Source organism: Manacus candei, unplaced genomic scaffold, assembly GCF_025592945.1.
Source record: "Manacus candei isolate 608988 ecotype Guabito, Panama unplaced genomic scaffold, ASM2559294v1 h1tg000028l, whole genome shotgun sequence".
In the NCBI taxonomy this organism is placed as follows: Eukaryota; Metazoa; Chordata; class Aves; order Passeriformes; family Pipridae; genus Manacus; species Manacus candei.
Window position 1 is genome coordinate 21,611,937 of NW_026138076.1, and position 468,064 is coordinate 22,080,000.

A 468,064-nucleotide genomic window follows, 5' to 3' on the forward strand; every position below is an offset into this window, starting at 1 on the left:
CCCTGAAGAAGTTTGCTGTGCACAGCAGTCAGGCAGTAACTGGCTAACTAGAGGATCTTCCTGATTTGCATGTGGCTACATGTCTGCTATGTACAAATAGCTGCTGGGAAAATCGTGGAAAGTTAATCCTAAAAGTGTTTGCAAATGTGTTAAGATTTCGTAAATGTTTTGGCTAGTGTGATAAACTCAGTTAAGACTCCTAAATTCTGCTAGCAGTGAATGATGCAGCATTAAGTGGTCTGTGAAAGAATGAGCATCAAGTCTAACTTTCCTTAATTAAGGGGGAATGGGAATGGTAAGAAGGTAACATGATTTGTAGAAATGCAGAATGGAGATTATATAAAAGCAAATTTATTTATTTCTTTTCAGAATTGTGGTCTAATATCAGTGCATCCATAGGAGAAAAATACACACAAACATCATGACTATGCAGTAGAAGTAAGACTATTTCTTTGGGTTGGTTTTGGGTTGGGTTTTTTTGTAACGTAATTATTGAGTAATTCTAATAAGTGTTTAACATTTGGCTTGCCAAAGGTACCTGAAATCCTGTTCATCTTCATTTCGTTACCTCTGCCTTATAGCAGTAATGACAATTATGATAGTTTTGCATGGGCTTAAAAATATGACTTCTGTACATTCTGGATTTTTTCAGAGGGCTGGCAAAATATTTTAACTGGCTTGTTCCTTCCAGTAGATTCAAATGTGTTTAAAGGTGTATATTGACTTCAATGAAATACAAGAATCCACTTGCCTAGTTAAAAAGTGTTTGGCATTACTAAAACTCCTACAAGTATAGTCTTTCATGTGTATGCACAATAATGATGCCACAGGTTTCTGTAGGACAAGCCAATACACCTGTCTTCTTTGGATTCCTATCATGCATCTGCCATAAGTATACTTCTCAAATCATGCTTAGGTGCTCGTTCCCTACATTTGGTTAATAATGGTAAATCTTAAGCAGATTTGAAGTTTGACTTGAACAAAACCAGTGTCATAATTCTTTAGAGTGACTTAATGGCATACTTGCAATATTTATATATAGAAACAAAAGAGTCGAGAATGGTGATGATAAATGGTGAGAACATGGACATTAGATGGGGGGAAAATTGGAAAGTGAAAAGGATTTGGAAGACCTGTATATGGGACCTGAATCTTAGCTAACTTATTTCTGATCCTACCTCAGTTACTAGAGTCAAGCTCTGTGAAAGGATCTAGGAAGAACTTTGATGTCTAAGACTGAAGAAGATGCAGCCCTCGTCTTTACCCATTTGTTTTCTGCTTGTGTCTAGAACAACTGCTGTTGTGGTAGGCCTGAGCTGCACCTCTAGTCTCATGTCAAAATGCATTTGAAATCCTAAACTAGGCATCTGTAGTTCTGAACTACCTGAAAGGCTTGAGATGATGGCTGTGCTTTGAGAATATATCTGTATCTATATCTATCACACTGAATACTGTGTGATACACATAAATAAAAGACCACAACAGGAGCTGCAGGTTTGCATTAATGAACAGGGGTAGTAGCATTCACTTTCTACATAGTTTATGCAGTAACTAACATTAGGGGACTGAATACCATTTCCCAAGATGCAATGTATTCTTCTTCCACAGTGTCATCCAAAAAGCTCTTACCTTCTAGGAGACAAACTTGTTGAGAATCTTAAAGTTAGCACCTGCTCTTGAAAACTTGAGGTCTCACCTTTTTGAATCTCAGTTTCCTCATTTGCCAAACTGACGATTCATGTGCTTTTGAGGTATGTGATGAAAGACTTGCTTTGAAAGTATATCTGACTGGTTTTTGTGAATTTGAAGATAGATTCTGATGGATTAGACTTGCCTCAAAATGAGAGCATCGACATCTAAACCCCTCCTGCAGAGAAGTCTCCTAGAGTCTGATTTCTGTGGATGAGAGACTTAGCTGATGCATTTTAATAGGTGAAGAGCACTTTGTTCACAATCAGCCTGATGCAAGGAACAAACCAAAATGAATTTGCTAGATCCAATCTGCAAGGTGAAAAAGCCATTCAAAATGTTACACAATGAGCATTTCATGCATGCCTATCAAATCATAGTGGTTACACTCAACATAATATTAGCAGATGTCAGAAAGTACTATTTATGTGTTCCTTTTACTATACTCATTCCTGTCAGCTGTATTATTTTGCTGAAAAGTGGTAAAATCAGTTCTTAACTTCTCTACTGCTCCTATTCAGTGGAGTAAAGGCTATTTAGACACAGCAACATTAGCCCCAGATTTCAATTAATCATAGTTATAACTAGCTTTTAAAAATTCCTCTTAGCACATGTAAATGAATAGCACTCGACTGCACTGTGCAGCAAACTCTACTGCCCACATTATGGTTCAGGTTACATGGCCCTAATGCCTTCTGATGTTTGCAGCTAGTAGTCATTTAGAATAAAACCAACTCACAGGATGTGTCTAAACTCTAGCTGCATTCTCAATTTAGAGTGGTGAGAAAAGCCTGTATAGGAGTGTAAAGAGTGGAAATTTGGCTGGCGCATCAAGAAAAAGTGCATTTTAATTACAAAGGCAGAAAGAAAAATGTCAGGATTTTTAAATATCTGTATAGGTGTTTTTTTGCGTCTGCTACCTTAGATGGAACCCCATTCCACAAAGCAAGTGTATTTTGATTCCCGATCCCCCCAACCCCTCCTTTCCCATCCCCTCCTTCCCAGAAAGGAAAGCAATATAAGCCCTTAGAAATATCCAGATTCTTTGGCATTAGAACACATGGTCGGACTCTCAATTACTGCAAATCAGTGCTACTTCATTGATTTCATTAAACTTTGCTGGCATACACTGAATATGCCCCCTACTGTTAAATAGTGAAAGAAAATATCTCATCTGCCCTAGAGGAATGAATATATCTGAAAGAAACTGAGCTGGATGATTTTCATACTTGGAAAATACAGAGCTATTCAGGCTGTGTCATCCTTCTCTCAGAAAATGTTTGTCCCAGTGGTACAGCTGAGGCACTAGATCAAAGATGCTGCTGCTTTAGCAGCACTGTAAAGCACAGAAGACTTGTTCACTTTTCAATCAAACCTATAAATTTCCAGATCCACAATTGCACAGTAGGCTTTGGGTTGCTAACAGCTGCTAGCCCCAAAATCTTTTGTGGTTAGTTGCTGCCGTATTTTCTCATGGTGTATCTGCGGATGCTTGGGATAGAAGATGAGTCAGCAGCAGAATTAACTTTAAAGTGGTCATCGACTTTGTTCTCCACAACAAGGGACGTGCCCTAGGTCAAATTTCTTATTTCAGCTGGTTGAACTTCTGAATAAGCTGAAGAATGCTAGTTCTAAAAAGTTTACAGTTCAAAGAATTTTTCTCCACTCCTCTTAGTGTGTCTTTTGAATACACACAGATCAGGGAAATCTGCTTATTTTCTTGCTCCTTATCAAAGCTTTATTGTATGCCTCTATCCAACTTCTAAGTTTATAGTACACAAGTAACTATTTTCCCCTGCATATCACTGAAATTCTTTGCATTCAATAATTTAAGATCTCTGATACACAATGTAACTTTTTACAAGGATGAAGTTTAGTAGTATTTAAAAATAAATACTGGGCTTTGTAAAGATCAGTGTTTTCATGGAGGATAAGAACACATGCAAAGAGATAAATGTTTTAAAACTTTAAAAAAGGGTATCTCATCCTGCCTAGGGATTCGGTATTCTTGATTATTTGCACTTAATGCATATTCCTTAATACTGATATAGTTCTCAGAAAGGTGGAGAGTTTCTGTTGAGAATGTCTCCAGTAAATAGGAAAAAGAGAGCAAGAATGAGATGGCCTTTGAATTCTGTTTGAAGGCCCAGAGACTGGTTCATGACCAAATTTTACGTGGTCCAGTTGTACGTGCCACCACCATATTGCTATTTGGAGGTCTGCTATAGCTGCGCTCAAGAGAATGGCAGACAGTATTTCTCACTTGTTCTTTATCATTCCTAGAATGCTGTGATAATCCACGTTAACCAATGACGTGTTAAATGTAGATAAACTTTGGCCATAATGGCAAAACACAACAGCGCTCTTGTAATTTGGTTTCTCTGACTTGGCAGTGTTAGTGAACACTTAGATGATTCAAGAAAAATTAACTACTAAAATATAAAATTCTGTGGGTGATGTTTCTCAACTGTTCCGCACAGCACAGGATCAGGAGGCTTAGGCATCAGTTTCTGAGTCTGGGAAAGTTATGCAGTTCTCTTTGTAAAGATTGACATGTCAGCAGTGAATGTGCCAGTGGGGAACAGGTGGGAGGAGAAACAGCCCTGTAATTACAGAGAACATTGTCTGGTCCAACCACGGCTATTTCAGGGGTTTTTTTTACACTATGCTATCTCTTAGTAAATGATGCTAACACTCCTCCCCCTCAGTAGGTTGGTGAGGCTTGTTACTGGATGTGACCAAGTGTTTGGATTTCCGAGAGATGAGGACCACAACAGAATTTAGCTGGTTACATGTCTGTGGGGGCTCTGTGGTGACAGCTGTGTTGCCAGAGCCCCCAAGTGAAGTCCCCCAAGTGAGGTGGGCTGATGGCAGGAACTGCTGTCAGAGCTGCAGATCAGCCTCAGACAGCAAAACCAAGCTGCTCCCAGAGCAGTCATGTCTCTTCAGAGGTCATGCTGATGGAAGGTGGCCAATCAGTAGGATGTGTCTTGTGCTCTGATGTATCTACGTTGGCAAACATTTGTTCTGTGGACTTCGTGTAAGCATGTTACTGATGAACAAGATGATGCTGGAATTTTATCCATTTGCTTTTGGAAATCAATGTAACAGGTTTGGTTTTGACTATGAAGTATCACACTCTCATAGCAATAGAGCACACTTGTGCAGCTGTGATTTAATTAGCTGACAGCCCTGTTTTTATTGAGTAATGGCTAAATCCACCAGTACAAGAAGTATCTTCTGTCAAGAACTGGAGCTAGTTTGGAGACAAATTAGCAAACATATTTTTGGATTTCATCATCAGATAATGCTATCAGAGGCTGGAACTCCTTCTAGTTGTTTGTGTGTGTCTGAAAATCTGTTGTGTATCTGTTTGGATGTTTTCTCTATTACAATCCTGTCAAAAGCAACATTTTTAAGAAAATATTGGTTTTTTTCAAAGGCAAATACTAGATTCTGGTCAACATGTGGTTAATGTTTGTTACTAAAAGCTTATTTGTGTCTGGCATTGGAAAAGACATGAATAGAAAGTCCATGTTTTTGTAACTAAAAGTACTATGGACAACTTCACAAAAGCTTATAGCTGGATTATGTTGTCTTTCTGCTATATTTAGTAACAGAGTAGAATGCTTTTGGAAGAGATATTAGATGCTGAAATAGTGATTCCAAATATAAACGAGGTCCCTAAGGCATGAATATAATGTCTTGCTTATAACTCTAAATTACTTTTTTATAGCTAGAACTAGCATGTCTAGTAGCTAATTATAATGTAGTCTGATGTTATGCCCAACCACCTCCTTCTCTGTCTTTTTCATATGCACCACTTAACCTCCTAGGTCTTCATTTCATAAAGGATTGAGTGCATTGGAATCTTAGTAAACAAAAATGGCAAACAAAAACTTTTAATAAAGGAATGGATTTAAACATGATCTGAAACGTGTGATGAGGCATTTTGCTGAATGCTAGTGCTTTTTTCTCTCTGCAGCATCCTGGAATTAAGATGTGGTGTGGTTCTAGGACAAAAAAAACAAACCCCAATGTAGTTACAAAGATAAGTTATTTATACTTTTTCAAATTCAACAAAAATAAATAAAACTTACATTTCAAGCCTGAAATTGATTTCTTGAATGCTGTAACACTTACATATAGGAGGGGAAAGTACAGCACTTTGGCGATCTCAAGAGTGCTTTCTATTTTCTAGTTTGAGATACTGTTCCATTGGATTAAAAAAAATTTTTAAAAAATTAAAAAAAAAAACAAATAAAGCAAATAGAAGCAATTTTTACCTGATCAAACTAAACGGGAATTGCAGTACTTACTCTTCTACTCTAACTTTGTGAAGAACAGTGTTTACCAAGTGTTGGAGTGTTACTGAAGATGTCCATGCTGCAAAGATCAATAACTGGATGGTTCTTGAGACAAGCCAGTGGTGTTATCTGCACTTTGGTGAAGGAAAGATTACCAGCCAGTGAGAATCAAAGGTGAGGACATACTGATCTATAAAAATCTTGGAGATTCAGGATTATTCTATGCTCACAAACCTATCGGTGGGGAAAATAGAAAGAGATCATTTGTTTCTTCAAAAGAAGCAGGGATCTGGAAATATCCATGAGAGATCTTTCTTTTATATTTGGGATAAAAATACACAGCTTCATGTAGAATACAGAAAGAACATAAATTAGTTTGACAAAAACTCTGTAAACACTTCAAAGGTGAGGCTGGGATGGGGTGGTTTAGGTGTCACTGTCTTCCTAGCTGTTATGAAACACAGGAGCTAGGAAAACTCTGGCGATGGTAAAAGAGTAACTTTCATTCTCAGAGAGGTTTGAAAGGAAACTGAGCTAAAAAAACGAAGATTTTTTCAGCTCGGAGTGAGAATCTTTTGTCCCCATTAGAAACATTCTCAATCAGTGCTACTCATGCAGGCACTCTCCTGATGTGCAGATAAGGTGTAGGATGTCTTGTTCAGGTTTTGAGGGACTTTATTTGGGTAATGGGAGAACATATGACTGGACATTTATAATCTAACTGGCAGAAAAACTGTATGAAGAAGCAACCAATTAGTGTAACAAATGGTCTTGTTATTTTAAACAACGAAGAGGAACACCTGCTTGGTAGGTTTGTGAGTCATAGAATCATAGAAGAGTTTGGTTTGGAAAAGACCTTAAAGACCATCTAGTTCCAACCCCCTGCCACAGGCATGAATACCTTCTGTTAGACCAGGTTTCTCAAAGCCCCATCCAGTCAGGCCTGAATCTCTAAGATGATTTTGATTATATCCTAGAAAAGTATGAAAAAGAAAACAAGACTAATTTCCTCATAGTTTCACAGAATTTATGCCTGTAGGATGCAAATTAAAAATATCCTGAAAATATTAGCTTTTACTGCTCTAAAAGCTTGATCCCTAACTCGGGAATCCATGGCTGACAAAATCCCTCAGCTCAGAGATCAGTTCTGTGAATTCAAAGAAACAGTTAAAGCTACAAAGGACTTTGCAACTTGATGCAGCTTTACAGCCAAAATGAGTTATAAAACATTTTGCAGAGTACTTCTACTAAAAATAGCTATGCATTGAGTTGAGAAAATGAAGAGAGACTGGATAAGGTCAGTCAGCACAACGTTGCCCAGTTCTTACAATGGAGAAAATTTACCCGCCGTTAGTCCACGTGTTATTCAGTAGATGGTGTCCTGCTGTCTTCTGGATGAGGCCTTACTAGTTTTTTCTTTCTTATCCCATTTGATTATCTGTTGTGCTCCTTCCCTTCACTCCCTGGGCTATTTTCTGCTGGATTGCAGCTTGTTCTTTTCTCTTTCATAATTGTCATTGGGCAATGGACCAACGTGTCACAAGTAGAATTGCTTAACATGTATTTATCAGATTGTTTATTTACATATATTTAACAGCTTTTGGACATAAATGTACAGTGTCACAAAAAAACCCTGTTTTTGCAAAGCACTCGCATATTCCAGCAAATGAAAGTCTAGCTGTTTTTAGTAAATTTTTAGTTAATTTATGTGAAAAATTACAGGAAATACAGAGTTAATGTCAAACCTGGTTTTATTTTGTTTTTTTTTTAATTAAATGCTTGTGTCTTTTTGGAAACTCTCTTAACCTTCCCTAATCTATGTAGTTTTAAGTTTTCCATAAAAAAATTAATTGATTGAGCTTCTCTCTCCTAATACAAGACAATCCTTTCCAAATGGGATTTAAATCCTGTATCTGTCTGGTCATTCAGTTTTTGTAGATGCAGTCCTCTTTCTACATTAGGGTCTAAAAGTGTTCCCACAGAAGATGACAGCAACTATGAAGTAGGAGAGTTTTTCCCTAGGGCTGTGTCAATTTGGGAAGCTGATAGTCATTAGCCTCAATTAAAGATGGGAGAAATGACATTTGGAGGGGAAAAACTAAGTGGTTTGGCAAGTCTTAAAAGAAATTTGGAGCATACCCTCTGAATCTCAGTTCATGGGGGCATCTTTCCCCTGAGAAACCTAAATATTCTATGGCTTTAACATTCCATTCCCCTGCTAGATTTTTTCCCTTCTACATTTCACTCAGAAAATAATCTTTGACCATAAACTCCTGGGAACAGGAGCTGTCATCTGTCTTTATTCTCTGAAATGGCTGGGCTGCTCTTAGTTGTAGGAAATTAAATTATAAACAAAATGTAACCACTTCCTTTTTTTCTTGTTTGTATCCTTCCTTCCTTCCCTCCTCTCTTCCTTCCTCTCTTTCTCTGTTTCTTTTATGAAGTGGTGGGCACCATGTGATGTTAGCTTCCTTAAAAATTCATATTCCAGTGGATTTAATGAGCGTTTGGGAGCCAGATGGCATACCATATTTTTTTCCAAACATTTTAAAACACATAACAGACAATTCATGTTGACAGGAGTGCTTTGCTGAGGTGTCTGTAAAGCAAATGTGTTACTTGTTACTATTAGAGCAGAATAATTGTTTATGAAAGGCATCCTCAAATTCAACAATGATTCAATGAAGTAAACAGAAATGAACTGTGCTATGTAAACACTGCACACTCTGCAGAGATGTTACCCACTTGTATAGGTTGCCTAAAATAATTATGATCTGAGTGGAAATGCATGATGAAGTATAGTATTATGCAGTGATAGTCACTGAAGCCCAGATTCAGGCAATTTTGTAGGAAAATCTCCCGTCTGTGGGCAGTATTATGGAGAAGGCTATGGCTGGAGACAATAAAGATGACTCTATTTCCTGTTAGATAGAACAAGAGAAGAATTCTTCCTTCTTTTGTCTACTAGGAAGAGAAAAAACTGTGAAACTAATATCCAGGCAGAACTCTACTATTCTAGTTAAGACTGGTTGGAGCTATAGGTACAGCTTAAAAAGTCACATCTAATGATCCTTGTGCTGCAGTCAATTTGGAGTAGAAACCAGCTATCTGGTTTGGGGAAAATAGCAGGATCTTTGATAAATGCATGGTCTGCACATATCCATGTTCTCTGTTTCAGTAGCTAAACTGTGAAAATTAGGAGGTAAGTACTAGCTTGAACCTTATCAGAATATTCAGTGTTTAACTCTCTGAAACTCTTTTTTTCTTTTAAAAAACTTTCAAACATGGACAAATGTACTTCATTCTTGATTTTTTTCAGTGCTCTTCAGAACTGACATTTTTGGCAAATTTATAGTTCCCTAACGAACAAAACAAACAATCAAACAATGGTATATGAATTTTACATCCATTGAAACAGCTGGTATGGAGAGTGTTTCTTTTGTCAAGAAAAAAGAACAGGATGTGTAGAAACAAGATAAAGAGAGGCTGAACTGTGACAGAAAGGAGAGCTTGTCTACAGCAGGCTGGTGATAATCTACCACTGCAATGTGCAGAATACAGTATATTCTGTATATTCAGTGTAGAAAAGGTATATAACCTTATAGAGAAGATTTAGGCAAGTGAGGATAAAACCAAAAAAAAGTGTATTTAAAATATAAATAGGAATTTTTACTGTTCTGGAAAAAAAGAAATCGAAACAGGCTCCTGTAGCACCTGTATCAGCTGTATCAGCCTGTTTTGCTTAGCTTCGTATCAGAATTGTTTTTCATCACTTTTGAATTTTAATAGCATAGCAGTGTAGTCATAGGATGGTAAAATATACACCTTCTAGACTGATCTAAATTCCTATTTTTTTCTCCCTTTGCAATAAATATTTAATTGTATTTTCTATAAAGTTCATGTATAGGATTCATAACAAAATACCCTTCTGGAGTTTAGAGATAGTAGCTTGTGCAATCCTGGGTTTCTGCAAGCCACACTGTTATCCTTATGTGGTCAGGCAGGAGTGGGTACCAGACATCTTAAGAGGAGCTCAAAAAATGTTTGACTTCTGGCAGAATCTTGCCATAAACTATGATTTAAAAACCCCAACTGTTGAAATAAGGTAGGCATTTTATAGAATCAAACATTACACACACTCTGGTGTGAACAATAGCTATTTTTTTCCAAGGATGCTAACCTCTTCTGGTAATTATTGAAAGAAATTATTCACTGTGATAGATAAATTTAAAAAATGTTGTAAGAAATCATCTGAAAATACCTCTTTTCATCTTTATTAACCTAATTGTTACCTCATTAAGCCATCTGATTGGGTATTATTATGATTGACTACTTTATTGGAAGGTAAGAATTTCTGTATGTCACAAGAAGATGAAGTCTTCAGCTGCTCAGTTAAGTACGTGAGTGAGATTAAATGACAGAAAGTATCTCCACAAGGAGATGTGATATGAAACTAGATTTATTTAGGACAATCTGATAGAGAAAATTGAAATGTTGAGAGTTCCTTGAAAACTCTCCAAGTATTACTGTATGTGATTCAGGCTGCAAAATGGTAACAACTGTAAAGAATATTAGGTTTGACAATTCCTATAATACTGGTGAAGATAAAAGAGGTGAAGAGTCTATGAAATCTGAGAGATTGTCACTATCCCTATTTATTATGGACTGTGTGCTACACTCGTTGGCAAATATCAGTTAAAGTTTTGCCAGTGTAAGTCCTTATGTTTAGGATCACAGATATTTGCAATTATGGAGGGATGAGTACACGGTCCCTTGACTTGCTGCTTTGTGTCAGCAAGTAGATGTGCTACATTAAGTTGGTATTGCTGTACTCAGTAAATTTGTGCCTCATTAGGGCTAACCTTGAAAACATACTCATAGTCACATAATGAATGTATGCTAAAATAGGTTGGGCTATAAAAATGGTTAATGCTTGTGGATATGCCTTCAGTTTCCTGCTTTAAACAGCTCTTGGGCTTCTCATAAATCTTATGAATGTCAAGGTAGATATTTGGAAGAATTCCTTAAATATTTCACTTCCATGTATCTCAGGTGTGCTATTTCCTGGGGGCTAATTAATATGTTTATGAAACAAAGACTTTACTTGTATAAGTCCTTAGAGCTTCTCAAGAGAAGGGAAATGAAGGACCAACTCTTGTTGCTTACTAAGTATGTTCTTCTATTCCTGCATTAATGTCCTTTAGATGAATTTTGTTACCCTAACGAATTCAGTCCAAATCACTAGGTCAAATGATTCCATCTTTATTTGCCTCCCTCCCCCCCGATTTACATCTTTGCCCCTTTGTCCTTGTCATCTTCTCCCAACATCCCATCTCCTTCCATTCCTCGGCAAAGCAAACTTTAAGATACAGTACATACAGTATACTGAATGTAAATATGAGTAGATGCAGTAAATTTTCAGAAGACTGCTTCACAGGACCAAAGTGGGCAACACGTTGAATTTGCCCACACCATTTGTTGAGATTCAAAGCCTGAGATTATGATCAGGGATGTATTAAGGCAGGAAAACCTCAATCCTTGCTCCATTGTAACAGGAAGGAAATTTTAGCTTGTTAGACAAACCTTTTTTCTTAGTCTTAATGTTACAAGCAGTTTTCTGTATGTTTCGGAGCTAGAACCCAGTTACCTTTGCTGATGAATACTTCTCAAAAATACTCTTTTTTCACCAGCAATTGCACTATTAGCTAAACAGACTTTTACAGGACAAATTAATTCTTGAAATGATTGGCCATGGATCTTGCTTTGCAGTTTATATAAATACCTAGTGAATGGGAATATGGATGAGACTACAAAGGGCAGAATGGGGAATTTAAGACTTTGTTCATACATGAAATAAAAACAAATTATGCAAGGCCTTGAATAGACTTTTATAAATGGCTTTTAGCTACTTTTAAGTGCTGTTCCTGAGACTACTTCTTTTCACAATTGAGTATATTAGATATAATTAAACATAAATTGCCTCTAAGAGAACTGTCTAAGAGGAGAGTTATTTACTCAGCAGTATTCAAATACTTCTGCAAACTCCTGAATGTTATTGTACTAGACATCCAGTGGATATTCTTAATGCTTACAAAATATGCAATACACAAATGTTATCCTTTCTGTACAAAACTGTCAGTGGAGACTGCTGGGAGTGACATGTCCTTCTGTGGTGGTGTCAGCTTTGACTGCTTTCCAGATTGCCTTGCTGGGAGATACTGACTGCTCTGTGTGATGTCCTTTGCAGATTTGAAAAACTGTCTGTCTAAGAGGTGCTTAGACAGAAAGCGATGAATTTACTCCCTGGATGGCTGAGCTGTTTATTTCTTCTTTATTCCCAGTCCTCACTGTTTTGGAACGTATGAGCTAAACATTGATACATTCTGTGGCAGTGCAGCCTTTACATGAGGAGTCAGATGCATGGAGGATTTAAGAGATTTCAAGACATGCTGATATCCTAGTTTCCATCTCTTTAGTCCAAAGTCTGCTGATACATAGCAGGAGTGGCTAGTGTCTGTGATCAGACCGGAGTTGTGAGCAGAGGCTGAATGTGTGACAGATGTTTCTTGAAGATACTTTTACAGGGGTGGGTGATGTTGGGGTTGTTTTCTTTTAATGTATCAGGTGCTGCAGGGCAGCACTGGAAGTGAAACGTTCCATTTTAGCAACAGATGAAGCAGCAATAATACAAGCTTCTCTCTGCTCCCTTCATGATGTGCCTGACTTCTCACTAGGAGCAGCAGCAGTTCAGTGACTGTGCTAACTTAAACATGGGCCTCACGCTGACATGTGAAATACTACTAGTCATAGTGGGGAAACCTGTTTAGACAGGAGGATATGAAAAAACAGGTAATTTGATGAAATTCCAATGGCTTTGTTTTGTTCTGGTTTTTTTGGTGTGGGTTTTTGGTTTGGGGTTTTTTTGTTTGTTTTGGGGTTCTTTTGGGGTTCTTTTTTAGAGTTTTCATAGAGTTTTTATACTTTTCACAGAGGTACCAGGAATAAGATTCTTAAGAGGAAAAACTTTTCCCCAAATTTTTTGAAAAGGTACACCTAAATTGTACAAAATTGTACACTTCATGATGGCATGATAAAAGTTTACTGTTACCACACAAGAACAAATATTGCAGTTTATCATAGCTTTGTATCACTTACTTAGAAGGCCAAGGCCATATCAAAGACTTCTGGAAATTGTAACATAAAACTTATTAGTTATTTCACTTATATATTGTATATGTGTGTATATAGAAGATGTATATACAAATAATATTAGGAACTAGACCTGTTTTTTCCCTAGTGCAAATCACAAGAGCACATCTGAAGAAAGGGGCAATTCAGGCTTGATAGAAACAAAAAAAGTCAGCAACCTCAGCGCTGAGCTGCCCAGGCAAAGTGGAAAATAATGAGGAGCCTTGATGATGTATGGAATATTATCATGGAGGAGAGCCTAAAGGAGAGTTTACCTAGAATGACACACCCAGTCCAGTTACACCCCCTTTTTACAGAAAGAAATGCACAGCAGTGTGTTGACTGTGTTATCAGTCAGCCCACTGATCATTGATAACCCACCCAGTTATCATTCGGCCTGGAAAGAAGGAAACCTCTTAAGCTCTCCCTGGCTTAATTCTGTTCTAAGCCCATGATTCCTGCATCCCAGATACATGTCCCCATCACGAGATTTGCTTAAGCTAGGGAGGTCATCTTTAATACATCAATTGAAAAGCAAAATAGTTTCTTGAATGTTGATTTCAACTGATGCTTAATCCCCAAGGTCTTAAATTTCTGGATAGTAATCATCTGGCTAGTGTCAGATCTCTGTGGCTCACTTTAATTTTTTGTTCTTGTTCCCATAAACTGAAACCAGATTGATGGTTATGACAAGCTTGTTCAATGATGAAAAACTGAAGTTAGTGACCATGTTCCCAGCAAGACAGAAGGCTTCAAAGCAGTTTTTTCTTTTAGCTGAGTGCTCCAACCAACAGGTTTTTGTTTAAAATGGGACTGACGATAACTGCAGCCAGTTCTCCAGTTGCTTTGTCCCAGGCCTTGCACAAAAACCATGTAATGTGGTATGCTTTCACAAGCAGTATAGGCAACAATATGAAATGCTGCTGGACATTTGAGCAGCATTGTTCTTTCATGTGTGACTCTTGGCAGAAATGTAAGAGGCCACAGACTCAGGCACCAATGTGGTTAATGGTTAGCACTCGAGTTCCTCTGTAAATCTTGCCTCAAATCCAAATCCAAGAGGAATTTGAAATAGATGGTAGAGAGGACCTCAGTTACAGTGGCCCCTGTTTTGTGACATTATGCTCTGATTTGTTTTGTGCTTTTAGAGGTCCAGGTCAGTGTGCAGCAGCTACTTCGTGCCCATCATAAATTCTGGCAACGAGTACAGGGGCTTGGTGCAAAGCGTACTAGTGCCTAAGACGGACGTTGTTTGGATATCCACATGTAAAATGGAGTTTAAAACCGGCAAGTGTAAGATGAAAGCAGAAGGGCTTCTCCGTGTGTGAGCGCAGGGGAGAAAGGAGGTGCGTGCAGGGCTGACACCAACCCTGCAGCTGCGGGAGCGGGTGTCCCTCCCTGCCGGGGCGGGTGTCCCTCCCGCCGCAGAGCCAGGCGAGCTGCGGCGTTCCCGAGGGCACTGTCCCGGCCCCCTCAGCCCCGGCCTCTGCTCCCGCCGGGACCGGCGGCGGCGGCCAAAGTCAGCTCTGGGTGACGTCAGGCCGCCATCCCGTGACGCCTGCGCTCGGCTCGGAGCTGGACCGGCCTCCTTGGAGAGGAAAGGACCCTCCCTCCCTAAGGGAAGCGAGCCACCAGCTGCCCAGCAGCCGGGAGGTAACTGAAGCACACACGGAACACGCTCCCGTCCCTCTCCTGTGGCCGGTCGGGGCGGGCGACACGGAGCGGCCCCGCTGCCAGCGTGGCACCGCCGCCGCGCGTCCCGACCGCCCCCGCGGGCTCCCAGCGCCGCTTCCCGCTGCCCGTGCCGCGGGCTCCACCTGCAGCCCGACGGCCGGGCCGGGAGCAGGAGCCGAGCTCGAACGCGCCGCCAGCAGGGAGGGAGGGAGGGAAGGAGGGAGGAAGAGAGGGAGGGCGACGCCGGGGCGAGGGCTGGGCTGGGCTTAGCTGAACTGAGCTGGGCTGTCTGCGGGAACCTCACTCGCCGTCTTTTAAAGGTGCCTCCCGTGGGCTTGGCAGCCGTGCGCCGTGGGGCGGTGGCGCCATCGGAGCTCTGGGTCACGCGATAAAGAGTTGGTTGTGAAAGAAGGGCAGGGCCGGAGAGGGCAAAGGCGATGCAGGCGCCCGTGTGTGCCTGTTGCTCCAAAGATACCTGGTTTTCCCTTCTGTTACCTGTCCGGGTAACAGTGGGTAATTACTCCCGCAGCAGCTTTTTTTTCCCAAGTCACAACTCCAAGGAAACTGTATGGCTTTAGTGTGCTAAAACACAAGTTGTACATTAGTGGGTTGGAGGTAGGCCTTATGCCCCCCATATGAATGCCTGCTAATGCACAAGGTGCTTTCCCTGTTCTGAGAACAGTAGAGTTGTTGATGGAATCAGTAACAATTTTTCAGTTCTCAAAGAGGCCGAGAAGGGTAGAGCGATACATTTTTTAAAAATTCTCTTCCCACAGGCAGATCTTTTGGGTCCTGCGTAGCTAAGCATGTTCAGAATTATTTGGAAAATACATGTAGGTCTGAAAGCATTTATTAACAGTGTAAAATGATTCACCTCCACCTTAGAGGTGGAGGAGTTTCACGGGATGACTTCCTCACATCTCATCCATATTGTTCCACTTTCAAATAAAAATAGGAGAGTAGATATGCTCAGTACAAGTAAGAACAAAATGTAAAGGAGGAAATCCTAGCACAACGTTGCTGCAACAAGTAGGCAAGAACTTCCAAGAGTCATTCCGGTGATTCTGTAAAAGAAGAGATCAGTCATGCTGGAAAAGGCAGACGGAGTCTTTGTTTCTAACCAGCAAAATCTGTCAACAGAATATGGGGTGGTTGGTTGTGCCCTTAGTCTGCTAAGAGAGTGAGAGCTGTAGTTACTGGGGTGTAAGACCTCTTGATTTGTATCTTGCTGTGTAGCTACCTAATGAAGACTGCCCAAAACAATAGTCATTCTGGCAAGGCAGTGGTGCCCATTTTTGTCAGGAAGGAATTGTCTTCATGGAGGGCACTGTTTTGTAGGTGTTCTGTCAAACAGGCCACTACCTGAGATGCAAGTATTTAAGCCTCTTCCTGCTCCATGTAACTGATTTCAACTTGCCATTGAAAAGTGGCACATGGGTTGGTTTCAAGCACTTGTGCATACTTTGTACCTGTGCATACTTTGTACCTGTGCATCCTTTGAAAAGGATGGACCATCTGCTCTTTCAGGTGCTGTCACAGAAGACCAAAATCATCATGCCATTGTCTGAGTTGATGGTAGCCTTGTGTGCTTAGTATTGTGTGCTGTTCTGGTTATCACACATCCAAAAGAGTTCAACAGACCTCAGTAAACCAAGGTCTAGGAGCTTGAATAGTCTTTAGTAAGCTACCAAATGGCTTCCATATGTTTAAGAGAAACCAAACAGACCTGAAGGAGGATACAGGTGGAGGGTGAAACAGTAAAGGGAAGATATGAGGAGAAGTGCATGGTATTATCTAATCAGAAAGCAAATTAAGAACAAAAGGAAGTACTTTCCCATAAATAATGAAACTCATTGCCTCAGGATGTTATGGAGACAAAGTATAATTGGGTTCAAAAAGGGTTTATTCAAATGTATGGAAAAAAAGATTCATTACTTGGATTTTGCCTCTGGCTCCTTAGGAAATCCCAAAACAGCTGATTGGTTTCTAGAGCTTGCAGAATAAAAGATAATTCTACAGAAGAAGTTTCTTCTTATACTCCTTCCTAAATATCAAAGCTAGCTACTTCAGAATCACTTCACATTTTAAAACCTTTTTTTCCTCTCAAAAGCAGAAACAAAAAACCCCAAGGATATTGGTAAATTGTAGTGTTATGTAGTGTGACAGTATTAAACCAGTGTAAATACAATAGTTTCAAATGGTGCTCAGTAATGTTTGCACTGGTGCTGTCCAACACAGATGCTTTGGATGGAGTGAGACCGTGAGGCTAAATGACTTTAGCACAAAACTAGTGATTACAAGAACAATATAATTACAACTGGTACATCAGCTTCAAATAAGCAGGCAAACAATACTTATCATCTTTAGGTACATAAATCACATATTTCACCAGTGGAATAGAAGTTATCATAACTCTAGTATTGGAGTGCTAGATTACATGCATAAATTTTTTACTAGTTCAGAAATCATTAAGAATTAACTGTCATTTTTAGAAGTGGTGCCTAATTTAGTTCAAATGTTTATTTTTTGGTGAATAAAAAATAACAAATCACTAATTCTATAACCGACTATTACAAAATGCTACAAAGTGGTAAAGGCTGTGATGTTGACAAGAACAGCGGATATTCTCTTGCCATACTGGACATGAAGTTCATGGTTTATTTGCAATTTGTGAATTATGTTTGAAGATGGGCAAGGTTTGCGCCATTTTTGGAGGATCCCGAGGAATAGGCAAAGCTGTTGCAGAACTCCTGGCACAGAAGGGCTGCCGCCTGGCGATCATTGCTAGAAATCTGGAAGTAGCCCGAACCACTGCACGTGATCTTGGTGGTATGTATGCTGGTTGCAGTTATCTCTTCACTGTCCCATGCTTAGGTAACTCACAGAAGTAGTAAGTCCATAAAGAAACCTCACTGTTTAACCAGACGAAAATGAAAATAAAGGCTGAGAAATTTAAAAGAAATGCTATGTCGGTACAATTTTGGTTTTACAATATTTGTTGAGAAAGTAAGTATATTACCTATTCTGTCCACAAAATGCAAATTTTAAGATGAAAGGAATTGTTTGGGCCACAACAGAGAGGTAGTATGAATTGAGTCATCTTGGCTCCTGAACAAGCCAGAACTGAGATGTGTCTGCTCATACCGAGCTTCTGATTTTAAAAGGCAAAAAATATAAAACAAGGAATTGTCACATAACTAATCAATACAATACTTGAAAATTGTCTTTATTTAATTCTCTGGAGATTAAATGGGTTTCTTAAATTATAACTAGTTCAACATCTGTTTTGAGATTGAGTTGATAAATTCTGAAGAAGGTTTATGAATGATATACCAGCTTTTACTGTTATTATAGTGTGCCTTTATTTCAATACAGCAGGACATCTGGCACTTAGCTGTGATGTATCCAGTGAACAAGAAGTCCAAAAGACTTTTGAGGAGATGCAGAGGAATTTAGGTCCTATTAACTACTTGGTTAATGCAGCTGGAATCAACAGGTTAGTTATTCATTATGAGATTATATGTAATTCTAGATGAAGGCATCTCACTGTAAGGTGCTGTGAGCCCTTGCATTCAATAAGAGTATTGTTAATGAGTACATCTGAAAATAATATTAAGTGCTCAGCAGTATTTTGTTCCTGATGGCACTAAAATGCTAACAGATCACAGAATCACAGAATCTTCTGAGTTGGAAGGGACATGACACAGCTTTCACTGTAGTTTCTACATTCTGAGTTTGAGTTCCCCCTCTTCTTTCTTCCACTTCCCCCAAAATGCTCCAAAACCACGCTGCAAAAGAGGCCTTGTTGCCAGAAGCGTGGCCAAATTTTTTTCTTGCGATGTGTTGTGCTCACAGTCTTCCTTTTGAATGCTAGAATGTAGAGAACCATGTACAGCCCCATTAACGTTCTGTTCACCAGTCATGTTTTAATATGAATAAGCGTGACCAATGGGGTTGTTCAGTGAGTTCTTTTGGGTTTGTTTGTCAGGGATGGTTTGTTACTGAGAACCAAGACTGAAGATATGATAGCCCAGATTCACACTAACCTTTTGGGAACAATGTTGACGTGCAAAGCTGCTGTAAAAGTCATGATTCAACAACAGGGAGGTGCTATTGTCAATATAGGTAAGTTGTTTGTATAAGCCAATGGAATTCTGTTTACTAGTCTTCTGGAAAGGTTTAGCAGGAGTAACATGTTACATTACTTGTTACAATTGACTTATTTTCATTTTCTTTGTGTTTAGACATTCAATATTTAGCATTTCTTTATGAAAACTCATTCTTTTTTGTAGTCTCAGCAAGCTCTAAATATAAAACCAGCTTGTTTCAGTAATAAACACCTCAGAGTTTAGATTTTGTTGAAAAAAGAATTTTGCTGTTCTTTATCAGTTCTTTCAGTATCTAGATCTACCAGATGCTAGTTATTAACTAAGGATTGATAGATACAGTCAGTTTCTTTTCTTTATCTCTCCCCTCTCCTCCCCTCCCCTCTTCCCTCACCTTCCCCTTACTCTTCTATTTCTCTTCTCTTCCCTCACCTTCCCCTTACTCTTCTCTTCTCTTCTCTTCTCTTCTCTTCTCTTCTCTTCTCTTCTCTTCTCTTCTCTTCTCTTCTCTTCTCTTCTCTTCTCTTCTCTTCTCTTCTCTTCTCTTCTCTTCTCTTCTCTTCTCTTCTCTTCTCTTCTCTTCTCTTCTCTTCTCTTCTCTTCTCTTCTCTTCTCTTCTCTTCTCTTCTCTTCTCTTCTCTTCTTCTTCTCTTTCTCATTAATCAATGAATTAAATCTGTGTAAGGATAGTTTTTTTACAAAACCCTTTATTTTACTCTCCTGGTACCAGTTGGTCAACATAGATATATGAATTGCACAAAAATCACAGATAATTTGGGGATTTGCTTATGCCAGCAGTAGGCTATAAAGTGCATACAGTAATATGTATTTGACTCCTTTTCTTGTAATCTCATTTTTCATTCCAAATTTAAAACTAAAATGGTAAAGCTAGTACAAGGTTTCAAGTTATCTATTTAAACTTCTCTTTGATGTTTCTTTATTTTAGGAAGTATTGTAGGACTTAAAGGCAACTCTGGTCAAAGTGTGTATAGTGCTACCAAAGCAGGATTAGTTGGATTTTCACGCTCTCTTGCTAAAGAAGTAGCAAAAAAGCAAATTCGAGTCAACGTTGTTGCTCCAGGTGAGTTTTTGAGAAATTCCTACCTTCTTGACTGCCACAATTCATCAAGACTGTGGGTACTGTGAAAGTAACTTAAGACAAATTGTTATTATTTTCTTCAATTTTGTAAGTTAAGTGTTTTTAATATCTTCTTTTTTTTCTTTGGTTTAAAGTGTAATACGTTCTTTTAGAAAACCTTCAGTCTTTTTAATGGAACACTGAGAAATTTGGAGGAGTGAATCTACCTGTTCATCTCTCCGTTGTTATATAATAAATGTCTTTTCTTTGTTCCTCCTTCAAAACTTGCTGTCCTTGCAGATGTAAGGATTAGAGTTAATTATAGACAGACAGCTGCCCCTGTCTCCTGCTAGAGAATGCTTATTTGTAATTAGAGAAACATGACAGACCAAGAGAAGCTGTCATAAAAGCATCCCTGTCTCCCTGTAGTAAAAGGAGGGAGTCTGAGAAGTTCGTTCTGTGAGGACAAGGCTGTGATTTCCTAAGATGATCCAGCTCAAGCAAACCACCACCCTTAAGGAAAAATCCCTTCTGTATTTTCTGGCTTCTTCCACTCATAACTATCTACATTGTTGCTCACTTTGTGGTGCCTCTGATGCTTTTCAGACTTCTACATGAACCATTTCAGATTGTGAACTAGGCAGGAAAAATTCTTCAGTGAGTTGAGCAGCTCATTGAAGGGTCCGAAGCCATCATAAGGGGCAGAGTAGAAAGCAAAAGGGAGACTTTCCCTGCTTGATGGCAGCTAGAAAGCAGGTAAGATCAGCTCTTTATGAAGCTGCAGCTTATATGAAGAGTTGTGCAGCGGTGGGAAAACCGAATCTCAGATAACGGAAAATTGAAACAAAAGGTCCTTCGAAGATGTCAAGAAACAGTCTTCAAATGAGTGGTATGATAGAAATTATGCAAGTGCTGTCATAAGTTCTAAAATATAATGAAAACACTTGCAAGCTGAGAGGGTTTCTTGCCAGAGATTTCATGCTTGTTTTAATGGAGAACATTTTGGTGAAAAGAGTGTGGTTTGTCTTTCAGAAAAGTGATGCTAAATATGGTTTTAGGACCCAAATTTAGTTACCTTTTTTTTTTAATGGATTTCTGTAGATCTCTGCATTTGGATTATTGTATCAGTGCTTCCAAAACTGGAAGATATTTTATTGGTTAGATAAAAAATTGGTCTTGGCCATAACATGGTGTGGACTGCTTTTGGAGACTCTGAAGAATGCTAGCTGGTGACGAATCCTGGTAATAGATTTCACTTTGTAGGATTCAATGGAAAATATACTAGATAAATATAGTCAAAAGTGAGGTAACTCTTCAAATATCTTCTCTCTTAGGCTTTATTCACACAGAGATGACTGCTCATTTGGAAGAAGATCAGTTGAAGAAATCAATTCTCCTTGGAAGATTTGGAGAGCCTCATGAAGTTGCACAAGCTGTTGTCTTTCTTCTAGAATCCCCATATGTTACAGGGAGTGTTCTAGTTGTAGATGGAGGCTTGCAGCTTATGATTTAAGTACTACTTCAAATAAATGCCTACTTTAATGTCTTGATGGTAATATATAAATATATACCAATTAAAGGGAGAGGGTTGGAAATTGTTTGAAGATTGATGTATGTAATTGACTTGGTCTTATCTAGTCAGAGGAGAAATTCAACAGCAGAGAAGTGCAATGTATACATTTAGCTACCTGGAAGAGTCCATTTGGTATTATGAAGTCTGTGTATGAAACAATTTGAAAAAGATCTGCTTTTGATATGGTGATAACTTTAATAACATACTGATATGTTTTTAAAACAGTTTTTTTATAAAGTCTTGTTATCTAATTTGGGATAGAGTGGAGCTTTTATTGGAATTATCATGTTACACAGAGGTTAATAAAGTGCAGAAGTATGTTTATTGGGTGGCAGGTATGATTGCATCAAGTTTTTCATGTAGGGCAACGATTGCAAACTGCATAGTTTTGCATTCTTATCAGTTAGTCCCTACAAAGTAGTGAGGGGTTTCCTTCAGGCTTTGTTTGTTTGTAGCTAACACTACAAAGCTAGGAGCCTCTAGATCTTCAGCATACCTGAATTGCCTTTAGGAGGTTTAATTATATGCAGTGTGTTTTTGTGAGGACGAAACCTACTCGGTTCCATTCTTGGATGTATGTGCAGCATTCATTTAATACAGTAGTGCTTGTGTGTACACATTGAAGGACTGTTGATTGGTCATTGGAGTTGCTAATCCTGTGATATTCTGAGTTTGAGCTGCACAGACCTTTTTGCATAAAAGACTTTTCAATGACTCAGTAGGTGTTTAGGAAACACGATCACTTCCAGAGCATGAAGTCAGTACTTTGCTCTGTATCTTGAACACTTGGTTCAGCTGTTAAGTCGATGCTCCTTAATATGTATATATAGTCAATAAAATCACCATTTATTTTATTCAAAACAACTTCTGAAGCAGAGTAATTATTCAGCTTTAAATGATCCTGAGTGTTCCTGTCTTGCTGAAAACTTACCAGATGTTTGACCTTGGGCTTTTCTGTTGAGATCAAGTAATTTTTGATAATGGATGTTTTTATTATCTCTGAAGAAAACTATGACTGTGGTTTAGGACCTTTACTCTTAGCTCCAGTGTTCATTGCATCATGATCCAGATGTAGATTCAACTTTTGAAATTACTTCCCTTCTTGGCAAAAACTAAAGTACAGAAAAAAGAGATCTCGATGATAACTTTGAGTCTTTAAAGTTGGAGATTTTCTTCATTTGTGCAGCTGAGAAATTTTGTCTTTGTGCCAGAAAACAATGCATGTTCAAGCTTCTTGCAGGTATGTATTGAGAAATAAGACAAGGGATGGTTGTGTGTTCAGGAAATTTTACAGTTAGTTGTAGTGAGGATAGAATACCCTTTCTACCCCAAATATTTTGTTACAAGGAGACAGTTTTCACTTAAGAAGGCTTTCTGCCTAAAAGGTAACTCTCAAAGGCAGCTTCAATGCTTTCTCCCCTGCCACCCCTCATTGTGAGTGAGAGAAGTTCTCAGCCTCTCTCTCTGATATGTGAGAGGAGAGAGAGAGCCCTAACAGACATGCATAGAGGCCTTTGGAAGGCAGGGGAGAGACAGAGAGGATAAAGAGGTCCTGAGAGGGCCTTTGTTAAATAGTGGTCCTTGCATCTGAAATAAACCTTTTTTTAATCCTTCCACTGCCTTGGCATTTTTGGAAAGAATACCTGCTTATGCTTTACCTTACAGTTGTGTACTCACTCTGGAATATATAATCCTTTCAGGAGTCCTTCCTGTTATCCCTTTGTAGAGGTGGTATTTGCTGTGAAAAGTTATGTGTTGTATGTGTCTTTGCCCCAACAATATAATTGCTAATTAGGTTTCTCTTTGATAGAAGGAATTGGCCAGAGAATTTTTTCCAAGGGCACTGAAGGTGAGGAAGGACAGCTGGTCCTTTTTTACTAGTCAAGTAGTAATATGCCAGTGACTTGGCTACTGCCCATACATGTTCTTGGTATTTTATAGATGAAGCCTCTGTGACATATCTTGACCAAAAGCCAAACTTAAGAGACTAGAAATAATTCCCTATTAGTGAGTTCTGACTCCAATTATTATTATCCCTTTTTTCTGCTGGGTAAGATAGCTGTTAAATAAGTTATTAGCAATGACATTTTTAGTTTACATTAGTGATTAAAACCTGGAATAACACTGTCAGAAGAATCTCAGCATGTCACTAAGTAATTTTTTTTAAATGTTGCAGTGCATACTGTGTTTTTATTATTGCGGTTGCCATAGGACCAGACTGAAGTGTTGGTAGCCTTAGATCATATTTTGAAAGATTTTTTTTCCCTTTTCTTCAAACTGATAAATTAGAACTGAAAACAGTAATCCTGGTTCTGTTTAGCCTGATGTGATGTCACAGATGGTGGAAGTAGGGAATGTGTAGGGTAGGTAGTAGGTCGGGTGTATGTCTCCTTCGAAGACTCCTGTACCACCAGCAATTTGTGATTGATATGTTTGAACTGACCATTTGGTAGCTCTGGTTGAGGCCTGCAGACATTAAAACAACCCTCTTGTGCACTCTCCATGTTGCTTTTGAATTTGTGGACTTCTGTCTTATCCTGCCTGCCTCAGTTGTTTCTATTTCATACTGGAGAGTCATATTTCTTTTAATTGCTTGTTGCTGGTAAGCTCTTTTGTACCTTACATTGTTTTTTTTGAGCTTTACTTTACTTTTTCAGTTTCTCAGGGAGGGAGCCACAGGTAGAACTGCCCGCAGTATTCACTGTGGATTTTTTCTTAAAAAAAAGTGTTTCATGTTTTGTTTTATCTTGCTTCCAAAAATAACGCTGAATTTGTTTTGCTTTTTCCTAAGCTTTGCACTTATGTTTTCAGAACAATAACTCAATCCTGAATAATTAATGAACAACTCGGGAGTCCATTTCCATATGTGTGTGTATATATATATATATATATATATATGTCTGATTTTTTGTATTTTTCCCAGCATGAATTGTTCTCAGATATCTACGAGTTTAGTCTGCTGGTTTTAACACCTATTTCCTCAGTGAAATGGTTCTGCAGTTTTTTAATTCCTTAATCCCTTTGTTACTTTGAGTAATTTAGTGTTAGTGGAATACACTGTGGGCTTCAGAAACAGCTGTCTCAGAACCCTTAGGAATAGGTTGTACTTTGCCTGCCCCAACTGTGTACTTGTGGTGTTCTTTTGGCAGTCTGTGTCCTTAGGAAAGAACAACTGCTGATTCATACCCTTTCTTTTCTATCTGTAAACAATGTACTGATATGACAACTTCTTTAATAGTTTTTGGCAAGGGCATGTGTCAGATGCCTTTTAGAATTTCAAGCATGCAGTATTATTAGATCTCCATACTCTTATCTAAGTCTTTAGGAGAACTCTAAAATGTTTATCAAACATGACTTTCCTTTGCAAATGCAACTATGACTTTCCTCAGTATGTTGATCCTGTTGTCTGTGGCTTTAGAATGATTTCTGGTAGTTTGCTATGCACAGAAAAATATAATTAATCTGTACTTCCTTGATCCCTCTGGAATCTCTTCTTAAAAAGCAAATGGCCCTTCTACCCACTAAACTCCCAAAAACTTGCTGTCACTTTTTCCAGCTTCCAGTCACTTGTTAATGAGGCAGTTTTAACCCAGAAGTTCCACAGTGCAGTTACTTGATTTCTATTAGAACTGGGGAGTGATAGCCCCCAGCTTCCCCTGTTTGTCACTCTTTCCTCTGTAACCTCTTCTGATGTTTTGCTCTTTCTGATGTTTTTCAACTGCTTGCCTTGTTGCAACAAGTTGCCTAGAAGTTCTGCTCAAGTTCCTGCATGGTACCAAAAACTGATTTAGGGTTTTGTTCAGAGTTTGGGGATTTTTTTCCTCTGTGGCCTTCTCTTTTCTGAACACTTTGCTTTTTATTTTGATCATCTGCTTACCTTATTCAGGTATGGTTCCTGTTCCTAAGGTGCTTGTCGGTGTGAATGCACTTTTGCACATTATTCCTCTACACTCTGATCTGCCTGTAAATTTTACATTCCATGACAGATTGATTGACTGCTTAAGCTAGACTGCTGGTTTTACAAAGGTTGATGTTCAAATTCTAGTAGCTTTTAGCACATGCTAGCTTCCTCCTCCCCACTAAAATAAGTTTAATTTGATGTGTGTATTTAAAGTCATCATACTGAAGTTCAGTACATACAATCTTAGTGTTGTCATCAAGCATTTAATCTTAATTTTGTTGACTTTTCTTTTTGGTTTCATTTTAGCATATTTTCTTATTATATGTTACTTCTTTTTTTATGGAAGTCTTTTTATGGAAGTGGTAGTGGACTGCTGTCATTATTAAAAAACTTAGTCAACAGACTTGCAGAAATAAAAGTGACCATTACAAAGCCAGTCTTTGAAAATAGCATTTTGGCTCAGACCTTGTATGGTCCTGGAGACCACAGCCAGAGTTGGGTGGTCCCAATCAGCTGCATGGAAAAGAGTGTATTAAAAAATTGATCTTGACCTCTTCAGTGTGACATTTATCCAAGCTACTCATTGCTGCTGTATGTCATTACAGTTTCATTGCTGGCCTTATACTCCTTAAACGTCATAGGTACTGCCACCATCTTGGTTGTGTGGGTAATGATATTGTCTAACAACAGAGTCTGGATATTCAATGCATGTTTGATTTGGTGAGTTAATATACTGGTATTTAGTTTTATGACTCTCCTATATATTTAGTATCAATATCTTGCCTTTTTGTCTTACTTCCATCGTATTTCTGGTATGCCTGCTATGACCTTGATTAAAACTAGACATTCAGGCTTTACGTCTTGTGCCAAGCTATATATAAATGTTTTGGTGTTTTTTATGTATGGATGTTCTCAAGTCAGACTGTGCTAGACAGTGATTTCTCAAGTGAATTTTGAAAACTTCAGACCACTGTCTTATTAGGTATACAGACGATTCCATTCCTAGTGGAAGGGAGAGAATGTGCTCTTATTCATCTGATATTTCGTCCCTTGCTACATTGCTTAAAACTCTCCAATAATATATTAAATAACAGCACCTTCCTGAGTTTTTTTTTTTTTGGTTTTTTTTGTTTGTTTGTTTTTGTTTTTTTTTCATTTAAGATTAAAGTAATTTACAGATTCCCACTACTCCACATTTCTGCAGATCCTAAAGAATCTGTACTCCTCTTCCTACAACTGTTTTTTCAGGCATGCATTGAAGCTTTACCATCTAACTTTGAGAGCATTTTAAAGAAGGCTGTAGTCCAGGTTTGGTCTTTAACTTTCAGACTATGTTTTATTTCCAGACCTTTTCTCCTGTCCCATCCCATATCACTGGTCCCTACGTGGCCTTTCACCCCCTCCATGAATTTCTAGAGAGATCATCAAGGCAAGTTTTGAGGGTGGCTACATTTACAGCTCTCATTTACTTCATTATGTGGTCCTGTTATACAGCAAACCCCTTTCTGACTCACCCATAATTGTTGCTTTGGGTTTTTAACTTAGATGGGTTCCTACTTCAGAGAGGATATCCTTGCTAAAAGAAGGTTGTGTATTGCATTATTTACTAATTTACGTGACCTGCCTTGTCACTGCCAAGTTAGGAAATCAAACCTGTTCTGTTGCCTTGGTGTTTGATTCAGTTTAAATATTACAGGTAGTGTGATTTGCATGTTCTAGTATTTAGTTGAAGCGCATTGTAGACCTAGAAAGTTAATTGTTTTGTATGTCTTTTCTGCATTTTTCCAATGTTTGGGAAGATGATGGACTACTTTTGTCCATCTTTTCTCCTAGGTAAGTCACTGGAGCCTTACTTTTGTTTATCTCTAAAGAGATATGTTTGTCCCAACTTATAACTTGTTGTAGGGAACTTACTGTCTAACACAGTCTTTTCTTGCCCTTGAGGCATGTGTCACAATTGATGGGCTGGATGGGCTCTGAGCAACCTGGTCTGGTGGGAGGTGTCCCTGCCCATGGCAGGGGGATTGGAACTAGGCGATCTTTAGGATTCCTTCCAACCCAAAATATCTGTGATTCTATATGATTGTCCTCAGTAAAAGTTTCTAGCAGGACACAATAAATGTTCAGGAGTGGGTTGGGATTTTGTTTGGTTGGTTTTTTTGTTGTTGTTTTTTTTTGTTTGTTTTGTTTTTGGTTGGTTGGTTGGTTTTGGTTTTTTAATATTGCAGCTGTAAGGAAGATCTGTTGGGGGGAACAGCTTTTTCAGACTTTATGATAACAGAAGTATGTTGGCTGAGTTAGTGTGTGCTGAGTAAATTAGTGTTGTGTCCCACGAAGAGGTTTCATCGCGGCCTCCTGAGGGCACTCTATCCTAAGGCATTACTGTATTGGTAATGCCTTGGTAGGTAAATCTGTATGAATATAGGGAAGTATGGTTGCCTGTGTAAATGCAAACTGGATGGCTGGCATTGCTGTTACTAGTTTTGTAAAATCCAATTCCCCATGTCCTGAGCTGTTTGGGGATTTAAGGCATGATTTTTAAAGATGGAAATGATTTCAATACTGAGATCAGAGAAATCTGGATAGAAAGTGGATACCTAAATACCAGCATTCAAAATCTCTTTGTTACATTATTATCCATGGTTAAAACATACATTGCAATTATTATTTATTGCTGTAAGACAAATTTTCCTACTTTGATGTGTTGCATAGTATGAGAGGTTGCACTGCATGTGATGTATGTTTTCTGTTGCAATTATGTAACCTTTTTTTTCCTGGAAGCATAATGTAGTTCATTTAAATAAAGCAAATGAAAACTACTCTTCAAGACCAGGTGCACCCACCTAATTCAGTTAATCAGTGTTTGAAAAGACGGGACAAATGTAGTGGTGGAGAGAAGTCATCGCATGTGCTTAATGCCTGAAGAAGTAAGAACTCTGCTGAAGCCCCAAATTGGATTTGATTTTCATGCACATGTTCAATTGCAGATCATGTGCTGAAGGCTCTTTTACTGTCGATATGTCTGTTAAGTTAGTAACAAATAGTACCTGTACCTTGACAGACATCTTTAGATCAGCATGACTAGTATCTTATGTTTTCATTTTTCATATTAACAGCTCATCTCTGTTAAGATCTGGGATTTTTTTTTTTGTTATATTGTATATAACAAAATTGCCAGTTTGGTTATAATGATGTCAAACACCTTGAGACACTGTCAAAGCAAAAGCCACCAATGGTATCATTACACACACATTGGGGCAGTGTCAGTGGGAATGTGGGGGCAGATGTCACTGAGCAAATGGAGTTGTGTGGATGTTACCATTCCCCAGGCTGTTGGCTGATGGTACTGAAGTGCCCTTGCATGTGTAGCGTGCTGATAGGTTTGAAATTGCTGCATGATTTTGAACAGTTTGTTTAGGAATAACTGCAAGCTGATTATATGGTATTGCTGAAATGTGTTACTGAAGCAGTTTGATGTTTTGTGAATTCTAATTTGCAGATCTTCCATCTCTGTATTTCTAGTGCTAAATGCATTGGAAGTACATGTTGCAGCTATATGTTGGAGGCTGCACTTTAAACAGATTTTTCACCTGTATGTTGATGACTTTTTAAAAGCTCTAAGTTGCAATGTTTTGATTCTGCTGCTCTCAATCTGCTCTTTTATCTTATTTTTTCAGATGGCTGGTAGATTTCTAGTGAAAACTTCCTGCAACTTCAGAGAAAAGAAGCAATATAGTAGTGTTATGTGTTTTGTATAGATGCCATTTAGTGTGCATGTATGATTTTTGATGGTGAGATGTGTCTGCCAGCAGTCGACTGGAACTGCATCCATTCTCTGCAGGCTCTTATATCTCTGTTGTTGGAAGTCATATATAGAACTGACAGCACCTGTAATTTTATAGTTCACCATAATTTTCAGGGCTTCAGCCTGAGCTTTCTGCTGTGCATTGAAGCCGTATTCAATCAATCTGTCAATATGAGATGAGGGAGGTTAATTTACTATGTTTTACTAAGTTTTCTGTGCAGTCTTTATTTCTATAAACACCATGGTGTCTTTCTTCCTAATGCTGTATTATCTGGCTTCTAGTAAAGCTTACCATGTGCCTGTATCTTTCATTGATTTATTAAGGTGGTTTCTTTCCACTTTGGGGAGAACCAAATATACTAATTAATATGCAAGGTGAGTTTGGTTTATAGGAAATTATTTATTCTGATGTGTTCAGCTGAAGCTGTCCATGAAGAGCTGCTTGCTTTGCCAAAGTAGTAAACTGAGTTTTGCCTCTAAAAAAGGACAGCTTATTTTAGCTGCCCTTACTGTGTTATCCTTTGTAATTAGGAACTGTATTTCTGCTGTAGTAAGTGCTGATTAATGCTCTGCTATGTCAGCTTCCTGACTTCCACATTCAGCTCAGCCCTGCTTCCTGGGGGTTCAGTCCCGAATTCTGGCTTGACTCTGCCAAAAGCAGTCAGGACAAATCTGAACATGGAAGTGAGGACAGTGCAGACACACTCATCATCAACTTTCCCCCTCCCCCAGCTTCAGGTGTTGTGTTCTTTTTGCTTCACCTTAGGCTTTGATGCCACTTGTCCTCGGCAGAGACAGAACATTAATGTCTTAATCTTCGAAACTGGTGATTGTAAACACTGTGATGCTCCATCTCCTCTTTTAGGTTATATAGAGTGACCTGAAATGAATTTTTTTTAAAAATTAAAGTTACTAGCAGTAACTGTTCCTTTTTATGTAACCCTTTTTTACATGTTGCAAGAAAGCACTAATAATTACAAATGAAAACTTGTTCTGCTTTTATTAAGTTGGCTGTTTAATGGATTTGCTGCTCAGAAAAAGCTTTAAATTAATTTAAAAATTTGTTCATTCTTCTGTTGAGATTTTAAACTGTATTATGCTTTTCCTATACAGGACTGTGAGGGAAACACCTAACAGCCTATTTTAGGTTTTGAAATCTACGTTGTGTGATTGCACTTTGTGTCCTAGTGGAAAGTGGATTGGAACTTTACAAACTCAAATTGTTGCGAGTTGCTGCTGTTCCATACTTGAAATGGCATCATTTACGTATAGTTCAAGATCTTTGGATTTACTAATAGTTGTGATGATAGAAGAATTATGTTTGATTTTGGTTTTCATTTACTGTACATTACTAAACAAATTAGTAAATTACCTGAGACTGTACAGACTGTACAGTTGAAGTTAATACACAATTTAAAAAAACTAAGACTTTTATTGGAGATTAACAGTATAAAATGTTCAGTAAATCTGATTCCAACATATTGTTCTTTGAGACAGGCCCTTTCCTACAAGTGGCTCAGGCAGTTTGTAAGACAAGTGCTGCAGGTAAAAGCCATCTCCAAAATCCACTAGTCTTTAATATGCAATAGACTACAGGAATGTTGCCTATTGTATGGGAAATCTTATGAGGTATTTTCAGTACCTTTTGTGGTAGCTCAGAAAGGTCCTGTGCTTGGCCGTGTGGTTTTGTACAGATAGCCAAGAGTTGTCCAAAACAAAAAAGCTTGACAATACGATTCCCTGAAAGTGTGTTGTTAAACACATAGGGAAAAGTCCTACCATAGTGCATTCAGCATGATGAGATTTGTAGAACTCCTTCTGTAAATGATGTCACCATTCTGTGTAGTGGCCATGTGTTGTTATTTTTTTCTGCTTTCTTGTTCTTCAGCTCTTTCTGGACCATTTATGCTGCTACACAACTAGAAAGTGAGTGGTTACATAACTTGGCCCTTTCCCAAGGCTACCTGTTGCACTTCAATTGTTTTATAAAGCAAAAAATTTCTCCTTCCTGGTGCTGTTGAACTGAAGTTCATTCATCTCCATTCCCTGTACAGCTGCTGAAATCACTGCTGTACAGGTACTGCTGCTTCTAGCCTGGTTTTTTTGCTCTAAGCCTGAGTTGATTATGTTCCAAACACATTTTTATTAGAGATGCAACGCAGTACAAGATTATTTTATGTCTTATTCACACTTCTGTAAAAGGATGCAAACTGTGGCTTAATTCTGAATTAGAGTTGCAAGCTTTAAGGCAAGTCAAAGAATTCTGTTTGCTGTCTGGAATACATTGTAAATTCCTTGGGGCAGGAGCTTTGTTTCTGTCTGCCTGATGTGTCTTAAGTGCTCATAGTTCTGTTCAAACAGAATATCTGTGTAGAGGGAAGGTTGTTTCTTTTAGTCAGTTCAGGAGAATGAGTTAAATGTCAGCAAATTCTAGCCCTTGCATGTACATCTGCATTGTGAGGCAGAGAATTAGCCAATGTGCATAATCCAAGCAGGCATTTGTAGTCCATGTATTATTTAATCTATACTACACAGTGTGGGTTTGGCAGCTGGGTCATCCAGGCAGAGCATGCAGCTGATCCCCTCAGTATCATGGCATGTGAGCTCATGAAGTACTTACATATGAAATCTGTTTGGGCTACTTGCAGAGATAAGGATGTAGTTGACCATATGTGGGGAATCAAGGCATTTATTACCACACAACCTAAGTGAATTAAAATAGACTTTGAAAGTGGTGATATAGAAAGAAACAATTATTTATAAGCTGGGGTTTCAAGTTGGACTGGTTTTGATCCCCAACTGCCAGTTGGCTGTGGTGAAGAAAAACTGTGTACGTTAACTAATTGTTGCTGTAGCCCTAAAGCTGCAGCATAAAGGCACTGTGTGCTAAGGTACAGCACCCAGCTGGAAAAACCTTCACGCATGTGGAATTTTGCAATTTTGCATCTCACTGTTGCTACTCTTGATAGAGGTTTCTGTCATCATCCTGAAGGTTGTGGCATTGAGTCTTTGACTGCTATGAATATACTTGAACTGATCAGCTTCCTAAGTAATGTGAAGTCTGCCCATAGCTAAACTGGAAGTCTTGCAAAAAGTCAAGGCTCTTTTTTTTTAGTCCTATAAAATGACAAAAGAACACTCTCAGGTCATACTATCTATCTTTGGAATATGTGGAAGAAGATTAAACTTCTGAAAGTCACTTTGATGCTTCCAAGAATTTTAGCTTTTTGGCCTGAAAAGTATTTCATTTGCTTGTGCCACACTTCTATCTCTGAATTTGTAAAGCCAAACAGTCCCAGTAACTAAGTAACAGCACAGCTGAATGTTTTCATAAAAACAACGTTGCTGCTTAGAGATGTGATTTACTACTTAAGTGTCTGTCTGTACATATATACAGAGGCAAAAAGTGATGATGACCTCATCTTAAACAAGCTCAGAAAAGCAGCCTTAGTTTTATAGTCTCCCAGCCAAAGACAATGGGGAGACAGAACTCCATTGACTTCAGTTGCAGCATCATCATTGTCAGTACTCACTTAATTGCTGACATAATCCTGTTTGTAATGATCAATGTTTGAAATGTAAATCTAAAAAAAAAAAATAGATTATTTTGCATCTTTTCTGATATCTTAACAGAGAGGAAAGGAGAAACTAGTTAATAGCAGGATTTTACAAGTAAATAGGATTTTTTTTTTAAATTTTGATATTGCCTTGTTAGCAGGCTGTTCTTAAATGGATTTAACAGCATTCAGACCATGCCCTTTACTTAAATCAGTTGCAAGTGATGATATATTGCAATTACTACACATACAAAACAGACCTGCATATTTTCTAACCTATTAAAAAAAAAGCATCTTCCAGTACTTCTCTGGCAAAAGTTTCTAGAAGTCATGTTCCTCTGTTCTGTTCAAACAAGATTTCAGGTCACAAGCATAATAATCTGATAAATTCTAGTAATTTTTAGATGCTGCATGGAGCTCTCATTTCACCTCATACATTTCATGTATTCATAATATTTAAAATCTACCAATCTTACACTTGCATGCTCATACTGAAACAGTTATTAGTCTTTACCAGAAGGAAAGAATTCTATTTGTGTAATATTTATTGATGTTAAACCCACATTATATCAGCACAACAATCCAAAGTAATGATTATACATTTTTATAAATACAAATAAAAGGTGGCAAAATAATGCTAGTGAAGCTAAACAAAAAAGTAAATTAGCATGTCACAGTTGAGGAAAATTTGGCAAAAGATATGACATACTTCTAGAATAGAATCAAATTATTCTTAGCTGACAAACTATGACGTTAATCTAGATTAACGATCCCCATTACTGGTCATATCCTGCACCAAAATAGTACTACCTTGTGTTTATTAGTCACTAAAAACAAAACAAACTTTGTGTGCTTACAAAGCAATACACGTATAGCAGTAATGCAATATATGGTGTACACAATTACAAAATTAAAAAAAAAAAAAACAAAACAACAAACCAAACAAATCCCTAAGGACTTCTGAATAAATGAACTGAGATAGAAGATTTCAATACTTTTATTATAAATAATGAAAGATACCATATATGTGCTTCATATAAGGAATACAGTGTTTTCCTTTCCTAGCAAAGTATTGTAGCTCGTACCATCAAAACACTCATTTTTCTTGTCAGGCCTAGTAATTCTTCCATCCCTCCCTCTCCTTCAACTGAGATTCATTTTGTTCTAATTTAAAACTACCTAGTCAGGTGTGACTTAAATGGGGCTCCACACTGATGTGGATTTGCCTTGCATTCTGAAAGTAGCCTTCAGGCTTTTCACCTATGGTGTACAGACTCTACCCCTTAAAAGAGCTGTCATTTGCCTGCAGTCAAGAGAAGGAAAAAATAAAATCTACCAGAGATACATGCTATGTTCAGAAGAAAAAACAAAAAGGAGCACATTTCATGTAGTTTTTGTCTATCTTCATTTTCTACTTCCTCAGATCTGCAAGCCTATCACCTCTGATGTATACATGTCACTTAAATTTGTATTGCAGTTTCAACCCATTTTTCACTTACTGTACATTTCTAAAATCCTCATACATAGTACACAAGATTTAAACAGTTGAACATCCCATACATACACTCCCTAGTTTTCAGCTCACCTTAGAATTTCAGATTCTTGAATGGGAGTATTACGAGGTTACAGACTACCTTCAGGAAATCCACAGTTTCAACCTCTTGCCCAGTGCCCCTCCCACCCCTTGCAGTAACCCACTGCAGTGGTTCCTACGGTCAGCATTTTTTTCCCATCTAGTTACCAATATGTGTAATCTGAAGTAGACTGTTAGTACATGTCAGCTCTTCTTTGTTATTGTGCAGAAGTTAAATTACTTCTGCTTAGACTGCCTTTGCTGTACGTTTGTAAGTAAGCCTCCTCCTAGATAGCAAAAAGGAAAAACACAAATGAATTTTAAGTTAGGATGTTGATGTCCGTACTAACAGCATTGAAGGCAAGATATTTTTTTTCACTGTTGAATAGAAAGCAGTTTGCAGAGATACAGCATTTGCTTACATTTCTCTTCCTTGTCCCTTCCTGTTTTATTCTTGTAATATTGCACTTGTTCATTATAGCTGTCAGAACATGTTGCCATTTTAGAACTGTCGATAATCAGACATTCTGATTTTCTTTGTGATCTAACGGCCTTGAAGAAAACATCTTTCACCATTAAGATTGTGGTAGCATCTACTTACTGCTTATGAAGCATGTAACGAAAAATAGTGTTCTCTTCTGAAAAATCTGTCTCTCTGATGTATTTTGGCATCTATGAAAAGGGTTATGAAGCAATGTAGGTTAAGGAACCGGTGAATGTGATTTGTTGTGCAATGTGTACATTCCTATTAATAATCTATCTATTCTTCTAATTTGGTATAATGAATAAGGAATATATGGTTATTGTGTTTGTTGTTTATCTTTTGTACTTGAAGGTGTCTGCCCTTGCATAAAGTGACATAGGAGTATCATTGGTCATGGCAATGGCTTTCAGTGTTTCTGCTTTGAAAGAAAACGATGGAAGCGGCAGTTGAATCTACAGATCATCACTCTCTACCAGGCCAGGTTGCATTGTCAGGTGGACTGGATTTGCTTCCGGCTGGAAAGCTGCTTTGATGTCTAGTCCTTGGTCACAAAGTGCAGCGTATCGGCTGGCTGAGGGCCGCACCTTCTTTGGCTTGGTTGTCTGAGGTGGTTGTTGCCACTGAGCTGTAGAGTAAAAAGGAAAGACAAAATGTTAGCTCTCTTGAGCTGTGCATCAAAGCATGCCAGCTGCTCAATTAACCCTTTGTAAGGGGTTACTAACTTTGTAAAGAAGTTACTAACTTCTGAGCAGCAGAAAACCATTATATCAAAGGTAAGTTTGTTTAATTTCTTGGCATTGTTTTTTTTTTTTCTCCCAGCATCTAGTTTCACCTTCAAATGTGGTAAGCCAAAAACAACACAGTCTGTGTTTGTTACTTTTTGGCATTGTTTTGTACCTTTCCTAGTGCCACTGAGAAGGGTGACAGCAAGGAGGTTGTTTCCGGGCACTCATATTACAGTAACAGGCTTGTTCTAAGGTTATTTGTTGTATTTAAAAGGAAATGATCTGGCTGCCCTTGCCAACCCTTGTATGCTGAAGAACACTGAGCCAAGTCTGTATTTCACCACCCCAGAAATCATCCTTTATCATTCCAGTGTCCCCCCTTCCATCTTCCCTACCCCGCCTTAATTCTTGTTACGAGAAGACTGGTAAGAGATACTGCTTTAAGAAAACATTCACTATGTAAGGGAACAAACTGAGTAATTAAGCAGAAAGCTGTAAAAACATCTACTACACTTCTGGTAGCTGTCACAGGTGTATTACAGACTAATGTACAAAAGAATACAAAAGGTTAGGGAGGTGCTAGCAGAGCAGTAGTAATAATGATCCACAGAAATAATGTAATCATGCCGTTATCTGTTGTTAATTAGCTATATTTAATGTACTAAGCAAAAACAGAAAGCATGCACTTGTTTAGGTATCTGAAAGGTGGTGAAATGTACTTTGACAGAGCATTTGTTGTCTTGAAGTGGATGTTTACTATTGAGGAGAAACTATAAACAAAAGAAAGAGAGACCAATGTAAACCATTCTGTGAACAAACTAAAACTTATAGAACTATTGCTTTTCGGGGGATTTATATGATCATGAAAATTGAAGTCACTTACTATAAACATCCAACCTGGCAGTGCAAGACACAATCCCAGCCTCATTCTTAGCTGAAACAGTGTACCAGCCAGCATCCTCCTTTGTAGCTCCCTGAATAAGCAGGCAAATGTAGCCGTAGTTATCTTGGTGCATGCTAATCAAAAGAAAAGTAGAAAATTACTATTTAAATTGCCAGACAGTGTAGACTATTTTAAAATGTCATTATAGACTGATCCAATCTTAGTTACAGATTAATTATAGTCCACTTTTAATTAATATGGAAATTAGCAAGTAGAAAATAAAACCTTGAGTGTGCTTAACAATTTAAAATTGAAATTGAAATTGAATTGAAAACTGAGAAGAAAAAAATGCATGAAGTAACTTCTCTTTTACAATTACAGATTGAGACATCTGGAGCAGCAGGGACACCAGATCTTACCCAATTTTTTTGAGGAAGTGATAAAGGAACTTGAGGAACATCTTAGAATTTAAAATACTGAATCTTAGTTTCTTAACTATACAGCAGAATTATGAATCAAAGTTTCTGCTGAAAAGCAGATAGCATTCCTTAAGAGCCTTGATTTTTCACTAGCAAATTTCTGTAAGTCTTGGTTCTGGAAGAGAAAAACTAGCTTGCCACTTGCTTGAAGTGCAAACGTAGTTGTATAAGTCTAATGATGGAAAACAAGTAACATTTTACTTCTGGCTCAGCTGCCATGTTGGCTGCAAGTTTGAGTAAATGTTATAAATTATTACAATCACTAGTTAATATTTATGAGATACTGTTCACACGAAGCATTCTTCTGACCTTTCCAGTTTTTATTTGTGTTACAGGATATATCATCATTGAAATTACACAGGGGGAGATTATTCTAAGACAGTCTAACCTCACTCGGTCAGTGTTGTATGTGAGTGACTCATTCTCTTTCTTCCAAAATATCTGAGGAGATGGTTCCCCCGAGATCCGACACTCCAGTCGCACCGGGAATCCCTCAGTCACACCTGTGTTTTGTAGCTTTTCTATAAACACAGGTGCTTTTTGTACTTCCTTAGCTGTGAAAATAAAGATTGCAGTTATGTTGACACTAGTCTGTGAAAACATAGCCCTTCTTTCAGCAGCATGCTAAAAACGATAATGAAAGACCTCAGTGGCAGGAAACATAAGTGTTGTCTTCATTAACTACAAAGTTCAGTTGTGGTTCCTCTGAAGAAAACAGTCACATCCATATTTTAGTAGGGGAAAAGTGCGTGCTAAAAGAGCTGATTCTTCCCCAGAAGAATTGAAATGTAGAGCATGAAGACTAGATAAACTGGCTGCACTGTGCTTAGTAAAATGTGCTCCTTGATATTCCATAAAAGTGTGGACTTTTAATTGTAGAAGGAACTGTTCTACCCGAAGTCTGGAGTGGCATTAGACTGATATGTTGTGAAATGCACAGGTCATATCCTGCTGGCTGCTCGGCAGTAAGCGCGCATCTAGATTGTCATTAAGAAAAATATTCATGGAAATCATCTGGTTTGTGCCTCAGCCATGCCTCAGGCCAGCAGCCCTTCTTTCTTAACTGTGTGCACAGATATTACATGCCAGTCAACTTATGCCACAACATAACAAATATCTCACCTACAAATATACCATAAGTTCTGTTACTGCCAGGTTTCCTTTTCTTACCCCCTACCCCTCAATCACATCCTTTGATGTCACTTATGTTTTCTTTATTGATGTTATCCTGGCAGTGCTCAGCCTGAAAGCTTAGCATGAAGATGTTACCTGCAACAGTGAGCTCCAGGCTGAATGTATTTTCACCAGCTCGATTGCTGGCAATGCATGTGTAGATTCCAGCATCTCTGGATGTGACTGGTTCTATGATCAAGGAGTGCACACCATTCTCACGCACTAACATTTTGTGAGAACTATCAGGGCGAATTGGTCGTCCATTAAGTTGCCAGCTTAAGTCTGGAGTCGGTAATCCACTAACCTTGAGTATAAGGAAAATAATGGGAAATTGTTTTAGCCACATGAGACACTGGAGGAGACCTGACTTGTTACTTCAGATAACTTTGGTGGTGTTTGCTACCACAGGTGTACCAAAAGTTTTAGAGATCTAGTTCTGTCCTGATTTACACGTTGAGTCAATTGTATTCATTTACTTACTTTCTGGCCAACTCTCTGAATTCCATGATGTCTTATGGGCATGACTGAAAAAAGATCAGCTAAATAAAAATACACAGCAAAACAAAAGGCAAGGTGACACCTTTTGTCTTTTTTTATTGTTTGCTCTTCAAGTGGAATGAGAAGATACTCCTTTCTAGATTAACTTCTTGTTGGAAAACTTGCAGACAAAAAGATGTTAGCTGACTAATTACTGAACTCTTAAGTTCCATTCCACTTAGGTGTAACCTAGTGACAGCACTGCCTGCAATAGTTAATACTAGTCTGTGTCAACAAGTCTTGTACTTTTGAAAGCTGTGCCACTTGCTGTGGGGACTGCTCAAGAACAAATAGCTTCTCCCAAATAGGTCAGCATAAAGTAAACGGAAGTCACCCAAGCCTGCATTATTTCTGTCCAGCAAAGTCATTAATCAGGATTATATTGTTTGAAACTTTAACAGGAGTTCAAAACTCAAGGAGTAAAAGGACTTAAAATGGAGAGGCACACTGTCTTTGTAGCGTGTGCTGCTTCCCTCCACACCCCAGCATAGCTGAATTCTATAAATCAGTTTACTGTGTGCCCGAAGCACTGTCATTGGAGGGGAGGAAAACTTTTATTGCGCCCTTACTCACTCAAAAGCAGGGAGATTAATTAACCTACTGACAGGCACTGAAACTGGCAATAGACAAAATAATTTTGAAAAGAAACCAGAGTGGTTTTTGAGTCAGCTAATGTTAGCAAAAGGTTGCTGCTACCCTTTGTGTGACACTTGCCTTGCAGTCCATCCTGCATAGTTTTCCTTCTTGAACAGTCAGGTCTCCAGGAGCCTGCAGAAAATGAGGCCGGAAGAATCGTTCCTGAATTGGTTCATTTTCATCACCACTGTCCCTTGATCGAGATCGTGGTCTTAAAATAACATGAAACAAAGTTAAATTATTTTTTTTTCTTTGCTAAATCAGAAAAACCATAATCACTTATAAGGCCGCTTTGAATTTTAAACTATTTCTTTGACCTATACCGTAATCACTCCGTATCTACACACAGGCACTGGTAGCATTTGCTCCAGACTGAATTAATTATAACACTGTACTTATTAATTACCTTCATTTAATTCACATGTTGTGGCAAAATATGACCTATAAAATAATCTTGCTACAGAATAATTTCTTGTAATATTAATTAATTTTATATACATGAGAGTATTTTTGTTTACAGTTAGTCTTTAAATCACTGACATACAAATAAAATAAGTTGACAGGTCTTGGTATGTAGCTTCAGTTCCGCATTTCTAATGTCCTGTGTATTTAGTCCCCTCACTGTTGCTGATGAGACCAGAAAGTACATGTACTGTTCATTCATTGTGGTTCCCTTTCAGAAAATAACAGCAGCTAAAAGCTAACTCATCTCAGTTGAGAAAAGACTTTTCACATCAGACTTATCTTCTCTTGTTCTGCACTAGAAAATTGTGTGTATTGAATTGCTGTGGATATTTATTCCTCATTTAACACTTTTTTTTGAGATACTCTTGAACATTTTCAAAGCCACCAAATATTGGTATCAAAACAATGAGGATTTCAGTTGTGAGCAATAGGAAGAAAAACTTTGGTTGTTAATTTTTTTCCACGATATCATTTAATCCATTTTCAGCATTGGCTATTCTTGTCTGTTAATTTAATCTACCAAATCTTTTTCTAATTGGTTCCTCACTTAACTGGATTTTTTTTCCATTGAAATTAGCATTATTGCATTTTGTGTGATTTTGTAATCAAAGAAACTTGAAACAAAATTTTAGATCCCTTTTTGTCCTTGCTGATCAGCTCCATTGGGTTCTGTTCTGCAAGACCAACTAGAAATGATGGTGTCTAGTCAAGTGAGTGCTGCACAGTGCAAGCAACCTGTGCAAAATCTGCTTCCACAGTAATCACATGCAGCCTGTTTAGAGACTGTTGATAAGATGCTAATGAAGTACAAGTAACTAGTGCTTTGTAAGTTCTTGTGAGGCTGAGCCAAACAGGTTAACTGGCATCTCTGGAGTGTGAGAGCCACCATCTCATTGCTGCAGCTGCATGAAAAGGCAGCAGTGGTCAAAACTGGGGGAGAAGAGGAGGGGCAGAAATTTATGCCAAATAAAATGGAAAACAAAAATGTTAATAATTTATGACCATAGATGTTGCATTTCTTTAAGTTTACCCCAAAATGGACTACTTTTTGAGCCTTTACCTTGAGAGGTGAAACCAATATTATTTTAATTCTAAAATATTTTGTAGTTTTAAAGAAATAATGAGTAGAGCCAAGTGCTTCAGGTGTCTAGGAATGACAAATGGCAATAGACTGGAATACCCTTGGATTCATTGTGGGCTCTTTAGAGTTGTGCTGAGGGCATCACATTGCATGGATTAGTTTCAGGAGAACTGACATCATGTACTGAGTGTGTGCAGGGGAGATTCCATGGGTTAGTATGGCACAATTCACTAGCAATTTCAGTGAGCAAGAAGCTGGAGAAGACTTCATGACTGACCGTACAGTAATGATCACTACTTTGGAAAAAAAGATTAAGTAACAATTAATCCCCTAATTGAGAGCAGGGAGATAGGAATGTTTAGTTTAAAATCTTCCTTAAATCTCATGCATTTTAAGATTTGCAATTTGCAATTCTGATTTATTTGCAATTCTGACTGCCATGCTTAGGTGACACAAAGTTGAGCACCATGTCATCTAAGGGATTGAGTCCAAGCTTTGTACAGGTCAGAAGATTTGTTTGTCAGCTAAGCAAATTTTGGAAAAACACATTAAGAGCGAAAAAACCCTCAGAGTTCTGCCAGAACACATTCTGTAAGAGATTAAATATACTCCAGGAAAAAGACTGTCAACAGTGTAACAGGTCATAAAGTTCATTAAGCTAATAATTACGCTTGTAATAAAAAAATTTTGTTGCTCTGAAGCAGAAAAGCAAATATAAATAATACTGTAATGCTACAGGAATGTTACTTATCAAAAGTCTATGGCAATAGATGTGACAAATATCACAGTGTATGGGGGAGCACAGTATTTTGGTATATCACATTAGAAAAGCCAGTGATGGGAGTCTGTCTTAGGAAGGTTTTACATGCTCCCATTTCATCAGTCTCTGATGAACTGGATGGTGGGAGTAGTGAGAACTGTCATTAAACAGAAATAGTGTTGTGCTGAATGCTTACAGAAACAGCTCTTCAGAGCAAAGATAAAGGGATGAGCCCTTCACATATGCTAATTTTACAGGAAATAAAAATCCTCGGTAATTGCCCTAATTTTAATTAAACTGCTGTATGGAAATCCCTTATTTATAATTTATTACTCTACTGGACACCCAAACACCCAACCCAAAGCAATAGTGGCTTGTTGAGTGCCTGTCTCCATTAGAAAATAAAATACCAACCTCGGACTTCGATTACATTTGAAGAGATTGAAAAGAAGCTCTTCCATTATTACCTGAGGTTTTTGTCCATCACAGAGAGAGACACACACATACACACATTTTGTCCTTCAGGAAGCTGCAGGAGCGGCAGCTGCTTGCTACTCTTGCACCTACCTAGATTCCTGTCACCCATTGCTGTTTTTAAAGATCTTTCCCCTTTCTCACCCTGTGTGTGCTAAGTTGAAACTTAGTTGAAACCTGATTCTTCACAGCAGGTTTTCCCTTCAGAGATTCACAGGGACTTTTCATTTTTACACATTATTTGCACGTGCCAAGTGCCTTAGTGACTATCTGGCTATGCCACATGGACCCAGCCTTTTCTGTACTCTTCTTACAATGCAGCGCTGCAGGGATATTCCCCTCCGGAGGGGATATCCCTCCGGGAGCACTCTGAACTTTGGACTTAATAGACCTAAAGGTGACACATTGGAGAGGGAGTTGGTAGGCTGGCTCAGCAAAATGCTGGGAAATGCTTCCAGGGCTGCAGGAAGGCCAGTTTGTTCCATGCAGGAATAAGATGGACCAGATCTTTTAAACAACCAACTTCACTTTCTAATACTTTCTAGTTGTCAGAGGGAGGAAGAGAGCCTGTTTTGCATACAGCAGTTCTACAGTACATACTAGTACCACTACTAACAGTTACAGAAATCCTTTCCTTGTTGACTGAGTAATTACATGTACTCTGTATATTACAGTTGGGCAATATTGAGATTCTATGGCTGTCATGACCATTAAGCAAAGCACATGCCTCATTACAGCAGAACAAGAACCAGAGCCCTTATACTCCCTTGAAAGCAGTTCTGTTTGGGTAACCAAAATGAATTTTTTTGTATCGTCTAAAGCTATCTAAGCTGTGCTAAAGAGCCTCATAAATACTTGGGAAATGAAAAAAAAATATTTGAAGGGAAAATTCCCTTATATGGTCCAAAAACATAAACCAAAGCTTCATATGAGAATAATTGTAAACTCACCAAAGATAAGTTTAATACTTTATTTCTGACTCATAATTCCTTATAAGAACCTGAACTGAAATATTAAAGAGGGAAATACTGAAATATTTCTAATGTAAATCTGATAAACCTCTTTGGCATGCAATTATTTCTGCTGTTCCTTTAAATGAGCACTTATTAGAAGCTGCAGAAGGATGCAGGTTCCTGGTAGAATACTAACCAGGTGAAATGTTTTTCAAAAGCCTGAGTGACAAGGTCCTTCCCTTACTGATAGTGTAATTTGGAATATGGAGTAACTAGTGAACACTACAAAGAAAGGAGGAGAAGACAGGTAAAATTAAAGATACTTAAAAGTCATGTCTTTTTAGAGGTTGCTTATACTTCTGAGTGTGCAAGCTCTGCAGCAATTTTCAGACAGCAGTGGTCACATTTCTTTCTGAATGTCCTACTTTTAACTTACCTGCTTACTTCACATTCTTTATCTTACCACAGTTATTTTGCAAACCCCATATTATTAAAAGAAAAAAAAATCAAATACCTTCTTATATGAGGCTGACCTGAAGGTGACCAAGGACTGCGGCCTCTTTGATTTACAGCTTGAACCATCAGCCTGCCCGTACAACTTACTCTGCCCTGTTATGATGATGGAGAGAAGAAACGTTAAAAGACTTGAAACATGTAATATAAATGTTCAACCTGATCCGTTCTTTTTTTTTGCCCACTTGTTTTATAGTTTCCAATCTAACACAGAGCAGACTGGAATGGCTGTGGCTGTAATACAGTCATAGTTAAAAAGTTCTACCTGGAACTTTTTCTTTAAAAAAAGATTGTTAGTGCCACTGGCAATTAAGTTTTTAAAACAGTATATTGACTAAGTTATTGATGTGGGTGAGAGGCAAGTGTATGGCAAGTGGATGGAATGACAAGACAACTAGTTCAAGGTCTTGAAAATGGCACATGGGGGGTGTTGGCAATTAACAACAGAGATGCTACCTCCAAAGTGGATTGATCTGGTGGGCCCACAGCTAAAAAAAACCCCATTAATGTAAAAGGCAAAAGAATTTGGCAAGTACTTAACAGGTCCTCTCTGCAGAGCCCTGGTTTGGGGAATCCAAGGAAGAAGCATACAGTTTTGCTGATGGACCTTGGCCATAGTTCAGTTGCCTAAGGGTATTTTCAGTGAATGATAAATAAAACATGGACTCTAGTGTATTTGGTCCTCTTTTTTCTTTTTATTTTACAAGACAGGTTGTCCACCACAAGCACTAGTCATAACAGATTTCGGATAGGCCTGCTTGAAGCCAGAACTGCCAACATTCAGGGCTCTCTGGAATTCACCCTGTAATGGATAAAAGCCTCTGGTTGTCCCAGTAAATAACAGCTCTGCCCCCTGGGCTGGTAGCAGTAAGGCAACATCCACATCAGCTTTGCAGTGTATTTCAGGTCTAAGCTGGGAGCTCCACACTCAAGTTTGTCAGCATAAAAGTGACAAATATTTTTATCACAGTAATTGAGGGGTTGCAAATAGCTGTTCTTTAACAACTGGCCAAAGCCTATAAAAAACCAATTTCATTGGGCTGGGCTCACAAGCAGCTTTCAGTTAGCAATGACTTTTGTGTTACTTCTGGACTGTTAGAAATTAAGTCTGTGTCCTGCTTCTATTCCCATGACCCACTTAGTCTGCAAGAAAAATCCTTGCATTAAAATAAACCATTGTGCATGACCCACAGCAATTCCTTAAATAAAAGCTTTCTTTTTCCCCCCTTGTGTTACAAGACCATTAAAGACATCTGGAACAAATGCATTTCTATTTTGGGCACCACTGCATATTAATATTTTTTCTGGCAGGTGATGAATACGCATATTTTGGGATAATTTCTGCATATCTCAATACATGATGGCATCACAAAAGGAAACACAAAGGGCAGTAAGGAATTTGAATGGGAAAGATTAAGCAGGAAGCCAAAGATTTGGAAAAGTCATGGGATGAAAGGGAGGGAAGCAATGAGTGGGAAGTAATCAATGAGATGTCCTAGAAACTACAGGAACTCCAGCCTGAGGACTGTGGATGCATAGTGCAAAGAAGAGGAGAGAGTGAGATAAAAAGAAGGAAGGTGAAAATAAGGACTTGACTTGAGCCCATACAGCTCACAGAAAGAGCTCAGTTAAGGGACGTGAGTAATAAATAAAGACCTAAACCAGGCAACGTTTTGTGTTTGTCTAGGCCCAGGGTCCATTTGCTCTGGATTAAGTTCTATGGCAAATTTTACACCAAACCCCAGTGGTGTGTCAGAACCTTAATTCCAGGTCCCTGTGTTTTACACTGTGGGCAGCAGGGCCTGCCTTGTTAACTACCACAGGCCACTGCCAGGGTCTGTCAGCAAGTCATTTTACATACGTAGATCCTGTTATATCAGTCCAGTCATGAGATGGCACAAACTGGCAGAGCTTTAATGAACTGAATCCTTTGCTTTAATAAAACCAATTTCTATAAGCTTTTTGCTCAGTAGTTTGGTGGTTCCAATAACAAGGACCAAAACACAGCAACAGCCTAGCAAATATCTACCAGTCCATCAGAGTCATGGTGTGGGTTTCCTTATATTTATGTATTTCACTTTCTCAAGGAAAAGTTGCCAAATTTGCCTAAGTTTGTGATAGCTTTGAGATGTGGACAACTTTCCATTATAATTGAGAACACTATGCCAAAATTATTTCCACTCATGATGACTTAAAAGAATTGGAATTCAGATCTTTGAGTGTGAAAGGCTAGTACATTAACTCACAGCCCTTCTTTGCCTCCATTGTACTGTTAAATGCATAGTAAAAGCAAGCAAATAGTAGGAGAGATAAGTATGTTTGCTTGGGAATTACACTGTAAAAAAAAAAAAAAAAAGAATAGAATGGGCTTGGTGAAACACAGATGTTTTGTTTAGGGGAGCCAGAGGAGGATGCTTCTGGTTCTTCTCCAAAGAGGAGAAAAAAGCACAAGCACAGAATTTTACTGTGTAACAAAACTGCTTTTTCAATCCCCAAGCTAGGACCCACACAAATCCACCTCATTTTAGTACATCTAAAAACCCACTAAGAAAGTGGTGCCATCAATGACCAGAACTGGAAACTTAAGTCAGTTGTGTCATTTAATGAGCATTATCCAGAATAACAAATGCTCAAAAGTAGGCTGTAAATATTCAGGGACAGAGTACAGTGCCCAAACGCAAAGGCAGTTTGTTCACCAAGTTCTCCAAGACTTTGGATCACACAGTAAACAGGGAAACTTTATGCCTGCAGTAACACAACACTTACAGGAAGATGAACAGGAATCACTTCTCACCTTGAGCATATATACATTTTTAAACCTGCTGTGAATTTCCACAATTTAAATGGTGCCAAGTATTGTAACAATGGTCATCTAGGTGTAAAAACTCCCAGCTTGAACAATTTCATGGCCTCATGCGATTTCATTATTTTTCCTTTACTTATATATGTAGAAATAATATTTGAACTACCTAAATTTAAGCACTGCAGTTTGTAGAAAGAATCTAGCCAAAAACTGCTATTTGTGTGTTGTCTCTATGTACAACCCCATACATTCATAAGCCCACTGCAGTATGAGCAGGACTGACAAGCTGAAGAGCGAGGCAAAAATGGCAACATCATGCTAAGTAACCTAGCAACACACATAACAGAGCACAACACTCCTGCTTAGATTAAACTCTGTCTCAGTGCTCCAGTTTGTTATTCTACAGTGTGATTCTGCTTGCAGGCCTAGTCTTGGCAAAATATTTGGCACTACAGAAGAAAATAATTCGTTACATCCCAAAAGTTTTGTTACTGCTTTGGTTTCTCACATGCAAATCTTTCCCCTCACTTTGCTGTGGTGCAGCAAAAGTGAATTGAAAATGTTATTTCAATAGGATGTGTGACCTGTAAGTTTAACTATATCCAATGCACTAGCGGGTTTTTGCTATATACATCCACTCTTGTACTGGGTCTAGAAAGAACAAATGACATTATAAAACCAGTAACAGTCTGTGTTTCAGAAAAACAATATTTAAGATCAACACAGCTACACAACAGTGCTAGATTTTTTTGCCTTACAGAATTGCAATCTGCTTAATGTAAACATGTTGAGATGTGATATACTTGCACTCATTTCAGAAAGTTGGCCTCAGTCAGTGAGTTGGGTCACAAAAGAAAAATTAAACTGCAGGATTGTGTTACATCTGCTAGTAAAGTGGATTTTTTTTTCCTCCTTTTTGTATATGTGCTATCCATGCTCAGTTAGGATACTGAGATGTTATCAGCTGAAACAACTAGTGGAAGAGTAATTAAAAAACAACACTCCTCCCCCCTGAAACCTCAAACCATAGGAAAAAAACTGCTGCTGAGTTGCTAATCTCTTGGAGATAGAAAGGTCCCACCCTACTGATGCAAGATGAAAACAGAAATCTAACTTGCATACTTACAGTGACTTCACCATTTAATTAAATCATGCATATGTAAGATGAGCTAGTTTTCTGAAGATTTATGTCCAGAAGGATATTTGCTCTGGAGCCAAACCTTCATTTACCTGTGGGTTAGCAGCCATAATAGTGTAATTCCCATCATCATCCAGGGTGGAGGCTGCAGTATGCAGTGAGCAAGTTCCATCAGGTTCTCTTTGAATTCGGTAGTGATCACTTCGTTTAGAAATTTGCTTCCCATCTTTAAACCAATAAATCTGTAGGAAAAAACAAGGCACAGCTGGTAAGAGGTGGGGTGCTCATTGTCATCATTTCTCAATTAATAGCACTAACGAACCTTAACTGCTGAAAAACTCTCTGGTAAGTATTAAAAGAAAACCATTTTGAGCAATTAGTAAAAGTGCAGAGCCACACTCCATGAGCCACTTTCACTAACAGTTACAGGTTAGCAATTTTTCAAAGCGAAAGAAGGCAGCGTGAACATTTACTGATGAAATTTACGGGTGCATAAGGGGTGTACCCATCCCAAGGGCAGAACAGCAGCTGAATACTTCAAGAACTGAAAATAAATGTCATTACAAAGAAAAGTTCTATTTCAGAGAAGATTGGTAATTTTAAACTTATTTCACTTAAATCTGAAGAAGTTGCAGAAAGAACTTAAGAATGCTATTTCTCTCTTTTCAGAAAATAAAAACATAGACCAAGGTAATTATAGGCTTAATTAATTCAATGGCAAATAAAATAGAAGCAATGATCTCACTGTTGAAGCACCCGTTTTGTCTCATACCCGTTAAGCTGACTGGACTGGACCAAAATGCCAGAGAGGATTCAGCCGCTCACACCGGCAGCGAGCAGCTCAGTGTGGGAATGGGCCAGCTCAGTATAATGACATGATTGAAACAGTGTCACCCCGACGTGACAGGCATCTACAGAGATGGACAGCTTTGCAAAGTAATAGGAAATACTTCAAAGCAAGTCAGCACATAAATAGCCTTTAATCACTGTACGCCAACACCAGCATAGTTCCAAGCTGTACAGAACAGTTACATTATCTATCAAACAGAGGTATTTTCCATTACTTTTGATACATAATTTTATTCTCTGGCTGACCCAAGATCTACTTTCAGTGAGCCAAAAAAATGATGTATGCAGAATAACACAGTAATCCATGAATTACACAAAAAAATATGTTTTAATGCCTCAAACTTGAAGCAAAAAATAAAATATTTTGACCTAGCTTTCAGAATTTTTCTTTTGCTGTATTATAAAAATTATGCAAAATTCCAAACTGAAATCTGCTGGAGTCCAAAGTAAAATGTTGTGTATGCATGAACACACACAGAGGAATATCTGAAAAATCTTATACCAGGCACGCTGTAGTCAGCTGCCCAAACCCATATTTAAGTAGAACATTATTCACTTGTCTTTCCTGAAATGTGTCCTATGCCATAACATCAGCTGGTGTTCAGCATTTCGGACACTTGTGCAGATACCTGCACCATTTTACAAGGTCAGCTCATATAAAGTACAACAACTGTCCTGGTCCTGTGACTGCCGGGACTATTTAGCAGTAGGAAAACACACACATTTCCTCAGTTGCATTCTTGAAGTGGGAATTTAGGTCTTTAGAGTGAGGAAAGGGTGCTGACTTTCTAGTAAAAACAAAGAGACAAAGCAAAGCACGATTCCATTCCTGATAGAGTTTAACATGCTGGGTTCTTTTTTTTTTTTATATGTGCCAGTATTTCAGAGCTTGAAATTCACTCACTTGGGGGGAAAGTTAAGGATATACTCTTAAATTTCACAAAGAGACAATGGAGGATTTTTTGGAGGGAATGAGTTGAAATTTCCCTTAAAATTTATTACTGTGTATGATTTTTATATTAACAAGCATTATGTGTAACTCAAAATGATTTCATTTCCTCAATAGCTGGTTATACTTGTTTCCCATTTTGTCTGTCAGCAGCCTTGCAGAGACTCTGTGGTACTAACAAAAGATTTAGTCATGTCTTCTCATCTGCTGACAGAGCACTTACTGGAGATGCAAAAGATATTTGATCACTTATATACACATGCTAATGGGTGCTAAAGCAATATAGCTGCAAAAAATGAGTTTTAACTTGCATGCTTTATGTGTGTCATAATGTTGCTTGGAAATGTACTGCATTAAGCAGTAATTATTTAATAACAATGCACTTAGCAGAAATATCAGGAGGCATGCCAGAAATTATTACATGGAAATACATGCAAATATTAGCTGAACCAGTTATCCAAACATCCAACATGTATATATTGCCCAATACCTCTTTCAACTAAGTTTAAAAGCATTGGCAGCCCTTATGAGCAGTAAATTCTTAATATTACCTTTATCTGACAGGAAGTTAATAAATAAAACACTACCACTGCAGGAGACAGTGGTCCTTGCAGTGAAGTATTTTCTTTCTAGGATACCTTTTCATAAATGTACCGTTAAACTATCGAAGCACTGAACACTGCATCTGGATTGCTTTTAGTTGCACCAGATTTTCAGAAACCCATGTGTAATGACTAGAAATACAATGGAATACACAGCACAAGAAGGGTTTTGATCCTAAGCAGCACAGGCATTTTTAATCACCAAGAATTATATTCAGCAATGTGAAGAGCGAGCAGTATGAGATTTATGTAACAGATTAGCTCAGTTGGTCAGAGCATGGTGTAAATAATGCCAAAGTTGTGGGTTCGATCCCCATACACTTAAGAGCTGTACTCAATGATCCTTGTGGGTCCCTTCCAACTCCACAGAATGTTCTGTGATATAACACATTCTGTGATAACCTCTTGTATGGCATTGTCCTAATTCTGAAGAGAAATATTCCTTAAAAAGAAGTATTCCACAGTCCCTCCTGTAGCACCACAGGTTTCTCATTTTAATGAAAAAATAGTTTTACATTACACCAAAGGTTATAAGCAAAAGTAGACTCAGATTTAAAAAGTCATATTTATGAAGACAGAATTTGCACATCAGTGTTCAATTTACATGGCATGTTCAGGGGAAAAAATAATCAAGCCAATAACCCTGCTTAGAAAAATCCCTTGTAATGAATGCCAGATTTTAGAAACACTACAGTTCTTCCCAAAGCCATTCCTTGGCAGACCTGACAGAATACTTAAAAGGGAGGAGCTTCAAGTTAGTAAATTATTTCCAGCTTTTCATTTGCCAAAGTAAAGAATTTATTCAGGGGCAACACTTCCAGCTTCAACAAATGACTGCAGAAGGGCAGCCCTCAGCCATCGAGCGTTTCAAAATTGCTGTCTTGGCATACTATGGCACATGAGGGGAAGGTACAGCTTTGACATTTGCAAAGCCCAGCTAACAAGTAGCCATACAACAGGACTGAAATTGGTTCCATCCCAAGCAACTTAACAAATTGCACAAAGCATCTGCAAGTGACTGGAATAAAGGGCCACAGTTCCAGGTGCAAGAGCAAATCACTTCTTAATGTGCATGCTTTGACGCTGAAGGAAAACAGAATGTCGTATCTGAATCACAGTGCATTCGCATCAGATGCTCCTCTATAATGCCACACTTTAGGGGAAGCACTAAGAATGTGGTTTCTTGGCTGTGCAATCCCTATTGCCCAAGTGAGGGAAAGGAGACATCCTCTTTCATCTGTCTTAAATCAGACAGAGAAACTACACCTTAATTGGAAACTGTGAAAATTAGGGAATGGCGAAGTTGACTAAGGATGACTCATAATAGGTCATCTAGCAACTTAGTCATAAGCCTCAGGCAAAAAGAGTACCTCTGCACACACTGCACCTCTATCATCAACAGACCCATTTGTCTTCCACCCTTGTTCAGCACAACAGATTCTCAGTTATGGTCAGCTCAGAAGTAATGCTGGACATCAAGAGTTTGGTTTCAGTCAGACTGGGCTAATCTTCCCAGTGTGTGTCTTCAGTTTGAAGTAGGAGTGCTTTTTTGCTATAAGTATAGTGATCAATCCCACTTACTTTGCAGTGGTTCACATCATGTTGTGGTCTTGGAGCACAGAACTGGATTCCTTTCAGATGACACTGAGCCAGAAAATGCGCTCCAAGAACACATCTAATGTGCTGCATCTGCTTCAGTCTGTGGGATGAGATTAGAGCCTGAAGTAAAACCTCCTGAAATGTGTTCAAGGATGAATATATCATTCTTTAGATTTGCTTCTTCTGGTCTGCAGTACTTGTTAATGTAGATGTAGCCCTAGTTCTCTGTTGTTCTTTCTCTGCTACCTGATAATGTCCTTTTTTGTTTTTTTTTTTAACACTTTGTACAGTATCATACATGGATATCATTGGGCATGTAAAGTCATTTGCATTTATTTCTGTTCAAAATCCTAAATACCCGTAAAACTTACACTAGATGAGAGATTTAGATGTGGCTTCTGCTGTGAGGATCTTGTGCAATAGATAAGAGATCTGTGATCTTGTCTAGGAAAGACAAGAGCTCCTATCCACACGAGGTCACTGTAAGAGCTGCAAGGACCTCACGGGGCAGGCACTGTCTTTGGCAAGGAAGTTGAAGAAGCTGCTGTTGTTTGCCTGTTGCATGAGTCAGTTGATTGCCAAGCAATTGTTAAAATGGTTATATGCAACCTACACAAGAAAGGCATTCTTCCAGACTACTGACATCATGGTACTTTTACATTTGCTACAAGGAACTGCTTCCCAAGCCCAACCCTCCCTCAGAAGCTGATCATTAAAACCTCACCATCATGTCTCATCTTGCTGTTGGGATATATGAGAACTTGTGGTATTTTATTACGCCTTCCTCTAAATTCCAATAAAATTTAGTCCTGTTGGTGTGTGTAGATGCAGAAGAATGCAGAGATACCATGCTGGCTCCTAACCAGAACCAACATATTTTCGCATTAACATGTTGCCGTGCCTGAGCTAATTACCCATGCGAGCGAGATGAATGCTTTTGGGACTACCATGACAGCTCACATGGGGCTTTCTATCATTGCACTGAATTTTGTGATACAGATGTATCCTGGAGGTAACTCTGAAAATGACAGGAGAATTGCTTCCAGGTAAAATAATTGAGAGGAAGCCTCAGGAGGGAGTAACTGAGAGCAGAAGCCTCACAGCAGGATTTTTGACTAGTATAAATGTAAATAACTCCAGTGATGCCAAAAGAGATGTGCCAGTTTATGCCAGATAGACTTTCTTGTCAAGTGTGAATGTCTCCTGTTCCTGTAAGATACAGCCCATAAGGTCCAGAGCCTGATGGTAAAGTACCAACAGAGAACTCTTCAGAGCATTTCTAGAAATGTTTACCCTCTTTTCTTACCTTTGGCTTTGGATTTCCTGCCACTTTGCATGTAAATGTTACTGGCATTCCCTCAAAAATTTTGTAGTGCTTCAGCTTTATCTCAAAATATGGTGATATACTGTTATCGATAGGTTCATCTCCATGTTGCACTTCATCATCTGATTCTTCCACAGGAGATCTCTCCAGCCTATATTCAATTTCACTGATCAATCTTTGCTCAAAGCTGGAGACTTTATACTCCTGTCAAACAAGAAAGGTAGATATTAGTGCCCAGCTTCAACACATTGCTCCGCAAGATGTGTTCCTAATGTTTGGGGGTTTTATTTTACTGGTCTTTAACAATCCATTAAGTTTTTACATATAAAAGGAAAATGTAACTTGTTGAAGAAAAACACTATAATCCATGCCTCCAATAACTTCCCTATGAAACAATCAAGACATCTGGTATGAGGCAAAAACTGTATTTCATGTTGTCTTAAGGTCTAATTTATAAGGGGAAGGAAAGTCATTGGTTGCTTTTTTTCCATTTTTAAAAAAATCCTATAAGAGTAAAAGTATTCTGAAGCAGTTCATAAAGACAAAAGAAACAAACTAATATTTCCTTGAGGGTACAGACAGATTTAGGGTGGGTTTTGTTTCCAGATGGTCAGAAGACCATATGGTTCACATCTGCTATTTGCATAGAACTGTACTGAAGTCTGAACCAGAAGGCTAAAATTACATTGTTTACAATTGCCTGTAAAAATGAGGAAAAAAATAAGAGAAAATGGCAAAACTGGCAGTCCATGACAGTTGCCTCCCTTTACTCCTGTTGCCATGGTCCTGTTGGCCAAAAATATCACTTCTTAAAACCAAAATCTCCCACAAGAGTATTGAAGATATAGAAAGAAGAGCAGAAAGTTTCATCCGGTGTAAAACACTACTACTGGTTTGAATTTGCTATTCAGATATCAGGGAAAGTTACTGTGATATACACTGTTATTTACTTTCTTGAACTGTCCACTTTGCAATTCTGAAGTTCTGCTCGGAATCTTAGTGATAACAGTGATAATGCCAGGATATAAAAGCTCAGAAGCAGGGAAAAAACCCAAATTACTAGCCAATGCTCCTCTCAGTCAGCAGAAATTCAGACACTTTCAAATCACCTTTGGCCTTATTGTATTTAAGACAGAATACACATCTCATGCAATGTTCTTTCACATACCCATCCTCTGTTGCTGCCTCTGGTCTGAGAATGAATGATGTGTAGTATTTCTACTGATCAGTTCCAAAACTAATCATAACCCTCAATAATGGTAAAAAACAGAAGAACAGAGAAATACCTTTGTAAACCATGGATATTTTAAAAATTTCTTTGTTCCCTGAAAGTGTACCATAAAAGTAAACCATGAAGTACATACCACAGTTAGTATCAGTGTATGTTAATGTAACAGCAGAAAGATACCAGAGCACACGATGATTGTTGTTAAACTGCCTGCACTCACACAGTTAGGCTTCTAGAACAACTTGAACATCCTGAAGGGAGTGCAGCCCAAATCACCACAATTATTAATGCTGGGTGACCTCTTGTTATTAACCAAGAAGAGTAAAAGGGAAAGGGCAAAGACAACAGAGAGAAATAAAATCAATAGACAAAAAGACAGAAAAAGGTGAAAATGTTAACCTTTTGAATATCCACAGGACTCACTACAGAAGCACCAACAGAGCGAGCTTCCTGCAAGGGTAGAAAAAAAGATCAAGAGGCAGAAAGAAGACCAAGAGATATCCATGAGAGTTTCTCAGAGTTTTTATCAGGAGAATGTACTTTATGTGGCACTGTAAGCAAATGAATGCTACACGTTTCTGAATAGCAACTCTGGCATCTGAACAATGGAGAACGTGTACCTGGCCTTTCAAGCAGACTTTCTGTTGTGGTTTTGGTCTGCATCCAAAAAGTGCATATTACACAAATAAAGAGAAGATGGTTTCAAGATAGTAGATGTATTTTTGCCTTGAGAGATTTAAAGGTCAGGACAGAATAGGATAAATGGAAGGGTTTAAAGCAGAAAGCAGACATTTGAGAAGTCTCAGCTTTATGGAAAAACTGAGCAACAGACATGTGATCCTCCAGTTTACTTCACTAATATATAACTTCTCTGTATATGACTTCTCTAATCAATAACCATCCTATCTGTCTTATTAAAGTTGGACTTTATTTTAGTGACAATCATAGCCTGTAAAAAAGAAAAATTGAAAGGAATTTTTTTCTATGAAATTGTAGAGTTGTGTGGCACCTGTATAGCAGGATCTTCTTCTGGTTCCTGTATATTGAAGACAGTTGCAGCACTGTCTGCTCCCAGCAATCGACGAGCCATTTTTTCCTCATATGTTAATCTCTGAACAAAAAATAAAAAGAGGATGAGGGGAAGGGAAAAGAAGAAAGAAAAGTTAAGAACTACAAAGCAGTACACAGTAATGTTACTTAAAGTAATGTTAATAAAAGAGAGCAGCAATGTTTCTAACAGAAATTTTCTACCGCAGTTTGCAATGCATTTTTTTTGCATTACAAGAGGCTCTTTTGGTTTAAATGATTCTTGCCCCAACTCTGCCATTTGTTTCCATCCTCGTGCCAGGAACTTGGGCAGGAATGAACAATAGGAGCTGCTTAAATCAGCAGGGCCATCAAAAGAAAGCATGTCAAATCATCCCAAATCTTACTCCTAGTTGTTCTGCTTGGTTTTTACATTAGAACCACAAGGCAGAAAACTCCGCCAAAAATGATAAGGAGATTCTACTCAAATATTTTGTAAAAAATATAACAGCTTTAGAGAAAAATGTATTCTTTAAGGTTTTTTGAATTTCTATTTCTTCTTATTCTTTTATAACTTATAAAGACAATTTACACTCAGAAGGTAAAGTGAGTTAAAAGAAAACCTTAATGTATAATTCAATTATTTCTTTATTAGCTTTCTTTCTACATTCAATACCACATTTCAGACACTTAGACACTTTCTACAAACAACATTGCAAAAAATGCCAGTTTATGAAAGACAAACTTATTTCATGGTGAAACACCTCATTTAAAGAGAAAAATGAATGAAGAATGGAAATTGTAAAACATTACATCTGCTTAATGCTTGCAATTTTTAAAAAGCTCATTTAATTTATTTTTTTTTAATATGTCATATTGTAGCTAAACCAGCAGGATGAAACTCATGAAAACTAGGTAGCAATGCTGGCTTGTTTACAAGTGTCTAAGAAAGTCATGAACTTTTCTTTACTTAAATTTCTTCTGCAATCACTCCGAGTGCCCACAGCCATGATTATGCCTACAGAATTCACCCAAGACAGGAATCTGCAAGGCAAAAGCCTCAAGGCCAGCACAAAACCAGTTTACTTAGTTCAAGATCCCACATCATCTGACCACAGTTGGTCTATTTTTTTTTACCTTGGGCCATGTGGGCATTCTCAGGACATTCCATTCATTTACCCAGGCCAAACATCTCTCTCACTTTCCAAAATAGGCGTTTGGCATTTGGCAGTCATACTCAGCCCACCTCCTTTGAAAAAACAGGAACTAATACACTATGACAGTGATTCTGCTTAACTGCTACAGAAAACTGCCAAACCCCATGCAGTCAATGGAGAAAGGTAAGTACAGAAGCGCAAGTCATCTCTGAACATTCCCCCTGCTTCACTCCATTGACCTTATTAAGAACTGGAATCCAGCAATTGTTGACTAGATAGTCTGACTAGATAGGCTGTCTTGAACTACACCACCACAGTTCACATCTCAGAGCTGGTAGCAAACTTAGCAAACTACTGTGCATGGTCCTAAGAAACTTAAAGCACACTTCCCTTTCAGTGGCACAAAGGCATCCCAAGGCATTCAGATGCTTTTGAAAATGTTTCATTGATAAAAGAGGGGTGATAGTCTACATTTTTAATATTACTTTCCTCTTAAAAGAAATTCCTGCTTCAAAGACCATGTCTTAATAGCTGTAAAAAATTCTTAGAAAAGTTACTTCTCATCAACTCTGAGAAGGAAGAATTTGGTATTTTATCTTTTAAGCATGTCTTAAAGTGCACAAAAATGAACAGAGATCTTTGCAGCTGTGCATTTCCATTGTTTGATATGCTCATTTTACCTCATTTCTTGACTCCTCAAGCAGGTCATCAACTCTTGATAAAGTCTGTAAGTTAGTACTATAAGTTATTTCTTATTCTATTGGTAAAAAGAAGCCCTGCAACTGGAGAATCTAATGATACCTGATTTCTACTGGGTTGTTTTTCATGATGAACTACTTTGTTCTCCTCTGATGTCCAGTTACCACCTATTCCTTCCACTCATTGTCTAATGGCTGGGCACAAGGTATAATGAGCCTGGACTGAACACAAGCTATGCATGTTCATCTACTCAGTGATGAACAGTCAAAAGTAAATGGCCTTTGAGGCTCAAAAAAGTCCTTGAGATACAGACTGTGCAGGTTTCTTATGCAAATTCACCATTTTTGAGATCTCTGTTGCTTTGTTAAGTCCAAACAAAGTTGTCAAACAGGAGAAGGAATGATAGACCAAAATGTACACTATCATTCCTTATGGAAATGCAGTTTTGGAAATTCAATTAAAAATAATAAATACATAAAAAGAAATCTACAGCTATTATATTATATGCAGCATATCTGAGAAATTACTCATGATGCCCACTCCCATTCCCCAGGGTATTTTTTGGGGGTTTTTTACCGGTTGTCCATTGTTCAAAAGGTCTTCTTTGAATCGAAGTTTTCTCTCCAAATCCTGAATGACAGCATCTTTTGACCCTTGAATCTCTTCATCTGATGCTATCCTAGCAGTTCTGCCTGTTTTCTTGGGAAATCCCCTGCAAAACAGTGCAAAAAAATTCATAAGCTTTCCTGAAATCATTGGTATTTCATAATTTATCTGGAAACACTGCTATTAGTGAAGAAGCAACATTGTGTTTTTGAAACTAGAGCTCTGACATCTTTCTTACTATGCTGTCCCTACTAAATCACATCACTGATCAAATGGTTAGTTTACAAAGTTAAAACTATACTTTATTTGTGCCTTGGTTAAAATATGGCTGAGGATTGCTTGGCTGTGGCTGTAAACACCATACACACAGATGAAACTCATGAGCAGTGGAGATAAAATGAAGTGAGAGGATACCTGAAAGCATGACTAGATAAGTAGGGCTGGAAGATAAGCTAGGTTCCTATAAAGTACCAGATGAATGAAGATCAGAAAGATATTAGACAAGGCATTTAATTATTAATTTCTTATATCATTTACTAATTCCTTGTTACAACTTTGCAATACACCATGCATGACTTCATGTTTATTCTCCATATCTCTGTGAACAAATACTTGTAAAGCAGCATGTAAACGTTGTTTCTGAAAGAAGAGCCTTTCACAGAGTGTAGGTTATGCTGGAAAAAGAAAAATCATCCCTGTTAAGCAGTTTGCAGCAGCAAGGTTTCCCAATGGAATAGCAACCACTTAGCAGTTTGCATACACAGGGCTAAGCACTCCCCTTACCAGCCTACAAGTTATGATTACACTTTAGGGAACTGTCACTCCCATTTTCTGAAATGGTACAGGAAATTTTATTTTTCAAGACTGCACTAATATTTAACACTTCTCAGTAATGTCATGAGGGTTTTATTGCTGGAAATGTCCAACAAGGGTGGTTTCTACTGAAGATCAGTTCTTAACACAGTTGTGAAGAAATCAACATTGCTATCGTATTTGAAACTTGTAGCACACCCCATTTCTCCAATGAAGTCACACATTATTGTTTAAAACACTGATCCTGGTTCAATATTAGTTTATGGGGGTTTTTTTACCTTCATTGAGTAAACAGGGCTCAGCCCATTACATGGGAATGCCTTATGTAAAATATGGAATGGTGTCAAATAAATTGACAAATGCACAAAAGCCAGAGATGGAAAAAATCAGACTAGCATGTAATTGGTAATAATTTAATTACTGGTATCAAAATGTTAAAGAATCATATAGAGATAAATTTTCTTCGGTATTGTTCAGTACTATATTTCTATAACAGAAACTTCATTCTTCAGCAAGTGCTTTCAATGGTAATTTTTATCATTAGCAAAAATGAAACAATACACATATGCTGTTAAAAGCCAAAAAGGAATTAAGTGGATAGATGAGAAGACAATAATTGGAAACGTTTCTGTCTAAATTCCTAAAACACTTCATATTCTGTTACTGTAAGTAAAATGTGAAAATGGTGAAGTTCTGTAAAAAGAACTGCATTTTCACATAAAATGACAGCAGAAAAGCAGACATTTGCCTAATGTCACAAAGAGAGAACAACATCGCTCACCCTAGAAATACTGATCTGCTAGCTGGAGATCACCAAGTAAAACAATTTGCTCAGCTTTTGGCTGGGGATCTTCTCAGTCACAAATAACAAAGTCTCCTCCACTCTGTTTTGGGGAAGAGATCAGGAAAACTATCCCATCTACAGGGAGACAAGAGAGTGCTAAGAGGAAGGCATAAAATCTCTTCAAGAAAGTGATGCTTCAGTAACTCAAGAAATTTGGAACAGTAAATGTAAAAGAAGATAAGGAAGAAAAATGGATAGGAGAAGGTGGGAAGAGGGGATCAGAAGCTAATAACCTTCAAGAAGACTGGACCATCTGCTAGAAGGCTAGTAGGCTAGTGGAAAGGTGGCATCTGTTTCTTCCCTTGCAGTCTTTCCCTTCACCTTCCAACCTTTAACCCACCTAGCCAGCACTGCCATGGAACCGAATTTCATTACTTTTCAGAAAAGGCACTCACCAAAACCCAAACACCAACCAGAACAACACAACCACGACCACCAAAAACAAACAAACAAATCAAAACAAAACAAAAAAATTCAGCCAACTTCAAGGCAGCAAATTTTAAATTTGGCTTCACTTTTGGCTTTACCCTGTGCCAGCTTTTAATGGAGGCATGCATCCTTCCTTGAAAATTCCAAGTGATATATTAAGAAATATCTTTCATTTCACATTCTCAAAAATTTCATACTTGAATGATAAAGAGTTTTAGCAGAAGAGGATCTGCTTGTGCTTGGGACTCAATACAGTGCAAAGGTGAAATGTAGATTTTACCCAAATAAGTCACAACAGTGTATAAAAAGAGGGATGAACTAAGTGCTCTGGAGTGGATTTTTAGTAACAAGTGAAAGCATTTTCTGAAGCATTATTGTTTATCTCTGAAAACAAAACCCCCTAAGCAAATACACCCATTTTTTAAAGGGGAAGGAGCACCAAGAGAATTGCAGAATAGTAAGTTCAGCATCCACACTAAATGCAAGAAAATAACATTACAGTCCATTCCTAAACAATGTAGGGTAATAAGGAAATGAAAATTTAATCATATCAAACCTCATGTTTATCTCTTTGTCAGGCCAAAGGGCATGCAGATAAGCAAAAAGAAGTAGCTTTGATACACCACAGTTTATGGCTAGTGAGTTAGCCTTCAGGAGCTGCAGTAAGTTCCCTAGTGAATCAAGGAAACAAAGTCCAGATGAAGTTTCTATTATATAGCTGCATAACAGTTTGAAAAAGCTATTTTGAGAGAACAATGATTTATTTTTCTATCAAACTGGAAGAATATAGTCCAATGAGGTCTTTCAAAGGTCTCTGTATACTAAGTTCATTACTTAGGGTTTCAACCTTAACAATGGAAAAGTGAAATAGAAAAACGTGTTTCTTAAATTGGCTGATGACACTGAACTTGCAGTGGTTGCAACTCATTTGTAGGTAACAACTGTCATTTACAATAATCTTCATAATTTGTCTAAAGGTGGTCTACTGATGAAGCTCAGGAAAATGCTCAAAGCATGATAGCAATGCAAATGGAAAATTAATACTAATATATTAAGCATCTCTTGAGAATCTATAAGATTAAAACTTGAAAATTATTTCAAAAGGGAAATAAATATAATTCCAGGACATGTCAGGATAAGACATGAAATTTATCTCTTTTCCTTTATTCCTTGCTATTAGGCACTGAATCCAGTATTACCACTGCACTTCGAGAAAAAATACAGCAAACTGGAAAACTTTAGAACAAAAAAAACTGTCTAAAAGCATAGCTTTTGTGACAAGCTATGTCACACACACACAAATATTCTTGTAGTTGGGAAATTAGGAAAATGAAGATAGGTAAATCAAACATAAAACATCAGAAATCAGACAATAGCTGACATCAGAAAATAGCTGGTATTTAATGATTCTCCATGTCCATTGAGGATATTAATTGACAATAACTTGAACAAGCTTAGACAAAACTATGTAGAACTCTCCTTTCTCTACCCTACAACAGTGACAGTTAAACCCTGAAACATATCATGTAGGGAAGCTAAGGAATTTTGTTTAAGAACAAGGTATGCAAATATGTCAGCAATGGCCTGTGTATCCCTGGTAACTTTGAACCGGAGAGGCAGACTCCCTAAGAACTTTCCAGTTCTCTAGTTAAGTGTCAGAACATCCTGAGATTTTCACAGTCAGCATGGAAGAGTCATCCAAAACCTGGTCAAGGTAACTTGCCTGAAAAATAGATTATCTCTTCTTTATTTACATTTACAAATAAGTATCTTAACAAGGAAGTAGCTGCTTTAAAAATTTAACTATAAAAATGAACACCAATCAAAATTTCTTCAAATGCCTTTAGAAAGCTTCTCTCTTTCCCTTTTGGGACTATTTTAAACTGGAACAAAAAAAAACCCAAGAGGTGCATAAGGAAATGTGGATTTTCCTGTAGACCCTTTATTTCAACCCCGTTTTCAGAATCTCTTTCTCTAAATATATACACTTCAAAAACTGTACATAAATATACACATATACACATACCCCCACAACAAGTTAGCTCTTAAGACATATGTTCTTGGGATGAATTCCAAAATGAATAGAAGGCAATGGCAACAAATAGAAGGACTTTAGTAAATCTATCCTCCAAAGCACAGATCCTTTTAGCCTGAGAGATGGTTTGCATGTCGAGACAGCCTGGCAGCAAACTTTCTTCAGCTGCTTTTGCAAATATTTTTCATCATCCTTACATGCCCTTATCTGGATGCATTTAGCTCCTAAGATTTGTGTCCTTAGTGACGCATGAGCTTTCTTTCTGTCTTCTCTAAGGGATAACATCAAGCAAGAAAATCTGCCAATTGATTTATGTTATCTGTATGTTCATTCTTTGCCCCATGCAATTTGCAGCTATATTGTGAATATTAAGCTAGCAGGAGATAGCTAGAGAAGGTATATTTCAGGATGTTGACAGCATTAGTCTGAAGCACACAACCACCACCACAAATGTGCACAGAAACTTACAGCCTTGAGAATTAGGCTGCAATTCACATGGATTTTAAGCACCTCTGAAATATGCGTCACTTAAGGCAGTGAGTGGGCCTGAATACAGGGTAGATAAAAGCACAAATGTCTGAACTCTTTTGGTTTGAAAGGGTGCAATGAAATTGCCAAAACTGTCATCTTAATTCACACAGAGATTTTTGACAGCAAGGTTTTTTGCAACCTCGGCTTGGCTCTCTTTAGTTTTGAATACTTGCCCTGACATTTGTTTAGAAGGAAGGCCAAACCAGCAGTACTTTTCATGTTTTAATTACACACAGCGCATGCTGGATGCGATTCCCTCTTTTCCTATGTACCTTTTACAGTGTAAACAAGGGCAACAGGCTGGCTGTTGTTATCCTTCCAAGAGCAAATTCCTGTTTGCAGCCAATATGGCTCAGTTTCACAGAAATCCAAATCAATTCTCTGGTACTGAGGTAATGAACACTAACTTGATTTTTCCTTTAAAAATAAAGTCTTCCAAAAATACAGCTAATTCCTGCCCATTTCACACATTTTTTTTACTTACTGTAAGAGTAAAGTTACTACAGGCACTGTAACAGGTCACAAACCTTGAAGCTGCAGCTTCACAGTAAAATCAGTTTAGTCTGATCTTGTCACAGCAAGACCATGAAGACCAGGAGCTTCAGCTCTGTCCAGTAAAGTGACGTTAAATATATCTGAATTAGGGGGAATGTCTGAGGCACAGACCTGACTAAGGATGACTTGCAGTAAATGGAACAAATGTACAAAAGTTCAATTATTTCTGCCAGCCAAGGTTCTGAAACTGTACTTGAAAAAAATAAACAAATCATGCTTCAGTATTGGATGGGGTCAAGGCTGACATGAATAATATATATATTTCTGAACAAGTTTGATCCTGCTTAATGATTAGATAACAAAGAGTACAACTCCTACAAACTGCATGACTACCACTAGGGGTTTTTTTCCTCTAAAGCTTACGTTTAAAAACACATTTTTACTCATTAAGATAAGAATTACTTCTTCATTCCCCATTTGGTTCCTTCCCCCAGGCAAGTTTTCCCTCTGCTGCATGCTGCACCAGTTACCATAGATATATAAACGCCATTTGCTTTTCAAAAGATGTACATGTACTTTTATATCAAGTTAAAGAAATAATATTTATTTTGTAACCCATAATCTTATCTGAAATTCTGGTTGTTACCAGCAGTATGCTAGAACTGATGGTTAAGAAGAAACTACTAAAGCACTGGCTGCTCCTGAGTGTAGAAAAGGCTGGCACAGTCCTCACAGTCCTGAAATCTAGAGAACTTCCAGAAACACGTGAAGAAAAAGCTACATATTGGGATCCAGTTTTTGCGAAAATGTGTTTTAGGATTTTTGTTATGTTATTATACTGTGTTATTGTATTATTCCCTTTCATTGTACCCCCATTTTCCCTTATTTTCCCTAAGCTTTCGAACCCTGCATTTCTATTGGCCAGTTAGTGCTGCATTGCAGTACCAATCTTATATTGTCATTTCTTCCTTATATAGATATACTCCTCCCCTTGTTCTCCCTGTATGGTCCTAGTTTGCATACTCTGCCCTTGCTCCTCCTCAGTTACTCCCCTTGTTCCAGCAAGTTCTGCTCCTGCCCTATAAAAGGCAGGAGCCATGTTAATAAAGTGTTCCATTTTGCACCTAACATCGAAGTGTCTGAACTCTCATTCCTATTGGGCTGTTGAGGACTCTGAGAGCCTGTTTCCTGCAGCTACACTGGATTGAGAAAAGATAATACATCCAAAGTATTAACCTTTTCTCCAGTTGATGTAATGCAACTGATTGAAGTCTCCACATCTATCAAGAACTGTACCTGGCTTTTATACTCATAGATGTTTTTGTGGCATTTAGGTCTGTTTAAAATAAAGAAGTCTTGAAATTGAGTCCTCTGAAAAGAGAAATCTGCAGACCAAAACAAAGCAGCAAAGCAATGCTGTGAACATCCTCTCTTTTCAACAGGGAAGTATGTGTACTAATTCTCTTATTAAAGTTCACTGTCATCTTACAATATTCTTAGTATCTGCAAATACAATTTAGAAAAAAGGAACTGGATAAAAACATCTTGAAAATTAAGACTTCCAGATGCAATGATTGTTAGGATACTGTTATTTTGGCTAATGTCTGTGTGTCTGCATGTTACATCCTTGATCTCTAGTTTTGCGCAACTTCAGCTGATTACGTCTGGGGCACAACCTGGATTTCAAAGTTCAAATGGAATAAACATGCATTCATCACATTTCAGAAAAGTTGACATGGGTATGTATTTTATGATAATCAGGTGCATACATCTAATAAAAAGGTGTTATACTGTACAAAAACAAAGTCCCCAATATGAGCTGTTTCTTAGCACAATCAACAAGAATTGGTCTAATATCACAGATAAACCCCTCAGGTGTTGGTGTAACAGCCCGTAGTATCCAAGCCATGGGAAAAGAAAGTTTTCAAGAAAATTTCAACAAAAATGGTTTAACGGACAGGAGCAATAGCTTAAGAAAATTGGGGGTTAAGAATGAATGCAAACCCTATTATTCTCTGGAATTTTTCCAGTTACAGCAATACTTGTCTTCAGATATGTTTTCCGGAGATCCAGGAATAACTCCAGATATGACTGAATAGATAGAAAGAGAGTTGAACTCCTCAGAAGCAAGGAAACACCATGACCTTTCGCCTCAGTTGGATGTCAGTATTCTTAATCAAGGTACTTCCTCCTACGTATCACTATTTTCACATCAATAATGCTGCAGATAACCTCAATTTTTACAGCCATTACAGGCAACAGGAAAAGTCCAGTCTACACAGGACAGCAATACAGTTTATTCTAAAATAAAATCTGACATTTGTGCTGGAAGAATGTTGAAAGCTGTAAGATAAAAAGATGGAAAGTGTATTTTTTCCTCAGAGTGGTCACCATCATTGCTACTTGATTAAAGGAACACAATGGTTACTAGTATTTTTTCAATTCCATTTGAGACAGAATGCAATGGACAAGTCACAGTACATAGCTGCAAGAACAGACCAGTAACTCTGATTCAAAGTGGGAAAAAGGGCAAATCTCTTTCTGATGTTGCTGTTCTCATGATTCCCACAGAATCCCCTTTAAGATTTGGATTTAAGGTTCTAAAGATCATTGAGACAGAAGTTAAATTTATTGTGTAGAATGATAAAAACATCTTATTTACTTACATTTTACAAGATACTTTAGAAATCTTGTGTTCAAACAATGCTTTATTTTCCATTTTCCATTCCTTTTCCAGAAAGTAGTAAATCTATATTCACGTTCTTTCACCAATTCTGCACAGTCAGATTTTTTTCCTGTTTGTAACTAAGGCAATATTACTAAAGATATCTACTTTAAGAAAAGGTCTGCTTTAAGGAAAAGTGTCTACTTTAAGGAACATCCTTAATTTTTAATGTTGTTTTCAAAAGGATATATGCATAGATGACAATACATGTTTTTTATACTTAGAAAGAGATTCCATTTCTCTAGATTGGATAATTCTACACATTTTTGTAGCAGGTTTTATACTTTTATTATTTAAATATTCACTAAATAGAATCATAGAATCAGCCGGGTTGGAAAGGACCTCTGAGATCATCAAATCCAACCCTTGATCCAATACTGCTGTGGTTACTAGACCATGGCACTAAGTACCACAGCCAGTCTCATCTTAAAAACCCGCAGGGATGGAGAATCTACCACCTCCCTGGGCAGCCCATTCCAGTGCCTGATTACCCTCTCTGTAAAGAATTTCTTCTTAATATCTAACCTAAAGCTCCCCTGGCACAGCTTAAGACCATGCCCTCTTGTCCTACTGCTGGTTGTCTGGGAGAAGAGACCAACCCTCACCTGGCTACAACCTCCTTTCAGGGAGTTGTAGAGAGTGATGAGGCCTCCTCTTTTCCAGGCTGAACAACCCCAGCTCCCCCAGCCTCTCCTTATAGGACTTGTGCTTGAGTCCCTTCCTTGTTGCTCTTCTCTGGAGCTGCTCCAGCACCTCAATATCCTTCCTGAACTGAGGGGCCCAGAACTAGACACAGTACTCCAGGTGTGGCCTCACCAGTGCTGAGTACAGGGGAATAGTCATCAATCCTTCTCATGGGATTATTTTTGCCCTCAAAAATGCTCACATAAACCTACAGTGTATGTACCTAGAATTTTTAAGTATGCTTATTTCTGTTCTTTCACATGTAATTTGTTGGGGTTTTTTTTCTATGAACAGTAAAGACCAGATTCTAGCTTCTACAGACTTTATTGTAAATGAACCCCCTCAATCCCATGTTTCTGTCACATTAACTCTGCTCCCTGAAAGTCTTTTTTATCCAAAAACTAACCTGAGTTAGTTTTCTTTAGTCAAAGGAAAGAACTGAGATTTTTAAGAACAGTATCCAACAAAGTTACTTCAGACAAGTTTTACCTCAGAAATAACTGACAAGTGCTTATAATTCCCTTAAGTTCTTAATTAGCTATGCAGTTCTACCAGTACTTTTGTTTAATAATACTATGCTCTGACTAGATACAGAATCTACCAACTTTACTCCATTAATGAAAAAAAGGTTATTCCCAAAGCAAGCTTGTTCAGCTAAGACCACCATAGTCACAGCTTGAAAATGCCGGTCACTACAAAGTGTCTAAAGCTTACTGGAAAATAAAGTTATAATTTATTCAATGGAAACATTCACTATAAAATTGTTGCAAATAAATGCTTAAAATATTTAAAGATGAATTAGTAGGTACTGATGACACAGAGCTGCTTTCTATTGTTTCAGATGTCCAATAAAATGTAGTAAATTCACAAGTAGTTATTCTAATAACACAAGCAAGGTTGTAAGACCATGTGCTTTTGAAAAAAACACATAAAACCCCCATCCCAAACAAATAAATAAGCCCCAGTGCAATGTTTCCAAATCTATCCAAATCTAACTGGAAAGAACATTTATTCATTGGGTCAAATTGTTTTAGCAAATGTTGTCACTTCCACAGAGTTTCAGGGTCCAAACTCAAGGAAAATGTCAACACTCAGCTGAACCATTAGCATGGTGTTTACTGTTCGTGTTCACAGACAGAGTACAGGTATTGAAGAGAGAGTTAGAAAAGTTTTCTTAGAATCATAGAATGTCCTGAGTTGGAAGGGAACGATTAGGATTGATGCCTACCAAGTACTCATTCTGAGGAGCAGATCTGTAGTTGTACCAAGATTTAGTAATGAAAAAAGCATTGAAGTTAAATGGCGTGACTAGGATTTCAAATGCTGAGAAAAACTTTGAATGCTCCGATATATTCCTTGCACCCAGTCTGTACAGCACACTGTCAGGAAACACTATCACCATCTCAATCAATAGATCTTGGAGATCATGGCATGCTTGTTGAGACGGTAGGCTGAGGTTGTAGAATACTGTGAGAGGCTCAGAAACTACGTCTGAGAAAGATAAATGTGCTAAAGAGGATTTGTGAGGATGGAGCAAAAGAAAAGTGACACTGGCCAAAAAAAGAACTGAGACTATAGCACAAAGCAGAAGAGACCTAAAGCTGCGGGGGAAATGGATTGCTCAGAAGTGGTATGAGAATTATGGGAAACAATGATTTACTCAACAAGACACACCAGACATTAGTAACCTACAGAGTAACATGAAAAAGTAGAAGCCAGGGAAAAATTGGCATCAAAGATACACAACAATAGATTATGGCTTCTTTTGCATCACACAGTACATCTTTTACCATGTTTTAGTGTTATAATTCAGATGTCAAATGCCCACTATGTGTATATATATACACATATGTATATATACATATACATGAATTATACACACATACGTTCAGTATAGTTAACACGATCCAGCTCCCATCTGGACTATATTTCCTGAGGGAATGCAAACCAAACAGCCAACTACCTCATCCTCAGCTCAGATCCTGAGGCTGCTGCCTTGTCGGGGTGGGGGAGGGGGGAATGTGGATAGATACACCATCATGTGCACACTCAGACTGGCTGCTGTGCTTCTGGAAGTGACAGGCATGAGAAAGGGGGAAGCATCCTTACAGGGTTGTCTCTCTGAACAAAAATATAGCTAATGTTTCAAGTGAGAACATGTATGCATAAGTGCAGCATAACAGGGAAAGAGGGACACAGCAGAGGCTCAAACTGCTACTGTCAACCTCACAGCACACAGAAGGGAACTCAAAAGAGAATCCAGTCCTTGTCAGAACTGTATAGCTAGACTAGAGCCTTTCCTGGAAAATCAGGCAGGCTTTTGTGGGCTGTGCTTACTGATCAAGCTGCCAGTAAATAAATCATGCAACTTTTAGTGGTCAGTATCAAAAGAGAAACTCAGCCAGAGCAAAGGACACAGAAAGACAGAAAATCGCAACTATTATGAGTGCAAGGGCAAACTGTACTATTTATTAATTTTTCTCCTAAATCTGTTTTATGGCCAGACTCCATAATGAGCTGTATGACAGAACTCAAGATAAAGAAATGCTTTTTAAAGTATATACATAATTTATTAATTTGATATCTCTCTGCTTTCTTCCTTCTCTTCCTTTTAATATCTTGGACTGAAATAACAGAAGTTCCCACTGCAACAGTATGTAGCTGAGCAGGTCACCTAGATACTGTAGATATGTTTAGACAAACTTGTAGACAAAGTTATAAATAAGCCTTGGATACAGCTATTCTCATTTTTGTTCTTCAGCATGTCTCTTTGTTCTCTAAGGATGGAATGAGAGTCTAGTGCCAGAGGAAAGACAAACTGATCTATGATGGGAGCTGACATGCTCCAAAATACTATTTTGGCCTTTAGAGAAGACAAAAGGGGAAAATAAGTATGCAGACTTGTTAGGGGAAGGGATTCTGTTTGTTTTTATGCACTGCTTTTCTAAATCCCCTCCTAAACATTTTCCCAAACTTCCTCAGAACAAAATCTCTAGCCAAAAGCTAAACAATGTTATGACCACTTTGTTAGCAGTTTTATACTTTAATACCTTATACTTTTAGTATCACAAAACTATTGGGACTTCTGAAAGATTCTGTCTTTACTTGATATTTCTCTACCTGTAGATGTAATAGGAACATAAACTGCAAATAGCATTGCATATGTGAAGAACTGGGTCATGAGAAGGGTTTCCTAGGATCTCCTTCCACCGCCCTGGACATGCAGAGCCTTTTGCTGTTGCTTTCATATTTTCTACAACTCCAATTTAAAGTTTTAGTTTCTCATCTTCTGTGTTCCTACCGTAGGGCTCTTTCAGAATCTCACTTCTGTAAGGGTTAAAAAACTACTTCAGATCTCTAGCACAGAGGCATTTGTAATTTGTTCGCTCATCTCTCCCTCTCAGATAGCAGCTAACAGCCAAGGACCCTAGAAAAATATAAATTAAGCAAGCACAATAATCTTCATTACAATCTTCAGTAAAGTCAAAGAGCTCATCGGCTGATACTTACGGAGGCGTCACTCCTTTTGGGAGGCCTAAAGCGTTGACAGAAATGGGTGGCGGCTGGGATGGCAGCATGGAGCTGAGAAAAGCTGCTGGAGACTGGCCGGAATTAGGAAATCTAGGAGTTGGAGACAGGCTGTGGGAAGGTGAAGAAAGTGAAGGAAGAGGAGGGGGTGGAGGAGGTGGAAGTGGAAAGGAATCACACACCGGATATGTTGCGGTTGGACTAAAGACAGGTGGAGGCGGGGGTGGGGGGGATGGAGAAGAAGGAGACCAGGGATATTCCCCTTCTGGAGCAAACTGCTGAGAGAAGGGAGGAACAGGCACTCTGCCAAACTGTTTCTGAGAAGCAGTTGGAGACATAGGAGAAGGAAGACTGGATGTAGACGATCCTGAAGATGGAGTCACATAACCTGAAGCAGGGCTGATGTTCTGAGCAGCAATAAACTGCTTAGGCCGAGCATAGTTAAAAGAGCCAGAAGACTGCATGGTAGGGGAAGTATGAGAGTTAAGAATACTCATTGGCACAGGAGAGGTGATAAACTGGCTGGGCTCAAGCTCCTGGAAGGAGGGGGGAGGAGGAAAGGAAGGAGAAGTGGGAGAGTGCTGCTGATGATCAGGTTGCTGTTGGTGACGATACCACTGGCCACTTTCTTGCTCCAGACGAATTTGGTTCTGTAGCTGCTGTATTTTTTTGGGCCCCCTGTGGGAAGGAAAAATAGACAAAAAGATTATCAGACACGCGTGCTGGTTGGGGAAGAGATAGAAGATCTGCTGATCCATGGTCCAGGAAAATCAAAAGAGTGAAAGTTCAAAGTGTTTACATATGTTGAACAGCCCTATTTCTTCAGAGTTAAAATATTGCTACAAAAGTCCATTTTTTGTCCTCAAGATGGAGGAAAAACTATGTGAATAATAGTATTTAACAGAACCTTCAATTCTTCAAAAAGGTAAATTATATGACAATTTGAAGACACTTACTATATTTTAAAGAATCCATCCAGATTACAGAATAAAAGGTAAAAATACTGAAATTCTTAACAAGGTTTCTTTTTGTTTCTTGAGTATTTCATTCAATGACCCTGTTTCAATAATAAGGCTGAAATATTTCCCCAGTGACAACTTCAGCCATGATTTCTGGTGTAGCCTCTGTGGGCCAATCAGACAGACCTAATTAGGGACATACTTTTAATGAAGTACTTGGAGACAAGGGGCCAATTTCTGTGTTAGAACCATCTGTGTATCTGTAAATGAGCAAAAACTTCTGAAAAACATCTGTGACCTAAGGAAGTGATAAACTGAGTGTCTCCATGTCTTTAGTCCCACTTTTTTCCCAGGCTTTATTTTCAACTGTAGGTCCTGAGATGTATCTTAGTAGATACTCAATACAGTTCTGATGAAATGCTAATTGCAGTACTATCAGCTCAAATGGAAATAAGAATTTCATTAAGAAATGCACATATTTACTAGAAGAAGAATAGAGACTAAAAAAACTAATATGCTGGAGTACTTAAAACTGTTAAGTAAAAATAAAAAAGAAAAAAGCAAAATGTTGAGCAGTGAAGCAAACCAGATCATGCACTGGTTTTTTGTTGTTTTGTTTTGTTTGGTTGGGTTTTTTTGTCCATGATATAGTTGTTTGAATGACATTAAGCTCAAAATTAACTGTGTGGTCTATCATCTGAAAATACATCAGACTGACTTGCTTAAAAATTGTCATCTTCCAGCTGGAAATCATGACTTTATCTCAATACTCCACGTCTACAAAATTTCAGCGTATGCACATATACCTTTTCTGTGTATTTAATATATAAATATTTTATTATATACAAGTGTGTCATTGTTTATGTATAATTTAGGTCATTTAAGCAGAAATTTTAGAAGCAGTCTTAATGCAAGGCGTATGAATGTATGACTGGCACAACAATATAGTTTTGTTGGTAGCAACAAAATTAGAAATGGTAATAACATCATATTTTCCACTTGAAGATTAATTTTGATATTCCAACCATCTACATTTCCCAGAAAATGTTTTCTGACAATAATTCTGCTTATGATCTCATACCAAGGGAGATTGTTTAGATAAGAAAAAGGGGAGAAAGATTGTTTAGGGCAGAAAACTGAAAGATCAGTTATTTACATTTAACAGTTGCCTTTTTTGTTGTTATAAAGATAGCTCAATTCTAGCAACACCTCACCAACAATATATATTTCAGCACTTAAAAGGAAATGACACTTTTATTTTAATTAGATCAGGAACAAGAACATCTACATATTGTGGTTCATTTGTAGATCTTATAGTTCATTTTTTAATGCTGATAATAGAGACTCTAAATCCTTATTAGTTCACCTTTTCACTCCACAGGACACAGGCTAAAACTTCTTCTTTTTTTTCTAAATTACATAAAAGTCTCCTTTCTCTAAATAGGTTAAAACAACAAAATTTTAGTTTCCATCATTATTCAAATTTCTTTGTTGATGACAGAAGCACTTCAGGTCAACTCTGCCTGGACAGAGAAAGTCCTGTGAGATTACTGCTTTTATCTTTTACTTAAGATATTTTCTGTATCTTTAGTCTAAATATCTGAAAACCTACTGTCTAATACCTCTAAAATTACTTACAAATAATACTTATCTTATTTTCCATCATAATCACTCTCAATTTTTTTCTTATTTATTACAGAGAGACTAAGGTAAAAAAAAAGAAAAAAGGGGGACTTTAGCATTGTAAATGGTGTGTTGAATATAGAAGAAACTTAGCTGTCTCCAACACTCCTGTGTTTATCCAACATGTGCTGAAAGCAAGTCAGAGTGTCATGTCTTGAGACCTTTTTACTTTCATTCGCCAAATCACATGGCGATGCACCCGGCCAGCAGCATAACACAAATGCCCATCTATGGCCCTGTCAATGGTACTACTACAGCCCTGCCACTGCACTGCTGCTGCACCCAGCCAGGCAGCAGGAGAGACCAGAGTCAGGGTGTGTCTCTGAAAGGTTGGCAGGCAAACGTGAGGTTGCTCTGCTCTCAAACTAAGCTTGACTTGAGACCACAGGAGTATACATGCCTGTATATCAGGGTTTATTAGCCCAGTACAGTAGTAATACCAGTTGAATAGCTTTTGATCAGCTTAGGGTGCACCTCTTCTTGAAAAATAACATGGAAGCATAATCATTATCACATCAGTTCATGTGGCAAAAAACTACAAAGACCTTCTTAGAGCAAAGTTTCATGCCAGTTGTAAAACTGCACGATCCTTGTCTGCAAAGGAATGTTCTCTACCTCAGAGCTATTCTTTTAACATCAGACACTGCCCTATACTTATCATTTTCTTGAGTAGATGTATCCTATGGATGTGCCATTATGAAGAAGAAAAAAGTAGGAAAGAATATCAATTCACAAGTGTTCCTTTGGAATGACAATGATGGCAGTGGAAGCTCTACACAAGTAGGTCCCTGAAAGATAACCTGCTGCAACAAAGATATTGAGAGCCCAGCAGTCAAAATTATGCAGGGGAATCAGCTCACTATGTTGCTCTCATCAGTAGAGAACAAAGAAAAGAATTAAAAAGAGTTCAGTTTTTTGATGAGATTACAAGAAAAACTAGTCTGATTGTAATTACATCCTCTTTCCAATTAGCTGAAATGTGTTTTGTAATCCCAGTATTTTAAAGAGCACACATGTTTCAGGGAAGACATTAAGATTTTTTAAACAATAGAGAATAAACTTTTTTCTCATGTGGAATTTTTTGTTTTGCCAAATAATTAATCATAACAATATAAGAATGAACATTTAAAAGTAATTTTTTAGAAAATTTAATTAATAAATGGTAAAGGTAATTTAAAAAAAAATCATAACTAGGGTAAAGTGAACATTGAGAAATTTCAGGAACCAAAAAACACGTCTAATAGTACATAAATATTTTCAAAAGTTCTGCTTCAGTATTTGATTTTTTTTCCAATACCAGATATTCTTAACCAAGGTATTTATATACATTTTCAGATGTTCTAATAGGTATGCTAAAGTAGTTAAAAAATGCAAACAGTAAAGCAGTAATATTTTAATGAAAGCAGACATTAGTTACTACAGAAGTGAGGTTTCTGGCACACATTGCCTGTGAGAACAGCTTCAGGCACAGGTTTGGTTCTGGGCACTCGGAACCTGCTCAGTAAGGTGGTGACTTTCAGAGCTAAATGCTAGCAAGAAACATTTGAAAACAGATGTTGAAAGGGAAGACTAGAGGCATGAGACATTCTGTTACATAGTGGGCAACTATGTGTGCCAATACATACAGCATAGTTTAATAGTTACTCAAGAATTCATATACTAAGGTATGCACTTGGTTTAAATTATAACAGGCTGTTTTATCTTTTTATCCCATTTTCATAATGCTTTTTCATCCTGATACCTTCTTTGTGTCACATTGTTTTGAAAATTGATAGAGCAGTCTGTGACTTCGAGGAGTAAATTGGTAACAACCACCATCAAGAACTGTGATTTCAAGTGCCTGGACACAGTGGAATGGAGGAGGGTACATAGGTAGATGGTTGTACATCTCGCAAAGTCTCAACAGGAAATGTCTCTGCCAGGAAACTGGCAGAGGACAGTACAGCAGATGGCGATTTGGGGGATGTAATTCATCTTTCATACTTAAGTTCTCTGCTAGGCTTATTCACATGGTCCCGGTCTTAGGATAGGTACCAGCTTTACTTCTATCTTACATGCCTGGGTTTGTGAAGAGCATAAAAAATTATTTAGAGAAACAATGTCCCTCTTCTGGGAAGCACCCTACTACCTGCAGTTTAATCATCAACTCTGTGTACCTTTTAAACACCAAAGTTCATATACAAGTCCTTCTATCCTGGCTAACTCTCTTGAGATGGAAAGTTCTCCAAAGGTAGGGAAATGCTATCCAAGCCTTGAAAGAATCTTGGTACACAGAATGAACCCTATTGAGGTAGTGTCCACCACAAAGTATGTAAGTACATTGAAATTTAGTTAGTGTTTTACAACACAATGTACAAAGTAAATTGAAATAAATGCCTGCAAGTAAAGAACCAAGATTAAGTGGTTTTTTCTGTGTTATAACTTTTGGAAATTCCTGATTTTGTCCCTCATGATCTTAAAAAAAGAAAAGGAGCAAATGGAAAACAGTCAAAGAAAAGCAATTTTTGTCTGAAAGACTCATATTTATCTCAGCTATGAAAGAATAATGAGCTCACTTCTGTCTCAAGTTATTCCTGGGCAAAAGCAGACTGGTCTCTTCACAATACCAGTGACCTGCCCTTTGAGAAACAGACGGTGCAGTTTTACAGCAGTATACAAAATATACCTCTGAAATGAAAATACGGGAATATTTTAAATAAAAATAATCAGAATTAAGCACAACTTTAAAAGCTTGAGCTAGTTTTCTAAATTGAGATTGTATTTTTATTTTGGGGTAACAACTACTCGTCTCCATGAAATCTACCTTCCAATAAAGTTCTAGCTTCTAACTCAGTGCTACTGCTTTGAGTAGCTACTGCAGAATCATACCAGAGCTCTACTAAAAAGGAAATAGTCACCATCACGCTGCATTAAAGGGCAAGGGCTGTTCTCACTGACTTCCATGTCAGCAAGTATCTATGTAGAGATGTATTCTTTTATATGTGTACATTTAGGTATATTCATACCCATACTTTGTCTTATAGTATACTTATATGATAAAACCAAGGATGAAATTTTTTCAAAATTTATTAATTTATTAAAATTTGAATGTATCACATACATCTCTTTAGCTGCTTGGCAGCCCAACTGGGTAGATGGTAGGCAGAGAAGGAATGGAGAACTAGAAGTGGTGGGAGCTTCGGAGCTGCTGAGCTTTCATCACTGGATAAGACTCACAGTGCTTCTGCATCTGTGGCTCCTAGGCAGCTGGCAGGGCAGACTTGCCAGGTAGCTGTTAAGGTAGCTCCTAAAGACACTATGTAATTTGCTTTCTACAACCACAAGATTTTTATTTTGCTGATGTACATGGTACTGTTGAAAATTAGTAATTTTCTAAAGTACTTCTGAAAGTTACTATTTATGAAATTAAATGTACATGCCAACTTATCCAAAATCTGACAGTAATCACCAATACCTGGAATTCTACTTTTGACAAAATTCCTAATATAATGTAAAGTTTTCCACCAGACTTAGCAATGACTGAGAGTTGGTAAAATGAAAAAAAACCCCAACCCTAACTTTATCTAACAGTTAATTGATTAGCAGCTGTACAGAAAATAAATACTCAGAATACAAAAGTAACTCCAACTAAACTGTTCACTGAAGGAACACTTACTTATTTTTAGAAATGCTGAAAATCTACAATTATGTCAAGGCAAGAAGGTGAAGTAGAGGGAGAACAGTTGCCTTTTTAACAAAAACTGCAATGTATTCAACACACAGACAGCCTTCAGGCTGTATCTATACAAATATGTTTACTTAAGCATTAGATTTCCTGTTGCTGAACAATCCCTTATATTGTGAGGAAAAAAAATGTGGACTGTTTTAAATGCTGTAAGGGTTCAGATTTATGCAAGATGAATTATCAGTTAAAATAAAAACGGGGGGAACGGGGGGAAGGGAGATATGGAGGGGACAGAATGGAGGGAATGACAACGACAACACACAAAACCCAGCATCAGTTTGGATTCTACCCCAAAAGTATTCATAGGTATGTTTTGTCTATACTAACAGATTACGGGGGGATGCAGATTGTCACTACAATTTAAACCTCATGCTGAATAAGTGGAGAGCTATAACTAGGAACAATCTCCACCAGCTGCAACATTTTAACATTTTTATTACTTTCCCTTCAAAGCGTAACAATTTGAAAATGCAGATTCACAAGAAATAACATTTCCCATATTTCAGGTTAACAAACAGGAGCATTTATAATCGGTTTCACTGTAACCTAACACACTCTCAGGAAAAGCAGTATGGTGCAAGAGCTAAGACAGGCACTGTGTTATGAGCACACTGTGAAACTGAGCTTAACTTTTCATCTGAGAAACTTCATACACACTGCATGCAAAACCATCTGCATTGTTTGTGAACTCTCTTGTAAGGAAGTCCTGCTGTAATTTGGCTGTTAAAAACTTTTCTGTCTATCCTAAAAAGTGGCAGTTGTAGCTGTGCCCATTTTCCACTATGGTTTGATTATCTGTCAGAGGCATCAAGGTAATTTCTGCACTAAGGAAACAAACAGTAGAGATAGTGCCAGTATTCAGCAAACACAAGCAGTTCTTTTGAAGACAGGAACCATTTTTCACCCCTCAATACCACTGCAGGGACATTTTTCAAAACATGCACCAGCGAGATAACACATTTAACACACATTTAGCTTGGGTACAGAAAGAGAGGAAATTGTGCTGTTATGCACATTCATTGTTCCCAAAAGTCATAAAGATACAACACAGCTTTAGTAAAAAAGCCAAACTTCATATCTCTGGTAGGGTTAGATCATAAGAATTAGTCTGGTAGTCAAAAATCTGTCTGGGTTGGTAATTCAATAGTGTTGCATAACTAGTGCACAGACTATCCAGTGATAGATATAACAGTTAAAAAATTACACAGGTAACAAGTTTTGCTGATACAGGAAGTAAAAAACACTATATTATTAAAAGGTAAACTGTAACAAGGCATTAATAACAACACAGCTTTCAATTTGCAGCTGAATTGGCCCGAAGTGTAGGAAACCGTTACTCAGAACGCAGGAATGAACTAGCCTGCAAATGGAAAAATAGGTCTTCTGCCTCTGCTCATGCTATACCATGTGGAAGATTATGTTCTGTGCTCATTGGTATATATTCAAAGAAAATATGGAAAGAAAAAAATATTTATCAAAGCATGAAAAACTGCACTAGCCTAAAACCAGAAGTGAAGAAAAAGATGTAGTATAATACAGTTTCTCAGACCTGCCACTGGAACAACACATGCACAGTTGTCTTTTTTATTTACATATGTGCTTTAAATTTAATGTATTTGATTAATACAATGCTCACATTTCATCTATCACCAACCAACAAAGTTAGGAGATTTGCTTACTTTTATGCCTACTCATCAACTACTACAGTGGACCTTCATGTTTTCAATATTAATATTCCAGTATCTGTCAGGTGTCTGTTCTTTGGGTCACACATAAAGATGACTGCTTTGTACTATTGAGATAGATACTTTTGTAAGGAAGAATGGACATCATATTAAAGAAAAATAGAGTAGCCACTGGATGCCCTGACATTAAAGGGAGCAGATAATTGCTCTCAATGTATTTTTAGAAAAATTAAAATTTTGACTATGTTTTAAAAATATTCTAAGAAATGAAGGTAGCTTTAGAGACTAAATTCCAGGTCCTTTCACCAGTTATTCTTATTCTCAAATACTTCTGACAGTTAAGCGGGTCACTGGCCTATGTAAATCTGAGATATTACCAGCTGACACATCAGTAGTCTGTTACTGAAACTCCCTGGAGGTATTCTATTCTTAAACTACCATATGAAAAGGAACCACAGAAAAGTAAATAAATACATAATATTCATAGGAAATACTTGTATACTTCTGAGATTCTCCTACTACAACAATATGACAGATTTACTTTAGTTGTCAGCCCCATCCGAATGCCATAAAGGTTTAGTGTTATACCATTCTTGCTGAAGTCCTTCTGTATATACAAAAATACCCCCCCCGACAACATATACTAACTTTTACGGAAGAAGGAGAAGCACCAGGAGGTAAGAGCAACTGTTAAAGACAGTAATAATATTTCAGCCAGGTTCTCAGGAGCTGAAAATAACATTACAGCATTGCTTACTACTTTTGTGACATTTATTCAACCAATACAATCCTAACACAATTACATCTTAGGCTTGATCTAGTGCAGGATGCTATATTCCTGTCATGCAGTCCAGGTTGGTAATCATAATGAAAGTTATGGCAGTGTGGCAGATGTACCTTATGTCAGCTATTGCATTTAGAAGACCTAAAAGAACTTTTTATAGACTTGGCTATAACAGGAGACATAACTTTATCTTTGCATGTAGACTGATAATATCTTTTCTTTAAATTGTATTTTTTTCTTATCAGCAACTCACATGAATTTCAAAGATAGCTGCCTAATGAATACTTTTGTGACATATTTTGTATCAAGATAGAGATCTCTATTCATCTTGCTGGGCGAATTTTGAAAATAAAATAATTTATAGGGCACTGTCACTGGTTATCTAGCCAGACATAGTTCAGAAGTGTGAGTTTGGGGGTTAGATTTTTTGTTTGTTTGTTTTTAAAGGGCTTCTTCCCCAAAATATAAAAGAGTCAAGAAAAATGATGACACTCAAAATGTTGCTAAAGCACCTTCAGATATGAAGAGCTACTGCTTATTACAAGGGCATAATAAACATAAATATAATGAAGATGACTTAGGCAAATCCTAACGACCAAGTAGACCTGCAGCCTTACTCCATGACTATATTCTGCACTGCACTGTAATTTCCCCATTGCTTGGTTAAGAAAAAATTAAAACCTATCAGCAGAATTACTAAGCAAACACAAAATCTATCTAACTACTCAGATGTCACTGCAGTCAAAACACCTTTTTAAATAGTCAGAGTATATTATGCTCCTAAACAGATTGAACAGACCTGACCAGAACAAATGACATTCCCTGTCATCACAAAGAGAAACACTATATACTGAAATTACACAAGTTTGGATGCAGACATAGAACCTGAATTAGCTTCTTGTGATGGCAACACATCATTTTAAATAGAATTTCCTTGGTAAATAGATGTAGTGATTTAACAAGAAGAATTTAATTCTTTTAAAAACTGTTAGCTAAATGTACAGTACATTTTTCTGGAAAGCTTAAATGGAACACCTTATGTATAAATGGCAGAGCAAATAATTTCTCTTCTACTTTTGAGTGAAAATACGTTCCATAAAGATGATTCACTTCAGGTAATATATGTTTTACTATATCAAGCAACCTTGAGTATGGAAGACATCCCTGATAAAAGATGAACCTTAAGTGATATATAATCACATAAAAAAGAAGGAATCATACAGTGTGACTGTAAACACTTATTATGAGCAAATGCTGTACCAGTGAGTCTGAATAGTTCATCCTTTCTGTAAAACTGTTTTGAATCTTGCTTAGCTCTCGATGAAAGCGGTAAGCCTTCTTTCCCAGAGAAAACAAGAGGAAGGGCCATATTTCATTTTTCCCAAATAAAATAGTGACCAACATAGTGACTGGACAAAAAAAAAGGAACCTCAGAGACTGGCACTTCTTCTAAGAGGACAGTAAGGACATAACTGTGTTTGGGCTTTAGCTTGGATCAGAAATGTACTTTTGAAGCAAATTTCCAACTGTTTCCCACTTGCTTGTTCTCCAGTTTGCATCCATGACCAGCCTCTCAAGAACATGAGCTGTCCGGTGAAATGAACTAACAAACTTGAGCGACCAAGGGCCTTCAACCCCTGGGAACAGACTAGAGCAAGTCCAAAGTGAAAAATCAAACATCAAGCCAGTGACCCTGAAATGTATAGTGTACATCATGTTTTTTCACTCTACCGAGCCGCCCTTGTTTTTCTGTACCACTTGCTAATGTAGGCAATACACACAGAGTAGATGTATAAACTGCCATGAGGAGTCTAGCTAAATCATACAATCAAGAGGCTTTTAAAAAGAAGTGTGCATACCACAGGACATTCTGGTTTTATATATTGTGGGTCAACTTCTGGTAAGTCAAACACCTCTCTTTCTAAACAAATATGCTGGAAATTAATTTTTTTGATTTATAGGATTTTCTTTATGGGATTTCTTCACACTTTCAAAGTAAAATATACAAATGTGTAATATATATTAAAAATAGGGTATGTTGCATATTATTCAACATTTACATATTAGGAGACAATGTATTGACCTATCCTTGTCAACAATTGTACTATTTCTATGTTGTAGTACAGTTTTTACTATTTGACTGCTTGAGCTGACCTCCAGAAATCAGTTAATTCCACTCCACCCATTTGCCCTGCAGTAAAAACCTCCCAGACAAAACAAAGGTGTCTTTTTTGCCTTCAGTTTGATCACGGAGTTGTTTGTAAAAAGCTAGTTACAAAAGAAAATGTATGTCTCAGAATTTAAACCCATTTTTTCTGACAATTGTGAAGGAAGATTCTCTTTTTATGGACTCATTATTTTGATGATTCATGCACCTTCTCAGCCCAGAGCTGACTCTTGGAGAAAGAATATTAGAGACAGCACTTGTCTGACTTAAGGGTCCCAAGTTATATTTTCCCATATTTATTAAGATTAGATTTATGTTAAAATGAACATTCCAGAATGGATGTCAAGAAGACCGGTTTACCTATTCCTAGAGTAAAGTCAGTTTTGTTTATCTTGGCCAACAGCAGTTTGTTTTGTTCTTATTGTTCCTATTGAAAAAGGTTTTTACATTGAATTGTTAGTAGTGTGCACTTTATCCCTGCCTGCGTTCCCTGCCCATGGCAGGATGATTGGAACTAGATGTTCTTAAGGGCCCTTCCAACCCAAACTGTTATATAATTCTATATATAATTTCTTTTCTTAACATAACTGGAGTACTTAGATTACATCTGGAAACTACTGGTAAATCACTGTCAGTAAATTGAAATTAAAAAAAAATAATCCATGCATTGTTTTCATTATTGGAAGTGCTACTAAGATGAAAAGTAGCAATATATATCTTTCACACTGAAATCAACATTAACTGTGTATAAAACCTTCTCTTCAAGCATCACAACAGCTTGGACTGCAAGGTATCCTTTACCTCACAAGCAGCTGGGATAGAAAAAAGAAAATTCAGGCTGTGCTTTAATAAACAACCAATAGTTCCATATCAAAAATGTAATTTTGGACTTGTAGATTACTTCAAAGACAGAGGGATATTGACAATACCAAAACTGGTAGCACTAGAGTCAGCATCAGTGCGGATCATACAGCTCTTCCTGCATGAACCATGAATTTCCACATGATCCTATGCACTGCTCCTCTCAGCAATACTATAATGCTAGTCTGTCTTTAATTTTTCTTCTTGCTGACCTCCCTCTCTCTAACTTCTTTCTCCTCATCTGTCTCCCTCTTCCCTTGGGCTATCGCCAGCTCTTCAGCACTCCTCGTGAGCTTCAGAAGACCTACCTAAGGTGTATGGATACCAAAATTCATTACTTTATTTTCTACCTCATTTCATTTGCTAGCTTCTCTAGAAAAGCTTACTTAGTTCTCTGGAAAACACTGGCCTAAAATACCCTTCTCTACTACAGTTTTCTACAGTGAACACAAGGATAATTATTCTAGGTGTTAGAACCTGCATGACCCTTGTGTCTCTGGATCAGGTTACTTAAACTACTCTGTAGTCACAGTTAAAATTTACACAGTACATTGATCCTTTTTCTTATCCGAAAGATCCTCCTATTCCTATTCTCCTTTAGGGAGAAACATCAAACACAGCACTGAGCAAAAGTTTGCACAATAACAAAAGCATTTGGATGATTTGAGGTCAGCTAATTTATTAGACTATTCATACAAAATATGATAATAATTTACTGCAGAAAAATGAATAATTAAATGAAAGTTAAAAAGTTAGAGACACCAGAGAGCTTTTAAAAAATTTTGTCAAAAAGGTACAAAATAAGGCAAAGACATTTAAGTTCTCCAACTGGTTGTGCCATACATCAGGGAAAGTGAGAACCCAGATTTGCAGAAAGACTTTGCTGCTTAGTATTTTTGTTTGGACGAAGATGAATTCATTTCCCTATAGTCATCCTCTTTCTCATGCCAAGACTAAAGAGCCCATGCACTTAGACTTACCACATTAATTACATTCTCATGCCCTAAAGGCAATGTTGTCTGAAGCTGTCCATTTTTCAGTCATTTCATAAACCTTCAGAGACTGCAGTTTTCCAAATGAATTTCAAGACTTCAATATTAAAGTTACTTAAATAATCAGTTTAAAAAATGGGGAAACAAATTTTGCTAAGCAAGAATTGATAGCACAGAATTCTTGCTGTACCCTGTCCAGGCAATACTTCACAGATTAGTTACGTCTGATCTTCTACACTAGGGAGAATATTTGCCCTCAAGAGCCTAATACTAGAAATGGCATTTCATGATCCAAGGCTCTTTGGGTTCTTTTTAAATTCGTCTAATGTTTAAAATCTGATATTTGAAATTATGAGGAATCTGTAAGGCAAAAGGCCCAGCTTCACATACTTCATAATTGCAGGAAATGTTTTTCGACCCTTAGTTAACTCAAAATTTTTTCTCATGATTTTTCTCAGCATGATCTACTTCCCTAATGAATCACTCAGAATGAATGAAAAAAGATCTGCAGACTTGGAAATAGCAACAGAATCTCGCAATCATTTTCTATAATACATAAACATAGCTTTATATTTCCAGAAGAAGCTCCAGATGTGTAAAACAGTAATACTTGATTTGTGATAGGACTAAAAGATCATTTGCCTTTTTCTTCTGGCCTTACAGCACTTCAGTTTGATGTCATGTTGCTCTAATTCTTCTAGCCAAAAGGAGATACATAGGAAAATGCTCTCATCATCTCCTCTTTGGCATCTCACTTACATTATTAGTAGTACAGCCCCCTAGAGAATCAGTGAAACCTCCAGAGTGCAGTTCAGAATGTGTAAATTAGATGCTAAATGTCAGAAAGTATGAAGACTCTCTTAAAGAAGTGTCTTCAGAAGTTATCCAAATAAACCATAGGCTTCAAAATGAAGACAGGCTACTCAGATTTGAGTAGAAAATACATAAAATGTTCAACGCATCCTCAGTAATGCAGATAAAAATGACACTACCCAAAAATTCTCTCCCCCACCCACGACTTGGTAGCTCATGAGACAACTGAAGAACTGATAATACATCACATGGTTTCACAGTTATGCTTGAGTTAACATTTAATTTAATAATTTTAAAATACCAGGTTTTTTTCTCATATGCATTATGCAGCTGGCTAGTATGACAGCTCTTATTTATCAGCAGTTAACAAATGTACTCAGCTACTCCTGATGGGGAATATTCTTTTAGGTGGAATTAGTATCAGGGAGGATCCATAGTTCCAACACTACCACACCCAGCTAGTGTCACTATGTAGGAGTAGAATTAATAGAAAAGGTCAAATTGTTTAACAGCATTATGAAGTAACATTGTTAGAGTCAGGAAGAAATCTTGTGATTATTTATCAACACCATCAGCTGTAGAACAAAGAGTTGAACATAAGCCAGGCAAAAAAATTCTACTCTTTGAAAAGGAGACTCATTTACTCATTTAAAAAGCAGTCCTAAAAAATTCAGAGAAGGCAATCAACAAAAGATATGCCAAGGTGATTTTAAACATCACCAAAAAAAGCACACAGTATCCCACTGTATTGTGTATGAAGATGAATGTAAATATTTCAGACAAGAAGATCAGACCAGAGCAGGTATGGCAAGATTGGCTTTAGTCACATCTGCACTGCTTAGACTGAAAAGACTCAGACTAATGTAATTAACTTCCTTGTACTTTATGTTCCTTACACAATCAGAAAAATACTTCAATTAAAATGTTAAACAATGCTTTTCAGCACAGAAATACATATCTTGCAAGTATAAATGTTAAAAGATACCCTAGAGTCTTTCTATGCATCAGAAACAAATCTAGCATTTATTTTTCCCAAGTTCAACCTGTTTTATTTCAATAAGATGCACCTAAATCTTTTTATAATTATTTCCATTGCATATAAACATAATATCCTGGTATTAGTAAATTAACCTGGCTAAATATAGCAAGGAGCACTCATGTTTTATGGGGCATTTTCTTTGGTATGCAGCTAATATAAATAAAATGAGTAGAGAGAAGTTGGCAGTGTTCCACTGACATTACATCACTTTTCCTTAATAGGAAACCTCTCTGCAACTTAACATCTTGCTTTAAACACTCAGAAGTGTCCACAAAGTCTTCAGTGAGGATCATCATATAAGGCCAGCAGTTAGCTGCAAAGAACTGGATCTCCCAGTACAACACTGAAAAGAGAACCTCTAGTGAAAACCACCTTTAAAATTGTCATCAACTACAGAACAAGGGAGTTGCATAGTCTCTGAGAAGATATGTGTAAAATGCACATGATTCTAGTAAAAAGGAAAGGATAAAGTTTTAATTCCTGTAACGTTAGTTCTGTAGACTTGGGAGTTCCTCTAGAAACCCTAGAAAGAAACAAATTAGAAGGAGAGGTCTAATCCAGCATATATAAACAGGAGAGAGACACAAGCATCTACCAGTTTCATTTACTGCTTACTCTTTGTATTCCTGAAAAAGACAAAGCCTCTGTTTTGTAGTACCATCATTATGGTCCCTTGTGTTGAGCATGACATTATTTTGAAGAAATTAGTTAATTATTGTAAAATATTATATGCTATTCATTTACTAAGAGACAGATGTTGCCACCATATCAGTTGAGCTTTTCACCAAAAACACTAGGACTCCTTGACTGCACACGATAAAAATAAATTATATGTGCAGCAAAACCCATTGGACCTACAAGGTTCGCCTGAGAAAAAAACAGTCCTTGCACTCAGTTTTTCACATCTATTACTGAGATTGCTAGTCTTTATTGTGTTGTATATTGAGAGACAAAAAGCAATCACATAGTACAGAGAAATTTATGCTCATGCTGTAATTAATGTAAACATAAATTCTAGTTATTGTATTTCTAGTGCAAAATTGCTAAGCAATAATCCAATTCCTGTTTCAAGTCTGCATGCCATATTTGCTGGCATGGAATTTTATTGAGAACATAATTTATTTAGGCACTGTCACACAGACACACACAAACACAAAAATGTATTTACCACAGTACAAAAAGTCAGGGTAGGTCATTTTGTCCTCTACTTTTTCCAGAAAAGTTTGAGAGGAGTTCACTGAATGGCTCCTACTGCTTTTAGTTGCAGCTGTGCAGCATACGCTCTTTAAAAATTTACAGTAAATGTTGCCATGTTTACATTAGTGACTCCCAGTAAAGAAAACGTTAATCAAGTAAAGGTATGCAGAAAATAAATGTAATCTAGAGTACACTGAATATCACTGTGAATGCTCTCATTTAGGAACCATGTGGTCTTATGATACCATGGATTCTCTGTCCCCCTTACTCACTAAGACAACCCTAAATACTTCTGTGTGCCCTATTCTGTTCTTTCACATCCAATTGTGATGACACAACAGTTTAGGACTCTTACAGCAGAAAGGGTAGGTGAATTAAAAGTTGAAAATAACACTAAAACTGGGTGGATTTGTGGTTTTGTTTGTTAGTTGGGGGTTTTGTGGCTTTGCTTTAGGGGTTGGGGTTCTTTGTTTGCTTGGCTTTTTTAAATCTTCAATCTGTTCACTGCTTCAGATTAAAGAGCAGCCAACCAAAGAGTTCTGCTGGTGCAACAGAAGGGTGGTGCTTGTCCAGAAACGAGCATCTGAAAGCTGGACCTCCTCTAGCTCACACTGATGGTGAGGAAATCCCTTCCAAGGTAGGATTTGTGAAGCCATGTCTTTAGTTGGTAACTGTGAAGCATAACAATGAACTTGTTGTATGTCCACTTTACTTTGGCAGTGACCAGATAAGATCTTCAAGTTTCAATTCACATACACATTTTCAATTCAACTACCTTAAAATTAATGAAGTCCTTATTGGAAATATTTGTTCTACCTCAACACAGTCTTATCAAGTATACAATACAGGCCTAAAAATGAAGACTTGTAGCTTAAGACTTGATTACCTGAATGACAAAAGTATAAATAACAATATTCACTTGACCAGTTTCAACCTTGTGTATTTTTGTTGATGCATGAATTGGCTACTTACTCCATAATTAGGTTTGCTTTTTTCTATAACAATATGAAGTTGTTAGCATCAGCCAGTGCTCATTTTCTAAATTATCACTTTAATAGTTGTTTCAATTAATGCCTAGTTTTCATAAAATGTCAGGGAAAGCAGGGAATGAAGTTAAACTCAAACCACAATCCAAAATAATATGGCAGCCATATTTATCTAACATTAATTGATTCTTATTACAATAAAACTTCACCAAAACCTGCTAATTGATTTTGGTGAAGTTTTATTGTAATAAGCACAGTTCCTGCTAAATAAGTTATTATAACTCTTTTAAGTTTCAACTACTGTATGCTGTTGCTCTGTCATTTTGGAATCAGAGAAAACATCTGCTGTAATGGAAAAAATTCAACCGCAGGTCTCTCACTCATCTATCCTACCACTCTTATTATGCAAGTTAGCCTACTATATATAGCAGCCACAAGCAGAACTGATATGCTAGCTGGGCATGTACATGCTGAATCTCTCATCTTTTTGTTTTATCATGGAAAAAAAGAAGCTGCAACAGCTTTCCCAACTTCCCAACTGTGTAAATGAAAACAGGAATTCAAACCAGCAGCTTGTGTGCTCAGGCACACAGACATACCATTGAAATCAATAGGAGCAACAGTAACTAGTAGCTCTGAAAATCAGGCAACTTTCATATGAATTTAACTTCATTCAAACAAATCTGAAAATTTTTACTGAAAAATTCATTCATGTGTTGAAATACTTAGTTTAAAAAATTTTAGTCTGTGCTTTGGGAGTAATTTTCTTTAAGGTGAATTAAGTATCTCAGCAATTTGCCACTTAAATGGAACAGAAATGCTTGGAGATGCAAAGGTTTCATACCCAGGTCCCTGGTTAAGTCTAATCAGTAGTAACAGAAATGGAAAGCACTGATCAGCATTTAGTAGTGTGATTGAAGTGAGTCAATCTTCCTGTTCTTCCCAGAAAACTTGTTACAAAGTCTAAATATGCTACCTTTCATGACAACCTTTAATAGAAGATTCAAGCAGTGAAAATGCAGAAATCTTTCCTTTGTGCGTGGAAGATGTCCCTATATATAAAGGACTATGGGAATTTTTTGTGGATATTAACTCAGTGTACCCTGGTGTCACACTGCAGTCTTTTCCAAGTTTTAATTAAATACTCAGATCACAGGGAAGGTTTATCATGGCATAAAAATCCAAGAATTTTAAACAACAGCGATGAATGACATCATCTGCTTCAAAAAATTGGAATAGAAAAACCTTCCTATTAAGTGTTATGACGGAGTTTCTCAGGAGTTCAGGATAAGCTTTTTGTTGAATGACCACGGTAAAGGCAATAATATGTAACTTCTACAGGTTGTAAATCATTGGAAGATGCTGCCTAAAGAAGTGGTGAAGTCATCATGCCTGAAAGTGTTCAAAAAATGTGTGAATATGGCACCTTATTCCATGGTTTAATGGTGATGCTGGGTTAATGGGTTGGACTCGATGATCTTAAACGTCTTTTCTAGCCTGAATGATTCTGTGGTTCTCTGAAATCTTGAGAAAGTTCATACAATGAAGTCTCAGAATAAACTCTGCCACCATCAGTTGAATAACAGTTTAAAATTCCTAAAAATATATAAATTAGAAGGTATCTCCTTCAATACCGGCTAAGTACCACTTAGTTAACTTTGGCTTAACAACCAGTTGTACTAATTTTCTGCAGTACAGTTTGGAAATGTTGCTTTTCCCTCTGTTTTGGTCTAGGAAACTGAAACTAGTGCTGAAGGAAACAGTTGAGCTGGTGGAATTATACCAGAAAAGATACTCCTACCGTAGTAGGTACTCCAGATTACTTAGATGCACATATTTATTATGGAACAGAAAGAATAAAGTTTAATGAAGTACAACTAATTAAACTTGACACTTCCTAAAAGCTTCTATAACTTTGTGTATTCCCAGCCATAGCCTGACTTGGCATAGCCTGAATATGATGCACAACAATATTATTTCTGATTGCTTACTTATCCTTCAGTTTTTAGGCCAGTGTATAAATTCATAAACAATAGTAAATGTAATCCTGACTTTACTGGGCAATAAAAAAATCTAAAAATGCCGCAGATAAATCTCAAGAATTAGCACCTCAATGAGAATTTAATTAAAAAGACAATTACTCAAAAGCACTGGACAGTATCTACTATTATAATGGCAGAACTATTAATATTTTCTGAAAAAAGGCACTGAAATGGTTCCATTAAACCAAAAGCATGATAGTTTAGTTAAAACATATGTCCCTGTCCACAAAACATGGCAATCTGCATTTCAGTGTATACTGCTTGTATAACAGGAGTCTGTGCAATGAAAGACCTGATAACGGATAGCAAGAAAATTAGGCACAGACAGCAGTTGTCACAGGACAAACAGTTAATTTAGACCTGAATGGATACACCCAAGAGCATCCAAGGAAAACTCTGAAATATTAAACTGCTTCTCAATTAGGGAAATACTTTTTTTGTATGCCTCCCATCTTCCAAAAAACTATTTCACCACCTCTTTTCTGTCCTTCATGCAACATGGTGCCACCACTTAAATTTTTCTACAGGCTTCAACGGTGGTCAGTCATTTTAGTGAACTCTAAAATTTCCAAAATGGAATTCAATTAATTGAGAAACTAATCATATTAGTAACTTCCTTCCTTTTTAAGTGACTCTTGACAAAGACATTTTCAATTTCATGAAAAACGGAACAATCTATAATAGAACTTTTGAGGAATCTGAGGTTATTAAGTAGATGAAGCATTTGAGAATAATCTCAATAACCAACCACAGAGATTAACATCAGTAACTTGGGAAGCTTGACAGCAAATTTCTGTTATTCTGTCTCTATCACAAAGACCATCAATGATGACAGAGACAATTTGTCTAACTCAGAAGCACATTACGTATTATTTAATTATGAATTTGTGAAGATTTTAAGCTCTCAGACAAGCAGCTTCTGTCTTCTATCAGAAGGCCCTGGCACTTCCATTAATTAAAAAGGTACTATTCACATGATTTAAAAATCTCCCCCAAACATCCCAGTTTCACTCTCATTAGTCAATCCTCTATTACTGTGCATAACCAACTTTGCTCTATCAGTACTGGAAATTCTGGCAGGCATAATAAACCTTTTTGGAAAAGAGAGAGATTATTTAGTAAAAATATTAGGCATCTCAGAGCTCTGTATATTCATACAAATTCACTCAACTCCCCCAACTTTCATCTACTACAGATCAGCTTCCTGCTTAAAAGCATTCCAATTCTATTCTGCTCCACTCTTTATCAATGAGCATGTTCCTTCAAATATTAGCATTGCAAACAGTTGCACTAATTCAGTACTCTTACAAGAATTCACTCGGTAAACAGGGTCTGTCTCTTGCATTTGTAGACAGTAATGCTTAAAGAACAAACATCTATCTTCTTAATCCAAAAAAGGACATAATGTGAGTGCTGTGTTTTAGCTGCAAACCGACAATGAGCCTCAATGGTCAGCGGAGAGCTTTTGTAATTCCTTATAATTAACTGTCCCTAGGTCACTCCTCTTTTCTGGTTACACTGTACCACAAAAAAAGTCCAAAGTGTATACCCAACCAGAATGTTAACTTTACAAAGTTACAAAACAGTTTCAAAGATTGTTCAAAGTGAGGATGCAATACCCTTGTCTGGCAGCTTGAAGGAGGAGCAAACTGCAGCCAGAAGAGGATAAAACCAAAAATAACATGCTAAATTTAGCATTAAAGATATCAATACATTTTCTGAAGCAAACATTTCACCACACAAAGAGCCTTGCCCATAGATAATAATCAGATCCTTGTAAGAAGTGCAGGAATGGCTTACTTAATCTCAAGACCTGTATGGCAAAAGAACCTGAAACTAATTTTTAACATTTGTGCTCACATGTTAATACCCTGATTTATTACTGTAGTCTGTAACAAATAGAACATCCACAACTTCTATGTGTGTTTCTGAGGTCTAAATTTCTCGATACTTCTTGCAGAACCCGCAGAATCCCTGTGATCATTTGCTGAAGAAAACTTCCAGTGAGAAATCACAGACCAGTTGGATACACTGAAGCTTAGACAGGCAATCACAAAATGCCTACTCCTTTTAAATGTCAACTTGTGATCCAGAAAGCGCTGCTTATTTCTTTAAGAGTTTCCTCAGAATTGAAACCAAGTCCTTGATCTTGGGCTAACTGTAATGTATGTGGTCAGTGCTGAGCTTCACCATCCTGGGAAGGGTTGCACCATGCACTGGCCCTACCACATGACGTGCATCTGACATCAAGACTAGATTGGTGCAAGGGCTGCAGAGAAGGCTGATGTGTTGCTTGCAGCTAGTTTATAATGGCAGCCATATAATTGGTAGGAGAACAAGGGAAACATGGCAGAGATCCTGATTTCTGAGCCTTCTGCTCCTTCTTCTGGGTATTTCATGTGATTCAGATAAATGTCATAATTTATATTAATTGTCTCTTTATACCTAACCATCAAAAACATCACTAAATTAAGGGATGGGGGACGTGGGAACCCAGAGTTTTAGAATCAGTGCATAATTTTTATTTCTAGAATCTCAGAAACACTTAAAGTTGCTGTGGTTTGTTGGCCAGAGAAAACCATAGACGAGCACAAATGTTCCTGAAATACAACTGATAGTAATTTTTTTTCTTTTCTTATAAAACAAACAAACAAACAAACAAAAACCCCCAACCAGACAAAAAGGCTTAGGTATTTTAATGCAAAGCAGAAAATTGAAGCAATAATTTTCCAGAAATTCCAGATGAACCACTTAAGAAAATGTTAAACATTTAATAACTACAAAATCTCTAGCAGAAACTCCAAAAGTCACTGAAGATAAAAGAATGGAAACCACATGTAACATCCTGGAGACTCATAAGACAATGTAATATACTTTGAATGTAGTTTGAACTTCCATAGTCTCACATTATAAATTGGATTTCATATGCTTGCAGGAACTGATAGAAGAGGTGTCTCTCTTTTTTAGTTACATAGAGTTCTCTAGATTTTTTTATAGATAGGAAAACTATGAAGACGTGTGGGAAACCAAGACTACCTCCTAGAGCATAGCCAAGCAATATGGTAATCTATTTACTGACTGAAAAAATAGCCTACGAATGTTATATGTAAAAAGATAAACATGCAATTCAGCAAGGACATTGAACCTGTGCACGTGAGAATTATCATGAATATATGAAAATTATCAGGTAGCTTTAGAAACAGAAAAAGAATAGAATTTGGCCATGTTAGACCAGGAAGCATGTCTGTTGTGGAAAAGTCTCTGGTCACTGACAATAATCTACAGTTTATAGAGAAAAAATACAAAGTCTGATGGCTTGTCATCTGAGCAATACTGATGAACACTTCTGAATAACCCCTTTAAATATTCTTTATGTAATTCTGGTTTAGGCACCTCAGATTTGCACAGAAATAAATGGCATCATCTAGCAACAGACTTAACATCAGTAATGCAATACCAAGTAACTCACGCCTTCATTTAATTCCCTAGAAGTTTTGACAGGAAACACAGATCACACACAAACACAGACTGCGTGAAAGTACCCCATCCATAAAATATTATGACCACCTCTGGGATTTTCATATCCTCACTTGTACTAAAAATTTCACTAGATCTTTGGTCAAAACAAAATACAATCATAAATCAAGTTGCCCTCTTGAAGCCTTCAAACACTGAAAAGAAAGGCTTTATATTTCAGAGCCAAAATAAGTATAGTGAGGTGGGCTGGAAGAAATGCAGCACCACTGGGTTTCTGCACAAGGAAACTCTCCTTTCATTTGTGCAAAACTTTTTATGTTGCCTTGGTGAATCTCCTTGCTAGCCAAAGTTGGCTATTAGAAGTGTTTTGCACTCGAATAGCTGCTTTAAACAAATGATCCTCATGTGTCAGATACAGATTTTTACTTTATGCTGTGTAAGGACACACACACACGTATATTCACACACCATTAGATTCATATGCACACAGAAACATACTTGCATTATCTCCTCTCGTAAAAAATTGTGATTCAGCCTATTCAGAAGAATTCAGATTCAGCCATAGAGTAAAAAAATTAAAAATACTTCAAAATCCAACTACAGAAAGAACATAATGATGCTTTGTTAAGGAGAAGTCTTCCAAGTTGTGATTAAGGTGCAAAAATGGGTAGGAGCAAGACCAGCGCAAAGATTGGCCTAAAATCAGCAGGTTGGCTCTCCTGAGAAAAGTTGTTGTAACATATGTGAGTCTTGATTTAAACCAGATTTCTGTATTCAGTGTGTCTGGAGAACTAGGATCATACTTTTTAAATGAACCTGTAGCAGAAAAAGTACAAAAAATCTAAATATTCCATACTCTTTTTCTATTGACTAGAATCCAGACAGAACTTCCTAATGAAGTTTCTCCAGCCCATTAGATACCACATGCATGCATTTCTTGCTCTCTGAGTGTATTTGTCACAGGAGAGAAATTAATTTTAAATTGCAATTTAAAAATTAAATCCAGCTGACTGAATCTTCGTCTAAATTCCATGCTTTTATAGAATCATAGAATCATCAAGATTGGAAGAAACCTCTAAGAACATCAAGTCCAACCATCAATGCAGCACTACCACTGTAACCCCTAAACCACTATCACTCAGCACCAGATCCAGATGCCTCCAGGGATGGGGACTCCATCACTTCCCTGGGCAACCTATTCCAATGCCTGACCACCCTAATGGTGAAAAATGTTTTCTAATGTCTAACCTGAATCTCTCCTGTCTCAGCTTATGGCCATTTCCTCTTGTCCTCTCACTGCAGGCACAGTAGAAGAGACCTGCTTCCACCTCACAACAACCTCCTTTCAGGTAGTTGTAGAGAGAGATGAGGTCCCCCTGAGCCTCCCCTTCTCGAGACTAAACAAACCCAGCTCTCTCAGCCGTTCCCCAGAAGACATGTTCTCTAGGCCTTTATGAGCCTCGTTGCCTTTGGTTGGACATGGTCCAGCACCTCCATGCCCTTTTTAAAGTCAGTGACCGAAAACTGAACGCAGTACTCAAGGTGCAACCTCACCAGTGCCGAGCACAGGGGGATGATCACTTCCCTGGTCCTGCTGTTACACCATTCTTAATAAGGCCAAGATGCCATTGGCCTTCTTGGCCACCCGTTTTAGAACAAAATTTAGTCATTTTCTTGTAAATGCAAAGATTGTAAAAAATCTCACTTGAGATCGTAAAAGGAAAGAGGTAAATACTAATGTGGTAAATGTAATACCCTCTGTTTTCCTGTTTTTTACACACACACACCTCAGGTACTGCGTTGTTTTAATGGATACAGCAGCACACAAGATGAGTATCAGTGAATTTGATTGTTATAAATGTTAACATCACTAAACCAGTTTTCTTGTGTGTTACTCTATTTTTACATTTTAGTCTGGAAAAAAATGTAACCATATTGCCAATGAAAACCAAAAAAATCTTTTCCTGTACATTTCTGCTGGTTGACACATTGTGTCTGCAAATAATAGTCTTTCTCTAAAGAGCCTTTACTTTACATAATACCTAAAGGACAAATAAGATGTGCCATCTTAGGAACATTTACCAAAACTTGGATACTTTGGCAATGCAGTATTGCAGCTCCTGATGCACAGACTCAACTCTTCAACTAAATAACTCTTCCACATTTTTAAGGCTGAGGTATAAACTCAACGCCATATTGCCACTTTCTGCTTGAAATATACTATAGTGAACTGTGATAAAAGATTTATTTCTCAAAGAGAATAATTAGAAGAATTGATTTTTTTCCTTATCCTACACTATAGACCAGCACATATAATGTACACCATCTTCTGAAATTGGTAACAAACAAAATCCTGAGTGCATTTCAAGGAGGAATTTCAAGGAGAACATATTTCGGTGATGTGAATGAATACAATTTCCCAGGCTCAGAAGAATGTCCTGGGAAGGACTTCCAGGAATTCTGAATGACTGTTACTAGAGGATGGTATAAAATAATCTAAGGTAATCCAAGATTTCTTATTCAAATTACCACTGGAGAGATTTGCACACTATGAAAACTAGTGCAAGCAGATTCAGTTTTTTCTTGGCTCACCTCATGCAAGTGTATAAGCCAGAAAAAGTCCATTGAGAAATTGAGCCCACTGTATTTATTTATTTATATAAAAATAAAATCTGTTTATCTTAAACTCCTTCCCTTTGTGGAAGGGGGAAGCACTGGGGAGTGCCATAGACAATACACTAACTACAATCACTTTCTGCTTCAATAAAGGAAATACAAACTTCCTGCCTTGGCAAAGGCTAGAATGTCTCAAGCAGGTGGGAAAAGGATCACATTAAGTGTCTAGACAACAGTGTGGAGGAAAAATATTTCTTAAATTTTCTATTTATGTGCTAATCCAGAAAGTAGACTTCATATGTAAAAAGAACTGCCTGAATTTATGATTCTTCTTCTATGATAATTATATTTTTAATTATATGAATACCCAAATGTTAAATGCTCTTTAATGCTCCAGGAAGTTCTGACACTTGTGGTCACAAGACTCTTCTTCAATTTCTGCAGAGTAAGAGGTTAAAATGTGTCTTCTGGGCATACTATAACTTGGTTAGTAATTGCTCTGTATGTGTTCTTCCTAATTCTTCCAAATTAATGTATTATCACTATGAAATCATTGCTCAGTATTGCTATTACTGAGTGGGAGCTTCACTCTAAAGGGAACTTTATTACTTAATCTAGCACTGAAATGCTATCTGTTAAGAAAGCGGGAATATTTACAAGATAGAAGATGATTCATGAATAAAAAAATTCTGTAGGCACATTTTGATTAAATAATATTCCCAGGATGAAAGATTTCTAGCCAGTTATTACGTTCTCAAGAATATATGGGACTATTATCAATTAATATATTCCATACAACCCAGACATTTTTATTGGGAAAACAAAATCTTAGGGCCACCAACTCTTCACAGGTCAGTAAAGGTCCCATGTGTCCCCAAATACTTGAAGTCTCCTTTCTTGGAGAGTAAACAGCAAATGAAATGACACATGACAACAGCAGAATATATTTCATATGGAAATCATGCAACTTAATGGTACATATGCTTATTTTCTTCTTTCAGACAGTTTCTTCGCACTGCACCCTATGCACTTCCCTTATCTACACATTTTTATCCTAGAAACTCAACTTGTTAAAACCAAAGGTCTTTATCTTCATATTTTTTCAGATTTAGTGTCTATAAATATTCATAATCTACAAGGAAATTATGCTATACAGACAGAGGAAATCTGCATACATGACATCTCACTGACTGACGGTCTACTCTGCTCCCAGGATCCACATTAATGCTGGCATGAGTAAAATTGCAAAGCAGCTAATTTAAGCAGAACTGGATGAGAAATTAAGTTGCTGTTTGAGGAATACAATAATTTCCCATCAAACACACAATTGTACAAGTAAGATCAGTTTACTCTGCCCAGTTGAGAACGAGGTAAGCTCAATAAGGTAAGTCTCTCATGGATCATTCTGAAACAGAGTAATAGAAAGAAATTCTGTAGAGGAGAGAAAGAAGAAATTCCTCGTGTAAGTGGGCTGATCAACATTCCCATAGATCAATTCCACCCAGACCACTCCCTTGGTCTTACAATGCCTAAAGCCCAACAGCTGAACATTACTCATCAGATTTACCACTGTGTCCTTACAAAAAAGGAGGCATGCTGTTCTAACACAGCTTACACAGCTATTAGAAATGGCTGCTGCAGTCACACAGACCACAAACTGGATGACAAACTGCAATCACGCTCTTGTTTGTGGAGCAGACTATTGTGCCCTTCACGCCATCATAGTGAGTTGCTTTCTGCTACCTGGAACCATAGTTCTCAATAGTTACTTTGCAATAATTGTAATTACACAAATAAGTAATTACTTTAGAATAATACTTTGCAAAGTTTTATATGCTGCAGTCATCACACATCACAAAGAGAAAACAGTTGACTCAGGCCAGTAAAAAATAATAGGCCCACAATAATAGGTGCATGAGTGTCCAGCAAGGTGAACTTGGCCAGGACAATATGTGAATAACTGTTCTGCTCTTACCAAAAAAAAAAAAAAAAAAGAAGAGAAATTTAAGAACATTTTAAAGATAATAGAGAATTTTCTAGGATTTCATTAAATATAAGAACATAATAACGTATTTTACAGCAGTGCTCTTTAATTGTTAGTTAAAACACACCTCAATTTTCAGAACAGTTTTTGACTGACAAAAAAATGTCTTGACTCTCATAAAGCTACAAGAAAAGTTATGTGTCATATATCTGCCAACTGCTAACAAACCTTTACCACATATACACCATTCCAATTTTAGGAAAACTTCTCTGTCAGATTGCAATGTATGATAACTTGGTAAATTCTGACTTTGTGATTATCAGGTTTCTACTATCTCAAAGATGAAAGAAATGTTTTTATTCAAATGAGACACTCCTAATTCCAATAAAATCCTATCTGCATATTCCTAAGTGTTTCAAAAGTTGCTAGAACATCTGTATACCTCCTACCCCATCTTTCTAGTTTTTTTATTCCAACTCTTATCTCTTTGCCCTTACCTTTTCCCACAGGTTTTCTCCTCCTGGTCAGGAAAATTAGTACCAGAATATTATTTCACAGGCAGTTCTTTCAGGTTTTGTTCCCCAACCCAAAGGATGAATCTCTCTCAGAATGCTGTTCTCACAAGTATTTGCACCCTTTTTCATAGTGAAGTGGTTTAGATACAATCAACCAACGTGTTGAGAGCCATTTAACATTTTCTGGTTTTTGTTTTGGGTTTTTTTTTCCATCCTCTTGTTATCGATTCTGTATCTTAATCCTTCTATGTCTGGTATGCATTGTGAATCACAGACTAGCTCTGGATGTCTGGAAACTGTTGGACTGCCTTAAAGAATATCATCATAACTTTTCCCACCCTAGACCTCCAATGAATTTCTGTGCACACAGACTTGTGAGCGAACATAAAAGTTTCTGCACAATATGTAATATATCTTATGAAGTTAATTTCAGAAATATAAGGTTTGTTCCCAGGACTCATGATTTCAGTTCAATACAGCCACAGAGTACCATGGAAAAACAGTCTCTTGACCTCAAAGCCTAATGAAACATTGACTGTGTCCACTCCTATTTTTAGATGTATGCTCTGCAGTGCCATATTCCTTAATATAAAGCTGACCCAAATGTTCCAACAGCAGACGTTGGTTTCTCTTTGATAGCCAATGCATATCTTGGCCTTCCAAGTTTCTGTAAACACATCATTATAAGGAAAGCCACTCTTACTTTTCCCAGCCTTCTTTCCAATTATGTGCCTGCTGCCAGGAAACTTTCCTTTTTTTTTTTTTTTTTTTGCCTTCACTACTAAAATTTAAACAAATATTTCCTGAAGACTTGGAAAAGAAAAAGAAAGAATCCAAAACTGTTACTGTTATAAGTTACAAAATTATTAACACCAAATTCCTTTCAACACTCAGTGATAAACTTTAGACAAAAAGAAGTGTATCTAGAGGAGTACATCAGTGCTAGATCACCAAATATGTCTTCCTTACAGACATGCAGAAAAAAAACCCCAAACCACAGTAAAACCTCCCAAAACTCCCAAACAAACAATATTTTGTTTGGTTTTGGTTTAATTTTGCTAAGTAGTTTTAGAAAAGTTCAAGTCTCCTGCCCAGTACCAACTGTCTTCATCCAGGACTATCATCGGGCTCCTACAGAAGTCTCCTACAAAGAAGGCTGCGAAAGCACTAATATTTAACTGCTCTATTGTATTTACTAAGGACTCATTTAGCAAGTCTTGAGCTACAGAGATGCACAGAGCCGCTGGCGCCACAACAGCATCCTTTCTGCATTTGGAAACGCCAAGGGGATGACCAGGGTCGGCAAATAAAGTGCATCAGTCAAACTCGAACGCGACTACAGACGATGTGGCAAACTAAAAGGGCAGGAAAGTCGTGCAAAAAAGAAATACTCGAAAGAAAGGCGGTCTGCCCGGTCCGATTACAGCATGATTTCATTTTTCCTGACTTCTTGCCTCCCATCACCGCTTTTGCTGTGCGTTCACCTCATCTGAAGAAGACGCGTCACGTACGAACTGGTGAAAGTCTCCTGCCATCTTACCTCGGCAAGGCTGAGCGGGCAGTTATCACATACCCGAGCGCAAGTTTCCAGGGAGCGGGCAGCGGCGGCGGGCGTGGGGCGGAGCGGAGCGGCGCCCGCAGGTACCCGGCGCTATATAGGGCGGGCCCGGCGGCGCGGCCACCGCGCCGTGACTCACTGAGGAGCCGCCGCCGGCGCGTCCCACTCGGCAGCTTCACGTTAAGAGTCCCGCGCCGCCCCGGGCTCCCCGATGTGTGCGGGAGGCGGTACCAGGCTGCCGGGAACGGCAGCGAGACGTGTGTTTCCCGCTGCGAGCCGCCATCGGGATCATTTCTCGCCGTTGCCGCAGCCTCAGACTTATTTACTCTCCCCTCGGAGTTGCAGGGACTTCGTGACACGTTTTTTGCCAAAAAAGTCTCGAGTCCCAGGCTGGAAGTTCACTTTTTTTCCCTCCAGGAACCCGACATCCGTAGCCCGCAGAAAAGCTTGAGAAATTTTTACTAGAGCAGAAGCAGGCACTGCAGCTCCCTAGAGCGTAGAGAAAACATCCCAGGCTCTTCCATATTGCCATACAGCTACACAAAAGTATTGCCACGAGAATTTACATCACCTTATCTGCGTAGGAAAAGTTTCCATGATTTCCACATGATTTTTGCCTGCACGACAGAGCGGGTGGGATTGCTACACGTTTAACGTAGAACTGCAGAAGTGATGTCTCAAGTTATCCTTTTAAGACTTTTAATGCTTTTCAGGTCTTTTAAAATAACACTTGTGTCACTACTCATCACTACCAAGTCCTCAGGTTTTCAGATTAAACTGAATTTAAAACTCTTTTCAGAACAAAGCATATTGTGCAATTGCACTGTAGTCATCTGTTTTACAAATAGTCTCCTGCATCTTCTTCACTTGCCAAAGAATAACATCAGAGATCAGAAAACATTTACTATATGATATAAAAATCTTGCTGCTTTGTGGTCTAATTATGCAAAACTTTCCAGAGTGTCAAACACTTACTCTAAATACATTAATTACTACTACATATTGCATTAAAGGCATCATTTCAAGGCAGATTTATTTTTTTTTTACCCCCCCAAGGAGAGAAAGAGTGCTCGATTTCTGTTGCTGGTTCATACCCTTCCTGCTATAATCTGCTTGATCTGGGTCCAGTGCTTTTTTACAGATTACACGCCAACATCAGTTTTATAAGTAACATCTACTTAAACATCTGCTCAAAACAAGATGGATAATCACAAAAGATACATCTATAACATACCTATTCACAATTCCATGCTTAGGCCCCAGAAGTGATCAGTGATATCATTTGTGTTTTCTACATCATGAACAGCAAATAAGTGTAAGAACATGCTGCCTTTTATCTCACCGTCCAACATCCTGGACAATGATTAAAAGATTTAGGGTAGCCCAAAGCAAGGGTGGTCCTCTTTCTTCTTTGACCTCCAGTTTCCAATCAGTGTGTATTGTAGTTCAGCTCTGGATGCCTGGAATCTGTTGGGTTTACACAGGAACATCACCATACCTATATTCTTCCAGCTGGTATGAACCTCCAAGATGAGCAAGACTTCTACCTGAGAAAATTCATTCTACAGTGGATGATGGAGAACAAGGTGTCACTGAAAATCTTTCTACTTACTCAATCCCCTTCACCCCTTTTCACCACAAAGTCCTCTTTAGTACTCAGAACTTGATCCACATCACTCAGTCACTCCAGAATGTAACAGGGAGAACAGAGGAATGCTGCCAACTAGGGAGGAGAAAATAAAGCATCTCCCCATTGCAAGAACAGAGAGTGACATGCCAGATCCTGGCAGCTAGAAGACTGGCACTACACCAGCACTCTGTTTCCAAATGGGGTATGTGACTATGGGGAAGAAGCATGGTAGCTCATACACAGTATTAAGACAGTATAAAGATAAAAAGAGTATCACTCATGGCTGATCAGGTCTCTCTATGATTTTGGGTAGGTATGCCTATGATTTTGGGCAGGTATGCTTGTCGAGAACAGTATTTTATCTAATAAGCAGAACACAGTTCAGCCAGTAGTAGCTGCAGATAATGTAACACACAAGAAAGAGCAGACTGATGTACAGTAGGAAAAGTCAATGATAGAAAAACAGTACCTGGACTTCACATCTCTTGGCTGTACCTTCTCCTTTGTATTTGATTACACCAGATTGAGATAATACCACATCAAAGACATGCATTGAGGAGTTCTCTGACATTTTCCTCTGTTACAGCTCTTACATATTTTGCACATAAGTATTTTATGTCTATGCACGTATGCATGTTCAGTTCATGGGGATGGAAGACGAAAGCACAGATAGCTTGTGCACATCATCTTAGTTCAAGACACTTGCTTCCCTGTGACTCTACAAGCATAATTGTGCATGGAAAGTAAAAATGAAGATGAGCTTACTGGGAACCAAACACTGAGATAAAGATCCAAAGAGAAAAGAAAACAACCCACATACTTAACTTAGAACCTAATATGATCTATAATTCTTCTTGTAAACAATTTTGCCTATCATTCCAGACCCAGGAACATTTGTTTCTGGTTTAAGAAGTTTCCAACTATGTGTACAGCATGACTGGCAAACAGAAATAAGAGAAACTAATTGACACATAAAAAGACAATTGTATACAACTCCAATTAAGTCCTAATATGTAAATGAAATATTTAAAATGTAATTATAATTATAACAAACAGCCAGCTTTTGGAAAAATGCAGTAAAAGATCCCAGCAAATCATTTCTGTGGACCAGTGGAGATAGTGGTAAATGTCATTAGCAGAGCAGACAACTACCAAAGTGCTGGAATTTTTTTTTTTGCTAGCATTCATTCTAACTTTGAGAATCTTCACAAATTAAGATTTACTTTCCATACCACCCCGCAAATAAAATGAAATTATTATTGTTTAAAGTACAAAACCAGATGCCTCCAGGAAAGAAAAGCTGAAAATGCAGAGAGAAAACCTTACACAAAGTAATTATTTGCTCAGCAATCTGAGTGAGAACAAATGAAGATAAAACAACCCAATGGACTTTATGAGAGAGCCTGTCCAGTTCTTAAACTACTACAGAATAATTTGTATCATTTAAATGCAACCTTTTTTCCTGCATTGTATCTTCAGTGAAGAAAGTATATTTTAATAACTTGTACATACATTGTCATTCACAACAACTAATTTCCAGGTGGTACTATACTACAAATAACTACATACTTCTATTTCCTTCCTTCTATTTGCCTCCTTGTGTTTTCTTCATTAAGATATTCAAAAATTTAATATCCTAGCTGGTGATTTAACAAGGACATTTAAAGCTACACTGGAGTGTGCAATTCTGATCATACTAGTTGAGATCTTTCAAATTTTTTTAAAATCAAATGAGGATGTTTTTAAAAAGAAAAAAAAACAACAACAACCCAAATCTAAAAAATTCTGAGGTCTAGAAAGAAGCTGTGATTGAGATCCAAATGGTGTTTTCTACATGGGGGAGACACATAACATGAGATTCTTTTCGTTTTAAAAACTGGACATTAATTCAAGGATACAGGCAGGTCTGTAAAGCAACCAAATAGTATTCAACTAGCCACAATGGAACTGTGCATAATATTACAGTAGAAGAATCATTAAGCTCAGATGGAAATGTCAGTAACATAGACCCTGAAGAACTGATTAGAAGAGGGAATTGAAAGAGCTTACAAACTTCCAAACTGATTCATACGCAGCTGACTGAATTCAGTGATTTATAGAGCTCAATTCAGCAATTTCCCTGTTTTTCTTAAATAAGAGAAATGCATCTTGTTTATACTAGCTGTGCAAAATAAGCTTTGACATGCCAACAATTGTGGATTTTCAAATTTTTATTTAAAATAAAAAGTATCTCCATAAAATTACATGCCCTCCCATACTGTACCTTACAACATTTAAAGCTTCAAATGGGGATTACTAAGCCAGAAACAGGACACTGATTTTCTTGGAATGCATGAGAGTTTAAGATTTCTTTAGAAGGCCAGTATGGATTTCCTAAAAGCAAAAGTGACTAACTACTCCTCTGAAATGGCAATTGCCAAATATGTACCAGTCCAATGCATCGAGCACTATTTCAAAAGTCTATTGAATCTGGTATTACAAGTAAGTTGCATAGAACACACATCTGCTGCTCAAGAACACAGGTCCCCACCATCCGCCACGCAGGCTGGATTGTGCAAACAGCCTGAAGCAATATGTTATGTCCTGCATCATCTAAGATACTCTCAACACAAGTATCCTGTTCTACCTGACTTGGCTGGTGTTGGCAGACACTGAGGTCCTAACTGTAAACTGCTTTGTTTGGTATTATTTTCTGCTGGTGAAATTCCCAATGTCTGAATTGGAAGTACCAAGCTATTTGTGGCTTTTGTTTTTCTTAGCAGTTCTGGAAAATAAAAGATCACGTTTGTTGCAAGAAAGACTATTTGAGCAAACATTTCCCATCACTTTCAATTCTGCCAGTACATACCATTAAAGTTATGTGTTTCACAAAAAGGAAAAAACAGCTAGAGCCTATACTTGACAGCAAATCATACTGCAAAGTTTCTGATCTATGAAAACGAGATTTAACAACAACAAAGGGTCTTTTTCCAAACTTCTAGTAATACCTAGATAAAAACAAAAATTAGAAGTTTCTATTGCTGAGAAAATTTTGATGACAGCAATTATTATTTTAATGGAAATACATGTATATGTGCATCTGTTTGTGTATGTACATGGTGATGAAGCAACTCATGCTTAAGTCTTCTTTGTTATACCACTATTTCACCTTTTGAACTAAAATAGCAAAGGTCTTCAGGGTAAAAAAAAATCTCTTAAATCATATTGATTAGACTTACTGTGTAACCCCTATGACAGCATGCAGAAAAACCATCAGTCTTCAATGCAGACACTTTCTAACAAGGAACTGGCACAGTGACAGTTGAACAACAAACATATAGAGAAGTCAGGTATCCCAATAACTTCCCAAAGTACCCAGACACTTCATACCCACATACTTGGTCTGTTCTGCCTCTAAGTAATCCGTGAGATTTCCTGGCCTGCACAACTACTGGTACAGCAATGTGTAAGAGCTCTGGAAATTAAATATAACAAAATATAACCTGGAAAACGATTCACTCCTTAGTAAAATTGACATAGCACTCTTCAGCTGGGATACTGAAAATGACATTTACAAGCATTACTATGGATTTATGACAGGTCTACGTACAAATTTGGATACTAAAATTGGTAGAAGGCTTATATAAAGTCACAGATGGTTACAGCAATTTGAATGTCACCTGTAAGTCCTTCCCAGTTCTGAACTCAAATCTCAACATTACATTCTCTTCTTTAATACTCCTGATATGGTAATAGTGAGTGTGTTGTATCTTTCAATTAGCTACACTTCAGTAACTTAGAGCTGCTATAATTGTGAGGCCTGTCAGGAGAGATAAAGAAGCTTTTCCTTCTGAGTCAGGCTTCCCTGCAATATTTTAAGTGTTTTTCAGTAGCAGTTTATGATCTGCTCTTGTCACAGTTTCAAGATCAAGGCATAACTTACTTCTTTTCATTAAGATGTCAAGCTCACAGTGCATGTAATTGTTTGCTATAAAGACTGTGAATTCAGGAGATGTTCTGTTGCTTAAGTTTTGAAACCAGAGCAAACCAGGCCAGTACGTTAAAAGTTACTGCTGAAATTTGTGCCCTCAACTATTTAGTTTTCTCTATTCTAGCTTTCACACAGTCAGTAGAGATCATAGCTGCTCCTTTATCTTCTGAATGTTTCTCTTGTGTTTACTCTTTCTGCTCCAAGTAAGTCTGAAGTGAAAAAGTGAACAATGTTCTCTGTCTTTTCCCACCAGGAATAAGACCTTTTAATTTCAGTCAGTATAAGTAAAAAATCAATGTCCCAAGACACTGTGGATTGGGATCACAGGATATGAATTCTACATCTATGTTTAAAACCGTATCTTATTTGTATTTCTAATATCCCATAATGTTTATCCATATTTCATATTGTTATGAAATGCTTTTTTATCTGAATTGTCAGCACACTTTGGGGTTTTTTTAGAACTTATTTTCTTTCTTTTCTCTCTTTCTCTACTACTGCTCTCAACTGCACACACACTTCTGCCACTCAGGGATGCATGTGTACCCTTTCTAGATGAATTTCTAAGTTTTCATTAGAACACTACAGTAGACAAAAACTCATAATGTCTTTTTGTAATGCCTGAAATTATCTGCAATGGGATTCTTTCCCCCTGGCAAAGGATGACTCATTTATCTTCAGTCTGCTAGCCAAGGGGCCTGCCAAAGACCCCTCCTTTATAAACAAAAATCTATAGAGAGCTTTCAGAAATATGAGAAAATATGACAAACACAGCTTGAGTTCTTCAGCTTTGCTGGCAGAAGATCACAGAAAGATATGGAGAAGTCTGCGAGCCTCTATCCCCTGCATTTGCCACTCCGCTGGTAACAACAGAGCAGCTCCCTGCACACACAGACCTCTTCCCCGGCTTCCCCGTCATCTACCCCCCTGCTCCTATTCTGAAATTCTCCAGCTCCAACTTCCTTATTTGGTTGCCGGGACTGTTCTTTGTCTGGCTGAGCCCCCCGGGCCGCGCCGCCCCCGGCTCGGCCCGGCCCGGCCCGGCTCCAGCGGCCACCCCGCCCGGGCCCCGGGCGAGCAGCGCCAGCCGCGGCCATGCCCATGTAAGGAGCAGCTTCCCCGGGCTCCGCCAGCCGGGCGGGGCAGGCAGGGCTCTCCGCCCTCGGGCAGCCGCGCTGTCTCCGGGGCAGCAGCGGGGTCCCGCCCGGGACCGCCGCCACAGCGCTCCGGCCGCTCCGCCGCAGCAGCAGCAGCAGCCTCGCCGCCGGGCCGGGCCGGGCAACCCGGGCAGCACCGCTGCTCGAGCTGCCGGGGCAGAGTGAGCGAACCACTGGCAACTAGACAAAGGAAAACGAAGCTATGAAGTTCCAGTGTAAAAACTCACAGATTCCTGTCATATTTTCTATTGTTCTTTAGAACATGTTACAGCGCGTCCTTTGGGAATTTCGCTGGTGCTTTCCGCAGAGAAAAAGGAATCCCTCAAGAGTGCTACCTGCTTTTTAAAAAGTGACTGTTCTTTTATGCTATATGATGAAAGCACGCGAGACTAGTTTTACGCTCAAAATATCCTGAAACTTTTTAAAGTAGCATTTATAAAGAGCAGCTTACCTGGCGGAAGTCAGTGAAAGTTGCTACTCTTGCTATGTTACTACTGTTGCTTGATACTTAGTTTTAGTAGCACATTAGGTACTTATTGAGAAAGAATTTGCACTCTTACTGTACATGTATAAGTAAGAATCACAGCAAGGGAAACCCCTTCGAAAGAAACCCAAAAAGCCAAACCAGCCCTGCTGGTCACTGTATTTTTTTGTTCACATCTTTTAGTCTTTTTGGAGTGGATTTACATAATAGACATTTTTTAAAACAAATATGAAGGAATCCTGCAGGAAGTGATTTTTTTGTTTAAATTTAAATGAGAAAATGTCAATTCGAGAGAATATACACTGAATATGTCCACAGTGACAGCTGAAACAAAATTATACACGGAGATGTCTCTATCTGACTAAGGAGTTTATTGATCTGTAACTCCTTGAAAGGAATACTGTTAATGAATTGATGATTTTAAATTAGTAAATGTATTGTGAGATAGTCCTTTTTTACACAACATGGCAAGGAACAGAATTTTGAAAAAATTAAAGAAGAAGGTATAGCAAAACTTCAATCTTTCTAATTCTGTTTGGGAGTCTGGAAGCATTCCTGTATTTCTCAATATAGTTCCTTACTATTACGTTATGAAAACAAGTCTTTAAGTAATGTTAAAAGTCCTTCCATTATTGCAAGCTCCCATGGATCTTTGGGTGAAACAGAAAACAAGAAGTAGATTAGAACAAAGAGAGCAATGCTTTAAGTCACTGATGTACAGGGCAATAGTGATGGCTCCTGGGCGCAGGTGCATGAAAAAAAATTAGGGAGAGTACAAAGATGCATTTATAACCACCTTCCTATAAGACTCCTTCAGCTGCACCCAAGCCAGTTGTATTTTCAGCTCAACAGAAAATGACTGGTATTTTTATATTACATTCTTATGCTCAACAGAGTTCTGAACAAGTTTGCTTACTTGTGAGAAACTCTCAAACTAGAAAAAATTAAGGAAACGGCTTAATAAAATAGCACGAGAATAAATATATTGACCACATCACATTTACATTACATATATATCCAGCATCCTAAAATTTACTTCAGAAAAAAACAAACAAACCAAACAACTTAAGCAAAATAAGAAGCATATAGGAACAATTTAGTAGCACTTACGTCCAGAAGGATCTCCTGGTTTCAAGTTATCTTTTTCAAGATTAATATAATCATAACTGACAAAGAAAATGCTAAAATTGAAATCCAAAAATACAGAAATGCATTGAGAATAAATTAAACGAAGATCACAAGGACATACAATTGTCAAATTGTCATTTAAAACAAAAAGTGCTATCTCACAGAGCTCATCCTCTCTACTGCTAAGGGCCACAGCAGTATCAGTTTATTTCAGAACTACTCCATCATCTCCAGCAGGTGTTCAGGCTACTGACAAATAACTCACTGCTGATTCTGCAAGCCATTTACTGTCCAGGCCCTGTCACCTGACATCAGTTCATCTGAATGGAACAAATGACACCATGAGAGATATGTTCAGAATAGGAGGACATATCCTTCGACCTTTGAGGTGTTGTTCTACATTTACTCTTCTGCTGTTGTGCCATATTACCCTTCGGCAAATAAAAGCATGTCTCTGCTGCATGAGGAACTGGTGATGCTCTCAAGAAAGCTACCTAAAAACTTAGATAAATGAATACAAAACCTTAGGTTTCTACCTTTGCCGAAAGGGCGATCTCCCAGAGATCTGGAAGTTACTACTCAACTGATTTTCAATGACGGTCCCAGTCCTCTCTCTGTCTGGTCAAACGGGTTTCAAAGTCCAGGTTTCCTCTCTCTAAATACTCCAGATAGCGAAATTGTTGCCATTGACCTCAGTGGCAACGTTTCAGCAGGAAGAGCATACCTGTTTCCCATGCCATCTTCTCATTTTGGTAGCTGCCAATTTGCGCTTCCTTTGCCTCCCCCAGTGAACACACTCGATCCAGCTCAACCTGATAAAACACATCTGTTGCACATAAAGACCCTGAATGCCTTTTTTACTTTTTCCTTGTTTAGAGGCAGGGGTTTTTAGTTTGGTTTGGTTTTTGAAACATAAGTGATCTGGAACTAAAAGAATGTAACATGAACAGTGCCAGACTCCGCACAGTTCTGTGTGGAATTCAACTCTATCTTCTACTCCTTTGAAAACTGGTAATTTACTTCTCTTTCTGGTTACTTTCTTTTAAACATTTACTTTTATTTGGGCAAGAAGACATATTTTGTCCAGCCTTTAAGCCTTGATTACTTAGTTTCTTCAGAAGCCCTTCAAAATGGACTTTGTTAGAAACCTTTGGAAATCCATTGGACTGTATCAACTGGACTTCCCTCATCCACATGGTTCTCGTCACTTCTTTTAAATAGTTCGAGTAGATTTGTGAGATGCTACTTTCATTTATGTTTGTCCCTTCAAAATGTCACATTTATGTTCATTATGTTATTATTCTAATTTCTTTATTCTAGATAATACTACAGTTTCTATATCATCTAGTAATTTTTCAGATAGCAGGCTCACCAGTCAAAAGTCCCCTGAAACTCCCTAAAAACTAATAAGTGCTATATTTGCTGCATTCAGTTTATTAGCTAAATATGCTATTTCAAAGTATTCTGACAAATTGATTTGGCCAATATATAATCATACAGTCATAGGAGCATAGAATGGTTTGGGTTGAAAGGGACCTTAAAGATCATCTAGTTCCAAATACTCTGCCAGGGGCATGGAAAATCAGTAGATTTAATATATTTTTATTTTTCTAAATATTTTAGATACTCTTGAAAGACACATATGTCCACACTGAAACCAAGACATTACTGCTTGTTGCAAATTTCTCCCAGAACTCTCATGGGAAGATATGGAATGTATACATCCAAATGTATAGGTATCCATAGGCAAAGACACAGACAAAGGGAAAGAATGTTATTTCCCAGGTTAAAATTAATCTGAGCAGTTAAAGTGGCCATTAAAATATATTTTACAAAATCACAGTATATGCTGAGTTGGAAGGGACCCACAAGGATCATCGAGTCCAACTCCTGGCCCTGCACAGGACTATCCCCAAGAGTCACACCATGTGCCTGAGAGTATCATCCAAATGCTTCCTGAACTCTGTCAGGCTTGGTGCTGTGACCACTTCCCTGGGAAGCCTGTTCCAGTGCCCAACAACCCTCTGACTGAAGAATCTCTCTAATATCCAGCCTAAACCTCCCCTGACAAAACTGCAGGCCATTCCCTTGGGTTCTGTCATTGGTCACCACAGAGAAGAGATCAGTACCTGCCCCTCCTTCCCCTCATGAGGAAGTTGTAGACTGTGATAAGGTCTTCTCTCAGTCTCCTCCAGGCTGAACAGACCAAGTCACCTCAGCCGCTCATTATATGGCTTCCCCTCAAGGCCCTTCACCATCTTCGTTGCCCTCCTATGGACACTCTCTAATGGCTTAATATCTTTCTTATACTGCAGTGCCCCAAACTGCACACAATATTTAAGGTGAGGCCACACCAGTGCAGAGCAGAGTGGAACAATTCCCTCCCTCATTCGGCTGGTGATGCTTTGCCTGATGCCCCCCAGGACACAGTTGGCCCTCCTGGCTGCCAGGAGGGTCTGACTGCTGACTCATATTCAATTTGCCATCAACCAGGACCCCCAGGTCCCTTTCTGTGGCACTGCTTTCCAGCTTCTCATTCCCCAATCTGTCTGTACATTTGGGGTTGCCCCATCCCAGGTGCAGAATCTGGCACTTTCCCCTGTTGAACTTCATATGGTGGGTCATTGCCCAGTCCTCTGATTTGTCGAGGTCTCTCTGCAGGGCCTCTCTGCCTTTGAGGGAGTCAACAGCTCCTCCCAGTTTTGTGTCATCTGCAAACTTGCTTTGTATCCCTTCCAGTCCTGTGTCCAAGTCATTTATGAAGATGTTGAAGAGCACAGGGCCCAAGATGGAGCCCCGTGGAACCCCACTAGTGACAGGTCACCAGTCTGATGTCACCCCATTCGCTATCACACTCTGTGCTTGACCCATGAGCCAATTGCTCACGCACCGCATGATGTGCTTATCCAGCTGTGTGCTGGACATTTTGTCCAGAAGGATCCTGTGAGAGACAGTATCAAAATCTTTACTGAAATCCAATCACAGGAAAGACAGAGACAAGAAATTCCTATATTGGCATTTTCACCATGATAAGAAAAACAGACCGCTGATACAAAAAAGAACTGTAGTGTATGCTACATACCTAAATTTGCAGTGTAGCATTTAATATTTAAACAGAAATAGAATAGCTTTTGATAACTCTGTAACTACCACATCTAAAAAAAAAAACATTTTTCCAAATATCAGAGATTTTTCATCTAAGGAAATGGGGGATTCTAAAAGAAATGTTATCTTTTATTGAAGCAAAACCAGTTTGCTTACTATCAAGAGTCTGTTCAACAATAATTAATTACTACACATGAATTTATAGTTCAAATTGAAATATCATATAATCTTAATGCATATTTTTCTGATTACAGAGTAATACGAACAACATTAATAGTATCTATAAATACAAATACATAAATAATATATATATATATATATATATATATATATAAGTGAAACTTGTGTGCATTCATATTAAAATAGTATTGCCAGAACTTTCAGTGCCAAAGTATTGAAAGTTATCCTGGGAGAAACCTGGATAAAAGCTGTATTGAAATGTAATGCAGTTATGATTGTTAAGAAGTCATACATTTACTTATATCTACAGCAACGGTCAAGGACAGTCCACATGTCTGAGAGAGTTGGGCACAAACTCATGGGAATAGGAAGCACTGTTCTCCATATGCATGGCTGGCATGCCATACTGCACCTAGATTTGGAAAATATTTGCCAACATGTTATCATCTAAATGGTGGACATACAGGGAGTGGTAGCAGAAATCACTATCAACTGCAAGTAGACTACTATTTTCCAGTCTGGTTTTAGAAAGAAATACATGATGCATTACTAGTGATACCTGCAAGTGGTAAATAAACAATAAATAAACACAGAGTACTATGAGGAGTGGTAGAATGAAATTAAGAAATGGCAAATTGAAGCTGACTGTAAATGGAAAACTTCACAGTATTATTCCACAGTTTGACTCATCTCAGTCTGCTGGGCAAATAGAAGATCCACAGATCAAACAGTCCTAAACAGAGAATAAAGTAGCATTATAACGAAATTACCTCATCAATACAAAATAATTTTTATATTAGCTCTCTTGGTGCACTGTACTAGTAAGATCTTCCTTTGTAGAGTCATGTTTGTTGGATGCTCAGGAGCTGAACAGAACTTTTGAGCAATCAAAATCCATAACAAAAAGACATGCATCTTGAAGACTGGGACTGTGAAAGCACAACAAGTTAGAGACCTCATTTTGTCCAGACTTAATTTTAGAAACCAGGTTCTGTTTCCTAGACAGTAAAATACATTATTAAAAAAAAAAAAAAAAAGAAAAAAGAAAAAAACCTTCAATAGTAATTTGCAATAACTGATTTTATGGGTAATGCACTCCTAGTAGGAGTTCAGAACTACTTTCTGTGAAGACTTGTAGACAAAATTTTTATGCTCTGTTTACATTTTCTGGGAGCTTAAGAGAAAACAGTCTGAAATAAGCTGTAGCTAACATGCTACAGGAAATGAAAGAAAAGAACCAGACTTCTCAAGAAAGATTTACATTTGTATAATGGTGATGGCAATGTTTTGGCTTAGAAAAAGGAATGTAATTGTTCTAAACACACAGAAACTGTTGACTAGTGTTTCTCCTTAGTGGATCACGAACTACTCTCCAACTCTATAAACTGCATCAAAATGCTTTTTAAGAGAGCTCTTCCACCACTGTATGATAATTTGTTTACAGACCAAAACTTCTTGCATCAGTGATTCTTCTGTGTATGGCAACCAGAGACACTAAAACCAGCACAACCCTCATCTATGCCCAGCGTGTTGGTGTGAAACCCATCACGCATGGGCATTTTCCATGGTTTTGTGGGGAAAGCATTCAGACAGTCTGTTGGTAAGTGGTAATATGTTCCTCAAAGTATAGCATAATCTTTTATGAAAGACGTCCACAGCACACTGCTAGAAGAGCCTACTTTCAGCTTCTCACCACTTTGCAAAATTACCTTTGAAATTAAAGTTTAGAAGTTGAAATTAATTAAAGTGGAATGTGCTTATTACATCTTAAGAACAATCTAGTATTTGAGCACTTCTGTAGAGAATTAATTTATTTGGCAGATGATCTTACTAGTGCCAGAAATAAGACTTTTTCTCTACATTAAACTATGTCTATATTTGGCTAGATCATGGTTCTTTTATTTAAAAATAAACAAGCAAAACCCCTTCCTACCAAAAACTCATCTTTGCACATGCTCAGTGTGACACCATAGTTTCAGCCAGATTTTTTTCCAGTGTGTCAGAAATCCATGGATCATGCACATAGAATGGCCTATGCTAGATTTCTGGACTGGTACTGGCTTAGCAGGACTGTCCTAGAGATCACATTCTGAATCACACATACAAGTCTTGAACACTGAAAGCGAGGCATTTATCTCACCTTCATTCCCAATGTTTCTTCAAGATGATGATAGGGCAACTTAATGAGATTCTGTATGGTGAGAGAGCAGGAATTAAAGGAAATCATAGGAGACTGTAAAAGTACCTGACTTTATAAACTCCTTTTCATGCAATTTTTTGGCATATGTATGGGTAGAAATAAATAAACAAACAAACTTGTCCAAATTAGTTTTAACTTTGGTTTTGGCCCAGTCTTATATGCTTGACTTCCACTGAAATCCTTTGAGAGAGTTTGCACCGTACATCTCTTTCTGGGCTTCTTACCAGTATATTTGGGAAGCATTAACTTTTGCATACATCAGCTATTCCGCTGAGATGAAAGTAAACTGCAAAGGGATATAGTATCATAAAGCTTCATTTTGAGAAAGAAAGTATGGTTCAGACAAATTTGTTTACCTTGCTGTAAGCCTGAATATTAAAATGCTACATTTGATTCAGCCAGGATTATTGAAACAGTTTTGTACAATCTGTGAAGTGTGATTTAAGCCTGCAGGTTTTGATGTCTCCCTAATATGTAAATGACCTCTTACTCTAAATTACTTCACAGTCATCACTGCTTTTTTTGCTATTTAATTTACACTCAATGCTGGCCTTTTTTAATTCTTTTTTTCATTACCCTGACCAGAACCGGTAAAAAGATTGTACCATACATTTAAAGAAGACCTCTGCTGTTTCATCTTGAATTTTGATTAAAATTTTAACTCTCTCCCTATGCAGTGCTATTAAAAAAAAGTGGGTTTCATTTTAAACTCAGTTAAAACATGCAATAAAATGTCCCCACTTCTGCTGTAAGATAGAAATATCAATCTGCAGATATCCAGAAGAGTCTGAAGCATTCTACATTTTTGTCTTCTCTAAAAGAGTATTTTTGATTGATAAAAGTGAAAATTAAATAAAAACCAAACTGGAAGTATCTTAAAAATGAATTTGAACAGCCATCATGGGGTGGTTTATGATAAAATATTCTGAAAACTCAATGAAGAAGTATATACATAGACTTCCTTAAAAGCATTGAAATTCTATTTATCTATATAGATTTTCATTAGGTACAACAACTTTGTAAGTATGTAGTTCCCATGGTTTAAAAAGATCGTTCTCTGCCAAAAAAAAAAAAAATCACAAGTTTGGTGGGGTTTTTTTTTGTCTTACATGAGTTCTTTTGAGTGACACTTTGCTTTCACATGGTTTTACTAGTTTTTAACATCCTACTTGAATTTGTAACTAGCCTTTAAAATTATAGTGGACTAAAATAATGTGGATGGAGTAGACAGATAACATCTGTTAACTGGTGACACATAGGTGCTAACAACCTTTGATATTTCCTTTTTTGCTGTTTTAGTTAGGCCATGGGAAAGGCCTCTCTTTGACAAAGCTAAACAAGACACAACAGCTGTATTTCAGAGGCATGACAAAGACTGTGATGTGAGGTTTGAACGAGGAGTGCTCCATGGTTAGGGATCCAAAACCAAAACTTTTAAAGGTAAAAGTTCCTTTGAGGAGATATGCCAAGGGAGCAGTATTGCAGGCCAAAGTCTGGGAATGCCAAAAGCTTCATGGATTTCTATAAGTACGCATTGTGAGAGCAAGTGCAACTGCAGCAAAGTTGTTCTTGGGCAGGAAGTTTAATTAATGGTATCACAGCTGCGCTGGTGAATAATCATTTACATATTCACATTCTACTGATATCAGAAGTATGGAAGTTGTCTGACTAGGAACAATAACTGGAAAATCTTTTTAATTTCTTGAAGCAAATTTATCTTCTAATTCAACGACCGCATTTATCCAGGGGAGTTATTTTAAAAGCAGTTCAACACCATTTATTACATATAGCATGATCAAAATATTAAAAAAACCCACAACAAATCACTATCAAACAAACAAAAAATAGCCCCCAAACCCATAGAAAATGGGAATTATTCCATATCACAAAAACTGTATATTCTGCATTGCAGACAGTTCCTATCAATAAACCGAGAGTTACTCACTGACTAAAACTAGACTTCTAAGAGCAAGGTTGGCTTACTTTTTCCCCAGCAATGGGTAGGTGCCAATAGAGAGTGACTGAAAATTATATATTTTTCCTCAAAATTCTACTATTTTAATTAAACTGAAAACATAATATACTTGCAGCAAGGCTTTTGTTACAACACTATATAACATGTATAGTTCATATTTGCAGATGCATAACACCTTTTGTTAAAACACAGCCTTATGATTAATGTACACTACACTAACATATGTGGCTTACAACATTTTATTATCATTATCTTGAACTTGCAGAACTAGCAGAATCTCTTTTGGAAAAAAAAAAACAAAACATAAAAATCCCCCCAAACACTAGGATTCAATGAGTGGTAGAGTGAGGGAGAATGAGGCAGTTCCCCAATGTACTCATTGCCAAACATATTCTTGGATTATTTCTTTGCCTTATCCAAAGCAAACACTTTTCTGGGTCTGGCATGATGAGAACTCCCAATAGGTATCTTGTATAATGGAACACTTTATTTTGCTGTAAGGTCTTCAGTTTATGAGGAGACTGTTCTGAAAGAACTACTGTGTTCCTTTTACAGCTTTATACTCTGCCATTCTGTAAAATCTATTCTTCCTTCACCTTCTTAGGAGAAAAGGAGAGGGTACTTAATTCTCTCCAAGATATTCCACTGTGTTAGTAGAAACTGGTTAGCATTTTGAATTTTGTCATAGGATATTTATGCTAGAAGACTTTGGGAAAAGTCTTAAATACTGAAATCAGCATTTACAGAAAATACTTTATAGCATGATTGATATACTGTCAGGACCACTATCAGAGTGTCTGGGCTGAGGAAAATACCACTGTCTCTAAACTGGATCAATCTTTCTTGTACAGAAATTTCTAAACTAAACTAAACCTGTTTGAAGTAGTAAACTTAACTATAAATATCTCTCACTGAATATTTTATAGACCTATAAAAAGGCATTCCAACTAATAGTTGTCTGTAGCTGCAATGAGTCTTTTTGTATGACCTCTCTCTCACTAGACTTACTGCAATTCCTACAAATAATAATAAATTAATGAATATAAATCTCAATTTTTATTGTAGAAATAGTTTACAAATGTTTTGTGCTTTAAAAAATAAAATAAACAAAATTCCTTACTCAATTATTCAGTGATTGTCAAATAGCCACTCTCTGCAGAATTCATTTACGTAAGTTACACTGCGGGGGGTGAGAATGGAAAGAGAGTGATCATGGAAAAAGGTTTAGCCATATTCATTTAGAATTAGCTGAGTAAATACTTTGAAGGACGTCTTTATCTCTTCATGACAGGCCCACAGCACTCTTCTAGCTTCCCAGGAGAAGAGCTCCAAGCTAATGTGTGGTTGCTATGCCTCCTTTCTGATACAATAAAATAGATGACCATGCCAGAAGATTCAAAAGAAAACCTGTGGTGACAGCAGGTTTTACTTCAGCAGTCCTTACCTAGCAAGGAACCACATGGAACTGCTGCTGTGAAGAAAAACAGGAAAAAGCTCATATTTCACTCCCAGGAATCGTACAAGACACCCTAGGGAGAAAGACTCAATGTTCAGGTTTGCCTCAAAAGGCTTCAAGATTTCAAGCAGCAACAACACCCAATTAAGAATCTAATCTATGTGTGAGGAGAAGGTGAGTGCATAAGAACTACAAAATCAGAAGGGAAAGGTTACCTGAGAAAGTACTGAAGATAAAAGTGGTATCAATCACGCAAACTATGTAGGAAATTTATTTTGATTGGGAAAATATTGTAGGATTAAACTACGGTATTAAAAGGGATGAGAATTTTTTTTTTTATATTTTTTTTATAAGTCAAGAACCATATTTTAGATCTTCATGGAGTATATGTAATGTTTGTTACTGGGTAATTTGCAGGGAGTGCTGATGTAAATTAACTGAACAGCAATCCAGATGTAACACAACTAAAAATTTGGGGACACATGAGGCTAAATTCCCTCAATTAATTTTTGCAGAACCAGTTTTAAGCAGCAGTTAAACACCCCCAAAAATGGGACAACTAGAATCAATTTAGGACAAGCCATGGATAAACATGAACAAATTTCTGTCAAAAGATATCCCAGTCATGGTCGCTTTACTGTCTATACCAATGTCTTTTCTCAGGATCCCATAAGGTGTATTGCAAAGGGAGGAACTCCTAAGGCTTTTAGCTCTTAGAAAGGTTGTAGAATTGGAAAGGGAAATTCCCCAGTTTGATTATTCTCATTCTGCTACTCAGGTTATAACAGGCGTGTCCTGTGACTAATTCAGAACTTTGTCGCAATATACATTTTTTTCTTCAAAACAAAGTGTGATTTAAGTCACAGTACTTAAAGACTATTGTACCTGAAAGCAACAACAACAAAAAAACATGTTTAAACAACTCCAGAAACAGAAACCACACCAAAGTAAGTCTTGTCTTTTCAATGACTAAAGGAGGAAAGCTGAGCATGGTTATGGGCCTCCGAACTCTTTGCTGCACACAACCATCCCTTATTGCTGACAGGCCTTTTTCACTGGCACACAAGGAAGTCAGAATCTCATTAATATCATACGTTACTTTCTCTTCCTTGAATCTTCTGTCTTATGCTTTCAGGATCTTTTGTCCCCCTCAGCCCACTCTACGAAAAATAGGCAATTTTTTTTTTGGATAGAGTCAGCTAGGTAACTACACTAGCTCATGCCTTATTAGGACCTTCAAGAAGCTGTGCCTTTTTGACTGATTTATTTGCATCACTATTTCCTGGCTTGTTCTTCTAAGAAATACGGTATAGCTTCCCTTACTTAAGTACACATTCCAAAGAATACAAGCCAGAGTGAAGTGAGGAAACAGTTCTTTGTGTATGTAAAATGTAATACAGTATTTTTATTTCTTATTTAATTTTCCTATAAGCTATGAGAAAAAAGTGTCCTAAATAATACTGCCAGCAGAATGATGGTATCAATAGTATGGTTTGATACATGCTCTGGGATGTGATTCTCAAAAAATGAAATAAGCCTGTTAAGTCTGATCACTAAATATATTTTCTTTTCATACTTTAATCATATATTGCCTGGACAGCATTCCATACATTCTGCAATAAACCAACATATAAGTGAAGGCTTTTGAAACAAGGAGCTGCAATTCTTGTCACTGGTCTAGGAAAATAAAAGCCACCAAAACCCAACATCACAATAGCCACTAAATAAAAGATGAATCATTTCAGAGAAAAAAAGAAAAAAAACCCAAACCCAAACAGAAGAACAAAAAGGAGCCTTCATTTCAACAAAGCCTGTGGGAATCAGTTGGCTTGAGACCAAAAAACGCTAATGAAACATATATTATTTGAGAAGAAGTGAAATAAGTTTCCAAAAATCATAGAGGTTGTTTAAGACAAATATTCATTATACAGGAAAAAAAAAAAAAAAGACAATTCTGCCAAACCATTTTCCAAATGCCAGATCTTGCATTCCTTGCACATCCTAATTCCCTTTGAAGCTATAAATTTAGGCTGTGTCCTGGGATTATATAATATGTCTGAAAAGACAAGTGCAAAATAGTACAAGGCAAAATCATACATAAACCCAGGGTTAGGAAAAAAAAATCCAAAGCTAGACAAAACCCTAGAAATTCAGAAAAAAAACTGCAACGAAAATAGCTAAAGGCCCCTTTCTCTAGAAATGGAAAATGTTGAGGAGAAGGAAATTCAGAGTAAAGTGGGTAAAACTGTGAAAGTTAAACAGGCTTGTCAAATAAGAGAAACATTTGAGTTACATTTCCTAAACTACTTTAAAAGGGAGTAAACTAACCAAATGCCATCTGAAATTGGCTGTATGCCCGCTGCTTTGGTTGACTTTAGGGTCAGTAAGGCAGAGGACAAATATAAGCTAGCATAGCTGAAAAATCAATACAAATATAGCTAAAACACAGATGGAATTTCTTACATAGCAGCTGGAAATGCAAAGAAAGAATTCTGTGGATCTATACTAATGGTGTAACTTTGAAAAATATTCTCCGAGTATGAAAGTGCTATACAAAACAAACAACTTTAAGAAGTGGCATTAGACATAGTCATACTACAGAAAACAGAGTGTTCTACTCTGAAGCTCTGGTGCAATATTTCTAATCAGTTTAATAATGTTACCTTTCAAATCAGTCCAAAAAGACTTGCTAATGAAAATCAATAAACCCTTCACATCATAATGTAATATGTGCATGACAAAATCCAAGAATTGGACAGAAAAAAACTGCACAGAATAACATGGGAAATTCTAAGCTGTTTCGTTACCCCTTACTTTTCTTCTAATGGATATTCTGGTTAAATTTTCAGGTATTGTGCAGTTTTAAAGAATTCCTGGAAAACATCCAAGACATTCATCAATGTCAAGATCTTTATTCTGCAGGGGGTCATGTCAGAATCAACACAATAAATGTTACCATGAAGTATTGCTAGTGAGCCATTCTTCAAGAAAGCTTCCTTATATACCACTGCACAGGACAGTCAGGTTTGTATTATAAACCTTATACAGGTTTATATTTCAACAACCCCTTTTCTAAAATACTCTGCACCAAGAGTGACATTTAAAAGATTCTTATTAAAGATGTATTGAAGCCATCTTCCCCGCTAAAGCTGCAGTTTCACTGTTAGCTTAAGTTGATATATTTTAGGCCAATACTGAAAGGGTAGTGATCTGGCTGAAAGAGTAAAATTTTTTTTTGCTTACTTTTCAACCACGTCAACTACTTAATTTGTCTAGTGATGTGGCTGCATGATTGCTGGTGCCTTTGCAGGGGAGAGAAGTCATAAGGTAGGGTTGGGAAATACAGGTTTACGTTTATTTGTGGTAAAGTATGGCCCTTGGTGCAGCATAAGTCAGACAACAAACTACATACTGAAAACAACATGAAGACAGTAAATTCTGCCATGTGTCTCCTTAAGGCATGTGTGATATCTGAGACTGCAGATGAAGAGAATAAAAAACCCATAAACCTTCATACTTAAAAAGATTGCACAAACAACGCATAATATATAAAATACTTAAAAGAAACTATGAAACTCAAAGGATAGAAAGTTGACTGAGTAGCACGTTACAGGTATTTCACTGGAAGGAACTCCACTACTTGAGAACACCAGCTCATTTCTGAATAAGAGTATGCTTTTATTACCCTTTTTTTCTCTGTATTGATACAAACTCCATCTGATTCTACTTTGCAAAGTTAAAAAAAGCTGACAGCTTAACTCTAGAGGTTACTAATCATACATTCAATTCACAAATCGAAACTGGAGAGATAGATAATATTTTTTCGATGCTTACATGAATGTTGATGCTGGTGAGAATTCAGAAGAACTTGTGGAAGCAGCGGAGCACACATCAAGATTACAACAGCACACATATAACATTTGAGTAAACTTTCCTCACTGGGAGTGCACTGCTGATTGTACTGTCAGAGATAAACCTCCCAGCGTACCTGCTTGCCGTTCTACCCACCCAGCATCACCAGCTCTGTCCTTCTACAGTCCTGTTGAAAGGTCAGGCATAACCTGTTGAAAGGTCACCTGCATAAGGCAACAGGAAGTTCCATCTAGAAAGAGTCACTAGCGAGCACCTGGTGTCTATAATTCATCTTTACTGAATACGCTAACAAATTAAAACACACAATTGTGTTTGAAAGTGTTCATCTCAACTCAAAAAATATTACTCAGTCACAAAACTAAACTTGTTTGTGTGCAATTGTCTTTAATCTAAACCACAGTTACCTCAGTTCAAGTCACTGCACCAAGAGATCTATCTGTGAGGCAGTCTGTCTGGCTGAATTTCCATGAGACAGGTTATGTCTCACTGCAAGGGAAGGGGGGAAGGGAAGCTCTCTTGAAAGGCTTTCAAGAGCTTCCCTAAGCCTTTCCAACTACTTGGCAACAAACCCTTCAGGATATACTGAGACTAAACTAAGATGCTAACCACAAATAAATTTCAGGGATAATGCTTCATACTTGGTCCAGAACATAGACTGATGTGATGTCAGTCTTGATATTCTGCAGGACATTGTCAAACATGTCTCATTAGGTTCTTCCTTTGGGAGCTTCAACTCTTAACTTTCATTTGTCTGTCTGATATAAGCTGAAGCTCTCCTCCCCTTCTACCTCATGGTTGAGGTACATAATTCAAAAATGTTTGTTGGCTTTTGTTTTTTAAACAATGAAAAAGAACTGAAGGAGATTTAGTAATCATTATATTTGGCTGAAAATGGACCTGGATTCATAATTTTCAGTCAGAACCTAGGATAGAGAACAAGTTTGGGGAACAAGTAAAAGGAAAGTACATGAAAATAAATCAAATGCTACACAGGTTATCTTAGTTAGACTGCTGTGGTCCCAAAAATGAACATCCAAAGCATAGAGCAGGAAATCATCATGGCATGTTATGGTTACAACTGCCATTTGTAATAAAAATCTACAGGTTCTGTGTAATGAAGATTGATTCATAAAGTGTTAATAAATCAAAATATGGAGGTTATTAAAAATGTGTTATTCCCTAGTTCCCTGTTTACCCAATTTCACCAGTCAGTAGTTTGGCATTGTTCCTTATTAAAAACTTCTACCAGATTTTATAATATACTAGATAGTGTGTGAAAGTGAATGATTCTTTTGTTCTATTACTGCTTTCACTGAAAAGAGATTGGTCAGATCCTCCCTAAGACTTTCAAACTCCTGCCAGCATAGTTTGATAGCCATAGAAAGCCATAGAAAACCATAGAAAGCCATAGAAAACCATAGAAAGCCATAGAAAACCATAGAAAGCAAACAGCCTTGCTTTCAATCTTTGTGCTTTGAAGATATAAACAGACACTCACAATAAATCAAGATAGGTACCAGCTTCACCTAGAATGTGTAAATTATACCAGATTAATTAGAAAGTAAGAATAAATAAACAAAAATAGTGAAACTATCATTCTAGTTGCGTAATACATTTTTCACATAATACAAAGAGAGTTTTAAATCAAGAGAGTATATTCCTAAATCCTGAGTATACTCTTGAAAGAGCATACAGTACAACATTTTCCTCATCATGGAAAATATGGATAACATATTCATTATTTTCAGCAATATTTTGGGCTTTTGACATGGAGGAGATGTGTAAGTTATGCTAAAGTTATCTGTATTAATATTTTGGTTTTCAATTCAGAGTTCTAATAGTGGGAGCTATAAGCAACCTAGCCTAGAAATTAGCAAATGACCAATAGCATTGACTTGCAAGGACATAAAAAGAAAACCAAGAAAATCAGTCTTCTCTGAAGTGAAAATAAAATCTGAGTAGAGGCAATAGTGAACACTGAGTCTTGCCATGAGATAAAATCACAATATGGTTTGATGGGGCACCTGGACACTGAAGTGCTCCTGGCTCTGCAGACCAATAATCTGAAATGATCACTGTAAGAGCTTTGCCCCCTTATATCTCCACATAGGAGACAATGTATGGCCAGACTCTCAATATAGCTTGCTTTGTGTGCATTATGCAGTGTGAAAAACCTGTACTTCTTCGCAAACATCTTACACAGTGACTAGTAAGCATTTGCTTTATGTCAACTGCTGGAACAGTTTTCGCTGGACAAAGGGCCTGTCACAAAGGAAAAGAATTCCAGCAGTTTGTCAATAGCTGTAATTGCTCTGTGTGCTTGCTAGCTAGACCTGTACTCTGTGAAGTACCAAAGTTAATATCAGACCTAGCCTGATTTTGAGGTCATGAGGTCATAACTTTAACAAGCCAGTGAGTTCTTTCATGAGAAGTTGGTTATTAAAATATTAAATGTAGTAAATTACCTATTATTTTGAAAACTTTTAATTCTGGAAGCATTTGAACTTGTTGCTAAAGTTCTAGCAATTGGATTAAGTCTTAAGTGCTTCAGGGGTGGCCATGAGCAAAAATAAAGAAATAAAATAGCCTGACAGTCAAGAAACTACAAGCAAGTATGGGCTTCCTGAATTACCTCCCTTAGGGAGCTTAAACTAGGAGACAGGGAATTACAGTATGCTTCACTGTTAAACCAGAGTTTGGAATCATCTAAAGGAAAGATGAACTAATAACTCGCACTGTGTGAAAATCAGTGGGAAGAAGTGCCTTTAGAGCTCTTCCTAGTTTACAGTAAGTGGGCACAATCTTCCCTAGGATGCCGTTTTTTCCTTAATACAGTAAAAAAAAGTTCCATTCAGATTCTTCTCTAAAAGGCAATGCATGATTATTTCTCATTCTGTTTCCAAGCAGACTGATAAATACATGCAAACAAATACATGCCCACAGGGGGAAGAGTCTGGTTCAGCAAGTTAGTGTAATTCATTCTGAAATGCTCAATTGTTCTGTCTGGAGCACCCACTGTTTTTAATCTGCCCAGAAAAATCCTTTTTTACACTGCCACTTCGGCAAAAGAAAGCCATTATAGAAGCATATTTAAAATTTTAATTTTTTTGCTTTGTGTAAAATAGCAGTTTTAGAATCATATCTTTAAGATGAGAAATGACAGCTGCAGTATGCGGTTTGTATCAGTGCACATGGGTCCGTACTGCAGCCACCTGTAAATATCCAAACACAGATACTCTACAACCATTTTTATGGATGTTTAGACTCAGTGCTAATATAAACACTACATGCAATTATACATAATTTTTTTTTAAATTTGGTACTTTGTTTTCAAAAACAGAGGTATGATCAGAAAAACACAGATACAGACCCATTTGCAATGCTGGCCTCAAAAGCTCAGAATATTGCATATTGGTGCCTGACCTTAAAACTGAAAAATCCCTTGGTGATGGAGTTTTGACAGCTAACAAAAAAAAAAAGATCCAAACTTTTGCACGTGCACCAGGCTTTAGATCAAGAACTGGCATGACTGTGTCCTTATTTTATCTGATCTAGTTTACTTTCCTCCAATTCTTAGAAAAACACTCTACTACATATATAAGTTGTAGAAAAAGAACTGTAACAGTAGGAATAAATTATAAATATAAAATACAAATTATCAACTTGTTGGGAGGGTAACATTTGACATATTTTTTGACTACTTCAACTCTTTTACCTCAGTTTGTACTGTTAGATGTAATTTTTGCCTTACAGTCTGATGCCTTATAATCAGATAATTTTATGAAGTGTCTCTATGGCTCCAAAATCATCACAATACTATAGAAATTATTATGATGGTTATAGAAGATAATGTTTTCATTACATTGTAAAGAGGTTTCTGTGTCTCAGAAACACACAGTTGGTCTTGGCACAACCTGGTGGAGATGAACACGTGGCTGAGGACAAAGAACGGAAACTTTAAATAAGTGGAACAGAAATATTTTCCATCAGTAATTTTAGGAATTTGACTTTTCCCCTCTTATTCAGTCACTTCATTGTCCCTCTAGGCATTATTGCTACAGTTTCTCACCTCTCTGCTAATACAATTGTTTGTGCAATTTGACCGTCATGTAACATGAATAATATTTCTATTAAATGACAATGATTTATTTCTCTCACCTCCGAGAGACAAAATTTATTTTTATTCTTCTCTCCTAGATCAGTTACTAGCTGACCTATGAAGGAAAATTCACAGTAAATTACAGAAATTTTGAAATCAATAACTGGTATTAAAAGTACATGATAAGACATTCCCAGTAGCTCTATCACTGTACGACAGAAGGAAAGATAAGCTTACTCAGAAGAGGACCTGCATTTGCTAATTTTCATAGTTAGGGAGCTTGTCTGGCTTTGAGTAAACAGTGGAAAAATGGAAGGAATGTGGGGAGAGGCTACTGTGTTCGAAGAGACAAGAATTGAGGGAGGTGGGACAGGACGGGATGGGCAGTAAAAGGAGCACAGGACAACAAAATGAGTGGAAAGGAACAGTGCTATTACACTACTCTGTCCTTATGGAAGTTTCTACAACTCTCCATCTTTCCAAATGAGCAAGCATTCCCTCAGACTTTTCTGAAGGTGAAATTCACTAACAGAGTAGAAATCAATTGCAGGTGTTTCTTTGGAGTCTAATTTTCTAGGATACTCCTTGCAGCAGCTTTGTCTTTTCAGTTACTAAACCCCAAGGGACTGTAAATCCACAATGAGAAATAAACCCCAGGAACATAAGGAGTAGATGAACTCATGGATAAAGATCTTGGACTAAAAGTCCTTACTGTTAAACTAAATTTATACTTATATATACTTTATACTGCACTGTTGTGAAATAAAAAATAAAAACAACAAATCAGAAAAACCCAAAAGCAATAAAAATATTTATTCCAGTAGAGTTATTGAGCAGGAGACCAGCATTACTGGAAGATCAGGAATTTTGAAGCCACAGTTTCACATAGATATGTTTTAAGTTGTCATTACTGCCATTCAGAACGCACTGCTCACTGCCCCCACCCCAGTGCCAGCACAAGCACTTATGCAGGCATCTGCTGCATTTACTGCTTTTCACCTGGTATGGTATCCTGGGCAGATTCTTTGTCTGCTCCAAGGGAAGAAGCTCCATGGAGCTCGCCTGGCTGAGGGGAAGCCAGAGCAGGGTGACAGCAGCTTTGACTTACGCTTGTTGAAAGTGCATACATGAGACTACAGCCTAAACTAAGTCTCATATCTTTCAGTACTGGCATGTTGAAAGTAGGCCAAAGCAGAAGAGGCCTCCTGGAGTGCATATCACTAATATTATCTATTACTCAAAATCCATAAAAAAAACCTATTAAAAAAAGGCAAGCTACAGAAGACTGGAAATATTTCAGACTCCCATCCATCTAAGAAAAGTAGGTTTGCTACAGCTAGTTTAAAAGCACCTTCTTCACTTGCTATGACTATGACTTGCTCTGAAATGATTCTTAGCATTAAAAATCCTATGAAAGAACAAAGCTATAGTGTACAGTAAAAACATTCTTCAAATGGAATACTTTTCTAAGGTTTCCATGGAATGCTTGTGGGTCACTGGGTTATTACAACCACCCACAAAAATAGTAACTGATAGTGTGTAATTAATTGGTCAAGAAATAACTAGTCTTTCCTCCTCCCCGGAGCATGTTTAAGTGATTTGGAATAACCTACCTTGTTTTGGCAGGTGGTCTCCGACTGAGCTGAACAAACCAGTTTTAAAGAGTCAGCTTTGCTCTACCTGAAACATCTCCTGGCAGTTTGTTAAAACAAGATTGTATCAAATGTAGTTTGCACTTAGAGCAACAGATTTTTTGTTTTGTTTAAGAATACTCACATAAAAACATGACCTTGCAACTATGCACTGCCAAGAAACTCAACTTAATGTAGGTTCACTGCAAAAATGGCTAATACACTATCACAGTTTTACATTTTCTGTGCTGCTTTGGCAGCCTTATTTTGTCATAAATAATGTTTGTTTATATATATATATATATTAAAAAAACTTGACTTCAGTCCCAGCAAGCTTAGATTAGATGCTTAAAACCTGACTTCTAACAGACTGTGTGAACTGAACTCTTTGTGAAGACTGACCTCTAAACAACTGTGTGAAACCAGCCTCATCAGTAAGACTCACACTCAAGACATACTGAAGATAAACAAATGACAACGCTTAATTGATCAAGTGAGCTGTGAAAACCTCTTGCAAAATGTCAAAAGAAGTGTCAAGCTTCTGAGTGATGCTCAAGTTTCCTCCCACATACAGGATGAAACTAACCCATGCAGTTAATCTGGCAACTGACAGCCTCTCAGTCTGGAATCAGTGTTTTCCTGTACTGGAGCAAAGGAGGAAAAATATAGCCATTTTTGATAGTTTAATGGAACAAGGCTGGCTGGTCGGTCTCTTGATCCATCATCTATATAGCCAATTTGACACTGTGTCTACTCCAGTGGAGACATAGTGGACTCTTCCAATTTGCTCCTCAAAGACAATGATGTTGAGAAAGTAGTTGTAGACATAGTTCTTGGCATTCAAAACCAAGAGAGAAAGGTCAAGTGTGAGTAAGTTTGAATCTGTGAAGAATTAGAAGCACATAACATCCTAATACATTTTAAGTAGCAATATACTATATCTATTCCATCAATAAACATGGAACCAGCTTGAGGGATGCATATTCAGCACCAACTGCCAAATAAGGAAAAAAACAAGAGCAACAACCAAAAACCCTTAACAAACCAATATGACAGCAAAAGTATTTTCCAGGTAAATACCACAAAATCAAAAGTGAACTCACATTTAGCATATCATATGCCTAGTGCAGAGACTATCATACACAGTTTCTAAACTAGCAAGATTGAGGATTCCTCTTGAGTATGAGAAAATATTTTTAAGTAAAGGAATTGTTAAAAAGAATTATCATAGGAATCCATACACACATACACGTACACTCCTACCCCCTATCATAACCATAGACCTAATCAAATTACATTTTAGATAATTTTTGTTCATAAAAGAAAGGAGCTGATAACCCTATTATTTCAACATTCTAGAAGGTGTGTGCAATATCATTGCTCTGATAGCTGGTAAGGAGTATAACTGGATTCTACTCCAACCAGTACAAGACTAAAGTATCTTTTGGGAACTTACAGGCAGATGATTACTATGGTTTGCAAACATTCAGAAGAGATGAAACTATTAGTATCTGAAAAACCCCTTCTCCTTACTTTCATGTTAATACATATAGCTCATTTCAACAGATTTATAAAAGTCCAACAAAAAAAAATTATTGGTATCAAACAGGAACAAAATCCATTTGAATTTCTGGCTAAAATAAGCTACAATATTAAATGAGTTTTAAAATATGTTTCCAAGAATCTATGCATAGGGTATTAAGTAGATATTCCAGTAAAGACAAAGAAAATCAGAGTCAAGTAATTGCAAATAAAAATAGGGGTCTGAAAATTTATGGTTTTGTAATTTGTAAAGTTTTACATTGATTACTAAAACAAGACTTACAAATATACCTTAGTGTTCTCAGAATTGTTTTGGCATTTATATCACAAGTAGAATACCCAATATTTTATGTTTCTCATTTTAGAGAGAATATTTTTCTCTCATTCACTCTTTCTTTAGTTTAAATGAATAACCTTCCTTTTAACCACAAATTAAAGCTGTAAAATACTAGGGCTGAAAACCAACTGTTTTCTGACAGCTTATGAGAAGTCCTTTGACCATATCTAAAAATAGATTCCAATTTTTGGAGGATACCGGATGGTATAAAAATCAATAACGGGAACTGGTTACAATGTTTAAAAGTATATGGATTCCCATACAAATAAGAACAAATGGGTACAAACAACTCACAGAATTTGTGCGTATTTTCAACAAGGTCAACAACAAACAGCTAACATCGAGGACTGATAAAGTTACTGTCTGAAAAAAATGTTATTCTGTCCTTAAATAACGCTGTACTGCATTTTCTGTTGGCAAAAAGCTGATATAGTTTCCCAATGTTTTTTTCTGAAACATTCCATGGATGAGTAAACATGAAATATACAAGTGGTATGCAACAATTTGAGTATAAACAGCTATTTCCTATTCTTAATATTTCCTCTAATAAGTTACATTTATGTTGTCCAAATCCCCAGTCATTGATTTCACAAGACACTAAAATCATACCAGTACTCATCTATTATTACATATTAACCTCTATCTGAAAGCTTTACAGAATATTTTTATCCACAATGCTGATTCAAAATGTTTCAGTCCAAGTATTGTCTGATCAGGTTTTGCAATCCAGAGTTTGCTCATTCTTTGTTTGAGTATAAAATGAGATTTAGATGTGACTTCAGCGGGGGTTCTTACCATGTGTATGCCTTTTTTAGACGAATTAGATTTTGTCTATCAAAGCTATTCTTTTGTCTTTTTGTTTGTCATAAAGGACATACTATACCAATATTTATTACAGAGAGGTAGATATTTTCTAAGTTTTATTTTTCATACCATTACTAATCCCAGTATTAATTGTATGGTTGTAGTAAAAGAATATAAAGAAACAGTTATCTACCTCACATTTTACCAGTGAATTTGGTTTTTCTTCAGCCATAAAATTTCATGACTTGCTGAATGATTATTTTCAATATTTATTCAAAAAAGCTAAAGGACATTTTGTGAAATTACCATTTGTTCGAGTGACTTGAAAGTTTGTTAGTTTGTTCTGAATTTTTCTTATCTTATTTTGGAAACAATGGCATCATTTATTTAATGGTCTAAATTCATGTCTGTTGTTAGAAGTGTCGTTCTAGTGAGCTACTATATCTTTCTTTCTCTGAAGTTACATAACATTATATTTTTCTTAAATAAGGGTTAACCTTGCCTTGTTTTAGTAAAGCTGGTTCTCTGGAAGAAATCAGAGAGGCTTATTTAGAAAAGGATTTGACATGCCTGCTCTGTCCCTCTCAGAACTGGCAGAACAAACCTCATATAAAAAACCAGCTACATCAAAGCCTAGGAAGTTCATCCACTCATACATTTAGCTTACTTTAAAAACCAAACCAAACCAAACCAAACCAAAACCCTTTCTTTTCTTTGTCCTTTGGCTACTTTTGATGAACTATACTTTATGTCCCATAACATTTCTTGCAGATTGTGGAGTCAGTTATCAAGCAAAACACCTATGTGTCTGTATTTTCGTTAAATTTCCACAATCATATTCAAAGACATCTTAAACCCAAAATTTCAAACCTTCTGAGTTTCCGTTTGACAAATTTATAGAAAGCAGCCAGAGACCCTAAACAAAGATGATTGAATTGTGTCTTTCACAATTTTGTGTCAGTTACTTGCTATTATTATTAGTTACTTGCTTTCCATTCTGGCACTAGAACAACACACAGCAAGGCTATTTAGAGACTCCTTCAATGTCTTCTTTCTAATACTAACAGAGTTGGATGGTATATTTTAAATATCTCTTTGCCAATCAGCACACAGTATTACCCTGTGTTGGGTAACTTCTATCCCTGACTCGGGTTAAACTGAAATGCTTTCCTGAAATTCACAGACTATTTTTTTCTCCTGAAATAATCCTGCCATTTATATGTTGATAACTTGTTAGAAATCAAAGTGCATGGAGGATAAAACGATTGTCCTGTAATGGTCCTACATTTCTTCACAACTGTCTTCTCTCCACACCTTACACCAGAGAGTCTTACATGAAGTGTTAATAGCCCCACTGTAAGAGGATTCTGACAAAAAATAGAATCTGCTGCCAAACACTACCTACAACAAATATGATAGTAAACAACATCTGAACTAGAAAAATGCTTGTTTATAAATGCCATGGGAGATAGACATGCAATATTCTGAGTCAAAGTAAAATCTAGACTATTCATTGCTTTATAGGTTTTTCCTTAATGAAACACAGAATCATTAGGATTTAAATATTTATCTTAGCCATGAAAATACTGTGGAATAACTGATGATAATTCAGCAGCATCTCTAATAAGCTGTTTTATCTGTTCCAACACTTATCAAGAATGGAGGATTTTTCCTCTCCAATTTTCCTTAGTCTGGGAATATTGTGAGAAGAGTATTTAGCACTTTATGATGAATATGAAATTTTAAAGTATGTTTGGATAGTATAAAGTTCAAAAACTCATATCTTAGCTTTCTTCAATAAAAAACACATTACTTCAACTACAGTCAATTATGAAGCCATGTGAATTAGTGACAGAAAAAGCCAAATTCTCTTGTGTCTCTTATCTTTCTGCTGCAAGGGACAAGAATTCACATAGGAAAAGTAAACTGGACAGAGTAAAAAGGACACACATCAGCATCAGGATTCCAGAGTCCATCTCAGTGACTTACACATCTGTCAAGCCTGCTGTCTTTAATTAAAGTTAGCAATTCTTATTCTCTCATTTACACAAACACATGGAAGGAAAAAAGAACACAATACTTGCCTGTATTACAGCAAAACTCAGGCTAGACATTTGTAATTCTGGATATTTATAAGGTTGGTGGTTTTTTTCCCCCACCCACCGAATATTTTGAGTCAGGTGTTTGCATGTAGAACATACAGAACCTCTGCCATGGCACATCATCAGATTCTTCTGTGACTTCGATAAAGTCAGGAGGAAGCTCATTACATGATCCCAATGGCTATGGATGCTGAAATTCATGTGCTTACGTACACTGAGCATTTTTGTATGTTTCTATGGTGTTTGCTGATAACCAGCATCATGTTGATGTGTTTTAGTGGAAGCCGAAGGCACACGGCTATGCCTTCAGGGGCTGACTTAGCAGCTTCAGACAAGAATTTACGAGATAAGAAAGTCTGGAAATATCACTACAGTCCATTTTAGACTGTGTTGAGAGTTAAGTAAACATGATGAGTAAGGGGGCCAAAAGGGTAGTTGTGAATATCTCTTTCGAGAGTTAAGTAAACATGATGAGTAAGGGGACCAAAAGGGTAGTTGTGAATTTCTGTTTCTGAGAGAAAACACTGTTTATCCTATATAACTTTACAGAAGAAGAGTTTAATTCCAAGTGAGCATTATAAAAGTAAACAAAAGTTGAAGTATATCCAAACCTCAAAATTCTAAGCAATTTCAGCAAGTGAATATCATCTAAGTCAATATGACAGCTATTTCCCCAAGTATTTAAAATACCACAGAAACAACAATAACAACAAAATAGATAAAATTAAGCATTTCAGAGGACTTCAAACTTCTGTATAATCTCCAATGGCAATGTTATCCTATAAGCAGTTACAAAAATTTATGAATTTCAAAGATGTAATTAATGTGCATGTTTGAAGTAATCAGCAGTCAGAAAATAAAATCATACTTTTCCAGTTATGTTTCCCATTTTATAGGTTTTGAATATTTAATAATAAAATAAAAAGCTTTTTTCTTAAAAGTGCCACGACAGAAAATGTTGCTAGTGAATTCAGAAAACTGGAAAACAGAGATACCTCCATCCTTTAAGTAAGACCAGAAGTGAACTACTGCAATAACGCTGTTTTCACTCAAGACTGGTTGAGCTTTCTCTCTGAGAGTATTAATAGGTCATTTTCTCAAAGGAAGTGTGCTACCTATTAGATGTTTAAACTTTCCCTAAACTACAATAGCAACAATCCATGCCATTCCTTTTGGAACTGCATGTGCTGTTGACGCTTTAATTTATTCAGCTATCAGGGAGAAACACACTGCTACTGAAACACAACATTGTTTTCTTCGACCGGATCACCACTTGCATACGTATTGCTATTCTGGAAATCTGAAAAGATTCTGCAGAGATACAGGATTTGCTTACCCAATTCGTATTATAGAAGCTGAACTAGAAAGAGGTGTTCAAGTACTCTTAATTCAGGTTCTCATTAGGATTCTATAGGCTTTAAGCTTAGTACAATTTGTTACTTCCCTCATTCTCTTCCAAATGAAAAAGAAATAATATCATTGCCCTGTATTTGCTGGCATAAATAAAAACCAAATAAATCCTTAGTATAAGAAATCAGCTACAGGTGGAAATTAAAACGGAAACAGGTACAGATAGGAAAGGTGAAAAAATACCAAAGGACTTTCACAATGCATTTACTGGCAAAGTACTTTATGAAAGTCCATGAGATAAACTCAGATAAATTGCCATAAGATCACTACCTGTTAGTGTCTGGCATGTATATTGCACACATGCAACACTATAGAAGAGTATTTATTTCTAGGTTCTATGTCAATCTTTAACACCAGCAGAATAAGCAGAAAATAATATAATGAGAAAGTATTTTTCTGCAATCAGTGAGAAATTTTAAATATTATCCCACATTCCATTTGCAGGTTCAGATATGTTTCTAGTATTTTTACACTTTATCTAGATGTATTTAAAACTATAACCAACATTTGGCATGTTAAACTCACACCTGCCACATTCACAAATTATTATCCGCTTACCATTTGCATGGCAGGTCCTTGGGTGAAAGAGCTGGTTTATCAACAAGAGAATATCTTGCTTAGTAATCAATGAAATAGGAACTGTGGATATACTTAGGTGTATGCACATTGAGATCATATCCATTTCTGCATGCAGAGGAAGTTCTGCATTTACCAAAATCTTAATCACTACATGTCAGTTCCAAGAAGGCAGTAGAGTTTATAGGTGCTATATGATGTTTTTTATATTAGGAAATTGTAACAGATTCTAAGCAATTCCAAAGCTGCAAGTACAGATTATTTTTAGATGGTAAATACATTAACTGTTTCACAGCCATATATTAAAAATGTAGTATTAAGATATAACAAAATTCTAAGCAATCGCACAGACTGAGAACGTCAGAACAACAAATCAGAATGTGATTGTGGAAGAACCTATAGGTGAAACATATTGGATTTTTCACTCAAATAGGCAAGAAAATAACAATTATTCGAACTCTAAGCATGCCGTTAACACAGTCGTTTCTAGAAAACTCGGAATGCAGGGCCTTGTAATATCAGTATCATTAAAGCAAACCAGTATAACCATTTAATATTACAAGGAAGAACTTATCCATTCTCTAGAAACATTTTCCATAGTGTACTTAATGAAACTTCTTTAATAAGAATTTTCACATTAAAAATTTAGACTTCTATCCTGCCTCCTTCACCCACTGAGAACTTAAGTAATTTGATCTGCATTTTATAGATCTGTCAGGATCATCCAAATATTTAATTCCTCCAAGCAGGAAATGAACGCAAAAGCTACATTATAAACTAGAACTCACAGGCAAGAAAAGGAATATTTACAGTAACTCTTATATTATTGTATTTCAAATGAAAAATATGCTGTGAGTTTTTCCTCTGACTCTGCTAAGAATCCTTTGAGACCTTGTGAAAACATAACAGTGCAATAAATGCAAAACAGTCCTTATCCTATATTGATGAACCTTATACTAATAGTGGTTCATCTGTCGGATTTTCGAAGACTTTCAATTGTGGAGACTTTCCATCATAATGGAGAAGCAGGGAGAGAGAGAGAGAGAGGGAGAGAGAGAGAGAAGAGGCAGAAGAGAGAACACAAGTGTGTATGAGTGAAAGAATGCAGGAGAACAAGTGAGAGAAAGGAAATGAAGGAAAAGCTACTTCAAGCTGTAGTTACTTCACTTTTTTCCCTATTACTATTATTTTAACAAAACTTTTGGGAAAAGAAAAGGAATTTTAAGAAACTCTTTCCTTTAATTGCACTTTTCAAAGTCTTGAGCTAAAGATTTTTAGTGCAAGCAAGAAAGAAAATTTTTTCCTCTGAATTTGTTATTACTGTGTCCCATCTCCATTTTTTCACAGCAGAAATATATCAACAACTGTAACAGGATTTGAGTAAACTACCACTGGTACTAAATTAACATTAATGAAATTAATGACAACTGTGAACATCATCATACAATTTTAACTGAGTAAGCTTCATCATTCAGTCTAAAATACTTCTGTTTTTTTTTAAAATATAGTTTACGTCCTTCAATTATCTTTTGGTTTTGGAAAAGCCTGTAATATAGGTATAAGACAGAAGTAACAAAAAATGCTAAACAGGTTTTAATGGCATTCCACCCATTTTCCTAAATACATGTTTCAGCTACCACCATAATTCTCTAGATGTCAAATCAACATACCTATAGTGTATTGATATTTATAAATTGTATAAAATAGGCAAAAAATAGAGATACCCAGAGAGAACTGGGGAGTAAAGAGTCAACACATCAAAAGTTGTTTTGATTGTACTTCAATCTGCAAACAATGGAAGTTCCTCATCTGACTTCTTTTATTTTCCTTATTGCATTTCATATTATTTCCTAGGTTGCAATCTTATAGGCAATCTTCAAATTTCTGACATGTAATTGCATTTGCCAGATGTTTTACAGAAAACTCATTTTGTCCAAAATTCACTGTTTAATTAAATTCACACACCACAGCACTTATCTGTCTCTAATTGCAATTAAAAAAAAAGGTTTTATAAAATAATCTAATTGAATAGTCCTACTTCTGTTACTTGCATGATTTACTGCAGAGAGGTGAGTTGAGACAGGGGGATGGTGAGCAAAATCTTGATTGACAAAATCTTGCAGTTAAGTAAAACATGAAAAAACACAGTCCATGTATGTTTCTTAAAAAGTTTACAGAAAGAAAAAGAAACTGTAAGCAGAAACACTACAGTAGTCAAAATAGTTAAGGAGAGGGAGAAGGAAAGGGACAAGGAGGGATAAAACTCAAAATTTTCAATCCTATCTTTCAAATACATGCAGAAGGACATGAAAAGTGTTTTCAAGCATAAGTCCATACAATACACATGGATTCCAGAATCAAGATAATGGAGACAAGAGAAACACATTTCAAAGAACATGCAAGAAATTAGTAATTTGCCTGTGTAAAGGTATGTGTAGTATGCCACACACTGAGGAGTACAGATAAATACGTAGATTTCCAGTTGTACTGAGTTGAAGCTATGCATTCTTGAAAATGAAAGGTATTTCATATGGTGCAAATTACCCAACATCATGCAGGTCCGCTTTAATAAGTCTGTAATGAGCAATAACAATTAGTCAAAAGAAGCAAAAATGCAGTGCCTTTTGAGAGGTTATAAGAGTGTTACCAAAATCTCATCCTGGAAGCACAATTTTCAGTGTTTACTACCTGTCCAATTCTATCAGCTTCATATACGCTAATTATTTTTCTGACTAAATACACTGCAGAGTTTGCCAAGGATAACTAAAGGACTGACATAAAGTAACAGGCAGGAATTTTAGAACATTCCAGATATCAACCGTGGTAGGTTCTCATGAGTATTTTTTCTTAGACAAACATTACATATATAGTATGTATTATCAAGTCTACCAAAAGGTAAGAAGGTGATTATATTTCTAGTAAACAACTGTTCTACTTGATACGAAAGCCAACCCTTCATTATCCCCTGGAAACATTTTCCGTATTAATCCTTGAACTGTTATGTGTAAACACTGCTATCATCCTGGTCTAAGCTTTAGGCTCTTTTCTGCCTTCACTACTACTAGTTTCAAACCAAATACCCTACTCGACTTCTCCTCTGTAGCCAATTTCTAGACTTCCAACTTGTTATTCTTTCTAGGACATCTCAAAGTGGTCCAGCTCCTGCCTCTTAATATATGCTTTTGTCATTATTCTAGAAAGTATCAAGGCGTTTCCTTGACAGACACCTGCTCAAGGAACATAGCTCCCTCCACTGGATGAGCGTTTTATATTCTTACCTCCATAAAATCTCTGTGAGAGCAATAAGGCTTCTTAGGATAAGAGGTATTCAACAGCACTAATACAAGGCTGACAGAGGAGGATCTGCAGCACTTGCTCAGTTCTTAGGTCTTTGATAGATTTTGTTACCTCTATTGATTCCATTTATGACAAATATTTAACACACGGATATTCTGTAACTGAAGTTTCATAGCATGCACATTGAACAAGACAGAAATGAATGCCACTGAGTTCCAACCTCTTGATTTTGTCACCAGAAAACCTTTCTTAACATGGGGCAAAAAATGAAAACACAGATAATATAAGTAAATGCAAAAGATAATGGCAGATATACTTGAGAACAAGGAGGAAAACCTGAAATTACCTACAAGAAAAACTTAGTAGTATAATCACAGTTGGAAGAAGCATGGAAATCATTAGACAATTTCATCACTTCAATACAAAAATGATTAAACTTCATGAGCTAGCACCTCATCCAGCAAGTCTCCTTTCACAAGTGTGAGTTCATATTTCTGCAGAGCACTTTTTAAAACATGGGCATGACCAACTGCAGGTAGATGGGTAGGACTAATTGCAGTGGTTTCTGTGATAAGTTAAGTTCTAGCAATAAGTTTATTAATGAGTAGGCACTGGGAATCTGAGGGTAGCCAGCACTTGAACTTGTAATCACTTTAGCTACTTTTTTGGCTATATATTACACATAAAATCACGAAGCTATTCAGAAGTTATCCTTGTTAAGTAAATCCTCAAATTACCTTCTTTTTTTTATTATTATTTCTTGAAGGAAAGAATGATAAAACAATTACTACTCAGTCCTCATAATGTTGCAGATTGCAAGCCAAAGACATGTAGCTTTGAAATCCTATTCAAACATAATAACTGTTTACCCCAACTACCATTCACATAATTATGCTTACGCTTGTTAAGAAGAACTGTAGTGTCCATAGTACTTGAAAGTTCATATTATCAAAAGGAACTTCATAACTTTATATTTATCTATCCAGACTTTACAAAACAGATTTTCCAAAGAAAAGGAGTATTGACAGAAGTACCTTTAGCCAGTACCTCTCTGTCTTGTACAATCATACTCATTGATCTTTTATTTCAATTTCTTGATTAATTTTTTTATTCAGCAGATAAGACAATAAAAAGTACTGTCAAAACCTGTACAAAAGGGACAAGCAGACTTTCTAAATATTTTAATTTTTTAAAATTTAAATTTTTATTTTTTTCTAATTTTTTTAATATTAATCAATTTCCATGCCATGTCTGAGTTGAGCAAGGATTTCCAGTCTCTCATTTTGGATTAGAACACTAAGTGCTGTATTCAGAAGGTTTTTTAAATTTCTCAACAGACCTGAGTGCCAAAGGAAGTGGCAGTGCAATCTTCTGTCCTATTAGTTAAAAGTTCTTAACCTGAATCAGATGGGACCTTTCCCTAGGAAGTCACTTAGAAGGCAAAGATGGTAGATACATTATTATTGGAACTTTAAAATTTAGTGTTCCTCTTTTCTTCTTTCCTGCAAACCAAACACAAAACTATGAACACCACCTGTCTCAGTTTTGCAGTGTCATCTTCATTCATAGATACAGTCAAAGTGAACAATCCTGACAAATGGATTTGTCTGCATTGAGACAGAGTAAACAAAGGTAGTTTAAAAAAAAACTATATCTCTTCTCACCTGCCTTCCTCCTTCCAACCAGCAAAAGATGATATTTTTACAGTTTCAAAATCATGTGTAGATTGGATATTTATGTGGTCAGGGATGAAACAATACCAAGACAAATATAGTTGCATGCCATATTCAAAGCCATGTAAATATGGAATAAGCACAAATGATGATTAAGATGCAAGGACTAGCATTCACGGAAGCATTTAATCCATTTGTTTGAGGACTCTATCCTGTTATATCAAGAGAATCCTTCAATATTTCTACAGGAACTTCCTGCCCAAAATCACACTGAGAACCTCTCAGAAAATTCTTGGAAGTACTGAACACTTGGATTTGCTTTGCTTGATCATTTTCAAGAATTAAATAAATAGTTATTTAAGCGGAACGAAAGGAACAGAAAAAATCAACAGAAATGTTTCAAAAATCAAAACATTTCATTCCAATACTTTTAGTTCATGATTACCAAAAAACTACCATAAACTGTTTACAGATGGATGATGCAACACTCCCTCTTATATTTTCTGGTTCAAAGGTATATCATACACTGTTGGCATAGTGTTCTACTCGATCTCATTACAGAAAAAAACCCCCTGCCTTAAATGCATGATCTGCCCCCCACCTTTACTGTCTTTTTCTTAGAAAAAAGCCTACTTTTGGTACCTTGAGGAACTGGAGGTGACAGCTGGTAACAAAGATATGAGAGAGGCAACAGAGCTATGAAGCAAGAGCCAGGCAGAAGAGAGTGGGACAGTACTTAAAAGTTTAAAGAATGTCTTTAACTAAAAACTTAAAATGCACAGACTCAAATAAGTGGCTGAACCTGTGCACTCATACTCCAGAAGGCCAACCATATCCTAGGCAGCATCTAAGGAAGCATGACCCCCTCCTACTTCACTCTTGTGAGACCCCACCTAGAGTACTGTGTCCAGCTCTGGGGTCCCCGACACAAGGACATGGACATGTTTGAACAAGTCCAAAGGAGGACCACTAAGATTCAGAGGGCTGGAGCACCTCTCCTACAGGGGCAGGCTGAGGAAGTTGAGGTTGTTCAGCCTAGAGACGAGAAGGCTCTGGAGAGACCTTAGAGCCACCTAACAGTACCTAAAGGGGGCTACAAGAGAACTGGACACATAGTGATAGGACAAAGGGGAATGGCTTTAAACTGAAAGAGTGTAGGTTTAGATTAGATGTTAGGAGGAAATTCTTTATCGTGAGGGCAGTTTGGCACTGGAACAATTTGCCCAGAAAAGTTGTGGATGCCCCACCCCTGAAGCATTCAAGGCCAGGCTGGATGGGGCTTGGGGCAACCTGGACTAGCGAAAGGTATTCCTGCCCACATCAAGGAGGTGGGAACTAGATGATCTTTAAGGGCTCTTTCAACCCAAATAATTCTATGATTCCAGTAATTTTCCCTCATGTCCCTGTTTGTCCTCTAACCCGGATTACTTTCAGTAATTTTAAAATAAAAATCTGAAAAAACACAGAAGTTCTGTGTGCGTATCATGATGGTGGTGCACACACAGTACACATATTTTATGGCTGTTTCAAGGATATTTGACTTTTCCTGTTAAAATACTGATTAGATTTTTATGTAGACAGGATGTACAGTTAGGTGTCTCCGCTTACTAAAGGTCAGAAAACATCAGTGCCAAAAGGAGAAAAAGCCTAAAAAAAATATATCACCTTTAACCTCTCTTGTTGTTGATATCTATTGTTACAAAGAGATTCAGACTTATACTGCTGCAGATTTTAAAAGGTTTAAAGTTCATTTGTGATTACCCTTTGATACTATGTTAACGAAGACATCGGTAAAGAGGAAATTTCTCAGCAATAACTGCTGCTGGTTTTGGATCATGCTACTCCTTGGTCTGAAATAAGCAATTTCAGGTCACTGAAAGCAGAATACGCATAGAAAACAATCAGTTATTTTTATTTAGAATTTCAATTTACTATCTGTTCTTAGGTTTTTATTAAAGTTACCTTAGGAACTGGAAAAAAAAAATTATATCCTGCTGCCTGAGCAAGCTGCCTTCTAACAGCAGACTGACTAGTACATAATTTCAATATTCAAGGTATTTGTGACTGTATTGAGGAATATGAAAAACATTGACATATTTTCATGTGACTCTAAGCATCTAAATGAGGAATGATGGAAGTCTCTAGGATTACAACTGTCTCATAAAACTGAATTTAGGATAATATAGACAAATAATTTGCAGTATCAGATCCAGTAGAATTTTGAGGGGGAACTGGAATAGTTCTATATCTCTTCAAGTTCATGCAATTTCATTTGAGCTGCTAAACTTGACACACTCAGTTATGAAATTTTCACTCAAGCATTATGTGTTTATATTTATGTTTTTTAACATACCAAGTACAGACAATCTAGTTTTCTCAGCAAAATTGGGTCTTCTTTCTCGTAAGAAAAACAGTGTTAAATTGTTTCCAGTTTTCTAGGAAAGAACCATGGTTTTACAAGTGTTCTTTTAGTCATAAGGATATAAAGATAGAACAGCATAGAGATTTGTAGGAAGATTTAGGATTTAGTATCATTATAAGTTGAAGAAAAGAGAACAATATTTTTTATTCTAGTCCTCTCACTGAGTGTCCTTGCATACGTCTTTTAACAAGTAGCTGTCTCTCAGAGGCATTTTTCATCTCTCCTACCTGTAGTCATCTCTCTAATATACCACAAAACATTCAGAAACTTTGTTACACTGATCTATACTTTTTTTGGCAAAAACAAACCCACACTTTCCTCATTCTTTAAAACAGATATAGAGCATGATAAATAAATGTGACTTTCAATCTATATTTAATAACACTTCCTATTTCCGCTCTTCCATCTTCCAGTGCTCTCAGAGTTTTACGCAGTGATCAAAGATCACTAAGGAAATCAACTAACATCCTGTTTTAAACCAACCAAATCTACTGCATTCAGTCCACAGGTGTGCCATGAGGCATTATAACTTTTTATTCCTTCTCAGAATTTGCAACTTTTGTGTACGAAAATAGTCTGAGAAAATGCAGAAAAACTTCTATTTTTATAGTATATTTTCTCATAGTTTCCTCTATTTTCATATGTTATTTGTTATCAGTAAATTATAAACCCTAGTCCAAGTGCCTGTTGATCACAGAACTGGCAATGCTTCACAAAAATTTAACCTTAGTTTAACTCCAATCCTATTAAAAAAATATTTGTATAAAATGAGAGAAACAAAAGCATTATGAATGAACCATTAATATAACAATTGTGAAAACTGTTGTAGAAAATACTCAGGACTTGTACTATAATCAACTTTATGTGCAGTTATTCTGCTTTATATTGTGATAAATTTAGTTAGCATTAGTTATTTCTACTACAGTAGAAAATATGGTTAGATCAAAGTTTTATTGTGGGTTGACTTTGTCAGAAAGATAAGGATCCAAAGGTCCTTATCGATCTTGAAAGAACACAGCAGATGAAACAAAAGAAATGGATCTGGATGGACATTTGCTCATGAATGCAAAGTTACATGTTTACTGTGAGCACTAACTCGTAGACAGAATAAGGTTGTCACAATTTTCTTACACAGATGGAGATTGTCTTGTTCATTTCCAAGTAAAACTACAATTTAAAAAAAAAATACAAATTTGAATTTTGCTCAGCCTTATGGAATATGGGAACCTCAATGATACATTATGCCTTTTTTCTATCATAAACTATTACAAGGGATGCTAAGTAATGTCTTATTCTCTATAAGAGTGCATCTTTGTAATGTGATTTTTCAGACTCCATTGTTTTTTGATTCAAATTCTTGTTTGCATAAGTTCACATTTTTGTAAGAGCTATGTTTTCTTTTACCTTTGCATTTCTGTAATAACAAAGCTTTCAATATCCACATTTTTTGCTGTAGCAAATAAATCTTGAGTACATATTGTACATATGTCTGATTGACAGTTCTAATTCAAAATTAATAATATCTGCTTTTATTTTTAAGTTAACTTTTGAAGAAGTATGGAAAACTCACTAGGACATAATTCATTGTTGAATCACATGTAAGTGGTGGGGACTATTTTTCTCTTAGTTGGGAAGGTCTGTTACTTTTTGTTTCATACAAATGATGGCAGTAGACCTTTGTTTTGTGCATCATTCAAACTATGAAAAAATGGTTTTCTCTTCAGGTTTTTATTAGAAGATGCAATAACTTTGAACAAAAACTGAAATAATTCAGTTGATTAATAGTCAAGCTAAGCATTTCTGTGCTCAGTCCTTCCTAATTTAAACTGTTACAACAAATCACATTCATATATACTTTTCTAGAATTGGATGGAAAACAGTTTTCCTACATGACATGTCTTCTCACCATTTCCAGAGTGTTGCTGCTCTGCATAAGAACAAATGTGAAGCGTTCAAAGCTCCCAGTGCAGGCATTAATCACTGAACTCTTGCCTATTCTCACATGTTCTTTTTCTATTCAGCTCTTCCCAATATAGTCTAAACATTGCCTTACTGCTTGCAGATATCAAACACAATTATTAAGGAAATAATAATTTCTTGCAGTATCTTTAATACACAAGGCCTGTCAGGACATAAGAACTTACAAGGAAGCTCAATATTAAGCAAAATGCTAGCAGAAAGATCAAGTTAATAATAATTTCAGTAGTGAGTGAAAATAGTAAAATAAACATTTTAATAAAGAGTGTAAGAGACATTCTAGAAATGACTGAACCAGCATCTTTGCAAAAACATCTGTGGCATTGATTACAAAACACAAGAAACCATGAAAGAAAACTCATTTGCTGAGGAATGGAGACTGAAGTGACAAATTAATCAGCTCAAGAAATACTGTCACTTCACAACCAGAATGAACACAAGTGCTTTTAGTTGAGGAAGTTCTATCATCTCACACAGCAGTGACTTTGATGTATATCAACCAGATTAACTCCTTATCTTCAGGAAATAATTTTAATTATAATCTCACCTTTTCCTTACTGATGTTACATATGAACTGCTTGATAATCCTTTAATTATGTTCATGGTTAATTCCTTCTGTATATAGTTACAAAACCAAAAACTTTTGAATACATTATACTCCCTCCCAAAAAAATTTCAGAACAAACAGGAAACAACATAGCCACATGCATAAAAGAAAATACTGATGATCAACAGATTCATAAAAGGTGAGAGATTATAACTTACTGCTTTTCACTTTTAAAAGATATTCCTTTTACAAAATCAATACCTGTCTTTTATTTTCACTGCAAAAAAGCATTGTGAAAGAGAACTGTGTGAGATGGAATTCAGGAATTCTGACAATTCAGCTTCACAGCATGTGTGATGCGCACCCATACGGAATACTACTTGTCACAATAATACAATGAATAAAATTTTGATCATTCTACAGGGGTAGGTATTGCTGTCCTAGTTTTAAAGTTGTCAAACATGACACTTCCTGCTGGCTCCCTTTGAGTTTATTTTAGTGAATTAACTACAGAAAGAAGGCTATCGCTACCTGCAGTTGATCTCTGCATCTGCAAGAAAGAAGCATGGAAAAGAATAACTCCCATTAAGTTTACACTCTTCTGGAATAACTCTCCAACACAAAGGGGGTAAAACAGGAGACATCTGAAGAGAAGCTCTGCTCTCAGGAGACTCTGGCACTACACTGCAGTTACACTGAGTCTATGAACCTTAAAATGACAGCTTGTTACAAAGCCAACAAACATCACACAGGTACAGCCAATAACCATAAGAACATCTTCTTTTCTGTTACTGCTTTAACAGGCACATGGAAAAACAATAGTAATATTAAGCCACTTGAAGTTCTTCACTTGAAACCATGAACAGGTTATATACAGCTCTACAGGACAGCGTTGTGTCTTTTTTGGAGACATTCACACTGAGGATTCTGAGGGGTTTAAGGCAGCACTTTCACACACACAGGCTACACACTGAAATCAATATTAACACCGTTTGCCTAATTTTGAGAGATGCAAAGTATATGAAGATAACATACATTAATGGGGATCTTTTGAAAGGTCATCCATGAATTACACCAATATTGACTGGAAAAGTCCAAGGCACAGTAATAGCTCAACCTTCTCAAATAGGCCACAGCAGCAGAGATTAGAATTGCAGAAAGCAGTTTTTTTTTTGGTCTCAGTTCAAAAGTTTTTCTCTATTCTCTACAGAAACTCATGTTGCAAACAAGGCAACATGAAATGTTGTGCCTTTTAACCATGTTTAGCATTATTGTGTTCTAAATTTCACTTTAGAAAAATATCTGGCATTGACTGCTTTCCCAGCTTATTCTATACATACTTTTCCCAGAAAATTCTTTATATTATCACATTAAACTCTTTCAAATATTCTCAGTACCAGAGTCAGGGGATAACTAATAATGGCTTAAGAGTTACTAAAGTGTCTTTAACCACAAACTGAACATTTTCTAGGACCTTACAAACACTTTCAAGCCTGAAAACAACTGCAGTAACTCTCTCTAGCATGTCAGCTCTTGCATTAGATTGAATTGTTGTAAATCATTATTTATAGGTGTTGGTTACCGCTGCATTTCCAAGATGCAAATATATTTCATACTTCAAGAAGGTACTCAGTCTCTCCTTCTTGTAAAACTAAAAATAACAACAACAACAACAATAATAACAATAAACCATCAAACCAAAACCAGCCCATTATTCCCAAACTCTTTGCAAGTACTTTCAGTGTTGGCTGAATAAACTGTTTTCAGAGAGTTCACAGCTAAACCTGCTAAGTAATTTATGATTTAAGATAAGTTTGAATACAAAAGATTCTTTGGGAAACTTAAAATCAATGTCAGTCTTCATGAAAAATAAAACTTGTTAATGGAATTCAGAAGCTTCAAGCTTTCAACATAGCTAAGACTAATTTAAAGGTCTAAATATTTTTTAAAAAGGCTGTAATTAATGTGTTTGCTATTATGTCATTGCTAGTATATGCTGGTTCTATCATCTAATACTCTATGGACAGATGCAATTCCATAGATGAGTTCTTTTCAAGAGGGGTCATTCTCATGGTTGAGATAGCTACTTTACTACTCAGCTAATTTTAATGTCATTATTTTGTTCACTTTGATTAGGGATGCAGTTTTCCAAATGTTGAAAGCTCATTTCCAGTCTCTACAGTCAGAAACTTCTTTTTCTTCTCTTATTGGCACTCTTTCCTTTCATTATGCTATCACTGTGCTTGGGAGCAAACAGTTGGCTGAGGGGAAGGCAAGATTTCAATTTCTGATGGTAGCACAGAGTCACACTTGTTTTCACCAAGAAAAACATGTATCTTAACTGCAATCAAGATCAGCCTCTTGTGCATCAAGTGTTGTTAATGGCAAAATATAGGACTCAGGTGCAATTACACTAGGGATTCCAAGGTCATTGGTTTGGACATCAGTGACTGAAAGGATTTTTGTAAGAGCATCCCTCCCACATCACTCTGTAAAACGTTCACTTCTATTTATACGTTGACTCTATGTTTAAAAACAAAACAAATTTTGCACACATACAGTGAACATTATACAATGGCAAGTCTTTTACACCACCTTCTTTCCTTTATCTCAGGCAACCTCATTTCTGGGAAAGAAAGCTCTGGGGTGAAATTTACTTTTTACTGCTCTGCTGGAGCTGCTATCTCCTTTCTTCACAAGTGGGTCTTGCAACAGATATGCTTATTCTGTATCATATATCATCTGCAAGTTGCCATTCTCAGCAACCTCCCTCACGTACATGCAACCACCACCAAATATACTGCTATTTCATCACTGTCTTTCTAGTTCTTCCACTCCTTTTCTTCTACAGTTGTCAGAGACTACTTAGAATGACAAAGAGAAATAGAAAGAAAAAGTGATGAGATTAGATAGGGAATACTGTTGTCTTGCTGCCTCAGGCATGTGTTTTTGTGTGTTTAAATTCAGCATGAGTACTAAAGGAACAGCATTTTTATATCTCCAAGTTATCTTGTGAAAGCATGTAATAAAGCAAATGACCTCACTAAGTTTGAAGCCCATGTTTCATGTTTCCTCTTAAACATAATTTTATAATTAATAATTCCTTCTGACTATTGATGCAAATGAAATAAAGTAACATTTTAGTTTCATCACATTCCAAAAATTAATGAGAGAGATGTAAAAGAGGACTCTGCACAATGCTAAAATCAAGCTATAAGTTAACATTCAGCATAAGATCGCTCATGCATAAGTGAGGTATCATCACTAACATAAGGTAAAAATGTTACTATAACTTTTTTCCGCTTCTTTCTTTCTCTTTTTCTAGAGCTGTGCCTTTTAAAATTTTCAGTTATAAGAGAGCTATTGTAATCTGGTTGACAGTATATTAAGATACAGGTTATATATAAATATAATATAATAAATAATAAAAACATTACACACCTGAATATCCACTGAATACACAAACCCAAGAACATTTAGAATAAGAATTGCTAGCCATTATTGAAACAGAAATAACATTCAAAAATCTCAGGCCACTATGATCTTTAGGTACAGTGACCAGGGATAAAAAGGCACAGAGCAACAGCCACTACCACTATTTCTCTTTGTGACTTTATCTTAAACCTCTCTAAAGACTTTGGTATAAATAATGTGCTTTCCTTTGATGTAGCACTATGTAAAGAACACAACTCTCTTGTATTCATCTCTTTGGAACATAAATCACAGCAACAAGGAGATTGTTCAAAGGACAGGCACAGTCATTGTCCATTGGTCTAACACTAGATTGCTTCAGAAAAAAATTTGCTGTCAACAAATATTAAGTTTATAGGAAACAAAAAAATGCAAACAAAAATACTTACAGCTTTGGTTTGGCAAGCACAGGTGGTGGTTCCTTTGTGGGTGAAAGCAATACAGCTGGAGGTGGGATGGATTTATCACCATTTGGCTTGCTGTTAATCATTCCATTTACTCCATGAACAGGATGGATCCCATTTGTTTTTTCCTCAGATGAATTGAGCTTATGTTGAAGATCTGTCACACTAGATTTTAACTCAGTGTTGTTTGCTTGGTGGGCCTCTGTATGTTTCTTAGGAGGAAGCTCAAGACAGCTAATTTCAACTGGAGGAAGTGATGGGAAATGATGGAAATCATCATCTCTTATCAGTGATTCATGAGTAGAGCTTTCCAAGTTGGCTAAAAGAAACCAAAAAGAAAGCCTTTTCAACAAATCACAGACAAAGTACATAGCACATATATGCTCTATTTTCAGTTTTTTAAAGGTGAAACATCTTTGGTTTTGTGTAGATATTTTTCTAGTCCTCCTATTGATAATTTATGCTGAATTAGATACATGACTGGCTATTCACTTTCTGAGTTTACCCCATGCAAAACACACAACTAGGAACCTTATGGATCTCTAAATCTATTCAGGAATCCAGCCACTAAATGAGATTGGCAAGTACAGACAGCAACAGCTGAAACAGCACTTCCTCTTCATAGAGTTTCAGGATCATTTCAGAACAAATAATTTAAAAAAGCTGACGAATGTATGTATGCATGGCAAGTTTGTAAAGGCAGCTGGATTAGTGCATCCCACAAAAATATATATGGGAACGTATAAAAAACTAAACATGCCACATCACAATGTTTTATTTTACAAAAGGCATATGCCACCTTTGGTAGCATAATTTCATCTGCTTTCATTTTACCTCTGCTGCCATCTAGTCTCAGAAGCATAATGCTTAAAAATATGCCAGGCTTGTAGCAAATACTTTAAAAATATATTTCATGTTAATAAAAATATTAAAAAGGAAATGAGCCAAATAAAAGATTCAGTTTGCTTTATACGAATGCTTAGAGGTTGACAAATTCCTCTTATAGCAGTCATTTTCCACATGCAGATTGATAATTTCATAAGTAAATTAATTATGTACAATTTATGATTAAAAACTCCTCTTTCCCTTCATCACATACCTGAGCAGACTACTAGTTGTGCACTGCTTGTTACTGAACCATGTTCATTTGTTGCTGTGCATGTGAAAATTCCTGAATCTTCAGGAAAAGTTTCTGCTATTACAAGGGTACATATCTCTTCTGGAAATAAAGAGAAGAATAAAGTGCATCATAAACTATTTAAAATTCCATGTAATATTTTCCATTGTATGTTAAAAGGACACCAGAAAGTGCTCCTTTTACAAAGAAATGCTGGGAGAACTGCAAGAGAGCTTCCAATATAAATGTCTTTAAGGAAAATCACTTTGAGTCTGAAACAAGTAAATTAATCAAGCTAAGTTTTTAAAACTGTTTCAAATAGTAATTTTGCAGTCTCAAGTCTGTGCAGTAATTTTACACACTTAATATCTCATTTTTGTGTATGATAGTACCAATTAATACAAATCAATTTAGTGGTTTCCATAAAGAATTAATCCTTGCAAGCTCTTTTTGTGTCTCTAAATAACATCTCCAGTACAAATGTCACACAATTTTTCTTTCTTTTAATTTTTTTCTGTTTAATGCAACTTTTCAGATGAAAGTCCAGTCTCAGTAAAACCAGAAAGTATTTTATCAACACTTCAATTAAATCTTCTGTATAGACCAATCAGAAATAAAACCTCCAGATACATAAATATTCCTCTTAATTCAGAGTTTGGGAAAATAATTTCTGTCTCTGTCTGCACAGAAGTGAGAACGGATAAATTGAAAACACAGTACAAAACAGCATCCCTAGAAACTCTTCAGAATGCTGTGACACAAACACGTTCTGTCTGAAATCTGTTATTTCTACTTTGATAAGCCATAGTATATGCTTTGATTATACCAGGGCCTCTGTCAGAAAAGTTGCATGAAGGATATTAGATTGTGTCTCACAGTAATTTTTTCTAAATCAAGTCCATCCATTTATAGTGGACATAATTAATTATTTGGGCATATTTTTTCCTGTGTTTTCAAAGAAGCCACTTTATTTTATCTCTACTTGTAATGGTAGTCTAATTTTTTAAAAATTTTACGATATAGCTAATCAACAATCCTACTATTAACACAACATACCAAGAGAATGTTATACCTGTACAATGCTATATTGTGTGTTTCCTTAATTAATTAGGAGTTTCTTTTGCTTATGCTGATTGTCTAGTCCCAAAACCAAAGCAGGGAAGTTTTATAGCATTCAGTTTAAAGAAAAAGGCATTTTGCAATTTGAATATTTGCACACACAATCCTACATATTATCACAAAATTAGTTAATAAAAGCAAACTGTAAAGTGAGAAAAAGTATTTTAGAATCTAATAACTTCCACATGAAAATTATTCTGCAGAAGAGGTTCAGTAAAGTCAACTTACTTCTTATAGTTCAAATAAGGAAAGCATTTTCAAATAGTGCCTTTTTGTGTGTGTGTGTGTGGGGGGGAATGATGAACTGTCTCATTCAGGCAGTTTAAAAAAATTATGAAATTTTTCCAATTATAAATGACAATATATCAAAAAACTTCCTGTACTAGAAGTGAGCTAAAAATGAATGACTGACTAAATATTTGGCACAGAGTTGTTTCTCAGAACATGCCTTTTTTTTTGGCAACACAGACCAGTATTTTCTGTGTAGCTGCAAGAGGCATGCCTGGTAATACTGTAGCACGTTGGATCTTATCTGACCCAGATGAAGATTAATGACTCATGAAAGGTCTTATCAGGAAAGTAATGGGTAACACAAGCTAGTTTTCGAACTACTGAGATCAGCTTTTTTTAGTCTTGGTGTGTCATAAGCAGTTGAAGCTGTATTGTTAACCACACGTGTTTGCTCCTGGACTGAACTGACTCTGGGGATGCAATCTGATACACACAGCATACTAGTTTCCTGTTCATTTAATAGCAGAATTCTGAAAGCATGGTACTTCAGGACTGCAGAAGAAGATCAGCCCACCAGGCTGAGAACTGCTCTTTGAATGAGGGCAAAGGCACTATAAAACATAGCAACCAGCAGAACTCCTATTTTCCAAACAGCAGAGCTAATTAATGCATAATACTCTTTCAGTTTTTTAAGTATGTAAAATGATCACATGAGAAGAGCTAATATTCCCTCTTCAGTGATAAAAGAATTCTAATGGGTTCTACAATGATGTGCTTTGTTTGAACAGGTATATTTTAAAATTATATATGGTAAATTGCAGCTATCTTTGTAAAAAAAATTGAAAGTAAATTAATGATGGAAATCATCAGATTTTAAAATCCAGTCTTTTCAGCCAGATGAGCAAACTGCAACAGATTCATTATCAATCATAAGAAGACTGTCTAAACTGAAAACATAAAAAACATAAGAACAAATCAAAAGGCAGCTTGGGCAAAAAGCATATTGCCATCTTCTTTATCAATTTTCCTCCTCCAAACCAAGAATCAAGGACTTCCAGGTCCTTGCTAGAAGGCTTACTACTATGGAAACCATAGAAATAAAATACCAATTTGGCAAAAGAAAAGTTCTTTAAAGATTTCCTTAACACACTCTGGATGCATAGTGCTCTGAGTATTTCTCTAGCTTTACATCCTGACTTACGTAATTACTTTTCTTTCTGTTAATATGCTAAGTAGAATCTGAAGATATGAAGTAAATAATGTCTGTTCTACTTCCTGGCAATCATCAGCTGAGAAATAATTTCATCACAGAAATGTGTTCCAGAAAGCAACTCTGAAATGCTGCTCTCAGGGCCTTAAAACATATTTAACACTTGACTAAATGAATACAAAAGCATTTTGTTCATTGAAACATGTAAAATGCTTAGGCATGCAAGTACTTGACTGCTTTGTCAGTTATTTAGAAAGAAAGGTTGCATTTTACAGAGCAATTCTTTCCCTTTGTGGTTCACGAGCCCATTAGGAAGAATAAACTTTGGTAAGAGAGAAAACTGTTGCATTTTAACAAATTTCCTCACTGGCAATGTGTTTACTTCAGAATGTTTCTTTGTATTACATTAAAGGTAAAGTAGTTCTTATTATCTGCAACTTCATTTCCAAATGTGACCATTAGCTTCCTCTACTGTAATGCACATTCTGTTTGGGAAAATATGTATGGTCTTTTGTCAGTAGTTGTTCATTACTACGCAATGAATAGAGCTATTTTCATAGATGTAGGTTAAAAGCCATAACTTTTCTGATATACAGAGACAGTGGGTAGTCACAGTGGTGGTTTCCTGGTAAAAAGCCAACAAAACACAGCTCTGCCAACTTGTTGACAACTTGTCTCTTATTCTCCGTTGTATTCCCCAAACCCTTAAGTCCAGTTTAATTGCAAACCAATATGCCCATCAGGTAACTCCTCATCTAGGTATCTGTTCATCTTTTATATAAAGAGAATGGGGAAATGAAAGTAGAGAAAAACTGAATATGCGAGTAGCATAATAAACAGTAGTATAGAGGATCTGTAGAAGCCTTAACGTGCAATAACATATTGAAAAAATGTATTCAATGTACCTGTTTCTGATGATCACTACTGCATATACCTTTACCCAATTAGGCAGCAGTTCTGGCTTATTTAATAGGCTTTATGTCACTCAAGGAATGAAGAATAAAGTTTTTAGAAGATGCACAAAACTGACTATGTTTGAAGATATCTTAAACAGCGTTTTAAAAATACGGAGAAGAAAACAGAGCAACAGCAAATGTGATTGTGAGCAATAAAAAGCAGTTTTAGGGTGTAGAGCCTAGGTTACAATATATGTAATGAATAACCAAGATGTCAGCTATCTAGCCAGTTTGGCTACAATAGATAGGAATACAGTTGTGGCAACACAGACTTTAGCCCCTAAAGCAGTGTTCAGGTTTGAGGAGAAATTCAGTAATTTTTCAGTGTCAAGGAAATGTTTATGTTAAAGCTTACACTAAGGCAGTTATGATGCTGTAGGTGCCTGAGCCAGTTAGTCAGGTGTACACATCAAAGCTGAAAACAAAGTATTCAGCAACGTAATTGTGATGATTAATGTACTCCAATAAGCTTTAAATGTTTACAATTGGAGAGAAATAACAATTTATTTTTTTAAATCACATAGTACGAAAAGATTAGATATTTGCTTTGAATTTGGAAGCATTAACAAGCAAGGACAGTCATAGCAGTCAGACTTAAGATGAGACCACTGACAGGACTAGAATTCTAGAGGTAACTTGGGAGTGCAGAGTACAATTAAAAATGTAACTGACAGGCAATAGCATAGAAGTTGACCAAAAACCACCTTTAGTGAAGGAGAATTTTAGCCTATTTTCAGTTTTTATCTTCATTTGGTATCTTGAGATATGGCTCCTTGGAGATCCTTCTCTCCAAGCCCTTTGCTGCTCAGCAGTGAAAGAAGGAGACAGACTCTTGGTCATAATTCTTTTGTTTTCACTAAAAAATGCAAGGATGCAAATGCACGTTAACCTACCAAAGTTGCCGTGTTTTGAATTTCATCAGCTACCAGAAAGATTATTTGGTGAACATACACAGTATTCTGCTTAAGGAAAAAAAGCATGTATATGTGGCAATTCCCTGGCAATTTAAGCAAAATTACTTCATATAGTTTTCTTCTTACATGCCATTAGACAATCGTTCTAATGTAATTCAATACGGTTTGTGGCTGTCTCCAGACAGCTGAGTAATGGTCAAAATATCAACAGCTGGCAAGTGATTCCATGGGATTTTTCATTCTCAGGCAGCCTGTTCTTTGAAGGATTCAATCAGTATAGTCAAAATGTCCAAGAAAGAAGTACAGAGCAGGTACTTTGACAAACTGTGATGTTGGCTTTGAGTAGTCTAACTATTAATTCACAAAGCAGTCTGGAGAGCTTTGTGATGCAAACTGATTTCTGTCTAGACAGAAGAAGGAGTGCAAAACACATTAGAGTAGATAGAATGTACCAAAAAAAAGGTAGTCAAAAAACCCTGCTTCTTAATTTCTTACCTGTATGAGTTCATGGAACATTTTTCTTTTAAATCATTAGTACTCACCTATCAAAGGATAACTGATGTTATTGAGTGCTATAAAGTGTTTATTGATGGTTGGACTTTGGTTAACAACCCACTATTAAAGTCACACTACAAGTTGTTACAATTTATGTAAAATTCTGTGGATGTTGTACATGGATATGTTGGAAAAATTTTTAGAAAAATGTCTGTCTTTCAAAATTTTGAATACTTATTTAGCATACACACTTTTCCCTAACAATCTTGCACATGTATTCATCATCTGCAGTTGTGTGTTTGCTTATGAACAATTTCCTCTGCATGCATTGTTTAGTCTGGCTTCTGAGAGTATGAATTACATCACAAACCAGTGCTGTACCTATTACGTTTTTGATACCCACACCCAGCTTCTTGTTGTCGAAATTTTAAGATTCTCCATGACTTCCTAAAAACCAGTGCTACTTCTTATCAGTATTACTACTTATATACAAAACATTGCTCATTATTTATGCCAAAAGGAAATATTTATATTTTGCCCAAACTTTATTTACATTTCCTTTTCATGCACAGTGTCAATTCCTGCAAAAATGATCCGGTAAGTGTACTGTCATTAATTTTGGTAGTGAGTAAGAGATTTCTTAAGGGATAGTACTTAGCTCAATGCATCCAGGGAGAACAAAATATCAAACTGAAACTCTTTCATACATTTTGGGTAGCAGGAAGGTGCTCGTAAATATATATCACAACATAATTATAAGCATGATAAAAAGAAAAAATCCAACAACAAATCAGTCAGACTGCTGTCAGGCATTCACTACTGTCATGTCTATTAAACTGCAACAACACAGACACAAAAATAGCGTTTTGAGGTGACTTCCTATTCTTACCTTGACACCTACTTTAATAATGGTTTGAGATACTTTGATATTAAATAACTTTTCTGTACTTGGGAAAACTCAAGAAATGTACCTTTCATGTAAGAATCCATTCCCTAGTACTCTCTAAAAGGCTTCAGGTACCTTCTCCCAGGGTCTGCAAGCTAACCAGAAATGGGAAGGAGAATATTCAGCACTATGAACTTGAATAGTGCAGGTATGTGAGAGGGCTGGCAAAGTGATGATGTTCTGGGATTCAGAATCTCACTCTCTATTTCCCATTGCAGGTAGTTATGAAAGGAAGTTGATAGCTTTGTGAACTAACATGAATATTCTTACTTCTTCCACAGCAGTATCTGTCATATAAGCTATGCAAACCTTGCAACTAACAATGTGAAAATTACTTAGTTGCCCATGAAAAAAAAAATCATCTAGCAAGAAGCATAATATATGTACTCAACTATTCACACAAAGGAATTTGAACCTTTTGTTTCCAGAAAAAAAGTGCTTCTCCTTTCTACTAGATAACACTGCATTCCGACTCTAAAATATTTAGTTCACCTAGCATTATACAACTTATATTGACTAAAGAGGGTGAAGAGGTAAAAAAAAAATTACCAAAACTAAGCAAACAGTATTGATGAGTTTTGACAGAACAGTTTTAAACTGGATATTAAAAAGAAAAACCCTAGGATATGCTAGTAAATTTATACTTAGAAATTTTTGTGTAAATTTTCAGTCCTTTCAGATATTATCTATCATGTTAAAGGATGAAGTGAATGCAGTTCAAGTGATTTTGTAGAAAAAAAACTCCTAGTAAGAGTGAGTTAGATATGCTAGTGTTTTCCAACACTCTTCTTTCCTTCACATGGCTCATATTTCAAACCTCCATAAATGAAATCATTCAGTCACATGAACTCAGGGCATCAGGTATTACTTGAGCTGATGATGTTACACACCATGACTACAGTATTAACAGTTAGGATAGAGCATGCATGTGTGTAATGTATATGTATTAATGGATATGAAGTAAAATAGGTATATAACAATTCTGTGAAGCAGGAAAATGAGTGAATAACTGACAAAGAAAAGAAACTTTTCCCCTCTTTCCCTCATCTTGTTTCCATGAAAACTAAAGGAAAGCTGCATTTTTCTTAGATTTAACCCTTCACTGCTTTTTCCTAGTCTATATACTCAGTCACAGTGCTACTTTACAAACATAATTCAGCTGCTAAGTCTGTCCTGCCTGCTGATATGACTCTTCAGAGTTTAGAACATCTCCCCATTGCTAAAATCCTTCTGTTCAGAGACACTCTTTGGAAATACCCAGATCCTAGATAGAAAACTATTCCGTTTTTTTCAGCTTCATAGTCAAAACTCTCTCCAAATTCAAGAGTATTCAAGCACAACTGGCCACCCTCTTAAAGCAAGGTTCAGATCATATCACTGTCTTCTCTTTTACATGTTGTTTGGCTTAGAAACATTAAATAAAAAGCATTGAAACATTGTCAGTCTTTTAGTATTCACTTACTAATCAAGAAATTACCACAGCATATAATGATATATAATGGGAAAATGAAGTAGAGAACAACTGTATCTGGAAGTATAATTTTTACTTGCTTTAGGACTTTTATCATGTGAAGAGGCTAGAAAAATTCAATGTTGAGTTTTTTTTTTTAGGATCAGATTTTACTTGCATTTAAGACACTTCACATCTGTCAATAAATTCTTATGAGTATAATTTGGGTAATGGAATTTTGTGGGACTCATTCTTTTTCCTCAGTACATGCAAAATGCTTATTTTCTGAGAAAGAAATTTGCTTCAAAATTTAAGCTGCGAGACTCTCCTTACTGGTCTAAATGGAATTTACTGTTTAACTAATAAAGGAATTGATGTAAAGGACAGAGTACAGTATGGAAGGTGTGATAAAGTAGCATTGTCTTCAAGGGGGTTTCATTTTACCAATGTTCAGCAAAAACACTTTTCTATTTATGGCTTCAGTACAAACTCCAAGAGTTAGTGAATAAAGACATTATTTTTTCATATGATTCTTACCAGGTTCAGTTGCAGATCGTGGCTCTGTGTATCCCATCATAGGGAGGGGAGACAAACAAGATTAGAGATTACATCAATAAACATCAGTATATTAGAGATTACATCAATAAACATCAGTATACTGAACATATTATACCAAAATACTGTAAATAAGTACATAACTGTGCAGACATGTTATGAAATCAAGAAGATTTAAATTGTCTGTCAATACAGTAGTTCAATTATTACCTGTAGCCATTAGCACTGAAACGGGAAGAAGAAAGGACTCTATCCAAAACCGAATACTGAAAGACTAATTATCTTTCTCCACCTTGTATCAAAGATAACCACTTCCAATTATTTCCTGTGCTGGTTTTGGCTGAGTTCAGTCATGTCAGATGTGCTAGAACTTCAGTATGAACTGGAGTCAAAGGCATACAAGTGGTATGCCAAAATTGGTATTACTAATGTGTTTTTCTCAATCCCTTTGGCAGCAGAGTGCAGGCCAAGTTGCTTTCACTTGGAGGGGTGTCCAGTACACCTGGAACTGACTGCCTAGGGGTGAAAACAGTCAGAACCTCTTGTTGCTAGCCAGGCTAGGAATAAGGGGAGGAGTTAATTGCAGTGTTAAGCCCAGTGGTCTGGTCCAATGGCACCAAGGGTGAAGACTGTAATGGAAATAGCTTTAAATTGTTGTAACCTGTGGTTTGAGATGCATGGTATAGGAATTACTGTACCAGGAACCACATGAACCAATGGAGTAGAATCCCTCACAAGAAGCAGTGGCAAGGGCAGCAGGGACCTGACCTGGGCTGGCTTTGGTGCCCGTTAACCCCATGCAAACACCACCTGTCCTGTTCTGAGGGATCACTACGACAGATGGAGCCCAAAGCCATGGACTAAATGAACTCGATGTACATTTTGTGAAATCTTATAGGGGTGATACACAGCCTATGGGAATGGTATCTGTGTATTACATCAAAGGATGGGAAGTGGGGTGGTGATTAGTGAGGATCTACTGGGTAGTGTGGGATCTGGCCATGATGCAAATGGTATGGAGTAAGCGGTGAAGAATGTGCTGGTTTCGACTGGGATAGAGTTAATTTTCTTCACAGTAGTTGTGTGGGGCCATATTTTGGATCTGTGCTTAAAATAGCATTGTTGATAGAGAGATGTTTTTGTTATAAAGGCCTTTTCTGCTACTTGTACCTCCCCAGTAGTGAGGAGGCTGGGGATGAACAAGAAGTTTGGAGGGGTCAGAACCAGGACAAAGACCTGCACCGATGAAAGGTATATTCCATACCATATGGCATCATGCTCATCATATAGAACTGGGTGAAGAAGTAGGAAGGGGGAACATTTGTAGTTAGGGCATTTGTCTTCCCAAGTAACTGTTACACATGATAGAACCTTTCTTTCCTGATGATGGCTGAACACCTGCCTGCCCGTGGGAAGGGGTGAACAGATTTCTTGTTTTGCTTTGCTTGTGCAGCTTTTGCTTTCCCCATTAAACTGTCTTTATCATAACCTCTGCATTTTCTCACTTTTACTTTTCCAACTCACTGGTGCTCAGATGCTCACTGAAGTTAAAAAATGACATTGCCTTACTTTTTTGGAGAATTCTGAAGTCTGGAGAATCTTGAATTTCAACACCCTGTCGAAACCACTTAACATGAATGGGAGGGAGTCCTCTGACTCTGCATTCCAATACTACAACTCGTCCCTCAGTTGCTGTGGAGTTTTGTAGCTCCTGAAATATAACAATCACAATTGAAATGAACAAGGAGCATTTTACATTATTAAAGCCAGTCTTCTATTACCTTTTTAATTCAGCTTTATTTTATTGTGTCATTACAGTTTTGCAATAAACATTTTCTTTCATTCTGATTAAATTTAATATATCATCTATATTGTTAAAATTATTGAATAGGTTATTTTGAAATGCATTTTTAATAAGACCAAAAATGGAACAGCTGTAGAAGTATTTAATTCCTCAATTTATCACAAGCAGATCATTGCAGTTTGAACTTTCAATTTTTATTCTTCTTCCAAAAAGTGAAATAAAATTTCTGGAACTAACTACACATTGACTGACTTGATCTTGAGAGAGTAGCTGTGCTGCTTTCAGGTCCCATTCTAGGAGGGGGAGTTGCTTTTCCTCTGAACCATAAATAACAAACCAAGAAAAATTAGATTATATGATTAGGATATATTAACTAGTGTATGGATAGTTCTGAGACAGTATTCTGGCTGTAATGAATTCTTACACACATCTGAAAAATTTCAGGAAAAATCTAAATCTTTAAAGAAGAACTGCAGTGAGAGAGGAGAAACACAGTATTTTAAGTAACAGAGTTGACAGGTGATAGCCACTGATTTTACCTTTGTACTTTATCTTAAGATTATAAATCAAAGGGTCTAGTGGGTGTCTCATTTTCTTTCCAATTAATTAACAAAGTTTTTGATACAGTAAAGCACTTGAAGTTAGGAGTGTATGCTCAGAGTTATCCATAATTACTATTCATAGATCTCTGGTTAATCAAATACATAAGAATTTTGTTATAGGGAAACCTAAAAATCTTTGGGCTGTTCCAAAAAGTTTGTATAGAAAGAAATTTATATCAGGAGGCTGGATTAAGTATACATTTTGTTGTTCATATATGATTAATTTCTTCTGGCAATAAAGTTGTTTTGGTTTGGTATGTCTCTGTTGGCTTAAGCCAGTTAATAATGGATTTCAGGGATAAGAGATATGAAGATTAGGAAGAAAGAGCAGAATTTTGATTGCTTTGGTAGTTTCTGGACGAGGGATAGTTTTCTCCTGTTTTCCTTACTTAGAGGTTGCCTCCTGACCTTGTAGTAATACATTCTCTGTCTTGCACCTCCACTATTCACTTTCCTGTGATACCTGCAGTATGGGTGGAGAATTATAAGGGACAGAATCAGGCCTTTCTTGACATGAGAAAGAAATATGATAGAGCCAAGCTAGACAGTTGTGGAGAGCTGGGCTTACTCTTGCTTGCTCTTACTCTTATCACTAGGAAAAACTATTTGCTATTCCATATTAGTTTTTTAAAAAATGTTTTCCTGAAGTAATAACCAGAAATAGTTTCTATTTTTCATTTTGACTTCAATAAATAGTGATTAAATAATAAGTACTACTATTGAAATGATGGTTTGAGGCACAATGAAATAATATTTTCAATTGAAGTTGTACTGGATAGATTAGGGAAAAATGTGCCATTCTTCTTTTTACTGGTACTTAATTCCCAGTTCCTAAGTTTTATGTGCGAAGATAAATATTGACTTAAATAATTATCTAAGAAATGCTGAATAAAAATTTTCATTCTAAAAAGTCCACATATCAGAAATAGTGGGACCAGCAGAACTAAGAAAATGATTGGCCCCTTTATTCAGCACCAGTGAGGCTGTACCTTGAATCCTGTGTTCAGTTTTGGGCCTCTCACTGCAAGAAAAACATTGATATGATGGATTGCATCCAAAGAAGAGCAATGAAGCTGGTGAAGGGTTCAGAGCACAAATCCTATGAGGAGCAGCTGAGGGAGCTGGGGTTGTTTAGCCAGGAGAAAAAGAGACTTGAGGGAATCTTATTGAGGTGGGGGTCGGCCTCTTCTCCTAAGTAACAAACAATAGAGAAAGAGGAAATGTCCTCAAACTGTGCCAGGGGAGGTTTAGACTGGATATTGGGAAAGAAAAAGCTGCCAAGCTCTGGATCAGGCTGCCCAGGGAAGTGGTTGAGTTTCCACCCCTGGAGGTATTTAAAAGACTGTAGATATGAGTGAGATGGTTTAGTGGTGGGATTGGCAGTGCTAGGTTAATGGTTGGACTTGGAGATCTTAAAGGTATTTTTCAACCTAAGCGATTCTATGATTCTTACCTCACATTTTACAAGTCATCCCAGTGAAGTACTGCTTTTTTATCTAACATACCTGCATGGATTTTTTTCCTAAAACAAAGTTAAAAAGCCTGCTTTATTTGTTCTTGTCTGTAGATAAATTATTGTGAATGAGGCTTTATCATGACTATGATATGTAATTTGTGCCTACCTTGCTATATTTTACAAAGATTTGTCAATGGAGAACAGTCATGGGCATAAGACAAACACACAGAGAATATTCATGTAATTCCGCCAGCGATTTTAACAGGGTAGAATGCATAAGAACTTCATTGTTGCAGTGGAGAAGCATTTTTTTAGGAAGTCATTAATACTGAAAAGGATAATGAAAACTGTAAAATTTTTAACATTATCAAATCTTCCTACATTAGGATATATAATGTTGATATTTCCTTCTGGCCTACAGCAATATGATTCAAAAATCATGATGGATAAAATGTACCTTTGTAAATATAGGTGCAGAATAGATAGGCTTGGGTCCCTCCAGATGGTGCAGGTATGATGTAGGGCTTTGAACCTGAAAAGCAATGCAACAATGCTATAAAATGGAAAGAATACTAGTTTCAGTGATATGGCCTGCATATATCTATGCAATAATGCAAACTCTCACATGTGCAGTCTTACTATGGTGCTCTCTTTCTACCACAATACTTGAGTGACATCACTATTTCACATCTGTTATATTTCTGAAATAAAAATGCAAGCTTTGAAGGTTTCTATACTTCTTTGCCTAGAAGTGTTTTGAGAATTTGACTTCTATCAATATCATGAAAGTATATCCTCTGCACTGACGCATTTTTACCTCTCCTGTTACTACACGCCTTGACTGATGTGATAAATAAATCCAGGTACCCAAAAGCTTATCAAGGTCAGTCTAAGGAAGGGAAAAGAATTTACCATATAAAGACTGATAGAGATTTTTATTTTATTTGTATTTTATGATTTATATAAAAACTCTTAAGTCAGCCAGAGTGGCATTAAAGACAGTATAAATGAATGAACACTGGTTTTCTACATTTAGCTTCTAGAGAGTAAAATTTATTTTCTCCAGAAGGCCCGGAGAAATGACAGCAATATCAAATGTAATAACAAAATTTAAAACTTTTGCTAAAAAGTGTTGCAGGCATTAGTTTGTATTACATTCTTTTGGGACTGGAACTATTAAGTGATAAATTCTGTAATTTTCATCATCACCAGATCTGTCTGATAGTCATATGCTGTGTTGATACACACTGTATAAGAATCCATACGTATATTTAGTTTCATGTCTCATTCTCTGGATATATACTTAATTTTTTAAAATCACCACTCTTAATATAGTAATGTATGTTTATATTTCAACAATATAATTCCTCAAAATGACGGTTTTTCAGGAGTTACAGATTTTGAAAGAAAATTTGAAATACTTTTATTAATTTAAAAATTTGTGTCGAAAAATACCTGCTGACTGGGCATAGAGATAGGTTGAATTACAGCTGTGGTCACTCCAGATTTTGGTGTAGAAGATCCTATTGTTAAGGAAACAGAGGTGGTTTTCTTTTGGGCCCTGAAAAATAGAGAACAGCAAACACTTTACAAGATATGAAATGAGAATGTGTTAGTTTGTGACCCATAAGCCACCTTATTTTTTCTACATATTTAAATATGTCAGTATCAACCGAAAGATTAACATTGGAGGAAGCTTGAGTAGAACACAATCTTTGGCTAATTTACACTTTCACACACAATAAAAAGTACTGATTTAAGATACTAACTAAAATGTATTTTATTTCTTTAATTGTAGTCCTCTACATATTTCTTTGGAGGCACTGGATTGAGTGATTACTAATGAAGACTTGGTTAACTTCAAGGTACTTCTGGATATGAAAAGTTGCTATCAACAAAATTGTTGTCAGGGTAAGGCCAGACTTCTCTGACAGGACAAGCACATTAACACAATCTACAATTAAAATGCTATACATTTAAATCACATGAGAAAAGTAGAAAAGACAATAAACAAATGTCCCCCAAATGTTTATTCAGATCTTGAACTACTAAAGATTTTCCAGTGTCCCTTATTGAGACCATTTGCACAATATTGGTACTACTTTGCACACTTACTGTGGCATAGCTCCAGATTTTGATTTGAAAATTAAACTTTCACCCTCTGAATCTGTAGAACTGGCGCCTGGAAAAGAAAGTGTTTTCAATAATCTCATATCCTTCTACTGATTTATTTAATTTTCAAATTCCAAAGAAAAAACTTTGACACCTTTGTATTTTCTTCAAGAATTGAGAACTCTCTGTAATAAATTATTGCAAGTTTTTTATCTGATAAAAATTGTAACTATGCACTTCAGACTGTTACAGAAATTATAACCATGCCAATTTAATTGCAAATTGCTTTCCCTAGACTCCTAGCCATCTTCCTTCACATTGAAGCAAATAAGCGCAAAGAAGAAAAGAAAATGCTGACTACTACTGCTCTACTGGAAATGTATAATTTTATTTACTTAAATTTTAAAACTTGAAGCTTAAGCAAACATATGGCTTTCACACAGATAACAAATCTTAAACCTTAAGTAAGAGCAACTCAGTATACCAAGACATTTTCAGACTAGACTTGCTGCCCATGATCTCCACATTCCAGACTATTTATATTAACCTACACATAGCATTTATGTACTGCTATTTCTTGCCAGTGGAAGTCTTGATATATGTGTTTGTCAGTGTCCCGAACTCACTTAAAGAAAAAAATATGAAAGCATTTATTCCCTTTGTCTTAATTTTTCCTAACAACAGATACTTCACACAGTTATTCTAGACATTTGTACATATCATTCCTCAAAGAATTTGTGCGTATTTGTGGATAGCTGTATTTGTAATACAAATCATAAGCAATTCATAATCAACATGCATAGTATAGCATAGACTGATTCCAATGAAAAAAAGCTTGGACTGAGATATTCAAATACCCTATTTATTTTCAAAATTTATACTACAAAAAAATCAAAGCAACAAGTTGCACAGAAAAGGTAAGAAGAGAGAACCAAATGTCAAATCATCAAAGTGGGTCTACATGAAGGTGTTTCTTAAGAACAGAGAATAACCAGGTCTTATGTGGCTGGGCCTGTTATACAAAAGAAAGTGTGATGCATCAGTGTCATTGAGACTATTAATGTACAAAGCAATACCTGTGTGGCAATCTATTTTCCTTAAAGATCATAGGGGAGGAGCCTAATGACTTGTACAATTCTCTCTAAGTAACATGTTGAAAACTTCAGCAAAGCACTTCCATATAGCAAGACTGTCAGATGTCAAAAATCTAATCATTTTATTCACAGTGTCTCTCTACCTAGCTGTTTTGGTTTTTACCGTTGCTTCTGTCATTATAACTTCACATAGCATTATATGTTTGTACTACCCTCAAGGATTTCTGAAATCATGCTTACTTCTGTAAAGAAAACTCTTCCTAGAATCTGTAAGATTCAGAAAAGGCTTGGGGATTTTGCTATTATATCCCAATGTGCCATAGTAATGTTCTGAGAATAAAAAGCATGATGAAAGAAATCCTATAAAGGCATATATGTAATGATTTAGCTAATTTATGTGAAAATTTTATTGTTTTGTTAATCAAAAGCTTTTTAGTAATTTGGCATGGCATTATTCAGATTTGTTATATTTTTGATGTTAGCTTGTTTTACGCTTTCAATTAACCATTTAAATTAATTTTAATGAACCACAAAACTGGTAAAAGAATACATAATGCCAAAACGTTTGAAAGATGTATGAATTAAAATAAAAATTGATATTCAATTGATATAATCTTGCCTAAAATACAGTTCTTCACTAAAAAAAAATTTAATAAATTTACTCATGGTCATAATTAATTTTTCTCAGAAAAAATAATATTTGAATTATGAATAATTTTGCAGTCAAGAAATATTTTGATGATAACTAGCAGTTGTTTCAGGACAAAACCAGTCTGACTGACTTTAACCTGACTTAAAATCGGTATACCAAAGATAAAGCATCACTACATTTATACATGAACTGAAGAAGACTCATTTGAAGCAGTCACATTTATTTGCACTGTGAGGCAGTTCAGAACTGACATAGGGATTACTGCTATCATGAAAATCATTATGGAATCACTAGTCAAATCTTTGACTAGTGATTTACAGAGAGTACTGCTTAACCATATGCCAAAGACCCTGTTAGTTCCTTCCTTTCCATTCTTTATTTCATTTCTACCCTAAATAAATAACAATCTATCCATTGATTACTGAGACATTCCTTGAAATACCTGAATTAATATGAAGTGACATTCAAAACGTGTTGTGTTAAAGGAAAGCAGAGGAATACCATAAAACTACCACCATAGCAAATGTCATCTTAACATATAGAACCAAAAGTAAACTTCAGCTTAGTTATCTTTTTCTGTATGCATCAAGTATCTTATTATTTTACCTCTTACCTTCAATGAATATTTCAGCTGATGTACTATCTGAACCAATGGAATTTGAAGCCAGACAAGTATAGCGACCAGTGTCGTCTTCAAAGGCTTCTGCTATAATTAGGGAATGGAGTCCTCCACTTTCGGAACGGATCTGAATGTCAGGGGAATTCTGCAGTTCCTTTCCTTCACAGAACCATCTGCAGCCCACACACATTTAGAAAGACAAAGAAAAAAGAATATAAAGGATTGGTTCAGGCTCATCGCACACAAGCAGACATTACACTCTGCTGCAAAAATCTAAATTGCTACTGAAATCAGCACGTGGTGCTCTGAAGTGTTTAAAGGCATTCACAAAGAAACAACTTGTTGGAATAAACTTTATTTAAAAGGTAGTGAACCATTTCTGGATGCTAAGAAAATTGTACACATCTACATTTAAAAATTATTCTCTGTCCTGGTTTTGGTAGAATTAAGGTTTACTGCGTATCTCATGTATTGGCTTGCTTTGACCACAATCTTATCCATTTCAGTATAACTTGTCACTTCCACCTAAGTAATACTCACTGATTCTCTACACAGAATATTTGAATTTGTAATCAGTGACACAGGGTCTAGTTGGAGGTCTGTCACTAGGGGTGTCCCCCAAGGATTGATATTGGGCCCAGTATTGTTTAATTTATTAATCAATGACTTGGATGAAGGGGAAGATGCTTCCTCAGCACTATTGACAGAAAGCTGGGAGTAGCCGATACCCCAGAGGGCTATGCAGCCCCTCAGAGGGACTCTGTCACGTTGGAGAGATGGGCAGACAACTGTCTGAAATTCAACAAAGGCAAATGCAGGGCCCTGCACCTGGGAAGAAATAATCCCAGGCACCAGTACAGGCTTAGGGTTGATCTGGAGAGCAGCGCTGTGGAGAAGAACCTTGGGGTCCTAGTGGACAACAAGCTGCCCATGAGGCAGCAGTGTGCCCTTGTGGCCAAGAAGGGCAATGGTATCCTGAGATGCATTACCAAGAGCATTGCTAGCAGTAATTGGAGGTGATCCTGCCCCTCTACTTAGCCCTGATGAGGTCATATCTGGAGTGCTTTGTCCAGTTCTGGGCTCCTCAGTACAAGAGAGACATGGAGTTCATGGAGCAGGTACACAGGAGGGTGACAAAGATGATTAAGGGACCAGAGCACCTCTCTTATGAGGAAAACCTGTTCAGCCTTGAGAAAAGACAACTGAGAGTGGACCTCATCAATGTCCACCAGTATCTGAAGGGAGGATGCCAAGAGGACCAGGCTCTTCTTGGTGTGCCAAGCAATAGGACAAGAGGCAATGGGTAGAAACTGATATACAGGAAGTTCCACCTGAACATGAGGAAGAACTTCTTTACTGTGCAGTGACCGGGCACTGGAACAGATTGCCGAGAGAGGTTGTGGAATTTCGCTCACTGGAAATATTCAAGAACCATCTGAACACAATCCTGCTCAATGTGCTCTAGGATGACCCTGCTTGAAGGAGGTTGGACCAGATGACCCACTGTGGTCCCTTCCAACCTTATCCATTCTGTGATTCTGTGATTTTTGTCTATCATGTCCAGTCAACCTAATATAATCCCATGGTACAGATTCCATATCGGTAAACTTTCAATAAGTTTACTCTTGTGTTAGATCAGGAACATAAACTGGTTTTCTAGCTCTGGATTTTTATGTATGTAATACGTCTCCCACTACAAAAAAAGTATGCCCCCACAAAAGCACTGGGTTTAGGTACAGGCAAAACAGTCACTTATCTGAGGTGACTTATTACTAGGTCAAAGTATGGTATAAATTTGTTTACATCAGGTCAATCAAGCATTTTCCAGTGTAGGTTGTCTAAAGAGCTAGTCTATGCTCTCAGCCTACGTTGCTGCCATGAAAGTACCAATTCCCACCTTTTTTCTATTTGATTCCATCATATCAGTTAGTCCTATTCCCTCAAGCTACACCCTGATTAATCTGTATCTCTGGCAGCCCAGCAAGTGGGAGAAATGGATAATTCTTGGTTTACAGGGTCTGCCATACATTTTTGCAAGGGGAGGTACACTGGCAAATCTAAAGGAAAGTCATTAGTGAGCAACCTTCCTTCTGTTTTCAAGTTGTCCCTATGTCCTGAAAATAAATTTTGCCAAGTCTTGCCAAGCCTGTTATTCCTGTTCCAGTCCTGCAAAACCACTCTGATCTGTACCACTCTTTCTTCCCTTCTTCTTATCCCATAATCCTAATCTGTGCTTTTCCATGTCCTCCCTCTGCTCTCCTTTCTCTCTTCTTCCTCTGCCACCGCAGTATTCAAATCTTGTTCTGGTGAGGATAAAGACAAAATAATAATTCTTGACAGTAAGCTTCAAAAATGGTCTTTTATTCTCTTCCCCCTGTACACTTTTAGTTTTCTACTGTAGTGTGTGTTTTTTTAAAATTAATAAATATAACCTCAGAAATTTATGGGGAGTAGGTTCTAAGTAGAAGATGACAGAATTTTTAAAAGTAATTTTTAAAGACATAACATTTTCCACTAAATTCTGGTATTTTTCTTTTAATTTGTACTAGTTTATGAGAGAATTTTTGCAGTCACATCCCAGTAATATTTCAGAATTAAATTTTTTTTTCCTCCCTATCACACAGCTTTACCCCAAGAAAACAAAATAACTCCAAGGAGTTAGAGGACCCTCCCTGTATTTAGGGAAAGCATGAAACACTACAGGATGACAGATGCTACAAAACAACGATCAGTGAGGAGTCTTTAGAAAACTGCCTCACTTGTATTGCTCTTTTTTTAAATTACTAAACTTCATGTAATTAACGCAAATAAAAATATGTTTTAAAACCTTCTTCTGAAAATACTAGATTGTAAAACGTGAAATGTCATACTTATTTCAGAATGTAGAGTTAATAAATCTAACAGGTTTACACATAACACAATTCCCCTTAATGGCATAATTGCAGGCAAGCTCTCTGTGCTTATGAACAATAGATCTTTTGTTCCTGAAGGCAAAAAAAAAAGTTGATAGTGGCATTAAAACCATATGTAATTGTCTTCTGTAATTAAAAGACTAACAAGTTCTTTTTCTGTCTTCTGTTGCCTACACAGTGCACACAGATAGTATCATTTTTGGAAAGAATTAACAAACTTCCATTTGTTTACTCAGTAGACCCCTTTGGCCTACTTTTACAACTATTTGCCTTGGAGACAAATCTATTCTGTCAGCTCTACTGCCAAAATTAACATTTCTCTTTCCCCTCTTCCCCTCCTTTCCTCTCTTGTCACAAATCGTCCCTTCTCCCAGTGTGAGGACCTCTGCTACTATTTCTGATTATTAGACCTTCAGAGTCCTAACCTCTGTGCAGCCTTTCCTAAGTTACATTTTAAACAATATGCACAAGAGAGAGGTTAATTCAATTTCTAGACAATCACAGACAAGACCCTGTAATATGAGGCCCTACATAACCATTAGTTCTATTTTTCTTTCCTTTCCAGAAACATCCTGCAAAGGAAAACCTCTCCTCCAAGCCTAATTATTTTCTCAGACAGATCCCGTTATAGTTTCATGCAAATTGTATGGCTTTCTACTGTCTCCCAAATTCCACGTTCACAAAATATATAAGAAACTGTCATAAGTGTAAGAACCTAAAATAAAAAAATCCATTTATGTTTTTTTGTCAGATAACATTTAATAAGCAAACTGTTTTCTTAGGAGAACAATTTCTACATTGTTCCCTGGTTCATGCATATACACAGCTAGTCTCAAGTAGTGGGAGCTATTCCTCAGCACTGGTTGGGATGAAGACTTGTTGCATCACATCAATGACATACCACTGAAAACGAGTCCTGACCTGCTACATCAGACACTGTCTGCCACAGACAAAAGCACATAGGTAAGCAATTCAATACCAAATTACCTCAGCTATCATTAAGGTGATGTTTGATACATGGGAAACACACCTGGTGTGGGACTGCACTGTTTATTGTGGAAAGAAGAATTCATCTTCACAATTGGCAAGAACACAGTTATTTGAAATGACAAACACTAGAATAGACATATGTTCTTTTTCCGATTCTAACTCTATTTTTTTTCTATCTACATGTTGATAAAAGAGGAGGATTACTTCTCATGAATTTCTTTTGGTGATTACATGAAAATTAACTGAAAAAGAAAACACTCAGTTGAAATACTTATCTGGCAATAACTTGCCAGTTGCCAGTCAGTTCAAGAGAGTTGTGAATTTAAAAAAAGGGTCAGTGAATAAAAATAAGTGAAGTATTTTTTTCCCCAAACACAGACTGAATTTTAGTTTTTCATCTTTTTTATATATATACACATTTTTGCTCTCTATCATAAAGCACAAACCTCTATAGGATCTGATCAGCCTTACTGCCATTACACTTGGAATAATCATGGTAAGAGAATTTTCTGTTCTCAAGGACTGAAAAAGATTCAAAGATAAATCTTTGAAGTATTCCCCCTCTCTGTGGAGGGATTACTAAATCAGGAAACACATCACTATCAAAGGGAAACAGGGCCAAAGAAACCAGGAGAACTCATGACTAGACACAGAAAAATAGCCACAAAGCAAGTCTTGCAAGAAAATTCCAGTTTTATGCTGACTAGGGCAACATTAACTTATGTCCAGGCTATTCTAGCCTACTGATCCTCTTGGGAATAAGAAGATTACTTCCTAACTGTGAGATGGCAACAATGCTTCTGGAGAGTTAAAATACCCCAAATGAAACCAAACCCAACCCAAATCAATCCAAAAGACACTGAAAGTAACACAGAGGAACAGACACACTGCAGACAATTTGAGAAAAACAAAATTCCTTGAATAGAGAACATTGTTTTAAAAAGACACTTGTTTCACAAATTCTGGATACCAAGAACAAAAAATTACCAGTTCATTTCACTATCCCTTTGTTGTAGGTTCTCAATATTGCATAAGGTGTGCAAATAAAAGCAAAACAGGCTGAGACACCAACAATAGGGTTTGCATATGTGTGTTCATATGCAAAAAGACTTCCAGCTTGCACCTTAGGTCCATTCCTGCAGGCCATGCTAGCATTCATGCAAATTTGTAGAGAACTGTCCCCTTGAAAGAGAACAGAAACGGTAAGATGACAGATAATGACTGACCAAAAAATCCACCCCCAAAATCTAATAAAAGGAGCATAGATTTTATGTAACTGGAATTAATTTTATCAGTCATTATGTATTTTGCCAAATTTCAAATTACACTTAATTTTTCTGCTCTTTCCTACTGTCTTCTTCATTATCTTTCCACCATTTCTGCTCTTGCCTGCATTTCCACTGTACCACTATTTGCCTTGCTTTTTCTACACCTGTGCTTAGTTTTCACCTACATTGTATCTCCCATATGTTAAAATGATAGCAACTAAATATTTAATGCAGACACTGAAACACAATCACTAGACTGGAAAGTCAATAGTAAAGGGTCGAATCAGAGATATTTTGGTAGCAGGGGAACAATGATTAAGATACTAATTTTTCACTCTTCAAACCTTTGCTTTTCCACTGGCTACATGATGGCAAAACTAGAACAGATTTATTAACAGAAAAGGACAGTCAGATACCAGGTGAGTAGCAGTTCATGCACAGTGGCATCAAGTAGCAATTCACACAATATACCTTTCTTTTTCACTCTTCTTTTCTTTTTCATTCTTCTTTTCTTTATGCCCTCACAATCCTCCATGCATGGAAGTACATAGAAGCACATGTGTCTGGGATTTTAATGACTCTGAACAAAATATAAACAGAGTTGAACAGTACACTGACTAAGTAAGCACCAGGGTCTTAAGAAAAACAGTTCGAGGTTCTCTCTAACTCATAATCCTGCTGGAACTTCTGTTTTTTGAGAGTCACTAAGGAATAGAGAGGTTTTCCTCTCCGCACACTCTTAAAAGTTAATTTAAAATGGCAGCTGAAGTGAAACTTTAAGATATAGCCTTAGGGAGAAATTATAATAGGGAAGGAACTCTGACCACCACAAAAAGTGCAGAGAGATAAGCTGTAAATTAAAAAGTAATTTTATCCTTAGTGGTGTTAAGTATGTGCAGCAAGAAAAGTCAAAATGAAATACTCTGACATTCTTATACTGGTAGAGTCAGCATTTCCATCACAATACTGTGTAACTTCCATTTTGTTTTTTCTCCTAAGTAGTCCAACACTTCCAGACTGAAAAAAAAAATTACTACTTAAAGAACTTGATTTTTAAAAGGAATCAGCTTCGTCATATGAGTTTTAGAGTACACTGCAATAATCAGATGATTCAGATGCTTATGCTCTTTACACATTGCTCAGTTTTTGTGCAATATACAATTTCATTAGTTGTATAGGTAACTCATAATGAGGTTACCAATAACATACACACTTCAAATATTTATATTTTGTAATCTTAAAAAAAAGAAAAAGAATATCTGAATACAGATGCTGGTGTTTTGCCTACACTGTCAGTTAAGCAATTAATAAAAGGTTCTATACACTGAAAACCACAGAAGTCAATTTTATAACTAAAAGTGTGTTATATTATAAACAATGTATATTATATATTCAGAATTTAATTGATTCTTCAGATGTCACACAGTCTTCCTCTAGCTCTCACAAATTTCAATGAGGACCTCACAATCAGCTGACTAAATTGCATGATCATGTGCTTGGAAACCAAACTGCTCTCTTAAATTGCAAAAAAAAGGCAAGAGAATACCAAAATGGCTGTATTTTCAAGACATATATCAACACTTCAGCCTGCCATTTCCTACAATTTAACTCTGCTTCTTCTGAAGTGAAGGTTTCCATCATGTTTTGTGTAAGGATGCAAAGTACAGGGGGTACAGAAGTAACAGATGTAACCAGCTTCCACGAACAGTGAGCAAGAGCCTCTGTCACTGCAAGCTGCAGTAAGTCCAAAGATGGGGTTTTTTTAGCTTATTCCTATAATTTAGGAAAACGTCTTGCCTACATTCCTGAGTAGGTTTTCCAAGTCTCTTTCTGTTCACTTTACCTGCGGAGCAAGGATTCTACTCTTTTTCAGCATTTTAGCTGGGGAAATAAACTGCAAGTTAGCTTGACATTTTGATAGCTCCAGACAAGATGCTGAGTTACAGCCTGTACCTCATGTCATTCTCTCTGGGTATTCTCTCTGCAGTGCTCCACGGATTTACATAGATGTGTACAGCTAATTACAAAAGAAAAACAGCATTGTCAGATTTGATTAAAACTAATTGTTCTGTCTTAGAATCACAGGAGTAGCTTAGAAGGTCTTAATTTTTTTTTAAAGATTGTACCTTGTCCTTAACTTTGCAACTGTTGGCCTCACTTTATAACTTTTAGAGTAGAAGTTTTAAAAAATATTTTTGATGGAGGTTTTTAATTACCTGAATGATAAAGATATTAACACAAGAAAAAATGAAATCAGTGCTAGAAAGTATGAAAATTGAACACAACACTGAGCAAAGCAAAGATTCATAGTTGCATAACTTGAAATATACCAAACTTTTTAGAGAACATTTCTTTTACTTCTTTAGATTAAGAGAATTTTAAATAATTTTCTTGACAGTTATGATTATGGGGCAGTGGTATAACACATGCCACTGATTTCAACTCTGTTATTGCTAAATTGTTCTTAGGTACAATAAGAATTTTTGATACAAAATGTATTTTTATGAAAGTACTGAAATTTACTCCTACAAATTTACTACTGAGGCAACCACCTTTTTTTTCCTAAGGTCCTTCTGCTTTACCTCAGCTTCTTGTTATAAGTTATTTTTAAAGAAGCATCATTGTCAAAACTATTGTGAGCACTGTAATATGAACTAATAGTGACTATATCTCTTGGTAATTCTCCATGGAATTAAATGTTCTGAAATACAAATTCTTGGGTTTTTCTTAATTATTTTTTTAATTAGCTGACAGCTATGGTTAGATTTATACTTTTTTTTTGAGAGAGAGTCTATCTTGGTGTAAGAGAAACATAAACAGCTATTTAAATAATTAAACTGATCTTTTTATTACATTTATCATAATTTGAATATGTACTATGAAAAATTAAAGAAAATTAGTTTATAAAGTAAACACATTCAAATTTAGTAAAATTTTGTTGTTATAAATTTCATGTCTCTGTGATAATCTCATATTCTGATAAAAGTCTGGAAGATATGCATGATATGATGCAGTAATGAGATATCTGGATACAGAGAAAAAAATGGTGAGATTTAATGAAGAAAACTGAATTACATTCCATGCCTATAATGAAGAAGGATTAGCTTTATACGCTAATCTTTTCTGCATATAAACCAGAGAAAATATATCATATAGAAAAAAGATACCTGCTGTATGACTTATTTGGATATGCTATCCAAAGCTACTGATTTGCGATAAATAAACATTTCTGTTATAACAAGCTGTGTAGGATGCTGATGTTCACTATTGTCTATTCACTTCTTGCAGGTGTAACTTTTATAAAGCTGTTTTTTTAGAACACTGATTATAGGGAAAATACCTAAATATTTAACAGAAAAGCAATGAAAACCATCTAGCAGTTTTTTTGTTGATCTGCCCTCAAAGTCTCATAGGTACATTTATGCCATACAGCAAAGGAACCAGGGAAGTGACTCTTCTTGTTGACAATACTGTGACGTTGGTGCAAATGATATTTCACAAATGCATCCCGTGGTATCCAAATGAGACGCCACATTTCAGGTAATCCTGTTTCATCATGCAGATCAAAGACATCTGTAAAGCTGTATTTATTCAGAAAGAACAAGAAGGAGATCATATTTCATCAGCTGACCAAAAAGCGGTCAATCATGTAAATTCAGGTTTAAATGATTAATGGGTATAGCCAACAATTTCCCACACTTTCAGAGTTTTATACTTTCAAAGGATTGTCACAGAACTATGAAACACACTATAAAGAAGAATTCAGCTCTGAAACCAAGAGAAAAAAAACAGCATCTGAAACACTCACTTTTTTGCATTTAACTAGCTACTACACAGGAGCTACTATAGTTTTATGCATGAAATGCCAGACACTGAGCAATAATTTCTTTCATTCTGACAGGTAATTAAATCCACTGGTTTTGTACAACTTCCTTCTTGGGCCTGGAACATCTTACATGAATTCAAAGTGTGGTAGACATTGTCTGCATTTCAGATTGTTCCTCTAATTCGTATGTCAGTAAGTCAAACAGACTCCTTCTACTTATGTCTGTAATTGTGCCAGCAAAAAAATTGATTTATCTGCTGTTTTGTTTCATGCAAAGATTATCATCTCTACACCAAAAAAATCAAAATGTTACATTTCCAAAGTAGAGATGCTGCTCCCTGTTTTTCACCCTGCAGCTAAAGGTACGCATGGAAATAAATACATACAAATTTTCTCTCCAAAATGAACTTGCAAGTTAATCCAGGAAATTCTGCCTATGTTCTATAAACATTGAGGATGCTCCTCAAATATTTTTTCAAACAAAGCTTTAGAAAGATATCCCACACACATTAAATAGTAGTCTTCAATTGCAACCAGCCCTGTACTAAGAGTACACCAGTGGTACATAAAGCATATGAGAACAGAGTCACAGTTTAATGCTTCAGAAAAACCACACATACAGTATTAGAGATAACATTCCTGGTTTCATACATATTGTTCTCAGCTTCAAAGCATGCTGGAAGAGCCAACTAGAGCAGCATACTATGCCTCACTCAATTTATTCCACCATTCCCTCCCCCATACATTTTCCCTGTTCTGTTAGGTTAGGAATACTCTTACACATATTTTCAGTAAGAACATTCACCACAATTTTCCACAGTGTCTAGTACATGGCACATCTTACCGAATACAAGCATTGGACCACCTGGTAGCAATGGTCTAGGCAGGATCTAATGGTTTAGAGCAACAGTTCTACTTATCTACACAGAATGTCAGCAACTGCACAATGAACGTTCTTGTGTCTGAGGTAGCTGAATAAAAATGTTTCTCTAAAGAAAGGCTCAATAAATAGGACTTTGAGCACTGAAACAGTAATTGAACATGAGATAATTAGGTATGTTTTATTACTGAGAAACAGGGTAAGCACTTTGTCCACTGTTACCCAGGAAAGGTAAGAGCCAGTTCAAAACTCAGCTTCCACTGCCTTAACTCTAAGGCCACCTTCCATATGCTGGTCGGGTCTCTAGAATAAGAGCAGATTCTGACCCTGCATTGCCAGATGTACTCTTAGTCACAAAATTATTTCTCAATATTTTTGAAAGCTAGCAGATTGGCGTGAAGATACTGATGTAAGCTATTATACAGCACTGCACAGAAACAAAGAAGTGGAGTTTCATTCTTAGGAGTCTGTTTGCCTGTTGCAGAAGGATTTTATGTGGTCATCTTTCATTAAGTGTGAAGACAGTCATGCACCTAACACAATAAATAACTGTAAATTTGTTCACTTAAATTGAAGATACTATTGCTTGGTTTATGCAGACTTATGCTTACATCAAATTACCACTTCCGATATTTGATAGGAAATTAATAAGATCATGGAAGGGCAGGAAAAAAAAGAAAATTTAAAGGAGTGATGACGGCTACAGTAGGCTAAAAAAAATTAAGTATTTAATAATCACATGTGAAATGCTGAACATTTTTCAGACCCAAAGAACTGTTGAGGCTTGTAGGATTAACACGATTTCTTGTCTGGCTGAAGTGGAATGCATAGTGGCTATAAGTGAAATGCCGCTCTTAGCTACCCTTATACGTATACCCTCCTTTGACCAGAAATAGATTTTTTTCAAATAGCATTCTGCCGTTATTTTGCCTACATGAGGAGGGGAACCCATTACAGAATGGCCAGACATAATCTTCCAGTGAAATAATATCTTGAACTTAGAAGAAAGGAGAGTAAAGAATTAAAAGTAAAGCAAAAGATGCAAAGTTATAAGGATAAAATTGCATTTATGCAATTTGAATTTTACATATAAGTGAATTGAATTTAATGTGATTGTGGTGAGTTAGTGGCAAGCTCATGGCTGACAACACACCTTTCAGATGAATCTCTTATATTTCTCAAAACTGTAATACTTAAAAAAAGTAAGAAGATTAAAAGTATTTGAGACCAAGTACTCTAGTTTACAGAAAACAACATTCAATTATGAAACCCTAATAACTTGCAAATCAATAAAAAGTAAAAAGAAACCTCCATCCAGGATGTATAGTCTTGTTCATACTGAAAACACAGAAGTGACAACAGTGGAACTTGGAGGTTTACCTTCAAAACTGGCAGACATCTTGCTGGAGTTATGAAAGTTAGAAAGTTATTATTATCCACTGTGACATACGTTGCAATCAACGCACTTTTTATATGCCTGATTACATGATGGCTATAGATGACAGTTATCTATGTTATAGTAGCTGAATAGATAAACCTTTGCATCTGCAATGTGCGATAAACTAGACCAGATTAAATGCAAAATGAAACCCTATATAACCAATGCAAAACTATTTCATTCTTACATGGATACTATTCTCTTATCGTCTCTCCCTTCCTTTTCCTTACTTCCCGTTTACTTCCAAGCTAGAGTCAGTAAATATAAACTTGTTGACCAGAAGATAAAATGCCTGATTCATTCAGGTCATGTCAGCAACTTAGTAACTGACACCAAGCAAGAAAGCTGTCAGCAGTTTTGTCAGTGCCTTGCATTATGTGTGACAGCAGTGAAATTTATTTAGTGACGCTCAGCCTGCAGAGATCGGTATCATTCTGCAGAGTGCCATAGGATGCAGAGAACAAGCACCTCAGTAGGTTTTCAATACTAGTGGCAGGTCTTGAAAGCTATTTACAGATAGCAAAATCAACATTTATAACGTTATTTTCTCAGACTACTGGTCTGGACTGAAACTGGAAGCTTTCTGAATTAATTTCCCACATTAACTAGCAAAACAATACTGATTAGACCTTCTGATTCATAATGTAATATTATAAAGGACATTTTTCACAGTTACTGCTGAAACGGTTTGATCTCTATGTAACAGTTGTCATATTTACAAGTAACTGTACTTTTCTGCAGCATGCTATGCCCTTATATCCTACCTCAGAGGTAAGTACAATAACAGATATAGCAGAAAGCTACCCATTAAAAGACGAAAAATAAGATTTAATACTTTGGACTCCCACATAACATCTGTAGTATTGTAGGACAGATTTAGAGTGTACTGTGTGAAAGGGTCTAGTTGAAAAAGCAGATAAGAGGAAGGAAAGGGTGGGGAAGGAAAACTGCCTGTCTTTGGAGCCTCAGTTTTCCCAAAACTTAGGCCACCATTTCCTCAGCATCCTTTACACAGCACTCCTTTACTGAAATTTCATGCCATAGCAAAATCTGACTGATTTACTTGGTTCATGCAATTAGATACCTGTCATTAGAGTTAACTGGTGCATTACTGTGCATTTTATAACCTACAAGCAATCTTCCTTAGAGAAGGGTTACATTCACTTCCTAAGCCAAACCTGAGGACTAGTCATCACCTTTCCCTAAATAATAATGACTATTTTGTGCTATCTGTTCAGATACCAGTTAAAGTGCCTTTACACACCATCACTAGCTGCCAGACACAGCACCGCTCTCACTTCAGCCTTAGTTTCAGCCTTAGCAGCCAAGTTTATATCCATGTTTGACGGGTGCCAATATGGTACGATCCAAGAGCACGCATATACCTCCGCTCTGTGCTTTGGTGACTATCTGCATAGTTATGACTGGTGCCTGATCCATGATTTCAAGATTCTTTTCAAACTTCCAAGATTCTTCCCCCTACCAACACACACTGGCCTACCAGCTATGCCTCAAAGCATACCATGTGTATTTTTCACAACCATTATGTAAACTGAAATATGAAACAGTTCCAAGAACAGTTTTAAGTGGAAAATCAAAAATTCCATAGGAATCCAGCAGGTTAAGGATTAACACACAAGACTGCTACTCCTTTTTGCAATGTTCACATATGCTTGTTGTGGCCCCTGTAAGTCCTGTAATTCATTGAGCCTTATTTCCAGCCCTTTTCCATCATGACTCTTCCTGTTTGAAAAACTGGCTAAGGAGAGGTCATCTATTTTACATATGAGCAGTGTAATGCAGATTACACCAGCATTACAGTCAGAAAAAACAGGTAACCAGTCACTATGTTTGAGAAGAATGACAAATAACTGTATACTTTCAGAAACTCTATCAAAGCTGGCCTAAAGATATCTCAAAGAACAGAATATTCTGGTATTTATATGAAGACACAGGGATATTCCCACCTCTGCTTCACTTGATCTGTAAAGCACTGAGGGGCTCTGGAATTTATCAAAGACTTCAGGCATAAAATTAGTCTTTTAAGACTGGGCACCATAAAGGCCATGCTTTCTTTTATTTTTGTAGAAAAACTGTACTGCTTTATTCACAGTACAATTAGGATTGTCTAGTATAAAACAAATTCAGTTGGTTTCTAAATATTTCATAAGCATTAACACGGTAAAACTGAACATTGACACAACACATTAACATACCAGAGGCAGGAATGTCAAGGTGCCATAGCATACATTTTGACCTCTGATTAATTCTCACAGCAGTTATCCAGAAATAATAATAACTTTCCCACGTGCCTTGTGCACTTCAAAGTTACAAAAATCTGCAAAAAATTTTTAAACATTTACATTGTAGTTCATTTGAGGCAGAAATTAACTAACAGTAATTCATAAACTCTGGTTAATGTTTGGGCGTCTTTTTTTAGTGTTTAGCTTTTTTTTTTTTAAAGTTAAGAACAAAGTTCACGTGTGGTCTGTAAATAAGAGAGAGACGTAATGTTAAGCAAGAAACTAGTTCGAATGGGTGCACACAGCTACATAACTGGTTATTCTCTTTTTTTACAGTTTCCCTTAGCTAAATTTATTATCCTAATACTTAAAGATAGCAAAAAGCTCATAACTATTGTTTATAGGGTTATAGAACCCCACTTATGTATTGTTTCCAGATAAATTACAGTGTATGCAGAATTACTGTAGGAATTGTAGGAATTGCCTTTCATTATTGCTTCATCTTCCAACCAGGGGTAAGAATAAACAGTGTTTTTCACTGCTGTAACTTTTGATCTGTATTCTCTGTTTGAAACACCATGGACTTGTTTACACATTTCAAAAGTATCCATATAAAATAACATTCATCATCTAATACTTTCATTTGAGGGAGATTTGGATGGAAGTTATATATCACGTTATGCATCAGTTTATGGGAGAAATGTTATAATTGAGAAGAAATAACTGAGAGCATGAGGGAAAAAACAAGATTTTATTAAGAAGAGTATTTCAGAATAAAAAACATGCGTAAAAAGAAAAAGGATTATTACAATCTCATCTTTCAGATTAGGGATATACTGTATGGAGATAGTCACAATAGTTTAAGAAAGGGTTTAGTAATATAAATTTTTCAATCCCCTTAAGAGCAATTCAAAATGCTAATTGAGAGCAAGCAATTAAACTGTATTCAATAAAAAGAGGTCGTAGTCCTTCCTTTTTACTTTGGAAATTTTCCGTAAAGTTTTTGGAATGGAACATATTTATGGTGATTTATGACAGGGAGATCTTCCTTATCTTCTCACTCTCTCTCAAATCAGGTCACCAACTACCCTGTAATGTCCAAAAGAATTCCTGAGATGTATTTGCTCTCATTTAAGAGAGGCATGTTTGTATTCTATGAAAAATATTCAAAGAAGCCATTTCTCCTTTTATTCAAAGGAACACTAAAAACTATTTGCTTTAACCCTGACCTTATCATTAAATGCTATGACCCCAACTCTTAGCCTCTAGGCAATTAAAAAAATAAATTGTTTGAGTACATCCAGCCAATAATTTCCATGTTAAAAAAAAGTCTAAGTTGGAGCCATGTGGTCTCAATCAGGCAGTAAAAACTCTCAGTATTTTCTTAAATGCACAACTGCAGTATGCCCATAACCTCTCTTTTAAATCATCTTAACCAGATCTGAATCACTCTCACCACAAATGATTCGGTGGCCCTGGAATGTGCTGGGGTAGACAGAGTTGCTCTGCAATGAACATTGAGACATTCCCCACTTCCCTAGTGTTAAGAGAATAGTCTGCAGGAAAAAAAAAAAAGTTTTCTAAAAGGTTAAAGCCAAGACAAAAAGTGACATCATAGTTCAATCATTCAAGAAAAAGAGAACAAAAATGCATCTACTGCCTAATAAATCACTGTTGTGTGCCACAAACCACAGTGAATCAACACAGCCAAAGAACAGCTTTTCTTGCTGAAGCAGAGATACCACAAGCAGCTGGCAAATGCCTGTGTAATTGTACTCACAGAGAGCCACTAAATCCATTAAGCTAGCCAGAGCAGAAGTAGTCAATCAATTAAAAAAGCTGAATATACATGATTTCAGTAACAATCTGTGCATCCTCTTACATTGCATTACAGTATTTCTTACCACGGGCTATCACAATTTTTTGCACAGTTTAGTATGTATATGGTACTTTGTTAAAAGCTTATAGGCAGATCGCTTAGGATGAAAAATTTTTTTGAGGTCCCTGCATTACCTGAATATATGCTGCTGGCTACTCCCCTCATCCACTTGAGCAAGTGGAAACAACAGACGCAAAAACACCTTCGCTTTCTCAGCACATCTCAGAAGGAGTTCCAAAATATTACTTATATATAAAGTTATAACAGAGGAAAGGGAATGTAGGTCCTTGGGGGCTCCTAAAAGTCAAGTTTAAGCAGCAAATGAGCAAGCTTTCCTTAAATAACTGTAAGATTCTTAAATGCCACTTCCTCTTTAAAAGTCTGTCTGGAGCCTGAAAGATTTCTTTCAGTCTTAATCACCTCAAAAAACAATTTAAACATGTGGCCAAAGTGATGTGCATTTAAAACAGGAATAGACCAGAGCCAAGACATTTGGATCCAGTTATTAACCTTATACTTCGTGGATGTTGGAATCCAGGGATTTTGGTACAGGCCCATCTCTGAACTCAACACTCATTGCCAAACCTCACAGTCAATAGAAAATACGCTTTAACATATCAAAGTAGGAAAAACAGCATAAAGATGTCAGATTTTTCCACCACATCAATGAGAAAAAATGTCATTATAGCACCCATGTAAATTGTGAAACTGAAAGCAGCTGCTGAGGCAACCTGACATGGTGCCATTGGCAGAGGGGGGTCCAACTCAGAAAAACACGATTCCATTTTTAGCTCTGAAAAAGAATCTTTGCTACTTCTAGTGTGTGATTCCTGTTCAGTGAATAACTTGCCATAAATAGAGCGAGTATCTGCTATAGAAAGAAATGCCTTAGTGCATGGTAAGAAAAATGTGTACTAAACGTCCCCAACATCCTAACTTATTGCACACTATGCTGCTGAGTACTGTTTCTCAGTCATTCCATAGCAATGTAATTTAGCGGAACATTTTTAACAACTACCACACCAAGTAGAGTATTCTTCCAAATGAAGGGTGAAAGTCAGAATGAAAGAGCTTTGGTTTCGAGTTTCTGAGTTAGAAAAAACAAACATACAGATCTCAAACAAACAGTTAATTGACTGTGACTGCTATACTTTGCACAATCACCCATTTGCTCAGTCAGCATATTTTTCACGTGACTAGGTTCACCTTCACAAGTTCCTAATCACTAGCAGTTAGTAAGTGGGTAGGAGGAAGGGACCATTCACCTTGTCAAAAAAAAAATAAAAAATGAATAACTACTTGAAGTAAATGATGGAGGCAGAATTAAAGGAAGGGGAAAGGAAATTTTTTCCTTTTCAGATCTATTGTCCCAGTAAGGTTTGCTTGTGTGCTTGTTTTTGTTTTTAAAGTACATAAGTACGTTCAATCAGCTGGTCTTTCCCCCTTTATCAAATTTATTATGCAGTTGAACTTTTAGATTTCAAGGGTTTCTTATTTATTACTTTATTAAGATAACCCACCTAGCAAGACATAATAGCATGCTGATAGCAGGGCTTATCAGTAGCTTTGAAATAAATTGGTCCCTGTAGTGAACTTCCTTTGACAGCTAGATGGCATTTCTGAAAGCAAGTTGTTTGAATTAACCTACCTCCCTTCTGATCATTATAAAACTTTTCCTAAAGACAATACAGGGAGGTGAAAAAAAAGGTCTTTGTAACAGCAATACATTTTGTTAATAAACTTAAAAGGCAGCAGTCTTAACACTTTCAGAAAGCAAGAACAGCTAAATAATTTTGCTTATTGAAAGAAAACCAAGTTTCTTTTTGTAATTCCTGTTGTCTCTCAGAGTCATTTATCCAAGCCTACACTCTTTTACACTAGCTACATTAGCTTTCAATTGCATGCCCTAAAACAGTAAACTCTCAAAGTTTTTTCTTTTTAAAAAGAGATTCACTTTGCTCTCAACACCGGGGAGAGGAAGGGGGAGGGGGATGTGCTCTGAATGAATGCCAATCATTTAAAACAAGTTTATTTTGGGTGCCTATAAACTAACTGATCTTAAGAAGCATCTCATCCCTTTTCACTCCACCATCCTCTTGAACTTTAGTTCTACTCATATCCTTTGTGATGGAAAATCTTTACTTCCCAAGTTCAAAAATGAGTTACTCTGCTAGTTAAAGTTACTCTATACTATACATGGTTCAAAACAAAACAGGTTTGCAGAAAAAACAATAACAAAGCCATTTGGAAAGCTTTCCAAAATTGTACAGACACATAGGAATTTTGCTAAAATAGATACATTCTGATAGAGCTTTTTGGAAAGGGAGAAATGAGGAACATTTTACTGCTAGGCTCTGTTCCAAGACCACTGTAATAGCACACACTGTATGATTCACTCATGTACTTTTTTCCCCTCCTCTATTGTAGTAAGCTAAAGCACCTTATAGTTTCTTGCATCTTTATACATATTTAATGCTGGCACTTACCGTTGTGGAACAGAGGGACCCCCACCCCCCGCAAACAGGCTGATAGCTGATGGTCTCTGGGTCCTTTATTTCTTGACCAGCCCCAGCTGGTCTTAGCTTTGCTGCTCTAAATTCAGTCTAGTTCGCAGAGGAGCACAGAAAAATTTAATAGACAGCTGAACTGCCAAATTCCAACCACCACGATCGGCAATGAAGACGTTCTCCCTAGTTCTGACTGATTCCAAAGAACAAAGCCTGCTGGCAACGAGGAAGCGGAGTTTAAGTCCTCTGGCTTCAGTCCAACTGTTGCTCTTGCTTTTGCTGCAGAGTACGTGAGAGTGTTTGCATGAGCTTGTAATGCATGTAAGAGATGGGGGCTGGGGAAAAAGAGGGTGTGTGTAAGAGGAGGAATGCTAGTCATATCCAAAAATAACATGAAGGAAGTCATGTAGTAAGCCGTCTCCCCTCATTCTCTCTCCTCTTATCGCATGTACTGAGAGTGTCTCTGCCCTAAGATTTTGATCTCAAGAGTAGGTAGGGAAAAAATTCCATTGTGACTTGCAACTCATATGATTGCGCTATTAAATTGTAACTGGGGAGCTCTACACTTACAAGAACACGTCACGAAACACATGATTTAGTAGCGATCTACTTCATAATACTGCAGCCAGCATGCATTTCACAGTGTGTGCGTTTGTTTGCAAACTGGAGAGAAAAAACAGAAACTACTAATGAAGTTTACTACATGCCATAATAAAGTGTCACATTTGCCTGTCCAGAAGTTCCTAAATTTCAGTCCTAAGTATTTCCAGATACTGCTTAGTGTTGATTTTCAAAATAGCAAATGTTGCAAGTTTACAATATAATCCAGAAATGGGGATATAAAAATCTTTATATAGTTTAACTGTGCCGTGATTCTTCAGAAATTTTTAAAAACTGATTCCACATACTGAACAGTATTCTCTGTCAAAATGAAAATCAACACCTATAAACACAGCACAAAGAAGAAAACCCCACATAAAAAATAAAAGAAATTAAATTCCTTCCTGGATAATCAGAAAGCTATAATGTAAAAATTGTGAATTTTCTTTTTCTGTTAAAAGCCTTAGAATATTGATTTTAATCATTGTGAGCTTTTAAAAAAATCTTTAAAATTGTCATTAATAAATAAGCAACAAATTTAAGGAAAATAATAATTCACTAATGATACCCCAAATATTTTTTTTTAGTACTTGTATTTAATCAAGACTCCATCAAATCAATTTGAGGACCTCTAAAACCACTTATAAGCCCAGAAACAGTCTCTATGATCAGCTAATGTTACGGAGAATCTTTACTTTTTTAGTAGGGCTTCAGTCTCATGGAACTGCCTTCAAAACATTACAAGATAACATAATACAAGTTATGCTTTTATCATGCTACTCTCTGTGAAGAGTTTAATTAAGATTTAATTTAAACATAACAATATAAAGAAAGGTCAAAGCAATTTTGGATTCCATTTAATCTCATGCAGAATAGCTTAGCCCATGATTTTGAGGTATCTGATATGGTGCTGGGTATTTTAGAACAAAACTGGTCAAATTCCACTATGAATGGTTTTGAAATACAAATCTACACAATCGAAATAAAAGTGGGAAAGAAGGAAGAAACTAGTTAGAAAATAGACTCCAGTGTGCAGGTTTCAACAATGACACCATGAACCAGCCTCCTGTTTACACAAGACTTTGTTCCTCGAAGAGGGAGACAGTATAGTTCAGGCCTATGATTTCCATATCCAGCATCTGTACTTCTGGATCTACCTTTTTTTTATTCTTTAGTAAAAATAATGAAGCTTTGGATAGGAGCTTAAGTTTAATAGAACAGATATAATACATTTTCCTTCATTCCTATTACATTAAAGAAATTACAGCGTTTTTCCAAAACTAGTAGCAAAATAATTTAACGATAAATTTTAAAACTACAAATACACTCTATGTTGAAGGTAAATCTCAGAAGCCCATAGAAACCATCTGGAATGTAAGGAAGTTATGATGATTTAAGTTTGCCTTCCTGCATATTCACTAGAGACTGAATTTCAATATATTATAAGGCTATAAAAGTTACAGTAAATCCAAGTTCTTTATCAGGATGTTCACCGAGTCCTACTGCAATGTACTCTTCTGTGGGTACTTGGTAGCATTACAAAGTTTGGCTTCCTTTGCTGTGCTGAAGTTTGCCAGCCAAAATTTAACCTGAAAAATTTCACATGCAAGTAAAGTCCAAGAACAGATAAGATTACCTGAGAGCCTTTAGTCCACACCTTATCCTATCTTGCACATCAGGTGCATTAAATTTGCTGACTTGGCTAACTATAGTTCTAACCTGAAAAACAAACGCTTTGAATGGATAACAATAAGCCCACGTCTAGTTCCCTATGCAATTGAGTCTCCAGATGAGAGAGGTTAGTCCAAAACCCAATTTAGTCTAGACACTTGAATTTGTTTTGCTGTTATGGAAAAGTAGAGGCCTGACGGAATATGAATTCAGTAAAGTTATAAAACATAAAGACAAAAAAAGGAAGCAAACAAAAACGTTATGGGGAGCTGTCACCTCTTTTCCTGTCTGAGCATTGTTATCATAACCAGACCCAAAACTGCAATGCTGTTTTCAGGAGAATTTGAAATCCAGACAATTAAAAATTCCAACCTTATATGACAAATTAACATTGAGTGTTTCAGTAGCTGATGCTCCACAATATTAATCCATCAAATGAATCATTACTAGCCTAGACACTACATTCTCGTTATTCTCTGTTGTCTACATAGATGGAACACATGCAACACAAAGAAAAAAAATACACAAAACCCCTGGAATTACTTGTTATTGTGTAACTAGTGAACTAAAAGATTGAATTTTTCAGGGGCCTCAGTTGCATAAACAATTACTACACTAATAGTGTTGTCATTTACCTCAAATATAAAGAAACTCTACAGCATTTAGGAAACTCACAATTGTATATTTGCTAATTTGCAGCTGATCTGCTCCAAGTAATATGTCTTATTTTCTGCCTACGAACAGTTCAGTTGCAAGTTTCAAATGAACATCAATCAAAATTCAGCTTGTTTTCCAACGATTTTCATTTCTAAATAAGGAAGGAAGAAAAAGAAAATATATACATTACCCTATATACATAATTATAAAGAAAATATAATAAAGAAAATATATATATTACAAATTCTTTCATTGAAATATCATCCCTATTACATACAGAAATGACACAGTTTGTGTTCATAATGCTTTGACTGTTAAGATATAGCCATCATAAATTGATTGATGGATATAGTAATTTCTGAAGCATTAGATAATACATCAGAAATTAGAATGAGCAAAAAATAAAACAGATTTTAAAGAGTCCTTAAGGGTGATCACAGTGTTCTAAACAATGTCAGAGCTACTGCTAGTAGCTTCTAAAAGTCAAGATTTTCTCATATTACTATATTGTAAGGTCCATTCAGAGAGGTTATGGTGGACCCTCCTGGACTACTTGCATCAAAAAGCCATTATATTTCATTTTTTCAGTCTTCTAAGAATAATAGCATAATACAATAATAACAATGTATTAAGAGGAAAAAGCCAAATTTTACTCTCTTCTTTTGAGCCTTTACTGGACAAAAGCTCTGGTAAACTGGGCCATTTAACAATTTCAGTGTCTTGTATTTTGTACACAGTAATGTGTTTCCAATATAGCCAAAGTAAATTTGGCATTCAGCAATAAAGGTCACAGTGTTTGGATGTAGGGAATACTTGCAAGACAAGGGCTATAATCTAATAAAAGAAACAAAACTGGTGACAAATGCAAAAAGGTAGAAGACTGAGGTCAGACAGTCTGTATTTTCCTAATTTAAATATTTTCCTTTTGGTATCTACATACCTAAATTGTTTAAATGATGACTCATGCCAAATTTATCTTTGATTATGAAACATTTAAAGGTTTTGCTTTTTCTATCCATACAGCCTTTCCATGGTTTCTGCGACTACTGACCCAAAGCATGATTGTTCCCCATCTCCTTTGCTCTCTCCTAAAGATCTGTGTTCTTTTAAAAAGTGAAAGTATTTCTGTGGCATAGGGTTAGAGAGGAACTTTTACTCTGTAAAGATAATGCGCAAAGTATTTGCATGTTCTGAAGTTATTTAATATTGGAATTTCATTCTCTGAAGGGCCTAAAGAGCATTGAGACATTTTTGAAAGCGAGATTTACTGTATAGTTTCAAATCCTTTTTTTTTGTCACAGAGGTATAGTGTAAGTCAATATTTATTTAAGAGAAATAGAACTACCCTCCTTCCCCACATTTTTTGATTAAACTTTTACAGAAAATATTATCTAAATAAGAGGAAAATGAAGTTTTCATAATGCTTTCTTTACACAAAAGCTTTCTTATTTTAAAGACAAGAGAATATACATAATTCTGTCTTTGGGTTCTCCAGTGTTTCTATTTACAAACATTGTTAATTCACTTATATATATGCAGTAGAGATGCAGAACAAGGTATTAGAAACAACTGCATAAGCTGTGTATAAAAAGGGATGTATTCAGATATCTCAGAATAATTGATGATATTTCTTCCAGACAATTCAAGGTCAGAATCAATATCATGCCTAAACTGAAGTTTCAAAGAAATCAAAAGCTTTTTAAAGTCAATAACTGGTAAAATGAATGGTACCTACAAGCTACAGCCTCCAACAAAATGCTATCAAGATTAGTATCTATATCATACTGGCAGTGTACGTACAGACGAGTTTGGTTTTCCAAGTGTTTTATAGTTGAATCATAACAAACTGATAGAAATACATATTTGTTACAATTATACTAATAAAAATCCTACTCATCTCTACTTAGGCCTGAGAGTCAGTCAAACCACATGAATGATATTTCAGAGCAAGAGAAGAATGTAGAAACCTTGTAGAGTATACATCTGTCATTCAAATAGCAACAGGAATTCCCCAGAGACCAAAAAGCCCAAGAACAGTCTTATTAACCATTACTTGCCAAATCAGCTACATCTGATTTCAATGGAATTTTTTTTACATTGAGGGGAAACACATGCAGGCATCCCAAGCCCAAACAAGTCAAATGGCTGAAGTATTTATTCAGAAACTTAAAGAATCAGCTACTTCTTTTGTTTATTTATTGAATCCATTGTAATCTCAGGTTAAGTATATAATAATCAGTGCTGAAATAGATTCCATTTTAATTACTGAGTGATTAAATGTAAAAGCACCTTAAAAGGGTGCATGAACTGTGATAATTGCAGGGTGGAGATGAAGGAACCAAACATTTCTAAAACTCAACTCATCTACTTATTTAATACATGCATTGTCCATATGATTCATACACTGAGGATATTCTGCCTGAGGTTATAGCTCGTGGGAATTATTCTTCTAATTGCTATTGAATATGAGAATCTTATGCTTTCTCTGATGCATCTATTTATCTGCAGTTTTAGTTCACCTTCATTCTCATATTGAGAGAAAATACAAACCTAGAGTGTAGAAATGGGTAACAGTTCTCCATTATATTCTGTCAGAAAGTAAAAATCCAAGTACATCTTTCTTGATAAGGCATATATGCTCATTCAGAATCATAGATCTTCAGAAATAAATGAATACTTTAAAAGACATTAGAGAGAATTACACTCCTCCTCTCATAAAAAATTATAAATCCAATATAGAGTTAGAAAACGATACCAGCTTTGATTGCAAATAATGAGCTACACCTAAAAATTGTTTCAACTCTTGTGATGCCTGCTTGGCTGGTGCTAAAGAAAAAAACCTTAGGAGCAGTAAATTAGGGGTGAATAAGGAAAGGGTTTAATTGTGCCAAGGCAATAGATGCTACAAGACATGCGCGCAGCTGTGCCCGAGATGTTACATTTTATAATATTATCTGTCCAATCCCGTGTGTGTCCACCCCATAGCCTTTGCTCTGGACCACCCCGGGTCCACCCCGTGAGAATTGGGTCTGGGGGCTTTTTGGGACCACCTCTTCCCCATCTTCATAATCTTCAGAGCACAAAGGGTACATAGTCACCTAATTCCTGACTCCGTTTCGTTATTCAGGCCTTGATATGGCTGTTCTCTAAACAGCCTAGGCCTTGCCTTGACAAGAGACTAAACATTGCCACTGAATTCAGGGGTAGATTTGATATAGGGAGCATAGAATGGGGTAAGAGGGTTAAGGAATGTGTAAACCACTGGTATTACAGGGAAAGGGAGTGAGGATTGCTGCTTTTAGAGTCTACTTCTACTACTTATAAAACTCATAAAGCCTAAACAATTAGAAAAATAAATACTAATAGGGGCTTAAGGCATCACTTGTAATATAATTTTCAGTGTGAACGTTCACAAGTTCTGCTTCTATTCTGTCTCCTTTTTTCCCCATGATTTTATTTCCTGCCATTATCTCATACTATTTACTACAGAAAATCTATGAAGGACATCAGAAAAAAAATATTGCTTGAACACAATACAGAATATCCATGGTCACATTACTAAAGGAACTGGAACCACAGGCATTTAGCAGTCTGTCTTTCCAAGATGACAAGGCAAAAGGTTGGGACAACAGACCAGATTCCAATACCAACACAATTCTTGTGTTCTGTAAAAGCCGAGCAGCTGTTATTAGTTCTTAAAACAAGGCTTCCAGCATTACCAGTACATCCTTCTCTATGCCAACTGGTGTCAGCAGATGATGCTGCTGCCATCGGACCACCAAATCTATTTTATCAGAGAAACAAGAAGTCAAAGGCAGAAGATTATAAAATTTTTCTTTGAGTTTAAACTTAGAGGAGGTGGTTTCCTTGATTTAAAAAAAAGATCACTAAATCTTCTACAATATACTCCTTCTTTTTTTCCTTACTTCTGTTGCAGTTCTAAAAATCTTTTAAGAACAAAGACTGTGAAGGAGAATTATTTATATTAGTTCTTAGCTTAGTTCATGTTTGTTTCTTTTTCTTTTTTTTTTTTTTTTTTTAATATAAGCAATGCCAAAATTCTTGTGTTATGATCTAGTAACTATCAGGAGTTTAATAATAAAATGTAGCAATATAGCAAGAGGTCTGTGGGGTCCAAACCCTTCCACCCACCACATCTCATATTCCAAAGGTGGGGTGGTTTTTTTGTTGTTTTATTTTTAAAACCACGGTTCTTTCCAAAAGTATAGTAATCATTTTATCCCATTCTAGATGAGCCTTCAAAGAATACATTTCTGCACCCTCTATTAGTGAAAGGAGTATTAAATGAAGTAATCCAGAAACTGCTGCATTTCCATTTAAATAGAAGTATATTTAACATTGACACAAAGAGCATGTTGTAAAAAATAGAACTAAATAAAGTGTAGCTAAAGGAGGGAAGGAAACCCCCTATTTTTTCTCATGTCCTAAAGGTTCAGTTCTTGAACTGTGATGAACTGTTTTAACTGACAGCAAGGCAACCCTGAAATTCATATAACAGCTATTAAAAAGTAAGTTGCATTATTTACAGCAAACCCATGCAAAACTACAACCATTCTGCCCTTCTCACTATACAATAAATTCTTCTATTCTCAGCAAACAGCACATTGAGAATCAACAGCCACAAAGCTTTTAAATGGGAAGAACAACCTCCTTTTAATGAAACAGTGATTAGTTTAAGCCAAGTGAAAAATGCTTCATTTTTTTCAAGATGTGTTTACTAAGCAGTAGAAGTATGCAAAAGAGTTGATGGTCAGCCAGCATTTATAAATTCTCATAACAAAAGCAGATAAATTGAAGAAACAAACCCTTCTATTGGGTTCTGTTGTCAAATTAATCAGTACACAAGAAGTTCTTTCACTCATAATACCAAGACTTTGCTTTCAAAAGCCCCTTATGATTCTTTGGTTTACTATTAACAGGACATGTAAATTGTTTGTAAAAATGCTTTATGTTAAACAAGAGTAGAATCTAAATAAGTCAAAAAACCATGCCCAACTGCTAAGGGAAAAACAATACGTATGTCTATTTACGTAAAAAGAGAATTTCTACCACTATTGGTGTTTCCTTTTAAAAGCAAGTTACAAAGGTGGTTAAAATTTTTCCTTCTCAAACTTTTGTAACATCAAATTTTGAGAGATACTATATATTAAAAGGTTAAAATATTTTCCATATCAAAGAAACAAGACCCAGAAATGACATTTAGATTTAGTGAATAAGGACTAGAAATAACTTAGGAATTAATATTTGTCATAATGCCAGTATTGTTATCAGCAGAAAAAGAAATTAAAGCAAAATTAAATAATTGCCAGAAGTATACCTTATTCTTGAAAATTTTTAAAAATAAAATCTCATTCTTTGCATATTCACTTTAGAGTCAACACACACATTTTTTTAAAATAAACTATGCAATTTCTTGAAGGATGATTTCCAGAAAAGATATTTTGGCACAAACACTGAGGATTGAGTCAGGTGGGGGAAAACCTCCCAATAGATCACCTAGCAGAGACTGCTGACTGGACCTTAAGGAGATCCCAGTTTATGCATTGCCTGGAACAGGCCTCACTTGAACATCAATCAATTCTTTTTATATAGAATCAAGCTTGCTTGGGCTGTTTGGGTATCTATGGAGTGAAGGCTGAGTTTTACCAGGCTGCCTGCTTCACCTACTTCTAGTACAAATCCCCTTTCAAGATTTGAAAAAAATCTTAAAAGTGCTATTCAGATGGATTAAGCATGCAGCAGTAATTCTTCAAAAGTAACTTGAGGTAAACCACATATTTCTATTCTTGAGTTCAGAGGAAAATGAGTTCAGGAAATGAAATCACAGATAAATTAAACAATAAAAATAAATAAATAAAAAACCAAACCAAACCAAAAAACCCCAACCAAACCAGAAAAATACAATGCTACATGGATTTGATAGTAGCCAATAGTAACCAAAGCTGTACCCAAGATTTTTTTTTTTTGTGGTCTTTAATGTTATTTTTAAATTAAATTTCTTTCTATAGTCCCTCAGATGTTTTATGTTACCAATCAATACCCAGCAGGTTCTGTTTATTAAAACCTTATTTTTGAAATATTTAAAGTATTAATCTGTTTTAGAAAATCAGACTATTTATTAAATCATTCTGGTTAGAGATTTCTTTTTTTCAGACCCCTCAAAGATGAAGTTTATGCCCCTTTGCAATAGGCAACATTTCCAGTTAGTTTGGGCCAATTCAAGAAGTGATTTCTTACCTCTATCCAATCAACCTAATGCATACAACTTTTTAATTTTACAAGCAATAAAACCCCAGCTATTCTTCAGGGATGATTTCTTACAGATATACACAATTCATATTTTCACCATCATAATACGTTACAATGCTGTGTCACACAAATCACTTTCGCTTCCTCACAAGAGCATCAGTGTCAACCCTCAAACCTTGCAACACCTTCTATGTCCCTTTGTTACCAAAAATTCTGTGCTGTGTTGACATTGATACTTGTACGCCAGTACGTACAAGGTAACTCAACAGGCAGCTGAGCAAACAAAACAATAATTTTCCATAATGATTTGCACCAACAAGGAAGCCCTTCTGGTTTCTTATTTTAGAAAAAACCTTTGTTAAACGTTTCTTTCAACAATGTGTTCTTTTAACAAGAACAACAAACAAAATTAGTAAAAAAAGGAACACTGTTGCAAACAAAATCAAAGAGGAACAGTCTTTGTTACAGTTTTTATATTTTTGAGAGATAAGCTTTCCTAACTTCATGCCATGTAAAGTATTGCTATGAAAAAGCTGAATTTACAAAGTTTTGCAGAGAAGGAAGTTTCAGGATACCTGGCAAAGATTAGGTGAAATTGTAATGAACACGTGTTTGGGCAATTAATGTACACAGTCCATCAGAAGTGCTTTTTGAACAGAAGCATTTAAATGTGGACATCATCCACAGAAGGTGACTTCTTATAGATAAGTCATAGCTATAGAAATGGCTAAGCAAGAGATCATTAGACAGAAAAAGCTGAGATGCTTTTCCTCTAGTGCACTGTGCCTGAAGCACATATTTTACCTCCACTCTTCCCCCTGAGCCCTCTTCCTAAAAGAGGGTATAGCCCTTCAAAACAGAGCCCAGAGGCTCTCTCAACTCTCCAGCAAAGTTCTTTCTCACTTGAGTAAGCTTAAATGAATCATAGATAATGCTGTCGATTTAAAGATTGCTCTGCAGCCCTGGTAGATAGACGGAGCAAGTTACAGCACTACTGGCAGCCAGAGCAAGAAGCCTACCATACAGGAGGCCACAGTCTGCTTTTCAAGTGTCTGTCTTACAGACTTAACATCCCTTCAGCTTGCATTTGGAGATGAAATGCTATCAATATGTTGTTTTCCTTCAGACCAATATTATTTAACAAGGTAGTTGCACCCTGTTCATATACAAAAATATCTCAGTATGGTATGAGCACCAGCAACAAGTATACAGAAATAAAAGCAAAAAGACTGTGTATTTCGTGGTAGAACCTGATCACTTTCTACATCATTTTGCTATGCAAGCTCTGAGCTAATTGCATGACAAATAGGATTTATGGTGAAAAATGGATACTCCATGCATACACAATCACAAATTTCTTAACCAGATATCCTGCTGCTCTCCAGAGCAGTATTTGTGATCTTTGCATACCTTCAACAACAGCCTCACAAACTGGAGGGCAAACTGCCCAAGCAGATCTGGAAACACATTCTTAGAGTTTCAGTCTCGCAGCATGGCCAGCTGCTCTATAGCAGCTGATGAACAAATGCAGAAAGCATCCACAAAGCATTCAAACTCTCCTTGCTCTCTCACAGCTTCACTGTGCACAAAAGGGTTAAGCTAAGCTGAGAGAACTAATGAGTAATGCAGCTGGCAAGAAGTTCTCTTTCCCCTCTCACTGAAAAGCTGGCTTTTGTTTTTGCCTTCAGTGAATGAACTCATGCAATACCTGTTGGCAAATCAAGGCTTGTTGTATTGTTAAGATATAGATAATGCTGCCAAGTTCTTGATGTCTTCACAGATCTTTGCTACACAGACTGGTATGCCAGGGACTCAGCAGAGGATCAAGCCCACTCAATGCCAGAAGTAACATCCCATTGCCACATGCCAGTCAGAGCTCCCAGGACACAGGCAGAGCACCTCTGTTTGCCAAAGTTTATTCACAGCCTTCCCTTTGGATACCACTGAGAGTGACAATTTCTGATGTAAAGTGGAAGACATTTTACTCTATGTATGTTGTAAATTCATGCAAAACATGTCATTCTTTTTCCTTCTCTTTGCCCTTTACTACTCCTGTCATAGATATTAATGTTGATATCTCACTACTTGTTGCAGTGATCCATGAATGTGGGGAATAGAAATAAATTCACACTTACTTGCTTATATATTTATGCAATTACAAACATTGGGGCCCTTAACTTGGTAGAGGCAGAAAGACACTGCTATGCTCTAGCCTTACAAAGAAATCAAAGCTTGTTAGGTAATACTACTCCATTTTCTATAGGCAGTTTACCCACTTTGAAAGTAACCAAAAAACCACGTAAGTTGAGTTAAGTCTGTCTTTGCCACCAGCTTTACATGAACAGCTTTTCAGTTCCAAAAGGCAGCTGTCTGTAGAAGATCTTGCATAGTAACTTTCAACAGAAGTGTCTTTGGAAGGAAACCTGGGCATTTCTAAATCTAAGTTAAGCATGTATCTTGCTGATCTGCAATTACCCTTCTAGTCTGGGAAGAGGGGGTGAGCCCAGCCAGACCTAGGTGGTTCATAAACAACCACTTTGTATTCCCTCTTATTTTACTGCTCTTTGGAAGAGTAACAAGCTGTTGAATGAGAAGGAGACTCAACTCAATGGTGCTCCAAATACAAGTTACTGGGGATGTGAAATAATATTCTAATTTAAGGGGCAAGCAGGTCAATACACACAAGCATGAACAAGATTTTAATTAAAATTGCTAGTATGTATATAAAAACATATTTATATTAAAGTGTATGCATTTCAACATATGACATTGAATAAAAATTATGAGAGTCGCTACTTGTACAACTGAAGTACTGAACAAGACTATAAAGACTTTAAACTACTTAGAGCTCATAATATGATTTGTGTAAAGCACCTCAAATTGCACAGTCTCAATTTCACAAGTATTACATTATCTGTGTACTAAGATATTGCAGACCTTCCATGTAAATATGCATTCAAAACCAAGGATACTTTTCTGGGTTCCTTTCCATATTCATCAAATCAGAGAAGAATAGAAAAACAAGAACAGATGCCAACCAATGGGTAAGATAAATAGTTCACATCCATTATTAAACTCATATAACGAAGTCAGAGGTTCAAGACCTTCCTTCTCTATACTGCTTTTTGCTGCCTGAAAAAAATAATTAGTTAGAAAACAGAAATTTATGTTCTGAGGTGTTCACTAGAGAAAAAAATAGGTTTAATTTGGATTTAGTTTACTTTTTTAACAGCTATTTGTATTCTAGACAGACTTTGATTACATACAAAGGGGGCTGCATGATTGACACAGACTGGGCACACATAAAGCTATCTCCTTCAGAAGTTACTTTTCTTTAGATTTTGCACCCTTTTTGTAATATGGATTCTCATGCAAATGTTCTGCATATCTCAGCTCAATGTCACTGCAAAGCATATCATAGCATAGTTGGCTTCATTCCCTAGTCAAAGAAGTGCAAAAATAAGCTGCCCAAATGTCAGATCCTTTTAAGCACCTAAGTACAGGCAACATTAGCTCAAAGCTAGGCAGGTAAATATTGAACTCTTCTTCCAGGTGACTAATTTTGAATAACTTCATTAGATTCCTGAAAGCATCAGCACACAACTGAAAGCAAGCAGTTTGAATTTCCATTTATTGCCACGAGTAAAGTCACTAAAACCTCCTTTCAAGGTACAACAACCCTCAGAGGAGGAAGCAAAACACAGAATACTACATTTTGCTTTAATGTTTGCCATTCTGTATCAAAAACCAAGAGGGGAAGGAAAGACTATAGGCATACAGAAGTCATCAGAATTTTGGAAAGACTGTCTATTAGCGGGGAAATATCCAGATGATATACACTAGAGTGCAGTAGAGAGGCGTCTGAGGTAGTGCCTTGCCCTGCTGCTTGACAACGACAGTGTGGTATGAAGATGTTACACCTTCAAACTGGCAAAATGTTATCAGCAAGCCTCTGAAAGTCAAGTGAAATTTAAAAAAGGGATTAGGTATAAACAACAGTATGTCTACAGATATATTAAGCAGAACACAAAATCCAGGCTGTAAGGAGTTTAGAAAATTACAAAAGGGTTGAGAATCTTTCTACTGAAGACATTCTAAGTATCCTACAAGTGACTAGAAGAATAATTTGGCATTTTCAATTTTTTTTAAGTAAAAATTTTCTCACCAAGTTTAGTCATGAATGCAAACTAACACACACAGGAGGATGAAATTAAAAATTGAAGTACACTCAGTACGCCTGCTTGCAGCTTTTCTTCCTAAGAGATACCACCTAATATGTGTACTTTACACAACATTACCTAATGGCAAAGATAATTTTAGAGATTGGATTGTCAGTTTTCAGTCATCACCAGAGAGAAGGCAGGTTGATACCACATCAGCTAGAAGGATAATATCATTAAATGTGACATCACATAATTACTTTTTTTCCCAATACAAGGTGATGGAATCTATGTGTATTAATTAGTATATTGTAAAAGTTTCAGTTTAACAAGCAGACTAAACACCAACAGTTTCCTTGAGCATCCTTGAAGTACTTTTTAAAATGGGCGCGCTAATGTTTAAGGAGGAGTAGCAATCCAAGGCTTGCTGGTATTAATATATAGCGAACCAAAGATGGGACCACTGAAAAAGACTTGGATAACAAATTATTTAGCACTAAATCAGAATGCTACATGCATTATCTGCTGTTCTTACACCACAAATGTATCTCCACAGTGAGGTGATTTGTCCCTGACGTAAACTGTCTCTGTAAAATGAGACTCTTAGATACCATCTTCAAGTACAAAGAATACCTGAAAGAAAGAAAAAGACAAATCTAAACCCTGAGGAAATAGATAGAGGATGAAGGACTGGCACCTTCTCCAGCTGTAAGCTACTTCCATAAGAGAAAAGAGATCTTTGTCTTCAGCTCCCACAAAGGGACCACCTGTACAGATTCATTTTGCTTGAATGATGGGCACACATGGTTCTGGCTAGGAAGATGCTGAGAAGTGGTTACAGAATTGTAATCTCAATAGTTAGGCTTAACTCTATGATATTCACAATACACAGCTTCACAGTAATTAAGCAGTTATTACAGTCTAATCAAATTGCATTTCATTTCTGGTGGTGTCACTTTGGATAGATGTTATTGTTTATCCTAAGAACAAAACCAAATGTGCATGAAGATGCAATAAGCACACTATATTTTACCTTAATTATTTAACAGCAGTTGTTAAAACAAAAGGTTGGTTTTCCTCTGTAAGCAAACTGGAGAATTCAAAGGTTATTCACAAATGTGTATTTGCTTGATAAGCTTTAAATTATTTCAAAATTTAACTGCAAATATTCAAAACATATAATTCCCTTAATAAAGGAAGGAATAGAAAGAATATTCCTAAATTTACTAGAGTAGAATGTTACCTTAAATTATTAAACTTAAAACATTCCCATGTAAAAGAAAAATTATCTTAAAACAAAAGTTTGTGAGGGATTTAGAAATACCTTAAAATACTCCTGTAAGAAGTTTCAGAAGTGAAAATCAAGAAAACCAGTATTTCAAATGCATTTTGCCTGGCCTGGACAGGTCAGCTACATTAATGTAGCTTTTTCCAAGTCTGCCCAGTTGACATTGATTTTCCTTCCTATTCTTCACCAGTATTTACGTTTATCAGTAAGATATGTTCTTCACTAATTCACAGGATATGCAAATAAGTTTATTACTGCAGAGACTTGCTGTAGCCTGTGAGATACTTCAATGAAATACCAGATACATTGCCGTAACAGAAAAGTCGGGGAAAGGTAAAGTCATATACCCTGTTCTATGATTGCAAGATTTGCTTAGTTAAGATTTGCAGTATGAGTTGTATTTATTAACATATTCAATCTCAACAGTTTGGAAAAGTGACTATTCTAAAAACTGTATAGTATTTGCCCTCCCTGGCCACAGTGATTTGGGTATGCAATGTGGAGTTGGTGGTATGGTTAGGTGTTTGGTTTTATTTCTTAACTGTAAGAACATGCCTGCAGAAGGAAGTGAATCAAATTAACACTTTTTTAAGCTTTCTATTTTTCTTGAGATGAAATTTCAGTACGTTTTTCTCAGCTGTGTGTACCTAAAATTAAATGCTTCCCTCATAATTTTTAGGCAGATATGTAGAAAATTGGTATAACAAATCTCAGTACAAAACCTTATGGAACATTAAATAACATTTGTGGTGTCTCCAGGTAATTTGATTTTACCTACACAATCATTTCCTTGTTGATTTCATCCACTCGTGATTTTAACACAGACTCATCCACATATTTACAAGAAGCAAAACGTGTTTAGTGGTCTGACCAGGATCACACATGCAATGTGGAAAACAAGGGATGCTGGCTATCAAGTCTTTGTGTTTTCTTGAAGTTTCTTCTTGATTAGCAAAAGTTATTTTTTTTTTTTTGTTATAGTAAGTCTTTTGTTATAAGATTTCTTCCTTTTGGGCTAACAGAAAAAGCATACACTATAACCTTGTTCCCACCCTTCAGTTGTCAGAATGCAGAGTCTTTCACTAACAAAATGCTGTAGACCTACTGAAGTGCAGGCCTTTTGAGTCTGATAGAAGTAACAGTATTTCATTTGATCAGCTGGGAATTATGTTCTTTGCTATCATTTCAGGCCATTCTTTTAACATTTAATATGTTGTTTCTTTTTGTGCTTACATACACATTTCTATTCATGCTTTTTTCATAGCAATCTTAAAATTTGATATGAGGCTCTACAAAAGTTATTTCCATAGCTGGATAATGCCATGCTCCTACCACCTCTTACCCCTTGAGAAGATCCCAGTCCTATATTGCATAGACCTTTGCTTAGTAGGATTGGTAAAAAACGAAAACAAAACTTGCTTTCAAAATCCTATAGGTATGATTACTGTTGACTGATAAGTTTCCCAACCAGTCTGTGCAGTGTGTTTTGAAAACACTTCTAGCTTAACAAGGGCAGGACCAGGAATATAAGAGATATTCAGTCTGACAATTCATTGTACTATAAAAGTACTCTACTCACCAGACCAAGCTACACATATATCCATACAAAGACCATCCAGTTTACTATTAATACATAATGCCAAAGTAAGTAACTCCTGCCCAATACTTGCTTACCAAATCAACACTATGCCTGACTCCCTGTACTCCCACAGAACCTGATACAGTCTTTCCTCCTTGATGGCTTTCTGAGTGCAAAGCTTCAGGCAGTCCCTCAGGCCCAGAGACTTGCTGTGGAACTTCCAATACCCTCTGGAAAAAAAGAGGGATGTATTTATGGAGTGCACATTGCTACTTTGAAAAAGCTAAATAGGAAATAGATAATATTCAATAGAGGTAGTAGGTGTTGGTCTTAAAAATAGGGAAATCTTGGGTCATGGACTTCATCCTATAGAGTGGACACTAGAATCTCTGTTGCTGTCCCTTCAAAAGAAAAAAATATATTAAAAATTGGTTCCTAATTCCAATTGGGAATAAAAATGAATTTATAGTAAAAATTTTCCCAACATGCAGTCCTATTCCATATACTATCTAGTAGTCAGCTGGATTTCAGATTATTTTATAAGTTTACTTGTACTTCTCCTCACTGGAAGGCTTTTCATAGAGTCGTAGTTGGAAGGGACCTTTTAAAGACCACATAGTTCCAACCACCCTGCCATAGGCAAGGGAACCTTCTACTAGACCAGATTGCTAGATGCCCTGTCCAACCTGGACTTCAGCAGTTCCACATCTTTTCTGTGGCATCCACAACTTCTCTGGGCAACCTGCTCCTGTGCCTCACCATGCTTACAGTAAAGAATTTCTTCCTAATACCCAATCTAAACCTACTCTCAGTTTAAAACCATTATTGTTTGCTTGTTTCTAACCTTGAGGCAAGAAATACCTATACAATCACAATATTAAACATCAGTATTTGGCTGCTTCTGGCCAAAAAAATCACAGAGACTGTGTTTCATCTCTCCCAATGAATGTAGGCCCTTCTAGGAATCAGATCATTGGAGCTTACTAGCACCTGCTCCTACTCCTAGAGGGAATATCCAGGAATAATAACAGCTATCTGCCAACTTTCTTTCAAGCTCAAACACTGCTTGCCCTGCATTTTCAAATATGGCAGTGTGATATATGCTCAAATCATCAAAATGCCCGCAGTTCCAAAAGGCAAGTTTAATTCAAATATGCTGAGCTTATTCACTGCAATTAGTTTGGCTGCATAAATTTACAAAATTATAAACATTTAATCTGAGATGATATTGCATACAATACAAATAGTTGCAATCAGAAATTGAAAAACAACATTAAAAAGCCAAAGAACTAATTGTCCACTATGGACTTTTAATTTCATACATCTTTTCCAAGACTGAAGTTGTTAGTAGCTTCTACTGAGCCTAATTTATAATAGATAACTACCCATTTAAAAGCTGAATCAACTCTCAGTTTTAATAATGCAGTCCTTCAAGCCCTATTTATGGCTTTGGAGCTTATTTGAAAAAAAAAAGGAGAAGTCTTCAGCTGAAATATTTAAATATGTGATGACACTTGCCTTTTTTAGTTTCAATAGCACTGGAGATTTCTGTAGCTATGAAACTAAAACAATTCACAAGTCGTCAATAATCTAAGTTCTTAATACATCCAAATACAGAAGTAAACAGTTAAAAACTTAAAAGAAATACCGTGGAAGTTTGTTATTAAGATCCTTAATCTAGGAACATTCCATGATCAAATTCCTTTCTTCTTTTGTAACATCCACGCTTAATAAAAACAGAAGTTTGTCTACCTTTTAATCTCATTTTATCACTCTGTTGGTATGCTATTCTGTCATCAAGATGTGGAAATCAGAGACTATAAATGTTAATTAAAATAACACAATTCATTTTGGATCCAAAGGAAGCCATAAAGTTTAGGGCTTGAATTAATGTAAGTGTTCTATGGAAGGGTCAAGATCAAACATGTATAAATGCAATATATAATGATAACATTTTTGTGTAGCCATAGTAAAGAGGCGGAGAATTACTACTGTAAGATGACACATATTTCATATGAAAGGAAGCTCTTATTATCTTGCTACCACACAGACTAAATCTGTTTTGTCACTTAACATGAGATATTTCAAACATCTGTCTTACAGGGACCGTACTTTTGCAATTCTGGTACAAACAACCTTCAGCATAATGATCCTCACAGGGTTACTTCAGGCAAGAATATGAAAGAACAAAATGCCTTGTGACCAGTGCTTTTGCTCTACCTGCAAGGAAGCTCATTGACTCATTTTCTATATATTCTTAATTTTCCTGGTCTTTAAAGACTCATTTCATTAATTTGTATCCTCAAAGTCAATATCAACATGGGGAAACTTATGATAAAGAATTGATGTCTAATGACTGAATTGTCATAAATACTAAGCATAAATGTTAGAACTTAAACACCCTAAATTTTATGCCAGTTTTGTGTTTTCTAAAACCATCCAAAAATGCTTCAATCCATACAACTTCCGTTATGTAGAGCATATAATAATGCTGGTAAGGCCTGAAACAAAAGGACTTCTGGATAGGGAAACATAAATTCACCTTATATTCAAGAGTAGAACCAACAGAGGCAAAAAACCACAGAGCAAATAAAGGTAAAACTTAAGGGAAGTATTTATTTGATCCAAGCAAAATCTGCATGTATATTGCCATGCTTAAAAACATTTAAGTTTTACTGAAAAGTCTGTTTAATATTCTTTGCCAGCAGGACAACATAGACATTGGAGTTTTAGATCTCATCCAAATTTAAATTTAACTTTGCAGCTCACCTTTAAGGACCATGAACAGAAACCATTATATCACTGAGATTTCTGGTCTTCAAATGATATTGAGAGATCCTTTTACGTGACATACTGAAATCATTATGAAATCTGTATGATCAGCAGGAATCAGAACAAGAACATACTCTACATATAATGCATCAGTTTATGGAATAAGAAATTATTTTTTATCAACAATTGTTTGTATAAAAACTTGTATAAAGAATAATTTTTCTATGAACACTGCACATTCAAACAGTTCTTTCTGACTTCAAGATACAAGATCTGGTTAAATATATCTCCGCAGTATTGATTGAAAGTGATCTACAGCATACAACTTTTGAAAAAATGACCCAACTGGTTTGAACCTATGTATGAAAAGTGGCATCTTTTGTTTCATGAATTTAAAGTCAGACAGCTACACTGAATGCTAAAAAAAATTAAACTTTAGGTTACTCTTTAGATTCAAAATACCTCTGCTTAAAATTTGAGTTTAGATGTAGGAAGAAACACTACTTTCATACATTCGATATTTTTGGACATTTGGTACTACTATTGGCACATATACTCTCATCTCACCTCTCTCCTCAAGTCAGAAGCACTATCTTTAAAACATAAGATAATCCTATTCTTAAAAGCAAAATAAAAATAAAAACAAAGGTAGCATTTTCTCTATTAGCCTCAAAGCCCTCTCTCTTTTTTTTTAACATTACTGTAGAAGCATTTTCTGTTTAATCAATCTTTTATAATTAATGAGGAGTTAACACCTAGGTTCCTTAACATGTATGCAAAAATGATGAGATACTATTCTTTATCTTATTCACTGGTGGATAGTTTTTACAAGTTTTACTAAAAATACTGGGTTTAAAGTGAAATGAAAGGAAAATTTCTGTAGTAGAAATTATATTTACGTATTTTAACAACAAAATGAAGAATTAAAAGAGGTGGCAGATGTTAAAAGTTTATAAACAAAGGTAGTAAAGAGCTTTTTTTTCCCCAGTCACTGTTTATTTATGAACAATAAAAGGCTGCAGTTCCACCAAGAGGTCTTAAAGACAATTATTTTAAATAAAACACTAAATACTGCACACACAAATTCTTACTGAAATTAAAAATAAGTTAGCATAATTATGCTTTTTGTTAAATATTTTTAAGTCATTAATAACAGAAAGGTAAATCTGCTTCTTACATAAATTCTCCATGAAGAATCAGCACTTTGAAATACTTTCCTGTCATAAAAGTGCCAAGCACTTACAATTTTTAGATGAGATCATATTCTTAAAACATCCATGAAGTGGGGAGGGGGGTGTCAGGAGAAGGAATTGCAGTGCAGTGTTATAGGCATGAGTAAAGCTGCCCCAATGTGTCCTGCCTGTCACTGGCTACTCTGGACCGCTGGAACAATATTTGCTGGTTGCTATGTAGACAGAAGTCACTGCCAATTCATCCCATTAACAAGACTGAACCTAGTTCTGGTTGATAAGAATGGGCATTGTTTGAATAAAATGTGTTCATGAAATACTCCCCACAGGTAAAACTGGTCATTCTTGTGTGCTTGAAGAATGTCAAACTCCTGCCTTGCAACCACTCATTTAACAGAAACTTTTATTTGCATATCATCTTTATTGGTCTTTATTTTCAGCAGATTTGGAGGAATGATTCCTCATGTTTTTTCAAATGGTACAAAGAATTTTTTGAGTATTTTAATCTTTTCAATCCATAGGTTAAATAATCATTCTCAAGTAGTTTTACAACTTATGATTATTTTTTTTAAAGTCATCTGGAGCAGCTGTCAGACATACATACATGTCTGACAACCTGACTTGGTTAATCTCACAAATAATGACTGAGGGTTCTGAGTTTTCAATATCATATTTGGAAGGGAAAGACCTTGCATACAAGCTTAGTATATTAAGTGCTTACAAAGAAGTTAAGCACTCAGATGTTAGGAAATACCAAAAAGCGAACATACACTCTGGAGAGAATTTACTGAGCAGATAATGGTGTTTAGGAGAAGAAAGGATGGGACTGTTACCATGTTTCTCAAACATTTGCTAATGGTACAGGAAGGGCAAACATAAAGATCTGAGAGACTGAAGGAACCTATTCTCCCTCCATTTGTCCTTAACTTTATTTATCCATGCCCATTCCTGTTCCATCTCTTTCATAATCTTGGCTTTATCAAACAATATTTGGACTTCTTCACTATAAAATGCCTACCTACTTTTAAGACAATTATTTATTTTTGGTCTTTTTATTTCCCTCTACATGAATACTTCATAAGCAACAGTTCTTCAGAATTAACAATGAGATAAAAGGTGTTATCACTGCTTTGGAAATAGGATTGAAAAATACAATTTGAAATATTTATGAGTTGGGTTTTTTTCAGAGAATATATAATACTGTATGTAGTTAGAGCAGAATTTCTATTACTTTCAGTTGCAGTTGAAAATACTGACTTTGAATAACATGCTTAATTTTCAGTATTTATTCAATACCTATGTTTTCCAGCTCCAGAAAAAAAAGAAAGAGAAAGTAGAGAATCCTATAAAATTCTTTTCTTGATTGTAACCCTCTAATGTGTCTGATTAGTAATACTGGGGGGAAAGGGGGAAATGTGATTACATATTTACATACTGTAGTGTACTGTTTGAGTGAAGCTTTGTTTTCTACATTTTGAGTCCTTGACTTTATAACTTTAATAACTATTTATAATTGAAAGCATTTTTGTATTTCATAAAACAAGTCAACAAGGTAAGTTCTATTATACAGCATCACAAAAAGGCATGGAATCACATCAGAAAGTTTTAGTCTACCATGAGAAATTAGGATTTGCTAAATATCAAGTGAGACAGCTGAATGCTGTTGTCCACACTCATCCTGGTCCCATCTCTTCTATATCAATATTTTTTTGTCTAGGCAGCCCTAAACCACATACTTCACCTTTCTTATCACAGGCTCAATGTTATTGTGACCTCTCATTTAGTTTTCTTTGTTTTTCATCTCCTTCTGTCTATCCTTATTGGATCATAATTCCATCCTTCTTAACCACGCACTCTCTCCTTCCCTCTTTTCCTGGTTTTCAAGAGCTTTTGTCTGGTCAGCTCCCAGTTTGCTCGCAGCTCCTGATAATGGCCTCTTATGTCATTCAGTGCTGATCCCAAGCACACCCTACACTACTGGCCGAAGATTCTCTTCAAACTGTCCCAGTCTCTGTAGCCTAGTGAAGAGCATAGAAATTCACCATCCTATAAAGGCTTTAAGCTGCTTGGTTTGTGTTCTGAGATGAATGTAGCCAGTACAAAACATAATCTTTGCTTTAGGGCAAAATTCCTCAATCATGGAACCACATATAAATCCAGAAAGAACTGCAGGTTACAACTTGGCCAGCTCTGGATGGATTTTCATAGGAGTGGCAAAAGGCACATCTCTAGCACAAAGGTTGCCCTGTATCAAATTTCAAAATATGCCCTAAGGAACTGGCAGATAATGTATATATTACCAGGTAGCATTTTTTTTTTTAATTCAGTCAAACAAAACACCTAATTTTCTGCTCATTTCTCTCTTAAAAAAGAAAAAAACCTAAAAATCCCACACCCTTAGCTGCCACAAAATCCTTCCCAGAACCTTTTAATTGGTCGGGACTTTTGAAGTTAAGGGATAATGCAGCTGTAATCAGCAGGTCTTCAAAGGATAGAAACAATTAAGGGAGGTGTGGATGCCCCCAAAGAAATAATTTATGATGTGATGTCAGTACAGTATCTGGCATCATGAACCAGATGCATGCAGCATTAACATGACTGATGATGATTCTTCAATGCTATCCATGGTAGAATTCCTGCATGGGACTGACAAAAAAGAAGGAATCTCACATTTCCTCCAAGACACTTTCTGTTGCAACATCCATCCTACTCAAGCAAGAGATGGGATTAGGCTGCCTTGATAGAAGCAAATGTGTCTGAATCTGACTCCTCGCACCACACTGGATCCTACTCATGCCTTTTTAAGTTATTGTGAACCAACTCACTTGGTACAACAAACAGGGGAAGTATAATTGCAGGACCCATCACTACATTTTTCAGGATTTTTTGCTGACACTGACTGTGCTGAGGGTCACCTTTTTTATGTGAAATACTACAAATTTGCTATTTCAGTGTTTATGGTGACACATAAGGGCATCAGTACTATAGTCATGAATACTATATGCTGTTCTCTAGTATATTTCCCAGTGTACTGCTGTTTAATAGTAATAAAGGTCCTTACTAAAACAATGGTATTCTGTAGTTTTCCTCTCTCTTCCCATCCAATTAAAGCATATTTTAAATAAATACAGAAAAAGAGGCAGACTGCAGTCCACTTTTCAAACAAGAAGTCTGTTCTCTAAGGTGACAATCTGATCCTAGAAAGCAGTGTGAAATGAAGCTAGTGTCTCTAAAAATATATTACTTTTCAAGTTACTTGATACCTTCAGTCTCCCAGAGAAAATTTCCTGTCCTGGCTGATGGCCAAAGAGATTATATAGTAAGAGGCATATCCTTTTGCTTTTCATTATTTAGGCAATATTTCATACTATTACAATGTAATCAAAATACTTCCTTTCTAGCCAATATTTGGCTCTAACACAGATCAACATTTTTTCCATTGGTATTTTTAAGTAGCTGCTCTGAAGAATAACATCATTGAATCTCAGCATTTCTTTGTTTTGCCTTCCTGCTGTGATAAATATGAAAAATATTCCGATAGATCTATGATGACTACTCTCAAAGGGTTCTCAGGCTATAAGGTTTCATGAAACACAAAATTAGAAAAGTGAAAGGGATTCAAATATTAACTGAAAGGATAGGTTTATTCCTCTCAACCCAAAATAGACATACCAGAAGAGGCATTTATGGAAATAATATAACCACATGTTAAAACATTGAGATCCATTTAAAAAACTTGCAACAATTATTTGCCAATTGTTTTTCTCATGTCAAGTTCCTCTCCTGGTTTCTATGCAAAAGTAACCAAAAAAGAAGAGTTTTATTTTCAAAGTAAGGCAAGAGAATCTCTACAGAACTTGCTGCACTTACTGAAGTTACACAATGTGTCTCCAATTTGCCTCACTGAAAGAAAGGGGGATTTTCATCATCACGTAGCCAATAGAGAGGTTTGCATGAGAGACACAGTGTATTGTGAAAGCATAGTAAACTATCATCTTTGATTCTGAAATCAATGTCTGCTTGTATGTATGGAACAGATTCCAGCAGGTATATGCAGATTGGCTAACAAGGAGCAGAATAAAGGCACCAGGAGTTCTGAACTCTAATGGTAGCTCTGGAATGGGACATGATGCTCTGGTTACAACCACCACAGCAAAGTACAGCCTTGTCATACTCATTCCCTGCAACAGAGTAACTTCATGGAAGTCTGTACCACAGAGGTGGTTACAGTTGGGGTGCAGTAGAGCTACAAAAGTGCAGTAAAATTTAAATCCCATGAAAACTGCAACGACTCCACATTAGGGATTAGGGGGAAAGTAGTAATAATAATAATAATAGTAATCATATTTGTTGCACGCACTAAGCTTCATCCACTAAACTATGTCTTATGCTTACATCCCTGAATGATACTTGCCTTTCTTGCATCTTGGGATATCTTTGTGCTCTATGTGCAGAGTGAGTAGCCAAGGAATCTCATGAGGTCTGTTGTGCTACAAATTTCTTTAGTTTTGTAACCTGGTTATATCAGATAGAAGGCAAAGTTCTTTTCTGTTCACTAGCTTGTCCTGCCTTTCAGTTATCTCTCACTGATGCCCATGTTTAATTACAAGAGTTGAGGTCTTGAGAAATAAGTGCAAAGTACATTAATCTGTCAGACTCTTGAAATCAGTCTCCTACTATCCTGTTCAGTGCACTGCCTTTAGGATAAAGGATATTTTGAAATTGGAACTGATCTTGGAACATGATTGCTTTTTTCGAGCTTAGAAGTAAGAGCAGACTGCTAGAATACTGGAATAACAGTCAGAAGCCTTCCTGTGTCTGGCTTGCTCCCATTAAACACTGATGGGCTACAAAATCAACTTAACATGCAACTTCCTCTTGCTTTACTTAAGTAACAAATGAGAACTGGACACTTGCAAGCCATTTCAAAATAGGACTGCAGACTTATTGTCTAAACAAGTCCCTTTGCAACTGAGTCCTTTTCTACATATTGTACTTTTCTATTTATTCAAGACCTTGGGTTTAAGTGAACTCTTTAGTACAAGTGCTTGCATTACAGACAGTACTAAAATAGTGATCTTTCCTCTTCTCCCCGCAAACCTCTGAATAACTAGCAATCTCAAGAATAAAACATTCCTAGAGCTATTATGTAGAAGCACTGCATTTGTCAGAAAATTTATCTCCCTCCAGCCTAAGTGATCAATCTGAAAGATCTTGTCATTTCATTCTTCAGCAAGCTAAGAAAAGGTTTAGCTTTGTTCTATAGGATTCACTAAATAAACCTAACAGAACAACTAATGTAATTGATCTTATAGCTGAAGTTATCCTGCTTCAGCTTATGCAAGAAAGCTTAATTTTAGAACACCATCAGATGCCTGCAATATTTTAGAAGACTCAGATATTCTCCTCCTCCCTTTCCCTTTAGCCCACAACGCAAGGTTTTTTTGGGAGTCAAGATGAAATATGCCAGATTGAATATTTGATACTGTGTGTTAAACAGTTTTTTTAAAAAAACATGGTAGTTCTTTAAACTGCCTCACAGGACTTCAAAGATGACAATCTAGCTCGCAGTTAGTCATACATTTTGTTTTGCAGACATAATGCTTCAAATAATACTAGTGATATGCTAATCACAATATGAAACTACAGTCACTGCAATAAATGTGAAAAATGACTACTTAAAGACTACAGAAACATCTAGTCTTAAAACTGAATACATAGTATCTTCTCAAAATTTATCAGAAATGTGCCCAAGATTGTCAAACACTATTACTTTATCTTAATTTCCAGCATGTTTGTTTCAGCAATCTTCAATATGCCATGCAATTTTCTCCATTTTTTTTTTAAATTTTAATTAAAGTAAGGAAAAGCAAAGAACAGTTTTTTATGGTAAAATCAGTGAATTCCCCTCAGATTGACAGTCATGTGTCTTCCTCCTGAGAAGATTATGTTAGTCCTTGATACACTGCAAAACAAAGAAACCAACAAAGTAACTCCACATTTTAAATAGCTTGCTGTGCCTCTAAACAAAGCTGCAAATAATGATTTTATATCAAAGATTCTATCTTTGTGTTCAAAAGTTAACTCACCACTCACCCTTCTAGTTCAGATACCAGGTATTAAGAATTATCATTATGTTTTTCAAGACTTGAATGCTGTGTTTTCATCTTAGGGATGCACTTAATACACATGGAATGGGTGACGGAACGGTGTTTAAAAAACCCCACCAGCTCCCACACTCCAGTATTTTTGAGATTTGATTTGACATATTCAAAGTTTTTGATGCTTCCATTCTTAATGTCCACTTGAATCTTTTAATCTTTACTGATTTTTAATTTTGACATGGATTTAGTCACTGGGTTTTTTTAATGACCAATGTTCTGTTCAAAGAATCTATTATTAGATACCTCCTATATGATCAACTATTTTAAGGGAGATTACATAACTAGCTAGATGGCTTCATTTTTGAGTACAGGGAAAGGTACTAAGAAACAGTTTTTGTGCTGTTCACTAAATGTAGATGAGCAAACAAGAAAATAGGACAAATATAATATGGAAGGCAAAATTTAAATTGTATGGAATTATTCCCTGCACACTACTCACCAAACAGTAGTCCAGAAAGGATTCAAAGGTCGATAACTTACTTAGCAATTAAAAGAAACAGAGTTATTCTAAAGAAAAACTGAACTGCAATTTAATGAAGACTTAACCGATTTCACCTTTTAAGAACTTCAGATTGAGGACAGACCTGTTCTATTTGTGAGAAGAGAAGAAAAATCAGCATCACTCTGTGGAAGTGGAGGACATCCTAATTTAGATGCAACTAAATGTAGTAGCTCAGCTGCGGTGGTTAAAAAGGAAAAAAAAAGTCAGCAAGAGGCTAAAGGAGTGGTACAACTGGTCAAAACTCCTAATTATATTCTAGTGGGCATATATGTATATAGGTAAAATACCTTGCAACACACAGAGGAGCTTCCTTGTCCTAACTGACACAACTGCAGCTGAGTTTCCATGGCCTGCTTTGATTTCCAAATTATATTTGAAAACTAGACCTAATCTGGGGAAAAAAAAACCCTAGGTTTAGACTCTGGGTTGTATGCATGAGTGGAACCATCTTATGCTGTGAAAGAGAAAACTTTCTGAATAAATAAAGGAAAAATTAGGAAGAGGTGAAGACTCTTCACTGGTAGACAGATGTAAGGGGTTATGAAATCACTTTATTTCTCAGAGATACTTGTTCTGAGAAAAAGAAGTGTCACTAAAACCAACTTATAGAACAATGTTTTTTGCCTTCGGCTTGTTTCTCAAAACTCTTGCTGACTGGAAAAGCAATCTTAATAGAACACCATGTAAACTGGGTGTAAACTTTAACTTAAGTGAGGACTTCTGTTTCTAGACTAGTATGCTTTTTTTGCCCCATGCTTCTTGTAAGTGTATAAACACTATTACAACTTTTTTTGCCCCATGCTTCTTGTAGGTGTATAAACACTATTACAACTGTAGGTGTATAAACACTATTAAACACTATTATTTCATTGCTGGTGCAGGATAAGGGGAATTGACAAGGCACTGTACAAACCAGAGTAAAGAATTGATTTGCCCAGCAATGTGTTTCAGTTGGAAAGCAGACTCACTCAAGTTCATGAGAGATTCATAACATGTACTATGAAAATTAACTGAGCGTGGGCCTCTCCTGAAAAACAGACTTGAATTTTATTTTCACAAAAATTAGTATAAATTCTCTTACTCTCACTTGAAAATGGAGAACCAATAGTCTAGATTGAATAACTTGATATGGGAGAAAAATTCACATTTTAGATCAAAAAGAACTTCAGTTCTGCTACTAAGATATTCAAGGCAAAGAAGGGAATTAAGAATACAAAGAAGATTTTTGGCAAGCGTGCTTTTTGTAGATTTCCTATTTCTTAGGGTGTGATCCCCTGTCATTTTAGATATTCATTCTATAACTTAAATATTAATCCACTCCTGGGTAACGTTCATTTTACAATGACAATATAAAAATACATGACTAAAAATAACATCCCCCTTCAACCCAACTGTCACATCTCTTTTCCACAAAAATGTGAGGAACCGAGATTTTTCCAAAAGTTACCTGAAATACCAAATGAGAGCTTTTTTTTTTTGCTATTAAGTAAAGGCAGGAGGAACTAAAGGACTGAAAAATCAATATTTTCCTGGTTATTCTCTTTGCTCTATCATGTGTAGTGTTGTCTTAACAACGCATTTGTACAACAAAACCAGAGAGACAACTGGACCTGAGTAGTAAATTTTCATGCTCCTGAAGAACTTCATTAGCTGCAATAAAAATTTTCATTTGCACCCTAAACCCCATAGAATTGCTCTGAGTACTGAATTAAGCATGAAGAAATCCATCCAAATTCTTTCTGAGAGAATATTAGAACACACAGTGATGCACTTTCCAAATGGTCTAAAGTTTAAATTTGCATATAATACTTTACAATGCTCTTTCTGGAAGCAGAAAAATTACGGAAAGCATTACATGCATTCAATCTAGAGATGTTTTTTGGGGCAGCAATATTCACTTTCATGTCAACATTTAACTTCTTCCCTGTTCCCTATTTAGAAATCAGATTACAGGTGACCAAGTTAAATTTGGAGAGTGCCAGAACAAGAGGAAAAGTGAATAGCTGTCATATCACGAATAAATAATAGTACAGCAAATCAGACTCACCCTTGGGATCATCACTGCCACAGATGCACATGCTGTGTATTTGTTGCAGTTTGAAATATCTAGACACTACTTCATGTAGAAACCTTAAAATATATAATATCAAGCAAATTATCCACACTTGTAATAGGGGCTGCATACAGAAACTTGTAGTCAGTCAAACTGCACTACACAAAATCAGCAGAGCAGACTATATAGTTAATTCAGGCAATACTCAATTAATTCAATCTGTGCTTGAAATGCAATATATTAAAGTGCAGTCAAACTTTGTGCTGAAGGCTGATGCAGTAGAGACAGCTTTCAAATAGGCAGGAGGTAGAATTGCTTTGAATTGTGATGACTGCATTCAGCTAAAGACTATCTATCCAGAAATATTAATCTAGGAAAATTTTAATATTGCATCTTGCTTCTCAATTCAAAGCATCTAGTTTCTATCCCCTTGTAATACAACTAAAAAACAGTCCTTCTGAGGACAAAAGTTGTGAAGGAATATAATATATAAGGACTGCTATAACTATTAAACTAGGAAGGCCTTAATTGAACGCTGGTTTCTGCATCAGTTTACATAGGAATTTCCTGTGGGTTTTATGCCAGTCCTGGGCTCTGGTGTGACTTTGGCTGTAATATCACGCTACATAAGGTCACATGCACCTAATTTTCAGCTTGCCACTTTTCTGTATTACAGTAACAATGGTGTTTCCTCCATCCAACAAGATTAAGTTAATCTCATTTAGGTTGTGGTTTAAGTTAGGGGGAATCATTTGGTTGGTTGCTTGTTTCTAAGAGAGGGGAGCTGTGGTCAGTGGTGTAAAAATCCTCTGAGAACAGAGACTCTAGATTGAAATTCTGAATCACCAGCCCCTGAATTTGCAGTCAGTAGCATGTTCTAGAATTGTGATGCCTGGCATCTGTAACAATTCCCCAGTTAACTGAAGTCACCATCTCCACCTACTTTCTTTATAGGTAAAGTCCCCCAAAATTACCTTTCATGAGTTTTGTGGAAAACAGGTTTTTATAGATTCCTTCTGGCCATATGGCAAGCCTGAGGAAGCTTAGAGAGAATCAAGCCTTCCTTTGTCCAAACCTTCCCTAATTAAACTTGAAAGCTCTTACCAGCGGCAATGCTGTTTTGGAAAAAAGGCAAAAAATATAATGTCACATTTTCCTCTGTAAGGCTACAAGTGTTTTTCCTTATTCTTCACTGTACAAGAGACTCACTGTACCAACATCTCAAGAAAATCATAAAATGAGAATTAAGTTGTCCATCTCTATTGTCCTAAGGGACAAAGGATTGAAGACTTTAGATCTATTCAATATTGATATTAATTTACAATAAAGACTGCAACAAACAAATGCTGTCTGCACTGTATGGGAGATACACATTACAAAAATTAGGTTCAGAATTCTAGTTTGGATTATATTATACTGCTTCTTAACTACAATCCAAGCTCTCTTTAAATTAACATCTGAGGAAGAATTCCTTCTAGAAGCAGGGATTCATAAGCATTCTTGATGAAACCGTAATACAAAGAAAACAAGGATTTTCCCGTCTGAATTTTTTTCTTTCCAAATTTGCTTTACTGATGACTGGTTAAGTATAATCATAGTTTTGGAGACATAAAAATCCATATTTATTTAAGAAAGATATTAGAATACAGTAACAGAAACTGATATAATTTCCTATTTTTAAAAAAAATCAATTTGGAATATCATACCAATCTGTAATATAAGAACGGTTACATTACACATAGTATCAAAAATCAGATGTCTGTTTTGTGCATGAGTTGGTTAGGGCATGGTGCTAATAACAGCAAGGTCATAGGTTTGATCCCTGTACGGGGCATTCACTTAAGGGTTGGACTTGATGATCATTGTAGGTCCCTTTTAACTCAGAATATTCTGTGATTCTGTGAACATAAATCTTATTCATTGATTATCATGGAAGTCACTTTGTGTACTGTCCATGCAGCAAGTAGAAGAATTAAATTTTCTAGGAATTAGGCTTTTGGAATTAAGGCCTTAAAAAAAGTTACATTTCCCCACTTTTTATTAAATCTTCAATTCTGCATAAGACCATGGAGGAATTTTTTGCTTATTTACAAAAATTAATAAACTAAGTAATTTTTGTTTATCTGAGGCACTTATCAATTGGTCACTGCAGGTTTTTAAAGGATTTGGTTTACACTGCTTGTAAACAGGATATTTGATAAACAGCTGTGTCAGTTATCTTAATGTAAGTTTCTACAGTTTAAAAAGTAGAAAATTCTGAGTGAAGGGATTTAACTGGAACTAAGAATGCATCTGCCCTGATGCTTCAAGCTGTACCTGCTGCAGCATTTTGTCACAGATGCTTTGAGGTATAACTTCTCCAGCATAGGCTTAAGCTTGGGCCACAATCTCTTCAGAGCTATAGCTGGTGAGGCACAGACATAAGCTACAGATGTTCTGAGATGTACCTGCTCTGGCATGGGCTTATCCAGGAACACAGACACTTTGGGGTGTCCTGCTCCCACATTGGCTCATCCTATCAGTTCACAGTCCTTTCAACCCTTGTTCATACTAGAGTTCCAGTACAGCAGCACAGAAACAACAGTTAAACCCTGGCCACTTGCCAGCCCAGGCTGGCATGGCATCACCATGGCTATTAAAATGTTCCCAGCTATTTCATGGCTATTAAAATGCTACAGCAGAGTAAGCTGATCAGCAGTGTAGCACTACTACAGTAAGCAGTAAAAATAAAAAGTGGCCACTGATGAGCAAGAGACACTGATATATATCAGTGATATATATCAGGTAAGTAAGCCCCATGGCAAGCACAGAGGCCTGTTCAAAACAGCAGTTGGCATAAAACAAACACAAATCCAATCTAGTGCATTCTAATCCAATTGCACATCCTCTTGAACCCTTCAAGCCCCATACTGTGCACCAAAAGGGACTGTCATGGTTTAACACCAGCTGGCAACTAAGCACCATGCAGTTACTCCCTCACTTCTCCTACCACTGGGATGGGGGAGAGAATCGGAAGAGTAGAAGTGAGAAAACTCATGTGTTTAGATAAAGACAATTTAACAGAGAAAGCAAAAGCCACACACACAAGAGAAACAAAACAAGGAATTAATTCACTTCCTAGGGACAGGCAGGTGTTCAGCTATCCCCAGGAAAGCGGGGCTTGATTACTTGGGAAGACAAATGTCATCACTCCAAATGTCCTCCCTTCATTCTTACCCCAGATTCATATACTGGACATGATGCCATATGGGATGGAATATCTCTTTTGCCAGTGAGGATCAGCTGTTCCAACTGTGTCCCCTCCCAGCTTCTTGTGCAACCCCAGCTTCCTCACTGGAGGGATGGTGTGAAGAGCAGAAAAGGCCTTGACTCTGTGTAAGCACTGGTCAGCAATAACTAAAACATCCCTATGTTACCAACACTGTTTCCAACCCAAATCCCAAACATAGCCCCATACTAGAAAAATGCTTTAGCTGAAACAAGGCATGTCAATTCACTTACACATTACCTTTGTTTAAATAAATTGGGCTTTCTTTAAGGAATAAGGTGAAAACTAAGTCAGTTCACACTCAAGTTTTAACTATGGATAATTGTCATTAAGATTTCCATGTTTCTACTTGATCTCTGGGCTTAAGTATGATGTTATGAAGAATGTGTCCACTCATGGCCTTCACAGTCCAATGTAGGCATGTAGAATATCTAACTGTAGTAATGAGCTATTGCAAGCAATTCTACCTTAAAAAACCCAAACAAATAAAAAACAAACCCCCACCATTTTCTTCCTTCTATACATCACACGATTGCTTGCCTTAGACACTGAAGGCATTTACTGATAATTGATTGATGACACAGTATCTATTTTTGCAATATTCTCTGGCTTGACAATGAATAGGAATACATGGCTAAATGCAAAAGAATAAGGTTTTTGTTTATTGATTTTGCAGATATTTGAGAGAATGCCATTGCCTTGTAACTGGCCCTGTTTTGGTAAAATGAATATACCTGTTAAATTAATTAACAGAGAATTTATTGGTTTTTGAATTGTGTTGCAATTTTCTATCTTGTTTCCAGGATGAAACTGTATGACTATTGCACTCAGCAGCCTTGGAAAAGTTTATTTCAATACATCTTGTTTTCCTGTTTGAAGAACTGTGCTTTGACTCCTAGGTTTTTAGAGTGGTGTTTCGTGGTTTGGTTTTTTTTTTCCTCTTAAAAGCAAAGCTGTCATAACACGGAGGGACACATTTGATCAAAGAAAGCCACCTTCCCCTTCAGAACAGGCTATCTGAAAAGCATATACCAAGTAGAACAGATTCTGACAGCATCTGGTGCTGTACTTGGCCCCTAATTATCAGTGTATTAATATTTTATCCATTTTACCAATTGGTCACAGGATAAAAGGTAGTAGAAAAGCGAAATGCTGAGGGTGCCAGATTGTGGTCAAATGTTAAACAGCCTTCTATGAAGCTTGTTATCAATTTTCAATTGTCAAGATCAGTTTACAGGAGTAGAAAGCCCTCAGTTCATGTTTGTCCACTTAAATATGCATCTCAGAAACTAATAGGGCAAAAATTTAAGTGGGGTTTTCCCATAAGCAGTGATTTACTCTTGGGCAATGTGTTATCTCAGTGGTCACATTTTCTGTGATATTGAAAGAGTTCATAGTTAGCTATAGCTACCTGTCAGCTGCACCATAAATGAGAGATGGATTCTATTTTTCTAATCTTTTTCCTAGGCCACCTTAAAATTACAGCCTTAACAAAGAAGAGGAGATAGACAAAAGCTGTTCACATATTATATAAACTGTTTATAAGGCACTGAATTGCTCACATGAAAGGCACTACATAACTGCAAAGTGTTAACTATTTTTATAACATTAATGCAAGCATGCCCTGCAAGTACACAATATTAATATGATGAAAGTATGAACCCCACACACAGCTAAATCCTTAACTTTCCTGCTTTCTTTACATCTTTGTAAAGATTATAATTTTTACATCTCAGGTAAGGAAATACAGGTACTAGGAGAAGGACTTGGATGATCCTTATAGGTCCCTTCCACCTCAAGATAGTCTATGATTCTATGACTTATTCTTTTATTTTCCTAGGTTACAAGGAGTAGGTGGGCAAGGGAATTTCTTTAACTCCTTCCTTTACTTTGCGTGGGCTAGAAGGGCAAGCTGACAGCCTATTAAGTGAAGCACAGTCCACTTAACAGAGTCCTATCAAACTGTAGTGCTTGTTAGAAAGAACACACTTTCCAGATGAGTCTCAGAACCAACAAAACAAGCTCATTATTCACTGCTGTTTAATGATGTTTCTTCTATGTTTGGTCTGTTATAAGCTTTTAGTCTATAGCTTTCTCTACATCCCTCAAAGTCCTGTCAGCTCTGATAGTTTAGAGCTGATAGAACTGAAGTTTAACATTTTCAGTCATCAGCTATGAATGTTTGCAGAGAAGTTCTATTTGTTCAATTTCATCATCCATATCTTTAAAGGTAGATTTTATGTTGCCAAGAATGCATTTACAGAGTGTATTTCAGACATGACAAAGATTTTTATAAGGAAAGAATTTTTAAAACATCAAGTTTCAAATTGATAATTTTATTTATTTAATTTATATTTATAAAGCAATATATTATGTCTTAAAAAGATATGTGCTGCTTAAGTAGCATTATTAAACTGCTATAATTGCCCTTAGGAAACTTAAAGCAATCCAAAATATGGTATTGCCTCCAGGAAAATGAGCAAACGTCAAAGAGGATAAAGTATGATATTAAATGGGATTTGGAATAGCACTTTATACCTGTTGAACACTGATAAGTAATGATGCCAGAATTACTGACTCTAAAGGCTTCTTTCTATGAAAAACCTCACTACTCTTCTCTTTTTCAGTACAAATAAGAGAGTCCTAAATCATGTAGTTTCATTCCCACCTCTGTTCTACTTACCCTCTACATTTAGTTTTAATTTTCACAGATAAGTACTTTCAATTAGTCTGTGACAAGCATTTGTTGATGTATTTCCTCATTGTCAGACTTTTTGGCTTTTGATCCTTTGCACAATACTGGAAAATCCCAGAGACAGCATATAAGATCTATACAAATAAATTCTGAAACATGAAGTAAAAGCAGCCTCTTGGAATACTGCCTCTGGCACTGATTCAGCACCACTTTTGTGGGAAACCTGTATTTTAAAACTACTTCAATTAAACTTTGTTTTGAAACTGAAAGTGTTTAACATGGACAAAGCTAGTGTAGTGAAACAGCTTTCTGAAGACATATGGTTCCACATTATTTGAAAGTTCATCCAAGTCTCGTCCAATTCATATGTAAATATAAGGCAAAAGTTCTTTATGTTTATTTCATTTTGCAGATAGCAGCATAGTTTTTATTAATTTACTTTTAAGTTTTTCATGTTAGCCATCAAGAATAGAATCAGTTAAAAATGTATTTTGATAGCATTTTCATCTAATCTTAGAATCTTTTTAAAAACACTAGTCAATATGTTATTTATTTATAGAGCATTAGCAAGGAACTTTAGATCTGCATTCTTTTACTGAAAGGCAAAAAAAATGAAAGAATAAAAAAATTGAACTGAGATGCTTTTAAACTTTCAGTAATGAAATCAGAAAAACCAAACCAAAGACACTGGCATTCACAAATAGACAGAGAAAAATAAAGTAACTGAGCTGGAATTCCCTTCCTATTTCTAATTTGAAAAAGCAATTCTAGTTTCAACAACCATCCCTTTGTTTTTACAACTGCCTCTTACAGCATCCATCTTCATGCACCTAACAGGCTTTATTGTTCCTATTTTAAGGGTGGAAAAAAAACCCAACCAAAAACCAAAAAGAAAATATGAAACTTTTAAAAACAGAAATATACAAGAGCTATTTCCACAATCATGAAAAATGTTAAACTAACTGTTCTAAAGAATAGGACCCTGGTGATGCACAGAGTCTGTATAACAAAGATGAGGAAATGCATGTATCACGTAGTCAAAACTATTTTACAGAGAAAATAAACAAATGAAACGTAAGAAAAACCCTGGTGTCCAGAATCTATAGATCCTCCTTAGGGTTTTATAAAAAAACAGACAAGTTTGTGTCCCCACTGGCCACCCTCCTCCCAGCCACACCCACACATTCTTTATTTTAGATCCTTAGATATCCATTTTGTAACATCAGTGAATTGCTCCGCCTAAGTTTTATAGCAATCTGTTTATTTTATAAGACTTTCATAAATTATCCTGTTATCACAATCTCAACTTCGTGAAGATCATTTCACAGAGCCTGGCTCTCCAGATACCTGCTTTAAATACTGTACTCTATGGTTTTAGAGAGACAAGGAAGCAAAAAACCACCCATTCAAGCAGAGCACTTAGTCATCATATATTACAACAGTCTCTTAAACACTGTTCTTAAGTGGCATGACGACAAATCTTCTTTCCAAGTGGTTCTAAGGTAAACAAAGTTCCAAGTCAAGAAAACTGATGCACTACTAGCATTGCTCAGATATGCCACACTGCTTTTTAAAGCAGGTGGGCACATGATCTACACAGCCCTCCACTTCACTGAATGTTTTCCTTCAGATGCAGAAAATCCTGACAGTGTGGACTCTCATTGCCACAAAATGAATGGAGAATGGAAAAGGAAATATTCAACAGATGTATGTTATCTACCTGAAACCTGCAGGCCATAAATTACTACAGGCAGCCACTGCAATAGCCTAATCATTTGTGTTAAAATATAACCCCTCACTTCCCCACTAAAACCCACTAGTCCAGAGCACTGTTCTATGGGAAACAGAATTAAGGAAAAGTTTCACAAGCCACTGAGATGACTTTCATCATCACAGTTCCAGATCTGAAACTCCAGGGATGCCTGGAGGTGGGCAGGGCTTATCTCAAAATCAGCAAAAGTAAACAAACAAAAGACATAAGAATAGCATGGTCCAATAAACAGAGAGTATAAAAGGAAACGAATGAGAAGGGAAGAACTGTTAAAAGAATAATGACATCAACTGCAAAGAGCTATTATTTTGACTTGTAAATGAGGAAAAAACCCAACAAAAGTAAAGAAGACATTATTGATGAAGAAAAAAAAAATACTATTGTGACAGAAAAATATTGAGGATGCTGACGTATAACTTTCATATCTATAGATATTTCATCTTAATTTGAGAGTATATAAAATACCGACAGCATATTCAGTATTGAGTATCAATATTGAGTATCAGATGAGCAGATTTCTGAAATGAATCTGATACCAGGTTAAAAGGGCTAACAACATTTTTCTGTTTAATCTCAGCAATGTAACACATGCTGTTTATACTTTCAGGTGATCATCAGTGCTCCCTTCATACACAGAAAAGCATCCAGATCTGCAAGCAGAACATTTTTGACCTAAGGAACTCCTTAGGTATGAGAATATTCTTCCATTCTGAACAAGCACCGTCTCTTTGCAGAAGACTCATAAGAAGATAGATCAGTGGGACTCTACTCTAAAAAGATTAGTAGAGGACTAGTGCAGATTTCTATATAAAAGTATGTTTATTGGGAAAATATTTCAGTAGAGAAAACCAGTCAGACTATCGGGAGAATATAAGAAAAATGTTTATATTTGTGAGCAATGTAACAACTAACTCCATAAATCATCACCCTTAGGAAATAAACACAAGATATTCTGAAAACACTTACAGATTACATAATAAGAAAAAAACTACTATTTCCTGTTTTACTGTTCTAAACATTAATAAACAATCATAATAACACTGAAATAATGGAACAGAGACTATTGAATAAGTTGTGGAAGTATTTTAGATCAATTCTTACTGTAAAATATTACATTTGGTAATCAAGAATCACCTCAAAACTCAATACAAGATTTGATTTTTACTGTATAAGAATAATACCTGTGGCTGTGAATGATTGTCAAGTCACAAGAGCCCTCTCCTCCCACACAGAGAACATACTAATCTTTTTTATCTTTCATGAATAATTTCTACAATCACTGTAGCTAACATAATGCTTATAGTCTAGTAAAATCTGTTGTTAAGATAAAGTATCTCATTGTTTGGAAGCAAATTTTGATCTTGAGGTCTTATTCTTAAGCAAGCAAGCAAGACTGGAATTAACAAATACTTTAAACAACATCATAAAAGAGCTTCACTAAAGTTTCCATCTTGAATAACATAAATAGGAATATAAGCTTATGAAAATATTTGAAAACCAAGACCTGCACCACCTGGTCCTAAACTATAACTTAAATAGTTAAAACTTTACAAATAGAAAAGTAACACAACAATTTTGAAGATGACTATAAATGAAGATGATTTGTGTAAACTAAGAGTTTATATAAGAAAGCAAGGAACACACTTGAGATCAGGTTTTTTTTGAACTAAGGACACCTAGAATTGTCAAATATGTTCCATTACCACACATACATAAATAAATACTAATATTTTATAAAAATAAGTATTATTAAAGCCTTGCCACTATAGGGCTAGTAGAACATCTCTATCTCCCACCAAGGCACTGGTGTTTCACTACAACTACAAAATTTACTCCATAAAAGACTTCAAGAAACAACACTAAATGTTATCTCTAAACCAAAGATTTTTCCTACCTCAAATTATGCCTAGTAAAGAAGCAGAAACTACATCTATGACACCTCTTCCATTCCTAAGACATAAAAATCTACCAGCTGCTCTTTAGGTAGTTCGGTCACTGTTGTTCTGTACACCTGGAGTTTTACTCAGCTGTGTAGATTTGTGTTAAGCATTACTTAATCTGATGCTGAATTTTCTTTGCAACTGTGCCTTGTTGGGAGACTATGGTGGTGACATAATTTATTGCTTGTTTTTATACTTCAAAGCCCTTAAAGATTGTAAAATCGGATAAGTGTTTTGAAGCTGTAGAAGTCAAGGTAATCTGGTTCTGTTGTAAATTTAAGTACTGTAATTTGCATTTGTTTCTAGATTTTCTAAGAATAGTTCTGGATTACATGTTTCTAGATGGGGACTTTGGGTATCTGTTACAGTGAAATCTAGATAAACAACACTTATAATAAGAAAAGGGTTTTAATGAGAGCAAATAGATTCCTTAAAGCAAAGAAGCCCTGTTCTTGCCATGTAGTATGCGGAAAGTGCCTTATTTTTAATTTTTGGGAGGTCTTTTTGTGTCAATTTGCTGCTGATGAAGGAAGAGAATGTATTTTGCACAAAACATTTCAATACCTCCTGTACTACAGAATCTGGGTGGATATATGTAAATACTTTAATCATAGCTTACAGCTTAGGGTAGACCTCAGAAGCAATTAAATATTCAGGTGGGAAGGTAAATGCTGAAGAGGTCTAAGTCATTCCCAGCTGGATTTGCTTTAGCTAACTCAATGCCAATGTAGGTATTTTAAGTTCTGTACTGTTGATGCATTTTGAAGAATAGTTACTGACTGACAGAATGCTTTTGAGGGTAACAGAATATTTCTGTTTCAACTGATATTTTATATGTTTTAGACATTTAGAAGACAGATATCCTAGAACTTTTCAAACCACTCAGTACTTTTCTAGGTCTTACATTGTAATCTGGGCTGCTCAGAAATGTAAAAATCGTTCTGACTAGTGACAAAATATTCACTGTAAGATACCTAATTTTCTGCTAGTAGAACTAGTAAGTCAGACACTGAATTCTGAAAAAATGTAGTTGTTCTTGAAATTTAACTAATTATTTTCTTTTGGATTTAAACCCTAGGATTCTAATTGGAAGTTCTATCAAAGTTTACTTATTTTCCACTTGTAGTATAAAGCTGCTTTGGTCAAGTTTAGTCATTCAAACCATAACACTTTACTGTTTTACTTTCAGCTGTGTACAGCTATGAACATCCAAGGAACTTTACATTTAAGAGGCTTTCCTAGTCAAATAACCTTCAAATAGATGCTTTGCCCTTACAGAACTTCTTTGTTTATAATAAGGTTCTGCAATTTTGTTATCTTTAGCTTCCTAAGAAGGGTATCAGCATAAGGGAGGATTCTAGCTCAGTCTTGTATAGGCTGAGGACTTTGTAAAGTTTAGCTCCAAAAAAAGCTATGAAAAGGGAAGAAAGACAGTTATTAAAGATTATTCGGATCAAGGATAAAATGTGAGGCATAGAAAAACTATAACATGCTAAAAGGTCAGAAATACTTAAACAGTTTCTTTTGAAGGCCTTCTATTCTGGTGTAGACCAATTGGATGATCTCATGGCCACCAGTGTTTGATGCAGCCTAAATATCAGCTGTGCTTATTACTGGGCTGAACAATTTTTTGAGTGCTGGGCAAAATAAGAACTTAGTGCTTTTCTTGTCATCGTTAAACTACTGTTATTCCATCATGACTTTATGACTTCTGGTTATTTTCTTCCCAGCTGAGAAAAAAAAAAATCCCAATTGCTCTCTACTTTTATCACACTTACCACACAGAATTCCAAAAATAGTATTAGCAGTAGCTATGTTATTGAAACTGTCTTTTCTGGGAAAAATCAGAACAACCGAAGCCTGGTTTCTGCAGATTTTATTGCTATATGCAAATGTAAAGGCTATGGCAGCCCTAGCTCATGCTCTTTCCTTCATGTCTTGTTCAGCAAGTTTTGCAAGAGCCAAATGGCTCACTCTTACACCTCACAGACCAGGTAGCTGTTCAGCCTGTTCTATAGCCCTTCTTTTGGCAGTACAAATAATATCCATTTCTACTTTCTACCTATTCAGAAACCTCTACAAAAAGTTCAATATCTTTTACATATTTTTTCCTATGGCCAGTTTCTTCAGAAAAAAGTAAATATTCCAAATACGCTCCAAAGATTTTTTTCCCCTCAGGTATTACAAACCAGAAATCCAGCCTAAAGAAACAGTTGTCTAAGTAAAGTCCTTTAGAAAACTGGATTATTTTCATTATCAAAATACAAGACAATGGCCTACTAGTATTGTATAATTGGTGTTTTGCTTTTAACCATATAAAACTCCCATTTACAGAAAATGTTTCTCAAAGTGGCACAAACAGAAGGCATTCTTCATTTGCTATGCAATATGTCAGTGGCTTTAAACAGGCTTGTCTTTTTCCACTGCATCACATTAACTTTTTACTGGATATATTTAGGATATGCCACAAAACACCCTTTCAGCTCCAGAAAGAAGGAAAGTGATGTGCCCAGGTGATACTGTGAAACTGTTTAGAAGTTCCTAGTAGTGTTATCATACATAAAATCCACTATAGGTTTTTCTGCGTGCTTTCTTATCTTTCAAAGGAAAGAACCCCCTCCTTTCCCCAAGATTCAAAGACTTTGGAGTCTCACCCAAACAGCGCTCAAGTGTTTGCCGTCTCCTAAGCACTGAACGAGCCTTAGTTTTTGCCCCCTTGGCCCCGCAGCAGCGCTCACCGAAGGGCTCTGTGCCCGCCCCGCACGGCCCGGCCCGCAGAGGAATCGCCGCCCGTGCTGTGTGCGAGTGACCTCTTGAGCCAAGGCAGCGTCACTACAGACAGGACAAGCGGCAGGTTTGCATCGACTTCCACAATGAGGAGTTTTTGAGGTACAGATGCCATATTTTTCCCCTCTTGAAGATCCAAAATGAAATGGAGACTAAAGGGTAAATTTCTTTTCAGTGGAAACTTTGGGAAAATAATTTTTTATTATTCACTAATATGTCTTCTTTGAGTTGCCAGATGGAGAATAATTGTTAAGTAAAACTAGTTCAAGGGTGGACTGTGAAAGTGTGTTAAAAAATTGTCAGGGAGCTTTGCAACAGACTGAGAAGCTGGCACGAAGCCTATTTGCTGAAATTCAGCAGTTGTTGTATCCACAGCCATAGCACTGCATCCATAGACAAAGCAGTTATAGGTTTCAAAAGGGAAATAAGATAAAAGTTACAAATTAATTTATCCTGACGTGATTACTTAAAAATATACTTGATTTTAAGATAATCTACTATTTCGTCAGCAATGTTTCTCATGATTCACTTTGCTCAGTGATTAAGATTTGCATTCTTATTTTATGATTCTGCAAGAATTAAGATTCAGAAAAGCAGAATTTACATTAAAAATCTGAGATTTCTTGTAAACATAGCAGTCTCAGAAATGAATATAACAATGATGTAAAAGACCTAAGCAAAAAAAGCTCCACAGCTTGTACACAGTTTCCTAGTTCAGTTGGTATTTAGGTACATTTCTGGAGTCATATCACTGAAGTGAAGACTGATATTCTACCAGATAAAATAAGAGCAATAAGATACTGAACCATTACAACAGCGTATCTTTGCTATTTAAACACTGCAACCTCACTGATGCTGTCGAACTCACCTTAACTGTCTATGCTGTATTTCATAAATCAAATACACAACTTCTAATCCATTCTGGACAGAACTTTACTTGTACCAATACCAGGAAACACAGAGTACATGAGCCTGATAGCACCAATGAGGGTTTTTTGCTGTGTTATGAAAGTAAATTCCTGTTGACCCTAGGTTCTATGCAGTGTATGTTTAGCAATTTTTTCCAGGTTTTGAGTTCCTCTATGTTTATTGTTGCCTATTCTAGGACCATTTTAACCCTAAAAAATGCATTTTGTAACTCAGTAGGACTGAAATATATATTCAAGCATAATAGACTCATGGTGGTAAAAACATCCAAGCCAACAGAGCATTTCATTCTCGTAAAGTAGTATTGTTTACAGACTGACTCTTAGTACCTTAATAGCCTTATTAGTTACTTGATGAGTAGTACCCTATAAAAAATCCTGTATGTCTCTTGCTGTTCAAGTTGTGGAAGTATGGATATTAAAAATGTTTAAATACTAGGAAAACTAAGTTCTTTGAGGAAATATGTATCATGGTAAACTCTCACCTGTAAGAAAGACTGTTTAGGTTTCTTTCTTTCTAGTTACATTATCTGTGTATGTGAGTTGGCAGAGCAGTTCTTTCTCCCTGTGCCATCTATTGGCATAGAGATGGGGGAATGGGTGGGATTCACCTCACCTTTTATAACAAACTGATAATGAGGTTTTAATCTGAAGACTAAAAGTTCTTATCAATGTAACAAGCAGCTAAGTGACTTTTGGTAGATGTGCTTTTCTCTAGTGAGTGCTGATGGAGTCTAGGGTGACTTATGTTAAGTATCTAATCTACAGATGGGTAAGGTGAAAAGTTCTTTAGTATTAATTAATAGTAATTACTTTTTTTTCCTTAAGAGTGGTCCCTCTGACTGTTCCTAGTACTCTATTTTACAACTCAAAAGTATCAGTAACAGTATGTCAGCTGTCATATCATAGAGTTCATAAGGTTGGAAAAGACCTTTAATATCAGCAAGTCCAAGCATTCACCCAGCACCACTCTGTTTACCGCTAAACCATATCCCCAAGTGCCAAATCCACATGCCTTTTGAACACCTACAGGAACAGTGATTCCACCACTTCCCTGGGAAATTCGTTGCAATGCCTGACCACTATTTCAGTGAAGAAATGTTTCCTAATATCCAATCCAAATCCAATCCCTGATGATCTTGAGGCCATTTCCTCTCATCCTCTCATTTGTTACCTGGAAGAAGAGACTAACACCCACCTCACTAAGACATCCTTTCTGGTAGTCGTAGAGAGCAATAAGGTGCTCCCTGAGCCTCCTCCTTTTCTCCAGGCTAAACAACACCAGCTCCCTCAGCCACTCCTCATAAGATTTGTTCTCTAGTCCTTTCACCAGCTTTGTTGCCCTTCTCTGGACACAGTCCAGCATCTCATTGTCTTTCCAGTAGTGAGGGGACCAAAACTGAACATAGAATTCAAGGTGTGGCCTCACCAATGCTGAGTACAGGGGGATGATCACTACTGATCCTGGTCCTGCTGGTCACACTATTTCTGATACAATCCAGGATACCATTGGCCTTCTAGGTCACCTGGGCACACTGCTGGATCATGTTCAGCAGCTGTGGACCAGCACCCGCAGGTCATTTTCTGCCAGGCAGCTTTCCAGCTGCTCTACCCCAAGCCTGTAGCACTGCAGGGGGTTGTTGTGACCCAAGGGCAGGACCCAACATTTAGTCTTATTAAACCTCATACAATTGGCCTCAGGCCATCAATCCAGCCAGATCCCTTTTTAGAGCTTTCCTACCCACAAGCTGATCTACACTCCCACCCAACTTGATGTTTGCCAAGTTGCTGAGGTTACATATGATGCCTTGGTCCAGATCATTGACAAAGGTGTTCAACAGGACTGGTCCCAATACCGAGCCCTGGGGAGCATTTTTTGTGACCAGCTGTGAGAAAGATGTAACTCCATTCCCCACCACTCTCTGCACCCAACCGTCCAGCCCATTTTTACCCAGTGAAGTGCGCACCTGCTCAACCACTCCCATAGACTCGCTTGTGTCTAGGTGGCACAGCAGATTGCTGACCGTGTCCTCCTGGATTATGGGTGTTTCATTTTGCTCCCTGTCCTTGTTTTCCAGTTTAGGGAGCTGAGTACCCAGAGAAAAAATGATCTTGCTGTGAAAGACTGACGGCATTACATACATCAGCCTTTTCCTCATCCTTTGTCACTATGTTTCCCTCCGCATCTAATAAAGGTTGAAGATCAAAGGATGGTGCCTAACCCCAGAACAACAACCACCACAAAAGAAATACTAGAAGGTAAGAGCTTTTGCTGCCCTAATGTCCAAATCAGTTACACTGGTAGCTGCAACATCTTAGTGTGAAGGAAGGAAGACTCTAAGAGAAGAAACAGAGAGAGAGATGGAGGAGTCTGTCATAATTGTGTGACTTCTACAATTTCCCTTTCCTGCTTCATGAAAGTCTGAAGAAGAACAAACAACTGGAATTCTTTTGCACCCATGACTGTGATTCTTGTCTTTTTCTTTTCCCCAGCAAATATTAAAAAAACTCTAAAAAATAAACAACTATAATGACGTGACATGTCTCTCATATTGCTTGATTGGCATTAGAATTTAGGCATTACAATTATATTTTTTGGGTAAGCTTCCTGACCTGCTGGCAAGATTTGTGGTGTAAGTCCCTTGTTTAGCATACTTATATCTACAGCTTGTCTTGGTTTAGAAGATCAGTTGGCTTCATTTTGTAGGACAATCTACATAAGCTTGAGTACATAACCAATGTACTCAAGTGCTGAGGTACAACATTTTCCACTTTTTATACAAGAACAATTGAATAGACTTGATGCCTCTATAAATGATCTTTTGACCCAGTAAAAGTTTCAGTGTCTCAATATTCAGCTTCTCTTGAATACACTGAAGACTCAGATAAGGGTGAAGACAATGCTGTTGTCTTCAACAATCACAAACAAGAGTTTCTGGAGATATTTTCTAAAAAGTAACTTTCACCTTGAAATGAAAGCATATGTAAGCACATATAGGTATAACATGACATTTCAAAGCTGTACTTTTTTATTCTACTTGACTTCACAGCAAAAGATACAAAAAAAGCACACAAGTGTTACAAGAAAGTGCTTCCTACATTCTTTTAAGGAAATGTTGAGAACTTTTAAAGAGTTATGTTGTCTTCAGATGTAGCTAAAGAACCTTACAGCAAGTTGTGAATGTAGAACTACAAATTCTGTCCTGTCCAAATATGAATTTTTGGACAAAATATTCCTTAGAAAATATTAAGTATTACTTTAAACCAAAATAGCTTGTGAGGTACTATATAAACTAGAGGTATAATGTATCTCTGTGTGTGATAAGCCATAATATTAGCATTAAGGCTCAGACCTGTGAGGTGCCAAACACTATCTATGCACTGCTTAATTTTAGAAGGAAAGGAAGACAGTGGAAAGCATTGAGTTATTCATAACAAAACCAAAACAAATAAAACAGACAAACTTACGCAGCAGTTAGTTGTAGCTTTTGTCATTAAACAAAAGCAAATGCACATAAATCTCATGATAAAGTATTAGAAGAGGTTTTGAATAGCAGATCGTCTTAATGTCTTGGAAATGTCTTACACAATAGGATACTTGGCTAGATTCAGAAAATTTTAGATTATAGTATAGACCCCAAATCCCATTGCTATAGGTCTTGGAGACATTCTAATTAATTGGCAGTAAAAAGTGTATCAGCTGCCTGAGATATGCTCTTCAGAGGCAAGTTGTGAATTCTTTTACCTAGATTAATGAGGTAACAATCACACAGAATGCTGCTAGAGCCAACTCTTTCTAATTTTGCCATGTGGCTCTTGAATCAAGCAGAAATTAATTTCTCAAGCAGATAACAATGAAACACTCCTGAGAAGAAAAACCATCAGAATCTGTTATTCATGTGCTTTGTAAAACTGCATGATCGACTGTTCTTGCATGACTACCTCTAAGCAGGTTCACTGTGATACCTGACCTTAGGTATCTTCCACAATCAGATGATGATATCTGGTGACCTAGCACTTACCTGACATCAGGGACTGGGTTGCCTGCAACTCTGCACTCCAGCAATACTTTGTTTCCTTCAGCAACTTCCTGGCTCCGGAGCTTCTGAGTGAATTGAGGTGGTGAAAACTCATTCTCTTCCATGTTGATGAAGGGACGGCAAAGGGTCATTTTGCTCTGAGTGATGCTGCCCCTTTCGGAAAAGTGTTCTCCATTCAGATGAACTCCACATAATTTTGCCTCGGGGTCAACCTCTTCATGTGGTTTGTCAAACCCATGGTTCACCAACGTACTTAAAGCTGGTTGTTTCTTGTTAGGAGACAGGTATCCACTGTCTGGAGAAGAAGAGTCCCCATCAGGACTTCGGCCTCTCGTCTGTGCTGCCTGTCTAAATATAGATGACAATTCTTCTATAAATGTGGCAGCTTTGTCACACATTTTGTTCCTGAACGGAACTTCTTCCTGGGATGTTGATTCGGACTTTGGGCTTGTCTTAGGCATATATGGACCATCTTTCTCTGAATGTTTCAGTCTTCTGATGAAGCTGGGACTAGCAGTTAGAAAAGGTGTTTGCTTCCTAGAAACTGCGACAAAACTATCTGCTGTCTGAGATGCAGTAGATTGCTCTTTCTGATTACTTGGGGGAATGTGACTTGCAGCAGATGAAGTCAGACTACTTGCTTGAGGCCTCTGTAAAGCATCTTGCTCATGCAGTTTGCTGTCCCTGAAAGAAGGTATTTCTGAAGGGCTAGAAAGAGAAGTGTTGAGATAATGAGAAATGTCTGGTGCTGCATTCTGATCCTCTTTCATGGAACTGGCAATGGCTTCTCGAGCTATGTCAAGGCTCTTACATATCTCCTCCTGCGTAAGGAAGGCAGAAAGTTCATTTGAAAATTCACCATTCTGTATGTCTGACAGGGAATCATAGAAAAAGTCATGATAAGATGAAGCTTCTGACATATTTTCAGGATATTCCTTATTGGTGCCTCTCTCTGCACAGTAAACCTCATTCAGCATTTAAGAAAGAGGCAAGGCCTGGCCACAGCTTCTGTCTTGCATCCTGGAAGACACAAGTACAGTTCCTTAATGAAAAAACTTCTCAATTAAAAAAAGCCCAGTTATATCCTTGCTCCCATAAGCCGGACACAAAACTGAGAGATGAGCAGAACCCAATGGTGCATGAAATACTTACCATAAACCTTGGTTTCTGTTAGGATGGGTTGAGGCTGCAAGTTGTCTAGGTGGAAATGAGAACACTTAAGAGTCATTTTTCTCATGCATTTTCCCTCAGAAGTATGAAGACATTCTTTGTCTGTGCATTGCCTAGCACAAGCTCAATTCCACTGGACCGATATGTATATAGAATCATATAATAGAATCATAGAATCAAGCAGGTTGGAAAAGACCTCCGAGATCATCAAGTCCAACTTCTGATCCAACACTGCTGTGGTTACTAGGCCATGACACTAAGTGCCACATACAGTCTTATCTTAAAAATGTCCAGGGGAGGGAGAATCCACCACCTTCCTGGGCAGCCCATTCCAATGTCTGATTACTCTCTTGGTAAAAAATTTCTTCCCAATATCCTACCTAAACCTCCCCTGGCACAGTTTAAGACTGTGCCCTCTTGTGCTACTGCTGGTTGCCTGGGAGAAGAGGCCAATCTCCATGTGGCTACAACCTCCTTTCAGGTAACTAGACAGTGATGAGGTGTCCCCTGAGCCTCCTCTTCTCCAGGCTGAACAGCCCCAGCTCTCTCAGACTCTCTTCATAGGACTTGTGCTCAAGTCCCTTCACCAGCCTTGTTGCTCTTCTCTGGACCTGCTCCAGCACCTCGACATCCTTCTTGAACTGAGGAGCCCAGAACTGGACACAGTACTCAAGGTATGGCCCCGCCAGTGCTGAGTACGGAGGAAGAATCACTTCCCTGGTCCTGTTGGCCACACTATTCCTGGCACAGACCAGGATGCCATTGGCCTTCTTGGTCAGCTGGGCACACTGCTGGCTCATGTTCAGCTTCCTGTCAATCCAAACTCCCAGGTTCCTTTCTGCCTGGCTTCTCTCCAGCCATTCTGTCCCCAGCCTGTAGCGCTTTATGGGTTTGTTGTGGCCAAAGTGCAGGACCCGGCACTTGGCCTCGTTGAACCTCATCCTGCTGGAATCAGACCATCTCTCCAGCTTGTCCAGGTCCCTCTGAAGAGCCCTCCTGCCTTCCAGCAGATTGACACCCGCCCCCAACTTGGTGTCGTCTGCAAATTTGCTAATGGTACACTCGATCCCCTCATCCAGATCATCAATAAAGATATTAAACAGAGTTGGGCCCAACACTGATCCCTGGGGGACACCACTAGTGACCAGCCACCAACTGGATGCAGCCCCATTCACCACCACTCTCTGGGCCTGGCCCTTCAGCCAGTTCCTGATCCAGCACAGGGTGCCTCTGTCCAAGCCATGGGCTGCCAGCTTTTTCAGGAGTATGTTATGGGAGACGGTGTCAAAGGCTTTGCTGAAGTCCAGATAGACACATCCACAGCCTTCCCCTCACCCACCAGGCGGGTCACCAGATCATAAAAGGAGATCGGGTTGGTCAGAGAGGACCCGCCCTTCCTAAACCTGTGCTGTCTGGTTCTGATCCATTGTCCATCCTGTAGGTGTTGTGTGATTGCACTTAGGATGATCTGCTCCATAACCTTGCCAGGTAGTTTCCTGGGTCCTCCTTGCAGCCCTTTTTGTGGATTGGCGTGACATTCACCAACAGTTGTTATTATGTTGTTATCTCACATCAATGCTATTACACTTAATTTTTTTCTGGTTTTAGCCTTATGAAAATTTGGGGAATATATTTACTTTTCTCTTTTCCATAGCACTGCCTTACTGACACTAAACTCTCAAATTCTGAGAGAAAAAGTGTTCTAGTTGAAACCATTATGAGGATCTACACAAGGATATTTGGATTAGAAATTCTAAGTAATCCTTTCTGATTAATGTTGATAATGTGTTTAATATTTTACTTATTGTGCTTATGTTTTTAAGTTGTTACCAATTTAGTAGCACTTTCCTCAACTCTGACAAATGGAATATCAAGATACCTTATGCTAAAACACTGAAGAAATAGATTTCACAACCCATATATTGTCCTGCACAATGTAAATGTATAAAGTATATTTTGTACCATTTTCACAAACTACAGAAATATGTATACATCTCCAGTTTCCCAACATGATTTTAGAATCAGAATGGACATTCTCTGCCTCTTTAAAGTCAGTAAGAAACAAAACATCAGGAAAACCATTCTTTTCCCAAGGGAAGGCTCTGCCTGAAAATCTCCTTGTAGAAATTTGATTGTCTAGCTGGTCACTAAGTTGTGGCTGATCTCATCTTAAATGCAATCATTGTTTCTGCAAAGCATTTAATTAAGTTTAACATCAGTGGTTTCAATAACTCTTGAAAATTCTCTTATTTTTATGATAATTTCTATGAGGTCAATTTTGCATAAGATTTTTTTAAAAAGTATATTTTCTCTTAATTGTCCAAAATATTTCTCCACTGATAGATAGGTGGCTTGACAGTCATGCGATATATTTTACATCAGCTTGTGCAAGCTCCAATTACCTTTAGTCACTTCACCAGGGCTTACCCGGCATGTAGTCATTAACTGACTGATAGATTATTGCAATTCTTGGCCTGGCACATGCATCTCTTGATATGCATGTCTTTGTCTTGCCAACAGATTACAGCCTAACACATAAAAGAGAAGTATAAGAAAACCAAAGCATTTTAGGATTTGATATATATTTTTATAGAATACAGTGATAAGCTTATTATTTGTGGGATTGCATCTTTTTTTCCTTTTATCTGTGTTTACAGAGCAACAGATTTAGCAACCATACCAATCTCTTGTCAACAAAATCTAAAAAAGTATATACAGTATAACTGACTACCACATAGCAGCTTTAAAGAATGAATCTGAGAAGTGCAGCAAACAGTTGGTCAAGAGGCTCAGCTGTTAAGGCATAAACTAGATGAATGCCAGGGAACCAAGTGTTAAACATGGATAGTTTCTGTCTCCTTAATCTTAGTTGTTTTTTAAAACTTGAACAAAACTTTGTTCATTCAAATGAACAAAGGTGCTAGTTTACTATTTGGACAACTTGTAAATATCTGTGCTTCAAATTATATCTTTATTTAAATCTCATACATATCAGATTCTAGCTTGTTCACATACCAGTGTGACACATTACATACTCAGATAAACTTCTTCAACTTCCAACACCAGGCTGCTCTGCTGTTTCAATGGGCTATGGGTAGGAGGACAATTTTGCTTATTGTTAGTCACACGACACGATGATTAAAATGAATGTATTATAAATTAACATATCTCTTCCCAATACTCAATTTTATAATTAGAAAAATATAATGGCTACATATGTTATAATTTTCAAAGCCCACTGTCTAAATTTAGGTAAATCAGTCTGCACGTGGATATTTATATAAAGACAGTGAATTTAAACTTGTGCTGGTTATAGGCAATTTCTAATGCTGATCAGCCTTCTTAGGGAGAAACGTCTAGTGCCTAAAAATGTTTTAATATATCTAGCTTTAGACAGCTGAATGGAAGCTTCCAGTATAAAGACATTTTTCAGCCACACTGTAATACATGAAACCACTATTCTTTTAGTGCAACTTGTAAGCACAGTGAACTGGAGGTGAAGTATCACTAACCCTATCAAGTAGCATATAAGATCATAATTAGAAATTTCAGATGCTATTTCTAGCTTCTCCGAGTTAGACTACAATGTATTTATAACAGTTTTCATCATCATTACTCCTTAAGTAACCTGAAAAGCCATATACTGTATCATTTAAAGACACAAACATAAAATACAATGTTGCATGCAGATCAGTGTTTACCTCTACTTCCCACATTTTTACATACAGACTATTTATATAGTCCTATTTGTATATATTTAAAATTACTCCAAAGCAAACCCACATTTTTATATCATGAAGTTTAAATATTTTTTCAAAAACCAATATAGATGCTCTAAGGAATAATATGGAAAATAGTAAAATCAAAAGGTACTGAATTACAATTTTCAGGAAAAAATTGAATAATTAATCAAATCAAGGTTTTGAAGGGATGTATAATAAAATATGGAAAAACATAGAAAATCAAAGAACTCATTTCAAGAAAAGTATAAGAATCCTGAATTTGTAGAACCTGTCCCATGAGAAATTATTACTTAATATGACCCAAAGCCTATCTGTTCAAAAGAATCAAATGAAAGAAGAGATGTATTTAGTAATATTTTTTAAAACAAAAAAAAAGGCACATATTTTTTCTCTGAATTTTGAAATCTTGCAAAATTACTCCCCAAAGTACAATAATTACGTTTAGCAGAAAATATAAAACAGACCTTATAATGAACAGGCCAATATGCAGAGTCTTAGGTATATTTAATAGCAGGTAAAGTTGTTTTTCTCCTTTGCTATCTAAGTAGGCTTAAAGTTCCTCCAGCTATTCACTAAAGATTGCTTGGTCCTCAGTAAGCATCGAGAAGACTGTGGCCTGTGCGTTACATCTGTCCTCTGTGACTATGCATGTCATACCCCACTCATCTATATTTGGTAACTGAACTCATGTTTCAGCAGACTGCCTCTATCTGGAATTCCAGCAGAAGCAATGTTAAGCCTGGAAGTGGCACAAAGATCTGTGCACTTACTACTCATAATTTCAGAGAACTTAGCCATTTTCTTTCTATGTAATTTTATCCTAACTGGTTTTTAATTTTTAATTAAAAAAAATTAGGTATTTTAATGAAAATAAATAAAATAATTATCTTTTTCTACTAAAAATACTTTAAAATTAATAGCTTTCTCGTGTGCCTTAAAATCTTCTAGGAAAGAAAAAAAAAATCATAGAATCATTTAGGTTGAAAAGACTCTTGACATTTTTAGAGTTATCAGTAGAAATAGTACATCTTTTTGTGATGATTGATAGTTATTAATCTGTAACCATGTACTACTCTGTATAAATAAATTAACCTACTTAATTTTCACATCTCAAATTTAAATTCTATCATCAGAAAAGAAGTATCTCCCTCAGAAATGAAACACAAAATCCCTGGAAAACATGTATTCTTTGAAAAGGCCCCACAACTCTGACACATTTATTAACCTTGAAACAATGAAAATGCATTTTTGGTTTCTATATTACTGTGTTGTAATGAAATTACCTAAAAGGATTTTATTTCAGATCATTATGCAGTGATTTCAATGTGTCAAATAAGATCAGAATCGTCATTCTGAAAATTTCAGTCTAAAAACTGAAAAAAAATTAACTGATAAGCACAAAAGTTAATCTGTTTATCTAAGAGCTAATCGTTGTACACCTCATTTTCAAACCATCACCTCACAGAGTAATAAGGGTCCTTTGTCAGGTTTCTACTAAATGCACAAGACTTAGCCATTTCGGAACGGGAGTCAAAAATAGCCTGCATATAAACGGTAACAAGCTGCCTTGGGCTATCCTCAGCATTTTCTACAGGGAGTGGGTAGATGACATCCTGGTTCTTGGAATTATATGTTTAAATTGTCACTTCTGGGAAGAAAATATATCTGCCTGGAGACACCTGTAGAGATCATTTTTAAAGAAATTCAAAGCGATTTAGCTTTTATGGATACCATTACACTGTTGTTTTGTGTAAATCAGGTATGCCCATTACTTTTTGTACAGCATGATAGAAACACTTGCCCAGAAATTGAAAGACCTTGTTCAGTTTATTCCTATTGGCTTCAAGTGCTAATGAAATATTCTTTGTAACTTGAAAACTTATTAGGGCAAGGTTTTATACAGCTCTATTAAGTTGTGAACAAATTTTCCCAACATCATTCTACTAAGATTTGGGGAATGCTTATAACCTTTGACCTGTACTGAATCTTTTGGAAACTTAATTTTTGAACAAGACTTTCAATTTTTATTGCAAAAATAAACTGTATTCTCCTTTACAAAAATGGTAAAGGCAGTAAATCACTACAAACAAATGCCAAAGGGACTAAAACTTTGGAACAATTCACATTTTGAAAGATAAATGTGCAACAATATGCAATGATGTAATATTTTAGCAATTACATGTAAAATTTTAAATTAATAATAACATCAAACAGGATAAGGAATATTATGGCTAATATACCCACTCCATTTTCACTACCGATAGATTTGATGGAGCATAGCTAGACTATTCTCCTGAAATATTAATAATAGTTTCTAATACTAGTCATTCTGAGTCATTCAAAATCTCATGTCACGAATCATAAAGCTATTCTGGTTGTACAAGTTTTCTAATCCATCTGATGAAGATGTTACAGAATTCAAAAGATTTTTATTGTTAATTGGGCTAAACCCAAAATATAATAAGTATGGCTCCTTATCCTAGTAATTCATGTACTCACCTGAGAAAGCTGAACACCTTTGTTATGGTTCCTGTTATTCTATATCTTACTCTAGATAGCAGCAGGATAAAATACAAGGAGACAGGCAATCTTCTTTCCAAGACCTGAAATCAAACACCAGTATGCAAACTTCAAATAGGAATCTGTAAGAACTGCTTCTACTTTAAGCATCAGAGACAGATAAAACGCCCTTTACCAGTTGCCACAGAAACATCCAGCTATTTTGAGTTACTTACAGACATTTTTTTCCACCTCTGAAAGAGCAAAAAAAATAATCTGGTCGCTTGTGCTCAAACAGACTGGGTCAATGTCTTGCTGTATTTTAATGCCATACATAGCTTTGGGGTTTTTTTTGTTTTCCCTTGGTATGCAAAAATGTTTAATTTTGCTTGTAAATATATTGTAAATAGATTTTTTTCATAGCTAGAGCTAATTTATGTTTTTATACAGTGCTTTGGAAGTACCTACCTGTCATGTATGCATGAAAGTGTCAGAGTGAAATAGTCAAGCAGTATCAATGGTACTCAAACACCATTTTCCCAAGTTTCTAGAAGAGGCTCCCTGAGGATTTTCATAGGAGTGTAATGGCAAAACACATACACCTTCATTTTTTGCTAGCAGTTGTACCAGTACTTGGTCTAGAAGAAATACAGCAGTCTTTAAAATGAAACTCTTGAAAGAACAGTAATGATAACTCCCACCTTTCTTTTACAGAATGCATCATCAACAAAGAGATTGAGGGGCTGCAAGTAACAACAGTTCAATAAACTTGAAAATACCACAACTTTCCAGAATTACCACAGTGGAGAGTAGGAAAGGAAACCATAAAACAGGAAGGAAAGCTAATAAGCAACTCACAAAGAACTAAAACCATTTCTTAAACTGGGGAAGAGATAAAGACTTCTGAGAACAAGATCCATGATATCTAAGGTCTTGCTGAAGTCTACCTCAGACTGAGAAACTTGTAAATTCCCTTATCTCAAGACTACTAGAACACTCGTAATACTATTCTCTCTCAAATTGCCATCTTTAATTTTTACCAGCCAGACCGGTAAAAACTGAACACATGGACAAATAGCTTCTTGACTGCTGAGTGCCCTCAACATTCCTTAAAATCTCAAAGGAATTTTATTACGAATTTGTACCCCTGTGGACTGTGGTTAATACACTTTTACATCTGGGGCTGTGGAGTGTGGAGTATTTGCAGGACAATGGACACTTCGTGAACAATCTATACAACCAGCTCTGAGCAGCGGTAGGCCTCACTTGACACAACTTTGGAGGTTATTAAAAGAATAGTTTATAGTTGTAAGCTGTGTGAAACTGCATGTTTATAGTTGTAAGTTGTGTGAAACTGTGTTTATAGTTGTAAGTTATGGGAAAACTGTGTGTATGTGACTGATAAAAAGAAAGCTGGAAAGTCCCCTGGAAAGTCCCTAAGACGGATTGGTAGGAGGGACTTTGGGCAGTGCGAATGATGTCAGGACGCATGGACAAGGCATTGGGACCCATGAACTAAAGGCACGAAACACGTACATGGACTGAGCTATCCAATCACTTTGTTGCAATCATGTACCCGGAAGGAGCTGACTGTATAAAAGCTAAGCCATTTAAATAATAAATTGAACATCATTTGATCATATTGATCGTCTGTGCATTGTTTCTGAACTCCTGCCGCTGCAGTGGAGCACACTGTACTCTCACAAGATTCAGCACAAAGGTGAAGAAACATAGAGCAAAGCTATTTGATCCTTGTCAATAAACGTTGTGCCCAGAGCACAGATGTCCCTACCCAAGTTTCCTCAGTGTGGGCAGTGGCCTGGTCTGGGTGGTGCTGGCAGCCATCCATCTGAGCCTGCTTTTTGCCAGGCTTGGTATTCATCAGACTCCCTCCAGGGTCATGTCACCATTACACACACTAGTTTCTAGTGAGACTTTTCACTCATAGACCCACTCCTGCTTGGCAGCCCAACTTGAGGCACTGAGGGAGAACGACAGAGTGGGGTCAGTGGCTGGACAAGTGAGATGGGCACTGGCTGCCGGCTGAATGGCAACAGTGCTGGAGGTGAAAAGGTCCTGGTCAGGCCTGGTAGGAGCAGCTGCCACAGGAGGGAAAGGGAGCCCAACAACCCCTCTGGGTGAGGGGGAAGGCGCTACAGGGAGAGGGCAGGGAATGACCCCTGGAGCCTGAAGCCCTGTGTGGCCGCAGTGGCCAGGAGGGTGCTGTGGCACAGCAGATGCACAGGGGACAAGCTCAGCTGCAAAGACGCGTTGCTGTGGAGTGTGCTGTGGAACTGTGGTAGGGCTCCGCATGTACGTCAGCCCCTGAACTGTGGCACATTTCTCATTGAAACTCTTCCTCAGAACAGAGAATGTGCAGAGACAATCTCATTTACGGTACTGATATTTTTGTAATGAAAGTCCTTAAAAGCTCTCATAGGCTTGGCTCACATCTGTGGGATGGCCTAGAGAACGCCTTTTCACAGTCCGATTCCATTAAAATATTTAAGACCTCATATAATGGTTTTAAAGGACAAGAAATGAGGTGTCAACAAACTATGAATTGACAGTCTTCTGAGGTTTAAGTAGAAAGGCCACATTTTAGCGTTTGGAAATATACAAATAAGAATTTAAGCAAGCCTGTATTACAGCTGATGTTCTTGAAGTACAAAAACTAAAGAAATCAATTTCATGTTGCAGTAAGAAGCAAGGGGGAAAGGAGTGAAAGTTACAGAAGGCAGGACCAATGCAAACTCACAGGGGTAGAGAAAGCAAGGATAAAATTTGGCAGTTTAGTACATGGCAATATAATTAAGATTGTTTAGTCTAGCATGTAAAGATTCAGATTATATGATTAATTTTAGAAATCTAAGTACCCTTTTTAATGTATCAGCTCAGTGTAATCTTACATAATTTTCTAAGGAAAGAAGTGAAATAAATTATAAGTGAAACACTCTACTGGAAAATCTGTGTCAAGAAAGTAACATCGTAGCTTAACCAGACTGTTTGAAGAAAGAAAAGCAAACCATTAACGTTAAATAATTACTTTAAGTGTCCCAACTGTGCAAAGCAGAATTTAATCTAGTTTTTAAAATTATGAGTTTTCATTTAAGAAGTCCCTATTCAAGACCTTAGCTGCAATTTTCTCTAATTTCATTTAACTGAAGTATCTCAACTGTTACTCTTCTCTAAGTTGTTTTGTCCTGTATTCTGTACTTTAGTCATATTCATATGGCTTTACCATTTCTTTGATTTTGTAAAGTAATTACATTTGTTATCACTACTTGTACCATATATGAAAAGTTAGTAATCCCTCTATGCCCTGTGTAGTATGGAACTGCTTAATTTAAAGTATGTACTTCAATCCTATTCACATCAGCTATTACCTGTATACCTCTCTGAAAAATATATTTCAAAGATCTGATTTTTTCTTTTATATAAAGAATACTTGTACTTATGCCTATGATAAAACACCCATAGTTGTGTAGTGAGAAAAATACTTTATAGCATCATGTGCCATCTTTCTATTTTGTGTGTACTAAGATTTAGACTTTCCTCTTCATAACAAAAAGGATCTCTATTAGATCAATTTTAGCTGCAAGTCCATAGTGCATATTTTACATGTTTATGTTCACAGCCAGCCATGTACTCGGATTCCTTCTTAGCATGTGAAATGTGTTTGATCTGAGCAGGCACAGACAGTGTTGAAGTTCAATACTAGATAAAAGCCCTTTTCTTTACAAGGGGATTAACTTTGAAAAAAGGAATGTCTCTCTCAACAAATGGGGAGATGCTGATCTCTAGGAAAACAAATATTTACTTTTCTTTCTGCTTTTATCATAATACATTACTTTACCTTTTTAACAGCTACTGCACAGTGTCTTTTGATTATGCCAAATGTGTTCTTGTAGCCTGTAGAAAGACTCAGCCTGCCACCTAAAAACATGTCTGACGCAAGACAGGGGTAGACAGCTGTGTATTACTGCCAGAAGTCACAGTGCTAACAAAGACAAATGTCCAAGAAGGTGACATCCATACTTCTGGAAAGAGGAATGAATGCTGAAGGAGGAACACTGAACAGCTGATTACTTCCACTGTTAACTTCAGTAGAACTAAATTAAAAAAAAAAAAGTTAAAACACAGCTGGCTATTTAGAATGAACTGCTGAGAGATTTGTCAGTCACTAGCTCCTATTAAGGAGACACTTAGCTTGGGGGTATTTTTGGAAAGAGTTTCCATGGAGTTGGAGAGACTTCAGCCCTTTTGCTTTTTTCTGATTGGCCAACAGACAGGTGCTGAAAAAGGTGGTGGCAGAAATATTCCAGGCATGGTGAATATCACACGGGCAAGCAACAGCAACTTACTTTTTGTTTTATAATAGGCTGTATCATGTAAAAATATAATGGATTTTTCCCTTTCTCTGCTTCTGATGTGAAATGAAAAGATCTCAGACCAAGCACTGGTTAATGTCTGCTAAAATTACAACCTCTTGTGTTTACAGTTTGGGAGTGGTGTATTGTTCCATAGCATATGTTTAATGCCTTAAAACTGAACACATGTATTTTTTAGTCCAGGATATAATGTTCTACATACCTCTTATTTACAAATACATGGGTTATGTTTAAAGACTCTATGTCCTTCAAACATAAATGTACTATTCCATTATAAATGAACCATTTACTTTCAGAGGTATGCCAAATAGCAAACTGTTTTTCAAAATAGATACTTTCAGGAATGACAGAAAGTAGGTCTCAGAACTTGTAAAAGAGCAAGCCCTTTTAGCGGCCTTAGATGACAGCACTGAGAATGCTTGTATTTTTTAATTTTGGAGTCAATTTATAGAGCTTGGACTTCCAAAATAAATCCACTGGTCCTGTCAAAAGCAAAAGTTAGAATTTTGACAGAGTAGTGATTTTGTAATTAAAAGTACATCTCTCTCTTTAGACATTACAGCTTCAGAGCCAATGACTAAGCATTGTGTGGGTACAGTCCTGATACTTTAGCACTGATGGACTGGAAAAATTGACATCCAAAATTTTTTAAGTTAAACAATCTGTTAAACACGATCTCCATTTAGACAGGATCAAGCTTTTTTCCTTTTCCTAGAGTGATCATTTCTGGGGGAAAAAAATATTGCAGAGGTAAATTTAGTACATTTAGAAGGCAGAGATGAAAAACTGTCTAAAAATATATTCCAGACATAACACGATAGGTTCTACTCACCATCAAACATCAAAAATGCATGATAAGATGGGCTCACCTCCTTTCTGTACTGTTTGATACCTTGGTTAGAACCAAAATAGAGGCAAAGTGTGCAGTTTTTGGTGGTTATGTTGTTCCATGCTTTAAATTCTACAGCATCAGATGTGCACCTTGTATTGGATACTCCGTATCAAAGGAGGAACAATTAGTTCTAAATTAATGTATTTCATAGTTGTTCAATGAGATGTCCTTTGAGTTTCAGTGATACTTTATATAGCAATTTTCTAGTCCTTATACGAGCCTGGTGGTATTAGTCTAGAGAAGGCAGTCAGATTGATTGATCAGTGAACTAATAAATTCTCTTGAAAAGATGAAATGTCACAGATAATCATGCAAAATATTCAACCTCTCAGAGGAAGAATGCAGGCCTAGGAGGAAGCAGCCTTTAGAGACAAGACAATGATGATGTAAGTATGCATTTGAGAGTTAAAAGCGTGAGACAGCAGAGAGAGACAGTGAAATAATGATTCATCTAAGTGGATTACTGGAAACACCACTTTCAGACTATTTGGAATACAATTTCTGGCTTTGCCATGAAAACTCAACTAAATCCAAAGGACCCATCAGATGAAAGACAGGAAGTTTTAGTAACACTATCACAAAAGGTTCTAAGATGCCATATGAGCAATCTAATATATATTATTTGCTAATACATATTATAAGTTTGGGCAAGGGTAAAACCTGGCTATAACCCACAGAATTTAGGTAATAAATCTGTTACTGAAAAACTTTTTGCAACAGCATTAACTGTACTGTTGCATATGTGGTACAGACAGAAATTGAGGCATATCTGATGTGCAAGATTAGGATTCAACAGAACCAATCAATCTAGATTTTTCTTTACATAGCGAGTGAGAAGGAAGGTGGTCTAAACAAACCAAACCAAACAACAAGCTGCTTAATTCACTTTGCTGCCACTATCAGATTCTGAAGTAATCCAAACAGTCTGCAGAGTTAGAAAGCTTATGTTGATACAAACAATTTTAGAGGAGAAGTTAGGTATTTTTTTTATGGAATTGGGATAATAATTAATATATAATTAATGCATTACATGTATAATTATTATTATATATGTATAACATATTTTTTAAACACTACCTACACATATGCAATTAAAATATATAAATGCACAATACTGAGGAATTCTTAAACATAAAACTTTTATTATTTTTATATAATTATAATTACGTATATTTTTGTATTTCATACGTGTATGTATGAGAATATATTACACAGTTTCGTGATCAGTTGATCTATAATTTCTATGTACACAAGCTATTAGAGCATTGATTTCTGTATTTTTCATAACGTTATCTTGGAGTATGCATTTTAAATCCTAAATTTAAACATCTTGTGAGCGAAAATTTAAAACCTCGCCTTGGGACATGCTGTCTGCAAGTTTTTAGACACAGAGTCAATGACCTCAAAAGCCCATAGAAGTTACCACCTCTCCTTTGCAGACATTTAGGTCTGTTTGGCTAAGAACTCTCTTCTTACTTTTGTAGTGCAAATTGAGTGTATGATGTAATATTCCAGCAAGCAGTGAAGCCTAGAGGGTTTCCTGAATAGGCAATTTTAATGTTCTTCATTTTTCTGGACAGTTGTACTGGTATGAGCGGAAGTGAGCTTGCAGTTTTTGGAATTGCACATAAGGGATGTTAGAGATTACGCTTAGGTTGTTGGAGTCCATTGACTTCAAATCCTGATGAAGTAAATTAGTAAACATAATTGACCAAAATTTTAACAATAGTTAGCTTTCATCTTTCAAAGTTCCATTGACTTAATTTATACAGTTATTTAACTAATAAAGCTTATAAGAATTTTTTTCTTTAAAAATATCTAAAAGATGTAATATGTGGAGATAAAACACCCCTTCCAATAATCATATGTAAACTGAAAGGTGACAGTTGTTGCCTCTACAGTGTGTTTTCAAAATGGAAATGATAATGACAATCTCACAGCTAAAAGCTGTGAAGATAATTATGATCTTTTGTGGATCAAAGCAAAAATAAAAGTGTAGAAAATTTTCTAATACATTTTCTTGGAGAAAGAAAATAGATCGGTTATTGACAGTCAATGAGTTTTGAAAAAAAATTTCAGAAATCTAGGTAGGAAGCTAATTCTCTTTTGTTTTTATTAAACTATTATATGGTTTGAGGAAGGTGTTTTAATTTTTTTTAAATGTTTATTATAGGACTTTTATTCTAAATATTTCCCTATTATTAGAGCAGACATAATTGTTTTTATATTTCACCAGCATTCTGCATGGATAGGTAACTTTATGACTCAGGAACTGTTGTTTTTAACAAAATACTTTAAATTTTGGTCAGTTGTAAGTCAAGTATGAGCCGATGCTTTTCACATACACACTTCAGTCCTTTCAGAAATCTTTCAAGTTCCCAAACATAATAGCTCTGAAGGCAAACTGCTCACTTGTACAGACTGCACATCTGCCTCACTGCTAAGGTCTCATAGAGGCTGCTTATGGTTTACATGGCATAGTCTTTCATTTTGTCATTATCTGATTTCTGAATGTTTGATTTTGTAGCCTTAATATTATTCTTGTATCTTGCATCATGGAATACAGGGGTACTTGAACATGATTGCATAATCCCTCTGATAGTTTACTAAGACTTCCTGAAATTTCACTTCTAGAATTGCACTAGTGTTTCATCATACTGTATAGGTATGTAAGTTTACTTCGGTTCTTAGGTTCTGCCTAGTACACTGGCATCTGAGTGATTGTTATTTAATACAGGCAGACACACATTTCCTCAGAAATACGGTTCAAAATGTTAACAAGACTTCATGGTAAGTCTCTTCAATCTGCTGGTTGTTTAGTGGTGCATAGTGATAACCAGGGATCAGTATTAGTTCTTTATTGAGCTTGCAGCCCTCACATCTTTTCTGAGCATTTCTTATGGGAACAGAGGCCTAAAATCAGGGTCATTCACTCTACTTATATGGGTAGAACAATTATTTTGCTTCTTGGCTAATACACAGAAAATGAGACAGGGCAGAAGAATGGCAAATGCATATGAGGGAATCAGTGTTCTAGGTATTTTTATTATTCAGTTTAATTAGCAAATGAATGATGAATAATATTACTTTAAAATGGTTGTTTGTTCTAAATATCACTATATTTTTATAGTAGCTGATACAAAGTAAAAATTTGTTCAAAAAATTTTGAATCATACAATAGAAGAAAAAGGTTTTAGACTGAATATGTGAGTTAATCACTTGAATATCACTGCTGCTTTGTGTGGTTTCTTTATTAACCCATACCCATAGGTATGGTAGACTACATATGTGTCCTTTACTCAGAACAAATACCAAAGAATTCTCAAAGCCTTAATATCATTTTACCTTTGGACATGTATTCTTCACACTGGATGGATATGTTTCATTATCGATGGATTACTACTGGTGGTATATGCACTGATTATGATTTTATTTTGCAGATATTTTATATGAGAGAAATTGGAGAATGTAAATCAGATTTATAAAGCAATGAACATGGAATTTATGGAAGACACTTAGCATTTCTTAACTAAAATTTCAAAAATACTTTATATGTAATTTGATTGATCAAAAGCAAGAAAAATCTTTGAAAAACACAGAGAAGGACAAAAGATGAACAGGAAAAAAGCAAAAACAATGGAAAAACCTTTGCATAGACAACCAAATTAAATACAATTTTAGGTCTGGAATAAATAAGGTAAAAGTTTTCCTGGAAACATGTCAGAGTAATTCTTTGAAATGTAGTGTAGAAATGTCTGGTTTGAATGTCTGTTTTCAACTATGGAAAGAACAATCCCTAGCTAAAGTTAAGTGTATATTTTTGTGGTTTCTTTGGATGGGATGGCAGGAATTAACTCTATGATGACTGGGGAGGAACATGCTAATAAACTTTGCCTACTGTAATGGCATATTATTTTCATACTAAAAGAAGAGTTTTGTGTGCAGCTCAGATCACATAAAGGAAATTAGTTTGTAAGAGAGGCACATTCTGTATTTGAGGAGTTTTCTAGGCACTACAGCAATTCATCAGCTTGGCATCATCTGAGATTTGTAAGTAGTTGTTTTTCATAATAGGTATATTGCAGATTATGTTGGGCCAGATGAGTAACAGAAGAGGAAAAAATGCTTTAAACATGCTAAGATACACCATGGAGCCATATTGCACTTTTTGACAGTGTATTTATTATGTTAACCGTGCATATCTTAGTTCAGTTCTGTTTTCACTACATTCAGCTGGCTAAGCTGGACAAGGTGGAGAGATGGTCTGATTCCAACGGGATGAGGTTCAACAAGGCCAAGTGCCAGGTCCTGCACTTTGGCCACAACAACCCCCTGCAGTGCTACAGGCTGGGGACAGAGTGGCTGGAGAGAAGCCAGGCAGAAAGGAACCTGGGAGTTTGGATTGACAGGAAGCTGAACATGAGCCAGCAGTGTGCCCAGGTGGCCAAGAAGGCCAATGGCATCCTGGTCTGTGTCAGGAATAGTGTGTCCAGCAGGACCAAGGAAGTCATTCTTCCCCTGTACTCGACACAAGTTAGGCCACACCTTGAGTACTGTGTCCAGTTCTGGGCTCCTCAGTTCAGGAAGGACACTGAGATACTGGAAGATGTCCAAAGAAAGCCAACCAGGCTGGTGAAGGAACTGGAGCACAGGCCTATGAGGAATGATTGAGGGAGCTGAGGTTGTTTAGTCTGGAGAAGAGGAGGCTCAGGGGACACCTCATCACTCTCTACAACTCCCTGAAAGGAGGTTGTAGCCAGGTGGGGGTTGGTCTCTTCTCCCAGGCAATCAGCAGTAGGACAAGAGAGCAACGGTCTTAAACTGTGCCAGGGGAGGTTTAGGTTGGATATTAGGAAGAAATTCTTTACTGAGAGATGATCAGACACTGGAATGGGCTCCCCAGGGAGGTGGTGGATTCACCACCCCTGGACGTTTTTAAGATGAGGCTATGTGGCACTTAGTGCCATGGTCTAGTAATCACAGCAGTGTTGGATCAGAAGTTGGACTTGATGATCTTGGAGGTCTTTTTCAACCTGGTTGATTCTATGATTCCCTCCCCCCCTTCTCAAATTTATTTTAATAGGCAAATTCTGTTTAAAAGTTCCTTCTGGAAAAAGTCAGTGGAAACTACAAATAAGCCAATTAGAAAGTAAGCAAACCTATATTGCTGCCAATTATATGGGTTTATTATTTTTCTAATATGCATGTGTGTGTAGTCATTTGTTCATATGTGTATGTTTGGGTGCATAAGTGTATGGATGTAATACAGGAGGAAGGAAATTGCTTGCAGAAAGGCTCTTGATAATGAACTCCATATGAGACAGTGCCCCATAACTTATATCTCTAAATTCTGGGCTGGAATTCGCATGTTCCGGCTGGCACTTCAATAAAATAGTTCCAGTAATTGCTAAATCAGTGTACCTATGCATTCCTTCTTGAGACAACTGCAATACTACTGTGAGCATACCTGTTCTACAATGTCAGCACTTGTACTACAGTATTAGTTTTTGCATGTTCTTACTTCTTCAGAAGTTCACAATTTAGAACTTTTTAGTACTGATATAGCCACCATTTTGAAAAATCATATTTTTTTTAAATAGTTGAAATAATATAGCATATCTGACAGTTGGGAGCATCATGGCAAAAATCCATCTGAAATCACCACTGCTTCTTACCTTCTGTTCTCTCATCTGTCCCAGCTGTGTGAGCTACCCCAGTCTCATGCTGGCTCTGGTACTTGTCGGGCTCCCCAGTGAGTGAATTTATAAAGACAATGCAGGAGAGAACTAACCCAAGAAAGACGTGAATAGTTTTCTACCATCTTAGTGAGTGGAATCAGCAAACGAGTGACAGAAATAAAACTAGAAAAGGTTGATGCTGTGAGAGTGTGGAAAGGGAACAAAAGAAAAGAACTGAAGTAGAGGTGTTCTGAAAAGGAAATATTCCAAGCAGCTGCAATGACCTGTCATCAGCTCACGTCACACTAACTTGTACTTCACTATGAAATACATTGTGTGCAATAATATAGATTGTGGCTCTTCCTCCCTCTGCTGCTCATTACCTGCAAGTGTAACTATACTTGTACCAATGCTTGTATCAGTACAAGACTCTGGGAATGGAACACTAATATGATCCAGGTTGAAAATAATCCTATCCTTTTGGCTGCTTATATTTAACTTGTATTGTTCAGTCATACATGTCAGAGCAAAGCCCAAGAAGTGCATTCTAGGCACCACTGAGATGATAATATGTATCTTTAAGCACACCTGTATTCAAATACTGGCTTTTAATATTCTAATATCTTTTAAAATGTGTCCACACCGCACTGTGAAGAGAAATACCATGATTTAGCACAAACTATGGATGTTTCTTGGAGAATGGTGATTTTGTTATCCATCGCTACCATCCATGTGCTGCCTTTAGCTATGAAGCATGTAAGTTATATAGCAAAGTAAATAGAATTAAAATGCAAAGAAAGATTAAAAAAATTATTTTTAAGTAATTTCATGACCAAAACAGGTTTCCTGCTTAGCTTATCAGATGCAGGAATGTTGTATAAACAAGTAATTGAGATTCACAATGATGAACATTTCCATACCATTTGGAGTAGAGTTCAAAAATCAGAATATTTTGATGGGCATAAGTACTAAATAGAATTTTTCTCTCTTTACTAATTTAAAATACTTGCTGAATTGCAAGTATCAAAGCCAAAGGTATATATATCAGAGTAGAAAAAAATAAGGCATAAGAGTGAAAAAAATTGCAAGAGCAGAAAATATCTCTGTTCCTTGTTTTAGTTGTTTTTTCTTTGGAATGGTAGATTGAAAATATCACTTTCCTTCAGACCTTGCTTTATCACCACAAGAAAGTCTTTTATTATATGATACAATGGTAAAACTCAGGAAAAATTGTCCAAGGACCTATGTAAGTACACATTGCTATTACTGCTACAGCTGTCAATTCCCGTAAGAATCTTCTTCAGGTTAAACTAGAGTCATATTTAATACAAAAATTATTAAATAAAATAATAAAAATAATAAGAAATAAAAATAATAAAAAGTCAGATTTAATGCAAAATCATTAATCTACTTTTCCTAGCAAGAAAGTTCATTCACAAAATTTTTTCCCCAAAATAATTTCTCTTCCCTACTAATTTTAAGGTTTCATACCTTGATGACAATCTTTCTTAAGTGCACAGAATTGTACAGAATGTACATGCTCCGTTTGTGAATAATGATAAAATTGCCAATATTTTTTTTAGATGGTACACAATATTGAGGTTTTAAATTGATAGAAGCATCATCATAGAAAAAGAGATCAGGAAATATATCGTAATAGGAAACTGCAATCTTTTTATGTAGATTAAGCATTTCTGAATCCTGAAACACTTGGATTTATTGTTCATCTCCTGTTATCTGAAGTTGTTCTCTTTTAAATTTTTTTAAAGAATTTCAAAATCTCTTCCTTATAAGGATGTAAAGAACTCATTTTCCTTTCCAGTCTTAAGAGTATATTAGAAGAGGTTTTGTTTTATATAAAGGAGCATGTGGAATCCTTGAAAAGCACATGAAGTAGATTCTCCATTGTTGTCTTTAACTGTTTGTTTCTAGGTTACAAGAATGCTAGACTTGTGTGAATGCATAATAAAAAAAATGAAAGTCAATTTTCCACTCTTTGTTGAAAAGCTGTGGAAATAAATAAATTGTGTATTATTTTTCATGTAAGTTTTTCAGTTAGTAGCTTTCTTAGGAAAGGGTTCAAGCTCATAGCCATATTGACTTTGTATAGTGTCATGAAAAGGATATTCAACAAAGCTGAAAAAATTATAATTTGTGAAGCTGAACAGCAACACATGCAGTAAACACCTGAGAATTACTAGAATTCTTTTTTATTGCACATATGGAAACTACCAAGCTGCCAATACAGAGGTAAGAAAAAAATTGCGGTTGCAGATTCTTTCTTTTTGTATTACATGAAGACTTTGAAAAAAAATTTATTTTACATGTGTTTTCTGTTGTTCTTACTGCCACAATACCTCTTGTGAGGTGCTGGCACTGCTATTAGGTATAGAACTAATATCCCTCACATGCAATAACAATCTTTCTCTCTTCTCTGGACTCTAAGTGTCCAGAGTAGTATTCCAGCTTTGTAGGTTTTTTTTTACTATGTCTACACTTTGCTATGTGTTTCTCCTCTCTACATTAGGACAGAAAGAATCCTAACTACTTCTAAGTAAAACTGAGGGTTTATAACATTCCTGAGTGTGTTTGACTCCCTGGGAAACTTCTTCTGTTTTCCATCCATGCTGATACACTGCAAAGTACCACTGTATGCTATAAGCCATGGTCCCTAAGGTCATTTTGTTATTTTGGCACCAAACTTGAAAATGTTGCCTGGAAAAAGACCACTTATTTTAATTATTATTTATCTTAACTCTGCAGAAATTGATTGACTGAACACAGACAATGCAAAAAACCCAAATCACTTAACAACACTTGTGTGGAGGGGTATTGAATATCACAATGCTGCTATTGACCACAAAGGAAGACAGTATAGATGGTGTTCAGAAAAGGATTTATACAGGTCTTTTCAAAGATTTTATGTAATTGAAGACAATTGTGATAAACTATCTTATATTTCTTTTTTTCCTAACTGCTAATTGAAAAGGGTTTATTAGCTGCCACAAAGAAGTTATTACTGATCAGTGAGGTAGTCCCACAACCTTTAATAATATGGAACAAGTACACTCCAGTTTCAAAAAAACTTTAACTAATGTTGAAAAAGGAACAGTGCCAACTCTTTTACTCAAAGCTAGAGAGTCATTGCTCTGTTGTCCTCTAACTGAGTATGTACAAATATTTATTGTGCCAAGGTAGCTGATAAGGCTGATTGTGCTATTAGAAAGGGTAGTACAAGGAGAAGATGAAGATTAGAATATGCATTTATACATTGTTTAACGTTCAGTGTTCCAATAGTATTTCAGTCAACTAACTTGCTCATTCTCCTGTGATGTCAGAACTGACTTGCCCATGAATACCCTTTGACCTTACAGCTCACCTGACTATGATGTAAAATGCCTATTACCCTTAGATAAACCTATGGGTGTGCACATAACATTAAATACATAAAATGTGTAAATAAAAAGTACAGAACTATGACAATGTAAACCTTTACTGAATTGGTATCTCTGCATAATTTCACAAACTGACACCATTTCAGAATGCCAAATATTCTTACATAAATTGACCCCTACTCCATTTCACCATCCTTTTTCCATCTGACAGGGATTTGCATACAAATCCAAGGTTCTGCCTACCCCCACCTCCTTATTTCTCCAAGAATCAAAAACTCTATAATTTCATGATTGCTGTGCTCAAGATGGCCTCCAACCATCTTTTGTGATTTAACCCCAGCCAGCACACAAATACCATACACCCACTCTCTTGCTCCCTCACCATCAGGATGATGGAGAGAACTGGGAGAAATTGGGAGAAAACTCATGGTTAGAGATAGTTTAATCAGGAAGCAAAAGCTGTGCACACGAGCAAAGCAAAACAAAGCATTTCATTCACCCCTTCTCTGGGTTCAGCCATCTCTAGGAGACCAGGATTCTATCCTGCATAACGGTGACTTAGGAAGACAAACACCATCACTCCAAATGTCACCCACTTCCGGCTTCTTCCCCCATCTATATACTGAGCATGATGTCATATGATATGGAACATCCCTTTGGTCAGTTTGGGTCACCTGTCCTGGCTGTGTCTCCTCCCAACGTCCCATGTACCTCCAACCTCCTCACCAGCGTGGCAGTACAGAAAGCAGAAAAGGCCTTGGCTCTGAGTGAGCACTGCTCAGAAATAACAAAAACATCTCTATATTATCAACCCTGTGTTCAGCACAAATCCAAAACATCACCCACCAATCCTTCTCTGTTCACGAACAACAGGTGGTTGGCTTCTTCACTAGCCATGTCAGAAAGTCATCTTCCACACACCCCAGATATCTCCTGGACTGTTTCCTGTCTGCTGTGTTGAATTTCCAGCAGATATCTAGCAAGTTGAAGTTCCCACAAGCACAAGGGCCAGTGATTATGAGACTGCTCCCTTCTGCTTATATTTCATCTGTCTCCATCCTGGTTGGTAGGACTGTAAAAGATTCGCACCAAGATACCTACCCTGTTGGCCTGGCCCTGATTCTTAACCATAAACACTCAACCTTATCATCACTATCATCAAGCTCTAGACCACCAAAACACTCCCTAACACACAGGGCTATCCGACTGCCTCTCCTTCCTTGCCTGTCCCTTCTGAAGGGTTTATAGCCAGTCACTGCAGCACTCCCATTGTGTGAGTCATGCCAACATCTGTCCATGATGGAAATTACATCACAGTTTCCCGGCTGCACAGTGGCTTCCAGCTCCTCCTGTTGGTTGCCCATGCTGTGTGCACTGGTGTAGATGCCCTTCAGGGCTATTGATCCTGCCCCTTTTTGGGGCGAGAAGCCTTAATTCCTACATGACCATTTTCAGGCATTTTCATGGTTTCTAACACATCAATAGTCCTTGTGTCTTTGCTGCTTCATGTATCTCCATCCCCTACCTCCACTGAGACAGCAGAACAAAGGACCTCATTAGCACATTGTCTCTCAAACATTGGTATGCTGCCTCAGGCTTATCTCTACCAAGTCTGAGTTTCCTCCTTCAAATCTATTTTAAAGCTCTTCCAATGAGCCCTGATAACTCCTGTTCAAAGATCCTTTTCTCCTTTTGAGACAGGTGTACCCTGACAGTCACCAGCAGGTTTGGTGTTGTATAAACTAATACATGATTGGTAGTGGTCAACGGCTCAGAGTCCCAATGGAGATCTGTGACAAGTGATGTCCCTTAGGGTTCCACATTGGGACCAGCATTATTTAATATCTTCACTAGTGACATAGATGAAAGGATCAAGTGCACCCTCAGCAAATTTGCAGAAAACACCAAGCTGAGTGGTGCAGCTGACATGCCTGAAGGATGGGATGCTATCCAGGGGGACCTGGACAAGCTCAAGAAGTGGGCCAGTAAGAATCTCACGAGGTTTAACAAGACCAAGTGCAAGGTACTGCATCTGGTTTGGGGCAACCCCTGGTATCAGTACAGGCTGGGGGACGAACAATTGAGAGCAGCCCTACTGAGAAGGACTTGGGGGTGCTGGTGGATAAGAAGGCTTTGGGGTGACCTAATTGATGCCTTCCAGTACCTGAAGGGAGTCTACAAAGAAGATGGAGAGAGACTATTTAAAAGAGCATGCAGTGACAGGACAAGGAGAAATGGCTTCAAACTGTAAGAGAGTAGGGTTAGATAAGCTATTAGAAAGAATTTGTTTACTATGAGGGTGGTGAGGCGCTGGAACAGGCTGCCCAGGGAAGATGTGGATGACCCATCCTTGGGAGTGTTCAAAGCCAGGTTGGATGGGGCTCTGAGCAACATGGTTAAGTGGAAGGTGTCCCTGCCCACAGCAAGGGGTTTGGAACTAGATGATCTTTAAGGTTCCTTCCAACTCAGGCCATTCTATGCTTCTGTGATCAAAAACCCCAAAATTCTGCTGATGACACCAGGCTCAGAGCCAGGTATTGATTTTCTGGCTCTTACTATTTCTTTCTTCATCATTCTCTGCACCTGGGAGGATAGAGGAGAACACTACTTGTGCTCCTGATTCCATAACCAGTTGTTCCAAGGCCCCGAAGTCTCTCTCAATTGTCTTTGGACTTCTTGCAACTTCATTGCTTCATACCTGAAAAATCAATGATGGATAATAACCTAGGGGCCAGGTTAGGGTTAGGAAGGGGTTAGAAGCTTTCTCTTCTCGTCTTTAACCTGTGCCCCAGGGAGGCAGCAGACTTCCCTAAGAGGTGATCTGGTCTGCATATTGGACCTTCTGTTCTCTTTTGAAGGAAATCTCCTATGATGACCAATCTTTTTTTCTTTATGGAAGCATTTTTGACACAGGACATAGGGCAACCTAAACTCGGATATGCTTCCCAGCTAGATGAACCATCACCCTCGTTATTGTTCAGTTCCACTTGCAGAGCCCTGTACTGATTATGCCGGGGCACTTGGGAAGGCGGGGTAGTCACAGAGGACATGTGCCTGCTGTTCCAGGCAGGTACTTGTCAGTTTCTGAAATTAGGAGTAAGGCCTTTGCTATGTAATCAGTTAGAAACATGTAGCACAGAAGACACATTTTCTAAAATACTTTGTTGCTAGATTTGCAAGCTCAGCAAGGTATCAAACCACATCTTCAACAGTAAGCTCCAGAAACAGTACAAAATAAATTATAAATTACCTGCAAAATCCTGAGGCTGATGAGTGGCTTTACTTTGAAATTCTGTGCTTTAAAACACAGAATTAGCTTTCTGTCAGCTTTGATTCCTGGAAGTTAATGCACAAATAGTGAAACTTGCTTGAGACTAACTTGGCCTAAGCTCAGTTACTCTCAGGGACCCGAGTGTACAGATCAGGTTAAATGACCTGATCAATCTCTCCTGGAGCTTTGCCCATGATCCCCCTGATGGTGGGGCTTCATTTAAGCTTCATCCAGTTGCAGCTGACTTGTCTTAGCCCTGTTCCTGAGTTACTGTGTGGGGTTTCTGGATTGACCTTGGTTTATTATTTTGCTTGATGATGACTGGGCTATCATTGCCCTGCCCCACTTGCTTACTTACCTTGCACTGCCAGCATGACCACCAGCTGGGAGTGGCCCTGTTCCTCCTGCTTTCTGGGAGCGGCACTGATAGATTACTGTGACTTTATCATAATGAACTGCAATTACAGTGTTTGATTTGATTATAAAGTTTCATATTTTCTTCTAGATGTTAGAAACATAAACGTAAATTGTGCTTTTCTTTAGGTACTTCATAATGATCTCCCAGAGGCTTTTGCTGCTGCATTAAACAACTACAACAGCAAAACGGAGGAGAACTTTGACTAATTGTTATTGACTGATTCTAGAATGACCGACATGAAATAAGAATACTGACTTTCCCTTTTAGAATTTGGTAGGTAAATATGCTATGTTTATAAGCAGATATACAGTGTAGTTTCAACAAACTGTTGTATGGATTTGTAAGGTGATAGACCACAATGACAGTCCTGAGCAGGAAAGGCCCCAGCACCTGGAGAGGGCCATTCCCAGAAACCCACTGTAAGGTGATAAGGCTACACCAAAAGGGATAATGAAGCTCCTGATGTCTTCCCCAAAGACCCTAGCACCTGGGTGAGACTTCCCAGCAACAGACTGATAGGATCAATGAAGGATGGAATGCTATGGAGATAGCATGGCCTTTCTTCACAACATCCTACCTAATGGGAACTCAGGAAGCCGATCCTTAGGCCTATGTCATCTGTCTAGCACCCCAAAAATTAGTTTATTGACTACAGTCACTCAAACTGTTTAAGAAAGAAAGGTATAAAAAGAGATCAGACATGAGCAAAAATTGGGGAGAAGTTCCATCATTTCTGCGGGGGTAACTGATGAGCTGCCTTTGCTCCTTCCACTCCTCAGGACGCTGTGGAGTGAGCAACCAGTTTTATATTTTACTTTACTTTCACCTTTACTAATTGTACTCTGCTTTTAATATTTTACTTTGCTTTCCCCTTTACCCTTACTTTGATATTTTGCTTTGCTTTATATATTTGACCTTTACCTTATAGATACTAATTTTACCTTGCCTTACTAATTTTACCTTGCCCTATACCTTATAGACTACCATGTATATATTTTACCTTATTTTCTTTTATATTGTACTTTATTGCCTTAGATCATGTGCTCTGACTCGTTGTATGTGGCTTGCCTAAAGTGTGTATTTCTTGGTCTTAGTGAGTTAAAGTGCGTGCAAGTGAGAAGCAGCAATATTCTTTCCTTTTTGCTTTGTGTTAGTGAGTGTGTTTAAATTTTTCCCAGTCTTTGTAAATTGGTCTGTCGTGGGGGGAGGTTGCTTGAGCTTCATATTAAGGTGTTACAGTGATCTGTCACTTCTTAGGCAGTTGTGTTGTTTTTAGAGAGCACGCTTCTAGTTTTAGGTTTTATTAGTTAAGTGGGATTTTGCAGTTAAACATTATCACTGATGATGCGAACCCTATAAGTTGTCACAGATTTGTATTAATAAAGTTATTTTAATAAATAACTTAAAAGTTATTTCGTGAGCTGCTAAGAGTTAGTCCACTTCTTTGGGGTTTTTTTTTCAGTGCTGGTAGGCTCGTTGGCAGTGTAATAACTCGTAGGAGAAACTTGCTGAGAAGGTTCTCCATTGCTATTAAGTGCAGTCCCCATAAATAGGGTATCAAAAGTCCTGTTCATCTCAGTGAATCTGTCAAGTGAAAGGTCTCCCCTTAAGGAGATGCTGACTGACTCTTTTCGGACTTTAAAGGCTTTGAACTCCCAGTAGGGGGATGCTAATAGACAAAAAATATATTAATACAGGTGGGACAGAAAATCCTTGTTCTGTTCAGCCTGGAGAAGAGGAGACTGAGGGGAGACCTCATCACAGTCTACAACTTCCTTGTGAGGGGAAGTGGAGGGACAGGCACTGATCTCTTCCCTGTGGTGACCAGTAACAGGACCGGAGGGAATGGCCTGAAGTTTTGTCAGGGCAGGTTTAGTTGGATATTAGAAAAAGGTTCTTCACCCATAGGGTGGTTGGGCACTGGAACAGGCTCCCCAGGGAAATGGACACAGCACCAAGCCTGACAGAGTTCAAGAAGCATTTGGATGACACTCTCAGGCACATGGTGTAACTCTTGAGGATGGTCCTGTGCAGGGCTAAGGGTTGAACTTGATGATCCTTGTGGGTCCCTTCCAACTCAGCATATACTGTGATTCTTTGACTTTAGGGACTGTGAAACAATAACCCAAACACACGCCAGCTCTGCTGCCAGGCAGAGGCACAGCAGTGACTTGGCCTCATCAGAAACTCCCCTACTATACCAGACATTACACCGTCACTGTTGTTTGCAGACTTGACATACCTCTCCCCTTTCAGATGCCACCACCATCTCTCCCCCAACTTCTTTGAGAATACTAAGGAGAAAGGGAGCTGCATCTGCATGTGGAAAGTCTTCTATCTGATGCTCAGTGTTCTGTGGGACTGCAGCGATGCTTTGTTTTTCCAAATGCAGATCTAGAAAGCAAAAGCATATGCAATGAAGTATTTTCTTAGAAGTAAACAACAGCTGAAGCCAAACCCAATAGAAACTCTACTTCTGTTTTCAGTCCTCTTGTGCCCTGTCTGCAGTTTTCACCTGATCTTACGGAGCAAACTATGTCCCAAGAAGCAGTGGCCAAGGGTAGACCATAGGACAAGTGGGGCTGAAAGCTCAACACTCAATTCCTAGCCCCACCAGAAATTACTCTGAGGTTTCTGGTGCCCCAAGCCCATCCTGTGACAACCCTCAGTCCTTCCTCTTAGCTCTGGATTTGTGTTTGGGGGCTGGTGGCTCCTCTACTGCTGGGCCAGAAAGGTCAATTTTCTCCTCACCAAAGAGTTCTCTGCAGTTCTCTACCAGAAACTCCACCAGTACCTTCACCTGCACACATAAAAGTCTTACTTTCAACATATCTCCCTGAAAAGACACCAAACAGTCTTTCTCGCCGCTCCTGAGCCTTGCTTCCGTGCAAAAGGTGGCTGTGGCTGTGGGGCTGCTCTTCCAGGCAGCCACTCAATCTACATTTGCTCAAGGGACAAGGCATACAGAGACCTCTGATCATCCAAGGCTGAAGACAGTTGCTTAATCCGGCATGGCTTCCAGCAGGAACTGGCTGGGCTCATCAGGTTTGACATCAGGTAGATGGTCAGACTGCTGCAACTCACTCTGCTGGTGAAGGTGTTGTGGCCGATATACTGGAGCAGGGGTAGAAGCTGCTTCAGCAGTAGGACATTGGCCACATGCAACTTCTCAGACACCCTGAGGGAACAGCAACCCAGAGTTAGAAAGCAGATGTTGCCTACAGCCATTGGCCAGAATTGCTCGAGGCAGCTGGGAGCCAGTATCTGTGTTGCACAACTTTGCAAGTACTCTCAGCCAGTGGTCAGGGCTCCTTTTCAACAGGCAGTTTGGAGAAAGGGGTTGATAGGAACCTCCTGCAGTTCAATGAGGGAAAGAAGGCAGTCCTGCACCTGTTGAGGGACAAGCCCTTGCACTGGTAGATGCTTCTGGACAGTCAACTGTAAAGCAGCTGTGCAGACACCTAGGGTCATGGTGGACACCAAGTTGACCAATTTAGAGACAGTAAAGGGCCCTTGAGGCAAAGAAGGCTGACTGTATCCTGGGCTGCAGTAGGCAAAGCATTGTCAGCAGATAGAGGGAAGTGGTCGCTCCCATGAGCTGTGTCCTACTCTTGGTTTTCCAGTACAAGACAGACATGGACATATTGCAGAGAAGTCCTGACCCAGCACCCTGTCCATTGTCTGTTGGGCTCCAAAGGTTGGTCAGTGGAGCCAACATCCACAAAAGAGACAGCAACATGAAGCTGTGTTGACAAGGAACAGTGCTGGGAGGCAGCAGGGTTTGGCCAAGTAGCACCAATCCAGCACTGGCACCCCACTTCCCATCCTTGCAATCACTGCCTGCATCCTTGGTGTGGTTTTCCCATTCTTGTTCACCTCTCCAAAACACCTTGATATCTCCCTACTCCAGAGGAAAACCAATGTTGCGATTCTTTTCTTGTGCCTTGTCTCGAATAGTGCTAGAAATCAGAGCAATTTGTTCATGCAAACCCACTTCAGAGACTTCCCATGAATGGGTAAACCATTACGAGCAGATGCAGATCCCTGGAGTCTGGGAAAGACTCCTTCCTTATTCCTATAAACTGAATAGAAATGTATGAAAATCTAGTTGATCTTAAGAAATTGAGCTGAAATTTTGAATATTGGATATGAGTTTCAGAAAGGGAAAGATAAGAGCATGACTGGAGTTTCACCACTTAGAAAATTCAGTGGGAATATGCACAGTAAAAATACTAATTAAAATGATTGAGTAACACTGATTTGTTTCTAATTTACAACTTTAGCTTGTTCATAGCAACTCTGTCTTAACACTAAGCAAAGTATTTTTTGTCTACATAAAAGGTACACATTAAATGTGCACATTTAATCTCCTTTCATTTTCCAATGTTTCTTTAAGTGAAAGAAACAATTCTCTGGGAAATGTGATGGAAGTTCTCTGCCTGGTGTTAGACCAGGCAAGCAGAGGGTTACCTATGGCATGGGGGCAAGCAGAGGGTTACACTTACTACTGTTTAAAATCAAAACATTACCAGATTTCTTATCACTACTTTCTGTACTTTGCGTTGATACAGTAAGGTTAATGAAAAAAATTAAAATATTCCTATATTTTGTTTAATCTTCAGAGAAAAATTTTCTTCCATTTGAACATGGCTTTCCACCACCTGTATAGAACATAGGACTGAATTCCAAAACTAGTTGAGGCACAACTTATGCAAAATATGAATTTATGCTTATATTTTAATGAAGAGAGCTTAACTTAGCTTAGTTTATAATTGGAGGCTCCTGACAGCTTCAAGTAAATGTTGGGGATTTTTTACTGTACCGCTTGAGGCAAATTAAATACACATTGGTATTTAAGTAGAAAGCAATTTAATGAACAATACATTGGACAGAGTCCTACTGCAGTAAGAGGTTCTACAGGGAGTCTGCAAAGACGTGGTATGAGCCCACTCCTTATACATGCTTGTGCTAGGACCAGTCATATGATTACAAATCAATACTGTAGCATATCCTATTTTATCAACAATGGAATTTGTTCTCCCTTATATAGACTTGTTTCACCTCTTGCATTCCTGTTTCTATTGTTCAACCTGGTTCTAGAGTTATGCTTTCCCACTGCCAGGATCAAGTCATTCCTTGATCTCCCTTTACCATTAGTGAGCAGTTATAATTTGAATTTCCCCTTCATAGAATGTCTCAAGTTAAACTTTCTGCAGCTGTTTTTCTATATTAGATAGTTGCTGTCAATGGTTCTATGATTTTAGGCACTTTGATTATTTCTCCAAAGAATGGCTGTTGTGGCTGTATCTGTACCCTGTCTCTATTTGCACTGTGTAGCGTGATCTAAAAGACTGTGGTGGGCTGACCTTGGCCAACTGCCAGATGCTCATTCCCCTCCCCAAATAGGAGGGGTAAGAAAATAGGATGGAAAAGCTTGTGGGTCAACATAAAGACAGGGAGACTGTTTACCACTCACCATCACGAGTAAACCAAACTTGACCTGGGGAAAAGCAATTCAATCTATTACCAATTAAAATAGATTTTGGTAGTGAGAAACAAAGAAGAAAATTTTAAATATCTTCCCGCATCATATGCCCCCTGCTCCCGTTCAGGTCAACTTCACTCCTTCATTCCTGACTCCTCTATCCCTCTCCAATCCCCTGTGAAGTAGAGGGGAGGTAAGAGTTATGAGAGTTAGTCTGGACATAACAGGGTTTTATGACTCACTCCATTGTGAGTCCTCTCCATGGGCTGCAGTCCTTCAGGATAAATCTGCTCCATTGTGAGCTTTCCACAGGCTGTGGTTCTTTCAAGCCATATCTCCCTGTTCCAGCACAGATTCCTCCATGGGGGTACTTGACTTTTAGTGTTTGCACTAGTGTTTCTCACACTTTTCCCTTTTTGTTTGCCCTCACTCCTTATTTCTATGCTCAAGTGGTTTTTTACTCTTTCTTAAATGTTTTTTCATGGAGGTGGCACCAGCTTCCTCAAGAAAATAGTGAATGGCAGACCTAAAATACACTTTTCTGAACCCAAAAGCATCTTTCAAAGGGCTAGAGAACTGAACCTAAAAGTCTGTCTTCAGGACCTAAGTTACATTAAAAATCTGTTGAAGCATTGGGCTAAAGATCAGCTTTCATTTAATTTGAGAACAGGAAGTAAAGAGATCCAATTATTTCCCAGATTTCTTCCTACCAAGAAAAGGGAAGTGTGCTGAGAGGAGGGAGCAGAGGCTTACCTTGGGTAGTTAAACAGAACAATTCTGATATGCTGGAGGACTATGACTGTGTTACTGCACTGTAAAATATATTGTTCTCCTGAGTTTCTGGAATCTTTGTACAGGTCTCAAAGAAAATGCAGGGTGTGGAAAAGACCTCTGATCTGCTTACATGAAAAGCGCCATGTGTCAGCTGTCTGCCAGGGAGGCTGTTGAAAACTCACCTGGATTCATGAGGAGATTGCTTACACAGAAGTTTTCTGTGCTGTATCCTACACAATTGTCTGATCTAAAAAGGCTTTTCACTTCTTGCCAAGACAATCTGATATGTAAACTCCAGTTTCCTAAATGTTATTTCAACAATACTTGGTACCCAGATTCCCTTGCAAATTGAGGCTTTGCTATTCTAAAATAAGTGATAGGGGACCAGTATTGTTCCTGCTAAAGGATTTGCTGGAAATGCTAAAAAGGTGTGTCAAATGTATCTCCTAGTTTATTTTTGTGTGGAATTTCCTACTATAAGAAAGCAGGCTGGTAGGAAAAGAGATTGTAGTGAATAAAGGGATCGAAATAGGAATTAGTGTTTTCTGCACCGTATATGCAGCTTACATTAACAATACCCTTAAGCAGTGCAGGCTTAATGGCTCTTGGACCACTAGCTGAAGCCATCATGACAGAAAAAGCATAGCTTGATGGAAGCGAGGAAGTACACGTGATGCTTTCCAGTGCCGTATCTAAGGCCGAAGATCTTCCCGGCACCCGGGAAACGAAACCAAAACTTGAAGGCAGGTCCGCGCCAGGAAAGAAAACCGAAACCAGGTGAGACGGGAGGCGGTGGGACCGCCCCAGGAGCCGCCCTCGGGGCTCCGAACTCGGAGCTGCCGCCGACGGCACCTTAAAAGCGGGAGAGCGGCGGAGCCGGGCCGGGTGAGGAGCAGCGGCGGCGGCAGGTACTGTCAGAGCCAGGGCTTGCTTAGAGTTTGTGGCTAGACTTGCCTTTGGAGTGGGGTTTGGGGCTGAGCCTGCGGTAAGGTTAGGGTCGGCCTTAGTTCTGAGGGGCTCGTGGTTGGCTGCAGGCATGATGCTGGAGCTGGGGCTGAGGTTTGCATAGGGTTGCAGTTGGTTTGGGTTTGGTTTAGGGCTGGACAGCATGCTGCGGAACACCTGGGACTTTGCGAGCGGCTAGGGAGCTCTCCCCAGGGTGGAGGGGCAAGAGGAGCGCTGGTAGGGAGTCAAAGACGCCTGGTTGCCTCTGCCCACATGTAGCCCCAGGCACCTCAGATGTCAGCGTGTGCACTGAAGGAAAGCATCGAGGTAGCAAAATATTTAAACCTTGTTGGTTTTCTTTCTGAAAGGAGTATAGCAGTTCATACATGCGTATGTACAAGTACAGTTTTTCTTTCTTTGAGAATGGCTGACTTTACATTTGCAGAAATGGAAAGTCATTCTTGGTTAGGAGATTGTTGAAGTAGTGGTGACCAATTTCTCGGTTAGTGACAATTTCAGCATGAAGAAGTACATGATTCAACCTAGAACTGTGTACTGAAGACTTTGATATAACTTTTCCAATTAGATAAGAAAATGGAGAAAAGTGTCAAGCTTATTGCTGCTTTGACAAAAAGTACTTATGTAGGTACACAGAAAATGATTTTGTGTAAATGTATGTATACAAATAACTTACATTGTGAGAATAGGTATTAGAAATCAAGTCACCTTAAGCACACCACTGTAATATAGCACATTATGTGCACAGTATTTTACAAGTAGATAATAAAAATGTATTTTTGTTTCCTTTTTCTGCAGCTTCTTTTGCTAGGAACTTATACTAAAGGAAGGGGAAAACACAAAAGAAAACTGGGGCATAGTTTTCTGTTTGTGAGATCTGAAAAATGTAGATTTCACTTTCTTTTATTATTTTTTAAAAAAGGTTTTAAGAAAAATTATAAGACTAAAAATGACATCTAAAGGTCATATAGTCCTTTTATGACCTTAGGGAAATGAAGGGTAGCAATATCTAAAGGCATATGAATATAAGTTGGACTCTATGATCTCAGAGGCCTTTTCCAACCTAATTGATTCTGTGTGAATATTGCAATGGCAAATACTGCAACAATAAGTACTGCATGAGTCTGTCACCTAAGTGGAAGTTCGGGAAAACTGAAGTTCAGAAGAGCGGAGCTGATGAGGTAGGGACTGTGCAGTGTTATCCCAAGCTACTTGTTTGCTTTTTACCTCAAAGGAACTGAACATTGTGACCTAGTGAAGTATGGAGTTACCGTAACCATTACAGTTCTGTGCTTACTTGGTTTGAGAATTCTACCCCTGGAAAACAAAAAAGAAGAAAAAAGGTAAAACTGATTTAAGAAGTAGGATTGATACCGAACCATGATTACTCCCATCATGCAGTGAAGATGTTGTGGCATGTGTATTTGTGACTGGACTAGCATGAGCAGTGTGGGTACAAATCACTTGAATCAGGAAAGATGAATCATTCCTTGGAATGTGCCATGTAGATATACCTAATATAATAAATTATATCTAATCTCCCCAAGGGTCCATTTATGCAAAGTGCAAAACTAATATGTAATGCTCCTCTTTAGTATATATTAAGAAATACAAACTGATGTTTTCCTTACATTTCATTAAATTATTTATTATTTTTAGAATGAAAATATGTCTCTCAGGGAAGTTCAAAAAAAGGCTTCCTGGTTTTTCTTAAAATTTATTCCAGTGTGATTACAAAGTAGGTAATTTAATGGTTGAAGCCAAAGAGCATACTATATTTCCTGAAAATTATCTCTTCATTACTTAGAGTTTTCTTTTTCTGGATGCCATAATCAAGATCTGTGATGGCTTCTGCAGAATATCATTCCAAGAAAGTTGTTAATGAAGATACAAATGAGAGTAACGATGATATGGACGGTGTGTGTAGTGACAGTGAGAAAATGGGCTTCATTGCAGCAAAGGAAGATGAAGACAGAGAGAGTACAATTGACATTGATGAAGAGGATAAGATCAGTGACAAAGTGGAAGCAGCTGTTTTGCGGATGCTTAAAAAAGAGGTAGATAGAGAAAAAGAAGTCAACAACATAGATTACAGTCGCATTGAAGAAGAGAAACAGGAAGCATCACAAACTGAAGATGAAGATTTCAGAGCTGTCCAGCATGAACATGATTCTCAAAGCCATGGTGAGGAGCTGCTAATAACATATGCTCATGTCTGTTGCATTATCTTACATTTTGGCTCTTTTGTAATTAATTGATGAGTTAAGGTTATATGGTTCTATCAATAACCATGTATGTGATTATTTTAGGAATGAGAAAATGTGAATTTCTGAAGAAGTTGAGGATACACATTTGGGCATCCCTATCAAAGGCTAAGTAAGTACCATGGGGTTCATGGGAAAAAAATGCAATAAATGGTAATAGAAATAGTTTCTTTGAACTAAGTAGACATCACAGTGTAGTACCCCTTAGAGAAAGGAGCTATGTTCTTGTCACCTAGGTTTGTGGAAAACCAGGAGACCTAAGGCATGCTTAGGATTTCATACTTCCTCTAGCCACATGAAGGAAGATTCCTAGTATAATAGAAAGTCTGCCCAAAGAGTAGGGATTGTCTGCATGTTTGGGAACTGATCTACAATTTTAACTATTGCAATTTATTTTTTTTTCAAATTCTTTGTCATGCTTTTTTGAGAATTTTTCCTCACATGTTTTAAGGCTACTACTTTTACAGTATCTAAAACAGTTTGCCTACAAAATTTTCCTTTTCATTTATACCTTCTATAGTTTTGCATGTCAGTTCTCATGCATGATCTTCTGCTTCTCCAGATTTGGTTTCCTTTCCCTGCTTGATATGGGAAAGGAATTACCAGTAGTGACACTCACATTGCCGTTGAAGTGTCTCCTCTGCATTCTTGAGCTCACCTAAGAGATTAATATTAAATAAAGGCAGACAAATGTGTAAGAAGTCTGCATACTTTTTGTTCGTGGAAGGCTACTCATTGCATCAGATAGCAAACTGGGACTGTGAATCAAAAGCTGTTATCTCAATCAGAAAGGAAAGCTAGGTCTTCTCAGGTGTGGGACTAAGGTGAGTATCCAGCATTTTTGACAGCCTTGAAGAAAACAAGCACGTTTTTACTATTAGAGTATATTCTCCCACTACGCATTAACACTGTAATATATAATAAACAGTGTCGTATGTAATAGGCAAACATGAAAGCAGAGAAGCTTTAGCAGAAGAGCTTGCCGTTTCCTCATCTGGCCCTACAAAAGTTATTCTGACTGCATGAATCCAACATCATGTTGCTGGATTTTCATGGATTTTTAAGGAACTGAAGAATACATTCAATTCCTAGGATATATTAAAAACTAAGGTTTATACTTACCATCTTCAGATGCAAGGGATTTGTTTAAATTTTGACCTAAGACTCATTAATGAAAATTTTATCAACTCTCATAGTTATCTGAAATAGGAACTGGATGAAGAATTTTTTAATTCTTTGGTCTCTTGAAGTAATGGATTGTGGTTGGACTCTCTTGCTGTTTACGTGTTTTTCTGCAATAGACATTCCTTGGATAAGGGAGGTAGTCGTCATTGTCGTGATAGTTGCTATTTTTAGCTAAAGCTCAGGCAGGAAGGCTCTCAAAATATACCTTGTTATTACTTCCTGTGGGGTATTTCTTTTAGAACAGATAATGCTTCCTGCATAAGCAGGCATGGACAAAGGGTGGTATATAAGTCACAAAAACCTCAGATGCTACAAAAGTATCTGGAATTGTAAAGGAGACAATTTCTAATACATTCAGTAACTGAAAGGATTGCAAGCTATTTAGGAGTTAGATCCAAGAAAGTTGATTTGCTATTGATTTTATTTATACATTTAATGTTTAATGTATTAGTAAGAAAATTTCTTCTGTCTCATGTCCCCAACTTTTCTTGCAGTAATGTTAGGTACATGTTTTGTGTTTTTCTTTCAGGTATGTCAGTCTGTTAAAAGACTTTGTTGAGTCTGAATTCTTTGTAATAGATGGGGATTCCTTACTACTTATGTTTATAGATAAGAAAACACAATATCTAAACTTCTTCTACCAAATTGAATGCTTTTTGCATGATTTCGCTGAAAAAGGAGCAAAATACGTCATTACTTTCTTCAAGGTACTGAATAAATAACATTTTTTTTCTGTTTAAACCACTGCATTCCTTTTAAACCAACTGCTTGATTCTAATCAGTCTGAGGAATCCGTTCATTGTGTCAACAAATGTAACTGAATAATTTCATTGTGTTTATTTCCCACAGGATGCAGAGCAGATGTTCTTTCAGTATCCTCATTTTCTTTTCTTACGTACTGCATTAATAGAACACCTGAGGCATAATACAAGCATAACTGTTCATACAGAATTTTCCAATTGTTTATCATCCAAATGGGAGATGTTCCTGAAGCAAAGCTATCCTTACTTCATCATCGTATCTGACACAGGACTGAGCTCTCGCCAAACAGACTTTTTATCTATTTTAATTGCTCATTCATTGTCAAAGAAAATCAATGTTGTGCTTGCTTCAGGACAGGAGTATGATCTTCTTAGAGTTTATGGATATCACGTTCAAAGTTTATATAAACACAGATCATTTTTTCAAATGGTAAGCTACACTACTTTGTTGTTGGTTTGCAATAACAGTGTTAGTTTGAATTAGAAGATTTAAATAAAATATCTCAATATGAGTATTTTAATTTACATATTAATATTATAAAGAATTGATATGTGACTTGTTTTCTTTAATCTACTGGTCTCAAAATCACTAACAGGTAAACTTTGTGATTGGTGGCAAATTCGTACCCTGTTCTCTATAGTCTCATTTCACATCCTTTTTCACTTTCTATATGATAGTCCCTAATATAGCCTTTCCCTTATCTTCACTATCACTTGTCTTAGTTGACTTATAATATGCCAGAGGAAGACTAGTGTTTAAGCCAGTGATGTGATTTTTAAAATTCTAGTCAGTTTTTTCTTGGAGGTTGAGGATTTGCTTATATCTTAATGGTTTCTGTCTGTGCCTAGTAGTCCCTAATGCATTGTATCTATTGACTTTTGCATATAACTTTGACTTCTTAGTATGAACAAGATCTGCGATGTGCCTGTGAAAACCTAGTCAGGTACAAACAACCATTGATCCATCTATATGAACATCTCAAGCTGAACCTGAAAAGCATACAAAAAGAGGTAATTTGACCTCTTTGATCCTTTTTCTTTTTTTTTTCTCTTTTTGTTGACTGTCTTCCTTCATTCCTTTACCTGAAATTATTTTCTAACCAGAACTAGGAGCTCTCTGCCTTATCCTGAAGTGATGCCCTAAGTCTGAGAAGGTCTTCTCTGTGGCCACTCTTCTTCACAGCAGCTTGAAACTGTTCTTTCTTTCAAGTTCACTATAGTAGCATGATTCAGCTGAAAGCTGATCAGTGGGATGCCACTAAAGGGATGTTTCTGTCTCAGCAAACGCCTTGTCTTGAAGAAGATAGAAACCATTTAGCATGAAACACCATTAGCACTGGGGGGGTGCAGCTACTACCCTCTGGAGGCACTGTGGCCGTTGCCCCATCCCCATGGCAGCAGCAGTGGGCCAGAGTAAGTGCTGCTGCCAGCAGCAACCTCTTCTGTAGGGATGTGTCTCAAAATCTAAACCTCACTATTGCAGCTGCTCAGATTTGCACACTCAGTTGACTATTCATGATCTGGGAATTTTTTTCAAGAGCTAGACTAGAGTTGTAAGGTCTGTGCTTGCATGATTAAGCAGTGGTTCTACGATATTTTAACTTCAAAAAATTGCTATTTCTATGGTTACATAGACACATTTAATGCCTAATATACTCCTGCCATTTTCCTGAGCATAAAGTTACACTGCTGTGTTGTGAGCCTACTTCTGCTCCCTCAGAGGACAACAGCAAGGCTTCCTTGGACTTCAGTGGGAATGATACTAGTCTAACAAGGTGAATTTTTAGTCCAGAAAAATATGGTGTTACTCAGAAAGCATTTTAAAGCCCAGCTACTGCCAATATTTTTTAATTATAATTATCTTTTCTGAGGCACAGTCAGGAATTGAATACTCCAGGAGCAGAACCACATCAGGGTGCAGGAAGGGCAGATGGCTGCTCACTTAGGGCTGGGGCCATGGGAGGTTACCTGGGAGGGCAGGGCAGGGCCTCGGAGCCATGGCCTATCCCACTGCCCCAGGCAAGAGCAGGACAGCTGGGGGACCTCTGCAACCCTGGGCATCAGGCTGGGATGGGCTGAGGCCAGAGCAGGTTGTCAGCCTGCAGGGCTGTGGGGAGCTAGAGGCCAGCACTGCTGCTACATTGCTGGGGCAGGACTGACAGCCTGAAAGGGGCTGAGGTAGGACCCAGGGCAGGTGGGAGGAGGTCGCAGGGGTCAGGCAGGTACAGTCAGGGCTGTTGGTGCCCTCAGCGACATGGCAAAAAGGGGAAATTTTTACTAATGATTGTGCCCACTTTTTCTTCTGCAGATTTTTATCCATTTTTTTCCCTTCTTTGATGAAACTCTGTACAGAATAGGAATAGTCTTTTTTCTTTGTAATTTTTATTATGGTGATAATTTATGCTATTCATAACGTTATGACTACAGGTTTGCCAGGCTATCCATTTGTTGAAACAACTGTGGCCTGAAGGATCTGATATTCGCCGTGTGGTCTGTGTTCTTGCTTGTGCTGTGGGATTAAAAATATACAGCAGCATGCTGGGAAATGCAGATACTCCTATGGGAGCAAACAGAATGCAATCAGCAAGAGTAAGAATTTCGTGAATATCTTCTCAACATGGTAACCCTAAGCATTTTGCTAAGAGGAGAGATGGCTGTCCTTCTAGATAAAAAGCTGAAGAGAGGCCCAGATTCCTCCTTTGTGATTACACTAAATGGTTTGGGTCAAATAATTGCTATGGCCACAGCTTTTCAAAGGGGCATGGTCTCTTTGTGGGTGGCACTGGCCCCCCTGTCACAGTGGCTGTTTCTGGGAAAAGTTTTACCTTAGGAACAATTACTTTCATAGAAAGTTTTATCTTAAGAAGGTAGTTGCACTCATTATTTTTCTTTTCCTAACATTCAGTGCTATACTAGCTTTCACAGAAGAATATGCTTTTCCTCAAGTTAGCGAGACATTTCAGTATAAAGGTTTCTTTCTATGTGTGGTCATTTTTGTGACCATACTACGAGCCTTGTATTTTCATCAAGTTAACACAGATGCAATATATCAGTAATATTTTATTAGAGACGTATTCAGTAGACTAGAGGATAGCTACAAGTAGTTAGTTAGCAGAGCTCAATTTCCGTACTGAGTTTTGCAGTGCAGTTGAGGAAAGAACATAGGCCTATATCTAGATATTAACTTTTCCTCTTAAAATCATAACATTTCTAGCCAGACAAACTGAAAATTGTTTTCAAGTTTTGTCTTGGTTTTCATAGTCATATTCCTCTTTGGAATTTTTTTTTTTTAACATTAGAACTGTTCTGCATCTACCAGCACTACAAGAATGTTCATTTTCAACTAAGTGTGGCTACAAGTAGTTAAAATGGTCAAATAGATCTAAATTATTAGCTGCTTTAACAAAGTGCATACCACTGAATTAAGTAGTGGTGAACACAATTATTCTACTGAAGGATGTGGTCAACTTTTTATCTGTCATCTCTCAACAGAGAAGAAGTAAACACCTATCTCCTGAAGAAGCAGCTGACCTGTGCAGAATGCAATGTCTCACAGTGACTTTTCTTCTTCATATGCCTCTTTTACAGAGAGCTCAGATTAGGGACATGAAATCCTACTGGACAAAGCAAGTTTTACCACTGTTAAAAATGGTATGTGTAGCACTGTCTTAACTTCCTCTGACATAGGGTGCAACTGTAATTTCAGTTTTCATTTTCCTTTATATCCTGCTTCAGTCATCTGATGAGATTAAAGAACGTAATGTACCCACTGGAAACAAACCCTTTGTTTGTTTCTGAGGCTGAGATACTGAATGCCTTCTTTGCTTCAGTTTTCACTGTCAAGGCCTGCCCTCAGAAATACCTGACCTAATTGACCATGAAAAAAATCTGGAGGAATGAAGACTTTTCCGTGGTTGAGGAGGTTTGGCTTAGGCACCATTTAGTCAAACTTGACATCCGCAAGTCCATGTACCATGATGGGATGTACCCACAAGTGCTGAAGGAACAGGCAGACATCATTGCTAGACCACTCTCAATCATCTTTGAAAGGTCATGGTGGTCTGGAGAAGACTGGAGGAAAGCAAGTGTCACCTCAGTCTTCAAAAAGGGCAAGAAGGAGTACCTAGGGAACTACAGGCCAATCAGCCTCACCTCAGTCTCTGGAAAGGTGATGGAACAACTTATCCTGGAGGTCATCTCTATGCATGTGGAAGACAAGAATAGGATCAGAACTAGTCAGCATGGATTGGATTCATCAAAGGGATTCATCATGCTTAACCAACCTGATTGCCTTCTGTGATGAAACAACTGTCTGGATAGATGAAGGGAGAGCAGTGGATGTTGTTTACTTGGACTTCAGCAAGGCTTTGACACTGTCTCCCATGACATCCTCCTAGGCCAGCATGGAAAGTGTAGGTTGAATGAGTGGAAAGTGAGGTTGATTGAAAACTGGCTGAAGAGCAGTTGGTTGTGGTCAGAGGTTGTGGTAGTGGAACAGAGTCTAGTTGGAGGCCTATCACTAGGGGTGTCTCTCAAGGTTCAATACTGGCCGCAGTATTGTTTAACTTATTCATCAGTGACTTGGATAAAGGGGCAGATGCCTCCTCAGCAAGTTCACTGATGACACAAAGCTGGGAGGAGTCGCTGATACCCCAGAGGGCTGTGCAGCCCATTAGAGGGACTTCAACAGGTTGGAAATGGGCAGAGAAGAATTGTCTGAAGTTGAACAAAGACAAAGGCAGGGTCCGACATCTGGGGAAGAATAACCCCAGGCACCAGTACAGGCTGGGGGATGAGCTGCTGGGAAGCAGCTCTGCAGAGAAGGACCTGGCAGTCCTGGTGGACAGCAAGCTGTCCACGAGCCAGCAGTGTGCCCTTGTGGCTAAGAAGGGCAATGGTATCCTGGAGTGCATTAGGAAGAGCGTTGCCAGCAGGTTGCGGGAAGTGATCCTGCCCCTCTACTCAGCACTGCATTTGTACATGTATGTGTACTGCTCCTCAATACAAGAGAGGCATGGAGTTCCTGGAGCAGGTACAGTGGAGGGTGATAAAGATGATTAGGGGGCTGGAGCATATCTCTTAAGAGGACAAGCTGAGGGAGCTGTGCCTGTTGAGCCTTGAGAAGAGACAACTAAAAGGAGACCTTATTAAAGTCTGTAAGTATCTGAAGGGAGGGTGTCAAGAGGATGGAGTCAGGCTCTTCTTGGTGTTGCCAAACAATAGGACACAAGGCAATGGGTAGAAACTGATGTACAGGAAGTTCCACCTGAATATGAGGAAGAACTTTACTGTGTGATCAAGCACGTATTGCCCAGAGAGGTTGTGGAGTCTGCCTCACTGGACATATTCAAGAACTGTCTGGACACAATTCCTGTGCAATGTACTCTAGGATGACTCTGCTTGAGCAGGGAGGTTGGACCAGATGACCCACTGCGTTCCTTCCAACCTGACCCATTCTGTGATTCTGTGAAACCATACCTGGTTCAGGAATCTTGTGAGCCACAAATGAGTGCGGCTAGGAGAATGGTTGGGGCAAGATCTCAGTAGTTGACCTCTTCTTGGACATCTGCATTTAGTCAGTGTTACTCTTAGCGTACTGGGCTAAATGGATTTTTTAGTCTCATCCAGTACGGTAAGTTTGATGTTAGACTGTTTTGTTGTTTAAAGTTGGTTATTGCAATGAAGGAGAACCGTGAAAGCAGTTTTCTGATCACAGAGAAGTCAAGTAACAATGTGGTTTTTTTCGTGTCAGTAAATCTGTGGTAGTTAACCTTCCTTTGGAGATGCTTTGATACCTCCACATGTAAAGGTGCTCCATAAGAATTAATTGTTTGCTTTATTTTTAACAGCAACAGTTGTGTATGCATTTTGCTCTGGTACAGCTATGTGATACAAACGATTGGAAATTGGATTTAACTTACCTGCCTGATTTAAATGATGATTCGCTGCTCATAAATCTTGCACATTACTATGAGGTCGAATACACTAAAGGTATTTATCATTGTTGAACAGTTTACTTTCTTATATTTTTTACTTTATTAAGCTGCAAAATGGGAATAAAACTACTTGTATGGGCAGAAATGAGCATAATTTTCTAATGACCCATAGAGCAATGGATACATTTTATGGAATAATAAGGAAACATTTTTTCTGTAACCAAGTTCAGAAAATCACATGTGCAAGTGTCTTATACCAGTACTCATTCAGAATACTTTATCATATCATATCTTTGATGTACCACCTGTACTAATACATAAAAGAGTGATATAACATAGGCGGCAAGAGTTCTGGGTCACTATTATTGGGTATTCTCAATTCTGTTTGTTTTTTAGCCAGTTTTTTATTAATTTTGTCTTAGTGCAACACAGTCAGAAACTAGATTCAATCCCTACTGTCACTGTGACATTGAATAATACTTTAATTTCAGATGAGATTGATTCAGACGAGGTCACATATTGTCTTAAACATACAGTAATTTGGGAGCTGGAGCTTTATGAACACCATCAGATGTGTTAAGATTAGCAAAAGAAGTTACCAAAGCTTACAGAAAAAGAAAATACGGAAAAAGATTTGTAGCAAATGTTCTTTCAGAGTAACTGCTTGTTGGTAATCCTCTGCCATGAGTCTGTCTGTGTGGTAGTAAACCAGAACACTTTATAAATCTAGTTACAAGAGGTCCTGTATGTACCTCAGTAAAGCAAGTGTAGAGGAATTTTTAAAGAAAATATAAATTAGGAACACAAAACATTTATTTTTATAATGATACCTATTATTGGGCACTAAAAAAAATTATCAATTCAAGATTCTACCTTGCAGGAGGCAAAGGTCAGAGAAACTCTTCTTTAGCAGTAGAGCTTGCAGACTTTCACAGACAGTCTAAATCTGTTTTTTTTTTTCCAAAACACGTATTCTCAGTACATTTCCCTATTTACACTCTGGGCTATTAAAAACTGTGAACGTACAACATTCTGTTCTAATTTGTTCTAGTGACTAAAGCCCTTGTATAAAAGTGAAGTTTTTGTGCCTGACGCCGCATAGGTAAATAGATAGGTTCAGTTCGAGTAAACTCAATTTTAAAGCAACTTCCCTCCCCCACCTTTCCTTTGCAGGATTAGAGTTCCAAAAGGATTTGGGGAAAAAAATGGAGAATGACTACCAATTTTTATGGGACGCTGTAAAAAAATTGGCAGTGAAATACAGTTTTGGAGATGCTTTCCCAATACGAAAAACATCCCAAGTATTTCTTGAACAGGAGCAGACATTATTTAGAGGTACTGGCAACTCCACACATTAATTTTAAAAGCATGATCCTCATTGGTATCACTGAAAGTGCTAGGAGTGTTGGTCTGATTTTATTGTGATCGCAAATTCATCCATGCTTCATGGATCTTCTCCATCCTTCCAACCCACGAGCAAAACTTGCAGCTGATGCAAAAAGAAGTCTGATGTGGCCTTATGGGTGAAGTTCTGACTCCACTGTGGACAGCACAAGTATTGTTATTAACTTCATGGGGAATTGGGTTTAGTTCCGCGACTACTAGCCCAAATCTCTTGTATGTATTGTAAAAAACGTTATGAGTAGTGTAATACAAGTAGTAGTAGTAAAAAAACATATTAAGTACTCATATTTAAAGTAATGATTATGCTGCAGAAAGACTGTCTCTGAGGAACATCTTTGACATATTGACATGTTATGCAGATATTTGGCATGGAATCAGCAAATTAAGTGGAATATAGAACTGTTACCTTAATGGTAGAGAGTCCAGCCATCACTGTAGCTCACACTGCAATTCTTGATGGTTTTAGAAGTATGAGTTGTCCATAAGTGTCTTAAATTACACCATCATCCTGTAGCCCATAATTGGGGAAATGCATGATTGGCTCAGGGATGGTTTTCTTCCCTCACATACAAGACTTGTTCTGAATATCTGAAAGGATTAGGTAGAATTTTTTGCCTGATATCTGACATTTCTTGAGAACCAGCTTGTAACAGCCTTAAAATATTTGTTTTAAACTTAAGAAATTGTATAAATCTTTAGAAGAGACAGTTCATAAAAAAGTCAGTAAAGGCTGGAATTCTGCTTAAATTTGTGAGCATTCTTCAGCTGGTTTCAAAGATTTCAAGTGGGTAAAGTGGGATCTAGTGGGCAAAAAAGTTTCTTTGTTTTCTGTGTGATATTAGCGCATCTTTTGGCAATTGTATTGCCTATTTCTGTATCTCCTTTGGCTGAAGACCGAAAATGTGGCTAGACTTCAAATGTGCCAAGGATACACAATGTTACTTGTAGTCTTTAGTCATCCAACGTAAGTGCGGTTTGAAAGTCCGTATTTAGGAGACTGTGATCTTTATGGAACCAGTGCAGAAACACAAATGCGTGTGAGATGGGATTGGTTGTAGCATTCAGAAAGTAGCACAGGTGTCTAAAATGGGTCAGGAGAACAACTACTTGAAAGCAATATTGATGTCTGCTACACTCTTCTTTCCACGGTTGAGAAGAAAAAAGAAAAGTGGAACTAGTGAACTGCTGATTACTTTTAGTAAATTTTAATTTACAGAATTTAATTTATAATGTAACTTGACAGAATTTTTAAGAATGATATGCAATTATATATATTCTTAATTAAACAATATTTTTTTTACACTGTTAAGTCTGTGAAGAAGAAATTCCTAACATTGGACTAATCCCAGTGAAATCTGATCTTGTTCAAGATTATGTTGGAGATGTTTTGAAAGACCTACCTGTTTTAAAAAGGTACCTATATGGGTTTTTTTCTAATGAAATAACATTATATGGGCTGATTTTCTACTCCCCTGCACTTTGCATCCATATTATGCTAAATTTTTACAAATGTAGAAATGTTTTTCATTATACCTGGGTAAAATGTCACATACATGTTTACGTGTATTGGTATAAATATTAACAGAAAATTCAGAACAAGAATGGTTAAGAGTAAATATATCCATATTTTCTCATACTGTTATTTGTTTGCATTATAGTCTTTGTTAGTCTACATTCTGGAACTGTTTTTCTAAATGTAAAATTTGTGTTTGAAAGGCCTTATCATAATTTGCAAGGCTCATATTGATTTCAGGAAAAGAAAAACATTAAATAAAAATACTGAAAAAAGTAAGAAGAAGTTATCCTACATTTGCTCTGCTATTTGTGGAAGTGGGTTTTGTGTTATGTAATGAGTATTTTATAGTCGTGTGAATTATGTAGTTACATTTCATTCTGTGATTAATCTGTATGAAAATAAATGCAAAAATGGTGTTTTACTTTGTTAGTATTTCTTTATGAAAAATTGAGGCTATCTTAACAGACTATATTTGGGATAGAATTAAACCCTTTGTTGTTTTTCTGCACAGTAAAACTGTGTTTTGATAAAGACCCAATTTTCAAATGTTTCATGAGAGAAGCTAGAAAACCATTTTAATTTCTGCTCTATTTCATATTTATATATTTCAGCAATGACCCTGCAATTACTTCACTTATTAAATACAAGGAATTCGATGAACGTCGTCACTGGCATTCTGATAGACCTTTGACTGAGGAATATGAGCGAGTGCCATGCAATGCTGATGGTAAGAATAACTAACACAAAACCCATGGGTCTGTATTGGACAGAACATTATTGTAAAGGTTATCATGGTTTTGCAGAAGGACTTCTCATTTCAGAAAACATTTGCAGCTGTACAAATACCTGCCAAACTGGAGCTACTGCAGTAGCCAAATTACACGTAAACTGATACAACGGTACATCATGTGCATGAATTTTGTATTATCTTAAATTGGTCTGAATATAACAGAATGAGCACCCATGGTCAGATGTTCATCATACATTCCCGTTTGTCTGCAAAATGCTTCACAGATTTATACAAACTATGTACATATGAAGTTTAAATATATAGTTAGGATAATGGTTAGTGAGCACATTCACGTACATGGAAAATCTGCCCAGATGGTTGCACAGTGCATGCATAGCCAATCGTATCTTTTGAGAACAGAATTAAAATAAGAAGTAAAAGAAGTGGTTGTGGTTTAACCCCATCCGGCAACTAAGCACCCCAAAGCCACTCACTTACTTCCCTCAGCTGCAGCAGGATGGGGGAGAGAATCAGAAAGGTGAAAGTGACAAAACTCATGGGTTGATATAAAGACTGTTTAATACGTAAAGCAAAGGCCACATGTACAAGCAATGCAAAACAAGGAATTAATTCACTCTTTCCGATGGGCAAGCAGGTGCTCAGCCATCCACAGGAAAGCAGGGCTCCATCACACATAACAGTTACTTGGGAAGACAAGTTTCATTGCTCCAAACATCTACCCATTCCTTCTTCTTTCCCCAAATTTTATTGCTGAGCATGACACCATATGGTAGGGAATCTCCCACTGGTCAGTTTGGATCAGCTATCGCAGCTGTGTTCCCTCTCAACTTCTTGTGCACCCCTAGGCCCCTCACCAGCAGAAAACGTGTTGACTCTGTGTAAGCACTGCTCAGCAATAATACACCTGATTTGAAGAAAATTAACTCTATTCCACTAAAACCAGCAAGAAGTAAATTTAAGTTTGTATTATTCTTGATATTACACATTATAATTTCCTATTAAGTTCTTTCCAGTTTGCAATACTACTGAAAACAAGCCTTGGACTTAGCTTGGAACTTAGGTTGGCAAATTTACATGAAATTAACTATACAATACTGTATGTAGCAGGAAGTACTCAAAAATTTCTCTCAAAGATATTTCTATCATCAATAGCATCATACGGTGAATGAAATTGTGAAAAACCTACCAGAAGTTGAGAATTCATGGGTTACTGTTGGTGCTTCTAAGGTTGATTATGGTTTTTATTCCGTGACTTAGAAATACTGTTTCCTGAGTGGGTATTTGTATTACTTGACCTATGAAACCAAAATTCCATCTCCTCCTGTTTTTGACTGGATGATTTTTTGCATTCTGTACACTGTGATTTCAGTGGGAAGTTTGGAGAGCATCCCCTGCAGAACAGTATCTAGAGCACCTTCCATAATGTTGAAGGTTTATGACCAATCCATGCGTGCCTTGCATGAATATTCTTATCTATTGAGATAAGTCTTCACACTCAGAAGCAGACTCATCATTTTGATTTTAGGACAGAAAAAGACAGATGCTTGAGTGTGGAAGCATTCATGTGCTCAGTTCAGAATCTTCCATTGCCTAGCATAAGTGTTCCAGCAGATTTATCTATTTACGTTCTGATGGCAGACTCTTGTTTTCTTGGGGAAGAAGTATCTTTCTGATCATTTGAATTGCCTTCAGAAGACACCTTTCTATTTTCATAGACTCAAACAGTAATAATTTCCAGACATCCTGTTTTTTAAGTTTTCCAATATTTTTAACGTGCATCTAAAGTAGTTTAAATTTGGGTCTATTGCCTGTCTCTCAGATAGACCAAAATACTGTTGGATTTCAGTGAGTTTTAGTAGCCAACCTTTTTCAACATGAGATTTTGTCTTTTAGGTCAATTAGGAGTTTTTTTAGGAAATTTGTCAATTACCCAGCTATCTTTGGTTGGTAACAGATTAGTCTGGAATCCTATCAGAGCATTTTTTAGTCAGTTATATTTGTTTGCAGCAAAATCCAAAAGTCCAAAAGAAAGAAGAGAAATACAGAAGTTACAGACTTTTCGTCACTTTTATGGAAGCACTCTGGAAGACAGCCCTTCAAAACATATTGTATATCAAGAGCATGTGTCAGAGAATGCTAATTCTGCTGTCAAAAAGGCACAAAAGAAGCACGTGAGTATATTCAAGTTGCTCTTTCCAAATATTTTTTTCTACTATCCAGGAAAAGATTTCTACTATATGAGTTCTACAGCTGAACTTTTATATTCTGAATGTACTAGTGGTTCACAATTGAAGAAATTCAAATTTTTTTTGTACTTCAAATCTAATTAGCTAATTGACAAATGTGTTTTTGTTCCCAGTTAAGAATACTGATGAGTGATTGTATTTTAACAGGCACAGGTAAAAAAAATTAATAAATATGAACTCTGTGAAGGTTAAGGGGTTTTGGCTCATGATCAGTGTTATAATGTGGAGTGAGGGAAACTGGATTTCATTAATTTAATTTTACTTTTAGAAACTTGAGAAATACTAGAAAAAAACCCATTATTAAATTACTTATTTCCTTGCACTATTTGGAAACATACTCTGTGAAAGATCCTGTAGATATTGCAATTAATCCTAGCTATGTGAACATTGTCAGACATCATAGGGTATGTAGCATGTGCTTGCATACTTGTGAACAATACTGAGCAATGGTAATTTGAGTAACATTTCATAATAACCTGTAGTATGGATTACAGATTGTGGACTGTTGCATTGCCACTAAAACTCTGTATATAAAATAACTTTAAGTAACTTTAAACTCTTAATTTTATTTAACTTACTGAAAAGCATCCAAATATGATCAGAATTACTATTAGCCATGTATAAAATGAAAGCTTGAAATTTAACTTTTAGACATTTCTTATTATATTTTTCTACATTTTTTTTCTTTTTATACTACTTGTGAAGCTTTATACTGGCTTAAAATGAAGTTTAGGGAAGGCCTTATGAGCAACATATATTGGGATTCATTATGTCTTCTTCAAAATGACTTCATTAAAAAAATTCCCAAAACACAATGCATCGTACAGATTAGTTGAAAATTGTAAAGCACCTGCTGTGATTGAGTGATTAGCTTGTTTTAGATGATGCTTGGACAGAGTGATGGTTATTTCTAAATATCTTTATTTTATTGGATAGAAAAGTAAAGTGGAAATAATTACAGAGGAAAACAACAGGCGACTAAAAGCTAAGGAAGAAGATAAAGAACAGAAGCAATGGCAAGCCTTATATATGACAACTGTAAAGGAAATAAAAGAAAACCAGACTGTTGGAATAAATAAATTGGAGAAGTTTCTCAAGACCTTTAAAAGTAAATCTGTGAAGTTCAGCATAGAAATGACAGCACTGTCTGCCTGTTTACAAGTGTGGAAGAAACACTGCAAAGAGCAAGGTATGATAGCCAAATTCACGTTCAGTAGTCAACTTCCACTTCCTTTAACCAAGACAGTGGGTGACTTTGGGCATTCTCAGCTGTAATAAAGACATGTAAATACAGCCCTGTTTCAGGAACATGAAAGGTGCTTTTAAGTGTTAACAGGCTCTGATCCCCTTTTGCAATTTCAAGATGTGAAGTATCCAATGAAATTAGATTGTAGCTGTTTCCCTGTGTTGGTTGTAAACATTGCATACATAAATAATTTTATTTAGAGATCTTTAATAATTATCTAGCATGCACAGTAAAATGTATCTATATATATCATGGATTGTTTATTTAGATGAGGTGATTAGCTTGCAGTTTGAATAATGACAATTTGCACAAGAAATCTGTGATGCCATGGTAAGTAGCCTTCTGTTTCATCAGAATTAACTTAAGTCCATACTCTCAGTCAGGAGAGTCCAAACACACACTGCTCTAAACGTGTTCAGAAGAGTTGTAAACATTGGAGTGAAATATGTTGCTAATAAGACTGAGTAACAAATTTGTGCATCAGGAAAGTAAAATGGGGGAGCTCAGTTATTGTGTAGATGTCAGAATTATGACTTCTTTTTATAGATGAGTATGCAGAAGCAGACAGAATTATTTGGGTCCTTGGTCTTCAGTGGCACTCATTGTAGAGGTGAAAGGAGTCGTCTTTGTCTAGTTGTCTTTAAATAAAATTAATCTTTTAATTGTTATAAATGTGGCTAAGGTCTGTTCTGAAAATACCTGATATCAGAATTCTCTCAGTGATACGATCAACTCTCAGATAACAGTAGGCTGCTTTTTTTTTTAAAGGAAACAAATCTAAAGATTTAAGCAAAGCTGTTCAAGTCATGAGGAGAATTCATATCCTTCTTGAAAAATATCAAGATCTCTTGGAGGAACCACATCTACGAAAGCTGACCAAATATCTAAAACTCCTTGGATTTGAGAATTTGGCATGCTCCTTGTCTGGCCAGGTAACTTTATAGTTAACTGGATCTGTAGCTGAATATTAACAGTGATTTCTTAAGCAGTGAATAATGTGTAGGACACCAATATTGAGCTTATTTTATTTTACATTGTGCCATAAGATTTGGAACTATCTAATTTTGATTCAGGTATTAATCTTCTTTAGGTTCATGTATACATTCCTCTGCTTGATGTGAGTTGTAGGTTTAGTAAGCTTCCCCTTTAGTAAATAGAACTTTATATGGCTGCAAAGATAGCCTTTGAAAGAGACATCAAGATTAATTTGCTCTAGTTATGTCCCTCTGAGGCCTTAGATGTGTCTGAGAGGTACCTGAAGTTCAGTCCATCGCATCAGCTCAGCTCCGCATGTTAAAAATAAGTGTTAAAAGCTAAGCAATGAGCAACTGCTCTTTAGCAGGTCCAAATGTGCTACTTTAGAACAGGAAATCTTTTGAGACTGTGGAGGTGGATGAAATCTATTCTGTTTGATGTTATGGTATTTCTAATCGCTTCTGAAGGAAACAGTTTCCGATACTGAATTGCTTGTCGTTATTAGCACTGCAGAGACCACCAGTAGCTACACTGAATTTGGCCTGAAGTAATTTCTCCAAGGACCGACCTTATGCTTTTCTGCCCACTGGCTGATTTAAGAGCAGTTTGATACCTTTGTGTGCAGATGGTATGTTATCAGGGAGAGGGGATGCTAGAGTGGCTCTCAGGCAGAAGAGGGAGTAGGTAGCTTCTCTTGCAAGAATATGAAGTCAATAACAAAAGGAAGGAAGATTACAGTGAACTGTAAAACCAGTATCAGTTACTTCAGTGTCCCATTTTTCAGGTGCAGTACAGTTAGGAATTTTTGGAAGCTTATTTTTGGAAACTGTTTATCTTCCTTCCTTGAGGTTCAGGACAGAGGAGAGAGAGGAAGTGAATTTTTTGTAAGAAATTTTCTCCCCTTTAAGAGTGGAAATTATTTTTCTCTTTTTCTGTGTGAACTCAACTGGTACACGATGATTACCTGTTCTTGGCTACGTAATTATTGTAAAGGTATTTGGTGTTCCAAAGAAGCTATACTACATCTTAGGAAGTAGAATTAAGGGATCCAGGGATCTCAAAAAGTTTACTATAAAGGCTTAGGATGATAGAAGAGATATGTTGGCAGGTTTAATTCTTGCTCAGGAGGGTTCTACATCAGTTGGTGCATTTTGGACTTACTTATGCTTTTGAAGCTCCTTGTTTATGATTATTACTTTTGCAAAGTTGGAGAAACTTTAGGAATAACTGAAATTTTCAGGAATAACTGAAAATATTTCCTTGAAGAAATTAAAGAAGTTGGGAAATCTCCATCCTTAAAGACAGTAAAAACTCAGCTGAATAACCTGAATGACCCATCTTAAATGCAACTGTTTCTATCAGTGAGTTGGATTGACATCCAGATATCTGTAGAATCCTTAAGGTTGGAAAAGACCTCCAAGATCATCAAGTCCAAACCCTGATAACCTAAATTGTTATGTGATTTTCTGAGTTTCTAGTATATTTTATATGCACAATACTTTTTTGTACAGCTTTCAGGATCAGATGTTGTAACCAGATGCATCCATGAACATTAAATTTGCTATATCTTAGGGTATACAGGCATTCTTTAAAAATACAATGCTTTTCAAAATTTGAGATCACAGTTACTTTATATTGAATTTCTTTTGGCAAGTGGGATTCATTGCACAAGGGATTGGGGCAGAGTGAAGAAGAGAGACATAAATATATGGTGAGAAGGCTCTGGCAGGCAATAGTTTGAAGAGGCTGAGCTTTTGCCTGGTAGCCAGTTTTGTTAGCTCTTCTGATAACAAAAACAATACCAACACTAATACTCGCTGTGGAAGACATAGTAGTTTTAGAACCTAGTCTCCTTCCAAGAGCACTAAATGTAACCCTAATGTAAGACTGTATAGTGTGGATTTCTGAGAGAAATTATTAAAAAAACACCTGCACTTTCATATGTTTTGCACAGTTCAACAGAGCAAAAGACGTGCCATTTTCTTAATCTCTTTCTAGCTTTCAAACCAACACGAGTTTTCTTTTGACCTTATAGACAGGAGAAAGCAGTAATCAGAATACAAGCAAATATGCTATTGAAGTGGGTTCAGCTCGCTTTCAGCTACAATACATGGATTATTACTTGCTCAGAGAAGAGAGAAATGATCCAGATCCCCGAGTGCAACATTTCATACCAGACACATGGCAGGTAATGAGACACAAACTTTTAGCATGAAGTTAATAGAAATGATCTTTTTTTTGTCTGTCAGACCAAATAATTGAAATAGACAACTTATAATTTGTAGTTCCATTTTTTTTCCACTAACAATTTAAGAGGAAAGAATACAATCATAACACAAGCAAGTTAACTCTGACCCTCTGTAGTCTAAAATCTGTATTTAAATTGTACATACAAAAATAAAAGATGTTTTCACAGAAAGAACACTCAATATGAACTTAATGACAGGATATTTTGATATCTGCTCTTCTCTTAGCGAGAACTTCTTGATGCTGTAGATAATAATGAATCCGCAGTGATTGTTGCTCCCACTTCCTCAGGAAAAACATATGCATCGTACTATTGCATGGAAAAAGTTCTGAAAACAAGCAACGAAGGAGTAGTTGTGTATGTTGCTCCTACAAAGGTAAGGCTGTTTCCTACTACATAGTATGTATGACTACATCATGATTCTGAAACTGTTTGGGGTAACTTGTTACACAACTTTAGTCGATATATATTTTTTATTAGAAACAATATTTACATTCTGTTTTATATTTACATGCATTAGAGTATGCTTTTAAAAAATCATCAAAATATTTTGGCTCACATAGAGCTTTTGTCTATTAATATTTGTATAGATAATTTAAGGTCAAAAACATTAATATATAAAAAAAGCTGTAGGTAGCATGTTAGGTAAATGATGAGAGTACCAAAAGTCTACCAATATGATGAAAGTAATATTAAAAAGCAAAAATGACTAAGCAAGTCATGTTTCTCTAATTGAGTTCCAGAGAAAATGTATGAAACTCTAAGTAGCGGGATATTTTTTAGTGAGAATTCCATCCTAATAGTTCAAAACTGATTTAAGTGCTGGGGCATAATGTTTTGGTTTCTTCTAAAATTTATTTTAATGTTCAGTGATATGATTTTTAGGTAGTGAATTACATGTGGTGTTATTTGAGAACAATCTCTGTGGATTGTTTTCTGTAAGTAAAATCAAATTTTTTTGTGTTCGTACTCAGGTTGGGTATCAAAATTTCATTCGAATATCAGTCTGGATGCAGAAATGTATTTTAAACATGCAGCCCAAGGACTTTGGGCTTGTAGATGAAGTAAAGTGCTTAAAGTGCTTGTAGATGAAGTAAATGCGCTCTATTTTTAACTGCTTTGAAAATAATTAAAATACAGAATTAATAATGAATAACTCACTTTACACAGCACTAAATTTCTTTGAAAGCATTGGAGTATAATTGAAAATAAAGTACCATATCTTTTTAAAGTTAACATTGGTGAAAGTCTAGACTTAATAAGATGTTACATAGTACATTATAGTCTAGTACATTAATATCAGTGCCAAAATTGAATGCCTTTAAATGTCTCAGACTATCATATATCTTTAGACATACACTCTTTAATTTTGTTAATGATCTTCTTTATTTAAGGCCCTTGTAAACCAAGTGGTAGGAACTGTATACAGTCGATTCACCAAGAAACTTCCAGATGGATTGGCAGTGTGTGGAGTCTTTACACGAGATTATCGCCATGATGTCATGAATTCTCAGGTATATTTTTATGGGTGTTTAACACATAATAATAATAATGACTTCTGTATTCCATCTGGCTTCTGAAAATGTTAATTCTAATTAGAACAGTTGAGCCATTGCTAAGTCAAAAGTTCAGGAAAAATCTATGCATACCTGTACTTAGGTATGTAAATCTGTGGCATACAACCTCACCTCTTCATCATCAGTGGACATGCAGGTTAAAAGTGGACTTGCTGTGGTTAAAAGAAAAACCATTAAAATCCTTTTGTTACCAGCATACAGAAGATGCCTTATAAATGTCCAGATAGAACATATCAGTAGCTTTTACCTTGTGCACTGATGTAGTCACTTCATTATAGAAGGCCACTAGGCTGGTCTTGCTTGTAATGGGGAGCCCAGAACTGGACACAAGACTTCAGGTATGGCCTCATCAGTGCTGAGTAGAGGGGAAGGATCACCTCCCTTGATTTGCTGTCCAAACTCCCCCTAGTTTGGACTCCTCCTGGTTTCCAGCCCAGGAAATCATTAGCCTTCTTTGCCACCAGGGCACATTGTTGCCTCATGTTTAACTTGGTGTCTACTTGCACCTTCAAGTCCTCTTCTGAAGAGCTACTTCCCAGGATTAGACCCTCTTGTTGATCCCTAGGGTACGCCACTGGTTACTGGTCTCAGCTGAATTTTGTATCACTGATCACCAGCCTCTTAGGCCCAGCCTTCCAACCAGTTTTCAATCCACTCACTCTGCTCACCTGGCCCATAATTCAACAGCTTGCCTGTGAGAATCTTGTGGGAGATGCTGTGTGAAGCCTTACTGAAGACAATATCTACAGCTATCCCCACATCTCCCAAGCCAGTCTTTTCATCATATGAGTTGGTGAAGCATGAATTCATGCCTGGTGAATTCATGCTGAATACTCCTGATGACTTTCTTGTTCTGTGTTTGTTTGGAAATGATTTCCAAGATTAGTTGCTCCATCACCTTCCCAGGATGAAGGTGAGTGACCAGCCTGTAATTTCCTCTGTCTTCTTTCTTACCTTTCTTGAAGACAGCAGTGACAAACATGCATTCACTCTTCTTTACCTTGAAATCACATACATACATATTTTTAAATGCTTTTTTAATATAGAATCTGCTTGTTGTTTGCTTGCAAATAATGTTTTGCAAACCTTTCTTCTTAGATACTAGTGACAGTGCCTCAATGCTTAGAAATTTTGATGCTGTCTCCTCGTTGCCAGAAATGGACCCAACGAATACAGTATGTTATATTTGATGAGGTAGGCATCTTTTAATAGTAACCAATTTAACAAATATAAGAAAAACCTTGAGAAAAATGTTGGTGACTCATTTTTTCATTACATAGTTTATTACTGGTAAAAAAAACAGCTTTCAGAAGTATTATTTCAGACTTGTCCTCCAGTGAAAGAACTTAAAACTCTGTTATTCTTCAAGAGGACATACAATTCAATAAAAACTACCAGGAACTTCCTTTATTTCTCTCAAGTCAGTCAACTGAAAAACTAAAAGCCACCACTGTAGTCTCAATGGCACAAATAGAACATACCAGACTGGGATCATACACATGACATATCATACTCTATTGGTCAGACTTTCCAGGGAAGAAGTCAATGATTAATCTTGTTAAATTTAAAATTCCTCCTGTATTGTTTCTTGTAGATGGAATTAATTGCTAATGATGCCAGTGAACATGTAGGGTACAAACAGTAAATGTAGTATTGAAATTTAAACTAATTTGCTATCTAGTTAAGTCTGGAGAGGTATTTACTGAACATTTGATTTGGATCCATGGTCGTTTGCTACAACATAAGGATTATTCAGTTCTCATCTTGCCAAACTTTTGATTTTTGCAAAACACAAAACTCCTGTTATGGATACACGTTCATAAGGAACACTTCTTCTTTTCTTTTAATCCTTTCTCCCAAAAACCTAGGTACATTGTCTTGGTGGTGAAATTGGAGCAGAGATTTGGGAACATCTTCTGATAACAATTCGATGTCCATTTTTGGCGCTCTCTGCTACTGTTAGTAACCCGGAACACCTAACTGAGTACGTGTGGAATTTTATTGCCCATGGGAGCATATTTACATTAGATATGAGCTGTTTTAGATAGATAGGTCAATTAGTATTGGAAAGACAACTGATTTGGAATTACAATGTTATACATATTATGCTACCCTCACTCCCCAATCGACACAAAACTATACTGTAATTCTTAACTTTGTAATGAGAACACACTCTACTTATTCCTTCAGACTCTGTAACTCTGAGCTGTGTGGAGGAATTCAGGAGGCTTTTACATCTGCTTGAATTGCCAAAGCACACTTATCCATCATCAGTCAGAGAAGACTCCTACACTATATATATATGTGTGTGTGTGTGTGTATAGGTACTATTTCACATTTTTTTTATTTGCACCCTGGGATAAGCTGGAGAAAATTGCACTGGAATTGGTGAGAAGGGACTGGAAATTCTATAGGAGAAATTAAGCAGATTGTAGTAACTCATATGTTATAGTTGTACTGATTTTCTTAAAATATATTTTACAAATCTTATTTTCATTTGATTTTTCCACTGTAGGTGGTTACAATCTGTGAAAAGGTATTGGCAACGTGCTGAGAATAAAATAGAAGGAAGCTCTACAAACTCTGAAAAGAACTTTACAAGACAATGTAAAGTGAAATCTAAAGTACAAGAACAAAAGAAATCATATCGTGTTAGACTAGGTGTGTATCGCAATATTTTGTAACTAAGAAATAAACTTTAGTGTGATTTCTGCAAAAACATAAGTCATGGTGTGTAAACTTAAGTGTTTTGGTTTGTTGGTTTGTTGTTGTTTTTTTTTTTTTTCTTTTGAATAACAATAAACCTTACAGGATTAAATACTTGCTTTTTCAAACAACGAAGTGCAACATGACAACATTTTTGTCTCTTCACAGTCTTGTATGAAGAAAGATACAATGATTTGGAAAAGTATGTGTGTTCTCTAAAGGGTAGCGATTTTACCATTGAACACTGTCATCCATGTGCTGCATTAACAGTCAATCATGTAAGCATAACACTGGTGTCAACATTGCTAAGCAACTATTACATTTAGGCAACATGGATTCCATCAAAATTATTTCTGTATTTTTCTTTTGTTTATACTCCTTGCAGATTGAGAACTATGGCATTCCTTCAGATCTTTCTCTGTCTCCACGAGAGAGCATCCAGCTTTATGACACAATGGCAAAAGTCTGGCAAGACTGGCCAAGGGCACAGGTGGGCATACACAGCTGTAAGCAAAACTTATCAAAATAAATAGATGAAAAAGTACTAGAGTAACAAAGTAATAGATTAAGAACTCTTTAAATTAACATTAAATATTAATATTGTTCCAGGAGCTAGATCCTGAGGAGTTTGTCTCTTTCAAGAATAAAGTAGTAATAAAAAAGGCAGATGCAAGGAAATATGAACAGGAACTGAAGAAAGAACTAAGCGAATGGATTGTGCTTGGCCAAAGGCAGAAGGTAACAGTTGCTAGAGGGCACTTTGTTCAGATTTGTCCAGCTTTAGTATAATAGTAATTATATCTAGTAACATAATTATGGGAGTTTGCCCATATTTCTTACGTTTAACTGTTGCTTTACTTGAAAGATAAGCACTATTTGTAGCATTTTAATAAGCATTTTTAAGGTGATGTTTTCTCATCTCTTGGAATCAGATTTCTGATACTGCTGTGAGATATCAATTCATGATTCCTTTGGGTACCTCCTACAGTTGGTGAGAATATTGTACCTTTGATCTGCTTTTTTAGTCTACTTCTTTTTTGTTGCTTATATGAAACCTTCTGTGTAACATTATGTATGTTCCCATGTAAAAGACAGAAATTCGAGCAATGAGCTGAAAAACATGGTAGCCATGAAAATTCTATTTTGAGCTCTTGCCAAAGTCAGTTGATAACTTTCAGACCTTTTAGTCTGTAAACTATAAGTGACTATTCCAGTTCTGAATGATTTGAAAAATTTGAACTGATAGAATTTTACACAGGAAAATGGAGTCTTTGTATTTGCTAGCTTCCAGACAGAAGTATCCGCCATTAAAATCTCCATAAAACTATTACTTCGCTCAGGTGAATGAACTACTGGAGCACCTTAAACCAAAATCTGTGGATTGCTCAGAACAGCAGAAGTGGGAACATTTTGCAAACTTTGTTGATAAATTACATGAGATGGATAAGTTGCCTGCCATATTTTTTATGTAAGTATGTACATTTCATGTATTATATGTGTATTGCCTATATTCAGAAAAATGAGTATGGAGATAAGCATTGATAAGCAAATACCATTTACATGGTATTTATTACCTTTGCCTTAAAAGTGAAGGTCTATCAACCCATGTATCTTTATGGCACTGAAGTTTAGCTGAAATAAAACTGGGAGCATTTAATTACTGTGTGGAAAGGGTAGAATCCATGCATGATGTCTGAGAAACTTACAAGAAACTTAATCACATTAAAATCAGATTCTCCATTGCTTTGCTCTGGTGTAGTCAGTAAAACTTGTGGAAAGTGTATGCTGTCTATTTAGAGGTGGAAATGATTTATGTAAAGGCCAATTTGCCAAGCAAAAGGGTGAGATGTGATTTAGTTAATGTATTCGTTTGTTACATGGTGATACTCCCACTGCATAACCTCTAAAAATCACATCTTACATCCAGTGACAATGCATCAATCAACCTGGTTTGTATATATGAGGTGTAATTATGTAATATCAAACATGCACAACTTTTATCATATTGATAATACCATTATTGTCAATGATATTGCTTATATTAGTAAATTAGGCATGTACTTCAATGCTGGACTTAATAAAAATAAGCTACTTATCAGTAAACAGCTGTCTAGTGCATATGTTTGCTGTAATAATGCACTGGAACAATCATGTAAATATGGAAAGTTTGCTCATCTCAGTATAAAGCCTTGCCTGTCCTTGCATTAGACACTAGGATTAGCATACTCACTGCAATTTCAGTCCTCACATGCTTATGTGAAGATGAAAATTTTGCTCCTGATCTTGGTGACTGACAGATTTGAATGTGAATATTCCAATGGGTTTGAATGCAGCCTCACTGTATGTGTTGCCAGCATCTTGTATGGTTTTAATTAACATTATCCGCCTGAAGCAAGAGGAATGAAAAAAATTCTTTTTGAGAGTGAAGCTGGAGAAGTCTTCATCCCAGTTAATCTCCACGGTCCAACAGTGAAAAAGCTATGAGGAAGAACAGCCATGTGGAAGATGAGGACAGGCACCGATTCTCAGTTGGGTAGTTTCGAAGAACTAAAGTGACTTAAGCTGCAGTTTACTTTATGTCCAAGTGTCCATCTTAGGGAAACATAGAGTTGAGCATACTTCCTGTAGATAATTTATTGGTAGAACCATTTTACCACTTGGTTTCGTAATAATAGCTGTTTGAAAGAGAACGTAGAGTATGTTGGACATGAAATAGGGATCAGCTTCTAATGCTTAGATTCTAACTATCATCAGATGATAGGGCTCATTGAATATTATTTTAACAGCATTACATATAAATTGTAATAAAACTGTATTAGAGTTCACCTATCTGATGTATATTATATATTGTTTACTTCAAGATTTAACATCCATTCAGTCGAATGTGCAGCCATGACTGTATTCTCTAAATTGCTGGAAAAACAAGAAAGTATACAAGGTCCAGATCCTGAGAGGGAAGAAGAGCATTTAAGGGAAAAACTAAGAAAAGTGACCAAAATGCTAACAAAATTCCCTGAGTAAGTGTTATAACAAGATGTTATTAAAAAGCTTACGTATTATCACAAAATTACACTCTGTCATAACTTTTTTCTGGGGATTGCACCTTTCAGCAGCACATCCATCTAGCTTGAGGAATAGTAGTCCTGTTCTTCTTTGTGCTCTAGGACTGCACGCTGCTGGAGCAGCCGAGTGGCAGGTATCAACATATCAGAACAGCTCTTTTTCCAAACAGTAAGTTTAGTCGTACAAGTCCTAAAAACAGTGTAGCATTTGACCCTGCTTCTGGGTCAGCCACTGTGGGAGAATATTTTCATAGTTTAGCCTCACCAGGGTAGTGGAACTATGAAATACAGGTTCACCAAATGGTGAGATCCTATTTTAATATTTGTCAGCCTTTTGTTTGGATTGTACTGTATTTTCCCCCCCTTAACCTTTCATTTTATTAATTTTATGATCATAGAGTATGGATTTTATAAGACATTTTGGAGTGAAATATGGCTATAGTTATCAGGAATTTCAAGAACATAAAACATCTTCATTTTGTCCTCCTAATGACAATTTACAGTGCATTCTTTGGACATAATATCATGGAAGAATGAACTTAGCTGACTTTAAATTCCTACTGGATTTTCAAGTTCTCACTTACTACTATTAGACACATATTTAGACATTGAAGTACTTTAAAAATTTGCCCTTAAATACTCTTCCCTCCCCTCTCTTCTTCAAATCCTGTCCTAAATCCTTGCCGCTCATGACATTATTGGCAGTAAATCCATCATGTTTTTCTTTTAATTCTTCTCCTATGAAATCTAGTTAGCTTACAAATTTGCTAATTGAGGTACTTATAGTCTCTGTCTTTATCTTCCTTAATTTTTGTCCTTTCTACTTCACCCCGAATTACTTGCAGTTTTTCATATGAGCCATGATAAAATGAAGCTGTTAGCATTATTAGTATTCACATTAACATATATACCTACAAGTTTGAGCCTACAGTTTAAAAGGGAATGAGTCTGCATCTTTCAGTATCCAAAGAACATTTTAAAATTGAGAAATATATGTTAATTACAAAAAAATATATTTTAATTGTATATTTTACATAGGGATACCAAAAAGTTGAGCCCTCATAAAATGAAAAGCATGGAACTTCTTTCAACTAAAAAAACCAACCTAGAAATAAGGCTTAAAACACTAACTACTATCCCTTCTGTGTGTACTTACGCTGACCATAAAGCAGTGGATGAAGATGTAAGTAATTCACTGATAATTCTAACTTGGTTTTATTTTTGTATGTCTAAAATGTGTGAATTCATGCATAAATGCGTAAAAAGCATATAATGATGCGGTTGTACTTTATAACAGCATTCATTGACTTCAAGAAATATTCTGAATATTCCCATTTAAATGTGATTCCAATCTTAGATAACTTTAAGATGTATGGACAACTTTCATTCTGCCAAATAAAAAGATGTTGACTTCTTGCGATAGGAATCCTGGGATGTAAAATACAGTTAATTCACTTCCATGAACTTCCAGCAATGCAGTTCTATTACTTATTGACTCCTGTTTTTCTGAATCATCAACATAGTGTATATGGCACATTTGTGTACTTAACAAAAGATTTTTCAGACCTTCATATCTTGTAAAAATACTAAATAATAATTTTTTTTAGACTCCAAAAATTCTAGTCCTCACAAAGCAAAATTTTCTTTGCTTTTCAATGTGTTTATGTCTCCCAAGGAAAGGAGAGATGAGAAAACCATTGAAAATCTGCAGGTGTTCATCAGAAATATTAATGTATATATTTGGATAGAAATAATTAATGAATAATTAATGAAATATATTTATATGAGGTTGTTTTCACCAGTAGTGGGTGCCTGGGCCATGATCCAAGAGATTCCCTCTGGTCTAAATTTTGTAAAACATGGCTGTGGTTCATATAGCTGTCTCTTCATGGAGCAAATGTAATTGTGATATTTATAGCTCTTAATTCTTAATTTGATGAAGTGTCTTGATAATACTTTCTGCTTATTGTGATTTGTCTTGAAAGAGGAAAATTGTGTGCATTGGGATCAAACTCTTGATGCCTTATCTTGGGAACTTTTAAGTCTAATAGCATTTTTGGACTGCTGTGAGCTGATGTGGAAGGAACACTGCTTCCCACAGTAGCACATGGGTTAAGGCAGTGAAGAAGTAGCTTAAACTTCAGAACAGATAACACTTAGAGTGAAGTTCAGAAAATACAGAAAAATTAATAACACCTGGTTATGCTTAATACTTTTGTGGTTTATACTTAACATTTGTTTATTTGTAGACTTTGAGGAAGATTTTTCATCGTCTTAGGTTTGAGAGAAGAGGTTATCTGCAGGAAATGATGGCACTGAGGGGAATTGGGTATCATCATGCATCTATGTCCGCTAAGCAAAGACAAGTAGTGGAGATGCTTTTCAGGCTGGGATACGTGAAGGTTGGTGAATTGGGATCAATTTTTTTTTTTTTTTTAAGGTCTTAGTTTGTCCATGTATTTAATTTTGAAATATAGTGTACCTTTCACTAGTGGTAAAATATGTTGCATTTACACACTAAGTGCCACAGCCTTTTCCTCATCCTTTGCCTTTATGTTTCCCCCCAATTCAGTAAAGGATGGAGATTCTTGTTAGTCCTCCTTTTGTTGCTAATGTATTTATAGAAACATTTTTTGTCTTTCATTGCAGCAGCCAACCAAATGTATTTTAGTTAAATGAAGTCTATAGGTTTATTATATATTGTACTGTCTTCATGAAATATTTCAATTTGTGTTCAATTCCAATATTATTGCAATTTATTAGTTATTTCAATTTTCATAATAGATATGGTATAACTTTCAGGATAAAAAGTTTAATATGCAAATGTAATAACTATATGAATTACACTAAAGAGTGAAATTCCTTTACGTTCATAGCTTTGTTAAATTCACCAAATTAAAGCATGATAGATGAGAAATTTTAGCATTATATGAGAAATTAAAGCAAAATATGAGAAATTGTAGTAAAATTCCTGTTGATTTAAGTTGAATATTACAGGTGTTGTTTTTTTTTCTTAAATTGAATATTGCCATTTCTAATAGATACACTCATGTTTGATATTTTATAGGTAGTCACAGCTACTTCATCTCTTGCTCTGGGAATCAACATGCCATGTAGATCTGTTGTCTTTGCTGAAGATTCTGTCTTTTTAGATGCCTTAAATTACAGACAGGTATGGAAATAAAACACCCACTTTTTATTGCAAGAACACTATACAGGTGTACTACAGTGTGTAGTCAAAAGACCTATTTCAGCAATTCAAAGATTACAATTGCTGAGTGAAGTAAAGGCATATATTTGGCTTTTAGTTATGGAAGCTGGAAAAACAAAAGCTGTTTGGTTCTAGCCAGGGTTTTACACTGTAAGAACATACAGTGGGATTGTAACAATGAAAGGAAAGATTGTTGACCGGATTAATGGGGACATTTGAGTTCTTTCTGTCTTGGAAGTGGCCCTCCACAATGCAACACAGCAGTGTGGAGGTGAGATTGCAAATGCAACAAAGCAGAATGTCTCTACTCACGGCACAACTTACTAGGTGGGTTGAGAGACTCTAACCTCTTCATCAGCACCTGTTTCCTGCTCCTGTGCTACTTTTCAAACCAGTATTCATGAAATACTGCCAGTGTGAGTGGATCTGTACTATATCTGGACCTATGTGCATCTCCCTTCTGTTGCACATATATATATATATATATATGACTCCAGCTTTATCACATCATCTGGTACAAGGGGCCAGACAAAGGATAGGTGATCCAAGCAAGAGAATATACCCCTAAGAAGGTTCTCCCTGCTCTTTTTTTATATTCTCTGCTCTTTATTCATTCTGAGACTACCTCTGCTCCAAATCTACTCAGAAATTATTCGGAACTAAATGTAACTTGAAAACAAAGCTAGTGTATAGATATAAATAAAGTTAAAATTTACCTTGAAGAAAAATAAATGTTAAAATGACATTTTAGAGAATTTAAGTATCCTGGCCAGTGTTTAGGTCTTCCATTAAATTTGGAAGTTCATATTAAAAAAAGTAAAGAAACACACCACTTTTGTAAACCAGCTAGATTTGAGGTACAACATATTTTGCACACATTATTTTAATAATTCTGCATAAATGCTTTATTAAGACTGTATAGATGGTATATACAAGTTAGGTATTTTTATTTAAAAATTAATAATGTTATTGTATTAATAATATGATTAATGAATATTTTATTCTCAGATGTCAGGGCGTGCTGGAAGACGGGGACAAGATATGATTGGAAATGTGTTCTTCTATGACATCCCACTGCCCAAAGTTGAAAGACTTATCAAATCCAATGTACCTCAGTTGAAAGGCCAATTTCCTCTGACTATTTCCTTAATATTGAGACTCATGCTGTTGGCTGCAAAGGCTGATGACAAAGCAGATGCTAGAGCAAAGGTTTAATATGTTTTTTTCTTAACTTCAATATAATTAAATACTGTTTCCTTAACATGAGCAGAAAGTTATGCACTTCACAAGTAACCAGCCTGCCCCAAATGAAATGGTATATTCTGCTATAACTGCTTCTAGTACCTGTGCCATCTTCTCCACAGTATTCTGCTGTCCATTGTCATGCATTTATTCTTTGCAATAAATTTTATCATCAGAAAGAATGCCACTAGCAGCAAAGTAATTTTATCAGCTTTTGTTCTATGCAGTATTTGCATTAAACCGGAGAATCAGCAAGTCTTCCAATATTTAAAATTTTAGTTGTATTTGAAGAAAAGATGAGAACATATATTTCCATAGGGAAGATAGGTGCTATGAAGTGCTACCTCAGTTGAAACAATGAGGAAATTCTATATATTGCTAACTTGTTTAAATACACATACTAACTATCTGTAATCAAAGAATTCTTATTCTTGCCATTTAATGCAGTGATTTAAGTAAACAACCCATAAAGATTACAAATTGGTCAGAGATCTCCTCTTGTAAGTGTTAAGGAACTCTTACCTCCAGATGATCTGATTTTTACATCCACTTCAGCATATAGACATTTATTTTTGAGAACTCAATGAATGAATTCAGACATAAGAATTCTTAAGATAACAATGGAGATTGGTAAACTTCTGTGTTAAATATTTATTATGTTCAAAAGGTATTATAGTGAAAGGAGTAATTTCAAAACTTCCTGGGTTTAGTTTACTGATATTTAAATCCTTGTCTTTTAGATCTCTGTATGAATTTAATGTAATTAACTTTACAAACCCCAGCATGCATTTTGAAAATGAGCGTACATTTGACAGAGGATAGACTTTTTCACTAGCATTTCCAAGAGTTAGGCATTCAATTTACATAAAATTTAAATAACCTCTACATAGCATTTTTTATCCTGAAAACCAATTGATAAACAAAGCATAAAAGCTGGATATTCATTTTTTTTTTGTTACAATATCAACATTCCTTTGGATTTCTGATTTCTGGGTTTTTTTACTTTCTTTTTCCTTTTTATTTGACCAGGCTTTGTCAGTGTTGAAGCATTCACTGATGTCATTCAGAAAAGAAAGATATGCTGAAATATTAAAAATTTATTTTGTGTTTTCCTTGCAATTTCTTATCAAAGAGGTATGTTTTGACTTGTTCCCATAAAGGATAGTTTTTCTTAAATCTACAGATTCTTATTTGTTTATATTTGCATGCTTTAATTTAAAGAACCATATACTTTTTATTTCATAGCAATAGGCTATTTCTTTCTGTTACAAATTTAAGGAAACAGATAAAATTCTTAACCTCTTAAGTTTGAGGTTAATTCTGAGCTACTTATGTTATGGAATAAATTCAATATGGTATGGTCTGTAAGATTACAAATAGATTAGGAAAGTTAGAGTTGTGCACTTATGTTATGTATGAAAATGCCTGCATGTGAAATGATAGGAGTTTAAGACATACTAAGGATGACATGATTTCCAAAGCAAAAGTTTAGAAAGTAGACCTTAGATAAGACTGAAAATTAGTTGTACATCTCTCCATAGTAATAGTTTTAAGTTCGGTGGATACCATTTTGGAAAACTTTCATGCATGACTCCATTTTGGCTTACAGCTGAGGACTACAGGCAGTAAGTGATTACATTAACAAATCATCTGTGCCCAGGTTTCCAAGTCCTGCTCCTAGTATGATTCCTAACTAACATTTCTGCCTCTTCTGGGTGTCTGCTGTTTTTGAGATGAGGGGTCTGATGCTTCTGTTGAAGAGATGAATCTGATCAATGTGCAGGAGTTCAGTAATGTTTCCAAAAAGTTACAGTTAGCATAAGAACTGGACAAAACCTGGCCCACACACCTAGTATCCTGTCTCCAATAATTAGTGTATTAAAAAAAAACAACCGTATGATGATTCTCTGAATACTCTGTACTTGCTTACAAGGCATAATGCAGACTGATCTCTCATAGGAGAGCTGTCCTGGAATTTAGAGTCTTTAAAGGAGTTTTAATCCATGAGCTTGTCCTGTTGCTTTTTAAAACTATATAAGCTTCTAGCATCCAAACATCTTGCAGCAAAACATTTGACAGAACACTGCTTGCTGGGCTTTTATCTGGTCAAACATTTAGGTTAATAGTTTTCTCTTTAATGCACATTGCATCAGGCCTTACTTTGATGATTGTGTGCACGTTTCATTTGCAACATGATCTAAATCTATAAGGTCAAAATCTATACTTGCAGAAATTTTTGCCTTTCACTGTAAATTCAGTAGTCTCAATAGGTACCTATACATTAGGCTGAAAGACTGTTCTGAATATCACAATTGTATATTTTTGTTGTATCTAATTTCATCTTTTACAACTAAGCTATTTTTTTTTGCTTTCAAATTAAATAGGGCTACTTGGATCAAGAATGTAACCCCATAGGATTTGCTGGACTTGTGACACACTTGTACTATCATGAACCTTCAAATTTCGTTTTAGTGAGCTTTCTTGTGAAAGGTTTATTGCACAAATTGTGCCAGCCAATTAAAGGTAAATAATACTCCATTCAAGTTAATTGCAATCTATGGCAGGCTCTGTAACCTCGATGATACTGGGTACCTTCTTGCTGCTGCTACCTTTTGCTTGCCTCACCTTCATCTTCAGATCCTTGACCTCTGCCTCTACACACTCTGTGTATGCTTATATTTCTGTCTGAGAAAGCCAAGGCACACATCTGGCAATGCTGGTATCATGAACGTATCTTTGCTGTTTGTGAAACATTCTGGTGAGGTAAGAAGTAATGCCATACATAGAAAAATTAATAATTCTGACTCCAGAGTTAGATTTTAGTTCTATCAAGCAAATAAAATGGATGACTCCTCTGAATATCAACAAATCAAAAAAGTAAGTACTACTAATATCTCATTACCTGAGTTAAATCTATTGTGTGCACTGAGATATGGTACAATATGTTAACATATAGGAATACAGTAATGATTTGTACATACTATTAGTTGCTTAATTATCTACCATGATCTACTACTATCTATTTTGTATCTCATGAGTTGATCTTTATCCAACATAGTTTTGCAAAACCTCTGTCCTGACAGCTGTTATGGTCAAAGAAACTCCTGAATGGGAGTTTATTGTAAGCAAAAGAAAAACAACAGCACATAATTTTTTTTTACACTTTCATATTTAACCCAAGCACTTTCTGTTTTGACACAGACTCAACTGTTTTTTCAGAAGATGTCATGGAAAAGCTGGTTCTCATTCTAGCAAACTTATTTGGGAGAATGTATCTTCCAGCCTGCTCAATGAAATACAAACGCCAATTTTCCCAGTCAAAGGTAGAGAAAGCATTTGTCTTTACTGTAACTTGTGTTGTGTACCACTTCAAACAATTTGTTTCCTTTTCTCAGTTAGACTGGTGTCCTTATGGATGTACAGCGGCTTGGTGCTGCCCACCCAGATGCTCTCTTACTCCTCCATCTCAGCAGGCTGTGGGAGAAAATAGTATGGAGGAGCTCGAGCTCATGGGTCGAGACAAGAAACAGGGAGATTGCTTACCAGTTATGATCAAGGGCACACCAGCCTTAACTTGTGGAAAATGAAATCAATTTGGTGCCAATTAGAATGGATTTTGGTAGTGAGAAACAAAAAATAAAAATTTCAGCAGCACCTTCCCCTGCCTCTACCATCCCCAGGCTCAACTTTACTCCTTCATTCCTGACTCCTTTACCTCTCCCTCACCCCAAGCAGTGCATGGCTGATAAGAAATGAGAAATGAGCTGTGGTCCATTTTTAACAGCTCTGTTACTCCTTCCTCATCCATGTCACCCCTGCTCCAGTGTGAGTCCTGTCTGTGGGCTGCAGTCCTTCAGGATAAACGTGCTCCATTGTGGGTTCTCCATGGGCTCTAGTTCTTTCAGAAAACATTCAGTGGCTCTGGTGTGGGGTTCTTCACAAGCTGCAGTGTAGGTATCTGCTCTGGCATGGTCCTCTCCACAGAAATGGCCTCAAGGAAGTCTCTGCTCCACTGTGCTCTCCTCTATAGGCTGCAAGGGAATCTGCTTCATTACTTGGAGCACCTTCTCCCCCTTCTCACTCTGCTAGAGTTTTGTCTCCATCTAGGGAGCTGAAGCTTTTTGTGACACATACCAGTGATCCAGAAGGACACCAGCATGCTCTGTGGTATATGACACTGTAGGCTTAAGGCTTTTTCAAAAAATGGGACAGTATTAGTAGGATGAGCATTACCATTAGTTCTGCACAAAGTTACTCACCATGGGTGCAGGCAGGGAAGTGAAACATTTATAAGGTGCTGCTGTTGGCTCTTCTACGCAAGGCCTTAAAATGTTGGAGAACACACCTATGGCTGGAACAACAGAGGAAACTTCTTCTGTATTAGACTGTTTATGTGGCCAGTTTCCAGCGAGCATTACAAGAGAAAAAATGTTATTTATTTCTGAGAAGTGGTTAGTCATATAGGAGGGATTACAGGACTGTTATGGCTAATGGCAGCCATCAGTCTGTCATTTTGGCAGGGAAACCTGTTGAACACCAAGATAGACAAAACAAGATCTGAGAAAGGCAGCCCTTCAAAAGGCCACTTATAACTAGACAGAAACATCTTTAGTAAAGCTGTTTGCCAAGTACCCTGTAAGGAATTTTATACTTACTGTTTATCTTCCATGCCTTTTCTGCTTGAAATTCATGTTCATCTTTAAGGTCTGTTAATTCCAAATGTCCAGGCAGTGTGACAAGCTGGGTAAAGTTTGAAATTGCACACTTCCTTTCTTTCTATCAATATGCTCTGTGTGTACTAATATTTTATGTATGGAACAATGTAGAACTGACACTTTTGGACAAATCACCTACATTAAGCAATGAACTGCATGTTATTTAAGGTCTTCCTAGAAGATCTACCAGAAGACTTTGCAGATGCTTTAAATGAATACAACGCCAAAGTACAGGAAAATTTTGCTCATTTTCTTCTGACAATTGCCAAGCTGGCTGATATGGAACAAGAATACAAACTTCCACTGTCAAAGACAGGTACGAAGTGAAAAATTAATGCATGTTTATAATTTGTGAAATTGTATTAGGAAGATAAGGTTAATTCTCATGTTGTAAAGAAAAAACGTATGGCTTGAGATACAGTAATAAAGACCTACAATTTCTATTTCACTTTTGTTTTACAAGTATTACCAATTAATTTGTATGTGGCAGAAGTTTTGTACAGAGAAAGGATCATTTTAGTTGCTATTCTTCCATTATTCTGTAGGGGAAAAAACCAAAGGGACTATAAAAGAAAAAAAAAACTAAGTAAAATTATTGAATAAAAGCCTTTTTATCTGATCATCAGTGCATTTGCAGATCCTCAAATACCTAGAACACTTGAATTGCTTTCAGAATCTTACCAAAGATTAGATTTTCAACATCTGAACAGCCTTAAGATTTAAGTATCAATTAAAGAACATAACATTTTTTTTAAATTAACTGAGTTATTTATGCCAATAAGTGATATTCAGTAAGAAAAGCAATATGAAAAGGCAAGCAAATTACCAAGCAATATAGATTGCCGTTGGGTGAAAAATATTTAACTACTTTATAATCTCAAATTATTTTCTGGAAGACAGATATTAAAGCAATGTAATATACCACTATCCCATTGTCTAGCTCTAAAAAAACGTGCCTTCAAAAATACTATTTTTGCAATAAGAAAGCACTTCAAATATAGGACGTCCTTTATTCTGTCCTTCAATGTAAGACAGAATAAAAGATGAGGGTAAACTAAGTCTTCTAATGGTAACATTGCCTTTGTTTTTGGCATAACTTTTGGCTACAGATGAGCCAAGAAGAAAGGTTTAAGTTGCAAGGAGGGAGATTGAGACATAGTAATTCTTACTATTAGAAAGCTCTTTCTTATACACTATAATCAGCTACACAGAAGTTCTCGTGAACAAAATAAACAAAGATATATCAAGAAGGATTTAAGTTTGGAACATTAACTCTATTTCCTGTCACTATCTACTGCACTGAAAACTTACCACTTTCAAACTAGATTGCTGAAAAGGGGTTTGTGTCTCAATAGCTTATGTTGTATATGAAACTCCTTGTCTAGACTTTACATCTCAGAATTGGCACAGCTCTGAACTAGCATCTTATTTGATGGACAACACCAAAAGCATATCTGCCATCTCACCTTTTGCATGTTTATCTGGAGTGGTTGATAATGATCTATTTCATGAGAACATCATTAATAAAGTAAGTTATTTTTTTCATGGGGGCTAGAATTTTATTGGAGTTCAATAAAGTATTTGTTTAATCACAATCTTCTTCCCTCTGTCTAATATGATAGCACTATTTGCAAGTGTCACTCTTTAGGAGAAATAATTCAGAAAGTGTCAAAAAATAAATATCCAGTATCAAGTAGCACCACATTGTCACAGTGCAAAAATCACAGAATAGATGGATGTAGGAAAAAAAATCTGTAAATATTTTGCTTTCTTACAAGGTCTCCATTGCTTTTGACTCTCAGACAAGTAAAATACTCTAAAATTTCAAACCATATCCCCATATTGTTTTCTCCATGTCAGGAGTTTTCATTTCTCTTTTTAAATCAACCACACAGTAGGCTCAAGGATCCTAGCGAATGGATGCAATACGGCATTGATTGCTTTGTAACTAGAATTGTGTTAGATAGCACATGAGTTAGCTTAATTCTAATATACACCAACATATTTACTGTCGACTTGCATTTTCCTGTGTTATTCTACATGGGCTCTGCAGTATTAGGGAATTAACACAACTCATAATTCTGTAATAGTAAAAAATTAAATTCCTACAACTGGAGATTTGAAATTCACCTTCATCTTTAAAATGTTCCATGTTTAAGTGTAATTAATGAATTCAAAGCATCAATGAATCTTAATAGATGATCTATGCATATGGAAAAATCCTAATCTAAAACTCAAGAGAAATAAAGTTGCCTAGTTAAACTCTAAATTACTCAGAACACTCCATAGCTGCACTAGCAGTTTAAATCGCATTACTAACAAACTCTCTCCTGTGTCTATAGTCGAACATGTACTTGTGCAGATTTTTGGACTGGATTAGAAGTGTGGAACTTTTCAGCTGTGGGTCTAAAGGTGTAGGTTTGACAAAATAGGCATATAAACAAAACCACAGTATCTATTCAATAATATTTTTTGGTTTTAGGCTGTCTTACGTTCTCTTGGAGTTAATGTCACAAACTGCCCCCTGCTTTATTTGAACAAGTATGATAATCAGGGAAGGAGGAGGCCACTCAATGCATATGCACTGGACTTTTATAAGCACGGTTCCTTGACTGCATTGACAACTGATAACTGGTATGTACTACCATTTAAAAAACTGTTAAACATTACAATATGGTACACAAGTTCATCTTTTTGATTTTAAAGCCTTCTCCCTCCAGACTTTAGGGATGAAACAGCTGTTAAATGTGATTAGTCAAATGTTTTAATAGGAATAAACCAAACTGAAGTCTAATGGCAATGGCTGTAAAATATTATCCGGCTATTCAAAATAGGACCATAAGTGGGAAGTCTTGACTTCAGCAACACGAGTAATTTTGACAGGCTCTTCACGACATTTTTTATTTAATCAAGCCTTTTTTTCACAATGAAAAAGAAGAGTCCCTGAAATGAGGAAGTCCAATGCAATAGACCAGAAGATGGTAACACAGGAGCAGAGAGGTGTCAAAAGCTTGGTCAAATAATATAGAAACAGATTAATGAGTGAATGAATGATCAGTGTCAAAAGACACAGGCATCCAAAACACAAGCTTGGACAAAATTTGTCAGTAATTCAGTATTTGTATTAGTGTTGCTTCAAAACTTCCCTTTCCCTAATTTTTTCTAAGCATTTAGCAACTTGGCCTGATAAATCCATCATACTAGGATTTCTCTTTAAAGAAAACAAAAGCAAAACCAATGTACAACCATACACTAAAAAAACCTCTTTGCCCAAGCTGGCCAACCACTGCCATATGGAATCATATTTTCATGTTTAAGTCTGTGGCACATGCAGTCTTCCTCTCTTCTTTTTGCCTGGATCACTTACACTGCAGTTTTTCCAAAACTGGAGTTTTAATATTTACTTTTAGGTTGTCTTGCCTGTATCTTTTAACACTGATCATTCATTCACTTTAATCTGTTTCTGTATTATTCGACCAATCTTTTGACATCTCTCTGCTCCTGTGTTACCATCTTCTGGACTACTGCATTGGACATCCTCATTTCAGGGACTTCCCTGTTCTTCACTGTGAAGAAAACCTTGATTACATAAAAACCCCCTGAAAGTTCTGACAAGCCAGTCAAACTCTTACACTTGATACAGCTCCTAAAAACTAACCTTTGACACTCTTTCACCTCCTAATTAAGCAATTTATACACTGCATTAGTCTTCTCAGAAGCTAATTTTTTTCTTTATTTTGCTCTTGCCGTTTACAGTCCTGTTGTCCTCTTCAAACTTTTAGAGATGCACTTGCTAAATGTTATGTGTAATTTTCATCATTATTGATTTTGCCTTTGATCCTCACTGGCCTTCTGTAACCTCATTCATTAAATCCATCTCTCTATAAAATGTCTAGATTTCAGTTCCTAATGAAGCCATAACTGTTTTATTTCCAACCCTGGCTCAAAAAAGCTCAACCACAAGCTCCCTCTCTCAGCTCCTCTTATCAAGTATCTTAATTTTGCCGTCATGCTCATAGCCAGTAACTTTTGAGTAAGAGAATACTACCTCACCCCAGGGGTGCTGTTGGGAACTTAGAATATTATCTGCTTTTTTGTAAACTCTTCAAAGCAGATTCTAATCAGAATAATTAGAATACACATTCCATGCACTGTTATGGTTACAATAGGAGAGTTTGGCATTAATGCCACATTATCGAGACACATGGAAATATACCAATTATAGTATCACGTTCTTTGATTCTATCAAGCTGATCTAGTAAAATATGTCCATGCCCATAGCAGGGGAGTTGGGACTATAGAATCTTAGAATGGCCCGAGTTGAAACGGACCTTAAAGATCATCTAGGTCAAATCCCCCTGCTATGGGCAGGGACACCTTCCACTAGACCAGGTTGCTCAAAGCCCTGTCCAATCTGGCCTTGAACACCTCCAGAGATGAGACATCCACAGGTTCTCTGGACAGTCTGTTCCAGTGCCTCACCACCCTCGGATAAAGAATTTCTTCCTAACGTCTAATCGAAACCTACCCTTTTTCAGTTTGAAGCCATTCCCCCTTGTCCTATAACTACAGTTCCTGGCGAACAGTCCCCTTCTGTCTTCCCCGTAGCCCCCCTTCAGATACTGGAAGGTTGCTATGAGGTCTCCATGCGACCTTCTCCAGGCTGCACTGCCCCAATTCTCCCAGGCTGTCTTCACAGGGGAAGTGCTCTAGTCCTCCTATCAATTTCGTGGCCCTCCTCTGGACTTGCTCCAACAGTTCTATTTCCTTCTTATGTTGGGGACCCCAGAGATGGATGCAGTACAGCAGGTGTGGTCTTACAAGAACAGAGCACTAGGGCAGAATCCCCTCCCTTGACCTGCTGGCCACGCTGCTTTTGATGCAGCCCAGGATACGATTGGCTCTCAGGGCTGCGAGCACACATTGGTGGGTCATGTTGAGTTTTCATCAACCATAACCCCCCCAAGTCCTTCTCCGCACGGCAGCCCTCAATCCATTCTCTGCCCAGCTGGGATTTGTGCTTGGGACTGCCCTGACCCAGGTGATCAACTAGATGATCTTTAAAAGTCCCTTCCAGCCCAAACCCTTCTATAATTCTAGTATTTCAACACAATATTGATTAAAAAAAAAAGTGCTATTCTCAATTACTAGAAACTGAGTTTATTGAGTTCCTTTATAGTAATCAGTGGTCCTTTTTGCAAAGTATAGGATCTTCCTCATTGGTAGAAAGCTTACACAATCTCCTGCTCAGTTTAGCCAGCAGGTTCATCTGAAATATAGTGTTCCAGTTTAGCTTGTGACAGGTTTGTTATTCCAATACTTGAAACCATGCTCCAAATATAATATTAATAAATTATCTTTTCTAATATTACTGAGTCTTGTATGTTTAATATAATTATAGAAAATATATTAGCCTCTGCAGCATTATTAAGCTTATATTTTTTCTCCACTGATCCTAATGAACTAATGTCAGTGTTAAGAGGTCATGCAATGTGCTCTCTGCATCCTTACCCAACCCACATAGCTCTGTTTATTAAAGGTGAAACAGTTATAGTGCATATTCATTTGATTATTTCTTTTTATTTCTTCAGGTTAAATGAAGGAGATGCTTACTACGCCCTCAAAGATTTTTCACTCCTCATTAAGTCTGTTGGGTATGATGAACTTGTGCTTTTTAGAATACAATATATATTTCATTTTAAAAGCAACTTAAAATGTAACAATGATATATTTTTTTTTTTAAACCAGAACAAGTCTGAGTGAACTATGTGATGATCCAAATGATAATGTTCTACTGGCATTTAAACAACTGGGCGAAAAATATGAAGAGAAACTGAAGCGTATTACTTAAAAAAACCAAACCCAAAGCAGCAGATATTCTTACCAGAGATAGCAGCCTCTAGGTTAGAAAATTACTAGATCTGAGTTACCAAGTAAAATTTCAGAATAAAGCTTTAGTTAATAATCAGTACTAGTAATAAAAAGTTTACTTTAGGAAGCTAACCTTTACCAATTGACATTTTAGCAGCTCTAATGTCAACTAAGTAATATTTTTAATAAATTACAAACCTAAGTAATTATACATTATCTTTCAGTTGCACTTTTTTTCAGGCAGTGGCATATGTGTTAAGATAGCTCTCAGATATGTACTGAACAAATGTCACAGTTCTGACAGCTGGTGAGATTAGCCTCTCAATAGGACAGTATTAGAAACTTTCAGCACCTTTGTGAAGGATGTTCAGCAATTATAAAAGAAATTGTTCTGTTTTCCAAGGTTTCTATTTAATCATGAATAGTACTATCTTCATGAACCATTATAAAAGCTTTTAAACTGGTCTGCAGTTTTAGTTTACAAAATTTTAAACAGATAGAAGGTTTTATAAGAGAACACGGAAGTTTGATTAATAAAAAGTTCCAACCACATTGCTTCATTTTTCACCTCTTTAAGAGTCAGAAAGATCCAGGACACTTATGGCATACTTGTCGACGGAACAGAGAGATTTCTCTGAACAATTTTTCCTGCACTCTGTAGGCTTTGCTTGCCATGGAAGTGACAAGCATGTATTGTTTATACTTATAGACTGTGTGAAAATATGTGATGTTTATACTTGTTAGCTGTATGTCTAATTATAAGGTTTGAGAACATAATATGTTTATAGTAAGAAAACCTTGAGAACCTAGAGATAAAAGTACACCTGTAGATCTAGGAAAACCCCCTAAAAGCAGATTAATTAGAAAGAGGTTTCTATGCCAAGAATGATTTCAGGTCACCGGGACAGAGCCTCAGATCCAATAAACTGAGAGCACGAGACGCGTGCACAAACTGAGCTATCCAATCATCTTGTTGTGAGCATGTACCCTGAGCAAACTAGACTGTATAAATTTAACTGATTTAAATAATAAATTGGACATTGCTTTGATCACATTGGTCGTGTTGCTATGTCTCTGAGCCTCCCCATTGATACATACTCGTCAAGAAATCTGTGTAATACAAATCACTGAGTTTAGTAAAATATGTTTTCTATCTAATTTTCTTGGTGTTTCATTTTTTTGGGGGGTTGTTTTGGGGGTTTTTTTTTCTGGGAAGAGCAAAGTTTTCAGCAGTATTTTCATACAAATGCTTCAGTTTAACACTACCTTTTCATCTACCTGCAATCTGAAAATATATACACACACACACATATCTATGTTTAGATAACATAGGAAAGTGAGGCTTTGACAACAATCCTCATCGTCATGCAGAATTTCATAGTGACCAAGGGAGTGATGTAAGTTATTCTCTACTGATAATTAGCAGTCATGCACTAAGGACAGCTCTGAATCCCATAGTTTATTTGAATTGGCTCTAGTGTTCATCCAAGATCACTGATTCCCCTGGTCCTGGACAGGACAGGGTGAATTTTTGCAGTAGCCAGGAGGGGGCATGGCTAGGACATGGAGATTATTCTATACCACCTCACATGGAAAAGAAGTAATACTCTAAAAATTTCATAAAGTTTGGGATTAACCCTAGCTCATTAGGAATTTTTTTAGCAGAAAAAAAAACATTTTCTACAACTTTCTGACAAGTTTTATAGATGCCTTATCTGACTCTCTAAAATTGTTCCATTTCTCTCACTTTTATTAGAGTGAGACCAACTTCATCTGTGACACTCTCTGCCATGATCATCTCACTCAGCCTTTGTTTTCCATTTCTCTCCTACACATGCAGAAGAACATGACAAGAATGTCTAGAGACAACAGCAAAGAAATTCTTAGGAGAAAACCGAAATACAGTAATATTTAAGAGATGAACATAAAGAACTAGAAAACTGACAATTAAGAGAATTTTTACCACCTTCCTTACTATAATGCAGACAGAAAGGTAATATTATTCAAGTTTTATAAATACTAGAAATTCCCAGCACATTTAATAAAGGAATGCACTGCCACAGAAAAATTGAGGCCAAGAATTCAACACAAGTAAGGTAAACATTTCCTAGAACAACAATAGTATTTCTAAGTACTATGTCACAGTAAGTATATTAAGTGTTGTAGAGATTTAAACTTAAGTAGTATTTCTCTTATAAAGTTACAGAGATAATGTGCAGATTATTGATTTTTCTAGTTGCCACTGAAAAAGTCTGAAGGAGTATTAAACATTCTGCATTTTGATTTAATACTTGCCAGTTGACATATCTATCTGATGCAAAATTAATTTAAAATCTGGCACTAGCTTTTAGTGAAGAGTGAACAGGAAATAGAGCTTTATCTGAAATAGTACTACTGTCTGTGTATTCCAATAATTAAAGCACCATTATATCTTGGATCCAACAAAAAGCTTAATAAAGTAGAAAAGATGGTTTTTTTATCCTCACTTTACATCATATTTCACAGACTAAAAAGTCAATGAGTTTTGAATCATTAATACACAGAAAGAAGTGCTGTTTTCCCTTTTTCTTGTTGCTACATGGATTTTAAAAGGAAGATTTTGTGTTTTAAAAGCTAGATTCTCCTAATGCTTTCATCAAAACAGCAAATTAATATCTGTCCAAGTATACTCAAGCTGTTGCCAAAAGGAACTGAAAGTGAACTGTGATGTTTCCTTTTCCTAAAGGCAGCATTTCAGAAACATAACTGACACCCTTCTGCAATGTGTAACAAGAACACTGATGTGATGCTTCAATTTCCAAAGTGCAAGAGAAATTATTGAAATTATACTAGAATTTGCACCTTCAATATACATTAAATACATCACAGAAAAGGAAGCAGCCAAAGTGAGATACACAACGCAATTTTCAGTAACGCCTTTAACATCCTTTATTTTCCCTGTGGCTCTCTTCCCTCCCTGCTGTGAGGTGAATGCTATTGGCTGTACTCTACTGCAAGTGCAAGTGCTGCTGTACCCAAAGAGCAATCCTGCTGCTGAGGCTTCACCCAACCTGCTTTCTGGGACACCTCAGCTCTACACCACCCAAACATGCCCCACTTGCACTTCTCAGAAGCTCTGCATCCTTGAAGATGCAGCATTTACGGACATACTTCTGTCTTGATCAAGACATGACATTTTTGGTTGTTGCCTGACTTTGTGATTACGCTACAAATATTGCTTTATTGCACTGTACTTGCTGATACCTCGACTGGCAAGAATCAGGGAGAAGAACAGCTGTAAAATCACTAATATCCCCACCTTTTAAAGTGTTAAGTAGAATTTATTTATTTCTAGTTTATTTAAGTATAGTTATCTTCTATCTCACTCTTTCTTCATGTCTGATTTTCTTCTAGTAGACATTTTGTCTTCTGCAACAGAAAAATATTCTGATGCGTGGTTGGTATCAGTAGAGACACATGTTTGACTTAGCTCCTCAGTGTCAGAATTGCTGTCACTTGGCATTCCTCCTGTCTCATTTACTGCATGCACAGAACCTCCTAAAGATGGATCATTGCATGTGCCAGGAACAGAACACATGGCATTCTGAAACTGTACAGGCTCAAGTTCATCTTCCCTCCTAGGATGCATACAGCCGTTTGCAGCAACAGTTTCTTCATCTTCTACCTTTTTTTCTTGCTTTGTTGTTGCAGTAATTTGAATGGAAGATGTATTCTCATATTCAGCTGGAAGCACAACTGAACATAAAAGCTGACTACAGGAAGCATTATCATCATCAAGCATTTCTGCACTTTCAGCTTTTTTAGCTGAGTTCACAGGAAAGCATGAGCCTTCACATGGATGACTATGACTAGAAGCAGGCTCTGCAGACTCAGAGGATACAGGCTTCCCTAGATTTTCAAGTGTTTTGTCAGGAGATTTGCTCTTCTCCTTTTCCATTTTTTCAGTTCTGTTCCCAGAAAAAACCACAGAAGTAGTCGGTGATTCGGAGGTATTTTTGACAATACCTCCAAATGAAAATACTGATGAAGATAATGGAACGTTACTTTTGAAGGGAAATGCACAATTATTGGTGAGAAGGGGTGATTCAGAGACATCATTCACCCCAGCAGCAGTATTGGTTTCTGAAGTAACGCAAGTTACAGTTGTGCTGGATTCTGAGGCATGAGATCTTTGTTCCCATAAGACAGATGCTTTCTGTGTACCATATTCTGCAGTTTCCTTTGCACAAAGTGTTTTTTCTTTCATGGGAGATAACATTTTTTTGTCAGATGGCTTCTCAGACTGGTTAAGAAACGATGATGGTGGTAAAACCTTAAATGAATTACTGACTTCTGATCGTACAAACCAATCTCTTTCTGAATTGCCAAAGGGAAACAAAATGTATGGCTTTGTGCTTTCTGCTGAGTCTAAATTAGGACTGGCTGAAGAATCACAAACTGTGGTTTTGGTTTCACGACCACGTTTATCCCGGTTATCAGTTTTATCCACATTATCACATTTCCCTAGATAAAACTGAGGGAAAGCACATTTCCTGTCTTGCTTTCTAAAGGAAAATAGACCTCTATCTTTAATAAATCTCGGTAATGAGTTGTTAGTTGCACTGAAAGTAAAAGGTACACCAGAAAGTCTCTCTGCAGAAATATCTAGAGATTCTGAACTTGCAGCAGTAACAGCTACTGTTGCTGCTGGTTTTACACCTGATGAAGTGCTACAATTTGTGTCCATTTCGTTGAAAACAGTAACTGAGGATGGTTGTAACTTTTCTTTAACTAACAAGTCTTTAGAGTTCTCTGAGTCTTGAGTGGTTACTTCCTGGGAATTTCCCTCATGAAACAATTGTAAGTCACCATTTGTTTCAGAAAAGTTTGTATTTGTGGATGGGATGCTTCCAAGAAAATTTCTTTTGTCAAAGCGGCCTGCTCTTCGCAGGGTTGCCATTTTTATTTTATCTGTGTTACTTGCTTTGGTAGGTGAAGATACAAAAGGAGTTCCTGAGGACTTATCCTTCCAGGCCTCAGCAGTTAAAAATTTATATTTTTTATTTGCAGGTAAATTTTGTGTCTTGAACAAATTGTTGAGTTTCTGAAGTTCCATATAGTATTTGTAACGTAACTCCTACAATGACAGCAAAAAAATCCCATTATCTAAAATGGCATTTGTGGATTCAGAGGTTATAAAACTCACATATGATCCTAAGACTGAAGAAAAGTTTTCATATATTCTATAGCATTTATGATGTATTTTTCCATTGCTACTGGAAAGCAACAGAACACAAGTCATTACAGAAAAAAGTTCTTTAAAAACAACTGAACAAAATACACAAGGAATCCTGATGACAACGTAGGTTTTGAAACACGACAGTATAGGAAACTGTATTTAAAGTCACTATCAGAATCAGAAATAGCTAAAAATACTAGCTTAGATATTAAGTGACAACTTCTCATGAAAAACAGCCATCTGAAATCAATTTGGGTGGTGGGGTTTTTGTTATTATATGAAACTGCATTCTTAATGGCAACAGAAAATAGATGTTCTCCAAAATAATATAGCAAAAGAAAAGTAATTCTATATTTAAAGGACCTAAGCAACTTTTTTTAAGCATTCCAGCATCTGCCACTCGTATTCTCAGAACATGTGTAATGTGATTTGCTGCCAGCCATGCTTCACTAACTGAAGCTAGAATTACTCTGTACAGAACAATACTCAGCCAACCAAATGGAACTGTTACTAAGTGAAAAAAATCTAATTGTGTAACTACATCATTGGAAACCGAACAAAAAAGAGACTGGATTCAGTTTTATGTCAAATTATACAGCTTTAGAAGACAGAATTCTATTATCTTCAGAAAACAGAACACTGGCAGATGACCTTCTCTTCATATAAGCATAGGGAAGCTTATTTGGATTAGAAAGTTACAGATGTGACTCAAAAAGCCATACTAAAATATAAAAGTAAGTATTTGAAGCCAGTAGTAAGATTTAAGTTCCAGCCTTCTGAAGACAAAAAAAAAAAAAGTAAAATCCTGACAGCTTTAATACTTAGTCAGATTTCATTCTAGAATTGGAAGGTAACTTTCTACCAAGAAAAGCTTTTAAAACAGTTTTCAGTTATTTAGAAAGTTGCATCATAACATATAGTAACTCAGCCATACTTACAACAGATGTGCAATCATACCTCATGACTCAGATTTTGAAATGCTGACATTTGTGATATCGACATAAAACGAGTAGCGATCTTGCTACCGTCTGCTTCATCCTGTCCCGCCACAGGCTGAAAAATGTTTTGCAGCAGGCATTATATTCCATTTTGATAAGCCAGAACAGATGATATAGTAGTGTTGTAGACTACATAGTCAATAACTTACAAGAAATGTGTTTGGTATATTCTTCTGGTCCTGACACTGCTTCGTGATATCTTTAAACAGTGAGTTCTCATTTCCTTCATATGGTAATCCTATTAGAAAGAACACAGGAATACTATGGAGAGTGTATTAAATATGGAAAACACAGAAAGGCTCCTGTGTACCTAAATACTGATTCCAATTAAGAACAAGAGTATATTGCCCTAAACGAGACCCTAGTCATTGTTGAAACTTCTGTGATATGAAGCCAGAGGCCTGTGTAAGCAGTTTTCCAAATGTCTGGAGAGGCCCAATCCAACACTTTCTCTTGTGAGGTAAAACCATTTAATCCGAGCATAGCCAACATGCACATTACACTACAACAAATATCCATCTAGTTCAGCAACACACTTCTGACAGCAGCGATACTGGTTGTATATGAAAATTATACTTCCCCCAGATTCCAAAAATACAGCCTAGGAACTTTCTAAAGAAAACACATTTATAAACTCATTGAGGGCTTTTAAATGCATTTTATCATCCATTTAATTTGCCCTGATGCTTTCTGAACACTCGCATGCTTTTGCCATGCAGATTGTTCATTAGGAACTGATTCCACAAGTTGCAGGTTTCTAGAGTGACCTCCCAAATCTTGTCTCCATTAAGTCCTTCTTCCCTACCTTTAACAATGCCTACATTAACAGGTGTTAACTCCAAAGCTATGATTTCATTAACCACAGATTTGATATCCATCTTCTTTGGCATACACACTGGTGGTCTTTCCCAGCTGGATGCTATATTCATCACGTCAAGCTGAGTTTTCATTCTGAAAAAGGAAAAAAAACTAACTAATTTACAACACTTAGTGTTTACATGCCAGCTAAACTACATCTGTCCCAAATCTTCGTTCACGAAGCCTAGCCATGAAACTACATCTGCCTAATATAAAAAAAATATTTTCAAAAAGAAATCACCAAGAGGGAGAAGAAAACAGAAAAATTAAGTCTCCGATAAAATGTCAAGTCCCTCACATTTTTTTTCTTAAAACTTATTACTTGATGATTCATTCGAATTAGGTTCCATACTCAATGAAAATTGTAAGTAGTAGTGTCTGTGGTTCAGCAAAAGGATTACCCTTCTACACTTTTCTTAGTGTACTTTCCCTGAATCTAAATTATACTCCTTCTTCAGAGGGCATTGCTAATGTTAGTCTGAAACACAATGTATTTTAAAGAACTCCATTTCCAATATTCTTTCTTAAACTCAAGTTAAAAAGTTATAAAAAACGTAATTAAGAATCTTTAGAAAGAAATCACAGGGTATGTGCACTAAAAGCACAAAAACAAAGGCACTACAAAATCTCCACACACACACTTACAGTTAAAAGATTTCTGTAAAAGCTCAAGCATGCTTTGGTGTTCCTGAGTTTAAATAAGATACCTAAAAATATCCAATCACCAAGTATTAATGAATTTCTATATTCGCTTTTTGTCAGGTAGCCAATTCAAAAGCTTGATTATCTCTGATCCCTGTAGTCAATTATTAAAATTCTTGATGCACTTTCAATAATTTGGAATACAGAACATCCAAAAATCTTAAAGTATTATGTCTTAATTGTTCAAAACTATTTTCATTTTAAATCGCTTATCTGATGATATCCAAAGTAACTGTTTTTTTAGTTTTTAATGTAAAATATCTAAAATAACACTACAGAAAGCAAAACATGAAAAAAATTAAAATATACCTTGTATTCAAGCCACAGGCAACCTATAAATAAAACAAGAATTTGTAAGATAGAGTTTTCATCCAACTGTCAAAAGAAGGTTATTGCTTTATCAAAATACATGAGAGACTGAATTGCCTGTCTTCATATCATGAAACTATAGGAAATAAACTTGTTAAAATATTAAAAACAAAACAAAAAAACCACAATACCAATAACAAAACAAACAAGTAAACAAAAACCACCACCCCCAAACCATTCAAATGTTAAAAAGCCTAGGAGGATGGTTTATCTTGTAATATTCTGCGTTAAAGAAAAAAAGAACTCCTTTGGAGCCAAATGAAGGGATTTAAATCATGATCCATATGGTTACCTAATCCACTTCAGATGTTCAGATATTTATAAGTATTCAAATGAAAGTCTATTTTGTATTTCTTGATGAGGAAAGCATCTGCTATGTGCTCTCAATATGCTATTACACTATTTAAAAAGCTGTCTTTTAGTTTTAAATCAGGCAGATAAAGGCAGTAAGAAGTGCACTGTACCGTAATCAAGTGGCACTTCCAAAGAACAGGTAATGGAAAGTAAAAAAACTGACTGGATTATAGCTGCTTTCCTATAAAAACCTGGTAATCTTGCTGTAATGAATCTTTAAAGAAAAACAATGTATTGTTATGGAGGGCAGGCCGGGAGGTGCTAAGTTAAAGAGGAAGAGAACAAACAGCAGGAAGAGGAAGAAAATGAACAGGAGGAATGGGAGGAAGAAGGTCAGAAGGGTAAGAAGGAACCAAAGGCAAAAGTGGAGGAGGAACAGAAGGCACAGTTCCATTGAACACTATGATGAAGACTTTCAGGGTCTTCCATACGTAAGTGTACATACTATGTAGGCACAGCATATGCCAGAAGTATCAAAGCTTAGCTTTGAAAAGCCTGATTTACCTCTATTGCACACGTTGGTGGGCAGGCTTAAGTATCAGTATAATCACCTTAGCTCAGGTATCTCAACACAGTACTCCACAGTGCAGCACAGACAAGTTAAAAGTTCTGCCTCAAATCTTTCCCCAGAAAGCATTTTTAGTATCTTAGAAGTTTAAAAATGCAATGGAGGTGCTTAATACACTAAGTATTTGAAAACAAATATGAAAAATAAAGAAATATGAGACAACTTTGAAGGCAGTACTAGTAAATAACTCTTCATCCAGCACTAAGGCAGCTTACTTTCACAGCTGGTACCATAACACAGCAAGTGTTACAGCAACAACTGTACAGTCAACTTTAATTTCATTTGTTAGTGAAGAAAAAAAAGTGTCTACTGAATACACTAAAAATCACCACTGATAAGCTGAAAAGAAAGCTTTTTCAAACTTTTCTAAAAATTAAGAGTGTTGTTATAAATAAAGTATAAAGAGTTAAATAATTTTAGTCTATTTTTTATTTATCAAATTTGTTTTCCCTGATTGAGTCATAATCATAACCTACAATATAGCAGGCTCTATTTGAGTTCATTATACAAGTGACATCAAATAGAAACAAAAGGCCATCACCTCCAGGAAACGCTGAGGATCACACTCATGGACAAGCTTTTCACAATCCTTCAAAAAATTCTCAATGGTCTTCTTGTGAGTTTCTTTCATTTTCTTCCAAATCTGAAATTCTTTCTCTTTTTTACCTCTTTGATTTTCAACATCTTCTAGTAACTGCTGTTTTTTCATTTCTAGAGTTTTGAAAATTTCTCCAAATTTCAGCTCAATTATCTCCACATCGTTGTTCAGCATCATCTAGAAGTGCAAGAATATAGGAACAGACGCAAATGCAGTAGCAGTGTATATTGACTTCTCTAAGTAAGTTCAGAGGACATCTATGCCACAAGAAGGACCTGATGCTCTATGTTACGATTAAGCTATCATGAGAAGAGAAACAAAGACACACACACACATAATATGCAGCATCTCTAACTCACATCCGTATCATTTGGTCGTTTTGAGATCTCATTCATCAGCTTCTCATTTATTATTCTCATTTGTTTCAGAGTGCTGAAGAAGGTTAACTGAAAGACAATTGAAACACTTTATTATGAGTTTATCCATTCCACAAATACATTTCAGTCTTTACCTAGAATCAGATCATGAAAAACAGAGCTACTGGAGAGGGCCCAGTGGAGGGCCACAAAGATGATAAGGGGTCTGGAGCACGTCTCTTATGAGGAGGGATCGCATGAGCTGGGCCTGTTTAGTCTGGAGAAGACAAGACTGAGAGGGGATCTCATTAATGAATATAAATATCTCACACCTGGGTGCCAAGAGGATAGTGCCAGACTCTTTTCACTGGTGCCCAGCAACAGAACAAGGATCAACAGCCATAAACTAGAACATGGAAAGTTCTCAATGTGAGGAAGAACTTCTTTACACTGAGGGTGGTAGAATACTGGAACAGGCTGCCCAGGGAGGTTGTGGAGCCTCCACTCTCTGGAGACATTCAAACCCCACCTGGACACATTCCTGTGTCACCTGCTCTAGGTGACCCTCCCTTGGCAGGGGAGTTGGGTCCCTCCCAACCCTAACTATTCTGTGATATTTTGTACAACGTATTAAACAAAGGTCGCAATTCAAAATATCACTTAAAACATTTAATGCTTTCCTGGATCAGTACACAAACTTTCTTTTGCTCTTTCTCAAAGTAATGTTCTTAGGCTTACCTACAATGCGTACTGCTGAAACAGCTGCTTTATACTTAAAATATTGTTTTACTCAACCTTTTTTTAACCTCCCTTCACACACATCTATCACAATGTAAGTTTTAATTCCAGTTTGACAACAAACTGAGTGATAGTAATTTTTTTTTTATACCTCACATCAAAAAAATAGAAAGCTGTTCACAACCAAGATATCTTGTTTTAAACTAACATTATCACAGATTTTTTTGCTACAGTATCACTAAATTTTATGTAGGATGTCTAGCACAAAGGCTGTTTTCCCCTGGTTTCCTGATTGACACGCAATTGGTGATGGGAAAGGTAGGAGAAAAATCACTGTAAAAGCAACTTTTGTCTTAAAGAACAGTCAGTGCTGTACTTAGTACTTTTCATTCACTACCATGTAGTTGTTTCAATTACTCTACAACAGAACTGATGTATGACATGCCAACCTGCACCCAGTTTGAACAGGGCACGAAGAGCTCATCCTATCCTAATATTTTGGCAAAAATCACAACCACTACAACCAGCCAACCAAGCATTAGGCCAGGCAATTGCTTCCTTCATGCAAACTGGAAGGCATCTTGGTTTTACATTTATCTAATTATTACTCACCCAAACTATCTATTCCTAAATATGTAATTATCTATGACCCAAATTACTAAGGCAGCTCAGAGAACCTATAAACAAAACATCAGTAGGTGGATTTTGGTGGTGTTAGTAAGACTGGCATCTTCCTGAACTTGGAACAACTGGATCCAGACATGCAATAAACTCTTAGCATCAGTGTTTTTTCGGCAAAGTCTCTATATGAAAAAAAACCCAACCCACTACAAACCAAAGCAACGACAAAAAAACGAAACCAAAACAAAAACTCTCCAGGTGCTTCGGTAAACTGGGTTCAGATCTGTTCATACTGTAATACTGCCTGGTCCCCTGTGTGGTGGACGCAGTGTGACGGCAGCAGGGGAAGGCACACCCCGGCAGACACGAACAACTCCTGCCTCTGGCTCGAACCAGCACAATCCCTCCGCCTCTCTCCTGACCACCACACTGCGGTTTTCCCTGCGTTTCTGAGTAAACACAACCCGTGACTGGTGGAATCCCCAGCGGACAGCCCGACTTCCCAGTCGGGCCCCTGGCGCGAAGGGGACGCCCCAGGCTTACTTTTTCTTCCTGGTACACCGTGTCTATGAGGTTGACGGAGTGGAAGATGCCCTGGTGCTCCTCGGAGACGCACTGCCCGCACCCCGCCTGCCGGCACATGCGGCAGTAGAGCTGCACCGGCCGGTTCGGGTGTTTGTGGCAGCTTCCCCCGAGCGCCAGCGGGGACAGCAGGTCGGACCCCGGCCTCGGCCCCGGCGCCGCCTCCCCGGTCTTGGCGGCGCAAGCCGCGCCGGACCGGTAGAGCTTGACCACCTCTGCCAGGGTGGTGTTGACGGGCAGGGCGGCGACGCCGCCGCGGGGCAGCAGGCACAGCTTCCTGCACAGCGGGCACGGCACTCGGGCGCAGGGCGGGCCCGGCCCCGGCGCCCCCCGGCCCGGGCGGGCCTGCTCCGGGCCCCGCTGCAGCTGCCGCAGGCGGGCGGCCTCGGCCGAGGCCAGGCACTCCAGCACGCAGCCCCGGCAGAAGTTGTGCGAGCACAGCGGCAGCGTCACCGGCTCCTCCAGCAGCGACAGGCACACGGCGCACGTCAGGCTCGCCTCCATCGGCGGCGGTGAGGAGCCGGGCGGTCGCCGCTCCTGCTGCTGCTCTGGGCCTGACTCGTCCCGCTGCCCCGCCGCTTCCAGCTCGGCGACACCGAGGGGCTGCGGCCGCGGCCGAGCAGCCCGAAAGCCCCCGAACACGGCGCCTTCAGCGCCGCTTCCAGCCGGCAACTCCCGAAGGAGCGACACCCGCCCGCAGAGGGCGGGGCGAGGAGAGGCGCGTTGGCGATAGGCGGAGGCCTGAGATTGACGTCGCTGCTGTCCAATAAAAGCAGGGAACGACACGGGGGGGGGTGGGGCGGAGGGTTGTGGGGCCCGCCCCGTGCTTGGCGCGCGGGTAGTTGCGTTACGGAGCGCGCAGGGTCCTAGCGCCGCCGCCGCCATCTTGTGACGGGCTCTGCGCGGAGTTCCCGCCCCGCGTGCCGGCCGGGAAGTTCGGGAGTCCGGGGCGCTTGCGGTGCAGGGATGTGTCCTCGTTCCGATCTGCGAGTGTGCAGGGGTAAAACGAAGTGACTCCACAGCGCCGATGTACGGCTGTAGCGATCTGCCTCTAGCTAGAGCTGCAAAATCAGAACAGAACTTCGGTTTAGGGTTGTGTTGGTGCTTAGAAGTTGGGACGGTGCTCAGCTCATTTTCCTTTTTTTTTTTTTTTCCCCTTAGTTTCTTTTTGCTCCCAAAGCCGTTCCTCCCAAAGTTCAGGCTTAACAATTAAACTATGCGCTCGAAATGTTTTGAAATTAGTTAAACTCAACAGGGACTCGAATAAAATTTTAAGTTTATTATAAATCAATAGAGTTGTAACATGAAGTCAGTATTTTCAAAGAAGCCAGATAACGCTGCAAATAGTGTTAATTCCACCGGCTGAGGGAAGGACAGGAGCAAGCGGCAGCAAAGCAACCAGATATTTGTAGGTTTCTGTAGCAGTGCTTTATTGTCTCACTGAGCTGCACCTGCAGAAGTGCCCGTGTAAAAACATGGAGAACGGCTCTTCCCGGTCGGACACCTTGTGGCTGCAGGCCAAAAACTAAGGGCAGATATTTCAGTGAATATTACCACACTTTCCCTCATTTCTGTGTCCGTAAGACGCTGACAGCAGGTACGTGCACACAGGCTGGGAAGTCGCATGGATAGGCTGCCCTCCATAGACTCGGGGTGTTTAAAAAGCAGCGCCACGTTCTCTTGTGGAACGGGGACTCGAGGCTGAGCTCTGCTGTCTTCATTCCTTGCTATGTGACTTGCTGTCACCAGGTGTCGTCAGCCTGTGTTTGCAGGTATTCCAGGGAGCGCCGCATCCTTCAGCCTCATTTGGAGGTGCAGTGTCATCGATTAGTAGTCAGCTCCTGAATTAAACCACCCAGGGCATCCTGGATATACCTCCATGCTCTGAAGGTCAATATTTAATTAATGATTAAAATGAAATAGGTACAGATGGAATTCAGAGTTTAATTCCATGGAACTTCTCTGCTCAAAGCTAACTAATGTTTCGCTTTCCAGGGTTTTCCAGTGCGTGGCACTCAATCAAGAATGGTTTGGGTACTTGATTCTAATTTTTTCTTTTGTTTCAAACAGAATAAGGGAAATGCCATGAAGTATGTGGGCCAAATGAAAGAGAATACTAAAGGATTCTGGTGAGTCACTGATAACAGATGGGGCAGATGCTTAATTTGATAGTAACTAAAACAATAATGTTCAAGAGCATAAAATATGAGGTATAAGAAGTAGGAAAGAGCAGAAAAAATTTACCTAAAGGAAGAAATCCTACTGATAAAATTAAAGAAAGCAAAATATTTTTTTCTTACTCCAGTGTGGAAGAGAGTAGGTTCTTCCAGAGCCTATTGACAAATATTTGGAGTGTTGTGACACGAAATGATAAACATATGCTTACCGGGAGTAATTTTACCACTTGCTTCATTAATTTACATTAATCGTAAAACCAGAAATATTAATTAGAACTAGGAATAAAACCAGCTTCCTGCCAATATCTTTTTCTTGCCGCAAGGAAGATTTAATATTAGCGGATGTATAGTACTGATTTTGCTGATCTATTATGTAAGGTAGGGATCTCTTACAGTTACTGCATTTTGTATAGCTTCAATTTCTGTTTAAAACAGATTTGCACTCTTCAAAGTTCGTCTTCTTACTTAATAATCTTCTGCATCACCAGCGCAGATAGCAAGTAAAGCACTCTCATAATGCCCTGATGCAAAATGCTGCAAGAAAAAAAAATCAACATTTCAGTGACTATACCTTTTCTGAATTTTTCTTCTCTTGGTGTATGACAAGGACTAGACTGCTATATGGTTTTATAAGATATTACACTGTTTTCATAAGGATTACAGGCTGAGATTTTTTTTAATTTCACATACCTTGGTCTTTAGTTGCTCAGGCACCTAGAAACAATGCTGGATCAAATCTGTTTATTACTTCTTAAGTTCAATACCAAAAAATCCTGAGCAGTTTCTTAAAGTTGCTGTGCATCTTGCAGTTAGATTATAGTGATATAAAAAAAGTAAAGTGTCTTAGCAAGAGTAATTTTTTTTGGTACAATTAAACAGTTTCAAATTTTTGTTTTAAGATACAGAGCAAAAGTACAAGAGGAATACTTTTTGTTAAAGTGCTGTCTAAGCATAAGGATAAAACCAGATATTTACTTCAGTTTTGCACAAAAGTGGTATCAGCCTAACCTTGCAGAACAGCATGAAGTAAGATGTTTTCAATTAGTGTCGAAACCATTCACGCAAACTACTCCTCAGCACACACTGTCCTGCCCTGTCTATATACTCCTCTTGCATTGAGGAGGGACAAAATCACAGAGAGGGAGTGAGTTGAGAATTCACTGCTCACTTACTGAAGCCAAACCAAGGCACTGAAAATTCTCTGTTGTTTTTATACATTGCTTTTTTTGTTTGGTTTTGTGTTTGTTTTTTTTTTAAACCAAGTGGTTAAATGGAGATTAACCCTCTGTATTTTCCTGGTAGGGCTTTGCACAGTCTGTGTGATGCCAGTGCTGAATATATGCAAAAGTTTGCAGAAACTTACTTTAATGTCATGGAAGAGTGATTTCCCATATCTTTCTTTGTATCGCTGCCGTATATTTATCAAGTCAATCTCGCTCCTGGCGATGAGAATTCTAATAACTGTTTTATTGTGAAACCCAAAGTCCTAAAATGAAAAGAGAAGATGAGAGGAAACTTGACAATTGGACAATATGTGTTTGCTTATCTGTATATGTTCATAATAATGTTTAATAGATAAAGATAAGATATATCTATATAGTGTAGGAAGGTATATAGGATATATAAGATATATCCATAAAGGTATCCTAGACTTTAAAGGAGCCTAAACATTCAAGGATTTTATCCTATAGAGTTTTCATGTGCTCAAATGATAGAATTTATCTTACTGAATAAGGAGTGCCCACATCCCAGTGTTTATCCATGCATCAAAACTTTTAACAACGAAAATCTGATGATCTTTTGTCAGTAGTCTCAGGAATTCAGTTTGTGTGTAGCGGTTTTGACTGTCATTGTGGAGTCCATTCAAATTATACTGAAGCCAATAATGTGTTTCACAAGAACTGCTGCCACATGCGAGTTCAGTGAGACTTCTAACCATTGGTTTAGAATTCATATAATGTGTGTTCAGACGTGTTTATTCTGTTTCTAAATAAATTTTCATATTGTAATTCTGTGGAGAATGGGGACATCTAGTGACAATAAAAGTAGTCAAAACAGGTTTAGGGCTGGGACAACTGATGACCAATTTAGATTCTTTAAAGCTAAATTGTAGTTTTATCAGCTAATCATTGATACTGAAATCTTATTCTCCAAAAAGAAGTGATGAACTGTGTTAAAAAGCTGCATGTAGAAAATCTGATACATGTTTGATTGGCTAGATTAAAATCTTTCTTATAAACCATTAAACCATTATGGACTATGTTTTCAAGCATTTGAATCGTGGGTGGGTTTTATTATATTGTATTATAAATTGATGTATAAAATGCTTTTGACCTAATATGGATATAGCTTGGCTGCAAAACCAGACACTATTTTAAATTCTTGCATTTCTTTTGAGAATTTTCTGTGTTCTTTAAAACACTGAGAAAATATAGTAAAATATTAATTAAAAAAAAATGTAGAGGTTTATTCTTAATAATTAAAAACTTATTTCTGCATCACATATGTTGTCTGAATATAATATAGAATAAAGCTGTTTATATGATATTTCTTAAAATTGGAAAGGAGGTTTTAACTTGAAAAGCAGTCTTGATACAGAACATTGAGAAATATCACTTCTCCTGATAGTTGATATTTCCTGGTAGTTTTGGCAAACCTTTTTCGTGTCATGTACCAGAATCCCCTTTTGACAAGTCAGACAAAATATTGCCTCTTTCTGTCAGACCCTGGGATTTTTCTTGGTTCTTTGCTGCCACAGTTGTTGTTTTAGCTGAAACACTGGACAGCAGTACTGGCAGCATCTGGCAGAGGTTACTGGGACACTTTTGGAGTGTTGGTCAGAAGTTTTGTTCGATGGTTCTGGCTTGGAATTCCTACCTGTGTCATTTCTGCTCTAAGGTGATTCTTACTCATGGCTTACTCTTATGACAATCTTCTAAAGATTATACTTAAAAGATTAGCCTTATAAGATTATACTTTTGTTTTTATAAAACATAATGCATCATAATTTTCATTAATGAATGAAAAACAAAAGAAAATGTCTCCAGTGACATTCCTCCCTAGTAAAAGGAATTTGTAAGTGTTTCTTTGCATTTACCCACATTTCTCCTTGGCACTCATTTATTTTAGTATATTAGCACTTACTCAAAAAATAAAAGAACCTGCATGGAGTCCCACAAGAAAATATAACCATTTGTCTTTATGTAACACTAATTTATTATTTAATTTTTACCAATACTTATTAAATATCCACAGACAAAAAATTGCGTCATAGGAAAAGTGCACGTTGAGTTCTGCACAGCAGGGGGAGATACCGTCCATAGAAAAGAAATGTTTTCAATTAAAAAAAAATTGACAAAGTTATCAGACAGATACTGTTTTAAGGTATCTAAATATTTAACCCTTTACTGCCAAATGCTAACTGTAGCTTAGGCACTACTGCTTTGAAATTTATATAGGTACTTAAATTTATATAGGTATTTAAACAGTTTTAAAACATACAAAGATTGAACAGTGATTTGTAAGTACTTGTTTAAGAATGATCAAACAAACAAATAAAAAAGGGAAGCTGATTTTTAAGACATGTCAAAAATGACTACTTACATGAATTGCATTATAAAGCCTGTAAGCAAAGTAGGAAGGCTTGTCACGAATGCAGAGGACTAGGAGAGAAGAGTTGCAAGAGACAAACAGGAAATTATTATAAAATAATTTCTTTTGGCTTTGGGCTCCTTGAAATATAAAGCTGGCTTTTCATGACTCAGCTTAAAATTAAGCTACCAATATTCACTAACATAACTGTATTTGAGATTTTAAAAATATGGTACTTATTTTGGGTGGGTCCACATTGCTGTTGCATCAGAGGTTATTAAATATCAGTGAATACACTCAAATGACTTCTTTATTGAACTATTATTCTTATTCTGTCAATGAAGAACAAAGGCACATAAAGCTTGAAACGTGTTTACATCCACCAAAGTCCTGAAAACATTGCCAATTATTTAGTATTTTTAACATCAGTTGGAAATGCAGTTATCATTGATCACACAAAGTTTGTTACAAAATAAAGAACAAATACTAGTTCTGGTCAATGAGGAGCTTGTGCTGCATGGATACATTTTTGGATTTACACAGACATGGGAAAGTAGTTAAAATATTCTTCTATAATTATGTCTGAGAATTTAATTGCACAATGTAGGAGATTAAAGTGAATAAAAATATCAGAAAATAATATTCTTGATGCACAAGAGATAACATACTAGATATTTACTAAGAAATTAGTGCTAGTAAAAGTAATATTATTACATTACCTATTGCAACCAGTAATTCTTGAAAGTATCCATCGTAACATTCGTTAATGGCATCTACTATGTCTTGCCCAGAGATATTTTGGAACTCCTGGAAAACTTGGAGGGGAAAAAAAACCCCTTGTTTTATTTTAGTTCATTAATAATGGTCAATTTGCTTGTTTTTTTAGTTCATTGCTCCCCCCAGTACTATAACTATTGAGTTCATTTTTTTTCCTTATTATTCACAGTGTTTCATTATGTTTATATTCCCCAGGTAAGGCAATCTAAATGAGTAGCCTGAAACCTGGCTTCCAGGAGATTCTCTGCCTGGGTTCTTCGGTCTACAGTCTGAAATGAATGCGTGCCACAGCCTGTGTTTCACTGGAAGCTTTAATAAATTCTCCATCTAGCAACATCTGTTTATGAAACGTAAGACTGTCAGGTCATTAAGGCAAGTTCCTTGCTCAGCTTGGCTAAAACTGGCCAGAGATTCACGGATTGTGACAGGAAGCCCTGGCTTGCATGACATGTGTAACGTGTCAGTATCCAGACCTGGACACTCTCTGCATAATGTGTGTATCCAGACATACAAATATACAGAGCATGCTTTCTCCTTTAGGGAAGGAGGAAAATTTTCAGCTCACTGCTTACTACACAACTTGTGGAGGACTACAGTACAGGCAGAGCCCTCAAATCTCAGGAAGAGAGCAGAACATAAAGCAGGTGTGTTACATTATTTTAATCCTGTCAACACCAGCTGAATGAATTTGTTGATCCATGATAGCAAAGTAACTCTAAGCTACTGTTAGCAGTTGACATAAGAAATACAGTTGGCTGCACAGTGATAAACTTGTCACCAGACAGTTTTTCCACTGCAGAGCAAAAACTCATACTTGTCACCAAACAGATACTATAGGTTTCTTTTCTACAGTGGAAGATCTGGATGAGCTCACATGAATTTCTTGCAATCTGCAATTATGTCTGATTCTCTATTTTTAATAAAAATGGCCCTTGTGTTTCTGTGTGTATTTTTGTTATGGGAGAGTGGATGTACACACTGAAGTGCTCCCATCAAAAACTTCTTTGGAACTTCCAGGGAAGGCTTCAACACAGCAATGGGTTTTCACAAACAAACATTTGTTGAAAATACTCCATCCGCCTCTCCTGAGGTATTTTCCCTCACAAAAGTTACTTAGGGAAAATGAAGAAAATCATTAAGAAAAATCACCTCATCCTGTTGTGTCATGTGTTAATTCTGGCAGCCATAGCATTTGCCTTTCTTTGGTCATGCATTCTTCCCTCTGTTATTAGGCATCCTGGTGCCTGTCTGTTCTGTCTACAGCTGTCAGGAGTCATCAGGCAAAGTTCAGTTTTGCATTACTTCCAAAATCCCATTAACATCAGTGGGAGTCTGAGCTCCAACAGTTCACACTTAGGTTTCAGGCTAATGCCCTGCTGCACACTGAGTGTCTTGGTATGCAAAGCATGGCTTTATTAGCAAGTCAGATTTTTCCTTTCCACTCTGCCTAAACAGCTGAACTGCTGGATTACCCATCCACAACTGCTGGTGGCTTCTGTTGCAGAGAATCATTTGCAGCATGTTTTTGTGTTCGCCTGTTTTCTGCTGACATGCTTCCCATAGAATCTAGTATACCAGAAAAAGGAAAAAACATGCAAAATATTTTAAGTCAGTCCTAAATCACTTTTCAAAGTATCTATTTTTTCTTTTTTTTAATATTTGAGAAGTTCACATCTGAGCATATTTACCATTGCATCCTGAGCAGCCGTAGAAGGGTCTGCATATCCTTCCATCCTTGTTCCCTGGGAAAAAAAAATAACATTTTCTTCAAAAATTAAATCCTAAAACACTGTAGGAATATAAAGTTATCTCTATATGAAGCTAACTTGCATATATCGTCTTTTAGATTGGAAAAGTATATTCCATGGTTGAATTTGAAAATGTAGAAAATAGCCTCAAGTTGTCACATTATGTCTTCATTTTCTTTAATAAGAGGAACTCTGGAATGACAGTCATGTGAGAGTGAAAAATGGGGGAATTGGATAAACCTATCCCATTCTTAGTTCCATTTTAAATAAGCTTTTAACCCACCACCACCATCCCACCACCATTTTCAGAAGTATGGATATTATATTGCTTACTGTAATATGTAACTCTGAGGGGAAAATAAGGGTAAGAGTAACATTTGCCATTCACTGATTAGTTCTTATCAATATACATAATACCAGAAGAATCTTTTCTCAATTTTTTTTCTCCCTGCGCAAATCATAGGAGCAAGCTCATCAAATAATGGACATTTTGCTTGCTCAATCATTGTCTAAAATTAAGAACCAAGACTAAGAAATCGTTTGACAAGTTTTATACACAAAACACTGAAGAATACTTCTAATTTTCCCATATATTTAATAGCTTTTCAGTTACACAAATCAAGCTAAATTCTTTAATAAACACACTATAAACTGAATTGTATAGCTGTTAGAAAAAGAGAAGAGCACACAACTCTTGGAATTGCTTTTTTGACCATAGCCATCTTGTAAGGATAGAAATCAACCTTGGTTGCAGAACTCTTAACAATCTCAAGCTCATGTAATCACTGCCTTAATATGTGTTTGAAACAGTTTAGTTTAAAATTTACAGTATTTTACCTTATATGTGAAAGGGAGAATTAAAATTATGTATTGGCTGTCAGCTTGTAGAATGACTGATTTGTAGCTCTTTCTTGTTAAAAATGTTAATGTATATTTTAATTAAGCAGTAAGAATTTCACACAGTGAAATTCCTAGCAATAAGATAAATTACTTGAAGTAAATTATGATGGAATGACTGCATAAAGTTACATACACAAGAAAACACAGGAAACAAAGACAAGTGAACAATAACATAAATAATACTCTACATGAGTCAAATGTCCACTTTTGCCAGTAACATTTGTATAATTATGTTTTAAATTGTAGAAAATTATCATATTTTGTTCATCTCAGACTAGACTATTAGTCAGCCTGAATTTGTAATTCTGTTACTTTCTTTAAGAAGGACTATAAACTATAACTTCTAGTCTGCCTCAGGCTGGACTTGAAAACTGTAAATACAGCACAATAGTAATTGAATAGTTTGCTCTCCATATGTGGAGCACATTTACTTCCAACTGTAGTCAGATATGTGTGTCATCAGTCCCAAGATTTAATAGAAATTAAAGCAAAGGGCTTCTGAAAAAAAGCATTAAAGGATGCATCGGAATGTTGCTATAGAATAATCTTCTGTAAATTGCATGGTAAAGGAACTAGAAAGGACCTATTTTAATAAAAGATCACTGAGTTTAAATATAAGATCATATCCAAACATGAGTGATTTGACTAACAATCTTCAAAAGTTGACAGTATAACGGAGTAAAGTTGAAGTTTCCTGCAGCTTTTCCTTGTCTTGAGAAAAATAGCAGATCTTATTAGCTAAGAAGTTGCTGATTTTAGACCTCTTTATCAATGCCTAGGGTTTAAGAAAATAAGGACTAATAATGTATAATCTTAGATTATTTTAAATTTAGTTTGTTTGATGGGTAAAATATGGTTTTAATAAAGATGAGAAGTGAGGTTGCTTAACCTCTAGCTTTTAATTTTCAAGCAAGTAAGAATTTTCATTATTAGGGAAAAAAATGAGAAAAAAATATTTCCTGTTTATAGCTTCTACTTTTGATGCATCTGCTCTTTGTACCTCAGTGAAACCTGCTGCTCTTTCATATCTCAGTAGGAACTTTTTCCCCAGACATACATATATTTATATACAGATATACCTTATGTATGCTGTTATTTCCTTGCAGTACCTTTGTCATTAGTTGTTACTCTGGATTACAAAAGATTTTTAAGATAATGAGCACAGTGACTACCATGAGAATGGGAACTTATGATCTGGCAAGGATGACCACTTCGTTGTATAAAACTACAAACTGGTAAAACTGCAGAAGTTAGTGTGTCATAGTGACACTTTGCCTCTGTGCAAACATGCTGTGATTTAGCATATGCAGTAGCACAAAGAACATCATAGTTAAAGCAGAGATCTCTTTAATACTTTATTTCTTAGTCAAATGTGGATATATCTCCATTTTCACATAATGTTTCAACTGGATTATATATTCTAATAATGGAGAAAAGAGAGCTTTAAAAATAACAATCTCAATTGTACATGCAACTAGACTCCTTTTGAAAAGAGACAGATGGAGCAGAGGATCAGCAGTTGAATAATCAGGGAACTTTATAAAATAACCTTTTAACCTTTGCCTCTATCTGATAGCCAAAGTCTGAGAAGATTACTCTCTCCCTCATCTGATTCCCACCCCCCACCCCCCCCCCCCGTTTTGGAAGTGTAGCCCTATTAAACTAGCTTTAACCACAGTCACCTTAAAATTTAAGACTTCTCAAATAGTATCAAAAGACATTATGAATTTTTTAGAAATGTAAATCTTACTACTTGGTTTTACAGTACCTGAGCAAGGTTCATGAGCGTATCTCTGAAGTGCCCTGAAGTCTCGGAATTGATATCTTGTTGAAGATCAGTATTATATTCTAGGTTAAACCAAAAGCATGTAATCAAAATCACAAATGATTATGCTCTGCATAGTACAAATGAAGATTATCAAACAAAGGATAAATAAATAGGATTCAAATACTTGTCCATTCTCTATGGTGTTTATTCCACTGTAACCTAGGCAGGTTCTCCATGGACCTGGCCATGGGGCTGGCACTTTGCCTGGCCCTGCTGGGGGCACTCAGCTGCTGTCCCACTTGCCTGTCCACCCACCCACGTTGTTTCAGCCTTTGGAATATAGTCAGGGGAGGAGATGGGGAAGGGAACCAGTCAGTATTGAGGAGTGATTTTTGTAGTTCTCTTCCTTTGTGTGTGCTAATACGTCCAGAGCACACATAGTACGACTGCTACAGTGCACTTGTTAGAAAACATTACGCATTAGGTAGGCTTCTTTCATCTGGAAGATCTCCATGTTTGATCTTGAGGCTAATATGTCAATTAGGCATTTTTCTTCTGTGTCTACTCCCTGTGTGGAAAGAAGTAAATACAAAAAGATGAGTAGTAGAAACCACAGTTTTTAAAGGAAAGCAGTGCTGTGCTTATCAGAAGTAGCAAAAGAATAGCAGTCTCTGCTGGAGCAGTGCAGAGTGCATTTTAATAGTAAACCCCTGTATTTAAAATATATTTTTACTTAATCTGAATTTCAGCATGTATATAGCGAGTGAGGAATGAAGCAAGACTAGTGTTGATGGAAACATAATGGGAATGATTTTAGAGCTTTAGTAAGAATTTAGGATTTGCTGAAAGAAATCAGGTGCAAAGATTGAGCAAACGTCCCGAGCAAATATTAAGGCAATCTGAAGCAGACATGAGCACAGCTATTATGTTTGTCTTTTATCGTACCCTTCTTTCTTTCTTTCTTCCTTTTTTTCTTTTTTTTTTTTTTAATTTATTTAGGAATGCTACAATCTGTAAATTTCTACCATAGAACTTAGTATCTAAGGAAAGCATCATGGCCATGCATTCAGTGCTGCAAATCATTGTTATTTTGACACAGGATTTGAATTAATTTTATAAACTTGAGTTGACATAAGATGCAGTGCGTATGCTGCTTTTGATGTGCACATGTATAGTGTTGGTGAGTATTCTGCATTTGGGATAATGGGAAAACGTGACATTGAGCCTGAACCTGTAGATACACGACCTGTTTTTTTACTTTGGCTATATAAATCCAGACCAAGATAGAATACTATAAGAAAGTTCAACTTTGAGCCACATTTAGAAAAAAATAAAGTTTGGCAATCTTTTCAATAATGTTAATAAAGGACATGATTCTGTTGTTAACAAAGATATTTCACAATTCTTTTAATGACAACTGGAATAAAAACGTATCAGTAGCTCTACAAAGTGCATTTATTTAAGTGTCTGAAGAAGTGTTAATATTTTTCTTTTTTTGAGGGGAATCTCAAAATTGTCAAGATAGATCATCTTGCTCAAAGTTGTATAACTTGTGACTTATTTGTGACAGTGGACAGTAGCAAATATTCATGGAAAGAAAAAAAAACAGTGTTGAACTCTGATATACCTTCCTATCTTTCAGGAATGGACTATCCAGGAATTTTCTGAGAAGGATTATTTTCAATAGCAAACAGTGAACCTGTTTTCAAAGAGATTATTAAAGTACTTGTGCTTTTGGCCTCCACAGTGCCCTGTGGGAATGGATTTCACTTTTATATACATAAATATAATATACATATTATATACATGATATGTGAAAAAATATTTTTGTTTCAAAGCTTCAGTTGTGTGAGGAGCACAGTCTCAGATCATGTGAAGAAAATGAAATTCTTTTTTCGAAATAGGCAGTCAGTTCAGTTTGAGTGGAGTGATCATTGCTTTGTCACAGGGTAATTTGTAAATGTTTATGCAAAGACATGTTCTGTTAAAGAAATATTGGTCTTTCCAGAGGTGGATTCTTAGTGTATGGCACTGGGTGTGCAAATAAATTTGATTTCTAGCATACATAATAGCTTGCAGGAACAGGGCCTTACATTTCCCTGTATAATATTTCTTAATATCCTGAGTTTACCGTGGGTGTTAAATGGGTTATATTTGTTACATTACAAGGATATTATTTCTGCTAGTTTTAGCATACCGATGAATAAACTTCATATAGCACTGCATTTCTGATGACCTAGTATACTATGTGGTAGTATACTACTCCAGTGTACTAACTTCCATGAGTTTATCAACCAATTAAATGTCAAAAAAAATAATTTAACATATGTTCATTACTCTAATTAGTGACTGCAACTCTAAGCAATTCTGAATTTGACAACTACCTTCAAGGCATGCCAGAGCTCGTGGGCATCGTAGGAGGCAGGTGGATACATCAAGCCAACCATAACTTCTTTGAAGTGATGAGAGAGATTCTCTTTTAGGTCTGTTATCAGATCCTTGAAAAGAAAAAGAAAGTGCAGAGACAGGATTATTTCAATAGTTGCACTTTATTAAGACAGATTAAAAAATTATTAGTGATTTTCTCTGTAAATGAATACAGATGGACTGTCAAAGATGAATTCTGGCTAAGATTCGGAAAAAAATGTTCTTTTAAATAGCACCAGCTTGTTCTACTAGTATGGGTAAGATAAGAAAAGATGCATAAGCTAGTAGACCACAATGGTTTGTTGGTTTCTGGTTTATTAGAATACAGAAGAAAATGCAGGATTGTAAGTGCAACTACTACTTAAAGTTTTAGAACACTGAATATCATGGCAGAGCATCTGCAGCTTTCCTTGGCATATTCCCTGTGCAAATCTGTGGGAGGTAAGCACCTTTGGAAATCGAATCACATAGAATCCAGGTGATTTTTTGTGCTTTTTTCAGTGTCACTTACCATGTGAATAAATTAAAAAATCATCTGTATTGCTCCTAGTACATAAAAATACCTGCTTTGAGTTGCTGGAAGGTTATGTACTTTTGAATATTTTATATTTAAAATAAATTCACTACTTTTGACAGATACTGGATTAATAATAAGGAACCTCCCTCTTCCCCCTCATGTGTCTCAGTTCTTTCTTGCAAAGTAGCTGAGTAATGGGTCAGAGTTTCCTCCTCACTCTCTCCATTCCCGGTAACATCTTTCAAAACACTGCAAATGCCAAAAGCTTGTTAGCTTACTATTGGGGATTCTGTTAAAGGATACTTGTGCATGCTTTTTTTTTTTTTTTAATGTTTTATGTGCAGCACTAGACAGCTGTCAGGTATGTTCTGATCTAAGTCTGAATTGAAATGGTTCCCATGATATAAACTATTACATTTTCAGAGCTGCACATTTTTCAGGCCTGTACTTTGCTTTTGATACATTTCTGAATATAACTGATATATTTCTGAATAAAATTAATAGCTAAAGTAGCAATGAAGGAGGACAAATACAGATTAAAAATTAAATTTATGCTGAAGAAACATACGCAGTCTTCAGTGAATGCACATTAGATGAATTTGACAACCCCTAAATCACACCTGGAGTAGAAATTAATTCATTAAGACATTTCACTTCTGACAACATGCCTGTGGGAAAATGGATTAATAATACAAATGGATACTATTTAAAAATTACTCCTGCAATCAGAGCTAAGGGAAGTGAAGTATTAAAAAATAAGAAAAGACAACTCTAAATTGTCGTTATTTTAATTTCCTAATCATCTTTGCTGTACAAAATCTTTGAAGGCTAATTGTAGGAAGGAATCTTAAAGCTTCTCTGTATGTCTGAATCATGCAGCTAGTTCAGGTCTTTCTTTCCTCTTCTTATATTTCTCTCCTTCTAAGATGTTGTCTAATGAATGGGCATAGTGGCTACCATATTGAGCAGACTGAAGTGAAATTAAGAGGGAAGAGGATTGGACCAACAGTTTTACTTTAAATTGAACTGAGAAGGCTAAAACTGCTATTGCCTCACTGCATGTCTTCTGTGCCCTGCAGTGTTTACCACTCATAAACTGGGACTGCCAAATAGCACATTTGCTCAATGCAATATAACCATTAGGACAGATCACAGCCAGGGAAATGCTATCACTGGTGTGCTAAATTATCGGCAGTTCAAGGTGTATGGTTTGCATGTGTAATGGTAACCTAATAAATACCTCATAGTAGAAAAACAGTTTTAATCATTTAGGTGCACTGATTTCAATCACTGTTGCAGTCTTTGGAAGGTGGGTAACTGTGATTCAATTATTGTTCTTTTAATGTCTGTTCAAAAAACACTCATCCATTCAAGGCTACATCTAAAGTATCTCAAATATTATGTGTTTGATTTTTTGCTAACAATCCAAATAAAGTCATTGATCTTCTAGAGATGAGTAACAACACAAAATCAACCCACTACACTGATTAAATCCAGCTCTTTTGCTCCCAGTTCTAGGAGAGTGTTTCAACATATTTAGGGATGAATGGTTTTGAGGTATTTTGATATACAGTTGGCACAAAGGTTGTCTGTGGAAAACTTGTTGGCTACCTAAAGGAAAAAATACACTGTTCTACTGGTTAACAAACTGGTGGTGTAACAGTGCCACATCATGTGGAGTTTTTGAATGAACCATTTCTGATTAACTCTAATTAAGGCTGATGGCTGTGTGGTAGCATCTGTGCAAGCTCATTGTTCTCATTCACGCTGATCGATTCAATGGCAAGCAGACACTGACCTTAAAGGAATTTTCCAGTGAGCTGTTAGTTTTACAGGCTTCAGGGAAAAAAGAAAACTGGATTTTGTTGTGTTTACCTGGCTTCTCTTAGGGGAAGAGCATGTCTAGTCAATTTAATCCAACAGTATTTATTTTCATACAGAACTTTTCATCAGTAGATTTCACATGAATTTTGGAAAAGGTGTTGCTATTTTTTTGCCCTTGTATAGCTGGTGTAACTAAGGAAAATGCAGGCATTGCAACTTTCCTGAAGTTATTTGGTTATCAATAGTAGATCTGGAAATAGAGTGAGGATATCTATCTCTGTGTATGTTTAAGAATTCATATAACAAAAATTACATTGTTATATACAGTAAAGATAGATAAACTACATTTGAAAAAAAGGCTAACTTTTTATGTCTTAAAATTTTTTAAACACCTTTCAAAGATTCATAAATTTAACATTAAGCAGCTGAGATGAGTACTGTGCTTAGTGTATGGATGGATTTACATGAGATGAGGCCTTAGAATGTCAGTGCTTGAGATGAGAACATTAATCAGTATGTAAGATAAAAAAGCCTATAACTGTTCATATGATGTTTTTCTTTGGTTACAATACTATTTTATTATCATGTCCTTTTCTAACTCTGTGTGGCAGACGTGCTTCTACTGTGCTGTAAATGTCAATCTGATACTGTCAGAGGTACTGATAGTCAACAAGCGAAGTTGTGTGCTGACCTGTCGGTGCCAGCCAGCTGTCTGACAGGCTTTTGGTTCCAGTGACTGACCTGAGAGAAGAGCTGACCAGCTGCACTGGAGGCAAGAGAGAAAGAAGTAAATGAAAGCACAAAGTGGCTGTGTCGTACCCTGCCATACATGTCCCTGTATGCCTCGGCAATCATGAGCCGCTGGGAGTTGCAACGCTGAGTTAGGATATCAATCAACACATCTTTTTCACAACCTGTAAAGGAAACATGACACAGACTCTAAATTAACAATGGGTTGTTATTTACTTACATCTGTGATTTTTTGTGTTTTATTCAAGAAGATTATACTAATTTCTCAAAAAATTAGGTCAATAGACTAATATCCCACTGGTATTTACCAATATTAGTTATATTTACCCTGCTTATGTATCTTGCACTTGCTGGTGTAATACCATAAAAAGGTGAAGTAGTCTGTTATTACCATATGCATCATCACCTCTCTCAAGCTCAGTGGATTTGAAAGCATCCATAAAACAGATAGAGGCTTTCATTTATTCAGAACTAGGCACAGTAACAGGATTTGTGGCTAAGCCTTGGAAGTCATACTTGTATGCCCTGTTAATATTGATTAAATAGTCATTTCAGGCTTAGGGATCTCTTTTATGGGAATGACAAATTGTGGTTAGACCATTAGTTGAAAAAGCCAGCAATATTTTCAGAGGAACTGTATAAAATAAGTCATGAAGTTTTAAAAAAACCCAGTATTTTACCCCATTTCCAAAGACATTTTATTGAAGGCTACCTATGATCATTTGCTTGATGGCTAGAGCATACTGCTAAACTTCTATAATGAGTCAGTATTTATTGCTTGTGAAAAAGATGACTAGCATATTTAGAAAATTATTTTAGAATTATGAAACTTTTTTTGCATCCCAGAGGTTGACTTTTGGTAATTTCAGATGGCTGAGCATTTTAGTGACATTCCAGCATAAATACATCCCCAAGTGTAAATCAATTGACTTTGTGATGATTAGATGAGTTGGACTGGGAAGTATGGGGTTCAGTTAGCATCTGAATGGAGTAGGATAACGTCTCAAGTTTCTGGCAGTCATTGTTGTATGGGCATATATACATATGTTACAGATACACATTCTGTACTTATTGCACCTTTGTAAGGCAGCTATTATCATATAATCTATAATTGTCAGGTTCCATTCTGACACAATTGCAAGTGGGCATTGAATACTTTTGTTTTTAAAGTTGGCAGAGGAACAGTTGTGTGTTTGCTCTTTACGCCGCAGGTTTAGTGCTCTTTACGCCGCAGGTTTAGTTCTCTTTCTGCTGGATCATCTAGCCACAATTACACCAGGTTTTTAGCAAGACTCCAGTTTAACATTGGGCTGATTTATTTCCATCAAACTCATAAAATAGAAGTATTACTGAAACTGTGCGTAAGGATTTATTTTTACTTTTCAGAAAATAATTATCACCAGGAATCTGTATGGCTTACGTGGTCTCTAAAGTAAAGATAAGAAGGATCCAGATCCAGGAAATATTTAGAAATATAAATAACTCTATTCATTTCTGTAATCACGCTGGTATCAGTGGGACATCATATGTGACTGAACCTCCTCATAAGAATGAATGTTGTGTACAAGATTCGGGGTCAGGGTGTCAGTGCCTGTAAAGGATATGATGACTTTAACTCCTCTGAAACTGAACTGTTTCTTTTGCCAATTGTCCTTGAAATTAGAACTTTGTTCCATGTACTCTGATAGGTAGATTGAAAGTAAGGTTCATGGCTGGGCTTCGCGAACGAAGATTAGGGAAAGGTCTCTACCCACATTTGTCACAAGTGCACTGAAAGTAAGGTTAATGTGCTTGTATTTACAGTATTAAATAAAGAATATCATCTCTGCCTTTTCATGTTAGCAACATTGCATTAAAAGTATTTTTTGAAGTTTAGCAAAATGTTTGAAACTTTTCATCTGTAGCCAACTTAGTCATAAAGATACTTCAGATACTCCTTGATCTTTAGTGCTCATTGTAATTCATTTAACATTAAGTCTGAGTCCTCACATTTACATTAAAGAAACTGAAAACAGAATGCAAGATTTGGTGCTGTACAACCTTGTGAAAAGCCCAAGGCATATAAAAGTTCTGATACAGAAAACAATTTTCATGTGAGGAAAATATTTCAGATAGTAAAAAAATAGATCAATATTCTGACTCTTAGCAACAGCAGCAATGTTCTACAGGAGAACAAAAAACTGAACAGAGAACAATGCTTTGATGAACAAAAGTTTTTTTGTACATACATTGAAAGCAAAGATTGCTCCTGTGTCAAAGATAATAAATTCTTTAAACTTTCTACTCCATTTATTTTTATTTCTTGATGACTGATTAATAGTTAGCAGACCGTGGTAGCAGTTAATTGTTGAAGTTACAACTAAAAACCTTTCGTTTCTCAGCCTTCACTGTAGTGATATATCACAGATTCTGTTTTCTTTTTCTTGTTTTCTCAAGGAAGAGTTCATTACTCTAAGTGTTGGTATAGACTTTAGATTAATCTTGATCGTCTCTTAGTTCCTGCAAATGGAAATATGTGATTTATTTGGACATCATCAGTGAGTCTTATTGTGTTTCCTTGAAGAATCAACAGATAGGTAGTGACACTTTTAATTTGTTTAATGTGTTTTTATTTTGCCTCATGCTTGTTGTTTTACGAGAGCTTTCTAGAAAAAAAGGAAATAGATCAGAATACTTACTAATTCCCTGTAGTGCTCCTCCTAGCAACTGTGCATCCATAATAGGGTTAAAATTCGGAGCGGGAAAAATTGTTCCTTGTGTCTGCTGAAGGAGAAAGCAGACTTTAATTGAGGTGTTTAACATTTATAGCACTACATATATAATTCTTTTGAAAACTAACAGTCATAACTTTAAATTATCTTTGCCTCCTGAGAATAACAAATTGTCTGTGGCTAACTGAGGAAAAGAGTGCATGGTCAGAAATTTTAAGGTCTGAGTGCCTCAAGATTTGAACAAAACTCTCAAATTTTTTTAGCTGTTAATCAGTAGCTATAGCTGGACAAGCTATAATTAAGCAACTGCATTGTGAATCTTGCATGCCTGGCTAATTTTTTGTTTTAAGGAAAAACAACTGAGAATAACTAAGAAGAACTGAGAAGTAACTGAGCAGTGACAGGGGGAAGGGTAATTCCTTTCGGGGAGTTCATGACCACCAACTCATTGTTCATGACCACCAGTTCATTGACCGTCTACTCAAAATAGACCCCAGACTCAAAGGTAGGTAAGAACTGCACATGCAGACTAATTAGCATGAGAAGCAACAGGTATAGCTAGCATGTAGTGGTTTGATTAGTAATTAATGAACAAGTTATGTAATTTGTAACCAATGAATGCTAATAGTATGATCTTGTGACTTTTCTTCCACATGCCTTAAGATGGTCACTACCAGAATGAGCAGGAATTACACTTCATGGCAAAGCTGAATCTACAGCAGTGAAAGTTGTATCGTGGTTGTCTTGGTGATGTCAGAAGCCTTGAGGGCATTCATACTGAATATCATTTCTCTAAATACAATGTTCTCCAACCCACCCACACAAGTAAGACAAAATTGTGATTCAGAAGTAACAGGAATCTTTTTGTAAGTTGAGAAGACCAAAGACATTTTTGGATCACTTAACATTATTAATACTAGAACTTTATCCACATCTCATGGACAGCATTGGTGGAGGTCTTTTTACTGATTTCAGGGAGCTTTTAGGTCATGCCCTTAATAAGTAAAACTGTTTTACATCTTGCTGAGAAAAGTAAGGAGAGCTTGTTAATGGATAGTAGGGGGTCTCCAAGATGGTCAAAAGGAAGGGGCACTTGCCCTGTGAAGAGAAGCTCAGGAAATTTGACTTAGCCTGGAGAAGAGTCAACTTTGGAGGGACCCAACAGCTGCTCTGCAGTGTCTATGGGAAGACCATCAAGAACATAGAGCCATCCGCCTTACTGAGGTGCATGAAGAATGAAAGGCAACAGTCATAAAACAAACCAAAGAATATTCTGGCTCGATATGAAGAAGTCATTTTTTACTGTGAGGATAACCAAGCAGTAGAAGAAGTTGCCTGAAGAGATTGTAGAGCCTCCATCCTGAGAGGTTGTAGAAACTGAATTGGGCAAATCTCTAATCTACTCGTTCTGAATTTAGTGTAGCCCCTGTTTTGACAAGGAGGATGGGCTAGATGACCTAAAAACCCTCTTTCAATCTGATAATTCTATGATTTTTTTCAATGCAAAAAATTAACAGAAATTTCTCCAATAACATTTTTAAAATAAGTGAACATTATCAAACACCCATTTGTCTCAATGATAAGGGATTGAGTGATAAAGGTACTTGCATTATTCTCTGTGTGTCAGTCCCATAGGATGTATACTAATTCCAGACATACATTTTGAAGAATTCAAAACTTTTTTCCAGGATCAGGCACAAAACCTGAAATCTATGTTGGTGAAATTTATATCTGGTGATCACTGTTGTCCAGTGTACATACTGTGATTATTTGAGTTATCATGCTGGAAAGAATTTTCAGAACCACTATGAACTTCATGTGCAATTTATTTATACATTTTCATTTCCTAAAAATGGAAATTAGCAAAGGTATAATGAGCAAGGAGCCTAAGAGATTTGACTATTAGAAGTGACAGACTGATATTTGCACATAAAATAAAGTTGTTGTTTATGGATATTTAAATATTTAAATAATTATGGGTTTTACATGTAGATGGGGCACTTAGGGACATAGTTTTGTGGTGGACTTGGCAGTGCTACGTTTATGGTTGGAGTTGATGATCTTGGAGGTCTTTTCAACCTAAATGATTCTATGATATTAAGTGAGCCTAGCTGTAATGTCTGTATGGAAGCTACAGCAAGCCAGTTTATTTTTACCAGTCATAAATCACTCACATTAAAAATATTCCTTCCCTAAATGAGTTTTATTTATAATAATCTAGGACAGATCCCATAGTGAAAAAACTGTTCACTATTTCATCTGTATCTGAATATATCTACACCTTTCCAAAGGCCGTTGGCATACAGTGAAACTGCAGAGTTGAACTTCTAAGCATCTGGGAGAAGATCAAAGTCAGTGCAGACAGCTCATTATTCATCTCATGGCAAATGTAGTAATTTGTAAAAAGAGGGGAGGGGGATTTTTAATAAAAAATGTTAATAAATTTTTTAATAATAAATATTGCCTTAAGGAAATACAGATATAAAAAGCATAAGAAGCAAAGAAGAAATATGGTCTAGGTCCTCAATTGGTGTAAATGTACAGAACTTGGTCAAAGTCGGTAAAGCTTTGGTTTAGACAAGATGATGGTTAAACAAATAGTCTTGTAACTCCTCTCTTACTCAGATATCCTTCAAATATCCTCATTACTAATATGCTACGTGTTCCCACTACCTTCATAGTGAACCTTGAGAAAACTCATGAATTTTTTGTGGCTCTTCCCAGATTTGCATATGTTTAGATATATTCATTAGTGCAGTGGATGGGATACAGAAATCTAAACTTTTCCTTCAAGTTATCTGCACTCACAAATATCCATCCTCACAAGTGCATACACACACGTGTTTTGCTTGCCAAACAATGTCAGATTCAGTTCCTCAAGTTGGGTGCAAGATTGTGGATTTTGTGGATATGCATATGGTATATTGTTTTGAAATACAAAATCAGATGTGTTCAACGTGTTGTGATACAAGTTCCTCTGTGAACACTGCAGCTAATAACAACAGGTTTCTTCAGAAGAGATTGTATTCCTCTGCCAAATATGATACAAATTCACTGTAAACTTCCAAGTCACTGGTAAGAAACAAATACATGGACAAATACAAACAAATGCAGCCAGATTTTCTGAAAAAAGCAGAGGTTGATGTCTGGTATAGTCATTGAAAGGATGTGAGGGATTGCACATTTTAAAAGACTTTTAATTTTGGTATCTGGATTCTGGCATCTCTCATGACACATGCACCAGTTTGGTGGAGCACCCATTGTGAGCACAGTATTCAGCATGGCAGGGCTTTCTGCATTGGAAAGAGAGCGCCTTCAAAGGGCATCTGAAGAACATTGTTTCTGAGGGCAATTTGGTCTTTTTATGGGTTAGTTTAGACAAAATGATGTATGTGAGCACGGAGAAATGTTTTTCATACTGGCTTTCTCCTGGAGCATCCTAATGAAGAGTGTATCTATCGTTTAGAAGGAAGAATAGCAAGAGTATTTTGCTTTTTTCTCACAAAGTGTCCAAGCACCTAAAGGTAAGGCAAACAAATCTCCATAGGTGATTCAGTTATTTCTGACTTAAAGGATTTTAATCCTCTTTCTGCTGTCTTCCTCATCTACAAAAACACAGATCTGTTTTCACAGAGGTGGCGCAGGTGAGCACTTTTTACATCTCTCTTTGTTCACATGTGTTCATGTAACTCGCCTGTAAGGAACTGATTCCACAGTCAACTGTGCAGATGGAATGCAGACAGGTTTGTGTGGTGTTGGTTGAATGAATCAAAACAACAAAATAAATTGGAAAGAGATCGAAAAATTTATAATAATTCTAAAAAATGATACTTGCAATTTACCTTCCTTCTGTGCAAGAGCAAGGAAGTTACAGCTTTTTCTGACCGAAGCCATAAGCATTCAACAAAAGTATCAGTAAAAGCTGAGGCTGCTTTTATCAAATTATGTTGTGTAAAGTTCAGGCAATTCAGTCTTGTGATGGAAAAAGCAATCTGAAGTATGAACAACCTTCTAATAATATTTGTTCAGTAAGTCATTCTGCTGATAACAAACAAAGTCAGACTCCTTAGTCTGAATGTTTCCCATAGGGAATGTCTACTGAAATAAAGTGCTTCTTTATTACGTAGCTCTGTGCTATGAGCCAGCTATACTTTGGCAAAGATATCTTTTGTGTGCAACTTTATTAAATAAAAATTTCATGAGTATTTTGATTTGCTTTGTGTTTATTGTATGTGTTACGTTTAATTTGAAAAATAAATTTTGCAATAGTGGAAGGGATACTTCTAAATATAGAAAATTCTTTCTCCAAAGCCTCCCATCTCCCCCTGAATGTGTATTTCAGAGGTCACAGATTTCATCTTGTCTAATTTCTTGTAGTTTTACCTGTGATACTGTGGGGAGCCATTTTCTGTATGTAATCTCTGATAATGATGATGCCCTGCATTGCTGAATCTGGCAAGACTGCTGCTGTTAACAGTTTGTACATCTCATTCTTGATCTTGGGGGGACTCCATCCTATCCAGTTATTCATAGATAAAATATGTAATTGCTAATATGAGTGGCATAAAATATAACAGAGGTAATCTTAAAGAACCAAATACATTCTGAAAGTAGTGCTTCCAATTCTTTTTTTCATGTTTCTTATGCTTCTGAATTAACGGTATATCAATGTTTGAGGATTCCTTAAAAAATATTTTTAAGTCTAAAGTGTGTTTTTAAGACTTCTTCTCAATTTAAAGTTGTGTTTCAGGAGAGTAGACAAGAAATTAATTTGATAACCTCACCACTCAGTCCTGTGTAAGCCCTATTTTCTTGTTTGAGATTTGCTAGAGTGATTTTTCTGCTATTTTATTGCTGAGTGTCTTCTGAGAAAACTGGCACTGCTCCAAGACTGACTTTATCTTGAAGAACCAGCAGGCACCCAGGGGAGAATGTTTACATGGGCTCTGCATTACATGTCCCCATTCTGTCTGGGTGCCTCAACAGGGTAGTCTCCACTGGTTAGGATCCAGTAATCTAGTTCATAAAATAACCCTAATTTCTCTCCCTTTCTACTCCACAACACATGGAAATGGGAATAAAGAATAAAAAATTTACCTGACCTGTGAATCCATCAGAGAAAGCCTGTAATCAGGTTATAGATATGCACCCCATTGTCTACAGTTGCTTCTCTGCTTTCTTACTTCTGTGATTATGGAAAAAAACAAAGGGCATATCGGTGTGCCTTTCTATGTTTAGAAGAAGGGGAAATAAAGAGATGGTATTAACATTGTCTATTTTGGAGTATTAAGAATTGCCATCTAATGTATTAGAATTTCTTTATAATACTATCAAAATATTGCATTATTATTATTACAGGTATCATAATTGCCAATTGTAATGACTGAAAAAGCAAAAGAATTTCTCCTGTAAGTTATTTTTTAATGTACTACTGTTAATATCAGACACCATACTATATGCAAATATAGTGTCAATTATTGAAATACAATTGGTATCAATAAATCAGTAGGAGAAAAGAAACTGAATTTCTTGAAATCTCCAGCAGAAACTAATCTACTACCTTCGTCAGATAGATTTAGTCTTACTGTATTCATTTAATTATTAGAAATAGATTACAACATCACTCTAATGTAAAGAGAACAAAAAAAGAAACGAAGAAAATCCCTTTTAAATTCTTAGCTGGTCTAGTAAAGAATGCGAGATCCCAAATTGCAGAAAACCAAACACATTAATAATGCCCATTCAATAACTATTACTTTAGAAAAACAAATATATTCAGTAGAATTTTATCAGAAGAAATACTTTACTGACAGGATTGGAATAATTAGTCAATTATACTTTCAATTAAAATAAGTAAGGAAAAAATTTTCTCCTTTAGAAAATTCTATATTGATTTGTAAGTTTATTGGGAATGTACATGAAAATAAAATTGAGAGAATGAATAATTATTCTTATTAATAATAATTAAAAGAAAGTCCTTAGTGAACATAATTATCAGTATGCCAGGTACAGAGAGCTATTTCATATTTTGATGTCATGAAACTCTAGTAGCTTCCACAATGGAGATTTAAAATTGCACTATGAACTTTTCTTAAAGAGCGCTAATGAAACCACTTAGTATATTGCTACATTTTTTGATGGGAAACAATAACTGATATATGAGAGATAACATTTCTTTGCTTTAAAATATTTTTCACACTGTGAACAAAAACAGATGTTTATAAATGTTAAATCTATTCAGTTACTTTATGCAGTTACAGATGGTCTTTTGAAGTTATAAGCCCCTCAAAGTAGTACCAGGAATAGGTATCTTCTGAGAAATTCACATATTTATTTTTAATACAATTAGGTGATAGTATGTAATTTAGTTTCTTGTGTAGTAGCTAAGTGCAAGCATAGAAAACCCACAAACAGAGCCTCACGAGGAGGCTCGAATTGTTTTTTCTTGAAAGGTCTAAAATTCTGAGACAGGAACTGATAATTCTTTATATTTTAATCTTCATTTCAGACACTTGATATATATACTGTAAGTAACACCAGGATTAGACCCAAATCACATATAAATTAACTTCACCTGAGATTAATTTCTATCAGTAGAGGGAAATGGATCCCAATGTATGTGATGAGAACTCAAGAGGAATCAAAAGTTTTGAAATATTTCAGAGAATAAATCATTCTACTCACATAAGCTCCACAATACATTTTGATTTGAGTCTTCAAGTTCTGTTGAGATGAAAATAGTAGCTTTTCCAGACTAAAAGTAATAAATAGTTCAGTAAACTAATGTTATAGTTAAGTCTTATTCTGTTTTGGAGATTTGAGGGAAACCATCCAATCAAAGTGATATCAAGTGAATAAGGCTCCAAAGTAATGAAGCAGAACAACTGTGGGTACAGTATGTCCTTGGGTTTTATAGATTCTCTGTATACTTAGTCATTAATCATGTATTGAATAAGTGTGATTATAATGTAAGTAAACAGAGCCATTAGTACGACACCCTCTGTTCTGCTGTGTTGATTTTAAGAATCAGAATTCTGCTAGTCAGCGAGTGAAACACTCGCCTACAGAAAGTGCTTGTGTTAATGATTTACTTTTCAGATTCGGTCTGATCTAGTTCCTCTTTCTCCTTATGCTGAAATTGCCCAGCTCATCGCTCGTTCCAAGAACTCTTTGTAGCTGGCATGCATAGGAAGATGCTTTATAGCCCCTGTATGTTACCCAGAGTAATCAGGTAGGCCTCAGGAGAACTGTGCAGATGAAGGGCTTTTCAAGCAAGTTACAATTCACAAAATCCTGTGAAGAGCTCATAAAAAATCCTGCAACGTTGCTGTATTTGAGGACTTCTACAGAATCTGAACTAGCCAACTGACAGCAAACCCATGTTTTTCATGTCTAATAGCGTGTATTTTTCTGCTCATGATAACTATTATTGTAATAAACTATTGATAAAATTGTGAGTTTTCTCACACACACACACAGAGGAATATAAAATAGAGGAATATAAAAATAGGGGTGCAAATCAGTCTGTATATCGTCTAGTACAACTTGAATGGAAGGCATAGGCTACCATTATCCTGATTGGGTACCAGTTTTTCCAATAGTTTGACAGTAGTAGTAGCAGAAAATCTGAATTAAATGACTCCAAATTTTCTTGGTTTTCTTAATGAATCCATAACAGGCTTTGAAGCACTTACTAAAACTTTTTTTTTCCTTACAATTTAGGAAGGCTTTGGGAAGAATCAAAAAAATCTTCAATACAACAGAAAATGGATTAAATTTACAGGATTACATTAATGTTTTGTTCTGCTTGTGTCAAAATCTTCAGTGGTCAGGAACCATAGGATGTAAATAAATAGTCAAAATTTGTTGTTTTGTGAAACACTAATGCCTGGCACATAATGTGAGGAAAGCACTTAACTGATTAATGAACTAGATTCTGTTTAATGAAACTTTCTGAGAAAAGTGGTGAGAGTCTAGAGAAAATGGGAGAGAAAGGTTTCAACCTGCTTTTCCCTTTGAATGTCCTTTGGCTGTCCTTTCCTGCCATGTCCCCTCCAAGGCAAGAGGCAGTGCTTACCAACAAGGAAATGAATAACATATTTGCCCATATAATGCTCAGCAGAATGGATCCAGTGTTTGTGTACCAGAGTGAACATGTTGAACCTCACATTTTCTTCAGGATTCAGTAGGTCAGAGGTGTGAGTCATTTCTAGACGAGTTGCTTATCCTGTATTTTGGGGGAAAACCAAAGCTGTGTCACAAGGGTTTTTGGCAATATCGCTTTTGAAGAAAAAAAAAGACTGCTTGGAGATACTGCAGAAGAGAGCAGCAGTAATTACTTAGGCAGAAAGATAGGAAACACATGGTTTGTTTAAACTAAAGAACAGTAAAGGAGACTTAATAATTAAAGAAAAGAAAAGGTGTTGCAAGGGAAAGGGAAAAATAATTTGTCTTCCTGTTCACAGTGAACTGGACAGATTAAATTTTTTTTTCTGTTTCACCTCTATTTAATCTTTGCAGTTCTCACACAGTTATAGGGTGAGATTTTCATTACTCTGTTACTAGGCATTTAATTACTGGTCTGGTTGCTTTCCTTCCTTTTTGTTGTTGAAAGGTTTCTTGTTTCTGTTCTTTCTTAATTTTCTCATCTCTCACTTTGTTACCTATTCTTTTTTGGACAATCTTCATTCTTTTCTATTGAAGCAAGGAGGGGCCATTACCTGTTCTTCAGGTCCTCACAAATATTGGAATTTCTCACCTGTGCTAAAGATTCTTTCTCAAACTTCCCCAGTCCTGCTCATTGATGTGCTTAGGCTTAGACATTGCAACTGATCATTTCCATGTTACTCTATTGGAAACCTTGAGTAAAAATAATGAAATATAATTAATTTTTATTAGAGATCCGCCTAAATAATTATATTATTAAAATTAGAACTACAAATTATTAAATATTAAATAATTCTATTTGTTTTCCCTGAAAATTATCTTCTTGTATATCGGTTACAAATAAATTGAAAACAAAATTCACGTTATTGGTGTAATAATTTTTAAGTATTGCTCTGGAGTCTCATCAGATAATTGAAATGTTTGTCCAATATTTCTGCAGTGGCAAGCAGTAATGTGTTAAAAGCATGGGACTTAGTACTCTGTGCTTCTGAACATACAGTTTATGTGGTGGAAAGAAAATCTGAATATAACTGGGGCTGGTAGAATTTCTAGCTCTCACCAGAGTACAGAACGTATGAGCACACTACAGAGGTTAAGAAAAAGGGGTGGAAAGGTAATCTCTAGCCTTAGTGTAATAATTACAACCTTGGGTATTTGAAAAATGTGGCGATGGGAATTTCATTGACTGTAGGAGCTTGTGTAGAATGTGTATGGAGCATGTGTAGAATTTTACTCACCATGATTAAGCGAAGTATTTAGTAGCAAATATCTTAAGATGATGAATCACTGTAGGATCTATGACTCAAATCCTAAGCCTGTATTTATATTACAAAAGGAACTTGGGTACTTATCTATCTGCCAATTCCACTCAGTGTTGCCAAGGCCAAGGTCTGCCCTCTTTCTGAGAAGAGCTCTGAGCATGGTACATGTACATGGGAGGCAATTCCAAATACTGTGGAGCTGCTAATCTGTGCCTTGGAAGGGTAACTGCCAGCTCCCATTTGGGATGTAGCTGTTGTCAGAAGGCTGACCACATGAAGCGATATAGGCTATTAAAGAAGAGAAGAGGGTTTGAACAAGACAGTGGGTAATGAAAGATGGTAGTGGGCACAGCTTTCTAGAAACAGCAGAAGCACTCACTTAGTGAGTAAAATTCTGGTTTCACAATTGTGTCAATATAATTTAGAATTGCAGTTTCTGGTGGTTCATCAGTGGAAGAAACTGAAAAACATCTTGGGCCTACAGAGCACTTCTCAGTCCTGACTATCACTGAATTGGATAATGGGCAATTATGCTAAGCTTGCACTAATGTTTTTGAGTTTCTGGAATTGCTCTAGCTCAGAGTTCTAGACTGTAAAGTACTCCAAAGTTTCATTGAAGTAATATTTGCTTAGGAGTCTACTTTGGCAACAGCTAACACAGTAGTTTTCAAAATATTTGAATCCTGACCACTCAAAACTAAACACCAACACATTTTTGGCAAAGCTCTAATTCTCTAAATTACCAACTTTGCCACTATCAGAGGTGCCTTCATTTCTAAGTATCACATAGATTATTTAAAACTAGGGAAGATGCGGTATACTCTCCTTTAATTTCTCAAAGTGCTTGCTGTTTCCCATAAAAAATTGCAGGCTTTTTCCACAATACAAAACATCAGGCCTCACAGCAAACATTTTGTGACATCCTTCCATGAGGTGGCTGCAAGTCTTCTGAGCTGGAGGGTAGAGCCAACAGCATCACCCTGAACATTCATGGTCTTGGTGCCCCAAAGAGAGATGCTGAAAGCAGAGGTCCAGTGGATCTTCCTTCTTTCCTCTTTTCTTTTTCCCAACCTGCCATGGCAATACAGAGGTAAAGCCATTAAGCATGTTCAGGTCTTCTTTGAATTTCAAGTGGTGTGCTACAGGGAAGATTTATTTGGAAGGAGTTAGGGTTTGCACCAGCAGCTTCATAGGCAGTATTTATTCTCTGGAGCAGGTGTACTCTTAGCATCCTTGTTCATCCTGGTCCCCTGATTATCCACACTGGGTAGGTACCCATGTAAACTAGATGTCAGGGTTGAAGGAGCAAAACATGCTGGATTTTTGTTCCCTTCTGAAGCTCCAGTGTGACAAGGATGCTTGCCTCTACTGGGAGCTGGGTATGGCCAGGAGACTTTGAGGTGTCAATGTCACATGGGCTTAGCAGCCTGAAGGGGTAACCAGGTAGCTAAAGCTTTTTGTGGATTGGGGCTCTGAAGTTTAGTCAGTGATTTATAAGCTAGACTTCAGAAAGTGCAAGGCATTTTATTTTATTTTCATCTACAAAAGACCTTATGTGATATCATAGGAAGGGAAAGGAACTGAAGGAAAGTTAAAGAACTGGAAAGAGTCTAGATTTTTATGATCTTTAAACCCAGAGAGGATCCAAGTGACTTCTCTTGGGACAAGCATAGTTCATCTAAAAAAAAAAAAAAAAAAAAGCAATCAGCATATCAAAAGAACAGAACAGATCCCTGATTTAAGAGAAAGCAGTTCTAGTGGGTCAGTTTCCCCTTTAACTCCACTGCCTCACAAAACCTCCTCCCATTTTACCCTTCAAAAGTTTTCTGTATTTCTTTTCCTCTTAAATCTGCAAGCTACATTTAAACTACTGTTAGGTAAGGGAAGGTGAGCACATATATATATACAGTTGTTACCACATTTGCAATTTTAGAGTGTTGTCTGGACAGAGGTTTGTTTTTAATGGGATGGATATAAAAATCACTTTTATAATTTTTAATCTTACACTATAGACTCTTCCTGCCACTGTAATTGCATTCATTTACAGTCTTTGTATAGCTCTTTCATGTTTAACCTATTTAGGTTATGTTTAAGACTGTGGCAGATATGTACCTAGGTTTCCTAGGGTTCTGATCACTTGTTTTGGGGAACTGCTTGAAGCATGCTTTTCTCTAGGTCTGTTCCTGTAGAAGAATATATTTGGTTTATATATTATTTAGAGATGATTTCTTAGTGTCATGCCGTGTTTTCCTCTAAAGTTATTCTTGTTTTATGGTACAGTGCTAGTGTTTGTGGGTAACTTGTGTGTTTTAAGGGTGTGAAAAGTGTTTCTACAAATTTGTATTTAGGAATGGAAGCAGTTGATGTGAATTCATTTTGAGGAAGATTTCTTGCTCTTTGGACCTTACTTCCACTGACAAGTTTGCATGTTTCTAAAATTCTTGCAACTGTTTTTCTGAATTTTGAGAAAGTATTAAAGCAAACATCTGTATACATGCAATTTTAACACCTATGGTAATGAAGGACTCAAGATTTACATTCTCAAAGCTTGGTAGCTACATGAAAGATAACTGTATGTTTCCAGCCAAGAAAAACTTTTCCTTATACAAGTATTTCAGCAGTACTTCTGATACCTTTGGAATGGTTGTATTTAAGTCACCATGAGTGCTTTTTTTTTTTTTTTGTTCATACTGCAAGGAAAATCACATTATTTCAAAATATTTTTCTCTAACTACCATGGAAGGAATTTTTCACTGTAATGAGACTTTCCAATTATTTGCCTAAAAAAAGAAAAAAGAAAAGGAGTTAGCCAAGCTTAATTAATAGTGTCAGCATGCAACTTCAATGGCAATGTGTAAGTTCCAGCAGAATGAGAATCTGACCTTGGTATTGTCTTCCTACAGACATTTCACTTTCTCACCGTACACCTTTCTAGGAAGCATATTGTCTATACCAGACAAGTAAAATACATGTTTCTTGAGTCTTTGTTATTACCATGGCAACTGGTAATTGGTATTAAAAATTATTTCCCTTTTAAACTGATTTTTATCCTGTTCAAGGAAGATGTTTTGTTTACAGAAGTTAGTTTTAAATGATTAGTCATGGATAGCTTGGTAAACCATGCAATACAGATGGAAGGAAATGCCATAGTAATTGTTTTTACGACTTGAAATAAAGTACATATTTATCAAACATGTTCATAGCACTTATATTGCCTCAAAGGTTGAGTATGCAATAAAAACCATTCTGCTTTGTCTAATTTATTATTCCTTTATTTGGAAGTTGCCTTTTTTTGTGCTTCATAGTTTATGTCTAATCCCGTTTCCCTTGTTTACCTCTCAACTGTTGTATTTCCCAAGATTACAGTAAAACTGAGCAAAAGATTAATTACTGAAAGAATAGACATTCAAATGAGCAAATTAAAGGCAAGGTCTTACCACAACCAGTTATTTACAGCTTGTATCTCACTCTGAGCTGTATTCTGCATATTTTAGCACTGCTTAGTAAATGATACTGAATTTTGGCCAAGCTCTTATCAGCTTCAGGCTTCATTGAATATGAAGCCTGAAGGATCATTTGCTTAAGTAAAAACTGTGTGATTAACTTCATAATTCCCTTTTCCTATCAATATCTCACTTCACAGAAGCGTTTACTAATTGTTGATGTCTGTAGCACCATATAAATGATTATATTCCTCACTTTAATTTATTGCATGTTGTCCACAGAAAAACAGGATTATTTTCTTATTTCCCAAATGAAGGAAATAGTGATTAAGCCACTTGTGTAATATTACCTTGGAAGCTGGTAGCAGGTGTCAAGGCTTTCAGACTTTTAAGTAAAATTGCTCTCCTACGGTTAGCACAGATTTCCATTTACAGGAAGACTGTCAGAAATGCTGTTCTAGTGAAAACAGTCTCATAAGGTGATGGGTTGACAGAAGCACATGCCATTAAGGTTATTTCAGAGGCATGAGACTAATGATAGGGCACAAATATCACATAGTCTAGTTGGTGTAAACTCAAGTAGCTTTGATTTGGCTCTGAGTGGGAGGGCTGTAAACTTAGGCTCAGCTCAGTACCAACAGCTCTGTAGTGCTCCTGGAACATGTGGATGTACATATCCACTTTGGGTATGTGCTGCATTTTTGTCTCAGTTTGAGGCAATTTGGAGGGGCAGAGACCTCAGAAGTCTCCTCCCTTGGATTCAATATCCCTGGCTTCTCCAATACAGAGGGATGTAAATGAAAAACTAACATTACCAAGAAAAAATGCTAATGACAATACTGATAAAACTGGGTTAAACCAACTGATGAGGAGAAACTTCCCAAGCCCCACCCGCCAGACCAAACTGGGATGGCAGCCGGCCTCCCCCACCTGGAAAAACATACATTGTCACAGGACAGAGACAAGGTGGCTGCCCTTCCACAAGATTCACCTCCTCCATGCCCAGAAAACCTGTCAGGAATAGCTGAAAAGTCAATGCTGTTAGGAAACAGCAGATAGCTGGGATTCAATACCAGCAGGCCCTTGCATGGTGCTTGAATGAGATTGCCATGCTGGTATAGGCAGTCAGAGCAGGGCTGCAGACCCCCCATGCAACTGGAAGGACCCGCAAGACACTCACTGGATCCAACGACAAGACTTCATTGTTGCAATTTCCATGTTTGTTGGTCAAAGTGGTGGGTGTACTCCTGTTGAAGTGGTGGTGACAGTCCAGATCCATCAAGGTGGTGGTAGGAGCCCCAGGCAGTGAGGGAAGCCCCAAAACACAGAGTTATATATGCTCAGGTTCAGGTGGGAACACCTCCAATACCTCCCCTGGGCAGGGAGTTGTACCCTTGATAATGTAATACTGTGAGTCAGGAGATATTTTTGGGAGTCTTTGACACTTTTTAGGATGTTGCAGTGGTCTCTTACATCAGTGCAGCTGAGTCCACTTTGACCCCCTAGGTCTCATCAGCAAAAGATGAACCCCTTCAGACTGGGTGGGAACGTTCCAGGGAGTTATCACAGCTGAGTCATCTGTGTAAGGAAAAAGAAACACTACCTCACCTCTTTCCTTATTTTGTTTAACATCCAGCTTGTAGCCTGAGGTGTCAGGTGTGCACACCTTCAGCCCCTGGCCTGGGTGGCCACTCTGCATATTGTTAGCAAAGCACACTGCTGACTAAGCCGTCAGCACCAATCGTCCAGTCTCCTACAGCACCTGGGCAGTCACTTCAGGTGCTCAAATGTTTTGGTCATTAGTCACTAGCAGTTCAGACTCTTTTAAAGAATGCAAAACATGAAAAAGCCAAAAAAGCATATTTGAGGAAAAGAAAAGGTGCATACCAGAATTTTTGTATAGCCTAGGACAGCTGGGGATCTCTGCACCACACTGTGTTGAGTGATGTGCCCAGATTTCTTGCTTTCTTCTTGTCTAGCATGGTTCAAGTGATTGTCCACTGTCCATTTCAGAAGGTATGCACATGTCTACACTGAAGTCCTATGGTGGCATCTCTCTGAATTACATTTCATGTATTCTAATTTCCTTCTAATAATTTCTCTTTGATGACTCAAAAGGCTAAAGTAATTAGCATTTATAAGAAAAAAACTAAGCTTTAAATATATTCACTATAGAAATGAAATATTTATATGAACTAAGACAGATTTCTGCTGACATAGCAGCACTGGCTGTGGTCCAGCACTATATAAACTATTCCTTTATTTTGACTTTTTTTCATGGGGTGGTTGGGCATGAGAATTAGGACTTTTTTGTGAAGAGAATTAATTCATGCCTGAGACAGAGGTAAACTTACAGAATATAGTGAATGCATGGTAAATTCAGGAAGTTACAGGGCAAGGTAGTGGAAATAAGGGTGAGTGGAAATGAGTCTTCCTTGAAGTTGTTTTCTTATGCTTAAACAGAATTTTACTAAATACAACTTAAAATATTCTCCTGGATGTTTTTCATAGTGTTCAAAAATGCCTTGTTTTATTAATTTCAACAAAATTCACTTTTTCTAGAGAGCCATATCAGAGGAAAAAGGCATTCCAAATTTCTTCACTACCAGTTTGTGTAGATGGCAGCAGTGTTTCATAGCCTTCTTGATACAATGGTGTTCCAGTTTAAATTTAATATGGTTTTCTAGAAATACAGCTATACATGGATTAACTCTTGGTTCTGATTAATGTGGTATTTTATTACTAAATTTATTAATGTCACGGTATATAAATCATAGACATGTAATTTATCTGATAACGGTTCCAAAAATAAATCAGGTAATTATATGTATATAATTTACTGAAAGCACTTTGAGCATTTGATATGTTTTTATGAAGAACATTTAATAATTACTTTATATATACAATGAAATGCTCATTGTGCTCCGATAGATGGCACATTACTTTTTAAATAAAATATATATTAAAAAAATATAAAACAGTGTCAATTGAGGCAATTTATTGAGCCTGGCTATGTTTGGAAGATGTAGCTGCAACTTTCTACTTTAATGACTGTTTTAAATGTTGTTAAGCCCTGTCATGTGTTGTGAATTGCACCAAAATCAGCATGGACAATTAATTAATGATTAGAGACCACTGATTTACAGGGACACTTTTAGAAAACAAAATATATGACTTGATGTGTGCTAGACTGTCAAATTACAGCATCATTTCCACTATACAAGCACTTGATCTTGCAGAGGATGAAACATTTCTCTACTGCATGTTTATACTGACAATGGATATTGCTTATCTCCTATGCAAGCTCTCAGAAAGAAGCAAAGTGGCTGTGGGTGTGTGCGTGGGGCAACTACAACTTAGCTGGAGAGTGGTTTGTTTGTGAGCTTTTGTTTCTTGTGAGGAACTTTTCTGTTGTAACGATATGCTTAAATCCATTAGCACATCTCTCGCCATAAAGACTGAGAAATACAATTAGCAAGTTGTTTACAGCAGAGTTACAGCTACTGTGACTAAAGTGTTGTGGATAGAGTGAATGAACTTATGAGAATTGTTTTCCAGAGATTAATTTAATAAAGGTTTCATATGATGCTGTAACTTAGCCTTGATTAGGTACAATGTAAGGCTCAATATTATGTTTTCACCATCAAATTGCTTCACATAAAAATGACATGATATTTTGCTTACATTATTCCAGAGAGTTAAGCCTGTTCTTACCACTTTTAATCCTAGTGATTCTATTAGCCTTGGAGCCTGGAACCTGCTTGATTATAAGCACTGTTGAAGTTTCATTTATTTGGATACCTGAATCTGAAGCAAGGAATGATAATAACTTCCATACTTAAGCTAGAACAATTTTCTGCTAGGGAGTGAAGTCAAAAGAGCATAAGTAAAATGTGATGTGTACAGAAGAAGAAAGAGTAAAATTAATGCTGTCTGTTTAATATTCTAGTGCCAGTCATCTGTTTTTAAAATCTTTGCCAATGCTGATAGTCACAACTCATGCATAAACAGGAGCTGATTTTATCTGCCTTGTGAATTTTGTGTGTGTGTTCTCCTTGTTGCCTTAGTAACTTGAGTAAGGTTGGCACTAGCATATGCACTTTCATCTGAAAAAAATAACATTATTTATGTCTACTATGCCTAAGGAAGAAAGCATAGTGATATAGCCAGTAATATAAGCCTAATTTTCCAAAGTTGGCCATAAAAAGAAAGAATCATCTTAAACCCCTCTCCAATGTTGAGAACATGGCTCTTTTCTGTCATAATTTGTATTTTGGTCATAATTTTCAGTATTGTGAGAAAGAACTGATAAAACCCCCAAATGGACTTTAGGATGCCTGATTTGCATTCTAAGATATACAATCAGTGGGCAGAAGCCCCATCTTCTCTCCGTAAGTGGGTATAAGGATACCTTTTATAAAGTTACATAGATGCTGTTCCTGAAAAGCACTAAATAAGAACTGATACACACGTGTCTTTATCTTGTATGCAATATATTATTCTGGGAGTATAAATAACTTACAAAGTGAGATAGGAAACACTGCGTTAGCTGAAAACAAACAGTATGAGCTTGATTTCCAGTATCTCCATGGCAAAGAAGGTACGAGTCCCCTTTCTTATATTGTTCAGAGATAAATGAATATTTCATTTATGATTGGTTCGATCTCTATATTGAAAGATCACCATTAATTTTTACCTCCAGTCTGCAGAATTTATGTACACCCAACCACAGTTTTCACTGTACATAGACTCTTATATTTAAGCTGGAGGAGGTACACCACTGTACAGATTTTACATCTTGTAGAAACTTGCGTAACTTGCATTATATTTCCTTCTCATTCTTCCGAAGCCATTACATTTTTACCAAAACAGTTTATATGTTCCTGCAGTATTTAGGTCCTCCAGTGAACATCTCTCCACAAAGAATAGCCATTACAGCATGATGCTGGGAAACTTATTTTCCAGATATGTTTAATCAATATTTTATACTTATTCCTTTACTCGTGCTATCTTTCAAGGGTTTAAAAAAAAATTCCACAAATCTTTTTGTTTATGTATCAATAAGAGACCTTCCTGGTAACAGTGTTTTTGCATTATGTTGATGTTGTGCAAAATCTTTCATGAAAAGATAATTAGAGTAATCTCAGTAGCATTCAGTCCAAACTCTGCAACATCTGTCATCAAAACTGTAGTCAGTGAATCTCTTTTTCTCTGTTCTGGTTTTTTCTCTTTTCTATTGCGTAGTACTTGAAAATGTTGTACAGATGACTCCTGTAAACATTTCGGCCTTGAATATTATAGTCTATATTTTTGATTCGATACCCATGATCTGATATTTTCCTCATCAGTGACTGATTGAATGAAGATTTCACATAAGAGGCTGTAATTTGAATTCAACCTTGTGTTTACACTCATGATAGCTATTTATCTTTGAACCTTAATTTACCAAAACTTTGATTACAGATGTTTCCATATTTCTCTGGCCCTAGCATATGTAAGAGTCATGTGTTAACTTTTCCTTAGCAAACTACAAAATCCAGGCAGGATACAATGGAGTGACTTTGCATCCTTCAAGAACACTCCTGCTTTTCAGCATACAGTGGGATTCATAATTCAGTCAATGATGAAACAAGTTGTGAGGAGACTGTGAGCCTCTGCACCTTTGTGCCAGTGGCTAAAGTTGGAGGTGATAGTAACAAGTGTGGACACAGGAGTGTTACTGGCTGAATGAATCTGCTGGCATACTACCCAGCAGAAGTAGAAACATTCAGCTGATAAAAGTATTGTTAGATTTTAAAGAACAAAACCCAAGCCTATACTCATCTTGGTTTAGGCTGTTCTTTTAACATATGAGGAATAAGACTGAAATTTTGAGCTCGTTGAGGGCTTTGACTGTGATATTACTATTGGGGTGAATGCCTTAGCCACCTTCCCAGGTGCCCTGGCATAATAGGTAGGAGGATCTACGAGCAGAACCAAAAAATTACAATGGTTAGCAAGGATGATGGTTCATTTAGCTTGAAGGTGTCACCAAGGTTAAGTTGCCCTATGCCCTGCTTCAAAACTGCTTCCATAACAGATGGGTCATGATCAAAGGAGACTCCCTTCTGAAGGGGACAGAGGCCTGATATACAGACTGGACCCACTTCTCAGGGAAGTCTGCTGCCTCCCTGGGCAGCAGGCTAAAGATGTGAAGAGAAAGCTTTCTGCCCTCATATGGCCCTCAGGTTATCATCCATAAGAAGAAGAAGAAATCCAAGGGCAATCCAGAGAGACTTTCGGGGCCTTGGGACAACGGGTTAAGGGATCAGAAGCACAAGTAGTGTTCTCCTCTGTCCTTCCTGGTGCACTGAATGATGAAGGAAACAGGAAGAGACAGCAGATCAATACTTGTCTCTGAGTCTGATGACAGAATTTTGGTTTTTTTTATCATGGGTTATTTTATACAACACCAAACCTGCTGGTGACAGTCAGGGTACACCTGTCTCAAAAGAAGAAAAGGATCTTACCTTAGGAGTTGGCAGGACTTATTGGAAGAGCTTTAAAATAGATTTGAAGGCAGAAAGAGATTAACCCAAACTATATAGAGCTAAACCTGGGGCAGCACACCAATATTTGAGGGATGACCTCATTGTGCTAATGAGGTCCTTTGTTCTGCTGTCTCAGTGGAGGTAGGGGATGGAGATACATGAGGCAGCAAAGACACAAGGACTATTGATGTGTTAGAAACCATGGAAGTGCTTGAGAATGGTCATATAGGAATTAAGGCTTCTCGCCCCAAAGAGGGGCAGGATCAATAGCCCAACTGAAGGGCATCTACAACAGTGCATGCAGCATGATGCTTTAAAGCTTGATGATAGTGATGATAGGGTTGAGCACTTATGGGTAGGAATTGGGAGAGGCCAACAGGGTAGGTATCCTAGTGTGAATCTTTTCAGACCACCCAACCAGGATGAAGAGATAGATGAAATACCCTATAAGCAGAAGGGAGTAGTTTTGTAATTGCTGGTCCTTGTACTTGTGGGGACTTAATTGCCAGATGTCTGCTGAAAATCCCACATAGCAGAAAGGAAACAGTCTAGGAGGTACCTGGAGTGTGTGGAAGATAACTTCCTGACACAGCTGGTGAGGGAGTCAACCAGGGGAGGTGTCCTGTTGGACCTGTTCTCAAACAGGGAAGGATTGGTGATGTGATAGTTGGAGGCTATCTTAGGCAGAACAATCATGAAACAATAGTTTTTGATTCTTGGAGAAGTAAGGAGAGGAGTCAGCAGAACTTTTACCTTGGACTTCCAGAGGGCATACTTTGGCCTGTTTAGGAGGCAGTTGGACAGAGTCCCTTGGGAGGCAGTCCTGAAGGGCAAAGGAGTCCAGGAAGGCTGGACATTCTTCAAGAAGGAAATCATAAAAGTTCAGGAGCAGGCCATTCCCATGGGCCGAAAGATAAACTAGCAGGGAAGAAGATCAGCCTGGCTGAATAGGGAACTTTGGCTGAAACTTGGGGGGAAAAAAAGGAGAGTTTATGACATTTAGAAGAAGGGGCAGACATTTCAAGAGGACTACAAGGATGCTGTGAGTTTATTCAGGGAAAAAATTAGAAGGACCAAAGCCCAATCCGAACTTAATCTAGCTACTGCCATAAAAGACAATAAAATATGTTTCTATGAGTACATGAGCTACAAAAGGAGTGCTAAGAAGAATCACTATCCACAGAATTACAGAATCACAGAATCAACTAGGTTGGAAAAGACCTGATATCATCGATATCCTCTATTGGATGTGGATGCAAACATAGTGACAAAGGATGAGGAAAAGGCTGAGGTATTTAATGTCTTCTTTGCCTCAGCCTTTAATAGCAAGACCAGTTGTACTCTGAGTACCCAACTCCTTGAGCTGGAATACAGGGAGCAGAATGAAGCCCTCATAATCCAAGGGGAAATAGTCAGCAACCTACTACACCAGTTAGACACACACAAATTTATGTGACTGGATGGGATCCACCCAAACGTACTGAGGGAGCTGGTGGAAGTGCCCACCAAGCCACTTTCTATCATTTACCAGCAGTCCTGGCTAACCAGGGGGGTCCCAAGTGACTGGAGATTGGCAAATGTGATGCCCATCTACAAGAATGTCCAGAAGGGGGAACTAGGGAACTAGAGACCTGCCCTCAGTTTGGGGGAAGGTTATGGAGCAGATCATCTTGAGTGACATCATGCAGCACATATGCGACAACCAGATAAACAGGTCCAGCCAGCATGGTTTTATGAAAGGCAGGTCATGCTTGATCTCCTTCTATGATAAGGTGACCCACTGTGAGAGACTGGATTAATCCCACTGGACTGTTGTGTCAGAACAAACCTTGTGCATGTGTGTATTTGGCCAGGACAGAAGGCACATGGCCCACAGCCTAAGGGCACCACGAAGCTCCCATGGGGCAACTGTCAAACAAAAGGCCCACCTGGATCCTCTGACTGGCTGCACCACCCCTCACTCTGGCCTGGAAGGCACTGAGTGGTCAGTTGGGCTGGACGTCCCACCTGGGAGAGGTGGCCATGGTAGTCAAAGCAGATAAATACAGGAGCACAAGAGCTCCATTTTGCCTTTTGTCTCAGGACCTGCCATCAACATGTGACCCTTCGGTGGTAGCTATGCAATTGGGTTATTCTAACTGCTTTCATTACTCCTCCTTTCTTCTCTTAATCTCTTTTCTTCCTTTGTTCTTTCCTTAATCTCTTGTGGGTAACTTAGAACCAATGAGTTGTATTTTCACTAAGTCCTATGTGGGTTGGTGTTTGCTGGGTACTTTAGTGGAATCTTCTCCTTGGTTGTATGTTACTTCTGTAAACCTTTTGCCAAAATGCCTGTTTTCTCACTAAATTAAAAGAAATCTCTTGGGAAAAAGTCTGTAGCTTTTTCTCTTTAGTGACTTCAAGGTATTAAGAATGAAAGGCTCTGCAAAAGTTTGTTGCGAACTCTTGGAGTCTTAATATAAAGTGATGCTCCCAGGAAAGCTTGATGCTTCAGGACTGGGGTGTTACATCCACTTAGTGGATGTTATTTAACTGAACATTAGTAAAAACCATTGACACCATTTCCCATAGTATTCTGGAGAAACTGGATGCTCATGATTGGGGTGGCCGTAAATACGTGTAGGTGTGGTGCTTAGGGACATGGTTTAGTGGTGGCGTTGGCAGCTCAACTTGATGACCTTAAAGGGCTTCTCAAAGCTAAATGTTCCTAAGTCTATGATTCTGTGATGCCATGATGGTGACAGAAACAGAGCAGAAGAGGTATTATGGCTTTAAAAGGCATTTGGGAAGAAGATGCTAAGCAGAAAATGTGCTATGGACAAATAAAATTCACTTCGTATTTACATGGCAACTGACAGAGACCTGTCTGGTAGATGTAGGGCAGCACATTAGAAAAATGCATTATTTTTTGCATTACTGAACCAGCACTTCACACATCATTTTATGTAATGATGTTTCTGAGTGTTTTTAGATACTGCCTGGTGAATCCTGGAAATTGTTAATTCTGGCAAAAAAGGGACTTGAGGACAGCACAGACATTGATAATCCCATGGGTAAAACATTAGAAAAAATATGTTTATATTAATTAATAATTTACAATTGGTCTTTACCAATCAACATAATGGATTTGATCTTCCTATGGCTTGTATTAGGCACTATGGCTTCTTATGACTCCTCCTTCCTCAGAAAAAAAAAAAAAGAACTGAAGACATTAGGAATCCTGTGAAACAAGCTGCTGATTGTAATTCAGGTTTGCTTAAGTTCTCCTGTCAGAGGATACATTAACTTTTCTCTCAGATGTAAAAATTGCTGCCTCTTTTGCTGATTCTTTTTTTTAGGCTAACATCTGTTCTCTTGATTTTGGCTTCTGAGTAGGTATTTCTTCACAGCACATTCACATTTCTAAATGGCTCATCAGAGAGTCTCTTCTGCTTCTTTGTGAAGAAGGCTACAGGCAGGAGGTAATCTTGTTTCATAGTACAGCTGAAGTCAGGTCATGAAGAAAAAAGTATCTGAGAAATCTTTCTTCTTTCAATAGTGATTCACAGGGTTTTCAAGAAATTCAGTTGGTTGAATATCTGTATTGTATCAGAACTTTGGAATTAAAAAATAAATTTAAACAAACTTAGAAGGTGGTCTGTAGCCAGAGGTGTAATTTGCACCAGCTTGCCTGGGGCCATTGAATCAACTTGTGTCTGCCTGGCACAGTTCTTATCTTGCCTTGGTGGGAGGAATGGCTGGTTTTGATAATGCTTCTGCTTGCTAGGGCAGTAAGTGCCCTGAACAGTAGTGTAGCATTAGCTGGTGTTGGTGTGAGCTTCTCTCACTCCCCTCTGCTTTCTTGCTAGGAGCACATTTTTCCATGCTTGCGTGGGTACATTTAGGTGTCTTTAGCTGGTACAGAAAAACTCTGTGAGTTGAACATACACAACCCAAAAGTGTAAAGCAGTATGAGTCAAGGTGAGGCGGCTGTGTTTTATCAGAAGTGGGCCTTGAGCTTGTAGGCAGCTAACCAGTAGGTCTGTAGGTGGTGAGGAGCTGACAGCAAGGATTGCAGGAGAAGGGTTATGGCACAGACCGTTGTGTGCCCTGAGCCTAGTCTAGATGTGGGATGCTCCAACAGCAATACAACTTCTCTACTGGAGAAGTACTATATAGTCTATTAGTTAGATCACTGAGAGTAATTTATGTTATTAGGCAAGGTTTAACCATGAAAGAATGGTTTGCTTTTGTCGTATTCATGTAAAGATGGAAACATTTCTGTGATGAAGGTGGTTATGCAAGGAGAACACATAATCACATTTCAGAATATATTCTGCAAACATATTTGTTTGCTTTAGTGTATTTTTAATTTTTCTTTATTTGCTGCAGTGTTTTCCTCTTTAGGAGGATGACAACCTAAATGCACTTTTGTCCTCTGAGGCTGGCACTGCCTGTGAAATTCTCCCCACCCTCCATGCTTCTGTTGCCAAAGCATTTTCTGCTGACCCTCCACTCACTTGACCTGGCAGAGTGTGAGAAATGTAATGAAAAACAGCTTAGTGAGTCTTGCTATTTCTTGGTCAATCTGTAAAACATGAGCTTCCTTTCCAGTCCTGTAAAGGGTTTTCATTTTTGTTTCTCCAGCAATGATTAGGCAATGGGAAATCACAGGATAATAGAAGTTTTCTGTTCAGTTATTAGTTCCTCCCCTCATCATGAAATCTTCTGAATTAACTCTTCTGTTGTGTCTCAATTACCAGGCATCTTTCAGCTTGCCTGGCTTCTTCTGTTATTACTCTCTGAAGATAAAATGGTAAAACTTCATAATCACAATAGATAATTAAAGGGGGAAAGATGATGTTGACACCCATGGCCAATTAGCTTCACTGGAGTCTTTTTCTGAGGACACTGTCGTGGTAACATGTGCCCATTACTGGAAATCTAGCAGTGGTCTATGTGCCTTGTGCAGATCACATGGAGCCAGGATCTTTCTACTCTCAGGGGACAGATCAAGATTAAGAGCCCTGGAACTATTTTTGAGGACATGAAACCAGTTCCAGTTAAAGCAAGTTGCTCAGTCTTTTCCAGCTGAAGACAGCCACAGTCCCCAGCATCCTACTTAGCAGTTGACAGCGTAGGAGGCTCGTGCTCTCTGGACAGGATCAGATGTTGCACTGTGAGCTTCATGTAGATCTCCACTGTCATCCCAAAATTCTTCAGCTGTTACATATTGTCCCAGGAATGCAGTGCAAACCTAGCCCCCATCAGCATTGTTTCACGAGTGTAGAAAGAGTGTGGCACATAATGAAAGTAAGTTTCTTTTATGAAAGACTGTTCTTCTCGTCTTCCTTACTTACTGATGTATTAGCATCAGGGTCTGTACTACTGACAAACTCACTATGAAAGCTCCTGTCATGGCCTAATACACAGCAACTGACTTAGAAATACAGTTCTGAAATAATACCTACATATTTGTTATGAGTAATATTACCACTGAGCCTTAGGTCCTTTTACCACTTATTCTATGTAGAGGCATCTTGAAATGGCTGAGTAGGATTTAGAATAGCAGAAGAATTGAGAGACTGAATTTTCCTCTAAATTTTGTAATTATTGATATTTGGCTTCTTCTACAATGGAAGGATTCTTATAGTTTGAGGGCAAAAGGCCTGGAGCATTATGACTTGATCTTCAGTAAGAGACTCTTGGTTGTGCAGGTTCATTGTGTATATCTGATTTTTCACAGGAGCGAATAAAATGAACATGTTGCTCATTTAACAGCAACACTTAGTGTGCTACAGTTCAGGGGAATTTGCTATGTTGATAGACCTTAGGAAAATACAATACTTAAATATGCCTAAATATTTTTCATGAACCAGAGCTTTCTTGGTAAAAGAATTCCTTTTAGGTTTTACCAGGAGCAGTAGTTAGGAAAGTAACATGTTTAACATAGTCATCTTACAGTTTTACTTCCTTCTTTCTTATTTTTTTTCAAAGTCATATTTTCAAATCATGCCAGCTTAATTCTGATGAATATGGATTAGCTTAAATTTGTTTAGTGGCAGGAAGGGTACAACGTTACTGGCTTAGGAACAGAACTCTGGAAAAATAAACACCTGAATAGCATGTAGTTGCAGAGTAGCAGCTTCCAAACCAGTCTAACTACGCAGCTGTGTAGAAACACGTGCTGTATTGTGTGCAGTTCAGCAGATTGCTAAAAATGCTGGGTTTGGACTTGCTGTTAAGGCTGTTAATCTCTGTCAATAATTATGTGAAAATCTGCCTAAATTTTTAAAGTGATATGAAGTTAAACTACTTTATAATACTATGAACTTTGTGATGATCTGGACAGTGCTTTAAAAGAAAATTATTCAAAATGATCCATCAGCCTGTTTATTAGATAATTACACACTTTTGCTAGTTAATGTGCATTGGACTTTTTCTGGCAATGCTTGTGAATTCAAAAAGAGTAAGTGGAAGCCACTGAATTCTTAAAGGTTGAAGTACAACATGTGACAAGCATTACCTCTGTCCTTTCACAGCTATGTAATTAGGAATATTAAATATTGGAAAGGAGGATAAAGCTTCTTCATTATTCTGTTAATATCACACTTCTTTTTTAGTATAGGAAAAGAGAAAAGTGTAGGCAAGTGAAACAAATGTTTTATTATTTATTTTAAAGGGAAACGACACTATGGGCTTGTAATTATACTCCCATGATTGAGTCCTTGGCTACATGTATAGGCTGTACTTCCACTGTTTCCAGTACTGAAAAGAAGAGAAGGTAAAGAAAAGAAGAAAATTTCTCTTAGAGGGCTGGCAGATAGGTTTGGGTTTTTTCCTTCCCAAATTTGGGGTATTTCCAACAACTTTTTCTTTAGTTGTGCAACTCTAGTTGGAAGGGAAGGAAGTGAAAATTCCAGCAGAGCAAGTGATATTTTTCTTTGGGGGAAGATAGAGCTTCCATGAGAATTTTGGGGAAAAATTCCAGAATTAGATCATCAAGCAGCATGAAAGCAGACCCAAACTGACTGTGCCAACTGTGTCTGTGTTTTTCTTATGCTGCTGCAGTGACTGGTTAGGATGAGGAGAAATATTCAAGGATCTAAAATACTGTCTTACATTCATAAGCATATCACATGGTGTGTGTAGATAAAGAAATAGCAGTAAGTTTCAGCATCCACTGCATATGTATCCTTTCTATGTAGAGATATGTTACTTGAAACCTTGACTGATAGGCTAAGCCAGAATTCTGGGTATTAGTGTTGTAAAATTTTGAAGTGAGAGCAGCTCACATAGGTCTAATTGATAATTTAAAATCTTGTGCCTTTTTTTCACTACTTTCATTTATGGTTCCCAAACAAATAATTCTGAAAATCTTAATGTTATCATGAAGCAGAACCCTGATAGGAAGTTAATTTGGTGACATACCAGTGAATTTTGTTTCCAAGGTTTCAGAACTGAAATGCATGGCATATAGTTCCCAAATCTCATTTTCGTGCCTAATTAGGCATCATGATTTTCAAAGTTGCTTCACTTCTAGCATCTGCCTTCAAATCTTGGCAGGGGCATCTATAAAAATATAGATGAACCACTCTTCTTTTTAAGACTTGGCTACCAGCAATTAATTACTTGGTTAAAAAAACCAAAACCAAATCAAAACACAACCATCAGAAAATCTTAAAGCTGCAAATAACTGAGTCTGTAGCTAGCAGGTGTTGAAGCTTAAAATACAGATGCAAGTAGTAAATAGCAATTTTGAAAGCAAAAGGTTTTGTTTCCTATCATAAATACAAAGTTTGAGCTGAACTTTTTAAAGATAAAAATAACTTACATGTATGATGAGATCCCAGTGAGCTGAGAACCTAATCCTAAGTAGCTGAAATGTGAGGTAGAGCTGCTACATAGGTAGGATTCTAATTAGTCTCTCTTCTGCATAGCAATGAAGAGATTACTTAATCTTCTGATACCTTTAGCTAATCAGGAGTTTGAAGAAAGAGAAGTCAGTAAATACAAACCCAAGATTAGTAAATGCCCATGGTTGAAATGGAATGACAAAAGTCCGAGGGTTCGCAAATACTTACAGAATTTTCTTAGTAAATTTTACAAATGACACGGACACTGGTGTAAGCTAGTCCTTTATCTTCTAATATAAACATAAGGCAATTGATTTTGAATGAGGTGAAAGAGAAGAAAATGAGAAAGAGAAGAGAGGGAAAGAAAGGAAGAAAGAAAGAAGGAAAGATAGAATGAAAGATCACCAGTCCTGGCTCCAATGTTGATCCAACTGATGGGGTGTCCAGGGTCCTGGGGGTGCCACCTGGGCTTTTTTGGGGTAGCTTTTTACAGATAATTTTTCTCAGTCCTGGGGCTAAACTTATCTCTTTCTACGCAAATGAGCTATCATGTGCAGTTCATTCTTCTAGACCTTTCTGGAAATGGATCAAGGGCTTTAGGCTTTGGTGGTCTTGATCCCTCCCTACTGAACTGACCTTTAGTTGACAGTCCATGCCCATTTCTCGACCTTCTTCCTGTGCTTGCGCTGTATTGTGTTGTGGTTATTTCCAGGAGCCAGAACAAGGATGTTTGTCACAGAAAAGTTTTGCCTTGTCTCTGCATGGCCCCCTTCTCCAACCACATCCTGTTCTTTATCACAGCAAATTCTTACCAACACTCCTTAGTTGGCTCCACAACCATCAAGCTATCTGTGTTTGAGACACATTACATATTAGCCCCTTATCTTCTGGGATTCTACAGCGGGAGAGTAGTCGTTTGGGGGGAGTGGGTGTGTTTCTTTTTTTTTTTTTTAATATTAGTATTTTGAGTGCTGTGATTGAGGCTAGATATCCAATTAGTCATGTTATAATTTCATAGAATCCAGCGCAATGCAAATATTGAAAAAGGAGTGACACATAGGAAGAAGTGAATGCAAACTACTCTAAGTACTTTGCTACATTTTCCTCGAGTACATTGATGAGGGCAACATTGTTTTATAAGAAGGTTTGTGACAGAAACTTTCTGCATTGGAATTATAAATATTTTCTTGATTTGTTTTGTCACCTACCAACTTCTAACTTGATTAATATTGAAATTCCTCATTTCTCACCAAAGTTTTGGGATATATGGCAGTTGAGTTTTGGTCCATTTTCATTTACTACAACATTTTTTAAATAAACAGAAATTAAAGTGTTTGAATAATTACTGATGCAACTCCAAACTGATTTGTAAATTACTATAAAATATTGAGGGAAGAAAGGAGGGAGGATGTAGTCAGCCTCAGCCAGGTAAATTTAGATAAATTCTGCAGTATAAATATGTTTTCTGCTGGCTCATTACTCTTACTGTCTGCCAGTGAAATGTGACTGTCCAGCTCAAACTGGAATTTGTTGTTTCACTTTCAAACAAGAACTCTTGATTCTCTTCCTAAACACTTTTAGAGGGAAATGGTGTTTACAGTTTGCAAGATCAGCCTAATTTCCATGACAACTACTTTTGGAGTCAAACTTACAGGATCAGTAATTCTGACAATGCCAAGCAAAAGAGCAGAGAAAATAATTACCTAAAAAGACAAGTGGCTTTCAAAATTTTTATAAACAACCCCTTGTTTTTGACCATGACTGTAAAAGCATATCAGACCAACTGTGTATCTAAGATGGTTTCCTGACTCTGAGAACAGCCAATAGTAGGTGCTTGGAAAAGAGTGCAAAAGTAGGCCAAGAATATAGCAAGTTTTTTCTTGTCAAATTGTCTATGTATTTTTCTCCATATATTTTTTTCTGCTGTTTTTTTTTGAAATTCAACCATGATGTCTCAGAGAGTGTGGAGTTGAGGATTAGAGGATGCTTTGGGAGACTGGCATGGAGGGCTAGGAAAAGAATTAATAGGGCTTCTGAGGGTCAGCTGGAAGAACATGAGGGAATCTGTGATGCTCAGAAGTGATGTGAAAACTGGCCAGTGAGTCAAGGTGGACGACCAGAGATTGCTGGTGAAGTGGGATTCTTGATAAGGAAGGTGAACTGGGAGTGCTCAGAGGAACTTCAAAGATTGAGGAATGATTTTAATTTTGCTCTCAGGCCAGCCTGTTCCTCTCTCAGTCCCCTTCATAAAAAAACTGCTACACTTACACTTTCAGTGACCTTCTCCATCACCATAGGAGAAAGCTCGTGTCTCCCAGCAGTAATCCTTGTGTCTCTTGGATGGCTGCTTAGGGAGGGAGCAGCCTTTCATAAGGATGTTTTCCTGATGTTGCCAGCATTCAGCTGGGGCTGGGGTAGTGACTCTTGCTGCTGTGGGAGGCCACTTCCTAAAACAGTAGTTAGCTCTGAGTACCACTTTCTAACACTAATCCAGAGACTGCTGAAGGAGGAAGGCCAGTTTGGCTGTACTTGGCACACCGACACACAATCCCTGTTTCCTTGGTACAGATGAGCAGCTGGTCATCTGTGTTTGGCTTACTTTTGCTCAATGTGGCATGTTTTCTTTGGGAATATAGATCTTTATTGCTTGATCTGATCTGTATTAACGAGCAGTAGCAGCAGAGTAAAAGTGACTACCTTGACAAGTCTTTATTTACAATAGGCCAAAAAAAAGAAAAAAAAAAGGAATTCTAAATGGCTGCAAATTTTACTCACAAGCTTATTGTCCAGAATAAGGCAGAAATAAAAAGAGATTAAAATATGTTTTTATGTAGTTTTCTGTAGCTGTGCTTTAGTCAGTGCATAATATTGGCTTAATAAGAGACCCAATAGACAATAGTAGATTTTAAACAATGTGTATGATCTTCCCAAGATCTAAATAGCTAACTAAGTAAAAGTATTGGGGGTGTATTAGCAGAATGGGTTTATTGTTAAGTACAGGAGGGTGTCTGTCTGTTTACTACTTTTATTTATCTGAGACAAAAGTGGAAATTAGGATAAAAGTATCCTATGTGCCCTGTTACATGGCAGGCACAGTCTGTGATGCTCACAAAAGATAGCAAGAACTGGTTTTTTTCAATGTGTGACCAAAGCCCACACAGGTCCCGTGCTGTTACTCTGCATTGGAAAGCTATGAAAGGTAGGTATTGCTAACAAAAATCAGGTATTAATTAGAAGAAAATGACAAACTGCCATGGCCCGAGGGAAAAGGGAATAGGGATGCAACACTACACAAAGGGTTCTGACACAGTAGAAGGTCAGGGTGTAATGGCCAGTTTATTAGGGAGAACAAGGACTTATATAAGGTTTGGGTAATGGGAGGTCTGATAACTGGGGTGGAGAATGGGATTGACAACTCAGGGTGAAACAGGATAGAAGAACAAGGAGAGGATGGGGGGAACTTAGGAGTATCCAAGGGAAGGGATCAATGGGAGCTCACTCTGCACTGCAGCACCCATCAACCAATCAGTGAGAGATGAGTGGGAAAACTAGGAGAGAACAAGGGAGTAAACAACTTTTGGTGGGGAAAAACATGAGGTCAAGTCCAGACAAGCCCTGAAGAGTACAAACCAAGAGGAATTAACATGGGAGTACATTGAACAAAGTATGAAACTGGGGAATAACATAAAAGTCTGTGGATCAATAGTCCTTTCAGGTCCCATACAAGTCCCTTCAGGCCTTAAATCTTTCCCAATCGCTTGGGTGATCCTCCTCAACAAACCTTTCAGCATAATCTTTGCTTATGTTATGGTGGTAGCCAGTGGCTCTACTTGTGTAAATGTAGTGATTTGTTGGTACTGCAGTAGCACATAGGAGCTCGAGCAGAGACCATGCAAAACAAAGTAGGTTTCCTTGTACAGCATTTCTGAAGCAATACTGAATGTGCGTAAAAATCAGTCCTCTCTGTTCTGTTAATTACCCTGTATGGACTGAAGTGACCAACTCAAGGCACCATTTAAGCCCTGCTTACCTAATTATTTGGCATTATCTAAGTTGCATGTTTCACTGGTTACTTAATGGTCTATAAAATAATGACATAGACATTTTCTACAGATGTTACGTGACGTGCTTTTTACTTCTACAACATCAATGTTGTAGTTTGTTATCAATGTTTACAGCTTCTGAATTGCTTTGGTTCTGCCCTGTTATTTTCTGTAAGAGCTACAGATGTATATCATACAATGCATAATTAAGAAAGTGTTATTTTGCTTAGGCTTATGAATGTTGTGCTCCATTTTTGCTTTCTTGTTGCTAAATATTTGTACTGCATTTGAGTTGATTCTGGTCCATTAAGCCTTACTAGCCCATATGCTGCTGCTGCTGTGTACATTCATATATGAATTCCCCAGGAGCTGAGGGGGAAGATGGTGTTAGTGGTGCAACCTCAACTGGTTTTGTAGAAGTGGAGTATTTGCCTTTGCAGGAGGGCTTCTATGGGCCAGGTGTAGTCAGCTGACTACATCACACAGGAAAACAAAATAATCCAAAGACAGCTGGTAAGTTTCATGTTTCTTGGTTAGGAATGTTGATTATAACTGCTTAATAGCAATAGTAATGACTAATTAATGAGACTGGAAAATGAAGAGGGGAAAGGAAACAGCAACTTTTACATGGATTCATGCATATAATTTGTAATGCTGAAGAGCACTATGCTTTCCTTTCCTATTTGTGTGTGTTGGGAGCAAACAAAACCCATCATAAAGGTAGCTCCCAAATACCTTTTGTAAAGTCTAAAAAAAAGTATTTCCAATATGTGTAGAATTCTGTGACAGAGTGTATTTGAAATGCATCACCTATACCAGGATAACTAAAAATACTATGCAACTATATTTTGTTCTCAGTGTTTTGACAGTACAGGCACCTTTTATGACCTGACACTGTGCTAGAAATGATTGCTTATAGCATTAAAATCTGACCTAAATCTCATTCAAGTTAGAGGTAAACTCCTTGTTCTTCTGGTCTTGTTGTTACTAACCAGAGAAGACCTTGTGATCAAGTCCTTGTATCCCTTGAACTGATCCTGACCTATTACATACTTCTCAAAATTTTCTTTAATTTTTACTGAATTCTGTTTCCTGATTGACCTTCATTTGTTCTGTTTGTTCAAAACCTAATTTAGTCTGTTTAGCAATAACAGTTGAGGCTCTGGGCAATTTCAGGGGATTAATGACTGATTTAGAGGGTTGATAGCCTGAGGCAATGACTCAGGGCCATTAACTTCATGTAAAGAAAATGTATCAGGAAATATTTTAGACTGAAGTTGTTGCTTGGCAGTCTGCAGCTGTGCCTGAATTGAGAGAGGGTCATTCTATGGCAAAAACAATTACCTATAAAGTCTGAATGGGTTTATTAAAAGATACTATTACAATTTTGTTTTATAGCGGCTCTAAAAGGCCTGAACTAAAACGGGGATAAGGCAAGAAAACAGAATGGTTTGTTTTGCAGTGTGCTCTACAAAAACAAGGTAATGAGCAGTTCTTCTAAAGAAGCTTTTATTGTCTTTTTAAAAAAAATAAGAACATATTGTAGAGGTTCATCAAAGAGGTAATTCCAGTTTCTCTTATAGTTTTAAATATTGCACTATTCAAAAGTATTCCAAAATGGATCTTTAAATCGGAATTGCCTTCCAGAAGTATTTGATATCCATGACCTTTTAAAATTACATTTCCAAGTTTTTAAATATTAGCAAAGACATATTCAAATGCATGAGAATTAGACACATTGATTATGTGTGTATGTAGGTCTCCTAATCAATAATATGTGTCATAGGCACTGAATTTATTTCCATAAAACTGCTTGAAGTAAGGTTGTGTCCTTACTCCATCTTCCGATTGTTTGAATGAACTGACAAAGGTGAAAAAAGTTACCTGTAGAGCATGCAGAATACTCATCCTTGGAGCTTTCCAAATCTTGCCTGCATGAGACCCTGAGCAACCTGCTCTAACTTTGGAAGTGGCTCTGCTTTGAATGGGGGCTTGGGCAAGATGATTTCCAGGATGATCCAAAAGTATCTTTCAACCTGCATTATCCCATGATTCTTTGCTTCTATGTATATGTGACAAAGCCAGGAGTGGAAAGGTCACTTTTTCAAGTGAAAAAACAATATATAAATATATATTGTTTGAAAAAATATATATATAAAAAACAATATATAAATATCATGCTAATCTCCTTTAAATCTCTGACTTCCAGTGGAATATGGGCTTCTAAAGTTTTTAACAGATTTTGAAATCCTTCCCATAGGTGCTTTGCTTTTTTAAGCTAAGGAGATGCATGCAAAACTAAAATTAGTGGTTATGTTGATGTTTTTGCTTTAGCTGGTTTTCATAGTAAGTGTTGGCATCTGACTTTATTTTCAAAATGTCTTCTCTGGAGATTCTCTTTTGGGACAAATTCATGAATTTCATGGTTGGTCATGGGAACAAATGTTAAATGGTTTTTGTCAAGGTAAGTGCTCGAAAGTGCGTTTTGGAAATATTTCTGTGTGCAAACAGTGCGTTAGTAGTGCAGCACACCTCCTCAAAAGGCTGCTATTTCAGGTGTGCTGCCACGAGCCAGCCTCTCGTTGTAGGGCATGAACCACTCATGCTCCAGCCCCACAGATCTGCTTTTCTATTCTTATGCTTTATATTCTTGTTTCTCTCATGTAATATCTTTAATGCACTAGGTTTTCTGTCTGTGATGCCTATTATTTTTGATCAGGGATAGGTGTTACAGTTAAGAAACATCTTCAAAAAGTGGGCACAAGGATTTAATTAAAATTTGACTTGAGTGTGTGTGCATTTTGATTTTCATTTTTTGGTCTTTTCTTTCTGACTGGATGTGAAAAGGCACACAGTGAAACATTAGGAATAGATATCTCATATGAAAGAGCCATAAATATCTATACTAACTGAAGAATTTTATATCTAGGTTTTTAACTAGTGTTGCATCCACAAAACTTGGGGAATACAGGTCACTAACCTGTTTGCTGCTTGTCCAAATCAAAGCCTCAGCAGACAGCTTTTGCCAAGTGTTCAGGAACCATCAAAGTGACAGTCATTGTGCATCTTTACCCCCTTGTTAACACACACTTTTAAAAATGGAGAAATACATCGGTATTTTGAGTTTTCTACTCTTTGAACTTGCAGCTTTCCTGAAATCCCATCCTTTCAGACTTTGAAATACAACATCAACATTTTTCTTTAACTTATTAAATAAGAAAAGACAATTTATTGAATGTCGAGCTATGTAAATATTTCCCTTCTGACCACATGGACTTCATTCAAAGAATTATGGATACTTTTCCCTGTTTGATTTTGAAAGTCTTAAAACTCCTTAATGATATATGTAAACAACAGGTCCACATACCGTCTGAGTATTTATAGAACTAAATCTCTGCAGTGAGTTAAAATGTGGATACAAAAATCTCTGAGAAGTGATCCAAAGCTACTGGATAATCTTTATTTTTGACCCAAAAATGCTTTGCGGTACCCGTTTAAGTGGGGAAGCTCTTACTAGTTTCTTAGTGTATCTTCAGTATTTAGTGGATCAGTGGTACTCTTGGATGATTATACAGTGGAGGATGAGGGGCATTCAGTGATTGTTGTCTCTTTTATTCCTTTGTTGGTTTCAGCTGTAGTAGTCTGTCACATCAAGCTGTAAGATAATATTTTTATATGGCATCTATTGAAGAGCAGACAAATTACCTGTGTCTGTGGATTACGACACTGTTTTGTGTCTGTTTCTCTCCAACCACCACCTGAATGTATTTTAGTGTCAGTGGGGAACATAAAGAAAACTGATAATATTGAACTAAATTTTACCATAATCAGGAAATGGAGATCTGACAGCCCCACTGCCTTTATGTCGGATACACCTGCTGATTCTGATTTACATTCTTACTTTTTCTCCTAAATCTCCTGGAGTCTTATTTTGTTTTCTTATCACTTTGGTAATTGCAGGTTTAATTTTCCAGATCCTTCTGTAAACATAGCAGGTATGGAAGCCCTGGCCATGTTGGGGTGTGGAATGGTATCTGTGTTTTGCAGAGGTCATGCTTGGTTTCATTGTGCAGATGTTGAATGAAGATATATCTCTTTCTCTTGAGAGATACCGTTTTATAATTTCGCTGTTTCTCTGAGAAACCAGGGCTATGGTGTCATTGCGTCCGCATAACAGCAATAACTTAATGAGTTTTGAGTGTATTTGCTTGAAGAGGAAGTTTCTTTTTCTCGTTTCATTTATGCCAGGTGGTGGCAGCAAAGGACCTTTACTCTTTCAGCATATGCCATGAAGTACAGAAAGTCTTCAGCCTCCTAGCCCCCCTCCGAGGGAAAGGGCTCACTTCTTTTATTCCTGTTTCTGTCTTGCAGCTTGTTATGACATCTATCATGAGACGGAAAAAACAGCATGGCTTGGATTGTAGGCTGTTTGGGCTTTTTTCTCATTCTTAATAAATAATATATACAGTATCTGTTTTTCACTTGCCTTTCTCTGTATGGGCTTCTCATACTGTATATTCTAGTGTAACCTTTCCATGTATTCCATACAGTGCAAGCTGTAGTGTTTGGTTTTGGTTTGAAGATATTTAAAATTGCCCCTGGAAGTTTAGAATAGTTTGGATGTTAAGGGACAGAGTGTCCCAATAAAGCTGTTTAGCTGGTATTTGTCACTCAGGCAGATGGTAACATAGCAATGTTGTGTCAAAAACATTTTCAAAATGAAAAGCCTTGCAGTGAGCCTGGAGTGTACCTGCTGGAAATTGAACAAATCAGCCATTCACAACTAATGTTTTATTGAGAGTCTAAAGGAAAGGAGGAAAAAAAAAGGCCAGACCAGAAAACAGAAATTAATTCAGCTTTGCCTTGAAACTGCCTTTCTTAAGCTTATATTTAATGAGCATAGGGCAGGATAGAAAAGTGACTAGCTTTCCACTTCTCAAACAAGCCATAGCAATGCCTGTTTAATACAGAATGTGCTTCACCTGTGGTTTTGATTATCCAGAATAGTGCTGTCATGCCATAGGTTGTGGGATGAGCTAAATATTTTTCGTGTGGCAAAAAGAGATCTGAAAGCATCTGCTAAAATACCTTCTGCTGTAGATTAACTTCAGGGAGGGTACCTGGGTCTATGGAAAGGTAAGATTTTGTCCATCTCAAACTATGTGTAGCTTAAGACTAGCAGTGCTGTAATGATAACAATCTCATGTTTTAATTCAGAAGGAGAATAAACCTTTGAAGCAAGTGTTCTGGTTGTGTCCTCTTACTGAGCTTTGGTTTCCACTGCAGAGTGGTTTCCCAGGGTGTTAACTGGATTGACTTTGAACAAACTGGAAAATGTGTTGTAGGAATTTATCTAATGCGCTCTGGTCACAACAGAGTTGGACTGCTTTTGTTCATATTTTTCTTCTGCAGACACTTCACAGAGTTGGTGTACAGCCATCAGACACTGAACTAGTCCATTAAGGTCTCTCCTTTGTCATATTCAAGTGATGTTATTCGTGCTTATAGCAGAAGGTCATGTGGGAAGCTGCTAGCTTCCCATGCTTGGGTTTGGTTGTGTTAGATCTCATTCAGCTTGTACTATTTCAGTTTTGCAGGTTTTTTTCTATTTTTCCCCAGCATATTCCTGCTTTCACTTGTATCCCTGTTAACTTTGTGCCACTACTCGACCTCTTTAGTATATATCAATTCCTCAAGCCAAAGCTGCGAGTGTAAATATTAAATAAGACTGTTCCCTAAGCCATCCTCCTAGGAACTCCAATAGCAACATTTTTCTAGGCTGAAAATTTGCATTTTGGCCTGGTGAATTGATGTGGCTGATGTAGTCACCTTGACCTTGTGCAATGAATAGGGTTAGTACGTATGTCACAGAATTTCAAAAGAAATATTGCAAAACCCCCAAAATCTGTTCTTTATCAAGAGATTAATCACTGATGCATGTTGTCAGGGAGCAGCAGGGGCTGGCTGCTCCCTAGGGACTGGGAAGCTGAGCGTGATAGTGTGGCCAGCCGGGGATGTGGCCCTTGCCATCTGGATGAAGCAAGCAGGGCAGACCCAGAGCTGACAGACCAGCTTAAGCAACAATTGAGACTTCCTGCTGGGTTTGTGGTGATGAGACAGGCCTGAGGTCAGGCTGGGAAGTCAGTCATACAGGTCAGGGTTGGGAACCATGGGGTGTGTGGTGGAGCTGGGACCTGGTACTCCTCTACAACTGCCACCTGGGGCTGGGATGAAGCAGACTCTGGGGCCTGTGGTGTGGAAGCTGGCCCCAGAAAAAATTTGGCCAGGGCCACTAGGACCTCTAGGTGTCACATCTCCGGTATAGATTCGGTTGCTGATCAAGATTCCTGGTAATTTGCAATATGGTTTAGTCAGCATGGTGGTATTTGATCGAAGTCTCATCTTGATAATCTTGAATGTCTTTTCCAACTTAATGATTCTCTGATTCCATTATTCTAATTAGAGGTGTGAAGATAAACATATTATTTGCATAATGTGAGGTTGTCTGTCTGTGGAAAAGTTTCCTGGATCAAATACCTATAGATGAGGAGAATGTCTGGGGCTATAAATTTATATGGCACAAAATAATTCTTCCTAGTGCAGTCTTTTAGTCCCTATATGTTTCCAGACTGGGGAAAGGAGAAAATGAGGAATTACTAACTGATTTCTTGTTCTGTGTATATTAAAGGTTAAAGGGATCTGTTTACACCTGTTTTTTAATTTGTAGTGTAAGATTTCCTCAGTAGCTATGTACCTAGGCTATACTTATGTATACTTACACAAATAAACATGCTCAGGAGTGTTTCTGAGCATTGAAACCAACTAATTGACATGGAATAGCCTGCACTGCTCCTTTTAAACTTTCTTAGCCTTAAAAACAGGAGGCTACATACCATGAGAAAACTGCAGATTTGATAATGGTCCCCATCTTGTGCTAATGTCTGAACTGGGTCCTTGTCAGGAATCATTTTGAAGATAACTAGTTAATGCTAGAACTGCATTTAACAGTTTAGAAGATGAGTGGTTTGGTCTGCTTTTATTTTACAGGTATATGCAGGCATTTAGTACCTTTCAGCTTTTGAAGGTCATGGAAAAGACAGTTACATGTAAACAGAGGAAGCAAATTGGTTAGGAAAGACACTCGTGAGTGCTTGGGATGTCATCTAAGTGCTTGGGAAAATATTCAGTTTCTTCACCTGAAATTTTCAAAGCATATAGTTTTGATGTAAGTTACACTGATAAAAAGTGAGGTGAAAAGGATGCTGTACTGCTGAAATGGCAATTATATCTACAGACAGACCATTCTCCAGTTTGTTGTAAAAATGCCCATTAAATAGCTGCTTAGTTAATATGCTCTTGCTTTTTCGGTGCTGGTTAAAGCCTCCTGATGTTGAAAAACTGTGTGTAGAATTGTACAGGTTATGGATTTGGCAGAGCTGTGTAGATCTTCAATTACAGATATCAACATAAAACTGGTGATCATTTTCTGTTCAGCATGGAATAATATAGGAAGACAAGTCAAACACTGTACTTTGAAATTGTTTGCTTTGAGGGCAGTGGGATGCAAGACCTTCAACCACAGGAATTTAATTCTTTTGAATTAATAGAAGAAGCTGGAAAACAGGCTGTCATAGAAGTTCAAGCTTGAATATTTTTATAATACTAGCTGACCTGATACTTTTCTTTGACTGAAAGGATGATTGACCAGTCAAAAGAAACTGAAAATAATTAATATGTATAGATTTCAATAAAGTATTTGACATTGTGCCACATGGAAAAGCAGTAGGTAGATTAAGATGGGGACTGAAATAAAATGTGGGAGTTATGTATGGAATAGATTAAGCAGGAAGTAGGTTATACTGACAGGGAAATTACTAAAATAAAAGGAACTTTTAAGTAGTGTTCCTCTGAGCTTGGGGTTGGAACTGATAATATTTATTAACTTCATAAGTTATTGAGGCACAAAATTACACTTTTTAAATGTACTGCTCAATCTATGCTTGCAAAGTGCTGACAGATTCTCAAGAAAATGTGGAGAGCAATAGCAGAAGAAGCTGGACAGCACTGTGAACTAAAGCTTGATGTAATCTAAAAATAAATCTAATAGTACAAAGGACAAGGCAAGCACTTAAGGACTAACAGTAAGGATTGGTAGTAAGACTACCAGTTCTTATTCATGTTCAGAAGAGATGGAGTCTAATGATGTTACAGGAAAATAAGAGTTTGTCTCACTGGGAAATTTAAAAAAGCTTTCTAGTTGGGCAAAATAAAGACTGAGAAGTATGGCAGTCACTCAATATTTTAGAATGATAAACATCATGCGTAGCGAAGATAATTTTTGTGTAATGGACAGTGTTGACATTGGAAGAAATAAGTACCAGTGCATAAATATATTCTGGCAAAATATAGCTAATTTGAGTAGCAATAGTAGTAGGTTTTCTGACATACTGACTAACATTTTGGCTTCTAAGGGTTTTTATAATATGGTCTTATTAACTTGTTTGACAATAAGCCAGCCCACCATGAAGGAGAACAGAATACAGTACTCTCAAAATTAGAGATACAGTCCCAATTATACACAACAATATTATAGAAGTATTTGTGAGAGTAAGAAAAATATTTGAATAATTGCTTTCCCTTTTTTTAATTAATTATTACTGAATAATTAAGTTGGTCTGCAGAAGATGACCTTTCCTTAGCTTTTGTTCCATTTTTTTTCGGAACTTCTGTGTGGTTAGAATGCCAACCACTGTTGCACTCCAGACTTTTTCTATGGGCAGAAATTAGACACACCTCACATAAAGCCAAGAATGTATTGCTAACATAATTGAAATCTTAATAGTCTAATCCAAGAACTATTACTGGTCCAAATGCAATTATTACAGAAGAATACATCTATGCAGAAAAGTTTAATAATAATGAAAAAAAGAATTAAAATTGTTATTCTCATGCTTCTTAGGAGGGAAAGGGTCAGAAACTCTTCTACTTTCTCTTCCCCTACACTTATGGGACACAAGGCTACAGATGTGACCATCTTAATGGAGAAATTTCTCTGACTAACTGAATGTTTGAGATTTTGATGTCTCTCTCTGGTTGGTTTCCCTGTACAGCTGTCTTCCAAAATCACCTGTTTGGGTGAGAAAAATACTTCAGCATAGATTCATAACAGTGATAGGAAGTAACAGAAAATTAGGTATCTATAGTTTTGCAGAGAAATTGAATGAAGACTCTTTCAAAGGTTTTACCTCAATGTACTTCAATATAAGGCCTATTTTTTCTGTTTTTCATTCCAATTCCATAGGACTGCAAAACTTGTGCAGTTCTTCACCGTCTGAGAATTTGAACTGTGATCTAAACTCTGGATTTAACTACACAAATAAATCAGCTGCAACTGTCCATTCTTCTTATCTGCCCAGGAACAGCTCTGCTAAATTGCTTCTACATCATTTGTGATGGTCTTTTATCATCACATTGTTTTGTTTCTTGATCAGTTTCTTGCAATATATTTTTGTCCTCTATCAGTCTTTGCAAAGAAGAAATTCACCTTTTGTTAAACTCTTTCAAAGCAGTAGTAGAGGGAGGCATATTCTTAGTGGACCACGACATCTGTGAAAGTGCAATTTTGTCCTAGCAAGATGCAGAATGACAGTACTTTCCTTTCTGTTTTTTGAACAGCTTTTAAAAGTCCAATTTCTTATTTCCGCTAGAATGGCAAAGAGCATGTGTTGTCTCAGAGGAATTCATATAAATTTATGATGTCACAGGCTTTGTTCAAAGTGGGAGGATTTCTCCTGAAGAAAGGACTGGCATCACTGACAACAGGTTGTTGACAAGAAAACCTGGTGTGAGTCAGTACTTCCAGGTCAACTGATCTCTTCAACAGGACATTTTATCTAACCTGTACTCCTAAGTCCTTGTTACCAAACAAGGTGAGGCCTGAGAATAGAATGAGGCCAGCCTGGAAAATGAGAAACAAGAGAGAAATTCAGCTTGTGCTGTGACAAAATGTTTGCAGCAGAAATGACAATTGTAGAGAAGGATTTATTGAAAGTTGGTCTTTTGTTAGTAGAGTCTCTATCTGGGAGACATAGGATAGCTTGACATCTGAGGTGGTGATGAAGAGCAAGAGTATACTTTTTTTAAGAGCAGGTCTAAATATAACTGCAAACAGTGTGAATTGCCTGGGGCCAAAATGCTTAGGCCTACTGTAAACATGAAGTCAGTGTTGTGTTGTTTTTAGACAATATGAAAAACATCCATACCAAAAAAAAGTATTTGTTCATACTGGTCATTTCATATTACTTTTAGATAATAGTAATTTGCGGTTTATGAGTGTCTTGAGTAGAATCTTTTATTCAAATTCAGCTGAATTAATGACTTCTGGGATCTATCTGTGCCATAGGCGTGTTCACATTCTTAGTCTTATTTTGGGATATGAATAATAAAACCTAACTGAATGTATCAGCATCTGCCTGTCACCCAGTATTTACTCACAAACTCTGTTTAGCTGCCTCTTCTTAGCTCTCTTTGCAGCTGGTGCTATACAGGAATGATGAAGTTTCGTCTGTTCTAGTGATGCCAAGCTAATATATAAACACTGCAAACCACTAGACATGCACAACTGCCAGGGCTGCTGAAGAGTCGGGCAGTGGTTGGAGGCAAACAGATTAACACTGGAGCATAAAGGGATGTCTCTGCAAGGAGTATGAACTTGGGAGAATAGATGCTGGAAATGGTGCTTCCCAAAGAGTGCAGTTAAAGACATGGTGAGTATCTGCCAAGTGTGATGCAGCTGTGCTGCTGGGAAGGTCATGAAGTGCTGGCAGCTTTGCTTAAACCAGTGACAGTAGGATATAAGTACATTTAATGATGCAAACTTTCATTCATGTGGTTCCAGGAAGGCACATTTTATAAAATTATGCAGCAAATGCTTTTTAGAATCATGGAATCACAGAATTGTTTAGGTTGGAAAAGATCTTTAAGATCATCAAATCCAATCATCAGCCTAGTATCACCACCATGTTCACCATTAAATCACATCCTCAGGCTATATCCACACATTTTTTGAACACTTCTAGGGATGGTGACTCCACCACTTCCCTGGGCAGCCTGTTCCAATGCTTTACAACCCTTTCTCTGAAGGAATTTTTCCTAGTGTCTAATCTAAACCTCCCCAGACCCCGCTTAGGACCATTTCCTCTCATCTTGTTAGCTGGGAGAAGAGACTGATCCCTTCCTGTCTATAACCTCCTTTCAGGTAGCTGTAGACAGTGATAAAGTCCCCCTCAAGCCTCCTCCAACTCCCTCAGATGTTCCTCATAAGATTTGTGATCCAGAACCTTCACCAGTTTCATTGCCCTTCTCTGGACACACTTCAGCACCTCAATGTCCTTCCTGTAGTGAACTGAACACAGGACTCGAGGTGCAGCCTCTGCTGTGTTGAGTACAGGGGGCCGATCACTGCCCTGGTGCTGCTGACCACACTATTTCTGATACAATCCAGGATGCCATTGGCCTTCTTGGCCACTTGAGTGGCTGAACAGGAACCAACACTGTTGGTTCCTGTTTGGCCAGCTATTGACCAGCACTCCCAGGTCCTTTTCCACCAGGCAGATTTCCAGCTGTCCTACCCCCAGCCTGTAGCATTATGTGGAGTTGTTGTGACTCAAGGGCAGGACCAAACACTTTGTCTTATTTAACCTCATACCGTTGGCCTCAGCCCATCAATCCAGCCTATCCAGATTCTCTCTGCGGAGCTTTCATACTCTCCAGCAGATCAACATGGTCACCCAACTTGGTGTCATCCACAAACTGAGGGTGCCCTTGATCCCCTTGTGCGGGTCATCAGTGAAGGTGTTAAACAGAGCTGGCCTCAAAACTGAGCCCTGGGGAACAGCAGCTGTGACTGGCCACCAGCTAGATGTAACTCCAGTGACTTGTTTTCTCCTAGATCAGCTGAAGGGGGTGGGAGAAGATCTAAAGCCACCTACAGGAGGAATGCACAGTGAGGAATGAGTCACTTTTATTTGAACTGCTACTAGAAGGATTTAGTCTTGGCAGGAAAACAAGAAGTCTGTACCTTAACTTGATTCAAACTGAAGCTGCTTTTTACTTCTTGACTGTTGTTTGTTTCCCCCATGATGAGACCTGCTGACACATCATCAAAAGATGACAGGCAGACTTAGAAAAGCAAGCAAAGCAAAAAATCAGCAGGAAGAAAACTTGAAGCTGCAAAATAAAATAATGTAAAAGACTGCTCCATATCAAGGAAGCGTAATTGAATTTGTGAATAGTAGGAAAATATTACCCAGTTTAAAAAAATTGCTGAAATCAGGTCGTCTTAAAAAATAGGATACAGAATAAATCATGTCTTAAATTTCTGGCAGTGGAAATATTGTAAGGCATCTTTAGGAGGAGGCTTTTGCTATACAAAAAAGGCAGGTTTGGATGAAATATTAATGAAATTACACAACAGTCAAGGAATAAGACATAAAATGAGTAGTCCTAGTTCTTAAGAAGTTTATTCCTTGGAAGGACCTTGGCATTAAACAGGAAGAAAAAGTGACCAAGGAGAATACATTATTCTTTTCTATTCAAATGGGCTGCTAACATGTAAAACTTGACCAGAAAAAGTTCCTAACTGAAAGTTCTTAAAATTAAAAAAAATCACCTCACATTATGTGCTGTCTTCTATTTTCTTAGATATAACTGTGTAAAACAAATGTATGTGTAATTTATCATAGAAAACACTGTATGAAGTATGGGAAATTTTAATACTGGCACCATATGCAATATTATAATCAACAACACACTACAAATTATTGACCTAAATAAGTAGTAAGACTGCAGTACATAGTTTTGTATGCAACCTATACGTACTAGAAAATCATTACCATTTTTCTGGATGCTAACTTTTATTGGCATTTTCCTCTACTCTACACAAATTTTTGTGGTATTTTCAACATTTCAATATTTTTTTAAATAATATATTCTTGTAAGAAAAAAGTTTCATGAGCAAATATAGCATTATCAATATTTACTCAAGAATAGGTTCAAAAATTCCCTTTCTGTTATATTTACTTTTGTGCACCTATGTTGCATGTGGTCATTATTAAAAGAAATTGCTAAAAGAGCTCAGTATTTGAAAAGAATTGCCAGGTAGTAGGATTTGTGAGTTTTTGCATTTCCATTATACTGCTTGCTATTACCAAAGTGGCAGACTGGGAGGGTGAGTTGAACAGTTTGTACAAAAAAATCCAACTCTGTGGAAGCATGATTAAGTTCTTCCTTGTGGAGGTCAAGTATTGCTTTCAGGAACTAAAACACTGAGAAAGGGAGGGCTAATAAAACTGAGGGGAATAAGGGATATAAACAGTGATCATATTCTGTATGGCCATCTAAGTTGCAATTACATGTGATGGAATAGCTAATAGAATCACAAAATAAGATATTGTTTTTCTTCTTCTTTTCTTCATGTTTTTAGTACTTGGAGTTCTTAGCAAAATATTTCTATAAATGTTTCCAGATATTTAACTGTCTGTGAAGAGTTTGTATGAATATTTTAAACTGAACTAGCTTAGATGAGCTACATAAATCACATTATATATTTTAGTTCCTGTGGGAAAAATGAATGTGATCCTTCAATCTTTGACGGTTCTGCCAATGTGCATACCTGTTGTGCATATGCAGTCACATTTCAGTTTTTAAAAAAGTCTGCATTATATCATATTTTCAGTTCGCTTCAAATGTGTGTATGTGTAGGAGGAAGGGAAAAAATAGTGGAGCGCTGAACAATCATGCAAATAAATTAACTATATTATTTACCCTCATGCTTACTGCTTCTACCGTCTTGATTTGTCAGCTCACAAAGTTGAATCACTTCTACGCTAACTACAGGTATGGTTTGGATCTGAACTTCTTGGAGTAGCTGCTCTTTATGCAGGCTAAACGAGGGAGCAGTTCAATGCTCTTCTGTTTAATAATTGCTAAATCAGTGGAGGCTTCAGTCAGTAACATAAACCAGTGGATCTCAGATAAACAGAGGAGAGGATATGGCATGTGACTAAACAATTTTGGAGATGGTGTGCTGGTTTTGGCTGGAGTAGAGGTAATTTTTCTTTACAGTGGTTGGTATGGGGCTGTGTTTTGGATTTGTGCTGAACACAGGATTGATAATATAGAGATGTCTGTTATTGCTGAGCAGGGTTTACATACTGCCACGCTGGTAAGGAAGTTGAGAGTACATGGGAGACTGCGAGGAGACACAGCCTGTCTCGCCTCTGCATTTTTAGAGACAGAAGTTCACCAAGACCTGACAAAGGCAATGATTAAATTTGTGTAATGAGTTTGGTTTTGTTATCTTTCTGTTACTTGAGTTCCTTGGAAAAACTTACTGATTGTGTTATCACATATGATCTTTCTGATAGCTGTCATAGTCTTAATAGCTGGTGATGAACTAAACTACCAAAAATTTAATGTTTTTTCCTTTGCTCTACTTAATATTGACTCCTGATCTTGAGCTGCAAGGTACACAAAGGCTAAGTTAATTAGAGACAGTAGGCAAATTAATCTGATGAAGATAGTAATTAAACATATAACTAATTGCTTTTTACATGCTGTAAAAAGTTTTTTAAAAAGATTTGTGACTAGATTTCTTTTAGCAAATGTAGTTGTTTGTTTGGTGTTTTGGTTTGGTTTTTAATAACTAGCCTGGCAACTACAGATTTCTAGTGACTTTGGCTAAACATAACTAGATGATGAAAAGATAAATTGGATTTCCTGACCATAATTTTTCTTGTGAAGAGGACTTCTGTTTCTCTGCAATATTTTCATGCCTGGAGTCCTTAAGGGAAGCAATCTGAAGAGAATGCATGGAATAGGAATACCAGCTGTGAAAGGTAATAAGTGCTGGAACTAACTTCCCTCCATGAACCCATACATTTCTGGAATAAATAGAAGAGAAAATGGAATGCCTTTAGCAGCCTGATTGGTTATTTCCTGTTATTCTATTATCACGCTTCTAAGAAAAAAAATGAAACTCCTGGTTCAGAATCTCCTGGTTAATATCAGTGTTCATTAACTTACAGCTTCCAGTATTTAATTTTTTAAAATAATTTTCAGTGCTAATAATATTTTCCTTTTACAGTCCTATAGTCTTTACTGCTTTCAGGGTCACATAAGTAAGTATACCTAAAAGGAATTCCACTGATAATTATTGGATTCAAGTAACTGCGGAAACATCAATATGAGGTCTGAAAGCAGCATTTGGAGTGGTTTAAGGCAGTAGTATAGATTATTCATCACAAACAATCTGTCTTCCTAAACAGAAATGTTTTGTCCTGAGAAGCAACATGCTATGTATTTAAGTGCGCAGAACCCCAAATCAACCAAAAAATCCAGGGAAAAAAACTGAACCTGGAGGAAAAAGACCTCCTGAGGGATGCTCAGCCTTCTAAAAGTAGGGAAGATTAAAAGAAATCAGAATGCTCATCCTTCAAAAGGGTTTCTTCTTTATTTTATTGGAAAGTTAAAAAATACTTATCTGCAGATTGGTAATCCCTGGGTTCTTTGTCTCTTGTTCTGTTTGGTGTCTGAAGATGCTGTCTGCATTCCTTCAGTATTTCATACACTTTTGAGAACATTAAAAATATACTGCTGTTTAGGATCATATTGAAAGGTGACAAAATATTTTAATTTTTTTAAAATATAAAAATACAGGGTTTTTTTAAGTTGTTCACTGATTTCTCAAAATCTGACAGATTAAATTTATTTGTTCAATAGTTATCATTTCACTTTGCTTGATTCAAAATGTGAGCTAGTGGTACTTTGATAAATGAATGGAACAGCCATCTAGTTTAATTACACAGTAGTTCATTCAAATGCATCTGTACCTCCAAAACCTTGTAGAGCCATGCGATGACAACAGATCCACTTGTGCTTTTTATTCCAGCTCTTTCCAAAGCACAGTGGCTGTTAGAGGCAAAAATTCCTTTTAGGCTAGGCTCTCGTGGACCTATTTTAACCACCTAATATCAGAATAGACTTCAAAACTCACAGAGGCATACTAAATAAATTATGAGGCTGTGATGAGCTCTCAGCCAATGCAGATAGTTTGCAAGCTGGACCTGAACTTGTTTAATACTCTGGGTATGTCTATTTTAAATCTGTTAATAAGTTACTATATGTTTCTCTGTTGGAAAATTCTAAGAAAAATTATTTTTGTTTATTTAGGACAAAGTTATTCTATATGCTGGAAATGCTAGAAATATTTTTTTTTATAATTTTTAAAACCTAATGTTGTTATTACTGAATCCTTTTTTAAATAGATCATCTGTTCTAAATCAAATTCCTCCTTGTTTGTTGAGTGAAATGGCACAGTACTCAGTGATGATTAAGGTAGCTAAACCCAAAGCTTAGAGTTGGATATATATTTTAAAATTGGTAAAAATAAAAACAAACAAACAAAACAAACAAACAAAAAAATCTCCGAAGAGGGCTTGGGGGTGTGTATGTGGATGTAAATTCCCTCAAGAAGCGTTTTGAAAACACTTTGGCTCTCCAAATCAGAAAACCAAATCAGACACATCAGTTTACCTGCTGCCCATGGTAGTAATCTCCAGTTTCTGTCAACTCAGCTACAGGGTTTAGCAAGCCTGTGTGGAAGAGCTGAGTCTTCTCAGCAGTGTGCAGTAGACATAACTGTACAATCCAGCCTCCTTAAAACTCGTGTTTCTTTTAAAGTGTGTGCCCTTTCCTCCTCTGAACCACCTGTGCTTATATATACAGCCTGCTTGGAACAGCTGGCCCTAAATCTCCTGTGAATGAAATCTCTTTTGTTTCCCCCTCATGGTTTGAACAGCAGTTGTAGTTTCTTTTTCTGTTTCTGATCAAAGATTTCTGCTGGGAGTTGCCACAAAGGGAAAACAGGTTTTGGTGTGTAGGTTAGGATAATATATTGATCTGCCATAAATGTTGCTCAGTTTACTCATGTTGGTTCCTACTTCACACTGTTATGGAGCTTCCTTGGTCAGCCACAGCTCAGCTTATGCTTCGTAACTTCCATATTTGCAGTTTCTAAAGTTGCTGCTTGACAAGGTGGTGTTTAAGTGAGGTTGAACTCTGGAAACATCCTGTCTACATAGTATGGAGCTATGAAAGCTGCTTATTATTCATATTATTTATATTAGCATAAATACTATTTCCTACCAGTTACCTCCATGAAAGAGTGCACAAATTTAGGTCTGTGCGAATCAGGAAAAAACTCAGAACTATTAAAGTAAAGGTTTGGTTGTAAAAAATAATGTTTCAGGTGAGAAAAGAAATATTCCACTATTCAGTCAGCTGGGGAAGGAAGAGAAGCAGAGTTTGATTCACTTGACTGCTGTTGTATTTATGCAGATGTCTGCTGTTCACCAATGAATTTTTTTTAGAAAACAATTCTGTTTTCTAATATATAAAACAATCATGTTTTCTAAATTATGTTTAAATGACACTGTTCCTTTGTACCTAGCAGAAACATCACTAATGTTTAGAGACCAGTGCAAAAACTTAATTTGCCTCTGTAGCCCGACACCATTTTAATTTGTAGGCAGAAGATGCAAGCACTGGTTTTAAAGAAGCAGCAGTGATGTACATGCAGCAGTCAACACAAAAATCCCCTCTAAACTTCCTGAGACAGACACCACTATTTATATGATGTAAAAAGGTTTTACTTCTTTTTTTCTTTTTTAATAAATGTAGTTGCTATAGAGATAATCTGAAACTCATCACTGTCTCTAGCTACATTCTGTGACCTATTATTTCTGAGGAATAGTCCCCAAAGCATCATAGCAATTGGTTACAATTTTCCTCTTCCTAAAAATTGCCCATTCCCTCTGCATGAATTGCTCAAATAAAGGGGTTGTCTGTGAATGATCTAGGCATAGTTGTAGGAAGTTATTTTGCCACTAGCAAAACTGTTGCTGTGCGAAGAGAAACCATATATCTGAGACGATATTTTTCTGCCTTTGTTCTGGCTCTTTGGCAGCCAGGAGACTCTATCTGCTGATGGAACTTTTGATCTCTAAATGTTCAACTGGCCAGTGTACTGCTCTGCAGTGGCATGAGGAAGGCACAGTGTTTATTTCATAGCTTGCAGAGGGACTCAGTTCCCAGGTATGGTATTCTCATTTTTCACTCTGAAAGTGTATCAAGGTAAGCAATGGTCTTAAGTTAGACAGTGCTGACAAACGTGTTGCTGGTCATAAAATGATAAAAACAGTACATCAGCTGGTCCCTGGTAAAAGATTTCACAGAAGGTGAACTCACGCACTACATAAACACATGTTTATAAATGTGATTAGTGAAGTATTAAAGCTACTATACAACACAAGATACTGGGTATTGAGGAAAAGAAAGGGAGCTATCTGTGAAGAAAATTGCCTGATACACAATTGCTGGAATTCAAGTGCTTTTCAAGTTCTTGTTGCTTGGGAAAATTTTATGATGTTGACTCTCAAAGAGGCTTGCTTTGCACTTCTGTCATTCTTACGGGAGAATTTACAGCAGGACGTAGGGCAGCTGGGCATGGATCCACCTCCACTTCACACAGGAAAATAAAGCCACATAGATCTGGCTCCTCTTCAGCTCTGGATCCTTTGTCTACCAGTTCATGGTGAGGAATCTTTTCTGTAAAGGCATGCAGTATGGTGCAATGGCACATTTCATGTCACTAACCAGACTGAATGAACACTGTATGATGTCTCTTTAATTTGTAGTTTGTTTGCACAAAAGAATGCAATTTTTTTAGAACAAAGCAACCATCACAAAATTTGTTATGCAGTTATAAAAGAGATGTAAAAGGTAAAGAATGTAGGCAATGTAAGCAAAACTAATGTAAACAAATGTAGGAAAGAAAACAAAAATACCAAGGGCAAACTTCTGACAGCCTACTGTAGTTTGTGATATATAAATATTAATATATATAAATTCATTTCCTTTTCATTTACCTATCAATTCTGTTGGCTGCCACTTCATTGTCCGTATTCTGGTTCCTCTAAGGTGTATGTAGTCTTCAAGGACCATGTAATATAGTGTTATACAGTTTTCAGTGTTTTATAAAACTGGTATACGTTTAGAGTAAAAAAACTGTACCTAGAGAAATCTATTTTAGTTCCCCACTCTGCATCTTTCAGTTCTGAGTCTTTAGACTTCCATAGCTAATTGTGTCTACTGCCAACCAATTCCACTAAAGTTCCCCACACATTTATTTTAAAAATAGGCATCTGTTTTTTAAAAAAGTTGTGAAGATTACTTTGAGTCTGTGTTGGCAGACATGTATGGGTATTTCTGTGAGTTCAGGTTTAAATGGTAGAGAAGGAATCTTCCATTTCATATCATATATTGACCTTACTTAATGAAGCAGCTGTTTGTAACTCGATCACCTGCCTGATGGATGCAGTCTAGACTGAGAACATGGCCAGAGTATTCTGTGGGTCAGTTATCAGCATTATTCCTTCACTTCAAAATATGGTTTTGTGACATTATCCTGTATACTTTCTAAATTTCATGGTTGATTTTGAGTACAATGAAACCACCACCAACAAAAACACTAGATCAAAGGACCTCTGAATATTATTCCTGTGCTTTATTATATGTTTATACTTTAATTTGTCAAAAATCCTTACCCAGGAAAAGTATGTTGGTCTTATCTAGTCTGAACCTGGAATTGTCACTTGCAAATAGATGTGTTTTCTTTTACAGACTCAAAATGTAACTGTGCTAATACAAGACCAGGTGCAACACAATTCAAAAGCTGGGAAAGAAAGGGGTTAATTTCCAGGCCAAGTTCAGGCCATATCAAGTGTTCCAGGGAAGGTTAAAGGGACAGTTGCAATGCATAAGAAGGTGACAGGAGGAATAATTATCACAGCTGATTTCCAGGTGATTGTTTTCTGAAATATGTAAAAGGAGTAGGGAGGAGAATGGGGTATGGGATGTATTATTTTTGAGTTATGTTTAACTAGGAGAAGAAGAGTAAAAGTACATCACATTTTTATGCCTACTTTAGGTGAAAATAAGAATAGTAGTTTATTTTTTGGGGTGGTTGTTTTCATGGGTGTTTTAGCTGGTATGATGGTGCTGGTGACTTAAAGGACCTGTGTAGGAAAGGTTTTTAATTTTATTTTGCAGTCTGCATTCTGTTGCAGATGTTTCTCCCCATTATATATTCCTCTCTTGATATAAGCTTCACTTTGAACTTTATAACACCTTTCCATGTCTGTAAACTAATAACTCAGATTAAATCAATGATCTTTGTTCTTATGAGTCTTATAAGTTTTGTAAATGGTTGTAATTCAGTAATCAAATAGTGATGCAAGAAACCTTCTTCTGTGTCTGCTTTTTAGGTTTAGTTACCTGTGTGTTCATTTGTAAATGATATCCATCAAAAAATCATAAAAAACGCCGCAAGGCAGGTTACAGTTGATGAGTCTTGTGCCATTCTAAGAAAACAAGCCCTGAATAAGATGAAATAAGAGATGTTTTTCTTTATAGAGTTGTCCTAGTTATAGGGACTGGGACCAGTTTATCACTATGTGGGTATAACGAAAACTGTGTATTCTACACTCTCTGTGTCATTTCTGATGGACTGTTAATAAATGCATTGTTTGCAGCAGCTGCCCGGGGCACACCTGACAGCTCAGGCTACAAGCTGGGTGTTAAAGAAACCCTGTGAGACAGTGGAGTATTCTTTTGTTTCCACACTAATGACTCAGCTGTGATAACTCCCCTCCAGAAAGGCATTAACACCTTCACACCCAGCCTGAGGGGTCATCGCTGCTAATGGGCCATACTGGACTGGCATAATAGGCAGCTACAACATCTAGACCATCAAAGATTCCAAAAATATCCCATGACTCACAGAGTTAAATCACCCATTGTGAAACTCCCCATCCTAGGGGAGATACTGGGCATTCCCACCTGAATTTAAGCATATATAAACTTCAGGGTTTGGGACTTCTGGCACCACTCCTCTGATCCAAAGGACGACCAGAGCTCCAACAGGACTGCGACTGCCACTCTCAACAGGACTGCAACCATCACCCAGACCAACAGGTTTGCCTTTCCTTTTACTTTGCACCTGGGGGGAGGCACATGATGCTCAGCACAGGGGTTGACAAAACACCATTCTGTTCTTGTCCCAGGGTGCAGGGTTATACATCCATCTTTGTGGGTTAAAACCAGTTTTTCTCTGTATCATTGTATTTATTGTAATCTTTCTAGTAAATTGCAACTCTGACTTGTAATCTCTCTTGAGTTGGGTTCATTTCTCCCGCTGGTTTACTTTTAAACCAGCACAAGAGTGCAGGGATTCATTCAGGAAAAAGTAACCTCTAAACTGAGGGGGAGCAATGTTAGTTAGGACTGGAGCCTGCCTTGGCACTCTGCCGAGGGTAGGTTGCAGTGTATTGATGCAGCGCAGCAGGAGCAGATTGGGGAATCTGACTGCAATCTCCTTTCGTTTACTATCACGCTGGGTGAATGGGGTAAAACACCAATTGTATATATGACTAAGGAATATTGAGAAAGTACTGAATGAATTTTACCTGTCTTTCTTAGCAATTTAGCTGCTGGAAATTATTGCAAACTTGTATCATAAGATCAGTCAGTATTAAGAACTGCTGTTGGAGAACATCTGTGTTTAAATGATCAAACAGCGCTATCAAAAAGATTTCTTAATTCTTATGCCCCATATATTTATGTGTGACTAACCATAAGTACTAACAGCATAACAGCTGTTATTTATTTTTTAAAAATTAAGGAGGTGGCTTAGATGTGGAATTTTTCAGTGTAGGAGGTGATATAATCATAAAAAACAGAGGGTGGTATGATGCTGGCATATCTAAAAGGCTAGACAAGTCAGCGTACTGCTTTAATGTCTGGAAGAGTTCCAGGTTTAATAAGCATTTAAGCTCCTTTCTGCTGTGGGAACAGCATAACGAATACTGACAAGCCTGTGTTGCAGGTTGGCTGACGCAGCTGTCCTCACAATTCAAGGGCTTTAATAGCCACCCATCCCTGAGTTCTTCTCTGTTTTTGAGTAACCCCCTGGCCTCAGACTCAGTACCTTCCTGACAATAAAATCAAGTCAAAGACTTGGAAAATTGCTTTCACACCACTTCTGGAAGTGATAAAGAGTAGTGTCATCTTAACAACAAAACCCCCTCCTGTGCTTCATTGTGCTATGCATGAATGTCAATCTTTGTTATATACTATTCTGTACACGCATATTTGGGGAGGAGAGTGGATGTAAGTTCAGAATGCTGCCCTCTAAATAATTGTAGAGTAAACTTATTTTACTGAGCATAACTTCTAATTATAGTGAAAGGAACCAAGTGGGTTGCACAACACTGCTCTTTGTTACAGCAGGGACTTTTAAAATGTGTATTAAAGAAAAATAGCCAGGGTATCTATCAGATGAATATAACACACTTTTGCTATACCTGCATATTCTGTTACATAGTAAATGCTCAGTCTTCTTAGATATGTGTGAGCCATCAGGGAAGAATTTGTTATTCCACAAAGATGAAGGTACAGTGATAAGTAGCAACTACAGTGAAAATATAGAGGAAAAAATACCAATTTTTATTTTAGTTGGGGAAGGTACACCGTGTAAGTCTGTGGATGTCTAGGTGTGGGGTTTGTATGTATTTAAAAAGTTACTCAAAATCCCCTCTTCAAAAAGACGTAGGACATTGCATACCAAACCTGGCAATCACTATGAAGACAGAGCTCTTGCAGGCACCTGGGGTAATGATTTACTTACAGGAGCCAGTCCTAATGCCTGGCAGCATGATTATTTTCTCATTCAAGCATTCCATAATGACCTGTGCACCTGTTATTTTCAGAGCACATGCTGAAAGCCTCTTCGAGACTGGTATTAATTGTTTCAGACTGCAAGTTTTAGAAAGAATTTGAAACAAAATCTATGATGTAACATTATGCTGTTTGTTTGACTAACTCTGCAACAGCCAGTAGTAAAATGTGGCTACTAACAGGTGAATCTGATTCTGAAATAGCAACTTTGGCAGATGAAACATCTAAGGGACCCACAAGGGTAACATATCCTGCCATTCAAAGCACACTTCTGAAACACTGGATCACCTTAAAAAGGTGATGATAGTAGATGCTATCAGTAGATAATAGCAAGGTTTATGCTCCTGTGTAACTTGGAACAGCATTTACTTTGGACAGAAATTATTCTTGAGTGTTTTAGTGTTTTGGGTGTTTGATTGTTGGTTTTCTTTTATTTTTTTTTCTTTAAGCAGTTGGTGTAAAAGGCTGCAGCTGAAATCAGGGCTCTAAATGTTGTTAAATCTATCTTTGCGTGTAAGTTGCCAGCAGATTTTTATTCAACCATTCATGATAAATCATGCTTAGTGTTGGCTGGGAAGGGCTTTTGGACTTGTCTAGTCTATTCCTGGTCAACTTGCTTATTTTTACTGAGTAGTGAGAAAGTGTATGTAGCTTTTTGATTCTGGTTCAAAATATTTCAGATATGATGTATTTTACTCTAGACAGATTTAGTAAGTAATGTGACTAATTCATTAGCAATACCTACATTTCATGTGTGCTTTCAACTTCCACCAGATGACAAAAGAAGTTAGAGGTGTGAGAGATTAACTTCTGGGCTTTGTGCTGGGGAGACCTCTCATCCCCAGTATTCCAGAGTATGTGCATTTGTGGTTTGATCTAGACCATCCTTCATGTTCCCTGCACTCCTGTGAGTGATGTCATTTCTTGCCTAAGAGGGATAACCCTGAGGAGAAATCCAGTTTGTATATTGTTCTGAAATGAAACCTACAGAGTTAAACTCAAGTCGAATAGCCCTACACCTTTCCTATGCAAGCACTTGAAGCCTTGCTCATCAAAAATGCTTATCAAATTGAGCTGAATTAGTGTACTACAAATTTGGGATGCTCAATTTAGCATTACAGTGAAAAATCCATTTGGGATAATAGATTTTGCCCCAGGGGTTTAGAAGAGCCACCAGAAGGGAAAAAAACCCAAACAAACACAAACAAAAAAGGAAGTTCAGTCTTGGATTGCTAATTAAAAATCAGTAGCATTGGGAAATGTTTAATGCTTCAGTCTAATTTTTGACAAATATGAATCATAGAATATCCTGAGTTAAAAGGGTCCCATGAAGATCATCAAAGTCCTACTCCTGGGCCTGCACAGAACAATCCCAAGAGTCACACCATGTGCCTGAGAGTACAATCCTAACACTCCTTGAACTCTGGCAGGCTTGGTGCTTTGACCACTTCTCCTGGGGAGCCTGTTCCAGCACCCAACCACCCTCTGCGTGCAAAACCTTTTTCTATTATCCAACCTAAACTCACCCTGACAAAACTTCAGGCCATTCTGTCACTGTTTGCCAGAGAGAAGAGATCAATGCTGACCCTTCTGCTTCCCCTCAGGAGGAAGTTGTAGACTGCAATGAGGTCTCCTCTTAGTCTCCTCTTCTCCAGGCTGAACAGACCAAGTGACCTCATAGAGCCTCTCCTCATACAGCTTCCCCTTAAGTCCTTCCACCATCTTTGTAGCCCTCTTTTGAATGCTCTCTCAGAGGTTTATATCCTTATATTGCAGTGCCCAAAACTGCACCCAGTATTCGAGGTGAGGCCACACCACTGCAGAGCAGAGTGGGACAATCCCCTCCCTTGACCAATCAGTGATGCTTTGCCTGATGCCCCCCAGGACACAGTTGGCCCTCCTGGCTACCAGGGCACTGCTGACTCAGATTCAACTTGCCATCGACCAGGACCTCCAGGTGCCTTTCCACAGGGCTGCTCTCTAAGCTATTGCTACATAGTGTTTATGTAGGTGACAGATTCTCTAGATGAGTTAATATGGAGAGATGCTCAGGAAAACTAAGGAGATCCATAATGGTGTCTGTTTTGCCACACTAACCTTGTAGGGGTTTTGAGTCTTACCTGTTTTTATTGGTGACCTGAGCTGAAAAATGGGATAGGTTGCATTTATTTCTTACACAAGGCTGTCGATCTCCATAAGAGCTGTTGGTTTTACAGATCACTAGTGTTCAGAAAAAGGACTATATTAGTAGGGCCAGGTGCAATTTAACAGTATAGAGTGTGAGGTTGTTATCTTAAGAAACTTTTTGCTATGAGGTGTGGCTTGTCACTTTAGTATATTATAGGAAAAGTATGTACTACTAATGCTGTAGACATTGCAGCAGAGGCAACTGATCCTGATCCTATGAAATCTGGCAGGAGACGTTGAAACACCAATGCCAGAACAAAAGGGTAAGTCTTTGCATCAATGTGTACACTGTTGAAATTGCAAAGTGAAAACTGTTTTTCCTCTTTCATTTCTGAGGGCATCTTAGGACCCAGAGATTTTTGGTTTGTTTATTCTAGCAAAATGGAGCCTGTCCAGGCATGCCATTTCTCTTTATTAATACGCAGAAGGGTTAAATAAAAGGAAAAGAGAGAGGGAAGTAGATAACTAAGAGAACTTTGTTTAAGCAGACAATGGAGTTGGGCTACATACTAGGAGGCAATCTAGTTGTAAGAGGAAATTATTATTGTACATGCCTTGATGGGAGTGGGGGAAAAAAAAAAAAGGCTGAACTTGTTTCTGCAAAGGAACCTTCATAAATCTATAGAGTTTGTTATAACTGAACTTTGCAGCACAGAAGTTATGTTCATGATCCAGGAGACCTCTTCTAGTCTTCGTTAGTAGAAACTGTCCTGCATTTACATGATCTACTTGGCATTAGCTTTACAGAAAAATAACATAATACTGTTTAAGGGAATATATGTAAATATTTGTGTAACAAATGCTACATATGTCAGTTTGTGTAAATAAGCCCCCTTCCATTCACTGCGGGGAGCACAAAATTAATTTGATTATCCTTTGTGCCAGAAAGAATATTCTGAATTAAAAATATATCCAGTAATTTTACTGCTTGTGGCTATAGCATTACTTTTCTGATATATTAGTGATTTTAATCACAAAAGGTAACTTTCAGGCAATTGTCATAGAGAAGAAAGCCAAGTAAAATACTGGGGGAAGAAAAGTATGATGACAAAAATTGGAAAGACGTTTTTTTCCTTTTTTTCTTTTTTCTTTTTTTTTTTTTTGCAAGATTGTGTACATTTTGCTAGCTGCTACTTCATAGAAAACAATAAATTTAGTAATGCTGACTTTGTAAATCCCATTAATTTTTCCCTGAAGTTATACACCCTCCCTTCCCTGCAGGGAGTATTAATAATTCCGAGTATCATGGAGACTGGCATCAGTGTAATTATGCAGAAGATCTTCTTGTCACCACTTTGAATGCAAGTTAAGCTTCTACTTCTGTTTTCCCCACTGCTGGAGACTGCACCCTACTGAGCACACAAGAGTACAGTCTGGAGTTTATGTATGTTTTAGTATCGAAAACTGAAGATTGCTGTTGGGGGGGGAATAAAAGAACAATCATTATGACTCTTAGCATTTTTTTCTGGACTTGATCTTTGATGTTGGATTCGGTATCTGAAATGCTGTAAAATAACTTATTGGGGATTTCAGATGCCTTTGGGAAGAACTTTTCTGGAATAAACTGAAGCAGAAAAGTGCTTCTACACCCTTGCTAATGAGGAAAAATAATTCAAAGATGTCTATATTAATTTTAGTGTGATACAGAGTGTGAAGACAAATCTTAAGAACAATACCTTCTAAACAAAGAATGCTTTCTGATGCATCTACAGCACTTAGATGTACTGGTTTTGTCAAAACAGTATTACATTTATTTAATATGCTCAAGTTCATAAAGTCTGTTCTGAACTAATCTCTGACCTACACAAACATTCCTGCAAACTTGTGAGTTGTGCGCTTTTGCCCAGCTCATACTGCATTCAGCCCAATGTAAAGCTAAGCATTCTGGTGACTGAATATTGATTTTTGTGGGAGTATTGCATTCACTACACTTCAATTTAGATTATGTGGAAATTGAACTCCTGTTTGGATGTAAGTGCCCTCAGAAGAAAACCCATTTTTTCATAAAGAAGAACTAATCTTATAGAGAGCTATAAAACCAGAGATAGAATATATAATTTTGGAAAGACTTTCATATATTAATGTGTTTCAGGGTTTTCAGTATAACGAAGTCACAAACGTTGATTGCCACTATGCTATGCTCCGTCCAAGTCCTGCCTCTCTGGTGTCAGGACTGACCACAAGTAAAATTGGTTAGAAACTTTGTTTGCAAAATTGAACCTAAAGGACTGGCTCTTTCTGAGTTTGTTCATCTCCAATGACTCCCAAGGCCTCTATTGATTTTAAAATTAACTCAAGGTTCCTTATATATTTTTCTATTTTAAAAAATCTGTTAGATAGCCAGTGTATAAAAGCTAATGATGACAGAGTCACAAAAAAGCAAAATGACTTTTTTAGAGGTACAGAGCTTCTAAGGAATACAATTTAAATTGTTGTGAAGGCATGTTCTTTGCCTCCAGTGTGCTTTCAGGGAACAATTTCCTTTTCTAGAGAAAAGCTGAAAAGCCTTATTTAGACTGTATGCTTGCATATTTTATTTGGCACATTGTTTTTAAATCAAGACTTCAATATGTTTTCTGTAAATTACTCCTTGAAGGGCAATCTCTGTAATACCTTAAATACATGAGAATATGCTTTGTTCAAAGTAACTCACTTCTGTTTTCCTTACGTTTTATAAAGGTCATTTTGGGGAATTTCATGTTTTTGGATGCTATTTTATTATCAAACATTCATTGTATCAGTTTTGTTTTTGATGATAAAATGCAAAGCACCAGGCTAGTGAAAATCTTGCTCACATTAGTCAATTCTGTTGTAAATCATTTTGGGGGAAAGAAGGGGAAGTATGTTAATCATGAAATTGGAATTACCGAGGTCTCTGATGGTCCTCTCCTCAGAATGAATTTCATTCAGAAATTTGATTTTGGTCTTGAATAGGGTGACAGAACTCACAGCTGTATGCAGTGTGGGGAGGACAGCCATGAGGCCCTTGGGGGCTGGGGTGTCTGCAGACTCTCGCTCCAAGAAGGGCTTTTGCAGCAGGAGGAGTGCATGCAGCAGCCTTTGCCAAGGCTGGAATTCCTGGGTGGTAAGCCCTGAAGCCTGAGGGGTGGGTGGGTGTGGATGTTGGGATGACTGGAGAAGCCCAAGGTGGTCAGTAAACCCCACTGCCTGGGTTTGTCCAGGGGATTTGGAAATCTTGGCGGCCCCCAGGGATTTCTCCACAGAACTACTCCTCAGGCAGATGGTGCCTGACTTGTCTTGCACTTCTTTCCCAGATTGCAGGGCCTTGCATTTGCCCTTGTTGAACTTCATAAGGTTTCCTCTGTTACCTTGCAGCTCTGCCTAGGACTGTGTTGGCTGCCTCTTGGAGAAGTAGAGTTAGGACCAAGGTTAGACCTGAATTGTTATAACTGTGAGCTAAGTTTATTGCAATGTGCATCCGTTTTTTTGTTTTCACAAGCTTTCACTTAAAATAATTTGTTGCATTTTGTAAAGAGAAGACTGAAAGCAATACAGTGTTGGTATAAGGTGAATAATCGAGGGTATTCAGCTAGCCTGTGGTGTAACTGCCATTGTGTAAGGAGTTTGGGATTTTGTTTGCGTGTTGGTTCTTTTTTTTCTGAGAAGGGGAGCAGTGTTACAGAAGTGACAGCAGTGAGGTGCTGTGGGTGCTTCTCAGGTGTTACAGCTGTAGGGAACAGTTCTCAGTTCTCATGGGCAATATGCCAGTAGGTGGAAATAGAATAGCTATCCTTGAGCATGGGCACACTAGAGTGCTATGTACATATTACTTGAATGTTCATATGTGTCTCCCAGGGTGAACGTTTTTAAGGCAAAGTAAACAAGGAAAAGTCTGCTGGACTCCAGCCTTAGTGATGTATTAGCAGAAAATACTAATGAGCCTTGCAATTGTTTTCAATATAATGTTTGCTTTTTCTAATGGATACTATCCTATCTACCTCTGCTCATAGGATGATATAGCTCCTCACAATGATAACAATAACATTATATTATGAGAAATAGATCTGTGGAGATGGCATATTTTATAGAACCATTTTTATTGATAGTGTTAGTATTCAAAATCCTCATGTGGAGCGATCATTAAAGCTCATTTAAAAACCCTTGGAGGGTTGCTTATAGCTCAAATAGGGTGCAAGGAATTTGAATCTTAATTATATGTGGAGAGATATATGAAATAGAATTTGTAGTCACAATGCATTTCGTGATTGCGAATCCATAATATATTATTGTTTCTTCAGAAAGCTGAAAAGATGCCATTAGTGTGAGAGGTGAAAGTATTCATTAAATCAGTGGTGCAGCACCAGGCTCTTAATTTGATAAAATGAGAATTTGAACTGGGTAACTGCTGCACTGCTGGGGTTTTTTAGCATCTTCTGCTGGTCGTGTTGGTGATACTTTGATAGCGAGTTCAGCATTTTAGCAAGGTGCAAAAATTAATCCTTTAAGCAATATTCCTTTCTCTAAGTGCTGTATGAAAATGATAATTAGCACTCTAGAATTAATCCATAGCTAAAGTGTAGATTTTACTATAGTTAATGGTTAAGATATTTTTTTTTGGCTTTCTCAGTGTTTAGGATAGATCTGGAAAAGGCAGTTGCTAAAGTTTGCTAATATTTCTATTGTTTTGCAATAAGTAATTGAATTTCTAAAATTACTGGTTTGATTCCATCTATTCAAGGCTATATATGTAGCCTTGATAACATATGTGTATTTATATTGGTGTATGTGAACCATACATTTTTTGACATTGTTCTCATTTAGGTCTAGGTGAAATTTTTAACAGGTATTTTAAAAGGGGGAGTACATTTAAGTTTTCTGAAGCAGTGTGCAAGTTTGTGTCTGCTTAGCTGGTTTGCTTTAAGTCCTGAATAATTGAAATAGTTGAAATATTTAGTCATCATTTTTCAAAACAAAATGCTTGTAGTTGAAAATGTTTATTTCAGTGTTATTTACAGCATTTATTTGAAAGAGCTCAAAACCTGCCAGGGTACTTCATTTTGGTTGAGCAAGGGACTTTGGCTGAATGAATGGTACTATATAAAACGAAAAAAAAAAGTGATTGTCTGTGCTACCCTGATCTGCAAATATTCTTCTTCTAGTGTCTGCGACCTAAGGCAAACCTGACTGCTGGTTAACAGTGATGTGGTGAAGCCTAGGGCTGTAACACATCAGAACAAAATTAACCTTGGCCTTTCTAGACCAGTTGTTAATGTCGAAGCACCCGATAAGATGAACTGCCACTGCCTATCTGGTGCTGATGTCACATTCTAAATTAAATAAATAGAATAACTGATTTCTATGGCCTCAGAAATACCTTAATGCCATGCTTTATCACAGGGAGACATTCTCTAAGTCAGAAGAACTGGTTTAGTTTATTTACCAGAATTTCTAGGAAAGCTATAGGTGTACTAGGCTATATGAAAAAAATCTCTTTACTCTGATCCAGGGAATGTTGTTCTCTATGTGTTTGGGGGGGGGGGGGGTATTTTAACAGAGATGAGTTGGAATTGAAATACCTACTACAGAACGGCAGATAACCTAAACCTCTAATTACCTGGAAAACTTCAGGCTGAACATGCAGCACTGTAATTACCTCAAAATTACTACCTGAGTCTGGACAAAATATTTTTCTTTGGCATTTTTCTTTATGCCTCTAGCTTGAAAGAGAAATTAAACCTGCAAATGCCGGAGGTGCTGTCAAAACAAGGCAACTGAAGCAAGAAACAAGCTGCTTTTTAATTTCTATAGATTTTTCTCAAACTTTTCCAACTTATTTTCTGTAAAAGAACTGTAACATCCTACATCATTTGCTATTGATCTTAATTAAACTCCAAGGTACAGAGCCGGGAGGTGAAATCAACAGATAAAAAAAAGATCAGAATCTGGAAGTAGACAGCGTTGAAGTACCAACACTCTGGGAAGTATTTCAGCCTCTGTTCTAGTCCTGATGGCAGAGTGAAATAGAGGGCCTTGCAATTGACTGACTAAGATCTTGTTTCTAAAGAGACCTCTGAGATATATCTGTGATGTGTGGCTTTTCTTCAGTCACCCCTAGACACAAACATAGGAGGTGATTGGTCATGGGCTGTTTACATCAAGTAGGTAAGAAAGAAATGCTGAGTTGTCAGTGATCCTAAACCATTTATAAAGGTAAATTGGCCTGGTACCAGTGAACTGTTAATGTCTGGCCATGAATGGATCCCAATGGAGGGCTTGAGTGTTTTCTGGTCAACTGGATTTCAGAGGAGCTGAGACATTGGTTCTAGTTTTGATTTGATGGTGGACACTAGTGGACTCCTAACAGCTCTTTAGATATGACTGATGAATATGAGTCTGTGCTCAGAAAACACAAGAGAGTGTTCAAAGTGAAAACATGTTCTACTTTGACATATGCTCATTGACGGGTGTAGACCACTTTTCTCTACTGTGAGACTGACCTGCAGGCATCTAGAAGGAGCACAGAACAAAGGAACTCGAGTTTCCCTGAGGGCAGACTGATCATCTGACCTTAAAACTTGATCACCATTAGCAATCAGTGTAATGATGGTTGCAGACAGCTTGCATTAATCTTTCAATAAACTTGTCTAGGTACAAAATCTGTAGTCTGATCTTTCTTTCAAAGCAGAAAGGGTAGTACCTGAACATAATTGTGTGGTTCTGTTCTATGATTCTGTATAGCTGGGGATAAGAGATAAAGGCAGTGTAGGGATTTTCTGGAGTATGCTTTATCTAATGAGATTTTATTACTTGACTCTCTTATGTATTGTTCTTCTGATGTTAGCTTTTAGAGCATTAGAAAATATCTGTGGAATCAGATCAGACCTCACTCAGTGCTGCTCCAACAATTTCCAGTCATGTATTTTAGGCTGGCAGTTGTTCCTGAAGGCTCTATGCTGAAGAGATGTGGTTCACAGTCAACCCTCTTCCATTTAGAGAGTGTTCTAGATGGACAACAGAATGGTAGATTGCTTTCATCAAAATTCAGGAAAAAGGAACTCTTTCTACAGCATAATGCTTAGCAACTAATGCTTCATGACACAACACTTGGTTTTTTAGAAGCTTGAATAACAGTCACTTAACAGGCGAGGAAAAGGGGCATAAATGCTAGTTTTGATGCTTTTATAGTAATTTTACTGTTTCTTAAAGCCGTTCAGCACAAGTGATACTGTGACATAATGTCAGTGGTATTAGTGAATTGAACAGAAGGCAACACGTCTGTTGCATTATGTCTTTGTAAGTAACATTTTCTTTCAGTCATGGGGCCAAAATTTGGAGGAAACAAAGTGAGGATTTTTTTTTTTTATATCAGTCATTTTAGAAGGGAGAGAAAAGACAAGGCAAAAAAATTCCACAAGGACTTTGTGTGTGTGTGGCAACCTAAAGAAATCTGCATGATGATGAAAAATTGGCAAGGCTTCTCGGGTAGCTTTTTGGTTCACTACTCATATTTATTTATTTATTTATTTACTTATTTTATTTATTTATTTTTTTTAACAACAATTTTTATGTAATGAAAGTGAGTTGACTACTTATTAAAAAAAAAAAAAATCTTCAGATTGCTTGCTTTAACTGTTATGTGATCCCTGAGAAAACCCAGTAGCGTGAAGGGTGTTCATCCTTCCTGAACTTCCTGAAGTGTTTGAGAGCAAATGAGTAGATGATGACTTTCAAGCCTGAGCAGCCGGTGTCTGAGAGATCCAGCTATAGTGTTTTCTGGCCAAGAAGGGAAGAGCATATGCAATCCAAAGTCTAGAACAAAAAATAAATTAGAGTTTCTGCTTGAGTGAGTAAGTCCTCTGGAGTTGTCCTAAGAAAGAAATTATGCTTCTGTAATGTATGATTTAAACACACCTTTAAACAAACTCTTGTATCATAAATCAGCTGATTCAGGTAACGAAGAATGGAAATTCTACTTCCTAAACCCTTATTTTACTTAAATCTATGCTCATGTTTAAACATACAGTAATTACAGGCCTCAGACCTATTAAGTTACTTACAAATATTTAGTCATTACTTTCACAAACAATCTTGATAGAGATCCTTTTCCTATAAGCTGTCTGTAAATGAACTCTGATGTCACTTCAAAAGATAAGTGGAGATTTGTTGTTGACAGCTTTCATGATCATAACAGTGGTTTAGTGTCGTTTTCATTCCAGAGTGTTGACACCTTTTGAAAATTTTAACAAATCCTGCAGGTAGGAAGTATGTATATGTTAGAATTGGATAGGTGAACTTAAGGGGAAAATGAGTAACTGCTTGATTTTTTTTATTTTATTTTTAAGAAAAAAAAAGATGTTGCAATCACTCATGTTTTTCATTATTATATCTCCTACCAGAAATCCAAAAATTTAAAGATGATGTTTAAAGTTGTATATTCCTTCTGAAAACTGGAAATAGTATAAAAATTTTCTAAATCAAGTTACAATAATTTTGCTTAAAGAAAACTTTAATAGTCTTTTCAGAGGCCTTGGAAAACACTTGTCACCAAAACATTAGGAAAAATTTAGCTTATAGGTTTGAACAAGAAAAGTCATGAAGGCAGAATGTAATTTCGAAGTAGTTTAGGTATAGTGGAGAAAAATCTTTGCCATTGTGGATTGAAATGATTTGCTGGACCTGACATTCTGTCTTCATCATTGTTGGACTGCTTCTGTAATTCAACAAATATATACATTAGTATATGTGTATCTGAAATGATGTTGAGAAGGAGTTCTGTAGGGACACCTACAGGATATTACTTTGAGAAAAGAGCTCTTTTATCTTTAAAAACACTTGATTTTTTTCACAGTTCTAGTGGTAAACAATCTCTTCTCTACATAAACCATATATAAAATACAAACTTCCAGTTTAATGTAAAGGATTCAATGAGATATTTTAGTCATCCTGATATGACCACTAACTTGAATGCTTCAAAGAACAAGCAAAGTTCTTTAACTTAGTATGATCTTATTTACTTAGCACATGGTAAACATTTAACCTATTCAATTTGTTACATGTCAGATTGGTATTTTACTAGGTTTCTCTTAGCTGGAGTAAATCTACCAGAAGAATTCTCTTATCTAGACCAGCTTATGTTTTCAAACAAGCTCTCTTGTCAAATTTATTTTTTGAGGAATCTCAAATACAGTGTCACTCCCTGGCATTGCTATTTCTTGATTTAGTAAGGAGGGGAGAAAGAAGGAAGAACACGAAAATTAGATATTGGGGAGATATATCTTCTGAGCTACTTTCTTGATGAGACAGGAAAGTAAAACCCAGAGATCCACCTACATGGACACTCTGCTTCTGACAGAGGCCAATGTTGGATGCAAAGCCAAAACGTCATCTGATTTTTCCTACTTTATTCTTCATGTTTTCAGTGTGATCTGAAGAGGCAGACATGATATCCAGCTGCAGCTGTTATTTATCACTGTACCTTCAACTGAGAAGTGGGAATTTGCCTTTGACAACAAAAGATCCTCACAAAACTGTTTTTTTCCACTCTGATCTGCTCCTGCTTATGAGCCAGTGTGAAATTGCTCAAGCTTTCTTTCTGCAGTTTCCACTCTGACCAATGTGCTGATCCACACTCTGCACCAAATGAACTGCTGAGCATTTCCTTTGCCATTCTTTGCCTTGCCATCTTGCAGGCAATTCCTACCCCATCTAAAAGTGTCCCTGGACTAAGCAAGTTGTATCACTTGCTGGATACGACTGGGTTTTTTTACCAAGCACGGTCCATACTTTTCTTCCTGCTCTTCTTGTCTATTTGGAGAATAAATTTACCAGCCCAGGATTGTCTCCTATTTTGTCTGTAAGGTATTGGCATAATGAAGCTGTGCCTTTTGGTGCTGCCACAGTAATAGGAAAAGCTTTACAGAAGATACAGAAAGATACCTTCAGGACATAATTCGATTTCAACTGCCTGAAAATAAAAGAGCCAGAACAGGTAGTACAGCTAGTGGGGAAGTAGGTTGGAGACAATTTCATTTATGAAACCTTAATTATAAATTTGTCCAAATAATAGAGAAAGAAAAAAAAAAATCAGAACCAGACCATGCTGGCAATTCTCAGATAATGTATACATTTACTGAGACAAAATTTGGAACTGCTGAAGACTTGCTTAAAATACTCAGACTTACCCTGCTGCAAAAGTTCAGCTGTCTTAAAAAGACTGAAAATTGAAGGAGTAACAACCATTAGTCAACATTTCAAAGGAATGAGACAAGCCTGTAAAAATATATATAATGTTATCATTGTCTGAAATTGTTTAGGTAGAAGATAGACAAGTGGATGGCAATTTATAACACAGGGTTGGAGAAATACTAAGGAAAAAAATATTGGAGCTGATAAACTCTAAAGATCAAAAAACCCCAGGAAATCAAAGAAAATTAAATCTAATCTTAATAGCCTTGAAAAAAAATGAAAGGCAATAAAGGGTAAAAGACAATGAGTTAATGAATTAAGAAGTCAGAATTAAGATAACAGCACAATTCTACTGAGTAGGGAAACAGAATGAAACTGCAGAAACTGCACTGATGGAGGTCCTAAGCAGAGGGCATAAGTGAAAAAGAGAAGGGAGGATAGAAAATAAAACAACACTTAAAGTTACCTGATAAGAATATTCAGATGTTTATAAAGTGGAAGCTTTTTGCACACTCAAGAGCCCTATTCAAAATGCATAATTGTGCTAGCAGCCTTGCACTTCTCTCTGTTAAACAAGGAAGGCTATCGTACAGTAGCTGAACCAAGTTGTTAAAAAGATAATGTTAATGTGACCATGTTTTCTTTCTATTGCTGAAGAAAACTATCACTCCATTAAAACCAACAAACCTCAACCCCCTTTTATCCACTCTCACCACCCCCTTTCACTCCCCCACCATTTCTTAACTCCTGTTAGTCAACACAAGAATACCTTATCAAATAAATGACACAGTGGGTATTGGAGGTTCTATCCCCAGCTTTTCAGACTGGGCACTAGTAACTGGAGATGCAATGAACAAGGCAGTGCCTATTCACAGAATCATAGAATGGCTCGGGCTGGAAGAGACCTTAGAGATCATCTAGTTTCATCCCGCCCGCCTTCCACTAGACCATGTTGCTCAGAGACCCATCCAACCTGGTCTTGAGCACTTCCAGTAATGGGGTATCCATCCACAAGTTCTCTGGGAAACCTGTTCCAATGCCTCATCACTCTCACATTAAAGAATTTTTTCCTAATATCTAATCTAAACCTGCCCTCTTTCAGCTTAAAGCCATTCCCTCTTGTCCTGACACTACATGCCCTTGTAAAAAGTCCTTCTCCATCTTTCTTGTAGGCCCCCTTTAGGTACTGGAAGGCTGCAATTGGGTCACCATAAAGCCTTCTCTTCTCCAGGCTGAACAATCCCAATTCTCGCAGCCTTTCCTCATAGGAGAGGCTTCAACAGGTCAATGTCCTTCCTGTACTGGGGTCCCCAAAGATGGATGCAGCACTCCTGGTGGGCTGTCACATGAGAGTAGAGTAGTGGGGCTTCCATCTAGCTAAAGCAAAGAGTGGGCATTGACATCTCTGTATTCACCTCAGTTCAAGCAAGGGAGGCTTGTGCTGTCTTGTTCCTGCTTGACTTTTCTCTTTGATCAGCTTTGACACTAAAACAGTAATGTGAGTGTCATTGTTCAGAAAGACTTCTAGACCCCGTGCTTAATTGCTTTGCTCTCTTCTTGTAATGCTTGCACCGAAAGCTTTTCATACCTTCAAGAGGAGAAAAAAAAATAGATTTGCATTTGGCACATGCATAGATGATGTTTGGTTCAGGTTCCTTCAGAAAGAGGTGTTTATTTCTACCAGATTGATTTCAGCAGATCCTTGGTGACTGAGCAGACATTCTCGTCTTTTTTTCCCCTCCTCCCCACCTTGAAGTTATGTACAAACACATTTAAACTTCAACTACTACTTATCACTTTGTAAAGGTGCTATTAAACTGGAAATAACTCTAGCAAGAAGAGGGAGAAGGCAGTTGGATGGTGAAGTTTCTAGTGGTTATCACCTGTGTTTTCAAAAGGAGCTAATGAGAAACTAAAGTACAAACTGTGGTATCACATCAAAAGAACACCAAGTAAAGCTGATAATGAATAACCTGAGAAGTAAATTATGGAAAGCAACAAAATGTGTGGAAGTAGAAAGGGAGAATTGTCATTTTTAGATGTAAAAGGTACTGACATAGCAGACCTTCAAATGTTTTTCTTTCTTCTTGGGGTGTCTGTGGTATGTGTCACTGAATTATTTCCTACCTAGTGTGGTAAGATTAAAGCACTGTGGAAATTTAGAAGGGAAATTATAGACAATACACAGAGAATGACCTTTATCAAGGATTATTTTTTTCATCACATAAAGTGCAGCTCCTTATTAGTAGGAAAAAACAGCATCTTACTCAGAGAAATAGTAGCTAAATGCGGAAAAGATTTTATTGAGTTCTGTAACTGACTTTTCTTGTCTCATATGGTAAAGAACCTATGTATACTTCCTTCCTCACTATAACAAAGGAAGATCATGTAGCTTGAAAATTATTGTTGCCTTGCAAGAGATGGGAAGATAAGCTCTTAAATCTATTTTTGTGTTGAATTAATGCCATAAACTGTTTCAAGTTAAATGGAACCACCATAGTAATGATATGTCTACCCCTGCTTTTTTTTTCTCTCTGGTTCGAGCAGCTATTATTATTGAGGCTTGCCAGAAGAAGCCTAAAGCAGAAAAAATATTTGACAGTCACAGTTATTTCTGTGAACACAACACTGATGGGCTACAGTGTGAGTGGACTTTGTATTTTTTTTAGTTTGTTTCCACCAGCTCAAATCCAGCTATTCTTCTGCTTTGATCTAATGCTGCTGGTTCAGGTAATGATTTAAGATAAAAAGCTTGGAAGCCCTTGATGTTTATTTATTTCATAAAATAGAGCTTGTTGCCAGTCTGCCTTCCTACACAACTGGCATTTTATCATTTATCACCTGTGCAAATTACATAGTATGAAAGTTGAAAAATATGTGAGAGAAGACTTTGACAGAAGTCTGGACCTTTGTAGGCAACATTTCTGGAAGAAGTGGGATCATACGCTCCCTCAGGCAGAGTATTATGGTATAGCTGACTTCTGACTGATAGGTTTTAATTGGCTAGGTTATCTGAGCACTTTCCAGTTACTACATCTACATTTTACCATCTCCTCAGTAGCATTTCCCATCTGTTTTACCCTTTCACAAATGACGTAGGAAGGAAGCCACTCGAGGGAAGAGAAGATGCTGGTGGAGAGGAAGGGCACCCACACTCAGTGTCTGAGGCTTGCTCTCACCACCAAAAAGCTCTTCCTGTGTTGTAGAGTGATTCCTAATGTTGTAATGGACAAGAAAAGAATGGAATGAAGTGCGAAGTTTGGAGCTTATATGGAGGAGAGGCAAACAGAAACTTTAGTAGGTACCTTCTTCACCAGAGTAGGTAAGCCATAAAGATTGCACAAAAAAAGCAATCACCAAGAAGCATGTGGTTAGCACTGGCAGTATAAAAAAGAGTTGACAAGAAATTTCTGAATATATCAGACTGGAAATTTTAAAATGCCCATAAAAGAAAACTGATATTCTAGTCGAAACTAAAATAATTGCCTCTGTATTTCATTTCTGCATTTCTTCAAAGCTGCAAAGTGGTAAGAAATTACAGCATTAATGTTCCCACTAAAACTGAATGAAAGCTGACTCTATTTCTAAGGAGAGATATCCACTACAGTAATACTGAAGTAAAGGAAGCAGTTGGAATTACGTTTGTAGAATTTATAACCCAAACCCAAACAACCTGAATCCTTTCAATGTTCCATTTCTATATTCATGTTTTAATATCTCTGATGCTGATATTATTCTTATTTTATGGGCTTAAGGGAATGCATGCACTAGTTGGAATGCTTTCAGGGAACAGAATTTTATTTTTAGATCAAATGAATCTGACCCAGATAAAATCTGGACCTTAACTTGGCAATTATGTAGTTTCAAGCAATGAATAGCACATCTGAGGAGAGAGATTAGTTGTTTTTTTTATTGCACTTGTTACTTGATATCCAGGGATGTGTCAGCGTATCCAGCTTGTATTAATGTATTAATTTGCAGAAAATTATAATACATAGAAAGCATTAAAATATGCAAAATATTAGTGTTTTGGGCATAACGAGCATAATTGATTGCATGTTGTATAAGTAACTCAGCAAAATTTTTTTAGTGGAGTAAAAGGAAGTGAAGACTTGCGCCCTTTGTGGGAAGGAGTGTGGCATTTTAGCCATTCTGTACAGCATTTAGCACTAACCCTGATTGTGCCTTGCAGGCACATCTGTTAAATGGTTTCATTGCATTATGCTAGTAATCTGGCTTTTCAACAGGCTGGCTGAAAGCAGTTAGGCAATAAAAAAAGACTGTCTAGTTTTAAATCTTAGAGTTGAATTACTTTAAAACTTGAGTTATTAATGGAACTCTTGGACTAAAAGGGATGTGGCAAGTGATGTCTACTGGGGGAAAGTGATGACATTCTCCTCCACGTATTTGTTCTCCCACGGTTGAGTGTCATAGTAGGGGTGAGTGGTCATGAGTTAAAATGAGTAAAGTGCACAAGTATTTCAGTGAAATGTTGCTTGCTGATGTGTTCTACTGCATTTAGGTCTTACATCTAGACAAATATTATTGGATTATTTTAAATTTCTGTTACTAAATTAAAAGAATGACAATAGAGTTAGTAACATTTGTTCCTGCTGAAATATTATTTAGAATAAACAGTGACTAGTTATCATGCTAACTTCCTTGGTTTAAAATGGAACAGTCAGCTTGGATTTTCAGGAATTGATGAACGATCTATTGCTCTTACAAATGTACTTTTCTTTAACAGTCCAACATGTGGTATCAACATGCTAATGTACTAATAAATGCAATAAATAAGGGGAGGATGACACGTCTCCTCTAATAACAACGGTTCAAAAAGATAAGGTTTTTTTGTGAAGTAAAAACAGCTATTATCAAGATTTACTCTACTTTTTTTTATATATATGATGTAAAGTCCCTTTGACTATCAGGCCTTGTGTGAGGTGAGATATGTCTTAACTAATATGTTTGAAGTAATGCTTTATGCTGTCTACTCCTAGAAGGAATAGATTTTTTTTTTAATATTAAGAAATTAAGCAATTAAATATTTTTCCCCAATTCCCTACTAACTTCTTTAAACTTCACAAGAAGGTTTAAAAAAACTACATGCAATGGGCATCATTTTATTTTAAAATAATAATAATAATAATAAAAAATAACAGCAAAACAAAACCTGAGTAGACTCTGTAAGGCAAGAGATCATTATCTCATTTTGAAGTGGAGACAATTTAATTTAGAAGTTCATTTAACAAGGTTAAGAAAAGCTTTCAAGAGATCTGATGAGACTGGTCAGCAGCTTTTTCAGTGTTAGTATTGTAATTGAGAGATAGGACCTTGCCTTGCAGACACAAAGTTACATTCCTGGTGCAGTATCTTGCTATACTGAAAATCTCTATTATTTTCAATGCAGACACTCAGATTCAAAGCAGCATTTATACCTTTGTTTTCAGTCACCATAAATCAGAAGAAATTCTTCCAGCTGTTGGAAGGGATCTTCAAGCAATTTTATAGCCGAGGTCCAATCAGATAATGCTAATCTCTAAGGGGTACAATGGAGCATTCACAGGAGAAAATAATAATATTGCTGCTCACCCTAGAGGTGACTGCATTTCAATTTGATAAATGCTTTATTATCGTCATCATCTTATCTGTCAAGCTTCGAGTGTTTTTTGGAGACTTTGGAAAGAATAAATCTCTATAGACATGGCTCATTGCCATTTACAGCAGTATGCCAAATGGCATATGCTCTATTAGACATAGTCAAAAAAGATTAATTATCACATTTGATGGTGGTGGGAAAATCAAAACTTTTTTAGTAATTATTTTATCTTCACATGCTTGTTGTAATGTGATGATTCCATAACAGTGACATATCATTCCTGCAGCCAATGCCTCATCTTTTCCAGCCCAAGGTGCCTGCATCAGCTTCCATTGACATCAGAGTAGATTAGTGAACTTGCATCACCTTAAAATGGCTCTAACAGCTCAATCAGCCTCTGAGTTTTGTTGTTGTGGAAATTTGATAATCATTCAAATTGAACGGTAAACTGAATGTTTTGTTGTTCTGGCACTTACACACTTTAGAGTTAACTGCAGTTTTAATAGATAGAGTACTTCAAATACAACCAAGGCTGTGCAAAATTCTCAAGTCCTTAGAGATTATTTGAAAATTATGCCTGAGAAATTTTTAGCCTTGGAAAGTGGTAAACTGACATTTGAATGTAGCAAAACACCACAATGCTTGCCCCTAAACTGATTGAGTCTTTTTTATGTGTCTCTATGCATGCACACAGACAAATATGTAAACCTAAACTTTTTTTTTTTCTTTTTTGTCTCTTGCTACAATTTGGCATTTCTACTGCCCAAAAGGGATTTGTTTCAGAAGGTATAATACTTGGCAATATACTTTTGTCCTTCCAGTGAAGTATGCTGCCCAAGCATCTGTAAGAAATAAGATGCTGTGTCACTTGTTTTACCAAAAGTGTTGGTTGAAGAAAATTAATGTCAAAATGAGGCTTTAAACTATATAAGTAAAACATATTCAGCATTTCAAGGCCAGATGTCTTCTGCAGTTTTTTTCCAAAATGTGCATTCTCTAATGTAGCTAACTATGGAAATTTTACCTAAAATTGAACGAGAGCTTGAACCTGTACTAAGTAGTAGTCATTCATCAACTTATGTTTTAAGTTGCTGATTCAGTTTTGAACTGTTCTAAATGTAGTTTGTGCCACAGTGTTGGTATCTCTGCCTTTGCTTTAGGCAGCTTGAGGAAAATGGCTGTGTCTGTACTTAGGTACAATTGGTACAGTAATGCTCAGTCCTCATTCCCTGATGAACCTGGAAAGGGGGGGACTGTGCAGAAACTTGCTGCTCTTTCACATGGATTTTCTGCTGTGGGAAACTGAAGTCCATGTTCATAAGTATCCTGGCATGCAGCTGGGCTGTGGTCAGGCTATGTGCTCAAGCACTGGGGAGGGGATGTGGCCAGTAAAACTCTGGGCTCTAAAATAATGTGTATTTCTTTTACAAGAGTAACCAAATTGCCTGACAAGACTTAAAAATAACATTTGAGGCTTACCTCTGAATATTTCCATCACCAAAAAAATCAAATAAAGCCTTTAAATATGTATTAAATATTTCAGAAAATATTAAAAATATAATATTCTGTTTTATTTAAACAGAAAGACCATGATGTCTCACCAGAGACTCTAATATTGGCCATTTTCTTACAGTTCCAGGTCAAATGAAAAGAAGTCCATATGTCACGTTCTTTTTCTTTGAACTTCTTCTTCCACTGCTTTCTTTCCTGATGCTCTTGTCTGACTAGTTAAATTGTTGTTTTAACAAAGCGATTCCAGCTCACTTAAAATAAAAGCTCATATAAAAGTTGATCGATATGGCAGGAACTTCCATAAAGCTTCTCTCTCTCACATTTCTCATTAATTCAGGTCAGTTTCTTTGTCTTAAGCGGGGTTGAAAATAAACTATTGAAAGTGAGGACGGTTCATTTATCACAAACTTTTCCTACGTTTTCTGAACTTTACAGTGGCTTTTGTTTCATATTTGGCAATGACACAGTGTTGGCCCCCAACACCCCTTCCCCTTAAAAAGTAACAAATAAGTTCCTTACATATGCAGGATGGTAGCATTAGAGTATAATGAAGGGTATCTGGAGTTAAGGCCTCTCTCATATATAGTAACAAACGTCTTGGCAGGTAGAAGAGCTGTGGTCCTTTTCTGGAAGAGTTGTTTTGTTTTTTCTAGAATCTGTGTATCTATGATCACATTCCCATAAAGACAGACAATGAGAGAAAGCAACATCAATGAAAATCCAGCAGTGGGGTGAAAGGACTTAAAAGAAGCCTACAAGAAGAATGCAGGAGTTACAGTGCTGCAAGTTGGCACTTTTGGACAGAACCAAGTTCATTCAGGGAAAATGACTGATAAAAATCCCTGGGTGCTCACAGAGCCTGCTTTCACAGTTTGCAGTAACAAAGAGAAATGTGAGTTAATGCAAATGTGTTCAGACAAACCTAATGGAAACAATTACATTTGCATCTTTTAGTCTCCTGGGAATTATTAAGGAAGATTGACAGTCTCTAGAGAATAAAGTTCATAGTCACCAATTTCATAGATTGTCCCAGGACTTCTTAGTGTGCATCAAATCAGTTGAGTTCATTCTGCTGAATTTCTTTAAACTCAAACAGTAGGCCAAATTATAGAGCTACAGTGAGGTTTATGCTGCCTGCAGCGTCACATTTAAAAGTTTAAATGTTATTACAGTGTCCTAGTTAGGACAGCTGAGATCAGTTCATCATGGTGGGTGTAACCCAAAACTGTATTCTATAGCCTTCCATGTCATTTCCCAGAAACTAGACTATTGTTGTCAATAGACTATTCGCACCCTCTGCCCATAGAGCATGGTGGGTGTAACCCAAAACTGTATTCTATAGCATTCCATGTCATTTCCCAGAAACTAGACTATTGTTGTCAATAGACTATTCGCACCCTCTACCCATAGAGCCTGACTCCTCAGGCTATAAACTAGGTGTTAAGAGGCCTGTGAGATAGAAGGATGTTTCTGTCCTCACACCCTTTGTGAACTCCCCGCCCTGAGGGGAGTACCAAGCATTCCTGCCTGAACTGGAGGATATATAATCTTGGAGTTTTGGAACATTTTTTCAACCCACTCGTGGGATCCAGAGGACGGCTGCATCTCATCGCTCTCAACCAGACTTAGACCACCACTGGATTGCGATCACCAGTTCTGGCCAGACTGCAGCAGCTCTCCCACCAGCAGGTTCTTCCCCTCTCCCTTTACTTTGGACTCAAACAGGGCCCAAGGAACACCACTTTGTTCAGGCCCCAGGGTACTGGGTTATACATTTGGGTTTTTGTGGGTTGAGACCAATTGTTTGTTTGTATTATTGTACTTACTGTATTATTTTAATAAATTGTTATTCTGACTTATAATCTCTCCTTTGAGTTGGGTTCATTCCCCCTGCTGGTTAACTTTTAAACCAGCACATTTTGGCGCCCAACGTGGGGCAGAGAGAGAGAAGTCAGAATCACAATTTCATTTGAAGCATTTGTCTATTTGAATATAGAAACTCCCTGATCACCATGTTGTTTGATGCACTCACATGGATGTTGTATTTGAGCCTGTTCATATTTCCACAGATGGCGTATTATTTGCCTGTTTTGATGCTCTCTTTAAGACCAGGGAGAGGGATCCAAATTGTTTTATTAATATATTATGTTTATGTCATTCTAACATCAGAAGCAATGAGTTTCATTGTAAATGTGTATTCAGTCCTGTTTGCCTGTCCTGGTTTGGGTTGCTACCTCTGGGGCCTCATTAAAAATCGTACCCAGCTTTTTGGGGGAACAGGGGTGGATGGTTTCCAGCCTCCCACCTCCTTCTTCCCCTTCAGACCTGCTAAAACAGTTTTTGAAAATATTGAGTTCCCTTTTGATGTTAAGGACAGCATAATGTTATTGTTAGTGTTGCTCTGTCTGCTCTGTACTGTGTACACCATGTTTAGGGTCAGAAAAGTGCCTTTTAGGGAGGTTGGTTGGACACCTGCCCTGGGAGCAGATAATGCTGAATGGCACGGGAAGTGGGAGGCCATCAGCCAGTATTTGGAAAAGTTTTCTCCTCCAATGACCTGGAAATTCACCCCTGAACAACTGCAGGATCCTGTTAGCATGATAAGACTGGTGAAGGAAAAATGCTCTGGCAGCTCCAGAGATGGCCAGCTCACAGCAACCTGCTGGGCCCTGGCCACTGCCTACCGGGCACTGCTTGACATGATACAGCACTGTCAGGGCGAGGAGAGAAGGACCAAATCCGCAGACACCACGTCCACCCAAACCACAGCTGAGTCAGAGGGAGAAAGAAATGAACCAACCAGCACCGTGTCCACACAAACCATCGAGGAGCCAGAAGAACAAGCAAAACCAATAGCAGTCGCCCCTGTCCAGAAAAGGAAATCAAAGACTAAATCAGTTCGCATAGCAAATGATGACGAAGAGGCGGGACCTTCACATCCACCGGAGGAGACAGAGCCAGAAATAATCACTCGGTCCCTATCCCTGGGTGAGCTACGTGAACTCCGGAGAGAGTTCACACGACAGGCGAACGAGTCCATTCTGACCTGGCTGCTCCGAATCTGGGATGCCGCAGCTAACGATACGATCCTAGATGGGAGTGAAGCCAGACAGCTGGGATCCCTGTCTCGAGATGTAGTCATTGATCAGGGGATTGGAAGGAGGCAGGAAACTCTCAGCCTCTGGCGGCGACTGTTGTCCAGTGTGAGGGAGAGATACCTTTGCAAGGAGGACCTCCACGTACAGCAAGGACAGTGGAACACGATGGAACAAGGTATCCGGTGCTTAAGGGAGTTAGCTGTACTGGAGATAATCTTTTCAGAGGATGAAAGATTCCCTAAGAGTCCAGATGCCGTACAGTGCACCTCCCAAATGTGGTTAAAGTTTGCACGACTCGGGCCAGAAATGTATTCCCGCTACTTAGCAACGCTGCAATGGAGGGAGGGAGAGGACAAGGTGGGAGCATTGGTTAGCAAACTCAGGATTTATGAAGACACTGTCACCGCCCCATTACGAGCCCACGTCTCATCTGTGGAAACCAAACTGGCTGAACACGTCCGAAACCTGGAAGAGAAAATTGAAGAGGGACACCAGAAGCTAAGAGAAGAGATTAAGGAAGGGATTTTCCATATCTCGCCAGGACGAACAAGAGTCTCTGCTATCAGGAGCCAGCGTCCCCCAGCTAAGGAGAGAAGGTACACTCCACGTGGCGATCTATGGTTTTACCTCCGTGAGCATGGAGAAGATATGAGGAAGTGGGATGGGAAACCCACCTCTTCCTTAGCAGCCCGGGTACGTGAACTGAAAAGAGGAACAAATACCATAAAGAACTCTTCAAGGGTAAACGTTGCTCTAGTCTCTCGTGGGCAAGACTCCAGACGGTACAGGAATGATGATACGTCTGATCCTCTTGAAGGGACCTCCAGGTCATACCCACAAGAAGAGCACAATGAGTACCATGACCAGGACTAGGGGTGCCCTGCCTCTAGCCAGGTAGAGGAGAGGGACAATCGAGTCTATTGGACTGTGTGGATTCGGTGGCCTGGCACATCAGAGCCACAAAGATATAAGGCTTTAGTGGACACTGGCGCACAATGTACATTAATGCCATCAAGATACGTAGGGGCAGAATCCATCTCCATTTCTGGGGTGACAGGGGGATCCCAACAGCTGACTGTACTGGAAGCTGAAGTGAGCCTGACTGGGAAGGAATGGCACAGACACCCCATCGTGACTGGTCCAGAGGCCCCGTGTATCCTTGGCATAGATTACCTGAGGAGTGGGTATTTCAAAGACCCAAAAGGACTTCGTTGGGCTTTTGGCATAGCTGCTGTGGAGACGGAGGAAATTAGACAGTTGAACACCTTGCCTGGTCTCTCAGAGGACCCCTCTGCTGTGGGACTGCTGAAGGTTGAAGAACAATTGGTACCGATAGCCACAGCAACAGTGCACCGTCGGCAATACCGCACCGACCGAGACTCTGTGACCCCTATACATAAGATGATCCGCGAACTGGAGACCCAGGGGGTGGTCAGCAAGACTCGCTCACCCTTTAATAGCCCTATATGGCCAGTGCGTAAGTCCAGCGGAGAGTGGAGGCTGACGGTGGATTACCGTGGACTCAATGAAGTCACACCACCCCTGAGTGCTGCTGTGCCGGACATGCTGGAGCTCCAGTATGAGCTGGAGTCCAAGGAAGCCAAGTGGTATGCCACCATTGACATAGCCAATGCCTTTTTCTCCATTCCTTTGGCAGCGGAGTGCAGACCACAATTTGCTTTCACTTGGAGAGGTGTGCAGTACACCTGGAATCGACTGCCTCAGGGGTGGAAACACAGTCCCAGCATTTGCCATGGACTGATCCAGACTGCACTGGAAAAGGGTGAGGCTCCAGAGCACCTACAGTACATTGATGACATCATTGTATGGGGGAACACAGCGGGCGAAGTCTTCGAGAAAGGAGAGAAGATAATCCAGATTCTCCTAAGAGCCGGTTTTGCCATTAAACGGAGTAAGGTCAAGGGACCTGCTCAGGAAATTCAGTTCCTAGGAGTGAAGTGGCAAGATGGACGCCGCCTAATTCCAATGGAGGTGATTAACAAAATAGCAGCCATGTCCCCACCAACCAGCAAGAAGGAAACACAGGCTTTCCTAGGCGCTGTGGGCTTTTGGAGGATGCATATCCCCGAGTATAGTCAGATTGTAAGCCCTCTCTACCTTGTGACACGGAAGAAAAATGATTTCCAGTGGGGCCCCGAACAACAACAAGCCTTTGAACAAATTAAACAGGAGATTGCCCATGCGGTAGCCCTTGGGCCAGTAAGGACAGGACAGGACGTGAAGAACGTGCTCTACACCGCAGCCGGGGAGAATGGCCCTTCTTGGAGCCTCTGGCAGAAAGTGCCTGGGGAGACCCGAGGACGACCGCTGGGATTCTGGAGTCGGGGATACAAAGGATCTGAAGCCAGCTATACACCAACTGAGAAAGAGATCCTGGCTGCCTATGAAGGAGTTCGAGCTGCCTCAGAAGTAATCGGCACCGAAGCGCAGCTCCTCCTGGCACCCCGACTACCAGTGCTGGGCTGGATGTTCAAGGGAAGAGTTCCTTCCACACATCATGCCACCGATGCCACGTGGAGTAAGTGGATCGCTCTGATCACGCAGCGAACCCGGATAGGGAATCCTAATCGCCCTGGGATTCTGGAAATTATCACCAATTGGCCCGAAGGTGAGAGTTTCGGACTATCCTCTGAAGAAGAGGAGGAGAAGGTGACACGGGCTGAGGAGGCCCCACCATATGACAAGCTACCAGCAGATGAAAGGCGATATGTGCTCTTCACGGATGGCTCCTGCCGCATTGTAGGGACAAACCGAAAATGGAAGGCAGCTGTATGGAGTCCCACACGGCGAGTTGCAGAAGCGACCGAAGGACAAGGTGGGTCAAGTCAGTTTGCAGAGCTTAAAGCCGTTCAGTTGGCTTTGGATATAGCTGAACGAGAGAAGTGGCCAAGACTCTATCTCTACACTGACTCATGGATGGTGGCCAATGCTCTGTGGGGATGGCTGGAGCGATGGAAAAAGGCCAACTGGCAGCGCCAAGGGAAACCCATCTGGGCGGCGGAGATGTGGCGGGACATCGCTGGCCGGGTAGAGAAGCTGAGTGTGAAGGTCCGTCACGTAGACGCTCATGTAGGCAAGAAACGGGCTAATGAGGAGCATCATAACAACGAGCAGGCGGACCGAGCTGCCAGGATTAAAGTCTCTCAGGTAGATCTGGATTGGCAGCACAAAGGAGAATTATTTCTGGCTCGATGGGCCCATGACGCCTCCGGTCACCAGGGGAGAGATGCAACATACAGATGGGCTCGTGACCGAGGGGTGGACTTAACCAAGGACATTGTCTCACAGGTCATCCATGACTGTGAGACATGTGCTGCCATCAAGCAGGCCAAGCGGGTGAAGCCTCTATGGTATGGTGGACGGTGGTCAAAGTACAGGTATGGGGAAGCCTGGCAAGTTGACTACATCACACTCCCCAAAACCCGCCAAGGCAAGCACTACGTACTGACCATGGTAGAAGGAAGCACTGGACGGTTGGAGACATACCCCGTGCCTCATGCCACTGCCCGGAATACCATCCTGGGCCTTGAAAAACAAGTCCTGTGGCGACACGGCACCCCGGAGAGAATTGAGTCTGATAATGGGACCCATTTCAAGAATGGCCTTGTAGACACCTGGGCCAAAGAGCACGGCATTGAGTGGGTGTATCATATCCCCTACCATGCACCAGCTGCTGGAAAAGTTGAGCGGTGCAACGGACTGCTGAAAACCACTCTGAAGGCACTGTGTGGGGAGACTCTCAAACACTGGGAGCTGCATTTAGCAAAGGCCACCTGGTTGGTCAACACCCGAGGTTCCATCAATCGAGCTGGCCCTGCCCAATCAGAACTTTTGCATACTGTAGATGGAGATAAAGTCCCCGTGGTACATATGAGAGGAATGTTAGGGAAGACTGTTTGGATTAGTCCCACCTCAAGCAAAGGCAAACCCATCCGAGGGATTGTTTTTGCTCAGGGACCTGGTTCCACGTGGTGGGTAATGCAAAAAGATGGGGAGACACGTTGTGTACCACAAGGGGACCTAATTTTGAGTGAGAATGGTCTGTAATGTTTCATTGTATATATATAGATAGATAGATAGATAGATAGATGTATATAGTTTTAAAGGGATATAGTTTTTAAAGAGGGTTAATTTGGGCATGACATGGATGGCATAGAATAAGGGGTGGATAATGTCCTAGTTAGGACAGCTGAGATCAGTTCATCATGGTGAGTGTAACCCAAAACTGTATTCTATAGCCTTCCATGTCATTTCCCAGAAACTAGACTATTGTTGTCAATAGACTATTCGCACCCTCTGCCCATAGAGCATGGTGGGTGTAACCCAAAACTGTATTCTATAGCATTCCATGTCATTTCCCAGAAACTAGACTATTGTTGTCAATAGACTATTCGCACCCTCTACCCATAGAGCCTGACTCCTCAGGCTATAAACTAGGTGTTAAGAGGCCTGTGAGATAGAAGGATGTTTCTGTCCTCACACCCTTTGTGAACTCCCCGCCCTGAGGGGAGTACCAAGCATTCCTGCCTGAACTGGAGGATATATAATCTTGGAGTTTTGGAACATTTTTTCAACCCACTCGTGGGATCCAGAGGACGGCTGCATCTCATCGCTCTCAACCAGACTTAGACCACCACTGGATTGCGATCACCAGTTCTGGCCAGACTGCAGCAGCTCTCCCACCAGCAGGTTCTTCCCCTCTCCCTTTACTTTGGACTCAAACAGGGCCCAAGGAACACCACTTTGTTCAGGCCCCAGGGTACTGGGTTATACATTTGGGTTTTTGTGGGTTGAGACCAATTGTTTGTTTGTATTATTGTACTTACTGTATTATTTTAATAAATTGTTATTCTGACTTATAATCTCTCCTTTGAGTTGGGTTCATTCCCCCTGCTGGTTAACTTTTAAACCAGCACATACAGAAATTAGGTTATTCCCAGATTTATTTTGCATCTGACAAGTTAACATTTTACATGATTTAACCTGTGTGACTAGAGGTAAAGGTATGACAAATTCAATATTAATATTCAAGAGTGAATTTATCACATAGGTTAAACTCCCTGGGTGATTTTAGGATAGGGTTGGCCCAGTGCTCTTTTTTGAGGGCGTCTGTAAGCAGAGAGGCCAGTTGTTAAAAGTCTCCTATTTCATGTCCAGAGTAGGGCAACAAAGCTTATGAAGTCTGGAGCACAAGTCTTATGAGGAGCAGCTGAGAGAGCTGGGGTTGTTTAGCCTGGAGAAAAGGAAGCTCAAGAGGGGATCTTACCCCTCTCTACAACTACCTGAGAGGAGGTTGTAGCCAGGTGGGAGTTAGTCACTTCTCCCAGGTAACAAGTGAAAGGGCAAGAGGAAACGGGCTCAAGTTGCTCTACAGGAGGTTTAGATTGGATGTTAGGAAAAACTTCTTCACTGAAAGGATCATCAAGTATTGGAATAGGCTGTTCAGGGAACTGGTTGACTCATCATCTCTGGAAGTATTCAAAAAATGTGTAGATGTGGTGCTTAGGGACATAGTTTAGCGGTGGACCTGGAAGTGGTAGATCAGTGGTTGAACTCAATGATCTTAAGGGTCTTTTCCACCTTAATGATTCTGTAGTTTACTAGCATGAACTGCTTGTCTATTGGGCTTTTACTTTTTAAAAGAACCTTTTCATGTAAAAAAAAGTGTACTAGTGTAAAGAGACAATCTTTACAGAATGACTTAAAAGCAATCTTGTAAGATCTTTTGCACATTTAGTTCATCACCTTCCACTGTCCCTAAGTCTAGATTTGGCCCTTGGCTATACTGCAGCATGAACCCTGTAGTCTTGAAATAATGGCTAGTCACTAGAGAGCCATAATATTATATGGCAAAAACAGATTACATGAAGGCATTTCTGAGCATTTCAATGCCCTGACATTCTGAAATACCATGGGAATGTGAAGTGTCACTATATATTGCTACTAGAAAGTGCTGCATTTGAGGGTTTAGTTTACAGTTTTAAACCTGTGAATAAAAGGTAAGTTATATTTGACACTAGGTTACTGTTGAGAATGGTGGTATCTTTTTCCAATGCCTAATGTCAATTTTCCTCTATATTTTTTTATGGTTAATTTAGTTATTTTCTAAACATTGATTCCAAGGATGCCCTATTATTGCTTTCAAGATATGAAATTGAAAAGGAGTAATAATTCCCACTCCTAACTATTGTTAACATCCTAGTATATCCACAACTAGTCTAATCAAATGCTGCTTGACCTGTAACCTTAGCACTTAGCCCCATATGAAGCAAGAGATGAAAAACAAATTTCAAAATTTCACACCTACTCACTGATTTTGTGAAATTCTTTTCAAGGAACTGTATTCTGAAGATAATTTGAATTAGTATTTCAAAGAAATATCACATGGTTCAGTATTTTAGTGCTATTTTGGCTGAGAAGAAGTAGTAGTTTTTGTTTTGGAAGCTGAGTTTCTTTTGGCTTGAGGAAAATATTAGCCTTTCTGTCACTGAGAACAGTAACTGATTAGATCTCAGATCTAATGCAATATGTGCTTAATAATCTTCTGAAAAAGAGAACATATTGGAGGCTAAATGTTTGTGTAAAATAGAATACTCTTTATATAAAGTTAAACCCTTCTGTTTACCATAAGTGCACACACCTGAATGTGGGTTTAATTCCCCTCCACACTCTGATCCCTGAAAATATTGTTATACACAAAGCTTTCATGAACAAACCCATTATAAAATGATACCATGAATAGTTAAATGAAAACTTGAAAAAAACCAGTTTAGTGGAGGACTGCTATATTTAAAATATGATCAACCTTATTTGTGAACATACCTGATTATTTTCATTTTCTCAGAACTCAAATTGCCTTTGAAATAATCCTTGAATGTTGATTTTGTCCATCCGTATATTAGTATCTACTTCTGCTCTGGTATCTGGAGTTCTGTAAGAGTGGTTCTTATCAACACCACAGCTCATGGTCATGAGCAGTAGCTGGAAACAGAGAATAAAACATTGACTACCCATGGTCTTAAAGGTTTGACATGGCGGAGGTACTATTTGTCTGAGTTCCTTGGCCCTATTTCATTCAAGAAATTAAATATTTTGCAAGCTACTGATCAGAATCTAAGTGCACTATATACTTTTATTTTAATCTACTTCGTTTACTAGGCCGAAACGCAGTTGAACTTAAAAAGTTGAAGTATACAGTAATATGATCCTTAAATACAAATAAAAGACCTGGAATTATAGTCATGATTGTTCAACCTTAATTCCTTTTGCAGGAATTTTCCTCAATCAAGGTGACACGGGAAAGTACAGTGCTATCTGAGAAGATATTCTGGATGTCATTTCCAAAAATCTGTGGGGCAACTGGTACCGTTTCTGTACAACTGCAGTATGGGATTCAGATGATGCTGGTTCAATGGCTGCTGATGCCAACAATGTACATGAGTTTGCTGTGCTATTCTATATGATCCACATAAGATCAGCTCTGTAAAGTGAGTGGAGTGCTGCATTATTAATATGGGGCTTACTAAAATATAATTGTAAAGAAATAGCTGATGTTTGACTCATTAAGGCTATACATTTTAAAAGAAAATCAGCATTTCAAGTGACCATTTAATCACTGTCATGTATCACTACAAGAACTCTCCATTATGTGTGTTTAAACAAATGAGCTCTAGATTAGGATATTCCTAAATAGTGAAAACTAAGGTATTAAGACCTCAGCTGGCAAGCAGTTTCTTAAAAATATTGTACTATTCCTCAAACTGGTGTTAAGGCATGGCTGCAATTTCCATCACTCTAGGCATGTTATTTTGAGGTAACTCCTTTTTGTTATCTAGAAAGAATTGTACCTCTAAGATGATATGGTAACTGAGCTCTAGATATCACCAGGGGATTGTTAAATGGAGACAATCTGCTGAACATAGTAAACTACCCTTCTGAATGTCTTATCTGGAAAAGCGAAAAAACTCTGTGGACACAAAAAAATGAATAATCAAAAAAGAAAAGAAATGCAGAGTCCCAAAATACTATTTTCTGACCTTTGAAATACCCTGTAGCATGTGCAAAAAGTAGTTTTGAAGAAAAGATGACTAAATTACAGTAAAAAAGGGTAAGAGACAATCGTCTAGAAAACAGTAGCCTCTTCCACCATTGACACTTCTCTTAATGCAACAAAGATCTGTAGCAACAGAGGGAAGAATTTTAAAGCACACACTTCTCCAAATGAAAAAAAAAAAAAAAAAGCACGCATTTTTAATGTCCATGACTTCACTGCTGCATTTTTAGGGAAAAAAAAATTAAAAGTTGGACCTCTAAATCTTGCTCCTATAATTATCTACAGGAAACTTGATGAGTACCTTTCTCCTTTCTGTGTAGGATGGGATTTTCAAGGAAGAGGGACATCAACTTTCCTCTTTATCTGGGTCACTGAAGAGTTGTCTGCTGCCTTGTATCACACCCATACTGCTCCATGCCCTTTGGGAACGCTGAGGAAAGGAGCTATATTGCCATTACACTGGTATGGTATTTTATTAATACCTTTTTAAGGGGATTTTCTATGGTAATGAATCTCAAAAATATTGTCAGCAAGACTTGTGGAAAGATTACTACATCTTTGGATTTTCTGTCTTTACCTAAGAGACATGATGCTGAGTGGCTAGATTGATATGTTTATGTTTGTCATAGGTGATGAATGAAGATAAAAGGTAATCTCATCTCTGAATAATTTTATAGATATTCAGTATTACTGCTATTTAATTATTTTTCACAGGGAGATTTCTTAGAAGTTTCTGGTTGCTGGGACAACAGAAACAGTCTGAAAAATACTGAATTTGTGAGACTGTTTACACTTTGCCTCTTTGGTCTCATGTAAGAGAGAAGGAAATGCATACCCACTTGGAATATGTCTCATTCTGACTATACAGGACTATGTTGTAAACTAAATTACCTGTGTGATTTCTTATAAGCTGGAACCTTAAATTATGAGCATTGTGGTAGCTGCTTCAAAGCAGATCAGTTTCAAGCAGATAAATATTTTGCCTGTCTCAGAAGACGATTTTGTAAGTTGTTTGTCCCTGATCTTTTTATTCTATTATGTTATGTTTGTTGGAAATGGCATTTCACTTCCTGATGATTGGTTGTCACATAAGTCATAGCAAGAGATTTGGATGAATATGGCAGAACAAGAAAAGCTGCATTTCAATGGCTTTTTGTAGTATTCTACAAAACCGTCCTGCCACCTCTTCCTGATGTAGATAAAACTGGTTCAGTATAACTGATTTGAAGAAGTTTCGAAAGTCTCTGAATTTTAAAATGTTTCTGATGAATGTGTACGTGATGTGTTTTGAACTGTAATCCAGCTCCCATTGAAGTCTATGGCAATGCTGCCATCAATTCCTGTGGTGCAGAAGTGGACTTATAATGAGCTATTTAATGTCTCACTTATCTAAATTGTCACAGCTTGAAAGCTGTAGTAAAAGACTGGTAGGGTTGTGGAATGACTGGAGGGCCTGTAAATGTAATCAAAGAGACCAGATTGTGTGTGAGAAGCTGTTTCATCTCAATCTCTTTCATCTAGGGAAACCTGATAGAATTTGTTTAGTAGATTCTGGCACCCAGAAACTCATAGACAAATACAGCATTTAGATTGACTCTTCAGAACAAAAGCAGACAGATGAATAGTTTTACAGTTAAGCAGCTATAATTCAGTAGTTTTAAGTTCTTCACTTTCTGTCACAAAACTTCTGATGAGAAAGTCTTGTTTGTAAACCATATCTAACTTGGGTTTCTTTTCTGTACGATAATGGAAGCATATATTTTTCTTGGAGGAGACCTGAAAATACATGCTCTAATATTTATGGAGTATTTCAAAAGAGTGATGAAAAATAAGATACAGATTGAAAGCTATATACTGTAATATCTTGTGTGTTTAATATATTTTTTTAAAATATCTCTGATCTTAATGTATTGTTCAGAATTGCCAAGAATGATATAACAACTGATCTCAAATGGAAGAGGTGGTTCTTTGAGGTTTCTTTGTTTTGCCTTTTTTTTTCCCCAGGAGTTTCTCTCATCTTCTAAAATCCATTTTGACTAAATACATTGGAAGATATATTAATCCAAATGAACAAATAAATGGATATTTTTTTTAAAAATCTGACAAGATATGGAACAAGTTGTAGTAATGTTAGGTAGATTTGCTAGTACAGTAAATTAAGTATGAAAGAAGTGTGACTTCATCATCTTTTTTTGAAAGTCTTCATTTTAGATACTTTAATTATAGATACTTTAATGATAAAAGAACTAATATATATATATTGTACATGTTACCACAAACTGTCAGTGAGTGATCTGCAGCAAGGTGGGAAGAGCTGCAGTGTACATGATGTAGAACTGATTTTGGAATTGCCCAGTGCTCTAAGCAAAAGATACCTTTGAGGTAAACTCTTTCAGAACCAGTACAGCAGTATTAACAAAAGCTTGGCCAGATCACAGAATGTCTCTTCAACCCCTGTGAACTGAATTGTAGAGGAGAGTGTTATAGGTTGGTGCTGCTACAGAATTTCTTTTTTTTTTTTTAATTAATAATGAATGAGATGTCAATGAGTGAATCATCCAGACTATTATTCAGCATCTTCAGGCTTTGCCATATCTTTCTTCCTGTTACTGAGTCAAATGAGTTGACTGTGATTGTCTGTGTTGTTACAGCATCTGCCACGTGTTTGTAAAACGATGCATAAATTATCCCCTTCCTCCTTTGTTCTGAGATATCAGTCTAAGTTTCCTTGATAGTTTGTTTCCTTTACTCAGATGTGGTTTTGCACAGTTATTCTAGCACCAGTTCTCTTGTTTAGTAGACTACCCCCCTCTTACCATCTTGCCCACTGTTAATTTAAAATGTTGATTGACAAAATTAGGTTCTTAAATTAGGGTTGCCTTGTGTAGAAAGTATTTCCTAGGAAAACCCTGCCATGGAAAAGTTAAAATTCTAGGAGTGCCTGTATGGTTTAGAGGAACTATATTTTTAAATTTTTTTTTATGTTTTTTAGCATTGATGATTTGGTTGCAAAATGAAACAAGTACACAGAATGAGAATTTTTAAATACAAGTCATATACTTATGCCTGTAGTAATAGGTACTGAACAAGATCTGTTTACTGACCTTACCATGTGACATTGGTTCTATGAGCTAAATTCCTGTATCCAAGCAAAAAGGAGGAAGAAAAGATATTTTTACTGAATTTTTCAACTTTCCACCAGCCCTAACAGAGACTAATTGTAATTGCAATGGAGAAAACTGTTCTGAAAAATCCTGAATGTATTCTTCTATTATTCATGTGTGTTTCATATGTGAAAGAACAGTCAATGCTTCTGGAGACCACTGTGAATGAACTATTTGATAAGGTATTGATTGATGTAGGAAATCATCTAGAAAAGCAGTAACTTTAGTTTTTAACTGCTCATGAAGCTACACAGGGAAGTAACTAATAAGAATTAGACTTTAAAATAAATGACCAAAAAATTGTGAGATGATGGGACAGTGTAAATCAGAATCTTATAACATAATGTATGAGAAGGGTAATATAAGGAAACTATTTTTCATCGGGTTAAAAAGTTTGAATATTGTAATGATATATTTATGAAATTGATAAAGGATAAGCAAGAGGAAATATGGGTCTCAAATTTAGGACAGTAAGCTGAAGGAAAATTGTTGACATCATCAGTGTGTTCTGACCTTGAGTTCTTAATGGTAGTATCAGATGCATTTTTTTCTTTTTTTACAACTGGAATCATACAGCAGTTCTAAGGATGGTGGGCAAAACGTGGTCTGAATCTGAGTGACTGCAATGCTGTCATGGGCCAAAGATGCGCCTATATTCTTAAAGTAATGAGTATAATGAGTAAAGTAATGATATGTTTAACTGTAAAAACGAGGAAAGCAGAACTCTATCGCAGAGGTAAAAAAGAAAAGTAATTATGGCAAGATGGGGACGTTGAACTGGAAAAATGCAGGAGTAAAAACAAAATAACTGACACTTTTTTATGATGTTCATGCACACATATATGTGTAAATATACATGTAAGTGTATGTATTTTTCTCTGTAATAAGTGTTCCACACTGATAGTCAGTACAGTGGAAGGAAGAAATGTACGTCACGAGAAGTTTGGAAATCTTTTGGGGTGCTTTGGCGACTGATGCTCAGCCAATCTCTGAGCAACAGCTACTTTGGAAGACAAAACCCCAGTTTTTACTGTTGAATATAATGATATATGGCATGAATTGTCTCTTTAACCAGTTTGAGCCAGCTGTCCCAGCTGTGTTCCCTCCCAAAGGCTTGCTCACTCACAGCCTACTTGCTGTCAGGGACACAGTAAGGAACTGAGAAAGCCTTGAGTCGTGCAAGCACTGCTCAGCAACAGCCAGAACTTTGCTGTTACCCACTCTGTTTTAGCCACAAACCAAAGCATTGCACCACATGGGCTCCCATGAAGAAAATGAATTCCATCTCAGCCAGACACAGTCCATCTTCTATTCTTATCCACCATGAACATAATGATGATTTTTTTTCTTAGTAGCATTTCCTTATTATTTCCCCTCAAACAGTTTACCTATCTACAAATGTATTTGGAATGTTTTCTTTCTCTCTGAATGTTTTTCTTTCTTGTAAAATTCATTCTCAGATAGGCTGACTGGAATAGTACTCCACCTGAATGCATGTAAAAACCCCCAACATTCTTATGGTGTTTTTGTTAACTGTATACTTGCAGTCTTTACAGTCTTCACTGACATTGAACTTCACACTCTTCTAATTCAGTTGTCTACACTGAAGCCTCGTTTGTTTGTTTTTTTCCCAAGTTTGATGTACTGCATTTAAATTCAAGCAGGATGACTCAGTAGTTCATATCACTTTGTTTATTATGCATTACCTTTTGTTCGTCAACTCTGTATTTCATCTCCCAACTTTTCCTTCTTTCCTGTATTTTCATATTGAAATCGGACTATTCGTAGAAAGTGGATGCATAAACAATAGAAAACAGATGTCACTTTGGGTTTAAATGTGAGAATATTTGCCTTATTTAGAGAATATTTAGAGAATAATTAGTGAAGTAATTAGGATCTCTTCAGGAGTGTCTAGTGTAGTAGACTAATAGTGCAAAGATCTATGGATTCTGTTGTACTGCTTATTTGTGCAATTGGTATGGCCACCAGCACCTATATTTCATTTTCTTATAAGGATGTATTAAAATCAGTCAATTATGCACTAAGAATGGTGTTTCATATAAAGCCTTTACCTGCATTTTGTAAACATAATTGTCCTACATAGAACTGGTGAAGTGATGACATGAAAAGCTGTTTTCAGATAAGATCTGTTTTTTTGTGTTTTCTTCTTTCATGGATTTCTGGGTAACTGTGCTGAAGAAGAAGTAGCTTGGTTTCCCCTCTTCCAGTCTGATTCTAATCTGGGTTGGGAACTGAAAGGCAATGCTGCAGCTGCTCACTAGGAAGCTTAGGAATCAGTATATAATACAGGCTTTTGTACAAGGATGTGGGAGACATCATACATCCAGGATGTAGGAAAGTTCTCAATGTATTTATTAATACAGACTCTGTATGGGAGTTTCCCACTACTGCTCCTTGTTTACAGACCCTGAAGAGTTACAATTCCAGTTTTAGTTAAGTAGTAGCTAGAAGAATTGTTAAAGTATTATGAATTTGTATTTTACCATCTTTAAATGCTGGGGGTTTTTTAGAATAATGTCTTACTGCACCTACACAGAAGAAAACAATGTAAAAGACTTCAGCTTTAGCTTTGAAAACTCCTGCTTCTGAAGACCTTACTTTATGCTTATAAGGTGTGCTCTGCATATGCAATAGTCTCTTATAGTTTCTACTGATGGGTTTTCTCACACAATTCTTCATGGGGTTGATAAAGGTCCATAGGTGTTATAGTGCAGGTATAATACCTCTCGATTTATTTGAAGAATCTTGTCACTAATTTTTCTGTGAGTTCTTCATTTGTCTGGAGGGAAGACAATCCACTTTTACTCCAACTTCCATCTGCAAGATTTTTTTTTTCCTTTCTTCACCTACATCTGCTTACTATTGACAAATCATACTAATTCCTGACTGAGGAAAAACTCTGTATATATAACCTTAAATTTAAGCACGTACTGAAAGATATTAAAGCATGTATTTAGAGCTAACTCTGAACTTAACTGATTCAGCAAGTTCTTAAATAATAATATTCTCATGTGGCTGGTCAGAGGTCACATCACTTTTTATATAAGTCTTTTGTCATTTTCAGTTACAAAGTTTGCTGATATAAAAGGACTTAGTATTCCTAAACTATATACTCTATACTCCATGAACAACTCTGCCTTTGGTGCTTTAGATATTCCAGATTTTCTGCTGTAGTATATTTAGTGCTCTGTCATAGAAGCAATCTCAAACAACCAACACACATCTTGAATTACATTATTTTATTTTCTCAGTTATTCACTGTATCTTGTGATCTTGCTCTTTCTATGGCACACGAAGGTGAAATAAACATTTATTAAGCAGCAGTCACTGTTGCAAAACACTCTCAATTATAAATTGCTTACGTCCAGAGTAATATATGACGATAATTCTGTGCTGATTTTGCAAAGGAAAATCCTGTTGAAGATCCTGTTAGCTTTCACAGCATTGTCATGGACGTAAATTTGGCTGTCTATTATAAGAATATAGAGAGACCTGGGGATGGTTTATCTTTGCTTTGCTTTCCATTTTAGTGATTTACAGCATACTAACCTTATGCATACATCAGGGAAGTGATGCTCCACATTTATTTTAAAAAATGTAAAGGATTATATAAGATGGAGGGACCAAGATAACAGATTTGCAAAGTCTGGATGAAAGATATTCTATCGTATGGGGAGAGAGTAGGGTTAGTGGCTGGATAGGTGCTGAGTATCATCATCATGGCCTTGGCAATACTGATCAACATAACTGGTCTACTCTGGCCTCCAATCGGGAGGTCTGGAGACACATCATCTTCAACGCTGCTGATGCTTTTGAGAAAGCACGTAGGATCACCCTTGAGGAGAAAAGACAACACAGAAAGAACTGTGTCTTGCAGAATATACCTCCTGAAGAGTCTTTCTGCTGTGCCTTTTGCAACCGGACATGCCTACCTCGTACTGGCCTTTTTAGCCACCAACATGCTTGTAACAAACGTGGGTAGAGCCCTCCAACACCTGCGACTCCTAGAACGCTTCCATCAACGCTGCCTCCGCACAATCCTAAACATCCACTGGTCAGATTATGTGACTAATACATCTGTTCTAGAGCAAGCAGCAGTCACAAGTACTGAGGCCATGTTGCTGAGAACACAGCTGCTTTGGGCAGGGCACGTCTCCAGGATGAAGGACCAACCACCGCCTCCCTAAGATCTTGCTCTATGGCGAACTTGCCACCGGCTGCCGCAAGAGAGGAGCCCCAAAGAGAAGATACACAGACTCCCTGAAACAACATCTCAGCCTCGAGTGCTGAGTATAGAGATTGAATTTGTTGTGTGGTTAACAAATTGCTGTTCAAAGACTGTTTAGCAGGTCAGAACTTCATTTTCTTCCTCTTCGATAGGATAGAAAGGACAATGTGCAGCTGTGGTCAGGCTACATGAAGTTGCAACATTACGCTGCCATGGTCAGAGATAATGCTAAGTGTGGCAGAAGTCCCTTTAATGTTCTTTCTCACATGCTGCTCCAAGCCTTGTATTGCTGGGTAAATTTGTATCGGAGATACCATAGGCCAGATGTGGCCTACGAAGTATTTTCTGCAGACTTACAGGTAAACTTTCTGGTGTCCCACATGCAGAAGACAAGTGCTGTTGCAAATTCAGTTGCAGATGATTTATCAGGATTGCTCCTCACAAGCGTTCATTCTGCTGACATTGGTCATGACTGCAACTTCTAGAAGAAAGAAACACCACCAAAATCCCTCACATGGCACCTCTGAAGATCGCAAACAGATGATTTCTGAAACATAAAAAGAGTTTGATACAGAACATTGTGTGAGGTCTTTTTCACACCAAGGTGGAATGCAAGTCTGTTTAGTTGATGTGGTTGAAGTGCTCTCTTAGCATCTGTCACAGGGAGCATGGGCTGATAGTGGGTGTGTGCTGGAAAGATGAATAAAAAGCAATTACTAATGTGCCATTCTTAAGTCGATTCTTGTTTGAAGGCTTTGCCAACTCTGTAGTTGCTCTCAGACTAATCAATTATACAAATATTCTTTTTTGTAAATTAAGTAAACTGCTAACCCAATTTCCTGATTATTGTCCTTTTATGTTTCCTTAAAGCTTTTAGATTAATTAATTCTTAGATGAACATAATTTTACAGGCACAGTAATGTTTTCTGGAAAACAGTAATTAATCATTTTAATGTATGACCTCAATCATACCTTGTCTCTTAATAATGTGCTTTTATATTAATCAATAATTAACACTACCTTCTGCTATGTCCTACATTTAAGATGTTATCTTTGTTATTTGCTTGTTTGTAAAAGGCAAGTAAAATACTTATGAACTTCTCGTGGTACCTTCCTCCAAAGCTGAATGTCAGAAATAAATGATGGAAAGTTAAAGATTAATTAGTTGTGTGGGAGGTAGTGTTTTAGGCATAATGTTCTTCCTGTGTCAGCATCAATACATGTGGATCATGCTATGCAATGCACCAGCCTGCAAACTTTAGTGTCAGACTGCCTTGGTATGGTGGTTTGCATGTGTCCTAGTTAGGACAGCTGAGATCAGTTCATCATGGTGGGTGTAACCCAAAACTGTATTCTATAGCCTTCCATGTCATTTCCCAGAAACTAGACTATTGTTGTCAATAGACTATTCGCACCCTCTGCCCATAGAGCATGGTGGGTGTAACCCAAAACTGTATTCTATAGCCTTCCATGTCATTTCCCAGAAACTAGACTATTGTTGTCAATAGACTATTCGCACCCTCTGCCCATAGAGCATGGTGGGTGTAACCCAAAACTGTATTCTATAGCCTTCCATGTCATTTCCCAGAAACTAGACTATTGTTGTCAATAGACTATTCGCACCCTCTGCCCATAGAGCCTGACTCCTCAGGCTATAAACTAGGTGTTAAGAGGCCTGTGAGATAGAAGGATGTTTCTGTCCTCACACCCTTTGTGAACTCCCCGCCCTGAGGAGAGTACCAAGCATTCCTGCCTGAACTGGAGGATATATAATCTTGGAGTTTTGGAACATTTTGCAACCCACTCGTGGGATCCAGAGGACGGCTGCATCTCATCGCTCTCAACCAGACTTAGACCACCACTGGACTGCGATCACCAGTTCTGGCCAGACTGCAGCAGCTCTCCCACCAGCAGGTTCTTCCCCTCTCCCTTTACTTTGGACTCAAACAGGGCCCAAGGAACACCACTTTGTTCAGGCCCCAGGGTACTGGGTTACACATTTGGGTTTTTGTGGGTTGAGACCAATTGTTTGTTTGTATTATTGTACTTACTGTATTATTTTAATAAATTGTTATTCTGACTTATAATCTCTCCTTTGAGTTGGGTTCATTCCCCCTGCTGGTTAACTTTTACACCAGCACATTTTTGGCGCCCAAACGTCGGGCAGAGAGAGAGAAGTCAGAATCACAATTTCATTTGAAGCATTTGTCTATTTGAATATAGAAACTCCCTGATCACCATGTTGTTTGATGCACTCACATGGATGTTGTATTTGAGCCTGTTCATATTTCCACAGATGGCGTATTATTTGCCTGTTTTGATGCTCTCTTTAAGACCAGGGAGAGGGATCCAAATTGCTTTATTAGTATATTATGTTTATGTCATTCTAACATCAGAAGCAATGAGTTTCATTGTAAATGTGTATTCAGTCCTGTTTGCCTGTCCTGGTTTGGGTTGCTACCTCTGGGGCCTCATTAAAAATCGTACCCAGCTTTTTGGGGGAACAGGGGTGGATGGTTTCCAGCCTCCCACCTCCTTCTTCCCCTTCAGACCTGCTAAAACAGTTTTTGAAAATATTGAGTTCCCTTTTGATGTTAAGGACAGCATAATGTTATTGTTAGTGTTGCTCTGTCTGCTCTGTACTGTGTACACCATGTTTAGGGTCAGAAAAGTGCCTTTTAGGGAAGTTGGTTGGACACCTGCCCTGGGAGCAGATAATGCTGAGTGGCACGGGAAGTGGGAGGACATCAGCCAGTATTTGGAAAAGTTTTCTCCTCCAATGATCTGGAAATTCACCCCTGAACAACTGCAGGATCCTGTTAGCATGATAAGACTGGTAAAGGAAAAATGCTCTGGCAGCTCCAGAGATGGCCAGCTCACAGCAACCTGCTGGGCCCTGGCCACTGCCTACCGGGCACTGCTTGACATGATACAGCACTGTCAGGGCGAGGAGAGAAGGACCAAATCCGCAGACACCACGTCCACCCAAACCACAGCTGAGTCAGAGGGAGAAAGAAATAAACCAACCGGCACCGTGTCCACACAAACCATCGAGGAGCCAGAAGAACAAACAAAACCAATAGCAGTCGCCCCTGTCCAGAAAAGGAAATCAAAGACTAAATCAGTTCGCATAGCAAATGATGATGAAGAGGCGGGACCTTCACATCCACCGGAGGAGACAGAGCCAGAAATAATCACTCGGTCCCTGTCCCTGGGTGAGCTACGTGAGCTCCGGAGAGAGTTCACACGACAGGCAAATGAGTCCATTCTGACCTGGCTGCTCCGAATCTGGGATGCCGCAGCTAACGATACGATCCTAGATGGGAGTGAAGCCAGACAGCTGGGATCCCTGTCTCGAGATGTAGTCATTGATCAGGGGATTGGAAGGAGGCAGGAAACTCTCAGCCTCTGGCGGCGACTGTTGTCCAGTGTGAGGGAGAGATACCTTTGCAAGGAGGACCTCCACGTACAGCAAGGACAGTGGAACACGATGGAACAAGGTATCCGGTGCTTAAGGGAGTTAGCTGTACTGGAGATAATCTTTTCAGAGGATGAAAGATTCCCTAAGAGTCCAGATGCCGTACAGTGCACCTCCCAAATGTGGTTAAAGTTTGCACGACTCGGGCCAGAAATGTATTCCCGCTACTTAGCAACGCTGCAATGGAGGGAGGGAGAGGACAAGGTGGGAGCATTGGTTAGCAAACTCAGGATTTATGAAGACACTGTCACCGCCCCATTACGAGCCCACGTCTCATCTGTGGAAACCAAACTGGCTGAACACGTCCGAAGCCTGGAAGAGAAAATTGAAGAGGGACACCAGAAGCTAAGAGAAGAGATTAAGGAAGGGATTTTCCATATCTCGCCAGGACAAACAAGAGTCTCTGCTATCAGGAGCCAGCGTCCCCCAGCTAAGGAGAGAAGGTACACTCCACGTGGCGATCTATGGTTTTACCTCCGTGAGCACGGAGAAGATATGAGGAAGTGGGATGGGAAACCCACCTCTTCCTTAGCAGCCCGGGTACGTGAACTGAAAAGAGGAACAAATACCATAAAGAACTCTTCAAGGGTGAACGTTGCTCCAGTCTCTCGTGGGCAAGACTCCAGACGGTACAGGAATGATGATACGTCTGATCCTCTTGAAGGGACCTCCAGGTCATACCCACAAGAAGAGCACAATGAGTACCATGACCAGGACTAGGGGTGCCCTGCCTCTAGCCAGGTAGAGGAGAGGGACAATCGAGTCTATTGGACTGTGTGGATTCGGTGGCCTGGCACATCAGAGCCACAAAGATATAAGGCTTTAGTGGACACTGGCGCACAATGTACATTAATGCCATCAAGATACGTAGGGGCAGAATCCATCTCCATTTCTGGGGTGACAGGGGGATCCCAACAGCTGACTGTACTGGAAGCTGAAGTGAGCCTGACTGGGAAGGAATGGCACAGACACCCCATCGTGACTGGTCCAGAGGCCCCGTGTATCCTTGGCATAGATTACCTGAGGAGTGGGTATTTCAAAGACCCAAAAGGACTTCGTTGGGCTTTTGGCATAGCTGCTGTGGAGACGGAGGAAATTAGACAGTTGAACACCTTGCCTGGTCTCTCAGAGGACCCCTCTGCTGTGGGACTGCTGAAGGTTGAAGAACAATTGGTACCGATAGCCACAGCAACAGTGCACCGTCGGCAATACCGCACCGACCGAGACTCTGTGACCCCTATACATAAGATGATCCGCGAACTGGAGACCCAGGGGGTGGTCAGCAAGACTCGCTCACCCTTTAATAGCCCTATATGGCCAGTGCGTAAGTCCAGCGGGGAGTGGAGGCTGACGGTGGATTACCGTGGACTCAATGAAGTCACACCACCCCTGAGTGCTGCTGTGCCGGACATGCTGGAGCTCCAGTATGAGCTGGAGTCCAAGGAAGCCAAGTGGTATGCCACCATTGACATAGCCAATGCCTTTTTCTCCATTCCTTTGGCAGCGGAGTGCAGACCACAATTTGCTTTCACTTGGAGAGGTGTGCAGTACACCTGGAATCGACTGCCTCAGGGGTGGAAACACAGTCCCAGCATTTGCCATGGACTGATCCAGACTGCACTGGAAAAGGGTGAGGCTCCAGAGCACCTGCAGTACATTGATGACATCATTGTATGGGGGAACACAGCGGGCGAAGTCTTCGAGAAAGGAGAGAAGATAATCCAGATTCTCCTAAGAGCCGGTTTTGCCATTAAACGGAGTAAGGTCAAGGGACCTGCTCAGGAAATTCAGTTCCTAGGAGTGAAGTGGCAAGATGGACGCCGCCTAATTCCAATGGAGGTGATTAACAAAATAGCAGCCATGTCCCCACCAACCAGCAAGAAGGAAACACAGGCTTTCCTGGGCGCTGTGGGCTTTTGGAGGATGCATATCCCCGAGTATAGTCAGATTGTAAGCCCTCTCTACCTTGTGACACGGAAGAAAAATGATTTCCAGTGGGGCCCCGAACAACAACAAGCCTTTGAACAAATTAAACAGGAGATTGCCCATGCGGTAGCCCTTGGGCCAGTAAGGACAGGACAGGACGTGAAGAACGTGCTCTACACCGCAGCCGGGGAGAATGGCCCTTCTTGGAGCCTCTGGCAGAAAGTGCCTGGGGAGACCCGAGGACGACCGCTGGGATTCTGGAGTCGGGGATACAAAGGATCTGAAGCCAGCTATACACCAACTGAGAAAGAGATCCTGGCTGCCTATGAAGGAGTTCGAGCTGCCTCAGAAGTAATTGGCACCGAAGCGCAGCTCCTCCTGGCACCCCGACTACCAGTGCTGGGCTGGATGTTCAAGGGAAGAGTTCCTTCCACACATCATGCCACCGATGCCACATGGAGTAAGTGGATGGCTCTGATCACGCAGCGAACCCGGATAGGGAATCCTAATCGCCCTGGGATTCTGGAAATTATCACCAATTGGCCCGAAGGTGAGAGTTTCGGACTATCCTCTGAAGAAGAGGAGGAGAAGGTGACACGGGCTGAGGAGGCCCCACCATATGACAAGCTACCCGCAGATGAAAGGCGATATGTGCTCTTCACGGATGGCTCCTGCCGCATTGTAGGGACAAACCGAAAATGGAAGGCAGCTGTATGGAGTCCCACACGGCGAGTTGCAGAAGCGACTGAAGGACAAGGTGGGTCAAGTCAGTTTGCAGAGCTTAAAGCCGTTCAGTTGGCTTTGGATATAGCTGAACGAGAGAAGTGGCCAAGACTCTATCTCTACACTGACTCATGGATGGTGGCCAATGCTCTGTGGGGATGGCTGGAGCGATGGAAAAAGGCCAACTGGCAGCGCCAAGGGAAACCCATCTGGGCGGCGGAGATGTGGCAGGACATCGCTGGCCGGGTAGAGAAGCTGAGTGTGAAGGTCCGTCACGTAGACGCTCATGTAGGCAAGAAACGGGCTAATGAGGAGCATCGTAACAACGAGCAGGCGGACCGAGCTGCCAGGATTAAAGTCTCTCAGGTAGATCTGGATTGGCAGCACAAAGGAGAATTATTTCTGGCTCGATGGGCCCATGACGCCTCCGGTCACCAGGGGAGAGATGCAACATACAGATGGGCTCGTGACCGAGGGGTGGACTTAACCAAGGACATTGTCTCACAGGTCATCCATGACTGTGAGACATGTGCTGCCATCAAGCAGGCCAAGCGGGTGAAGCCTCTATGGTATGGTGGACGGTGGTCAAAGTACAGGTATGGGGAAGCCTGGCAAGTTGACTACATCACGCTCCCCAAAACCCGCCAAGGCAAGCACTACGTACTGACCATGGTAGAAGGAAGCACTGGATGGTTGGAGACATACCCCGTGCCTCATGCCACTGCCCGGAATACCATCCTGGGCCTTGAAAAACAAGTCCTGTGGCGACACGGCACCCCGGAGAGAATTGAGTCTGATAATGGGACCCATTTCAAGAATGGCCCTATAGACACCTGGGCCAAAGAGCACGGCATTGAGTGGGTGTATCATATCCCCTACCATGCACCAGCTGCTGGAAAAGTTGAGCGGTGCAACGGACTGCTGAAAACCACTCTGAAGGCACTGTGTGGGGAGACTCTCAAACACTGGGAGCTGCATTTAGCAAAGGCCACCTGGTTGGTCAACACCCGAGGTTCCATCAATCGAGCTGGCCCTGCCCAATCAGAACTTTTGCATACTGTAGATGGAGATAAAGTCCCTGTGGTACATATGAGAGGAATGTTAGGGAAGACTGTTTGGATTAGTCCCACCTCAAGCAAAGGCAAACCCATCCGAGGGATTGTTTTTGCTCAGGGACCTGGTTCCACCTGGTGGGTAATGCAAAAAGATGGGGAGACACGTTGTGTACCACAAGGGGACCTAATTTTGAGTGAGAATGGTCTGTAATGTTTCATTGTATATATATATATATATAGATAGATAGATAGATAGATGTATATAGTTTTAAAGGGATATAGTTTTTAAAAGGGGTTAATTTGGGCATGACATGGATGGCATAGAATAAGGGGTGGATAATGTCCTAGTTAGGACAGCTGAGATCAGTTCATCATGGTGGGTGTAACCCAAAACTGTATTCTATAGCCTTCCATGTCATTTCCCAGAAACTAGACTATTGTTGTCAATAGACTATTCGCACCCTCTGCCCATAGAGCATGGTGGGTGTAACCCAAAACTGTATTCTATAGCCTTCCATGTCATTTCCCAGAAACTAGACTATTGTTGTCAATAGACTATTCGCACCCTCTGCCCATAGAGCATGGTGGGTGTAACCCAAAACTGTATTCTATAGCCTTCCATGTCATTTCCCAGAAACTAGACTATTGTTGTCAATAGACTATTCGCACCCTCTACCCATAGAGCCTGACTCCTCAGGCTATAAACTAGGTGTTAAGAGGCCTGTGAGATAGAAGGATGTTTCTGTCCTCACACCCTTTGTGAACTCCCCGCCCTGAGGAGAGTACCAAGCATTCCTGCCTGAACTGGAGGATATATAATCTTGGAGTTTTGGAACATTTTGCAACCCACTCGTGGGATCCAGAGGACGGCTGCATCTCATCGCTCTCAACCAGACTTAGACCACCACTGGACTGCGATCACCAGTTCTGGCCAGACTGCAGCAGCTCTCCCACCAGCAGGTTCTTCCCCTCTCCCTTTACTTTGGACTCAAACAGGGCCCAAGGAACACCACTTTGTTCAGGCCCCAGGGTACTGGGTTACACATTTGGGTTTTTGTGGGTTGAGACCAATTGTTTGTTTGTATTATTGTACTTACTGTATTATTTTAATAAATTGTTATTCTGACTTATAATCTCTCCTTTGAGTTGGGTTCATTCCCCCTGCTGGTTAACTTTTACACCAGCACAGCATGCTACTCCTGAGTCCTTAATGAGTTCAGTATTCAAAACCAGTTTGTTCATCAGCCTGAAAACTGATTATTTATCTTTAACATTGCAACTGTAAACATGGACTCATTCTGGAAATAAAAGAAATACACACGTAAGATGTTTTGAAAACATGCAGAGATATGTACATATATATGTATGTGTGTGTATTGTCTGTTTTTCTGTGCTTGGGGGAAAATCTACTTGGACTTTCTGACTGCGTGTGACCTTTAGAAAGTCTCTTAAGATATCTCCTCTCAGCTTCCTTAATTTTTAATTGAGAGACCTATACCTGCCTGATGTATAAGTTGCAATTAGTTTTGCAATGCATTTTAAGACTTCTGGATAAGTAGGTTTAATTGAATAGAAAAAAACCAGCTAAGCTAGTCTGTCTTCCATCCTGACTGAAATCCTCTGGACTTCAGATAAAGCTGAAATATAATAGAATAATACAGAACTAGAAGCATAGACAACTTACTTGTTTTATGTTGCCAGATTTCTGTTAGCTTAAAACTCACAAAAGAATCACACATGTGTGTCCCTAGCTATAGAGCAATGGAGAATTTTTCAGTAGTGGAATTTTTAAATAAAGCCAAAATTATTAAACAATCTAGTTTTTGAAAAACAGCTAATGATAAAAGCTTGATGTCAACAAATCTACTACATTTGCAAAAAAAAAAAAAATTGTGTGAAACATTTCTAGTGGCATGTCTTGGTTTTGATTCAAAATAAATGTGTAGAATTTTGGTCACTTTATTCTGTGAAGGCCGATCTATTTAAATTATTGTAACTTGAATGAAAGTAGTTCACATTTCAGCTCTCCAGCTTTGATCACCATACTAACATGTTTCCTATAGTCAGATGTAATTCTAGGTTAGGTACATTGGGAGCAGTTGGTTTCCAAAACCAGTTGTTCTCTGTAGAAAAATTCATTTTTAAAGTTTGTATTAGTAATCCATAGGTTCCCAGATAAAGGAAATCTTACTGGATGAAGTACATTTTATTCTGAAGTACCATCCAGATGTCTCACAAAAAATGGTATTAGTTGTGAATATTCTTGCTATCTTTGGAACAAGTTCCCCTCAGTCGATTTAATCTCGTATGAAACTCTGCAACTATGAACTCTCAGGCATATCACTGCATGACCCTTCAGGAAGACATTAGGATGTTTGGACACAGGGTGTTTTGTGAAAGTGACATCAAGAAGCATGAAATATTATTACCATTATAACAAGGCAATAGGGTGTCACTTTCATAACTGGAATTTTAGGTTTCGAATGAGCTGTGTTAGCAGTTAGATAAAATTCTTTAATCTACGAAATAAAATTAAACTAAAGTTTTTACTATGGACGTCAACTGAGCTCTTCCAGCATCTTTTTGTGGTATGCTTTCGTGAAATGTAATTAAACTGAGAAGACCAATTCAGGTGTTTAAAATAATAAAACCAGCCACCCAGACTTTTTGATCAAGTGACAAGCATGGGTCTCTAGGCTAGTGATCAAACTTGTTTCTTAAAAAAGGGAAAACATTTCCCATGATTGCTTATCTGGGCTAGGATAAGAAAAAGTATGCTGAGAGCTCACAACTTCAGGACAGAAATGAGCATACAGTGCTCATTTGGATGGATGCTGGTGTGAGAAACAAAACAAGCTTTGCTTGTTTGAACTTCTTACTATTGTCTTGATATGATTATATCATGCTCCACTCTGAAACTGGACTTATTTTTCAATGGTTGAAAAATCTTCTGTGGTATTCATTTAGGTATGTTCTTTTAGAAAACAAATTTGTTAGGACAGAAGACAGTTTATTGAAATTAATCCAGTGGGCTTTTCCTGAACTAGGCCTTACACATGTGCCACAGTTGTATATCTGAAGTAATCTCTCCTTACATTCACTAACACAGATTCAGCACTCATCAACCTTAATTATAAATTGTATTTTAAATTTTGCAGTGTTGTAAAAATACCCATGAATTCATGAATTTTTTTCAAGACACAATGATTCTGAATCGTGAAGTGAACTACAAACGTGTTCTTGCTTCTGGACACACATTGTTGTTTATAATAAAATAATTCCTGTTATAGTTTATGTTTTTGTTCCAGTAAATCAAAGTGTGTGTAGTCAGGGAACAGCTCCAGAAAGCTGCAAGTATTTTTAGTTTTAGCATTCTGTGTCCTCTTTTCCATTGAAGTTACCAGACCATTTTGGAGGAGGCGTTGAAGGGGTATGAAAGATAAACAAGTTCCTAATGAAACCATAGACTGAAAAACAACCTGCTGCATTTCTCTTTTATTACATTTTTCCTGCAACATAAACTGTTTTTGAAGTTACGTGAGTGGAAACATAAAGTACGAATCGTCTCTCCTTGTCCATCAGTTCTGTCTCATAATTCTTCCGGCTTGGAGTATTCTTTCCTCTTAGATAATTGCAAACAGCACAGGTTGCCACTTTATCTCAAAGATGGCTGTACTCCCTCATTTTGGTAATGTAAAAACCCTGTTCATTCTTTTCTTTAAGAATTGTTTTAGTATTAGTTATCGCTTAGTAGTTTCATTATTTATGTCAAAATGTGCTTATGGCTAGATCTCTGGACAATACATCATTGGTGTTATTTTATGTAATGTAACTTTCACTGTCATAATTTGAAGGGACTTTCATTGTTTATGCTGTTTCATGGGTTGGGCAGGGCTGAATTGCTATGGAGGTGGTTAAAAAAGATGTGTCTGTCAATCAGTTAAGTAAATGAGAAGAAAAGATTTGGTACAATGCTTATAAATAGAAACTAAATCTTTGAGAAAGTTGAAAAAAAAAGAGAGGATGCATATATGATGTTACAGGAGATGCAAACAAAGACATGGCTGATACAGTCTTCCCCAAAAATGTTCCATTCTCTCATCCCTCTGAGACTCATTAAAAAGGATCTTCACTTTTCCAGTCATATGTGAGAATTTGCTTCCTGAAGTACCTTGAGCTGTGGCTGCTGGTTACCTCAAGGGCACTCAGAAGGATATACATGTATGCTTGTACTGTGCTTCACTCATGCCTTCCTCAGCATCTGCTACCGTGAACAACAGGCTGCAGGGTTACAAAGGACTTTAGAAAGGCAATCCTTAGGAATTAATATGAAACTTCTTGATGCTCAGCATTTTTTAAAATTAAGCTAGCTGTTTGGCTGTCTAAAGGGAGACAACAGTGCCTAAACTTGGAAGTCTTATGTTGAAAATCCTCATCAAAGTTTCTTCTGATTAATGGATTTTAAATATCATTCAAGAAGCTTTAGCATGAAAATGCCACCAAAAATTCAATAAGAACGTAGAAACACAAGATTTTTAATTAATTAGAAATGCTTTCTGAATTGGCAGAAAGCTTCCCCCTGGGGACCTCCCAAATATGCATAAAATACTAGTGTACACAGAATAAAATCTCACAACAAAACAATGAGTTTTCTCTCTAGACTCAGTGCAGCACAAAGGAGAGCTCTGAAGGAGTTAGCTTGCTGCCAAACTAATTTTTCAATGCTCTTTCCTCATGTCTTCTCATTTTGTTGGTTCACTAGCTTAAGAACATAATTTGTTCTTCTTTTATATTTTTGTGCTATGAAGAAGGACAAAAGATTGGAAACACTGTGATAAGTTCCCCAAGGGCTCTTATTTCAAGAATGAACCCTGATTTTATTTATTTTATCTTTATTTTTTTTCAATGTAGGTTAGAAATTTTTTGCTTTGTCTGAAAACACATCTGCCTCCCCTGACTGCAGTGATAAAAGCTTTACACCTATGTGTAATCCTCAGCATTTATTTGGGGACTCTGCTGCAGACCTGCATTTCTTGAAATCTCATCATTGCAGTTTACAGATTTAGCACATGCTCTAGGTGAGGAATGCCTCAAAACTGTTCTTCATGCAGTTTAGGCTGAGCAGAACTGAACCTTGAAACAAAAAACACAGATTTATTCCCCTGACCCCCATGTGGGTAACATATGAAGGGTATTGCTTTAAAAAACCCTCAGTGAATATTAAGACTAAGTCAGAAGAGTATTTCTCTCTTGTCCTAATGAGTACGCTCTGGCAAAGCTGCAGGTAGGGTTTCCTGTGTTGCATACCATATGTTGCATCTGTGAAATACAGCACATGGATAGACCTGTGACCATTCATAGAGTGAAAGCAGCAATGTCTCAGTATTTTTGAGAACAGACTCTGAGAACAGACAAACAACACCATAAAGTAAAAGAGCAAATGGCACTGTATAGCATTTTTGTTTCCTACATGCCCTTGCACCAGTCATTCAAACATGTGTTGGTATTAAATAGACATCTAGTGTGTTATTGCTACTTTATGTTGGGAGTACATTTCTGAAGTTCCTACAGGGATATTTGGGCACTAATAAGAATGAGTAATTTGAGTGACAGTAACAGTGTAGCAGCAACAGTGTAGCAGCATTTCTCCTGGGCTACTTATATTGCTGAGAAACCCAGGCAAAATGCCAAGGTAACGTAGCTATACAGATCTGAAATTTGGATCTTTCTGTAGGATTATACTTTGAGCTATGTTGAAATCTTTTTATGGATTAAATTAGTGTGTGACTGGCTTTACCATAGCCACACAGAGAAGTGAGATGACTACAAGAAACAAGCAGGAGTAATTTTATACTTAAAGAGCGGCTAATATGTATTAAAGTTATCTCATGTTTTGTAATGACATCCTGATTGTCTTTTTACAAAAATACCTCTGGTTGTAAACAATCTATTGACACAATAGACTGTGCAACAACCCATAGTGTTTGAACTTATAGAAGTTTAATGATACCTTAATCTTTAAAAGCTCTCTACAAATTCTTCTTCAAAACAAGGTGTGGGCAAACATGATAAGTTATTCTGTCTCTTGGTTTCTCTGTCTCTTTCTGTCTGCCATGAGATAAAGAAAAGTACAAGTGAAGTCAAACAAGTATATAGTATGAAAGCCATTCAATACATTACTTAAGAATATACCTAACTTCAAATCTGAGTTGCAGCAGTGTTGAATATCAGCGAAGACAGAGAAGTAATACCACCTGTGGGAAATTACATAGGTCTTCCTCTTTTCTAAGATAGCACTATCATTCATACATGCAGTATACAATACATAATCAGGCATTTCCCACTGTTTGCCTTCAGTATTTGTATTAGATTATTAGAGTTTTTAAGTTTATTTTTTACATTATGTCAAAGAAGGACACGTATAAGGCCCATTAATATTAAAATGAGCTTATTTAAGATTACATCATAGTTGGGTTTTTTCCCTCTACACTTTTAATTGGGTAACATAAAAAACAAAATATGCTCACAAGTTCTCTTTCAGAAATAGATAGAACTTAGAAGGTCTCCAACTAAATATTTTGAATTTTGTCTGTAAACATTATGCTTTGCACGCAATAAATATTTATAAGATTTCTATTAAATATTTTAAAAATTTGACCACCAGCCTGGGAGATAATGAATGGTATTACGCAAAAATGTGTACAGCTTCTGAAAGTGGCAGGGAAAATTGTTTCTTCTTCCTCCTCAATTTCTAAAAAGGGAAATGAAAAATGTGCTAATATCTTTCTCTACTTTCTTCTCACTCAAATTTAGTTTTGGAACTAAACAAAAAGCAAAATAATATCAATAGTTTTCTGTGAAATTCAACATTTGGCTGTTTACCAAATGTATGGATATTTTTGAAAATGCCCATCTTTTCTGTTTTGACAAGCTCTTTTGCTGCAGTAATTTGTGCCAGAGATGCTTCTCAAAACAATAGGCCCTTTCAAAACCTTTGTTCAAGAAGTATTTTTAAAAATATATAGGGTTAAAGAATTAATCCCTGTGTCATACCATAAACAGAACACTATTTTTGTTGAGAAAATACAATTTTATTTCATTAGCATCAAATTGTAAAATGTGAAAACTTTTTAACTGAAAATTTTCCTGGCCTGTACTCTTTTCAAATAAATTTTGTGTCAATTTATTGAAAGCACATATAAACCCAAACTGTTAAGGTTCTTTTTCTGAACCAAACTTCCTGACAGAAGTAATTTACAATATTAATGTAAAATTTTGCATTTTTGCTTCACGTAAGGGATGTTCTTTATTTGGACATTGTTACTTTTGCCTTCCCTCAGCAATGACACGCAACTGCATCTGTCACCGTGCCTGTCATACTCCAAATTGGAAACTTACTTCCCTCCTAATGGTGCACCTATGAAGCACGCCCTAATGATGAGATATTAACTTTTCTGAAAACTGTCTAAGAAAGTAGGGGAAGTTTGTAATAGAAAGTTTGCAGGCTGTATTGCCCTTGTCTTTGCCTGATTGAAAATGGTGTTCAATACCTCTTCACTCCTGAACTCATCTGTGTGCCCCTCTACAAAGTCATCATCCTTTTGACTGAAGAAGATTTGGCTGTATATGAACTATGCAATTCAAAACTGTATGAAACAATGTTCTTTTTTGTGTTGCAGATCTTGATTATACCATTAAAATCAACCTATTGCTATTACCCTCATCATTTTTCAGAAGTGTAAGCAACAATTCAGATACAATAGATCCAGTCTTGTGAATTTGGACAATTTATTACAATGAAGAACAGGCTGTTCAAGTGTACCTTGGTGGAAATAAAGAAGGCTAGAGTCAGAAATGTGTGTCATACTATAACTAATTTTTTCCCCCTTTATGCTGTATTGCTGTAAATGCACTGATGGAAATTTACCATTAAAGAAATACACCATGTATTGGAATGTCAACACCATTTAGTTCACTGGTACACTTGAAGAGGAGAACCTTTTATACCAAAGGAATTGTAAAATGCACTCCCATAATTAATGTACTATGAAAGGCAGAAATTAGTTTTCAGTATAGTCCCTGGAAATGGGTGGTGTCATAAAGCGTGGCAAATCAATGGTGCTGACCATTAATACAACTTTCTGAAAGCTAAAGCTTTTTTTGCTTTTCCAGATGTTTGCTTATGAGAACAATCCTGGTTTAAGCAATGAACTCCAAGAGCTTCAAGTTGTTCAGGAATCTGTTTCCCCTACTCTTTAAAGTTATTTGAAAATTACATTTTCACTGAGGCGCAGAAGTCATTTAAGTACCTCTGAAAAATACACGTCTTATGATCTGGTTATCATAGAGATGTTCACAAAGCATGCCACTGCAATAAATTAAAACTCTATACCTGACTTAGAAGGATGTAGAATAAGACCTTCAAGTGTAATTTATTCATGAAGATCCATGAAGTAAAGACAGAGTGTTTAAGCTGTTCTCTTAGAACTGTGATAATGAGGGATTAGTAAACAGTTTTGAACATACATAAAAGTAGGTAAAACTTCTGTCTTTCCATTCTATGATCATTAGATTAATAATAATGTAATATGCCATCATAGCAACTTTTCCTCAAATGCAAGTACAAAATAACTCTCAACTGAGAACAGGAAAGCATATAAATGTCATTCGAGTTTTCTTATCTTCCTACAGAGTCTGTAGGAACTCCCAGACATTTCTAAGGAAAGATCTAATACAGTGAGCTAAGTACTAAGGAAACTATTTTTTTAAACTGCTTGTGGGCCTGGTACAAGATTATCATGCGTTTTCAGAAACTGCTTGTCCCATGGTACAGGTAACTTTTCTTTGTTTGGAATTTTCCATATTTTCTTCAGATATTTTCCATCTGCTTTTTTTTTTTTTTAATGCAGCTTAAAAATTAGATGACACTGGTGGAAAGACTTTCATTTGCAAAATCAGAAAATAAATACAGAAAGGCTGTTGATTTCCCTGTCTTTGCTTCTTCTTTCTGTTAATTTCTTTTCCCTTTCAATTGTTTTGTGGACTTAAAAATGAGCACCCCATATTCAACCAGGACCATTCTTCTTTCATTTTTTCCCTCTTTTTCTTACATTCTTGTTTTGTTTTTCTTTCATTTCTCTCTTGTTAATGATCACATAAGACTAATAAGGAAGGTATGCTATTTAGCAATTTTCATACCATTGGAGAAAATCACTTAAAAATTCCTTCAAGATTTCTACATCTCAAGATATGTAGATTTATACTTTCTTTTAGCAAGCAGGTGAATCTTTTTTCATTCCTTAAATGAATGAATTGAGTGTTAGCTGATTAAATATTAGAAAGGTTATAGCAATTTTTGTAGAGGGAACACCCAAGAAATTAGGATAGGAGTTCCACTGTACTATCACCATATAAGCACATGCTGAAATAGTTCTTCCTTTACAGTAGAAACCTTGGTCTTTTAGTGTTTTATGCATCTTCTTAACTTTAGAGTAATCCCACTGAAGTTACAATCACAGAAGCCTAGAATGGTTTTGATTGGAAGGGACCTTAAAGATCATCCAGTTTCAAACCCCCCTGCCACGAGAAGGGACACCTCACACTAGATGAGGTTGCTCAGCATCCCATCCAGCCCGGTCTTGTTACCCATTTACCTAAGTTTGCTTTCGACCAGGACATAAAAACAGTTGTGATTCTGAAGTCTGACATCCTCATGTGGGATTAAACCTCGCTAGCCATTTCTTGGATACCAAAGCATCTGAGAGTCCCCAGAAGCCTTGTCCATGGCTCTTCATGCTTACTGAACCATTTCTGCTTGTCTTTTTACCCTCCTGTTTCTCAGAGAAAAAAAAGGAGAAAGCGTGGCATGTCCCCTACAGTGTAACACTTCAGTTCTGCTGAAGACTGATAAGAGGAAATATTCTCTACTCTTTTAAGAACCTAGAGCTGCCATAAAATATCATGTCAGCAATAACAGAAGCCATTGTCTTAATCTGGCTTTCAGCAAAATAGTTCATTTTAACTTGACATACTGAGTATGTTATGAGAGATGTTGTTTATTTCAAAAGATGTGTGTGCGTTCAGCTTTCCTACCACAGTTTTGAGTGCCTGAATACAGAAATAATTAAAATTTTTCTCTTTTTATTTACTTGCTGTTGGTAGATAAAATAATAGAAAGAGGATGTTAAGAATGCAAAAACTAGAGAACATAAGCACACGAGGTAACAGATGGAAGTTACTATGGAAAATTCAACTCAAAGTATTTGTTAATGTTACTATTACACACTTATTCTTGCATTAACAGGTATATAACAAAATAACTGCTTGAAATACAAGATAACAGAAATGTCTTTAAAACAGGGAAGTGATGATTAAATGGAAACATTAAAAATAAGCAAACTTTTTTGCTAAATTAGCCACCGGCATTGCTGTCTTTGTATATCATTGGCCACAAAAATTACCTGAAAGTCTGTGATCAAACACTTATTAATTTGGCTACAAAGATGGAACAAAATGAGTTTAGCATAAATGAATATATCAAAAAATACATCAAATATCAACTAAGTGTTGGTAGCAATTTTTATTTCTGCGCTGTTAGAAGTAGAAGGATATAAAATGATTGATGAAAAATAGACATTATTTGTTTTAAAGAAATCAGCCTATCACCTAAAATCTACAGTAGGACACGTTATGCTAGTGTAGTCTTCCTGTTGCAGTTCCAGATGGTAAAAGCACTGTATGCTTATCTCAGTGCTGTGATTTTAACAGAGAGACTCACAGACAAACGAGAGTCAGCAAATGGCCTGATGTGCTACTAAAAAAATATTTATAACATTGTACTGTGTCACAATGAATGGAAATGACAGGTGTTGTGGTCTAATCTCTTCAAGAACATTCTGCTTTCAGATCAAAACATGAACAGATACAGTTTCTAAGTAATATCTTGGGACTCTGCACAGGAGTGCTCTTGAACACTGTATTAGAGGTAAAAGGGTAGGAGAAATGCTTGCTGGTAGCTGGAAAAGTGAACTGGAATTCAAGAAATTTGAATCATATTCTCATGCTCCTGTTTTTTATAATTTTTTTTTTTGCCTCTCCTGTAACACCTGCAATGTTTTGCAGGGTAAGGAATATGTCTGCAGTGTGAAAATCCGGTTCTGTCTGACTGTTTACTTGCTGGACTACTTGGTGAGTGTTCCCAGTATATGTAAGGAAGTTTCTTCCTCTCTTTGGTTTGCAGACTACACATTAAGCACACAGTCAGTGCAAACTGAGCTGCTGGATCAGAGAGTTAGCCAAAAACCCACATTGGCTTTTGGTCACTAGTCTGTAAAACAAGTAATGAAAAGTGTAGATGAAGGCAATGGTTAAAATAATATAATTCAGATTTTGGTGTATTAAAAGATGCTAAATGGGAAGGTGTAACGAGCTGTGGAGGAGAATTCTCTGACAGCAAATGGATGTATCCTTGCACTTAAAGGGAAATTGAGATTAGCTGTCAGAAAAGCAATAATACTAGAATTTAAAGGAGGGATCAAAAGTGAAAAGAACAAAGAGTACTTTGCAAAGAATCTCAGACAGAAAAACTGATAAGAAGCTGTCAACAGAAACAAAAGAAATTACAAATATTCTTAGCCACCAGGTTAATGGATGTACTTTTTGCCACACTCAGCACTGCAGGGAAAGTTGTGCTTTGCATTCAAATACACTTGGGGAAAACTGGACGAATGAGAGCATGCTGACAAGATGGGATGCATTTTTAAGTTCAGAGAAATTTGAGGCACTGTAAAGAAATAGTAGTGTTTTTCTCAAGGAAACACACAAATGAAAATAGAACAGCAATGAGTATTTTTTTATTATTTGATTAAACAACTTTTTTTTCAAATCACACATTTTATAATTGTCAGGTACAATCTCTCTGTGCTATTGAGCAGAGTGGAAATCTTTTACCCACTGAGAGTGTTTTATATATGTCTCTTTAATTAGTTAAATTTAAACTATATATTTCTTTAAGAAACATGAAATGCATTTGTAGAGCTTAGAAATATTCTTCTTAGAGAAAATGATAAAGCCTTCTATAGCAGGAGAAAAGCAATACTATCCCAAATCCTGGTGAGAGGCAGCCACATGAAGAGTATATGATGCTCCACATTAATTGTTCCAAAATGTAATACCCAAGTTACTGAGAAGTTTGTGAACTAGCCTGAACAACCAAATGCCATTTCCTGTGCATGTTTGGCTTCTAGGGTTGCCTCCCCACTTTCTGTGCAGAGGAGAGAAAGGAAAACAGCAGAACATGGATGTGAACACATTTCTTAAGAAAATGAAAAGAATAATTGGCTCTTATAATAGTCACAAGTTGTGACTATGTGGAGGGCAGACTGGAAGACAGATGAAGCTGTGATCTGAATTGGGCAACCCAGAACTTTCACAAGCCCTTGCTAAAAGATTGGTCTGAATAGCCTACAGAGATGTAAAATTGCAAGGCAGGGCATGAAATATTTAGCTGTGTTTGCAGTCTACTTGAGTTCTGCTCATTGAGCTATGCTTTCTCTTACAAGAAATAATAATTACAAAAATGGCTGTAATTTTCAAATATGATCTCTGTATTTTCTTGCAGTTTGTATGTAGTCTTTTCAGGACAAGTTGTCCCTAGATTGGGAAAGCTTACAATTATAATATTTTGACTAGCTCTTTGGTGATACCAGTTGAGTTTTACTCTGAAAAATCCAGATGTTATGTCATTTCTTTCTCTTCCTTCCAAGAATCTGAAAGAATGCATGCATTCAGATAGGTTAAATGGAAGTATCACTCAGCTCTTTTACATATAGGTCACATTTATTCAAGTGGAAAAGAGAATTTCTGCTAACCTACATTGCTCATCATACATTTAAAACCCTTTATCACTGCTGACTTTATAATAAAATCCTTTAACAAATTTTATTGATGTGTTCCAAATACCTCTGTGGAAACTAATATATGAGAAAATTAGAACAGTTTTTATGTGCGCAGATTTCCACATAATCTTTTCCCCAAAAGGATGAAACTCCCAATTTGGCTCTTTATCAACTTTGTGAGTTTCTCTTTTACTGTATATCAACTTACAGCAATGAGCAATTTCGTTCTGAGACTTCATATAGAATGGAGAAATGTGCTTGATAGTAGGGTTGTTGAATAATATCCAGATGTACCGTTGGACAAGAAACATATTTGCAGAACAGGAAGAGGGTCTGCTTTACTCCTGAACAGAAGTACCAGAGCCCAAGTAGAATGCTAATCTCAGGTTTTTTGTCAGGATATTTGCATCACCTCTTCCTGCCATAGGTAACCCCCCCCTTATATTACTATACTAGGGGTCAGTAGTAATGGTTAACATGCTCCTTAGCACAACATGGCATTTCATTACAGAGAAACTTTTGTTTCTGGTGTAGTTTTTCTGTTCCAGTATACTTCAGTACCATTCTGTTATTTGTTACTGGGTTGCAAACTAACTGAACAAATTAATAAGAAAATTGAACTGATTGTGTGAGTTTACTTAAGCAGCTGTGCAAATTTTTCCAAGGGCTCTTCTCTTTTATGGTGTTCTCCATAGATCAAAATTTGACCATGAAGTTTGAACATGAACTTTGGATCACCTTAATTCTTAGAACTGTAACAAGAAATTTTCATTCTTCATTCACCATTAACCAATAATACATTTCCAAACTGTTTTAGACAGAAGGGTTAAACTGAGTGCCAAATGAGCAGATGTATTTACACTGGCCACATTGTCAGCAGGGGTAACCATAAAGACCCAAAAAAGTAATGATTTTGCAGCTTTTTTTGGGTGTTCTGAGAAGCAGTAATTGGCTCATTCTTCTACTGTGCAGCTCTTGTGTTTGCATGTATTTCAAAGCAGCAATTATTTATCCAAATAACTGTTTGGGATAATTTTTTAAAAGTCACAGTAATATTACTGCCAAATTTAGAGTAAAAGAAAACATTCTTTGCATAAAAAATATCATGTATTTACATAATTAAAAATTTAAAGTCATCCATGATGGAACTTTATCCATTCACGACTACATCTTCAGTAGTTTTATAGAAGGGGGTGATTTTCTTTAATAATACGCTTTGATATTTAGTATTTGTAAAATGATTATGATTGTATAATAATCAACTCAAAGGAACAAATAATCTCCAATGGAATTGATTCTGTTCAACAGAAATGGCAAGTGTTACTTTGCATTACAACAGAAAAATATCACCTCCATTATTTTGGGTCTGTAATGCTACTGCAATTAATATCAGCATCGTTACTAGAATTCTTTAAGTTATATGATTAGTAGTTATGGAGGCCATGAAAGTAACTATTGTTTCTATTGATTATTTTTAAAATATTTTAAACTGAGTGCAGCACATATAATTGCAGTTTTATTTTATCTAGTGTTTCCTGTTCTTTTTTCTCCTTTTACTGAATCAGATTTTATTTTCCTTGTCACTTCTTCAGTTGTGAGGCTGTGCAAAAAAAGACTCCTTAGAGAGAAACATATTCTTCGGGATGCTGGAATGTTTCGTCAAAACCAGCATGCTAATTGGATTCACCCTCCCTCGTCTCTTCAGTGCTTGCCTCCCTTCTCTGCCACTCAGCAAATTGCTCATCTGGCTCCCACATTCCTTTGTATTATGACCTCTTTTGCTCTACTTTCAATTCTTCCCTTTTTTGTTTTCTCTTAGTTCTGTGCATGTCTATCTGCAGTAGCAGCTCTACAACTCTGTGATATGTACAGGCAGAGAGGCTTGTTCTCCTTTTCATCTTGGTTAGGTCTCTGTTGACTTATGATATAATTCTACATTGTACCCTCAGCCTACATTAAAATGTGAGTTTGTCTGGTTGAGGGTCATTACATCACTTGCACCTTTAGGAAGTACTTCTGAAAGAGGCTTTGTTTTTACAGCTCTCCTACAATTTTGAATCAAGAAAAGAGTGCCTGATAAGGAGATGTGCTATAAGCTTTCATTTTGAGCCTTTGTTTCATGCAAAATGAGCTTAAACTACTCAGTATTCAAATACAACAAGCACTATTTCTGAAAGTTACCCTTTTTAAAATTTCATATTTCAGCAGTCATTTCTGTCCTTTTCTTTCTTGCTGTATTCATGTTATAATCAAACTATATTATCTGTTTAATGATACTTACTTTGCCTGAAAATGGTTGAAATGCAGGTATTTCTAAGTCTAGGCATATATTTGCAGTAAAGAAGGTCACTTTTGTCTTTAGCTTTCTGAAGAAACATGTCCTCCTCCTATACACTGTAAAAAGCAATACGGTCACCGCCTTTATTGTCAGTTGTTTGCTTTAAATGCTAAATCCTTTCTAAAATCCATTGCAGATCTTAGGGGCAACCCATCTGCAGATTTATAGCTTGTCCTTATCAGCATTCTATTTTAATGAGTGCAATTCATATCCCTCCACACAACTGAGGGCCCACCATTTTCACGTCAGTCCATCCTCCTTTTAATTAAGGTATATCTTTTTCTTGTTCCTCTCAATGAAAGACAGGAATTCAGTGTGAAATAAATGCTCATTTAAGTGTTGATGGAAGTATTAATGGTAAACAATAGAAATAACAAAACCTTTCTCTTAGTTATTGAACCAGAACATGAATGTTCTCTGTCTGATTGTGCAACATGAAATCACTCACTTTCTCCACCACAAAAATAAATCCAAACTTGTAAAGATTACTGGACATTCTATGAACTTTCAGGTATTTGGACAAAGTGAAATCCCTACAGCAACATATTCCGTCTCCAAAAATGTATTCAGAAAATCCACATAAGTCAGTGGTTCTCTAGACTGTACTATATAGCACATAGGTACCAGAGATACTCAGTCCAGAGTATCGTATCATATCAATCATATCATCATATCATATCATATCATATCATATCATATCATATCATATCATATCATATCAATCATATCATACATATCTTGTATCATATCATATCTTATATCATATCATATCTTGTATCATATCGTATCTTATATCATATCATATCTTGTATCATAGTTTGTTTTCTGGTTTATTTTCTACTTTTTCTTTTTTATTGTTTTTTGATGTGTGATGGTGTTCAGCTGTGCTTTTTGGTTTTTTGGGTTTCAGTGTTCCTATCAAAATTGAAGGTGGAATAGGTGTGATATTGACAGGTAACCCTCCAGCTAAAAAGGTGAATAGTCCTACCAAGTGTGTAGGTCACTTTGTGAAGTTATGATGAATCATTCTCTGAAATGTGGGGAAACTTTTGCGATTTTGTTTATCTTCATATTAATGATTTAAACTTTGATCTAGTCTTCAAAATGGATTGTCCTTAATACTGAGATTAGGAGAAAAAGACTAATTGTGTGTTACATAATTTGTCTTCATGTCTCTAAATATGAAGGTAGGCTGGAATAAGAGAAACTGAGCTTTTTAAACCCCAAATCTGCTAACTTTGGCTTTAAATTTTAGGCTTTGTTTTAATATGTTTTAGACTTCAAATATGTTAAACATATTATTAGACCTGGTCTTTGGAACAAGAATCATTTTCTGAATATGGGGTTCATAAGGCCAACATAAGGTATTTCCAAACCTGTTTAAACACTATTCAGTCTTGTTATATTACAAGTGATACACAAATGTTAGGTCCTGATAGCAAAAGATATTTTTATTTCCCCACTATTTCTAGCCCTGTCTTTATAGCAATTTGCTGTTATACCAGAATAACCAGAATGGGCAAATATTTAAAAAATGGTTAATGAAATGTGAAATGCTAGAAGGAATTTTATTGTCCATTTTGGAAACAGTGCAAAAATAAACAAATACATAAGTACCAATCCTAGTACCTTTAGCAACAAGAACAGCACGCTGTCTAAATAGTGACAATCAATTCAGTGACTTGCTTTCTGCAATTAAAAGCTGCCATGCAAAAAGGAAAGTGTTTAAGCACAAACTCCTCCATCTAGGGATAAGCATGCATTATTATTTTGTTCATAATTGTGATTGCCTTCATTCAGAATATCAATTTGTGAACAGAAACTCAAGAGCCTCTATGGCTAATACCATCTTCTGCAAATGGATTTTACAGCATATTTCAGAAAAATATCAGGAAAACAATTATTTATCTGGACCCTTAAGAATAACTCTACTACTGAATACAGAGTATAGTCAAGAGATCAGAAAGGGATAGCAGAGTATAAGTATCCTTTTCTCTAAGAAATTTGATCTTTAAAATATCATAAAGAGATTACAGGATGTGACAAAAATGATTTTTCAGAACTGGTTTCCTATTTTTATGGCATTATGGTAACTACTTTATGCATAATATATAATATATAATGTTGCAGCCATATTGTGGCTGAGATCAAATTAGCTGTAGGCACAGATGAAGTGCCCAACTATTTTTCATGTATTTATTTCTGAATCTTTGTATCAATGAATGTTGTTTCACAGAAGTGCTGGGAAACATGTGAGGGCTAAGAGACTCTGGACAATACTTTACCTGGTAAGATCCTGGACAAACTGATTAACTGCAGGTAATTGTAGAGAAGGACAAGGTCTTCCCTCAGTCTCCTTTTCTCCAAACTGAACAACCCCAGCTCCCTCAGCCACTCCTCATAAGACTTGTACTCTGGACCCTAAACACCATCTACCAATTTTCTTTCATTTGCTTCAATACAGACAGTCTGAAGAACAGGTGAAAGAGAAGTAAATGGTGAACATTGAAAAATTAGTGATAAAGATAAAATAATTATATTTTTTTAACCAGATTTTGTCTGTCTGCAGTTTCATCATATAGACAATGCTAAGCAGATGCTCTACTTTAGTTTGCTCAGATATGACTTTGCAAGTATAGAGTATTCCTTGAATATGGTATCATTACACCTGTGAGATAGCATAGTATCTGGAACAAGCACAATCAAAACTCTAGCAGGATGCCTTCTATATGGGATTGAGATGCTTTTTGAAAAAGTCAGAGACAGTTTCAGCTGTGGTAGAGGATTTACAGATCAAACATATCTGCCCTAAGAATTTCTTATTGTATTGTCGGCATGGGAATTGCTATGCCATTGAATTTTTCAGCTTTTAACACTAACAGCAGTTAAACTATTTTGTCTAGTGCAAGTGGAATTTCGAGACTTATCATGATGTCCACTGAAGGTATGCAAAGGCGAAAGAGGTTAGATAACTCTCAGGGGTGGTCTGACCAAAGATCTTTTCTGCAGCTGTTTCTCTCATGCCTACCTGTAGCACCAAGCCCTAGGACTGCGGTTAGGAAGCCAAAACCTGGTGACTGCACCGGTCCCTACTGCCTTAGGACAAGTCCTGAAAATTAGGCTAGTGATAAGTCTTTTAATTCTTTCTGGTCTAAATGAATGGATTAATATGTCACTTTTATTCTCAGAGAAAATATAAAATTTTCATGTGCTATGCTTCAACTGGATAATTTGATTACCATGGCAAGCAAGGAAAATTAAATTTCAGATACTTCAGTGAAGCCACAGGAACTGGAAGGAGAAACATTTGTCATTAGTTTGTTCTTACCAAAAATAATAAAAAAACCCCCCTTATAACCCTAATCCATTGATTGCACACCTTGGAGGGGAAAACTTTACCCGGAGACAGGACAGAGGCATGAAGTCCATCCCAAATGATGAAGGGCCTCTCTAGAAGGAAAAAGAAAAGCATATTCTTCCTTCCCGTGTTAAGAAGCAGGCTGAGGTGATGAACTAAAAAAAAATGTAAATAAAAAGAGAAAATCTTTTAGAAATATTGTGATTTCAGGAAATGTTTAGTTCCATAATGTAACTAAACCAGACAGGTAGATATATACTTATTTAAAATGAAAACTTTTAAAAAAATAACTTTATGGGCTATATTTTGCCACCTTCAGATAAGCAATTTTATTCCAGAGATAGAAACCCTGAAACCCTTTTTAGTCAATGATTAGTCTAGGACAGTGCACATTAGAAAAGTCAAATGTAGCCTGTATGGAAATCTCAAGTTACCCCATCATCTGCTGTCAAACAATAGACCCTCCCCGCTAATATTCAGCATAAATCAAATCTGAAGTGACTGAAAGGCCACAGCTCATGCCTAAGTGCCACTTAACACTTAAACATGATGGAGATCAGGTTTGGACTGGACCGGACTTGTACTGAACAAGCATATGTAGTTTTATTCAGAAACCTGTTAATTATGTATTCACTTAAGAAGCAAAAGTCATGTCATTCCACCACTGGTGTTGTCTTACAAAATTAAAACCTCAAATCCACATTTCACACAACTGGTACTATTGCCAAACAGCCGATTATTGATGTTTGCAATATATTCTGTTTATGTAGAGGATAAGTCACACAAGACTTAGCAGTCTGAACAGAATTATTCCACTGAAATGTTTTCCATGAAGCATCAGACACTTTATTCTGTTAGGAGATGACATTTATTGTGGAAAAAATAAACATTTCTTGCAAACACTTTTTAAGCAGTTTTCCATCCTTAATAGTCTTTAAAAAGTGACTAAAAATCTTTTACATTGCTTTTTCTACCAATACTCTCTACCAAAACATACCTTCTAGATTATTCACTCAGTGACTATCACAATATTTCCTGAACTTTTTAAAGGCTGGGTCTTCAAGAGACACCTTCTGTTTCAGCAACCTGGTCTTTATCAGACATTATAGCCCCATGTACGCTTCTCCTGTACACCTTTTGCAACAGATAAATACTTGAAAGAAAGGTAGTGCAGACCTTCATAATATGGCATTTTCTCCCTTTTATTGCAGCCATAGGTAGGCAGTGGAGCTTTAAGCTGTATTGGTGTTTGAGCTATCCCTAAAACTAATGAATATTGTCCTCAGAACTACTGAGACTCGTTGCTACCCTCCTCCTGTTACATAGGAGAGAGGGAGCTAGCTCTGGTCTTAGTGATTCATTAGGGATTCTTTTATTAGGCCTCATATAAGTTGGCCTAGAAGATAATGATTTAAGGAAAAATGACCCTCTGTGGTAACAAGACAGACTAGATTGGCCAGAGCTGGCCAACTTTGCTCTTTTAATACCATCAGGATAAAAAGGATGTTCTTTCATACCTATTGCTGCTCACCTGAAGGAGGGGATGAGGAGGTAAGGCCCAATGGAGAAGCAGTCAGCAGAAATAAAATAAAAGACATCAAGTCCATCATCAGTGTGCCAAGAGCTGTCTCAAGAGGTTTCTGCATGGGTGAGCTTTGTATAAATGCCAGACCTTTGGTCCTAGGGGAGACAACTCCTATCTTTTGGCACAACACTTAAGCTGAGTGGGCAAAAAGATTTTGTTTTCACCCCTTCTCCTTAGCTGTGTTATCCTATAAACCTACCTTGGATTCAATTTAGGCCTGGTAGGATTATAGTACTGTGCCTCTGTGCTAAAGAATGTGGCAGTTTGCCATTTTAATTTATGCTGTGTGTCTAAGTAATTCTTGCCTCTTCATCTGAGTAACTTTTCACTGTATCTGAGCTGAGGGAAGAAAACAATAGATGTGGGAAATGCAAGCTGAACAGAAATTTCAGCTTTTTATTAATCTGCTCCTTCTTTCACTTATTTCCCCATCTCAGTTTTACAACTTTACTTGCTGAAGTGTAACAAAGCCTATATTTATTTTTCTTTACATGAATTTAAGCAAAACATTGGAGATTCGGGTCTCAGAGATAATCCATGGCTACATTTTTGTGTTTTCTCTCAACATCTGGGCACAAACATCTTCTGTCCTTCAAGGACTGTTTTGTTTATGACATTATTCATTGTTTTAGGTAAGTCCTTGGCTTCTAAGTTGGCTCTTGTAGTGTTTGTGGCTTCTTAACAGACAAAGGCAGCAATGCTTTTATCCTTTTGACTACTTGGTCTTTGTATTCTGAATACATTTGTGAGAAAGAACATCCAAGAAAGGACCAAAATAGTTGCATTGCCTTCAAGCATGAATAGTCTGCACCTGGAGATGTACTCATCAGGTACTTACATTCTACATCCCAAGCCTCGCATATTAACAGTTTTACTCTCTTCTTTCACTTAACTTAAAAAATATGAAGTTAAGGGTCAAAAACAATCCTAGCAACAAACACAGCATTTTTTTATTTTGAAGTATAGGCATGATAGAAAGGAGTCTTAAGGATATTTCTTATAAAACTTCACCAAGAAAGTTAGATATAGCATTCTAATATAAAAATACAATTATAGTAAAGGATTGACCTTTCTGAAGATATGTTTATTCTTCTCTTTAGCTCTAGGACTGTCACAGCACCTTGACATCTTTTATAAAAGCTTAAGCTGAAGCTGAGATGATTGTACAAATATCTAGAGGATACATACCTGTATAAACAGTGCATCTTTTGGGCCTTGTTGCTGATGGGGCCACCTTTCTTCCAAAATTACATGTTTGCAAACCTCTCCCAATAATTTTTGCACTTAAGATGCAGTAAACCCAAGTTTTTACTATTATTTGCGCTCCTGTCTGGACCCTAATATCATAGTCAGGGACACAGTCACAAGCTGGTGCTAAACCACCAAGTTACGGGAAAATTACATTATTCCACTTTCAGAGTGAACCTAAACAAGATAAATTAAGGTCATAGTCATCTTGAGCTAATTCAAAGATCATGTTTTAACTCACCAAGCAGTCTGTTTGCATATGTACACTATCAAGTTTGTTCATACATTTTTCTTATAAATTTAAGCTCTTCAAAGAACAGATTATTATACATAACTTCCAGGTTTTTTGGATTAATTGACAGGCTGGTTGATCCTTTTTGTGATAGCCAAAGAGCAGGTGATCTGCAGCCACACAGTTTGGTGTGCATTCCTGGGTGTATTGTGCCTGAGGAAGGGGAGTGCAGAAGCCAGTTCCCATTCTTTGCATGACAAGAGGTGCTAGTAAAACCCCATGTGAATATAGGAAAAGTGCTGGTTTACTCATCTAAATTCCTGAATTAAAACTCTCTATCTGTCGTAATCTTTCAGAGCAAGGTGCTGAGGCAAATAGTGGTCACAGACCTGGATTCAAACCCTGTTGGTCTTGTGCAGTAAGTTGAACAGCAATGCTACCAGAAGGTTTTTTTACTTCAGAGGATTTCATTATGTTGAGCCAAGAGACTGAAAAAAATGGCCTAGACATCTTTTTGCATTTTGTACTCAGGTAAAGTAAAATGTGATCTTATTTCTGAGAGCCTTTTTTGGTGAAATGATGGGTTGTAGATCCTGCTTGAAAACCCGTATATTCAACATGATCTTTTTAAGTTAAAGAGGGTGTACATCTGCTTTAATATGATTGTAATGTGATGCATTTAGAAAAATAGTTTCACGGGTGATTGAGAAGTAATTAACACACGGCTACTCCAAAAACTCAAGTTAACAGAAATTTGCATAATGGCATATCCAAAAGTAAGCAGGACAACCATCAACGCTGAGTGAACATCTCCAGCATATTATAGCACATGAAGAGGCAATAAATGTATTTTGTAATGTCTTACTCATTTTGATATTGATATAATTTACAGGCTACTATTTTATGGTACTTAATATCAGATCACACATCAATGTACAGCAGCAAAATCTGAAAATGACATAATAAAACACAAGCGGCTGTGAAATGCATTATAAATATGACATAAAATGATGTGAAACAAATAATATTTTAGGGTAGAATTACCTAATTTACTAGAGATATTCGCTAGAAAAACTTTCTCTGCATTGATTTTTCACCCAGATACTTTATAGTATAAATTATAGCATAATATGTTTTCAAAACCAGAGACCTTCTGGTACTTCTGGTTTGTTTCTTGTAAGATTTTCCTTTATGCAATTGATTTTAAACAAGAAAGAAGAAAAAACCCTATTATTAACCACTTGAAAGAATTACAGTGGGGAATAGTCAAGGTTCTTTTGGATTTCTTCTTTTCCTTTCCTATTCAGATGGGGGAAAGTTTACCAAGATTTTTCTGTTATTGCAAAGAAAAACTCCACAAATTCTCCCTGCTCTTCCCCTCAAAAAAACCCAAAGGAAACAAGCAAATAAAAATTATTTATAACAGAGAAAGGAAAGAAGGATTTTAAGCAGAATGGAAATTCAACAATTTGAAATTAGGTTGGTGTTGCTGATTATACTCCTGTCACTACGAGTGAAACAGTCTAGTCTGTGAAACATACTGAAGCAGCCCTTTTAATTGATTAGTAAAATATATTAGTAAAATATTGCTTTAATAATATTTGCAATCAGTATTTTTTTCTATTAGCCTGTAGTGGGGAGCTCAGTGTGCCTAATATCTTTTGCCTACATATCTGATTCTCATTAATGTCAGATTTCATGTTGTTGCATTGTCATACTCTGCTGCTCAACAACAGTGAGTAATCAGAGAGTTTTATTCTTAGATTTCTCCTGGTAAAGCAGGAGCAGTTTGTGGGGGATGGTGAATGCCTTCAAATACATCTCACCTGAAAGCAAGTGGAAGCCCTTTTGCAATGTGATTGAGTTTGACACTGGTGGAACCAGTGGGGGTTGCTGTTTGCAGTGACTAGAGATATATTCAGTATTTACTCTCTGTGCTTTTCCGCTCCCCTGGATGCCTAGCTGAGATATTAAGAAGTAATCTTAAGTCAATTACCAGAGAGAATATAATTTGTTTCCTGGAGATCAATATCCTAGGATGGAGGGTCTGTGCTGGTGGTTCAGCACTTCTGCAGGAGCACAATTAATTACATAGGTGAGCCCTGTGTTTAGACACTTTCATCCTTGATCTGCCTAACAGCCTCACTGCTAGGGATTATCCTCCATCCTCACTGACTAATTTGACAACAGACTTTATCTGCGTCCTTTGAGATAAAGATAAGAGACAGAGCTGTCTGTAGGTATTCTGAGTTTTGTAATGTTTAAAGAAAAAAAGCCTTTATAACGTAAACTCCATTATGAAGGATACAAAGGAAGCCCCCACCACAAGTATTCTAATCAAAGGAGAACTCCCCTGGTGTTACTGAGGGCAGAAATTGTGATGAGTTCTGTTCTGCTCTAAATTACTAATTGACTGTTTCAAAAGAACACCTACTAGGAATCTTGAAGTTTTATGGCAAATGCTAAACAGCAGCTGTTTTGTAATTGTGCCTCTCATTCTGTAGTCCTCACAAATATCTCTTTAGAATAATAAGCTGGAGACACTTCCAGTTAAAAGCAGTACAGATCAGAGGCAACTATGTTATTGTAAGAGGATAGATTTTAAGCCTAGAAAAGCCATGAAATTTATGGACGAGTTTTAATAAATCTCTCTTTGTGATTCTTTTATATGTTGGTATTTCTGTAGCTTGTTTCGTGGCATGAGAAGCTGACGTGCTGTTGTGAGCATCCCACAATGAATATCTGCTTGTCAGCACACAGAAAAAGAACTAATTACATCATCAATACTTAAATCACTATTTTGACCTAAGCATAATTTACATTTAAAAATATGACTATCATTAGCAAATCAGCATTGATTATCACCTTGATAAGTTAAGAAAACCACTGTAATGAGACATTCTTCTGGACAGAATTTGGCCCTTTGTGCCAAATTTTCAGGTGGACAACAGCCCCCGTGTACACATATATGTGCTTCTTTGCCTACATTTTTATTATCTTTCATTTTATTTATCCAATTCGCTGGCTTGCGTGGACCAATGTAGAAATGAATATATACATTTATTACCCCAGAGCACACATTTTGTATATAATTCATACCAAAATTTTTTGTTATTCCAGAATAAATGTATGATGTTTACTGTTAATACTGGATAAGTGTTTAAAAACATAAAGACAGAAAAGAAGTCAAAATGGTGGTGGAAGGGATACCTAAAAACAAGAGATAGGAAAGAAGAAATAGGTTACAATTTTGCAGATGTTCTCTTTGAATAATTTATTCAACCCTTTAAATAGGTGCCCTGATTTTCAGCTCTGTCAAGCAGATTTAGATATTATAATATAGGTATAGGAATGTAACTAAAAGTTTCATTAACATTTTTGTATAGCTTAAAAGAATATTTTTGGGGTAGATGAAAGCGGTTGCAGGGACAAGTACTCCTAATATTACATTTTCATCAATATAAGATTTTAAGCCAAATGAATCAGATGTGACATCCTACATCAAGTTTGATCCACAGATATGCTATACCAAAAACCCGGGTTTAGGTTTTGAAGCACAAAAGTGAAACATTTAACCCAAGAAAATCTTGATGTTATCATTTATGCATGGGCAAAGCCTACACTTGCCTGAGGTGGCTGATTCCAGCAGTGACTGGCAGATGGGAACACTAGAGAGACTGAACTAAATTGTCTTTCTGGACAGCCTGATTTCACTGTGCCCACAAGGCTGTTCTGCACTCGCCTTGGACAACAACAGGGCTGTTTGTTAAGGAGACCGTTCTGTGTTGTTCTTTCCATAGTCTGTCATGTGGTTTGGCAGATGGGACCCAGTGGTTAAGGCAGATGTGCAGAGTGGATGAATAGGCTCCAGCTTGTGGGGCACTCCCTGTGGTGCCTCAGCAACTGCATCACCCTGGACCTAAATGCTGAGAAATGCTTCAGGAAGTACTCTGCACAGGCAGTTGGCCAGTTAGCTTTGGGACTACTCTTGCATTGTCATTTTATTTAAGCTGGAAACCATCTCTGTTGAACCATGTCTGATTGGAGGTTCAGTGAACCCAGTGTGATGAATTGCTGATAGGTTAGAGGTCTGGCATCTTTAACATTTATCCACCCTATAGAGTGAAAGACTATAAAAATCTCAAGGCAATGAGGGCTCTGAGTTCAAAGAGGTCTGCCCGCATGAACAAGAAATGCAGGGCCTGCCTGCGTGTGAACTTTTGAGCATGGAGGCATTTTATATTGAGTTGTCTTTTCTATCATCTGGTTTTCTTGCCTTGGGAATTCATTTGTGAACTGACCCCAGTCCATCATGCTATACATAAATTACTAACAGAACTCTAAAATTCTTCACACATTTAAAGAGGAGATTCAAAGGTATATCCTGAAGGGATTCTGGAGAAATATGTTTTGAAAATTAAAGGAAAAAGAAGGCAAGAGATTCAATAACCAAGTGAGTCTTGTATCAAGGATTAGATATTAACAGTGATTCAGAACATCAATCATGTCAAAATGTGCTAAAAGGCAGCCTCCTTGCACAGTGACATATATAAGGATATTAAGTTTGTTTATAAACATATATGTGCACTTTTGCATATATACAGACAAGTAAATAAACAAAACCTATTTGGTTTTTTTTGTTATGGGAACATTAATATCTGAATTTTTTCTAACTTGTAAATATACGGAACCTGCTAAGCAGCTGATTTCCCTGTGAAGGTAATGGCTTTCAGTTATGCCATCTTAACAATGGTCCCGCAACAAGTCATCACACATTTTGTAACAATTTTTAAAATGTAAATTATTTACACAGAGAATGCTTATTGCTTAGGTGGGTGACTCCAGTAGCTTATAAATAAGTTAAGAATAGAAATAAATAATTCATGTACATTTATTTTTGAATCTGTTACTGTGAAATCCTTTAATATTCAAAGTAAATATATTTTAAGGATTTTGGGGATTTCTTGAGTGTATGTAGGATTAACTAGAGCAGTGTCTATTTCCATAGTTGGAAAACTGCTTGGGTGCAGAGAGCCCACAAACTAAACAAAACCATTTCACAACAGAGGCCTTGTTTCAGTGATGTACTTGAGCTACATTTGAGCACATTCTGAACACCACTCAGCTCATTAAATGCTCAGCACAGGTACTACTGAATTTAGTAGTAGTTTAGTATCTGCTCCAGTGCTTTTCTGAACAAAAACCTAAACTCTTGCTAGGCTTCTTTAGCCTCTAAAAATCCTCCTCGAAGGCATGTCATATGCTGCAGACAGAGCATGCTGCAAGTGTTATTGCAGACTTTCTCATCTTTGCTGGAAGCTGCTTGCAATTGATGTGGCAGGTTCCTGCATTCAGGGAGTTTCAAGGAGGAGGGGATTGTGCATAGTTACTATCACGTTTCTGTATTCCCAGCTTTTCTCATATGCAAAGCCCTGTGTTCTCATGGAGAGAGAGAGAAACCATTAGATGTTGGCAGATCTGACAGAGCACTTGCTGCCCTACAGTTGTCTGTGCAGACCAGAACGAACAAGCTCTCTCTCCTTCTTGCACAGTTCTGGGTGTGCTTAATCAATTAGAAAGAAGCTCAGGACATGCTTCTATGATGGTTACTATACTTTTGCTGTGCTCTTCAAGCATTTATAATATATATTCCAGAGGAATCCAAGCTGGATTTGCAGTACTAAGTGGGAATTTAACTTGATTTGGCGATTGCAAACTTTGCTGTTGATCTTTTGTTGGTGAATGCTAGTTTTTTAGCCTGAATCTTTCCTACTTTTCCTTAATATCTCTATTCTGTGTAAGATTTTTACCTTTCCTTTGTTTCTTTTGTGCTTCTCTCAGCTTTTTGCTAATTTACTCTTTTGTACTGTCTCTTTTAACTACACCATTATACCCTTCTGTTTCCAACACTGTAAAATTGCAAAATTTAAGATAGAATATAAATATACAAGTATATCTAAAAGTTAATGAAAAGAAACATCCCCCTTCCCCCCCAAAAAACCCACACACCACCCTTCCCCAAGAAACCACAAACTCAGCAACTCAAACCCAGCTTCTTGTATTGTGCCACTCCCAACCCTAATTTTGTTTGTTTGTTTACTCTAGTGATTTGTTTTCCAACCCCACTATATTTAAACCTTATTAACACAGTATTTGGCTGAATGTGATTCTTATTCTGAAGCAGAAGAAAATATAGATTTATCTTTTGTTAAAAGAGCGATTGGATTCATTTTCCTCAAAAAACGATGTTGGAAATAGGAAGTCAAAGTAATATAATAACAGCTGATTTGTATCCATCTCCTCAGCCTTAAACACTGTCAAAATCAGCAAATTACATCTACATGGATGTCTTGGGACATATTGGCACACAGATAATTAGAAAGTTATTTTCCAAGAGAAGGTCCCTGTGTTTCATATAGCCTGAATATGCCAGACGTTAGGACTGCCAGTGATTTAGCTAAAGACATGAGCCAATGATGTGTTGGCTGAGAGGGTTCATCATTATTATGAAGTCAACAATAAATATGATGAGATGTTAGGACAATTAGGGTGATGATATGCTGCTTCACAAATGTGCAAAGGAATAATTATGGAGAAGGGAAATGGATGAAATCATCAAAGTGAATGTGAACTTGAACAGGATTTGTAAATCATAGAGGAATTTCCAGTGCAGAACTGTTGGTTGGGTCTATTACATTATACATTGCTCATAAATGCTTAGTAGAATCAATTTTGACTATGAATACATTAACCAAACTATTCTTACACATTACTTACGTATAGCTGATTATTTGTCTTACTTGACTTTTTACCTGAAATTGCTTAACACGTGTCTGAGGAAAACATCATGAAGGTTTGAAGGCACAGTAGGTTTCCACAGTAGGTTTCCATGGTGGTTTCCTACCTGACTGTCTTTTCTTTTAGAGACTGTATTATAAAAAAGAATGAAAGAAACACAAATTAAAGTTAGTAGAAATATATCTAATATACTAAATAAATAAATCAATCAAATGTCTCAAATTTAAATTGGAATCTTCCATATATAGTTTTGTTGTGGACTGTTTAAAATGTGTTAAGGTTAATCCTTAGTAGTAAAACTCTAACAATACATTTATTTCTTAGTTACAGAGGGAAACAATAAAAGGAGTATTTAGCAATAGGTCATCTGCAGTGATTTGATATAGTCTTGGAAAAGTCCTTTTGTTAGCTGAATTGCTCATGGACATTCATTTCTAATGAATTTTAGGATTCTGATTGAATAAAGGGAGGGACTCCTGGGGCCATATTAATCTTCTGAATAGTTCAAGGTACAGTCATAATCTATACATGGTTTATGCATGGTGCTGATTTATTTACTGGCTTGGTTTTTATCTGTCTTAACTAATGAAAAGTAAATTCTGTCATATGCAACTAACACTAAATTTCAATTAAAAATCTCACTCAGGTGGCATCAAATAACTCTTGAGGTGGTGTGGTGGTGTTCCTTTTGCTATGAGAAACAATACATGTCATTGAAATGATCTATTAAAAAGTACCACTTTTTTCTTTTTTTTTTTTTTGAGAAGTTTGATAAGAAACCAAAGGACAACTGAAATAACAAAGTATCCTGTATCCATGGTGCAGGAAACAATAACACTTCTGTAATTAGCTTGGATATTTCAGGAAATATCTTCTGACTGTCATGTTTAGAGCATGGACAGTGTTTTTCTTTGATTTGTAGAGGACTAAGTACTGTCCTAGCCTATGACACTGGATGCTGCATTAAAGTACAGTAGAGATAATCAGTAAGAATTGGTTGAGAAATATAAATATAGCCTATGCATTTGAAAGCTTATGTCAAAGGCATCTGCCTTGGTCCAGATACAGGCTTTTGTAACTTGATCTGTCTTTCAAATACTATGTAAAGTATTGCCATTGAACAAGTGAATGAAAACTGTTAATCTACTAGATATGGGATTGATAATTTTTCTAAACCTTATGTTTTTTGAAAGGCATTTATAATTTTATCACAACTGCCTAGTTTTCACCTCATGATACATGGTGCTACACCTATTGGTTAAGAGTTCTTTTCAAAAATGATGATCTTTAGAGACACTGTGAAGTTAAGCAACTTAATTTTCTATAGTCTTCCTCAGACAAGCTATAAGGAAATATTTTTTTCCAGGATTACAGTTTGCACTGATTATGACTTTATTTATGCAGTAATGAACTTGCAAAGAGCAGTATATTTCCTTTTTATTATGAAGACAGACTCCTGTAAATCCATCTTCTTTTTGTGCAGTGTAGCAAATGCAAAACACAGCAATGTCTCAGTTTCTGACTCAGAACAGTTGTGTCCATCATAATGCCTGTTCTGTTTGCTGTAATAGCTCTTGATATAGTAATTGGATATATAATGGATAACTGTTAGATTTTTTTTGAAAGTCCTTGATGAGGAGGAGAGATTGTATTTTAAACTCTCTTTCATAAAGATCTGCTTCATACTTGTGCTTTTACATGCCATTCAGAAAAGCATTCAATGAGTAAGACAAAACTTGAGAAATCTCCAGCAGAATGCATCCCTTGTTGATGAGAGTGGATGGCTATTAGTAGTTATAACAGACCTCTGTGGATATTGCTTCTTTTTTTTTTAATCTGTGTTTGGTGGTGGGATTCGGATGAACAAAGGTATCTGGGTGATCACTCAACATGAACAGCTTGGAAAACTCACAGGTTTGATAAAGAGTGATCGGTGAGACTAGTCAACAAAGCTACAAGAATATGGCACAAGAATATGAATAAAATAAACTTCTTCACGCCTGGCATATAGGAACAGTTACTGCCCACACCACTGGGTAGTAGCTGTAACACACAGCAGGTTATCTGAGCTCTAGAACAGGAGCCAGAAAAGCCCAGATTCTCCTCTCCCCCTTAGTTGAGGGAAGTAGGGCAGCCAGAGCAGAGACTTGTAGGACTCTGCACTTCTCTCTTAGACTCTTTCCCTTCCTTGGACAGTGAGCTAACTGCACCCAAATACAGAGATGTCTGTCGTTGCCTGCAGTGACATGGGACTGAATGTGTACTCCTTTGTTCCTAGAGTGTGCTGCAGTTTTGTTAAGCTGTAAAGAGACCTTTGTCTTTGAATTTATTTCATGGAGTCAGAGATAAAATGAAAAGGTAGAAAGCATGCTAGATTTGTAACAAAAGAAATGTGTAATTTAATGACATAACAGGGAGTGTTTTGGTTGGAAAGGTTGAATGCCACTGCTCCTTGGAAGGGGAGTAGCTGGGTGTCCTGGCATTGTCAGCACAATGACATGGCCAAGTCTGGAGGGAAGTGGTGGAAGGAAGGATGCCAGAACAATTTGTAAACCTGGTTTAAAGCCCTGGTCTCAATGCACCAATAATGATTATTAGGGATTAGTAGCATTTAACACATATGTTCATTTTAAGAAATTTTAAGTTTACCTTTTTTTCTTCTTTTTCCAAAAGGCTAGCTTTATTCATGCATGTATTAAATTGATCCAACTTTTTTGAACTCATAATACTATGTTTAGTACATTGAGACTATTACTCTTGATATTTTATTTTACTTATATGCAAGCCAGAATAGATCTCAGGATGCCATTACCTTTCTGTGATGTTTCAAAATACTGTCCTTGGATCTTAGTGTCTATAGATATGATCAATTATTTCCCTTTGACAGTACTCTTATTACAGATATATTCCACAATTCACATGTGCTAAATTTGTCATTGATCTTTAGAGTGGTATAAATAGTATATATTTATTTACATGTATATACATGCATGAAAAGGTAATTAGTTTACTTACTATCAATTTGTTTTCTTTTTGATTCTGGCAGGCCTTTCAACATTACATTTTATAATTTATGCAGTAATGTTCTGATGAAAGTTGTAAAAGCAGAACATTAGTAAGCTTATTTTTGCTGTCTTAGTAAATCTGTTTGTAAGGTAGATTATAAAAATGGTAGTGTCTGTACCTGCCTTTTTACAGAAGAATGTAAAATAAAATGTTTTTCTGAAAGTACAAAGCATAAAAGTGCTGAGCTTACCCCAGCATTCTTAGCATCAACATAAAGCCTGAGTGATAGATCAGGATTCAAAGTGATGAGGTATCAATCTGCTAAGTCTATTCAGAGACGAGTCTCAACGGTACTATTTAAATTTTTTAAAATGCAAGTTTGCTGTTGTACTGATGTGTATGGCTCTTCTTCTCTACCTGGAGTATTCAGCCAAATCATGAAAAGTTCCCTCAAGGTCAAAGCCAAACAACTCAAATTAGTCATTTGTATATGCTAACCTCTGAGTGGTTTGAGTCACAGATGCAACTAAACTATGAAGAAAATCAAGATTCAGTATGTGTTTGTGCTGCCTTATAGACCACACATATGCCTGTATTTACTCTTGGTCATGCATTTAGATGGTTTGCACATTCATGAACCATGTTCTGCATGAGTAAAATAGAGCTTCTCTGCCCTATTCCTCCTGATAACCCTTCTGGTGTCAGAGGGGATAGACACGTGTGCTGTGCACAGGGGTTGTGTTTACAGCTTGCCACTTTATATTACAGAATCACATAAAGGTGAGCAGAAGGGTTAATTCTGAATAATTTTCTTGTGTCAGATGACCTTTTTAATTATTTTTTCTAAAATTATTTTTACACATATATTTGAGTGAAGATGAGTTTTAAATGAAACTCAAAAATTTGTAAGATCTTTTACGTAATTTTCAGAGGTATTGACAGAAATGGCAATGTGATTCATAACACAGAAGAAACACAGATTAGTTTTCACAGAGAGTTGCAAATAATGTAAAAAAATAACTACTGTGTATGGCAATCAAAATGCAATGGATTACTTGTAAGAGTCTGTATTTTCAGCAGTTCATTTAGGACATGGGTGATTGTGCCATGGTTTACACAACAGCGTGTGTAATGGCTGTGCTCCCTCCTGCAACAATTGTCTACATCCCTTTTAAGTTGCCAGTCTGCTCACAGTAGTTGAATGTTTAGTGACAGTAAAATTTGCATTTTCTTAAATGTAGTGGTACTCTCCCACTGTAATATATGTTTCCAAGTATTTTAAGATGGGAATATTGTTCCTCTTATTTTTATGTCCATTTTACAACGATATTTCAATTAGCGGGGGAAGCGTCTCTGTGAAGTTCTGAGTTTAAACTCTGAAAATATCACTTTGGCTTCTGAAATCATTATTACAATGTCCAATATTTGGTTTTACTTGACTTAATAATTTCAAATCAGAAGGCAAATAAAAATGAATAGTTAGAAATCCAGGTAAATATATACACTTCTATGTTAGTATAAGAGGATATATGCTCAAGAAATGTGGTATAAATTTGATAGATGAGAAATGTATATAATCATATGACATTTAGCAGTGATTATTTAATTTTAAAGCATTTACACTGCAATTTGTGACAATTATATTAAATTATATCACATTTGCAATTCATTTTTTAATTATAAAGTATCGTGAAGAAAAGTATGTGAAGTTAGCATTTTTGTTTCATTTTCATGTCTGTTGCAAAAATAGGAAAAAAAGATTCTAGCAAGTGACATGTTTTAATGAATTTTTTTATATTCAGAAGAAGAATTTTGCTGCCTTTTGATAAAGAAGTAGTATATAATTTAATAGCTATTCTGTTACAGTAGAGGGCTACCTGAGGGCAGTGCTTGACAGACCCATTCAGCTGCTTGCCAGTTATGGGTAGGGATCCAGTTTTGCCCTCCTCTGCACGCAGAACCTCAGTGTTGGTGAGAGACTTGGTTTCACTCCTTGCTGCTGATCGTTTTTGGAACAGGACCTGGATGCAAAAGCTGAAAGCCGCATCCCTTTGAAGCCCCAGAGTCCCAGGAGCTGAGGCCAAAACCGCGGCTTGCACTGAGCAAGACACTGGGGTTGTGAGAAAGCACTCCTGTGAAGGAGGCAGGAGGGATGCTTGAAGCACAGCTACCTCCTCACTTCTTCTGTCAGGACTCAGATGGTCTTCAGTGCTCTCTCTGCTCTTGCTGTGTGCTCTTTAGGTAGGATTTAGCACACTGCTTTCAGGCAGGTCCTCTAGTGTGCCCTGTCAGTTTGCCCTTCGCCACTCAGGCCACCCAGTCTTGCAAGGCAACTCTACCTTAACCAAGGAGACAGTAAGGCCTGTCCCTTGAGCAAGGCAGAACTGTTTCTTCTCTTCTGGAAAAAAAATTCTGTGTACTTTTAATACATAGATTCTGACCACTTATATAATTCCATTTGTATCTCAGAAAACCGTCCTTCTTTGGGAAGCTCAACTTTCAACCTCCTTTGCCTCCACATTCATACAGGACACAGGTCAGTATTCCACAGGTTTTGTGAATATACATGTGCTAAACAAGGCTGTAGGAAAGTGTGGGACAATCATTAACTTCGAGTGAAGAGGTCCCAGGCAGTGTTCAGCTGACCCGCCTGTGTCTGCCATTGCTTTTGGATCTGCTTCAGGTCAGACCTTT

At 37.2% G+C, this 468,064-nt stretch overlaps 5 protein-coding genes and 2 long non-coding RNA genes across 19 annotated transcripts in view; 4 read left to right on the plus strand and 3 right to left on the minus strand.

The window, feature by feature from the left end:
* Positions 1-14,562: 14,562 nt before the first annotated feature.
* Positions 14,563-22,479, plus strand: CBR4 (carbonyl reductase 4). 2 transcript variants are annotated; one of them, XM_051790223.1, is made up of 6 exons: positions 14,563-14,837; positions 17,546-17,687; positions 18,237-18,354; positions 18,847-18,983; positions 19,911-20,045; positions 21,377-22,479. In XM_051790223.1, the coding sequence occupies exons 2-6, from the start codon at positions 17,546-17,548 to the stop codon at positions 21,553-21,555; spliced, it is 711 nt and encodes a 236-aa protein (XP_051646183.1). In that variant the 5' UTR covers positions 14,563-14,837; the 3' UTR covers positions 21,556-22,479. The 2 variants fall into 2 exon arrangements, with proteins under 2 accessions (XP_051646183.1, XP_051646182.1); XM_051790222.1 differs by having other exon boundaries at positions 14,567-14,837; positions 18,234-18,354.
* Positions 22,480-33,405: 10,926 nt separating this feature from the next.
* On the minus strand, positions 33,406-235,349 carry PALLD (palladin, cytoskeletal associated protein). 9 transcript variants are annotated; one of them, XM_051790146.1, is made up of 23 exons: positions 233,196-233,352; positions 227,801-228,838; positions 163,537-163,715; positions 161,181-161,247; positions 160,521-160,626; positions 159,523-159,597; positions 156,773-156,914; positions 155,186-155,209; positions 147,310-147,429; positions 146,196-146,529; positions 69,661-70,356; positions 57,565-57,700; positions 55,116-55,217; positions 54,506-54,556; positions 52,861-53,082; positions 47,648-47,797; positions 43,616-43,710; positions 39,447-39,579; positions 38,292-38,499; positions 37,411-37,576; positions 36,544-36,677; positions 36,380-36,430; positions 35,448-35,560 (listed from the first exon to the last, which is right to left on the minus strand). In XM_051790146.1, the coding sequence occupies exons 2-22, from the start codon at positions 228,793-228,795 to the stop codon at positions 36,417-36,419; spliced, it is 4,149 nt and encodes a 1,382-aa protein (XP_051646106.1). In that variant the 5' UTR covers positions 228,796-228,838; positions 233,196-233,352; the 3' UTR covers positions 35,448-35,560; positions 36,380-36,416. The 9 variants fall into 9 exon arrangements, with proteins under 9 accessions (XP_051646104.1, XP_051646103.1, XP_051646107.1 ...); XM_051790144.1 differs by lacking the exons at positions 36,380-36,430; positions 233,196-233,352 and adding an exon at positions 235,231-235,349 and having other exon boundaries at positions 33,406-35,560; XM_051790143.1 differs by lacking the exon at positions 36,380-36,430 and having other exon boundaries at positions 33,406-35,560; positions 233,196-233,351.
* A 26,051-nt stretch (positions 235,350-261,400) lies between these two features.
* On the plus strand, positions 261,401-303,436 carry LOC127472249 (probable ATP-dependent RNA helicase DDX60). The gene is made up of 38 exons (XM_051790141.1): positions 261,401-261,840; positions 262,305-262,681; positions 262,807-262,873; positions 264,476-264,653; positions 264,796-265,137; positions 265,611-265,718; positions 267,135-267,296; positions 268,200-268,358; positions 270,557-270,698; positions 271,817-271,978; positions 273,358-273,460; positions 274,175-274,290; positions 276,322-276,485; positions 277,497-277,749; positions 278,575-278,738; positions 280,817-280,969; positions 281,256-281,405; positions 282,424-282,543; positions 283,705-283,800; positions 284,475-284,590; positions 285,122-285,267; positions 285,481-285,590; positions 285,698-285,802; positions 285,922-286,050; positions 286,653-286,780; positions 288,174-288,329; positions 289,413-289,557; positions 290,624-290,776; positions 291,442-291,546; positions 292,594-292,794; positions 293,857-293,961; positions 295,212-295,350; positions 296,029-296,150; positions 297,711-297,858; positions 298,928-299,070; positions 300,025-300,176; positions 303,134-303,196; positions 303,291-303,436. The coding sequence occupies exons 2-38, from the start codon at positions 262,342-262,344 to the stop codon at positions 303,391-303,393; spliced, it is 5,448 nt and encodes a 1,815-aa protein (XP_051646101.1). The 5' UTR covers positions 261,401-261,840; positions 262,305-262,341; the 3' UTR covers positions 303,394-303,436.
* Positions 303,437-304,610: 1,174 nt separating this feature from the next.
* On the minus strand, positions 304,611-316,118 carry LOC127472252 (uncharacterized). The gene is made up of 8 exons (XM_051790166.1): positions 315,337-316,118; positions 313,438-313,524; positions 313,022-313,255; positions 311,499-311,521; positions 310,435-310,580; positions 309,779-309,867; positions 309,589-309,684; positions 304,611-308,529 (listed from the first exon to the last, which is right to left on the minus strand). Exons 1-8 carry the CDS (start codon positions 315,877-315,879, stop codon positions 306,775-306,777), a joined length of 2,973 nt encoding a protein of 990 aa, XP_051646126.1. The 5' UTR covers positions 315,880-316,118; the 3' UTR covers positions 304,611-306,774.
* Positions 316,119-316,246: 128 nt separating this feature from the next.
* Positions 316,247-323,358, plus strand: LOC127472273 (uncharacterized). The gene is made up of 3 exons (XR_007904936.1): positions 316,247-316,375; positions 317,446-317,504; positions 322,116-323,358. It is a non-coding gene; the product is annotated as an uncharacterized LOC127472273 (long non-coding RNA).
* Positions 316,412-342,611, minus strand: ANXA10 (annexin A10). 4 transcript variants are annotated; one of them, XM_051790210.1, is made up of 12 exons: positions 342,569-342,611; positions 334,533-334,617; positions 331,924-332,018; positions 328,721-328,834; positions 326,814-326,904; positions 326,337-326,416; positions 323,609-323,662; positions 323,393-323,486; positions 321,863-321,958; positions 321,156-321,214; positions 318,916-319,038; positions 316,412-318,086 (listed from the first exon to the last, which is right to left on the minus strand). In XM_051790210.1, exons 2-12 carry the CDS (start codon positions 334,570-334,572, stop codon positions 318,018-318,020), a joined length of 915 nt encoding a protein of 304 aa, XP_051646170.1. In that variant the 5' UTR covers positions 334,573-334,617; positions 342,569-342,611; the 3' UTR covers positions 316,412-318,017. The 4 variants fall into 4 exon arrangements, with proteins under 4 accessions (XP_051646170.1, XP_051646169.1, XP_051646168.1 ...); XM_051790209.1 differs by lacking the exon at positions 342,569-342,611 and adding an exon at positions 341,250-341,427 and having other exon boundaries at positions 334,533-334,614; XM_051790208.1 differs by lacking the exon at positions 342,569-342,611 and adding an exon at positions 341,250-341,427.
* Positions 342,612-437,472: 94,861 nt separating this feature from the next.
* LOC127472281 (uncharacterized) overlaps positions 437,473-468,064 on the plus strand; it is a 42,987-nt gene continuing 12,395 nt past the window's right edge. The window contains exons 1-2 of the long non-coding RNA XR_007904948.1: positions 437,473-437,597; positions 445,031-445,096. This is a non-coding gene — a long non-coding RNA (uncharacterized LOC127472281). The remainder of the gene's footprint in view (positions 437,598-445,030; positions 445,097-468,064) is intronic.

Coding starts and splice junctions, on each gene's coding strand:
- ANXA10 (XM_051790207.1), bottom strand. CDS start 334,656: ATGTTAAACACCTCAATTAAAGTCTGCTTTCTCCTTCAGCAGACACAA. Junction 328,835..331,923: donor ACAGGGACATGTATGGCAGG/GTACGACACAGC, acceptor TTTCTTTTCAAG/GATCTGATAACAGACCTAAA. Junction 323,487..323,608: donor CGGCTGCTCAGGATGCAATG/GTAAATATGCTC, acceptor CTGGTATACTAG/ATTCTATGGGAAGCATGTCA.
- LOC127472252 (XM_051790166.1), bottom strand. CDS start 315,879: ATGGAGGCGAGCCTGACGTGCGCCGTGTGCCTGTCGCTGCTGGAGGAG. Junction 313,525..315,336: donor CGGTGTACCAGGAAGAAAAA/GTAAGCCTGGGG, acceptor ATTGTCTTTCAG/TTAACCTTCTTCAGCACTCT. Junction 309,685..309,778: donor ATATACCAAACACATTTCTT/GTAAGTTATTGA, acceptor AACATTTTTCAG/CCTGTGGCGGGACAGGATGA.
- LOC127472249 (XM_051790141.1), top strand. CDS start 262,342: ATGGCTTCTGCAGAATATCATTCCAAGAAAGTTGTTAATGAAGATACA. Junction 283,801..284,474: donor AGTATGTTATATTTGATGAG/GTAGGCATCTTT, acceptor CCAAAAACCTAG/GTACATTGTCTTGGTGGTGA. Junction 296,151..297,710: donor GCCAATTTTCCCAGTCAAAG/GTAGAGAAAGCA, acceptor ATGTTATTTAAG/GTCTTCCTAGAAGATCTACC.
- PALLD (XM_051790144.1), bottom strand. CDS start 228,795: ATGCTGAATGAGGTTTACTGTGCAGAGAGAGGCACCAATAAGGAATAT. Junction 54,557..55,115: donor AAGAAGATCCTGCTATACAG/GTGCCACACAAC, acceptor CTACCCTTGCAG/GAAGCTCGCTCTGTTGGTGC. Junction 36,678..37,410: donor TACAACACTGACCGAGTGAG/GTTAGACTGTCT, acceptor TCTTTTGATTAG/CATGCACCAAGATAACTACG.
- CBR4 (XM_051790222.1), top strand. CDS start 17,546: ATGGGCAAGGTTTGCGCCATTTTTGGAGGATCCCGAGGAATAGGCAAA. Junction 17,688..18,233: donor CACTGCACGTGATCTTGGTG/GTATGTATGCTG, acceptor ATTTCAATACAG/CAGGACATCTGGCACTTAGC. Junction 20,046..21,376: donor AGTCAACGTTGTTGCTCCAG/GTGAGTTTTTGA, acceptor CTTCTCTCTTAG/GCTTTATTCACACAGAGATG.